Below are 576,716 nucleotides of genomic sequence, written 5' to 3' on the forward strand. Positions count from 1 at the left end.
GTCCAAGGCCTCTTCGGGATAGGCAAAGATGACAACAATCCACTGGCTCGAGAACAGCAAGGCTTAGCCCGAGCACAAACCTCACAAGACTGCACAAAAGAACGCACATCCCTAGACAAGGAAGGCCACCAAAAAGACCTGGCCACCAAGTCTCTAGTACCAAATATTCCAGGATGACCTGCCAACGCAGAAGAATGGACCTCAGAGATGACTCTACTGGTCCAGCTATCCGGAACAAACAGTCTCTCAGGCGGACAACGATCAGGTTTACCCACCTGAAACTCCTGCAAAGCACGTCGCAAGTCTGGGAAGATGGCCGACAAAATCACCCCATCCCTAAGGATACCAGTGGGCTCAGAATTTCCAGGGGAGTCAGGCACAAAACTCCTAGAAAGAGCATCCGCCTTCACATTCTTTGAACCTGGCAGGTATGAAACCACAAAATTGAAACGAGAGAAAAACAGTGACCAACGAGCCTGTCTAGGATTCAGACGCCTGGCAGACTCAAGGTAAATCAGATTTTTGTGATCAGTCAAGACCACCACACGATGTCTAGCACCCTCCAGCCAATGACGCCACTCCTCAAATGCCCACTTCATGGCCAAAAGTTCCCGATTACCCACATCATAATTCCGCTCAGCGGGCGAAAATTTTCTAGAAAAGAACGCACATGGCTTCATCACCGAGCAATCGGAGCTTCTCTGTGACAAAACCGCCCCCGCTCCAATCTCGGAAGCATCAACCTCAACTTGGAAAGGAAGCAAAACATCAGGCTGACGCAACACAGGAGCAGAAGAAAACCGGCGCTTAAGTTCCTGAAAGGCCTCCACAGCCGCAGGAGACCAATCAGCAACATCAGCACCCTTCTTAGTCAAATCCGTCAAAGGCTTAACAACACTAGAAAAATTAGTTATAAAACGACGATAGAAATTAGCAAAGCCCAAGAACTTCTGCAAACTCTTAAGAGATGCAGGCTGCGTCCAGTCACAAATAGCCCGAACCTTGACGGGATCCATCTCAATAGTAGAAGGGGAAAAAATATACCCCAAGAAAGAAATCTTCTGGACTCCAAAGAGACACTTTAAGCCCTTTACAAACAAGGAATTAGCCCGCAGGACCTGAAGCACCTTCCTGACGTGCTGAACATGAGACTCCCAGTCATCAGAAAAAAACAAAATATCATCCAAATACACAATCATAAATTTATCCAGATATTCACGGAAAATATCGTGCATAAAGGACTGGAAGACTGAAGGAGCATTAGAAAGTCCGAAAGGCATTACCAAATACTCAAAATGGCCCTCAGGCGTATTAAATGCGGTTTTCCACTCATCACCTTGCTTTATTCGTATAAGATTATACGCACCCCGGAGATCAATCTTAGTGAACCATTTAGCCCCCTTAATGCGAGCAAACAAATCAGTCAACAAAGGCAAAGGATACTGATATTTTACGGTAATCTTATTCAAAAGACGATAATCTATACAAGGTCTCAAGGACCCATCTTTCTTGGCCACGAAAAAAAAAACCTGCTCCCAAAGGGGACGAAGATGGACGGATATGTCCCTTTTCCAAGGACTCCTTAACATAATCCCGCATAGCAGTATGCTCTGGCACTGACAGATTGAACAAACGACCTTTAGGAAATTTACTACCAGGAATTAAATCTATAGCACAATCGCAATCCTTGTGAGGAGGAAGCGAACTGAGCTTAGGCTCCTCAAAAACATCCCGATAATCCGACAAAAATACAGGAACCTCAGAAGGAGTAGATGAAGCGATAGAAATCGGAGGTGCATCATCATGAACCCCCTGACATCCCCAGCTTAACACAGACATTGTTTTCCAGTCAAGGACTGGATTATGAGTTTGTAACCATGGCAGACCAAGTACTAGAACATCATGTAAATTATACAACACCAGGAAGCGAATCACCTCCTGATGAACGGGAGTCATACGCATGGTCACTTGTGTCCAGTACTGAGGTTTATTCATAGCTAAAGGTGTAGAGTCAATTCCCTTCAAAGGAATAGGGACTTCCAGAGGCTCAAGACTAAACCCACATCGCTTGGCAAATGACCAATCCATAAGACTCAGGGCAGCGCCTGAATCTACATAGGCATCGACGGAAATGGATGATAATGAGCAAATCAGAGTCACAGACAGAATGAACTTAGACTGTAACGTACTAATGGCAACAGACTTATCAACCTTTTTTGTGCGTTTAGAGCATGCTGATATAACATGAGCTGAATCACCACAATAAAAGCACAACCCATTTTTCCGCCTATAGTTTTGCCGTTCACTTCTAGACTGAACTCTATCACATTGCATTGTCTCAAGTGCCTGTTCAGAAGACACCGCCAAATGGTGCACAGGTTTGCGCTCCCGTAAACGCCGATCAATCTGAATAGCCATAGTCATAGACTCATTCAGACCCGTAGGCGCAGGGAACCCCACCATAACATCTTTAATGGCCTCAGAAAGGCCATCTCTGAACTTTGCAGCCAGGGCGCACTCATTCCACTGAGTAAGCACTGACCATTTCTGAAATTTTTGACAATATATTTCTGCTTCATCTTGCCCCTGAGAGAGAGCTAATAAAGCTTTTTCAGCCTGAATCTCTTGGTTAGGTTCCTCATAGAGCAAACCCAATGCCAGAAAAAACGCATCCACATTAAGCAACGCAGGATCCCCTGGTGCCAATGCAAATGCCCAATTTTGAGGGTCACCCCGCAGGAAAGATATAATAATCTTAACCTGCTGAGCAGGGTCTCCAGAAGAGCGAGATTTCAAAGAAAGGAACAGCTTGCAATTGTTCCTAAAATTCAGAAAACTAGATCTATCTCCAGCAAAGAACTCTGGAATAGGAATTCTAGGTTTAGACATAGGAACATGTACAACAAAATCTTGTATATTTTGAACCTTAGCAGCAAGATTATTCAAGCTGGAAGCTAAACTCTGGACGTCCATGATAAACAGCTAAGGTCAGAGCCATTCAAGGATTAAGAGGAGGAAAAAAAAAAAAAAAAAAATCTGCCAGGCTGCAATTAGGGCTAGGCAGCAACCTCAGAGGAGAAAAAAAAAAAAGAAAAAACTTCCTCAGACTACTTTTCCTCCTACTTCAGCCCAAACATTTTGGGCCGGCTATACTGTCATGATTCCAATGGCAGGGAATCACAAAAGGACAAGCACCAACGAGCTCTAGGGTGATGGAACCTGAGCTGACCGCGACCCTAAACCTGAACACACAAATAACAATAGCCGGGGAACGTGCCTACGTTGATCCTAGACGTCTCGCACCAGCCGAAGATCTAACTTCCCCTATTAGAAGAAACACAGACCTCTCTTGCCTCCAGAGAAATCCCCCACAGAAATAGCAGCCCCCCACATATAATGACGGTGAAATGAGAGGAAGGCACATACACAGTATGAAATCAGATTCAGCAAAATGAGGCCCGCTAAAACTAGATAGCAGAGGATACAAAAGTAAACTGCGCGGTCAGCAAAAAACCCTTCAAAAAAACCATCCTGTAATTACTTGAACTCATGTTCCAACTCATGGAACATGAGGAGCAATTACAGCCCGCTAGAGCAACCAGCAGCAAAGAAACAAATATATGCAAGCTGGACAAGACAAAAATAAATCAAAACGTGCAACAAGAAAATCAAAAACTTAGCTTGTCCTGAAGATTACTGAAGCCAGAAGCTGAGGTAACAAAACACTCTGATAACCTTGATAGCCGGCGGGGAAATGACAAGAAAGCCCGGTTAAATAGGAAACTCCCAAATCCTAATAGAACAGGTGGACACCAGAGACAGCAGAACACAAATCACCCAGTACCATCAGTAACCACCAGAGGGAGCCCAAAAACAGAACTCACAACAGTGCTGACCACAAAGATACCTTTCCTATCCTATGTCTGTTTAGTAAGTCTGGCCTCCCTTTGCTGAAATCTGTTTCATTTCTATGTTTGTGAATTCATCTTAACTCACAGTCAATATATGTGGGGGGCTTCCTTTGCCTTTGGGGAATTTCTCTGAGGCAAGGTAGGCTTTATTTTCTATCTCTAGGGCTTGCTAGCTCTTAGGCTGTGAAGAGGCGTCTAGGGAGAGTCAGGAATGCTCCACGGCTATTTCTAGTGTGTGGGATAGGATTAGGGGTTGCGGTCAGCAGAGCTCCCACATCCCAGAGCTTGTCTTGTGTCAGTGTAACTATCAGGTCGTGCCGGGTGCTCTTAACCACCAGGTCATAACACACTCCTCCCACATTTCCTATATTTCCTTCCGGATTTCTCGGGCCATTCTGGATAAGCCACGGGCGAGGCCGGTACCTCACTGTTCTGGACCATCCCTGCCAAGGCTGCTGTCCCCTGCTTCAGCTCTCTTACTCGATTTCTAGGAGGGTCATATGCAGTTTGGCATGCAGGCGCTCCCGCAGGGCTTGCTTAAGTGATGTGTCCATGAAGCCCGTAACAAACTGGTCCTTCAATATTATGTCAGGGGGCTCCACTCCTATTATCCCCACATCATCCCCTCAGGCGATATGCGCTTGCACTTCTTGTAGTGCATTAATGTATTGTCACTGACTCCCCCCTCCCTTTGGACACGACTGAACAAGTGTATCCGCAATTCCCCAACATTGGTGGAGTCTCCATGCATCTCTACCACAATCTGTAACACCTTGGTCAACGTGTCTCGTTCATGAGGGGGGCGAAATGTTACAGAGCATCTAGCCTTATCGTCTAGGACCATCAGAGCAATCTCTGCTTGCATAGCAGGAGTCATAAGATACATCCTCAACATACTTTTAACCCGTTCGGTCCAGTCCCATCACGATAGATTATCCCCTGTGAATTTAGGGAGATTACTGAACATGGCCCCCCCAGTGACAAGCTGGACTGCGAGGCACCCATGACAGATTGTTCTGCTGCCTCAGTGCTTGAAGACTGCATCCTGCCGACTACGCCAAATGTAAACAGGTGCGGGAATGCAGTAACGCAGTGATTGCACATTAAAGCTGTATAACAAGATTGTTTAATTGTCAAACAAAGAAAAGGGTGGCAATAGTCTCCTCACAGGGAGCTAATAACATTACAATGGATAGTAACAAGGGGAGTACAGAAAGGGTTAAACACGACAGTCTGATATGTAAATGCCACTTATCATGGTCTTCTCTGGTCCTCATTTGAATACAGTCTGATGGGGGTTGTATTACCGGCAACTACCAGCGTGAAGTCCTTAGGTGGATCCAGTGAGTCACGGTCCAGCTTCTGGCAACAACGGGCAGTCACCGGTTTTACCCGTTGAGCCCCTAATCCATAAATATGTGCAACCAAAGTAGGGAGCGCTGCAGGAGTCTCTGTACAACACGTGTTCTGCTGCTGCTATTGCTCGTCTATCGGTAAAGGGGGGCGCACCTTGGGACCCTGCACCTGGCAGACACTCCTCCAAAAGAGCACAGCCCTCTGCCAAGGGGGCGCGTGGCGCTCTGCACACTCAATGTCTGTCTGGAGCACTCGCTTAATCTATGCCGTGGCTTGTCTCTGTGCTGTCACCTTGCGGAGCGCGCCGCTTGCGCACTGCTAGCAGGAAACTAACTGCTACTTTGCTCACTTTCAGCTCTGTTTCCGGCTTAAACACGCCCCCTCTTCTCGGGTCATGGGACCTGTCCATTACCCTATTCCTTCCCTGGGGCAACATGGGATACATTTCCGGACCCGGCCAAATACAGGCACCCACAGCCCGGTCTTCCTCCTTACAGAGGAAGCAACTGGGTCATGGGTTAAGAGGAGAATGATTTTTGCAGGGACAAGAGACTTCCTGTGTCTATATAGAGCAGAGAAAAGAGAAGAATTAGCTTTCTAGAAAGGTAAAATGAGCAATTATAAGTACACAGTGTTATATAATAGAACAATTGCATTATATTAGGAGCATAAAAACTTTGATGGGAGAGCTTCTTTAATATTGTATAGCTTGCATTGTTTATCATTTAAACAATTTATATCTATATGTTTAGCCTTAATATCTATATCTTTTTGTAGACTCAGTATAAGTTTTGTTAGTATAAGAAACAAGGAAGGATATTGGTTTACTGAAGAGCTGTTGAAAACTAATAAAAGTTAGTTTTCAACAGTCAGCTTTTTTGCTGTAACTGACATAATCCTGTTATAGCACTTTCTTCTTTTATGTGAAGACAATGAAAGCCTTTTGTTTTGGGTCTGAGTGGCTTTGTACACAGACAGACTTGTGTATAATCCCCCATGCATCCTGCCCTAATTTCACTAAAGGTACCTTCACACATAACGATATCGTTAACGATATCGTTGCTTTTTGTGACGTAGCAACGATATTGTTAAGGAAATCGTTATGTGTGACAGCGACCAACGATCAGGCCCCTGCTGGGAGATCGTTGGTCACTGAGGAAAGTCCAGAGCTTTATTTCGTCGCTGGACTCCCTGCTGACATCGCTGGATCGGCGTGTGTGACGCCGATCCAGCGATGTCTTCACTGGTAACCAGGGTAAACATCGGGTTACTAAGCGCAGGGCCGCGCTTAGTAACCCGATGTTTACCCTGGTTACCAGCGTAAACGTTAAAAAAACAAACACTACATACTTACCTTCAGCTGTCTGTCCCCGGCGCTCGCTTCTCTGCACTCCTGCATCCTGTGTCAGCGCCGGCCAGCCGGAAAGCACAGCGGTGACGTCACCGCTCTGCTTTCCGGCTGACCGGCGCTGACAGTGCAGAGGAAAGCAGAGCGCCGGAGGACAGACAGCTGAAGGTAAGTATGTAGTGTTTGTTTTTTTAACGTTTACGCTGGTATCCATGGTAAACATTGGGTTACTAAGCGCAGACTGCGCTTAGTAACCCGATGTTTACCCTGGTTACCAGGGACCTCGGGATCGTTGGTCGCTAGAGAGCTGTCTGTGTGACAGCTCTCCAGCGACCAAACAGCGATGCTGCAGCGATCGACATCGTTGTCGGTATCGCTGCAGCGTCGCTTAGTGTGAAGGTACCTTAACACCAGCAGATCTGCAGGCCCCTTATTTCTCACCTGAAATGAGCTCTCCCCGGAAAGGTATTTCCATTACAGACATACAAACTCTAGATTAGTAGGATAAGTAAACAGGAAGGCTCATCAGAATAAACTAATACCCTACCGTATATACTCGAGTATAAGCCGACCCGAGTATAAGCCGACCCCCCTAATTTTGCCACAAAAAACTGGGAAAACTTAATGACTCAAATATAAGCCTTGGGTGGGAAATGCAGCAGCTACTGGTAAATTTCAAAAATAAAAATAGATACCAATAAAAGTAAAATTAATTGAGACATCAGTAGGTTAAGTGTTTTTGAATATCCATATTGAATCAGGAGCCCCATATAATGCTCCATACAGTTTATGATGGGCTCCATAAGATGCTCCATATTAAAATATGCCCCATATAATGCTGCATAAATGTGGATTATGACCCCATAAGATGCTCCATATAGACATTTGCCCCGTATAATGCTCCACAAATCTGGATTATGGCCACATAAGATGCTCCATACAGAAAATTGCCCCATATAATGCTGCACATGGCCCCATAAGACGCTCCATACAGATATTTGCCCCATATAATGCTGCACATGGCCCCATAAGATGCTCCATACAGATAACTGCCCCATATAATGCTGCACATGGCCACATAAGATGCTCCATACAGACTTTTGCCCCCATATAATGCTGCACATGGCCACATAAGATGCTCCATACAGATATTTGCCCTATATAATGCTCCACAAATGTTGATTATAACCCTATAAGATGCTCCATACAGATATTTGCCCCCATATAATGCTGCACATGACCCCATACAGATGCCCCATACAGATATTTGCCCCCATATCATGCTGCACATGGCCACATAAGATGCCCCATACAGATATTTGCCCCCATATCATGCTGCACATGGCAACATAAGATGCTCCATACAGATATTTGCCCCATATGCTGTTGCTATGATTAAAAAAATTAAAAAAATTACATACACACCTCTCAGGCCCCCGGCACATGCTATACTCACCTTTCCCATTCCACCGCCGACTGTCGCTTTGTCTTCCCATCCTCTGCACCGATGTTCAGGAAGGGGGCGGCGCGCACTAATCACGTCACCGTGCCCTCTGACCTGAGCGTCACTGCGGAAGACACAGCGGCACCGACGGTGGAACGAGGAGCAGGTGAATATCGTGCACTGTCCCATCATACTTACCTACTCCTGGCGCCGTCGCTGCACCTCTGTTCCCCAGCGCTGCATTTTCTTCCTGTAGTGAGCGGTCACGGTTACCGCTTATTACAGTAACGAATATGCGGCTCCACCTCTATGGGAGGTGGATCCGCATATTCATTACTGTAATGAGCGGTACCATGTGACCGCTCACTACAGGAAAAAGCTGCAGCGCTGGAAGAAGCAGGGACGTGCAGGGACCGCGCCAGGAGTAGGTGAGTATAATTAGACAGCCCCCGCTCCCTCTCCCCTGCCAAGCCCTGGGTATGACTCGTGTATAAGCCGAGAGGGGGACTTTCAGCCCAAAAAAGTGGGCTGAAAATCTCGGCTTATACTCCAGTATATACGGTAAATGTAATGCCCAACCAGGCAAAAAAAGTCAAAAATTCTGACTGAAACCAAATGACATTCAATATGGTCCCGCTTTTAATACATTTAGGAGGCCGCAATGGCACAGCGAATATAAAAATCGTGGAGTAGGACTGCCCCATTACGAGAATGCCTTGGCGAGGCGGGGTGGCTCAAAGAATTTATCAATTGTTTGCTAAATGTCTCATTTTGATATACAGTTAGAAATTAATATGTGCATATGCACTTTTTGTATTGCGTTCTGACCATAAGCAGTGCTGGCTTCTCCCCTTTTATTTAACATGTAATAACCTATTATTGTGATAGAAACTAAATAGAGTAACCACAAATAAAGTGACTAAGTCACCCTAAAACACCCTAGAATCCCACCTGCCTTGCTGCGGAGGTTGGCACCCTACCTTGAATGCAATTTGGCGCCCCCGCTCACGGGTAGCTATAAGTCCCCTAACCAGATAATCAGACAAATACCATTAATATGTTAGGGGGGATAATGGAACCAATTTGCGTACAAGCTAGGAAGCATAAATATGTGTTATTTCCTGATTTGTGATGTTCATTATTTATTTAAAAAACACGTTAAAATTGACAGTTTTTTTCATTATCAAGTGTTTTCCATTATTATTTTTTAGTAATTTTACAGGATGAAAAAAATGTCTTATGCTCCCTCTAGAATGCAAATTCATACATTGTGGCAGTGTATTTCTATTGGTATAACCTGCCTGTGGAGTCAAAGCCTGAAATACAGATCAAATACACAAAATTCTCTCTCATAACACCATAGCAGCTTGAGGCTCAGTAGCTTAGGCTGTTGAGTTTGTGGGTTCACAAAAATAGAGAAAATGACATTTTTGTAATTGCTACCCAAAAAAATCTTTTTCTTCACCTCAGTATACAGAGACCATAGAAATACATTGTTATATATACAATGTATTTCAATGGACATGTATAATCAGCTCCTGCATTCACCAGATGCAATAGAGGTCAAGATTACCAAACTCTCATGTACATACTTCATTATAACATGTGGCTCATTGGTATACCTGCAGACTGCAAACAAGTTTGGAGACCTGAACACAGGAAAGAGAAGCAGTGAATACATAATTTAATTACTGTGGAGAAGTGGCCCCGCCCCTCCAGGTGAGGAGGAGGAGCTACTGAGTGATGAAGACATCAGAGAGAGGTGAGTATCAGAAGGCGGGACAAAAGCTCTGATGTGACGGGACAGTCCCGCTGAATCTGGGATGGTTGGGAGCTATATAGTAACACTAAAGCCACATGCACATATTGAGTATTTGGTGATTAGTAGTGTTGAGCGATACCGTCCGATACTTGAAAGTATCGGTATCGGATAGTATCGGCCGATACCCGAAAAATATCGGATATCGCCGATACCGATATCCGATACCAATACAAGTCAATGGGACACCAAGTATCGGAAGGTATCCTGATGGTTCCCAGGGTCTGAAGGAGAGGAAACTCTCCTTCAGGCCCTGGGATCCATATTAATGTGTAAAATAAAGAATTAAAATAAAAAATATTGATATATTCACCTCTCCGGCGGCCCCTGGACATCACGCTGGTAACCGGCAGGCTTCTTTGTTTAAAATGAGCGCGTTTAGGATCTGCGAATGACTTCGCGGCTTCTGATTGGTCGCGTGGCGGTCACATGAGCGGCACGCGACCAATCAGAAGCCGCGACGTCATTCTCATTCACTAAACTCCTAATTCTAGGAATTTAGGACCTGCGAATGACGTCGCGGCTTCTGATTGGTCGCGTGGCGGTCACATGAGCGGCACGCGACCAATCAGAAGCCGTGACGTCATTCACAGGTCCTAAACGCGCTCATTTTAAACAAAGAAGCCTGCCGGTTACCAGCGTGATGTCCAGGGGCCGCCGGAGAGGTGAATATATCAATATTTTTTATTTTAATTCTTTATTTTACACATCCCTATAGATCCGATACCGATACCCGATACCACAAAAGTATCGGATCTCGGTATCGGAATTCCGATACCGCAAGTATCGGCCGATACCCGATACTTGCGGTATCGGAATGCTCAACACTAGTGATTAGTTTACCTCAGTATTTGGAAGTCAAAATCAAGAGTGGAACAATCAGAGGAAAAGTATAATAGAAACACGTCATCACTTTTGTGTTTTTTATCCACTCCTGGTTTTCATTCACAAATGAGGTAAAAAAGTCACAAAATACTCCATGTGTGAACATTAGGGTTGAGCGAAACGGGTCGTTCATTTTCAAAAGTCGCCGACTTTTAGCAAAGTCGGGTTTCATGAAACCCGATCCGACCCCTGTGCGGGGTCGGCCATGCGGTACGCGACTTTCGCGCCAAAGTCGCGTTTCAATGACGCGAAAAGCGCCATTTCTCAGCCAATGAAGGTAAACGCAGAGTGTGGGCAGCGTGATGACATAGGTCCTGGTCCCCACCATCTTAGAGAAGGGCATTGCAGTGATTGGCTTGCTGTCTGCGGCGTCACAGGGGCTATAAAGGGGCGTTCCCGCCGACCGCCATGTTACTGCTGCTGATCTGAGCTTAGGGAGAGGTTGCTGCCGCTTCGTCAGAAGCAGGGATAGCGTTAGGCAGGGTCCATTAACCACCAAACCGCTTGTGCTGTAGCGATTTCCACTGCCCAACACCACCTTCGGTGTGCAGGGACAGTGGAAGCTACATTTTTTTTTTTCCCCCTCAGCGCTGTAGCTCATTGGGCTGCCCTAGAAGGCTCCCTGATAGCTGCATTGCTGTGTGTACGCCGCTGTGCAAACCAACTGCTTTTTTCAAAGCACAAATCCTCTTGTTCCTTCCTTTCTGCACAGCTATCTTTTTGGTTTGTACACACTTTTTATTTAATTTGTGCATCAGTCCACTCCTTATTGCTGCCTGCCATACCTGGCTGAGATTACTGCAGGGAGATAGTAATTGAAGGACACTCCCTGTTTTTTTTTTTTTTTTGTGGGAGATTAAGATTGACATTTCTGCTAGAGTGCCATCCCTGTCTGTGTCATCTCTCACTCAGTGGGCCATAGAAAGCCTATTTATTTTTTTGCTTGATTTGGGTTATAAAATCTACCTGAAAAAATCACTACATCAATCAGTGGGAGAAAAATATTGGCCTCAGGGCTTGTGTGCCACTCTTGACTCCTGTGTGCATCATCACTCACTCAGTGGGCCATAGAAAGCCTATTTATTTTTTTGCTTGATTTTGGTTCTAAAATCTACCTGAAAAAATCACTACATCAATCAGTGGGAGAAAAATATTGGCCTCAGGGCTTGTGTGCCACTCCTGACTCCTGTGTGCATCATCACTCACTCAGTGGGCCATAGAAAGCCCATTTTTTTTTTTTTTTTGCTTTATTTGGGTTCTAAATTCTACCTGAAAAAATCAATAAATCAATCAGTGGGAGATTAATATTGGCCTTTGGGCTTGTGTGCCAGTCCTAAGCGTGCCATCTCTCTCTCTCAGATAGTGGGCCATAGAAAGCCTATTTATTTATTTTTTTTTTTATTGGGTTTATAAATTTTCCCTGGAAAAAAAAAAAAAGTGGGAGATTAATATTGGCCTCTGGGCTTGTGTGCCAGTCCTGAGCGTGCCATCTCTCTCACAAATAGTGGGCCATAGAAAGCCTATTTATTTATTTTTTTTTGGTTTTATAAATTCTCCCTTAAAAAAAAAAGGGAGATTAATATTGGCCTTTGGGCTTGTGTGCCAGTCCTAAGCGTGCCATCTCTCTCTGTCTCTCAGATAGTGGGCCATAGAAAGCCTATTTATTATTTTTTTTATTGGGTTTATAAATTTTCCCTGGAACAAAAAAAAAAAAGTGGGAGATAAATATTGGCCTCTGGGCTTGTGTGCCACTCCTGACTCCTGTGTGTGTCATCTCTCACTCAGTGGGCCATAGAAAGCCTTTTTTTGTTTTATTTGTTTTCTAAATTCTCCCTGAAAAAATCATTTTATTTTCTTTGGTTTCTAAATTCTTCCTGAAAAAATCATTTTATTCTATTTTTTTTTTTCCTAAAGTCTCCCTGAAAAAAAAAAAAACAAAACAAATCAGTGGGAGATTAATATTGCCCTTTCTGCTTGTGTGCCAGTCTTGACTCCTGGGTGTGCCATCTCTCTCTCTCTCTCCAATTGTGGGCCATAGAAAGCCTATTATTTTTTTAGCTTGATTTGGGTTCCAAAATCTACCTGAAAAAATCACTACATCAATCAGTGGGAGATAAATATTGGCCTCTGGGCTTGTGTGCCACTCCTGACTCCTGTGTGCGTCATCTCTCACTCAGTGGGCCATAGAAAGCCTTTTTTTGTTTTATTTGTTTTCTAAATTTTCCCTGAAAAAATCATTTTATTTTATTTGGTTTCTAAATTCTTCCTGAAAAAAATCATTTTATTCTATTAGTTTTTTTCCTAAAGTCTCCCTGAAAAAAAACAAACAAAAACAAATCAGTGGGAGATTAATATTGCCCTTTCTGCTTGTGTGCCAGTCTTGACTCCTGGGTGTGCCATCTCTCTCTCTCTCTCCAATTGTGGGCCATAGAAAGCCTATTATTTTTTTTAGCTTGATTTGGGTTCCAAAATCTGCCTGAAAAAATCACTACATCAATCAGTGGGAGATAAATATTGGCCTCTGGGCTTGTGTGCCACTCCTGACTCCTGTGTGCGTCATCTCTCACTCAGTGGGCCATAGAAAGCCTTTTTTTGTTTTTTTTTTTGTTTTCTAAATTCTCCCTGAAAAAATCATTTTATTTTCTTTGGTTTCTAAATTCTTCCTGAAAAAATCATTTTATTCTATTTTTTTTTTTTCCTAAAGTCTCCCTGAAAAAAAAAAACAAAAAAAAACAAATCAGTGGGAGATTAATATTGCCCCTTCTGCTTGTGTGCCAGTCTTGACTCCTGGGTGTGCCATCTCTCTCTCTCTCTCCAATTGTGGGCCATAGAAAGCCTATTATTTTTTTTAGCTTGATTTGGGTTCCAAAATCTGCCTGAAAAAATCACTACATCAATCAGTGGGAGATAAATATTGGCCTCTGGGCTTGTGTGCCACTCCTGACTCCTGTGTGCGTCATCTCTCACTCAGTGGGCCATAGAAAGCCTTTTTTTGTTTTATTTGTTTTCTAAATTCTCCCTGAAAAAATCATTTTATTTTCTTTGGTTTCTAAATTCTTCCTGAAAAAATCATTTTATTCTATTTTTTTTTTTTCCTAAAGTCTCCCTGAAAAAAAAAAACAAAAAAAAACAAATCAGTGGGAGATTAATATTGCCCTTTCTGCTTGTGTGCCAGTCTTGACAACTGGGTGTGCCATCTCTCTCTCTCTCTCCAATTGTGGGCCATAGAAAGCCTATTATTTTTTTTAGCTTGATTTGGGTTCCAAAATCTACCTGAAAAAATCACTACATCAATCAGTGGGAGATAAATATTGGCCTCTGGGCTTGTGTGCCACTCCTGACTCCTGTGTGCGTCATCTCTCACTCAGTGGGCCATAGAAAGCCTTTTTTTGTTTTATTTGTTTTCTAAATTCTCCCTGAAAAAATAATTTTATTTTATTTGGTTTCTAAATTCTTCCTGAAAAAATCATTTTATTCTATTATTTTTTTTTCCTAAAGTCTCCCTTAAAAAAAAAAATAAATCAAATCAGTGGGAGATTAATATTTACATTTGTGCTTCAGTGACAGTCCTGCATGTGTGGCATCTCTCTCGTTTGTTGCCACCAACAACAGAGTGTGTAACATTGTGCCTGATTTTCGTTGTGGTCTCACTCACCTGTAAAGGGGTAGCTAAATCATACTGAAGTTATAGCTCACCGTGTAATTTGTGTGACAGCAACAAATACCGTTAGTTTGTTTACGTTTTTAAAACAATGAGGAAGTATGGTGGAAGAGGTCGTGGCCGGGGGCGTTCATTGTCAGCTGGTAATGAGGGTAGTGGTAGTGGTGGAGCATCAGCTGGTCGTGGGAAAAAAAATATTGCACCTAAGTCTGGAGCTGTGGAGCCAGGTTCGTCGTCTGGCCACACAAGGCCTCGAACGCTCCCTTTTCTGGGAGTAGGAAAACCGCTTTTAAAGCCGGAGCAGCAAGAGCAAGTTTTGGCTTATCTTGCTGACTCAGCCTCTAGCTCTTTTGCCTCCTCTCGTGAAACTGGTAAATGTCAAAGCAGCGCGTCGTTAGTGGATGTTCACGGTCAGGGACAAGTCGCTTCCTTGTCCTCTTCAGCAAAACCAACAACAGAGAAGAATGCAGCAGGCGACACAACGGGTTACTCCATGGAGCTCTTTACACATACCGTCCCTGGCTTAGAAAGTGAAGCAGTTAACAGTCCATGCCCATTACAAGTTGAATCTGACATGGAGTGCACTGATGCACAGCCACAGCCAGACTACTATGCTGGTCCTTTGACTCAGACCACAACATTGCCCTCGCAGGGTGCTGATCAAGAATCAGACCCTGATGAGACTATGTTGCCCCATCACGAACGCTATACCACCGACCGACACGGTGACACAGACGAAGTTGCACACGAGCTACAAGAAGAGGTAATAGATGACCCAGTTCTTGACCCCGATTGGCAGCCATTGGGGGAACAGGGTGCAGGCGGCAGCAGTTCTGAAGCGGAGGAGGAGGGGCCGCAGCAGGCATCAACATCGCAACAGGTTCCATCTGCCGGGCCCATATCTTGCCCAAAACGCGTGGCAAAGCCAAAACCTGTTGGAGGACAGCGTGGCCATCCGGTTAAAGCTCAGTCTGCAATGCCTGAAAAGGTATCCGATGCTAGAAAGAGTGCAGTCTGGCATTTTTTTAAACAACATCCAATTGATCAGCGCAAAGTCATCTGTCAAAAATGTTCAACTACCTTAAGCAGAGGACAGAATCTGAAAAGTCTCAATACAAGTTGCATGCATAGACATTTAACCACCATGCATTTGCAAGCCTGGACTAACTACCAAACGTCCCTTAAGGTTGTAGCACCCTCGGCCAATGAAGCTAGTCAGCAACGCAACATCCCTTCCGGCAGTGTAGGGCCACCATTTTCCGCACCACCTGCAGTATCTGTGCAGGTTTCTTTGCCAGGCCAAAGCAGTCAGGGTCAGGGAATCACCAGTTTCGTAGTAGGAAACACTGCATCTAGGGCATCGGTGGCAACAATACCATCTCCCACCGTCTCTCAGTCTGCCATGTCCACCGGCACCCCCGCTAGTTCCACGATCTCCAGCTCTCCAGTCCAGCTCACCCTACATGAGACTATGGTTAGAAAAAGGAAGTACTTAGCCTCGCATCCGCGTACACAGGGTTTGAACGCACACATAGCTAGACTAATCTCGTTAGAGATGATGCCCTACCGGTTAGTTGAAAGCGAAGCTTTCAAAGCCCTGATGGACTACGCTGTACCACGCTACGAGCTACCCAGTCGACACTTTTTTTCCAGAAAAGCCATCCCAGCCCTCCACCAGCATGTTAAAGAGCGCATCGTCCATGCACTCAGGCAATCTGTGAGCACAAAGGTGCACCTGACAACAGATGCATGGACCAGTAGGCATGGCCAGGGACGTTATGTGTCCATCACGGCACACTGGGTAAATGTGGTGGATGCAGGGTCCACAGGGGACAGCAAGTTTGGGACAGTTCTGCCTAGCCCACGGTCTAGGAAACAATTGGCTGTAGCCGTTCGCACCCCCTCCTCCTCCTCTTCGTCCTCCTGCAGAAGCGAGAGCTCGTCCACAGACCGCAGTCGCACAACCACTCCATCCGCAGCTGCCACTGTTGCACACCAGGTCTCCCATTATGGGGCAGCTACTGGCAAACGTCAGCAGGCTGTATTGGCTATGAAGTGTTTGGGCGACAACAGACACACCGCGGAAGTTCTGTCCGAGTTCTTGCAGAAAGAAACGCAGTCGTGGCTGGGCACTGTAGATCTTGAGGCAGGCAAGGTAGTGAGTGATAACGGAAGGAATTTCATGGCTGCCATCTCCCTTTCCCAATTGAAACACATTCCTTGCCTGGCTCACACCTTAAACCTGGTGGTGCAGTGCTTCCTGAAAAGTTATCCGGGGTTATCCGACCTGCTCCTCAAAGTGCGTGGACTTTGCTCACATATCCGCCGTTCGCCCATACACTCCAGCCGTATGCAGACCTATCAGCGTTCTTTGAACCTTCCCCAGCATCGCCTAATCATAGACGTTGCAACAAGGTGGAACTCAACACTGCACATGCTTCAGAGACTGTGTGAACAGAGGCGGGCTGTTATGTTTTTGTGGGAGGATACACATACACGGGCAGGCAGTAGGATGGCAGACATGGAGTTGTCAGGTGTGCAGTGGTCGAAGATTCAAGACATGTGTCAAGTCCTTCAGTGTTTTGAGGAATGCACACGGCTGGTTAGTGCAGACAACGCCATAATAAGCATGAGCATCCCCCTAATGCGTCTGCTGATGCAAAGTTTGACGCACATAAAGGATCAGGCGTCTGCAGCTGAGGAAGAGGAAAGCCTTGATGACAGTCAGCCATTGTCTGGCCAGGGCAGTGTACAGGACGAGGTAGCGGGCGAAGAGGAGGAGGAGGACGAGGAGGATGATGGGGATGATTATATTTTTAATGAGGAAGCTTTTCCGGGGCCACTGGAAATTGGTGGCGCGGCAAGGCCGGGTTCTGGTTTTTTGAGGGACACAAGTGACGTGGATTTGCCTGAAACTGCCCCTCAACCAAGCACAACCGCAGATTTGAGAACTGGAACTTTGGCCTACATGGCGGATTATGCCTTACGTATCCTCAAAAGGGACACACGCATAACTAAAATGATGAATGATGACGATTACTGGTTGGCCTGCCTCCTTGATCCTCGCTATAAAGGCAAATTGCAAAATATAATGCCACATGAGAACTTGGAACTAATATTAGCAACCAAACAATCAACTCTTGTTGACCGTTTGCTTCTGGCATTCCCTGCACACAGCGCCCGTGATCGTTCTCACACGAGCTGCAGGGGCCAGCAGACCAGAGGAGTTAGAGGGGCAGAAATCAGAAGTGGCGTTGGCCAGAGGGGTTTTCTGACCAGGTTGTGGAGTGATTTTGCTATGACCGCAGACAGGACAGGTACTGCAGCATCAATTCAAAGTGACAGGAGACAACATTTGTCCAGTATGGTTACAAACTATTTTTCATCCCTTATCGATGTTCTCCCTCAACCGTCATTCCCATTTGATTACTGGGCATCAAAATTAGACACCTGGCCAGAATTGGCAGAATATGCATTGCAGGAGCTTGCTTGCCCGGCAGCTAGTGTCCTATCAGAAAGAGTATTCAGTGCTGCAGGTTCAATACTAACAGAAAAAAGGACTCGTCTGGCTACCCAAAATGTAGATGATCTAACCTTCATTAAAATGAACCACAACTGGATTTCGAAATCTTTTGCCCCACCTTGCCCGGCTGACACCTAGCTTTCCTATGAAAAGGTCTTGCCTGTGGACTATTCTGAATGCCTTTTCCAATCTCGTAATTTTCTGCACCTGATTGTCCAGCATACGACATGTTTACACCTCACTAAATGGCCAAACTCCCCACACGGGGCCGTGGTATCGACACTTGGCGACAGCACCCGTGAGAGTGCAGTGTGTCTGAAGAGGTGGGTGAGCACGCTTTTGGTCGACGGCACTGCCACTGGGTCCCTCCTAGTACAATAAAGTGTCTCTGGCGGTGGTGGTGCGCACCCAACGTCAGACACACCGTTGTAATATGAGGGGCCCTGGGCCTGTACCGCCGGCCACAAGACAGTTTCCCCCCACCCCAGCTCAAACAGTGCTCTACCACTTGCAAAATTATCTCACAGCTCCACCAATGTTTAGTCTATGCGCTGACATCCTTCAATGCCTGCCACTGACAATACCATTGTATTGACATTTTTGTTATGTTAGGCCTTCGATGCCTGTCTGTGGTCACTCCTTCCACTAGGCCTCCACTGACCACACCACTGCTGCCCGTGTACCCCTGTAACCAATTTAAAATTGCCTACAGCCATGTGTTATTATTTTAGGCCTTCGATGCCTGTCTGCGGTCACTCCTTCCACTAGGCCTCCACTGACCACACCACTGCTGCCCGTGTACCCCTGGAACCAATTTAAAATTGCCTACAGCCATGTGTTATTATTTTAGGCCTTCGATGCCTGTTTGCGGTCACTCCTTCCACTAGGCCTCCACTGACCACACCACTGCTGCCCGTGTACCCCTGGAACCAATTTAAAATTGCCTACAGCCATGTGTTATTATTTTAGGCCTTCGATGCCTGTCTGCGGTCACTCCTTCCACTAGGCCTCCACTGACCACACCACTGGTGCCCGTGTACCCCTGGAACCAATTTAAAATTGCCTACAGCCGTGTGTTATTATTTTAGGCCTTCGATGCCTGTCTGCGGTCACTCCTTCCACTAGGCCTCCACTGACCACACCACTGCTGCCCGTGTACCCCTGGAACCAACATCAGAAAATATAAAAATAAGTATTTTGCTTATAAAAAAGAAAATACTGGAGAGATATCAAATGCAGACATTTTAACATTAAAAACAAACACATACAACAAAAATCTGGTACAGTACTAAAAATGGCCACCAGCTACAATAACTTTCTCCTGCAAGTAGTTAACTGAAAGGTTTTTTCAATTTTAAACACAGATATGGCATCCACCGAGTGTTGTCCTGTCGCGTCTTCTTTATATTATTGCCAAGAAGATGCAAAACAATGAAAATAATAAAATCATTATTTACCAAAAAAATAGAGTAAGTCAAAACCACATTGCAAATAAACATTCATTACAAATAAAGAAGCAGGGCGCGTCCGAGGGTGAGTATATACCTAATAAGAATATAATCACCCTCGGACGCGCCCTGCTTCTTTCCGACAGCCTTCCTTCCTAAGAATCAGCCCTTCCGTGGTGTAGAGAGAGGGTTTGTTACACTCCAAGGTGTTCCCCAGGTTGCCTTTCCTGAGCTTCGATCTTCCGGCTCTCGTTTAGTAGTTGTTGGAAACTACGCTGCATTGGGCCTACAAATTGGGTATGGGGTGTAGAGAGATGGTGTGTTCCACTCCAAGGTGTTCCCCAGGTTGCCTTTCCTGAGCTTCGATCTTCCGGCTCTCGTTTAGTAGTTGTTGGAAACTACGCTGCATTAGGCCTACAAATTGGGTATGGGGTGTAGAGAGATGGTGTGTTCCACTGTAGAGAGATGGTGTGTTCCACTCCAAGGTGTTCCCCAGGTTTCCTCGCCAATGCTTCGATCATCATGCTCTCGTTTAGTAGTTGTTGGAAACTACGCTGCATTAGGCCTACAAATTGGGTATGGGGTGTAGAGAGATGGTGTGTTCCACTCCAAGGTGTTCCCCAGGTTTCCTCTCCATTGCTTCGATCTTCATGCTCTCGTTTAGTAGTTGTTGGAAACTACGCTGCATTAGGCCTACAAATTGGGTATGGGGTGTAGAGAGATGGTGTGTTACACTCCAAGGTGTTCCCCAGGTTTCCTGTCCATTGCTTCGATCTTCCGGCTCTCGTTTAGTAGTTGTTGGAAACTACGCTGCATTAGGCCTACAAATTGGGTATGGGGTGTAGAGAGATGGTGTGTTACACTCCAAGGTGTTCCCCAGGTTTCCTCTCCATTGCTTCGATCTTCCGGCTCTCGTTTAGTAGTTGTTGGAAACTACGCTGCATTAGGCCTACAAATTGGGTATGGGGTGTAGAGAGATGGTGTGTTACACTCCAAGGTGTTCCCCAGGTTTCCTGTCCATTGCTTCGATCTTCCAGCTCTCGTTTAGTAGTTGTTGGAAACTACGCTGCATTAGGCCTACAAATTGGGTATGGGGTGTAGAGAGATGGTGTGTTACACTCCAAGGTGTTCCCCAGGTTTCCTCTCCATTGCTTCGATCTTCCGGCTCTCGTTTAGTAGTTGTTGGAAACTACGCTGCATTAGGCCTACAAATTGGGTATGGGGTGTAGAGAGATGGTGTGTTCCACTCCAAGGTGTTCCCCAGGTTGCCTTTCCTGAGCTTCGATCTTCCGGCTCTCGTTTAGTAGTTGTTGGAAACTACGCTGCATTAGGCCTACAAATTGGGTATGGGGTGTAGAGAGATGGTGTGTTCCACTGTAGAGAGATGGTGTGTTCCACTCCAAGGTGTTCCCCAGGTTTCCTCGCCAATGCTTCGATCATCATGCTCTCGTTTAGTAGTTGTTGGAAACTACGCTGCATTAGGCCTACAAATTGGGTATGGGGTGTAGAGAGATGGTGTGTTCCACTCCAAGGTGTTCCCCAGGTTTCCTCTCCATTGCTTCGATCTTCATGCTCTCGTTAAGTAGTTGTTGGAAACTACGCTGCATTAGGCCTACAAATTGGGTATGGGGTGTAGAGAGATGGTGTGTTACACTCCAAGGTGTTCCCCAGGTTTCCGCTCCATTGCTTCGATCTTCCGGCTCTCGTTTAGTAGTTGTTGGAAACTACGCTGCATTAGGCCTACAAATTGGGTATGGGGTGTAGAGAGATGGTGTGTTACACTCCAAGGTGTTCCCCAGGTTTCCTCTCCATTGCTTCGATCTTCCGGCTCTCGTTTAGTAGTTGTTGGAAACTACGCTGCATTAGGCCTACAAATTGGGTATGGGGTGTAGAGAGATGGTGTGTTACACTCCAAGGTGTTCCCCAGGTTTCCTCTCCATTGCTTCGATCTTCCGGCTCTCGTTTAGTAGTTGTTGGAAACTACGCTGCATTGGGCCTACAAATTGGGTATGGGGTGTAGAGAGATGGTGTGTTCCACTCCAAGGTGTTCTCCAGGTTGCCTTTCCTGAGCTTCGATCTTCCGGCTCTCGTTTAGTAGTTGTTGGAAACTACGCTGCATTAGGCCTACAAATTGGGTATGGGGTGTAGAGAGATGGTGTGTTCCACTGTAGAGAGATGGTGTGTTCCACTCCAAGGTGTTCCCCAGGTTTCCTCGCCAATGCTTCGATCATCATGCTCTCGTTTAGTAGTTGTTGGAAACTACGCTGCATTAGGCCTACAAATTGGGTATGGGGTGTAGAGAGATGGTGTGTTCCACTCCAAGGTGTACCCCAGGTTTCCTCGCCAATGCTTCGATCATCATGCTCTCGTTTAGTAGTTGTTGGAAATTACGCTGCATTAGACCTACAAATTGGGTATGGGGTGTAGAGAGATGGTGTGTTCCACTCCAAGGTGTTCTCCAGGTTGCCTTTCCTGAACTTCTATCTTCAGGCTCTCATTAAATTGTGGTTAAACGGAACAACTGCATTTGGCGTACTAGTTGGTTTGGGGCCTACTATCGGTGTCTGCCGCTCCTTGCTGTTCTCCTGGTTTCCTGTCCTGAAATTCCGTTTTCAGGCGCTCGTTAAGTAGTTGTTAATGTTAGACTGCATTTGGCCTACTAGTTGGGTTGGGGCCTACTATCGGTGTCTGCCACTCCTTGCTGTTCTCCTCCACTGAACAAAGCTGTGCCGCCTGTTTACTACTGTTGCCAATTTTGAACTGCATTTCGACTACTTACTGATTTGGGCCTACTCTCTGTGTCAGCCTCTCATTCCAGTTGTCCTCCACTGCAATGCCCCCTGATTAGTCCTGTGTTACCAATTTTGAACTGCATTTAGCCCACTTTATTCTTTGGGCCTATATCTGTGTTTCCTCCTCATCCTGCCCATTGCCCAGCCAGTGATAGATGAGTCTGCTGGTACATTGACCCATAACGCAACATTTCCCGTGCACGCTACACTGCAAGATTGTGACCCTGCTGAAAGTCAGGTCCCCCTTCCCGCATACCATACCACCTTACACGGGGACAAACAGGAAGGTGCAGATGAAAGTGCAGGTTCCTTCATCAGGTGGGGGGAGGAATACTAGTTGGCGACGTCACTGGCACAGGGCCTCTCATGGTACGCAAAAGTGTTGCTGCCGGTGGGAGGCGCCCCCGCCGTGCAAACACACCGCTGTACTTTGAGGGGCCCTGTGCCAGTGCCAATGCCAACGAGTGGGCCCCCCCTGCTTGCTCAGGTTCACAGCACTTGCAAAGTTGAAATACTTACCTCTCCCTGCTCCACTGCTGTGACGTGGTCCAGATTTCCTGGGCCCACTAATTACTTGAACCAGCCCTACCCACCACAACTTTAGCCAAATGACCCCCAATTTCAAATGCCTTCCAATTATTATAAGGTAAATTACGCTTGACAAGCTTCATTAAGAAGAATGGATGGTTTTGACATTAAAATGGGCACTCTAGGTGTTTTCCTGGCCCCCACTCACTGCCGACTATGCTGCCCCATTGACTTGCATTGGGTTTCGTGTTTCGGTCGATCCCGACTTTACGTCATAATCGGCCGATTTCACTCGACCCGACTTTTGAGATAGTCGGGTTTCGCGAAACCCGGCTCGACTCTAAAAAGTTCAAGGTCGCTCAACTCTAGTGAACATGGCCTTAGGCTACAATCAAATGGGGTTGAATTGCTACATATTTTCTATACAATTTTTCAGGCAAAAAATGTTCTTCCAAATACTGTAGCAGCAAAGTAGATGAGATTTGAAAGTCCACTAAATTTCCATTTTATAAATTAACTTGCCATGCTGATTGTTTAAGATTAGTATGAAAGTGTAAAAACTCCAAGAAAAAAAAAAAATGTGTGGATTTTACAGCAAAATTTTACTCACCACCCCTGGCTCTTCCGTGGGTCCCTTGACCTGCCAATCTCTGTCTTACCTGGTGTCCTGTGATGATATCTCAGCACGTTTGACATTTGCAATCTATCAGAGGTTGCAGAGGTTACCTGGACAAAACATCATAGGGTGCAGGATTATAACAAAATCTTGAAGGGAGGAACCAAGGGAGCTTCGAAAGTGATAGAGCAGGGGAGTAGAATGTTTTGTTTTTAATTTTTATTACATGCTACTGCGTTCCACAGAGAAATCAATAGTAAATCAAACCCAAAATCTGCCAATGTGTTTCTGCAGATTTGTCACTCTGGTTTTCTGTGCAGATTTTTGCTGATTTGCTGCAGAATTTTGTGCAGCAAATCTGCTATGTATGATTATACTTTAAATGGTAGTTTATTTCGTCACTCCTTTGTTATGTGAAATAACAATGGGCAAATATGAATATTTTTTTCTTTGAAAATGTGACATGAGCGCCACCCATACTTTTCTCTTCGAGATTTCTTTTACAAAATTTGCCATTACCCAAAATTGGACAGAAATATTTATGAATTTTGTTTCCCATAACGCATTCTTAAATCATGAATTGGATCACAATTCTTTCTTACAAATCAGCATGGTATATAATATGTGAATTCAAAGTAACATTAAATAAATAAATCAGATTTTTAACATTTTGAAAGTTTCATTCCAAAATCAAAGTATATTCTTTATAACTGCAACTGCAACTATATATTTTTTAAGGGAATATGACTTTCTTACTAGAGCAGCAGCTCTGCCGCCCTCTTAGGCCGGCCTCACACTAGCGAGTTTTACGGACGTAAGAGCGCAGAAACTACGTCCGTAAAACTCGCATAAAATACGTCCCAATTATTCTCTATGCCCCTGCTCCTATCTGCCGTTTTTTCCTGATCAGTATTATACGGCTTTCTACGGCCGTAGAAAATCGCAGCATGCTGTGTTTGTCACCGTATTGCGCAAATAAAACGTCAATGAAAGTCTATGGAAGCCCCAAAAATACGGATTACACACGGACCAGCAGTGTGACTTGCGAGGAATACGCAGCGGTGTTAGAGAGAAAATCCGGTAATTCAGTGTGGTGTACAGTAAAATCACACTGACAGCTCACAGTAGAATAGGTAGAATAAATGTGTACACATAGAATAGGTATATATATATATATATATATATATATATATATATATGTCATTGAGACACGTATATATATTATTACTTCATCCAGCGCGATATAGCAGAAAGCTGGTAATTCAATTGCCGGCTTTTGCTTTCTCCTTCCTAAACCCGACATGATATGAGACCTGGTTTACATACAGTAAACCATGTCATATCCCCATTTTTTTTTTGCATATTCCACACTACTAATGTCAGTAGTGTGTCTATGCAAAATTTGGCCGTTCTAGCTAGTAAATTAAAGGTAATAGTAGAAAAGGAACAGCACCACGCTTATACTTATCTTCAGGTGCAGGGCCTCAGGCAACCAGTCCAACGATTGCACCAGATTCACAGAGATTAAAAAAAAGAGGCAGCACTCCATTGTAAAAGTGAAAAAATGTGGAAGGTTTTAATCAACCCACATAGCCGGGCGACGTTTCAGCTCCATCTGAGCTTGAAAAAGGCTCAGATGGAGCTGAAACGTCGCCCGGCTATGTGGGTTGATTAAAACCTTCCACATTTTTTCACTTTTACAATGGAGTGCTGCCTCTTTTTTAGTAAATTAAAGGGTTATATGGCGGAAAAAATTGGCGTGGGCTCCCGCACAATTTTGTCCGCCAGAGTAGTAAAGCCAGTGACTGAGGGCAGATATTAATAGCCTGGAGTCCACTGTTATTGGCCCCCCCCCTGGCTAAAAAACATCTGCCCCAGCCACCCCAGAAAAGGCACATCTGGAAGATTGCAGCCACGAGCTTTGCTAATGCAACGTTGCTCATGTCTGCAAAACCCCGGAGAATGTAGGTAAAGTAGGTCATTGACCTATATTTACCTACATTTGCGGTGAGGCGCCCTCTGCTGGCTGTTCCTAGATCGTGGGAACTTTCCTAGAAAGCTCCCTGGCTCGAGTTCATATGAGGACAACCAGCAGAGGGCGCCCTCTTATGATCTCGAGCCAGGGAGCTTTCTAGGAAAGTTCCCACGATCTAGGAACAGCCAGCAGAGGGCGCCTCACCACAAATGCAGGTAAATATAGGTCATTGACCTACTTTACCTACATTCTCCGGGGTTTTGCAGACATGAGCAACGTTGCATTAGCAAAGCTCGTGGCTGCAAAATATTTTAACCCCTTTAGATGGATTTACATCGTTGGACATGACAGATCCTCGGAAGGTATGTATATTGTTGGTTTATTTTTATTTTTTTTTACAGATCGAGGGTCTTCTGTAAGTGGATTGAGAGTAGAATAAATTAATACAACAACCTTTGGGATTTTTTCATTAAATTAATTTTTAATAATGTGTGTGTGTTTTTTTTAACCCTTTACTAGTATTGGATTAATAATGGATAGGTGTCATAATTGACGCCTCTCCATTATTAATTTGGCTTAATGTCACCTTACAATAGCAAGGTGACATTAACCCTTCATTACCCCATATCCCACCGCTACACGGGAATGGGAAGAGAGTGGCCAAGTGCCAGAATAGGCGCATCTTCCAGATGTGCCTTTTCTGGGGTGGCTGGGGGCAGATGTTTTTAGCCAGGGGGGGGGCAATAACCGTGGACCCTCTTCAGGCTATTAATATCTGCCCTCAGTCACTGGCTTTACTACTCTGGTGGAGAAAATTGTGCGGGAGCCCACGCCAATTTTTTCCGCCATTTAACCCTTTAATTTACTAGCTAGAACGGCCAAATTTTGCATAGACACACTACTGACATTATTAGTGTGGAATATGCAAAAAAAAATGGGGATATGAGATGGTTTACTGTATGTAAACCAGGTCTCATATCATGTCGGGTTTAGGAAGGAGAAAGCAAAAGCCGGTAATTGAATTACCGGCTTTCTGCTATATCGCGCTGGATGAAGTAATAATATATATACATATATGTGTCTACTGACATATATATATATGTATATATATATATAGACAGTATATATGGTTTTTTTTTTTAACACATGGATCCCTTGTATAGCCGTATGTCGGTTTTGCAAGCCTGCGATAAAAACACGCAGTACGGATGACATACGGATTACATACGGAGGATGCCATGCGCAAAAAACGCTGAAACACCCTGCCTACGGAGGAGCTACGGACCACTATTTTGGGGACTTTTCAGCGTATTACGGCCGTAAAAAATGGACCGTATTTTCATACGCTGAGTGTGAAGCCGGCCTTATACTCAGATGAATAAAGAAGCCATTTGAAAAGACAGCAGACCTGTCACACAGAGCTGATGCAGCAAGTGCAGTTTTTTAGCAAGCACTAAAGAAAAGTAGAGATAAGCGAATAACTGATTTTTAGCACATCATTAAAAGACATTTAAATAACCCCTTTTAAGTGAACTGATTCGCAATTTAACTCACTTTCCTCTTCCTTCATTTGTAAGCTTTAAGCTACACTTCATTAAGATTGGGAAACTATTGATTGACAGGCCGTGTGTACAATTTGATGGCTTGCAACAATAAAAGGATGATTCTCCTCTGTCGTTCCGCAGTGCAGTCAGAGCCGTGTGCGTGAACCCTAATGTTAGCGGATCAAGCATACTAAACAGAAGAATATGAAGATACAGTATGCTTGGAGATTGGTAAATGTCATTGTGCTACAGGTCCATCAGGTAACAGTAGTGCAAATCAGATAACGATGATAATGAAGAATAGCAGGAGAGGAGGAGGAGGTGGGTAGGTGGAAATATTCTCACTGAATTCCAATTAAACTGAGCATCGGTGTAACCATTTCCACAGAATAAGAAATTCAAAAAGCAGAAGAAGTTACGTAAAGCCACATAAAAAAAAAAAAAACTTTAAAAAGTAACCACTACTGGCACTGATGGCGCTACTTCTAATTATCATATTTTCCCATCTGAGGAAAGCACAACTTTTCACTCTTACAACAATGATTAGTGACAAGATCCTTTCTTCATCTTACCCTTACATTGCTGTGATTGCAGAGAGCCAAATTCATAGGAAAATGGAATAGTGATCATCATGTTCACCTAAGCAGATGAATTGTCTGCCAATAAGGCCTTATTCAGACATCAATGTTTTTCTTGTATGCAAAAAATTAGTACCGATGTCATCAGTATTTTGGATCCTTATGTAATTAGTGTTTGGTCCATGTGTCGGTTTTTATCATCAGTGTTTCTTACTTATGGGTAAATCAAAAAATTACAAAGCTTCTCCTATCACCTACAATGTTTACCCCTTAAAGGGCATCAGTCAGGTTATTTTTGTATCGTATACTAATAGTATCCTGAAATGAGTCTTGGACAGCTCGTTCAGGATATGTAACTTTTATTTTTCTACATGGCCCCCGTTGTGTTCCTGTAAGACCCAGACAATTTTATTGCCTCACTCCGGCAAGTTAAGTGTATGTTAATTGCAAATTAATATTCATGCCTGTCCCAGACCATAATCCTGTCCACCACTCAGCACTGGCGTCACTAATTCAGTCGCAATTTTCGGACTGGCCATCTGCTCTCCTTAACTGAGACTAAGAGGTGCATAGAAATACATACTGTCACACTCAACTCAGGAAAGCAGATGGCCAGTTTGAAGATTGTGATGCTATCCTCGGGTAAGTAACTCAGCAGTCTGACTGAATCAGTGACACAAGCCAGAAAGGGTAGGCGGGATTATGGGCGGGAGAAAGGGTGAATATTCATTTTGCATTTTTATGCATACTGGCAAGTCAAGTGTATGTAAAAGCTAAATTAATATTCACACGTTTCCCCACCCAAAATCCTGCCCACCCTTCTTGGCCAGCATCACTGTTGGATGCAGTCAGACTGCTGTGCTACTCTCCCGAGGACTATATCACAATCCTCAGACATGCCATCTTCTGGTCTGACATGAGAATAACAGCATGTACTTCTACAGAGTAGAAGTCAGGAGAGCAGACAGCCAGTCCGAGGATTGCGATGTGATTGTAGTGCCCCTGAGGGTCCAGTCACCACAGAGGTACTGCTCCTCATCCAGAGGTGTGGTACTCCGCTCTTTGGTATGGAGGGGGCACTCCCTGAGACCCACACTAGCATCCAACACCACACCACTCCAGGCCGGGAGATCTGGGTGGACACTATTGAGGCAGGGCCCCATCTCAAGCTGGAGGGGGAACTAGGTAGAGGGTGTGGGTGGAGAGAGTGACAGTTAGAGGAGTTGTCATGGAAACAGGAGTTAGTCAGTTAGTGAGTTGGTGGAGAGGAGTTGATGGGAGCAGATGTGAAGAAAAGAGCTCCTGAGAGAGAGAAGAGGTCCAAGGGGCCTGGGAAGTGAGGAATCCACCCATGGAGCCAGAATTCACACCATATTTGAGTGGAAGGACCAGGTCACAGTGAGGGGGACCGGCTCCCAGACTAGTGGAGAACTGCAAGACTCAGCTAGCAAATCGGAGGACATGTCTCTGTCTGTAAGTGCCACAGCCACTTCCACACACATTCCCTGAAAAGGCAGCCACATACGATCAAGGGGACCAGGAGAAGGTCGCCTGACAGGACCCGAGGTTGCTGGCTTGGGACACTGTGTGTGAGGCGCAGGGCAGGAGGGCAAAGCCAGCGCAGAGAGACGGCCATAGAAGTTACACAAGAAAAGGGAGTCTCAGAAAAGTACACCCAAATTACCTGAGAGCTGGCTGGATCACAGATCCGGAGGACATGACACCCGACTGGTGATTGTACTTAAGAACTGTGAGTTAAATGTGATAACTGCACCCTGCTGTGTCCTCAGAATTATTACTCCGCCACCTGCCCTGCTCTACAACATTCACCATCATTGACTTTAAGGCTGTGTGCACACGATGCAGATTTGGTGCAGAATTTTCTGCATAAAATCTGCATCTCCTGGCAGAATCGGCAGGTGCATTTTTTATGCATTTTTGATGCGTTTTTTGTGCGTTTTTGATGCGTTTTTTATGCGTTTTTTACCAATGAATTTCTATTATGGAGGGGTGCAGAAACGCTGCAGAACTGCACAAAAGAAGTGACATGCACTTCTTTGAAATCTGCAGCGTTTCTGCGCAGATTTTTCTGCACTCTTTTGAGAAAGTTAGGTTTCGTGAAACCCGACTCCACCCTATAAAAATAAAAGTCGCTCAACCCTATTGGACAGTATTCACATGTTGCATTTGTTGTCTTCAGGGGCAGGAATAGGGTAAGACAGTCCACATCACTATATTACCGTAAAAATAAGGACATGTCTCCAATATTTTTGCACAGACACATGATCCATATACAGTCCTGAAGTCTCTACGAAGAAACAGAAAGATTGAATGTCTGACACTGATATGTCATCAGAAAATGAGCAATTGTTTAAATACTGCTTTATTTTAAATATATTGTGAAGACACAGGGGTCGGTGAGCACATCAGCATCCGCTAGCCAGAACCACATGGACCAGGGATCGTCCCTTCAAACACCTGCTATCCCTTTAACATGGGCATAGCGCTACTCAGACATAACAGGGTGAGGGTAAAACTGTGTGGCAATACTTTATTGAACCACAAAACAGTCAGATAACACATAGAACAGTCCCAGCACAGTACCCCAAGTCTCACCCTTCCGCTGACCTGCTGGGATAATGGCAGATGTTATGTCAGAGCTCTCAGGGTCAGCTACCCCACCTGTGGAACACATACATAGAGGAGGTAATGAGAAGCATAGGAAGATGACAGTCCATTGAGTCCATACGAGGTACAAGGTCAGTTGACAAGAGAGTCACAACCTGGCTTATCCAAACGTCTCCATGGAGCCAGGCGACCAACGGGTCACAATCCTGGCTTTCTCCAAATGTATCCATGGTTCACCGATTATCAATGGAGCAGATCTATATACTTCCAACCGGAACCAAAATCCCCTAGGTTGTTTCCTGTAGAATGATAGATTTGTGTCCCTAGTGATGGTGCCATGATATTAGCTGCTGTCTTGTCTTTGGTCCTTTGGATGTATATGTCTTGGCAGAATCTCTGGCTGTCTCTCTGTTTCTGAGTCTCTTTATACAGAGGCATGCAACCTATTTTTAGATTTACCCAGTGTCCTTCAGTCCAGCATCAAGATAAACGGAACAATGGTGATGACATCAAGTAGCATTACTTGATTATTTAATCTATTTGCATAGTTTTTCCTTTTCTGCTTTCGAAGTCAACAAACTCGCTCCATAATACAATGCATAATTAGCATATCAGCAAAGATCAATAGTCATCAAAGATAAGCGCAGACTATGTTATATGAAATATCAGCTTGCAAGCCACTATCACAGGCTTACACAAGCAGAAGTATAGACAACGGCATATTCTTCTTGGTTTGCTAAAAATAGTCGTCTGGGTAATTAAGAAATAACCGGGTTTCTTCACATATACTTGGGTGTTTTTAATTTTTTCTGTGTAATAGCCATTTTTGACATCTTGTGTACATATCTGGTGCAGCATGCAATGCGTTCCCACAGACCAGCATATATCGATGGTGCATTGATGAAGCCTACTCACAAGAAGAACCATCTTAAAACAACAGCAGGTGTCAGCTGTAAATAATAGCTGATACTCTAATGCAACAGCGGTGATCGGTGATTACTCTTAAGGTACCTTCACACTGAACAACATTACAACGATAACGATAGCGATCCGTGACGTTGCAGCGTCCTGGATAGCGATATCGTTGGGTTTGACATGCAGCAGCGATTACGATCCTGATGTGACATCGCTGGTCGGAGCTAGAAGGCCAGAACTTTATTTCGTCGCTGGAGCACCTGCTGACATCGCTGAATCGGAGTGTGTGATGCCGATCCAACGATGTGTTCACTGGTAACCAGGGTAAACATCGGGTTACTAAGCGCAGGGCCGCGCTTAGTAACCCGATGTTTACCCTGGTTACCATTGTAAATGTAAAAAAAAAAAAACATACTCACATTCCGGTGCCTGTCACGTCCCCCAGAGTCCGCTTCCCTGCACTCCTCCTGCACCCTGTGTCAGCGCCGGCCGGCCGTAAAGCAGAGCACAGCGGTGACGTCACCGCTCTGCTTTACGGCCGGCGCTTAGACAGTGCAGGGAAGCTGACGCCGGGGGACGCGACAGGCACCAGAATGTGAGTATGTGTTGTTTTTTTTTTACATTTACAATGGTAACCAGGGTAAACATCAGGTTACTAAGCGCGGCCCTGCGCTTAGTAACCCGATGTTTATCCTGGTTACCCGGGGACTTCGGCATCGTCGGTCGCTGGAGAGCTGTCTGTGTGACAGCTCTCCAGCGACCACACAAGGACTTTCCAACGATCACGGCCAGGTCGTATCGCTGGTCGTGATCGTTGGAAAGTTGCTGAGTGTGACGGTACCATTAGGCAACATGAACATGTTGTGTTGAGTATTTGGTGAGTTACTACTTCAGTATTTGTAAGTCAAAACCAGGAATAGAACAATCAGAGGAAAAGTATAATAGAAACACATCACCACTTTTTGACCATGTGAACATGGCCTTAGATGCTGTTGTCAATAGCAACAGCAGCATCAAGATGGTTTAGGAGAAGTGGCTCTCTGTTACCCTGTGGCACCCTGTGATCACTGTTTTGGAAAAAATATGATTAGTCATAATAAAATCATTTTATTATGCTGTCATTTCATGTACAGTGAGGGAAATAAGTATTTGATCCCTTGCTGATTTTATACGTTTGCCCACTGACAAAGACATGAACAGTCTATTATTTTAAGGGTAGGTCAATTTTAACATTGAGAGATAGAATATAAAAATAGAATCCAGAAAATCACATTGCATAAATTAAATACATTTATTTGCATTTTGCAGTGTGTGATGCCGCGATTATTAGCGGGTTTGGGAATACTCGCTTGATAACGGGATGAAGACACACAGTCACATTTTCTTACTTAAACAGTCCATGTGGTTTATTATACACTGAGCATAAACCACTATAGGACATGTTACACCTCAGAGACCTTCCACATAGACCATAGCACTTCACATTAAGTATACGGTTTGAAACGCAGTCACTAAACATGCCGGACCCACACAGCTCTCTGACCAACCCTGCAAGCCTCCCCTTATAACTATACAAATACGTGTGGGACTACAGGTCCCAGAACAACAATACTACAGGCTTACAACGTAGACTCCCTCTGCAACACATACCGGCCAATTACAATCATGCCGTACACTTTCACAAACCCAGTTACACCTCCATGAATATCCTGAGGAGCACATGCAGCACCCTCTAGCTGTAACAGGGGTCAGTGGTATGTCTTGGGTCATTGTCTTGCTGGAAGACCCAACCACGACCCATTTTTAATGTCCTGGCTGAGGAAAGGAGGTTGTCGTTCAGGATTTTACGGTACATGACTCCATCCATTCTCCCATTGATGCAGTGAAGTAGTACTGTGCCCTTAGCAGAGAAAAAACCCCAAAACATAATGTTTTCACCACCAGTCTTGACAGTGGGGATGGTGTTCTTTGAGTCATAGGCAGAGTTTCTCTTACTCCAAACACGGCGAGTTGAGGTAATGCCAAAGAGCTCAATTTTTTTCTCATCTGACCACAGCACCTTCTCCCAATTACTCACAGAATCATCCAGGTGTTCATTGGTAAACTTCAGATGGGTCTGCACATGTGCCTTCTTGAACAGGGGGACCTTGCAGGCACTGCAGGGTTTTAAACCTTTAAGGCATAATGTGTTACCAATAGTTTTCTTGGTGACTGTGGTCCCAGCTGCCTTGAGATCATTAACAAGTTCCCCCCATGTAGTTTTAGGTTGCTCTTTCACCTTCCTGATGATCAATGATACAAGGGGAAATTTTGCATGGTGCCCCAGATCGATGTCGATTGACAATCATTTTGTATTTCTTCCATTTTCTTACTATTGCACCGACAGTTGTCTCCTTCTCACCCAGCGTCTTACTTATGGTTTTGTAGCCCATTCCAGTTTTCTGGAGGTCTATAATCTTGTCCCTGACATCCTTATAAAGCTCTTTGGTCTTGCCCATGTTGTAGAGGTTAGAGTCTGACTGATTAGTTGAGTCTGTGGACAGGAGTCTTTTATAAAGGTGACTATGTAAGACAGCTGTCTTTAATGCAGGTAACGAGTTGATTAGCAGTGTCTAACTGGTCTGTAGGAGCCAGATCTCTTAACCCCTTTACCCCCAAGGGTGGTTTGCACGTCAATGACCAGGCCAATTTTTACAATTCTGACCACTGTCCCTTTATGAGGTTATAACTCCGAAACGCTTCAACGGATCCTGGTGATTCTGACATTGTTTTCTCGTGACATATTGTACTTCATGATAGTGGTAAAATTTCTTTGATAGTACCTGCGTTTATTTGTGAAAAAAACGGAAATTTGGCGAAAATTTTGAAAATTTCGCAATTTTCAAACTTTGAATTTTTATGCAATTAAATCACAGAGATATGTCACACAAAATACTTAATAAGTAACATTTCCCACATGTCTCCTTTACATCAGCATAATTTTGGAACCAATTTATTTTTTTGGTAGGGAGTTATAAGGGTTAAAAGTTGACCAGCAATTTCTCATTTTTACAACACCATTTTTTTTTAGGGACCACGTCTCATTTGAAGTCATTTTGAGGGGTCTATATGATAGAAAATGCCCAAGTGTGACACCATTCTAAAAACTGCACCCCTCAAGGTGCTCAAAACCACATTCAAGAAGTTTATTAACCCTTCAGGTGTTTAATAGGAATTTTTGGAATGTTTAAATAAAAATGAACATTTAACTTTTTTACACAAAAAATTTACTTCAGCTCCAATTTGTTTTATTTTACCAAGGGTAACAGGAGAAAATGGACCCCAAAAGTTGTTGTCCAATTTGTCCTGAGTACTCTGATACCCCATATGTGGCAGTAAACCACTGTTTGGGTGCATGGGAGAGCTCGGAAGGGAAGGAGCGCCGTTTGACTTTTCAATGCAAAATTGACAGGAATTGAGATGGGACGCCATGTTGCGTTTGGAGAGCCCCTGATGTGCCTAAACATTGAAACCCCCCACAAGTGACACCATTTTGGAAAGTAGACCCCCTAAGGAACTTATCTGGATGTGTGGTGAGCACTTTGACCCACCAAGTGCTTCACAGAAGTTTATAATGCAGAACCGTAAAAATAAAAAATCATATTTTTTCACAAAAATTATATTTTTGCCCCCAATTTTTTATTTTTCCAAGGGTAAGAGAAGAAATTGGACCTCAAAAGTTGTTGTCCAATTTGTCCTGAGTACGCTGATACCCCATATGTGGCAGTAAACCACTGTTTGGGCGCATGGGAGAGCTCGGAAGGGAAGGAGCGCCGTTTGACTTTTCAATGCAAAATTGACAGAAATTGAGATGGGACGCCTTGTTGCGTTTGGAGAGCCACTGATGTGCCTAAACATTGAAACCCCCCACAAGTGACACCATTTTGGAAAGTAGACCCCCTAAGGAACTTATCTAGAGGTGTGGTGAGCACTTTGACCCACCAAGTGCTTCACAGAAGTTTATAATGCAGAACCGTAAAAATAAAACAAATTTTTTTTCCCACAAAAATTATTTTTTAGCCCCCAGTTTTGTATTTTCCCTAGGGTAACAGGAGAAATTGGACCCCAAAAGTTGTTGTCCAATTTGTCCTGAGTACGCTGATACCCCATATGTGGGGGGGAACCACCGTTTGGGCGCATGGGAGGGCTCGGAAGGGAAGGAGCGCCATTTGGAATGCAGACTTAGATGGAATGGTCTGCAGGCGTCACATTGCGTTTGCAGAGCCCCTAATGTACCTAAACAGTAGAAACCCCCCACAAGTGACACCATTTTGGAAAGTAGACCCCCTAAGGAACTCATCTTGATGTGTTGTGAGAGCTTTGAACCCCCAAGTATTTCACTACAGTTTATAACGCAGAGCCGTGCAAATAAAAAATATTTTTTTTTCCACAAAAATTATATTTTAGCACCCAGTTTTGTATTTTTCCAAGGTTAGCAGGAGAAATTGGACCCTAAATGTTGTTGTCCAATTTGTCCTGAGTATGCTGATACCCGATATGTGGGGGGGAGCCACCGTTTGGGCGCATGGGAGGGCTCGGAAGGGAAGGAGCATCATTTGGAATGCAGACTTAGATGGATTGGTCTGCAGGCGTCACATTGCGTTTGCAGAGCCCCTAATGTACCTAAACAGTAGAAACCCCCCACACGTGACCCCATATTGGAAACTAGACCCCTCAATGAACTTATCTAGATGTGTTGTGAGAACTTTGAACCCCCAAGTGTTTCACTACAGTTTATAACGCAGAGCCGTGAAAATAAAAAATCTTTTTGTTTTCCCACAAAAATTATTTTTTAGCCCCCAGTTTTGTATTTTCCCAAGGGTAACAGGAGAAATTGGTCCACAAAAGTTGTTGTCCAATTTGTCCTGAGTACGCTGATACCCCATATGTTGGGGTAAACCCCTGTTTGGGCACACAGGAGAGCTCGGAAGGGAAGGAGCACTGTTTTACTTTTTCAACGCAGAATTGGCTGGAATTGAGATCGGACGCCATGTCGTGTTTGGAGAGCCCCTGATGTGCCGAAACAGTGGAAACCCCCCAATTATAACTGAAACCCTAATCTAAACACACCCCTAACCCTAATTCCAACGGTAACCCTAACCACACCTCTAACCCTGACACACCCCTAACCCTAATCCCAACCCTATTCCCAACTGTAAATGTAATCTAAACCCTTTAGCCCCAACCCTAACTGTAGCCCCAACCCTAACCCTAGCCCTAACCCTAACCCTAGCCCTAACCCTAGCCCTAACCCTAGCCCTAACCCTAGCCCTAACCCTAGCCCTAGCCCTAGCCCTAACCCTAACCCTAGCCCTAACCCTAACCCTAACCCTAGCCCTAACCCTAGCCCTAGCCCTAACCCTAGCCCTAACCCTAGCCCTAACCCTAGCCCTAGCCCTAACCCTAGCCCTAACCCTAGCCCTAGCCCTAACCCTAGCCCTAATGGGAAAATGGAAATAAATACATTTTTCTTATTTTTCCCTAACTAAGGGGGTGATGAAGGGGGGTTTGATTTACTTTTATAGCGAGTTTTTTAGCGGATTTTTATGATTGGCAGCCGTCACACACTGAAAGACGCTTTTTATTGCAAAAAATATTTTTTGCAATACCACATTTTGAGAGCTATAATTTTTCCATATTTTGGTCCACAGAGTCATGTGAGGTCTTGTTTTTTGCGGGACGAGTTGGCGTTTTTATTGAAAACATTTTCGGGCACGTGACGTTTTTTGATCGCTTTTTATTCCGATTTTTGTGAGGAAAAATGACCAAAAACCAGCTATTCATGAATTTCTATTGGGGGAGGCGTTTATACCGTTCCGCGTTTGGTAAAATTGATAAATCAGTTTTATTCTTCGGGTCAGTACGATTACAGCGACACCTCATTTATATCATTTTTTTATGGTTTGGCGCTTTTATACGATAAAAACTATTTTACAGAAAAAATAATTATTTTTGCATCGCTTTATTCTCAGGACTATAACTTTTTTATTTTTTTGCTGATGATGCTGTATGGTGGCTCGTTTTTTGCGGGACAATACGACGCTTTCAGCGGTACCATGGCTATTTATATCTGTCCTTTTGATCGCGTGCTATTCCACTTTTTGTTCGGCGGTATGATAATAAAGCGTTGTTTTTTGCCTCGTTTTTTTTTTTTTTTCTTACGGTGTTTACTGAAGGGGTTAACTAGTGGGACAGTTTTATAGGTCGGGTCGTTACGGACGCGGCGATACTAAATATGTGTACTTTTATTGGTTTTTTTTTTTTATTTAGATGAAGAAATGTATTTATGGGAATAATATTTTTTTTTTTTTTCATTATTTTGGAATATTTTTTTTTATTTTTTTTACACATTTGGAAAAATTTTTTTTTACTTTTTTACTTTGTCCCAGGGGGGGACATCACAGATCAGTGATCTGACAGTTTGCACAGCACTCTGTCAGATCACTGATCTGACACGCAGCGCTGCAGCCTTCACAGTGCCTGCTCTGAGCAGGCTCTGTGAAGCCACCTCCCTCCCTGCAGGACCCGGATCCGCGGCCATCTTGGATCCGGGGCTGCACTGAGCAGGGAGGGAGGTGAGACCCTCGCAGCAACGCGATCACATCGCGTTGCTCCGGGGGTCTCAGGGAAGCCCGCAGGGAGCCCCCTCCCTGCGCGGTGCTTCCCTGCACCGCCGGCACATCGCGATCATCTTTGATCGCGGTGTGCCAGGGGTTAATGTGCCGGGGGCGGTCCGTGACCGCTCCTGGCACATAGTGCCGGATGTCAGCTGCGATAAGCAGCTGACACCCGGCCGCGATCGGCCGCGCTCCCCCCGTGAGCGCGGCCGATCGGCTATGACGTACTATCCAGTCCAGGGTCAGATAAGCCCAGGGCACCTCGACGGGATAGTACGTCTAAGGTCACAGAGGGGTTAATGGTTGGTAGGGGATCAAATAATTATTTCTCACTGCAAAATGCAAATATATTTATGTAATTTATACAATGTGATTTTCTGGATTTTATTTTTGATATTCTATCTCTCAATGTTAAAATTAACCTACCCTTAAAATTATAGACTGTTCATGTCTTTGTCAGTGGGCAAACGTACAAAATCAGCAAGGGATCAAATAATAATTTCCTTTACTGTACTAGATTTTGCCTCATATATTGAACAAAAAAACCTACTTCTCTTGTCATCCAAGCTCAAAAGTCTCCAAATCATTATGCTCCTTCCTTCCTACCCCAACGTAAGGTGGCTAGACATAAAAATAGTGTGCCGTTAAACAATCAGTGATGACACATTTCAAATTATTATTGCAATCTATAATCAGTTGGCTAAAATGATCTCTTCTTTTTAAATTTTACCTGCCGAACTATTGTTTTGGTTGGTGTCCTTCATTTTCATTAACTAAAATTTAATGTGTTTAGACACAGATACAAATTTTTCTCTGGTTTTATTCAATGGTGTTTGTAATATTTCTCTATGCAGTAAAACCCTCGCCTGCTGACAGGTGAAATTGAAGGCTATAGGGAATATAAATTCCTTTCAGCTTCCCTGCTAGTCTGATTCCCATAATACTGTATTTTATAGCATTGATATTTTTGCAGTTCCTTAGTAAGCCACTTCTAAGCTGAAAATACAGTACAGAGTACGCTGCTTTCTTACAAATTGATTATTTACTTGTGCAATTATTTCTTGACTTCTTGACACCGATCAACAAGGAATAAATGCCTGAATCTGTCTATGTTCACAAAAGAACAACTCTACATTGAAAACAAAACAAAATTTTGCAATCAATATATTTAAGTACTTTTCTACATGGGAATTCAATAACTTTGTAAATTCACTGTAATAATTATCCTGTGAGTTTCTAGGTGGATGAGAACTTGTGTGTGGGCCTTTGTCTCCAAACACAGTTCCCAGCTCAATATAGAGACAGTGACGAGCACAGTTGTGGCAGGGTTAGCATATACTGTACATAGTTCACTTATTGTGAGGTAGGAAAGAATAGCACCTACAGTCTCTCAATGGCACAAGCTTGATGGGCCCATAATAAAGTCTTGATAGTTTAATGTCAGTTTTGAAGCTCCAAGTATGCTGCACACATAATAACAGGTACAGTCGCTTAACAATTACACTCAGGACTGCCACGTAGGGATTTCAGGGCCTCATATACTGGGAAAAAAATTTTTGCGCCCTTGAGACTTTGTCCAGCCTTTACCACAGCTCCACCTCCAACCCTCAAACCTTCCACAATCCAACCGCCCACTCATAGAAAAACTCCACATCTGCACCATGTCCTCACCAATCTCACATTATCAGTTCCCATCTAACACCCGATGATATACATAGTTTCAGCTTTTGTTTTGGCTAAAAGATTTTTTTCTAAGGCTACTGTCACACATCAGGTTTTTTCATTCCGGCTGATTACGGCTCTTTTCTGAAAAAATGGAACCGGCAAAAATAAAAACCGGAACGTCTACTGTAACGTTTTTTGTCTGCGTCAAAAAAGCATGTCTATGGACGCCGGAATGCACCGGATCCGGAAAAAGGTGGATCTGGCGGCCTGATCCAGTTTTTTTTATCTGAGCATGCTCAGAACCTATAGGGCTGCTCCCAGGACACATATATAAAACAATGCCATTGATGCCCTCACTTATTTCCAGCCTTCCAGCAAGAGAGCCAACACCCTGCCACACCCTGCCTTCCAGCAAGAGCCTAGCCTGCCTGCCTTCCAGCAAGAGCCTAGCCTGCCTGCCTGCCAGCAAGAGCCTAGCCTGCCTGCCTTCCAGCAAGAGCCTAGCCTGCCTGCCTTCCAGCAAGAGCCTAGCCTGCCTGCCTTCCAGCAAGAGCCTAGCGTGCCTGCCTTCCAGCAAGAGCCTAGCCTGCCTGCCTTCCAGCAAGACCCTAGCCTGCCTGCCTGCCAGCAAGAGCTTAGCCTGCCTGCCTTCCAGCAATAGCCTAGCCTGCCTGCATTCCAGCAATAGCCTAGCCTGCCTGCCTTCCAGCAAAAGCATAGCCTGCCTGCCTTCCAGCAAGAGCCTAGCCTGCCTGCCAGCAAGAGCCTAGCCTGCCTGCCAGCAAGAGCCTACCTGCCATCAACAATTTGTGTTTCTCCTTTTGTACAGGTGAGAGGATTGTGAAGTGGTGGCGGTCTATCAGGGATCACTTTAAGAAGGAGTTCAAAAAAGAGATGCGGGCCCGAAGTGGTTCTGGAGGACGCAGGAGCAGATACAAATATGCCCAAGCCCTGTCGTTCCTCAGGTCAACGATGGTGAACCGAAGGTAAATATTAGCCACCACATGTAATAAGCAATGTTTTACATGTCTACCCTTCTTTTGTTGTTAAAGCAAGGGCCATGCAATATCAGTATATTAATTACTTTTGTTTTGCTGTCCCACCAACCTCACCATTACTCACATCGTGACTGTGCCCTGTCCCACCATCCAGACCACCACCAGCATCCCGCCTGTGCCCCTTCCCACCATTCAGACCAGTATGAACATCCCTCTCCATACCAGTTTCCAACAACATCATCTGCGCCTCCTCTCCCTGCCCACTACCACCAGCCTCATTCACCCGTCATGTCCCAACCCCCTTCTCCACCACTCAACGCTTCAGCCTCCCAATCCTCCCACACCATCAGCTACACCCCTGCATCATACCAAATTCCTAACCCAACTCCCAGTTTCCTGTCCATCCGTTCACTTGCTTTCTCCACCCCTTCACCACTACCTATTGATCCTTCCCCACCACCACCACCACATTCCTCTCTCTACACTCCCACTGTCGAAGTGTCCCTATCTGAGAGCCCCTCCAGCACTATCTCCACCCCGACATATTCAAACCTCTAAGTTTTGGCGCAGCCAAATAAAGATTATTTTTGTGTTGCCAAACAGAATTTTATTATTGTTTTGTTCAAAAAAGTTTTAATAAAACTGTTTTTAAAGCAAATTTGTATTTTCTTTATAAGGTATAGTTAACACTTGGGTTAAAGATGGTTTATTGGTACAGGTAAAATACTTTGGGTAGAACCCAAACAGGTACACAACTTGGGTAAAAGAAGGTAAAATACTTTGTGTAGAACCCAAAGAGTTACACAACTTGGGTAAAAGAAGGTAAAATACTTTGGGTAGAACCCAAGGAAGTACACAACTTGGGTAAAAGTAGGTGAAATACTGTTACAAGGTCAAAGACAAATTGTTCAAACTCTTTCATCCTGCGAGTCGATTCTTCCTTCCGGTGACATAAAGTATTCTGCGAATTGGTCTCTAATTTGATAAACTGTCACAGAACTTCTATACGTTATGTTGTTATAATCAGCCAAGGTGGTGTCTTCACAGTGGTCCTCAATGGAACACTGTTCCTTGGAAATCACAAAATTGTGCAGGACAACACAAGCTTTCACCACCTCGTCAACAGTGTCTGTATTCAAGTTTATAAATGTCAGTAGAACTCTCCATTTGGCGGTCAAAATCCCAAAAGCGCACTCCACCATTCTCCATGCACGGGTGTGGCGGTAGTAAAAAATTATTTTAGTTTGGGTTAATCCACGACTAGAGTAGGGTTTCAGCAGATGTTCTGACAGCTGGAAGGCTTCATCCCCAACACAAACAAAAGGCATTGGTGGCCCAGAGGTTTGAGGCAGTGGTCTTGGGGGGGGAATTGAAAGGTGTTTCCGTACAAACGACGCCCCATTGCAGACAGTTTGAAAACTTGGGAATCATTAGAGCGGCCATACGCCCCAATATCCACCGCTACAAATTTGTAATCCGCATCAGCGATGGCCATCAGCACAATGGAAAAGTACTTTTTATAGTTAAAATATTTTGATCCTGAACCAGCCGGTTTCACGATATGGATTTAGATAGGAGCTCTGCATATAGTGTCATGTACAGATAAAGTACAGTGATCACCAGTGACATTATACAAAAGAGCTCTGTATATAGTTTATAGTGTATAGGTAATACGGTGATTACCAGTGACATTATACATAGGAGTTCTGTATATAGTGTGAGTGTACAGGTAATATACAGTGATCATCAGTGACATTAAACACAGGAGCTCTGCATATAGTGTAAAGTGTACAGATAATACAGTGATCACCAGTGATATTATACACAGGAGCTCTGTATATAGTGTCAGTGTACAGATAATACAGGATCACCAGTGGCATTATATACAGGAGCTCTGTATATAGCATATAGTGTACAAGAAATACAATGTTCACCAAAGACATTATACAAAGGAGCTCTGTATATAGTGTACAGTGTTCAGGAAATACAGCTATCACCAGTGACATTATACATAGGAGCTCTGTATATAGTGTCAGTATACAGGTAATACAGTGATCACCAGTGAAATTACAGATAGGAGATCTGCATATAGTGTCGGTGTAAAGGTAACGTACAGTGATCACCAGTGACATTATACAAAGGAGCTCTGTAATTAGTGTATAGTGTACAGGTAATACAGTGATCACCAGTGACATTACACATTGGAATTCTGTATATAGTGTCAGTGTACAGGTAATATACAGTGATCACCAGTGACATTCTACTCTGTATATAGTGTTACTGCACAGATAATACAGTGATCATTGGTGACATTAAACACAGGACCTCTGTATATAGTATTCAGTGTATAGTGTCAATGTACAGGTAACACACTGACTCACCGGTGATGTCTCTAGTTGAAGTCCTTCATCTTCGTTTTTCATCTTCATCCAGTGCACACCGCCATCACATCTTCCAGCCAGGACTCAACTATGCAGAAAATAACACAGTTATCTAGAGCACATTCACAAATTTTTCCCCAACCTCTACACTACGCCAGATGAAGAAAAAAGTGACTGTGCAGTCCCATAGTAGTATAATGCACCCCCATAACAGCATAATGCACCCCCATAGTGGTATAATACACCCCATAGCAGTATAATGCAGCACCATATTAGTATAATGCAGCACCATATTAGTATAATGCACCCCCCATAGTAGTGTAATGCACCCTATGGTGCAGCTTCACAAAAAAAGCAAGTTTCTCATTATCTGGTGAGGTCATCTGCTAGATTCATCTGAAAGTGCTTACCTTTGTTCCGGCGTATGACAGTGGAGCACCCCCAAGGGCTGTGGGGTACCCAGAGCCGGGCCCCTCCGGTTCTCAGTGGAGTGGGGGATGTCACTGTGGCGGACTCAGTCCGTGGCCCTCAGGAGGTCCGTTGATGAAATGGGGGAAAGGTCTTTAAAGGGATAATGTTCATGACGCCACCTGTGGTATTCGGTCAGGATGACCGACGCTGCTTAGGGGTCCGTTGGGGTGATGTTATGGCAGCTAGATGGTATACCTTCCCACAGGTGAAGAATGTCCCCAGGGCTTCCCAGAGTGTAAATAGTGGATGGTGGATGATGTAAGGCGCAGTGAATAACGAGGACACAAGGTTGCAGTCTCTTTACCTTTACTGAAGGCCATAGCATCCACAGTCCAGGGTAGGGACCACAGGGTAGGCAGAGTCTGGCCGGTCTGAAGGCGAATCCAGAGTCCCCTTATCCAGGTGGAATTCAATAGCCTTCCTCTAGCGACTGAGTGTTGTACTTCCTCCCTGCTGAGCAACTCGGTAAGGTCCTTACAATTATTGTAGATGTTAAGTCTCTTTCTCTCTGTCCCCCTGACGGATAGGACAAACCCGTATGACTGGTGGCCTGATACTTTTTATAGGGACCCTAGAGATGCCCACAAGTTGCCACCGTGCCTCCTGGGTATATGGTTGGGCAGACAACGTGGAATCAACTGTCCTGCCAGTCTCTGAAGTAATGGCATAGAGATCCTTACTCCCTCGGTGTTCTGGCTACCGGTACTGCGCTTAAGAAAGAGGCAGCCTGCTTCTAGCTGGTCTCCCTCTGATAGTCTTCTCCTTTTGCTATGACTTCCTTTCTCACTCACTGCAATACAATTCCTTTCAATGTCTCTTTCTTGGGATGCTGCCGCATGGGATGCAGGCGCAGCTCAGTGTACCCTCGCCTTCCGCAGGCCGCAGTCTGGAGCTGGCTGGAAACCACTCCAACCAACCTCTGCCAAAATCGGTCGGGACTCACTGAATATCTCCTACTCCCTCCAGTCAGCTTCTGCCTAACTTCCTAACCAACCTACCAGTTTTACCAAAGTGTGAGGAGTGCCCTAATAGATAGAAGCATGGCTCCACGTGGCGGACTGGAGTGTGAAGTGAGTTTTGTGGTTGTGATACCTGGACAGAAGATCTCCTTCATTGCCTTCAGACGTAACATCACTCCCCCTGGCGGAAGAATAACATTACTGCAATGACCAGGACTCTGGGGCGCTGCAACAGTGACATCATACACCAGCGACGTGAGCTCTGACATCTGCTGCCGGCCTGTGAATGGCTGGCAGCTGTTAAATGTATGGCAACAGATTTTAACTGAACATGTGTCTGTGGACGCACGATCAGTTACTGAAGCGGGCCCGGCGAGCAGAAGAGAGGGGCCCGCTGCAGGTCCCCTCTGCTCGCCGAGCCCCATACAGCAGTAAGGGCAGTAATGCACTGATGGCGGTCCTCATTACACTATTAGAAGGCACAGAGATTTGTGGTTACACCACCAGAAGTCAGACAGTTTCACAGGTACAAGGATCTACCTGAGCTGTCTTTTTGATCCAGTTAGTGGTTTCCATCTGACATATACACATTCCAGCTGCCTTGGATTCTGGATGGTTATCGTGGGCCATCTTTTAAGTATATCACATGTGGACCAGCCTTCATTAATCTCTCTTACAGGAGCAGTCCACAATAAGCACTCACAGATATAGAGTTCAACATGTTTTGAAGGCACACAATCTCTTCATTCATCTTCTGGTACAAACCACTGTCGATAAGACCAAGGCACAGTTCATCATCATATGGCTAGTTACTTCAATGGTCCAACTTAACAATTAATTTCAATGTTATATTTTGGTAAAGATAGTTGTAATTATACTTCTTGGTTCATTTCCACTACCTCCCATATTCCATTTGGAATAAAATAATCCAGAGCTAGATTCAAAATTCTGTAGGTTGTTACTACAATAAATTTAACAAGCAGGCACTTAACTAAAATGAGTGTAGAGGTTGCAGTCACACCAGGGTCCTGGAGCCTAGGGAGACCCAAAAGGTCCTTTAGGCCCAAAAGAAATTACCAATATTATTAAAATTGTCACTTCAAAGAGGAGGAGGACTAGAACTCTAGCACCACCTATTGGAAGTAGCAAACCTAACAGTCAATGTCGACCCTTTAACAAGCCTTGTCACATGACTTAGGATAAAAGCCAAACCAGATTCTCAATTTGCAGGCACTGTGTTTCTGAGTACTGCCCCTCGTCAGTGCAAAGTGTGAGATCTGATTTGGCTGTGTAAGAGGCCTGACCGGGATCCAAGAAGTATCATTTCTCCTTGCGGAGAGTGACATGTTAAGCATGCCAGGATGAAGAGACTTAAATCTAGAATGCTCCTCTGGGAAATATGCAAATTATCTCTTCGTGCTTAATATGTCACTCTCCGCAAGGAGAAACGATACTTCTTGGATCCCAATATTATTAAAGGAGATATCCAGGACTTTTTTTGTTTTTACTATGGGACTTGGTATTAACAGGGAGGTAGTTGCCTCTGCTTGCATGTGAGTTAGGAGTCATAAACCTCAAGTTATGCCAGTGTTGACAAGTAACAAAGTGGATTTCTATATACAGTGTAGTGCACTGGGAGGATTACTGTACAGCACCTGCTGTAAAGACTCCATCTCCCAGAATGAAAATCACCAGCCCCATACAAACATTTTGCCAGCTAAGAATGCCAGGAAAGCTTTAGCTTTGAAGAGTAATACTGCAGAATTGGAATTCAACCATATTTAAGTCAAAACTACCGTATATACTCGAGTATAAGCGGAGAATTTCAGCCCATTTTTTAGGCTGAAATTGCCCCTCTCGGCTTATATTCGAGTCATTCCCAGGGGTCAGCAGGGGAGGGGGAGCTGCTGTCTAATCATATTCACCTGCTCCTGGCGCGGCCCCTGCACGTCCCTGGTTCTCTGGGTGCCGGCAACTTCTTTCTGTATTGAGCAGTCACATGGTACCGCTCATTACAGTAATGAGTATGGACCCGACTCCACTCTCATAGGGGTGGAGCCGCATATTCATTACTGTAATGAGCGGTACCATGTGACCGCTCAATACACGAAGAAGCTGTCAGCACCCGGAGGACCAGAGACGTGCAGGGACACACCAGGAGCTAGTGAGTATGACGGGGGCAGCGCGCGATATACACCTGTCCCCTGTTCCACCATCAGCGCCGCTCCATCTTCCTCGTCCTCTGTAGTGACGCTCAGGTCAGAGGGCGTGATGACGCAATTAGTTTGCGCCGCCCTCTGCCTGAGCGTCAGTGCGGAGAATGAAGAACACGCAGCTGCGCCCAGCGGTGGAACGGGGGACAGGTGACTATAGCAAGTGTCGGGGGCCTGAGCGAGGAGAGGTGAGTATGTGATTTTTTTTTTTTTAATCGCAGCAACAGCATATGGGGCATAATAGTCTATGGAGCATCTTATGGGTTCATGTGCAGCATTATATGGGGCAACTATCTGTATGGAGCATCTTATGGAGGCCATAATCAGCATTTCTGGAGCATTATATGAGGCAAATGTGTCTATGGAGCATTTTATGGGGCCATAATCAGCATTTGTGCAGCATTATATGGGGCAAATATCTCTATGGAGCATCTTATGGGGCCATAATCAGCATTTGTGCAGCATTATATGGGGCAAATATCTCTATGGAGCATCTTATGGGGCCATAATCAGCATTTGTGCAGTATTATATGGGGCATATTTTAATATGGGGCATCTTATGGGGCCCATCATAAACTGTATGGAGCATTATATGGGGCGTATTTTGTATGGAGCATCTTATGGGGCCCTTCATGAACTGTATGGAGCATTATATGGGGCTCCTGATTCAATATGCATATTCAAAAACGCTTAACCTACTGATGTCTCAATTAATTTTACTTTTATTGGTATCTATTTTTATTTTTGATATTTACCGGTAGCTGCTGCATTTTCCACCCTATGCTTATACTCGAGTCATTAAGTTTTCCCAGTTTTTTGTGGCAAAATTAGGGGTCTTGGCTGATACTCGGGTTGGCTTATACTTGAGTATATACGGTATTTTGCAATTTACTGAGGCAGATTTTGATTATTATTACTATTTATTTATGTAGCACCATTAATTCCATGGCGCTGTACATTTGAAAAGGGGTTACATACAGGGTTATATATATCGTTAAAAGTAAACAAATTTACAATGACAGACTGGTACAGAGGGGAGAGGTTCCTGTCCTTGCAGACTTACATTCTTCAGGATAATGGGGAAGAGACAGGAGGTCGGTGTCCTGCAGCACTGGTGGTGGTGAGGCAGCAGCTCTGGTGGTGGTGAGGCAACAGCTCGGGTGGTTGGTGAGGAAGCAACTCGGGTGGTGGTGAGGCGGCAGAATGGTTATTGCAGGCTGTAGGATTTCCTGAAGAGATGGGTTTTCAGGTTCCGTCTGAAGCATCCGATGGTGGTGGATAATCGGACATGTCGAGGTGTGGAATTCCAGAGAATGGGGGATATTCGGGAGAAATCTTGGAGGCAGTTGTGTGAGTAACGAATAAGTGTGGAAGAGAATAGGAGGTCTTGGGAGGATCAAAGATTACGTGAGGGAAGATAGTGGGAGATTAGTTCAGAGATATAGGGAGGGGACAAGTTGTGGATGGCTTTGTAGATCAGTGTTAGTAGTTTGAACTGGATTCGTTGGGAAATTGGGAGCAAGTGGAGGGATTTGCAGAGGGGTGAAGCAGGGGAGTAGCGAGGAGAGAGGTGGATTAGTCAAGCAGCAGAGTTGAGGACAGACTGGAGTGGTGCAAGGGAGTTAGCAGGGAGGCCACAGAGGAGGGTGTTGCAGTAATCGAGACAGGAGATGATGAGGGCATGCACAAGAGTTTTAGTAGATTGTGGGCTGAGGAAGGGATGGATTATGGCAATATTTTTGAGTTGGAGATGACAAGAGGTGGCAAGAGTTTGGACTTGCGGTTTGAAGGACAGGGCAGAGTCGAGAGTTACCCCAAGGCAGCGGATTTCAGGTGCAGGAGAGAGCGTGATGCCGTTTACCATCTACTATATAAAGCTGAATGTGTGTGTGTGTGTGTGTATGTGTGTATGTCCGGGATTGGCATCTGCACCGTCGCAGCTACAGCCACAAAATTTTGCACAGTCACATGTCTGGACCCCGAGAACGTCATAGGCTATGTTGTGATGCGAAATTTTAGCCCCGCGCGTTCCAATTCACCAAACAATTTTGCCCCTATCTACATAATGGGGAAAAAAGTGAAAGGAAAAGTGTTGGAGGCGTCGCAGCTACAGAAACAAAATTTTGCACAGCCACACGTCTGGACCCTGAGAGCGTCATAGGCTACGTTGTGAGGTGAAATTTTAACCCCGCACTTTCCAATTCACCAAACAATTTTGCCCCTATCTACATAATGGGGAAAAAAGTGAAAGGAAAAGTGTTTGAGGCGTCGCAGCTACAGAAACAAAATTTTGCACAGTCACACGTCTGGACCCTGAGAGCGTCATAGGCTACGTTGTGAGGTGAAATTTTAACCCCGTGCGTTCCAATTCACCAAACAATTTTGCCCCTATCTACATAATGGGGAAAAAAGTGAAAGGAAAAGTGTTGGAGGCGTCGCAGCTACAGAAACAAAATTTTGCACAGTCACACGTCTGGACCCTGAGAGCGTCATAGGCTATGTTGTGAGGTGAAATTTTAACCCCGCGCTTTCCAATTCACCAAACTATTTTTCCCCTATCTACATAGTGGGGAAAAGTGAAAGGAAAAGTGTTGGAGGCAAATTGACAGCTGCCAGATGTGAACAAGGGGGACTTAAAGAATGAGAGCGATGGCGCAAAAGAGTATATACCGATCAGTTGCTAAGGTGGGGCCCCGACATGGGATACTCACCACACACGGGGATATGAACACACACACAAAATGCGCCACACACTACCACGTGCTTGAACACATAGACCACCCTCAGCACACATTTCACCACACATACACCAACCACATAAAAGTCGAAACACAAAAGTCGCCGCTCAAAACTCGCCACGCGCAAAACTCGCCACATGCAAAAACTAGGCTCACGCAAAACTCGCCACAAATGCAAAACTCACCTCATGGGAAACTCACCACACGCAAAACTTGCACACGCGGAAAAATTGCCACATGCACAAAATTTGCAACACATGCAAAAAGTTGCCTCACACAAAACTTGCATATGCTCAAAAGGCACCAGATATAAAACTCACCACGCGCAAAAACTCGCCATGCGCAAAACTTGCTGCACACAACTTGCTACACTAACCTGTCACATGCAACTCGACACACAAAAAGTTGCTACACGCATGTTGCCACACAAAACTCATCTCACAAAAGTCGCTACATGCATGTCGCCACACACAACTCAACACACACAACTTGACAAACGAAACTCGCCCTAAAACACACACAAGTCTGGTATTAGCCTTCAAAAATAAAAATCTGATTAATAAGCAGACAAACTACAAGAGCAACAAATGTACCATATAGGAAATATGGCAGCTGTCAGTCACATGACCTGTCTATTATGTGTATGTGTGAGCTAATATATACTGCCGGGGGGGAGGGCTTCCTGTTGGCTGGGGATTTATCAGGCTGCCAATTTATCTTACAAATACTGAGGTAAAAATACTGAGCAAATAACGTGTTAACGAGGTCTAATACAGGAGATCACACAGGTATATACTATATACATGGGAGATGACACACAGATATATACTATATACAGGAGAGATGACACACAGGTATATACTATATACAGGAGGAGATGACCTACAGGTATATACTATATACAGGAGGAGATGACACACAGGTATATACTATATACAGGAGCAGATTACCTACAGGTATATACTATATACAGGAGGAGATGACATACAGGTATATGCTATATATAGAAGATGACATACAGGTATATACTATATACAGGAGGAGATGACACACAGATATATACTATATGCAGGGGAGATGACACACAGGTATATACTATATACAGGAGGAGATGACATACAGGTATATACTATATATAGAAGGAGATGACATACAGGTATATACTATATATAGGAGGAGATGACATACAGGTATATACTATATATAGGAGGAGATGACATACAGGTATATACTATATACAGGGGAGATGACACACAGCAGGTATATACTATATACAGGGGAGATGACATACAGGTATATACTATATACAGGAGATGACATACAGGTATATACTATATATAAGGGAGATGACAAACATGTATATACTGAGGTGAAAATGAGAGGTGTGAGGTGAAAATGAAAAGGTGTGAGTGCAAAATGAGAGGAGTGAGGGAAAATAGTGTAGTGATCGGAAAATGACAGATATGAGGTCGAAATGACATGCTAGGGGGGAATGAGAGGAGTGAGGGAGAAAATGAGAGGTGTGAGGGAGAAAATGAGAGATGTGAGGGGGAAAATTAAAGATGTGATTGGGAAAATGAGAGGCGTGATGGGAAAATAAGAGAAGTGACGTGCTATTACTAACCACAGATATTTACTATGCCCAGGCAACGCTGGGCTCTTCAGCTAGTAATAGATAAATCAGGTAGTGGGGATACACGAGATGGGGGAAAGATGATGAGTTTGGTTTTGTCTACATTGAGTTTTAGAAAGTGAGAGTTGAAGAAGGAGGATATGGCTGACAGACACTCCGGGATTCTGGACAGAAGAGAGGCGACATCTGAGCCAGAGAGATAGATTTGAGTGTCGTCCGCATATAGGTGGTACTGGAAGCCATGGGACTTTATGAGTTGTCCTAGGGCAAGGGTATAGATGGAAAAAAGTAAAGGCACTAGGACAGAGCCTTGAGGCACTCCAACAGAGAGGGGGCAGGGTGAGGAGGTAGTGTGGGAATGGGAAACGCTAAATGTGCGGTCAGAAAGGTATGAGGCAATCCAGGACAAGGCAAGGTCTTTGATGCTGAAGGAAGAAAGAATCTGAAGCAGTAGGCAGTGGTCGACTGTGTCGAAACCAAAGGACAGGTCAAGAAGGAGGAGGATGGAGAACTGTCTTTTAGCTTTGGCTGTAATTCATTAGTAATTTTGGTCAGAGCAGTTTCGGTGGAGTGCTGGGGGCGGAAGCCAGATTGGAGGTTGTCAAGGAGAGAGTTAGTTGAGAGGTGGGAGGAAAGTTGACCATGGACATGCTGCTCAAGGAGTTTGGAAGCAAATGGGAGCAGTGATATGGGGAGATAGCTGGGCATAACAGTTGGGTCAAGGTTAGCTTTTTTGAGGATGGGTGTGATGGTGGCATGTTTGAAGGCAGATGGGGAAAGTACCAGAAGATAACGATAGGTTGAAGAGATGGGTTAGGGCTGGAATGAGCTTGTTAGTGAGGTTGGGGAGCAGTTGGGAAGGGATAGGGTCAAGTGCACAGGTGGTGAGGTGTGATTTGGAAAGGAGGCGGGTAAGTTCTCCTTCAGTGATGTTGGAGAGGGAAGTAATTGGGGAAGGGCAGAGGTCTGGTATACAGAGTGATTTTGGGGGTGAAACAGTAAAGGTTTGCCTTGTTTGGTCGATCTTGTTTTTGAAGTAGGTGGCAAAGTCCTCAGAAGAGATGAGGGGAGTTGCCCTACTCCTGAATATAAACTTACATGGTAAGTTGGTTCTATGGACTCCCCAAGCATCCAGAGCCCAAACCAAATGCCCTCCCAGTAGACCCCCAACCCAGTACACCCTTGCTTACACACAGGTGTTTTATAACTCTGCGGGGTGTATTATAAGTGGGCCCCTGTAACAGAATAAATTTCCTATATATGGAGGTTCTTTTTGATGATTAGTATTGTGTTTTATTCTTTTCATGCAAATATTTATTTTCTAACTTTTTAAAGGAAAGTATTAGAATATTGTATCTGTTGGGAATAGATCGCTGATGCTCCCTCAGTGATCACAAGATCAAAGTAGAATACCATGTCCTTTTGGATCCATCAGTGGTTTCCTGTTGGGTCATGATAGGTATAGGTTCATCGTTTTAACGATCGCCTGTCCTTAGTGTCTGTTTCTTTCCTAATGTTCTCACGTCAGTAGATCCATTTACAAAAACAAAGTGCCAATGTACTTATGGCAATTACCCTTCAGTTAGATTTATGTAAGTGACAAATTCAAGTAACAGTGACACCTCCTTATGGCAAGGTGCCCACCTTAGAATAGCCCTGTTCATTTCCCAGATAAGGATGGGAATGTGCAGTCAGGAGACATTATCGCCTCCTAGATAAGTACAATCACAACTATTTTAAGTGGCGCTAAAGTGCACTGGAGAAATGACAGCAGCGGACCAAGTCACCCTGACACTGAGCCTCTCCATGCAGCCGCCACAATGTGCAGCTCCTCTATTGCACCGCTATACAATATACATGAGCATGATTCCTGCTCTGATGAATTTAGTTGCAGGACAGGAACATTAAAGGTGGAACGTGCACAGACTGAGGAATCCAATCCTGATCCTGATCACTGGGGAGCAAAAGCTACACAGAGCATACATAATGCAGTGGCATAAAACACTTATTCCTATGGCAGGGATTTCTGTATCCATGGGTGAAATATCTCCCTGGCTCTTTCACGATGAGCAGGCGAATGAGATCAGTTGCAGCCCAGCTCTCTTTAAGACCAAGAAGGATCCTCCTCCCTCCATGTCTCTCTACCTCTCCTGTGCAGGGGCTGTAAATTACTGTCAGCCTGGCAGTGGCTGCTGCCCTTATCTCCCACCTCATCCAGCCTCTCCTTATTATATACATCTATTTCTTCATCCCTCTGCTGAGCCTCAGGAAAAGCTGCAAATGTATTAAACAGTCAAGCAGGGCTGCTGCAGTAGAAAGTTGGCCCCCATTCATCTTGTATATTCTTATCCCATTCATTGCAGTTGACAGTGGAAGACCTGCAAAGCCTTCTTCATTCTTTCTTCTTGTGTTCCTCTTGTATGGACCCCTCCTTCCCACCTCTGGCCAGTTCAGGTTCATCTCCAGCTCCTGTATCTGCTGTATATTGGGGGCTCATTGCTGATTATTATTGCTGTGCAATTTGGGCTGATAGCTACATCCTCAACCAACAAGTCCAAGACTGAATCCTATCACGTCCATGGATCAGATGGAGCAGCTATTCCACAATTAACTTTTAGCCACTGCTGTGAGGTTCTTCACCTTGCTAAGGTAAGACCCCCTACCTTGTCATTGAGTCCAATGTATGCTGTATACCCCCATTGTACCTGTATGCTGCAGTCTATGTGTGAGCATTGCATGTGATGGATCAGGGCTTCATGCTGTTGGTAATGCAGCACATAGGTTGTTTATTAGAGACTGAGAAGTTAATATGCTGCCTGCATCTGAGCTTACAGCCTATTTGTGCAAGGAACTGGCAGCCCAGTATCCACAAGACTGTGGATCAATGTCTGTGACCACTCAGGATTCCCTTCAGGAGACCACTGCAGGTTGTGAGCAGCATTACTGCACCAGGGTGTTACTAATATATCACTTACATGGATGGTTATTAGTCCATGATTGGATTGTGGGGAAATCTTTAATATTTAGGTTGGAGGAAGAACTTTGTAGCAAATTCCCTGTATTTGTAAACAAAAGTCAAGATGTGTTTCTCCTGCTAACTTCTGCAGGCGTCAGACTGGTCCCTTAGTCTTCCTCCTTTTAGCCTATTCTTATTTTATGCTGTATTTGTACCTTCTAAATATCTGGACTGTGATGGGCTTTTTCTAAAGTGTAACACTTAACCCAATAAAGTCTTCCTGGCACCGCAGGTTGCCGAGAGCTGGAAGCTGGCGTGAAACACAGCAATGCCTAAAAGTAAACTTTAGTCTAGATCTGCTTCTCTAGATTGTAAGCTCCTCTGGGCAAGGATCATCCAAGAAGCTGTTTTGCTTTAATTGTTTACTATCCTGAAGTTCCCTTATGTTCTTTATTGCCTTATGTTTTATTTCATTGAGATCCGCACAATATGATGGCACTGTACAATTATTATTGATAAATATCCATTTTTTATACAAAGGGTATATGGTAATATATATATGTTGTAAACTGCTTACTAACTCTAGTATTAACACAGTGTATATTGTAATACCAATATTAAAAAAAAGTCTGCAAATATATAATAATATACAAATTGCTTCAGTAATTCTTGCAAGAATGGTTTACGCTATCTACTTATTGCAGTTTTCCATGGGTTTATGTCCATATTAATGCAACTTCTGATCTATTTTCAGCAGCGAAATGATTTGCGGGATAAAGATTTCTACAATAAATCTTTATTTTGCATATAAAGAGGCAGGAGGCATGCACAAAGACACATTGTCCTTTACACTTAGCATAATTGCCTGTTTGATGATCCTTTTTCCTGGAGAATGTCGACAATCTTCCCGTGTTCCTTGGGGAAATCATTGGAACAAAACCCATTCACTCTATCACTTACTAGAAGTGCAAACCTGCCACTATGTGTAGGGCTATGGCAGCTTTTTTTTTTCTGAGAAGGCTAGTTATGATGATATCATCAACATATACATTATAGGTAGATAAACCTGACTTTATGGACAGCAAGATAAAATAAAATCTAAGCAGCGAAGAGGTCGAGCAATTTAGAAACCTGTTTCAAATATCCTACTGGAAAGTTAATAGGTAGTGGCTCCAAATATCAAGTTCACCTACAATGAGTGTGTCTTACTCTGGAGGTGCTGGCACGTCACCACACCCTGAAGAAGCGAACGCGAAACGCGCGTTGGGGTGGTGTGGCACATGTCCTGAGCAGCACAGCATGGGTAAGCACTAGGAGTAGGGGGATCTGGACCTGTATGGACAAAAGGTGCACTAGCATTAGTATTATTTGCTCTATAACAATGCCTATTTAATTGGTCTATATCTTGTCCTTTGTTACCTTGCACTATGCATTATACCTTATAAAGGCTTACAACTATTTGGACACAGTAGTCATCCTCTACCTGATCTCCTTGTTTTTGGTCTCTTGTATTTATATGTACATTGTATAATGACTTTGATTATTGTATGCAATTTTGACTTTATTGAATAAATTGATATATTTTTTTAATGATTTATTTGGACAGCGTTGCTCCATAGTTTCTTTTCTCATACAATTATATGGATGGCACCTTGATTTCTTTGGTCAAGGTGTAGTACCTTATTTGTCCTGTGGCGTCGCTGTGGGGGAAATTGAACACTTGCTGCTATGTTCCCTCTGCAGATTGTAGCTGATTACTTGGGTTCCTAGCATTATGACACTATGTGATCTCCATTCACAGTAGTTTTGAGACGGGGGTATGTTAATATCCTACAAGTGTCTGGGATCATAATATTCCTTTAACCCTTTATTACTGATGAGGAAAATTAGCACAAAATATAAAATAAAGATTTCTTGGTATTTCTATAAAAGTATACAATCCCTCTAAAATGGAGGCTGGGCTTACACATGCAGTTTTTGATATATGTTTTTAGAGTAGATACAAAAGAGAGTTGACATATCAGTCGGTCCCTTATGTAATTTCTAGCCACTCATTCTTGGTATCATCTCAAAAATTGCAAAAACAAAAGCCACATGTGATTCCAGCTTAAGAATAATTTCACATGTAAGCTGATGGTCAGTATATTACATCATTACCTGTAACCCAAGATCAGGAGTGAAACCTACACAGAGAAGTATAATAAAAAAAAATTGCCCCTCATCTGTGTTTTGGGCCCAATTTTGGTTTAGGTGCTTAAAATTAAGAGGCAAAATTTTAACCAAAACTCTCAGCTCTGGCCACACAATTCAGTCAGTCCCTGTCCTGTAAAATTGCGAACTTTATTCACAATAGTCCCTGGAGCTGTCAGAATTCACTGTAATTTCCTGTGTACTGCAGCTCAGTATTCAGCTTTGCCGTGTAGACTTGGACACAGTTAGAAGAGCCATCTTGTGATCATTTGAAGGAAAACAATGTACCAGTTAATTTTACAGTAACCATACAGAGGCATTATTCTACAGTACCATGCTTTACCAACCATTTAACAATTAAGTGAGACCACTGCATTATTTATAGAGCTTCCATCTTTTGATTGATTGGGTCACCAGTTTTTTCAGTGATTAAGGACTGAGAATCCCCAGTGTATTTAGCCATGGGGACCTAAAAATGTACCCAACACTGTCACGTATACTAAGTCTTCTCTGAGGACATAGCTATTGTCATACTAACCAAGACCCAGACAATATTATATAGAAGTACAGTATTCTAATACATTATACATTTAAAATAAACATGTAAACCAGAAATCCTATAAAGTGATTTTCTGCTTTCGGAAAAAGCCATGTCCCCTGGGTGAAGTTTGTTTTGTGATTTGCTCCCCTTTCCCAGGTCCAGACCTGAGTCTCCGTCACTGCTCATGGTGTAATGAAGAGACAGAGACCCTAATACCAATGATGTATCACTTACTGGGCTGCTTGCTATAGTTTTGATAAAATCACTGTTTTATCAACAGGAGATTATCCCTGGAGGACTAGTAATTCTGCTACCATGTATTGACCCATATTCATGTGTTCTATATAACCCTGTTCCCTGCACTAATTGGCATGTTTCTGCCTATGCACAGTGTACACAGAAAGCTGCTAAACAGTGGTATGGTGGTGGCTAATACAGAGCTCAGCATCGAGACAACTGGTAGATCTGCATCAGATAAAACAGGAATTTTATCAAAACTGCAGCAAGCCACCAAGTAAACGCCGCATCTCTGCAATCATGGTGTCTGCTATGGCTGCTGAAATATGGTAAGAAAAAAATGAAAACATTTATTTGACCATCAAAGCCTTGAAGATATTTTAATAAACAATACAGCATGTGGTGAATAAGATAAAAAATCAATCCAGTGCTTCTTTCTGCCTGGACGGGCATGTGACCGCTGTAGCCATTGATATGTTGTAGCAGACACAGGTCTCTACCATATGAAGAGGATGTAAAAGCTTGAGCGGAAAACGCTTTTAATGACAATGGATATCTCTATTATACTACAGGAAGCCTAGGTGAGGCAGGACACTAACAATATACACACAGACACTGTTCTGTATGCAATGTGTTTCTGGGGGAGCGTAGTACTGTCCCTCTGGAAACCCTATCAGTCAATTGACATTTTTATGATCATGGCCATAGAGGAGCCCATAATACATATAAGTATAAGTCTTGAAGACTTTTTTTTGCACAAATTACAAAAGATTTCTGACGCTTTTAGCTTGATAAATATGTCCTGTTATTTCTCTTCTACAATCTGACATCTAAAAATTGAAATAAAATGAAATACATTTGACATTCTTCTTAATGCAGCGCTACAGTACCTTACTGACCTTTAACAAAGAACAACCTTCACCAAGTTTCCCTTTAATGGATTTATTGGGATAGTTTTTTTATTATGATGAAGTCTTTAATGTTACCTAGGCTTTCTCGACGCCTGAGAAAACCATGGCTGTCTAGCACAGCAGAAAGAAAAGGGAAACTTATGCTCGAGTCTACTAAGAGTGGGACTGAAGGGATGTTAGATTACAAAAAATGTGCTCTGTAGCTATATATCTGTAAGCACAATGAATCTCATGTCTTATTTTTAATTGAAAAGCTCGTGGATTTCGGCATTTTTAAGGCTTGTTTCACACTAGCGTTTTGCTGATCTGCGGAGAGCTGCGGACTTCCTCCGTGAAGCCCCGCCCTCGGCCACACGTCCGCCGCTAGCTCCGCCTACTTCTGCATGCAGCCGGCATGCGGCCTGTGTACCTATCTTTAACATTAGGTACGCAGGTCGTGCGTCTGTATGCGGATGCTTCCGCATGCGTCGTTTTGACGATGCGGAGAAAAAAAATTGCTACAAGCTGCGTCCTACGCTGGTCACCGCATCGTCAAAACAACGCATGCAGAAGCATCCGCATATAGCGGCACGACCTGCGTACGCAGGCCGCATGCAGAAGTAGGCGGAGCTAGCGGCAGAGGTGTGGCCGAGCTTCACGGAGGAAGTCCGCAGCCCTCCGCAGATCAGCAAAACGCGAATGTGAAACCGGCCTTTGTGGTACACTGGTATAAAATGGTGCCGCATAATAATACTGTGGGCAGGTGTAATAAACATATTACTTACCACTGTTATAGTACAGGCAAGGTCCTGGGCAAGGTAAGTATTGTGCACCCCTAACCCGTGGACCATAAACACTCCCTGAGTCCATACCAGCAGTTCACTCTGTGGATCCCTTAATCCTCAAGGGCATGTATTGTAAAGTAAGGTTAAGTTCACATTTCCGTGCTTTCCATTTGTCCATTTAGAGTTACAAACAGAATCTAGTTGCAAAAATAGCCATTTTTATCAGTTACGCAATCTCAACCAGAGGGACCGCATTGATAATTAAGCAGTTGATTTTGTGCCAGTTTTTAGAAAGCAAGAAAGTTATGCATGCAGAAAATGTTTTAACCAACATAACTGAGGCAAACCTGAACCCAGATGGACCTTATAATAATGAGTCGATTGATATAGGGTCCATCTGTGCTGCAGGTGAATAGTTAGCAGGTCCTGAGTTGATTTACTCCCCTCGATTGAGTATAGTGCTATTGCGTACTACAGTGTGCCCTGAGAATAGTCCCCTATGCCCCATCCAGTCTTCACAGATTGTCATACAGTGTCTCTGTTGCGGCCTATGCACCAGCGCAGGAAAACCCAGCAGATGAGATGACATTTCCATTCTGCTACGGTCTGTATAGACAGAGAACAACATGTTGAGTATAATTATTATAGTAACTGTCAAAATAATTATACAGAGCTTTTTGTAATTTCTGCCAAAGCAGAACGCAGCAATTGATGATAAAGTCATTTATAGGCCGGGATCACACATGCAACTGCAATGCGAGAAACTTGCGCGAGTCTCTTGCCTCAATACCGGGCACTGCCACCGGCACTCGGGACCGGAGTGTGCAGCTGCATGTATTTCTATGCAGCTGAATTCTCCGGTCTGAACCGCCAGCGGCAGTGCCGGGTATTGATGCGAGAGACTCGCGCAAGTTTCTCGCATTGCAGTTGTAAGTGTAACACCGGCCATACTGTTGAGCTTTGCTGCAATTAATTGGTAATTTGTGCAAATACTGCAGTCATAAGCAAGTGAGCTGCCATATTCTGAAGTTAGTGCTTGCTGGGTGCCAGGCACTAACTGCTCCCAAGCACTGTCCTGCTGCCCAGGGAAGATTCCCTTGGAACTGATCGTGCCATATTTTATCATATTCACCACTCGAGGAGGTCTGCAATTTGGCTTCCCCATAGAATTTAGTGTGTCTATGGCCCCCATGCTACACCACTGGTACAAGTTACTACAACAGTAAAGTAAATGGCAAATAAAACGTATGGTAAGTATCATGTCAACTCCTCACGGCAGGCAATACACAGGATACCAAGCACTGCCATAGCTCAAAGGATTATACAACTATATCTAATATTATTATTATTTATTGTTATAGCACCATTTATTCCATGGCGCTTTACATGTAAGGAGGGGTATACATTATAAAAACAAGTACAATAATCTTAAACAATACAAGTCATAACTGGTACAGGAGGAGAGAGGACCCTGCCCACGAAGGCTCACAATCTACAAGGGATGGGTGAAAATACAGTAGGCGAGGGTAGAGCTGGTCATGCAGCGGTTTGGTCGATCGGTGGTTGCTGCTGGTTATAAGCTTGTCGGAAGAGGTAGGTCTTCAGGTTCTTTTTGAAGGTTTCGATGGTAGGCGAGAGTCTGATGTGTTGGGGTAGAGGGTTCCAGAGTAGGGGTGATACGCGAGAGAAATCTTGTATGCGATTGTGGGAAGAGGAGATAAGAGGGGAGTAGAGAAGGAGATCTTGTGAGGATCGAAGGTTGCATGCAGGAAAGTACCGGGAGACGAGGTCACAGATGTATGGAGGAGACAGGTTGTGGATGGCTTTGTATGTCATGGTTAGGGTTTTGTACTGGAGTCTCTGGGCAATGGGGAGCCAGTGAAGGGATTGACAAAGGGGAGAAGCTGGGGAATAGCGGGGGGACAGGTGGATTAGTTGGGCAGCAGAGTTTAGAATAGATTGGAGGGGTGCAAGAGTGTTCGAGGGGAGGCCACAGAGCAGGAAGTTGCAGTAGTCAAGGCGAGAGATGATGAGGGCATGGACTAGGGTTCTTGCAGATCTATGGCACCTTTCAGTGTCACTGCTCACATATAAATGAATGGAGAGCGCTACATATGAACGGCTGCCTGTCAGAGTCCTATTCCTCACAAAAATGTGGGTTTCGGCAATTGGATCCGCATTTATTGGACATAATCTGTTGATGCCTTAAATGTCCCCTTTAAACAGACATATACAGACTGTAATACAAATGTAAAAAAAATGTGGATGATGGTCCCAGTGCCAAAATAAAAATAACCCCTTACTTCATGTCCTCCATGACTGGTAAACAACAAAGTCAGAATGTTCTTTTGATATTTTATTTTCTCAGCATTTACCTTCCTTACATTTAGAGTGATTGCAGATATCTCTGATGTTAATACCAGCGGTGATCGCAGTAACCCTTCGATGTGTTTTCTAACCAGAGCAGTGAAATCCTGATTGCAGGAAGACGAGAGGGTGACTCATGGCTATTTTCTTATAAGAACATTTTTCTCAGAATACGATTCTTGCAAATGTTTCCATTGCTTTGATATTACATTGTTTGGAATTCACAATTTACCTATTACTCTGAGAAAATGACAGTCCCATCATCCTCATTTGCAATTCATGTTGGGTGCTTTCCATGTACAAGTGAATGGAAATGCAGAGAGCTAAAAACTCTTGAACTCTATATTTTAATATAGACTGTATGTATACGCTTGATTTTTTTGCATTTTTCAAAAAAGATATAGGAGCAGATTTACTAATGTCTAGAAATTAGACAAGGAAGTCAGAAGATGTGCCAAACATTTTAACAAATGGTGGACCCTCTTTAGTAAATATATAAAAAGAAAAATGTGCAGCTCACCCCGTTATGTCCAGGTTTCTTGGCTGGTCATCGGCGCACGGAGCCATCCTGGTCCTGGCGGTATAGAAATCCAACGTGCAAGAAAAGTTGTCTCCAGCGACCTCAGGAGATATGATTCTTAAAACTTGACGTTTATTTATCGTCATGTTAAAAAGCACAGATATGCAGATATGACCAATCCAAGGGCAAGGAATTCATTCATTTACAAAAATGTGGATTTCGCTGGCCACATTACCTTAGTAAGAAATCAAACGCATTTTGAAGCTTGACGTTTGAAAAATGTTGTGTGTGCCGTTTGCCAAATTTGATTAAGACTTTTTTCCAAAATTATTTGTGCACAAATTTTGGCAAATCCATTATTTCCAGTAATCTATTTTTACAATTTAAAAAATAAAATACATAAAACATTTCATAGAAAGTTGTTAGTACCTATTTTCATCCAGTTATAGAACCCACATACCACTTATCTTTATCAGATGCAGAACTAAGTCACAATCAGTCGCAGAACCAATTTATTGCTCATTGGTTGTTTCCAGTGACAACTAGCAAAATTGTGATTTCAGCTCTGAACTATGCTACAGGCTATAATTCTGGATCAGTACAAGATAAGTCATGTAATGTATTTCCAGAGCTGCTCGGCTGTAATGTGGTACTGAAAGGCGGACATACCAATTACGGTATCTTCAGGTTTCCGGTAGTGGTGCAGAACCATCAAGTTTTCCCCATATACAAGAAAGTCGGATGACACTCATATCATACTCTATACGGGGGGACACACCCTATTGACAAGAGGAATGGTAACTTATTTATACATTTGGACACATAATAAAATGTGAATGACACAACAGGATGGATACTCTGTGAATTATAAGTATTTACTAAATGAGACATGTCGGGAGTGATGACGCATCCTTTTTAGGATGTTAGAAAGATATTTGATAACTCGCTTTTATTGGGTTCACAGTATATGAACCCTTCTATTAACGCACACTTGTAATACTCCCATAAGTCGTGTATAATTTACATAGACATGACAATCTGTGATTTATGGGTTGTGTTACTTCCATGTATTAGAGTGATATCAGCCAAGACATGATAGGTAGATTTAATATGAAAAGAGTTTTCTAAAGAAAAAGACATAAGCAGAAAAATGAATAAATTCTGCTTCATTTCAGAATCAAATAGCAACGATCCAAAGCCAAATTTATTCCTATAGAGTCACATGTCCCAGGCACCATGAGGCTTTGTGCATTGATTTTTTATTTACATGATTTTTATTGGATTATTTGTATGGTTTTCTAGTGAAGTGTTTTAAAGCGATTGCATTGCCTTTTATATCGGAGAGTTTTAATGAGACTGGTAATTGCTTGTCTCACGGGTATTCCCTGTCTCTTTCCTACACGGAAAGATAGAGTTCAAGCCATCAAATAAATGCAAAGAAATGCAGAGAAAGGCCATTGATGTGTAAGATGAAGGGGTCAACTACAGGTGGGATTGATTTTTTTTGTGCAAACGTTCTGAAATTCTGCAGAATTTTATGCTCACATGACATTATGTATATAGAAAATATTAGTTCAATAGTCAAGATCTGTTATTCTTGTGGTTAAAGGAGCCCTCCCATGAAATTTTCCCCCTAAACCTGTGTATGCATACACACGTGGTCAAAATTGTTGGTACCCCTCGTTTAATGACAGAAAAACCCACAATGGTCACAGAAATAACTGGAATCTGACAAAATTAATAATAAATAAAAAATCTATGAAAAAGAACAAATGAAAGTCAGACATTGCTTTTCAATCATGCTTCCACAGAATTAAAAAAAAAAATAAAACTCATGAAATAGGCCTGGACAGAAATGATGGTACCCTTAACTTAATATTTTGTTGCACAACCTTTTGAGGCAATCACTGCAATCAAACGATTCCTGTAACTGTCAATGAGACTTCTGCACCATTCAACAGGTATTTTGGCCGACTCCTCAAGAGCAAACTGCTCCAGTTGTCTCGTGTTTGAAGGTTGCCTTTTCCAGATGGCATGTTTCAGCTCCTTCCAAATAAGCTCACTAGGAGTTAGGTCAGGGCTCATAGAAGGCCACTTCAGAATAGTCTAATGTTTTCCTTGTAGCCGTTCTTGGGTGTTTTTAGCTGTGTGTTTTGGGTCATTATCCTGTTGCAAGACCTGTGACTGAGACCAAGCTTTCTGACACTGGGCAGCACATTTCTCTTTAGAATCCCTTGATATTCTTGAGATTTCATTGTACCCTGCACAGATTCTAGACACCCTGTGCAAGATGTATAAGTGGGTTTAGGATATGACTTAAAACTTAACTTTTATTATCCCTTTTAAATTACTTACTAAGAGGCAAAAAATGTGCAATAAGGTGCTGGTGCAAAGAACAAAATAAAGTGCAAATAAAATAATACTTTAGTACCGCCACAATCTCAATAAGGTTTTGGTTGAGATATAGGCCTGCTAGTATACCCTATGCCAGATGCAGCAAAGCAACCCAAGAGCATAACACAGCCTCCACCATGTTTCACATTAGGGACAGTGTTCTTTTTTTGATATGCTTAATTTTTCCATCTGTGAACATAGAGCTGATGTGCCTTGCCAAAAAGTTCCATTTTTGTCTCATCTGTCCATAGGACATTCTCCAAGAAGCGTTGTGGCTTGTCAACATGTAGTTTGGCAAATTTCATTCTGGTGTTTTTATGATTTTTCTTCAACAATGATGTCCTCCTTGGTCATCTCTCATGAAGTCCACTTAGGCTCAGACAGCTATGAATAGTGCGATCTGACACTGACGTTCCTTGAGCTTGAAGTTCACCTTTAATCTTTTCAGAAGTTTTTCTAGGCTCTTTTGTTACCATTTGTATTATCCGTCTCTTTGATTTGTCATCAATTTTCTTCCTGAGGCCACTTCTAGGGGATGTTGGCTATAGTCCCGTGGATCTTAAATTTCTGAATAATATGTGCAACTGTAGTCACAGGAACATCAAGCTGCTTGGAGATGGTCTTATAACTTTTACCTTTAACATGTTTGTCTATAATTTTCTTCCTAATCTCCTGAGACAACTCTTTCCTTCGCTTCCTCTGGTCCTTGTTGAGTGTGATACACACCATGTCACCAAACAGCACAGTGAGAACCTGTAGCCCTATATACAGGCCCACTCCCTGATTCCAAGATTGTAGACACCTGTGATGCTAGTTAGTGGACACACCTTGATTTAACACATCCCTTTTGTCACATTATTTTCAGGGGTACCATCATTTCTGTCCAGGTCTATTTCATGAGTTTTATTTTTTTTAATTCTGTGGAAGCATGGTTGAAAAATAATGTCTGACTTTCATTTGTTCATTTTCATAGATCTTTTATTTATTATTACTTTTGTCAGATTCAAGTTATTTCTGTGACCAATGTAGGTTTTTCTGTCATTAAACAAGGGATACCGACAATTTTGACCACGTGTGTATGTAGTGTAGTATAAGAATGTCAATATAATCCTCTACTGCCATCTTCTACAGGATCCACAGCTCCTCTTCTCTGTGATGGACTTTCCGGCTCACACACAGAGCCTGATATTTGTATTTCTGTACAATATAAGTCTATGGAACCTTAGGGTATGTTCATACTAGGTGTTTTTTTAGCGTGTTTTTCTTGGTTTTTCTTGCTCCTTTTGGGCCAGTTTTGGCATGCTAGATTTGTCTTTTGTGCATGCTTATAAAGTTTAGTGTTGAAAAAAATGCAATGCACAAAATACTAATGACAAAAACAATGTGTGTGCATGAAATTTCTGAAATCTCATAGGCTTTGCTGCTACTGTAAAATGAAAGTAAAAATTAGATTAAAAAGTACACCAAAAATGCCTGGGGTGAATTTAGCCTTACAACGTTAAAGTCATTTCCGAGTCACACAGAGTGCAATGTAACCTAAAGGGTAGGTGCACACGTTGAGTAAATGCTGCGGTTTGGACATTGTGTACTTGCGCAGCGTCCAACTCGCAATGTACAGCTGTTACAGCATAGTGGATGGGATTTCAAGAAATCCCATGTCCACTATGCGCACTGTGCGCCTGTGGTTTACCTGCAAAGACTGACATGGGGCGCGTCTTTCCAGATGACAGCATGTCTATTTATCTTGCGGAGACAATGTATTGGATGTGGTTCAGTGAACACATGCGGAATCACCTGCATTCAATAGTTGCCAGCGCTTTGGACATGTGCTGCATCCAAAGCGCTGCCAGTTCCTGAACATGGGCAGATACCCTGAGAGTCTGAAGAGCAGTGACGTCACTCTGAAGAGGACCAGAACGGTGCTGGACACCAAAGAAGACAGCAAGCGGTAGGTGAGTATATTAACACACTGACATCACAGTACATACACATACACAATGGTCTAGGGGAAAATAAGTTGGAGGATTTCTTTAAAGAGTTATTCCCAATGTTTAAAATGATCATCTATCGATAGAATAGGAGATAACTTTGTGATGAAAGGGGGTCTGAAATTAGGCTCCTCACTGATACCAAGGGCTCATGAAATGCCAGAATTGTGCAGTGGGTTCTATCGGACTACCAAAGATAACTGAATACACCGCTTGCTCTTCTTCTGCAGTCTCATAAAAAATAAATGAAGGCGATGTTGTACATGCACAGCCACAGCTTCATTCTGATGGATCATTTCAGAGTTCCTTTCTCAGAACTGGTGGGGGTCCTAGCAGTCAGATTCCTATTGATCAGAAAGCTATCACCTATCTTATGGACAAGTGCTAACTTTCCATTTTTGGAATAGCGCCTTGAAGTTCACACAGTTTAATTTGTCATTTTACTGATCTGCAATGATTAAAAACTGATTCAAATATATTTCAATCAGTCTTTGAACCCATCACCCACTGATCTCATTGAAAAAGAAAAAAGGATCAGCTTATTTATGACAGACTAATGAGCTCCATATGTAATGAATAGCTGTTTGCCAAATAATGGTTGGGCCAAATGCTCAGCCAGCAGATATCTCTCCTGACTCCTCCATGCATAGGAGCACTTGCTCTGTCGAGTGCACCAGTATTCTCTAAGAGAGAGCCACTGCCAGACTCCTTTGGCATTGACTTATCTTGCTGAAAACAAAAGGATTGGAAGACTGAAATTGAACACGCTGGATCCTTATCTCCCCTTCATATAGGGGCCGGTAGAGTATGTGCACACGGGGCATGTATACAATCAATTTTAGACTGTAGGCTATATCTCTAAATTTTAGTTTCAACAATTTTATTGCAGAGTACATGAATAATAACATGAGTAACATAGATTGCAAAGTGCAAGGATCCCCTCGCAAGGGGATATATGTAGTAAACTAAATAAGAAAAATACATTATCCTTGACTAGATAATTTTAGTTGTATAAAAACAGATATACAGCAATTTTAACTAAATTGTGTCATAATAAGAAGGGGGGAAAGCGGGGGGTTAAGAACTTTAGATGATAGCAATAGCAATGAGAATTAAGTTGACATGAACTAATATATCATATACATCAAAAGTTATTGCACTTAGTTTGTAACATCACTGTTATGCTGTATATAGATAGTAACATTATTCTGGAAAAGTCACCGTCGGACTGTGCCTGGATCCATGGGTCCCATACACTTAGAAAGATTTCGAAAGAGTTGGATTTAATGGCTTCAATTTTTCTCATATAGAATTATTAAATTAATCCGTCTTTTCACCTGGGTTATCGGCAGTGTATAAGTTTTCCATCGTTTGGCTATGTAGTTTCTAGTTGACATGGTATATCTCTAAATTTTAATTGTTTCTAAGCCATTGAATCTCTCCCCCATATTAGCGACTAGTCCTAGGTCGTGTAGAACATCTCAAAATGAGTCGTAATAGACAATATTTATTCATATTAAGTTATGTCTTCTTCCCAGCATGCTTGTATGTATACAATCTACTCTACATAATCTCTCTCACTATTTTACAATCTTTTACACTATTTTTTCACTATTCTATTTTTTGTGATAACAAAAGGATGTAACTCACCATTTATCACTGTGACGGCTCATGCAGATGGCCGCATTTTTGGTCCTCGGGCGATCCGCCAAAACGATGGATTGGACCAATGTTACTTAATGGGGCCTGCACATGTCCGATTATTTCCTCGGGCAGAGTAAAAAAATGCTGCTTACCTGAGTTTGATCTGATCTTTGGATTGCACTCGGCCAGTTAATGAGTCCGTGTGAAATATCGCTCTGCTCTCAGATGATATCTGAGTGCAATATGATTTCTACGGACTAACAGAATGGAGAAGATGGAGACTTTTTTTCTACATATTTCCCGTGTCCGAGAGAATCGGATCACAGCATGCTCATACTTTGATCAGAGATCGATCAGAATGTCATTTGCATAATGAGACCGATTCTCTTGGATGAGAGAGTCTAGCCTGAGCCAAAACAATCAAATTCATGACAAACTACTCTAAATTTTTTAACAAATCCCACCCTCCTCTAGTCCTTTGAATTTAGAAATGGGAAGAAGGAAGAAATATTGTTAATTGGTTTTATATTTGCTCTCAGATACGAATAGGTGTGTAGAACTTGGGTTTGGCATCATGTACGTGTACAATGTACAAATGATTACAACTACTATAGAAAACAAACTGATCATAGAGCAATTGCTCAGTCTGACTGGGTAAAATCGGGGTCCCGTCTACTATTTACCCAAATCATCGTGACTTCCTCATGGTCAGTGGAAAGACCTTGGAGTCTTTCCAGGTCTGCCTTATGTTGGCTATGGCTACTTTCACACATCAGGTTTTCAGTGTCAGGCTAAATCTGGCTAATTTTCAAAAAACCCGATCAGGCTAATGTTGCCGCCGGATCAGGTTTTTTTTCCCATAGACTTGTATTAGTGTCGGATTGCATCTGATGACATTGCGTTTCATCCGGTTTTCGCCGGATCCTGCAAAGCTGCCGCTCCAGTTTCTTGAAAAAACGTTCATAGCAACGTTTTTTGTCTCCAGTGAAAAAGTCTGAAGCGCGGGATCCGGCACTTCCGGCTGTTTACTAGAATGGAAGCCTATGGGAGCCGGAAGGTTTCAGATCCGGAAAAAGGCGGATCTGGCGGCCTGATCCGGTTTTTAAACTGAGCATGCTCTAAAATTTTTTTAATCCAATAATCTAGATATGCTAGCCAGATCCGTCAAAAAAATGGATCTGTTGCATCAGTTTTTCACAATCTGCGCCGGGTCCAGTTTTTCCAACATTCGCCAGATTTAGCCTGACACTGAAAACCTGATGTGTGAAAGTAGCCTTAGTCCTGGCTACCATTTCTATACCTGGCTGATAATGGTGCCATGCTGACGTATGTGGTACATCAATGCTGATGTAGGTGCAATTCAGATTGACGCCCTGAATGCTAGTAAGTTTTCATGTTATTTTTTCTAAGGGGGAGGATGTAGGAACTTATGTATACCAGGCCGAATCTAGTACCAGGAATAAAATGCTGAGCTTTATTTGTTTTCAGATTTACAAAGCTAAACAATATCTCTGACAATTGCTCTGAAGGGAGAATAATAGGCTGCCCAGGGAATGAGAAGCAGTGGCGGAGAATGGAAAGTGTGAACTTCCTGACAATTGCATCTGCACAATAGGTGATTGATTAGGTAATGTGAAATGCATACAGCTTTTTTGGGCTAGGTACTTTTTTTCCAAATCCATAAAGCGTAAACTTTTCATGTATTCAACCGGTATTATACAGTATATTACTACACCAGTATAACAGCACGAGAATAAAGGGACAGGAATAGATTCAGGCTTCTCATTTCACTCCCTGTAGATGCAGGTTGTTTATGTCTGTACAAATCTTATAGGACTTGGCCCAGATCACTAAGAAAAAGTGGAATAGAATAGTAAAATGTTTTCCAGAAGATGAATTTTCAATTTACGGTTTAAAGTCAATATGTCACCAGATTATACAATACAAACTGCATACTTTACTAAATAGATATCTTATACCTGATGAGGCTGCTGTACTTACTTTGAAAATCCATATCAGAATGGCTGTATAATCCTTGGTGCATTGTTTGTGTGGAGTCTTACAAAACGGACAAAGTGCCACGGTCGAAAGAATGTAAATTACCGCTCTCACATGGAGTTATAAGGTAGCTACCTCGCTCTCCTAAAGGGTACTTGTGAGATAATTTCTTTCCTTCTGCAATTTTCATACTTTTTCTCAGTTTGTCTGTAAATTAATTTCTAGATTTATTCCTGGTCATGTTACAAGACTCATTAAAAAAAATTGGACATTGACTTATAGGAAGCTCACTGTGCGAGGTGCTTCGGTGAGATACTGTAGCTAACTTGTCTACCTATCTGCGTTGGAGCATCACCTGTAAAACTCCACTCTCAGCTGGGATTTTAAGGAGAACCAGTACTTCCCTCTCTACGGGTACTTTGACACTATTTAACAGTGTTCTTTGACATTTATCTGTTTTAGGAAATATTTGTTTCCCCCATAAAATTTTCTGAAATCTATGCATTGTACAGATCCTCTGTTGTTTTTTTCTCTTGGAATTGTTTTCATAAATACCCAATTTGGCATTACCATTCTCCTTTCTCAGTGAGTCATGGTCCTTGTCCTGATATTGTTTGCACTGATTGAGCAAAATTAATCCATATGGAGTCCATTTCCCCCAAACAAAGGCACGCCGCCGAAACGCGCGTAGGGGAAGTGGTACCATCGCATGATTTAGATAATCATTCAGCAATCTCTTTTCTGTCATCCTTTCTAACTGTTTTGGCAACATCACTGATTTAGCCCCTGTTCTACCTCAGCGCTATGCACTTTGCATGAACTAGGTTGTGTTCTAGTTATAACTATCCATGTTTAGCTTACAAGCACTGTGCACTGAGTCTTCTTTCCTTGTATAATCATGCATAGTCAGTGTTGAGGCTCTAACCTCAAAGATTTGATATCTGGTTGCCTGCCATCCTGTGGTGCCACTCAAGTATTAGCTCACCATCATGCACTTTTCTTGACCCACTGTTTTTTTAGATGCAAAAAATGTATTTTTTTTATTTAAGTGGTAAAAAATAATTTGGAGATTGGTAAGAAAAAAACAATTTGCTTTTGGCGCCATTTTCCGAGACCCGTAACATTTTCATGTTTTTGGATGTAAGGCTATCTTGTTTTTTGCTGATGTTTTTAATTATACCATTATGGTATAGATGCAATGTTTTAATCGCCTCTTATTGCATTTGAGTGCATTATTGTGGTGGCCAAAAAAAATCTTAATTTTGGTGTTTTGATTTCCTCTTTGTTACTCTGTTTACTCATTGGAATAATGTATTTTATATTTTAATAGATCAGACATTTCTGGATACAGCAGTACCAATTTTTTTTTAATTGTCAGAGATTAAGAAGGTAAAAGCTGCAGGTGGAGCATATGATGTTAAAGGCATATGAGGGCTAATTAGACTTAATCAGCTGTCAAGTGTCGGAAAAGATATGAACTCGGTGTGCAAGCCCGCATTAAACGCAGGGACACGTCATATGATGTAATTGCGTCTTGTGTCATGAAGGGGCTAATTCTAATGATAAATAATAATTGTAATAATAATAACATTGTTATTACTAAAGCTGAAATGTCAGGAGATCAGATCGGTCTTTTTATTTAATTTTACTTATATAACGCAATCATATTCCGCAGCACTTTACAGCCATTATCGTCATTGTCCCCATTGGGGCTCACAATCTAAATTCCCCATCAGGAGGAAACCATAGTACCCAGAGGAAACTCACGTAAACACACAAACTCCTTGCAGATGTCGTCCGTGACGTGATTTGATTTCAGTGGAAATATATAACACAGCACTCTGGAATAATGCTGCTGGTGGTGCTCAAGTCGGGTGTCAAACACATACAATTAGGCAAAAAAATTGATTTCAAGGCCTCAAATGCTGCAAAGCAACAGTTCTAACAGTGAGCTAATGTGCTGCCCGTAGCTACTGTGGGAATATAAGAATACATAGTGTTTAAAGGAAACCTGTAATGTAAAAAAAAGTTATTAACCTGCAGATATGGGGTTAATTTACAGGTTAATAGCATTCCGAGAGCCCCGCTGCCAGGAGGAAATGAACTTCATTCATCCCGGCAGCCTCGGGCTTTCGGTCATAGAGGTGCTGCCGGCACAGCTTGAGTCACCGCTCAGTACATAGTGAGCAGCGATTGTATCCATGCCCTGGCACTGACTGGCAGTGGGGCTCTCAGTGCAGCTGTTAAACAGCAGATTAACCCCATAACCCCATTAACAGTTATGCATAGACTGCAGGTAGTGTTAGACTTGAGGATATAGTAGACTTGAGGTCTATTTGTGATTCAAAGTACACCATCAGCTTTCATTATGTTACATATGTAAATTCTAATGTGATGTATATCTTTAAATTTTAGTCCATATTTTTCTGGCAGACTTAAAACAGAAAACACATAATAGGCGTAAGACTGATATCCCATAGAAAACCAATATAAATGTAACTAATATAATTTTAGTATTTCCCCCAAAGCATTTACATCAGTGGTTTCTCTGATGTATGAAGTTGCCAAGGTAACTGGAATCCCAGGGATTAATCAAATTGTGATCCTATATATTCCCATAGATGGAAGTCACCATGTGATCCTTGTAAGGTACAAGGTTCAAACTATGATGTATTGGGGTCGTAAACTGCATTGGACTCTGCAGACGTATATACATCGCTTGTTGTGACAAAGTAATATTCCTCATGCACAAATCTGATCAAAACCGCCATTTTTGGCTTTTTATTAAAGAACCTGCATTAAGCAATTAGATTAATCACAGTAATATATAAGACTTGTGTACCTACTACAAGGGAGTCAGGTTGTTAAGGTAGCGTTACACTAAACGACTTACCAACGATCACGACCAGCGATACGACCTGGCCGTGATCGTTGGTAAGTCGTTGTGTGGTCGCTGGGGAGCTGTCGCACAGACAGCTCTCTCCAGCGACCAACGATCAGGGGAACGACTTCAGCATCGTTGAAACTGTCTTCAACGATGCCGAAGTCCCCGGATAACCAGGGTAAACATTGGGTTACTAAGTGCAGGGCTGCGCTTAGTAACCCGATGTTTAACCTGGCTACAAGTGAACACATCGCTGGATCGGCGTCACACACGCCGATCCAGCGATGACAGCGGGTGATCAGCGACCAAAAAAAGGTCCTGATCATTACCCAGCGACCAACAATCTCCCAGCAGGGGCCGGATCGTTGGTCGCTGTCACACATAACGAGATCGTTAGCGGGATCGTTGCTACGTCACAAAAAGCGTGATGTTGCAACGATATCGTTAACGAAATCGTTATGTGTGAAGGTACCTTTAGAAGAAAAGGACAATTGCTCCAATCCCTTCATAGCCAGTTGCTCATTGGGGTGCAGTAAATGATGTTGTCAAGGACGAGGTAGCAGCATTTACACCGCTGTCATGTAGAGAGATTACCAGCGTGAAATCACTGGGCTCCTGTAGAGAACAATGTAATGTAATAAAATCAAACCTGTCTGCCTGACACATTTTAAGAATAAGTTGACATTTTCTGATCGAGATGCTGCAAGAACGCATCTATTTAAGGCCATACTTCAGCTCCAATTTCGGAGTATGAAGTCTGTTTATGGCACTAATAATTTGCAGAATGGGAGTTTCTATAGATTCGATCATCTATACTTTCAAGATCTTTTTTGTGTCATTTAGGTCAGTGAGAAACAGACTGATAAACTGATACAAATTGTTGTCAACTTGGTATTACTTTTACGATAGGATCAGATATGATCCAGACAAAGAATGCACAGGAAAAAAAAAACATTGAACCCAATTTTGTATATAAACACATGTATTATAAATATTATGTTTTTTTAAATGAAAAATATTGTTTTTCTCCTGAGTAAAGCTGTTCAGTGACCTCTCATCCATCATTTTTTGCCGACAACGTAGTCAGAGAAGCTTCACTGCAAACCTTCCTGGACCTTTCACACAGCGATGTCACAGTTCAGCAATTCTGCAGGACTCGAATGTTGACAGCAACAGCAACTTATGGCAGAAGGAAGGCAGAAGTGTAGCAAGGCACAAGGGTGTATGAGACCAGACATAAACATTCAGAAGTTTGAAATAATATATGAGGATTCTGGAACGTTGGGAAGTTTTCAAAATCTATCCTGAATTTTCGTTTTGATTGTGTTGGGACTAGTGAGTGATAAGTTGATGACACATACATATCAATCTGCATCAACTATTTTGCTCAATAAGATTTTATTAAAGCATGTCAGTGAAAAGGCAAGAATTGGATCAACATTAAAGCCAGAAGGGAAAGCCTCGAGTTCAATACAATTCAAGCATAGAGGCATCCATAGAGGTTTGATATGTAAATAAATTAGCATATCCCCAAAACAAAGATAAAGAGGTATGCAAACAACAGGGTTTACCTGATGAATATTTATTAATCAAAAAAGTACATACAAGCAACATAAACAATTAAAAACAATTAAAAAGAGCGCACAGCAGCAGACCTACTACTTTCCAACAAGCATTCTACGAATATTATGCATGCAATATGCTACATGCAAAGTTACCTTGCAAAAACATGATATGATGAAGGTATGGCTTTTGGCTGCAATTCTTTTATGAAGTACACTTCTAGCCAGACTTCCCTGACATTAGATAGGTGGAGCTAGGTCCCACTGGTTACTGCCATTTCTGAGTTGATGGCACTGCTGGACATCTGATTTAGAAGGGAAGAAAAGTAACACCTCTATTATAAAGCTGAAGGCTGATATTACAGAATCACATCATGAAAATTGGTGATGTTCATACCTAAAACTCTCTCCCATAGAGTTAAAGAGAAACTGTCAAAAGGATTTTGCACTATAAAGTAAAGAGGAACCTATACGCAAAAATGATATAGCCTGTGGTATAGTAAAAGAAATGTAGATCTTTATTACATAAATATAATAAAAGAAAGTAAATAGGAAAAATAACAGTGAGCAAAGTAAAGCCAGCAGGGAGAGGTGTACAGCAGATTTGCACAAGAATACACAACAGGTAAGTATGCAGATATGGGGTAAAAGTATCCCATGTGATATTTTGAACCTGATATGCAAAAAGTGCTAAGATAGTGTAGAGTGTAATGACAAATAATAAAGATGGACAAGAAATTACCTGTCGTCATCTCCTCCTGTTGGACTGGGGCCAGATTCCAACACGTATTTCGGCACGTGGCCTTCGTCAGGGGACGTGGGACAGAACGACGGACAGATGAGGAATATTGTTTTTTTTTAATTTTATTACAGGAGACAAGGGCTTTAGTGGAATTAGGCATTAGGCGAGTATAAATGTGTTTGTTATTTTTAAATAAAGTAAAAGTGTGTTTTGTTTTACTTTAAATAAAGGACTGTATACTTGATGTTTCTTTATTTACTATGTAACTATAGGATTAGTAATGGATAGGTGTCTTATAGACGCCTCTCCATTACTAAGCTGTTGGCTTGATGTCACCTGAAAATACAAAGGTGACATCAACCCCACAAATATGAACTTCACTTGCCACTGCTACAGGGCAAGTGGGAAGTGGGAAGTGGGAAGAGCCAGGCAAAGTGGCAGAATTGGTGCATCTAATAGATGCACCTTTTTTGTTTGGCTGGGGGCTGCTATTTTTAGGCTGGAGGCCAATATCCATGGCCCCTTTCCACCCTTAGAATACCAGCCCTCAGATTTCTGCTTTAGCAAAGCTGCTTGTTAAAATGGGGGGACCCAACACCTTTTTTAAATTATTTATTTAAACAATTTAAACAAATTGGAGTGGGAACCCCTTTATTCTTGATAACCAGCCTTGATGAAGCTGACAGCTGAGGGTTTCAGCCCCCAGCTGTGAGTTTTGCCTGGCTGGTTATCAAAATTACAGGGAAACCCACTTGGGTTTTTATTAATTACATATTTACAGTGCTAGATACGGCTGGTGAATGCTCCCATCAGCCGCTCATGCTTTCACTGTTATTAATGGCAGTAGGTGTCAGCTGATGAGAGCAGTAGTCCCATCAGGTGACACCAATGACTGGAGGTAAATTTTATACCTCCAATCACAGCTGCGGGCTCATGCTATCATTTGACAGAGTGGGAACCATTACCTTCCATTAACATGGTTCCACATCCATCATCTCTCTTCATAGTACCTGTACTGTGCCTTGATCTCCGGATGTTACAGGAATATCTGCAAGGGATTCCAGTAAGGCCTCCCACTGCCCTGAACATTTCATAGCCACTGCAACTTAAGCTTGTCATTAGTTAAAGAACTTCTCTATCTGACTGCCAGGAAGCAGTCACTTTTAACTAGCACTAACCCCTCCCACTTTGTGCCAGCCCCAAGCATTAACTGTATCTTATCTCATGATCATCACCTAACTACAGTTACCATCTTATACTAAGCACTTAGCATCTTATGCCTATCACACTATATCTTATGTCCTAAACCTTAATCTATATCTGACCCTATGTAGTCATATGCTGTACACTGTGCATATTACCAAATAATAGTCTATATCATTATGCACACCAAAAGCACAGAACATAGTTCACATTTCATATTTGGGATGCAGTGACCCATGTTACAGCCAGGTGGCGCTGTATGTGCTCCTCAAGATACGCATGGAGGCGTATCTGTTATGGTGGTAATGAAAGTGTCCAGCATGATTGTAAATGGCTGGTATGTGTCGCAGAGGGAGTCTGCGCTGTAAGCCTGTAGCATTGTTGTTCTGGAACCTGTAGTCCTACAAGTATTTGTGTAAAAAAGAAAACAGAAGACAGCACTGCTAACACTGCAAAGCTGCCAATTTGTGCATTCACAGGTGTGTCATTTAACCTTGCGGTTACATTCTGTGCTTTTTGATCTCGGGTGCTCTTCAAAATATAATAAAATTATCCACTTGAAATGAGTAAAAAGAAGAAGGCACTTACCGATCTGTTAAAAAATTCCTCGCTTTATTGCATCTTCATTTAAAATCCATGGCCGGGAGAGTGAGTAGCGGAGCTAAAGTGAGCAGGTGAAGACAACGGCTGTTTCGTGCTGTGTGAGCACTTCTACGGGTCGATCCATTGACCTGTAGAAGTGCTCACACAGCACGAAACGGCTGTCGTCTTCACCTGCTCACTTTAGTTCCGCTACTCAGTCTCCCGGCCATGGATTTTAAATGAAGATGCAATAAAGTGAGGAATTTTTTAACAGATCAGTGAGTGCCTTCTTCTTCTTACTCATTTCAAGTGTACAAGTATTTGTATAGTTTGTAAAGGGAGGCTTGCAGGGTTAGCTGGGGAGCTGGGCAGGTCTGGCTAAATACACACACCTCCCACCTATAGGAGTGGTTACACGTACATAATGTGACCCAGTGTTTGGGTCACATGTTCAGAGTATATGGACCGGAATGGTCAGTGTGTAAAGTCCTGGATGGTCTGTGTTGGAATGTCCTGGAGTGTACTGAATTCCTGGTAGCACATGGTGAAGCCCTGGACCGATGGCCTGTGTGTTGGAAGTGCCTGGGACTGGACTTCCCGAATAGCGCATGGAGAGGCCGTATCTGCAGAGCCTGGGACAGGTACTGTGTTGGGGAAGCTGTAGTTCCTACTGCAGGTCTGTAACTATCTGAGGTGCCCTTGTCACAAGGACAGTGATCCTAGTGAGGCAGATTTTCCCTGGAAACCAGGACTGACAGGAGTCAGTGTGTGGAGTCAGAGCTCCTGTAAGGTAACTCAAGACAAAGGGGGTTACGGGCAGAGAAGTATCTGCCATTGGAACAGACTGTCGGTGGTTAATGTGTTCCATTGATGTATATAATGAACTGATCGTTGTGTGGTTTATGATGTTTAATAAATCGGATAGAATGTTTTTGTGTGAAATCGTCCCTAAGTGCTTTAATCCCGTTGCCAAGTGAGTGTCCCCAACCCACTCAGGTAGCGCTATCTCACACATTACACAATATACAAACCGCACCACTCTACTCACACTATAATACACAGCACAGACCGATTTGTGCCTTCAGGGACAGGAACATAACAGTACACTCCACCAATCTTACATATGCATCAACAAAGGAAAGAACCATGCATATTAGGTGCACACCCAAGATATTGAAGAAAAATATATGCAGTTTATTGGTAGACAAACACACAATAAAAACACTTAAAAGACAAAACATATCACTTGTAGTCCCTAACACTATACCTAAAACAACACCCCATATACATACAATAGTTGCACATGAAGTAAGTAAAACCCTCTTCTGGGAATCCCCAGAAAACCAGATAATGGAAAAAACCCCTTCTGAAAGGCCACAATAAGCCTATTTAATGCTGTGGGGAAACTAACTGTCATGAAGTGACTGACCTGGTATAAAACGACCCAACCGTAGGTCTGTCACAAACAGCTCAACACACAAGGGAACACGGGGGACACAATTACAAGGGTGGGCCCTGTCGGTAGGGACTGGGGGAATGGGCACCTCCTTCACTGGCCTGCAGATGTGCCCTGATCTTGCTACTGTCCCTATACGGGTTCTTTCAACCCGTCGCCGACCAGGATACCTAGTTCCTTACTTGCCCTGCACTAATCCCTAATTAGTGAACTGGCAAGTGAGAGCACTGGTCCCACCGCTGCACTAATTCAACACGGGGTAAGGAAATACAGACAAGGTAAAGGTAAACAACATTTAGCTTAATGCTGCAAAGCACAGCGGAAAGAAACACCAGATTCACCAGACACAGCAGTAGAACAACTGTTCCCAGCAAGCTACTACTCCCAGCTTGGTCGCTGAAAAATAAACTAACACCGACAGTCAGCTGATGAACCAGGTGTCCTCTTGAAGGATGGAGGGAGTGGTCACCACCTACATCAGCTGACCCAGTAGCAATGCAATGCAATGCAAAAACACCAGCGGCCATCGGGTGGGGAAAACTGCATTAACCCCCGATGACCAGAAAGGAAAAAAGGTCTTAAACTGAGGGTAACCAGATCTGCCACAAATCCAAAATTGGATCGTGACACTAACATAGATATCCCATTGAAGTAAGAATAAAAAAAACTCCCTTAAGGTAAGAAGTTACAGAGGGAGCTGCCATATAGAGCAGTTAGGAGGAAAGCATGTGCCAATGGGTTAAACAAGAAGGCTGAGGTAGGGATCATATCACCATATAAGGCAGTCCACTGCAGGGTTCAAGGGGTCTAAAGGTCAAGAGAATAGTAGTACCGGGACCAGAGTGATGTGCACCCAGCAGCGATACGCGTGGGGCTTCCCACATCACTCTGGTCCCAGGACTACTGTTCTCTTGACTTTCTCCTCACTGCTCTATATGGCAGCTCCCTCTCTAACTTCATACCTTAAAGTACATTTTTTTCTTCTTACTTCAATGGGATGTCAATGTTAGTTTCCCCACAGCATTAAATAGGCTTACTGTGGCCTTTCAGAAGGGTTTTTTTCCATCATCTGGTTTTCTGGGGATGCCCAGAACAGGGTTTTGTTTATTTCATGTGCAACTACTGTATGTATATGGGGTGTCGTTTTAGGTATGTTTCTGTCATTTGAATATGATATTGTATACGCTATAGTGTTATGGGACTACAAGTGATGAGTTTTGTCTTTTAAATGTTTTTATTGTGAGTTTGTCTACCAATAAACTTTGCATATATTTTTCCTCAATATCTTGGGTGTGCGCCTAATATGCATGGTTCTTTCCTTTTTTGATACATTGCTTTATCCTGTGCATTGTGCAGCACCCCTATGTATATACAGTATAAGACTCCAGCTATTTTTACGCCCGTTAGTGGTGCTCCCTGTTTCTCTTTATCTACACCAATCTTACAAAGACACAATTATAGTCAAAAGAAGCTTCATTTATTCAGATTCTGTATTTTACATCTCATAGTAAGTCAGCATTGTACACCATAAAGCAGTGCTTATTACCGAACAATTTTGTTTTACATCTACATTTATTCTACCTATTTCTTCTGAGCATTTGAAAAGGTTTCTGAGATTTCAATTTCTATTACAAACCGAAAAATCCTTCCAATTTTTTGCAAACACGGCTGATAGCAGACAAACACGGCTGATAGCAGACAGTCGCCACTTGAACACAAATGAAATCCAGAAGACCGCCATCTCATACATTGCAGTAATTGGTTCCCACTAATCTACTTAATCAAAAATTTCATCACACAGTGGATGCATTATTTGACGGATAATGACAGAGATAGCAGTCCATTATCAAGAGGAAAGGACTCTTCTCTCCATTATCATTTGAAGGCTGCAATTTCATATCCTTCTTGATATGAAGGCAAATGATGGAGCAATTTCTGTAAATAAGTTAGGACACCTGTAAGCCCAAAGCACCATAATGTAAATAGGACATATTCTCCTTGGAACTTTACTGTTTTAATTAATGCACATTATTATATTCTATTACTTATAAAGATAAAAAGATAAGTTGTAATTACATTTCCAGAAACTTATAATGAAGATATAGTATGAGTCAATCCGCATATGTGTACTATTATAGAAAATAAATTCATGTCTGCCGCTGACATAATTGTGGTTCTTCTGGTTCATCAAACATTGCACATCCAGTCAAGAGCCATCAAATCAGTGGTTTGGAGAGGTTGAAAACTGAGCATGCAACTTCATCCGATTCATTGAAATGGTCAAATGGGTCAACACAGTAAGGATAAAAAACAGTTACTACTCTTATCCATGTTTTTTGCCTGGTATTGTAGCTCAGCACCATTCATTTAAAGCAAGCCTGTCAGCAGGTTTAGCCGATACGAGTTACGGCCACTGCCTTTCAGGGCTGATGTACAGCATATCTATAATGCTGCATATAGGCCCCCAACCTGACCTGTAAGAGAATAAAAATATCTTTTATTATACTCACCTGGGGGAGCGGTCCGGTCTGATGGGTGTCTCTCTTCTTGGTCCGGTGCCTCCCATCTTCTTGCGATGCCGTCCTCCTGCTTGCTTCATGTGGATGACGCATCCCTGCATCATCAACCCAGTCTGCTTGGCATCGCGTTCCTGAACAGGAGTACTTATCTGCCCTGTTGAGGGAAAGTACTGCAGTGCCCAAGCTCCGTGAAAGGTCAGAGAGGCCCAGCACCTGCATACTGCAGGGGTGCAAAGCTGAGCAGACTGTGTGGATGATGAAGGGACACGTCATCCACATGAACCAAGAAGGAGGACGGCGATCATAAGAACATGGGAGGCGCCGGACCAAAAAGAGCAACACCCCTCGGACCAGACCGTCCTGCAGGTGAGTATAATAAAAGTTATTTTTCTTCTCTTCCAGGTCAGGTTGGGAGCAGATATACAGCCATAGGGCTCATACTCACTTGCGCGAAACTCGGATGAGTCTTGCACGGCAATACCCGACACTTCACCTGGCACAGAGGAGCGGAGCGTGCGGCTGCATGTATTCCCATGCAGCCACATGCTCTGATCAGAGTGCCGGCAGCAGCGCCGAGTATTAACATGCGAGACTCATTCGAGTTTCGCGCAAGTGAGTATGAGCCCTTATAGAATGCTGTATATAAGCCCTGAAAGGCGGTGGCTGTATCTCGTAACGGCCAAACCTGGTGACAGGTTCCCTTTAAATGAGGTTGAGCTAAGAAACGAAGTGTTTGAAAGAAGGCAGACTATTTTAGCTAATGTTATATAACACATTTAATAATTATGACATGCTTCTAAAATATTTAGCTATCATCTAAATGTGATTGGTTATTATTGGTCTTTTAAAAAATTATTGTAGCCTAGAGCTGTACTACCTTGATCAATCATAAAGATGTTGAATGGAGTTATAGTGAGCATGGGTGAGTACTTCTTTATTCAGTTAGTCCATTTATACAGTTCTTATAATCAATGGGAGTCCCATGTGATGATGTATTGCAAATAGTGAAATAAGAGATGTCCTACAAAAGGAAGATGCATTTCTTGGACCTTGAAAAGTACATGACAAGATTTTTCCGAAAGGGAAAGTTTGGGTTGCCAGGCATGTCTTGGGCTAATTAGTGAAAGTCTTGTGGTACCTGGAGAGTTTCTATGAGAGTATGATGTGTAATTGAATTCTTGGTTTAGTGGTATATGGCAATGTCACCACAGAGTGTTCCTGATATAAAAATTGTAGCTTGTGACAATGATCTTCGAACTTTTACACATGAGCCCTAGACCAAACAGCAACTATACTTGTGCTCTGATGTGCAGCCACTCCAGCAGTCATAGAAAAATGAGGTGTGGCTGCCCAAGTGTCAGGCTCACCTTGTGACATAGACCCATTATACCCCAGGTCCGTGAGGCACCTGTGGAGCAAGAACATGGCACACTTATTAATCTTGGGAGCAGCAGGAGAGATGAAGTGGAATTGAGCAGGGAATGAAACAAGATAAAGCACAATGTGCACATGCTATTGCAGACAGGGCAGCAATAATCCGCCCATAGTTCACGCCTTTTTGACTTGGATTAATGAAAGAAGTTTGAAAAGTATCACTATATACCATGAACTTACCCGACCCAATGGGATTGCCTGTAATAGCCGTAAAACTGATACAGCCATATAAGTATTTTATAGGTGTTGGTCCAACTGTCAGTGTCGGTCCCTTTAATGATCATTCAATTTATAATAGGAATATATAATTCATTTCACATTCTGCATGCCTTTTCATTATGGGAAAGAAGACGTACAGTTCAAAGTGACAAAAATTTAACTAATGATAATGAATATCTTATATCATACACATGGTAAGAGGAGACAAAGGGAAAGGTACAAGAAGAACATAGAATGACTTTGACCAGCAGAAAGAAATAGCTACTGGAAGGGGGGAGGGTTGCAATGCAAAACTCAAAATTATAGCATCTCTGAGAAAATACTTTTATTTTCAAGAAAAATTTAAAGAGAACTTATAACCAGGCTCACAATATCTCATTTATATTGAAAAAATAACTACTAGATAAGTGCTCTGGATAGCTTTCTTGTAGACATACCTACACGATCTTGTTACTAGCGAGACCTCATGGCTTTACTCTGTACACACCAGGGGGATGAAAAAACTCTTGTTATGCTGGTAGATTCTTGCACAGAATCTCAGAACTGATCCCTATAAGAAGTTGGGTCATTTACATAACACTTATGTGAACCAGTCAAAAATATATGGGCAGAAAGCTAAAATCAGATACATCTATTTTTAATTAACACTATATCAGAACAAACACTTCAGATAAACAATGGCAATTGGATTGCATTCAAAAACATTTTATTTGAAAATCTTGCCTGGAATACATACTGTACCTGAGAGATCTGGCGGAAGCACACTGCAGAATCACAGTACAATTACTACTCAGGATTACCTTGGTGTTGTGTAAGGAAGCAGATACATTAGGATGGTATTGCTCTATTAATATGACAGGATGTATTGAATTTTTGTGAAAGAGTCATGGTGGAAGAGTACAGGCGTACACACTTGCCAATTAAAGAACTTTTCTCAAAAGGGGCAACACGCTTAATGGGTTCACCAGTCTTAAATGGAACAACAGTTTGACTTGAACAAAAGTAGATAGCTGATACTTGCAATAATTGGTTTACGTTTGTGACACTTGGCTGACATGACACAACTTGTTGACATATGTTACAGTCTGCTGGCAGTCTCTGCAGCAGCCTTTCCATCACTCTGCAACAGTCTCTTTCTATCTTAGCAGCTCATCATACTCTTAACATTGATTCCATCTCCTTTTTCTGGCAGTAATCTTCAGCAATAGCTTGTCTAGCACTTTGCAAGACTTTGTGCATATGTCACACACTGGCATGAGTCTCCTAGATGTCTTTTGCTTCTTTAATCTCAGACATCAGCTTCCAGATACCTTTGGTGTGGCTACTCCTTGACTTTCAGAGATGTTTTTTCTCTGTGCCCCTAAGGCTACTTTCACACTTGCGTCGGTACGGGTCCGTCGCTAAGCGTCGGTGCGACGTACTGACGCTCGTTGTGAAAATTTGGCACAACGTGGGCAGCAGATGCAGTTTTTCAACGCATCCGCTGCCCATTGTAAAGTCCAGGGAAGGAGGGGGCAGAGTTCCGGCTGCGCATGCGCGGTAGGAAATGGCGGACCCGACGTATGAAAAAACGTTACATTGAATGTTTTTTCGTGCCAATGGTCCGCCAAAACACGACGCATCCAGTGCATGACGGACGCGATGGATGGCTGAAAGCTGAAAAACGCAAGGGTGAAAGTAGCCTAAGGATACCTATGTGCCCATCTGACAAGATGGACACTTTACAGATTGTATAGTCAGAAATAAGCCTCTATGTTCCCTCTGCCGTAGCAATTCTTGTCCTCTACTAGTGGCAACTGCCTTGTGTACAGATGGGTTGGTCTCCTCCACCTTAAGCTTAGACTAAGGCGATTTCTTGTTTCTAAATTGCCCTATTTATGCTCTAGAGTGAAACAGAATGTTAGCAAATGCTTACTCACCTGTGCTGCTAACTACCTAATGGTACTATGGCTTCTCAGGACAATCTGCTGCTGTGTCTGTCTGCCATGTCTGTGTGTCTGACTGTAAGTGTGGTACTAAAGCAACACTGGAAGCAAACATGTGGCAGATATAACACAACTTTACTTGAAATAAAATGTGTACAAAACAGTGACACAAGATCTGTCACATGCACCATGCAGCAAAGTTTCCACTCTACATATAAGCAGCTAGGAAGACAGAAACTGGAACAATAAGGGAATGTCATATCCTAAATATAACACAACACACAAGTTTCACAAGCGCTTGAACGGACTGCAGTTTATACTAAGGGTATTTTTACCCGTCATGCACTCCCCCAAGTTTGTCCATTGTAGATCTCTACAATGCTGCAGTTATGTTGGATACCAAGATGCCTTTACTAGGCCTGCAGTAGGGCCACTTACATTATTCATCTTTGGACCTTTCTCAGATGGTGAGGAGGCTGCTTGGGGTGATTCTTTACAATTCATCTGTAATGCACAAAAACTTTTTTATTGGAATAATATCTCTTTGTGTATATGCAGTACAACTACTGCACAAATCATAAAACCTTCATTTTTGGGTTATTCTTCTCAAACACTGTAGCTGCTCTTGGTTTTGCACTAGTTGCTCTTACAATGCCAGTTGTCTGAGCACTTTATTCATTGGGTTCTGGATAGTGGGAAAATTACCGATCTATCAACATTCTTTGGACTATATTTCAAATCAGATTCAAGTTGAGTAGACTGTCATTTTTGCCCAGTGACCGTATCACATCTGAAATCACACAAAGGCTGCCTGTCACATGCCTCTCCTTGTTCTCCACATTCAGTCTGAAAACCATCTTTTTTGCAGCACTCAATTCCATCAATGCTAGAGATGACCAGATCGATTTGTGAGACCCTTATCCAGTGTCCAGGTCAGTGATACCTGGCAGCTAGATGTGAGGCCTGAAAATATCTAAAATTCTGACTTCCTCAGTGCAGCATTTGATTTGCTGGGGCTGGCGCAACATAATCTGCATGATGTGATGTACAGATGGTGTTGCACTTGCCTGGGCTAATCAAAAGCTGCACTGGGAACACTGGAATGTTAGAGATTCGTAGGCCTCAGCTGCCACTGACTTGGACCCCAGACCGGGAGTCCTGCAAATCAATTCCTACTCAATGCATTTGTCAGTAACTTTGGAAAAGTAACATTTGAGTGAGACTCTTCTTCTTAAAATCTGTTTTAAAGGACTTTAATTGATGAGTAAATTAAATTGGTCATGCTACAGGCCTTCTGCATGCACAAGACTAATGGTGCTCTTCTTGTGAAGTCTCTGCATTAACTTCTGCAGTATCAGTGCAGAGTTCAGCAATATTTCCTCTTCATGTTGACTCCTTGAAAAGTTTCCTCTTTAGTCTGGCAGATGAGGTTTACCCGTATCAATAGTCTAAATAGTATAATACATCACACAGGGTTTTTCAAACCTCTTCAGGAACCAGCAGTGTAGCTCCCTAGGTCTATCCTTCTAGAAGCAGTATGGCCAAATCAACTTTATTAGCCTGTGAGTGCCAATACAGACAATCTGCACATTTTTTTTATCTTTGCCTACTCTGTCAGAGGCATGTGTTACGCTGGGTTAAGGATAAGTAAGTACACATCAATGGGAAGAGGGAAGGGGAGCCCAAACAATAGGGAATTGAGGAGTGGAGACCCCCTAGGAAGATTTAAAATCACCCTGTCTACCCTAAATGTCCCTATATAGATTCTACACCTAGTCCCTGCCTGACCCTAGTGTTAGGCCCTGGTTAGGGAGAGGATAGGGTTCCGCTAGTCAGTCCCCACTACAACTAAAGACAGAAAAGGTAGACGAACAAGGGAACCCTTAGCTTGAAGTCCACTGAGATATCACGCCAGCAATTCTCCAAGAGCCTTCTGAGAAGGTACAAACCGACTGTTAGAACTTCCAACTAGACAGAGACAAGAGCTAGCACAGCAACATGCTGTAGACACGCAATGAATATAAACCCTCAGTAAAAGTGTCTAATTAACAGCAGAATGTGGAGGTAACCATTGGGTCCTAAGGGGAGAGGGATATCGCTCCACAACACAGATACAAAAATCAAGAAGGTGCTTGACCTAATCACAAAGACCTACTACAGCTGGATCCAGTATGAGTATCAGTCACCCCTGACACCCGTGAAAGCATGTTTGAAAAATTGTATTTAGGCTTGTATTTGTGCTTGCCATCATAGGGAATAACATTATAGGTAAGCATGGTGTTATCACCATATTCATATATAATGAGGGGGCGTGAGAATGCTTGCGAAATTCTGCAGGTTTACCTTCCTGCCAACTCCAAGTCATGGTGTCATTGACCTAACAATTGTCACAAATTTGTCACAAATAGATCACCTCCATGTAACGTGAAGGGAAATAATACATTTGCATAAATCACGTATCACATTTGATGGTGGTACTCAGCTCATATAGCATAAAATAACATGACATATCAATACAACAGCATTATCACAAAATCTGCACAATAGAAATATTACGCAGGTAAGAATATTGTTTTACACCATATCAGGTCAACGAAAACTGATAGCAAACAAAAAAATAAATAATAGTCTTGAAAATGTCAGTGAGGTGTTCCCTGTAATGTTTCACGTTTTTTTGGAAGATTGTAGCAGATTCATTTTTAACTAAGCTCACCTCACCAGAGTCCTGAGCGGAGGTCAAGTCCACTGATAGCGAGAAATCACAAGATAAAAGGAGCATACACAGACACTAATCCACCATCAGACAAGATGTAGATAAGAGGCTAAAATTATATCGTTATTAACCCAGCATCTTTTTGAACAGTCACTGTTGACTCTGAGACTGAACCTCAACGTCTGCACTGCTCTTTCTGGGTACCCCAGCAACCTCTCCTCCAACTCCTCTGGAAATACTGTTGGAGGACTTGGCAACCACCACCTAGTGAGTTGTCCACATGGTCCTCCTTAATCATACAGCTTTTCAAGACAGACCAAAATCCTTGAGTGCCATAGCTCCTGATGAACTCTACTTTGTCACAGTTATATAGTCTTTCTTAACTGTTTTACATACCAACAGATGTATTTTGTTCTCTTCTACTGCAAAACTCATTCTCACTTGAAAATGTCTTTGTTTTTTTAGGCCTCCTTACATGATGTCCAGGCCACATGTTTGAGAATCCAAAAAATCATTATTTGGATGTGCCCCCTATGGAGCCCTTCAGTATAATGAGGAAGATGGGGCCACTTTGTATTCTGTCTGGCCTCCATTTTGATGGCATATGTCTTTTTTAGGTGCCACCACAAAGTAGAAGTCTATGCTTTTGTTTCTGACTAAAAAGATGGACAGCACCAAAACAGAGACCAGACAGAATACAAAGTGACTCCATCTGTCTCATAGTGGATGACTCTATTGGGGCCTAGATGTGCCCCTGACGGAGTCATAAACATGTAGCCCAAATGTGATATGAACAAAACCTTACCAGACCATTTTTCTTCTTGAAACTATAAGCATTCTTTCAATATAACTTTCTTTGCCATTCTCTAAAAACCTTCACTAGAAGAGGGGTAAGGGTGTACTTATCAACTAGATTAAATGGAAAATCACATAATGGGCACTTCCATAGAAGCTTCTTTTCATTCAGTGGAAATGCTGTAACTCCTCAAGTACAAATGTCATTTGTTAAAAGCATTTAACCCTACAGAAGTATTCTTTAGATTTTTGTTATGTGAAATTAATGTTCTTTTTGTGTTACTTAATGATTTTTTTTTCCAAGCAGAATTTCATGTATTTCTGTTTTTGTTGCTTTCAATCAGAATGGTCTTATTTTACTAAAAGTGGCAAATGACTTTTTAAAGATGAAACAATTCATTAGCCTTTGACTATAATGCCTGTTATGTGTGAAATGATGATTTCTTGTTACACCCCGGCTATTTGAATTAAAAGCTTTTCAACTATTTAACCATCACGACTCAAACGTCTTTCTCTTGATCACACTGAGCAGTTTTTATGCCTTTTTTTCTGCCAGAATCAAGTAAAAATATATTTTCTTCCTTAACCCCTTTCTGACATCGGACGTACTATCCCGTCCATGTGGGGTGGGCCCCTAAGACCATGGACGGGATAGTACGTCCAGCGCGATCGGCGGCGCTCACGGGGGGGAGCGCCGCCGATCGCGGCCGGGTGTCAGCTGCCTATCGCAGCTGACATCCGGCACTATGTGCCAGGAGCGGTCACGGACCGCCCCCGGCACATTAACCCCTGGCACACCGCGATCAAAGATGATCGCGATGTGCCGGCGGTGCAGGGAAGCACCGCGCAGGGAGGGGGCTCCCTGCGGGCTTCCCTGAGCCCCCCACAGCAACGCGATGTGATCGCGTTGCTGCGAGGGTCTTACCTCCCTCCCTCCCTGCTCGAGCCCCGGATCCAAGATGGCCGCGGATCCGGGTCCTGCAGGGAGGGAGGTGGCTTCACAGAGCCTGCTCAGAGCAGGCACTGTGAAGGCTGCAGCGCTGCATGTCAGATCAGTGATCTGACAGAGTGCTGTGCAAACTGTCAGATCACTGATCTGTGATGTCCCCCCCTGGGACAAAGTAAAAAAGTAAAAAAAAAAATTTTCAAATGTGTAAAAAAAAATAAAAAAAAATATTCCAAAATAATGAAAAAAAAAAAATATTATTCCCATAAATACATTTCTTTATCTAAATAAAAAAAAAAACAATAAAAGTACACATATTTAGTATCGCCGCGTCCGTAATGGCCCGACCTATAAAACTGGCCCACTAGTTAACCCCTTCAGTAAACACCGTAAGAAAAAAAAAAAAAACAACGCTTTATTATCATACCGCCGAACAAAAAGTGGAATAACACGCGATCAAAAAGACAGATATAAATAACCATGGTACCGCTGAAAACGTCATCTTGTCCCGCAAAAAACGAGCCGCCATACAGCATCATCAGCAAAAAAATAAAAAAGTTATAGTCCTGAGAATAAAGCGATGCCAAAATAATTATTTTTTCTATAAAATAGTTTTTATCGTATAAAAGCGCCAAAACATAAAAAAATGATATGAATGAGGTGTCGCTGTAATCGTACTGACCCGAAGAATAAAACTGCTTTATCAATTTTACCAAACGCGGAACGGTATAAACGCCTTCCCCAAAAGAAATTCATGAATAGCTGGTTTTTGGTCATTCTGCCTCACAAAAATCGGAATAAAAAGCGATCAAAAAATATCACGTGCCCGAAAATGTTACCAATAAAAACGTCAACTCGTCCCGCAAAAAACAAGACCTCACATGACTCTGTGGACCAAAATATAGAAAAATTATAGCTCTCAAAATGTGGTAACGCAAAAAATATTTTTTGCAATAAAAAGCGTCTTTCAGTGTGTGACGGCTGCCAATCATAAAAATCCGCTAAAAAACCCGCTATAAAAGTAAATCAAACCCCCCTTCATCACCCCCTTAGTTAGGGAAAAATTAAAAAAATGTATTTATTTCCATTTTCCCATTAGGGCTAGGGTTAGGGCTAGGGTTTGGGCTAGGGTTAGGGTTAGGGTTAGGGCTAGGGTTAGGGTTAGGGCTAGGGTTAGGGTTAGGGCTAGGGCTAGGGTTAGGGCTAGGGTTAGGGTTAGGGCTAGGGTTAGGGCTAGGGTTAGGGCTAGGGTTAGGGCTAGGGTTAGGATTAGGGTTGGGGCTACAGTTAGGGTTGGGGCTAAAGTTACAGTTAGGGTTTAGATTACATTTACAGTTGGGAATAGGGTTGGGATTAGGGTTAGGGGTGTGGCAGGGTTAGAGGTGTGGTTAGGGTTACTGTTGGGATTAGGGTTAGGGATGTGTTTGGATTAGGGTTTCAGTTATAATTGTGGGGTTTCCACTGTTTAGGCACATCAGGGGCTCTCCAAACGCGACATGGCGTCCGATCTCAATTCCAGCCAATTCTGCGTTGAAAAAGTAAAACAGTGCTTCTTCCCTTCCGAGCTCTCCCGTGTGTCCAAACAGGGGTTTACCCCAACATATGGGGTATCAGCCTACTCAGGACAAATAGGACAACAACTTTTGGGGTCCAATTTCTCCTGTTACCCTTGGGAAAATACAAAACTCGGGGCTAAAACATATTTTTTGTGGGAAAAAAAAGATTTTTTATTTTCACGGCTCTGCGTTATAAACTGTAGTGAAACACTTGGGGGTTCAAAGTTCTCACAACACATCTAGATTAGTTCCCTGGGGGGTCTAGTTTCCAATATGGGGTCACTTGTGGGGGGTTTCTACTGTTTAGGTACATTAGGGGTTCTGCAAACGCAATGTGACGTCTGCAGACCATTCCATCTAAGTCTGCATTCCAAATGGCGCTCCTTCCCTTCCGAGCTCTGCCATGCGCTCAAACGGTGGTTTCCCCCAACATTCGGGGTATCAGCGTATTCAGGACAAATTGGACAACAACTTTTGGGGTCGAATTTCTCCTCTTACCCTCGGAAAAATACAAAACTGGGGGCTAAAAAATAATTTTGGGGGGAAAGATTTTTTTTTTTAATTTTCACGGCTCTGCGTTACAAACTGTAGTGAAACACTTGGGGGTTCAAAGCTATCACAACACATCTAGATGAGTTCCTTAGGGGGTCTAGTTTCCAAAATGGTGTCACTTGTGGGAGGTTTCTACTGTTTAGGTACATTAGGGGCTCTGCAAATGCAATGTTACACCTGCAGACCATTCCATCTAAGTCCACATTCCAAATGGAGCTCCTTCCCTTCCGAGCCCTCCCATGCGCCCAAACAGTGGTTCCCCCCCACATATGGGGTATCAGCGCACTCAGGACAAATTGGACAACAAATTGTGGGGTCGAATTTCTCCTGTTACCCTCAGGAAAATACAAAACTGGGGGCTAAAAAATAATTTTTGTGGGAAAAAATTTTTGTTTTATTTTTACGGCTCTCCATTATAAACTTCTGTGAAGCCCTTGGTGGGTCAAAGCGCTCAGCACACATCTAGATAAGTTCCTAAGGGGGTCTACTTTCCAAAATGGTGTCACTTGTGGGGGTTTCTACTGTTTAGGTACATTAGGGGCTCTGCAAACGCAATGTGACACCTGCAGACCATTCCATCTACGTCTGCATTCAAATGGCACTCCTTCCCTTCTGAGCCCTCCCATGTGCCCAAACAGTGGTTCCCCCCACATATGGTGTATCATCGCACTCAGGACAAATTGGGCAACAAATTTTGAGGTCCAATTTCTCCTGTTACCCTCAGGAAAATACAAAACTGGGGGCTAAAAAAATAATTTTTGTGGGAAAAAAATTTTGTTTTATTTTTACGGCTCTGCATTATAAACTTCTGTGAAGCACTTGGTGGGTCAAAGTGCTCACCACACCTCTAGATAAGTTCCTTAGGGGGTCTACTTTCCAAAATGGTGTCACTTGTGGGGGGTTTCAATGTTTAGCCACATCAGGGGCTCTCCAAACGAAACATGGCGTCCCATCTTAATTCCAGTCAATTTTGCTTTGAAAAGTCAAACGGCGCTCCTTCCCTTCCGAGCTCTCCCATCCGCCCAAACAGTGGTTTACCCCCACATATGGGGTATCAGCGTACTCAGGACAAATTGTACAACAACTTTTGGGGTCCAATTTCTTCTCTTACCCTTGGGAAAATAAAAAATTGGGGGCGAAAAGATAATTTTTGTGAAAAAATATGATTTTTTATTTTTACGGTTCTACATTATAAACTTCTGTGAAGCACTTGGTGGGTCAAAGTGCTCACCACACCTCTAGATAAGTTCCTTAGGGGGTCTACTTTCCAAAATGGTGTCACTTGTGGGGGGTTTCAATGTTTAGCCACATCAGGGGCTCTCCAAACGAAACATGGCGTCCCATCTCAATTCCAGTCAATTTTGCATTGAAAAGTCAAATGGCACTCCTTCGCTTCCGAGCTCTGCCATGCGCCCAAACAGTGGTTTACCCCCACATGTGGGGTATTGGCATACTCAGGACAAATTGTACAACAATGTTTGGGGTCCATTTTCTCCTGTTACCCTTGGTAAAATAAAACAAATTGGAGCTGAATTAAATTTTTTGTGAAAAAAAGTTAAATGTTCATTTTTATTTAAACATTCAAAAAATTCCTGTGAAGCACCAGAAGGGTTAATAAACTTCTTGAATATGGTTTTGAGCACCTTGAGCGGTGTAGTTTTTAGAATGGTGTCACACTTGGGTATTTTCTATCATATAGACCCCTCAAAATGACTTCAAATGAGATGTGGTCCCTAAAATAAAATGGTGTTGTAGAAATGAGAAATTGCTGGTCAACTTTTAACCCTTATAACTCCCTAACAAAAAAAAATTTTGGTTCCAAAATTGTGCTGATGTAAAGTAGACATGTGGGAAATGTTACTTATTAAGTATTTTGTGTGACATATCTCTGTGATTTAATTGCATAAAAATTCAAAGTTGGAAAATTGCAAAATTTTCATAATTTTCGCCAAATTTCCGTTTTTTTCACAAATAAACGCAGGTACTATCAAAGAATTTTTACCATTGTCATGAAGTACAATATGTCACGAGAAAACAATGTCAGAATCACCAGGATCCATTGAAGCGTTCCAGAGTTATAACCTCATAAAGGGACAGTGGTCAGAATTGTAAAAATTGGCCCGGTCATTAATGTGCAAACCACCCTTGGGGGTAAAGGGGTTAAGGAGTATATGTAATTGTACAGTATATTGTGCATTACGGTTCCTGCTCTGTTGTCTGCACAGAGGTATTCCAATAGAAGTTACTGTATATTTTTCACCCTTAGACTTAAAGGCAACCTGACAGCTTGCCACCTGACAGGTCCACCATGCTCCCCAAATCATCAGCATTCGTATATTCCTTTATAAATTCACTGCATAATAGTCAATTTCTACTGTTTAACATATTAACTGTGAAGAAGCCTGACATGAGGAGCCAAAGATCAAGCTTCTTCTTTACCAGAAGGTCATGCGCAGGGTACCTTTGAAGGCTGGAAGTGTACACTCGGCTTCAGAGGGGCAGAACCATACCAAAGACTGCATTTTTAATGGAACGATAAATGGAACAATCTCACCTTGCTTGAGGTGTTGAGGTGTTGATATTGAGCAGCCCTATTCAGGAGGCGCAGAGGGAAAGAACATAGCCAAAGACATCTACTATAGGGTCAGATGTGGACTTTCCTTGTAAGTCAGACAGGTCATTGTGCATTCCCTGACCGGTGGCAGATGTGGATATCCCTGACTGACCTTTATGTGCTGGTACCAGCTATGGAGGTGAGAGCGTTCCATTTACTCATTTCACCAATGTGACATGGTATTAGTTGCTTATGCATGGTTTATCCCATGGTATGGTTGCCATGTCAATTTGTACACATTTAATGCTATATCTTCACTGATGGGAGTGTGATTTTTTTGGACATGTCAGTTTAGCTCATTTGGATATGACGGATCTGTCCTTTGCCAGCCACTGTTGGTTTCTACATCCAATTTTGAGTGAGCACATTCTGAACTACACTTTCAATGGGGTTAGTGAATCCATATATAACCATTGTTGTCCTATGAGAGATTGTGTGTCCATCAGTTTATTTGGATCTATGAGCATTATTTGGTGGTACCTGTTCGTGACTGATAGGTGGCAATGTTCATTGCTACACTTCCAATTTTTACATTTATGTATATTTATTTATGTCACTGTTATAGACAGCATCCAGCACTGCCTGTAGATTTATGAGGATAGCTTTTGTTGAATTGAGTATTCTACCATCTTCTTTTTTGCCTTTTTGATATCGTCTCATGTCTTAGATGTATTTAATAACGATTGATTATATTAATTCTCACGTATCTGCTGTATATATAACTCAGAGCAGTCACGTAAATAGAGTCTGATGGGCCACAGTGCAAGATTTGGACTGTCCTCCCCTCCTAATATATATGTCCTTCATCCAGGTATATACAGTTAGGTCCATATATATTTGGACAGAGAAAACATTTTTCTAATTTTGGTTCTAGACATTACCACAATGAATATTAAACAAAACAATTCAGGTGCAGTTGAAATTCAGACTTTCAGCTTTCGTTTGAGGGTATCCAAATTAAAATTGGGTGAAGGGTTTAGGAGTTTCAGCTCCTTAACACGTGCCACCCTGTTTTTAAAGGGACCAAAAGTAATTGGACAATTTACTCCATGGCTATTTCATGGAAAGGTGTGGGCAATCCCTTCGTTATGTCATTCTCAATTAAGCAGATAAAAGGCCTGGAGTTGATTTGAGTTGTGGTGCTTGCATTTGGAAAGTTTTGCTGTGAAGTAAACATGCAGTCAGAGGAGCTCTCCATGCAGTTGAAACAAGCCATCCTTAAGCTGCGAAAACAGAAAAAACCCATTCGAGAAATTGCTACAATATTAGGAGTGGCAAAATCTACAGTTTGGTGCATCCTGAGAAAGAAAGAAAGCACCGGTGAACTCATCAACGCAAAAAGACCTGGGCACCCACGGAAGATAACAGTGGTGGATGATCGCAGAATAATCTCCAGGGTGAAGAGAAACCCCTTCACAACAGCCAACCAAGTGACCAACACTCTCCAGGAGGTCAGCGTATCAATATCCAAATCTACCATAAAGAGAAGAATGCATGAAAGTAAATACAGAGGGTTCACTGCACGGTGCAAACCACTCATAAGCATCAAGAATAAAAAGGCTAGACTGGACTTTGCTAAAAAACATCTAAAAAAGCCAGCACAGTTCTGGAAGAACATTCTTTGGACAGATGAAACCAAGATCAACCTCTACCACAATGATGGAAAGAGGAAAGTATGGCGAAGGCGTGGTACAGCTCATGATCCAAAGCATGCCCCATCATCTGTAAAACACGGCGGAGGCAGTGTGATGGCATGGGCATCCATGGCTGCCAGTGGCACTGGGTCACTAGTGTTTATTGATGATGTGACACAGGACAGAAGCAGCCAAATGAATTCTGAGGTATTCAGAGACATATTGCGTGCTCAGATCCAGCCAAGTGCAGCAAAACTGATTGTCCATTTGTAGTATGAAACGACGACCAATGACCCAAAACATAAAGCCAAAGCAACCCAGGAGTTTATTAAAGCAAAGAAGTGGAATATTCTTGAATGGCCAAGTCAGTCACCTGATCTCAACCCAATTGAGCATGCATTTCACTTGTTAAAGACTAAACTTCAGACAGAAAGGCCCACAAACAAACAGCAACTGAAAACCACCGCAGTGAAGGCCTGGCAGAGCATCAAAAAGGAGGAAACACAGCGTCTGGTGATGTCCATGAGTTCAAGACTTCAGGCAGTCATTGCCAACAAAGGGTTTTCAACCAAGTACTAAAAATGAACATTTTATTTAAAATTATTGAATCTGTCCAATTACTTTTGGCCCTTTTAAAAACAGGGTGGCACATGTTAAGGAGCTGAAACTTCTAAACCCTTCATCCAATTTTAATGTGGATACCCTCAAATGAAAGCTGAAAGTTTGAACTTCAACTGCATCTGAATTGTTTTGCTTAAAATTTATTGTGGTAAGGACTATAACCAAAATTAGAAAAATGATGTTTCTGTCCAAATATATATGGACCTAACTGCATGTCCCTCACCTGGCCCCATCCTGATATATACAGTCATGGCTGAAAGTGTTGGCACCCTTGAAATTGTTCCAGAACATGAAGTATTTCTCCCAGAAAATTATTGCACTTACACATATTTTGTTTTAAACATGTTTAATTCCTTTGTGTTTATTGGAGCAACACAAAAAAAGATAAAAATAGTTAAATTAGGCATAATTTCACATGTGGATGGCAGAGAAAAATTGATGAAAGGTTGCAATGAAGGAAGGTGGATAAACATTACCAATCAAGTGCCAAAGAAGTTCAAGCTGTCCTGCAAGCTCAGGGTGCATCAGTGTAAGCTCGAATTATCTGTTGACATTTGAATGAAATTAAATGCTATTGCAGGAGACTCAGGAAGACCCCACAGCTGACACAGAGACATAAATAAATCTAAACTGCAGTTTGCCAAAATGTATGCGAGTAAGCCAAAATCCTTTTGGGAAAGTTTTTTGTGGACAGATGAGACCAAGATAGAGATTTTTGGTGAAGCACATCATTCTACTGTTTACTAAAAATAGAATGAGGCCTACAGAGAAAAGAACACAGTACCTACTGTCAAATATGGTAGCGATACAAAGATGTTTTGGGATTGTTTTGCTGTCTCCAGTACTGGGTGACTTGACAGTGTGCAAAGCATCATGAAATCTGAAAATTACCAACGGATTTTGTGACGCAATGTAGTGCCACGTGTCAGAAAGCTGGGTTGTGTCCTAGGTCATGGGTCTTTGAGCGGGACATACTTCAAGAAGCACCCAGAAATGGATGCAAACAAAGCGCTGGAGAGTTCGGAAAGAGCCAGCAATAAGTCTGGATCTAAATCCCATTGAACACCTGTGTAAAGATCTTAAAATTGATGTTAGGAGACCTGGAGCAGTTTGCAAAAGAAGAGTGGTCCAAAATTCCAGTTGAGAGGTGTAAGAAGCTTGTTGATGGTTATAGGAAGTGATTGATTGCAGTAATTTATTCCACAGGGTGTGCAACCAAATATTACTTGAGGGTACCAAGAATTTTGTCCTGCCCATTTTGGGGATTTTGCATGCAATTATGTCCAATTTACTTTTTTTCCTCTTTTTTTTAATTTTGTTCCAATGAGCAAAGGAAATACATGTGTATGATGAAACAGGTGTACTTGCAATATATTTGTGAGAGAAATATTTAATTTTCTTGAACAATTTCAAGGGTGCCAACACTTTCGGCCATAACTGTATATGTACTCCATCCTGGTATATACATGCATTCAATCCTGGTATACAATCCCTCATCCTGGCCTCATTCTGGTATATACAGTGGGTACGGAAAATATTCAGACCCCTTTCAATTTTTCACTCTTTGTTTCATTGCAGCCATTTGGTAAATTCAAAAAAGTTTATTTTTTTTCTCATTAATGTACACTCTACACCCCATCTTGACTGTAAAAACAGAAATGTAGTAATTTTTGCAAGTTTATTAAAAATGAAAAACTGAAAGTAGAAGCACCTTTTGAGCTAGTACAGCCATAAGTCTTTTGGGATTGTATTGGGCAGGTGATGAGCAGTGCCTGGTTTTCTCCACACATACCGCTTAGAATTATCACTAAAAAGGTCTGTCTTCATCTCATCAGACCAGAGAATCTTATTTCTCATAGTTTGGGAGTCCTTCATGTGTTTTTTAGCAAACTCTATGCGGGCTTTCATATGTCTTGCACTGAGCAGAGGCTTCCTTTGGGCCACTCTGCCATAAAGGCCCGACTGGTGGAGGGCTGCAGTGATAGTTGACTTTGTGGAACTTTCTCCCATCTCCCTACTGCATCTCTGGAGCTCAGCCACAGTGATCTTGGGGTTCTTCTTTACCTCTCTCACCAAGGCTCTTGTCCCATTATTGCTTAGTTTGGCTGGATGGCCAGGTCTAGGAAGACTTCTCGTGGTCCCACACTTCTTCCATTTAAGGATTATGGAGGCCACTGTGCTCTTAAGAACCTTGAGTACTGCAGAAATTCTGTTGTAACCTTGGCCAGATCTTTGCCTTGCCACAATTCTGTCTTTGAGCTCCTTGGCCAGTTCCTTTGACCTCATGATTCTCATTTAGTCTGACATGCACTATGAGCTGTGAGGTCTTATATAGACACGTGAGTGCCTTTCTAAATCAAGTCCTATCAGTTTAATTAAACACAGCTGTACTCCAATGAAGGAGTAGAACCATCTCAAGGAGGATCACAAGGAAAAGGACATCTTGTGACTTAAATATGAGTGTTTGAGCAAAGGGTCTGCATTCTTAAGACCAAGTGATATTTCAGTTTTGCTTTTCTATTACATTTGCAAAAATGTCTGCATTTCTGTTTTTTTTCAGTCAAGATGGGGTGCAGAGTGTACATTAATGTGAAAAAAAGAACTTTTTGTAATTTACCAAATGGCTGCAATAAAACAAACAGTGAAAAATTGAAAGGGGTCTGAATACTTTCCGTACCCACTGTATATACAGTTGTGTTAAAAAGTGTTTGCGCCTCTCTGATTTCCTATTCTTTTGCATGTTTGGCACACTTAAATGTTTCAGATCACCAAACAAATTTAAATATTAGACAAAGATGACACATGTAAACATAAAATGCACTTTTTAAATGAAGGTATTTTTGTTAAGGGAAAAAGAAATCCAAACCTACAGGGCCCTGTGTGAAAAAAGTGATTGCCCACTAAACCTAATAATTGGTTGGGCCACCCAGCAACTTCAATCAAGTAATTGTGATAACCATATTGGAGGGTTTCCGAGCATGAACTGCCTTTTTAAGGTGAAGTCACAGCATCTCAATCGGATATATTTTTTTTTTCCTTGCTTCAAAAAAATGAAATCAGAAATGCACATCTGCTGTAAACGCCGGCCACTGGATGGTGCTCATAGCAGATCAGCAATGACAATCACAGGAATGTCTCCTGTAAACCCCATGTTTTCATGCCAACACATCGGCGCCCCACGATCATGTGACAGGAGCGCAAATGGGTGGAGCTAGTTATGCGCTTTTGGTGTGAGCATGTTAACTGCTGTTGACAGAGATTGACATGTTAACAGCCGAGGATGGATCCTGATTCCACTCACAGCTGTTAGGGGGCACATGACAGCTGATCAGATCAGTTGTTAGGTGCCTGAAAACATGCGGGCTCAGCGCCAGAGCCCGCATCAAAGAGGGGTAGGTTACCTGTGACTTTCCTATACATCATAGGTTGTAAAGGGGTTAATTTTTGCCCCTTGGCTAAGCCACAATCCTAATTTGTTCCCCACTGAAAAAAAGATATCAGCAGCAGAATGAGTAATGTGTTCACCTTTGAATTTCTACAACATTGTTTCGGTAGCATACAGAACATCCTACAGAATGACGAACAGTAGGAAGGCAAGATTAGTACTTTTTCATATATAGGATATCATTCATTTTAAATTTGCTTAGTATTCCATTAATGTAAACCTCTATACAATATTATCATAGAATGATAGTGTAGTAAGATGATGATGATTGTGTAGTAAGAAATTGAAGGTAATTTCCAGATTGGAGAATATTTTGGACATAGTATACAAAGTCAACGTCTGGTCTATCAGTGACTTTGGCCTGTAGCATAGCTACTGGGGGGGGCAGAGTGGGCGGTCGCCCCGGACCCCACGCTCTGAGGGGGCCCACCAGTGCTACGCTACTTTAACTGCATTGGCGTGTGCAGCACGCCGATAGTTACATTCTGCAGCAGAGCAGGGAGAATCGATATCCCAGCATCCCCCTCTCCCATCATCCCCCTCTCAGCATCTGATGTCACCGACGCCGACACTGACAGGGGTCGCAATGATATCACTACCCGGCGCTGCAATCCAGAGTTGTGAAGGCGCTCAGAGCAGTGGAGGAACCAGGAAGAAGAGATGTGAGTATTTATTTATTTTTTATGGGGGCTGCTTTATGCTACAGAGTTTGCCTATGGTGTGCTTCATTATACTATAGAGTCTGCCTATGGAGGGCTTCCTTATTCTGCAGAGTCTGCATATGGTGGGGGGGCAGGGCTTCCTTATACTACAGAGTCTGCCTATTTGAGAGGCTGCTTTCTTATACTACAGAATCTGCCTATGGGGGGCTGCTTTCTTATACTACAGAGTCTGCCTATCAGGGGGCTGCTTCCTTATACTACAGAGTCTGCCTATGGGGCTGCTTCCTTATACTGTAGAGTCTGCCTAGGGGGGAACTAACTTATACTACAGAGTCTGCCTATGGGGGCTGCCTCATACTACAGAGTCTACCTATGGGAAGTCTGCCTTATACTACAGAGTCTGCCTATGGGGGCTGCCTTATACTACAAAATCTGCCTATGGGGGCTGTCTTATGCTCTAGAGTCTGCCTATGGGGGTTGCCTTATGCTCTAAAGTCTGCCTATGGGGGGCTGCCTTATGCTATAGAGTCTGCCTATGGGGGCTGCTTTCTTATACTACAGAGTCTGCCTATCAGGGGGCTGCTTCATTATACTACAGAGTCTGCCTATGGGGGAGCTGCTTCCTTATACTACAGAGTCTAGCCTATGGGGGGCTGCTTTTTATACTACAGAGTCTGCCCATGGGGGAGACTGCTTCTTTATACTACAGAGTCTGCCTATGGGGGGATGCTTCCTTATATTACAGACTCTGCCTATGGGGCAGCTGCTTCATTCTACTACAGAGTCTGCCTATGGGGGTCTGCTTCCTTATACTAGAGTGTCTGCCTATGGGGGGGCTGCTTTCTTATAGTACAGGGTCTGACTATGGGGGGGCTGCTTCCTTATACTACAGAGTCTGCCTATGGGGGTGGCTTCCTTATATTACAGGGTCTGCCTATGGGGGTCTGCTTCCTTTTACTACAGAGTCTGCCTGTGGGGGCTAACTTATACTACAGAGTCTGCCTATGGGGGCTGCCTTATACTACAGAGTCTGCCTATGGGAAGTCTGCCTTATACTACAGAGTCTGCCTATGGGGGCTGATTTATACTACAGAATCTGCCTATGGGGGCTGTCTTATGCTCTGAAGTCTGCCTATGGGGGTTGCCTTATGCTCTAAATTCTGCCTATAGGGGGCTGCCTTATGCTATAGAGTCTGCCTATGGGGGCTGCCTTATGCTATAGAGTCTGCCTATGGGGGTGCATTATACAATAAGGAGGCCTGTAGGGAGTGCATTATACTATATGGAGACCTATGAGGAGTGCATTATACTATATGAAGACGTATGGGGAGTGCATTATACTATATTGAGTACTATCTGGTTCATTATACTAAATGGAGGCTATCTAGAGGCCCATCATACAGTGTGGAGAGTACAGTGAGGGGGCCATCATACAGTGTTGGCGCCATCAAACAGTATGGGGGCTATTAATGGGTCAGTATACTTTGTGGGTGGTACATTACAGTGAGGGGGCATTATACTGTGTGTAAGAGAGCATCATACTGTGCATAGGGGAGCTGTATGGGGAGACTCGGGACATAATTAAATGTACACTTATTGTTATAGGGAAACTCAGGTTACTGTGACTATCAAAGGGGCACACAGAGGGCAATATTACTTTCTAGGGGGCAAAATATGGGCACTGTTTTCTAGGGCACTTGCACCCGGCATTACTATAGAGGGTTGCTTTAGAATTTAGAGGGCACAGAGAACCACACAGCAGGTGCAGTAATAGCGACACATACGGCAGCAGCGGCTCATTTTTGGGATATCAGCAGGATGAGTTTGTGCAGGTTGGGGATAGATGGTGATAGGGCTGGAATATGAGAAGTGAAATATGACTTTGTTGTATTCTCTGCAGCCGAGTCCTGGTTGGAAGAAGTTGTCATGTCAGTCTGGGCCAGATGGAAAAGATGGGAAAAGTGAACGATTCCATCAGAAAGAACGTCAGCGGTGAGTCACTATCTGTAACTGTGCTGTGATTTCTTATATGTTCTGTAGGACTGGTATCTACCTCTGATCATATGGCGGTAATATCCATGTTGGACTTTGTATGGAGATTATTTTCAGTAACAGTGTGGTTATCTGCCGAGGTTCTCCTCCACTATTAGGGTGCGTCACCCAGTTATAATCAAGGTTACCTGGTTAGGGCCCACTGAGAAGTTTCGCTCCCCCTGAACCAAAACCCTAGCGATGCCACTGACTGACTACCTCTGGCTATTGATATCACAGAGGTAAACACTCCTTTAAAGTATGCCGCATTTAATCATGGCTATGTGAAGCAAAACAGAACTTTCTGATAAATATTCAAACCACACTTTCTGCCTCGCATGATACAAGAAATGCTATGGTAACTGAGACATGCAGTTTATCATTTGATTTACTGCTCCTACGTGAATCCCATTTGGCTATTGTTCTGCCTTCTTTTCATTTGCATATAATAGAGCATGTACAGATATAGTAAATGGCATTCTAACAAGTTAAAATATGTCACGATTCTTCCTTGTACTTCAAAGACTTTGGAAAGACAAAGATACTTAATATTGTTTTACTATAGCTGTAGAAAAAGACATGGACAACACATTCAAAATTCAAACAAACAAAAATTTATAACACTGAAGATGAGGTTCTTAGTTTAGCATTCTGATCAGACTGATTAATCACTGCCACATCACGGTGAACCTCTTGATGGGTCCCTACCTTTAAAAGTGCAAAAGGTGCAGCGCCGCTCACCAGCGTTGTGGTTATTCCACACCAGCATGGAGAGGGACCTCGTGCCCTACAGCACCCATGCTGCAAGGCAGAGTCCCTACTGCTCCAGGTTATACCTTTCTACAGGCGCAGCATCACCACAGCAATGACCTCAATCAACACCAAGTTAATAGGTAGTGATGGGTGAACCCCTAGATATTTGGGTTTGGCGTGTTCGGCTAAACAGTTAAAAAAAGTTTGGAAAAAATAGTACTCGAAACCAAACCCAAACTCATACCCCATTCACATGAATGAAGACCCAAAGATCCAGCGTTTGCAGTGCTGTCATATGCATGACAGTGCGGCAAACATTGCCTCTGATTGTCGTTAAGATAAGCTCGGTCAGATAGCCGCGGCTCCCACGCTGTCAGATAACAGTGTGAGCCCGCTGATATGACAGAACGTACAAAGTTTACCTCCAGTCACAGGCATCAGCTGATGGGACTACTACTCCCATCAGTGGGTAATAACAGTGACTTTCTCACGGTGCGAGCGATGATCTCACTGAGGTCACTGCAGTTCATTGGCCCAGCTGGGAACGCAGCCTCAGTGACACTGCTAATCACTGAGGCTGAGCTCGCAGCAGCCCATTCTCCAGTGGTTTTCAGCCTGGATGGTTACATCTTAGCAACATCCAGGTTGAAAACAATGTATCACAGACATGGATTACGGCATGGGATAGAATGTTGACCAGGTGAGGGATATGGTAGTTTTTTTGTTTGTTCTTTTTACAGAAGTCAATGGCTTCAGTGGAATGGGCGTTAGCTGTTGTGAATTCTGCTTTTGGGCTCCCTCCGGTGGTTGTAGATGGTAATGCAGTTGTGCCTGGACTGTAGGATTGGACAGGTGTATCTGCTAATTGCAAAGCTGACTGGGGTATTTAGCTTTGCAGGACTCATTAGTCCCTGCCAGTTGTCAATGTTCCTTTGGAAGTGTTGGTCCTGCCTGGCCTCTCCTGCTTGCTGCCAATTCAGCAAAGATAAGTGTTTGCTTCTTTTTTATTAGACACACTGCTGTGTGTTTATTTTCTGTGCTGATCTTGTTTCTATTTTGTTCCTGCTAGACTGTGCCTGATGTTTTTCTCAGTCTAGTTGGATTCACTGGAGTCGCAGATATACTCTCCACATCTTTAGTTAGGTGGTGGAGTTTTTGTATTTTTCTGCTGTGGATATTTTGTAGTGTTTTATGCTGACCGCATAGTATCCTGTACTATCCTTTCCTATCTAGGTAGAAGTGGCCTCCTTTGCTTATCCCTGTTTTCAGTCTGCGTGTGTCTTTTCCTCTCCTACTCACAGTCATTATTTGTGGGGGGCTGTCTATCCTTTGGGGGTCTACTCTGAGGCAAGAGAGTTTTCCTATTTCCATCTTTAGGGATATTTAGTCCTCCGGCTGTGTCGAGGTGTCTAGGTCTGGTTAGGCACACCCCACGGCTACTTCTAGTTGCGTTGATAGGATCAGGGTTTGCGGTCAGTAAAGTTACCACTGCTCCAGCGAAGGTCATTTCAAGCTGCTCCAAGGCCACCTGATCATAACAGTTAGCTGAGTATAACTGTGTTTGTTTGTTTTTTAAATAAAAAAGTAAAAGTGTGTTTTTTTATTTCAAATAAAGGACTTTATTCTGGCTCTGTGTTTATTTACAATATAACTATAGGATTACTAATGGCTATATAGACGCCTGTCCATTGCTAGCCAATGGGCTTGATGTCACTAGACAATACAAAGGTGGCATGAACCCCACAAATATGAATCCAACTTGCCACCACCACAGGGAAAAGTCGGGCAAAGTGCCAGAATTGGCGCAACAAATAGATGCGTCTTTTCTGGGACAGCTGCGGGCTGCTATTTTTAGGTTGGGGGGGCAATATCCATGGCCCCTTAGCAGCGGAAGATTAGCTGACAACTGTCTGCTTTAGCTTGGCTGGTTATCAACAATGTGGGGACCCCACGTTGTTTTTTAAAATTATTTAAATAATTTAAATAAAACGGCATGGTGACCCCTCTATTTTTGATAATCGGCCAAGCTAAAGTTGACAGCTAATTCTTATTCTAGCATGCTACTTACCCGTTTTTTAATGTGATGGATTGACTCCATATATTTCTTCTTGTAAACTGTGACATCATCTTATCAAGGAATACTAAATGGGAACGTTTTCAGATTTTAGAAACTTTGATTAATTCAATAACCATTTGAAATTATATTTCTATAATATCAGCAGGTTTTTTTTTCTCTCTGCAGTACTCTTTAATTGATTTTTTATTTTTATCATGTTTGCAATAAAGTTTGAATTTTTGATATTTAACCCCTAGAGGAGTCATTACCTTTGATCGGTATATTCTGTTTTTTTTTTTTGCTCCTACAAATTCACTTGACCATTTACATTAATAGTGGTTATTTTAGTTAAAGAAATTTGTCAGATGGTTTTTGCTACACAATCCAAGGACAGCATGAGGTAACAAACAAGACACTATATTCAGCTATGTATGACTTATCAGGCTGTGTGCTGTTCTTTACTTACAATAAAGGTTTTATCATCAGGTGATTATCCCTACCATGGCCACAGTCCATATGAGCACTAGTCTTAAAACGCCCCCTCCTCTGATAGGCAGCTCACTGTCAGTATACAGTGTACACACAAAGTTGTGGTGTGGGTGGGGTTAGCTTTGTGAGCTATGCTACATGCTACATCTAAAAACTCTGATAGTTTACTGTTGACACAAAGTGATACATCGTTGGATACATGCTCACTTTCCCTATATTATGTTACTCTCAGATTAAAAAGCAAAAACCTGCTGACAGATTTCAATTATTAAAACTGCACAGCTTTTGTCTGCAGTATTTGTTCAAACCCCTGATAAACAGTTTGCAGTTGTTCATTTTTTTTTCCTGTGGAAGTTTCTCTTTAAGTAATATTGGCTGGATATTAGGTCTGTGTGTATCCAAGATTATCTAAGATTATACATTCTTCACTTTCTTTCATTCATCAAACATCTATAATATTGTACTTTTCTCGCCAATTACTTTCCCCTTGGCAATTTTTTTTTTCTGTGACCTCTGAGTTACTCTTATCTCTCCAATGCAGATCTGTGTACAACCACCTCCCTGCTAGCTCTAAGGCTGTTCCAATAGAATCAGATCGATTACACAGGTCTACAAAAAAAAATACCAGCTGCTAAGGTTTTTTGAATGGATTTAGGGTATTTTGAGGGTGCTGAATTCAAAAATCCCATTGCTATTGCTCAATCGCTTCTGAGACATCTTTTTATAAGCCATCAATTGAACCAGCTGATATTATTCTTCACTAAGTGGCAGGATTGCTTTCTAATTACTGTTAGATCTCAGCTGGTGTCAAGACTTTCCATGGCTTTTTGCACCTCTCTCTCATCATGTGTTCAATACTCTTTTCATGTATCATTTCTCATTATTACACATAACTTAATTCATGAACATCTATAGCTCTATTTCTTGCCTGTCCGGATTGAATTGGTTTTACCAACACCTGGTGAGAATTTCATGGCAATAGCACCTTTAGAAATATATTTACTCAGAAAATTGGTTACCTTTTCAATACTTATTTCTCCTGCTGTATATATATATATATATATATATACATATATATATACTGTATATACAATGCAGGGAGGACGGTTGTGTTATTCAAGAGGAGAAAGCGTTATGACAGGCAAGTAAAAAGTTAACCCCTTCATGACCCAGCCTATTTTGACCTTAAAGACCTTGCCGTTTTTTGCAATTCTGACCAGTGTCCCTTTATGAGGTAATAACTCAGGAACGCTTCAACGGATCCTAGCGGTTCTGAGATTGTTTTTTTCGTGACATATTGGGCTTCATGTTAGTGGTAAATTTAGGTCAATAAATTCTGCTTTTATTTGTGATAAAAACGGAAATTTGGCGAAAATTTTGAAAATTTCGCAATTTTCACATTTTGAATTTTTATTCTGTTAAACCAGAGAGATATGTGACACAAAATAGTTAATAAATAACATTTCCCACATGTTTACTTTACATCAGCACAATTTTGGAAACAAAATTTTTTTTTGTTAGGAAGTTATAAGGGTTAAAATTTGACCAGCGATTTGTCATTTTTACAATGAAATTTACAAAACCATTTTTTTTAGGGACCACCTCACATTTGAAGTCAGTTTGAGGGGTCTATATGGCTGGTGTCACTTTTGGGTATTTTCATTCTAAAAACTGCACCCCTCAAGGTACTCAAAACCACATTCAAGAAGTTTATTAACCCTTCAGGTGCTTCACAGCAGCAGAAGCAACATGGAAGGAAAAAATGAACATTTAACTTTTTAGTCACAAAAATTATCTTTTAGCAACAATTTTTTTATTTTCCCAATGGTAAAAGGAGAAACTGAACCACGAAAGTTGTTGTGCAATTTGTCCTGAGTACGCTGATACCTCATATGTGGGGGTAAACCACTGTTTGGGCGCACGGCAGGGCTTGGAAGGGAAGGAGCGCCATTTGACTTTTTGAATCAAAAATTGGCTCCACTCTTTAGCGGACACCATGTCACGTTTGGAGAGCCCCCGTGTGCGTAAAAATTGGAGCTCCCCCACAAGTGACCCCATTTTGGAAACTAGACCCCCCAAGGAACTTATTTAGATGCCTAGTGAGCACTTTAAACCCTCAGGTGCTTCACAAATTGATCTGTAAAAATGAAAAAGTACTTTTTTTTCACAAAAAAATTCTTTTCGCCTCAATTTTTTCATTTTCACATGGGCAGTAGGATAAAATGGATCATAAAATTTGTTGGGCAATTTCTTCCGAGTACGCCGATACCTCATATGTGGGGGTAAACCACTGTTTGGGCACACGGCAGGGCTCGGAAGGGAAGGCGCGCCATTTGACTTTTTGAATGGAAAATTAGCTCCAATTGTTAGGGGACACCATGTCGCGTTTGGAGAGCCCCTGTGTGCCTATGCATTGGAGCTCCCCCACAAGTGACCCCATTTTGGAAACTAGACCCCCCAAGGAACTTATCTAGATATTGAGCACTTTAAACCCCCAGGTGCTTCACAGAAGTTTATAACGCAGAGCCATGAAAATAAAAAATAATTTTTCTTTCCTCAAAAATGATTTTTTAGCCTGGAATTTCCTATTTTGCCAAGGATAATAGGAGAAATTGGACCCCAAATATTGTTGTCCAGTTTGTCCTGAGTACGCTGATACCCCATATGTGGGGGTAAACCACTGTTTGGGCGCACGGCAGGGCTCGGAAGGGATGGCACGCCATTTGGCTTTTTAAATGGAAAATTAGCTCCAATCATTAGCTGACACCATGTCACGTTTGGAGAGCCCCTGTGTGCCTAAACATTGGAGATCCCCCAGAAATGACCCCATTTTGGAAACTAGACCCCCAAAGGAACTAATCTAGATGTGTGGTGAGGACTTTGAACCCCCAAGTGCTTCACAGAAGTTTATAACGCAGAGCCATGAAAATAAAAAAAAAAATTATTTTCTCAAAAATGATCTTTTAGCCTGCAATTTTTTATTTTACAAAGGGTAACAGGAGAAATTTGACCCCAAAAGTTGTTGTCCAGTTTCTCCTGAGTACGCTGATACCCCATATGTGGGGGTAAACCACTGTTTGGGCACATGCCGGGGCTCGGAAGTGATGTAGTGACATTTTGAAATGCAGACTTTGATGGAATGCTCTGTGGGCGTCACGTTGCATTTGCAGAGCCCCTGATGTGGCTTAACAGTAGAAACCCCCCACAAGTGACCCCATTTTGGAAACTAGACCCCGAAAGGAACTTATCTAGATGTGTGGTGAGCACTTTGAACCCCCAAGTGCTTCATAGAAGTTTATAATGCAGAGCCGTGAAAATAATAAATACGTTTTCTTTCCTCAAAAATAATTATTTAGCCCAGAATTTTTTAATTTTCCCAAGGGTAGCAGGAGAAATTTGACCCCAATATTTGTTGTCCAGTTTCTCCTGAGTACGGTGATACCCCATATGTGGGGGTAAACTACTGTTTGGGCACATGCCGGGGCTCGGAATTGAAGTAGTGACGTTTTGAAATACAGACTTTGATGGAATGCTCTGCGGGCGTCACGTTGCGTTTGCAGAGCCCCTGATGTGCCTAAACAGTAGAAACCCCCCACAAGTGACCCCATTTTGGAAACTAGACCCCGAAAGGAACTTATCTAGATGTGTGGTGAGCACTTTGAACCCCCAAGTGCTTCATAGAAGTTTATAATGCAGAGCCGTGAAAATAATAAATACGTTTTCTTTCCTCAAAAATAATTATTTAGCCCAGAATTTTTTATTTTCCCAAGGGTTACAGGAGAAATTGGACCCCAAAAGTTGTTGTCCAGTTTCTCCTGAGTACGCTGATACCCCATGTGTGGGGGTAAACCACTGTTTGGGCACACGTCGGGGCTCAGAAGGGAAGTAGTGACTTTTGAAATGCAGACTTTGATGGAATGGTCTGCGGGCGTCACATTGCGTTTGCAGAGCCCCTGGTGTGCCTAAACAGTAGAAACCCCCCACAAGTGACCCCATTTTAGAAACTAGACCCCCCCAAGGAACTTATCTAGATATGTGGTGAGCACTTTGAACCCCCAAGTGCTTCACAGACGTTTACAACGCAGAGCCGTGAAAATAAAAAATCATTTTTCTTTCCTCAAAAATGATGTTTTAGCAAGCATTTCTTTATTTTCACAAGGGTAACAGGAGAAATTGGACCCCAGTAATTGTTGCGCAGTTTGTCCTGAGTATGCTGGTACCCCATATGTGGGGGTAAACCACTGTTTGGGTGCACGTCGGGGCTCGGAAGTGAGGGAGCACCATTTGACTTTTTGAATACAAGATTGGCTGGAATTAATGGTGGCGCCATGTTGCGTTTGGAGACCCCCTGATGTGCCTAAACAGTGGAAACCCCTCAATTCTAACTCCAACACAACCCTAACCCTTATCCCAACTGTAGCCGTAACCCTAATCACAACCCTAACCCCAACACACCCGTAACCCCAACACACCCCTAACCCTAACCACAACCCTAATTCCAACCCAACCCTAGCCCTAAGGCTATGTGCCAACGTTGCGGATTCATATGAGATTTTTCAGCACCATTTTTGAAAAATCCGCGGGTAAAAGGCACTGCGTTTTACCTGCGGATTTACCGCGGATTTCCAGTGTTTTTTGTCCAGATTTCACCTGCGGATTCCTATTGAGGAACAGGTGTAAAACGCTGCGGAATCCGCACAAAGAATTGACATGCTGCGGAAAATACAACGCAGCATTCCCGCGCGGTATTTTCCGCACCATGGGCACAGCGGATTTGGCTTTCCATATGTTTACATGGTACTGTAAACCTGATGGAACTCTGCTGCGGATCCGCAGCGGCCAATCCGCACCGTGTGCACATAGCCTAATTCTAAAGCTATGTGCACACGCTGCGGAAAACGCTGCGGATCCGCAGCAGTTTCCCATGAGTTTACAGTTCAATGCAATCCTATGGGAAACAAAAATCGCTGTACACATGCTGCGGAAAAACTGCACGGAAACGCAGCGGTTTACATTCCGCAGCATGTCATTTCTTTCTGCGGATTCCGCAGCGGTTTTACAACTGCTCAAATAGAAAATCGCTGTTGTAAAACCGCATTGAAATGCGCAGAAAAAACATGGTAAATCCGCCATAAATCCGCAGCGGTTTAGCACTGCGGATTTATCAAATCCGCAGCGGAAAAATCCGCAGAGGAACAGAATACGTGTGCACATACCGAAACCCTAACCCTACCCCTAACCCTACCCCTAACCCTACCCCTACCCCTAACCCTACCCCTAACCCTAACCCTAACCCTAACCCTACCCCTAACCCTACCCCTAACCCTACCCCTAACCCTAACCCTAACCCTAGTTCTTACCCCAACCTTAGTGGGAAAAAAAAAAAAAAAATTTATTGTCCCTACCTATGGGGGTGACAAAGGGGGGGGTCATTTACTTTATTTTTTTATTTTGATCACTGAGATAGGTTATATCTCAGTGATCAAAATTCACTCTGGAATGAATCTGCCTGCCGGCAGATTCGGCGGGCGCACTGCACATGCGCCCGCCATTTTGGAAGATGACGGCGCCCAGGAAAGAAGACGGACGGTCCCCGGGAGGCCAGGTAAGTATAAGGGGGGGGAGATCAGGGCACGGGGGGGGCGTCGGAGCACGGGGGGGTGGACCGGAACACGGGGGGGTGGATTGGAGCACGGAGTGGGGGATCGCTGTGCAGGCGGGTGGATCGGAGCACGGGGGGGGGATCGCTGTGCGGGGGGTGGGATCGGAGTGCGGGGGGGTTTGATTGGAGCACGGGGGGTGTGATTGGAGCACGGGGGGAGCGGGCAGGAGGACGGGGGAGCGGAGCACAGGACCGAGGGGAGCGGACCACAGATCGGGGGGCTGGGGGGGCGATCGGAGGAGTGGAGTGGGTGCACATTAGTGTGTCCAGCCATGGCCGATGATATTGCAGCATCGGCCATGGCTGGATTGTAATATTTCACCATTTTTTTAGGTGAAATATTACAAATCGCTCTGATTGGCAGTTTCACTTTCAACAGCCAATCAGAGCGATCGTAGCCACGAGGGGGTGAAGCCACCCCCCCTGGGCTAAACTACCACTCCCCCTGTCCCTGCAGGCCGGGTGAAATGGGAGTTAACCCTTTCACCCGATCTGCAGGGACGCGATCTTTCCATGACGCATATGCTGCGTCATGGGTCGGAATGGCACCGACTTTCATGACGCAGCGTATGCGTCAAAGGTCGGGAAGGGGTTAAAGACATGTCTGTGCTGGGATGTAGAACGTGCTTAAAAAAGAAAGCATGAAAGATAGGAGGAGAGATGTTTTATTTCTTCACCCTTTGTGGAATTTTAGCAAGTCATGTCGAAATGAAGTGGCATTGCTTTGTTTTCTGCCATATCACTGCATTTTAACGAGCTTGCTGGCCTTATGTAATACTTCATATGCAGAAATGTAGTTTATTTATGATGTGTTATGTTCTAGTTGCAAAGACGATGACTGATGTTTACAGTGCATTTGTTAATTAGCCTATTCCAAATTGATCTGCAAAATGAATACGCTGATAAATAATTTTTTTAATTGAATCTGTCATCAGGTTTTCCCAGTATAAACTAAAGTCACCACCCTCGACCTATAGCTAAGCCCACAATTTCCCTTGCATATGCCAAAGCTAAAAAAACCCCTTTTGATGGCATTCTTTCTTTGCCAGTCCCTGCAGCTGCTGTCTTCCCGGCTTGATTGATGTGGATGATGCATCCGACGTCATCCATAGATGGCTGTGAAGCTTGTGCCTTGGCAAATAAAGCGCAGGCCTGAGCAGGCGCACTATAAAGAGCAAAGTCCTATTATTCACCAGTGGATATTAACCAGAAGTGAAGTTGACATTGGAGCCTTACAGCAGAGGTGTCATACTGCATTCCTCAAGGGCCGCAAACAGGTCATGTTTTCAGGACTTCCTTGTATTGCACAAGGTGCTGGAATCATTCTGTGCAGGTGATTAAATTATCACCTGTGCAATACAAGGAAATCCTAAAAACATGACCTGTTTGCGGCCCTTGAGGAATGCAGTTTGACACCTCTGCCTTACAGGACTTAGCGTACTTAGAAAGACCAGATCAAAGTGCGTCAGCGCAGGCGCAAGATTAGCTACAATCTGTAGTTGACATAGGTTGCGTCATCCACATCAAGCCAGGAGGACAACAGCTGTAGGCGCAAAGACAATAAAAAAGATGTCCATCAGACAGGACATCGCCGTATGCTAGAACCTGTTGACAAGTTTAATGTCAAAATGCTGGGGTGGACAGTGACATTGGAAGGTCCTTCTGCAAGAGGCGTGTTTGGGGATCCTCTCCATTCAGTACCAAACCTACAAAAGCCATAATATACAAATACATTTACAAATTGATCAATTGTAAATTTGTCAAATTCTGACATGTGCAATTTGATATACCACAAATCTTCACGTGGTCTAGACCTATTTAACCCTTTCGTGACCTTGGGATTTTCCTTTTTTCCGTGTTCGTTTTTCGTTCCCCTCCTTCCCAGAGCCATAACTTTTTTATTTTTCCATCAATTTGGCGATGTGAGGGCTTATTTTTTGCAAAACAAGTTGTACTTTTGAATGACATCATTGGTTTTAGCATGTCATGTACTAGAAAATGGGAAATTGCAAAAAAAGTGCAATCCCACACTTGTTTTTTGTTTGGCTTTTTTGCTGGGTTCACTAAATGATAAAACTGACCTGCCATTATGATTCTCCAGGTCATTACGAGTTCATAGACACCTAACATGACTAGGTTATTTTTTATCTAAGTGGAGAAAAAAAAATTCCAAACTTTGCTAAAAAAAAAAAATTGTGCCATTTCCGATACCCGTAGCGTCTCCATTTTTCATGATCTGGGGTCAGGTAAGGGCTTATTTTTTGTGTGCCGAGCTGGCGTTTTTATTGATACCATTTAGGTGCGGATACATTCTTTTGATCGCCCGTTATTGCATTTTAATGCAACGTCGCGGCGACCAAAAAAACGTAATTCTGGCATTTCAAATGTTTTTCTCGCTACGCTGTTTAGCGATGAGGTTAATGCTTTTTTTATTGATAGATCTGGTGATTCTGAATGCGGCGATACCAAATATGTGTAGGCTTGATTTTTTTTATTGATTTATTTTGAATGGGGCAAAAGGGGGGTGATTTAAACTTTTATATTTTTTTAAATTTTTCACATTTTTTTCACTTTTTTTTAACTTTTGCCATGCTTCAATAGCCTCCATGGGAGGCTAGAAGCTGACACAACGCGATCGGCTCAGCTACATAGGAGTGATCATCAGCTCGCTGCTATGCAGCAGAATGGCAGGTATGCAATGAGCGCGGACCACAGGGTGGCGCTCACAGCTATCCGGGATCAGTAACCGTAGAGGTCTCAAGTACCTCTATGGTTACTCTGCAGAAGCATCGCTGACCCCCGATCATGTGACGGGGGTCAGCGATGCGCTCATTCCCGGCCGCCCAGCCTGAAGCGCCGGTTAAATGCCGCTGTCAGCTTTTGACAGCGGCATTTAACTAGTTAATAGCGACGGGTGAATCGCGATTTCACCCGCCGCTATTGCGGGCACATGTCAGCTGTACAAAACAGCTGACATGTCCCAGCTTTGTTGCGGGCTCACCACCGGAGCCCGCATCAAAGCCGGGGTTCTGACCTCGGACGTACTATCCCGTCCAAGGTCAGAAAGGGGTTAATGTGCATGAGGCATGTACTTTATTTCTGGCACGAAATCCACTTCATTAAGTGACCTGTCAATACAGCTGCGAAAATGTGATAAATTTGTGATCAATTGATCAAATTAATTTGATCAATTCACCATTTGAATGCAATCTTGCCAGAATCATGAAATCTATATCACCCCCATCACTTTTGTATCTTTCATGATAAATATGGACACGCTTACCAGACACTGATAAAAATTGATCAAAAACACAGATGAAAATTAGTAAAAAAAATTTGTGCGTGAAAAAGGCAGACATCTTAGTGCAAACTGCTGATTCCTATCAGCTTAAGCTAATTGAAGGTAAAATAAAGTAGTCAAAAAGTGAAGTGTCCTCCTCACCACCACTCCATGAATCAGTCAATCCAATCTGGTCACATTTCTCTTAATTTTGTCCGTTATTCAATTCTAAACTCTGGATTTCAACTGGCTTGCTTAAGCTACAACTCTGTAGTGTGCATCCCATTAATGCTGCATATGAGCACACACTGTGAGCTAGTATGAAGGTAAGTACTGTGTCTTTCATTTTTTTCAATGTGGAATAGTTTGGTATTCACCAGCTGAGCAATTAAGTAGGAGGTATGTATATGAGACAGGAAAAAGGCTTACATTGAATGCTATAAGTAAAACCCATCTATATCAGTTTGTAAGGTGAATATTTATATTTCCAGAATGTCCTGTCTACATTGTGTGGAATACGTTTTTAACATGGATCAATACAGAACTATTGTTTTAGTGAAAACCTTATATGAGTGCTGGACTATCAATTTAAGTGAAACTCCCAGGTAACTACACAAGTTCCCAACCACTCAAAATACAACCGTAGTAGACATCCTCTTTACCTTAAGTGTGAATATTGCAGTTGCTTCAGTATTCGCCCGTTTCCTGCCGGTTTGACGCTGCGTACTTATGCAGTGTCAAACCTGCAGCAGCCAGATGTTACAGCATAGTGGATGAGATTTCTAGAAATCCCATGTCTACTATGCGCCAACAGATGCCCGCTGCTCACCCGGGCATGCTGACTGACTTTCCAGACTGTAGCATGTCAATTTCTTTTGCGAGACGCCAGTCTCCGCAAGAGAAATTTCACCCATAGAATTTATTGAACTCAGTGAATCCGCACGGTTCAGTAAACACATGCGGATTCACCTGCTTTCAATAGACTGCAGCGCTTTGGACGCAGCAAACATGCGCTGCATCCAAAGCACTGCTACTTCCAGATCGTCTGCACCCGGCCTCACTGCAGCAGTAACACTACACAGTCAGCAAATATACCAGCAGAACTTGGCAGAAAATAAAAGTTTAATGATGGTAGTACAATGAAAAACTAATTTCTTTAAAGATTCATGGAGATGACTTACATCAAACAGCACAACTAATTCAAATGAAGGAGGGAATGAAGTATAGGTGCAACATTTGCCTCCAATTGTAGCCACTTGCTTTCTTGGTCTGCCACCCATGTATGGTACCTTCTTTTCAATGATTAGGCAACCATTGAGATCCATAACAAAATCCACCAAAGAAAAGTCATAGAATTTATATGGTAATAAAATTAGATTTTAGATTGTTAAAAAAAATTGCGTAATCGAAAGAGGAACAGAAAATGCTCCACATTAACAAAAATACCTTTTGAATCCTCAACTGGTGAAATGCAAGTCATTAGTCTCAGTGGTCAAGTGTCCCATTTACTGAAATCTCTGAGTGGTGAAGTGATAATCATTTGTCCTTTAAAACATTCGAATTCTGAACAGATGTTATCCAGCATAAGTTGTCCTAAAAGAGAAATGTGTTGAGTAAAGCAATATATTTTAAATTTAAAACTTAGCTCTGAGGTTAATTACATTATTAGAAATTTAGATAAAATGAATGAAGTGGAAAATTCCATACAAAGATTCTCCTACAGTCTACAAAGAAATACAATTTAAGCAGTCCTGAAAGGATCTAGTTGGGCATATTGGGCTTTACATTACAACTGTCATGTGATGGGATATACTTAATAAATCCAAATATATGTAAAATACTGTTGAACCATGTTGCAAGGTTATTTCTATCAATTAAAACTATTATTTTGTAAGAAGCAAGCAGTATTGCTGTTCAAGCCTTGGCAATATGCCTTAGGTTATGAGGCCTACTTCTGAAGACTGTAAATTACAGATACAATATTGCTTTCTGAATCTAATCAGATATTACATTAGTTTTCTCTACCCTCATACCACGTGCTATATCTAGCCACAGTTCATCTATGCATAATGTTTGGGCTCACCTGGTGAGAAGGATTCACCAAACCATAGATCAGGATGGGGCAGCATTCAAGCATCCTTTTATAATAGAGCTAGAAATGCAGGTAACACACAGGTACAGTCGAGTATGCAATCAGGCACCTGAATGTTTTGCAAAGGTGGATGTGTAGGAAGCGCTCTGGAATAGCAGAGCTGAATAGATAATCTGACACCTTGTTGTAGAAGAGCTGGATATGCTGATTCTGGAACAGCTAAATAAAACATCAAGCACATGACTGTAGAAGAGCTAAGGCAAAGTGTGGCTAGAGCCCTCAAAAGTACCTTGTAGCAGCATGCAATTGCTATTGTACCTGAATACTCAGGTGGCATACAGCTGCCTGAGCAACCATTAATAGACTTTGTATGATAACATCAGAAGTACACACTGGGCTACCATAGTAAACTGAAGTACCTCAGAAGGAGCCAGCAAAGGGGGGAGAAAGCAAAGCCTAGCTCTGGTACAGGTGAATAGCATATAATGTGACCATGAATAGCCTGAGAGAACTGTAGTGAAGTGTGAAACACAATAATAAAGGTGCAAAATTAAAAAGGGTGTCCTGATTTATGATATTGTGGTCATGGACAACCCATTTAATTGATTTTGTATAAAGTTAAAATAAGGCTTGAAGCAGAGTATCTCTACCATACTCAATCCATATTTGTGTTTTTTTTTGAACCGTCCATTTTTAGGCTGGACCTTTTGTTGAATTGGGTTTTGCGACAACCCTTAAGTAGGCCTTGAATACATTGGCACTTTCTACATAATTTGGATTTTGTGATTCAATGACAAGAAAATAGGTTTGTATTTAAATGTAAAAGTAAGTAGTGAATGTAAAGTTGTGTTTAGCTGTGATTTTTGGGAGCATGTTTTCATTTTTTTTTTCGCCATATGTTGTTTTATTAAATTTTTATGTTTGCATTAACAGTGAATCTGTCTTCAGAGAATTCATTTGTATTTATTATCTGTGAATTAGGAATGAGATTTTATCATATGTACGACAGATTTCAGCATATTCATCTGTGACATGAGGGGTGCGTCATGCGCATCAAATCAAATGAATAGAGGAATCATGTCTTTGGTAATTTAATAACTTTTTCTAATGTTTAGGCTAGGGTCACATTGCATTAGGGCAGTCCGTTTAGCGCATAGCGCTATGGACTGCGATAACACAATGTCCCAAAAGGGATTGCGTTAGCCAATCCCGCTAGCGCAGATCCCCGATCTGCACTAGCGAGGAACGGACCGCGAACGCTGCAAGCAGGGTTCGTGGTCCGTCACTCAAATGACGGCACATCGCTAGCGCATGCCCAATGTGGGCGTGCACTAGCGATGCGTTCGCCATACAGTAATGGCGGCGTTAACGGACTACGTTACACTGCGTTATGCCGCGGGGTAACGTAGTCCGTTAAATGTACCGCCATAACGCAGTGTGACCCTAGCCTTAGAAATGTTTTTTGCTACAACACATATCTTTCAGATGGATGAAATGGGAATTTACCACAATTTACTCTTATCCCAAGCTTACAGTACAATATCAAAAAGGTTCTTTGTACTTTGTCAACTTCTTCATTACATATTGACTATGACACATGCCATACAACATGCATGACTAATATGGCTATCATGATATTATGAAATGCTCAGTGTAATGGTATATTATTCCATTAAATGGATATTTTCAAGTAAGGAAGTTATACCCTATCGATAGGGTAGGGAATAGCTGCACGATCGCTGGGGGCTCGACCATTGGGACCCTCACTGATTCCGAGAACAAGTGCTCTGAAGATCCCCATGTGAATATTGGGGAGACTAATTATGCATACCTTCATTCTTTCTTATGGGACTACTGAAGGCCAGCCGAGTGCTGTGCTTGGGTGCAATTGCAGTGTGCTTGATCGACTAGAGCTTCATTCACATAGGGCTCTTCAAAGCCACAGATCTCAGGATTGGTGGGGGTTCCAGCAGTCGGACCACCGGCGATCGGGAAGTTATCACCTATCTTATGGATGGAGGCTTACTTCCAAACTTCAAAACATCCCTTTAAGGAGCCAGCATTACTTTAAGCCAATGGCACAGCTGCATATTTCCAGGTAGAATATGTTTACTTGAATCCCCTTGTGACTTGGGGCTATAATTGGAGACATTAATTTATGCAGTAAGTGATCATCTTATATGTAGTAACAGAGTCTGCATTTTCCACTAACTAGCCCCAGTAGCCGTGATAAAATGTAGGCAGATAAATTAAGTGTAGTTGAGCAGCCCAAATTTTACAGACATGACAGATAAACTGTAGGACCTTGTTTGAGGGGCTGTACCTCTCTGCACATTGACCCTTACACATCTCTAGATGCCATATCTCCAGATTGGTCAGTTTATCCATGAAACAATGATGTAGTTTTGGGAGATATTTCCTGTTAATGTGATTCCCATCTCAGATTTTTTATGACCTATCCACCTCAAGATCCTAAACCTACTTGATATCGAGATTGGGTGCTCAATGTTGGGGCCTACTGATATCAAATATTTTTGTCATAGCTGTCTTAAACGGCTGAATTTCTAAGAATACTCCTTTAATTCTCATTTTTTCTTCCTAGAGTCATTTTTTTTATCTTTTCCTGATTTTTTTTTCTTGTGGGATTAGTTGTACTTTTGAATTACATTTTCTTACCATATAATGTAGAGAAACAAGAGGAAACAATTCTAAGTGTGGTGAAATGGCAATGCAAAACACAATTCTGACATTGTTTTTTGTGTTTCCGTTTTACAGCACTCATTATGTGAAAATGACCAAGAAACATGATTCCCCATGTTGGTATACTTTTGTATTGCCATTTTGTATTGGTTTGTATTGCCATTTTCTTGGACCTAGAACTTTTTTTTCTATCAATGTGAGAACTTATATTTCACCTATATATATATATATTTGTACCGTTTTAGCCAGTAGAGAAATATTAAAATTTAAGAGTCCTCAATGGTCGATACCTTTTAATGGCTAAACTGAAAAAATTGTAATAAATAGCAAGTTTTTCAGACTACTCAGGTGTCTTCATCAGGCATAATATAACATAAAATCTGAATTGTCTATGAACTGCTCCAATATCTACTGCCATAACTGTTTCTCCCCTTCTCATATTGATACTTCTGCTTCATGTCACTTAATAGTAATTTTATTTCTATAGCGCCAACATATTCTGCAGCACTTTTCAAGGAGGCTTGTACAGACAATAAAGACATTACAGAATAATACATAAATCATCAGATACCAAGAGGAATGAGGGCCCTGCTCACAAGGTACAATCTATGAGGAAATAGGGGAGACACGAAAGGTGGATGGTAAAAAATGCTTGTACTGTCATCAATAGAATACAGAGGGGGATTCACAATACTGCATGAACCAGTCACCAGCCAGTATCAGTACAAGTACTGACACAGAGGGCTATTAAGTGAGTGGAGGGTGTGTGAACAGATGATAAGAGGGCCTTGATTTTGAAGAATATTTTATATGGGCAAAACAGGAATAGTTAGACAAGTGTGGTGAGCTGATAGGCCAGTCTAAAGAAATGCATTTTTAAGGCTGCTTAAAACTGTGGGTATTTGGAATTAATCGAGTAGTCTTGGAGACGGGAGTGGGAGGTTCAGATTATTGAGGATGTTAATCTTAGGTCATTAGCAGAACAGGGGGCATGCATAGGGTGGTAGACTGAGATGAGGGAAGAGATTTAGGGTGGTGCAGAACTGTGGATGGCTTTGTGGGTGAGAGCGATAAGTTTATATGGGACTCTGTAGTGTATGGGAAGACAGTGTAGTGACTGGCACAGGATAGAGGCTTCAGTGTAAAGGTTGGAAAGGAATATGATCCTGGCTGCTGCATTCAGGACAGATTGCAGAGGGGAGAGTTTAGTAAGAGGGAGACGAATGAGTAGAATCATAGAATCATAGAATGGAAGAGTTGGAAGGGACCTCCTGGGTCATTTGGACCAACCCCCTGCTCAAAGCAGAATTCACTAAATCATCCCAGACAGATGTCTGTCCAGCCTGTTTGAAGACTTCCATTGAAGGAGAACTCACCACCTCTCATGGCAGCCTGTTCCACTCATTGATCACCCTAACTGTCAAAAAGTTTTTTCTAATATCTAATCTGTGTCTCCTCTCATTCAGTTTCATCCCATTGCTTCCAGTCTTTCCTTGTGCAAATGAGAATAAAGATGATCCTTCTACTATGTGATAGCCATTGAGATATTTGAAGACAGCTATTAAGTCTTCTCTAAGTCTTCTTTTTTCAAGCTAGACATTCCCAAATCCTGTAAACGTTCCTCATAGGACATGGTTTGCAGACCGGTCGCCATTTTGGTCACTCTTCTCTGAACTTGCTGCAGTTTGTTAAATGTGGTGCCCAAAACTGGACACAGTATTCCAGATGAGGTCTGACCAAAGAGGAGTAGAGGGCAATAATGACTTCACGTGATCTAGACTGTATGCTTCTGCTAATACATCCCAGAAATGTATTTGCCTTTTTTTGCTGCTGCATCACACTGTTAACTCATGTTCTGTCTGTGATCTATTAGTATACCCAAGTCTTTTCCACATGTGCTGTTGCTTAGCCCTATTCCTCCCATTCTGTATATGCTTTTTTCATTTTTATTGCCCAGATGTAGTACTTTGCATTGTTCCTTGATAAAAACCAATCTGTTAGTTGCTGCCCACTGCTCCAGTTTATTTATATCTTTTTGAATCCTCTTTCTCTCTTCTCTAGTATTAGCTATCCCTCATAGTATTGTGTCATCAGCAAATTTAATAAGTTTACCCTCAATTCTTTCATTTAAATAATTGATAAAGATGTTGAACAATACAGGGCCCAGGACAGAGCCCTGTGGTACCTGTTGTGAATTCTGTGGCTGAATTCACTCCTGTGGTCACAAGTGGTACTGCAGCTTCTCAGCTTCCTCCCTCAGGTGTTCTGGTGAGCTCGTTGACTGCTTCATTACTTAACTCCGCCTGATGCTGCTATCCTTGCTCCTTGTCAATGTTTCAGTGTTGGATCTGAGCTTCTCCTGATTGTTCCTGTGACCTGCTGCTCTGTATAGCTAAGTGCTTTTTGTTTTTTTGTTGCTTTTTTCTGTCCAGCTTGTCTTTTGTTTTGCTGGAAGCTCTGAGACGCAAAGGGTGTACCGCCGTGCCGTTAGTTCGGCACGGTGGGTTTTTTTTGCCCCCTTTGCGTGGTTTTGCTTTAGGGTTTTTTGGAGACTGCAAAGTTCGCTTTACTGTCCTCGCTCTGTCCTAGAATATCGGGCCCCACTTTGCTGAATCTATTTCATCCCTACGTTTTGTCTTTTCATCTTACTCACAGTCATTATATGTGGGGGGCTGCCTTTTCCTTTGGGGAATTTCTCTGGGGCAAGTCAGGCCTATTTTTCTGTCTTCAGGCTAGCTAGTTTCTTAGGCTGTGCCGAGTTGCCTAGGTAGTTGTTAGGCGCAATCCACAGCCGCTTTTAGTTGTGTTTAGGATAGGATCAGGTGTGCAGTCTACAGAGTTTCCACGTCTCAGAGCTCGTTCTTGTATTTTTGGGTATTTGTCAGATCACTGTGTGCGCTCTGATCGCTAAGCACACTGTGTTTCTGGATTGCCTTCATAACACCTGTCATTAGCAAACATAACAGTACAAGGAGCCAAACTAATGATTCTCAATAGAGGGAAAGAAAAAGTTCTGACATCATTTTTTTTTTTTTTTTTTTCTGCTCTGTGTTCACTTTTTTTTTTTTCCCCTAGACATTTGGGTTATTCTGGACACAGGTGTGGACATGGATATTCAGGGTCTGTGCTCTTCAATGGATAATCTCGTTATAAATGTACAAAAGATTCAAGATACTATTGATCAGAAATCTATGTTAGAACCAAGAATTCCTATTCCTGATTTGTTTTTTGGAGATAGAACTAAGTTTCTAAGTTTCAAAAATAATTGTAAGCTATTTCTGGCCTTGAAACCTCGTTTTTCTGGTAATCCTGTTCAACAGGTTTTGATTATTATTTCTTTTTTGCGCGGCGACCCTCAAGACTGGGCATTTTCTCTTGCGCCAGGAGACCCTGCATTGAGTAGTGTCGATGCGTTTTTCCTGGCGCTCGGATTGCTGTACGATGAGCCTAATTCAGTGGATCAGGCTGAGAAAAATTTGCTGGCTTTGTGCCAGGGTCAGGATGATATAGAAGTATATTGTCAGAAATTTAGGAAATGGTCAGTACTCACTCAGTGGAATGAATCTGCGCTGGCAGCTTTGTTCAGAAAGGGTCTCTCTGAGGCTCTTAAGGATGTCATGGTGGGATTTTCTATGCCTGCTGGTTTGAATGAGTCTTTGTCTTTGGCCATTCAGATCGGTCGACGCTTGCGCGAGCGTAAATCTGTGCACCATTTGGCGGTACTGCCTGAGGTTAAACCTGAGCCTATGCAGTGCGATAGGACTATGACTAGAGTTGAACGGCAGGAATACAGACGTCTGAATGGTCTGTGTTTCTACTGTGGTGATTCCACTCATGCTATTTCTGATTGTCCTAAGCGCACTAAGCGGTCCGCTAGGTCTGCCGTCATTGGTACTGTACAGTCCAAATTCCTTCTGTCCATTACCTTGATATGCTCTTTGTCGTCGTTTTCTGTCATGGCGTTTGTGGATTCGGGCGCTGCCCTGAATCTGATGGATTTGGATTATGCTAAACGTTGTGGGTTTTTCTTGGAGCCTTTGCGGTGTCCTATTCCATTGAGAGGAATTGATGCTACACCTTTGGCCAAGAATAAACCTCAATACTGGGCCCAGCTGACCATGTGCATGGCTCCTGCACATCAGGAAGTTATTCGCTTTCTGGTGTTGCATAATCTGCATGATGTGGTCGTGTTGGGGTTGCCATGGCTACAAACCCATAATCCAGTATTGGATTGGAATTCCATGTCGGTATCCAGCTGGGGTTGTCAGGGGGTACATGGTGATGTTCCATTTTTGTCGATTTCGTCATCCACCCCTTCTGAGGTCCCAGAGTTCTTGTCTGATTATCAGGATGTATTTGAAGAGCCCAAGTCCGATGCTCTACCTCCGCATAGGGATTGTGATTGTGCTATCAATTTGATTCCTGGTAGTAAATTCCCTAAAGGTCGATTATTTAATTTATCCGTGCCCGAACACGCCGCTATGCGCAGTTATGTGAAGGAATCCCTGGAGAAGGGACATATTCGCCCATCGTCATCACCACTGGGAGCAGGGTTCTTCTTTGTAGCCAAGAAGGATGGTTCGCTGAGACCGTGTATTGATTACCGCCTTCTTAATAAGATCACTGTTAAATTTCAGTATCCCTTGCCATTGTTATCTGACTTGTTTGCTCGGATTAAGGGGGCTAGTTGGTTCACTAAGATAGATCTTCGTGGTGCGTATAATCTGGTGAGAATCAGGCAAGGAGATGAATGGAAAACTGCATTCAATACGCCCGAGGGTCATTTTGAGTATCTAGTGATGCCGTTCGGACTTGCCAATGCTCCATCTGTGTTTCAGTCTTTTATGCATGACATCTTCCGTGAGTATCTGGATAAATTCCTGATTGTTTACTTGGATGACATTTTGATCTTCTCAGATGATTGGGAGTCTCATGTGAAGCAGGTCAGAATGGTTTTTCAGGTCCTGCGTGCTAACTCTTTGTTTGTGAAGGGATCAAAGTGTCTCTTCGGTGTGCAGAAAGTTTCATTTTTGGGGTTCATCTTTACCCCTTCTACTATCGAGATGGATCCAGTTAAGGTCCAAGCCATCCAGGATTGGATTCAGCCGACATCTCTGAAAAGTCTGCAAAAGTTCCTGGGCTTTGCTAATTTTTATCGTCGCTTCATCTGTAATTTTTCTAGCATTGCCAAACCATTGACCGATTTGACCAAGAAGGGTGCTGATTTGGTTAATTGGTCTTCTGCTGCTGTGGAAACTTTTCAGGAGTTGAAGCGTCGTTTTTGTTCTGCCCCTGTGTTGTGTCAGCCAGATGTTTCTCTTCCGTTCCAGGTCGAGGTTGATGCTTCTGAGATTGGAGCAGGGGCGGTTTTGTCACAGAGAGGTTCTGATTGCTCAGTGATGAAACCATGTGCTTTCTTTTCCAGGAAGTTTTCGCCCGCTGAGCGTAATTATGATGTGGGCAATCGAGAGTTGCTGGCCATGAAGTGGGCATTCGAGGAGTGGCGTCATTGGCTTGAAGGAGCTAAGCATCGCGTGGTGGTATTGACTGATCATAAGAACTTGACTTATCTCGAGTCTGCCAAGCGCTTGAATCCTAGACAGGCCCGTTGGTCGTTATTTTTTGCCCGCTTCGACTTTGTGATTTCGTACCTTCCGGGCTCTAAAAATGTGAAGGCGGGTGCTCTGTCTAGGAGTTTTGTGCCCGACTCTCCGGGTTTATCTGAGCCAGCGGGTATCCTCAAGGAAGGAGTCATTGTGTCTGCCATCTCCCCTGATTTGCGGCGGGTGCTGCAAAAATTTCAGGCGAATAAACCTGATCGTTGTCCAGCAGAGAAACTGTTCGTCCCTGATAGGTGGACTAATAAACTTATCTCTGAACTTCATTGTTCGGTGTTGGCTGGTCATCCTGGAATCTTTGGTACCAGAGAGTTAGTGGCTAGATCCTTCTGGTGGCCATCTCTGTCATGGGATGTACGTACTTTTGTGCAGTCCTGTGGGATTTGTGCTAGGGCTAAGCCCTGCTGTTCTCGTGCCAGTGGGTTGCTTTTGCCCTTGCCGGTCCCAAAGAGGCCTTGGACACATATTTCGATGGATTTCATTTCTGACCTTCCCGTTTCTCAAAAGATGTCAGTCATTTGGGTGGTCTGTGATCGCTTTTCTAAAATGGTCCATCTGGTGCCCTTGGCTAAATTGCCTTCCTCCTCTGATTTGGTACCTTTGTTCTTTCAGCATGTGGTTCGGTTGCATGGCATTCCTGAGAATATTGTTTCTGACAGAGGTTACCAGTTTGTTTCAAGGTTTTGGCGAGCCTTTTGTGGTAGGATGGGCATTGACCTATCCTTTTCCTCGGCTTTCCATCCTCAGACTAATGGCCAGACCGAACTAACCAATCAGACCTTGGAAACATATCTGAGATGTTTTGTTTCCGCAGACCAGGATGATTGGGTGTCCTTTTTGCCGTTGGCTGAGTTCGCCCTTAATAATCGGGCCAGCTCGGCTACCTTGGTTTCTCCATTTTTTTGCAATTCTGGGTTCCATCCTCGTTTCTCTTCAGGACAGGTTGAGTCTTCGGACTGTCCTGGTGTGGATTCTGTGGTGGATAGGTTGCAGCAGATCTGGACTCAGGTAGTGGACAATTTGATCTTGTCCCAGGAGAAAGCTCAACTTTTCGCTAATCGCAGACGCCGTGTGGGTCCCCGACTTCGTGTTGGGGATCTGGTTTGGTTATCTTCTCGTCATATTCCTATGAAGGTTTCCTCTCCTAAATTTAAACCTCGTTTTATTGGTCCGTATAGGATTTCTGAGGTTCTCAATCCTGTGTCTTTTCGTTTGACCCTCCCAGACTCCTTTTCCATACATAATGTATTCCATAGGTCGTTGTTGCGGAGATACGTGGCACCTATGGTTCCATCTGTTGAGCCTCCTGCCCCGGTTTTGGTGGAGGGGGAATTGGAGTATATTGTGGAGAAGATTTTGGATTCTCGTGTTTCTAGACGGAAACTCCAGTATCTGGTTAAATGGAAGGGTTATGCTCAGGAAGATAATTCCTGGGTTTTTGCCTCTGATGTTCATGCTTCCGATCTTGTTCGTGCCTTTCATGCGGCTCATCCTGGTCGGCCTGGGGGCTCTGGTGAGGGTTCGGTGACCCCTCCTCAAGGGGGGGGTACTGTTGTGAATTCTGTGGCTGAATTCACTCCTGTGGTCACAAGTGGTACTGCAGCTTCTGAGCTTCCTCCCTCAGGTGTTCTGGTGAGCTCGTTGACTGCTTCATTACTTAACTCCGCCTGATGCTGCTATCCTTGCTCCTTGTCAATGTTTCAGTGTTGGATCTGAGCTTCTCCTGATTGTTCCTGTGACCTGCTGCTCTGTATAGCTAAGTGCTTTTTGTTTTTTTGTTGCTTTTTTCTGTCCAGCTTGTCTTTTGTTTTGCTGGAAGCTCTGAGACGCAAAGGGTGTACCGCCGTGCCGTTAGTTTGGCACGGTGGGGTTTTTTTGCCCCCTTTGCGTGGTTTTGCTTTAGGGTTTTTTGTAGACTGCAAAGTTCGCTTTACTGTCCTCGCTCTGTCCTAGAATATCGGGCCCCACTTTGCTGAATCTATTTCATCCCTACGTTTTGTCTTTTCATCTTACTCACAGTCATTATATGTGGGGGGCTGCCTTTTCCTTTGGGGAATTTCTCTGGGGCAAGTCAGGCCTATTTTTCTATCTTCAGGCTAGCTAGTTTCTTAGGCTGTGCCGAGTTGCCTAGGTAGTTGTTAGGCGCAATCCACAGCCGCTTTTAGTTGTGTTTAGGATAGGATCAGGTGTGCAGTCTACAGAGTTTCCACGTCTCAGAGCTCGTTCTTGTATTTTTGGGTATTTGTCAGATCACTGTGTGCGCTCTGATCGCTAAGCACACTGTGTTTCTGGATTGCCTTCATAACACCTGTCATTAGCAAACATAACAGGTACCCCACTTGAGACATTCTTCCAACTGGATGTGCAGCCACTTACAACCACTCTTTGGGTCCGATCACTAAGCCAGTTATAAATCCACCTAACAGTTGCCTTGTCCATTCCATACTTAGTCATTTTTCAAATAAGGATTTTGTGAGATACTTTGTCAAATGCTTTGCTGAAGTCAAGATATACTATATCTACAGCATTTTCCTTATCCACCCAGTCAGTGATTCTGTCTTAGAAGGAAATTAAGCTAGTCTGACATGACTGATTAGTTACAAACCAATGCTGACTCTGTTTAATCACTTCATTCTTTTCCAGGTACTTACATACATGTTGTTTAATAATTTGCTCAAAGATCTTTCCTGGTTTAGACGTCAGACCCACAGGCCAATAATTCCCTGGGTCCATCTTCTTCCCCTTTTTGAAGATAGGAACAACATTTGCTCTTCTCCAGTCTTCTGGGACTTCTTCTATTCTCCAAGATTTTTCAAAGATTATGGAGAGTGGTTCAAAAATGTCTTCTGCTATCTCCTTCAGTACTCTGGGGTGTAATTCATCTGGACCTGGAGACTTGAATTCATTTATGTTAGCTAAGTGTTTCCTCACTATCTTTCTGTTTATAGATATCCTGGATTCTTCTATTCCCATAATAGGACAGTGAAAATAAGTTGATGTTACATTTCCTTTCTGAGAGAAAACAGATGCAAAATAGGAATTTAAAAGTTCGGCCTTCTCAACATCCTTTCTTACCATTTCATCATTTCCATCCTGTAAAAATCCTATAGCATCTTTAACTTTTCCGTTACTGTTGACATATCCCAAAAATCCTTTTTTATTGCTTTTGACGTCCCTTGCAAGCCCTAATTCATTGTCAGCTTTAGAAAATCTGATTTGTGCCCTGCAGTTTCTGCAGACAGAATTATATTCTTCTTTAGATATGCCTCCCTCTTTCCATTTGATAAACATTTCTTTCTTCCTTTTTAGCATGTGTTTAAGCTCTGTGTTCATCTGTCTTGGTTTCCTTAACTCCTTCATGACCTTGGGATTTTCCGTTTTTCCGTGTTCGTTTTTCGCTCCCTTCCTTCCCAGAGCCATAACTTTTTTATTTTTTCATCAATATGGCCATGTGATGGCTTATTTTTTGCAAAACATGTTATACTTTTGAACGCCATCATTTGTATTAGCATGTCGCGTACTAGAAAACGGGAAAAAAATTCCAAGTGCAGAAAAATTGCAAAAAAAGTGCAATCCCACACTTGTTTTTTGTTTGGCTTTTTACTAGCTTCACTAAATGCTAAAACTGACCTACCATTATGATTCTCTCATGAGTTTATAGACACCAAACATGTCTAGGTTCTCTTTTATCTAAGTGGTGAAATACAATTCCAAACTTTGCTAAAAAAAAAAATTGTGCTATTTTCCGATACCCATAGAGTCTCTATTTTTCATGATCAGGGGGCGGTTGGGGGCTTATTTTTTGCGTGCCCAGCTGGCGTTTTTCATTATACCATTTTGATGCAGATACGTTCTTTTGATTGCCCGTTATTGCATTTTAATGCAAAGTCGCGGCGACCAAAAAAACGTAATTCTGGCGTTTCAAATTTTTTCTCACTACATCATTTAGCGATCAGGTTAATCCTTTTTTTAATTGATAGATCGGGTGATTCTGAACGCGGCAATACCAAATATGTGTAGGTTTGATTTTTTTTATTGATTTATTTTGAATGGGGCGAAAGGGGGTGATTTAAACTTTTATTTATTTATTTTTATTATTATTTTTTATTTTTTTCACATTTTTTTAACTTTTACTTTTGCCATACTTCAATAGCCTCCATGGGAGGCTAGAAGCTGGCATAACTTGATCGGCTCTGCTACATAGCAGTGATCATCAGATCGCTGCTATGTAGCTTAATAACAGGCTTGCTATGAGCGCCAACCACAGGGTGGCGCTCACAGCTAGCCGGAATCAGTAACCATAGAGGTCTCAAGGACCTCTATGGTTACCATTCTGATGCATCGCTGACCCCCGATCATGTGACGGGGGTCAGCGATGCGCTCATTTCCGGACAGATGGTCGGAAGCGCCGGTTAAATGCCGCTGTCAGCGTTTGACAGCGGCATTTAACTAGTTAATAGCGGCAGGTGAATCGCGATTTCACCCGCCGCTATTGCGGGCACATGTCAGCTGTTCAAAACAGCTGACATGTCCCGCCTTTGATGCGGGCTCACCGCCGGAGCCCTGCATCAAAGTGGGGGATCTGACCTCGGACGTACTATCCCATCCGAGGTCAGAAAGGGGTTAAATGCTTTGTATTCTTCCGTCTTTCCAGAATTGTTACCGATTGTGCTTTGAGAATCTAATTTTTCAAGATTTCCCATCCTTCCTGGACATTTTTTGTCCTTAAGGATATCCAGTCATTGGATCCCTCCAATTCTCTTTCGGAGTCCCTTTAAATCTGCCTTTCTGAATTCTAACCTTGATGTCTGAGTCTTCACAGGTCTTCCTCCTCTAGTTATCCAAAATTCTAAAATAGCATGGTCGCTGCCTCCTAGGATCTCAGCCACTCTTACCTCCTCAACCATTTCTTCCCTGTTTATAAGGATTAGATAAAGTTGTCAGCAAGAGAGGATAAGAATTTGCTTGACCTGTTAGTCTTGCCTGAGAGAGATTCCCAACAATTGTCTGGATAGTTGGAATCTCCCATGACAACTATGTCATATTTTTGGAGAACTTGGCCATTTGATGCATAAAGTGTTCATCCATATCTTCAGTTTGCACAGGCGGCCTGTAGTAAATGCCTACAATGGTGTCCTTTCGATTGTTCTGAGTAGTGTGTAACAATAGTCCAGATGAGAATGGATAAGAGCTACAATAAAAGTTTTTGCCAATTCAAAGATAAGAAAAGGTAAAATTCTAGAAATACTTTTGTGTAGGTGACATGAGCAAACAAGTGAATGAATGTAGAGGGTGAAGGAAAGATCGGAATCACTTGTCTTATTACTGTATTATTCCTATGTCCTGTTGGGCTTCAGATTTCGAGTTACAATGAGCCTAAGTAGTCTCGAAAGCTGCTAATTCTTGACATATTTTCAGTTAGCCATTAAAAAGAATTGACCATTAAGGACTTTCAAATTTGATTCTTGGAGGCAAATCATACATGCTCGTTCCTCAGAACACTGGGTCCAAGGAAAAATTGTACATGTGCACAGCCTCATAGAATAACGTGTACAAGTGATATCCATCAAAACCACAGAGAGCACTCGTCCAATCAAAATGGTCATATCTAATAGCAGTTATCGTAGCTAAGTTCCTGAGGCCGCTTCATTCACCTTAACCCGCTGCTTGATGTAATAGTACATTGTATAGTGCAAAGACGTTACCTAATAGAAGATGATTATAGGAAATGTTACATATATTGTTACATTTATGGAATTACACTAGGACTCTGTTATAAATTTTCAATCAGTCAATTTTTATCTTCGTGATTCATTATGTGTACTTATAGAATGCTGCAAGGTTTTAGTTTTTGCTAAGAGTCATTGAAAGTTCATTTTACAGAGCTCATTTTGTCTTACAAATATTTTTATAGATCTGCATTTCAAGCTTCATATATTTCGGAGAAGCACTGTAGGGTCGGTAACCTAAAAACACAATGCACTTTCCCGCATTCGGCTGAGCAAGCAAAGCCAAGTGTTCACCTTATTAATAATAATAATTTTTATTTATATAGCGCCAACATATTCCGCAGCGCTTTACAAATTATAGAGGGGACTTGTACAGACAATAGACATTACAGCATAACAGAAATCACAGTTCAAAATAGATACCAAGAGGAGTGAGGGCCCTGCTCGCAAGCTTACAAACTATGGGGAAAAGGGGAGACACGAGAGGTGGATGGTAACAATTGCTTTAGTTATTCGGACCAGCTATAGTGTAAGGCTCAGGTGTTCATGTAAAGCTGCATGAACCATTTACCTGCCTAAGTATGTAGCAGTACAGACACAGAGGGCTAATACTGCATAAAGTGTATGAGAACATGATGCGAGGAACCTTTTTTTTTTTTTTTTATTATAAATAGGCCACACAGGGATCGTTAGGTTAATGCATTGAGGCGGTAGGCCAGTCTGAACAAATGAGTTTTTAGGGCACGCTTAAAACTGTGGGGATTGGGGATTAATCGTATTAACCTAGGTAGTGCATTCCAAAGAATCGGCGCAGCACGTGTAAAGTCTTGGAGACGGGAGTGGGAGGTTCTGATTATTGAGGATGCTAACCTGAGGTCATTAGCGGAGCGGAGGGCACGGGTAGGGTGGTAGACTGATACCAGGGAGGAGATGTAGGGTGGTGCTGAGCCATGGAGTGCTTTGTGGATGAGGGTAGTAGTTTTGTACTGGATTCTGGAGTGGATGGGTAGCCAGTGTAATGACTGGCACAGGGTAGAGGCATCGGTGTAACGGCTGGTGAGGAATATGATCCTGGCAGCAGCATTCAGGACAGATTGGAGAGGGGAGAGTTTTGCAAGAGGGAGGCCGATTAGTAGAGAGTTACAATAGTCCAGACGAGAATGAATAAGTGAAACAGTCAGAGTTTTTGCAGAGTCGAAAGTAAGAAAAGGGCGAATTCTAGAAATGTTTTTGAGATGCAGGTAAGAAGAGCGAGCCAGTGATCGGATGTAGGGGGTGAATGAAAGGTCAGAATCAAGGATGACCCCAAGGCAGCGGGCATGTTGCTTTGGAGTAATGGTGGAACCGCATACGGAGATGGCAATGTCAGGCAAAGGTAGGTTAGTAGAGGGAGAGAATACGAGGAGTTCAGTTTTTGACAGGTTTAGTTTCAGATAGAGGGAGGACATGATGTTAGAGACAGCGGTAAGACAATCACTGGTGTTTTCTAAAAAGGTCAGTGTGATATCAGGAGAAGAAGTGTATAATTGGGTGTCGTCAGCATAGAGATGGTACTGGAAACCAAATCTACTGATTGTTTGTCCAATAGGGGCAGTATACAACGAGAAGAGAAGGGGGCCTAGGACTGATCCTTGAGGAACCCCAACAGTAAGGGGAAGGTGAGAGGAGGAGGAACCAGCAAAACATACAGTGAAGGATCGGTCAGAGAGATAGGAGGAGAACCAGGAGAGAACGGTGTCCTTGAGGCCGATGGAGCGGAGCATAGTGAGGAGGAGCTGATGATCCACAGTGTCGAATGCTGCAGAGAGATCCAAGAGAATTAGCATGGAGTAGTGACCATTAGATTTAGCTGTTAGTAGGTCATTAGAGACTTTAGTGAGGGCAGTTTCAGTAGAGTATAAAGAGCGGAAGCCAGATTAAAGAGGGTCGAGAAGAGAGTTATCTGAGAGATAGCGGGTAAGACGGGAGTGGACCAGGCGTTCGAGGAGTTTAGAGATGAAGGGAAGATTAGAGACAGGTCTATAATTAGCGGCACAGTTTTGATCGAGGGATGGTTTTTTAAGTAATGGATGTATGATGGCATGCTTAAATGAGGAGGGAAAAATACCGGAAGTGAGGGAAAGGTTGAATATTTTTGTTAGGTGAGAGGTGACAGCCGGGGAAAGGGACTGGAGGAGATGTGATGGAATGGGGTCACTGGTGCAAGTGGTCGGGTGAGAAGATGCAAGGAGCCTGCTTACTTCTTCTTCTGTAACTGCTTCAAAGTCAGAGAGTGAACTAGATGCAGTGGGGGAGGGAGGACAGTGCATGGTATGAAGAGATTGGGAGATGATTTCCTGTCGAATGTGGTCAATTTTTTCTTTGAAGTAATTGGCCAGATCGTCAGCACGGAGATCCGTGGTTGGGGCCTGCTCTCTTGGGTTGAGTAGGGACTGGAACGTGTCAAAGAGACGTTTAGGGTTATTGGACAGGGAGGTGATGAGGGTGTTGAAGTAGGTTTGTTTGGAGAGGTGAAGGGCAGAATTGTATGTCTTTAGCATGAACTTATAATGGATGAAATCTTCGGGTAGATTAGATTTTCTCCACAGACGTTCTGCGCACCTGGAGCACCGCTGCAGGAAACGTGTTTGCAGCGTGTGCCACGGTTGTTGCGTCTGTGCCGAGTTGTTTTATGTATAGGAGGAGCAGCTTCATCCAGAGCACTTTGCAGGGTTTCATTGTAATGCTTCAATGCAGAATCAGGACATGAGATGGAGGAGATAGGGGCCAATGAGGACTGCAAGTTCTTCATAAGTTTCTGGGTGTTAATGGCCTGTATGTTTCTATAAGTGTGGAAAGTGGGGGTGACCTGAGCAGGATGGCAGTTCTTGATAGAGAATGAAAGAAGGTTGTGGTCAGAGAGCGGGAGAGGGGAGTTTGTGAAATCATCCACTGAGCAAAGTCGGGAGAAGACCAAGTCAAGGGAGTTTCCATCTTCATGTGTTGGAGAGTTAGTATGCTGCGAGAGGCCAAAAGAGGAGGATAGAGATAAAAGGTGAGAAGCAGATGGGGAGAGGGGAGAGGCAATGGGGATGTTGAAATCACCCATGATAAGGGTGGGGGTGTCACAAGAGAGAAAGTGTGGAAGCCAGGTGGCAAAGTGATCCAGGAACTGATGAGAGGGGCCGGGAGGACGATACACCACCGCCACTCGCATGGAGAAGGGGACGTAGAGTCTGACCACATGGACCTCAAAGGAAGGGAAGACAAGTGAGGGTACTTGGGGTTTAGCTTGGGGTAACCTTCCCAATGATTCAAGTAAACACTTTTTTATCAGTTCAAATGTGACATGTGATGCTCTAAATATGGACCTTTATCAAAAGGCCCTGTGTTTAAAGCTTTATATAATAACACTAGCTGAAGAGCCCGGCGTTGCCTGGGCATAGTAAATATCTGTGGTTAGTTATAGCACCTCACGTCTCTTATTTTCCCATCATGCCTCTCATTTTTTCCCTTACACCTCTCATTTTCTCCCTTACACCTCTCATTTTCCCCCTCACACCTCTCATTTTCCCCCTCACTCCTCCTATTTTCCCCCTCACTCCTCTCATTCCCCCTAACACTTGTCATTTCGACCTCACATCTGTCATTTTCCGATCACTCCACTATTTTCCCTCACTCCTCTTATTTTGCACTCACAACTTTTCATTTTCACCTCACATCCCTCATTTTCACCTCAGTATATACATGTTTGTCATCTCCCTTATATATAGTAAACACCTGGATGTCTTCTCTTGTATATAGTAGATACCTGTATGTCATCTCCCCTGTAAATAGTATATACCTGCTGTATGTCATCTCCTCCTGTATATTGTATATACGTGTGTCATCTCCTCCTGAATATATTATATACTTGTATGTCATCTCTTCTGTATATACTATATACCTGTATGTCATCTCCTCCTATATATAGTACATACGTGTGTCATCTCCTCCTGCATATTGTATGTACCTGTAAGTCATCTCCTCCTGTATATAGTATATACCTGTGTATCATCTGCTCCTGTATATAGTATATACCTGTGTGTCATCTCCTCCAGTATATAGTATATACCTGTATATCATCTTCTCCTGTATATAGTATATACCTGTGTGTCATTTCCACTGTATATAGTATATACCTGTGTGTCATCGCCCCTGTATATAGTATGTACCTGTATGTCATCTCCCCTGTATATAGTATATACCAGGTTGTCATCTCCTCCTGTATATAGCATATACCTGTATGTCATCTCCTTCTGTATATAGTATATACCTGTTTGTCATGTTCTCCTGTATATAGTATATACCTGTATGTCATCTCCTCCTGTACATAGTATATACCTGTGTGTCATCTCCCCTGTATATAGTATATATGGTGTCATCTCCTCCTGTATATAGTATATACCTGTGTGTCATATCCTCCTGTATATAGTATATACCTGTGTGTCATCTCCTCCTGTATATAGTATATACCTGTATGTCATCTCCTCCTGTATATAGTATATACGTGTGTCATCTCCTCCTGAATATATTATATACTTGTATGTCATCTCTTCTGCATATACTATATACCTGTATGTCATCTCCTCCTATATATAGTATATACATATATGTAATCTCCTGTACTGTATATAGTATATACCTGTATGTCATCTCCTCCTGTATATAGTACATACGTGTGTCATCTCCTCCTGCATATTGTATGTACCTGTAAGTCATCTCCTCCTGTATATAGTATATACCTGTGTATCATCTGCTCCTGTATATAGTATATACCTGTGTGTCATCTCCTCCAGTATATAGTATATACCTGTATATCATCTTCTCCTGTATATAGTATATACCTGTGTGTCATTTCCACTGTATATAGTATATACCTGTGTGTCATCGCCCCTGTATATAGTATGTACCTGTATGTCATCTCCCCTGTATATAGTATATACCAGGTTGTCATCTCCTCCTGTATATAGCATATACCTGTATGTCATCTCCTTCTGTATATAGTATATACCTGTTTGTCATGTTCTCCTGTATATAGTATATACCTGTATGTCATCTCCTCCTGTACATAGTATATACCTGTGTGTCATCTCCCCTGTATATAGTATATATGGTGTCATCTCCTCCTGTATATAGTATATACCTGTGTGTCATATCCTCCTGTATATAGTATATACCTGTGTGTCATCTCCTCCTGTATATAGTATATACCTGTATGTCATCTCCTCCTGTATATAGTATATACGTGTGTCATCTCCTCCTGTATATAGTATATACCTGTGTGTTATCTCCTCCTGTATATAGTATATACCTGTGTGTCATCTCCTCCTGTATATAGTATATACCTCTATGTCATCTACTCCTGTATATAGTATATACGTGTGTCATCTCCTCCTGTATATAGTATATACCTATAAGTCATCTCCTCCTGTATATAGTATATACCTGTGTGTCATCTCTCCTGTATATATTATATACCTGTGTATCATCTGCTCCTGTATATAGTATATACCTGTGTGTCATCTCCTCCAGTATATAGTATATACCTGTATATCATCTTCTCCTGTATATAGTATATACCTGTGTGTCATCTCCACTGTATATAGTATATACCTGTGTGTCATCGCCCCTGTATATAGTATGTACCTGTATGTCATCTCCCCTGTATATAGTATATACCAGGTTGTCATCTCCTCCTGTATATAGCATATACCTGTATGTCATCTCCTCCTGTATATAGTATATACCTGTTTGTCATGTCCTCCTGTATATAGTATATACCTGTATGTCATCTCCTCCTGTACATAGTATATACCTGTGTGTCATCTCCCCTGTATATAGTATATATGGTGTCATCTCCTCCTGTATATAGTATATACCTGTGTGTCATATCCTCCTGCATATAGTATATACCTGTGTGTCATCTCCTCCTGTATATAGTATATACCTGTATGTCATCTCCTCCTGTATATAGTATATACGTGTGTCATCTCCTCCTGTATATAGTATATACCTGTGTGTTATCTCCTCCTGTATATAGTATATACCTGTGTGTCATCTCCTCCTGTATATAGTATATACCTCTATGTCATCTACTCCTGTATATAGTATATACGTGTGTCATCTCCTCCTGTATATAGTATATACCTATAAGTCATCTCCTCCTGTATATAGTATATACCTGTGTGTCATCTCTCCTGTATATAGTATATATCTGTGTGTCATCTCCCCTGTATATAGTATATACCTGTGTGATCTCCTATATTAGACCTCGTTCACACGTCATTTGCTCAGTATTTTTACCTCAGTATTTGTAAGATAAATTGGCAGCCTGATAAATCCCCAGCCAACAGGAAGCCCTCCCCCTGGCAGTATATATTAGCTCACACATACACATAATAGACAGGTCATGTGACTGACAGCTGCCGTATTTCCTATATGGTACATTTGTTGCTCTTGTAGTTTGTCTGCTTATAAATCAGATTTTTATTTTTGAAGGATAATACCAGACTTGTGTGTGTTTTAGGGCGAGTTTCATGTGTCAAGTTGTGTGTGTTGAGTTGCATGTGGCGACATGCATGTAGCGACTTTTGTGAGATGAGTTTTGTGTGGCGACATGCGTGTAGCAACTTTTTGTGTGTCGAGAAATGGAGAACTATGAGTCAACACTAGCCACAAAGTATAATAAAAAAGTAATATTTTATTAAGTAAATTTAAACAAAAATACAAATAAATCAGTAATAATCACTGGTATCAGGTGCACAGTAACTATATCCTAAGGCACATCTGTGTCAACCAGGTATGTAGGACAGGGCCCAGTTAGTAATATTAAAATGGTATATATGATGACAGCTCATCAGAAGTAAAGTGCTAGCTATACATGGGCTGCATTGTGTGGGGCATGTGGTAATCTCATTACAAGTCTACTATTGGTATCCGTATGCAAAGATCAACACACGCACCTAATGTAACAGCAGAACAATCAGAAGAGTGAATTACCCATGTGAGCAGAAAGAGTCCTGTCCGGTTCCTGGGTGACAATTGTCACCCAGGAACCGGATTGTCACCCGGATTGTCACCCAGGAACCGGACAGGACTCTTTCTGCTCACATGGGTAATTCACTCTTCTGATTGTTCTGCTGTTACATTAGGTGCGTGTGTTGATCTTTGCATACGGATACCAATAGTAGACTTGTAATGAGATTACCACATGCCCCACACAATGCAGCCCATGTATAGCTAGCACTTTACTTCTGATGAGCTGTCATCATATATACCATTTTAATATTACTAACTGGGCCCTGTCCTACATACCTGGTTGACACAGATGTGCCTTAGGATATAGTTACTGTGCACCTGATACCAGTGATTATTACTGATTTATTTGTATTTTTGTTTAAATTTACTTAATAAAATATTACTTTTTTATTATACTTTGTGGCTAGTGTTGACTCATAGTTCTCCATTTCCTGATTATCTGATATCGAGTCGCCATATATGTGCATTTCATTGTACTCATTACTGACACTCATTGTGCCTTTTTGTGTGTCGAGTTGCATGTGACAGGTTAGTGTAGCAAGTTGTGTGCAGCAAATTTTGCGCATGGCGAGTTTTGCGCGTGGTGAGTTTTATGTGTGGTGCGTTTTGAGTATGTGCAAGTTTTGTGTGAGGCAACTTTTGCATGTAATAGTATAGAGAGCAGAACAGCACTAGAGTAGAACGTCTTTAAACAAGCAGGACTGTTAGTGGACAGCTGTGTACTCAGGCGTCACAATCATTAAGGGTAATGGTGCTCTGCATGAATGTCCAGCAAGTAATCCGTATGCAGTAAGAAAGGAGAAAATTATGCGGCACTCACCCATAATTTTCTCACAAGTTTGGATAAGCTCTGCCAAAATGGATGTAGCTGGGGCAGGAACATAGCAAAACTGGATGTGATGACTCCACTTGTTTAACTCATGACAAGCTATGGCATACCTTACCCAACAAATCCAGGCAATTGCGCAGGCGTGTACTACGGAGGACACAGAATGAACTTCAATCCAATATTGCGGCCAGCATGCAGCCAGCGGGTAAGGAAAGGGTGAATCAAACACCCGAAAACTCCACCCATACAGTTAGGGCTAGAAATATTTGGACAGTGACACAAGTTTTGTTATTTTAGCTGTTTACAAAAACATGTTCAGAAATAAAATTATATATGTAATATGGGCTGAAAGTGCACACTCCCAGCTGCAATATGATAGTTTCCACATCCAAATCGGAGAAAGGGTTTAGGAATCATAGCTCTGTAATGCATAGCATCCTCTTTTTCAAGGGACCAAAAGTAATTGGACAATGGACTCTAAGGGCTGCAATTAACTCTGAAGGCGTCTCCCTCGTTAACCTGTAATCAATGAAGTAGTTAAAAGGTCAGGGGTGGATTCCAGGTGTGTGGTTTTGCATTTGGAAGCTGTTGCTGTGAGCAGACAACATGCGGTCAAAGGAACTCTCAATTGAGGTGAAGCAGAACATCCTGAGGCTGAAAAAAAAGAAAAAATCCATCAGAGAGATAGCAGACATGCTTGGAGTAGCAAAATCAACAGTTGGGTACATTCTGAGGAAAAAGGAATTGACTGGTGAGCTTGGGAACTCAAAAAGGCCTGGGCGTCCACGGATGACAACAGTGGTGGATGATCGCCGCATACTTAATTTGGTGAAGAAGAACCCGTTCACAACATCAACTGAAGTCCAGAACACTCTCAGTGAAGTAGGTGTATCTGTCTCTAAGTCAACAGTAAAGAGAAGACTCCATGACAGTAAATACAAAGGGTTCACATCTAGATGCAAACCATTCATCAATACCAAAAATAGACAGGCCAGAGTTAAATTTGCAGAAAAACACCTCAAGAAGCCAGCTCAGTTCTGGAAAAGTATTCTATGGACAGATGAGACAAAGACCAACCTGTACCAGAATGATGGGAAGAAAAAAGTTTGGAGAAGAAAGGGAACGGCACATGATCCAAGGCACACCACATCCTCTGTAAAACATGGTGGAGGCAACGTGATGGCATGGGCATGCATGGCTTTCAATGGCACTGGGTCACTTGTGTTTATTGATGACATAAGAGCAGACAAGAGTAGCCGGATGAATTCTGAAGTGTACCGGGATATACTTTCAGCCCAGATTCAGCCAAATGCTGCAAAGTTGATTGGACGGCGCTTCATAGTACAGATGGACAATGACCCCAAGCATACAGCCAAAGCTACCCAGGAGTTCATGAGTGCCAAAAAGTGGAACATTCTGCAATGGCCAAGTCAATCTCCAGATCTAAACCCAATTGAGCATACATTTCACTTGCTCAAATCCAGACTTAAGACGGAAAGACCCACAAACAAGCAAGACCTGAAGGCTGCGGCTGTAAAGGCCTGGCAAAGCATTAAGAAGGAGGAAACCCAGTGTTTGGTGATGTCCATGGGTTCCAGACTTAAGGCAGTGATTGCCTCCAAAGGATTTGCAACAAAATATTGAAAATAAAAATATTTTGTTTGGGTTATGTTTTTTTGTCCAATTACTTTTGACCTCCTAAAATGTGGAGTGTTTGTAAAGAAATGTGTACAATTCCTACATTTTCTATGAGATATTTTTGTTCAACCCTTCAAATTAAACGTTACAATCTGCACTTGAATTCTGTTGTAGAGGTTTCATTTCAAATCCAATGTGGTGGTGGCATGCAGAGCCCAACTCGCGAAAATTGTGTCACTGTCCAAATATTTCTGGCCCTAACTGTATGACCGAAAACTGCTCCCGCCAAATTCAGGTGACAGGTTCCCTTTAAGATTTTCAGGCTGTCACTTGGCAACTTGGTGCTTCAACTTCCTCCATAAGTTTTCTATGGGATTAAGGTCTGGAGACTGGCTAGGTCACTCTATGACCTTAATTTGCTTCTTTTTGAGCCACTCCTTTGAAGCCATGGCTGTATGTTTTGGGTCATTGTCTTGCTGGAAGACTCAGCCATGACCCATTTTTAATGTCCTGGTGGAAGGAAGGAGGTTGTCACTCAATATTTTATGGTATATGTCTCCATCCATTCTCCCATTGATGCTGTGAAGTAGCCCTCTGCCCTTTACAGAGAAACACCCCAAAACATAATGTTTCCACATCCATGCTTGACAGTGGGGATGGTGTTCTTTGGGTCATAGGCAGCATTTCTGCTTCCTGGAAATACGGCGAGTTGAGTTTATACCAAAGACCTCAATTTGTGCCTCATCGGACCACAGCACCTTCTCCCAATCACTCACATAATCATCCATGTGTTCACTGGCAAACTTCAGATGTGCCTGCACATGTTCCTTCTTGAGCACGGGGACCTTGCAAGCACTGCAGGATTTTAAACCTTTACGGTGTTATGTGTTACCAATGATTTTCTTGGTGACTGTAGTCCAAGCTGCCTTGAGGTCATTAACAAGTTCCCCCTGTGTAATTTTAGTCTGATCTCTCACCTTCCTCATGATCAAGGATACCCAACAAGGTGAGATTTTGCACGGTGCCCCAGATCGATGTCGATTGACAGTCATTTTGTATTTCTTCCATTTTCTTACTATTACACCAACAGTTGTCTCCTTCTCACCCAGCATCTTACTTATGATTTTGTAGCCCATCTCAGCTTTGTGCAGGTCTATGATCTTGTCCCTGAAATCCCTATAAAGCTCTTTGGTCTTGCCCATGTTGTAGAGGTTAGAGTCTGACTGATTAATTGAGTCTGTGGACAGGAGTCTTTTATAAAGGTGACTGCAGGTAACGAGTTGACTATTATTATTTATTTATATAGCACCATTGATTCCATGGGGCTGAACATGAGAAGGGGTTACATACAAATTACAGATATCACTTACAGTAAGCAAACTAACAATTACAGACTGATACAGGACCCTGCCCTTGCAGGCTTACATGCCACAGAGTGTATAACTGGTCTGTAGGAGCCAGAACTCTTAATGGTTGGTCGGGGATCAAATACTAATTTCTCACTGCAAAATGCAAATATATTTATATAAAGTATGCAATGTGATATTCTGGATTTTATTTTTGATATTCTGTTTCTCAGTCTTAAAATTAACATTGCAATTATAGACTGTTTATGTCTTCATCAGTGGGCAAACTTTAGAAAATCATCAAGGGATCAAGTAATTATTTCCTTCACTGTATGTAATAATATTCTCTGTAATAACCAGCACCAGTTCTCAAAGAGAGATTGATATCTTCAAATATTCAAGCCCATAACCATAACCTTACTGAATGCATTTAAAGTATATACTTTTATTAAGGTTTTTCCGCAGACTTGTCCTCTGCATGAACCTCCATACCCCATACTGCGATTCTACATGAAATAAAACCATACAATTTTACTACTGTCAGTCTTTTCGCTTTTAGCGATGGTTCCGTTTTTTATGCACATCAGTACAGCAATAATGATTTCCCCGGAGTAGAATGTATTGTACTAATTATACACCGCAGTCACGGAACAACAGTGGAATGATCTTATATTGGTCCACTTACTGTGCTTGGCAGCCTTTTCCTATAGCCATTTTAATAGCTTAATAGCCTGAATTAATCTTCATCAAGTCCACTAAAGAAATGTCACAATGTTTGCGATAAGATAAACACCAATGACTACACATCATAAAACTGATGACAGATCTGAAGTAGCAGGTGTGTAGATTAATTTACAATGTATAATGTATATTGCTTATATTGGAAACCATAACACAGTGCCAGGTATGTTACAGAAAAGATCACCCCTTTCACTTATAATTGGGTCCATCATGGGCCGGGCAAGCAGCTGCAGAAGCAAACAAGATTTTAGGATGTGTAAAAAGAGAAATAAAATCCTGTAATCTTTTTATAGTATTTATTACCCCTCTATAAATCACGTGTGAAGCCACAACTTGAGTAACTAATGTTTAGTATTACCTATCTGACAATCTTTTGTGATAAAGGCAATTTTATTTGCATATTTCGGTTGTCTGGTACTTTCTTCCGTCTTTTGTTTTGGGGTACTCTTCTGTAGGTTCTTCATATTTGAGTGATTACCACTTCTTTTTCTGAGTGCACCTGGTAATTAATGTATTTACACGTTTACATTATCTCTTTCTATTGGATTTATATATCAGTGTGGGATTCTCAGGTGTACTGTGTGTATTGATTAACCTTTAAGGTACCGTCACATTTAGCGACGCTGCAGCGATCTAGACAACGATGCCGATCGCTGCAGCGTCGCTGTGTGGTCGCTGGAGAGCTGTCACACAGACAGCTCTCCAGCGACCAACGATGCCGAAGTCCTCGGGTAACCAGGGTAAACATCAGGTTACTAAGCGCAGGGCCGCGCTTAGTAACCCGATGTTTACCCTGGTTACGAGTGTAAATGTAAAAAACAAACAAACACTACATACTTACATTCCAGGGTCTGTCGCATCCCCCGGCGTTCTGCTTCCCTGCACTGTGTAAGCGCCAGCCGTAAAGCAGAGCGGTGACGTCACCGCTGTGCTTTACGGCCAGCCGGCGCTCAGTCAGTGCAGGGAAGCAGAATGCCGGGGGACGCGACAGACACCGGAATGTAAGTATGTAGTGTTTGTTTTTTTTACATTTACACTGGTAACCAGGGTAAACATCGGGTTACTAAGCACGGCCCTGCGCTTAGTAACCCAATGTTTACCCTGGTTACCAGTGAAGACATCACTGAATCGGCGTCACACACGCCAATTCAGCCATGTCTGCGGGAGATCCAGTGACAAAATAAAGTTCTGGCCTTTCTGCTCCGACCAACGATGTCACAGCAGGATCCTGATCGCTGCTGCGTGTCAAACACAACGATATCGCTATCCAGGATGCTGCAACGTCACGGATCGTTAGCGATATCGTTGTTAAGTTGCTCAGTATGAAGGTACCTTTAGAGTTAGTGCATAATGACCATGCATAATCCAATCACTATACTGACAATAATATAATTCTGTAAAATCAATCAACTTAATACAGTAAACATGTTAGAAATATTCAAGGAGTACAAAGAACACTTTGATTTTAATTTAAAAAATATTTAAAATCTTGCAGACGCCTATATATAGAGAGATTGAGAGTAGAAAGGAGATCGACGAGAACTGCTACAGCATCATGGAGGAGGACATTTGTTTTTCTCCTCCAGCAAGATGGCGCAGCCGGCGCCTGCATAATAGTGGCTATCGGCCACTGCGCAGGTGCTATTTTCAAATTGATATATATATTTTTTTTACACTTTCTCAATAACATCAAGAATACTTATTAACTAGACACTAAACATACGATTATGCGATTATGCTGCAGCGCAGGTGACACGGCTGGCATCTGCCTGCAGAAGCGGTTTTTGTTTTTTTTTCTTCAGTATGTACAGGTATTCATAATGCAAACTAGGGGGCAGGTCAGTGAGAGATCAGTGATCTGTCAGCAGTCTGCATTATGAATATCTAATCAGAGCATCACATAAAGAACCCCCTCCAGGCCCGCCCAGCAGCATGGGCATATCAATACCTAAAAACAGAGAATAAAGATTAAAAAAGAACCACAAGATGGATTTCATCGACCAAGGTATAATTTTAATCAGCATAACGGCGCCAACCTGACACTGTCTGTAGGTTACTGTGCACAATCCTGCTGACAGGTTCCCTTTAATGTCACTCTTTCTCATCTTGAATGCGTTATTCTTATGAAACCAAAAAATACTGCCTTTAATTTTCACAAGTACCCTTACAAATTTTTTGGGAGATCACAGCTTGATTATACACAGCAACAGCAGACTGACATAAATTACAGGTCAATAGTCATATTTGCATATCTCTGCAGTCTGTGCGCCAGTCACACAACTGCTAGATAAAGATACGTTATTTTTTAAACCAATAGAAAATTATGATTTTTTTTTCGATTGCTTTGCTGACACACTCCAAATGCGGAGTAATGAAGATTATTGCCCCTGCTAAATTGTCACATAAGATTATCTCTACCCGGATTGCGCCAGTCGCACAACTGCTAGATAAAGATACGCTATTTTTTAGCCAAACATATTTTTTGGGGGGATTTTTTACATTGCCTTTATGAGATACGCCAACAGCAGACTCTGGGAAATTTATGGTAAATAGTGACGTTTCCGTAGCTCAAGAGATGTTGCGCCAGTCGCAGAACTGCTAGACAAATATTAGGTATTTAAGCAATAGACAAGGAAAATTATTTAGCAATTAGATTTTAAAATGGATGTTACTATATGCCGTCACTGAGGAATATAATTTTGTGGTAAAAAATGGATAGACTGCTACACAGAAATATTATGTAGCTCCCAACAATGTTTTTTTATATGCTGTTACTACCTAATATTATTTCCCTCTACAAATAGCTGATTTTTATATTTTGGTAGTGGATAAAACTCTCCCTATTTCACCCTAATCCACAGTCTGTTCCTAATTCTAACTACTATATAACACAGTGGAAAATAGTAGAGATCTTCAGCATGTACTTGCAATGATGAGAACGCCCAGGTGCCTGCCTTTCACTCTCCCTCCTATTAAATCTCTCCCTACTAAATCCCCATCTAAAAAACAACTAATTTTGACAATCTTCAGCTCTTAAAAGAGCTTTTTGGAATGAATAACGCTTACTATAAACTCCTATCACTCTCCCTACACCCCTTTCACTCTCCCTATGCTCAAACTATGCTCTCCCTACGCTGTTTCCAGCTGCAATGTGCGCAAGATGGTGATGGCAGCCTTTAAATATACTCTATGATGCTGGAAGACCAGCCAATCACAGTACTGTCACACCAAAGATGGCGCCCGCATTACTGTGATTGGCAAACCAGCCCAGTCTGTTCATTGGCTGCAAATAAAGCACCAAACATGCTGGACAAGTCACAAAAAAATATACTGAGGCAAATAATTAATTACTAGTCAAGTAACGAATAGCCCGAATACCGTACTATTTGTGCGAGTAACGAAAAGTGCCGAATGTGTTCGTTTATCACTTGCCACTATCATAAGTACTCTCACATTGGAATGTGAAAATATTATTGTCCAAATAATAATAGTAATAATAATAATAATAATTTTGGAAATATAGCTCATCAGGGATCTCTGCTTTGGCCCAAGCAGGTGGCTATGGAGTCACAACGAACAATAGCAGGCTAGCGAGTTCCACACAGGTATGTGTCAGGTGTATTTATTGTACACATTTGCCGTACAATGTTACACGTTCCAAACATGAAATAAAATGTCTAAGGCCGTCTGGCCACTAACTAACAACAAGATACTAACTGCAAAATAAACCTACACAACAAGAAAGAAGTTTGTGCAACCTTACTGTGTCAACTTCCCAGACCAGCAGATGAGAGACTGAGATCCCAGCAGTTCCTGATTATATCAGCTGAATCAGTCAGGAGTCAAAAGCTGAATTGAATGTGTGGAAGGGAAGCACCAGTCCTTTCAGGCTGATCACTAAAGAAAATCAGGACCGGATTACAGTGAAATAAACAGCTTCACAACCAATGCCGTGATACATATGAAATGAAACGGGGAGAAACATATCTGTTTTCTAGTACTTCTCCCCTTGGAACCTCACATACCCCCTTCCTCTGTTCGAGCCCGTGGGGTCGGACACAACGAGCTGCCAAGCAATGTGTCCTAGACAACGCATCTGCATTCCCATGCGCTGCGCCTGCCCTGTGCTCAACGGAAAAGTTAAAAGGTTGTAATGCCAAGAACCAGCGTGTCACCCTTGCATTGCCCTCTTTTGCACGGGACATCCATGTTAGGGGTGAATGGTCCGTTACTAGCCTAAATTGGCGACCTAGTAAATAATAGCGTAAGGTGTATAGGGCCCATTTTATAGCAAGGGCTTCCCGCTCAACCACGCTATAATTCTTTTCTGCCCTAGAAAGCTTTCTGCTTAGATAGACCACTGGGTGTTCCTCGCCATTCACTTCCTGTGACAATACTGCATCAAGGCCAACACCAGAGGCGTCCGTTTGGACAATAAACTCCCGTTTAAAGTCAGGGGCAACCAACACTGGTTGGTCACAGAGGACCGTTTTTAAATACTGAAAGGCCTTCTCTGCTTCTGTGTTCCACTTTATTGTGATAGATTTCGAGTCCTTAGTAAGATCTGTGAGAGAGGCTGCGATGGTGGCAAAATGTTTGATGAACCGCCTATAATAACCAACGATCCCCAAAAAGGCTCCGACTTGCTTTTTGGTGACCGGTCGTGGCCAATTCTGAATAGCGTCCACCTTATTGGTCTGTGGCTTTACGACTCCTTGCCCTATGCTATATCCCAGATAGTGAGCTTCTTCCAATCCCAAAGTACATTTCTTAGGATTGGCAGTTAACCCAGCAGCTTTTATTGAGTCCAAGACGGCTTGTACTTTTGACAAATGTGTGTCCCAGTCATCACTAAAGACAATGATATCGTCCAAGTATGCGGACGCATACTGGACGTGAGGTTGTAGGACAATATCCATTAGACGTTGGAAGGTGGCTGCAACACCATGTAACCCAAATGGCATATCACGGTACTGGAACAGTCCCTGGGGTGTTACAAAGGCCGTTTTCTCCTTGGCTGAATCCGTGAGGGGAATCTGCCAATATCCTTTTGTTAAGTCGATAGTGGATATGTACCTGGCCGAACTCAGTCTCTCTATAAGTTCATCAACTCTCGGCATCGGGTAGGCATCAAATTTCGATACCTCATTTAATTTCCAAAAAATCATTACAAAATCAAATAGTCCCATCAGGTTTGGGCACCAGCACGATTGGGCTAGCCCAATCACTCCGGGACTCTTCAATGACTCCAAGTTCTAACATTTTCTCGACTTCCTGGGCAATGGCTTGTCTCCGAGCCTCCGGAATTCGATATGGTTTTAGTCGTACACGGGCCTGTGGATCAGTAACAATGTCATGTTTAATTAAGTGAGTATGGCCAGGAAGCTATGAAAAAACCTCTGCGTTTTTCTGTATAAATTCCTTGGTCTCTCGTTTTTGACTTTCGGATAGTGTCTCTGCAATACCCACCTCTGGCAATGCTACCTGTGGGTCATTTACCACAGATGGGGGTGCCCTACGAGGTCCATCATTAAGGGTGGCTTTTGTCATTAGACTCTCCCTATCCCTCCAGGCCTTAAGCAAGTTTATGTGGTAGATTTGTTCGGTTTTCCTCTTGTCTGGTTGATATATCTTATAATTCACTTCACCTATTCTCTCCAACACCTCGTATGGGCCCTGCCACTTCGCAAGAAATTTATTTTCTACAGTAGGTACTAATACTAACACCCTGTCTCCGGGTTGAAAGACTCGTGTTTTAGCTGCTCGGTTATATAACGTGCTTTGGGCCTGTTGCGCACGTTCTAAACATTCCTTAACTATTGGCATGACCGCCTCAATTCTATCTTGCATAAGCATTACGTGTTCAATTACACTGCGATAAGGAGTCACCTCTTGTTCCCAAGTCTCTTTAGCAATATCTAACAGGCCTCAAGGACATCGCCCGTAAACTAACTCAAAAGGCGAAAAGCCTGTGGAGGATTGGGGTACTTCCCGTATAGCGAATAGGAGATATGGTAGAAGAGCATCCCAATCCCTCCCGTCCTTATCTACTACCCTTTTCAACATTCCCTTCAGGGTTTTATTAAATTGCTCCACCAACCCGTCAGTCTGAGGGTGATATACTGAAGTACGCAAGTGGGAGATTTTTAGTAGCTTACACAAGTCCTTAAGTATTCGAGACATAAAGGGGGTTCCCTGATCTGTTAGTATTTCTTTCGGAATGCCGGTGCGAGAAAATATATTAACAAGCTCCTTTGAAATTGCTTTCGCATTGGCATTCCGGAGAGGCACTGCTTCAGGGTAACGAGTGGCATAATCTAGTACTACGAAAATGTACTGATGTCCCCTGGCAGATTTAACTAATGGACCCACTATATCCATTGCTATCCTCTCGAAGGGCACCTCTATTATTGGTAAGGGCACAAGGGGGCTTCTAAAATGTGACATAGGTGTGGTCAATTGACACGTAGGACAGGACTGACAATACCGGGTCACGTCCCCCCTAGACCCGGCCAAAAGAAACGCTGCAGAATACGATGTTTTGTTTTTTCTCCGGCCAGGTGTCCCCCCAAGGGATGTTTATGTGCCAGTTCCAAAACTACCTGGCGAAAGGACTTGGGCACCACTAGTTGCTCTACCGCCACCCCTCGCACTTTGTCTATGTGATACAGCATACCCTGTTGCACAGCTAGATGTGGGAACTCATTTTGAGCCCCTGGGTACAATGGTCTTCCCTCAGAGACCTTTACATTTTCCCATGCCCTTGCCAGAGTAGGGTCCTGGTGTTGAGCGGTCCCGAACTTACCACGGGCCACCTCAAGACCTGGCATTTCTATAGCCTCCTCTAGTTCACTTGCGTCACCTGCATATACAGCCATAGGTGAGTCTACAGATTCTGGAGTTACCTCTGAGATGGACTCCCCCCCCCCCTCTTGCTGCAATAGCTCAGGGGTTAGCCCCACAGCACCCTCCTCAACTAGAGTGCTCATGCCATTTTTAAGGCTCCACAAGTCCCAAAATAAGGGAAAGTCTCTCCCCAATATTACATCATGTCCCATAGACTTTAGGACTGCCGCTTGATGTCTTTTGGTTCCTACTGGCGTGGCAAGGGTGACCCAGGCAGTGGGGTAGTTTTTTATATCGCCATGGATGCAACTAATGCCCAGGGTTGAGTTCGTTAGGGCTCTAGGGTCCACCAAACTGGCATGTACCAGAGTTACTTGACTGCCGGAATCCAAGACGGCATTCACACTATGGCCGTCGACCTCGTGGCAACACACGTGTCGTTCATTTCCTGTGAGGACCTCTGCAACACAGACCGACTGTACATATAATGAAAGGCATCTCATAGCGTTACAGTCCATTGGCTCTGTAGTCATTGGGCAGTTAGCTGCTACATGGCCAAGCCCGCGACATCGCCAACATTGTATAGGTCCTTGCTTCCTCGCCGGAGACACCTGATAGGGTCTGCTGAATTGCTGTGAGACCGTACCGCCTCCATAGTTCTTTGTGGGTCTGCTACCCTTTATTGCAACATTCTCTTCTTTTGAAGATGAAGTAGGTTTCGCAGTATTTTCTGGCGATTTCTTGGGAGCCCAGCGAGGTGATAACGTCCCTTGGAGTAGGCTTTCGGAAGCATTGTAGAGTTCGACCATATTCACCAACTGGTCGGCTGTATATGGGTCACCTTGTCCAACCCATCTCTGTATCTTAGGGGGCAAGGACCGCAGGTACTTGTCTAGAACAACACGTTCCACCATCTCTGCAGATGTCAAAATCTCTGGTTGCAGCCATTTTTTTACTAGATGGATAAGATCATGCATTTGTGAGCGGGCTGGCTGATCTTCCACAAAAGTCCATAAATGTACCTTCTGTGCTCGTACATATGTGTTTACTCCCAGCCTTGCCAGGATTTCGCCTTTTAATTTGGTATAATCCATAGCATCCACTCCACTTAGATCGTAATAGGCCTTTTGTGGGCCCCGCTCAAAAAAGGCGCAACCACTTCAGCCCACATGTCCACCGGTAAATGCTCACGTTCTGCAATACGTTCAAATACGGTGAGATACGCTTCTACATCATCGTCAGCAGTCATTTTAAGCAGGGTTTTTTGTACGCTTTCCGTGCACCAGCAACACTTTGTGCATGATCCCTCTCATCTCGGGGCTGCCGAATCAAAGCCTGCTTTATTGCATTCAACTGCTCTTGCTGAATCTGGTTTTGCTGGTCCAGGGCTTGCTGGAAGTAAGTATTGGTCTGCTGTTGTTGAATATTTGGCTGCAATAACTGTTTCACTAGTTCCTCCATATTACTGGACTCTTGGCTCTTCAAAAGCATCGGAGCTTTCAGCCAGGACATACACAGAGCACTTTATCTGCAGTCACAGTCCAACAGCCACTATGCCCGCATTCTCAAAACGATTTGTGGAGATATAGCTCATCAGGGATCTCTGCTTTGGCCCAAGCAGGTGGCTATGGAGTCACAACGAACAATAGCAGGCTAGCGAGTTCCACACAGGTATGTGTCAGGTATATTTATTGTACACATTTGCCGTACAATGTTACACGTGCCAAGCATGAAATAAAATGTCTAAGGCCGTCTGGCCACTAACTAACAACAAGATACTAACTGCAAAATAAACCTACACAACAAGAAAGAAGTTTGTGCAACCTTACTGTGTCAGCTTCCCAGACCAGCAGATGAGAGACTGAGATCCCAGCAGTTCCTGATTATATCAGCTGAATCAGACAGGAGTCAAAAGCTGGATTGAATGTGTGGAAGGGAAGCACCAGTCCTTTCAGGCTGATCACTAAAGAAAACCAGGACCGGATTACAGTGAAATAAACAGCTTCACAACCAATACCGTGATACATATGAAATGAAACGGGGAGAAACATATCTGTTTTCTAGTACTTCTCCCCTTGGAACCTCACATAATCTTTATTTATATAGCGCCAACATATTCCGCAGCGCTTTACAGTTTTATGCTATGTGCACACGATGCGGATTTTGCTGCGGATCCACAGCTGCGAGTCCCAGCAGTTTCCCATGAGTTTACATTACAATGTAAACCTATGGGAAACAGAAAATGCTGTGCACATGCTGCGGAAAAAACACGCGGTAAAGCAGTGGTTTACATTCCGCAGCATGTCACTTCTTTGTGCGGATTCCGCAGCGGTTTTACACCTGCTCCAATAGAAAACCGTAGTTGTAAAACCACAGTGAAATCCACAAAAAAAGCGGTATATCCGCAGTAAATCCGCAATAAATCTGCAGCAAAAACGCAGCGTTTTTGCCCTGCAGATTTATCAAATCCACTGCGGAAAAATCCGCAGTGGACCATTCTACGTGTGCACATACCTTAACAGTTTCAAACACAACAGTCATAAGTAACAACGTTAACAATACAATAATTAAAGCAAAATAAGACGACCCTGCTCGTGAGAGCTTACAATCTACAATGAGGTGGGGGAGATGCAAAGTACAGGTGTGTATTTACAATGATGTATTTACAATGATGGTCCAGCCATCTTCAACGGATGGGGGATAGATAGAGATAGTGAATGGGCTACACACACACACAAACATAAAATGACTTTGATTAGTGAACGTGGTAGGCCTCTCTGAACAAATGTGGTTTGAGGGAGCGCCTAAAACTATGCAAATTGTGGCTGGTCCTAATATCTTGGGGTAGAGCATTCCAGAGGATTGGCGCAGCACGGGAGAAGTCTTGGAGTCGGGAGTGGGGGGTACAGATTAGAGCAGAGGTTAGTCGAAAGTCATTTGCAGAGCGCAGCGGGTGGTTAGGCTGATAGACCGAAATGAGGGAGGAGATGTATGGGGGGGCCGCACTGTGGAGATCTTTGTGGGTCAGAACAAGAACTTTAAATTGTATCCTGTAATGAATGGGCAGGCAGTGTAATGACTGGCGAAGAGCGGACACATCCGAGTAACGATTAGCTAGATGGACAACCCTGGCTGCTGCATTAAGGATGGACTGGAGAGGGGAAAGTCGAGTGAGAGGGAGGCCAATTAATAGAGCATTGTAGTAGTCCAGGCGGGAGTGGATCAGGGCGACAGTGAGGGTTTTTGTTGTTTCCATGGTGAGAAAAGGGCGGATTCTAGAGATGTTCTTTAGGTGTAAGCGGCACGAGCGGGCAAGAGATTGTATATGGGAGGTGAAGGAGAGATCGGAGCCAAACATAACACCCAGGCAGCGCGCCTGCTGCCGGGGTGTTATTATGGTGCCACCCACGGAGAGGGAAATGTCAGAATTAAGGAGGTTAGTAGATAGCGGGAGCAGAAGAAGTTCAGTTTTGGAGAGGTTGAGTTTCAGATAGAGAGCGGACATGATGTTGGAGACTGCAGACAGACAGTCACTGGCATTCTGTAGTACAGCGGGGGTAAGGTCAGGGGAGGATGTGTAAAGTTATGTGTCATCAGCATAAGGATGGTGCTGAAAGCTAAATCTGCTGATGGTCTGTCCAATTGGGGCCGTGTAGAGGGTACAGTGAGAGGAAGAGGAGATGAAGTGGAGCCAGAGAACAGAACACTGAAGGAGCGGTCAGAAAGATAGGAGGAGAACCAGGAGAGGGCAGTGTCCTTAATGCCTCGTGACTGGAGCTTAGAGAGTAGGAGAGGGTGGTCAACAGTGTCAAAAGCTGCAGAAAGGTCAAGAAAAATGAGCTGAGAGTAGTTACCGTTACATTTTGCTGTCAGAAGGTCATTGGTCACCTTGATGAGTCCAAACTGCTTAAATGAGAAAGGAGTTTTATAAAGTCATATAAAAAAGAAATCCAAGAAACCAGTACTAAACCGTTTCTAAACTGGACTAACTGGAAAAGACTGTCATGCAATATACAGTTCGATGGCTTTGTAAGTGGAGAATGTTATATAATTCTACCAATGCTGACAGGTAAGCTGTGATTTATATAAGAGTAATTTAAATAGATGTTATGAAATACCACATTTAACCTGCAGTGGCCTTTGCGGAAAAATATGCTGCTCCTCATTTAGAATGGGACAACCCCTTTAACATTATGACATAATTAACTGAACATTATAATACTAATGTTACCTTCACTCATCTAGCATTTTATTTAAAGGAAAAAAAACTTTCTGACTATTTTATCCTGAGGATCTGCAGTACAATTAATACAAAAGAACTGGCTATATGAGAAATAAAGCTTTAAAGCTGGAGCATTGATGAGCTTTCTACATAGTTTGTCATTATCCATTCAGTAATAGATTTCCAGTAATTCCATCTGCTGGTGAACTTGGTGTGATTGGGCATTAGTGGACTGTGACTAGAAGAGAAGTATATTACACTTGTCTGCATTTGTCTATAGCTAGTGCTGCAGAAGGGCAATAAAAATGATAGATGATGGTGTTGCGGCAATATACAGGCCCTGGGATTTACTGCAGAATGTATCATCATCTACTTTGCAATATACTTAAATTTATATATGTCAAATAGCTTCTTTTCATGTCAAATAACTTCAATGGAACATTTCTTGAAAAATACATTTTCCAACTTTGTGATCTTAAAACACATTTATATTTTGAGTATTTTGTCTTTAGCTGTTTTGCATCAGGACCTGGGAGGAGGACTTGGGGTATGTGCACACGTTCAGGATTTCTTGCATTTTTTTTCGCATTTTTTTCCCGTAACTTTCCCAATGCATTAAATAGCAGGAAAACCGCGAAAAATTCGCAAAATTAATGAACATGCTGCTTTTTTTACCGTGATGCATTTTTTTCGTCGAAAAAAAAACGCATCATGTGCACAAAAATTGCGTAATGCATTCTAAATGATAAGATGCATATGTATGCTTTTTTTATGTATTTTTATCGTGAAAATACTGTAGTTTCTGCTGGAAACAGTGCCAATGATGCCAACTTGTAGTATTCAATGCCTGTCCTTTATTTGTCTCTCTCATTTATTTGTCTGACTCATTGTAATCATCATGGGAAAAGACCTGGTCCACCTACCAAAATGTAATGGACAAAATGTACAACTCTTGGAGTACACAAAGAGTTTATCAGCTGCAGTTTGACTGTACACAATTTTTCCTGAACTGTCCTTGATTTTACTAGAAGGTGATGTTTTCAAGCAGTGCCTTTTGTTGCCACAAGATCAATGGTCAACTATGGAAACTATCATCCTGTAAACCCTGTAGAGTGACACAACATCTCTAATGAGCTCCAGTCTCTGGTATGGACTGACTCCAAAATACAGAAATGTGCTACAGTATCAGACCCTGACCATATTTTGAGGGACTGAACAGCCATTCTATAAAAAAAGTTTTTTTGAGCCTTTTTTTCATGAGGGTATCGCAACATCACAAAAATCACAGGTTACACAAACTACTGCACTAATTAAAAACTGCTTCTCCATTCTATTAAACAGTGCAGGATTTCCTTGCTCTGCCATTGCAAGGTTAATCAGTTCAGTTAATCTCCTGGAGCTTTATATCCTGAGTTGTCTCAGCTGTTCTGTGTTGGCCACTCCCCTCTGGTATATATGCTTGCCACTGTCACTTGAAGCTGCCAGTGATAGTTGTTCTACTTCCAGGTTTGTAGGTGAAGGAAAAATGAAAAGTTCAGTGTTTGGGGTAGGTGGTTGGAGAGTTTTTTATGAGATTTCTGCGTGGAGTTGGTTTCCTGTTTATTCTTATCCTCTCCCATTTGGTTTGTGCCTCCTATTTCTCCCCTGTTTCCCACTCTTTTGTTTTGTCAGTGTATTTGTATGATTGTAGTTTTCTTTTATCCCTGTTTTTTAATCCCTGTCTGTCTGGTTAGTGTTTTCCAATACGCTTCAGCCTCACACCTCCTTAGGTGGGGGAGGGAACAAACAAGTTGTAAGATAGAAGCATAGCAAAGGAGGCGTCTCCACCATCCGGGGTAATCTGGGGTATAGAAATAGCCTTGGCTGCCCCTAGTTTGAGGGATTAGGTAGGTACTCACTGTCCCTTGTTAATACATAACATTATCACTGGTCATACCTTTTTGGATCCATTATGGATCCTGTAGTTGCTCTAGCAGAGCAGCTACAAGAACTCTACCTGGAGGTGGTGGACTTAATTGCTTTGTAGCAGCCATTGACTCCAAATTTAAGTCCTGTGGCTCCTGGGCAACTCCTGTTGGAATTTAAGATCACTTTGCAAGATAGCTTCTCTGGGGGTCGAGAAGTGGTGGTGCAAATTACAGATCGGTGGGGATGCAGGGTCCCTTGCGCATTGCACACCAATGTCATGCTGATGACTTATTATTATATTTATTATTATAGCGCCATTTATTCCATGGCGACTTATCCTGTGAATGACCTGTGGATAGGTCACTTTGCTGTGACTGGACAACCCCTTTAAACCAGAAAGAAGTGTAATAGATTGTCCCTGGGAGTATTAAGGGAGCCAACATGTGGTGTTTGAAGTCTGTCCTTTGTCCTCTTTCCTCTACTTGTATTGTGTATTGAAGAGTCATGCAACAACCAGGGATGTGTTTGCAGACTAATCTGGCAGCCAATTAAGCTTTAAAATCAGAGGAGAGGAAATAGAAGAGACAGAAATGTGGGGAGGAATGACGCTTGTGAACAAAGAGTATAGAGTTGTGGACACTTTGCTGAGTGTGGCCCTGGCCAGAAAACTTGTATAATAAAACTATTTATCATAGACGGAATGAGGTTTTTGCCCATCTTTTACCTTTACAAGGCAGCAGTCTATAGTGTATTGTATGTACAATGTACATATTGTATGTGAATGAATATATGTAACTGTATAGATATAGAGGCTGATTCATCAAAGTTTTTCTTTAAAAAAAAAATTTAAAAAGTCTTTTTTTGTGAAATGCAAGGTCACTTAACACTATTGTGAATTTTTGGCATTTTCATGCAATTTTCGGCTAGCTCCAACAAAGTGGGTGGAGCTTTGTGGAATGGGGATGTGGTGACCCCAACTCATCAAATTCATAACTAGTGGCATTCGCTACCCCACAAATCTTCCTCCATCAAGGACTGGAGTGAGGTTTGTGGTGAGGCGCACTCAGAAGCCTAAATGAATCATGTCTGCTTCAACACGCCCTTATTCACAACCCCTGAGAAAATCACCTGACTTGATGAATCGGGTCAACAAACTTTTTAGGCCAGAAGTGGCCACAATGATGTCATTAAAGAGTTTTCAGTATAGACGGTTGGGGATATTTGCTTCCTTTGCTTCCTTTAAGCCTTGTTTGCACTTTCAATTTGGCTTCTAATTAGAATTTACTATAAAGGTCCATTAGGTTTCTTATTAGGTTTCTCTTATGTTATCTGTCATTTTGCAACAGCATTCTTCCCATCACATTTGACATCCTTTGCAAACAGAATCATGATAATGCCTGCAAACTGTAAAGCGCTGCGGAATATGTTAGCGCTATATAATAATAATCTTTATTATTATACAGCGCTAACATATTCTGCAGCACTTTACAGTTTTCACACATTATCATTGCTGTCCCCAATGGGGCTCACAATCTAGATTCCCTATCAGTATGTCTTTGGAATGTGGGGGGAAACCGGAGAACCCAGAGGAAACCAACGCAAACACGGGGAGAACATACAAACTCCTTGCAGATGTTGTTGTCGGTGGGATTTGAACCCAGGACCCCAGCGCTGCAAGGCTGCAGTGCTAATCACTGAGCCACCAAGCTGCCCTATAAAAATAAAGATTATCATTAGTGATGAGCGAGTATACTCGTTACTCGGGTTTCCCCGAGCATGCTCGGGTGGTCTCCGAGTATTTTGGCATGCTCGGAGATTTAGTTTTCGTCACCACAGCTGCATGATTTGCGGCAGGTAGACAGCCTGAATACATGTGGGAATTCTGTAATAAACAGGCAACCCCACCCCACATGTATTCAGGCTATCTAGCAGTCGTGAATCATTCATCACCGCACGAACACTGCCAGAAAAAGACGAAGACTGCCGAGTGCAGTGAATACCTCCGGAAGGTAATGAGCGGCCCCGTAAGCAGATGCAGCCGGGAGACAGCTGGACGGGAGAACACATCTCTGGACAGATAAGATAATTTTATGCTTTCTTTTACAGCCCCCCACCCCATCCCATATCTGTAAAGTCAAAGTTTGGGGTTCGGATACAAGTTTGTGTCATCTCCGGGCCCGAACTCGAATTTTACAGAAAGACTCGAGCGAACCCGCCAATCCCGAACATCACTATTGAAGTCTTTGTCACCAAATGAAAGTTCATACATACACACAGTTGTATCCTTTATGACATTCTAATTTCTAAGTAGTACTCAACACAAAGATACCTATACTACTAATACTATTCACATAGAATTGATGGTAAAATAATTACATGGCAGTGTTCATACATATGTCCAGCTAATGAAAGCACCCCATGAGTTACGAATAACACAACATCAGACTTAGTATTAGACTGGAGTGGCACAACCGTATTTTCTTTTATCCTAAAGAATTGGGTCGATTATGTAAATCACACTCTGGTCAGAGTTTGATTAGAGAGTCATCACAGCATGATCCAATTCTCTCAGATGAAGAGAAGATGGAGAAAAAAATGTCTCCGTGTTCTCCAGTATGTCAATTTGTGAATATTGGACTATACTCAGTTGTCATCTGAGTTCAGTCTGATGTTTCCCATGGACTCATTGACTTGTACGACCAATTGAGATACGATAATCTGAAATAGTCGGACATGTAACACTGGTCCGAGTGTGAACCAATGTTTTGTCATATCGTAGTGGGGCCAAAAATACAGTCGTTTGGATAAGCCCTTAGTTTCATTGTCATCATCCTCATTAAAATTTCTTCTTAAAACAGTGGTGGAAAAATGGAGCTGAATCTTCTCAACAAATGGCACCCATTTCGTAAAACATATGATTTGAAGTATATTGTATGTTAATATGATATTACATGGTGGACACACTAACATGTTGCTGTAATGTCTATTTCAGGGGTGTCAAACTGCATTCCTCGAGGGCTGCAAACAGGTCATGTTTTCAGGATTTCCTTGTACTGCACAGGTGATAATTTAATCACCTACACAAATAATGAGTTGGTGATTAAATTATCACCTGTGCAGTACAAGGAAATCCTGAAAACATGACCTGTTTGCAGCCCTCGAGGAATGCAGTTTGACATCACTGGTCTATTTGATAGAAAGTACTCAAAGATGCTTTTTAAGAACATTTAGGAGAAAGTTTCTATGGCTTTCTCTAAAGGATAGCTATAAATAGTGCATAAAAGTACATTCTGCTAATTTATTTCTGCTTACCACATTACTTATGTTAACATCATATCTCGCTTTTTGTATCTTGAGTTCATTGGGCTTCATTTCTACATTTGTTACAATTACATTCACTGTTTATACATTCACAACAAAGTGATCATCAGTCATGCAAATCATGCCTAATGTGCATCTTTCCAGAGAGAAGAAGCTAGAAACAGTAGTTTAAGGATGATCCTCAGCTGCTACAAACCATTTGTATTTACAGGTTAAGTGGTGCTGTCAGTACAAGGAAATTTTTTAACATGGTTGTACCCTTGTGAAGGTAAAGTAGTGATTTTCGATACTGCTGTTTTGATAAATTATATCTTTACGTATCCTTACATTTTTCCAGCTTGGAACCACTTTGTTGCCAAGTAGCCATCTGTATTTAGGTTGGAGAATGCTGGTTTTGGACAGGTTGCATCAGCCATCTGTCAGCCTCTTCATTACATTTTGGAGATGACCTTCTCTATATAAATGTGGCAAAAGAGAAACGACTAATTTAAAGATAAATTGCTCTATTATCTGCTCATGTATATGATTTTAATACTGCCGTTTATATCATTTTTCATTACGTAAAGTGATATACTGTAAGTATTCTTTGCTAAAAAAAATATACTGTATATCTGACCTTGCAAAAAGACTCTTCAAACTTTCATCTCTTTGCTAAAAAATATATACTGTATATCTGACCTTGCAAAAAGACTCTTCAAACTTTCAATGTTAGTTAGCCTTGGTATCACACCAGTAAAATAAAAAATAATTGTATCATATAGTTCAGGGGTCACTTAGTAAAATCCTTTTTGTGCTTGGACTGTATTGTTAAATTTATGCTGGGGCTATGCCTCAACTTGGGCAGCAAAGGCACACGGGCAAAGTTTGCTTTGTGTAGCTGCTACATTGTTCCATAGTTTCACTATTTACAGCATATACACAGTATGATGATCCCCATAGCTCTTCTATATGCAGTATGATGGCCTCACAGCTCCTACAGATAGAGTATGATGCCCCCACATCCCTTATACACAGTATGATGCCACCCACAGCTCCCTACATACAGTACAATGGTCCCATAGCCTACATATACACAGTGTGAAGCCTCCATAGCTATCTATATACAATATGATGACCTCACAGCTCCATATAAACAATATTATGCCCCTTATATACAGTATAATGGCCCAAAGGTTCCCTGTATACAGTATAATTACCCCAAAAACCCCTATAAAACGTATGATCACCCTATAATGCCCATTATAATGTATGATGGCCCCACAACCACAACATACAGAACTATAGCCCTAAAACCCCCTATATACATTGCTATAGCCTTATATACCCCATATATAGTATGATGGCTCCACAGATTCCCTATATAGAGTATAATGGCAGTACAGCTCCTCTTTATACAGTATAATGGCCCAAAGCCAGCCAGTAGTTAATAACTAGAGAACATTAAAATAGCCGCTGTCTTGTTAAAGTGACAAAAATCTGCAGTAGAATAGTATTAGGAGGACTTGTGATTGTGAGCTTGTAGGAATCTCCATCCCCTTCCTTCATGTGCAGGAAAATGTACTTCTATCAGACAGGCTACTGGAGATACCAGGGATGCTGAGGTAAGAAGAGGCTGCTCACACTGCTGTCCACCCTGTCTATCTGATCTGATACTGGAGATACCAGGGATGCTGAGGGTAAGAATAGGCTGCTCACATTGCTGTCCATCCTGTTTATCTGATCTAATACTGGAGATACCAGGGGTGCTGAGGTAAGAAGAGGCTGCTCACACTGCTGTCCACCCTGTCTACATGATCTAATACTGGAGATACCAGGGGTGCTGAGGTAAGAAGAGGCTGCTCACACTGCTGTCCATCCTGTCTATCTGATCTAATACTGGAGATACCAGGAGTGTTGAGGGTAAGAAGAGGCTGCTCACACTGCTGTCCATCCTGTTTATCTGATCTAATACTGGAGATACCAGGGGTGCTGAGGTAAGAAGAGGCTGCTCACACTGTTGTCCACCCTGTCTATATGATCTAATACTGGAGATACCAGGGATGCTGAGGGTAAGAATAGGCTGCTCACACTGCTGTCCATCCTGTTTATCTGATCTAATACTGGAGATACCAGGGGTGCTGAGGTAAGAAGAGGCTGCCCACACTGCTGTCCACCCTGTCTACATGATCTAATACTGGAGATACCAGGGGTGCTGAGGTAAGAAGAGACTGCTCACACTGCTGTCCATCCTGTCTATCTGATCTAATACTGGAGATACCAGGAGTGTTGAGGGTAAGAAGAGGCTGCTCACGCTGCTGTCTATCCTGTTTATCTGATCTAATACTGGAGATACCAGGGGTGCTGAGGTAAGAAGAGGCTGCTCACACTGCTGTCCACCCTGTCTACATGATCTAATACTGGAGATACCAGGAGTGTTGAGGGTAAGAAGAGGCTGCTCACACTGCTGTCCATCCTGTTTATCTGATCTAATACTGGAGATACCAGGGGTGCTGAGGTAAGAAGAGGCTGCTCACACTGCTGTCCACCCTGTCTACATGATCTAATACTGGAGATACCAGGGGTGCTGAGGTAAGAAGAGGCTAATCACACTGCTGTCCACCTTGTGCTTCTAATCTAATACTGGAGATACAAGGTGGTTGAGGTAAGAAGAGGCTGCTCAAACTGCTGTCCACCATGTCTATCTTATCTAATACTGGAGATAAAGTGCTGTTGTAAAAAGAGGCCACTTACATTGCTGTCCACCCTGTCTTTCTGATCTGGTACTGGTGATACCAAGGGTTCTGAGGTAAGATGAGGCTGCTCACACTGCTATCCAGCCAGTTTTTCTTGAAGTACCAAGGGTGCCGAAGTAATAAAAGGCCATTCACACTGCTGTCCATCATGTCTGTCTGATCTAATACTAGTGATACTACTGGTGCTGAGGAAAGAATATGAGCTTGTACTGGTGAATGCCCTATCTTCCTTAAATTCTGATTGCATGAGTAGTAGAATGATCTACCTAACTTGCAGATAGTTCGATAGTATGTGATATAAGTTATCTCCAGATCACTGAAGAGGACAGGTTTCTGTGAACATAACAACATGGGGGACATTCTGTTGTACTACAGGATATTGTTTACTTTCCTAGAGAAATGATTGTGGGCTCCAAATTGAAGATATTTAGGAATTTATTTTAAATGATTTTCTCTACTTTTCCAGGAGAGCCTCTTTAATAACATTAGGTTTGTTTGGCCTTTATGATGTGTAGACAAACTGCACAATTCAACTTACTAGTTCGCTATTAATACAATTCAAATTTAAAGTCAGGTTTGCCTTGTTCGAAACCGATTACTGCAGATGAAGGGTCATAGTACAAGGCAGGTACCCATGTGTATTGTATGAACCCTTATAGGATATTTTTCAATGCTACATTACAAATACGCCATTCTTATCTTGTACTACTTTATACAAACATGTTAGAGCAGATTGCTATATCTATAACAACAAATATCTTATCAAAAGTCTCTAGAGCTACAAAGGAAATCAGTGTCTGGATGTTTACAATATAGCTTAGAGCTTAGGAAGTCTTTTGAGGTTCTGAAAGATTGTATTGAGCTGATCCTAAACCTGCAACTGTTAAAATTAATTCCTCAGATTGATTTTCTAAACAATTTTGTTGCACTGCAGGGTATTTAAGACCTTTAGTAACTTCCCAGATCATCCCGAGGCAGCGATGAGTGCAGTTCATGGAAGAACTTCTCCTGGTGCAGTCATTTTGCCATCTGGTTTATGATACTAAAAGAATTTCGCTTTCTTAAGTCATTTTAGTTTTAAGATTTTTTAATGTTCCCTATTAGATTCTTTTCTTTGTGATGTGAGAATTAAACATCTGTGGAACAATTAATAGCACAGCATTAAGTGTTGTAGCATGATTAACATAGTAACATAGTAACATAGTAACATAGTTAGTAAGGCCGAAAAAAGACATTTGTCCATCCAGTTCAGCCTATATTCCATCATAATAAATAAATACCCAGATCTACGTCCTTCTACAGAACCTAATAATTGTATGATACAATATTGTTCTGCTCCAGGAAGACATCCAGGCCTCTCTTGAACCCCTCGACTGAGTTCGCCATCACCACCTCCTCAGGCAAGCAATTCCAGATTCTCACTGCCCTAACAGTAAAGAATCCTCTTCTATGTTGGTGGAAAAACCTTCTCTCCTCCAGACGCAAAGAATGCCCCCTTGTGCCCGTCACCTTCCTTGGTATAAACAGATCCTCAGCGAGATATTTGTATTGTCCCCTTATATACTTATACATGGTTATTAGATCGCCCCTCAGTCGTCTTTTTTCTAGACTAAATAATCCTAATTTCGCTAATCTATCTGGGTATTGTAGTTCTCCCATCCCCTTTATTAATTTTGTTTCCCTCCTTTGTACTCTCTCTAGTTCCATTATATCCTTCCTGAGCACCGGTGCCCAAAACTGGACACAGTACTCCATGTGCGGTCTAACTAGGGATTTGTACAGAGGCAGTATAATGCTCTCATCATGTGTATCCAGACCTCTTTTAATGCACCCCATGATCCTGTTTGCCTTGGCAGCTGCTGCCTGGCACTGGCTGCTCCAGGTAAGTTTATCATTAACTAGGATCCCCAAGTCCTTCTCCCTGTCAGATTTACCCAGTGGTTTCCCGTTCAGTGTGTAATGGTGATATTGATTCCCTCTTGATTACTTAACATAATAAAAATCCCTCTCATCACATTACGTTCTACCATTCTGTTTCCTTCTACTCATTCCTTCTATATCATTTCTAACTTAATTTCTTCCCTCGCTCCTTCCTTCCTTTTCACCTTTCCCTTCCTAGTTTTGCCCCTCTCTTCCTCACTGCACCGTAAGAGACTTCTGAACATTTTTTTACGAGCTGATTCCCACCATTAAACAAGCTAGTCGGCTGTCACTTACTGGCCAGCTTAGACAAGCCAACTAATATTCTACATGCCAAGTACGATCGTCAATACGATTGTTCTGTGTACATAGAATATCCTGTTTATTGGCAGCACATTATATTTATGTTTATTGGCAGCATATGACCTGCTTATACAAAATATGGTACAGCTAACAACAATGATTTTTATTGCAGCATAAAAATCATTGCACCTAACAAACAAACATTCTGCTTGTTTATCGGAAGATTACTGGCCAGTTTTGAAAAATTGAAAGTCATGAATGAGCTTTCCTATAATCGCTCATTCCCCAACAATAGGCTAGTCTAAATGGACCAATAGAGAACTTCTTCAGAGACATGTCACCATGGACCATACCTTCCTACGTCAGGTATATTTTTCTCACAAGATACTGTAGATGACCACAGATGACGGAACGCAGCTTTAAATGGAATCTGTTAGCAGGTTTTTGCTGCCTCATGTAAGAGTAGCATGATGTAGTGTAGGCAAAGAGACCCTTATTCCAACGACATATCACATAGATTACTGGATGCATCGTAGCACATAGATTACCGTTCTGACACTATCAGAATTGTTAGATTAAGCAATGCAGCAGAGCTGAGAAAGCTGCCCCTGTCCACACCAGGCTCTATGTGTACATAGCTGTAGACAGTGAGCTGACTATCACAGAAGAGGCAGAGTCAGACTAAGTAAACAGCAGCACACAACCTGACATGTGATACATCATTGAACACATTGTTTTAACCCCTTCCTCATGCTGGATTCCTTTTAAAAGGTCTATCTTGCCTGTGAAAATTATCATTATCTATTCTTAGGATAGCCCATCAATATTAGAATGGAATTGGGTCTTATTGTGGGCACCCCACCAATATGTTGCTTAAAGCAAACTTGTCAGCAGGATTTTGCTAAGAAAACAACAAACACTGTCAGGTTGGCAGTGTTAAACTGATTAAAATGATACCTGTGGTGAAGAAATCTGTCTTGTGGTTCTTGTGTAATCAGTGTTAGAAGTTTGCAGCTAATGATGATAGAAGCAGACTGTTGGTGCTTTGGGGCAGTCTGTGGGCAAGTCTTTTGAATATTTTATTGTCAGTTCTTGAAGTGGAGTATATGAGTGAGGCCATTGTTCTCAGCAGCGACCTGGGATTCACAGTTGCTTCCAGGGCTCTTCCCATGTTGTTCTTTTTCTATTCAGCAATTTTTCCATTAATTTTAACATTTTACACTGCCCACCCGACTTCCTTGTAGGGTCTGTAGAAAAAATGCTTAGATTCTCCATTGACTCCCATTATACTCACCCCCCCCCCAACTTCCGTGTAGGGTCTGTCGAAAAAATGCTTAGATTCTCCATTGACTCCCATCAGGAATTGCTTGGTTCGAGTAGTGAGCATCCAAGCATTTTCTTGCTCGCTCATCACTAATATATACCTATATCTATGTGCTTTGTCACATCCACTTTGATTCTTATTACTGCAGTCTAATATATACACCCGCTACCATAGGGTTATCTTTTTCATCAGGTATTATTAGCTATGATTTATTTATTTATTATTTAAAATGTATTCACACCATTGTGTTATCTGGATGTGCGCCTGCTTTTCATCTAGCTGTATGATTACTGCACTCCAACTGCTTGATTAATAAAGTTTACATAATTTTTCACAAAGTCCTATATTGACCTATTTCTTTAGTTTTCCTTCTCTGTTGTTCTAATTTATTGCCGATTGGTCTTTTTTGTATCATAATTCTGGTAAATATATGTACATTCAAAGTATAGCTACACTAAAAGACATCTGAATGATACCATTATATATTCAAGTATATACAGTGGGGAAAAAGTATTTAGTCAGCCACCAATTGTGCAAGATCTCCTACTTAAAAAGATGAGAGAGGTCTGAAAATTGACATCATAGGTAGAGCACAACTATGAGAGTCATATTGAGAAAACAAATCCAGAAAATCACCTTGTCTGATTTGGCAAGATTTATTTTGCAAATTATTGTGGAAAATAAGTATTTAGTCACCTAAAAACAAGCAAGATTTCTGGCTCCCACAGACCTGTAACTTCTTCTTTAAGAGGCTCTTCTGTCCTCCACTCATTACCTGTAGTAATGGCAGCTGTTTGAACTTGTTATCAGTATTAAAAACACCTGTCCACAACCTCAAACAGTCACACTTCAAACTCCACTATGGTGAAGACCAAAGAGTTGTCGAAGGACACCAGAAACAAAATTGTAACTCTGCACCAGGCTGGGAAGACTGAATCTGAAATGGGCAAGCATCTTGGTGTGATGAAATCAACTGCGGGAGCATTAATAAGGAAATGGAAGACATACAAGACCACTGACAATCTCCCTCGATCTAGGGCTCCACGCAACATCTCACCTCGTGGGGTCAATATGATCACAAGAACGGTGAGCAAAAATCCCAGAACCACATGGGGGGACCTAGTGAATGAACTGCATGGAGCAGGGACCACCATACCAAAGGCTACCATCAGTAACACACAACGCCGACAGGGACTCAGATCCTGCAGTACCAGACGTGTCGCCCTGCTTAAGAGAGTACATGTCTGGACCCATCTAAAGTTTGCTAGAGAGCATTTGGATTATCCAGAAGAGTATTGAGAGAATGTCATGTGGTCTGATAAAACCAAAGTACAACTATTTGGTGGAAACAAAACTCATCGTTTTTTGAGGAGACAGAATGCTGAGTTGCATCCAAAGAGCACCATACCTACTGTGAAGAATGGGGGTGGCAACATCATGTTTTGAGGCTGTTTCTCTGAATAGGGACCAGGACGACTGATCTGTGTACATGAAAGAATGAATGGGGCCATGTATTGTGAGATTTTGAGTTCAAACCTCCTTCCATCAGCCAAGGCATTGAAGATGAAACGTGGCTGGGTCTTTCAGCATGATAATGATCCCAAGCACACCGCCAGGGCAACGAAGGAGTGGCTTTGTAAGAAGCATATGAAGGTTCTGGAGTGGCCTAGCCAGTCTCCAGATCTCAACCCCATAGAAAACCTTTGGAGGGAGTTGAAAGTCCGTGTTTCCCAGTGACAGTCCCTAAACATCACTGCTCTAGAGGAGATCTGCATGGAGGAATGGGCCAACATACCAACAACAGTGTGTGGCAACCTTGTGAAGACTTACAGAAAATGTCTGACCTCTGTCAATGCCAACAAAGGATATATAATAAAATATTGGGATGAACTTTTGTTAACGGCCAAATACTTATTTTCCACCATAATTTGCAAAATAAACCTTGCTAAATCAGACAATGTGATTTTCTGGATTTGTTTTCTCAGTTTGTCTCCCATAGTTGTGGTCTACCTATGATGTCAATTACAGGCCTCTCTCATCTTTTTAAGTGGGAGAACTTGCACAATTGGTGGCTGAATAAATAATTTTTCCTTACTGTATATATATAGATCTGCATGTGCATATATATACTTTTATCCTACTTTTGATCTCTAAAATGAACACAGAAAACTATGTTGTGGACTGGGTTACCTTTCTGATCTCTACTACATGCTACATTTAAAAACTCTGATTGTGTCAATATGGCTGCACCCACCAAACAAAGCAATACATTGTTGGAATCAGGGTCTCTACTCCAAAATCACGCTGGTCTCAGATGAGGTAATAAAACCTGACAGATTCCCTTTAAACAGGGAGCTCCCAGCCCTGTTGCAAAACATGATAAATAGGAGGAAGGGATAAAAAGTCTCAGCTATATGAAAGTTAATAATAATTTTCTAATGTTGCCCAGCTGCATCCGTCGTGGCGCCCCCTAGCAACAAAGACAAAGGTAGTAGTAGTGTATCAAGAAATGGATGTCACAGGTCCAAACTAAGAATACCGATGCAGTTGTTAAAGTATCTGTTGGCACAATGTCTAAACAAGTTTATTTCATCATGATCAGTAAACATATTTTTATGGCCAATGTACTCATTAAATTTGGGGTATTTAAATATTTATTGCATCCTACCTATTAATTAAACGTTATGCTTAACCCCTTTCTGCCATCAGACGTACTATTGCGTCCATGGGGGGTGGGCCCTACTTCCCAAGGACGCAATAGTACGTCATATGCGATCGGCAGCGCTCACGGGGGGAGCGGCGCCGATCGCGGCCGGGTGTCAGCTGCCTATCGCAGCTGACATCCGGCACTATGTGCCAGGAGCGGTCACGGACCGCCCCCGGCACATTAACCCCCGGCACACCGCGATCAAAGATGATCGCGATGTGCCGGCGGTGCAGGGAAGCACCGCGCAGGGAGGGGGCTCCCTGCGGGCTTCCCTGAGACCCCCGCAGCAACGCGATGTGATCGCGTTGCTGCGAGGGTCTTGCCGCCCTCCCTCCCTGCTCCAGGTCCCGGATCCAAGATGGCCGCGGATCCGGGTCCTGCAGGGAGGGAGGTGGCTTCACAGAGCCTGCTCAGAGCAGGCACTGTGAAGCCTGCACTGCTGCATGTCAGATCAGTGATCTGACAGAGTGCTGTGCAAACTGTCAGATCACTGATCTGTGATGTCCCCCCCTGGGACAAAGTAAAAAAGTAAAAAAAAAATTTTCCAAATGTGTAAAAAAAATTAAAAAAAAATATTCCTAAATAATGAAAAAAAAAAAAAAATATTCCCATAAATACATTTCTTCATCTAAATAAAAAAAAAAAAAAACAATAAAAGTACACATATTTAGTATCGCCGCGTCCGTATCGACTCGCCCTATAAAACTGGCACACTAGTTAACCCCTTCAGTAAACACCGTAAGAAAAAAAAAAAAAAAAACGAGGCAAAAAACGACGCTTTATTATCATACCGCCGAACAAAAAGTGGAATAACACGTGATCAAAAAGACAGATATAAACAACCATGGTACCGCTGAAAGCGTCATCTTGTCCCGCAAAAAACGAGCCACCATACAGCATCATCAGCAAAAAAATGAAAAAGTTATAGTCCTGAGAATAAAGCGATGCCAAAATAATTATTTTTTCTATAAAATAGTTTTTATCGTATAAATGCGCCAAAACATAAAAAAATGATATAAATGAGATGTCGCTGTAATCGTACTGACCCGAAGAATAAAACTGCTTTATCAATTTTACCAAACGCGGAACGGTATAAACGCCTCCCCCAAAAGAAATTCATGAATAGCTGGTTTTTGGTCATTCTGTCTCACAAAAATCGGAATAAAAAGCGATCAAAAAATGTCACGTGCCCGAAAATGTTACCAATAAAAACGTCAACTCGTCGCGTAAAAAACAAGACCTCACATGACTGTGTGGACCAAAATATGGAAAAATTATAGCTCTCAAAATGTGGTAACGCAAAAAATATTTTTTGCAATAAAAAGCGTCTTTCAGTGTGTGACGGCTGCCAATCATAAAAATCCGCTAAAAAACCCGCTATAAAAGTAAATCAAACCCCCCTTCATCACCCCCTTAGTTAGGGAAAAATAAAAAAATGTATTTATTTCCATTTTCCCATTAGGGCTAGGGTTAGGGCTAGGGTTAGGGCTAGGGTTAGGGCTAGTGTTAGGGTTAGGGCTAGGGTTAGGGCTAGGGTTAGGGCTAGGGCTAGGGTTAGGGCTAGGGTTAGGGCTAGGGTTAGGGTTAGGGCTAGGGTTAGGGTTAGGGCTAGGGTTAGGGCTAGGGTTAGGGTTAGGGCTAGGGTTAGGGCTAGGGTTAGGGCTAGGGTTAGGGCTAGGGTTAGGGCTAGGGCTAGGGTTAGGGTTGGGGCTAGGGTTAGGGCTAGGGTTAGGGCTAGGGTTAGGGCTACAGTTAGGGTTGGGGCTAAAGTTACAGTTAGGGTTTAGATTACATTTACAGTTGGGAATAGGGTTGGGATTAGGGTTAGGGGTGTGTCAGGGTTAGAGGTGTGGTTAGGGTTACCGTTGGAATTAGGGTTAGGGGAGTGTTTGGATTAGGGTTTCAGTTATAATTGGGGGGTTTCCACTGTTTAGGCACATCAGGGGCTCTCCAAAAGCGACATGGCGTCTGATCTCAATTCCAGCCAATTCTGCGTTGAAAAAGTAAAACAGTGCTTCTTTCCTTCCGAGCTCACCCGTGTGCCCAAACAGGGGTTTACCCCAACATATGGGGTATCAGCGTACTCAGGACAAATAGGACAACAACTGTTGGGGTCCAATTTCTCCTGTTACCCTTGGGAAAATACAAAACTGGGGGCTAAAAAATAATTTTTGTGGGAAAAAAAAGATTTTTTATTTTTACGGCTCTGCGTTATAAACTGTAGTGAAACACTTGGGGTTCAAAGTTCTCACAACACATCTAGATAAGTTCCCGGGGGGGTCTAGTTTCCAATATGGGGTCACTTGTGGGGGGTTTCTACTGTTTAGGTACATTAGGGGCTCTGCAAACGCAATGTGACGCCTGCAGACCATTCCATCTAAGTCTGCATTCAAATGGCACTCCTTCCCTTCCGAGCCCTCCCATGCGCCCAAACAGTGGTTTCCCCCCACATATGGGGTATCAGCGCACTCAGGACAAATTGGACAACACATTTTTGGGTCCAATTTCTCCTGTTACCCTCGGGAAAATACAAAACTGGGGGCTAAAAAATAATTTTTGTGGGAAAAAAATTTTGTTTTATTTTTACGGCTCTCCATTATAAACCTCTGTGAAGCCCTTGGTGGGTCAAAGCGCTCACCACACATCTAGATAAGTTCCTTAGGGGGTCTACTTTCCAAAATGGTGTCACTTGTGGGGGGTTTCTACTGTTTAGGTACATTAGGGGCTCTGCAAACGCAATGTGACGCCTGCAGACCATTCCATCTAAGTCTGCATTCAAATGGCACTCCTTCCCTTCCGAGCCCTCCCATGCGCCCAAACAGTGGTTTCCCCCCACATATGGGGTATCAGCGCACTCAGGACAAATTGGACAACACATTTTTGGGTCCAATTTCTCCTGTTACCCTCGGGAAAATACAAAACTGGGGGCTAAAAAATAATTTTTGTGGGAAAAAATTTTTGTTTTATTTTTACGGCTCTCCATTATAAACCTCTGTGAAGCCCTTGGTGGGTCAAAGCGCTCACCACACATCTAGATAAGTTCCTTAGGGGGTCTACTTTCCAAAATGGTGTCACTTGTGAGTGGTTTCTACTATTTAGGTACATTAGGGGCTCTGCAAACGCAACATGGCGTCTCATCTCAATTCCTGTCAATTTTGCATTGAAAAGTCAAACGGCGCTCCTTCCTTTCCGAGCTCTCCCATCCGCCCAAACAGTGGTTTACCCCCACATATGGGGTATCAGCGCACTCAGGACAAATTGTACAACAACTATTGGGGTCCAATTTCTTCTCTTACCCTTGGAAAAATAAAAAATTGGGGGCGAAAAGATAATTTTTGTGAAAAAATATGATTTTTTTATTTTTACGGTTCTGCATTATAAACTTCTGTGAAGCACTGGGTGGGTCAAAGTGCTCACCACACCTCTAGATAAGTTCCTTAGGGGGTCTACTTTCCAAAATGGTGTCACTTGTGGGGGGTTTCAATGTTTAGGCACATCAGTGGCTTTCCAAACGCAACATGGCATCCCATCTCAATTCCTGTCAATTTTGCATTGAAAAGTCAAACGGCGCTCCTTCCCTTCCGAGCTCTCCCATCCGCCCAAACAGTGGTTTACCCCCACATATGGGATATCAGCTTACTCAGGACAAATTGTACAACAACTATTGGGGTCCAATTTCTTCTCTTACCCTTGGAAAAATAAAAAATTGGGGGCGAAAAGATAATTTGTGTGAAAAAATATGATTTTTTATTTTTACGGTTCTACATTATAAACTTCTGTGAAGCACTTGGTGGGTGAAAGAGCTCACCACACCTCTATATAAGTTCCTTAGGGGGTCTACTTTCCAAAATGGTGTCACTTGTGGGGGGTTTCAATGTTTAGGCACATCAGGGGCTCTCCAAACGAAACATGGTGTCCCATCTCAATTCCTGTCAATTTTGCATTGAAAAGTCAAATGGCGCTCCTTCGCTTCCGAGCTGTGCCATGCGCCCAAACAGTGGTTTACCCCCACATGTGGGGTATTGGCGTACTCAGGACAAATTGTACAACAATGATTGCGGTCCATTTTCTCCTGTTACCCTTGGTAAAATAAAACAAATTGGAGCTGAATTAAATTTTTTGTGAAAAAAAGTTAAATGTTCATTTTTATTTAAACATTCAAAAAATTCCTGTGAAGCACCAGAAGGGTTAATAAACTTCTTGAATGTGGTTTTAAGCACCTTGAGGGGTGTAGTTTTTAGAATGGTGTCACACTTGGGTATTTTCTATCATATAGACCCCTCAAAATGACTTCAAATGAGATGTGGTCCCTAAAAAAAAATGGTGTTGTAGAAATGAGAAATTGCTGGTCAACTTTTCACCCTTATAACTCCCTAACAAAAAAAAATTTTGGTTCCAAAATTGTGCTGATGTAAAGTAGACATGTGGGAAATGTTACTTATTAAGTATTTTGTGTGACATATATCTGTGATTTAATTGCATAAAAATTCAAAGTTGGAAAATTGCGAAATTTTCATAATTTTCGCCAAATTTCCGTTTTTTTCACAAATAAACGCAGGTACTATCAAAGAATTTTTACCATTGTCATGAAGTACAATATGTCACGAGAAAACAATGTCAGATTCACTGGGATCCGTTGAAGCGTTCCAGAGTTATAACCTCATAAAGGGACAGTGGTCAGAATTGTAAAAATTGGCCCGGTCATTAACGTGCAAACCACCCTTGGGGGTAAAGGGGTTAAAGGGAAGGTGCCATCAAAAAAATTTTTTTTTCAGAAATTGTAAAAATGTAAAGAATTAATGATTACATTTTCTTAAAAAATATTATCATTTGTTTATAATTTAGTAAAATATGAAAAATAATTTGAAAAGTTTTGGAATTTCCACTTTTCAACACTAGGGGGAGCAGCTGCTGAAATTTCAGAAAAACCTAGTGTACAACTAGCTCACATTACTGCACTGCAGTAATTCTGGGCGGAGTCTGCTGACGTGTGTGATGTCTCCTCTCCTCTTCTTCTGGGTGTTTGCTAAGGGATTAGCAGTGGTATATAGGGGCAGGTAGCAGTGGTATATAGGGGCTAGTAGCAGTGGTATATAGGGGCTAGTAGCAGTGGTATATAGGGGCAGGTAGCAGTGGTATATAGGGGCAGGTAACAGTGGTATATAGGGGCAGGTAGCAGTGGTATATAGTGGCTGGTAGCAGTGGTATATAGTGGCTGGTAGCAGTGGTATATAGTGGCTGGTAGCAGTGGTATATAGGGGCAGGTAGCAGTGGTGTATAGGGGCTAGTAGCAGTGGTATATAGGGGCTAGTAGCAGTGGTATATAGGGGCAGGTAGCAGTGGTATATAGGGGCTAGTAGCAGTGGTATATAGTGGCTGGTAGCAGTGGTATATAGGGGCAGGTAGCAGTTGTATATAGGGGCTAGTAGCAGTGGTATATAGGGGCTAGTAGCAGTGGTATATAGGGGCAGGTAGCAGTGGTATATAGGGGCTAGTAGCAGTGGTATATAGGGGCTAATAGCAGTGTTATATAGGGGCAGGTAGCAGTGGTATATAGGGGCTAGTAGCAGTGGTATATAGGGGCTAGTAGCAGTGGTATATAGGGGCTAGTAGCAGTGGTATATAGGGGCAGGTAGCAGTGGTATATAGTGGCTGGTAGCAGTGGTATATAGGGGCTAGTAGCAGTGGTATATAGGGGCTAGTAGCAGTGGTATATAGGGGCTGGTAGCAGTGGTATATAGGGACAGGTAGCAGTGGTATATAGTGGCTGGTAGCAGTGGTATATAGTGGCTGGTAGCAGTGGTATATAGTGGCTGGTAGCAGTGGTATATAGGGGCAGGTAGCAGTGGTATATAGGGGCTAGTAGCAGTGGTATATAGGGGCTAGTAGCAGTGGTATATAGGGGCAGGTAGCAGTGGTATATAGGGGCTAGTAGCAGTGGTATATAGGGGCTAGTAGCAGTGGTATATAGGGGCTAGTAGCAGTGGTATATAGGGGCTAGTAGCAGTGGTATATAGGGGCTAGTAGCAGTGGTATATAGGGGCAGGTAGCAGTGGTATATAGTGGCTGGTAGCAGTGGTATATAGGGGCTAGTAGCAGTGGTATATAGGGGCTAGTAGCAGTGGTATATAGGGGCTAGTAGCAGTGGTATATAGGGGCAGGTAGCAGTGGTATATAGTGGCTGGTAGCAGTGGTATATAGGGGCTAGTAGCAGTGGTATATAGGGGCTAGTAGCAGTGGTATATAGGGGCTGGTAGCAGTGGTATATAGGGACAGGTAGCAGTGGTATATAGTGGCTGGTAGCAGTGGTATATAGTGGCTGGTAGCAGTGGTATATAGTGGCTGGTAGCAGTGGTATATAGGGGCAGGTAGCAGTGGTATATAGGGGCTAGTAGCAGTGGTATATAGGGGCTAGTAGCAGTGGTATATAGGGGCAGGTAGCAGTGGTATATAGGGGCTAGTAGCAGTGGTATATAGTGGCTGGTAGCAGTGGTATATAGGGGCAGGTAGCAGTTGTATATAGGGGCTAGTAGCAATGGTATATAGGGGCTAGTAGCAGTGGTATATAGGGGCAGGTAGCAGTGGTATATAGGGGCAGGTAGCAGTGGTATATAGGGGCTAGTAGCAGTGGTATATAGGGGCTAGTAGCAGTGGTATATAGGGGCAGGTAGCAGTGGTATATAGGGGCAGGTAGCAGTGGTATATAGGAGCAGGTAGCAGTGGTAGGTGGTATATAGGGGCTAGCTAGTAGCAGTGGTAGATGCATAAGAAAATAAAAACTCTGTACTTACCTTCAGTCCTCTTCCAGGAAGTGCTGAATCATGTTCAGGGCAGAGCAGTGTGACGATCTCCCTGCTCTGCTCTGAACAGGTCGGCAGTGAGCAGTGATTGCAGCCTGTGCTGTAATAATAAGTACAGGCTGCAATCACAGCTCCTGGCTGCAGATACTCACCCCGACCCTCGCTCCCAGCAGCAGCTTCTCCCTGGCAGCTCCTGCTATGATCGCACACACTGAGCTGTGTGTGCGATGACAGAGGAAACTAAAAAACAAAATGGCCGCGATCTCCTCTCACAGCTGTGACGTAGCAGCCCAGGGGGCGTGCCCAAGTCACAGCTGAGAGGCAGGAGGAGCGGTCGGAGCCCGACTGTTGGCTCCTATGCCCATGGCTGCCGTAAGTGAGGTGTGCAAGTGTCGTGTCCAGACACTTACACCCACACTAATGAAAATGGCGGCCTCCAGTGGCAAAAGTAAAAATGAATAAATAAAAAAGTATTAAAGTACTACATTTACTTTTGTATTAAAAATAATTGATTACATAATCAATAATTATTAATACAAAAACTAAAATCACGGCACCCTCCCTTTAAGCTAAGTTCCTCCTGGAACCAGGCAGATAATCCTTAATTTAATTTAAGGATTGCCACTAATACAATAAAAATGTTTATTCGCTCACATTGATTTATTTCTTCTATTCAGATCTTATAATTCCAGAGTCACTAATATATTACAATCTACTTTCCCATCTATAAATATTAATTCCTTGGCAGTTGTTAAATTGTTTTCATGTTAATTCACATTGATTAATATTAATTCATTTTAATTCATGAATATTCACACCTGCCATGCTGAGGGATTATACAGAGCTGTCTGCTCTCTCTTAATCGAGTGGTTATTTTTTACCTATTTTATTAATGAAAAACATTGTATTATTTGTGTGCTGATTGTATAAACGAGATATCTACCTCAATTCCTCAATTAAATCTGTTACAATTCCACCACTCCGTGAATGACAGCTCAGCTGTCCTATGTGATCAGGGGCATGCTGAGCTGTCAGTATTGTGGTTTACAGTTTAGCTGCCCAATCTGCTGTGGCATGCAGGTGAGTCGCCCGCCAGGGCCTTAGGGTACCCGGCACCGGGTCCGGTATTCACAGGGGGATGTCACAGTGACGACCCGGTCCGTGGCCCTGGGCGCCCATGTAAAAGGGGAAATTGAATAAAGTTTATGTTCGTGACGCCACCTGTGGTATTCGGTCAATGGGCACCGACGCTGCTTTAAGGGGTCCTCTGGGGTGATGTTATGGCAGCTAGATGGTATATCTTCCCACAGGTGCAGTATATCCCCAGGGCTCCCGGTGTGTAGATGGAAGATGGTGAATGGCGCAATACAGAACGAGGACACAGGTTTGCAGTCTCTTTACCTGGTTTACTGAGGACTTCCGACAGCCACAGTCCAGGGTACCAGATCACAGGGCAGGCAGGGTGCGGCTGGCTTGGAAGCAAATCTAGAGTCCCTTTTACCAGGTGGAGTTAAAAGCCTTCCTCCTTTAGGGTGGTGTTGTAGTCCCTTACTGCCTATGGCTTCCGATAAGGTCCTCACTGTTCTTCTCTCTGTCCCCATATAGGATAAAACAATACCTGCATGACAGGAAACTCAAGCCTTTTTACAGGGACTCTATCACGCTCCGGACTCTATGTGTTACTGTGTTTGAGGTCTGTGTGGCGGACAAGTAACTTGCAGTTCAGCTGTCCTGCCGGTTTCTGATGTAAGTCTTAGAGTCCCTTACAACCTCGGTGGTCCGGCTACCGATTATCTGCGCTTTGCCAGGGAGAAAGTCTGCTCTCTGCTGTCCTCCCCCTGGTGTCACTCTCCTGTGCTTTGCTCTCCTGCACTCTCACTAAACAATGTTCCACTTTCTGTATGTCTCTTTCTTTAGGAGCTGTAGTACTTCATACTACACGGCCCCTTCATACATTATTCCTGCCTCAGACTGCTCCAGTCTGCTTCCTGGCACTTTCTGACCCACTTTCCCTCCAAACCACAATATGTATGCATATGCAGGGGAGTCACCTAGGAATAGGATCAGAAGCTCCCCCTTGTGGCCTGGAATGTGAAAACGTTGTGTGCATTGTGATTACCTGATAAGAGTTATTCTTCATCGCTTCCAAACGTAACATCACTCTCCCCGTGAGGAAAGCAATGCTACTGTGATGACCAGGACCATGGGGCGCCACACTGGGTTCGCTAACTGTCACCTATTCTGGGTGATTACCTGGCTATTTACCTGGCTATTATATGACCTTGGCAGTTTTAGCTTTAAGGTCAGTGGTATGTTTGCTGTGTGCTCTCTATTCTGATATTCTGATCTTTGTTACCAGACCTTAGATTTGCCTTTTTGACTACCCTTTTGTATTACCCCTTTTGTCCATTACACACTCTGACATTAGTTTCCTGATCCTGGACTCTGCCTTTAGCAATCTGCTTATCCTTTCCATTAGTCTTTGACGTACCCTACTGGCATTTGACCTCGGACTTAAGTGACTTCCTTATCTCACGACTTCTCCGTGAGAAGTGACTCAGCATCGCATTACAACTGTCTGTTACTTTTTTGTCTTTTTTGCCAGTATGGACCCAGTTCCAATGCTTTTTGCTCAGGTGGCGAATGTGACACAGATAATACAGGATCTGGCTAGCTAAAGAACTACTGAATCTTGAATTATCCCAATTGCAGTTGCGGGGTCAGGTTAGTAGTTTGATGACTGCTCCCTATAGCTCTCCTCTGCCAGCTGCACTGTCTGTACCCTCTAATGCACAGTAGGTTTCTCACAAACCTGTAGTGCTCCTTCTGGAAAAATGTTCAGGGGAGAAAGAACATTTTAGGGTGTTCAGGGATAGCTGTAAGTTATTTTTTACCCTGCGACCACGGTCTTTAGGGAATGATTCCCAACAGTAGGAATAATTATATTCATCTTGCAGGGCTGACTCCAGGTTTTCATGGACACGGGGCAAAAGAGTTTCAGTGAGCCCCTTTAACACGTACTACAAATCATGATGCACAGATACAATAGAGAAAAAAAGGTATAGTGCAATGCCAAAGGTTTCACTGACTTCTTACATTACATGAGTGATATCTATTGTACATTCTATAATAGCTCAGAAACCGGACATTATAGTCCTCCATACAGTATTATGAGCACCACATAGCACTCCATACAGAATAATGAGCCCCATATATTGCTCCATACAGTATTATAGGCACCAGATAGTGCTCCATACCCAATAATGAGCCTATATTGCTCCATACATTATTATGGGCACCACATAGTGCTACATACTGAATAATGAGCCCCATATATTGCTCCATACAGTATTATGGGCACTACATAGTGCTTCATACAGAATAATGATCCCCATATATTGCTCCATTCAGTGTTAAGGGCACCACTTAGTGCTCCATAAAGAATAATAAGCCCTTTATATTGCTCCAAGCAGAATAATGGACCCAATGTTAGGAGTCGAGTGCTGCACAGGGGAAATCTCGATCCGTGTCTGCTGCAGTCTCCCATTCTGCATTGGCCGCAGTGGAGCCTGCTCAGCGGAGACGTCGCTCCCAGCGTCTCGCTGAGACTGATACGGTGCAAAGGGTTACTGCTGCCTCTCCAGGCTCTGCTATTGTACCCTGCACTGATCTGCAGCACGCGGGCTTTTCTGGGACTAAGTCCTGCTTTGCACACACTGAGCATGCCCAGGGCAAGATCTCTCAGTGGAGATCTAGGGTCATATACTCAGGTACTGCAGCAACTTCCATTGGTCCTTCTTGGAAGGTCCTATAGGTGCTAGGACTAAGTTCTGCTTTGCACACACTGAGCATGCCCAGGGCAAGATCTCTCAGTGGAGATCTAGGGTCACATGCTCAGGTACTGCTGCAACTCCATTGGTCCTTCTTTGAAAGGTCCTGAACGTGCTGCAGCTATATAAGCTTCGCATGACCGCATCACCATGTGTTAGTATACTTTTGTAAACGTGTGTGTGTTGTGAGTGAAAGTCGTTCTTTAAAATCCCCTCCCTATTGTATGACTGCTCACGGAAGGTGGATGATTGCTATCTAGCGCCCGACTTAGCCATCAACACGTAACACACAATGCAGCGTCTTATTGCTGTGACCGCCAGTGCGGCGCCGTGCGCTTTCACAGAGCTTTCCTGACCCAAGCCTGGGTAGTTAGTGGCGTCTGCCAGTGCAGCACCGCACACACTCTCGTGCATTTTTATTATTATTATTTCTGTCACTCTGGCACCCCAGTTGCGGTGTCGAGCGCATGAGGTCTATATGAACGCAAATCCTGTGTCTTGGGATTGAGTTCTGAGACTCCTTGCTTGCGCTCTTGGTGCGGTACTGCGGCCCTGTGACGCAACAGGGTTCACTTCCTTCACCCAGGGTGAAGTTAATCCATGTGTGTATTCACATTGTACCGCCATATAGTGCCGCCATTTACTTAGGAGCAGGTTCTTTCCTGCACGGTGGATCCCGGGTGGCGAACGCACCAATCTTACTTAATAAATATATTTGGTGCGTTCCGCCAACCCTAACACCCAATATAATGCTCCATACAGTATAATGAGCTACATATATTGCTACATACAGTTTGATGAGCCTGATATATTGCTTTATACAGAATATTGGACCCCATATACCTCTCCACACAGTATAATGAATCCCATATATTGCTCCATACAGAATAATGAACCCCATATAATGCTCCACACAGTATAATGAATCCCATATATTTCTCCATACAGGATAATGAGTGCAATATATTGCTCCATACAGGATAATAAGCCTCATATATTGCTCCAAACAGAACTGGCCCCATACAATGCCCCATATATAATGGGCCCCATATGATACTCCATATATAATGAGCCCCATATATAATGGGCCCCATATGATGCTCCAGTATATGACCAATGTCCCGATCCCAAATTCCTGGTCCAAGTGTGACCAGCGTCCTGAACCTGAATCCCTGGTACCAGTGTGGCTAGTGTATGTACCTTGTTCACGGTCCATGTGCAATTAGTCTTGAACTCGAAGTCCCTTGTCCTAGTGTGGCCAGTGCCTAAAGCCTGTCTAAGAGGCCATGTGCAACTAATCCTGAAATGGAAGTTTCTGGTCCTAGTGCGACTAGTTCCAGTACCATTATCCAAGACCAATGTGTCTGTACTTCTGCCTCTGATTATTCTGTGCATCCACACTGCTAAACCAAACCAAATCCGAATCAGTCCACCATGAACATAGCTCTAGTCCATGTCAGCAAAACTGACCCCTGGGATCGGCCCAGCCCTGTGGCACCGTGGGTCCACAAAACAAGTGAGCCACCTACAGGCATCACAGTAGTTTATGACAAACCTAACAGAATTCATGTCGCAGAGGATAAGATCATGAATTTGATGCAGGGGAGCCATATTCTTGAGGACTACAGTACTAAACTCCAGCAATGGTCTACTGTGGTTCAGTGGAACAATGCGACCCTCAAGTGCCAAGGTTCTTCATGCTCCTCCTTGTTCTTTGATGAAGGCAAAGAACCAGGTCATATGAAAGGAAAGTAGAATCCGTAAGTGACATGGTGAACAGCAGGGTGCCTTTTATACCACCCCTGAACATGTACATCGAAGTGAGGTGGAGCCGTTGGAGCCGACAGTTCTCATGTTGTTGAAAGGAGATGCCGGTGCCATCTAGTGCTCTGTCTCTACTGTGGTCTTGCTGGAAATTTTCTAAAGAACAGCCCAACTCATCCTCAAGCGAGCACGTTGTTGGGAAACGTCTAGGTTTGAGTGATTGTCGAGAAGGTCACTCAGATATCTAGGTACTTTTTTCTCATCTGAAAAAGTACTACCTTCTTTATACAGTGCTATCCTTCAAGAATCCAGTGTTATCAACATTGGCTTTCGTTGACTGTGGGTCGGTAGCTAACTTTATTGATTCAGTACAAGTTTTGAAATTAGGAGTAGGGACAGTTAGGTTGGAAAGACCCATTCATATTTTTCCTACCGATAAAACTCTGTTACTCCAGAATTGGGTCAAACAGGTATCGGTGAATTTCACACTCCAGGTGGGATCACTTGATTTTAAATCTATCCCTTATTTTGTTTTAGATAATTTGCTTGATGGATTTGTACTGACACTTCTATGGCTGTTTAATCACGAACTTTTCAATAATTAGTGGCAGAATTAGATTGTTAAAGTTTTTATCCTGTTAATTTATTGAAGCCATCATAGCATATAGCACTGTATGCTTACAATTGCTCATATACCCAATTAATTCTTCAGTTTTCCATTAGGTCTATGACATCTTGCAATTAAAAACTGTCTAGCTAAATATTTCTATGCTCTGTATAGAAACAGGAGGTCAATTTTGTTTGTACAAGTCATTAGTCACTGCAAAATTCTATTGCAGGGAGGAGGAGGGAGCAGCTGGGTCAGGAGTTGAAGTGGGGGATGTTAAATGCAAGTAAAATATACTTCCTGTTTCTACACAGAGCAAAGAGAATAATTAACCAGGTAGAAGGCAAAATAAGCAATTGTAAGTACATTGTCCTACACAATATGAAAATTGCAATATATTAAGAGGATAAAAACTTTGATGGGAATGCTGTTTTAAGTGGAGCCCTTATTGTCATAAGAAATGTCTAAATTTGGTACAAATATGCTCTGTGAGTCTGGAAAGTCTGCTGGGGTACCTGAAAAGTTCCTAGATGTGTTTTCGGAAAAAGAGGCAGAGATGAGTGAGCATGCTCAGTGATACTGTGATATCACTCGATTATCTAGGTGCTCAGATGTGATCAGCCCTCAACGAGCATAGGCTGATGCTCATATTTGAAGCTCGAATCCCAACCTCACATGTTTGGCACCTGTTACACAGCCAATAACCATGCAGTGATTTCCTGCCAGTGCCAGTCACCTTAATGCCGTAGCCATCTTGGTAGTGGCATTACTGTGATTGGTTGGCCGTATTACCTCATCAGAGGTTATAAAAAGATAGGCACCACCACACTCGGTACACTGAAACAATTGCACATCTCAGGGACAGTTGTGATTGGAGGGAGATAGCAGTTATCCAGGCCTGTGTGTGTATAGTTTATCTAATCAGAGCCCTCTAGTGTTGATACTGGTTCTGCTGCTGAACACTCATATTAACATTCCTTCTAAGGGCTAATCTTGTGTTTTGCTGTTTGTATCAGATACATTCCGTATTTAGCCTATGGACAGCTGCAGGAGCAGGGAAAGCAGCAGAATACTGCCTCCAGGCAGGGCTTAGGACTTTGCAGTCCGTTGCTAAATATATAGCTGCTGCATGTGACCAATATGAGGCAGGGTTGTGCTGGGCTGTCAGTATTGTGATTGACAGCCCAGCTGCCCAATCTTGCAGAGCCTGCAGGGTTTTCCAAGTGTCTTCCATTCTGGGTGATTACCTGGCTATTTAACTTGCTGGCTAAATCAGACCTTGTCAGTTGTAGCATTAAGTGCAGTGATTTGTTTGCTCTGTGCTCTGTAATCTGATATTATGATCTATGTTACTGGACTTTTGGTTTGCAGTTTTGACTACCTGTTTGTATTACCTCTTTTTGCCTTGACGCACTCTGACCTTGGTTTTCTGACCCCAAAATTTGCCTTTGACTCTTCATTTGTCTTTTCCTTTTTCTATGACGTACCCTCCTGGCATTTGACCTCAGACTCTTTCATTTCACCGCCTGACGGCTTGTCCATGAAAAGTGACTTAGTATTCCTTTTATGCCAATAACCCAAACATGAGAGCGACCTTCTAATAATTTACAGGGGGTGTATCCTTTATCTATGAGGTAACTTATTGATCTCTGGGGGTTCTGACTGTGGGATCCTTCTTTTATGCTGCTTTCAGTATAAGCACCATAAACCTGGTAACAAATGTTCTTCAAATGAATTATTCTTTTTTTATTCTCCCTTCTTTTGTAAAGTATGGTCACTTTAGCAAAGTAGGCTGATTGTGGTACTTTTGAGAAATAAAAATTAGCTATCGACTGTGGATGATTATCAGAATTTGGCTGTCCAAAAACTTGGCAGAAACATTAAGTTCTATTAAATCATCATAGAATTCATATTAGCTGGATGTTCATCGGTGTATTAATAATGAAACTCATCCAGCCAGAATCTGTTTCAAGGGCACAAGCAAAGTCTTGTGATAGATTGTTTAATGTTTCTCAGAAAATATGTAATGTAGACCAGCTTTTCCATCCTGTATATCCCAAAATATTTCCAACCTGGAGACATATGCACATATATAACATTGGAAAAGCACCACTACCTGGAAATGTGCTTACCATATATACTCGAGTATAAGCCGAGATTTTCAGCCCATTTTTTTAGGCTGAAATTGCTCCTCTCGGCTTATAGTCATTGTTCCAGGGTTTGGCGGGGGAGCGGGAGCAGCAGTAGCCGGCGGCTGTCACATCATAATCACCTCCTCCTGGCGCTGTCTCTGCACTTCCCTGCTTCTCCGATGGTCTCCGGAGCCAGCAGCTCTTCCTGTGTTCAACGGTCACATGGTACCACTCATTAAAGTAATGAATATGCACGCGATTCCACTCCCATAGGCGTGGAACGCATATTCATTATTTTAATGAGTGGTACCATGTGACCTCTCAGCACTGGAAGGAGCTGCGGCCTTGGGAGCATCTATGGAGCATCTTATGGGGCCATCAACTTTTATGGAACATTATATGGGGCATATTATTCTATGGAGCATCTTATGGGGCCATCAAGTTTTATGGAACTTTATATGGGGTATATTATTCTATGGAGTATGTTATGGGGCCATCATTAACGTTTGTGCAGCATGATATAGGGCAAATTTTTGTATGGATCATCTTATGGGGCCCATCATGAACTTTATGGAGCATCATATTGGGCATATTTTGTATGGAGCCTCTTATGAGGCCCATCATGAACTGTATGGGGCTCCTGATTAAATATGGATATTCAAAAACATTTAACCTACTGATGTCTCAATTAATTTTACGTTTATTGGTATCTATCTATTTTTATTTTTGAAATTTACCAGTAGCTGCTGCATTTATAACCCTAGGCTTATACTTGAGTCAATAAGTTTCCCATTTTTTTGTGGCAAAATTAGGTGCCTTGGCTTATACTCAGGTCCGCTTATACTCGAGTATATACTTTATGATATAATTTGGTCCTGAAAAACTCCCTTTAAGAAAATTTGGAAACCAATAAAGAAAAAAAAAATTGCATTTTATGCAGTATACTAGAGCGCGCATCAGTTGACAGTTGACAAAACAATCTATTCTGCTGTTTGCTGTGCAAATGGCGCCCACAAACTATTCCAGCAAAATCTACATTCCAAAAGTGAAATCCTATCTTCTGAGCCCTGTCATATGAACAAGCGGTAGTTTCCAATGATATATGGGGGATCACCGTATTCAGGAGAAATGTGGTCCATTTTTTTGTATTACCTCTATGTGAAAATGAAAAATTTGCAGGAAATATAATATTTTAAAGAAAAATGTCCCAATGCTATAACATTCAGTGAGGCACCTGTGGTTTCAAAACCTTTGCTACATCCCTAGATAAATTCCTTGAGCAATGTACTGTAGTTTCCCAAATCAGGTCACTTTTGAGAGAGTAGCTATTCTGCCACCTCAGGGTCCCTGTAAATGACATCCACAATCTATTCAAACAAAATCTACATGCAAAAAGCCAAATGGTGCTCCTTCCCATTCGATCCCTGCCATGTGTCAAAACAGTAGTACGTATATAACCACATATTTGGTATTACATTTTGTCACAAATTGCATGTTGTATTTCCTAATATTACTTCTTAGGAGACTGTAAAAATTGATCCTAAATTAAGATTTTAGCAGAAAAATAATAACTTTTTATATTTTTAATCTTAAAATATTTTGTAAAGTACTTGTTCGTATAAAAAAGCTCATTATACCCCTAGATGAATTCTTCATGATGCTTATTTTCCAAAATAGGACCACTTGTGGGTGGATTTCTGCTGCTTCAAAAAGGTTCAGAATGTTCACCCCAGCCCTATATCACTTCCTTTGGAGGTCTAGTTTCCTAAGCGGGTCAAATTTACATGGTCTTTGTTGATAATGATACAATCCTACAATGCTGTAAACTCAACCATACCTCTCTTCAACTTTTTGGTACTAAAATCTTACTTTTTGGTTACTATTCTGTCAGACAATATTCTGTGGAGATTACCAAAAAAGCAGAGAGCCTTCAGTTCCATCTGTACAACTCAGAACACAAGTGGTGCTTTCAACTACAATACCCCTCTACGCAGGGAGAGACATACCCTGATGGATCCATTCACTACAGTCCTTCTCTAACCGGAGAAATGCAACGATGATATTTATGGATGTCCTTAATTGGAAGCTCCACTATCAAGGCAGCCTTACCCTCCAAGTTATTATTATTATTTATTGTTATAGCGCCATTTATTCCATGGCGCTTTACATGTGAGGAGGGGTATACATAATAAAAACAAGTACAATAATCTTAAACAATACAAGTCATAACTGGTACAGGAGGAGAGAGGACCCTGCCCACGAAGGCTCACAATCTACAAGGGATGGGTGAGAATACAGTAGGCGAGGATAGAGCTGGTCATGCAGTGGTTTGGTCGATCGGTGGCTACTGCAGGTTGTAGGCTTGTTGGAAGAGGTGGGTCTTCAGGCTCTTTTTGAAGGTTTTGATGGTAGGCGAGAGTCTGATGTGTTGTGGTAGAGGGTTCCAGAGTAGGGGTGATACGCGAGAGAAATCTTGTATACGATTGTGGGAAGAGGAGATAAGAGGGGAGTAGAGAAGGAGATCTTGTGAGGATCGGAGGTTGCGTGTAGGTAAGTACCGGGAGACGAGGTCACAGATGTATGGAGGAGACAGGTTGTGGATGGCTTTGTATGTCATGGTTAGGGTTTTGTATTGGAGTCTCTGGGCAATGCGGAGCCAGTGAAGGGGTTGACAGAGGGGAGAGGCCGGGGAATAGTGGGGGGACAGGGGTATTAGTTGGGCAGCAGAGTTTAGAATAGATTGGAAGGGTGCGAGAGTGTTAGAGGGGAGGCCACAGAGCAGGAGGTTGCAGTAGTCAAGGAGAGAGATGATGAGGGCATGCACTAGGGTTTTTGCAGATTCTTGGTTGAGGAATATACAGATTCGTGAAATATTTTTGAGTTGAAGTCGGCAGGAAGTGGAAAGGGCTTGGATATGTGGTTTGAAGGAGAGATCAGCGTCAAGGATCACCCCGAGGCAGCGAGCTTGTGGGACTGGGGAGAGTGGGCAGCCATTTACTGTATTGGATAGGTTAATGGATAAGTTGGCAAACAGCTCCTTGAAGAAGCATCTCATTACATGAGCTGAAATTTCAGAGACCCTTAGACTCCAAGTCTCAGAAAGCAGAAGACAGACTTGAAGGAGTCCTGAAATTCCTTCATAACTATGAAAAGGAAAAGGCCCATGATTATGGACTTTCAAGCAACATCGTCAATCACACTCCCAGTCCTTTATGGAAAATGTGCCTGGTATAATGTGCACCATTCATTTCATGTGAAATAGCTTTTCCAAAATGGCACTCAGACTTTGCTGTCTTTACCTCATCACCTTTTTTTTTATTTCTGTCTCTTGTTCTCTTTCTTTCTTTTTTCTCCTTTACATTTTTCTTTATTTGGCTTATTCATTATACCAGTTATCATACGGGTATATCACTCAGCACCCTAATTAGATATGTCAGTTGAGTCCTAATGTATCAAGGTTCATGCATGTCAGCAAAAAGTGAAGTTCTTAAGCAAATTGTGTAAATTCTCTCACCCCTAAACAAACATTATGTAATGCTAAAAATCTAAAGCTAGGTAGGTACACTCATGGAAAGGGAAATGGAATAAAACCCCAGAGTTTTGTTGTGGTACGTACTGTTGGTAAATTGGACTAGTAAAACAGGTTGGCAAAAGAAGGTGTCCTTTTACTTAAAGATTTAAAAAAATAAAATTACATCCCCTGGGCCTATAACAAAAATGTATGAGCCAGCACTGAAATGCTTGGGTACCCATTACTCGAGTTGAGCAAATCGTAATGCTCAGGTGCTCAACCCAAGTTACAAGTATAATGGAATTCAATGGGAAACTTGAGCATTTTTCCGGTGGCTCTACCGGAAGTCTGGGAGGGGGTTTAACAATGCTGAAAATGATGGGAACGGTGTTGAAGTGTCATGGGTACAGTATGGGGAAGACCTCTGGAAGCATCTCTGAATCCAGGTCGTTGCTGCGAACAATATTGTCAGAGTATTACACCACTCTTACGGACTGAATAGAATATAAAAAATAGTGCTAAGAAACATTTTTTCCAGGATAATGACTTGTATTAAGCCAAAATAAATAAGAGAAAACAAATGCTCCTCCACACCTTCGGTTATGCTCAAACTTAGTGTTTTTGATGCTTTTTTTTCACGTTTGCATTGCTTTCAATGGTGAAAAAGAAACATTCTACAGGAAATGTAAATCGCAACATGTGCAATGAAACACAATTGCAAAATATTATTTTCTACCATATACTCCTGAATATAGTCTCTTAGAAGCCACTTAAACATTATTTTCCAGCTTGCTACGCAAAAAAACAAGCCCTCAAACAGATCCCAAAACCGGTTACTAATAGTTAAGCTACTTAAATAATAAAGAAAAACTGTACACGTTTGGTGTTGCCATAATCATTCTGATCGGAAGTGACATATTGCAGGGTCAATTTTACTGCACAGCGAATGCCCAAAATGTGATCCCGAAAGACAATGGCAGAATTGCATTGTTTCACCATTTAATTTCACTTAGAATTTTCCCCAGTTTTTAGTACATTGTATGATAGTGTGATGCAACTATTGTGTCAAAACCAAGCCCTCATGTGGCTATGATGATGGTAAATTTAAAAAGTTATGGCTCTTTGAAAGAGACGAGGAAGCGAAAGCACAAAAATGAATTATGGCCAAGAAAGGGTATAGTTTAACCCCTTTACCGCCGAGGGTGGTTTGCCAATTTTTAAAATTCTGACCGTGTCCTTTTATGAGGTAATAACTCTGGAACGCTTTAACGGAGCTTGGCGATTCTGAGATTGTTTTTTCGAGACATACAGTATTGTACTTGACATAAGTGGTAAAATTTATTTGATATAACTTGCATTTATTTATGTAAAAAATGGAAATTTGAAATTTTTAAACTTTTTTAAAATTTGTATGCCCTTAAATCAGAGAAATATGTCATACAAAATAGTTCATACGGTATATAACATTTCCCACATGTCTACATTACATCAGCACAATCTCAGAAACAATTTTTTTTTTAGTTAGGAAGTGTTAATTGTTAAAAGTTGACGAGCAATTTCTCATTTTTACAACAAAATTTACAAAATCATTTTTTTAGGGACCACCTCACATTTGAAGTCACTTTGAGGGGTCTATATGGCATACAATACCCAAAAGTGATACCATGCTAAAAACTGTACCCCTTACGCTGACCAAAACCACATTCAAGAAGTTTATTAACCCTTCAGGTGCTTCACAGGAATTAATGGAATGTGAAAAAAAAAATTAACATTTAACTTTTTTCACTAAAATGTAAATTTAAACTATTTTTTTTTATTTTCACAAGGGTAACAGGAAAAAATGAAACACAAAATTTAGAATGCAATTTCTCCTGAACATGCCAATATGAATTATAAGGGGAAAAACCACTGTTTAGGCTCACAGCAGAGCTTGGAAGAGAAGGAGCGCCGTTTGACTTTATCAACACAAAATTGGCTGGAATTGAGATCGGATGCCTCGTCGCGTTTGGAGAGCTCCTGATGTGCCTAAACAGTAGAAACTCGCCACAAATGACCCCATTTTGGAAACTAGACCCCCCAAGGAACTTATCTAGATGTGTGATGAGCACTTTTAACCCCTAAGTGTTTTACTAACCTTTAAATTGTAGAGCCGTGAAAATAAAAAATCATATTTTTTCCACAAAAATTATTTGATAGACCCAAATTTTTTATTTTCACAAGGGTAACAAAAGTTGCTGTTCAATTGGTCCTGAGTTCGCCGATACCACATATGTGGGGGAACCACTGTTTGGGTGCATGGTTGCATGGCAGAGTTCAGAAGGTTATGAGTGCCGTTTGACTTTTTCAAACCAAAATTGTCTGGAATTGAGATCGAACGCTATGTCGCATTTGGAGAGCCTCCTGATGTGCCTAAACACCCCACAAATGACCCCATTTTGGAAAATAGACCCCCCAAGGAACTTATCTAGATGTGTGGTGAGAACTTTGAATTCCCAAATGTTTCACTAAAGTTTATAATGTAAAGTTGTGAAAATTAAAAATCATATTTTTTTCCACAAAAATTATCTTTTAGCCCTCAATTTTTTATTTTCACAAGGGTAACAGGAGAAATTAGACCCCAAAAGTTGTTGTTCTATTTGTACCCAGTACACTGATACCCCATATGTGGAAGAAAACTACTGCTTAGGTACACGTTGGGGCTCGGAAGGGAAGTATTGACATTTTGGAATGCAGACTTTGATGGAATGGTCTGTGGGGGTGATGTCGCATTTGCAGAGCCCCTGATGTGCCTAAACAGTAGAAACTCCCCACATATGACCCCATTTTGCAAACTAGACCCCCAAAGGAACTTATATAGATGTGTGGTGAGAACTTTGAACCCTCAAGTGCTTCACTAAAGTTTATAATGTAGAGTTGTGAAAATAAAATAAATTTTTTCCACAAAAATGGTATTTTAGCCCCCAATTTTTTAATTTCACAAGGGCACAGGAGAAATTGGACCACAAAAGTTGTTGTCCAATTTGTCCTGAGTACGCTTATACCTCATATGTGGGAGAAGACTATTGTTTGGGCATACGTTGGGGCTCGGAAGGGAAGTAGTGACGTTTTGGAATGCAGCCTTTGATGGAATGGTCTGCGGGGGTCATGTTATGTTTGCAGAGCCCCTGATGTGCCTAAACAGTAGAAACCCCTCACAAGTGACTCCATTTTGGAAACTAAACCCCCTAAGGAACTTATGTAGATGTGCCAAAACAGTGGCAATGCCCAACAAGTGCCCCCTTTTTGAAACTAAACTACTGTTTCCAGGTATGTGAATTTTATTATGTAGTGGCATACATGAGTTGTGTAGTGTTTGTCAGGTTGTCATACGTCAGTTGTGTAGTGTTCAGGTTGTCGTACAGTACAGACCAAAAGTGTGGACACATCTTCTCATTTAATGATTTTTCTGTATTTTCATGACTATAAAAATTGTACATTCGCATCAAAACTATGAATTAACACATGTGGAATTATATACTTAACAAAAAAGTGTGAAACAACTGAAATATGTCTTATATTCTAGGTTCTTCAAAGTAGCCACCTTTTGCTTTGATGACTGCTTTGAACACTCTTGGCATTCTCTTGATGAGATTCAAGAGCCGAGGTAGTCACCGGGAATGGTCTTCCAACAATCTTGAAGGAGTTCCCAGAGATGCTTAGCACTTGTTGGCCCTTTTGCCTTCACTCTGCGGTCCAGCTCACCTCAAACCATCTCGATTGGGTTCAGGTCTGGTGACTGTGGAGGCCAGGTCATCTGGCATAGCACCCCATCACTCTCCTTCTTGGTCAAATAGCCCTTACACAGCCTGAAGGTGTGTTTGGGGTCATTGTCCTGTTGAAAAATAAATGACGGTCCAACTAAATGGAAACCGGATAGAATAGCATGCCGCTGCAAGATGCTGTGGTAGCCATGCTGGTTCAGTATGCCTTCCATTTTGAATAAATGCTTCCCGGTGGGAACCAGGCATGTAGAGTCCATCCGTTCACATTTTCTGCTTCGCAAAAGACACGGTGGTTGGAACCAAAGATCTCAAATTTGGACTTATCAGACCAAAGCACAAATTTCCACTGGTCTAATGTCCATTCCTTGTGTTCTTTAGCCCAAACAAGTCTCTTCTGCTTGTTGCCTGTCCTTAGCAGTGGTTTCCTAGCAGCTATTTTACCATGAAGGCCTGCTGCACAAAGTCTCCTCTTAACAGTTGCTGTAGAGATGTGTCTGCTGCTGGAACTCTGTGTAGCATTGACCTGGTCTCTAATCTGAGCTGCTGTTAACCTGTGATTTCTGAGGCTGGTGACTCGGATAAACGTATCCTCAGAAGCAGAGGTGACTCTTGGTCTTCCTTTCCTGGGGCGGTCCTCATGTGAGCCAATTTCTTTGTAGCGCATGATGGTTTTTGCCACAGCACTTGGGGACACTTTCAAAATTTTCCCAATTTTTCGGACTGACCTTCATTTCTTAAAGGGAACCTGTCACCTCGAAAATTGCGGGTGAGGTAAGCCCACCGGCATCAGGGGCTTATCTACAGCATTCTGTAATGCTGTAGATAAGCCCCCAATGTTACCTGAAAGAGGAGAAAAAGACGTTAGATTATACTCACCCAGGGGCGGTCCCGCTGCTGGTCCGGTCGGATGGGCGTCTCTGGTCCGCTGCGGCGCCTCCTATCTTCATTCCAAGATGTCCTCTTCTGATCTTCAGCCATGGCTCTGGTGCAGGTGTACTTTGTCTGCCCTGTTGAGGGCAGAACAAAGTACTGCAGTGCGCAGGCGCCGGAAAGGTCAGAGAGGCCCGGCGCCTTCGCACTGCAGTACTTTGCTCTGCCCTCAACAGGGCAGACAAAGTACGCCTGCGCCGGAGCCGTGGCTGAAGATCAGAAGAGGACGTCTTTGAATGAGGATAGGAGGCGCCGCAGCGGACCAGAGACGCCCATCCGACCGGACCAGCAGCAGGACCGCCCCTGGGTGAGTATAATCTAACGTCTTTTTCTCCTCTTTCAGGTAATATCAGGGGCTTATCTACAGCATTACAGAATGCTGTAGATAAGCCCCTGATGCCGGTGGGCTTACCTCACCCACGATTTTCGGGGTGACAGGTTCCCTTTAAAGTAATGATGGCCACTCGTTTTTCTTCACTTAGCTGCTTTTTTCTTTCCATAATACAAATTCTAACAGTCTATTCAGTAAGACTATCAGCTGTATCCACCAGACTTCTGCTCAACACAACTGATGGTCCCACCCCATTTATAAAGCAAGAAATCCCACTTATTAAACCTGACAGGGCACACCTGTGAAGTGAAAACCGTTCCCGGTGACTACCTCTTGAAGCTCAGCAAGAGAATGCCAAGAGTTTCAAAAGCAGTCATCAAAGCAAAAGGTGGCTACTTTGAAGAACCTAGAATATAATACATATTTTCAGTTGTTTCACACTTTTTTGTTAAGTATATAATTCCACATGTGTTATTTCATAGTTTTGATTCCTTCAGTGTGAATTTACAATTTTCACAGTCATGAAAATACAGAAAAATCTTTAAATGATAAGGTGTGTCCAAACTTTTGGTCTGTACTGTACATCAGTTGCGTAATTCAGATGTAAGTTTAGTAGTGCATGGAGGTGTGGTACAGTCGGAAGCATTCTTTCATACACAGGCCAGGTGTATTGGGGCAGGTGTCGCATTGATAAATGGTTTCCTTCCATATTCCCCTTTTGTAAAACACTTGGCACCTCTTTTGCAACTTGCCTTTTATTCCACTTTGAGGGACCTGCCCTGGGAAATGTTGACCTGGTACGATATGAGCACCTTCAGTTCCGGAAGTACTGGGGCCACTCCTTCCTGATCTCCAAAGATTAAGGCATTAATCACTACCTCCTGGAATTGAAGGTACAATGTATTGCTCTGGCCTGCACATCGTGGCAGGAGGAAAGCGTTGAGCATTGCCATCTGTACGATGTGCACTGACAGCTTCTTGTAGCGCACCTTGGCCTTTCTCAAAGCACTGTATCGCTGGAGGAGTTGATCAGCAAGATCAACACCCACCATGCTTTTGTTGTACCCAAGTACACAGTCCGGTTTGCTGACCTGTGCAGAGGTACCTCGTACAGTGCCGAGGGTGCTGCCATCATCGTGTAAGGTGGTTGCTACATGAGGCTCTGCTGTCACCCCTTCTGAGCATCTGCCCAATTAGCATTTTCGGGAGGCCTCTCTGATTTTTGCAGAGAGGGTTTTTGAAGAGTGGGATGTTGGTATAAATGTTATCCATGTGGAGGTGATAACCTTTATCCAGCAGTGGGTGCACCAAATCCCATACAATTTTCCCACTCACTACCAGAACGGGGGGGCATTCAGGGGGTTCAATCCGGGTTTCTTTCCCTTTATAAACTCTAAACTTCTGGGTGTAACCTGAGGTACTCTCACACAGCTTATAGAGTTTAATTACACACCTGGCCCTCTTACTGGGGAGGTACTGATGGAATTTGGGCCTCACCTTGAAATGAATTAGGGACTCATCCATGCAGTTGTTGAAGTATTCGATGACCGGGCAAACTTTGAACAGGCGGTCAAAGTTGGGGTCATCTCGTGGAGGACACAGTGCATTATCATTATAATGCAGAAATTTGTGGATAGCTTCAAACATCAACACTCCAATATTGCCAAAGTTCTGGCTTCTTCAGAATGCCCATGTGAAGGACCAGGCCCCAAAACTGCATCATTTCAACTGCGTCTACAGGAGATCAGCTAGAAAACGATGAACTGTTATTTTCTTCCAAAAATTTATGAGCATACAAATTAGTTTGGCCCACCAAAATCAGGAATCAGTGGCTCATAATTTCCTTGGGTGAGATCCAAATGGGGTGTGTAGTGGGGTGCGCTGGTTCATCTTCTTAAATAGGGGGGGCTGCTTCATCTTCTGTCCTGGGACGTCTGCGTGGCGGTTCAGCCACACCTGAGGAGGAAGACGAGGAGGAGTAAGAGGAAGAAGATGAGGAGGATGAATCTGAAAAATAAAGAAATGTGGGATACTCTCCATCGCTATCATTGTCGGAGGTAAGGAAAGCATATGCCTCCTCTACTGAATAGTGCTTTTGGGATGAACGGGACGACATTATTTATTATGAATGTGGTGATTGTGTCAGTACTTTATTTAACTGTTTGTGTGTGTGAGAGATAGTGCTTGGTGTAAACTTATTTGTCTGAAAAGAAAAAAGCTAGAAGAAAAAAGCAGCAACCAGGGAGGTAAAAAAAAGTAAATGAAAAGAAAAGTGTAAAGCAGCAGGCACTAATCAAAGCTCGGTGGCTTCTGGATGTGCGCACCAGGGTGGCGAAGAAGAAATGTGTCTAAAAAAGCAGGCATGAGCTCTGATGAGTGAACTGCATCACTAACCAAAGTTCGGCGGCTGCTGGATGTGCGCATGGGGGTGGCGCAAAAGGGGGGTGAAAAAGAAAAGTGGATAACCAAAGGCACGAGCTCTGATGAGTGAACTGCATCACTAATCAAAGTTCGGCGGCTGCTGGAAGTGCACACAGGTGTGATGCAAAAAGGGGGAGAAAAGGAAAAGAGGACAACAGTGGGCACGAGTGCTGATGAGTGAACTGCACCACCAGTGGCTGCTGGATGTGTTTACAGGGTGGCACAAAGGGGGGTGAAAAAGAAAAGTGGATAACAGCGAGCACAAGTGCTGATCGGTGAACTCAGTCACCAATCAGCGCTCGGCGGCTGCTGGATGTGTGCATGAGGATGGCGCAAAGGAGGTTGGAGGGGTGAAATGAGAGGGAAGGGGGGAAGAGGGGGATTGTGGTGGATGAGGAGAGATTGGCAGGGATCAGGGATCAAAACATATACACTTGTTGTCTCTCTTCTTTCTTGCGTCTTATCTTCTTTCTTCTCTGTTCTTTGCTCTTCTTTCTTCAGCAGAGTTGGTGGTGTTACAGGCTTCTGTGGCACCACAAGGCCCAGCACAGCAGCAGATCCTGTAGCGTGACCACACTGCAGAAATCCTCAGTGTGAGGACCTGTAGCGCGGTCACAAACAGGTCACAGAGCGGTCATACAGCTACTATGCCCTGTCATTGGTGTGATCGATGATGACATCGATCGCATCAATCAGAGCTGGCCCTGGTGACACTGACATTGCCAGGCAACAGCCTAGGATCGGAGCTCACAGCACCAATCAGCGGGTCCAGGCCATGCCTGGTGATGCTAGGCACCAGCCTAGGATCGGTGCTCTTACAGCTCGGATCCTAGGCAGGTCACAGGCGATTGGTGCAATCAATGTAATCATAGATCATGTCAATCTGAATGGGTTTAGGTGATGCTTGGCATTGCCAGGCACCAGCCTAGGATTGGTGCTCCTGGAGCAACCATCCTAGGCTGGGACATCAGTGTGTCAGGCAATCTGATTGTCTGAAATACTGAGAAATGCTGCGATTGGCTGTTCAGAATTGAACAGCCAATCACAGCGATCGTGGCTGCGGGAGGGCAACGACACCCCTCAGGATGACGGCACCATCTACCCAGAGGTTAGATGGCTCTGGAATTTTAATGCAATCACCGTGACTTCGGTCGCAGTGTCTCATTAAAAAAATGACGTAATGTTCCGTCCATGGTCAAATAGGCCCAGGTAACATGGACGGCATATTACTTTCGATGTCAGAAAGGGGTTAATATTGTTTGGTATACAGGTATTTTATGGCTTATTTATAAAACATTAAATAGGTGTATGAAACTGGAAAAAACTTGTCTGCTTTCTTCTGGCAACAGCTTTGCTCTAGTATATGGTCATTTTCATATGTTATAAGTACAACTTCACATCTCATCTCTGCTCCATTACTCCAGAAAGCCATTACAATCTCTGCGGGAACCTATTATTATAATCCCTGTAGAACTCGTGTTGCTTCAATCATAAAATGCACACACTGGATTATCTGGATGTCAAGGGTACCTAGATGTAGATAGATAGATAGATAGATAGATAGATAGATAGATAGATAGATAGATAGATAGATAGATATGTCTGTATGTTCATGAATGTGTGCAAAAAATCTGTCTAATGTCTAATGTCATTGAATGCTGCCAAACCTGGCTTATATTGAATGAGTTAATGAGCATGACGATATACTGGAGAACTGTATTTGTATTTTACATTTGTACATGTGATGATGTAAAATTTTGCATTCTTGTAACATAAATTGCCAGGTTCCTGTGTAGCTAAATCCCTGTGTTCTATGCTTTGTTGCAAGGAGAGCAAACATTTATTCTCTGGATTGTGAACTTTCTAGGTTTTAGGAAACTCTAGGGTGCCAAATCTCATGCATAATAAAATACTTTCAGTGGGAACTTTTTCTCAATGCCTGAAGATAAAAGTATATTTCTTAAGGTCCTGACTTTGGTTTATTCTACTTGTTGGCTGCTATATTTGTTGCTAGTTTTACATCAAAGAAAGAATCAGCTGTGACCCCCTGCTGTCCTGTTTGTATATATTTTTTCTCCCCCCCTGACCAGGAGCTGTGTTATGATCAGACCATGTTCCTGTACGGTCCGACACAACCATTACACAGTACACAGCAGGGGCACATTTATAAGATTATCTCAGCATAGGAACTTTTTTTTATAAACATCCAATTGTGGAAGTTATTATTATTACAAGATCTTTTGATTAAAATGTACTTTTGTTCGTAGGACAACCCCTTTAATGAATATATTAAATCTTGATTTTTGATGTTTTGCTTCTATGAAGGAACCAAAACCCAGAAATGTTTAACACTAGTGATGAGCGAGTGTACTCGTTGCTCAGGTTTTTCCGAGCCCGCTCGGGTGACCTCCGAGTATTTATGACTGCTCAGAGATTTAGTTTTCATCCCCGCAGCTGAATGATTTACAGCTACTAGCCAGGCTGAGTACATGTGGGGGTTGCCTGGTTGCTAGGGAATCCCCACATGTAATCAAGCAGCCTAGTAGCTGTAAATCATTCAGCTGCGGGGGATGAAAACTAAATCTCCGAGCAGTCATAAATACTCAGAGGTCACCCGAGCGTGCTCGGGAAAACTCGAGCAACGACTACACGCGCTCATCACTATTTAGCACAGATATGAACATAACCTAAGGTCATGGGCACACAAAATTTTAATTCCGACCTTTTCCTAGGTGACACCACTTCAGGGAAAAATCAGTAGTCTTTTTCTGAAGCAGTTTTACTGGTGGTTTTGCCATCATTTTTTGAGGTGGTAGTTTTGCTAGCGTCTTTTCCCTATACTTCCAAGTATAAAAAGCGGGCATCTTCTGCCCATAGAGTAAACTTTTTGCTTCTTCTATCCGCTTCATGGTTTTCCAAACCTGAAGCTGTTAAAAGAAATAGCAAAAGACTGAACCTGTGCACATTAATGTCATTTTTACATCGCTGTGCATTATGTTCATTTTTTGCAGCGACTCAGCAACATTTTTTTTTACAGATTCCAGGTGGAATTCACCTAAAAGAAATTTCCTTACCCCTATATAGATGGTTTGTAAACTTATAAATGTATGACCGCAAGAAAAAGAGTTTAGCCAGCAACATTAGTCATTGAATAATAAAATATCTAATGCTGCTTTATAGAGTTTAATTCTGTTTAATTAGACACATTCATTGAAAATGATCTTTAGATTCATTTCCTTTTCATGGAAAATTAATTTGAATTAAGTCAAATTTTGCCTTAGAATTAGTCAGATTTGTCATTAAATAAAGCAAAATTATGATTGATAGATAGATAGATAGATAGATAGATAGATACCGTAATAGAAAAAATCAAGGCAGGACCAGCAATCAGGCAGGAATTTAAATATGGCGGAGGAGGGAGGAGCTCTGTCTTTAGCTCCTCCCCTCTACGCTACATAGAATCTTATCAGTACCAACTGCTATCTCAGTAATGTAACATTCTGTCTTCACTAAATAATGAGAACTGAGAATTTTGAAAATAAGTGATCAGTCCTGGCGGAGAAAGAAGCCAATGTCTCTCATAACATATATTACAAAGCTCCTTATTTTCACGTGTACTATTGATTTATGAAATGAAAATTAAAGGGACAGTTACTTTTTAACCCCCTTCTTTACAGTTATCGGTTCGGCTTTAATCCAAACTGCTTTCATTTGGACTAAATTGAATCTGCTGACTGAATTCCAGGGAATTTGCCCTAATCGAATTTTCTGGAAATTCGCTTATTTCTAGTCTGTATTTTTACATCTAAAGCAGTATTTTTTTTCTCGTGGTGAAAATCCTCTCCGAGTTCATACACATCTTCTCCTTTTTGTTCTTGAAAACAGCAGCTGTTGATATGATGGACAGACCTGTGTGTTTAGCTATGGATTACCAATCCACTGCATTAAACTTTCTCTAGCTGAATTATTATTAAAGGAGACGACAGTGTTTTCTTAGAGTCTTCTTTGTGAGTCCATTGTAAATATTCCTGGCATGCTGTAATCTCCTTGGAGGAAAAGGATAGAATTTCTTTTGCCATTGTATTGATTTTGTTTGAGGCAAGAGTGAAGGAGGAAGTGGTTTTATTAATGTCAGGCGCAGCTTTCGATAACTTTGACAAACAGTGCGGTGCTTCAACAGCTCAGGGGGATTGGATTTGTGCTCCCAAAGAAGGAAACTCTTTTCTATGCTGCATCCCGGGCAGCGATAACAAAGGGATGAATAAAAGCAATGTGCAGATGTATTGTTATATTTTTTTATGCCTCGTGCTTGTAGGCTCACAAAGCAGCAAGCAGCCGATGCTAATACAGGAGGGAGATGAGAATGTATACACCCTGTCCCTGACATTATTCACGTTCTCATCTCTCTCCTGTGTATAGCGGCCTCCCGTTGCTGTGTGATCTTGTGTGCAGCGACACAGGAGAGGGATGAGAATGCACCTGCACGCACTGACACTGTATTTGCTCTTGGCACCTGCAGTGTCAGAGCGAGTAGGGCTGAGGATCTGAATTAGGTAGTGCTCCAAAGTGAGTGCTGTCAATCATCAAATAAAGAAGTAACATAAGATGGTACTTGAGGGGGCAGAACTGGGCACTATGCCCTTTTCCACGCTAAGGGTAGACTGAATCCCCCACATTTACATATAAAAAAGCTGCTTTTAAATAAAACATAATTACTAATTTCTTTAGTACAAGTATAATATTTATAAGCGCTAAGTTCCTTGTTAGAGTGTACCATATATATAGTTCAATTTCAGTTTTGAGGGTGACAGACTCCCTTTACAAGTAATCTATGATTCAAGATGCTAGAGATCATTACAAATATATATATATATATATATATATATAGTGTGTAAATATAGAGAATATATTATAGAAGGTATATTACAGTATATTACAACTACACTTAAAAAATTATTCAGGGACACGATTGTTATGGCTACAGGGAGACTGGAAATAGAAATAATCCTTTGAACAACGTTTCGCAATTTAGTGCAAAAAAGAGGTGGACATGCACATCCTATAATAAAAAATCTTCAAGCTTTATTTCAAATACATATCTTTAAAAATCCTTACAAGGATGATATGGTACAGGAACCGCTCTGATGCGTTTCTGGTTCCTGCTGCGCCCTTAGTCATAGAGCATAAATACTGAAGTGTTAAAACCACATTAAAAACCACCAAACAACATCTTGTCATGTCCTAGCTAATTAATCAAAATCAGGTGTAGCAATCATGTGGGAACACCCCTCACAGTCAGAGTAAGAAGAGAAGATAAAAAAATGCAAAAAAAAAACCACACAAAAGCCCCCACTAAAAGCACACCTCTGTATTCATGCTCGATGACTAAAGGCGCAGTTGGCACCAGAAACGCGTCAGAGCAGTTTATGTATCATTTCATCCATGTATGGATTTTTAAAAATATGTATTTGTAATAAAGCTTGAAGATTTTTTATTATTGCATGTGCCAGTCCACCTCTTTTTTGCATTGGATATTTCCGGTCGGTCAGCTGCATTGGAATGGCACTCCGGAAAATTAAGACAGGTGTTTCCTAAAATGTAAGTATGATGGAAATTTTCTCTTCCATTTTTCTGTTTTACAATTTAGGTATAGATATTGTACTTTAAAAGTTAAGTAACTTTGTAAATCCATTGCATGACAGTCGCGATTATATTTGGGAGCTGCATTTACAATTCTTTAGCCTTCTTAGCTTAAATCTACCAATATTCTTTGTCGACAGAGCATATTCTGGGTATTTTGTATTCTAGGTAAAAGCACCATCCTGTGTTCGAGAGCTGTTGCATTACAGATGTACAGGGATGTGTCTGTCGATAAGCTTAATGATAGTAATGTAGGTCTGGATTATAATGTAGGCTGGACTTAGGAGTTCTGCACCTCTTTGAATTATTCAATGTATTTATGAGAATGTTTTCTATAAAGATTATATTTTTATATATCGTATAAAATTGTATTTAAAGGGAATCTATCACCCCAAAAATCGTACATGAGATAAGGCCACTGGCATCAGGGGCTTATCTACAGCATTCTGTAATGCTGTAGACAAGCTCCTGATGTAACCTGAAAGGTAAGAAAAACAGGTTAGATTATACTCACTCTGGGGCGGTCCTGATTCTGTTCAGGTCCGATGGGAGTCGCCGTCCGGATCCGATGCCTTCCATCTTCATATGCTGGCGTCCTCTTCTTGTCTTCCTGCCGTGGCTCTGGTGCAGGCGTACTTTGACTGCCCTGTTGAGGGCAGAGCAAAGTACTGCAGTGCGCAGGTGCAGGGAAAGGTCAGAGAGTCCTGACACCTGCGCACTGCAGTACTTTGCTCTGCCCTCAACAGGGCAGACAAAGTACACCTGCACCGGAGCCGCAGCGTGAATACAAGAAGAGGACGTCATCGTATGAAGATAGGAGGCCCCGGACCGCGACGCCCACCGCAGCGGGACCGCCCCTGGAGGAGTATAATCTAACCTGTTTTTCTTACCTTTCAGGTTACATCGGTGGCTTATCTACAGCATTACAGAATGCTGTAGATAAGCCTCTGATGCCGGTGGCCTTATCTCATATACGTTTTTTGGGGTGACAGATTCCCTTTAAAGATAGACTTACTTTAATGTGTCATGCAAACATCACTATTAGAAGAAAAAGGCCCTTATTCATCTAGGCTATTTTGCCAGAATTCTGGCATAAATTGCCGTGAAAGTTGAAGTTGCACAAAAATGTAACGACTTCTGGTGTTTTCACGTCAGTTTATCTCAAAATAGGTGGAGCTATTACAGGACTGCGGCGAGGTGGGGGAGTGACACCAAAGATTGTCTAATTCATGACACCAGAAATCTTACTCGAGTCAGGAATTGAATTTACTGTAGATTTCTGGTGAGATGCACAGAAGCGCATGTAAATACAATATATGTGTATGGCACTGTGCTTATGAGTTTGTGTATATACTATATGCATATAATACTGTATAAATACCATAATTATGAAAACTGTGACATTTTCTAGATCATAGTACAGTGTTATTGTAGAGCAACACTTCCAGAAAGTTTCTTGTATGTGATGCTGGGTGCTTCTTAATCGAACAGAGCCCCAGCATTTACCGTGGTCAAGAATAGGGTGTGTTGGGGGTAATGAACTGGCATAGTTATCTGAAAGAGGGTGTGGATATCAGTAAAATATTATTTTCAGGATCAGCTATAGAAAAAGTTAAGTATGGCTTAGCAGTAGGGTGGATAGAAAAAATACTTAAACTTCAATAATTTAATATTCTTTCTAAATGTAAACCTTCAAATCTACTCAAGAGAAAATATTAGTTTGTCAGTGGTTAGCATTGGTGCTTTGCAGTACTGGGGTCCTGGGTTCAAATCCCACCAAGGACAACATCTGAAATGAGTTTGTATGTTCTCCCCGTGTTTGCCTGGGTTTCCTCAAGGTATTATTATTATTATTTATTGTTATAGCGCCATTTATTCCATGGCGCTTTACATGTGAGGAGGGGTATACATAATAAAAACAAGTACAATAATCTTAAACAATACAAGTCATAACTGGTACAGGAGGAGTGAGGACCCTGCCCACGAAGGCTCACAATCTACAAGGGATGGGTGAGGCTACAGTACGCGAGGATAGAGCTGGTCATGCAGCGGTTTGGTCGATTGGTGGTTACTGCAGGTTGTAGGCTTGTCGGAAGAGGTGGGTCTTCAGGTTCTTTTTGAAGGTTTCGATGGTAGGCAAGAGTCTGATGTGTTGTGGTAGAGGGTTCCAGAGTAGGGGTGATATGCGAGAGAAATCTTGTGTACAATTGTGGGAAGAGGAGATAAGAGGGGAGTAGAGTAGGAGGATCGGAGGTTGCGTGTAGGTAAGTACCGGGAGACGAGGTCACAGATGTATGGAGGAGACAGGTTGTGGATGGCGTTGTACATCATGGTTAGGGTTTTATAGTGGAGTCTCTGGGCAATGGGGAGCCAGTGAAGGGATTGACAGAGGGGAGAGGTCGGGGAATAGCGGGGTTGAGGAATGAACGGATTCGTGAAATATTTTTGAGTTGAAGTCGGCAGGAAGTGGAAAGGGCTTGGATATGTGGTTTGAAGGAGAGATCAGCGTCAAGGATTACCCCGAGGCAGCGAGCTTGTGGGACTGGGGAGAGTGGGCAGCCATTTACTGTAATGGATAGGTTCTGTCACGCTCACGCGCTGACTGGTGGGCGTGAGCTCGGGGGGTTTGTGGCCCCACTGTGCCACAAACCAGACTACCCTGGAAGGGGCGTGACTATGACAGCTGCCTGGGTTTTCACTGGAACCTTTGATGGTGAGGTCAGGCTTGTGCAGCAGGCAGCTGCCAGGTGCTACTCCAGGGTGGTGTCTGGCTGTGGCTGCTGATCCCACTTGGGAGACAGGAACACCAGGATTGGTGCGGGCATTAGGCAGGACTGGCAGAAGAGCACGGCTGGAACTCAGACGAGTAGGCTGGCAGAGACACGGCAGAGAACACAGGACTGGCTAGGACAGCAGGAACACAGGACTGGAAGGCAGGGCAGGAACGGCAGGACTGGCAGGAACACAGGATTGGGAGGCACTGCAGAGAACACAGGACTGGAAGGCAGGGCAGGAATGGCAGGACTGGCAGGAACACAGGATTGGTTGATGTGGTATATGAAGGAACAGGTAGGGGCCTGTTCACACTGGAGGTGCAGGTAAAGATATGTAGTTTGGAGGAACAGGTAGGGGCCTGTTCACACTGGAAGTGCAGGTACAGATATGTAGTTTGGAGGAACAGGTAGGGACCTGTTCACACTGGAGGTGCAGGAACAGATATGTAGTTTGGAGGAACAGGTAGGGACCTGTTCACACTGGAGGTGCAGGGACAGATATGAAATATGAAGGAACAGGTAGGGACCTGTTCACACAGGAGGTGCAGGAAAGGAAACAAGCAGAAAGAAATGAGGTATGAAGAAACAGGTAGGGACCTGCTCACACAGGAGAGGAGTGCAAGACTGCAGATAGGAGTGGAAAAGCAGCAAGAGATAGCGTAGCAACAAAAGCTGAGCAGAGCCACAAAGAATGTGGAGAGAAGCTGCAGCAAGAGATACTGCAGAAGCTAAGCAGAGTGGAACCGCAAGAATTGCAGAGAGGAACTGCAGAAAGAGGTTTCTGCAGCAACGGGAGCGGAGCAGAGTAGAACGGAGCAGAACCGCAGGAGTGCGGAGCAGCGGTAAAGCTACCAAGATACAGAGCAGGCAGAGCCGCAAGAGTGCGGAGTGTAAGCAGACTGAGAACACAAGGAAAGACACAGCAGGGAAGGAAGCCACAGACAAGGAGACAGAGATAAGACTAAGTACAGACAAGGCAAAGAAACAAGACACAAGGACAAAGACACAGGGACAAAGACACAGTGACCAGGATATACTGCCTCCTGGAGGGCGGACAACAAGATCAAGGCAATAGCACAGAGAAAAGCCTCCAGCGAGGGAGAAACTCAGAACAGGACCTGGCAAACTCAGAAGCAAGAAACAAACTGAGCTAACACATTGCACAGGCCCAGATCACAGGGTGGAGCTGCACTATATACAGGAGGCCTCTTGATACTTGGTCAGGAACTGATTAGACAGATGCACCTGATTCCAATAAGAACCAGAGAGTTCAGGCGCCGGCCCCCTATACAAATAGCCATGAAGCATATACAGAGCAGAGACACAGAACATGGAGCTGGCATGAAACAGAAACCACATCATGACCTGGAGCAGTGGGTAAGATAGTGTGAGAGATGTGAGGCCATGACGTGATGCCAGCAGAGTTGTTACAGGTTCGTTGGGGGGGTCCCATGAGATGGGGGAAAGATGATGAATTCTGTTTTGTCCATGTTAAGTTTCAGAAATCTAGCGGAGAAGATGAGATCCAGGATAGGGCCAAGTCTGTGATGCCAAGGGATGAGAGGGTCTGTAATAATAGGGAATGGTCCACTGTGTCAAAGGCAGCCGACAGGTCGAGTAGGAAGAGGACAGAGTAGTGTCGCTTGCTCTTGGCGGTTAATAGGTCATTGGTGACTTTAGTTAGGGCAGTTTCAGTGGAATGGTGTGACCGGAAGCCAGATTGTAGGCGGTCGAAGAGGGAGCAAGAAGAGAGATGGGAGGACAGTTCAAGGTAAACGTGTTGTTCCAGTAGTTTGGAGGCATAGGGGAGAAGTGATTTCCTCCCACATACAGTTGTGCTCAAAAGTTTACATTCAAAATTGCAGAATTTTTGCCTTCTTAGCGTTTTTCAGAGAATATGAATGATAGGCTAGAGCACCAAAACTTTTTCTCCACTCATGGTTAGTGGTCGGGTGAAACCATTTATTGTCAAACTACTGTGTTTTCTCTTTTCAAATCATAATGACAACCCAAAACAACCAAATGACCCTAATCAAAAGTTCACATACCCCATTTCTTAATACAGTGTATTGTCCCCTCTAACACCAATGACAGCTTGAAGTCTTTTGTGGTACTTGTGGATGAGGTTCTTTATTTTCTCAGATGGTAAAGCTGCCCACTCTTCTTGGCAAAAAGCCTCCAGTTCCTGTAAATTTCTGGGCTGTCTAGCATGAACTGTGCTCTTGAGATCTCCCTAGAGTGGCTCAATGATATTGAGGTCAGGAGACTGAGATAGCCACTCCACTTTGTTCTGCTATAGCCAATGACAGGTCGACATGGCCTTGTGTTTTAGATCGCTTACGTTGGAATGACAAGTATGTCCCATGTGCAGCTTCTGGGCTGATGATTGCAAATTTGCCTCCAGTATTTGCTGATAAAGTGCTGTATTCATCTTTACTTCAACTTTTACCAAGTTTCCTGTGCTTTTATAGCTTACACATCCCCAAAACATCAGCGATCCACCTCTGTGCTTTACAGTAGGAATGCTGTTCCTTTCATCAATCCTTCATCATCATTCACCTATATTAAAAAAAAAAAAAAAAAAAAAAAAAATTAATTAACTGGTTCATGCAGCTTTACATGAACACCCAAGCCTTACACTATGGCTGGTCCGAATAACTATAGCAATTGTTACCATCCACCTCTCGTGTCTCCCCTTTTCCTCATAGTTTGTAAGCTTACGAGCAGGGCCCTCACTCCTCTTGGTATCTGTTTTGAACTGTATTTCTGTTATGCTGTAATGTCTATTGTATGTACAAGTCCCCTCTATAATTTGTAAAGCGCTGCGGAATATGTTGGCGCTATATAAATAAAAATTATTATTATTATTATTATTATCATAGGCCTTGTTGACCTGTCTCCAAATGTAACGTTTATGGTTGTGGCCAAAAAGTTCAATTTTGGCCTAATCACTCCAAATTACCTTGTTCCAGAAGTTTTGAGGCTTGTCCCTGTGCTGTTTTGCATATTGTAGGCGAGATACTTTGTGGCATTTGCACAGTAATGGCTTTCTTCTGGCAACTTGACCATGCAGCCCATTTTTCTTCAAGTGCCTCCTTATTGTGCATCTTCAAACAGCCACACCGCTAGTTTTCAGAGAGTCTAGTATTTCAGCTGATGCTATTTTTGGGTTTTTCTTTGAATCCCGAACAATTTTCCTGGCAGTGGTGGACAAAATTTTTGTTCGTCTACCTGACCGTGGGTTTGTTTTTACAGAGCCCCTGATTTTCCATTTGATAATCACAGTTTGAACACTGCTGACTGGCATTATCTATTCCTTGGATATCTTTTTGTATCCCTTTCCTTTTTTATACAGGTTAACTACCTTTTCCCATAGATTCGTTGACAATTCTTTTGCTTTCCCCATGACTCACAATCCAGAAACGTCAGTTGAAAGATGCAGGCGTCTGTCTGGATCCCAGAAACTTGCTCAGCTTCTATGCACACACTGATTACAAGCAAACAGGTCACAGGTGAGGATGTTACCTTTAGTAGCCATTCAAACCCATTTGTGTCAACTACTGTGCATGTTATCAGGCCAAAATCACCAGGGTATGTGAACTTTTGATCAGGGTCATTTGGATGTTTTGGGTTGTCATTATGATTTAAAAAGAGAAAACACAGTAGTTTGACAGTAAATGGCTTCACCCAGACTCTAACCATGAGTGGAGAAAAATTTTGGTGTTATCATTCATATTCTCTGAAAAAAGGCCAAGATATCAAAAATTCTGCTGGGGTATGAAGACTTTTGAGCAAAACTGTACTCATAGGGAATTAAGATTGTGAACCCCAATGTCTACAGCGATGATAATGTCTGTAAAGTGCTGATGAATAGGATGGCGCTATAAAAATAAGCATAATAATAATCTAATCAGTCAAAGAAAATTTCAAGTATTGCACACTATGAAGAAATAAATATTACTTTTGCCTTTCCGGAATTGGGGTCCAATGTTCAATTCCCTCCAATCATAACGTGAAATTTGTATGTTTTTCCTATGATTGCATGGATTATCTCTAGGTAGTTTTGTTGTTTCGCACATTTCACAGACATTTTGAATGGCTTCATGGAAAATTGGCCCAAGATCTGTATTCCAAAGATAGGCAAATTAGATTGTGCCGGCCCTGATGTGTATGATGGCCATCACTGTGCCCCTTGGTGGAATATGTTCCTACCGTGTAAAAGGCAAGAACTAAATAATAATTTAAAGGATTAAACTTTTGCTTGACTGGATAATAGTGGCTCGCAAGTGAGGCATGTACTGCAGTCATGGAGAATTATGAAGAAGATAGCATTTTCAGGTAACATTTTTCATTATAACACAGATTAAAAGCAGTGATCCATCAAAAAGACCCAGGTTTCCCTTTATTTGGACTTTATATTGGACATGCCTGCTGATCACAAGCTCTTCTGCATTATTAAAATAGGAAAATCCTTTATGGGTCAAATATTCTAAGCTCTCTCAACTATATTGAGTATTTCTTATGAATTCTGAAGACAATATAGCCAGTAATATGCTTTAATTATATACTTAGAGTCATAATGCCTCTTTCATCAGCAAGTCGCATCTCTGCCTTGTAACAATGAGAAGATTAAAATGACATTAGATGAAACCGTTTCCTTAGATATGCAATTTCTTGCCGTTTACTCCACAGTGACCTTCGGAGAAGAGTCATGCATCACTGGTTGGCTCAGCGAATAAAACACAACAGACTGATGACCTTATAGAAGAACAAAAATATGCTATGCATGTCATAAAGTCTCAAGAATGGCAGCAAACAATTTAGGTGGCTTTTATTTAAGGCATTTTCTATTTAATATTGTTTTTGAATATGGTAAACTTCTGATAATCTACACTGAAATGGATGATCAAATACTTGATCTAATACATTCCTGGATCTATTATAGAAAATGTTAGAAAATGATTTTTTTTTATAAAAAAGCAATTTCTATAAAATGTTGGGCTAGTTTACATATTTTAGTACCTAGAAAAAACACCACAGAAAAGCAGGCAAAGGTGCTTACCTGTCTAGGCCTCAAATCAAATGCACTCTCTTGGTGCAGTGGGCCCAAGTAAAGATGGCGACTACACAGGTGTGATAATACCAGATAAGACAGCCAGCCTACAATCAGGGAATGGCTGCTTAGCACACCAGTGCAAATAAATAATCTGCAGCAGTGTTCACACAGAGTATGCACAGCAACTGGATCCTAGCCTATTAGTAACGCCATGTGGCGGGCTGACCAGCGCTAACTGTAATGCGTCCCGTGTGAACAGATAAACAACTAGAAAAAACCCCCATAAAAAGATATATACTTTATTAAATAACCAAAAAATAGAAAAAGTAAGTATAAAAACCTACAAAAAGCCCCTATCAAATATATATAGTCCTAAAAAGCGAGGACAAAGATCCCCTACAGATAACCTTAATACACACTAGTAGAAAACAGATAGACTAATAAATGTGTAATGCAATCTGTGATATATTTAAAGCATCTACCAGGGTGACTGATATAGGTGAAAAATATCCCTACAAGCTACACAGGATATAATAAATACCTACACGCTGATCCTGCCTAGATGCGGAGGTTGGCACCCTAAGAAACAACGAGAATGGCGCCCCCGCTCGTACGATGACTCACCCTGAACTCCTATCTACTCCCTATAAGGGATAGGAATAGAAACAGAAGGCCAGATGGCTGTAGTTAACTTGTATAGATATGTGATCAAAAAAATACAGACCCTCCCCTCAAATGTGATGTGAGGTCAAGGGATAGAGCTATATATATATATCAAGCGCACATACTATATACAAAAAACCAAATAAATCTACCAGTGGTTATGATACACAATACATAGCAAATGCTACAATATCAGATATACATTGAATATTCAGGACTGATAGAAACAATACATATAAACCATATAGATACATAAAACCGCGCTACCACATACATCCAGATACATAGCACCCAGATATTTCCAACAGTGTGAACAATGCGGCTGATGCACAACACAGCAATGAAAAAAATGATATACTCATCTGCTGCACTAAATAGTCCACAACTGAAGATCAGTCCAGATGTAGTGGCCAGCCAAATGATAACCGCGCAGATAACATCTCCAAAACACCTCTCGACGCGTTTCCCCCAAACAGAACTGGGTTCATCAGGAGAGACCAGATATGTACATGGCAGTGATGAATTGAAAAGATAGGGCTGCAATAAATTACCTGTGGGTCCCGCTTTTAAACAACCACTCTCGCATGATGGTTTCCTGTTTCATGGTTTACCAAGATAGTAATACCACAAACAGTCAAGAAGGCCCCAAGCGCATGAGAACCTACATAGTGCCTCCATAAAAAAGGAGGACAGGGAGGTCCCCATATACCAGAGGACTAACTCACACGCTCTAGCCGCCGAATAAAGCGGAAGCTACGACAGGAGAACCGCCAGAAGCGGCGCATGCGCCGTGGGCTGAATAGTCAATGGAGCGGCAAAATACGCAAGCGTACGAGGTGAGGTAGAACACACCCCCATCTGACTCTGCGCACGCGCCGAAAGCCAATGGCTATAGAGACCGATAAGGAGCTAGTGCGCAGGTGCATACCATATGATAATGCTAACAAGCGGAGAACAAGTACGTACGCGCCGGCAAACATCAAGAGAGCAATGTGCGCAGGCGCAAAACCTCAATGAACGCTATAGCGCCACAATATAGCCCAGATACAGCCGCTACAATAAACAAGCGCACAAGCTAATATACCATATATAGATAGCCAAGCTCAAATAATGTGGCTCACATACGACAGCATATAACTAATAAAGCCCACATAGAGACCCACCCAGGTACCACAGAAAAAATATATCAAAAACAGATTAATAAAGATAATGATAAATAGTGAATAAACATATTCACATACAAAGACTGGCTAGTGATAATGGATCACTACATCATAGAAAGCAACAATAATTCTGCTGCTCATTTAGACCATCCGGTACAAGAGTACGCAGTTTGAATATCCATTGGCACTCCTTTTGAAGGAGCAATTTATCAATATTACCACCACGAGGGTTACGACGCACAACCTCAAGGACACAGAACGAAATTGCCCTACTATCATTCGAATGGGCTAATCTGACATGTTTAGCTATTGGTGTATCCCGTCCAAGCTTGATGTCACCAAGGTGCTCACCAATGCGTCTGCGCAGCTCTCTCCTGGTTTTCCCGATGTAATTAAGTGGACACAAGCAAGTGGCCATATATACCACTCCCTCAGATTTACAATTTGCAAAATCCCTCATATAATAAATTCTGGCTGATGTAGTACTTTTAAAGACTTTATCCTTCCTGACCCATGGGCAGAATTTACAATCCCCACACTTAAATGTACCGCAAGGCTTGCGATCCAACCAAGTGCCAGTTGGTTTGGGTCGATCATAAAAACTATGAACTAAACGATCCTTGATGGATCTGCCCTTCTTAAACGTAATTACAACCACATTACATCATCAGAAACAGATAACTCTGATAGGGATAGATCGAACTCCAGAAACAGGTGGAGACAGAGAGGTAGAACACGGGGTAGAGGACAGAGACGCAGATGGCAGGGCCACAATACTTTCATGAATGCCCATGGAGGACCTACTATGGATATGCAAATACAGGGAGGTCCTCAAATAAACAACGAGCAACCCCGGGTGGCCCCATTGCCCTCATTGTCTGTGCCTTCCTCGTCTTTTTTGGAACAGAGGGCCCCACTTGGTTACCCATTGAGAAACAGGATGGTATAGGCCTTGTGGGGTCGAATCAAATTGTCAACCTGAGTGATTACAGACTATCCTATGATGAATATAATGTGTTACTTAAAGGTCTTAATTTTGTCCCCACAACTAGGTTCGATGCATTTGGCTGGGTTAAAGATATTAATTTGTTTGCGCGTAAACTTAAGTGGCACAAATTTTACCTTGGCAAGGATAGAGAAAGATGTGAGAGTCTGGGTATAACAGCGGATGACCTCGAAGCCGTTGATATCCTGACAAATTTATTGGTGGATAACGAACGTACTGATGGTTTGGGTCCCTTTACGTCTCTTAAACGGAAGAGTACTAGAGCACCCCCGGTGGGGGGACTGGATTCCGTGGATATCTTTTTGAAGGTTGTTGAGGAAGAGTTGGTGAGAATAAATCCTAATGATAAGGGGAATGATGTTCATTCTAACCTTTCTAGATCTGAAATGTTGGCTCTTACTGGACTGGAAAGTAATAAAGAAATTGTTATCAAGCCCTCCGATAAGGGGGGCAATATGGTTATAATGAGCCATAATCAATACATGTCTATGTGCCAACTTTTACTTGATGACAAAGAGACGTATGAAATATTAAAGAAGGACCCTACCCCTCAATACAGTAACACCTTGATGGATATCTTAGTCAGAGGTCTGGACCTTAGATTGATTACTAAGGATGAATTTGATTTTCTTTGCCCTTCCTTTCCTCTGGTGCCTGCCTTTTATTGTCTCCCTAAGATACACAAGGGATTAACTCCCCTCAAAGGTCGCCCCATAGTGTCTGGTGTTGATTCTCTGTGTCAGAATGTGGGGATATACGTAGATAAGATTCTTCGTCCTTTTGTCATCGCATTACCCTCGTATTTGAGGGATACTATGGATCTTCTTACGAAACTTGAGGATATTGATATTGGGAGCAATACTTACCTAGCATCTATTGATGTTGAAGCATTATACAGTAACATCCCGCATGAGGCAGGCATCAGGGGGATGGAATTTTTTCTTAATACCCGGTCTACACAATGTGTTCCACACAATAATTTTGTGGTGGAACTTATGTCGTTCATTCTTAACCACAATTGCTTCCTTTTCTTTGGGGGTACCTACCACCAGCTCAGGGGGACGGCGATGGGGAGTCCCTGTGCCCCATCGTATGCAAACCTCTTCCTGGGCTGGTGGGAGGAGACTTATATTTTTTTGGAAGAGGCCTGGTGGTTTCCCAAGAATTTGTTTTGGTCGAGATTTATCGACGATGTGTTTGTGTTGTGGACTGGCACAATTGATGAGTTCAACCAGTTTATGTTGTGCATTAATAATAATACAATCAATATGAGGTTCACATCGGAGATACAGGTTGAGTCTATCAATTTTCTTGACCTCAGCATAGTAAAGAACCATAGAGGTGGGCTTTCCACCAGGACGTTTCGGAAACCTACATCCACTAACAGTCTCCTCAGGTGGGATAGTTTTCATCCTGGAGCTCTACGTAAAGGTAACCCCAAGGGCCAATTCTTGCGTATCAGGAGGAATTGTTCTGACAACTATGACTTTACTACACAGGCTTTTGATCTGAGGTGTAGATTTGGTCAGCGGGGTTACCCTGGGAATGTGCTCGACGGAGCTTGGAGGCATGCAGCGGGCTGTGCTCGTCATGACCTACTGTATCCATCACCCAAAGTGGACACACCCGAAATCCCGAGAATTATTGGCATGTTTGATAATAAATCTAGTGTGGTACAGAACATTCTAAGGAAACATTGGGGGAACCTAAGAGCGGATCCTGAACTGAAAGACTTTGTTCCACCTTTCCCTCAAATTACGTTTAAGAAGGGCAGATCCATCAAGGATCGTTTAGTTCATAGTTTTTATGATCGACCCAAACCAACTGGCACTTGGTTGGATCGCAAGCCTTGCGGTACATTTAAGTGTGGGGATTGTAAATTCTGCCCATGGGTCAGGAAGGATAAAGTCTTTAAAAGTACTACATCAGCCAGAATTTATTATATGAGGGATTTTGCAAATTGTAAATCTGAGGGAGTGGTATATATGGCCACTTGCTTGTGTCCACTTAATTACATCGGGAAAACCAGGAGAGAGCTGCGCAGACGCATTGGTGAGCACCTTGGTGACATCAAGCATGGACGGGATACACCAATAGCTAAACATGTCAGATTAGCCCATTCGAATGATAGTAGGGCAATTTCGTTCTGTGTCCTTGAGGTTGTGCGTCGTAACCCTCGTGGTGGTAATATTGATAAATTGCTCCTTCAAAAGGAGTGCCAATGGATATTCAAACTGCGTACTCTTGTACCGGATGGTCTAAATGAGCAGCAGAATTATTGTTGCTTTCTATGATGTAGTGATCCATTATCACTAGCCAGTCTTTGTATGTGAATATGTTTATTCACTATTTATCATTATCTTTATTAATCTGTTTTTGATATATTTTTTCTGTGGTACCTGGGTGGGTCTCTATTTGGGCTTTATTAGTTATATGCTGTCGTATGTGAGCCACATTATTTGAGCTTGGCTATCTATATATGGCATATTAGCTTGTGCGCTTGTTTATTGTAGCGGCTGTATCTGGGCTATATTGTGGCGCTATAGCGTTCATTGAGGTTTTGCGCCTGCGCACATTGCTCTCTTGATGTTTGCCGGCGCGTACGTACTTGTTCTCCGCTTGTTAGCATTATCATATGGTATGCACCTGCGCACTAGCTCCTTATCGGTCTCTATAGCCATTGGCTTTCGGCGCGTGCGCAGAGTCAGATGGGGGTGTGTTCTACCTCACCTCGTACGCTTGCGTATTTTGCCGCTCCATTGACTATTCAGCCCACGGCGCATGCGCCGCTTCTGGCGGTTCTCCTGTCGTAGCTTCCGCTTTATTCGGCGGCTAGAGCGTGTGAGTTAGTCCTCTGGTATATGGGGACCTCCCTGTCCTCCTTTTTTATGGAGGCACTATGTAGGTTCTCATGCGCTTGGGGCCTTCTTGACTGTTTGTGGTATTACTATCTTGGTAAACCATGAAACAGGAAACCATCATGCGAGAGTGGTTGTTTAAAAGCGGGACCCACAGGTAATTTATTGCAGCCCTATCTTTTCAATTCATCACTGCCATGTACATATCTGGTCTCTCCTGATGAACCCACTTCTGTTTGGGGGAAACGCGTCGAGAGGTGTTTTGGAGATGTTATCTGCGCGGTTATCATTTGGCTGGCCACTACATCTGGACTGATCTTCAGTTGTGGACTATTTAGTGCAGCAGATGAGTATATCATTTTTTTCATTGCTGTGTTGTGCATGAGCCGCATTGTTCACACTGTTGGAAATATCTGGGTGCTATGTATCTGGATGTATGTGGTAGCGCGGTTTTATGTGTCTATATGGTTTATATGTATTGTTTCTATCAGTCCTGAATATTCAATGTATATCTGATATTGTAGCATTTGCTATGTATTGTGTATCATAACCACTGGTAGATTTATTTGTTTTTTTGTATATAGTATGTGCGCTTGATATATATATATAGCTCTATCCCTTGACCTCACATCACATTTGAGGGGAGGGTCTGTATTTTTTTATATTTTTTTGATCACATATCTATACAAGTTAACTACAGCCATCTGGCCTTCTGTTTCTATTCCTATCCCTTATAGGGAGTAGATAGGAGTTCAGGGTGAGTCATCGTACGAGCGGGGGCGCCATTCTCGTTGTTTCTTAGGGTGCCAACCTCCGCATCTAGGCAGGATCAGCGTGTAGGTATTTATTATATCCTGTGTAGCTTGTAGGGATATTTTTCACCTATATCAGTCACCCTGGTAGATGCTTTAAATATATCACAGATTGCATTACACATTTATTAGTCTATCTGTTTTCTACTAGTGTGTATTAAGGTTATCTGTAGGGGATCTTTGTCCTCGCTTTTTAGGACTATATATATTTGATAGGGGCTTTTTGTAGGTTTTTATACTTACTTTTTCTATTTTTTGGTTATTTAATAAAGTATATATCTTTTTATGGGGGTTTTTTTCTAGTTGTTAAACGTTGCTATTTTCCCTTGGAGTATTTGTTAATTTAGTAAACCGTGTGAACAAAGGCCACAACTTGCAAAGCCATCAGGGCCCAACTGCACCTCAAAAAGTAAAAGTAAAAAAAGTGCATTTTAGTACCTGTAGCACATAATAAAGAGTTAAATTGATAACTTAATTCCTGCTTGACAGCAGCGATAGGAGTACTGATTCCTTGTGCTGTGCATTTTCCAACCACTGGTGGCAGCACCAGTAATAACAGTACTGGGCGGGTTTTTAGAGACCAATGAAATACTTGGGTTTTGAGGCCAATGGGCACTTAAGGTGCTCTATTAAATCCCTATTATGCTTATGTCATTGTTAATATATATGTTACACCACCTTGGTACACTATTAGATTCATCTATTTTTTTCTGACCTGAGTTTATCCCTAACTTATCTCCAGTTTAAAGGGAATTTGACAGCAGATGCAAGCTGCCCTATACACGAATGTAGGAAGAGAGACCTGTCAATCAAGGGGAGCAGGAGAGGGGAAAAGCCATCGAGATCTCGTCTTTCCGACTTAGTCTCCCATGCGGCTCATTCCCTGGCGGATTTTTTTTCTCACACACTGCAGTGTTTCCAGTTCAAACATACCTGGCTGATATCATACGATCAGCCAATTCACAGGCAGCATGTATCCCCTTTCATGTTCCCTTTAACCACTGGATGCCCTAAGGGATTAACCCCTGAATTGCTTAACTACTTTCTCTGCCTAATGTTGCTGCACGACCTCCATTAATTGAATTCGTTTACCTATGACTATTTTTTTGGCTCTAATTTTGCCTCCATTTCCTGTTGTTGTGGCATATTTATGCATTTCCCTTAAGTTGTGTAAGCTATGGTCCAGCCTGAGGGCCCTGCAACAAAAGTCAGATTATTAAATAGGGGGATAAAAGGGTAGATACAGGGGACCTCCGGTGACTTGCTAAGTGAAGTTGGAAAGTGCAAAGTGTGCCCTTTAATATTTTTTGTACATTGACAGAGGAGGTCAAAGCTGAAGGAAAAATGAATGCAGCACATTATCAGCAAATACTGGAGGCAAATTTGCTTTCATCAACCCAGAAGCTGCACATGGGACATACTTGGACTTTCCAACAATACAACGATCCAAAACACAAGGCCAAGTCGACCTGTCATTGGCTGCAGCAGAACAAAGTGAAGGTTCTGGAGTGGCCATCTCAGTCTCCTGACCTCAATATCATTGAGCCACTCTGGGGAGATCTCAAGCGCGCAGTTCATGCTAGGCAGCCCAGGAATTTACAGGAACTGGAGGCTTTTTGCCAAGAAGAGTGGGCAGCTTTACCATCTGAGAAAATAAAGAACCTCATCCACAACTACCACAAAAGACTTCAAGCTGTCATTGATGTTAGAGGAGGCAAAACACAATTTTAAGAAATGGGGTATGTGAACTTTTGATCAGGGTCATTTGGATGTTTTGGGATGTCTTATGATTTAAAAAGAGAAAACACAGTAGTTTGACAATAAATGGCTTCACCCAACCACTAACCATGAGTGGAGAAAAAGTTTTGGTGTCGTTCATATTCTCTGAAAAAAGGCCAAGAAAAGAAAAATTCTGCCGGGGTATGTAAACTTTTGAGCACTTTTGAGCACTTTTCATAGCCAAAAGTGTTGGCACCCATGAAATTATTTCAGAAAATGAAGTATTTCTCCCACAAATTTTTTTACCATTACACATGTTTTGTTATGCATTGGAGAAACACAAAAATAGACAGAATTTTTCTGGAACAATTTCAAGGGTGCAAACTTATTTGGCCATGACTGTACCAAAAACTCGCTGACAGATTCCCTTTAAGTCTTGTTTATACCACTTGGCAGTATATGGCTATTAGAAAAATCTAGTAACAATTTTAGCAGAGGAGCTTTACAAAGATAGAATGACGGATATTAGAGGTAATCCATGGTAGAAGTCAAACGTCTGTGCAAAAAATAGCTAATCTGCAAATTACTCGATGCATAATACACCCTGCTGTACATTTAATGTAAATCTCTCCTTCCAGAACGCAGAATATCCATCATTAATTCGTAACTGCTACTTGAATAAAGGAGTTGAGAGAATAAAAATGTCAAGTCGGATTTTACTATATTGTAAGATTTATATATAGACAGAAAGTACTCGATTGGCACGCTTTGTTTCATAATGCTGAAAGAGTATTATGTGCAACGTAGAGTATTAGCTAATTATGGAAAATAATTACTTATTACTCATTAAAATTGTAAAAACATGTTAACCAGCCATCAGTTTCTATTATTTAAATCATTCACATTCATATGTATTTATTCCTATATAAATACACGCTTATGTAATAACTAACTTCTTAATACATCTCGATAGCTGCTGAAGCTTTATTTGTCTAATTCTGAACTCCTAATCTTTTATATAAATAATGTAGGATGCATCACTGAGGACACTGATGAGCTGCAGTGATCAAGTGAATGGTGACAAGCAGAGAGGACAGGGGTGACATCACTGGAATTATGGGGATTTAACAGGTGAATAAATAGCCTTTTATAATTCTATCTCATAAACCCTTTTAGCAAATTTTGTTGAATCCTGGAAAACCGCTTTAAAGGGAATCTGTCACCAGGTTTTTGCTACCTCATCTGAGAGCAGCATAATCTAGGAAAAGACCTTGATTCCAGTGATGTATCACTTAGATTACTGGGTGCAGTAGATGTGAAACAAACATAGATTTTAGATATAGCAGAGCTCAGAAAGCTGATCCAGGCCAGACCACAACTTTCTGTGTACATTGTATATTGACAGTAAGCTGCTTATCACAGAAAGGGGTGTGGTCAGACCAAGTGACATAAGAGAGCTAGTCTGGGCAGTAATATAAATGATAAAACCTTCATTGCATGGAAAAAAAAGCATACAGACTAATAAGTGACACCAGTGAAATCTGTGCCTCAGCTGCCATATCATGTTGTCTTCAGATTACATGGCAAAAACCTGCGGACAGATTCTGTGTAAGCTACCTCTAGTGACAGCTCCAGGGACCCCAACATGTGTAATCTAAAGTGTACCTCTTTTTTCAAGTGGCTTTTCAGAATAAGATGCTGTGTGTGTCTATGAGGAAAAACACTGTTACTGGCCATTATATGATTTTAAAGATGAGCAAATCATTTCACAGGACTCTGTTCCAGCAATCATGTCAGTGCTTCGTTACTGCCCAATGGGAGCCCTGCGATTCACATCCTACCTGCTTGAATCCCCAGTGCCTTTTCTGTTTTGTAGGCCCAGAGTAACTTCAACCATGTGTCATGCCTCAATGATGAAGTCTGGCTACACCAACAAATCAGAAGAGGTGTGGTGGAGCCTACAGAGTACAAAAAGAGGCAATGGGATCCACAATCTCAAAAATTATCAAAATGTAATACGGCAATTACAAAATACATCAATACAATAAAAACAGTAAACTTATATAGGTCACCTCAAAATATTCAAAATAATAATGAACAGAGATACAGAAGCACAAGAAAAACTGTGCACCCTAAAATGGCTGTTCAAACAAAATAGTTTACTCATGCAAAATATCCATATGGTGCACGCAGTATATCCTATAATATAAACCAAATTGGTCAATCAACCATATAAGAAACACCTGTATAGTTCTTATGATATATACTATATAGATCAATCAGCCACCTAAATATTAGTTATAAATATAACTAATGAATAAAAAGAACATGTAACATACAAAGGCAGGAAATGATTTGGGCTATAATAGTCTACAAATCTATGTACACTACCTCAATACCATGGATATATCACAGATAATACATGTGTTTACTACCCCACCTAAATTATGAATAGTAATTACCTGTGGCCATGATGTAAGAGATAAAGTGCTGCACGCCAAATCAGGAAACATGTAAGGGACGAGGCTGATCGATGGTTATTGGTTACGTCTGCATCCCTAAACACGCTATACAAAAGTCTTTGGATGTGTACTGATCTGTACGCTGATTGCTTACTGCCATGTATTGGAGCAGGTTGGAACCCTTTATTATCTTGAGTAATGAGCCAGACAGGATTAATTAAATCTTGTTCGTAAGACTGCATACATGAGGTAATAGGTGGAACACTTTTTCTTGCCATTTGTATTACATGACAGAGGCACACACATTTAGTTGTGGACTTTGATACATAACTTGTGGGAAATTTTACTGTAGCACAACAGGTTACGTTGACGACCTCCACCTCCCCAGTATACGGCCACATGGGTCAAGGTGTTTGACTACAACCACAGTACTCTAGCTGCACTTTTGTGAAACAATGTAAAGGAGCTCCACCAGTTAAAGACCTTACTAAGTGCCCCCGCCCAGTTGATCCTGTCTCCTTTCACACTGATCTCCTTGTCTGGCGAACACTAAAAAAACTTGTGCTGTAGGTGGCTCAACTTGCCTGCTATGGGTGAAAACTGTCATTTCTGTTAGTGGATACTGCAGAATCTTACTACCTTCTCTTGAGTCTGCTCTTCTTTCCCCACGCCCAATGCAGAGAGAAGTCCTCCTTTTTCTCTAGCTCCGCTCAAACTCTGTAAAAATCTATAAACCAACTAACTTTGTAGATTGTGAGCCCTCATGGGCAGGGACCTCTCTCCTATTGTACCAGTTGTGACTTGTATTGTTTATGATTACTGTACTTGTTTTTCTTATGTATACCCCTCCTCACATGTAAAGCGCCATGGAATAAATGGAACTAAAATAATAAATAATAATAATAACTTTAATTCCCTACTTAACGCCTCTCCAACCCTGGGCTGGCTCTATAGTTCAACTCATAACAGAAAAACACCTGTAATAGTTAACTCCTCAAACAGGAAAATTTCAACTTTCAGAAGGATAAAACATATAACAACAAATCACATAAAATACAGATTCAAGGGTCTTCAGATGGGGCGTTCCAAATATTCTCCACCTTTACAGAGGCACAGGCCATTCTGACAGATAGAAGGTTTTTTGAAGGGCTCCAGTCTGGTGACCACAGATTACCAATGTGGCCACTAGACAAAGGACTTATGAATCTATTTTATCCTCTCTGTATGTTTTGTAACCTGCATTTTTTATTGGTTTTCCCAGGAGTAGGCTGTATAGCAACAGCAGCATTAAAAACATTATACAGTACAGTAGTAATGATCTGCAAATTCAGCCCTGGATGAGAAAAACAGTAACTAGAATACAGTAGCATAATCTTTCTGTTTTGGGGGATTTCCTTCTTACTTTGCTTCTCACTTTGAGCCTCTATCTTACTCCTCTTTCAATAAATTTCAACAGACAGCTGTAATCTGTCACCTAAGTAAGGCTACGTTCACACTAGCGTTGTGCGCCGCTGCGTCGGCGACGCAACGCACAACGCACGCAAAAACGCACCAAAACGCACGCAAAAACTCTGCGTTTTGCGACGCATGCGTCGTTTTTTGCCGAAATTTGGACGCAAGAAAAATGCAACTTGTTGCGTTTTCTTGGTCCGACGCTTGCGGCAAAAAAGACGCATGCGTCGCACAGCGCAACAAACAAAAACGCATGCGTCCCCCATGTTAAATATAGGGGCGCATGGCGCATGCGTCGCCGCTGCGTCGCCTGACGCAAACCCGACGCAAACTAGCATAACGCTAGTGTGAACGTAGCCTAAGCTGGTAATGCATTTTGTATTGAACTGGACAAATTTGAGGTATTTTTCATAGTGAATGACAAGATTAGAAGATGGGGAGAGGCAGAAGTAGTTCATTACTGGGAAAAAAAATGGTAAAGGAATATTGCAACGTTTCTTATATTTGCTTGATCTATTGGTTTATGCAACTTTTTTGGAAACAACAGTGACAATTTCCCAGTTATATTAGTAGAAAAAAATTAATCTGCACAGACCTTTTCAGAGTAAGACAATAAAATTATATTAATGGTGCATATTAACTTTGGGATTTGAGGGTGTACCTCTAACTTTCTCTTTTGTACTGTCTATCTAGAACAGTTAATAAAATATATAATCTTTTACACTGAACATTCTATTTTCATCTACATTTGGCTGTTTGACCTACTTACAGGCCCTACATCTTCTATTCTGACAGTGGTCAAACCCCAGGTCATTTCTCTTCTGGGACATAGACTCTAACCATGAAAGAGTAATGCTTCTTAGAACATTTGTTTTTCAGACTTACACAGAAGAGTTTCCACTTGATTTGTATTTTAGAACATGCTTAGCAATACAGATCAAGTCTTTTCTTTTGTCATTTTAAAGCATTTTCCGCCCTCTTTTGAATGAACGTCCACGGCTTTCATGGAGCGGATCATCTAGAGAGCAGTTTGAATATTGTGAACAAAGCGTGTACAAAGCATTTTCTATTCTTGTTTAAAATGATTGTAATGAGTTCGGGCAGAGTCACCTTCATCTTTACTTCTGCAAATGGTTTTAAACTTTTACCATCTGTTGTTTCCAATCATTGTGCTCCGTAATGGTGATAAAAGATCTGTAGGTTTTCCTCCTCTTGTCTATTAAGGCAGTACTCACTATAATGTGCTCTGCGGGTTATTTGAAGAGTGGTGATTAGATCCTTCTCCACCTATTACAGTCTTGCCTTTTTCATCTGTAACACAATCTCGCAAGTCAATTACTGTATTATCATCCTATTTTACGAGCTTTTGAGTATTGAAGAATAAAATGCAGAGTACTTTGAGTATTTTTTACAATTAATACTGAGAATTCCGAATTTAAATGATTATTGGCAGTTGACTAACATAATTCTGAAATGTAGACTATTTAAACCTAATTGTGATCCTCATAGTCGAATTTCCAATGGCATTCCTAATAATGCTTGTCTTCCATCAGTGTTATCTGTAGCATTAGAAAACTACTATGTGTGAAGAAGAATGATATTGCATCATGATATTACATCACCTTCATTGAAAGTCTGGTGACTTAGAATTTCCGAGGTCAATGCAAGACTATTATTTAACCCACATGGTAAATGCCATAAAACGAAAAAAAGGAAAGCAAAAATCAAGATGCCAGATTTGCCTTTGCAAAATAAAAGTACTCATATGGCTAAGATAATTGAAAAATAATTGTGGTATGGCTCTTGGAACAAGAGGATGGAAAACCATGACAGGCATAATGTTCATTGAAATATTCACTTTGTGCTTCATCCTTATATTAGGCTTATCACATTTTCCTATATATAAGTACATTTTTTTAACAATTCAGGATCTCATCTCAATGAAAGTAAAAAAAAAAAAACAGGTATATATTTTTACAAGATTGTACACAACTCATTTTGAGGTGGGTACTTGCATCTTTCAGTTCCTTAGCTGCTGCCTCTAAACTTCACTGTATCCACTAATTTCCTTGAGGTACATTTGTAACATCAAAACAAGATTTCCTAATATAATTAATATATTTTATTTATTTGAAGTGTGTGCATTTGAGAAAATAGGCGAGAACAGATATGGATGAAAACAAAGTCTCTATTCCTGCTCCCTACCATGGCCCTAAAATACAGATATGTGATGTAGTTATCATAAGTACTTAATCAGAGGGCCTGATTAGTCTAGACTGATGCTGTTCACACTGATTTTGATGAGGGGGCATGCTGGAGTCAGATGCTCCTAATTTATGTGTCAGGACGATCGGACAAGTATACCTCTGTGTGCGCCTCGCCACAAAACATACTGCAGTTAGTCATGAATTTGACGAGTGGTGGTCTCCACGATCCTGTCCCACCTCAGCTCTGCTCATTTTGTCAGAGCTGGAAAAAACTGTTGTGAGAAAGACAAAAGTAGCAAACTTTTGTCACAACTCCCAATTGTGCCTAAATTTCTGACTTTTCAAAGTTTTTACTCTGGCTTGCGTGAAGGCTTTGATGCATCACGTCCCTTGGCTAGAGAATCTTAAAATGTGCAAGATTATAAAAGTGGTTTATGTTGTTAGATAACTCTGTCTAATTTTAAAACTGCATAGTCTATATTTGCAGCACCTATTTTAAGGTTTACTTTGCTCCAAAAACTTGTACCAAAATTGTGGTACATTGTTTCACATTACACTACACCCTTTTTGGGTCAACCATGTTCCTTTCAACAAGACAGCCCCCCCCCTTGTCAGACAAAGCACAAAAAGTATCTAAAATACATATTATATGGGGCAGCATGGTAGCCCAGTGGTTAGCATAGTGGTTAGCATAGTGGCTTGACAATGCTGGAGTGTTGGGTTCAGAAACCACCAGGGACAGCATCTGCATATTCTCCCCATTTTCACCCCAATTCTGGTGCATTTAGTTTCTTAAATGGAACCGGTCACAAGAAAAAATGCTATAAACCTCCAGATTTGGGGTTAATTTGCAGGTTAATAGTGTTCTAAAGCTGCCCGTACATAGAGCTCTGCTGCCTGGAGAAAATTAACTTTATTCCTCCCAGTAGCATTTGGTGATCAGTCACGGGGGTGGTGTCGGCACGGGTTCCGTCACCACTCTATACACAGAGCGTTGACTGAACCAGCACTGGTCGCAGCTCTATGAATGAAACCCGAAAGCTGCTGGGAAGAATAAAGAAAGTTTCCTCCCGGCAGTGGGCTCCAAGTGCGGGTGCTGAGCAGGCTCAGAATGCTATTAGCATGAATATTAACCCCATATCTGCAAATTAATAGTATTTTTTATTCACATGACAGGTTTCCTTTAAATGTGCCTCATAGTTTTCTTTGCCCCTATCCTGTGTGATGGAATATGAGAAATTTGCCATCATTTATATCTTTGCTAAAAGTTGCAAATTGTGTCGCAACTTTACTGCTGTGCCCCCAAGATTGAATTGATATAAGCATAAAACATTGGTGCAATGTTTTGCAACATTTTACCTGAAAATATGATTTTTCATGCTAAAAAGTCACAAAGCAATCACAGAGACAGAAATATAGAGCGTTTCTGGTTTTGAGCAGAATTCATGATCTACGTGCAGTATTTTGTTGAATTTGCTGTAAAGAACAGCAGTGAATATCACAAAAATGAAAAAAGGTGAGTTAAAAAAAAACTTTGCAAATGATGAATTGGGCCTATCGTGTCTATAAGTGGCAAGCTGGTGGTTGTCATATTCAGCTTGTCAAAGGTTTTGCTTGTATGCTGCAATAATGTGTTGAATTTATATCATAAGAAACTGGAGCCCTTAACAAATTTAGCGGAATGGTAACAGTGGACACCTTCTATGATTTCCATGTACCAAAATAAGTCAGATAAACTTGGCTTTTTTTTAGTGACACGGCTCTTTTAATTCCAGTAGGCAAAACATTTGCAAAAAATTGGTCTTCCAATATATTTTGGAAAAATAAGACTTCTAAAGTGCTTTGTTATTGTAATGGTTTCTTTTATGTAAATTTTGAAAAACTATTATGTAGTCTATTGTTCCATTAACGTAATTAAATTTGGCATCCTGATCAATTGATGCCTGAATATCATCCAGTTCATTAATTACTAACTTCCGTCACATTGTGAATCAGTCTTCATAGACACTGAGTAGAAAATATATATTCGGTGAGAAATTTTCAGAAAATTGAAGCTCTATTTTTCAGTTAATTTGTTGTCAAAGTAATATGGAAATACCCAGGTCGCAATAACTATGGTCCATGGTTGTGTGAATTATAATCCACTGAGTTGTGGACTACTGATTAGAATGCAGTATGCATTATCAAGCATAATGACTAAATTACACCGACTTGTCTGATTATTCATTTTGGATGTCGCTGGCTTGCATTTCTGTTTTTCTTACATCGTTTATTTTTACTGCTTTTAGGATAATAAAAGCCATTAGGCAAATGTGACCTGCATTTTCCTCTACAACGGGAGCTACAGAAGCAAGGAAAACACACAAACTCAAAATATGGATGGTTTAATTGAACAGAACAGTGTGCTTATGCATAATAAAATCACGGAGGCCGGGAAAAGAAATGGCTTAATCAACACAAGAAATTTAATGGCGGAAAATAAGGAAGGAATGGTCTCGGTTTATCCAACTCCTCAATATCAGAGTCACATTGTTGGAAGTATTTCTTCTCAGACTGGCATGGACAACATAAAAAATGACCCAGTTCAACAACTCTTGGATCCTAACATGCTACAACAGACTGTGGAGTCTCACTATCGCCCCAATATCATTCTGTATTCTGAGAATGTCTTACGCTCTTGGGGCGAGAATGTCAGCACTGAGTGTTGTGAAACCACCTTTATTGAAGATAGATCACCAACCAAAGACAGTCTTGACTACCCAGATAGCAAGTTCATTGACCTATCGTCTGAAGATATCAAAATACACACTCTTTCCTATGATGTAGAAGAGGAGGAAGAATTCCAAGAGTTAGAGGTTAGTTTAACCATTTCAAGCCAGATGAAAAAATTGACAGTTTTATTAAAATTGATTCCACTAGGCTTTTCAGTTACATACACTTGAATCAGCTGCGTTATTTGCTAATCCATAAGAAAAGAAAAGAGTTTACTTATTTTTGATTTACTTTTCATGGCGACAGTGTTTTGGACTTTCATATTCAGGTAGACATTTTTAGGAATGCTGCATCTAACAATGATTTGGAAATATCTTACTGGTCTTATGTTGTCTTAGTATTTCCCTTATTCTTTTAAAGGGTTTTGTAAGAAAAAGGACCTCCAAATAGTTTACAGTTATTGAGGTTGTTTTCAGAGTAGGGGACTAAAAATATATTTTTATTAAAAATAAGTCATCTTGTTAGCAATGTCAAACATGTGCCAACATATTTCACAACTTTGTACAGAGATTGTCTTCATTCATATCAGTCCCTGTCTAACAGTTTACTTTTTCCATATTTTAGAACCTCACACAAGGGTCTATTTTAACAGAAGCCAATTGACCATTTAGTAAATTTTTATAGTTTGGAAGGAAATGCACACAAAACATTGGGCAAATATAGAAACTGCCAGCAAATGTTGTAAGCTGTTAGATTTCAACCCAGGACATGAGGTAGGTACATCAACATAGAGCTACCATGTTAGATTTAGCATCTAATGTGCTAAAAACAAAGACCTAAGGGATAACATTTCACTTTGTCCAGAGTGACATGACAGGCCTGGCATGCTAGTGTAAAGAGGCTTATATGCCATGCAATGCTCCCCTGGGAAATTTAAAAACAAAGGAGCATTTAGATTTGGCCTGGGTAGAACAGACTTGATATATGTGTGTTGTGTACATGAATACTAACCCAATTTCTGGCCAAATATTACTTGAATCCTGCATTTTTCATCAATTTTCTCTTCTGTGGGTTCTATTTTTCATTTTCATAGTTGTCTTTGAGCTAGTGGGTGGGGATTAGCTGCTATAATCTCACACATAAATAGTATATACAGAGAGATTCTTGCTCTTCTTTCTCTCTAACACACAGGGAAGCAGCTGCAGCATGTCCACTGTGAATCCAGCAGTGGAGTCAAATTTGGTAAACAATGTGGCACTATTGACCTAGGTCTGCCTGGTCTCTCAGTTGTCTCTGAGCTAGTGGGTGAAGATTATATAATCTCTCACATGAAAAGTACATACAGAGAGATTTTTGCCCTTCTTTCTCTGAAGCAGCTGCAGCATGTGCACTGTGAATCCAGCACTGGAGTCAAATAAATTGGATTATGGATGTGGCACTATTGACCTAGGTATGCCTGGTCTCTCAGAGTGCCAAGTACTCCTTACTTCTCCTCACCCTCCCTTCTCTATAGAGTTCAATAAGCACTGTAAATAGACCCCTCAGTGATCTTCAGTCTATTTTCATCAAATCTAAATAGAATGCCAGATTGAAGCTGTTTCTTAGACTGTATGATGAATTTAGGAGGCAGGGGGAGAGGAAGAAATGTCTCATGAGTGTAGAAATAAGCACGTTTCTTTGATAAGATATAAAACAAAGTTTCTTATATTTACCTCTGCTACTGAATTATTGCAAGTTTGTTAAAATGACAGTGACCATGTAAATCTTCTATTTTCTTTTAAATTTTACATGAATTTATCTTACATTCTTCATGCATGTATTTGTTTGTTTTTTTTATTATTAATTTCACAATATTAAGTTTTTGCAATTGGCCCATATATGCATACCACCAATTAGTAACAAACAAGGAAAATGCTTGTATGCCCTCCATTTGAATTACTTACGGCATACAGTTTATATCAGCAAACGTAAAATTGCCTTGAAGAAGGACTTCTCCCATCAAACTTTTTATCCTCTTAATATATTGCAGTCATCATTATTATATAGCACTGTGTACTTACAATTGCTCATTTTGCCTGTCTATCCAGATAATTTTTCTCTTTTCTCTGCTCTATGTAGAAACAGTACGTCTCTTGTCCCTGCATTTAACTTTCGCCTCTTCAACTCCGGACCAGGCTGCTCTCTCCTCCCTCTAACATTGACTTTTCAGTGACTCATTACTCACATAGGGAAATTGACCTCCTATTTTGACACATAGAGTTTAGCAGTATTCCGCCAGTGAGTTGTTAATCATGTGATGTCATAGACCTAATGGTAAAGAGAAGAATTAACTGGGTTGAAGGGCAAATTGAGCAATTGTAAGTACACAGTGGTATATAATATGATAATAGCAATATATTAAGTGGACAAAAACTTTGATGGGAGCAGTGCTTCTTTAAACTAGCTCTGATCAATTTTATACAGTCATTCACTGCTTATTTTGAGCAGAAATCTTCGAATACGAATAAGCCTTAACTGACTTCTTCCCCCTGTGCCGCAACAAAACCAATTTTTTAATCAGGTTTAAAATCCTTGCACAAATCATAGTGATGTCTAACGATTTCTTCATAATTGGTCTAACCATATATACGGATGTAGCAATTGCTAAAGCAACCACCCTCGTGTATGTTTTTAATATAGTAAGTGACTTAGCTTTTTCAGTTGCATATAGCATAGACGCACCACGCCACTCTACTGATGGAATATGATGCAGTAGTTGAGCTGGCAGTTGTTATGCATGTAAAGAATATCTATCTAATTCTGTAGCACAATATCCAAGACAGATACGCTGTATGGCAATAACATTGAGGCACATTGCCTTTAGCATTGGGACACATCTTTTAATCACTGAATTTAGTTTTTTAATTCAATCCCATTATCACAAGTGCATAAAATCCAGTCCCTTACCATGCAGTCCGCCTTTACTATCTTAAGTAAAAAATGATTTGCTTTAAAGAGCTCGCAGAATTTGATCATGGTACTGAAATAGGATGTCACCGTTGTAACAAGTCAGATCATAAAATTTGTTACCTACAAAATATTCGCTGAATGCTGCTGCACATAGTTTATAAAAGTCACCAATGCTCTGCTGACTTAATAACTGCAGAGATCGCATCTTCCTCTGTCAACAACATCAACACAAAAACTGTACACTGAGAGCTTCATGGCATGGTTTTTCATAGCCAAAAAGCTTCAGACAAGCCTTACATCACCAAGGACAATGTCACAATTCAAAGTATCAAGGGGTGTTAAGCATGGTATCACTGAATGGCAATGTTACCTGCTAGACTGTATTGTGTCAACTGTATAGTTTTGTAGATGATGGTCAATACTATGAGGTTGTTTATTAAGGTTTAGCTTTTTTAAAGTGAAGGGAATTCTTAATGCTTCAATGTACCAAGACATTTTGGACACTTGTATTCTTCTAAATTTGTGGAACACTTTCTATTCCTACATGACTGTTCCACTGGCATAAAGCAAGGTCCATAAAGAAATGTTAGACTGCGTTATGTGTTGAAAATTGTCTGGTGCACAAAGATCCCTGATCTTAACTCCGTTGGGATGAAATAGAACAGAGATTATAATCCAGGTCCTCATGTCGAGCATCAGTATCTCATTTCGCCTCTATCCCCTGATGACGCCAGGTCTCCAGTGAAACATGTCATGGAGGCTTTTTTATATGCATTGGTAAGTTGTGTAGGGTCACTCTGAAGGGAATTAGGTAGCGGTTGCACCAAGATATCCCAATAAACCGTGGTACAGGGCAATGAATATGAGCAATGGGACAAGCACAAAGATCAGTAAGAGATAGGACATAATTGAAATGCTCGTTATACACACTGACCTTTGTTTAATTTTAAATTAATTATTTCTTAAGTGGTTAAATAAAAATAATTTTTTAAGGTCTTTAGATGGGGTTTTTTGTTGCCTTAGACAAATTGTAATTAGTCAACATCAGTATCTAACCCCATAAATATTCTTTTGGGGAAAAGGGCAAAAATTCCCAGAGACACACTGCAGAATCTTGTAGAAAGCTTTTCCAGGAAAATGAAAGCTGTTATAGCTTCAAAGGAGGACCAATTCATGATGAAACCTATAGATTTTGAATGGGATGTCACAAAGCTCCCACAAGTACATAGAGTAGGTGCCTCAATACTTTTGTGCATGTAACGTAAATATTTTTTAGGTAATAATGCATTCTTATAGTGATGGGCATTACCCACATACAGTACAGACCAAAAGTTTGTACACACCTTCTCATTTAAAGATTTTTCGGTATTTTCATGACTATGAAAATTGCACATTCACACTGAAGGCATCAAAACTATGAAATAACACATGTTGAATTATATACTTAGCAAAAAAGTGTGAAACAACTGAAATTATGTCTTATATTCTAGGTTCTTCAAAGTAGCCACCTTTTGCTTTGATGACTGCTTTGCACACTCTTTGCATTCTCTTCAAGAGGTAGTCACCGGGAATGGTCTTCCAACAATCTTGAAGGAGTTCCCAGAGATGCTTAGCACTTGTTGGCCCTTTTGCCTTCACTCTGCGGTCCAGCTCACCCCAAACCATCTCGATTGGGTTCAGGTCTGGAGACTGTGGAGGCCACGGCACCTGGCGTAGCACCCCATCACTCTCCTTCTTGGTCAAATAGCCCTTACACAGCCTGGAGGTGTGTTTGAGGTCATTGTCCTGTTGAAAAATAAATGATTGTCCAACTAAACGCAAACCTGATGGAATAGCATGCCGCTGCAAGATGCTGTGGTAGCCATGCTGGTTCGGTATACCTTAATTTTTTAATAAATCCCCAACAGTGTCACCAGCAAATTACCATCACACCTCCTCCTCCATGCTTCACGGTGAGAACCAGGCATGTAGAGTCCATCCGTTCACTTTTTCTGCGTTGCACAAAGACACGGTGTTAGGGGTCGAGTTCCCGCTTCTGCACAGGGGGAATCTCGAGCCACTTCCGCTGCGGTCTCCCATTCTTGTCCAGCCGCAGTGGAGCCTGCTCAGCAAGGACGTCGGTCCCAGCGTCTTGCTCATTCTCACTCTGTTCTGAGAGTTAGTGCTGCTTCTCCAGTCTCTGCCTTTAAAGTCAGTGCTGGTCAGCAGCGAGCGGACTTCTCTGGGACTAAGTCCTTGTCTGCATGTACTGAGCATGCCCAGCGTAAGGTCTCCCGTTGGAGATCGAGGGTCATGTGCTCAGGCTCTGCAGCACATTCCATTGGTCCTCTTGGCAGGTCCTAGAAGGGCAAAAGTGCTGTGGCCACTTCCTGTGCTGCTGCTATATAAACTGCGCATGACCGCACGGCCATGCGCTAGTATTGTCTTACAATTGCTTATGTGTGTATGTTGTGAGTGCAAGTCGTCCTTGGAAACCCCTACCCTATTGAATGTCTGTTCGCGGAAGGTGTATGGCTGCTACCTAGCGCCCGACTTAGCCTACAGCACTAACACACATCACAGCGTCCTGTAGCTGTGCCTGCCAGTACGGCGCCGTGCGCCTGCCTTGCGCTTTCCATACCCGAGTCTGGGTGGTTAGTGGCGTCCGTTAGTGCGGCATCGCTCGCACTCTTGTGCACATAGATTGCTTAAGGTTCTCTACACACCCAGTTGCGGTGTTACGCCAGCAAGGGTCTAATCGGGCTCCAATCCCTTCTGGGGTTAAGTCCGCTGACCACTTGCTCGCGCACTAGTGCGGTACTGCGGTCCTGTGAATTAACAGGATCGCTTTCTTCACGCTGGGTGAGGTTTAACCCACGCGTGTATACTTTAGTGTACCGCCATATTGTCTGCTAATTGCTAGCAGCAGGTTCTCACCTGCACGGTGGACCCCGGACTGCGAACGCACCTTTATCATCTGTCTTGGTGCGTTCCGCCAGTCCTAACAGAATACTAGCGCCAGGGTCTGGCTAGTAAAATGGCGGACGATCAGCGTTTACAGCGGTACATCCAGCAGCTGGAGGGAAGGTTGGCGGCTTTTGAGCGTTCAACCTCAGCTGTGGATGTTACTGCTGTCGCTGTTCAGGCTGCAAGTGTGGCTGCAGCTACCTTGTCCACTGCCGCTCCTGTACCGACGCTATCTCGCCTCCCGCTACCAGAGAAATTTTCTGGTGACAGTAAGTCCTGTAGGGGTTTCGTGAGTCAGTGCTCAATACATCTCGAGCTTCTGGCCTCTCGTTTCCCTACAGAGCGGGCTAAGGTGGGCTTTATAATTTCCTTATTGTCGGACAGGGCGTTGCAGTGGGCTACGCCGCTGTGGGAGCGTGGCGATCATGTGGTGCAGAGTGCTCCGTTATTCCTGAGCACTCTGAAACAGGTCTTTCTAGGACCTCGTGTCACCCATGACACGGCGCTCCAACTGTTGGCACTGACTCAGGGCTCGTCCTTGGTCAGCCTTTTTGCCGTCCATTTCCGCACTCTGGCATCTGAGCTGGAGTGGTCGGATAAAGCCCTTATCCCTATATTTTGGAGGGGGCTGGCTGACCACGTTAAGGACGCTCTGGCCACTAGGGAGATTCCCGCCACACTGGAGGAGTTAATAGCAGTATCTACTCGCATTGACCGCCGTTTTCACGAGCGGAGGTTAGAGCGAGCCCAGTGTAGGCAGAGGTTTCGGCTGGCTCCCACCTTCGCCAAACCTTTGGAATCTCCAGTTCAGGCTCCTGAGTTCCAGGAACCTAAGGTGGTGTCACGAGCGGGATCTAAGTCCCAGACTGCTCGTGCACTCCAGGGTTGCCAGGTTTGCCAACAGTCAGGACATCTTGCCACCAGATGTCATCAGCGGTCGAGGAAACGTCAGCGTCTAGTGGTAGTAGGTGGAGGTGCACTAGACACTGCGACGTTTGCCTCCAAATTGTCCTTTAAGGGGACAATTACCTTTGGCTCATCCTCCCACTCGGTAGACCTCTGCGTGGATTCTGGGGCGGAGGGCAATTTTATGTCTTCTGCCTTCGCCCAACGTCACGCAATACCCCTGGTTATGCTATCCCAACCAGTAACGGTACGAGTGGTGAATGGGTCGACACTCCCCGCACAGATAACACATCAGACCATCCCTGTTACTCTGTCCCTGTCGCCATCCCATCAGGAGATTATTTCTCTACTCGTCATTCCTGAGGGTATTGATGAGGTCCTGTTGGGGATACCTTGGCTACGGTACCACTCTCCTCACATCGAGTGGTCCTCAGGCAGAATTCTGGGATGGGGTGAATCATGTGGGGGTAGGTGTCACCGAGAGTGCGTTCAGGTTGCTACTACTGAGGTACCCGCAGATCTATCCTCTCTCCCCAAGCAATATTGGTCTTATGCAGACGTGTTCTCCAAGAAGGCGGCGGAGACCCTTCCGCCCCATCGCCCCTATGACTGTCCTATCGATCTCTTGCCTGGTGCTGAGCCTCCCCGGGGTCGAGTCTATCCATTATCTCTCCCGGAAACAGAGGCAATGTCTCAGTACATACAAGAGAATCTGGCAAGAGGGTTCATTAGGAAGTCAGTGTCACCTGCTGGGGCAGGGTTCTTCTTTGTGCAGAAGAAGAATGGAGAACTACGTCCATGCATAGACTACAGGGGTCTTAATGCTATCACAGTTAAGAACAAGTACCCTTTGCCGTTGATATCTGAGCTTTTCGATAGGCTTCGGGGAGCTAGAGTGTTTACGAAACTAGATCTGCGGGGTGCTTACAACCTGATTCGCATCCGTGAGGGGGACGAGTGGAAAACGGCATTTAACACCAGAGATGGGCACTATGAGTATCTGGTGATGCCCTTCGGGCTCTGTAATGCACCTGCCGTTTTTCAAGACTTTGTCAACGACATCTTCCGGGATATGCTTTCCACCTCGGTTGTAGTCTATCTGGATGATATTCTCATCTTTTCTCCAGATATTGACTCCCACCGGAGAGATGTTGGCAGAGTCTTCGACCTCCTACGGGCAAACTCTCTTTACGCAAAGTTGGAGAAGTGTGTGTTTGAGCAGGAGTCCTTACCTTTCCTGGGCTATATCATCTCCGCCCAGGGATTGGCTATGGATCCTGCCAAACTACAGGCTGTGATGGACTGGCAAGAGCCCCATTCTCTTAAAGCAGTGCAGCGCTTTATGGGGTTCATAAACTATTACCGCCAGTTCATTCCCCACTTCTCAACTCTGGTGGCTCCCTTGGTAGCCCTCACCAAGAAGGGAGCGAATCCCAAATTGTGGTCGGAAGAGGTCTCCAAGGCCTTCACTTCTATTAAGTCCCACTTTGCTAGCGCTCCCATCTTACATCGTCCCGATGTGGATAAGCCATTCCTACTGGAGGTGGATGCCTCGTCCGTTGGTGCTGGAGCAGTCCTCTACCAAAAGGATGCTCAAGGTCGGAAGCATCCATGCTTCTTCTTCTCCAAGACCTTCACGCCAGCGGAGAGGAACTACTCCATCGGGGACAGGGAGTTGCTAGCAATGAAGTTGGCCTTTTCGGAGTGGAGACACCTTCTGGAAGGTGCGCGGTTTCCCTTCCAAGTTTACACGGACCACAAAAATTTGGTCTATTTGCAGACAGCCCAGCGGCTAAATTCTCGCCAGGCCAGATGGTCCCTGTTCTTCTCCCGGTTCCACTTTTCCCTTCATTATCTCGCCGGGGAGAAGAATATCCGTGCTGACGCTCTCTCTCGCTCCCTTATGTCAACTGAGGAGGAGGAAGAGGAGCCTCGGCTTATTGTCCCTTCCGAGAGCCTGAGAACCGTGGCGCCGGTATCGCTAGAGTCTGTGCCTCCGGGCAAGACTTTTGTGCCCATTAATTTGCGACCGGAGGTTCTCTCTTGGGCTCATTCGTCCAGGGTGGGTGGACACTTTGGGACAAAGAGGACATCTGAGCTACTGGCGAGGACGTACTGGTGGCCGCATATGGTCCGGGATGTCAGGGATTATGTTCTGGCATGTGTCTCCTGCGCCAAAAATAAATCTCCGCGTCAAAGGCCAGCTGGTTTGCTCTATCCCTTGCCGGTGGCAGATAGGCCCTGGGAGATGGTCGGGATGGACTTTGTTGTGGGTTTGCCCAAGTCTCGCGGCTGTACCATCAATTGGGTCATCACCGATCATTTCTCAAAAATGGTGCATTTGGTGCCGCTGCCGCAGTTACCTTCTGCACGGGCCTTGGCAGCGTTGTTCATCAGACATATCTTCCGCCTACATGGTATGCCAGACAAAATTGTCAGTGACCGGGGTCCCCAGTTTGCGTCTCGGTTCTGGAGAGAGCTCTGTCGTCTTCTCAGTATTGAGTTGAATCTCTCTTCCGCTTATCATCCCGAGACGAATGGGTTGGTAGAGAGGGCCAACCAGACCTTGGTCACATACCTGCGACATTTTGTTTCAGCCAGGCAGGATGACTGGGCATCCTTGCTATCATGGGCAGAGTTTGCACTGAACAACGCCGTTGCCAACTCCACTGGACAAACCCCATTCCTCCTCAACTATGGTCAGCATCCACGGGTACCTGTGCCTATGCCCGTGTCTTCCGCCGACTCCAGGGTGGCAGACTGGGCTGTGGAGGCACGGGATATTTGGGACCGCACTCAGGATGCCATTCGGGCCTCTAAGGAGAGAATGAGGTCCTCCGCTGATGCTCATCGGCGCCCCGCCCCGACCTTTGCTCCTGGCGACTTGGTGTGGCTCTCCGCCCGTAACATCAGGCTGCGAGTTGAGTCCACTAAATTTGCTCCTCGCTACTTGGGTCCATTCAAGGTCCTCGAGCAGGTTAATCCTGTGGTCTATCGTTTGGCCCTTCCGCCACGCCTGGGTATCACCGACACCTTTCATGTGTCCCTCTTGAAACCCGTGTATATGTCCCGCTTTTCCGAGTCATCTGCTGGGACATCGGGTTCGTCTACGGACGATTATGAGGTGAACGCTATTTTGGGGTGCAAGGTGGTGCGTGGTAAAAAATTTTATTTGGTGGACTGGAAGGGTTATGGCCCCGAGGACAGGTCCTGGGAGCCTGTTGAGCACATTCGGGCCCCGCAGCTCATTGCTGCCTTTGAACGTAGCGAGGCCCAAGGAGGGGGGGGCCCTAGGAGGGGGGGTAATGTTAGGGGTCGAGTTCCCGCTTCTGCACAGGGGGAATCTCGAGCCACTTCCGCTGCGGTCTCCCATTCTTGTCCAGCCGCAGTGGAGCCTGCTCAACAAGGACGTCGGTCCCAGCGTCTTGCTCATTCTCACTCTGTTCTGAGAGTTAGTGCTGCTTCTCCAGTCTCTGCCTTTAAAGTCAGTGCTGGTCAGCAGCGAGCGGACTTCTCTGGGACTAAGTCCTTGTCTGCATGTACTGAGCATGCCCAGCGTAAGGTCTCCCGTTGGAGATCGAGGGTCATGTGCTCAGGCTCTGCAGCACATTCCATTGGTCCTCTTGGCAGGTCCTAGAAGGGCAAAAGTGCTGTGGCCACTTCCTGTGCTGCTGCTATATAAACTGCGCATGACCGCACGGCCATGCGCTAGTATTGTCTTACAATTGCTTATGTGTGTATGTTGTGAGTGCAAGTCGTCCTTGGAAACCCCTACCCTATTGAATGTCTGTTCGCGGAAGGTGTATGGCAGCTACCTAGCGCCCGACTTAGCCTACAGCACTAACACACATCACAGCGTCCTGTAGCTGTGCCTGCCAGTACGGCGCCGTGCGCCTGCCTTGCGCTTTCCATACCCGAGTCTGGGTGGTTAGTGGCATCCGTTAGTGCGGCATCGCTCGCACTCTTGTGCACATAGATTGCTTAAGGTTCTCTACACACCCAGTTGCGGTGTTACGCCAGCAAGGGTCTAATCGGGCTCCAATCCCTTCTGGGGTTAAGTCCGCTGACCACTTGCTCGCGCACTAGTGCGGTACTGCGGTCCTGTGAATTAACAGGATCGCTTTCTTCACGCTGGGTGAGGTTTAACCCACGCGTGTATACTTTAGTGTACCGCCATATTGTCTGCTAATTGCTAGCAGCAGGTTCTCACCTGCACGGTGGACCCCGGACTGCGAACGCACCTTTATCATCTGTCTTGGTGCGTTCCGCCAGTCCTAACACACGGTGGTTGGAACCAAAGATCTCAAATTTGGACTCATCAGACCAAAGCACAGATTTCCACTGGTCTATTGTCCATTCCTTGTGTGCTTTAGCCCAAACAAGTCTCTTCTGCTTGTTGCCTGTCCTTAGCAGTGGTTTCCTAGCAGCTATTTTACCATGAAGGCCTGCCGCACAAAGTCTCCTCTTAACAGTTGTTGTAGAGATGTGTCTGCTGCTAGAACTGTGTGGCATTGACCTGGTCTCTAATCTGAGCTGCTGTTACCCTGCGATTTCTGAGGCTGGTGACTCGGATAAACTTATCCTCAGAAGCAGAGGTGACTCTTGGTCTTCCTTTCCTGGGGCAGTCCTCATGTGAGCCAGTTTCTTTGTAGCGCTTGATGGTTTTTGCCACTGCACTTGGGGACACTTTCAAAGTTTTCCCTATTTTTGGGACTGACTGACCTTCATTTCTTAAAGTAATGATGGCCACTCCTTATTCTTTACTTAGCTCATTTTTTCTTGCCACAATACAAATTCTAACAGTTTATTCAGTAGGACTATCAGCTGTATATCCACCAGACTTCTGCACAGCACAACTGATGGTCCCAACCCCATTTATAAGGCAAGAAATCCCACTTAATAAACCTGACAGGGCACACCTGTGAATTGAAAACCATTCCCGGTGACTACCTCTTGAAGCTCGTCAAGAGAATGCCAAGAGTGTGCAAAGCAGTCATCAAAGCAAAAGGTGGCTACTTTGAAGAACCTAGAATATAAGACATAATTTCAGTTGTTTCACACTTTTTTGTTAAGTATATAATTCCACATGTGTTAATTCATAGTTTTGATGCTTTCAGTGTGAATGTACAATTTTCATAGTCATGAAAATACAGAAAAATCTTTAAATGAGAAGGTGTGTCCAAATTTTTGGTCTGTACTGTATATTCCTTACTTTGAGAGTTATTTTGATGAAATCAGGTAACGGTTCACTGCTAACTACAAAAGAAAAAATAATCATTAAATAACTAATTAATCACATAAACAGTAAAAAAAGTGGCGTAATGAAATGTCACTTTCAGTTCTCATCATTCACCGCTTATATTTTGTCACACTTGTTTAACTTTGGTAATTTAGAAAGTCTGACTCTCACAGCGGATTCATTTCTAGAATGGAATAAGCAATATTTTACATGCCAGGCATCCTAATAGCCCTGGAAAATTGCAGATAGTCACCTTTACCTTTTTGTGTTATTTTGGTTTCTTTGCCAATGAGTTATTATTAGACTAGGTATATAAAAAAAAAGGTAGAGTCAGCTTACCAAGCCTTCTGATGATTCCCCTAAATCAGCCAATGCCTTACACGGATCTGAAGGAGTAGTCCAATGTACCACAACGAAAAAGAGAAAAATCCAGCAATAGGCGTGGGTGAACTAAAAAATAACTTTTATTCCATATTTTATGTATATCAATTGTCGGCACAAAGCTACATATGAACAGATCGAGGCGTTTCAATGTTAATCTTTATCAAGATCTCATAAAGATATTGATAAAGACTGTCATCGAAACACATAGATCTGTTCATATGTAGTTTTGTGCCCGACAATTGATATACGTGGATGGATATTTTAAATCTGGAATAAAAGTTATTTTTTAGTTCACCGACGCCTACGTTTACACGTCCCACTTCAGATCGGGCAGGAAAATACTATTATGGAGAGACTTTAAGAATTCTCACTAATTACAAATAAAGGTATTTGCATTTTCTAGTGCTGTAATTTTATTTCTAGTGTTTGCTTTCAATATTTTGATGTTCAAAATTGAAATATATCCTATGCATAAAATAAACTTAAAAATAAATAAAAATAAAAAACTGATAGTGTTTAAAAGGGGTTTATAGACACGAGATTTAGACTTAAATAGATAAATGCAATAGTACGTATGAAAATAAGAAACTTTATAATGTATCTTATCAGAGAAATCTGCCTCTTTGTCCTCCTGGACTGGTCCACTCATTTTCATATTTCTAAATACTGCGGTAGAATCTGCATTCAGTGAACAGAACACAGATTGTTACATTACTGAGATAGGAGATAGCAATTGCTGGTAAAAGGTATGAAAGAAGTAGCTCCGGCGTGTGAGGATTCTCCGGTGCCGAGAGTAGGTGGTCATCTGACTGCAAGTATGTCAGTTGTATACTCCTAGCCACATTCCGACGACTAGACAAGACTTGCATTAGGCAATGCGGTTTCCATCTAGTCGGTATGTGTCTGAAAGTCACGTACTTGTGGTTAGTGTTGTACTGAGGTGCCAAGGGCCCACCAGTAACCAAAACACCAGTGTCCCCCTTTTCAGCTACATGTAATTGTTCATTATCCTCAATCACAAATTTTTATAACAATGAACTGGGTAGATTGTTACTTGAATAAGATGCTGCCTTTGTCTGTACATAGCGACTCAAGTTTACTATACCTAGTACTGCTCATATAAGAAGTTGGTGGCCCCTCTTGCACAGGAGCCCTCCGGAGGATTCTCCTTTTCTCCTGTGAGCCAGTCCTGCTTGTGGTAATGTGCCCGCCACTCCCGACGCCAACACCGGAGAATCTTTTCAGCTCCTATTGCGCAGGATTTAAGGGTTCACAAGACTGTAGTCACATAGAGTACCAGCAGACTTGTGGCCTAAGGCCGGGAACCCCTTTATGTCCCCCACCCGCCAATATTATTATGATTACTCTGCTGACCATTTCCTAATCTAAACAACAGAGATGAAAACTAAGAACAAAAATGCGTTTGATACCTTGCCGCTCAAGAGGTTGGTACACAAAATGAGAATGCTTGGTCTGGGGGAAAATGTGTGTAAATGGGTTAGTAACTGGCTTAGTGATAGAAAGCAGAGGGTGGTTATAAATGGTATAGTCTCTAACTGGGTCGCTGTGACCAGTGGGGTACCGCAGGGGTCGATATTGGGACCTGTTCTCTTCAACATATTCATTAATGATCTGGTAGAAGGTTTACACAGTAAAATATCGATATTTGCAGATGATACAAAACTATGTAAAGCAGTTAATACAAGAGAAGATAGTATTCTGCTACAGATGGATCTGGATAAGTTGGAAACTTGGGCTGAAAGGTGGCAGATGAGGTTTAACAATGATAAATGTAAGGTTAGGGCGGAAAGAATCTGTTAGGGTGGTAAGAATCTGGAATTGCTTGCCTGAGGAGGTGGTGATGGCGAACTCAGTCGAGGGGTTCAAGAGAGGCCTGGATGTCTTCCTGGAGCAGAACAATATTGTATCATACAATTATTAGGTTCTGTAGAAGGACGTAGATCTGGGGATTTATTATGATGGAATATAGGCTGAACTGGATGGACAAATGTCTTTTTTCGGCCTTACTAACTATGTTACTATGTTACTATGAGATACAGTACAGCTTTAGCCTACTATGTGTGCTCCATTATGAAAACAGGAATATTTCAGCTTTTTTTTTATGGATAGTCACGAATAACATAAAAAACACAAATAAAAATGGCTTATTACTAAAGGCTGCCTTTTACCGCTCATGCATTTTACACCCCATTAGCAACTTATATGTTTTCTCTTGGATAATGGTTCAAAGCCTATAAACAGGAGAAAAAAAAGATTTCTTGCTGAATTTTTAGAATTCATTGTGAATAAGTAAAATATTATATGTTGTGCCTTTGGAGAAACTATAAAAGTAAACTTTATGATCCTAACAGGAAACTCTTGGCAATTTCATATCAGGATTAGGTAATATATGTAGAATTAGTCTGTAGCGCTACAATCAGAAGGAATGAATAAACCATTTCATGATTTTGATCCAAAAACGAGCAATTGTGTTTAAACCTGCAGGGAATCGGTGAATTAGACTTCTGTTTTACTGCCAGATATTGAAGAGTGAATCACAGTTTTCCTATTGTCATTTGTTGAAGTGTGACTTTTATGCTTTGTCTTCCGGGACTTGTGGAGCACAGTGGTACTGATAAACGTCTTCTTTAAAATGAATAATCATTGCAGGAGGGAGAGCCTTAGGCAAGTCTTTTCTATTGTACTGCAAAATGAAAAGGCTTGACATAGAGGTTTTTTTTTAGTATAGTACAATCAGTCGCAGTACATTGCTGGGACTATAGTACTAATCTGGAAACCAGTTATGACAGCCTCATTGAGCAAAGAGTTTAGGAATTGGCATTAAAAAAGTTGTTTTAATGCTCGAAGAAAAGAGAAAATCTGTTAGATTAAACTGCCAAGAGTGTACAGGTGAAGAATGGAGAGAAGAAAACAGACTATAGGATGGTAAGAGCCGAGAAAGGCTTGAGGCAGAAAATTAACTTGCACCGAATATAATTTGATCTACATAAAATGTGCTGTATTAAACATTTTGCAGTCTGTAGTCATATAGTATACAGCAAGAAATGAGAAAGGAAAAAATGCAGCACTCACCCACGGTCTTCATGAAAAATAGTGTGTCCTTTATTCAGCATAACAAGCCATACTGGACATAACGCGGCATCGGCAGGAGAGTATTAGGGAGCGGGAGTGAGGAGAGACCAGACGACGGCCATTTCGCTACGGCGCTTCTACGGGTCCATGGACTCTCCTCACTCCCGCTCCCTAATACTCTCCTGCCGATGCCGCGTTATGTCCAGTATGGCTTGTTATGCTGAATAAAGGACACACTATTTTTCATGAAGACCGTGGGTGAGTGCTGCATTTTTTCCTTTCTCGTTTCTTGCTGTTGGACTATATCTTGGATATGCATAGCACCTCCCTTCTTTCATGTGGAAACTCAGTTTGTCCTGCCTAAATAGATCACAGTTGCTGAGTCTCAATTGCTGGTCAGCTTGTTCAGTGCCGGTCACCCTTTGTTCTTATTGGAGAGGTGAATTCATATAGTATTTTAGTTTCTTCTTTTGTGCACTGTATTCATTTTTCCCATTTCTGGTGTGGTAATTAATTTTTTAATTGTTTTTATTCTCCAGTTTTAATTCCAATGTAAGTTAATTTTATTTCCTGTTTAACCATGTATTACAAGTTGTTACTAATTTTATTATTCTTCTTTACTTTCTTTTGGTATTTTTTACACCGCTTTTTAAAGGGTTATTCCAGTGAAACAAATTATCACCCATAGGGTTCGCTCACACGAGCCTATACTGTAACTCAGAAAAGTGTTATGCAATGTTTTATCGGATAGAACTCTGATCAATGTCATGCTATGCCCCCGCATGTTTTTTTTTCTACAGACTGAAAAAAATGCAGCAATCATGCGAGTGGCTCCAGAAATTGGATCTTGAGTACCCATTTAAGTCTATCGGTGCGTGTAAAACATGGGAGTGCGCTCGTATGTTATCCGAGTGCATCTCAATTCACCCGGACACAGACAATGGAGAAATGAAGTTCTTCATCTTGTTCACACCTGTCATACAATTCCCTCAGCAGAGAGAATCTTGTCACAGTAAAATGACACTCTGACCAAACTTGGATCATTAACATAATCAATATGATTGTGTCGGAAGACAAAATCATTGCTCGTGTAACCTCGGCCATATAGTGACTGCAGTTTCGGCTATCTTCATCAATACAATAAACTTTAAATCAAGCGGTAGAGCACATGATAAAACTGCATTCCATTTAACTACCTCTGAATTAGGCTCTGATAACACAAATATCATGGTAGGCTCATCAAAAAAGACTAATACCTCTAAAAATTTATTTTTATTAATCAAAAAGATTTTTAGAAAGCACAAAAATCAATAAGTGAAAATACCAAATGAAAAATAAACAAAGAATCTATTGCTGATCTATAGCCACTAGTTAATACAACAGCAGGGATACTAGATGGGCCTATTTGACCCTAATTGACCCTAGCTGAACCCCTGCCTATCAGCGGAGGTTGGCACCCTCTTGAGATGTAAATGGCACCCCCACTCAACGGAGGCTTGCCCTAAATTTCCTAGAAATCCCTATATAGGGGGGGAAAAAACACAAAAAACACACCACAATACAAACCCAAACCAAAGAATAACTGTGCTTTTTATGAAACACTTAATTTGAGCAGTCCAGGGAATAAAGATTTGGGCATAAAATAATACTAAACCATGGTGACAATGATAATTATAGGTACCAGAAAAAAACATAAACTAGATAAATGTCTTATTGGTAGCTGGATTGTTAGTATTTTATTAGGGGGAAGGACAAAGAAAGGGGGGGTGTTTATTTCTTACCCTCCACAATCCCTATTTTCATAGTCCCTTCCTGGCTGCGGAGGTTGGCACTGTATCACAACACGAAAAGTGGTGCCCCCGCTCAACGATGACTCACCCTTGAATACCCTAAGGCTCTCCCTTCATTTAATGCCCATAATGTGGGAATTCAGGGGTAGGGAAAATACGGGTTAGAGTCAAAATACCCAGGATGTATGTCTCTTACTGGACTGCCAGTTCATAGCCCCTTTATTCATATACAACCACTGCAAAATATCTGTGGGGCATAATACACAGTACAATTGTAATAAATTAAATATGACAAAGCTACGATACAATGTTCATTTTTGCTGCATAGCCACTTATAATACAAGACTCAGTTCAAAGGTTAAGTTGTTTGTCAAATCTAGACATATCAATGGTTAATTAGCCAGATTACCAAATCTATAAAAAAGGGTGAACAACCCAATTAGAATCCATTAATTGAGTGCCGCTACCACTACACTTTTGCTATAGCAGCCTATTTAAATAATGCCTCTTTGGTGCCTGGCTACAACCAGGCGTCATCTGAATCCCTGATGTTCTGAATGAACACTGAAGTTACCATGTTCCTCCTAAGGAAGGAAGTTACCATGTTCCTCCTAACTTACATCATGGGAGTAAAACGCGTCGAGGCGTTGCTTATCTAGCATGATTAAGCTAAGTCTTATTCTGAAATTATTATCAGATTGCTGATTTGTTTGGGTATAGTGCAATAGAGGCATTATTTACAAAGGCTGCTATAGCAAAGGTGTAGTTGTAGCGGCACTCAAATAATTGATTCTAACTGGGTTGTTCACCCTTTTTTATAGATTTGGTAATCTGGCTAATTAACCATTGATATGTCTAGACTTGGTAAACAACTTAACCTTTGAACTAAGTCTTGTATTATAAGTGGCTATGCAGCAATAATGAACATTGTATTGTGGCTTTATCATACAGTGCCTTGTGAAAGTATTCGGCCCCCTTGAACTTTTCAACCTTTTCCCACATTGCTTCAAACATAAAGATACCAAATGTAAATTTTTGGTGAAGAATCAACAACAAGTGGAACACAATTGTGAAGTTGAACGAAAAGTCTAACCTCTATTGTTGGTAAAATATTTGAAGGGTTTCTGAGGGATGTTATTCTGGATTATCTCAATGAGAATAACTGTTTAACTCCATATCAGCATGGGTTTATGAGAAATCGCTCCTGTCAAACCAATCTAATCAGTTTTTATGAAGAGGTAAGCTATAGACTGGACCACGGTGAGTCATTGGACGTGGTATATCTCGATTTTTCCAAAGCGTTTGATACCGTGCCGCACAAGAGGTTGGTACACAAAATGAGAATGCTTGGTCTGGGGGAAAATGTGTGTAAATGGGTTAGTAACTGGCTTAGTGATAGAAAGCAGAGGGTGGTTATAAATGGTATAGTCTCTAACTGGGTCGCTGTGACCAGTGGGGTACCGCAGGGGTCAGTATTGGGACCTGTTCTCTTCAACATATTCATTAATGATCTGGTAGAAGGTTTACACAGTAAAATATCGATATTTGCAGATGATACAAAACTATGTAAAGCAGTTAATACAAGAGAAGATAGTATTCTGCTACAGATGGATCTGGATAAGTTGGAAACTTGGGCTGAAAGGTGGCAGATGAGGTTTAACAATGATAAATGTAAGGTTATACACATGGGAAGAGGGAATCAATATCACCATTACACACTGAACGGGAAACCACTGGGTAAATCTGACAGGGAGAAGGACTTGGGGATCCTAGTTAATGATAAACTTACCTGGAGCAGCCAGTGCCAGGCAGCAGCTGCCAAGGCAAACAGGATCATGGGGTGCATTAAAAGAGGTCTGGATACACATGATGAGAGCATTATACTGCCTCTGTACAAATCCCTAGTTAGACCGCACATGGAGTACTGTGTCCAGTTTTGGGCACCGGTGCTCAGGAAGGATATAATGGAACTAGAGAGAGTACAAAGGAGGGCAACAAAATTAATAAAGGGGATGGGAGAACTACAATACCCAGATAGATTAGCGAAATTAGGATTATTTAGTCTAGAAAAAAGACGACTGAGGGGCGATCTAATAACCATGTATAAGTATATAAGGGGACAATACAAATATCTCGCTGAGGATCTGTTTATACCAAGGAAGGTGACGGGCACAAGGGGGCATTCTTTGCGTCTGGAGGAGAGAAGGTTTTTCCACCAACATAGAAGAGGATTCTTTACTGTTAGGGCAGTGAGAATCTGGAATTGCTTGCCTGAGGAGGTGGTGATGGCGAACTCAGTCGAGGGGTTCAAGAGAGGCCTGGATGTCTTCCTGGAGCAGAACAATATTGTATCATACAATTATTAGGTTCTGTAGAAGGACGTAGATCTGGGTATTTATTATGATGGAATATAGGTTGAACTGGATGGACAAATGTCTTTTTTCGGCCTTACTAACTATGTTACTATGTTACTATGTTACTATGTATTGGTTATTTTAAATTGTTGTGGAAAATAAATAACTGAAAAGTGGGGCGTGCAATATTATTTGGCCCCTTTACTTTCAGTGGAGCAAACTCCCTCCAGAAGTTCATTGTGGATCTCTGAATGATCCAATGATGTGCGAAATGCCTAATGATGATAAATATAATCCACCTGTGTGTAATCAAGTCTCCGTATAAATGCACCTGCTCAGTGATAGTCTCAGGGTTCTGTTTGAAGCACAGAGAACATCGTGAAGACCAAGGAACACAACAGGCAGGTTCGTGAAACTGTTGTGGGGACGTTTAAAGCTGAATTTGGATACAAAATTATTTCCAAAACTTTAAACATCCCAAGGAGCACTGTTAAAGCGATCATATTGAAATGGAAGGAGTATCATACCACTGCAAATCTACCAAGACCTGGCCGTCCCTCTAAACTTTTATCTCAAACAAGGAGAAGACTGATCAGAGATGCAGCCAAGAGGCCCATGATCACTCTGGATGAACTGCAGAGATCTACAGCTGAGGTGGGACAGTATGTGCAGAGGACAACAATCAGTCGTACACTGCACAAATCTGGCCTTTATGGAAGAGTGGCAAGAAGAAAACCATTTCTCAAAGATATCCATAAAAAGTGTTGTTTAAAGTTTGCAAAAAGCCACCTGGGAGACACACCAAACATGTGGATGAAGGTGCTCTGGTCACATGAAAAAAAAAATTGAACTTTTTGGCAACAATACCAAATGATATGTTTGGAGTAAAGGCAACACAGCTCATCACCCTGAACACACCATCCACACTGTCAAACATGGTGGTGGCAGCATCATAGTTTGGGCCTGCTTTTCTTCAGTAGGGAAAGGGAAGATGGTTAAAATTGATGGGAAGATGGATGGAGCCAAATACAGGTCCATTCTTGAAGAAAACCTGTTGGAGTCTGCAAAAGACCTGAGACTGGGACAGAGATTTGTCTTCCAACAAGACATTGATCCCAAACATAAAGCAAAATCTACAATGGAATGGTTCACAAATAAACGTATCCAGATATTAGAATGGCCAAGTCAAAGTCCAGACCTCAATCCAATCGAGAATCTGTGGAAAGATCTGAACACTGCTGTTCACAAACGATCTCCATCAAACCACACTGAGCTCGAGTTGTTTGCCATGGAAGAATTGGTAAGAATTTCAGTCTCTCTATGTACAAAACTGATAGAGACATACACCAAGTGAATTGGAGCTGTAATTGCAGCAAAAGGTGGTGCAACAAAGTATTAAGTTAAAGGGGCCGAAAAATATTGCACGCCCCACTTTTCTGTTTTTGAATTTCCACAAAAATTTAAAATAACCAATAAATTTCGTTCAACTTCACAATTGTGTTCCACTTGTTGTTGATCCTTCAAAAAGTTTAAGGGGGCTGAATAATTTCGCAAGGCACAGTATTTAATTTATTATAATTGTACTGTGTATTATGCCCCACAGATAATATTTTGCAGTGGTTGTGTATGAATAAGGGGGCTATTAACTGGCAGTCCAATAAGAGACATATATCCTGGGTATTTTGACTCTAACCCGTATTTTCCCTGCCCCCACATTCCCACTTTATGGGCATTAAATAAAGGGAGAGCCTTAGAGTATTCAAGGGTAAGTCGTTGTTGAACGGGGGCACCATTTTGTGTGTTGTGATAGGGTGCCAACCTCTGCAGCTAGGAAGGGACTCTGAAAATAGGGATTGTGGAGGGTAAGAAATAAACAACCCCCAATTTTTGTCCTTCCCCCTAATAAAATACTAACAAACCAACTACCAATAAGACATTTATCTAGTTTATGTTTTTTTCTGGTATCTATAATTATCATTGTCACCGTGGTTTAGTATTATTTTATGCCCAAATCTTTATTCACTGGACTGCTCAAATTAAGTGTTTCATAAAAAGCACAGTTATTCCTTCGTTTGGCTTTGTATTGTGGTGTGTTTTTTGTGTTTTTTCCCCTATATAGGGATTTCTAGGGAATCTAGGGCCAGCCGCCATTGAGTGGGGGGTGCCATTTGCGTCTCAAGAGGGTGCCAACCTCCGCTGATAGGCAGGGGTTCAGCTAGGGTGGACTAGGGTCAAATAGGGTCCTTCTAGTATCGCTGCTGTTGTATTAACTAGTGGTTACAGATTTGCAATAGATTCTTTGTTTATTTTTCATTTGGTATTGTCACTTCTTGATTTTTGTGGTTTTTAAAAACTTTTTTGATTAACAAAAAGCAATTTTTAGAGGTATTAGTCTTTTTTGATGAGCCAATATTACAAATAATCCCAATAATCTTGATATATAATTTTTGAGCTACAAATATCATTGTAGTTATTTGTAATCTATCTATATAATCATCTAAGGGTCACTTCTGTCTGTTTTTCTGTCTGTCTGTCACAGAAATCCCATGTCGCTGATTGGTTGCGGCCGGCTGGCCATGACTAATCAGTGAAGGGCACAGTCCGGCTGCGAATTCGCCCTTCCCTACTCCCCTCCAGTCAGCGCCACCTCCCTACTCCCCTCCAGTCAGTGCCCCTATAGCGTTTTAGCAGTCCGTTAGACTTCGTTACACCGCGGCATAACGCGGTGTAACACAGTTCGTTAACACTGCTATTAACCCTGTGTGATCTATGCCTTCCTCTGGATCAACATGTTAGGGCATGTTAGGTTAGGATATGGGTTGAACTAGATGAACTTAAAGTCTTCTTTCAACATTAATAACTATGTTACTATGTTACTCTGTATGCAGCATCAATAGTAAAAAGATCTAATGTTAAAAATAGTAAAAAAATAAAACATCATTATTTTCTCACCTTCCGGCACCTTTCCCGCTCCTCGCAATGCTCTGGTCCCAAGAATGCATTTCAGCAATGACCGGAGATGACGTAGCGGTCTCGCAAGACCGCTACATCATCACGTGTTATTGCCGCAATGCATTCTTGGGACCGGAGCGTCGCGAGGAGCATCGCTAAACGCCTGGCCTGGATCCGGGGACTGCCGGTAGGTGAGTATATAACTATTACTTATTTTAATTCTTTTTTAAACAGGGATATGGAGCCCACATTGCTATATACTAAGTGGCATGTGTTATATACTGCGTGGGCTGTGTTGTATACTGCATGGCCAGTGTTATATACTACATCTCTGTGCTATATACTACGTGGCTGTGCAATATACTACATGGCTGGGCAATATACTGCGTGGCTGTGTTATATACTGCGTGGCTGTGTTATATGCTACGTGGGCTGTGTTATATACTACATGGGCTGTGTTATATACTGCATGGCCTGTGTTATATACTATGTCTCTGTGCTACATACTACGTGGGCCGTGCTACATACTACATGGATGTGCAATATACTACATGGCTGGGCAATATACTACGAGGCTGTGCTATATATTATGTGGCTGTGTTATATACTACTTGGGCTGTGCTATATACTACGTAGCTGTGCAATATGCTACGTGGGGTGTGTTATATACTACGTGGCTGTGTTATAAACTACATGGGCTGTGTTATATACTATGTGGTCTGTGTTATATACTACGTGAGCTGTGTTATATACTGCGTGGGCTGTGCTATATACTACTATACATATTCTAGAATACCCGATACGTTAAAATCGGGCCACCATCTAGTATAGCCATAAGAGCTAAAAAAAAGTCAATTTCAAATAGATCTATTAATATAATCTGCTAATTATAGCTTAGTGGATCGCTTTGCGCAAGCCCGGTCCACGATTCAGTCCAGTGCTCTCTGTTCATAGACTAGAACTGCGCAAAGTTCCTGACATTTTGAGTTCTTCAGTGCGGCGTTTCATTTGAGGACCTGGTGTGATGTTCACTGTGCACCATCCGGCCGTGCCACCATAGCAAATAAAAAGATGAGACTGGAATCCCAAGAGATCAAGAAGTTCACAGACCTCCTGTCCACAGCCAGAGAATAATGGACTGTGAACTGAGGTTTTACAAAGTGATCAGCTCATCTCTACCATTAATCCATTAACATAATGCCGAATGGTGTATTTTTTGCAAAGGCTTAGCTAAGTCCAGCCTCTCTCTTCCTAACTCCACTCTCCTCCTAGCAGGTAATCTCGATGGCTTAGTATGCCTAGCAATTTGGGCAGTAAGATCCCATTCCAATTTAATAGTGACAGACATGTTATGCAGATCACATAGGCACTATGGCAGGCTACTTTAATAGCGGCCTATCAAGGTGTCAAATGCAGCATCTGTATTTGGTCAGTCATAGGCTATATTTTTTAATGCTAATAGATTTGCCAACTGAAAGGGTGTGAGAATATTCATCGCAAAGTCTCTTCAACGTATAATTACTGTTGCAAATATTATATTTGTCCAAGTTTCCCTATAATTCTTGGCAGACGTACAATCGAAAATCTCTTTTTAAGGGTCTCATTGATAAAAATGAATTTTAAAATAGGTAAAAAATGTTCTGCTCCTATGAAAAAAATATGATTTATTGATGACCATGAATATAGAAATATACCAATTCTTTGGATCTATATAAAATTAAAGAATTTTTTTGTTCTTGATGAACAGGAGCACACAGCTCCCCAGCCTCACGGCTTCCTGCTTGTCAAGGGGTAAGGGTGGGGTGATGGGTTCCTGATGGATTGAACTATGCATGCTCTGAAGTTGCAAGCACAAGCAGCTTTGCCTCTGAAGCAACAAAGGAGTGCAGTTGCATGGAACATGGCCAGATTTGCCAATCTGGCCAGATTCAGACTATGTGCTCACTCTTACCAGCGTTGGACATGGTCAAGTGCTCTCCAATGTTTTATTGGATAGCACTTGGCCCAATGTTATACTATTGGGCAATGTAAATCTATGAGTGTAACTGATAATCGAATCACGTGCATCCATACAAGTGAGTAGGAAACATCATCGGATGTCGTCAAAGTGCAGTCTGATTACCGCAGGCACAGAGAATGGAGAAGATGAAGAAATTAAGTTCTTCGTCTTCTCTGTACCCGTGCTCCGATCCTCTTATGTGAGAAAATCAGAACACTGGGATTAAATTCTGACAGAGTTTGATCCAAGTGTCATTAGCATAATCGGTCTGATTCCGTTGCATGAGAGAATCGATGGCTGTATGAGCAAGCCCTTAGGCTTACAAGCTCTATTAGAGTATGTGCACACGACTAAATAAATGCTCTCCATAAGCGCTCAATAAATATTAAAAATAATAAGCATATGCAATGTCAAGATGATTGGCTGTACATACAGTATGTCCAGTCTTTGGAACATATTTTAACCACCTCAGGCTTCCAAAGCCAGAAATCTGCTGAAAGAAGTGTCTTGACTCTTATTTAAGAGACTTCCACTTGGAAGCCAACAGTATCTCATACACTGCTCAAAAAAATAAAGGGAACACTAAAATACCACATCATTGATATCACTGAATGAAATATTCAAGTTTCAAATCTTTATTAATTATATAGTGGAACAATAAAACATAAAAATAATCAATGTAAATCAAAATGAATATCCCATGGTGGTCTGGATTTGGAATGATACTCAAAATCAAAGTGGAAAATTAAATTACAGGATGATCCAACTCAAGACAAAGAAATGATACTCAGTAGTGTGCGTGACCTCCACGTGCCAGTATGACCTCTCTACAATGCCTGGGCATGGTTCTGATGAGTTGGAGTATGTTCTCCTAAGGGATCTCCACCCAGACCTGGATTAAAGCATCAGTAAAAATTCTGGACAGTCTGCATGTAAAATCAACTTCTAGATATTTATATATGTGTATATAGGGAAGGATAGGAATTTACCAACCAAATGGGAATATGACAATGAGGAAAGCATAACCTCAAAAACAGCACGCAACAATCTCCAGTAGCAACAACGATCTGTAATTCAGCACAGTTGTTGTGAATTCTGTTGTCGAACTCCCTCCTGTGGTTGTGAATGGTACTTGGGCGAGTTTTATCCATGGACTCCCTCTGGTGGCTGTGAGTGAAGCTGCTGCTTCTGAGGTTCCTTACACAGGTGACGTGGTTTATCCTTTGGTTGGCTGCTCTATTTAACTCCACTCAGATCGTTACTCCATGCCAGCTGGCAATGTTCCTGCATTGGTTCAGTTCGCTCTTGGATCTTTCTGGTGACCTGTCTTCTCCAGCAGAAGCTAAGTTCCTGATAGTTATTATTTGTTCATTGTTTCCTTGTCCAGCTGGTTATCATGATTTTGTCTTGCTAGCTGGAAGCTCTGGGATGCAGAGTGGCATCTCCGCACCGTTAGTCGGTGCGGAGGTCTTTTTGCACACTCTGCGTGGTCTTTTGTAGTTTTTTGTGCTGACCGCAAAGATACCTTTCCTATCCTCTGTCTGTTTAGTAAGTCTGGCCTCCCTTTGCTGAAACCTGTTTCATTTCTGCGTTTGTGACTTTCATCTTTACTCACAGTCAATATATGTGGGGGGCTGCCTTTTCCTTTGGGGAATTTCTCTGAGGCAAGGTAGGCTTTATTTTCTATCTCTAGGGCTAGCTAGCTCTTAGGCTGTGAAGAGGCATCTAGGGAGAGTCAGGAACGCTCCACGGCTATCTCTAGTTGTTGTGATAGGATTGGGGCTTGCGGTCAGCAGAGCTCCCACATCCCAGAGCTTGTCCTGTGTGAGTTTAACTATCAGGTCGTGCCGGGTGCTCCTAACCACCAGGTCCATAACAGTACAGCTGGCCAGAAGTATTAATGCATCTCAATAGAGGGATAAGAGAAGTTCTGAGACCATTTTTTTTTCTTTGCACTGTGTTTTGTCTTTCTTTTCCCCTAAACCTTTGGGTGGTTCAGGACACAGGTGTAGATATGGACATTCAAGGTCTGTCCTCTTGTGTGGATCATCTCACTGCAAGGGTGCAAAACATTCAAGATTTTGTGGTTCAGAATCCTATGTTAGAGCCTAGAATTCCTATTCCTGATTTATTTTCTGGGGATAGATCTAAGTTCTTGAATTTAAAAAATAATTGTAAACTATTTCTAGCTTTGAAACCCCGCTCCTCTGGTGACCCCGTTCAACAAGTAAAAATCATTATTTCTTTGTTGCGTGGTGACCCTCAAGAATGGGCATTTTCCCAAGCGCCAGGAGATCCTGCATTACGTGATGTTGATGCGTTTTTTCTAGCACTTGGATTGCTTTATGATGAACCAAATTCAGTGGATCAGGCAGAGAAAATCTTGCTGGCTTTGTGTCAGGGTCAGAATGAAGCGGAGGTGTACTGTCAGAAGTTTAGAAAGTGGTCTGTGCTTACTCAGTGGAATGAGTGTGCCCTGGCGGCAATTTTCAGAAAGGGTCTTTCTGAAGCCCTTAAGGATGTCATGATGGGATTTCCCACGCCTGCTGGTCTGAATGAGTCTATGTCCTCGGCCATTCAGATCGATCGGCGCTTGCGTGAGCGCAAAGCTGTGCACCGTCTGGCGGTATTCTCTGAGCATAGGCCTGAGTCTATGCAGTGTGATAGGACTTTGACGAGAGCTGAACGGCAAGAACACAGACGTCGGAATGGGCTGTGTTTTTACTGTGGTGAATCCACTCATGCTATCTCCGATTGTCCTAAGCGCACTAAGCGGTTCGCTAGGTCTGCCACCATTGGTACGGTACAGTCTAAATTTCTTTTGTCCGTTACTCTGATTTGCTCTCTGTCGTCCTATTCTGTTATGGCATTTGTGGATTCAGGCGCTGCCCTGAATTTGATGGACTTGGAGTTTGCCAGGCGCTGTGGTGTTTTCTTGGAGCCCTTGCAGTATCCTATTCCATTGAGAGGAATTGATGCTACGCCTTTGGCCAAGAATAAGCCTCAGTACTGGACTCAATTGACCATGTGCATGGCTCCTGCACATCAGGAGGATATTCGCTTTTTGGTGTTGCATAATCTGCATGATGTGGTCGTTTTGGGGTTGCCATGGCTACAGGTCCATAATCCAGTGTTGGATTGGAAATCCATGTCTGTGTCCGGCTGGGGTTGTCAGGGGGTACATGGTGATGTTCCATTGTTGTCAATTTCGCCTTCCACTCCTTCTGAAGTCCCTGAGTTTTTATCAGATTACCAGGATGTATTTGAAGAGCCCAAATCCGTTGCCCTACCTCCTCATAGGGATTGCGATTGTGCTATTAATTTGATTCCTGGTAATAAGTTTCCTAAGGGCCGTCTGTTTAATTTATCTGTGCCAGAGCACGCCGCTATGCGGAGTTATATAAAGGAATCCTTGGAGAAGGGTCATATTCGCCCGTCGTCGTCACCATTGGGAGCAGGGTTCTTTTTTGTGGCCAAGAAGGATGGCTCTTTGAGACCTTGTATTGATTACCGCCTTCTTAATAAGATCACAGTCAAATTTCAGCATCCTTTGCCGCTGCTGTCTGATTTGTTTGCTCGGATTAAGGGGGCTAGTTGCTTCACCAAGATAGATCTTTGAGGGGCGTATAATCTTGTGCGAATTAAACAGGGCGATGAATGGAAAACAGCATTTAATACGCCCGAGGGCCATTTTGAGTACCTGGTTATGCCATTCGGGCTTTCTAATGCTCCATCTGTGTTTCAGTCCTTTATGCATGACATCTTCCGAGAGTACCTGGATAGATTCATGATTGTATATTTGGATGACATTTTGGTCTTTTCGGATGATTGGGAGTCTCATGTGAAGCAGGTCAGAATCGTGTTCCAGGTCCTTCGTGCGAATTCCTTGTTTGTAAATGGGTCAAAGTGTCTCTTTGGAGTTCAGAAGGTTTCATTTTTGGGTTTCATTTTTTCCCCTTCTACTATCGAGATGGACCCTGTTAAAGTTCAGGCCATTTATGATTGGACTCAGCCGACATCTGTGAAGAGCCTGCAGAAGTTCCTGGGCTTTGCTAATTTTTACCGTCGCTTCATCGCTAATTTTTCTAGTATTGCTAAACCGTTGACTGATTTGACCAAGAAAGGTGCCGATGTGGTCAATTGGTCCTCTGCGGCTGTAGAGGCTTTTCAGGAGTTGAAGCGTCGTTTTTCTTCTGCCCCTGTGTTGTGCCAGCCAGATGTTGCGCTCCCGTTTCAGGTCGAGGTTGATGCTTCTGAGATTGGAGCAGGGGCTGTTTTGTCGCAAAGAAGTTCTGATTGCTCGGTGATGAAACCATGTGCCTTCTTTTCTAGAAAATTCTCGCCTGCTGAGCGCAATTATGATGTTGGCAATCGAGAGTTGTTGGCCATGAAGTGGGCATTCGAGGAGTGGCGACATTGGCTTGAGGGAGCTAAACATCGCGTGGTGGTCTTGACGGATCACAAGAATTTGACTTATCTTGAGTCTGCCAAACGGTTGAATCCTAGACAGGCTCGATGGTCGCTCTTTTTCTCCCGTTTTGATTTTGTGGTTTCATACCTTCCGGGATCTAAGAATGTGAAGGCTCATGCCCTGTCAAGGAGTTTTGTGCCTGACTCTCCAGGTGTTCCGGAGCCGGCGGGTATTCTTAAAGAGGGGGTAATTTTGTCTGCCATCTCCCCTGATTTGCGGCGCGTGCTGCAGAAGTTTCAGGCTGATAGACCTGACCGTTGTCCTACGGAGAAACTGTTTGTCCCTGATAGATGGACTAGTAGAGTTATCTCTGAGGTTCATTGTTCGGTGTTGGCTGGTCATCCTGGAATCTTTGGTACCAGAGATTTGGTGGCTAGATCCTTTTGGTGGCCTTCTTTGTCACGGGATGTGCGTTCTTTTGTGCAGTCCTGTGGGACTTGTGCTCGGGCTAAGCCCTGCTGTTCTCGTGCCAGTGGGTTGCTTTTGCCCTTGCCGGTCCCGAAGAGGCCCTGGACGCATATTTCCATGGATTTTATTTCTGATCTCCCTGTTTCTCAAAGGATGTCAGTCATTTGGGTGGTTTGTGATCGCTTCTCTAAGATGGTCCATTTGGTACCCTTGTCTAAATTGCCTTCCTCCTCTGATTTGGTGCCATTGTTTTTCCAGCATGTGGTTCGTTTGCATGGCATTCCAGAGAACATCGTCTCGGACAGAGGTTCCCAGTTTGTTTCGAGGTTTTGGCGGTCCTTTTGTGCTAAGATGGGCATTGATTTGTCTTTTTCTTCGCCTTTCCATCCTCAGACTAATGGCCAAACCGAACGAACTAATCAGACTTTGGAAACATATCTGAGATGCTTTGTTTCTGCTGATCAGGATGATTGGGTGTCCTTCTTGCCTTTGGCTGAGTTCGCCCTTAATAATCGGGCCAGCTCGGCTACTTTAGTTTCTCCTTTTTTCTGTAATTCTGGTTTCCATCCTCGTTTCTCTTCAGGGCAGGTTGAGCCTTCGGACTGTCCTGGTGTGGATACGGTGGTGGACAGGTTGCAGCAGATTTGGACTCATGTGGTGGACAATTTGACATTGTCCCAGGAGAAGGCTCAACGTTTCGCTAACCGCCGGCGCTGGGTTGGTCCCCGACTTCGTGTTGGGGATTTGGTTTGGTTGTCATCTCGTCATGTTCCTATGAAGGTTTCCTCTCCTAAGTTTAAGCCTCGTTTCATTGGGCCATATAAGATTTCTGAAGTTCTTAATCCTGTGTCATTTCGTTTGGACCTTCCAGCTTCTTTTGCCATTCATAATGTGTTCCATAGGTTGTTGTTGCGGAGATACGTGGCGCCTATGGTTCCCTCCGTTGATCCTCCTGCCCCGGTGTTGGTCGAGGGGGAGTTGGAGTATGTGGTGGAGAAGATTTTGGATTCTCGTGTTTCGAGACGGAAACGCCAGTACCTGGTCAAGTGGAAGGGTTATGGTCAGGAAGATAATTCCTGGGTTTTTGCCTCTGATGTTCATGCTGCCGATCTAGTTCGTGCCTTTCATTTGGCTCATCCTGATCGGCCTGGGGGCTCTGGTGAGGGTTCGGTGACCCCTCCTCAAGGGGGGGTACTGTTGTTAATTCTGTTGTCGAACTCCCTCCTGTGGTCGTGAATGGTACTTCGGCGAGTTCTATCCATGGACTCCCTCTGGTGGCTGTGAGTGAAGCTGCTGCTTCTGAGGTTCCTTACACAGGTGACGTGGTTTATCCTTTGGTTGGCTGCTCTATTTAACTCCACTCAGATCGTTACTCCATGCCAGCTGGCAATGTTCCTGCATTGGTTCAGTTCGCTCTTGGATCTTTCTGGTGACCTGTCTTCTCCAGCAGAAGCTAAGTTCCTGATAGTTATTATTTGTTCATTGTTTCCTTGTCCAGCTGGTTATCATGATTTTGTCTTGCTAGCTGGAAGCTCTGGGATGCATAGTGGCATCTCCGCACCGTTAGTCGGTGCGGAGGTCTTTTTGCACACTCTACGTGGTCTTTTGTAGTTTTTTGTGCTGACCGCAAAGATACCTTTCCTATCCTCTGTCTGTTTAGTAAGTCTGGCCTCCCTTTGCTGAAACCTGTTTCATTTCTGCGTTTGTGACTTTCATCTTTACTCACAGTCAATATATGTGGGGGGCTGCCTTTTCCTTTGGGGAATTTCTCTGAGGCAAGGTAGGCTTTATTTTCTATCTCTAGGGCTAGCTAGCTCTTAGGCTGTGAAGAGGCGTCTAGGGAGAGTCAGGAACGCTCCACGGCTATTTCTAGTTGTTGTGATAGGATTAGGGCCTGCGGTCAGCAGAGCTCCCACATCCCAGAGCTTGTCCTGTGTGAGTTTAACTATCAGGTCATGCCGGGTGCTCCTAACCACCAGGTCCATAACACACAGCGTCTCCAAGGAGCTAAGAAGAAAAGCTTTCACTGGCAAGGAAAAGAAAGTCTGACCAGATTTTATAGGGAGAGGAAATGACCATGGTCAGGAACAGCTGTGGGATGGAGCTGCAAGTTCCTAACCAGCATAGAATGGGTCGTTAACCCCTTCAGTACCAAAGGAGACAAAATCCATTTGATGTGAAAGACAAATACACAGGCTAAATGGAAGATCTGAGATGCACAATGCATAGTGATTTTTTAACTCCAGATCTTCCAGGAGTATGTGATGTGCTCGTGACAGTTCCTCCTTGCACAAAGGAGGAGGTAGCGATCCTGCTGCTGGGTTGTTGCCCTCCTACGGCCCCATCCAGATCTCCTGTTGTACTGGCCTGTCTCCTGGTATCTGCTCCATGGTCTGGACATTGTGCTGACATACACAGCTACCCCTCTTACCACAGCTCACATTGATGCGCCATCCTAGATGAGCTGCACTATCTCAGCAACTTCTGTACGTTGTAGATACTGCCTCATGCTACTGTACAGTACTTTTAGGGATGACAGCGATGACAAAAGGCAAAAGTGACCAAAACAGCAGCCAAAAGGAGAAATGGTTTGTAGTTACCTCCTTTATAGGGGTTGTCTTGCTAATTGCCTATCATTTCTATCTGTTGTCTGTTCCATTTGCACAACAGCAGGAGAAATTGATTCACAATGAGTGTTGCTTCATAACTGGACAGGTTGATTTCACAGAAGTTATTGACTTGGAGTTACAATGTGTTGCTTAAGTGTTCCTTTTATGTTTGTGAGCAGTGTATATAGTATTGTTTCTCAAAAAGAAAAAGATGACAAAGAAGACACTTCAGGAAAAATACCATTGCTTCCTATTGCAAAAATGATGTGGATACGTCGACATCTAAAAGAGACTATGCGAACATACTCTTAGAGAACACTTATGTGTGCATTTATTTGTGAAAAAAACTGAAATTTGGCAAAAATGTAGAAAATTTCACATTTTCCAACTTTGAATTTTTATACCCTCACAGAGATATATCACACAAAATACTTAATAAGTAACATTTCCCACATGTCTAATTTACATCAGCACAATTTTGGAACTTTTTTTTGTTAGGGAGTTATAAGGGTTAAAATTTGACCAGCAATATCTCATTATTACAACGCCATTTTTTTTAGGGACCACATCACATTTGAAGTCACTTTGAGGGGTATATATGATAGAAAATACCCAAGTGTGACACCATTCTAAAAACTGCACCCCTCAAGGTGCTCAAAACCACATTCAAGAAGTTTATTAACCCTTCAGTTGTTTCACAGGAATTTTTGGAATGTTTAACAAAAAATTAACATTTAACTTTTCTTCACAAAAAATTTAATTCAGCTCCAATTTGTTTTATTTTACCAAGGGTAACATGAGACATTAGACCCCAAAAGTTGTTGTGCATTTTGTCCTGAGTACTCTGATACCCCATATGTGGGGGTAAACCATTGTTTAGCAGAGCTCAGAAGGGAAGGGGCGCCGTTTGACTTTTCAATGCAAAATTGACTGGAATTGAGATAGGGCACCATGTCGCCTTTGGAGAGCCCCTGATGTGCCTAAACATTGAAATTCCCCACAAGTGACACCATTTTGGAAAGTAGATCCCCTGAGAAACTTATATAGATGTGTGGTGAGCACTTTGATCCACAAGTGCTTCACAGGAGTTTATAATGCAGTGTCGTAAAAATAAAAAATCATATTTTTTCACAAAAATGATCTTTTTGCCCTCAATGTTTTATTTTCCCAAGGGTAGCAAAAAAAATTTGACCCCAAAAGATGGTGTGCAATTTGTCCTGAGTACACTGATACCCCATATGTAGGGGTAAACCACTGTTTGGGCACATAGCAGAGCGCGGAAGGGAAGGAGCGCCGTTTGACTTTTCAATGCAAAATTGGATGGAAATGAGATCGGACGCCATGTCGCATTTGGAGAGCCCCTGATGTGCCTAAATAGTTTAAACCCCCCAATTCTAACTGAAACCCTAACTTAAACACACCCCTAATCCCAACTCTAACCATAACCCTAACCACACCCCTAACCCGAACACGCCCCTAACCCTAATCCTAACCCTAATCCCAACCATACCCCTGCAGTGGCTAGGTGCCCAGGAGTAGGGATGACCGTCTGTGTCCACAGTCTAAGATAAGAGTCCAAGAGACTTATCTTAGACTGCAGACACAGACGGCCATCCCTACTCAAAAAAGAAAAGGGCACACAGCAACAAGTGACAGCAAAAAGTACAGCCAAGAAGCAACGAAGAGTGGTGGTGGTGGGAGACTCACTACTGAGAGGCACAGAAGCAGCCATCTGCAGACCGGACATAACTGCAAGAGAAGTATGCTGCCTTCCAGGTGCGATGATCAAGGATGTGACCGATAGGATACCAAAGCTCTTCAACTCCAAGGACGTCCACGCATTTCTTCTGATACATGTTGGCACCAATGACACGGCAAGGAAGGACCTACCGACAATCTGCAAAGACTTTGAAGAGTTGGGGAAGAAAGTAAAGGAACTGGATGCACAGGTAGTTTTTTCTTCTATCCTTCCAGTAGACGGGCATGGCACCAGGAGATGGAACAGGATCCTTGATGCAAACAACTGGCTAAGACGATGGTGCAGACAACAAGGATTCGGATTCCTGGACCACGGTGTGAATTACTTGTACGATGGACTCCTCGCCAGAGACGGACTACACCTCAACAAACCTGGGAAACACACATTCGCCAGAAGACTCGCTACACTCATCAGGAGGGCGTTAAACTAGAAGAAGAGGGGACGGGAAGAAAAACATTAGACTTGAACAAAGAAGATCCAGGAAAACATACTCAGAAGGGAGGTAAGAACATTTCTAAAACAATCCACAGCGAGGAGATTGGAACAAAACAAAATCCTCTAAACTGCATGCTCGCAAACGCCAGAAGCCTGACAAACAAGATGGAAGAACTAGAAGCAGAAATATCTACAGGTAACTTTGACATAGTGGGAATAACCGAGACATGGTTAGATGAAAGCTATGACTGGGCAGTTAACTTACAAGGTTACAGTCTGTTTAGAAAGGATCGTAAAAATCGGAGAGGAGGAGGGGTTTGTCTCTATGTAAAGTCTTGTCTAAAGTCCACTTTAAGGGAGGATATTAGCGAAGGAAATGAGGATGTCGAGTCCATATGGGTCGAAATTCATGGAGGGAAAAATGGTAACAAAATTCTCATTGGGGTCTGTTACAAACCCCCAAATATAACAGAAACCATGGAAAGTCTACTTCTAAAGCAGATAGATGAAGCTGCAACCCATAATGAGGTCCTGGTTATGGGGGACTTTAACTACCCGGATATTAACTGGGAAACAGAAACCTGTGAAACCCATAAAGGCAACAGGTTTCTGCTAATAACCAAGAAAAATTATCTTTCACAATTGGTGCAGAATCCAACCAGAGGAGCAGCACTTTTAGACCTAATACTATCTAATAGACCTGACAGAATAACAAATCTGCAGGTGGTCGGGCATCTAGGAAATAGCGACCACAATATTGTACAGTTTCACCTGTCTTTCACTAGGGGGACTTGTCAGGGAGTCACAAAAACACTGAACTTTAGGAAGGCAAAGTTTGACCAGCTTAGAGATGCCCTTAATCTGGTAGACTGGGACAATATCCTCAGAAATAAGAATACAGATAATAAATGGGAAATGTTTAAGAACATCCTAAATAGGCAGTGTAAGCGGTTTATACCTTGTGGGAATAAAAGGACTAGAAATAGGAAAAACCCAATGTGGCTAAACAAAGAAGTAAGACAGGCAATTAACAGTAAAAAGAAAGCATTTGCACTACTAAAGCAGGATGGCACCATTGAAGCTCTAAAAAACTATAGGGAGAAAAATACTTTATCTAAAAAACTAATTAAAGCTGCCAAAAAGGAAACAGAGAAGCACATTGCTAAGGAGAGTAAAACTAATCCCAAACTGTTCTTCAACTATATCAATAGTAAAAGAATAAAAACTGAAAATGTAGGCCCCTTAAAAAATAGTGAGGAAAGAATGGTTGTAGATGACGAGGAAAAAGCTAACATATTAAACACCTTCTTCTCCACGGTATTCACGGTGGAAAATGAAATGCTAGGTGAAATCCCAAGAAACAATGAAAACCCTATATTAAGGGTCACCAATCTAACCCAAGAAGAGGTGCGAAACCGGCTAAATAAGATTAAAATAGATAAATCTCCGGGTCCGGATGGCATACACCCACGAGTACTAAGAGAACTAAGTAATGTAATAGATAAACCATTATTTCTTATTTTTAGGGACTCTATAGCGACAGGGTCTGTTCCGCAGGATTGGCGCATAGCAAATGTGGTGCCAATATTCAAAAAGGGCTCTAAAAGTGAACCTGGAAATTATAGGCCAGTAAGTCTAACCTCTATTGTTGGTAAAATATTTGAAGGGTTTCTGAGGGATGTTATTCTGGATTATCTCAATGAGAATAACTGTTTAACTCCATATCAGCATGGGTTTATGAGAAATTGCTCCTGTCAAACCAATCTAATCAGTTTTTATGAAGAGGTAAGCTATAGGCTGGACCACGGTGAGTCATTGGACGTGGTATATCTCGATTTTTCCAAAGCGTTTGATACCGTGCCGCACAAGAGGTTGGTACACAAAATGAGAATGCTTGGTCTGGGGGAAATTGTGTGTAAATGGGTTAGTAACTGGCTTAGTGATAGAAAGCAGAGGGTGGTTATAAATGGTATAGTCTCTAACTGGGTCGCTGTGACCAGTGGGGTACCGCAGGGGTCAGTATTGGGACCTGTTCTCTTCAACATATTCATTAATGATCTGGTAGAAGGTTTACACAGTAAAATATCGATATTTGCAGATGATACAAAACTATGTAAAGCAGTTAATACAAGAGAAGATAGTATTCTGCTACAGATGGATCTGGATAAGTTGGAAACTTGGGCTGAAAGGTGGCAGATGAGGTTTAACAATGATAAATGTAAGGTTATACACATGGGAAGAAGGAATCAATGTCACCATTACACACTGAATGGGAAACCACTGGGTAAATCTGACAGGGAGAAGGACTTGGGGATCCTAGGCAAACAGGATCATGGGGTGCATTAAAAGAGGTCTGGATACACATGATGAGAGCATTATACTGCCTCTGTACAAATCCCTAGTTAGACCGCACATGGAGTACTGTGTCCAGTTTTGGGCACCGGTGCTCAGGAAGGATATAATGGAACTAGAGAGAGTACAAAGGAGGGCAACAAAATTAATAAAGGGGATGGGAGAACTACAATACCCAGATAGATTAGCGAAATTAGGATTATTTAGTCTAGAAAAAAGACGACTGAGAGGCGATCTAATAACCATGTATAAGTATATAAGGGGACAATACAAATATCTCGCTGAGGATCTGTTTATACCAAGGAAGGTGACGGGCACAAGGGGGCATTCTTTGCGTCTGGAGGAGAGAAGGTTTTTCCACCAACATAGAAGAGGATTCTTTACTGTTAGGGCAGTGAGAATCTGGAATTGCTTGCCTGAGGAGGTGGTGATGGCGAACTCAGTCGAGGGGTTCAAGAGAGGCCTGGATGTCTTCCTGGAGCAGAACAATATTGTATCATACAATTAGGTTCTGTAGAAGGACGTAGATCTGGGGATTTATTATGATGGAATATAGGCTGAACTGGATGGACAAATGTCTTTTTTCGGCCTTACTAACTATGTTACTATGTTACTATGTTACTCGTGGGCACTTAGCCACTGCAGGACCCATGATTTATACGGACTTATATCTGGACTTCGTGTGCCCTTTGGCACTTGTTTCTATGTAACTCCCCTGATGATTCTCCATGACTGGAGTTGAAACGCGTAGAGAGGAAAAACTTTGTTTGCAGGAGAAGAAAGAACTTTGTTCTCACATACACTTGGTGTGGCGGTTCCCTTTAGTGAGGTCCATTTGGGGCCTGTCCTTGTAAGGACAGGAGCTACATAGGGGTAACAGGGTAGATATTGGACTACTAGCCCTACCTCTACTTCTAAACCCCGGACCTCCTCTGCATTGTTTGGAAATATACTACTGTCCGTCAGCTTTGGTGAGATCAAACCAAACTTTTTATCTTGAGCACTGGTTCACTGGAGCACTTTTTTTTGTTGTTTTGGGTCTGATTTTGGGTGTACAAGACTTTTAATCTCATTAGTAAAAAAATATGTTTTAATAGTGGATATCCTGAACTACCAGGGACTGACTAAAGATGCCTTAATTGATCTACTGGTTGGTGCTAGCCCAGCCACCTCCTCCCATATGTCTGAAGGACAAGCCCAGGAGATGAGGATCCCCACCCCAAAAAGGCAGTGGGTGGTGTGGTACAAAGAAAAGATGGAAATTCTGGGCCCAGGCGTCTCTCAGGAGTATAAGGAGGAGGCTGCCCGCTGGGCAGATCGGAGACAAGAAGCAATGGAGCTTGAATGAGAGAATAATTCAACGTGGAGTGTAAACTGTGCTGGATTGAAGTTATGGGAGGACTTCCTGCAGACTTCCTTCTTGGAAAAGAAATTGGGGAGTTGCAGTGTCACTTTGTGGGAGCAGTCTTCTGACTACAGGCCCTTCAAGCACCAAGACATCCACACCTCACCGGGGAGCAATCTGTTTGGCTGGAAGGTTCGTGGGCCTCTCACTCTTCTGAAAGAACAATTGGAGGGAGATATCACAGATACCAGAATGCCCATCATTCCCTACGTTCTAGAGTTCAGAGACCGTCTCGCCCAGCTAGCTACCTTGGCTAATGAACATCAGTAAAAGGCACAGTCCAGTCAAAAAACCTGGAATGACCGTAACACCAGGTCCCGGGAATTTATGGACAAGTACTCATGATTATTGCAACCCCTGCCACTATGCAAGGAGCTATAGGCAGTGGAGCAAAGTGGACTAAAGTGAGCAGGTCTGAGGCCTGTGCAGACCTCATGGCGTGCTCACATATTAAGAGGGGGAGATGTTGTGATGTGGGATATGGTATGTGGATATCATTTTAATTGTATTAATATTTTACTGATTATCATGGTGTTCTCTTGTAGGATAAGGGTACTGTCACACAGTGGCACTTTGATCGCTAGGACGGCATGATCCGTCACGTTCCAGCGATATCCTTACGATTTCGCTGTGTCTGACATGCTACTGCGATCAGGGACCCCGCTGAGAATCGTACCTCGTAGCAGATCGTTTGAAACTTTATTTCGTCGCTGAATCTCCCGCTGACAACGTTGAATCGGCGTGTGTGGGAAAATGGAAATAAGTAAATTTTTTTATTATTATTTTTCCCTTACTAAAGGGGTGATGAAGGGGGGTTTGATTTACTATTTATAGCGGGGTTTTTAGCGGATTTTATGATTGGCAGCCGTCACACACTAAAAGATGCCTATTATTGCAAAAAGTAGTTTTTGCGTCTCCACATTTTGAGAGCTCTAATTTTTCCAAATTTTGGTCCACAGAGTCATGTGAGGTCTTGCTTTTTGCGGGATGAGTTGACGCTTTTATTGCTACCATTTTTGGGCACGTGACATTTTTTCATCGCTTTTTATTCCAATTTTTGAGAGGCAGAATGACCAAAAACCATCAGTTCATTAATTTCTTTTGGGGGGGAAGCGTTTATACCGTTCCACGTTTGGTAAAATTGATAAAACAGTTTTATTCTTCGGGTCAGTACGATTACAGCGATACCTCATTTATATCTTTTTAATATTTTGGCGCTTTTATACGATAAAAACTATTTTATATAAAAAATAGTTATTTTTTGCATCGCTTTATTCTAAGGACTATAACTTTTTTATTTTTTCGCTGATGATGCTGTATGGCAGCTCGTTTTTTGCGGGACAAGATGACGTTTTCAGCGGTACCATTTTTTCATATCCCTCCTTTTGATCGCATGTTATTCCACATTTTGTTCGACGATATGATAATAAAGCGTTGTTTTTCGCCTCGTTTTTTTTTACTGTGTTCACTGAAGAGATTAACTAGTGGGACAGTTTTATAGGTCGGGTCGTTACGGACGTGGTGATACTAAATATGTGTACTTTTATTGATTTTTTTTATTTAAAGAAATGCATTTATTGGAACAATATATATATATATATATATATATATATTTCTTTATTTAGGATTTTTTTTTTTTTTACATATGTAAATATTTTTTTTTTACTTGTTTACTTTGTCCCAGGGGGGACATGATTACATAGTGTCAGATCGCTGATCTGACACTTTGCATTGCACTGTGTCAGATCAGCGATCTGACAGGCTCTGCAGGACTTGGAAGGAGCCGGGGGCCTGCATGGAGGAGGAGGTAGGAGACCCTTGGAGCAACTCGATCTCATCGCGCTGCTCTGAAGGTCTCAGGGAAGCACGCAGGGAGGCCCCCTCCATTCGCGATGCTTCCCTATGCTGCCGGAAGGCTGAGATCATGTTTGATTGCAGTGTTCTGGGGGTTATTTTGCCAGGAGCGGTCCGTGACCGCTCCTGGCACATAGTTCCAGATGCCAGCTGTGATAGTCAGCTGACACCCGGCCCCTATTGGCTGCGCCTCCCCCCCGTAAGCGCGGCTGATTGGTGATGACGTACTCTCCCGTCGGTGGTCATACGGGCCCATACCACCTCGACGGGACAGTATGCCATATGTCAGAAAGAGGTTAAAGGGAACCTGTCACCCCCTCAGGCGTTTGTAACTAAAGGAGCCACCGTGTGCAGCACTAATGCTGCATTCTGACAAGGTGGCTCTTTTAGTTATGCTCCCTGCACATGCTGAAATAAACGCTTATAAAATGTGCTCCCTCAAACCGTGAAATCATCCCGGGGTGGGTCTTTCCCCCCTAATCAGACACAGCACAGCTGTCACTCATGGCCTCTGCACACTGGCCGCCGCCTCCTATTGCTTCATCAGCGTCCCTGGCACCTGCGCTGTAAGTTCGAAGGGCAGCGCAACTCTGCATGCCCGGAAAAGAATACAGCGCAGGCACCGGAAACGCTAATGAAGCAAAAGGAGGCGGCATGCACAGGCCCGGAGTGATGGCTGTGCTGCGTTTGATTAGGGGAGAAAGACCTGCCCCGGGACGATTTCACGGTATGAGGGGGCACATTTTATTAGCATTTATTTCAGCGTGTGCAGGGAGCATAACTAAAAGAGACACCTTGTCAGAATGCAGCATTAGTGCTGCACAAGGTGGCTCTTTTAGTTACAAACGCTTGAGGGGGTGACAGGTACCCTTTAACTTGCAGATATGTGGTTAATCTGCAGGTTAACAACGCTATTAGGGTATGTGTCTGCAGCGCCCCAGAGTCCTGGTCGTTGCAATAATGTCATTCTTCCACCAAGGGGAGCGATGTTACGTCTGATGGCACCAAAGAAGTTCACCCTGCCAGGTATCACAGCCACACACACTTCACACGCCGGCCACCAGGGGGAGCAAAAGGTACTATCTATTAGGCCACTCCTCACACTTGGGTAAAATTGGGGGTTGGTTAGGAAGTGAGTCAGTCGGAGTTGGAGAAAGTCGGGAGAAAGAGAGAGAAAGAGCTAAGGAGAAGAGAGGAGCAGACAGGGCTCGGCCCAGGAAGGGGAAAGAAGGACACGGAGCTGCGCCTGCAACCCATGCGGCAGTCTCTTAATAAAGGACCCGGGAGGAAGTGTGCCGTAGTGAGTGAGCACAGAAGTCGTAGCAACAGGAGTGAAACACCAGTGGGAGACCAGCTAGAAACAGGTTGCCTCCCCCTGAGCACAGATCCGGTGGCCAGAACACAAAGGGAGTAATAGACTCTACGCTTTACTTCAGAGACCGGCAGGGCAGTCGATTCCAAGATGGCTGTCCATCCTAAGAACCTAAGCAGACAAGGTGGCAATGCGGAGGAGGGGCGACACTGGGGTCCCTATAAAATAGCCTCAGGCCACCACCGTCATACGGATTTGCCCTATCCATCTGGGGGACAGAGAGAGAAGTAACAAGAGTGAGGACCCTATGGTAGCTAATGCAAGTAGGGACCTACTACGTTACTGTACGCAAGGGGTAGGCTACTGATTTCAACCTGGATCAGGGGGACTCTGGAATTGCCATCAGACCGGCCGGACCCTGCCTACCCTGTTATCCGGCACTCTGAACTGGGGATGCTGAAGCTTTCAGTAAAGGTAAAGAGACTGCACCCATTGTGTCCTCGTTATTTGCCACGCCTTACATCATCCACCATCAACATCTACACTTCTGGGAAGCCCTGGGGATATACTTCACCTGTGGGAAGGTATACCATCTAGCTGCCATTCCATCACCCCAGCGGACCCCTAAGCAGCGTCAGTCACCCTGACCGAATACCACAGGTGGCGTCACGAACACTACTGTTATCTACAAACTCTACCCTTTTATTGGGCGCCCCTCATAGGGCCACGGTCCGGGTCGGGCCACCGTGACATCCCAGCTGAGGGAACTGAAGGACCCAGTACCGAGTACCCCATTGCCCTTACGTGGGGGCGATCCATGTCCACGTTCAGGATTGCATCAGGATTTGGTCAGGATTTTATGCAGGTAAAATCCTGACCAAATCTGCACCTGAGGTCACTGGCAGGTCACCTGCGCTGTCCTTGTGTTTTTCTGCAATGTAAGGACATGCTGCGTTCTTAAAAGACGCGCCGCATGTGCGTTTTTGCGGGTATGCCGCATGCATCTTTTAATGCATAGTGGAGACGGGATTTCATGAAATCCCCTTCACTATGCTATAACATCTGGATGCTGCGTTTTTGACGCTGCAGCTCAACGCAGCGTCAAAAACGCAGCGTTTCCTGAACGTGGAAACATACCCTAATGCTGCTCGGTGACTTCACGCAGCTGAATGCAGCGGGGAGAAAATTATCTTTATTCTCCCTGCCAGCATTTGGTTTCAGTTATCGGGGGCGACGCCGCTGCTGGTTCAGTCACTCCTCTGAGAGTACAGAGCGGCCGCTGTAACTGCACCCCCAACCCTGCTTGACAGCAGGCCGCAATGTACAGTGAGTGTCAGTCAGGGCCGGGAGCGCAGTTACAGCGGCTGCTCTGTATACTCAGAGCGGTGACTGAACTGGCGTTGCCCCTCCCCAATGAGTGAATACCGAATGCTGGCGGGAGAATAAAGATCATTTTCTCCCCACTGCATTAGGCTATATGCAGGCTCCGGGCAGCATCATAACACTGCTAACCTGCAGATTAACCGCAGCATTATTTCTGGTGACAGGTTTCCTTTAATATCTAGTAAATTGCAGTGTTGCTTGTTGTTACAATCACTTTGCTATTTCATTATCTTAAGATGATGAGACAATCCTCTTAAATCAAAATAGAGTGAATGCATAAATTATATCATTATACAGTATGTCTTTCAATTTGATTTTTAATTAATTAGTCATAACTTTAAAATTATGATTTTGCTTTTCGTTGGGGGGTTTCTTTTTTCGGACTTTTAATATAAACTTATTATTATTATTATTCTATCCTTGCCTACTGTATCCTCACCCATCCCTTGTAGATTGTGAGCCTTCGCGGGCAGAGTCCTCACTCCTCCTGTACCAGTTATGACTTGTATTGTTTAAGATTATTGTACTTGTTTTTATTATGTATACCCCTCCTCACATGTAAAGCACCATGGAATAAATGGCGCTATAACAATAAATAATAATAATAATAATAATAATAATAATAATAATTACTACATTAGTACATACATAAAAATAATTTTCTATTTTTAAAAATTGCATACACCTCTGCTTCCTTATTTTTTAAACAGCTGCAATATGTATTTCTGTTTCTAGATTCACAGATGTTGCAGTTTTTTCAGGCATAAAAATGCATATACACATCATTTCTATGGATTGAAAGTACATCAAGCATAAGGAGAAGTGCGCTAACATTATTTCTGTGCTTATTCATGTGGGAACAAACCTTTTGCAGGTTTTATTTTCTTGTAATTTAATTTACAGTATATAATGTTAATGGCCTGGTGTGCATGCCATGTGAATTATAGAATATAACAACAATTAAATCAATTTTACTTTTCATAAGGGCATTAGTTTTGGTTACAGAGTAAACATGATTTCTTTTCGGCGCTGCTTTGAGATCTTGGCAGTTTAACTATGTGAATATAAATACATTTTATGATGACACAAAAATACCCACACTTACCAGGAAGTACCGTATTTTTCAGACTATAAGACACACTTTTTCCCAAAAAATTTTTGGGGTTAAATGGGGGTGCGTCTTATAGACTGGATGCACTTACCAGGTGACACATCCCAGGCTGATGCGCAGCAGTTTCACAGATGATTGGTGGTGCGGGGGCTCCGACGGCATTTGTGGAAATACCGGAGCCCCCACACATCCATCCCTGGCTGGTGCACGTACTTTTGTAGATGCTCGGTGGTGCGGGGGCTCCGCCGACATTTTGTGAAAGGCACCGAGATCTAGTCTCCTGAGATCTCATTCTGCACATGCGCTGCCTCGGGTGGCCATTCTGTGAAGGTGGCTCTTATGTTTTTGATCCCTAATAACGCTGAAATATTCACTTTTATAAATTGCATGCCAAACCTGTATTGAGTCCGGTGGGTACGTTCTCTACCTCTGACTCAGTCGCCTCACAGCCGTCCATCATCCCCTCAGTGCACCAGGCACCGCATCCTCTGTGTTTCCTCATGTCACCGGCACCTGCGCTGTGCTCTCATTTTTTGGGCATGCGCCATGTGCGATGCCCTGGAACTAACATCAGCTGATATACTGATTTCGCGCCTGCCTGTAGCGGAGGCCCCAGATCCCGCCCTGCAGTGTGTTATGATTTATTCACACTGCGGGGCCGGGAATCTGGCACTGTGTGCAGGCGTGATCTACTTACATCACTTGATGTAAATTCCAGGACAGCGCGCATGTCACATGCCTGAGAAATAATTGCAGAGCTAGCAGATGTAAATCATTCAGCTGCGGTAATATAAACTAAATTTCCAAGCACTAAAAAATACTCAGAGGACACCCAAGCATGCTCGGGAAATCTCGAGTAACGAGTATATTCACTCATCACTAGTCCATATAACTAAAAAGAGCTGTTTTCGGGTTGCATATAGAAGTAAAATAACCTGTTTGTAAGAAAAAAAGCCAAAAAAAGTAAAAAACTAAAAATAGTCATGTAAATGTAAAGTGATGTACGTGCGGTTACAATAGGACAATCTTACTACTCTACCTGCAAATTTTTGTGTTTTCATTTTTCCTCCCCGTATTCCAAGCGCTATATTTTTTTACATTTTTCTGTCAATATAGACATACTGTATGAGGGCTTTTTTTGCAGAATGAGTTGTAGTTTTGAAAAGTACAATTCATTGTACCGTATCATGTACAGAAAAATGGTACAAATTTCCAAATGGGGTGAAATTGTGAAAAACTGCAATTCTGCCATTTTGAGGGTTTTGTTTAGTAAAAATGATTTTCAATGTCTGTACAATTATACTGACATCAAACTTGTTCAGTTTTTCTGTACAAGGTGCATTTACAGAATAAGATGAGCAAATGCGATTTTAAAAATCTCAACTATACAGCACAGAAATTTTCCAAGTGTAATTTGATCTGCCGCATTTCATTTCTTTGATGGCAGATTTCACCTTAGGTTTAAACGGAAATAGAAGCACCATAAAAAATTGTGATACTTATTTTCTAAATTGTTACTTATTCATCTTTAAAATCCTTTAATGAATTAAAAAATGAGTATCCTAAATATATGTAGCGGCTTGCAAAAGTATTCAACCACCTTGGCTTTTTACTGATTTTGTTACATTACAACTTATGTTTAAATATTTTTGAAATTTGATTCGTCAGTTAAGCATTAGCTCTAAATAGTCTAAGTGAAGCAAGAAAAATATAGGCAAATTTTAAATTTATGGGATCAAATAACAAAAAATTGCATGTGCATATGTAGTCACCTCTTTTGCAATAAAGTACGTAAAACATTCTGGTGGAGGCAATTACTTTCATAAGTCACATGCTTAGTGAAAGCAATTCCACCTGAGTGCAATCTAAGTGTCACATGGTCTGTCAGTATATACACACCTTTTCTAAAAAGGCCACAGAGGTTGCAACACCATTAAGCAGGAGGCTTAACCAAACACCATGAAGACCAAGGAGATCTCCAAACAAGTCAGGGACAAAGTTATTGAGCTGTACAAGTCAGGGTAGGGTTATAAAGAAAATCTGGGCTGGGCTGACAACGTAAACTCTCACCCTGGGAAAGGAGGGCATTAATCAGACCAAATGTAACCCTGAAGTAACTGCAGAGTTCCCAAGCAGAGACTGGACTATCTTTCCACATGACCACAATAAGCCGCTCACACTGGTGGACACAGACAGAAGAGGATCCCTGTGCAAGAACAATATATGGGCCTTCTGCTTTCTGCAGTCCATTAGCTCCTCATAATGCACAATTCCTCCTACTTTGGAGTGGAAATAGGCCCCCTTACCCTTTGGGCCCCTGTGCGGCTGGACAGGTTACACTCATAATATGTCCACCCCTTCGTCGCACATTCCATAGTGGTGACCTTTACGGAAAAGTGGGCAGAAAAAAAGCCTTTATTTACACACAAAATTTCTAAGGCTTGTTTTGAGTTTGCCAAAAGACATGTATGTGTTAGGTGTCGAGTTCCCGCTTCTGCACAAGGGGAATCTCGAGCCATCTCCGCTGCGGTCTCCCATTCTTATCCAGCCGCAGTGGAGTCTGCTCAGCAGAGACGTCGGTCCCAGCATCTTGCTCAGTCTCACTCTGTACAAAGAGTTACTGCTGCTTTTCCTGCTTCTGCCATTGAAGTCAGTGTTGGGCAGCGGCGAGCAGATGCTTTTGGGGCTAAGTCCTGCTTTTCTCTTTCTGAGCATGCCCAGGGCAAGATCTCCCATTGGAGATCGAGGGTCACATGCTCAGGTACTGCAGCACATCCCATTGGTCCTCCAGGAAGGTCCTGAAAGGGCAAAACTTTGGTAGCAGCTTCCCATTGGTCCTTTATTGGAAGGTCCTGAACGTGCTGCAACTATATAAGCTGCGCATGACCGCACGGCCATGCGCTAGTGCACATTTGTAAATGTGTGTGTGTTGTGAGTAAAAGTCGCTCTTTAACCCCTTTCTGCCATTAGTCGTACTATTGCGTCCATGTGGGGTGGGCTTTACTTCCCTAGGACGCAATAGTACGTCATATGCGATCGGCAGCGCTCATGGGGGGATCGCCGCCGATCGCGGCCGGGTGTCAGCTGCCTATCGCAGCTGACATCCGGCACTATGTGCCAGGAGTGGTCAAAGACCGCCCCCGGCACATTAACCCCCGGCACACCGCGATCAAAGATGATCGCGATGTGCCGGCGGTGCAGGGAAGCATCGCGCAGGGAGGGGGCTCCCTGCGGGCTTCCCTGAGCCCCCCGCAGCAACGCGATGTGATCGCGTTGCTGCGAGGGTCTTACCTCCCTCCCTCCCTGCTCCAGGCCCGGATCCAAGATGGCCGCAGATCCGGGTCCTGCAGGGAGGGAGGTGGCTTCACAGAGCCTGCTCAGAGCAGGCACTGTGAAGCAGCCTGCACTCCTATCAGATCGGTGATCTGACAGAGTGCTGTGCAAACTGTCAGATCACCGATCTGTGATGTCCCCCCCTGGGACAAAGTAAAAAAGTAAAAAAAAATTTTTTCAAATGTGTAAAAAAAAATAAAAAAAAATATTCCAAAATAATGAAAAAAAAAAAATAATATTATTCCCATAAATACATTTCTTTATCTAAATAAAAAAAAACAAAACAATAAAAGTACACATATTTAGTATCGCCGCGTCCGTAACGGCCCGACCTATAAAACTGGCCCACTAGTTAACCCCTTCAGTAAACACCGTAAGAAAAAAAAAAAAAACCGAGGCAAAAAACAACGCTTTATTATCATACCGCCGAACAAAAAGTGGAATAACACGCGATCAAAAAGATGGATATAAATAACCATGGTACCGCTGAAAGCGTCATCTTGTCCCACAAAAAATGAGCCGCCATACAGCATCATCAGCAAAAACATAAAAAAGTTATAGTCCTGAGAATAAAGCGATGCAAAAATAATTATTTTTTCCGTAAAAGTTTTTATCGTATAAAAGCGCCAAAACATAAAAAAATGATATAAATGAGGTGTCGCTGTAATCGTACTGACCCGAAGAATAAAACTGCTTTATCAATTCTACCAAACGCGGAATGGTATAATCGCCTCCCCCAAAAGAAATTCATGAATAGCTGTTTTTTGGTCATTCTTCCTCACAAAAATCGGAATAAAAAGCGATCAAAAAATGTCACGTGCCTGAAAATGTTACCAATAAAATCGTCAACTCGTCCCGCAAAAAACAAGACCTCACATGACTCTGTGGACCAAAATATGGAAAAATTATAGCTCTCAAAATGTGGTAACGCAAAAAATATTTTTTGCAATAAAAAGCGTCTTTCAGTGTGTGACGGCTGCCAATCATAAAAATCCGCTAAAAAACCCGCTATAAATGTAAATCAAACCCCCCTTCATCACCTCCTTAGTTAGGGAAAAATTAAAAAAATGTATTTATATCCATTTTCCCGTTAGGGCTAGGGTTAGGGCTAGGGTTAGGGCTAGGGTTAGGGCTAGGGTTAGGGTTAGGGCTAGGGTTAGGGTTGGGGCTAGGGCAAGGGTTAGGGCTAGGGTTAGGGTTAGGGCTAGGGTTAGGGTTAGGGCTAGGGTTAGGGTTAGGGTTAGGGTTGGGGCTACAGTTAGGGTTGGGGCTACAGTTAGGGTTGGGGCTAAAGTTAGGGTTAGGGTTTAGATTACATTTACAGTTGGGAATAGGGTTGGGATTAGGGGTGTGTCAGGGTTAGGGGTGTGGTTAGGGTTACCGTTGGAATTAGGGTTAGGGGTGTGTTTGGATTAGGGCTTCAGTTATAATTGGAGGGTTTCCACTGTTTAGGCACATCAGGGGCTCTCCAAACACGACATGGCGTCCGATCTCAATTCCAGCCAATTCTGCGTTGAAAAAGTAAAACAGTGCTCCTTCCCTTCCGAGCTCTCCCGTGTGCCCAAACAGGGGTTTGCCCCAACATATGGGGTATCAGCGTACTCAGGACAAATAGGACAACAACTTTTGGGGTCCAATTTCTCCTGTTACCCTTGGGAAAAAACAAACTAGGGGCTAAAAAATAATTTTTGTGGGAAAAAAAAGATTTTTTATTTTCACGGCTCTGCGTTATAAACTGTAGTGAAACACTTGGGGGTTCAAAGTTCTCCCAACACATCTAGATGAGTTCCCGGGGGGGTCTAGTTTCCAATATGGGGTCACTTGTGGGGGGTTTCTACTGTTTAGGTACATTAGGGGCTCTGCAAACGCAATGTGACGCCTGCAGACTATTCCATCTAAGTCTGCATTTCAAATGGCACTCCTTCCCTTCCGAGCCCTCCCATGCGCCCAAACGGTGGTTCCCTCCACATATGGGGTATCAGCGTACTCAGGACAAATTGGACAACAACTTTTGGGGTCGAATTTCTCCTCTTACCCTCGGGAAAATACAAAACTGGGGGCTAAAAAATAATTTTTGTGGGAAAAAATTTTTGTTTTATTTTTCCGGCTCTGCATTATAAACTTCTGTGAAGCCCTTGGTGGGTCAAAGCGCTCACCACACATCTAGATAAGTTCCTTAGGGGGTCTACTTTCCAAAATGGTGTCACTTGTGGGGGGTTTCTACTGTTTAGGTACATTAGGGGCTCTGCAAACGCAATGTGACACCTGCAGACCATTCCATCTAAGTCTGCATTCCAAATGGAGCTCCTTCCCTTCCGAGCCCTCCCATGCGCCCAAACAGTGGTTCCCCCCCACTTATGGGGTATCAGCGCACTCACGACAAATTGGACAACAAATTTTGGGGTCCAATTTCTCCTGTTACCCTCGGGAAAATACAAAACTGGGGGCTAAAAAATAATTTTTGTGGGAAAAAATGTTTGTTTTATTTTTACGGCTCTGCATTATAAACTTCTGTGAAGCCCTTGGTGGGTCAAAGCGCTCACCACACATCTAGATAAGTTCCTTAGGGGGTCTACTTTCCAAAATGGTGTCACTTGTGGGGGGTTTCAATGTTTAGGCACATCAGTGGCTCTCCAAACGCAACATGGCGTCCCATCTCAATTCCTGTCAATTTTGCATTGAAAAGTCAAACGGCGCTCCTTCCCTTCCGAGCTCTCCCATGCGCCCAAACAGTGGTTTACCCCCACATATGGGGTATCAGCGTACTCAGGACAAATTGTACAACAACTAGTGTTGAGCATTCCGATACCGCAAGTATCGGGTATCGGCCGATACTTGCGGTATCGGAATTCCGATACCGAGATCCGATACTTTTGTGGTATCGGGTATCGGTATCGGATACATAGAGATGTGTAAAATAAAGAATTAAAATAAAAAATATTGATATATTTACCTCTCCGGCGGCCCCTGGACTCAGCGCGGGTAACCGGCAGGCTTCGTTGTTCAAAATCAGCGCTTTTAGGACCTGAGAATCACGTCCCGGCTTCTGATTGGTCGCGGGCCGCCCATGTGACCGCCACGAGACCAATCACAAGCCGCGACGTCACCGCAAGCTATTAGCGCGCTCATTTTTGAAAAATGAGCGCGTTAATGACTTTCAAAGACGTAGCGGCTTGTGATTGGTCGCGGCCACGCGACCAATCACAAGCCGCGACGTCACCGCAAGCTATTAACGCGCTCATTTTTAAAAATGAGCGCGTTAATGGCTTTCAAAGACGTAGCGGCTTGTGATTGGTCGCGGCCACGCGACCAATCACAAGCCGCGACGTCACCGCAAGCTATTAACGCGCTCATTTTTAAAAATGAGCGCGTTAATGGCTTTCAAAGACGTAGCGGCTTGTGATTGGTCGCGGCCACGCGACCAATCACAAGCCGCGACGTCACCGCAAGCTATTAACGCGCTCATTTTTAAAAATGAGCGCGTTAATGGCTTTCAAAGACGTAGCGGCTTGTGATTGGTCGCGTGGCCGCGACCAATCACAAGCCGGACGTCACCGCAAGCTATTAACGCGCTCATTTTTAAAAATGAGCGCGTTAATGGCTTTCAAAGACGTAGCGGCTTGTGATTGGTCGCGGCCACGCGACCAATCACAAGCCGCGACGTCACCGCAAGCTATTAACGCGCTCATTTTTAAAAATGAGCGCGTTAATGGCTTTCAAAGACGTAGCGGCTTGTGATTGGTCGCGTGGCCGCGACCAATCACAAGCCGGACGTCACCGCAAGCTATTAACGCGCTCATTTTTAAAAATGAGCGCGTTAATGGCTTTCAAAGACGTAGCGGCTTGTGATTGGTCGCGGCCACGCGACCAATCACAAGCCGCGACGTCACCACAAGCTATTAACGCGCTCATTTTTAAAAATGAGCGCGTTAATGGCTTTCAAAGACGTAGCGGCTTGTGATTGGTCGCGGCCACGCGACCAATCACAAGCCGCGACGTCACCACAAGCTATTAACGCGCTCATTTTTAAAAATGAGCGCGTTAATGGCTTTCAAAGACGTAGCGGCTTGTGATTGGTCGCGGCCACGCGACCAATCACAAGCCGCGACGTCACCGCAAGCTATTAACGCGCTCATTTTTAAAAATGAGCGCGTTAATGGCTTTCAAAGACGTAGCGGCTTGTGATTGGTCGCGGCCGCGACCAATCACAAGCCGCTACGTCTTTGAAAGCCATTAACGCGCTCATTTTTAAAAATGAGCGCGTTAATAGCTTGCGGTGACGTCGCGGCTTGTGATTGGTCGCGTGGCCGCGACCAATCACAAGCCGCTACGTCTTTGAAAGTCATTAACGCGCTCATTTTTCAAAAATGAGCGCGCTAATAGCTTGCGGTGACGTCGCGGCTTGTGATTGGTCGCGTGGCGGTCACATGGGCGGCCCGCGACCAATCAGAAGCCGGGACGTGATTCTCAGGTCCTAAAAGCGCTGATTTTGAACAAAGAAGCCTGCCGGTTACCCGCGCTGAGTTCAGGGGCCGCCGGAGAGGTAAATATATCAATATTTTTTATTTTAATTCTTTATTTTACACATCCCTATGGATCCCAGGGCCTGAAGGAGAGTTTCCTCTCCTTCAGACCCTGGGAACCATGAGAATACCTTCCGATACTTGATGTCCCATTGACTTGTATTGGTATCGGATATCGGTATCGGCGATATCCGATATTTTTCGGGTATCGGCCGATACTGTCCGATACCGATACTTTCAAGTATCGGACGGTATCGCTCAACACTAACAACAACTTTTGGGGTCCAATTTCTTCTCTTACCCTTGGGAAAATAAAAAATTGGGGGCGAAAAGATAATTTTTGTGAAAAAATATGATTTTTTATATTTACGGTTCTCCATTATAAACTTCTGTGAAGCACTTGGTGGGTCAAAGTGCTCACCACACCTCTAGATAAGTTCCTTAGGGGGTCTACTTTCCAAAATGGTGTCACTTGTGGGGGGTTTCAATGTTTAGGCACATCAGTGGCTCTCCAAACGCAACATGGCGTCCCATCTCAATTCCTGTCAATTTTGCATTGAAAAGTCAAACGACGCTCCTTCCCTTCCGAGCTCTCCCATGCGCCCAAACAGTGGTTTACCCCCACATATGGGGTATCAGCGTAGTCAGGACAAATTGTACAACAACTTTTGGGGTCTAATTTCTTCTCTTACCCTTGGGAAAATAAAAAATTGGGGGCGAAAAGATAATTTTTGTGAAAAAATATGATTTTTTATTTTTAAGGTTCTCCATTATAAACTTCTGTGAAGCACTTGGTGGGTCAAAGTGCTCACCACACCTCTAGATAAGTTCCTTAGGGGGTCTACTTTCCAAAATGGTGTCACTTGTGGGGGGTTTCAATGTTTAGGCACATCAGTGGCTCTCCAAACGCAACATGGCGTCCCATCTCAATTCCTGTCAATTTTGCATTGAAAAGTCAAACGGCGCTCCTTCCCTTCCGAGCTCTCCCATGCGCCCAAACAGTGGTTTACCCCCACATATGGGGTATCAGTGTACTCAGGACAAATTGTACAACAACTTTTGGGCTCCAATTTCTTCTCTTACCCTTGGGAAAATAAAAAATTGGGGGCGAAAAGATAATTTTTGTGAAAAAATATGATTTTTTATTTTTACGGTTCTGCATTATAAAGTTCTGTGAAGCACTTGGTGGGTCAAAGTGCTCACCACACCTCTAGATAAGTTCCTTAGGGGGTCTACTTTCCAAAATGTTGTCACTTGTGGGGGGTTTCAATGTTTAGGCACATCAGGGGCTCTCCAAACGCAACATGGTGTCCCATCTCGATTCCAGTCAATTTTGCATTGAAAAGTCAAATGGCGCTCCTTCGCTTCCGAGCTCTGTCATGCGCCCAAACAGTGGTTTACCCCCACATATGGGGTATCGTTGTACTCAGGACAAATTGTACAACAACTTTTGCGGTCCATTTTCTCCTGTTACCCTTGGTAAAATAAAACAAATTGGAGCTGAATTAAATTTTTTGTGAAGAAAAGTTAAATGTTCATTTTTATTTAAACATTCCAAAAATTCCTGTGAAGCACCAGAAGGGTTAATAAACTTCTTGAATATGGTTTTGAGCACCATGAGGGGTGCAGTTTTTAAAATGGTGTCACACTTGGGTATTTTCTATCATATAGACCCCTCAAAATGACTTCAAATGAGATGTGGTCCCTAAAAAAAAATGGTGTTGTAAAAATGAGAAATTGCTGGTCAACTTTTAACCCTTATAACTCCCTAACAAAAAAAAATTTTGGTTCCAAAATTGTGCTGATGTAAAGTAAACATGTGGGAAATGTTACTTATTAAGTATTTTGTGGGACATATATCTGTGATTTAATTGCATAAAAATTCAAAGTTGGAAAATTGCGAAATTTTCATAATTTTCGCCAAATTTCCGTTTTTTTCACAAATAAACGCAAGTACTATCAAAGAATTTTTACCATTGTCATGAAGTACAATATGTCACGAGAAAACAATGTCAGAATCACTGGAATCCATTGAAGCGTTCCAGAGTTATAACCTCATAAAGGGACAGTGGTCAGAATTGTAAAAATTGGCCCGGTCATTAATGTGCAAACCACCCTTGGGGGTAAAGAGGTTAAATAACCCTCCCTATTGGATGACTGTTCGCGGAAGGTGTATGTTTGCTATCTAGCGCCCCGACTTAGCCATCAGCACGTAAACACACAATACAGCGTCTTATTGCTGTGACCGCCAGTGCGGCGCCTTGTGCTTTCACAGCGCTTTCCTGACCCAAGCCTGGGTGGTTAGTGGCGTTCGCCAGTGCGGCACTGCATGCACTCTCGTGCTTCTATTGCTGTCACTCTGACACCTCTGTAGCGGTGTCGAGCGCATGAGGTCTATGTACTCAAATCCTGTGTCTTGGGATTGAGTTCTGAGACTCGTTGCTTGCGCTCTTGGTGCGGTACAACGGCCCTGTGACGTAACAGGGTTCGCTTCCTTCACACAGGGTGAGGTTAGCCCATGTGTGTATTCACTTTGTACCGCCATATAGTCCGTCATTACTTGGCAGCAGGTTCCATCTCTGCACAGTGGACCCCGGGCTGTGAACGCACCATACTCTATCTGTCTTATTATTTGGTGCGTTTCGCTAGCCCTAACATTACACTAGCGCCAGGGTCTGGCTAGTAATGACGGACAAACAGCAATCCTTGCGGTATATCCAGCAGCTGGAGGGTAGGTTGGCGGCTCTCGAGAGCTCAACCTCAGCTGTGGATGTTAACGCAGTTGCTGTACAGGCTGCTAGCGTGGCTGCAGCAACCTTGTCCATTGCCACCCCTGTTCCGACATTATCTCGCCTCCCGCTGCCAGAAAAATTTTCTGGTGATAGCAAATTTTGTAGGGGATTCGTGAGTCAGTGCTCTATTCACCTCGAGCTCCTGGCTGCATGTTTTCCCACAGAGCGGGCTAAGGTGGGATTTATAGTGTCTCTCTTGTCGGACAGGGCGTTGGAATGGGCTACGCCGCTGTGGGAGCGTGGCGATCATGTGGTGCAGAGTGATCCGCTGTTCCTGAGCACTCTGAAACAGGTCTTTTTAGGACCTCAAGTCACCCATGATACTGCGCTCCAAATGCTGGCATTAACTCAGGGTGAGTCCTTGGTCAGTCATTTTGCCGTCCAATTCCGCACTTTAGCTTCTGAGCTGGACTGGTCGGATAAAGCCCTTATCCCCATATTTTGGAGGGGCCTGGCTGATCACGTTAAGGACGCTCTGGCCACTAGGGAGATTCCTGCCACACTGGAGGAGTTAATAACTGTCTCCACTCGAATTGACCTCCGTTTTAACGAGCGGAGGTTAGAGCGAGCCCAGTGTAGGCAGAGGTTTCGGCTGGCTCCTACCTTCGCCAAACCTCTGGAATCTCCAGTCCTGGTTCCTGAGTCACATGAGGCCATGGATGTGTCACAAGCGGGATCTAAGTCCCGGACCGCTTGTGCACTCAAGGTCTGTCATGTTTGCCAGCAGTCAGGACATCTAGCCACCAGATGTCCTCAGCGGTCGAGGAAACGTCAGCGTCTAGTGGTAGTAGGTGGAGGTACATAAGACACGGCGACGTTTGCCTCTAAATTGTCCTTTAAGGGGACAATTATTATAGGCTCATTCTCCCACTCGGTAGAGCTCTGCGTGGATTCTGGGGCGGAGGGCAATTTTATGTCTTCTGCCTTCGCCCAACGTCACGCAATACCCCTGGTTATGCTAGCTCAACCAGTAACGGTACGAGTGGTGAATGGGTCGACACTGCCCTCACAGATAACACACCAGACCATCCCTTTTACTCTGTCCATGTCGCCATCTCATCAGGAGATTATATCTCTGCTCATCATTCCTGAGGGAATTGATGAGGTCCTGTTGGGAATACCTTGGCTACGGTACCACTCTCCTCATATCGAGTGGTCCTCAGGCAGAATTCTGGGATGGGGCGAATCTTGTGGGGGTAGGTGTCAGAGGGAGTGCGTTCAGGTTGCTACTACAGAGGTACCCGCAGATCTATCCTCTCTCCCCAAGCAGTATTGGTCTTATGCAGACGTGTTCTCCAAAAAGGCGGCGGAGATCCTTCCGCCCCATCGCCCCTATGACTGTCCTATTGATCTCTTGCCTGGTGCTGAGCCTCCCCGGGGTCGAGTCTATCCGTTATCTCTCCCGGAGACGGAGGCAATGTCACAGTACATCCAGGAAAATCTGGCAAGAGGATTCATTAGGAAGTCAGTGTCACCTGCTGGGGCAGGGTTCTTCTTTGTGCAGAAGAAGAATGGGGAATTGCGTCCATGCATAGACTACAGGGGTCTTAACGCCATCACCGTTAAGAATAAGTATCCTTTGCCCTTGATATCTGAGCTCTTTGATAGGCTTCGGGGAGCAAGGGTATTTACTAAATTAGATCTGCGGGGTGCTTACAACCTGATTCGCATCCGTGAGGGGGACGAATGGAAGACAGCTTTTAACACCTGGGATGGGCACTATGAATATCTGGTGATGCCCTTCGGGCTCTGTAATGCCCCAGCCTTTTTCCAAGACTTTGTGAACGACATCTTGCGGGATATGCTTTCCACCTCGGTCGTAGTCTATCTGGATGATATTCTCATCTACTCTCCAGATATTGACTCCCACCGGAGAGATGTTTGCAAAGTCTTCGACCTCCTACGGGCAAACTCCCTCTATGCCAAGTTGGAGAAGTGTATGTTCGAGCAGGAGTCCTTACCTTTCCTAGGCTACATCATCTCTGCCCAGGGATTGGCTATGGATCCTGCCAAACTACAGCCTGTGATGGACTGGCAGGAACCCCATTCTCTTAAAGCGGTGCAGCGCTTTATGGGGTTCATTAATTATTATCGCCAGTTCATTCCGCACTTCTCAACTTTGGTAGCTCCCTTGGATGCCCTCACCAAGAAGGGGGCAAATCCCAAATTGTGGTCTGAGGAGGTCTCCAAGGCCTTTAACTCCATAAAGTCACACTTCGCTAGCGCTCCCATCCTACATCGCCCCGATGTTGATAAGCCATTTATCATGGAGGTGGATGCCTCTTCTGTTGGTGCTGGAGCAGTCCTCTTCCAAAAGGATGCTCAAGGTCGGAAACATCCTTGCTTCTTCTTTTCTAAGACCTTCTCACCAGCAGAGAGGAATTATTCCATCGGGGACAGGGAGTTGCTAGCCATGAAGTTGGCTTTCTCGGAGTGGAGACATCTCTTGGAGGGAGCACGTTTTCCCTTTCAAGTCTTCACAGACCATAAAAATTTGATGTACCTGCAGACAGCCCAGCGGTTGAATTCTCGCCAGGCCAGATGGTCCTTATTCTTCTCCCGGTTTCATTTCACCCTCCATTTTCTTTCTGGGGAGAAGAACATTCGGGCCGACACTCTCTCTCGCTCCGTTGTGTCATCTGCGGAGGAGGAAGAGGAGCCTCGGCTTATTGTCCCCACCGAGAGCTTGAATACTGTGGCCCCGGTTTCGCTAGAGTCTGTGCCTCCGGGCAAGACTTTTGTACCATCCAGTTTGTGACCGGAGGTTTTCTCTTGGGCACACTCGTCCAGGGTGGGTGGACATTTTGGTTCCAAAAGGACATCTGAGTTACTGGCGAGGACATACTGGTGGCCGCATATGGCTCGTGATGTCGCAGAATATGTTCGGGCGTGTGTCTCTTGCGCCAAGAACAAGTCCCCTTGGCAACGGCCAGCTGGTTTGCTTTACCCTCTGCCGGTGGCGGACAGGCCCTGGGAGATGGTCGGGATGGACTTTGTGGTGGGCTTACCCAAGTCTCGTAACTGCACCATTATCTGGGTGATCACCGACCATTTTTCCAAAATGGTGCACTTGGTGCCTCTTCCACGGCTACCTTCTGCACGGGCGTTGGCTGTCTTGTTCATCAAACATATCTTTCGCCTACACGGTATGCCAGACAAAATTGTTAGTGACCGGGGTCCCCAGTTTGTGTCTCGATTCTGGAGAGAGCTTTGTTGTCTACTCAGTATTGAGTTGAATCTCTCTTCGGCATATCATCCCGAAACGAATGGGTTGGTAGAGAGGACCAACCAGACCTTGGTCACATATTTACGACATTTTGTTTCTGCCAGGCAGGATGACTGGGCATCCTTGCTGCCATGGGCAGAGTTTGCGCTTAACAACGCCGTAGCCGACTCCACCGGTCAGACTCCATTCCTCCTAAATTACGGCCAGCATCCGCGTGTCCCTGTGCCCATGCCTGTGTCTTCTGCTGACTCCAGGGTGGCAGACTGGGCTGTGGAGGCACGGGACATTTGGGACCGCACTCAGGATGCCATTCGGGCCTCCAAGGAGAGAATGAGGTCCTCCGCCAATGCTCATCGGCGTCCCGCTCCGACCTTTGCTCCTGGCGACTTAGTGTGGCTCTCCGCCCATAACATCAGGCTGCGTGTTGAGTCCACTAAGTTTGCACCTCGCTACTTGGGTCCCTTCAAGGTCCTTGAACAGGTTAACCCTGTGGTCTACCGTCTGGCCCTTCCTCCACGCTTGGGTATCACCGACACCTTTCATGTGTCCCTCTTGAAACCCATATACATGTCCCGGTTTTCCGAGTCATCTGCCGGGACATCGGGTTCGTCTACGGACGATTACGAGGTGAACGCTATTTTGGGGTGCAAGGTGGTACGTGGCAAAAAGTTCTATCTGGTGGATTGGAAGGGTTATGGCCCAGAGGACAGGTCCTGGGAGCCTGCTGAAAACATTCGGGCCCCACAGCTCATTGCTGCCTTTGAGCGTAGCGAGGCCCAAGGAGGGGGGGGTCCTAGGAGGGGGGGTAATGTTAGGTGTCGAGTTCCCGCTTCTGCACAAGGGGAATCTCGAGCCATCTCCGCTGCGGTCTCCCATTCTTATCCAGCCGCAGTGGAGTCTGCTCAGCAGAGACGTCGGTCCCAGCGTCTTGCTCAGTCTCACTCTGTACAAAGAGTTACTGCTGCTTTTCCTGCTTCTGCCATTGAAGTCAGTGTTGGGCAGCGGCGAGCAGATGCTTTTGGGGCTAAGTCCTGCTTTTCTCTTTCTGAGCATGCCCAGGGCAAGATCTCCCATTGGAGATCGAGGGTCACATGCTCAGGTACTGCAGCACATCCCATTAGTCCTCCAGGAAGGTCCTGAAAGGGCAAAACTTTGGTAGCAGCTTCCCATTGGTCCTTTATTGGAAGGTCCTGAACGTGCTGCAACTATATAAGCTGCGCATGACCGCACGGCCATGCGCTAGTGCACGTTTGTAAATGTGTGTGTGTTGTGAGTGAAAGTCGCTCTTTAAATAACCCTCCCTATTGGATGACTGTTCGCGGAAGGTGTATGTGTGCTATCTAGCGCCCGACTTAGCCATCAGCACGTGAACACACAATACAGCGTCTTATTGCTGTGACCGCCAGTGCGGCGCCTTGTGCTTTCACAGCGCTTTCCTGACCCAAGCCTGGGTGGTTAGTGGCATTCGCCAGTGCGGCACTGCATGCACTCTCGTGCTTCTATTGCTGTCACTCTGACACCTCTGTAGCGGTGTCGAGCGCATGAGGTCTATGTACTCAAATCCTGTGTCTTGGGATTGAGTTCTGAGACTCGTTGCTTGCGCTCTTGGTGCGGTACCACGGCCCTGTGACGTAACAGGGTTCGCTTCCTTCACACAGGGTGAGGTTAGCCCATGTGTGTATTCACTTTTTACCGCCATATAGTCCGTCATTACTTGGCAGCAGGTTATTATTATTATTATTATTATTATTATTATTATTTATTGTTATAGCGCCATTTATTCCATGGCGCTTTACATGTGAGGAGGGGTATACATAATAAAAACAAGTACAATAATCTTAAACAATACAAGTCATAACTGGTACAGGAGGAATGAGGACCCTGCCCGCGAAGGCTCACAATCTACAAGGGATGGGTGAGAATACAGTAGGTGAGGGTAGAGCTGGTCATGCAGCGGTTTGGTCGATCGGTGGTTACTGCAGGTTGTAGGCTTGTCGGAAGAGGTGGGTCTTCAGGTTCTTTTTGAAGGTTTCGATGGTAGGCGAGAGTCTGATGTGTTGTGGTAGAGGGTTCCAGAGTAGGGGTGATACGCGAGAGAAATCTTGTATACGATTGTGAGAAGAGGAGATAAGAGGGGAGTAGAGATGGAGATCTTGTGAGGATCGGAGGTTGCGGGTAGGTAAGTACCGGGAGACGAGGTCACAGATGTATGGAGGGGACAGGTTGTGGATGGCTTTGTACGTCATGGTTAGGGTTTTGTACTGGAGTCTCTGGGCAATGGGGAGCCAGTGAAGGGATTGACAGAGGGGAGAGGTCGGGGACTAGCGGGGGGACAGGTGGATTAGTCGGGCAGCAGAATTAAGAATAGATTGGAGGGGTGCGAGAGTGTTAGAGGGGAGGCCACAGAGCAGGAGGTTGCAGTAGTCAAGGCGAGAGATGATGAGGGCATGGACTAGGGTTTTTGCAGATTCATGGTTGAGGAATCAACGGATTCGTGAAATATTTTTGAGTTGAAAGTGGCAGGAAGTGGAAAGGGCTTGGATATGTGGTTTGAAGGAGAGATCAGCGTCAAGGATTACCCCGAGGCAGCGAGCTTGTGGGACTGGGGAGAGTGGGCAGCCATTTACTGTAATGGATAGGTTCGTTGGGGGGGTCGCGTGAGATGGGGGAAAGATGATGAATTCTGTTTTGTCCATGTTAAGTTTTAGAAATCTAGCGGTGAAGAAGGATGAAATAGCAGACAGACATTGAGGGATTCTGGTTAGAAGGGAGGTGATATCTGGTCCAGAGATGTAGATCTGTGTGTCATCAGCATAGAGGTGATACTGAAAACCGTGAGATTCTATGAGCTGTCCCAGGCCAAAGGTGTAAATGGAGAAGAGCAAGGGCCCAAGAACTGAACCTTGTGGGACTCCGACAGATAAGGGGCGAAGTGAGGAGGTGGTGTGTGAGTGGGAGACGCTGAATGTCCTGTCTGTTAGGTATGATGAGATCCAGGATAGGGCCAAGTCTGTGATGCCAAGGGATGAGAGGGTCTGTAATAATAGGGAATGGTCCACTGTGTCAAAGGCAGCCGACAGGTCGAGGAGGAGGAGGATAGAGTAGTGTCGCTTGCTCTTGGCGGTTAAGAGGTCATTGGTGACTTTAGTTAGGGCAGTTTTGGTGGAATGGTGTGACCGGAAGCCAGATTGTAGGCGGTCAAAGAGGGAGCAAGAAGAGAGATGGGAGGACAGTTCAAGGTAAATGTGTTGTTCCAGTAGTTTTGAGGCATAGGGGAGAAGTGATATAGGGCGATAGCTAGATACAGGGGATGGGTCAAGAGAGGGCTTTTTGAGGATAGGTGTGATGGAGGCATGTTTAAAGCTTGAGGGGAAAACACCAGTTGTTAGTGATAGGTTGAAGAGATGGGTTAGGGTTGGGATGAAGACTGTGGTGAGGTTGGGGATGAGGTGGGATGGGAGTGGGTCAAGTGCACAGGTGGTGAGATGCGATCTTGAGAGTAGAGTGGAGAGTCGATCTTCTGTAATGGTGGAGAAGTTGGTTTTGGAGGTGGAGGGCTGGGAAATAGGGAGGAAGGGCTCTGGGGGTTGTTGACCAAAACTGTCTCTAATGCTATCAATCTTCTGCTTGAAAAATGAGGCAAAGTCTTCAGCGGAGATAAGTGGGGAGGGAGGAGGTGCTGGGGGACGGAGGAGAGAATTGAAGGTGTTGAATAACTGTTTAGGGTTGTGAGAGAGGATATGAGAGATGAGAAGTACGTTTGTTTAGCTGTGGCGAGTGTGGTCTTGAAAGTAGTGAGGGACTGTTTGAATGCAATGAAGTGCTCGTTGGAGTGGGATCTTTTCCATCTGCGCTCAGCAGCCCTGGAAGCTCGCCTCAGTTCTTTGGTCAGGCTGGTGTGCCAGGGCTGTCTGTTGATTTTGCGAGCTTTGGTATGTGTAAGTGGGGCAGCAGATTCCAAAGCTGCAGCTATTGTGGTGTTATATAGAGCAGCAGCGTCATCCGCATTGTGTAAGGAACTTATGCCTGTGAGGGGGAGGAGGGATTCAGAGAATGAATGTAGGTCAAGATGTTTAAGATTTCTGCGAGGGTGTGAAAGTTTGTGGGGTGGGGATTGTAAACATGGAGTGGAGAGAGATGAGAATGTGAGAGGTTGTGGTCAGAGAGTGGAAGAGGTGAGTTAGAGAGGTTAGATAGAGAGCAGAGGCGGGTGAAGATGAGGTCCAGTGTGTGACCGTCTTTGTGAGTGGCTGCAGAAGACCATTGAGTGAGGCCAAAGGAGGAAGTGAGAATTAGAAGTTTAGTGGCAGCTGAGAGGGAAGTGTCAATGGGGATGTTGAAGTCGCCCATGATGATAGTGGGGATGTTCCATCTCTGCACGGTGGACCCCGGGCTGCGAACGCACCATACTCTATCTGTCTTATTATTTGGTGCGTTCAGCTATCCCTAACAGTATGAGACTCCACAAATGTATGGAGGAAGGTGCTGTGGTCAGATGAGACCAAAATTAAACTTTTTGGCCAGCAAGGTAAACGCTATGTCTGGTGCCAAATCAACCCAGCTCATTACCCCCAAAACACCATCCCCACAGTGAAACATAGTGGTGGCAGCATCCTCCTGTGGGGATCTTTTCAGCAGCAGAGAAAGGGAAAATGGTTTGAGTCGAGGGGAAGATGGTTGGTGCTAAATACAAGGATATTCTTGAGCAAAACCTGTTTCAATCTGTCAGTGATTTGATGGGATGAAGGTTCCCCTTCTATCAAGACAATGGCCCAAAGAATACTGCTAAAGCAATACAGGAGTAATTTAAGAGGAAACTTGTAAATGTTTTGAAGTAGCCTAGTCAAAGCCCAGACGTTAATCCAATTGAGAATGTGTGGTCAGACTGGAGGATTGCTGTTTAACTGAGGAAACCATCTAACTTAAAGGAGCTGGAGCAATTTTGCCTTGAGGAAGGGGGAAAAATTCCCAGTGGTAAGGTGTGGAAAGCTCATAGAGTCTTATCAAAAGCAACTTGCAGCTGTAATTGCAAATTACAAAGTACTGACTTTAGGCTAGATGAATAGCTATGCACACAGAAGTTTTCAGTTATTTTGTCCTATTGTTTGTTTCACAATAAAAAGAAAACCAAATGTTTACAATTGTAGTCATGTTCTTTACATGAACTGATGCAAACTATTAAAAAAACTAGAAATTCCAGGTTGTGATGTGGCAAAACATGAAAAAAGCCAAAGGGGGTGAATACTTTTGCAAGCCACTGTATTTTCCTGACATCAATATGAAAAAAAAACTTTTTTTCCATTGGGATTTATCCAGAACTGAATTATTGAAGTTCCATTATATATATTATGGTCTAACTATTCCTAGGTGAACAATGGTGAACAATGTAAGACTTTCCTTAAAGGGATCCAATAAACTGATTTATGCTGAAGAAACTATGGACTATATGGATCGGAGACCAGCTCCATTATTGCAGACAAGTATATTCTACTCTGAAGCATTGCAGCACGAATCAGCTCAGCTGGCAGATTCTCTTTAGTTAGATTTTAGGATTCCAGGCCACACACAGAAAAGAACAGTTATCACTGTGCAAAGCGTAAAGAAATGTTATCCTTGCATTTGCCAGATTCAGACAGTGATATGGCGAAGTTTTAATACTTCATTCTAAATCATTGCATTGTTTCCATTGTATTGCCTGTTTACTTTTAGGTCTAGCCTCATTCAAGGCTTCATAGACGTAAAGTATACCTATCACTGTCTGTGGCTGCACTTTTTATTAAAATAAAAAAAAATTGGCCACACACATGAAGTTGATTTTCTTAAATATAAGTTATTACTAAAAATGCCCAGTAGTGTCCCTAATGTTAGCATAAGGGACACGACGTTCTAAAAAGTTTTGTCTGAACTCCTGGGTTCTGGGATCCAGTCTTACGGAACAGGATCCCAGAACCCTCCATGGCAAAATTTTTTATGAAAGTGCAAGATCTTGTGATAAGTCACAAGATAACGTGGTATCTTGCGCTTTCTTAAAGAGGGGTGCCATGGAGTGTTGTGGGATCCTGGCATGAAGCCGGAGGCCCAACAACCTTTTTATGAAAGTGCAAGATCTTGCATGTTATCTTGTGTATTACAAACAACTTTCTAGCAAAAAGTTGGATCCTTACCTGCCCGACTCCTGCACACAGCCAAGCGCTGTGGAGAGAAAATGAACTTTATTCTTCTCGGCAGAATTCAGTTTCAGTCACAGGGGCAGGGCCGGCTCAGGTTCATACACAACTCTGAGAATACAGAGTGGCCCTGTAAGTACTCAGCACTGACTGACTTTCGGCGTAGTGGAGACAAAAATAGAATGGACAGTCAAATCAAGTCCTTGAAGAAATTAATGGAAAACTGATTAAAAAATGAAATCCTATGTGAACAATTGTAATTGCATATGTAATCGTATACATAAGACCAAAAAATTACAATTCTAATTCTGAGACTGCAATATAAGACATTCCGTTTTCTAGTGACAAGTGATACTTGGCATTTGTTCAGGGTTTGATCCAGGGTGATCCAAATAAATAACTCTCTGGGATTTTCCTGTTTAGGACTTGAGAAGTCTAAAGGTACTGTCACACATAACGATATCGTTAACGATATTGTTGCTTTTTGTGACGTAGCAACGATATCGTTAAGGAAATCGTTATGTGTGACAGCGACCAATGATCAGGCCCCTGCTGGGAGATCGTTGGTCGCTGGGGAAAGTCCAGAACTTTATTTCGTCGCTGGACTTCCCGCTGACATCGCTGGATCGGCGTGTGTGACACCGATCCAGCGATGTCTTCACTGGTAACCAGGGTAAACATCGGGTTACTAAGCGCAGGGCCACGCTTAGTAACCCAATGTTTACCCTGGTTACCAGCGTAAACGTTAAAAAAACAAACACTACATACTTACCTTCAGCTGTCTGTCCCCGGCGCTCTGCTTCTCTGCATTCCTCCTGCATCCTGTGTCAGCGCCAGCCAGCCGGAAAGCACAGCGGTGACGTCACCGCTCTGCTTTCCGGCTGACCGGCGCTGACAGTGCAGAGGAAAGCAGAGCGCCAGAGGACAGACAGCTGAAGGTAAGTATGTAGTGTTTGTTTTTTTAACGTTTACGCTGGTAACCAGGGTAAACATCGGGTTACTAAGCGTGGCCCTGCGCTTAGGAACCCGATGTTTACCCTGGTTACCCGGGGACCTCGGGATCGTTGGTCGCTGGAGAGCTGTCTGTGTGACAGCTCTCCAGCGACCAAACAGCGATGCTGCAGCGATCGACATCGTTGTCGGTATTGCTGCAGCGTCGCTTTAGTGTGACGGTACCTTTAGAAATAAAAATAAGAGATAATAATACTGTCAAAGTGACTGACTGCCAATCAAACTGCCAACATAATTATCCTATTATGCAACTTATGTTGTAGGAACTATTATAAACATCTGTTCTATGTTTTTAATTATTTTTTAAAGTAAATGTACTGCCCATTACCAAAGCCCTTCAGACTGATGGATCATCAGAATAATCATAGTGAAGCTTAAATTGCAGATATGGCATAGAAGCTTAGCTTTTCTATTTTTACATGTCAGTATCAGAAAATTCAGCAACAATACATATAAGGGTTATACGAGTGAATTTCTCTATCAAATGGTGCTATGACACCTACATGCCATTTTTTCAGGAATATTGCACTTTAGGCAGGCAGAATTATAAGAGGAGATGAAGGATGGTGATTGGGTGGCATAAGGCCCTCCACATACATTAGAAAATAATTGTTCTAATTCACAGATTTAGTAGGATCTTGACCATCCAATGTCAGATGCCTTCTGTAGAGACACGGGGGAAAACGGGTGGTCTGGTCTGCTAACCTGAAACCGCATGAACCATGGATCATCCCACTAAATGCCCACTCTCTTTTTACAGTGGCCATAATAGTAGTCAGACAACACAAGGTGAGAGTAAAACAATATGGCAATATTTTATTGATCCACAAAACAGGCAAATAACACATAGAACAGTAGTCTCGTCAAAATACCCAAGATGATGCAAATTCGAGTCTCACCCTTCCACTGACTAGTCAGGAAAAGAGCAGCTATGAGTTCAGATCCCTCCAAGGCCAAATGCCTCCACCAGTGGCACGCACAGAGAGGAGGTAAAGACAAGCTTAGGAAGCTGACAGTCCATTGAGGTACAAGGCAAGGTGACCAGAGGGTCACAACCTGGCTTCTCTGAACATCTCCATGGGTCTCAATCCAAGCTTTCCCAAACATACAGTATCCATACGGCTCAAGTGACCGGTGGGTCCAAATCCTGACAACCTCAAACATATCCATGAGTTCAGCTATGGTCAATGGAGAAATTCTGTATTCTTTCAGCGCAGGCCATGCATCCTGTATAATGTAAAATCTGTGTCCCTTGTGATGGAGCCATGAACTGGCAGCTATCTTGTAGAATGTTCCTGGCTGAAGTTTTGTATAGCATCTCTGGTTCTTTGAATCTTTGGATCTTTTGGATGTCTGGATGTCTTGGATCTCTGGATGTATATTGTTACAGAGGCATATCCCCTTTTAATAGTTCACAACTGTTTTTCAAGCCATTATTCACAGGTCAAGAGGAAGGGGTGTCGCCACTAACAGATTAACTGGCATTGTTTGATTATTTAGTTTATCCTTCAATGTTTGCAAGTCAACAAACTGCATGGCCTGGAATAATGTCATGTGTAATCAACTTATCAGCAAATATCATTGTTCAGTAACCCAGCATCCCTGTTTTGCAAACATAATGTACAATAAACTGAGATAAGAGGTAAATAACAACCATTCATCAATTTACAAATATCAATTTAACCTAAAAGAAGAGTCAACATTTTAGACTCTTGACCAACCAAAGAAAGAAACACATAAATTCAAAAGTCAACATTTAGTTAACAGTCTATTCCTCTTGGCTTAAGGTACCGTCACACATAACGATATCGTTGCTTTTTGTGACGTAGCAACAATATCATTAACGAAATCGTTATGCGTGACAGCGACCAACGATCAGGCCCCTGCTGGGAGATCGTTGGTCGCTGGGGAAAGTCCAGAACTTTATTTCGTCACTGGATCTCCCACAGACATCGCTGAATCGGCGTGTGTGATGCCGATTCAGCGATGTCTTCACTGGTAACCAGGGTAAACATCGGGTTACTAAGCGCAGGGCCACGCTTAGTAACCCGATGTTTACCCTGGTTACCATTGTAAATGTAAAAAAAAACAAACAGTACATACTCACATTCCTGTGTCTGTCCCCCGGCCTCAGCTTCCCGCACTGACTGTGAGTGCCGGCCAGCCGTAAAGCACAGCGGTGATGTCACCGCTCTACTTTACGGCCGTCCGGCGCTGACAGAGTGCAGGGAAGCTGACGGCGCGGGACAGACACCGGAATGTAAGTATGTACTGTTTGTTTGTTTTTTTACATTTACAATGGTAACCAGGGTAAACATCGGGTTACTAAGTGCGGCCCTGCGCATAGTAACCCGATGTTTACCCTGGTTACCAGGGGACTTAGGCATTGTTGGTCGCTGGAGAGCTGTCTGTGTGACAGCTCTCCAGCGACCACACAGCGACGAAACAGCGACGCTGCAGCGATCGACATCGTTGCCTATATCGCTGCAGCGTCGCTTAATGTGACGGTACCTTTAGGGTACCGTCACACAGTGGCATTTTGATTGCTACGACGGCACGATTCGTGACGTTCCAGCAATATACTTACGATCTCGCTGTGTCTGACATGCTACTGCGATCAGGGACCCCGCTGAGAATCGTACGTCGTAGCAGATCATTTGAAACTTTCTTTCGTCGTCTAGTGTCCCGCTGTGGCGGCATGATCGCATCGTGTAACAAAGGTGTGCACGATATTGTATACAATGTGCGCATAGTAACCAACGGCTTCTACATCGCAAACACGTCATGAAATTATCGCTCCAGCGTCGTGCATTGCGAAGTGTGACCGCAGTCTACGACGCTGGAGCGATAATGGTGTGATGCTGGAGCGTCACGAATCGTGCCGTCGTAGCGACCAAAGTGCCATTGTGAGACAGCTCCCTCAGGTAGATATTTGGTTAATTAAGATAAAATGCTATGTCAACACACCTTCTGACTGTCACCATACAAATTATGTTAGAGAACATCAGGAGGTTGGAAATCAATTATCTGATCCTTATGTTCAGCCATATCTCTCATGGAGAACACAGGAACATTACGCTGAGCCAAGCATTCCTGTGTATGGAGGAGTCGGACGATAGTGCTGTCAGATTAGCGATAGTTCGGCAGACAGTTATCTAATGTGTATGATCGCTTTGTGTCAGCCACAGTGCAACTTCTATGACTGTTGTTTCTTCCCACTATTCATCAGTCTTTAGACATAGTGCTTTGATTCTTCCACCCCATGAGAGGATTTCTCAATACACCATGTTCCAAATTAATATGCAAATGCTATTCTCTGATTTTACTAAATAGACTATGCAAGTGAGTTAGTATAATGTTCAAATCATCAACCGTGAGAGTATAAATAATGTATTGGACAAACCTCTCAATGATAACAATACTTTTTTTCTCAAAAATAAAAAATAAAAACTCAAAATGCACTCTACAAATTATTATGTACAGCAATTTCTAAACATTTTATAGGTTGTAAATAACTGAAAATGATTATTTTCTCAATTTGCAGCATAAAGAAGTCACATTTGCAGAACTCAAAAGCCTTTTCGCTCAAAAACATCTTAACAGGCCCAGTTAATATAGAAACCTTTCTTCCTTCTTTGATATCACTTTCACAAGTCTTGCATTCAAGGAAATAGTGAGTTTTGGATAATTTCTGCTGGAATTCCTTTGTAGGATATCAGAATTGCCTCCCAGAGCTGCTGTTTTGATGTGAAATGCTCCCACCTTAATAGACCTTTGCTTGAGGACACTCCAAAGGTTCTCAACAGGGTGAGGAAGGTGGCCACACCATGAGTTTCTCTCATGGCTATAGCAGCCAATGACTCAGATATATTCTTTGCAGCATGAGATGTGCATTGCCATGCATGAAGTTGGACGGTTCTTCTTTTTGTACCATGGAAGAAAGTAGTGAGTCAGAAACTCTATATACTTTGCCAAGGTAATTTTTCACACCTTCTTGGACCCTAAAGGGACATGCCAGCTCTCTTTGCATGAATCCAGGTCAAAACATGACTTCGCCTCCTCCTTGCAGATGTCGCTGGCTTGTTGTGACATGGTGGTCATCCACCAACCATCCACTGCTCAATCTATCTGGACCATCCAGGTTTGCAAAAAACTCATCAGTAAACAAGACTGTTTTAAAATTAGTCATCATTTATATCTGGGCCCATTGCAACTGTTTCTGCTGGTGAGCACTGTTTAGGGGTGGAAAAATAGTATGTTTATGCACAGCTGCAAGCCTCTGGAGTATCCTTCACCTTGAGGTTCGCAGCACTCCAGAGACACCAGCTGCTTCAAATTCCTGTTAGCTGCTTTTTAATGGTATTTTAGCAGCTCTCTTAATCCAAAGAATTTGTCTTGGAGAAACCTTCATTATGCCTTTATCTGCACAAACCTGTCTGTGCTCTGTATCAGCCAGAAATCTCTTCAGTTTGATGATCACTCTCAGGTTTTTGTGAAATACGTAATGTTTTCGTACGTTGTCCAAGGCGTAGCACTATCTGACGCTCCTTGACCACAAAGCGATTCTTTTTATTTACTATATTGCTTGAAACCCATGGCTACTTAATAATGTGGAACGTTCTTCTTAAGTAAATTCCTTTAATTGCGCTCACCTGGCAAAAATTATTATTACAAGTGTTTGACATTGATTTCAATTATCTAAAGAGCCATGAGATATAATACCATCCATTAGTGTATTTGAAAAACAAGTTAAAAAATTGCACCTTTATGACAAATCCAATTTGCATAATACCGTATATACTTGAGTATAAGCCGACCCGAGTATAAGCCGAGACCCCTAATTTTGCCACAAAAAACTGGGAAAACAATGACTTGAGTATAAGCCTAGGGTGGGAAATGCAGCAGCTACTGGTAAATTTTAAAAAAAAATAGATACCAATAAAAGTAAAATTAATTGAGATATCAGTAGGTTACGTGTTTTTGAATATCCATATTGAATCAGGAGCCACATATAAGGCTCCATACAGTTCATGATGGCCCCATAAGATACTCCATAATAAAATATGCCCCATAAAATGCTCCATAAAGCATTATGATGGGCCCCATAAGATGCTTCATAGAAAATATGCCCCATACAATGCTGCATAGGTTGATTATTGCCACATAAGATGCTCCATAAATAATGTGCCCCATACAATGCTGTATAGATTGATTATGGCCCCATAAGATGCTCCATAGATAATGTGCCCCATACAATGCTGCATAGATTGATTATGGCCCCATAAGATGCTCCATAGATAATGTGCCCCATACAATGCTGCATAGATTGATTTTGCCCCCATAAGATGCGCTATAGATAATGTGCCCCATACAATGCTGCATAGGTTGATTATGGTCCCATAAGATGCTCCATAGAAACATTTGCTCCATAACCGGCTGCTGCGATAGATAAAAAAAATCACATACTCACCTCTTGTCCTGAGCAGGCCCCCGGCACTTGCAATATTCACCTGTCCGTGCTCCACCGCTGGACGCCGCTGTGTCTTCCGTGTCCTCCGCAGTGACCGTTCAGGCAGAAGGCGGCACACACACTAATCGCATCATTGCGCCCTCTGACCTGAACGTCACAGGCAGAAGACGCAGAAGACACAGAGGCACCCAGCGGTGGAACGCGGATAGGTGAATATCACGCAATACTCACCCTCCAGTCCCCATTATACTCACCTGCTCCCGGCACAGTCTCTGGCAGCTTCTCACTGACAGGTGATCTTCGGCGCCCCCAGCTTCTTCCTGTCAGGAACAGGAAACAGGAACACATGGGCTACTTGCACAGTGAACAAGTCTGTAGGAACATGCTCACACACCACCAAGAAACTTGAAGACACAAAAGAGCATAGTAGAACCAAAAACACTCAGTTTCAAAAAATCTTCCTGTGTTCAGCGGTCACATCGTACCGCTTATTAAAGTAATGAATATGCGTCCATATTCATTACTTTAATGAGTGGTACCACGTGACCGCTGAACACAGGAAGAAGCTGCTGGCGCCGGAGAAACAGGAACGTGCAGAGACGCAACGGGAGCAGGTAAGTATGATTTGACAGCTGCCACTCCCCCTCCCCCGCTGACCCCCTGGGACAATGACTCGGGTATAAGCCGAGAGGGGCACTTTCAGCCCAATAAAATGGGCTGAAAATCTCTACTTATACTCGAGTATATACGGTAATTTGGAATGCAGTCTACATGGGGATAGAAAATTAATGTAACTTTATATAAAATCTGTTACGCTCGCTCTCGGACTGTTAAGGTGAGTGAGCATCATGGACTCACTATGTCACGAAGCAGACTTACCCCAGAGGAACATGACTAAGCATCTACCTTGGTGTTTGCAGGGGTCTCTAGTGGTGAGGTCAGGCTTGTGGGGCAAGTAGCTTCCAGTGACCACTCAAGGACGGTGTCTGGCTGTAGTAGCTGACCCCCAAAGGGACAGGAAGCTATAACGACAGATGCTGGCAGGAACGCCAGGGAAAGTTGCTGACATGGCTGCTATGCAGACAGGAAGGTGCTGGTGGGCACACAGGCACAGGTATGACTCACTTCAGACTGGACGAACAGAAACAACTTCAGGAAGAACTGGGTCACTGGCAGTTACAACTGGAATATAGGAATGGGTAGGAGCCAGTTCAAACTGGACAGGTAGGAACTGCTTGACAAAGAACTGGGTCACTGGCAGGTATGACTGGAATACAGGAATGGGTAGAAGCCTGTTCATACAGGACAGGCAGGAACAGCTTCAGGAACAGCTGGGTCACTAGCAGGTACGACTGGAATGCAGGAAAAGATAAGACCCAGTTCATACTGGACAAACAAGGAACCTCAGACAGGAAAGGAAGGTGCAGACAGGAAGGGAACCAAGGTGCAGACAAAAAGGGAACCACAGGTGAGGACAGGAAGGGAACCGCTGGTGAGGACAGAAAGGGAACTGCAGGTGCGGATAGAAAGTGAACCACAGGTGCGAACACTCAGGGAACCGCAGATGCAGACAAGCAGGGAACTGCAGATGCAGACAAGCAGGAAACTACAGATGCGGACCAGTGGGAACCGCAGATGTGGACAAGCGGGGAACTGCAAATGTGGACAAGTGGGGAACCGCAGATGCAGACAAGCAGGGAACTTCAGATGCAGACAAGAGGGGAACCACAGATGCAGACAAGAGGGCAACCGCAGATGTGGACAAGCGGGGGACCGCAGTTGCGGGCAAGCGGGGAACTGCAGATGCGGACAAGCATGAAACCACAGATGCAGACAGGTACGGAGCCGCAGGTTCCCACGGGAGAGGTAGGACTCTGTTAAAATGGAACAAACAGGGTTAGGTTTAAGGACAAATACACAGAACAGGGAATACTAATTTCACACAAGACCAATACAAGGGTAGGTACACACAGGACAAACAGGGTCAAGATCACACAGGGCACTTACAATGAAGTAGCACTAATGTTGCACAGTGACAGCAGATATGGACAAGCAGGGAACCACAGATGCAGACAAGTAGGAACCGCAGATATGGACAAGCAGGGAACCGCAGGTGTGGACAAGTGGGAACCGCAGATAAGGATAAGTAGGGAACCACAGATGCGGACAAGCAAGGATCCGCAGGTGCAGACAGGAAGGGAACTGTAGGTGCGAGCAAGAAGGGAATCACAAGTGTAGACAGGAAGGGAACAGCAGGTGCGGCCCAGGATGGGAAATGCAGCTGAGGACAGGAAGGGAACCGCAGGTGAGGACAGGAAGGAAACTGCAAGTTAGGACAGGAAGGGAACCGCAGATGCAGACAGAAAGGGAACTGCAGATGCGGACAAGCAGAGAACTACAGATGTGGACAAGAGGGGAACAACAGATGCGGACAAGCGGGAAACTGCAGATGTGGACAAGCGGGGAATTGCAGATGCGGACAAGTGGGGAACCGCAGATGTGGACAAGCAGGAAACCACAGATGCGGATTGTTCTTTTTTATCTAAGTGGTGAAAAAAAAATCCAAACTTTGCTTTAAAAAAAAAATTGCACCATTTTCTGATACCTGTAGCTTCTCCATGTTTTGAGCTCTTGGGTCGGGTGAGGGCTTATTTTTTGCGCGCCGAGCTGGTGTTTTTAATGATACCATTTTGGTTCAGATATGTTCTTTTGATCACCTATTATTGCATTTTAATGCAATGTCATGGCGACCAAAAAAACATAATTCTGGCGTTTCAATTTTTTTTCTTGCTACGCCATAGCGATCAGTTTAATCCTTTTTATTGATAGATTGGGCGATTCTGACTGCGGCGATACCAAATATGTGTATATTTGATTTTTTTATTGTTTTATTTGAATGGGGCAAAAGGGGGGTGATTTAAACTTTTATATTTTTTTATTTTTTTCATATTTTTTAAAACATTTTTTTTAATTTTGACATGCTTCAATAGCCTCCATGGGAAGCTTGAAGGTGGCACAACTCGATCGTCTCTGCTCAGATCGCTCCTATGTAGTACAATTGTTGCATTGCTATGAGCGCCGACCACAGGGTGGTGCTTACAGCATTCCGTCATCAACAACCATAGAGGTCTTCATTAGACCTCTGGTTGTCATGCCGACTCATCGCTGACCCCCGATCACGTGATGGGGTCAGCGATGTCTGCGTTTCCAGCCAGATGACAGGAAGCACTATTTAAATGCCGCTGTCAGCGTTTGACAGTGGCATTTAACTAGTGTGGTGCAGTGACCCACGTTACAGCCAGGGGGCGCTGTGTGTGCACTTCAAGATGCGCTTGGATGCATAAATGTGATGAGACAAAGTCCGGCAGGAGTGTAAATGGCCGGTGGGTGTGTTGCAGAGGAAGACACTCTGCGCTGTCAGTCTGAAGTTTGGTTGGTGTTTTGGGACCTGTAGTCCCACAAGTAAATTGTGTAGTTCTAATGGGAGATTGGCAGGGCTAGTTATGAGAGATGGGAGGGTCAGACTAGCCACACACACCCACACTCCCACCCAGGGGAGTGGTTACAGGTATGTAATGTGACCAGGGTGAGGGTCACATGTTCCTGTGTGGTTCCTGTGTATGGATCTGTTTGGTCCATGTGCAAGGTCCTGGATGGTCAGTGTTGGAGTCTCCTGGCATTGGAGAAGTCCTGCAAGCACTGAGACCGTGGACCTGATGAACGGTCAGTGTTGGATTGTCCTGGTATGGGCTGGAGTCATGGAAGCACTGAAACCGTGAGTCCTGCATTAGCCTGAGTGTTGGATTGTCCTGAAGTGGGCTGGAGTCCTGGAAGCACTGCTGAGGCTATGGACTGAATGCTCGAGTGTTGTGAATTCTGCTCTTGGGTTCCCTCCAGTGGTTGTTGGTGGGAATGCTGTTGTCTCTGACTCGCAGTCCTGGCCAGGTGTATCGGTTAATTACAATTCTGACTGGGATATTTAGGTGTGCTGAATCCTTTAGCCCTTGCCAGTTGTCAATGTTTCTTTGGAAGTGTTGGATCTCTGCCTGGCCTCTCCTGCTTTTATGCCAGTTCAGCAAAGATAAGTGTCTGTTTCTTTTCCTGTGGCACACATGCAGTGTGCTTATTTTCAGTACTGTTCGTTTGCTTTTCTTTTGTCCAGATTAGACCGTGTCTGTGTTTTCTCAGTCTGGTTGGTTTCACTGGAGTTGCAGATATACGCTCCTACATCTTTAGTTGGATGTAGGAAGTTTTTTGTATATTCTGCTGTGGATTTTTTGAAGGGTTTTAATACTGACCACACAGAACTCTGTCCTATTCTGTCCTATCTAGCTAGAGTGGCCTCCTGTGCTAAATCCTGTTTTTTCTGCATGTGTATGTTTTTTCCTCTCCGACTCACCGCCAATATTTGTGGGGGGCTGTCTATCCTTTGGGGATTTTCTCTGAGGCAAGATAGTATTCCAATTTCCATCTTTAGGGGTATTTAGTCCTCCGGCTGTGACGAGGTGTCTAGGTGTGTTAGGTACACTCCACGGCTACTTCTAGTTGCGGTGTTAAGTTCAGGGTTGCAGTCAGTATAGTGGCCACTTTCTCCAGTGAAAGTTCTCATGCAGCTCCAAGGTCACTGGATCATAACACTCGAGGGTGTTGGATTGTCCTGGGATGGGCTGGAGTCCTGCAAGCACCTGGTAAGAGTGTGAGTCCTGGAATGGTCAGGGTGTTGGATTGTCCATGGATGGACTGGAGTCCTGTAAGCACCTGGTTAGATCATGGACTGATGGCCTGTGTGTTGGAAGCGCCTGTGACTGGTCTTCCTGGAAGCACATGGAGAGGCTGCATCTACAGAGCCTGAGACGGTATCTGTGCTAGGGAAGCTACAGCTCCTACTGTGGATCTGGACTATCCGAGGTGCCCCGGTCACAAGGAAGGTGATCCCAGTGAGGCAGTTTCCCTGTAAACCAGCACTGGCAGGAGTCAGTGTGTGGAAACAAAGCTCGTGTAAGGTAACTTAAGGTAACAAGGGGTTATAGGCAGACACGGAGCTGCCATTGGAACAGACTATCGGTGGTTAATGTGTTCCGTTGATATAAATGATGAACTATTTGTGTTATGGTTTATGACGTTTTAATAAACCGGAATAGACTGTTTTGTGAAAAAACGTGCCTGTATGCGATATTCCCGTGCAAAGTGAGTTTCCCCCAAGACCCGAAGTAAGGGAAATGCTACACTAGTTAATAACGGCGGGTGAATCGCGGATTCCACCTGCCGCTATTGCGAGCACATGTCAGCTGTTCAAAACAGCTGATATGTCCTGACTTTGATGCTGGCTCACTGCCGGAGCTCGCATCAAAGCAGGGGATGTGACCTCAGACATACTATCCCGTCCGAGGTCAAAAAAAGGTTAAAGAAAACAATTAAAAAGACAGACAATAAAACCTTCAAAAAAGGAGGGGAAGCTGCTGGAGAGCCATTTATTGAAACATATTTATGATAAAAACATATTGATGTTAACAGGGAAGGTAGAGGAAGGTGATTGATGAGGATTCTACGAATTACATTTGTGTGCATGCTGAAAGGTGAATAGGTAACCAAGGGTTGCAATGTAGTCTACTGTGGGGCTCTGCAAAGCACAAATACCAAAGAAGTTTCCATCAAAGAATCCACAGATAAAAGGCGATTATTTGATCCTGCCCCTACCCTAAGTAGTACATTAAAAAAGAATGTTCATTATTTACCTGCTCAGAGATGTAAAATGGTGTCAGGATGGCGTGCAGTGTTCCTCTCACACCCTGTTCTGTCCCCACTTAAGGCGATTGAAGGTATGTAGTATGGCGATGGTGTGAGTAGTCCTACCTTTGTGTCCTTGAAGCGGGGCAGGACCAGGTGTCTCTCCTGGGTGAATGGAATCAAACATGAGTGCAGAGAGATGAATCAGCGGTGGTTTATTATAACCATAACCTAAAGACATGAGGTGGTAAGATGCAGTTGGAACAAGTAACGGTCACTGTGGTTGTCTTGTGGTGTTCACCCCTGGAGCCACTACTGAGGTCAAAAGACTAGAAGTAAAATGGATGCTAGGAAGTGAGCTCATACATAAGGCTAGAGGACACTCCCATGTGCTAGAAAAAATGTAAAAGGAGGAGCGAGGGAGTGACACAAAGCTTCTGGTCAGTAGGTGACAGCAGCAGACAAGCATAAAAAACAAGCCAATAATGCAACAGTAAACTGAAAGATATGAAAGGGATATGAAGGGGACAGCACACACCCCGTCATCACCACACCACAAGGTGTGAGGGGAACACTGCACGCAATTCATAATTTACAACAATGTACTTTAATTTAATGTTATCAGTGTTAGATCGCCAATGACTCTTTGTTTATTCTAAGTTTACCCTCATAGAACTGTGCAACATGGACTGCCACAAACACACCTTCCCAGAACATGTTCATGTGTATGGCTGTAAGGAGTTATTCCACTTCTTCTTGCTTAATCTTGCTTCAGCTCTGATCAGGCAACCAATTCAGTATCAATCACATGGCAACGCTCTCCACACAAACTGTACTTTTCTTACTGCAGCCACTTACCAAATTCTGGGCTGATAGACAGCCTACAAACATGCACACTGCTCAAGAGCAATCAAAGTTTGAGGCACTTTGAAAAAGGATTTGAAATTTTTAGGACATACAGTGGGGGAAATAAGTATTTGATCCCTTGCTGATTTTGTAAGTTTGCCCACTAACAAAGGCATGAACAGTCTATAATTTTAAGGGTAGGTTAATTTTAACATTGAGTGATAGAATAGCAAAAATACAATCCAGAAAATCACATTGTATAAATTATATAAATTTATTTGCATTTTGCAGTGAGAGATAAGTATTTGATCCCCTACCAACCATTAAGAGTTCTGGCTCCTACAAACCAGTTAAATGCTCCGAATCAACTCGTTACCTTCATTAAAGACAGCTGTCTTACATAGTCACCTTTATAAAAGACTCCTGTCCACAGACTCAATTAATCAGTCACACTCTAACCTCTACAACATGGGCAAGACCAAAGAGCTTTATAAGGATGTCAAGGACAAGATCATAAACCTGCACAAAGCTGGAATGGGCCACAAAACCATATGTAAGGCACTGGGTGAGAAGAAGACAATTGTTGGTGCAATAGTAAGAAAATGGAAGAAATACAAAATGACTGTCAATCGATATCGATCTGGGGCACCATGCAAAATCTCACCTCATGGGGTATCCTTTCTCATTAGGAAGGTGAGAAATCAGCCTAAAACTACATGGGGGCAACTTGTTAGTGATTTCAAGGCAACTGGCACCACAGTCACCAAGAAAACCATTGGTAACACATTACACTGTAAAGGTTTAAAATCCTGCAGTGCCCGCAAGGTCCCCCTGCTCAAGAAGACACATGTGCAGGCCAGTCTGAAATTTGCCAATGAACACCTGGATAATTCTGTGAGTGATTGGGAGAAGGTGCTGTGGTCAGATGATGCAAAAATTGAGCTCTTTGGCATTAACTCAACTCGCCATGTTTGGAGGAAAATAAATGCTGCCTATGACCCATGGAAACATGTTTTGGGGGTATTTCTATGCTAAGAGCACAGGACTACTTCACCACATCAAAGAGAAAATGGATGGAGCCCTGTACCGTAAAAATTCTGAGTGACATCCTCCTTCCCTCTGCCAGGACATTAAAAATGGGTTGTGGATGGGTCTTCCAGCAAGACAATGATCCAAACATGCAGCCAAGGCAACAAAGGAGTGGCTCAAAAAGAAGCACATTAAGGTCATGGAGTGGCTTAACCAGTCTCCAGACTTTATTCCCACAGAAAACTTATGGAAGGAGTTGAAGCTCCGAGTTGCCAAGCAACAGCCTCAAAATCTTAATGATTTAGAGATTATCTGCAAAGAGGAGTGGATCAAAATTCCTCCTGACATGTGCACAAACCTCATCATTAACTCCAAAAAAGTCTGATTGCTGCGCTTGCCAACAAGGGTTTTGCCACCAAGTATTAGGTCTTGTTTACCAGAGGGATCAAATACTTATTTCTCACTGCAAAGTGAAAATAAATTTATATAATGTATACAATGTGATTTTCTGGATTTTATTTTTGATATTATATCTCTCAATATTAAAATTAACCTACCCTTAAAATTATAGACTCTTCACTTATTTCCCACACTGCATAACGACCAAACTTAGTAAGTCATGAATATAAAATATACAGTGCTTACAAAAATATAAAACTAGACAAAAAGATGGAGAGTAGGTGTAGCCTTAAAATTAAATCTGACCTCATCAACATATTTTTATTGTCATAGTCATGATATATACCCTCAGTTCTTGGCACCTGTTTCTAAAGCGGCCCTCAATAAAATAGGCAAAAATAGTGCCTCCTCAGAAATAGTTGACAATGCTTAAGTAGAGCTCAGGAAGCAACATATTTGCCAATATTCAAGCATCCCTACTTAGAAAGACAGTGCATAAAGAGTTGTGTGCACAACAAATCGACATAAAAATTAAATTTTATTAATGATAGGGAAAGACACAGCCCCACATAAACACTTTAGCTAGCCAAAAATACATTATATTAAAGGGCAGACATAATTAGTGTAACTACAGGATCCCAACAAAAGAAGAGTGAAAATCCAGAATAAATACAGCCAAAGAGTCTTGTGCAAAAATGCACTGATGGAAATGCACAAACATGACATAACAATCAATCAGCATTGTGGATATACACTTCTATTTAAACAAACGCAAATTTAAAACCCTAAAAATGTTGCAAAAGTGTCTAGTGTAATAGGAGTCAAAATAAAATACCTCAAAAAAGATCGAACTGATATCCAAAATAAATTATAAAATGAATAAATATCGCCCATCCAGCAAAAGAAATGTGAGGAATTAAAGCTTATAGTCAGATAAGCTCTACTGCAAGTGGCCCAAGTGTTTCACATCAAGTTGCTTCTTCCTCAGGGAATATATTATGCTAGTGAGTGATTGGACAGTAAAGTAATAATAAGAGGGAAAGAAAAATATTAAAGAATTCTTTGCCTTTTAATGCATGTTAATATCAGATCTTTCCAGTTTGCATAAACAGTTGCTCAATTGATTATCTTTTGAATTTTATATAGATACTAGATTGTGGCCCGATTCGAACGCATCGGGTATTCTAGAATATGCATGTCCCCGTAGTACATGGACAATGATGATTCCAGAATTCGCGGCAGACTGTGCCCGTCGCTGATTGGTCGAGGCAACCTTTATGACATCATCGTCACCATGGCAACCATTATGACATCTACGTTGATACTGTGCCCGTTGCTGAATCAGAAACGTGGGATTTCTACATCCTTTATGACATCATTGTCGCTGTGCCCATTGCTGATTGGTCGAGGTCTGGTGGCCTCGACCAATCAGAGACGCAGGATGTCTACGTCCTTTATGACATCATCGTCGATGTGCCCGTCGCTGATTGGTCGAGGCCCGGTGGCCTCGACCAATCAGAGACACGGGTTTCTACGTCGATACTGTGCCCGTCGCTGATTGGTCGAGGACTGGCGGCCTCGACCAATCAGAGACGTGGGATTTCCAGGAAAGACAGACAGAAAGACAGACAGACAGACGGAAAAACCCTTAGACAATTATATATATAGATATTCACTTTGTTCCCTGCATTTTGGCAAATTTCGTTAAGGACTCTGATTTCTCACAGGTTGCAATTCCCATCACAACCACTAACTGACCACATACAGAGATATATAGAATAAACATCCCCTAAAACAGTATCACAAAGTTGGCAAGACCCACTTGTTTCTTGTCGCTGTCATTGAGGTTCATTGAATTCACTGTAGGTACAGGTCAAATTTCTCAAATTTCAGTATGATGGACCATCTCTTTTAGAAGTTAGAGTAATTTTTCCGGGTAAAGTAGTGAGTGAATCACCTTGTACAGTGTCCTCAAAAATTATTTTATAGCTAGTTACCTCATGTTATTCATCTTGGGATATGTCAAGTCTACAGAAAGAACCAAGAACAAACCAGGCCTACAATATATGTTAAACCCTTTTTAAATAGGTAAATTCAGTCACAAATGTATTTTGGAAGGTGGCTCACTCACGTTGGAAGGTGCCTCACTCACACCAGTAGGTACACAGAATAATAAAGATTGAATAACAATATAGCTAAATAATATTTTTGTAGCTATCTCAGTTTGTATCATGGAGAAGAACGAGGCCATCCATCAGCAGGAGACATGTCACAGTAAAGGAGACTGATTGGCCTACTGAAATTGAAATTTGTCCTGTTTATCTACATTTAGCGATATATATGTACTGCTTTGTGAGGAAGGGGAATAAAATCTAGTCTTTTATACCTAAAGCAATAAAAGGTTGTGCACAGTACATGATGTTGGACATCAACTTTTAATTGGTGGGAACAAATTTGTCCTTCCAAGTTCATATTCAGTTATTTAAGGCTACTTTCACACTAGCGTCGTACGACGCACGACGCAATGCGACGTTGCGACGTACCAACGCATACTATGAAAGCGCCGCACAACGGGGCAGCGGATGCAGTTTTTCATCGCATCCGCTGCCCCATTCTGAGCTGCGGGGAGGAGGAGGCAGAGTTCCGGCCGCGCATGCGCTGTCGGAAATGGCGGACACGATGCACCAAAAAACATTACATGCAACGTTTTTTGGTTTTGACGGTCCGACGCAACACGATGCAACCGTCGCACGACGGTTGCGACGTGTGGCAAAGCGTCGCAATGCATTGCTAATGTTAGTTTATGGAGAAAAAACGCATCCTGCAAGCAATATTGCAGGATGCGTTTTTTCTCCAAAACGACGCATTGCAATGTGCGTCGTACGACTCTAGTGTGAAAGTAGCCTTAGTTTTGCTGGTTGTTATGCTAATAAGAAAATTTGAGGAGGCGTAGCATATAAATAATGCACGTACCCATTAGCTTTGGTTTTCTCTAGAAAGTATTATAGCATCATCACAAAGCTTTTAGTCATCTTGCCACCATTTGAACCACTTCTTAAAAAATTCAAAGAGATAAAACCACTTCTTAGCAGTTTGTAGAACACAGTATAATGTTTATTTATAAGGCTTGCCATTTTTGTAAGAATCCAAACCGCACCACTAAGGGCCAAGGAGACAGCAAAATGTCAAAAAGGTTTCTTGAAAATGTAGAGTTTAGCATTTCCCAAACCTCAATGGGCTCATCCAGTTTATGCACCAATGTGGATAAAGTAACTTCTGACAGAAACAATTCACCAAACCATCAATCACTGCAAAGTAGCAGATTTTATTTGTAAGTAAAATCCTTATGTGAGGGTCAGAGTGACAACACAGAGAAAAGGTGACATGGCTGACTGACGGAAAGCACCGTAAAGGAACAAGAAGCTTTATTTTCTTATTTCGAGTAAGATGATGTTGCCTGTACAAAGCCCATAGAGTCCCTGTACTGAGGATTTGAAGCTGGGAATTAGCCATCTGAAACAGTACACTATTCTTGATTAATGTGACTTTGCTTCAGCCCCATCCCTGAAGGTTCTAACTTTAAAATGCTATGTGATCTTTATATTCGTGCTTTGTGAACCCATGTTTCATGGTTCATGAGTACAGTTGATCAAAATTTAATCTCCTGATGTAAAAAATGTGCCAAGCTTCCGAACCCGCATCAAAATTACATATTGTCTATTGCTCTTCCCAACTCAGCACCATCCCTTGCTGCAGTAATATATTACAAGAACCTTGTTTTACAATGTCTAACTTCTAGTAAGGTGGAAAACAGATGTTTCGAGCTCACTAAGGATTCAATATCTTTGCGAGAACCTATTCTTCCACCATTATAATGATACAATTGAACTAACTCATTTAGCAAGCATGTTTTGTGCATAGAGGACCATTGGTATAAGCGTTAACTAATAATAATTAACTACGAATAATTTTACTAATTTCTAGTTGAAATGTAAAGCGCCATGGAATAAATAGTGCTATAACAATACATAATAATAATAATAATAATAAATAACAGTGATATTTAAGAAATAGAGCGGTATACAGTATATTCTTGTATTGTATATTTGTGTGAATATTTGCTCCTGAAATCTTACTAGAGAATTGTACATAGCACATTACCTAATAGGCTACTTTATTTTGATTTTATTTGCTTACTAGCAGAAACACTAGAAAAGGGCAAGTGTAGGTTACTTGTTTTTAAGGCAGTCCCTACTTTGACCATAGTACAGCAAATCCAGACCGACATAATACAATGGAGTTCATATTTTTCTCATCAGCACCCCAGTCTCACTTATAAAGGAAAACATTAAAGGGAGCCTAAAAAGAGATTCATGCTGCCCGATCTACTGTCAGCAAGAATCGAACTCTGGTGCACAATTTCAGATGTGTAAGTTTTATTCTGAAAGACAGCGGCATTTCAGAGTAAAACATTTTGAAAAGCTGCCAGAGGACTACACATCTCAGATGACTAGTCCCAGGCCGGTCCTCGGAGGCTTCTTCCTGCTCTACTCTTCTAATGGTGTCTGATTCATGCTGCCTGTGATTCAGGCACTATGAATTTCTTGTCATGTTTAATAATATTAAACTTGTAATAATAATAATAATAATAATAATAATAATAATATCAGTATTGCATTGTTCTTACATCCAATCATAGCTTTAACTGGGTTTCAGCAAAGATTACCCTGACCCTACATATTCACCCTTCAACTGTACTGTATAACTAAATATTTCTTAATATGTCATACAGTCCCATACGCTCATAAATTAACACTCTGCAATTTTATTTAAAAATATAACTAAAATATAATTGGAAAAAATATGCTATATACATTAAAGAAGCACTTCCATCAAAATTTTTATCCTCTTAACCCCTTCATGACCTTGGGATTTTCCGTTTTTCCGTGTTCGTTTTTCGCTCCCCTCCTTCCCAGAGCCATAACTTTTTTATTTTTCCATCAATATGGCCATGTGAGGGCTTATTTTTTGCGAAACAAGTTGTATTTTTTAACAACATCATTGGTTTTAGCATGTCATGTACTAGAAAACGGGAAAAAAATTCCAAGTGCGGTGAAATTGGAAAAAAAGTGAAATCCCACACTTGTTTTTTGTTTGGCTTTTTTGCTATGTTCAATAAATGCTAAAACTGACCTGCCATTATGATTCTTCAGGTCATTACGAGTTTATAGACTCCTAACATGACTAGGTTGTTTTTTATCTAAGTGGTGAAAAAAAATTCCAAACTTTGCTTTGCTAAAAAAAAATAAAAAATTGTGCCATATTTCGATACCCGTAGCATCTCCAATTTTCACAATTTTTTTCTCGCTACGCTGTTTAGCGATCAGGTTAATGCTTTTTTTTGTTAATAGACCGGGCGATTCTGAACGCGGTGACACCAAATCTGTGTAGATTTGATTTTTTTTTTTAATTTATTTTGAATGGGGCGAAAGGGGGGGGTGATATAAACGTTTATATTTTTTATTTTTTTCACTTTTTTTTACTTTTTTTTACTTTTGCCATGCTTCAATAGCCTCCATAGGAGGCTAGAAGCTGGCACAACTCGATCGACTCTGCTACAAAGCAGCGATCATTAGATCGCTGCTAAGCAGCAGAAATGCAGGTGTGCTATGAGCGCCGACCACAGGGTGGCGCTCACAGCTGCCGGGATCAGTAACCATAGAGGTCTCAAGGACCTCTATGGTTACTATACAGAATCATCGCTGACCCCCGATCATGTGACGGGGGTCAGCGATGCGCTCATTTCCGGCCAGAAGCGCCGGTTAAATGCCGCTGTCAGCGTTTGACAGCGGCATTTAACTAGTTAATAGCGGTGGGTGAATCGCGATTTCACCCGCCGCTATTGCGGGCACATGTCAGCTGTTCAAAACAGCTGACATGTCTTGGCTTTGATGCGGGCTCACCGCCGGAGCCCTGCATCAAAGAGTATATTGCAATCATCATATTACAGTGGCATGTAAAAGTTTGGGCACCCCTGATTTCTAAAAGGCTCAATGTTAAAGATGACACGTTTCCTTTGTATTTTAGGCAAAAAAAAAGAATATATGTTGTAATCTTTAAAATTTTAAAAATTACAAAATGGAAAATGGGCCAATGCAAAATTTTGCGCATCCTGCATGGTTAGTACCAAAGCTTGTGAACACTTTTTGTAGCCAGCCAAGAGTCTTTCAATTGTTATTTGAGGGATTTTCATCCATTCTTCATTAGGAAATTTTTCCAGTTCTATGAGATTCCTGGGTTGTCTTGCATGCACTGGGGTTTTGATGTCTAGCCACAGATTATTTTAAATGATGTCCAGATCAGGGGACTGTGAGGACCATTGTAAAACCTTCAGCTTGCACCTTTTGAGGTAGTCTATTGTGAATTTTGATGTGTGTTTAGGATCACTATCCATTTGTAGGCGCCATCCTCTTTTCAACATCAGTATTTTTTACAGATGGTGTTATTTTTGCATCAAGAATTTGTTGAAATTTCATTGATTCCATTCTTCCCTCTGAAATGTTCCCCGTACAATTGACTGCAACACAACCCCAGAGCATGATTGATCCACCCCCATGTTTAATGGTTGACTAGATGTTTTTTCCTGAAATTCTGTACCATTCTGGGTAGCCAGACGTGTCCTTTTTTCGGACCTTATTGAACCAGCATCACTAAAGACTCTTTCTGATAGCACACTAGAAGCAGGGCAAGCGAGCTCCTGTAATGCATATTCTGCCAATTCAGGCCAGGTGTCTATTTTTGATGCCCAGTAATCAAAGGGGAATGACCTGTGAGGGAGAACATCGATAAGGGAGGAAAAGTAGTTTGTAACCATACTGGACAAATGCTGTCTCCTGTCACTTTGAATCGATGCAGCAGTACCTGTCCTGTCTGCGGTCATTGCGAAATCACGCCACAACCTGGTCATAAAACCCCTCTATCCAACGCCACTTCGGATTTGTGCACCTCTAACACCTCTGCTAGGTTGCCCCCTACGGCTCGTGTGAGAACCATCACCGCCGCTGTGTGCTGGGAATGCCTGAACCAAACGGTCTACAAGAGTTGCTTGTTTGGTAGACTATATTTGCTCAAGGTTCTCATGTGGCATGATATTTTGTAATTTTCCTTTATATCGTGGATCCAGGAGGCAGGCCAACCAGTAATCATCATCGATTATCATTTTGATAATGCGGGAGTCCCTTTTTAGGATACACAAGGCATACTCAGCCATGTGGGCCAACGTTCCAGGTGTCAATTCACTGCTTGTGCTGGGTTGAGGAGCACTTTCTTGCAAATCAACATCACTTGTGTCCCGCAAAAATCCTGTACCTGACCTTGCAACGCCACCAGTTTCTATTGCCCCTTATGAAGCATCCTCCTCCCATAAATATTCATCCCCATCATCCTCCTCCTCTTCGTCCGCCACCTCGTCCAGGAAAGTTCCCTGAGCAGACAATGGCTGACTGTCATCAAGGCTTCCCCCCTCCTCGGCTGCAGACGCCAGCTCCTTAATGTGCGTCAAACTTTGCATCAGCAGACGCATTAGTGGGATTCTCATGCTTATGATGGTGTCGTCTGCACTTACCAGCTGTGTGCATTCCTCAAAACACTGAAGGACTTGGCAGAGGTCTTGGAGTTCGACCACTGCACACCGCCCCAGACAACTCCATGTCTGCCATCCAACTGCCTGCCCGTTTATGTGTATCCTCCCACAAATTAATTACAGCACAGCCTCTGAACCATGTGCAGTGTGGAGTTCCACCTTGTTGCAACGTCGATTATTAGGCGGTGCTGGGGAAGATTCAGCGATCGCTGATGGTTCAGCATACGGCTGGACTGTACGGGCGACCGGGTGATGTGCGAGCAAAGTCTCCGCACCTTCAGGAGCAGGGCTGGTAACTCCGGATAATTTTTGAGGAAGCAGTGCACCACCACATTCAAGGTGTGAGCTAGGCAAGGTATGTGTTTCAGTTCTGAAAGGGCTATGGCAGCCATAAAATTCCTTCCGTTATCACTCACTACCTTGCCTGTCTCAAGATGTACACTGCCCAGCCATGACTGAGTTTGTTGCTGCAAGTACTCGACCAGTTCTTCCGCGTTGTGTCTGTTGTCGCCCAAACACTTCATTTCTAACACAGCCTGCTGATGCTTACCACTAGCTGTTCAATAATGGGACACCTCGTATGCAACACTGGCAGCTGCGGATGGAGTGGTCATGCGACTGTGCTCTGTGGACGAGCTTTTGCTTCTGGAGGAGGAGGAGGAGGAGGGGTGGTGAACGCCTACAGCCAACTGTTTCCTAGACCGTGGGCTAGGCAGAACTGTCCCACTATGGCTGTCCCCTGAGGACCCTGCATCCACCACATTAACCCAGTGTGCCGTGATGGACACATAATGTTCATGGCCATGCCTACTGGTCCATGCATCTGTTGTGAGGTGCGCCTTTCTACTGACTGATTGCCTCAGTGAATGGCAATGCAGTCTTTGACATGCTGGTGGAGGGCTGGGCTTTTCTCGCAAAGAAGTGTCGACTGGGTAGGTGATAGCGTGGTACCGCATAGGCCATCAGGGCTTTGAAAGCTTCACTTTCAACCAACCGGTAGGGCATCATCTCTATCGAGATTAGTCTAGCAATGTGGGCATTCAAACCCTGTGTACGCGAATGAGAGGATGAGTACTTTCTTTTCCTAATGAGAGTCTCTTGTAGGGTGGTGGACATGGCGGATTGAGAGAGGGTTGGTGATGGTATTCTCGATGTTGGCCTACATACAGTGCTTCCTACCAAGAACCTTTTGATTCCCTGACTGCTTTGGCCTTGCGACAATACCTCCACATTTGCTGCTGGTGGTGTCCTAACCGGTAGGCTTACAGTGAGGGAAGCAATATAGTGTTGCTGACTACCTTCATTCTGAGCAGGTGCACCAACGGTACGGGATGTTTGGTAGCTAGTCCAGGCTTGCAAGTGCATGCTGGTTAAATGTCTAAGCATGCACGTTGTATTTAAATTTTGAAGATTCTTCCCTCTGCTTAAGGTCTTACAGATAACTTTTGACTGATCATTCGGATCTTGGTTAAAAAATTGCCACACTGCACTCTTCCTACTATGGAATACCTTTTCAGGCATTGCATGATGTGCTACTTGATGGCCACGCTGTCGTAAAACTGTTTTTGTTTTTGACAAACGTTTTTTGGCCGGATACGGGCCTGCCAGATGACAGCTGTTGTGATGTAGATGGCTGCTGCGGATCATCCTCCTCTGCTTCTGAGCTACTGGCAGCGGCACCCTCTTCCCCCAATGGCTTCCAATATGGGTCAACAACTGGGTCATCTATCAACTCCTCTTCAATGTGCTATAGCGTTCGGGATGGGGCACCATAGTCTCATCAGGGTCAGATTCTGGCTCAGTACACTGCGAGGGCAATGTAGTGATCTGAGTCAATGGAACAGCATTATAATCTAGCTCTGGCTGTGCATCAGTGCACTCTATTTCCGATTCATCTTGTAATGGGCAGTTAACAATTTCCCGTTCTAACCCAGGCACGGTATGTGTAAAGAGCTCCATAAAGTAACCTGTAGTAACCTGTAGTATCGCCTGACGCATCCTTCACTTTTGGTTTGGGTGAAGGACACAAGGAAGTGACTTGTTCCTGACTGGGAGCATCCACTGACGACTCACTGCTTTTATATTTCGAACTTTCTGAAGAGGAGACGAAAGAGCTAGAGGCTGAGTCAGCAAGGAAAGCCAAAACTTTTTCCTGCTGCTCCGGCTTTAAAAGCGGTTTTCCTACTCCCAGATAAGGGAGCCTTTGAGGCCTTGTGTAGCCAGACGATGACGCTGGCTCAACACCTCCAGCCTTAGGTGCTATTGTGCTTTTGCCACTACCACCAGATGCACCACCACCACCATCAGTACCAGCTCGCCACCACCGCCCACGGCCTCTTCCACCTGACTTCCTCATTTTTTGGAAAATTTAACCAAAATAACAACCGTTATATGGTACTGTAAAACAAGGTAGAAGGTGTATATAAACGTGTTGAGATTTTAAATCTCCCTTTTTTTTGGGGGGGAGACTGAACAAAAACTCAGGCCCTGAGCAAAAAACAACACAATGTAAGTGGCTGAAAGTGTTTGGCTGATATACGACAAACTAACAGAACAGAAGTATATCCACTTTGTGAGAATTTGAATCTCCCCTTTTTTGGGAGACTGAACCATAACTTAGGCCCAGTGTATGTAACAACGCAATCTAAGTGGCAGAAAGTGGCTGGCTGATATACGACAAACTAACAGGACAGAAGTATATCCACATTGTGAGAATTTGAATCTCTCTTTTTTTTTGGGAGACTGAACCACAACTTAGGCCCAGTGTATATAACAACGCAATCTAAGTGGCAGAAAGTGGCTGGCTGATATACGACAAACTAACAGGACAGAAGTATATCCACTTTGTGAGAATTAGAATCTCCCTTTTTGGGGGAGACTGAACCACAACTTAGGCCCATTGTATATAACAATGCAATCTAAGTGGCAGAAAGTGGCTGGAAGATATATGAAAAAATACAAGGACTGTAGTATAATTTCAATCTCCCTACAATGATCTCAGGAAAAGTATGGCAGCAATAAAAAGGACTGCTGCACACAAAAGTGTGGACAAATAAACAAGATAACTGTGCAGAAAGGAGCAACAGGATTTTTCTTTTAAAAAAGCAGTTGGTTTGCACAGCGGCGTGCAAACAGCAATGCAGCTATCAGGGAGCCTTATAAGGCAGCCTAATAAGCTACAGAGCTGATGCACAAAAATATAGCCTCCACTGTCCCTGCAATCAAATGGTGGTGTTGGACAGTAGAAATCGCTACAGCACAAGCAGTTTCGGGGCTTAATCTTCCCTCCCTAACTATATCCCTTCTTCTGATGAAGTTGCGGCAACCTCTCCCTATGCTACGATCGGCATAAGTAAGATGGCGGTCGGTGTGCATGCCCCTTTATAGCCCCTGTGACGCCGCAGAAAGCAAGCCAATCACTGTCATGCCCTTCTCCAAGATGGTGGGGACCGAGACCTATGTCATCACGCTGCCCATACTGTGCGCCCTCCTTCATTGGCTGAAAAATGGCGCTGAAAGCTTCATACGAAATGCGACTTTGGCGCGAAGATCACCGACCTCATGGCCGATCCCACACTAGGATCGGGTCGGGTTTCATGAAACCCGACTTTGCCGAAAGTCGGCGATTTTTTAATTTGTCCGATCCGTTTTGCTCAACCCTAGTCAGAAATATGTATTAAAGTAAGGGATATGAAATGGTTTACTATATGTAAACCATGTCTCATATCCTGTCGGGTTTGGGAAGGAGATAGGAAAAGCCGGCAATTGAATTACTGGCTTTTCTGCTATCTAGCGCTGCATTAAATATAAATATATATATATATAGGTGTCTCACTGACATATATATGTATATATACCTATTCTACATATATATATCTATTCTATTCTAACCTGCCAGTGTGATTTTACAGTACACCGCGCTGAATTACCAGCTTTTCAAAGGACACCGGTGCGTAAAAATCGGACAGCACTGACATGGTCCGAGTGCTGTGCGATTTTTTTCTCGCACCCATTGACTTACATTGACGAGTCTCGTCTGAGAATCGCAGCAATACGCAGAAAAAAATCGCAGATGAGATGTCACCCATTGAATAACATTAGTCCGAGTGCAATCCGATTTTTTATCGAATTGCACTCGTCCGTTTTTCGCGCAAATGGAAATGAACCCTTAGTCATGTTCCCACGAGCTCCTCTCCCTAATGATCTCAATGTTCAGTGAAAAACTGAGAGAAGCAGGGAGAGAAGCTCGTTGTCACTGGACCAGAAGTATGAAAGTCGCATATGAGTGAAGTGTCCATGTGATGACTACTGGAACCTGCAGAGCTGAATCCTGACATTGCAGTCTTCTGAATTCTCACAATTAATGCACTGCACACTTTTGGGATTCTCCCTTGCTGGTGGACGTTCACGTCAGCACAAACATGTGATTTGTATGGTTGTAGGATGTTTCACCCCCAGCAGTTCACCCCCAGGAGTCCGCCCCCAGCAGTTCGCCCCCAGGTACATCCTGTTCGTGATGCCAAGTTGAGTCACTCGCAAGAGCAGTGGGGTACTCGGTACCGGGTCCGGTACTTGAAGGGGACGTCATGGTGGCTGCGACCCGGTTCATGGCCCTGGGCGCCCAAGTAAAGGGAAAGGTCTTTAAAGGGGGTTTAAGAATAAAGTTTGCTCATGACGCCACCTTTTGTATTCGGTCAGTAGGGACCAGTGCTGTGTAAAGGGGTCCTCTGGGGTGATGGTATGGCAGCTGGATGGTATAACTTCCCACAGGTGAAGAAAATGTTCCTGGGGCGAACTGCTGGGGGCAAAACATCCAAATCCCACTTCTGACCACAATCCGACTAGACGTGCCTGGCCTCGCTCAATTAATTTTTATTGAGTGAGGCCACACATGTCTAGTCAGCACATGACCGCATGTATGTAAATCACCAGCATGAAGAAGTCAGAAGTCTCTGAGAAGTCAGAAGTCTGCAGTCACAAAGAATGACTGCAGACTCATTGCAAACCTGGACAACCCCTTTATAATGCTTCTAACATAAATAAAAACATGAGAATTAATTAGTATCAGAAATAACATTTACATCTAGGTACCTTTTAGATGTCATTGTGTCTGGAGTCGTTCTCCTTCTTTTCTTCATCTTGTCCTCACCCCGTGATGAGTTTTCTCATCCACAGCTCATCTCTGCAGACTTCCATCTTCTCTGCTCTTTTTCAGAAAATCTCCACATGATGCCCTTAAAGATAAAAATATCAATATAATGCTCCTGAATAAAAAATTGCCCCTCACTATATTGTCTGCACAAAATATGACCCCCATTACTATGTAACTAAGGGTGGCGCTATACAGTACAGACCAAATATTTGGACACACCTTCTCATTCAAAGATTTTTCTGTATTTTCATGACTATGAAAATTGTAAATTCACACTGAAGGCATCAAAACTATGAATAAGCACATGTGGAATAATATACTTAACGAAAAAGTGTGAAACAACTGAAATTATGTCTTATATTCTAGGTTCTTCAAAGTAGCCAACTTTTGCTTTGATGACTGCTTGGCACACTCTTGGCATTCTCTTGACGAGGTTAAAGAGGTAGTCACCGGGAATGATTTTCAGTTCACAGGTATGCCCTCTCAGGTTTAAAAAGTGGGATTTTTTGCCTTATAAATGGTGTTGGGACCATCAGTTGTGTTGTGCAGAAGTCTGGTGGATACACAGCTGATAGTCCTACTGAATAGACTGTTAGAATGTGCATTATGGCAAGAAAAAAACAGCTAAGTAAAGAAAAGCAAGTGGTCATCATTACTTTAAGAAGTGAAGGTCAGTCAGTCCAAAAAATTGCGAAAACTTTGAAAGTGTCCCGAAGTGCAGTGGCAAAAACCATCAAGCGCTACAAAGAAACTGGCTCACATGAGGACCGCCCCAGGAAAGGAAGACCAAGAGTCACCTCTGCTTCTGAGGATAAGTTTACCCGAGTCACCAGCCTCAGAAATCACAGGTTAACAGCAGCTCAGATTAGAGACCAGGTCAATGCCACACAGAGTTCTAGCAGCAGACACATCTCTACAACAACTGTTAAGAGGAGACTTTGTGCAGCAGGCCTTCATGGTAAAATAGCTGCTAGGAAACCACTGCTAAGGACAGGCAACAAGCAGAAGAGACTTGTTTGGGCTAAAGAACACAAGGAATGGACATTAGACCAGTGGAAATCTGTGCTTTGGTCTGATGAGTCCAAATTTGAGATCTTTGGTTCCAACCACCGTGTCTTTGTGTGATGCAGAAAAGTTGAACGGATGGACTCTACAAGCCTGGTTCCCACCGTGAAGCATTGAGGAGGAGATGTGATGGTGCGGGGGTGCTTTGCTGGTGACACTGTTGGGGATTTATTCAAAATTCAAGGCATACTGAACCACCATGGCTACCACAGCATCTTGCAGCGGCATGCTATTCCGTCCGGTTTGCATTTAGTTGGACCATCATTTATTTTTCAACAGGACAATGACCCCAAACACACCTCCAGGCTGTGTAAGGGCTATTTGACCAAGAAGGAGAATGATGGGGTGCTACGCCAGATGACCTGGCCTCCACAGTCACTAGACCTGAACCCAATCCATATGGTTTGGAGTGAGCTGGACCGCAGAGTGAAGGCAAAAGGGCCAACAAGTGCTAAGCATCTCTGAGAACTCCTTCAAGATTGTTGGAAGACCATTCCCGGTGACTACCTCTTGAAGCTCATCAAGAGAATGCCAAGAGTGTGCAAAGCAGTCATCAAAGCAAAAGGTGGCTACTTTGAAAAACCTAGAATATAAGACATCATTTCAGCTGTTTCACACTTTTTTGTTAAGTATATAATTCCACGTGTGTCAATTCATAGTTTTGATGCCTTCAGTGTGAATGTACAAATTTCCTAGTCATGAAAATACAGAAAAATCTTTAAATGAAAAGGTGTGTCCAAACTTTTGGTCTGTACATAATTAGTACATAATTAGTACATATACCCTATACTAAGGGACGGTGTTAGACATAATAGCGATAATAATGTCTTCCTCCACCTCCCCCTGTTCCTAAGTCCAGTTTAAGTTCCCCTTCCTCCCATCCCAATCCCCCACACCCCTCATTGTCCTCCTCCTCCGCATCCCATTATTGTCCTCTCCCCATCATTGCCCTCTTCACCATCACTATCATTGCTTTATCCCCCACCACCCCATATCATTGCCCATTCCATCACCTCCATCATTTCCTCCTCCCCACCACCCCCATCATTGTCTTTTCCCACCACTACTCCCATCATTGCCCATGCCACCTCCTCCAAAATTAACTTCCCACCACCCCATTATTGCCCTTTCCACCACCACATCATCGTCCTTTCCACCACCACCACCATAATTCCATTCTCCCCACCACCCCATCATTGTTCTTCCCTTCACCTCCATCACCGCTTTTTCCCCACCATCCCATCATTGCCCTTTCCACCACTTCCATCATTTCCTCCATCCCCATTATTGCCTTTTCCACCACCACCATTATTGCGTTCTCCACCTACCACCCCATTATTGTCCTTTCCACCACCTCCATCATTGCTTTTTCCCCTACCACCCCATCATTGCCCTCTCCATCACCCCATCATTGCCCTTTCCACCACCTCTATTACAGCCTTCTCCTCCACCACCCCAATTCATTGCCCTCTTCCCCACCACTGCCATCATTGTCTTTTCCATTACCACCATCATTGCCTTCTCCCCAACTCCATCATTGCCTTCTTCCCCACCACACCATCATTGCCCATTTCACCACCTCCATCATTTCCTCCTTCCTTCCATCCAAAGCATTGGCCTTTTTACCACATCCATCATTTCCTCCACCCCATCATCCCTGTTGTGAGTTCTGTTTTTGGGCTCCCTCTGGTGGTTACTGATGGTACTGGGTGATTTGTGTTCTGCTGTCTCTGGTGTCCACCTGTTCTATTAGGATTTGGGAGTTTCCTATTTAACCGGGCTTTCTTGTCATTTCCCCGCCGGCTATCAAGGTTATCAGAGTGTTTTGTTACCTCAGCTTCTGGCTTCAGTAATCTTCAGGACAAGCTAAGTTTTGATTTTCTTGTTCCACGTTTTGCTTTATTTTTGTCTTGTCCAGCTTGCATATAATTGTCTCTTTGCTGCTGGTTGCTTTAGTGGGCTGTAATTGCTCCTCATGTTCCATGAGTTGGAACATGAGTTCAAGTAATTACAGGATGGTTTTTTGAAGGGTTTTTTGCTGACCGCGCAGTTTACTTTTGTATCCTCTGCTATCTAGTTTTAGCGGGCCTCATTTTGCTGAATCTGTTTTCATACTGTGTATGTGCCTTCCTCTCATTTCACCGTCATTATATGTGGGGGGCTGCTATTTCTGTGGGGTATTTCTCTGGAGGCAAGAGAGGTCTGTGTTTCTTCTAATAGGGGAAGTTAGATCTTCGGCTGGTGCGAGACGTCTAGGATCAACGTAGGCACGTTCCCCGGCTATTGTTATTTGTGTGTTCAGGTTTAGGGTCGCGGTCAGCTCAGGTTCCATCACCCTAGAGCTCGTTGGTGCTTGTCCTTTTGTGATTCCCTGCCATTGGAATCATGACACATCCCCATCATTGCCCATTCTACCACTCCAATCATTTCCTCCTCCCCCACCATCCTCATCATTGCTCTCTCCCCATCTGCCCCATCATTTACACACATGCACACACACACATTTACCACTCTGCTGCAGCTTCACCGTCGCCTTCCTCTCTCTGGCACAGCCAGCCACTGAATGATTACGTCATCCAGCAGCGCTGCTGTCTGTGAGAGAGGAATCGCGGGTGTGCTGCAGCTTCTCTGTGCAAGCTGTCAGCTTGACAGTCGGCACAGAGCACAGCCTACTCTCAGTCCGGGGGGCAGCAGAATGGAGCCCGCGGGCGAGACACTGTGGACCACCGCACTAGGCAGCCCGACTGCGCCCCCCTGCCGGCTGTGCCCAGAAAACATGCCCCGGCTGCCCCCCTAGATATGCCTCTGACTCTTTGCATAATATGTGCACAGTATTGCACTAATGATTCAATATGGGAAGCATATGGAACTGTTTAGCTCTTTGAACACTGCTCCGTAGATACAGGTGGGCTCCATTGCTTTGCATGGACACTACCATAGCTTAATGTATGCTTTAACTGACTGTAATTTTGGCAAAGTTTGGCATAATTTGAACAGTTTGAATTATATTAGCAGTGGCCCTGTTTGTCTTAACATGTGCAAAGCACATTACAGGACAATGAATGACACTGCCTGAATACTGGCTGGCCATTGCCTGAAATGTGTGTCTGGGCAATGCATGAAATTGGAGAGTGCTATATGGGCTTTCAGGCAATGTTTGCACTATATACTTTAGTCAGTATGGCAATATTACAGCAAGGGCAGACAGACCATCTGGGCAACCTTGGCAGCTGCAGAAATGCCCAAGAGGCAAGGGCACCGATTTTCAGGTACGGACTGGGGTTGAAATTCAGCCCTGACATTTGAAATCACTCAGGCCCAAGTTGTCCCTGTCCCAAGAACCAGATCGGATATATTACTAATATTATCCTGGATGGAGGAAAAGGAAGATTTACTACAAGACCAATATTTCTAATTATACCCGAGGCCTGTCGGGGTAAGGGATGGAGTCAGCGACTTTGTGCTCCGTCAAAACTCTTAACGGTATGGGCATCTTGAGAACACCAATTCTGTTAACAATGTAGCAAACAAGTCAGCCCATAACCAGACAGGTCCTTCTGGGATTTGCCAGACGTGCCAGATGGCCAGTCCGTCCCTGCCAACTTCTATCTCCCTGGTGGATGTCGATGCGTCTCTTTTGTCTTGCTCGCAGGAGCGGGGACTTTTTCCTCTCCCCGCACCTGTGCAGTGATAAATGACGCCGAGATATGCCTTCCAAGACCTGCAAGACGCGCTGCGCATGCGCCGCTTCCGACCACGCTGATTGGCCATCATCACACCATGTGACTTTCCATGTGACCATAAAAGGTTCTTGCTGCTGTTATGTCACATTCTACTTGATAAAGCGGCAAATTAAACAGGCAGAACACGCGTTGGGGTAATCTAACACCGGCCTAGGGTCTTCCTACTCTTGCTCCTGCCCGTGGTAAGTGTCCTCCCTACACTGGGAGAGTTTTGCACTATCACATCTAGCTACCTGCCTACCTTATTCTGTACAGGAGGTCCTCTTACCACAAATAATATTATTGCACAAGCACTGTTATATTACTACTAGATTGTGGCCCGATTCTAACGCATCGGGTATTCTAGAATATGCATGTCCCCGTAGTATATGGACAATGATGATTCCAGAATTCGCGGCAGATTGTGCCCGTCGCTGATTGGTCGAGGCAACCTTTATGACATCATCGTCGCCATGGCAACCATCATGACATCTACGTCGATACTGTGCCCGTCGCTGATTGGTCGAGGCGAATTCGCGGCAGACTGTACCCGTCGCTGATTGGTCGAGGCAACCTTTATGACATCATCGTCGCCATGCTGTGCCCGTCGCTGATTGGTCGAGGCCTGGCGGCCTCGACCAATCAGAGACGCGGGATTTCCAGGACAGACAGACGGAAAAACCCTTAGACAATTATATATATAGATTAACTAGATTGTGGCCCGATTCGAACGCATCGGGTATTCTAGAATATGCATGTCCCCGTAGTATATGGACAATGATGATTCCAGAATTCGCGGCAGACTGTGCCCATCGCTGATTGTTCGAGGCAACCTTTATGACATCATCGTCGCCATGGCAACCATTATGACATCTACGTCGATACTGTGCCCGTCGCTGAATCAGAAACGTGAGATGTCTACGTCCTTTATGACATCATCGTCACTGTGCCCGTTACTGATTGGTCGAGGCCTGGCGGCCTCGACCAATCAGAGACGCGGGATTTCCAGGACAGACAGACAGACAGACAGAAAGACAGACAGACAGACAGAAAGACAGACAGACGGAAAAACCCTTAGACAATTATATATATAGATAATTGGGCGGTTGCAATGGGTGTTCCTGTGGCCTCGCTTTCTCCTTTCCTGTGTATGTGTTATTTGGTATCTTTTATGACTACTGCTTGATGGTGACCTTTTTTCCTATTATTGGATTCTTAATAAAATATATACCTTTTTATCTAAATGTATCTGATGACTCCTTGCTTCTCTGGTTATATATTGTAGGGATTTCACTCACTCGGGTGCGACGTCTGAGACTCAGGAGGCACGTTTCTTGAAAAGTTCATAGGGTTTATTGCATCATAAACCACGTGGCGAAATAACAGAAAACAAATAGCCTTTGGCTCAGGAAAAGAAAAACAAATGTCCAGTCCTTCCGGCTCAGTCCTGGAGCCTTGACCCACACAGGAGGGTTTCACCTCCTCACATATCTATCTCTGTTAAGCATTAGGCTTTCTTTTATATGTCTAACCACACCCAGAACCCATCACATGACCAGACATGTGGTTGTGACATCACCACAGGTCCTGAAACACATATAGGTAGCTATGGTTACATCACAGCAGCAAGCCATCTATAGGACACATATCTCCCATCGATTAGACATCCTTTAGCCACGCTACATACCTCCCCCCTCTGCCTAAAGCCGTGGGGCTTGGCACTTTCCCCCACTAGACAAGGGATTCTTGACAAGGCATCAGCATTACCGTGCAGCTTTCCGGCCCTATGTTCCACATGGAAACAGAAGTCCTGCAGGGCTAAGAACCAACGGGTGACCCTAGCATTTCTAGCCTTCGTTTCCCTCATCCACCTAAGTGGGGCATGGTCGGATATCAGTCTAAATTTACGTCCCAGCAAATAGTACCGTAATGTGTCGACTGCCCATTTTATGGCCAAGCACTCCTTTTCAACGACTGAGTAGTTCTTTTCAGACGAGGACAGCTTCCTACTCAGATAGAGAACAGGATGCTCCTCTCCATGTAGTTCTTGGGAAAGGACTGCTGCCACCCCAACATCTGAGGCATCTGTCTGAAGAATAAACTCTTTCTTGAAGTTTGGGGCCATCAGAACGGGTTGCTTACATAAAGCCTCTTTCATTTCTTGGAAGGCTGAATCTGTTTCTTCGGACCACTTAACCATTACTGATTTTGTCCCTTTTAGCAGGTCAGTCAGAGGCGCCGCCATTGTGGTGAAGTTTGGGATGAACCTCCTGTAATATCCCACGATTCCCAGGAAGGCTTTAACTTGCTTCTTGGAAACTGGTTTTGGCCATGTTTGAATTGCCTCCACTTTACTGATTTGGGGTTTTATTTCTCCATGACCCACTATGTATCCAAGGTACTTAGCCTCTTCTTTACCCAATGCACACTTCTTCGGGTTTATTGTAAATCCGGCCTCTCTTATAGCATCAAACACCGCTTGGACTTCCAGATGACTCTCCCAGTCCGAGCTAAAGATGACGATATCATCTAGGTACGCAGCAGCGTATGCCTTGTGGGGTGCAAGGACTCTATCCATAGCCCTTTGGAAAGTGGCCGGAGCTCCCTGTAGGCCAAATGGCATCCGGACATACTGGAAGCATCCATCTGGTGTAGAAAACGCCGTCTTCTCCTTGGCTTCCTGTGCCATGGGGATCTGCCAATACCCCTTCGTCAAATCCAAGGTGGTTATGTACCTGGCGGGCCCAAGCCTTTCGATGAGCTCATCAACGCGGGGCATGGGATATGCGTCGAACTTGGAGACCTCATTCAACTTCCGATAGTCGTTGCAAAATCTCCACTCCCCATCAGGTTTTGGGACCAGGACAATTGGGCTCGACCAACCGCTCTTGGATTCCTCAATGACTCCAAGCTTCAACATACGCTCCACTTCCTTGGAGACTATTTCTCGATGGGCCTCAGGAATTCTATAGGGCTTCACGTTCACGCGCACATGGGGCTCTGTCAGGACCTCATGCTCTATGACCTTCGTGTACCCAGGCAACTCGGAATACAGGTCCCTGTTTTTCTGGAGTAACTCCCGGCATTGCTGTTTCTGGGATTCCGATAGCGTCTCCGCTATAGTAACCGCTCCAACCTCATCTTCTGGGTTGCTTAACAACGATGGAGTTACTGTCGGCTCTCTATCTTGCCACGGTTTGATAAGGTTGACATGGTATACTTGGAATGATTTCCGTCTTCCTGGTTGGTGAATTTTATAGTTTACTTCACCAAGTTTCTCGATGACCTCATATGGCCCTTGCCATTTGGCCAAGAACTTACTTTCCACCGTCGGAACCAACACAAGAACTCGGTCTCCCGGATTGAACTGCCTCACTCTTGCAGACCGGTTGTAGACCCTGGCCTGAGCTTCTTGTGCCTGGAGGAGGTGCTCTTTCACGATAGGCATCACCTTTGCAATCCTCTGCTGCATCAGGGCCACATGCTCAATGACGCTTCTGTGGGGCGTGACTTCGGCTTCCCAGGTTTCCTTGGCTATATCCAGGAGTCCTCGCGGATGTCGGCCATATAGAAGCTCAAATGGTGAGAACCCTGTGGAGGCCTGTGGAACTTCACGAATGGAAAACATCAGATAGGGTAAGAGACAATCCCAGTCTCTACCGTCTTTCTCAATAGCTTTTCTCAGCATGCTCTTCAGAGTCTTGTTAAATCTCTCAACAAGGCCATCTGACTGGGGATGGTACACCGAGGTCCTCAACTGGGAGATTTTCAGGGCTTTGCATAACTCCCTCATCACCTTGCTCATGAAAGGTGTACCCTGGTCAGTCAGGATCTCCTTCGGCAGACCTGTCCGGGAAAAGACATGGACCAACTCGCGGGCTATGCTCTTTGAGGAAGAATTTCTCAAGGGAATTGCCTCAGGATAGCGTGTGGCATAGTCCAGGATGACTAATATATACTGATGGCCCCGAGCTGATTTAACTAAGGGACCGACCAAGTCCAATAATGGGCAGTGGCACAAGGGGGTTCCGGAAATGAGGAGTGGGAGCAGTTAGCTGACATGTAGGGCAGGACCTGCAATAGTTCACTATTTCCAGGTGACACCCAGGCCAATAGAACCTCTGCACAACCCGTTCCTGCGTTTTATCCACCCCTAGGTGTCCACCCAAGATGTGTGAATGGGCCATGTCCAACACCTTCCGTCTATACGGACCCGGCACTACCAACTGCTCTACCAACTCCTCCCTTATTTTCATGACTCGGTACAACAACTCCCCACTCATCAGAAAATGGGGAAATCTTGTGTCTGCCCCCGGCTCCTGTACCACCCCGTCAATAACTGTGACATTATTAAAGGCTTCCCTCAGAGTGGGGTCCCTATGTTGGGCAGTCCCAAAATTTTCACCGGATACCTCTAACTCCAGAATGTCAGATGCAGGGGACACTTCCTCCTCATCTCCAACCAGGACACAAAAAGGAAACCTGTCTGACTCTGGGTGTGGCGACACCTTTCCAGGGTTCATTGGTTCCCTACTCTTGCTAGGCAGCCCAGAACCTTTCCCCCACAAATCCCAAAACAAACAGAAATCCCGGCCAATAATTATAGGGTGCAACAAGTCCTGAACGACGCCGACTATGTGGGACTCAGTGCCACATGCCGTTTCAATGTCCACCCTGGCCATAAGGTAGTCCTTTGCATCACCATGTATGCATCGCACTCCGACCTTCTTTCCTGGGAGCAGGTGGAGAGGAAAAGTGGCCCTCACCAGGGTCACTAGGCTCCCCGAGTCTAACAGTGCCGTTACTGCTCGACCGTTCACCTTTACGGGACACGCTTGAGGTCCCTCGTTGGATGGAGAGTTCACACTACAGGCTGGATACGCATAGTATGAACAACGGCGTCCCATGCTGCAGTCCATCTGCTCAGTGGTCTGGGAACAACGGGCAGCTATATGTCCCGGCCCGTGGCACCTCCAACAAATAATATCACCCGTAGGGACCTTGGGCACCACCTCCCCCGCCCTTTGTGACCTTGGACGCACCACCCCTTTTTGGGACTCAGCTCCCTTCTGGGACCCCCAGTACGGCATGGGCTGCCTCCCGAAGGAGCCTTCCAACCCTTGGTATCTCTCAACCAGTCCGATCAGCTCGTCGGCATTCTGGGGATCACCCTGGGCAACCCAAGACTGTATAGGCCTTGGGAGGGAATGGACAAACCGATCCATCATCACCCGTTCTACCATCTGTGCAGGCGTAGATGACTCTGGCTGCAGCCATTTCTGGACCAGGTGCAACAGATCAAACATTTGGGAACGAGGTGGTTTGTCCCGGTGATAGGCCCAGCAGTGAACTCGCTTTGCCCTGACAGTCAGTGTCACCCCCAAACGTGCGAGAATCTCGGCTTTCAATTTGTGATACTCCTTGGCATCCTGCAAGGTCAAATCATAGTACGCCTTCTGGGGTTCTCCCGTCAGGTATGGCGCCAGTACCTCTGCCCACTGCTCTGGCGGAAGTTTTTCCCGCTCAGCGACCCTCTCAAACACCGTCAGGAAGGCCTCAACATCATCCCCGGGAGTCATTTTTTGCAACGCGCGTCTTACCGTCTTCCGAACGTGGGTGTCATCAGCCAGACCTGGGGTTGTGGCGCTCGTCTTGCCCTGGATGGTGGTTGCCAGAAGCTGCATCTGCTGCCGTTGCTCCTGCTGGCTCTGTTGTATCTGCTGCCGTTGCTCCTGCTGGCTCTGTTGTATCTGCTGCTGGTTCTGTTGAATCTGCTGCATCAACAGCCTGTTGCTCTCTTGCTGCGACTGGAGCAAGTGTTTCAGCAGGTCCTCCATTTTCTCCGGCAAAGCTTGCTGGCTTACCACAGACTTGACCCAGGACATCCAATAACAGACTCTTCGTCTCCGCTGGGAACACTGCCCGCATTCTCCACCAATTGTAGGGATTTCACTCACTCGGGTGTGACGTCTGAGACTCAGGAGGCACGTTTCTTGAAAAGTTCATAGGGTTTATTGCATCATAAACCATGTGGCGAAATAACAGAAAACAAATAGCCTTTGGCTCAGGAAAAGAAAAACAAATGTCCAGTCCTTCCGGCTCAGTCCTGGAGCCTTGACCCACACAGGAGGGTTTCATCTCCTCACATATCTATCTCTGTTAAGCATTAGGCTTTCTTTTATATGTCTAACCACACCCAGAACCCATCACATGACCAGACATGTGGTTGTGACATCACCACAGGTCCTGAAACACATATAGGTAGCTATGGTTACATCACAGCAGCAAGCCATCTATAGGACACATATCTCCCATCGATTAGACATCCTTTAGCCACGCTACAATATATACTAGATTGTGGCCCGATTCTAAAGCATCGGGTATTCTAGAATATGCATGTCCCCGTAGTACATAGGACAATGATGATTCCAGAATTCGCGGCAGACTCTGATTGGTCGCTGATTGGTCGAGGCAACCTTTATGACATCATCGTGGCCATGGCAACCATTATGACATCTACGTCGATACTGTGCACGTCGCTGAATCAGAAACGTGGGATTTCTACGTCCTTTATGACATCATCGTCGCTGTGCCCGTCGCTGATTGGTCGAGGCCTGGCGACCTCGACCAATCAGAGATGCAGGATGTCTACGTCCTTTATGACATCATCGTCGCTGTACCCGTCGCTGATTGGTCGAGGCCTGGCGACCTCGACCAATCAGAGATGCAGGATGTCTACGTCCTTTATGACATCATCGTCGCTGAGCCCGTCGCTGATTGGTCGAGGCCTAGCGGCCTCGACCAATCAGAGACGTGGGATTACCAGGACAGACAGACAGAAAGACAGACAGACAGACAGACGGAAAAACCCTTAGACAATTATATATATAGATATATGCATTTTGGAGTGGGTACTCATTTGATGGGTTATTTTTAGCCCAGGTGTTGGCATTAAAATGTCTGCAACATCTATCTCCAAAGCATTTAGAATTGTGCATTATGGTGAGCTATTGGACTGCAAAGGGCCCATAAATTGTAACTGCACAGGGGCCTCTCCTGCCTGTGTCCACCCCTGTATTACAGTATTTGCACTATCAACAGTCTTAGTTAAAGTAAAGGCATTGTCTGCAAATTTTGGGACATGCCTGATGTACTTATATAAACTATGATTATTGTAAAACCAATATAGGAGCATACGTCCAATTCTGCGGAAAAGTCTGAGAGGCAAGAATGGCAGATTTGAAGCAGGTGATTATGGGAAAGCTTCTAAAGCTAAAATAATACCCTAATATATTGTAATGTTATCATACCTCCCATTCCTGTAAACAATTATATTGTTTTATTTATCAGGTTATTAGCAATTTATTCTTATACAGTGAATTATAGTGGTACCTTCACACCCATTGACAATGGAAAAAAGCTGACATTTATTGTTTTACTGGACTTGCCAAAAACCAGGTTACTGAGCTATCAATCATTACTTTCCTTCCACTCTAAGCAGTTTGGCACCATAGAAGACAGCTACTCCATGCCACAACTTCGTTAAGCAAAGTGCTGATTGACAGGCACTTAGTTTGATTGTTTTCCTATTGCTAAACCACAGTTTGCTAGTTCAGCTTCCTGACTCATCACACATTTCAGATTATACTGAATATCCTTCTATCGTTTTTGGCACCTTCCTGTTTCAGCTGCATTTTGTAAATGCTTGTAAAAAATACAGAATATCTACTTAAAAATATAGTTTTAAAACGCAAATTTAGCCACCCTCATACCTACACCAGTCTCAAAGTCGATGGGGCTCTTCTTTGCTTTGTTTCAATCTAAATACCTATATATTCGCACACAATTCCAATATGTTTGGACAAACAAATACATATAGTACAACAGATGCAGTTCCTTAAAATATCTCAACACATGACATATAAGACAGCAGTAGAAAGCATATCATTGCTTGTCTATTTATAGATTTTTTGAATATTGTAATTAGCACACTAATTAAACACGGTGTGTGCACAATGGAAAATGATATTAATTCCCATTCTTAAAGGGAATCTGTCAGCAGATTTTTTTTAACTGATTTGGGAGCAGTAGAATATAGGGGCAGACACCTTGATGCCAGGGATGTGTCACTTACTGAGCTGCTTACTGTAGTTTTTATAAAATCCCTGCTGCATCGGCAGGAGATTTTCAATAGAGGACTAGTAAACCTGCTGCAAGGTAGTCCAACTACACCCCTGCGGTGTGCCCCCAAGGGCTAGAGGTTACTCTGGGGCGGGCCCTTCTTCTGTACTCAGTGGGGATGTCACGGTGGCTGACCCGGTCCATGGCCCTAGGGGAACGTCCGCTGTTAATTGTGGGGGAAAGGTCTTTAAAGGGATAATGTTCGTGATGCCACCTGTGGTATTTGGTCAGGGTGACCAACGCTGCTTAGGGGTCCGCTGGGGTGATGTTATGGCAGCTAGATGGTATACCTTTCCACAGGTGAAGTATGTCCCCAGGGCTTCCCAGAGTGTAGATGGTGGATGGTGGATGATGTAAGGTGCAGTTAATAACGAGGAGCAGTCTCTTTACCTTTACTGAAGGCTTCAGCATCCACAGTCCAGGGTAGGGAGAATCCGGCCGGTCTGAAGGCAAATCCAGAGTCCCCTTATCCAGGTGGAATTCAATCGCCTTCCTCTAGCACCTGGGCATTGTAGTACCTCCCTGCTGAGCAACTCGGTAAGGTCCTCACAACTATTATAGATGTTAAGTCTCTTCTCTCTGTCCCCCTGACGGATAGGACAAACCCGTATGACTGGTGGCCTGAGGCTTTTTATAGGGACCCTAGAGACGCCCCGGCCCCCACAAGTTGCCACCCTGCCTCCTGGGTATATGGTCGGGCAGTCAACGTGGAATCAACTGTCCTGCCAGTCTCTGAAGTAACGGCATAGAGATCCTTACTCCCTCGGTGTTCTGGCTACCGGTTGTGCGCTTCAGAAGGAGGCAGCTTGCTTCTAGCTGGTCTCCCACTGATGTTCCTCTCCTGTTGCTATGACTTTGTTGCTCACTCACTGCAACACAATTCCTTTTAAAGCCTCTTTCTTGGGATGCTGCCGCATGGGATGCAGGCGTAGCTCTGTATACCGTCATCTTCCACAGGCCGCAGTCTGGAGCTGGCTGGAACCCACTCCAACCAGCCTCTGCCAAACTCGGTCGGGACTCACTGACTATCTCCTACTCCCTCCAGTCAGCTTCTGTCTAACTTCCTAACCAACCCACCAGTTTTACCTAAGTGTGAAGAGTGCCCTAATAGATAGAAACTTAGCTCGCCCTGGCGGACTGGAGTGTGAAGTGTGTTTTGTGGTTGTGATACCTGGACAGAAGATCTCCTTCATTGCCTTCAGATGTAACATCACTCCCCCTAGTGGAAGAATAACATTACTGCAACGACCAGGACTCTGGGGCGCTGCAGCCCCATCACTGACTGGCAGCTTTCTGCGTGTGCACAGTGTACACAAAAATCATCCAATCAGTGATGTGGGCAGGGTTATACTGAGCTCAACATTCAGTGAATTGGCAAATTTTCAGCAAATTAATCTGCAACGTGTGCATATAGTCTCAACAATTTCAAAACTGCAGCACCCAGTACGAGGGGCGATCCAAAAGTAATGATAATCAATACTAAACACAATGAATATAGTCAAAAAATAAATTTATGTTTCTACATAGTCTCCTAACAAGTCTATATATTTAGTCCATCTCTTTTCTAAACTTAGAATTCCCTTCGAAAAAAATTCTTGATCTTGACCCTCAAAAAAATCCCCAACAGCGGTTATCACGTCGCTATTGTCGTCAAATTTCTTGCCCCGGAGGTGTTCCTTGAGCCGAGGAAAGAGAAAGAAGTCACTGGGGGCTAGATCTGGTGAATAGGGGGGGTGTTCCACCAGGTCAAAGCCCGCTTCTTGAATGGAAGCCATGGCAACAGCAGCTTTGTGAGCCGGTGCGTTATCTTGGTGAAACAACACTCCAGCCCGCAGTTTGCCGCGCCTTTTCTCCTTGATAGCCTCCCGCAATCTTCTTATTTGTTCTGCGTAGTAGGAGCCCGTAATAGTGGCTCCCTTCTCCAAATAGTCCACCATAATAATTCCTTCAGCGTCCCAAAAAATGGACGCCATAACTTTCCCTGCTGAGCTTGACACTTTGAATTTCTTCGGCGTCGGTTCGTCGGCTCGTTTCCATGTCATCGATTGTTGTTTAGTTTCGGGATCAAAGTGGTGGATCCAGGTCTCGTCCATGGTCAAAAAACGTGACAAAAAATGTTCCTTGTCTGCTTGGAACTTTTCGAGATTTGCTATTGAAATGTCAACTCGTTTCTTCTTTTGTTCGTCGGTTAATATTTTTGGCACCCAACGCGCGGAGACCTTTCTCATATGCAATTCTTTTGCAAGGATTCTTTGAATACTGCCATATGAGATCCCTGTGACCTCAGCTACATGCCTGATAGTCACGCTTCGATCTGCCAATACAACTTCTTCAACTTTTTTCACGTTTTCTTCATGGAGGGACGTGGATGGGCGTCCTTCACAATGTTCATTTTCCGTCGATGTTCTTCCCAGCTTAAATTCCTTGGCCCAGCATGCAACTGTGGAATATGGAGGAGAAGAGTCCCCCAATGTTTCCACCAAGTCGCTGTGTATGTCTTTGGTAGTCATTTTTTTCAAGCAGAGGTATTTGATGACAGCTCTGAGCTCGTTTTTTTCCATTTTGATGTTCACTCCTCGGCAGTTCATATTCAAATGAATGTAGTTCCCGGGAATCGTGGTCTATTTAAGTAATATTTTTTTCCTGGACTAGTGGGTACCTAAGAGAGAAGAAAACATTTTATTTTAATTTCTGTGTGCAATAGAAATAACCGATTATCATTACTTTTGGATCGCCCCTCGTATAGTAAGTGACACATCTCTGTAATTAGGGTCTGTGCTCCAACATCATTCTTCTCTCAGATCAAGTAGCAAAATCCTGGTGACAGATTCCCTTTAAAGGAAAGTAATCTTTAAGAAGACCTGTCAGCAGGTTCCTTACAATTGTCTCCGCCGGGCATCTGTAAAGTGTTGCAATGCTAGGCTGCTCAGAATTGAACACATTGGACTAACCGTCCCAATTAAAGACAAGAAACAAGAGATAATGTAGCATATTTTTACCTAACACACAGCTGTTTGGAAGCTGCTCACTAGATACATATAGAGTAAAATAAAAAAAGATTATGATGGCTGGCCTCCACAAAAATCACTAAAATAATTTATACTAGGACACTTCAGGTAGAATACTGCGGGCATTTCCAGAAGCATCTAAAGGGGAACGTCGTTGTCTCAACAATGTGTGTAAAAGGTGGGCGGAGGAGGGGGGCAGCAGCCATGGTTCGCATCATCTGCACCATTCTACAGGAAAATGGGTGTGTGTACCGCTGTCACCTTAGCCTTTGTAGACCGCAAGCTGCCACTTGACTTGGCAGGCCATGGCCAGATAGAATAGAGATGAGTGAGGGAGACCAGAGGGAGACCACAGTCCAAAAATAAACCTATCTTTACTTTACAACTTGATGAGTAGCATATACTTCAGATAACAGCCAAAACCCTTAAAGAATGCTTCTTCTCAATAATGCAAAGGCAGGAAGATTACATTTAAACTTGTTACGTATCTCAAGCAAACCATTATAGGAACATCCATATTCCTTTCTGAGGACTGCAATGGTCGATGTGTGTCTCGATGTGTGGCCTTTCACAGCTAGATTTAACTCCCAGTTGATTTGTGAGGCACTGAGGACCTCACTGGATGAGGTTCATTGGTAAGACTCCTCATTACTACTCTCTAAGCATATTCAATGAGGCCACCTGGTCCTTACTGGGCCACTGCATCTTCATCTTCCTGTAGGAGAACTCTTGTCCCGGCCTGGCCATCTTTTGATCTTTAACCATCTTACCTGTTCTCACTTTAGAATCTTATTTTCTATATATAAAGGTCTGCTTAAGATCATCTTGCCTGAGAAAATGAATCCTTCCTTCAGCTTAGTCCATGCTTTTGACCCCCATGCTTGAGTTCATGAATCTTGCTGCCACTTCTTTGTCCTTTTTTCCTTCACGACATACTATTCAATATGGCCTCCATTCTTGGCACACAAAAACTCATGTAGAAGTAATTAAACCTGCGAGCACAAAGATTATAGGTCATTACTTCTCAAACACCTCTTCCTATCTGCCTAACAGGAAACTGCATTCCCTTGTGCCCATGTAACTTCATAGAACAATATTAAAACACAGAAATGCATTACGTAACCATGAGATCTTCAAGGGGGGGGTTTAGCAGCTTTTCCTTTCCATTACATGTGCACATACTCTTAAGCTGACCGTTTTAGCAATTATATTCAGCATTTGCAAACTGAGCAAAAAAAGAAAGTCTACATGGTTTGGCCAACTATGGAGATGTTACGGGCTGTCTGCTGTGATCATTCCATGAACCCATCTGTTTATTTAACCGAACTCCAATCACTTGAGGTATTTCTATGAAGACCATACAATATCCTGAATTGCTGATTTCCCACAGCGCATTATAATTGGTATACTATGTGTTTACGTTTCATGTCTGTATACCCCTTTAATACATTTTCTATTTGTTGTTTATATCCTCGTAGAGCGACTATTCAAGCGACACAGAAAGTGAAGATAACTTCTTAATGATGCCACCACGAGACCATCTTGGCCTCAGCGTATTTTCCATGCTGTGCTGCTTTTGGCCCTTGGGGATTGCTGCCTTTTACTTGTCACATGAGGTAAGTTTGAACCCGATGACAATCGTTAACACATACCTGTCAAATACTCTAAATAATGAATCTCTGCATTGTACACATCTCCCAGAAATCCTTCTTTGTTGCTTGACAAATTAGCACTATGTGTCCTTTTTTTTTTTACAACAGATTTCTAAAGAATAAATTATTCATGCATAAACCATTATGACCATGATTTTAATCCAATATATTGGCAGCATGAGAAGGTTTGCCATGTGTTTTTCTTGAGCACTTTGTAATAGGCTTGTTAAATCATTTACATTTTCTGTATTTGTAGTTCTTGGAGATATTACTTGAATTGTTTATGTCTTTTGAATAGCTTTAGAATAATTGCATTGAATAGTGTGGTAATTGCTGATATGTTTCTAACTAGTTTAGTCTTTAAGGTGGTTGTTCTTGTAAGATGGAAAGAAATGATCTCTCAGCTACACATACATTTTTTTTCAAGGAGCCATTTAATGACAAGAAATGATAGTCAATATATGGTCAAGGTCACATCTGATCTGTTCGTCATACTTGATGTTCAGGAATTAAATGAATAAAATAAAACTTTGCCGGGTGAAAAAAAGAACAAACTCAGCTGGCACCCACCTACAGTAGATTAAGTGCAAGTCGCACCATGGTGTTCAAAGAGACAGGAAGTGGTGGTGTCACTGTTCCGCCAGCTGCTGGATCTCTGCGTTCTGTCAATGGCTTTCACGATCAGGAGACAGGCAGCGTGTCAGTGGAAAATAGTGGAAAATAGATTGCCTTTGCTGTTGGTTTAAATCTGGTAAATCATTGTACCGTAGTTTTTAACCAAGGAAAAAATCTATAGAGTATTTTTTTAAAGTTTTAAAGCTCTACTCACTTCATTTTATCACGTATGAAAAAGAATATTACCATTTACCAGTGATGGAATTATCTTTTGTTGTTGACCAACCCAGAGAGTAATAAGTCTTTAGAAGAAAACATCTGATTTAGACAGATATATTTTATATTTGAGCCAAAACTTATGAGTGAATTTGTTTGGATTCGGTTGCCGAATCTGAATTTGCCATATTCGTGCCATATTGGTTCCCTATACATGCCGAATTTATGTTTCATGATCGTTCTAAACATATTTGGTAATTTCTGCTCCTATGGACTCTAATGACGTTCGGCTGTGTTCTGCGAATATTGCAAAAACAACGTTTGATGCTGATAGTATTCAGACCCAAATCCGAACAAATTCGCTCAACTCTACATATGAGTTTAAAGCATTCTTGTTAAACATTGGCTCTTCTGCAGCTTGTAGAACCAAGATCGGTCAAAGGCCACGAGAATCTAAGTCACATTCCTAAAGGCACAGTTGGTTTTGAAAAGGTAGAAAAGTCATCAGTCGAAACTGAAATTGTTACATCTTAGAGCCAAAGCGTAATAATGTTATTCTGTTTCACTGTGTCCCTGATCTGTCTTTGGAAATTATATTCAACCTGGCAGCTCCTAAAAATTCTCAGTTTTTTATGCCAGGGTTTACACCAGTATTCCAGAGCCTGGAAAACTGAGCACAGACGGTAGGCAAAAAGTGTAATATGTATTAATAATATATGACTTTTACCTGAGAAAGTTAGTGACACTAAAAAATATAAAATAAGACTTTGTTATGTGCTATAACTGAACAGGTTTCTAAATGCTAAATTGTAATAAAAGCTGTACATTGGCATCTTCCTTAATACAGTTAATGATTACTCTATTTTATTTAATGGTTTGCTTTATAGCCTTGTTTGAATTTCATTGTCCCACATTTATTAGAATCTTTGGATATTTATCTCATGTTAGGTCAAGTAACAGTGGTGATCCATATCATTCCCTTTTTACCGAGTGAAGTACTTTTTTATATCATTATTACCTTACTAATATTTAACTTTCTATTTACTTATTGTAAAACTGGTGATTGTGGACTCACTGTGCATTGGGTCGGACTTAAAAAGGAGGGGTGTAACTAAACAACTACCAGGTGTTTGGTAGAGCCTCTGATGGTGAGGATAGGCGTGACCATTGGTAGTCACCAGGTACCACTCCAAGGCAGTCCCCATCTCTGCAACAGCTGACCGTAGGGTCAGAGGTGCAGTTATGATGTACAGGATGGTAAGGAGTGCAGAGGTCAGACAGGACGGGTACACTAGCCAGGTCAGTAACAGGAGGAAACAAACACACAAGCACAAACTGGACACCAGCAGAGCAAAGTCATAAAGAACCAACATTCGGTCCAGGAATGGTGGGAGGAGTTGCCAGGCATAGAGTCTGCTGACATGGGATAGGCCAGAGAACTTAATCTCTGCAGGCACAGCAGGATTAAATTCCTGTAGAGACCGACCTAGCAACTCTAAGGAAATATAGCAAGCACAGGAGGCAAATGTCAGTGAGCCATGTGATGACCACAGTAAGTAGGGCAGTGTTGAGGAGACATTCATCTAAAGTTGTCTCTTGAGCAGCTCAGTGATATGCAGTTTTCTTGCTTCCTTTGTTCTGACAAGATAGGTACTCTTTTTTCAGCAATAGTTCTGGAGAAAAGCAGAGATGTAGTATTAGTAGATCATTACAAGGTATTTTGTAATTCATTGAGTCATTGAGAGGGGTTTATTCTGGAATCTACATTGTTATTACTGCATTTGTATGTAGAGGTAACAGCCCATTTGGATAAGCACATGGCTCAGGAACGTGAGAGCTGTGATTAGGATTCCTGCTCTGAAAACAGTCAATGCTGCCCACTAGTGGTTTTGAAAGACTTTTAACATCACCTTGTCATGAGCTCAGAGGAAGGAAAAGGGAGTTGGGCAGCTGACTGCTGTATATAAATGAATGGGTTGGATAGTGCTTGCTGGGATGTTAGGAGTTAACCCCTCTCCTGGATTGTTACTTCAGTGCATCAGCCAAATATAAAAACCCCATATAATTCTGGTATCGCTGTAATCGCACCGACCTGAAGAATAAAGTTGCAAAATCACTTACTCTATAATGCATGAAGAACGGCATTAAAGATAAATAAATCCAATTTTTCACCTGCTGTTGATTTTTTTCATTCTGCCTCCCAAAAGATTGCAGTAAGGCTTACATTTTCATGTAAATCTCTGAAATATGTGATTCAGATAGAACCTATGGCAAAAGATTCCCTATTTTGAGGCAGATGGAGGCACTGTGGACACTGTCTGACCTGTGATCTGGCAGCGTCCATCTTTTTAGCATTGCATAAAACTGCAGTCGGCCACAGTTTTGTGCTCTTCTGAAAAGAAAGACACCACTGAACAGAGACCAGACAGAGTCCAGAGTAACTCTGCTTTCTCATTATAGTGAATGGATCCCTCGGGGGTTTCATCTGAATCACGCGACTCACAGATTTATATGGAAACCCCAAAGTAAGTGCTCAGCATAGAGCGCTGATAAATGTGATCCTAAACATTATGTAAAATGTTCCCAATAAAAGCTTTGACTCAATCAACAAAAAAAGCAAGCCCTCACTCAGGTCTGTCATCTGATAACAGAAGTATAGGGGGCTTCCACGTTACTGGTAGCACAAAGGATCTGGAAAAGTGAAATGGCTCCTCACTCGCCAAAAGAAATTCAGCAAATTCTCTGCTCTCAAATCCAAATGCATCTTCCCTCCCTTATGAGCCCCACAGAGTACCTAAACCACATATTGAGGCCATGTTTGACATTTCTGAAGCAGTGAGAGCCCATCTAACTTACAAGTGCATGCCTCCAGAAGCACAGGCTGATCATAACTTACTGGTCTCTGCAAGGTGCTGTCACTGCAGCGTACTGGTCACTACAACGGCAGTTTGTTATTTTCATTTGGCAACACTCAGTGCCGCTTGTTTCTGGAAAATACCCATTTAGTCAAAATCACTACATCTGTAGATAAATTCCCCAAGTGATATAGTTTCCAAAATGGGGTCACTTGAGTGGGATTCTGCACTTCTAGCAATTAGGGGATCTGTATATGGAACCTGCAAACTGTTCTAGGAACATATGCGCTCCAGGAGCCAAATAGCACTCCGTTCCTCCCAAATCTCTCTGTATGACTTAAGGTACCGTCACACTTAGCGACGCTGCAGCGATACCGACAACGATCCGGATCGCTGCAGCGTCGCTGTTTGGTCGCTGGAGAGCTGTCACACAGACAGCTCTCCAGCGACCAACGATCCCGAGGTCCCCGGTAACCAGGGTAAACATCGGGTAACTAAGCGCAGGGCCGCGCTTAGTAACCCGATGTTTACCCTGGTTACCATCCTAAAAATAAAAAAACAAACGCTACATACTTACCTACCGCTGTCTGTCCTCGGCGCTCTGCTTCTCTGGTCTGGCTGTGAGCGCCGGGCAGCCAGAAAGCAGAGCGGTGACGTCACCGCTCTGCTTTCCGGCCGCTGTGCTCACAGCCAGACCAGAGAAGCAGAGCGCCGAGGACAGACAGCGGTAGGTAAGTATGTAGCGTTTGTTTTTTTACTTTTAGGATGGTAACCAGGGTAAACATCGGGTTACTAAGCGCGGCCCTGCGCTTAGTTACCCGATGTTTACCCTGGTTACCAGCGAAGACATCGCTGAATCGGTGTCACACACGCCGATTCAGCGATGTCTGCGGGGAGTCCAGCGACGAAACAAAGTTCTGGACTTTCTTCCCCGACCAGCGACAGCACAGCAGGGGCCTGATCGCTGCTGCCTGTCACACTGGACGATATCGCTAGCGAGGACGCTGCAACGTCACGGATCGCTAGCGATATCGTCTAGTGTGACGGTACCTTAAGTAGTACTGTACAGCCACATATGGGGTATTGCCATATTCATTAGAAATTGTGGGACAAATTATGATGCTATTTTTACCCACTTCTTGTGTGAAAATTTAAAATCTGGAGCTATAACATAATTTTGGTGGTAGAAATGTAGTTATTTTTTCTTCACTGCCCAATGATATAGAAGTCTGTGATACACCTGTAGCATCAATATGATCACTGCACCCCATATGAATTCATTGAGAGATGTAGTTTGGATAATAGGGTAACTTATTGGTGGTTCTGCTGTGTTGGCACCTCATGGGCTTTCCCAGTGGGTCATGGCATCTGCAAACATAACAGTAAAATCTGGCGCTCCTTGTCTTCTGAGCTTTGTACTGTGCCTGAAAAATCTTTCCCGATTACATGTAGGGTATTGGTGCACTCAGGAAAATATGGACCTCAACTTGCTGTAAAAAATGTTCCTATTAGCCCTTTAAAAATTTAAAAACTTGGGGCTAAAGCAACATTTTTGTGGTAAAAATGTAATTTATTCTTTCTTCGCCGCTCAATGGTATAAATTTCTGTGAAGCACTTGGTGGTTCAAGGTGCACCCCATGCATCTAAATACAGTCCTTGAGGGGTCTCGTTTGCAAAATGGGGTCACTTGTGGAGGTTTTCCACTTTTTAGGCACATCAGGAGCTCTCCAAATGGGACATAACGTCCTCTAATGATTTCAGGAAATTTTACATTCAAAAAGTCAAATGATGCTCCTTCCCTTCTGAGCCCTCCCGTGCTCCCAAACAGGTTTGTTTCCCTCATTTGGGGTATCGGCATGCTCAGGATAAATTACAAAACAAATTTTGAGGTCCATTTTTTCTTGTTACCTTTGTAAAAAAAAATGGATCTGAAGTAAGTTTTATGTGAATAAAAGTTAAATGTTCATTTTTTTCGAATTGAGAGTCCTCAGTGACTGATACCTTTTAATGGCTAACTGAAAAGATGGTAACAAATTGCAAGCTTTCGAGACTACACAGGTCTCTTCATCAGGCAAAGACTAAAATAAATTCTGAAGAATCACTATTTATGCACAACATAGCACAGAAAAAAAACATGGATAAGACAGGTGACATGAAGCAGAATTACCATGAGTAATAAACAATTATGTCCATAAATATTGGGCCAGTTCTTAGATAAGGATTGTTTTATTGTCCTCTGATTAGAGTCTCTGTTGTGATGACCCCTCATAGTCTGAGGGGCAAGTTCCTTAGTTGATGTAAAAAGACATAAACCCGTGCGACACATTCATTCCTGCATTAAGACTGTCAAAGGTCGTCATCAGTTTATATTCCCAGACTCTTCTGTCTCTCTGAGATTTGAAGCTACCTTTTAACACAAGTAATTTCATGTCCATAATGTTATGATTTGGGAGACAAAAATGTTTTGCCACAGGTAGATCCATTCTTTTTTCTCTTATTGTGTGGCGGTGAGAATTCATTCTTGTTCTAAGCTTTTGCCCTGTCTCCCCCTCATACAGACCCCCAGTTGCACATTTAGTACAAATAATTAGGTACACCACATTAGAAGTGACGCAGCTGAAAGTATCTGGTATCTTGTAGTCCTGATGTGAATTGGGGATCTTTATCTTGTCTGTGGTCATTATAAATGGACAGGTTTTACATTTTTTCTGATTGCAAGGAAAGGTACCTGCAGCTGTTGGAGAGGACAGGGAGCTCTTGACAATGATGCTTCTTAGATTTGGGGGGCTGCCTATAACACAGTAGTGGGGGGTCTGGACAAATGGATTGTAAGCGGGCATCTTTTTGTAATAAAGGTTGTAATTTCCGTGCAGCTCCCCTTAGCACCTCCAGATTTGGATTGTAGGTAACTACTAGAGGAACCCGGTTATTTTCTTCTTTAGCTTTGTAATGTAGCAGGTGATTCCTTGATATTCTGGTGGCTCTTGTAATCTGGTTTTCAATTGTTCTTGGATGTAGCCCTGATTCAAAAAGGTCTTTCTGAGGAGACCAAGGTGTTCATCCCTATCCATTGGGTTGGAACATATACGATTGTATCTGATGGATTGGCTGTAGACAATAGAGTTTTTTATGTGTTTTGGATGGAACCTGTCCCATTTAAAGTATGTTGGACGGTTGATTGGCATTTTTTTTCCACATTCCAAAAATTCCTGTGAAGCACCTGAAAGGTTAGTAAAGTTCTTGAAAGTGGTTTTGAACACTTTGAGGGGTGCAGTTTTTAGAATGGTGTCACTTTTGGATAATTTATATCATATAGACCCCTCAAAGTGACTTCAAATCTTCAAATATGATGTGGTCCCTAAAAAAATAGTTTTGTAAATTTTGTTTTTAAAATGAAAAATCGCTGGTCAAATTTTAACCCTTATAACTTCCTAACCAAAAAATTTTGGTTCCACAATTGTTCTGTTGTAAAGTAGACATGTGGGATAAAATGTTGCTTATTAACTATTTTGTGTGACATATCTGTGTTATTTAAAGGCATAAAAATTCAAAGTTGGAAAATTGCGAATGTTTTCACATTTTTGCTAAATTTCCATTTTTTTTAATAAATAAACACAAGTCATACCGAAGAAATGTTACCACTGTCATGAAGTACAATTTGTCTTGAAAAACATTCTCAGAATCAATGGAATCTGTTGAATCATTCCAGAGTTATTACCTCATTAAGTGACAGTGGTCAGAATTGTAAAAATTTGCCTGGTCATTAAGGTGCAGAACACCTTCAGGGGTAAAGGGGTTAATGAACCTAAATTAAACCATACTCACATCATAGCACAGTCCAAATAAGCCAATACTGTATCTCCTGTAACAGAATTAAGCTAATAAACAGCAATATTCCTCACTAGCCCGCAGAGAAGATAATAATCCATTTGTTCCGCGACGGGTCTAGCTCTGCTACATCTAGATGGCAGGTTGCATTGTTGCATGATGTAACTATACAGCCTGCCATCCAGCAGAGACACTGAGTAGAGTCTGCTAGTGCTGCTCATTGTCTTGTTGTGAACTCCTATGACCTGACTGACATTACCACATGTATGATAAAAGTTTTCATGCTTGCGATGCTGTCACAAAATGTCCTGGAAGTTCACAGCAAATTAACTCAGTACAACTCACTGATGGCAGCACCGTGAAAAAAGTTGATTCAGCACTTGTGCCATTTCTGGGTGGCTGTGGGCTGCTGTTTTTAGACTGGGGGTCCATATCCATGGCCTCTTACCAGCCTGAGAATACCATCCCCCTGCTGTCAGCTTTAGCTTGGCTGGTTTTCAAGAATGAGGGTACTCCTCTATTTTTCATAACCAGCCTTGCTAATGCTGACAGCTGAGGGTTGCAGCCCGCAGCTGTCAGTTTTGCCTAGCTGGTTATCAAAATTACAATAATTTTTTAAAATTATATATTGCAGCGTGTGCCATGGTTATTGCCGTCTGTGCCAAGTTGTTCTATGTATAGGAGGTGCAATTTCGTCCAGGGCACTTTGCAGGGCTTCATTGTAATGCTTCAGTGCAGAATTAGAACATGAGAGGGAGGAGATAGGGGCCAATGATGACTGCAAGTTCTTCATGAGTTTCTCGGTGTTAATGGCCTGTATGTTTCTATAAGTGTGGAAAGTGGGGGTGACCTGAGCGGGATGGCAGTTCTTGATAGAGAATGAAAGAAGGTTGTGGTCAGAGAGCAGGAGAGGGGAGTTTGTGAAATCATCCACCAAGCAAAGCTGAGAGAAGACCAAGTCAAGGGAGTTTCCATCTCCATGCTTTGGAGAGTTAGTATGCTGCAAGAAGCTGAAAGAGGAGGTTAGAGATAAAAGGTTAAAAGCAGATGGGGAGAGGGGAAAAGCAATGGGGATGTTGAAATCACCCATGATGAGGGTGGGGATGTCACAGGAGAAAAAATGTGGAAGCCAGGTGACAAAGTGATCCAGGAATTGATGGGAGGGGCCTGGAGGACGATACACCACCACCACTTGCATGGAGAAGGGATGTAGAGTCTGACAGCAAGGACCTCAAAAGAAGGGAAGACTAGTGAGGGTACTTGGGGGATAACTTGGAAGGTACATTTGGTTGATAGGAGCAGACCAATGCCTCCACATGCTCTGTTGTCCTATCTTGGGGTTTGAGAAAAGTGTAGTAAACCATATGAAAGAGCAGCAGCCGCGATGGTGTCTGACTGCTGGATCCAGGTTTCAGTAAGTGCTAGAAGGTTAAGAAAATTAGAAAGAAAGAAGTCATGGATGAAGGGGAGTTTATTACACACTGAACGAGAATTCCAAAGGGCAGAATTAAAAGAGACAGAAGGTATGCAGGGAATATTAATAAGGTTAGAGGGGCTTAAAGGTAGCCGTTGGGAGGTTTGACTTGCTATAACATGGGGGGCCGGGGTTGGGAGAGCTGTCTCCTGTGACTAGGAGGAGGATAGAAAGAGTGAGTAGATGGTTAAGTGATTTGTGAAAGCGTCTTTTGTGTTGGATGGTGGGTCTGAATGGATCTGCGATGTTTAGCAATGTGAACAGAGTATGAGTCCTATACATAGGAGAGGAAAGGACAGAGGAACTGATATGGATGGAGTGTAAGGAGTTAATGCAAGGGTGGTGAATGTGAGTGAATACAGCAGCCAGGATATAGATTAAACGAATGTATATGGTGAATATTTGCTGTGTTCCAAACGTGCAGGGAATAGAATTATTTAATTGTCTTACCTGCCTCCTGGCCTGTCTAACTGCAATTTTATACATGCCAGTACTTTGATAAAATGTACTTCTATTAAATGTGCACAAATGCCCCCTGCACACATGCCTCCCCAGGCAGTGTCTCAATATATAGGAGGCTAGCTCTTAAATCTTACTTTTCTTTCTCTGGTTAGCAATCAGTCAAACTAAGTTGAGACAGTAGGACATAATACATGTAGTGAAAAGATAAGTGTCCAGGCCTACAAGGATCATACACCACTTTGAAAAGTTACTTGACCTCATAGCATAAGGGGACAAGCAGAGTAAGCTGAAAGAACTAAATACCATTATATATGCAGCTACGATGAATAACATTTGCAGGACTCATGAAGGAATTCAGAGCAGTAGCTTGAATTAGTTAAATACCTGTATAAAGAGAATAGAGATACGTATTAGATTCATCAATGTTATAATTGGTAGTACTTTGATAAAATGTACTTCGATCATTCGAACATTCCCAGAACCTTTATCCATTCCTCTTAGGAAATACTTTGCAGTCCTCTCACCATCCTGGTTGCTGTTCTCTGAACTTATTTAAGAGTTTACTAGTTGTGCCACTGGGTGCCATTTTGCTAGAATTGCAAAGATCTAATTACCAAAAATTTGGATTTTTGGCGAAAATCTGAGTAAATTAGATTAGTTTAAATATCCAAATAGCCTCTTCAGGAAGGAAGAGAGCTTCAACTCTAGTTCAACCTTGAAGCAATCCTAAAAGTCAATATTGAGCCTTTAACTAGCTTTGTAATATAATTTAGGATAAGATGCAAACCAGAAATGCCATTTGCAGACATGTGTTTCAGGGTATTTGCCCATCATAATTCCAAAGCAGGAGTCATGGGTGACCTATGACAGGGTCTAAATCTAAAGGTTTCTAGAACATCTCTACTATCCGAAGGATATGTGATAAATGTACTTTCGGTGGTAGTGGTGACCCCCTATAACAGTGGTTCCTTGTCACTTGCTGCTCTAATCTCTTTGTGTCTACGGAAATAAGGGGACCCTTCCCCGATCAATTTTATCACTTATCTTAATTGTGGGATAACCATTTTAAAATTTCTGGTAAATACCATACATTGATCTTGTCTATTGTACCAAGTGGCAGAAAACTAGTGATGGGGTAGGGGAAGACAGTAGGGCGCGTTAGACTCATGAAAACAACAAACCTATAACTACAATCTATAAAAACATGTAGTATAAAATTTCTAAGTCACTGTAATGAAATGCGTAGATTTAATGCCCTTTATTGAATAGAAGAAGATACCAGAGATCATGAAGGCTTAGTAAAAGGTTATGATTGAATCAGATTAATGAATTATATTGTGTCTGTAGCCATTTCAGACGAGTGTATTATGATAAAGGACATATCAATGTTTGACAGAGCGGAGCTGCATTTTATCTTGACATTTGTCTGGCTCAGAATGCAATGCATTAAGAGGAAAAAATCATTAATGCTCTAAAAACTCAATACAAGCAAAACCCGTGAGCGACAAGGAGAAGTTGCACATGTCATGGATGTGTACGGGATGGGAATACATGTGCAGGACTGAATTAGAAACATTGCAATGCACTCCGAATACTTTCTCCTTATTATAATAATTTTTCTTCATGCTCATATTTTTTATTTGTTTATGACGATAGACATTAACATATTGGGGAGCTACTGCTTCAAGAGCCAAGAGGTTTTCTAATGATATTGAAGTGCATACAGCTCTGCCACCATTATGACATAATAAATAATTCTGCACAAAGTCTTGCTAATTAAATGTGTTTCTGTGGTTAAAGACTAAAAACTTAAATGATATAGTCTGATCCTGGAATCATATTCTATACTTACCAATGTTGTAAAGCCCAAAAGAATGACATTGGAATGCTGCCCCCAAGAACAGCCAGGAACATGGCCAAAATGCCATAACCTGCGTCTAGCACCTCTTTTTCTCTCTGCTAGTTCACTCTCTTCCCTATCTACCAATAGAGAAACAGTCGGAGGTGAGGTTTCCAATATAAACATCATTTATTCGTTAAAATAACAATACAAAAATAATTAAATATAACAATCCACATGAGAAAGAGTACATGTCAGAAGGAAAAAACCATCAGGAGGTAAGTAGGCCATGTAGGGATCACGGACATGGCCTACTTACCTCCTGATGAAGCCACAGGCGTGGTGAAATGCGCGTCGAGGTGATTAAGTGCGGGTCGGACACTTGGGCTAATATGACCGCAGGTAATATACACTATTTGCTGCTCTAAGGCCACAGAATGTATTTTTATGGTTATACAGGCTTATGGGTTTAGTGCAATACTAACGGCAGTACCTTGGGTTGTTAGGCGCTTTTGGTGCCATCCATTGGTACTTATTATAATTGATCGCCTGGGCACTAGCATTAGAGCTTTGATATATATACCGTATTTTTCGGACTATAAGACGCACCGGACTATAAGGCGCACCCAGGTTTTAGAGGTGGAAAATAGGGAAAAAATATTTGAAGCAAAAAAATGTGGTAAAATATTTAATAACATAAGTAACATACTATTATATGTGGTGTTATTATATATAATAGTATGTTATTATGTTGGAAGCTGCGGGACCAGTGTGGTGTCTGTACAGTACTATATGAAGATGCTGGAGGGTGAGTATAAGAATGGGGGCACAGGGCTTATATTGAAAGCACCACTCCAGCACTGCAAAATAACACTGGAGTGCTGCTTTAAAATCCCATGGGAGAACTATAACTCCCAGCATGTCCTGCAGATCCTATGACATGCTGGGAGTTATAGTTCACCAAAGGAGTGGCAGAGTGCTTTATTGTGTTTTGTAAAGACTAACCACTTAATTGTGGCAGGTGAGTGGTGAGGTAAAAGCATCCCATGACTGCACACAGAGCCCTCCCTCTTGTTTCCTTTCCACAGCACAGGTTATGAGGAAGCTGCAGATTCTAGTGGGGAGCCTGAAGGACCTGTGATGATGTCAAGAAGAGGGAGGGCTCTGAGCTGCCATGTGATGCTTCAGCCCGCCCACTTCTGACATCATCACAGGTCCTGTTTGTGCACAGCACTCAGCGTCCAGCCCAGGCATGGCAGGCAGGTATGCAGCGATCTCCTGTCTCCTCTGGCCCCTGCTGCTGCTGCTGCCTCCTCCTCCCCGGACACACAGACCTCCCCAGCTGCTGCAGGAATCAGCGCTGAGGAAACCATGTGTGTCCCTGCTTAAGTGCAGTATTCATTTGCTGCTCCCAGCTCACTGCTCAGCTGATAGGTGGGCGGGGAGCTGCTAATGAATATTCACTGCACTTAATCATCGGGACCACATGGTTTCCCCAGCACTGATTCTGGGCAGCAGGGACATCCTGAAGTGGCATAACAGTGCGATCCCACTCACTGCTGCCCCCCTCCCCACATGCTACATCCGTACCATAAGACGCACCCACACTTTCCTCCCAAATTTGGAGGAAAAAAAGTGCGTCTTATAGTCGGAAAAATACGGTATGTAGTATCCTGTGTGATTTATTGGGTCTACTCTTGCCATGGTGTCCTGTTCCCGTTATGTCTCTTTCTCTGCCGACATCTATTTACAGATGGTTTTTTCCTTCTGACATGTACTCTTTCTCATGTGGATTGTTATATTTAATGATTTTTGTATTGTTATTTTAACGAATAAATGATGTTTATATTGGAAACCTCACCTCCGACTGTTTCTCTATTGGTAGATATGCGTATGTGGAGGATTCTATTTCCCTTCTCTATCTTGGGTGTTTTGATTTGAATATGAGGTGTTCTTTTTCAGTGTATCACTCTTTTCCCTAGTTCTGTAGAATGAAGTGATGAAAGCAAGTAATTGCAGGATCAAACCACACAGGTTTTTATTGCATTATGTAACTTTGATCTGTATTAAATCTATATACACAAAAAAGTAGACTTGTTAATCATGATTATTTGCAATGTTTCTTGGTATTTATTTATTTTAGATGTATTTGAGCAAGAAAAAAAATCTAGATAGCCTTCAAGATGTTAAAGAATATTAGGAAATAATATATCCATACATTTAAAATTCTGCTCACATATCTTTGATAAACTTGTGCAATTTTCTGTTTACATAGTAGAATGTTACAGCGCATTTATGGGCTATCCTCATAGGATTAAATATTTGCCAACATTTAACATGCAAAATTTGGGACATTTAAGCCACGTACCAAGACTGCCAGGGAACACCCCAAAATACTCAGGAATGCCCCCAACATGCCATGATTAGATATGGTCTTTTTAAGGTCTACTCCTTTCAATGTCTGGTGCGGTGTACTGCCCTGGTAAAATAAGGACTATTGGCAAATATGTTAAACATGGGTATATGTGACACTTTCAAATTGTTTGACCCATTACATTCAGTAGTAAGCAACAGTACGTGTACAATGAAGACATGCCAGGGAGAACTAATGCGTATTACCAATAGTCCTCATTTAGTTGTGTCTGTCCTGCAAACTGGTTCTCAAAGAGTGGGGGGCTTAAAAATACTACTGGCAAGAAGGCTGTTTGGGGGAATTCCTGGCCACGGCCTGATGATCCTTGTGGTAAGACTTGAATTTCTTACATTGTGGATTGGAAATGTTGATAAATGTGCTAAAGGTCTTTTTTTGGAGCGGTTAATAACAACTATTTCACTTTGTATTTACAAAACCGCGTAAGTGATGCTGTTACATTGTTAATAAAGTTAACTGCAAATAACAAAAAAAAAATGCACAGAGGAGTCATGAAGAACATCTTTAGAGGTGGCAGACATGATGCTGAAATGCTGCTGTAGATCAAGATACCGAATATGAACTTCTTAATATATAACTACTGACTTATTGTGACCTGTCGATTTCTATTTTTTACATTTAATGTGTTGGAAGCTAAAAATATTTACAAGAATATGAATATGAGCAACTTCAAAGAGGTGAGTCCTCAGTATACAGTAGATGGTTACTACCAAACATGGTTCAAGGGAAGACTACTTGAGAAATGCAACCGCATCTTGAAACTTTACGGAACATTGTTTTTTTAGGGAACAAAGGCTAAATCTTCAGGACTCACTCATGGAAAATTTACTATTGCACAAACTCCTTAAAATGTTAATGCAGACTATGATATAAAGGTCTCAGAAGACACAAGGCACCATAGCTTGCTGGATACAGGCTTCATTTCTGCACATTGATCAAAATGGACTTTCCTGTCCACCATCAAAAGCAGCTGCAATGAGCAAAGGAGGATCAAAACTGGACAAAAATAAACAGGAAAAGATAACCCGTGATGGTGAATCACATTACTTCTTTTACATCAGGATGAACAGTGGAATAAAAAGCAAAGTGTCAGATGACATGTGGTGCTTTGAGAAATACCATGCATTGCTACTTTCATTCATGTGTTTGTTTGCTCCTCAATAAGTCATTTATTCTGTAAAGTTTGGTGATAAAGGTTGCCTTAGTGACCTCTAAATTCGTGGATACATTTCTACAAGGTCATGTAGTATCTTTGTTGTGACATAAGAGAAAATAGTCATGTTCAGGAGCTTGTAGCAGCACAAAAAACCCTGTAAAAATGGTAATAGCCATAGGCAATAGGGTGGGAGCTGTGTACTGATAATGAATTAATAAAAAAAAAGTAACAACAATACTAATTACACTTTAATGTCTATAAGATTTTTTTTTTCATAAATATTGCTTTGGGAGTAGGGGGGGGGGGGGGGCTGTAGAACTTTATGTTGTATCATGTGAGCATAATTTCATTAATGTTACTTCCGTATCTGTTTCATTACATTTCCAATATAGGTGATTGAATAGTCATTCTTGTAATTAGTAATTAGGTGTTTTCTAGTCAAAAGGAAACAAAGAAATCAAATATTTTGAAATTTGACTTCGCCAAGGTACGGATTTTTTTTTTTATAAAATATGATTTTTAAAAAAATTGCCTGAAATTACTTCAACTGCCCTGAAAGCATATGTATGACACTCAGATGTCTACTAGGACTGCATCCAAACCCTTTTTAATCTCTTTAATGCAAACACAGACTTAGTAATGTCACAGGGCCCTCACTGTTGAATTTGATGGTAATCCGCTTGTAAGCAATAGTGCATTTAATAACACAGAGCACTTACAGACTTTTCATATCTGTTAAAATGAAAAAAAAATCCCAAAATTAGCACAGCTGTTTGTGACAAGGAAGCATTCCATTTGACACTGATTTCAGATATGTATTTTTTATGTCAAACGATTGTGCTGTCTTGCTTCTGCTTTCTAGTGATTAAGAATGAAGAAAAATTGTACAACTGAAATTAAAACACAGCAGAAAAGATATCAGCTTTACCATATCACTGATCAATCACACAGAGTCTGGCACTGCTGCTGGCACCTTTTCTATCTCTTTCTCTCTGTCAATTGAATCTCTATATTATTTACAGACTACTACTCTCTTCTTCTCCTGTGCTGCAGTTAAACAATGCATTACTGTCTGGAGTACTTGTCCAAAGTTTAAGGGCTTTCTCTTCCCATCTGTGATCCTGAGCTGTGACCTCTGACTCAATCTGTACTCTCACTTTCCTAAAATCACCATAAAATGGCTGTTGCATTCCCTGCCTAGGTTTTTATGCAAGCTACAATTGTCCTTCCTCTTTGTCTGTGCTATGTTATGTGATCTGATACCTGCAAGGCATTATATGAAGGCCCACATGGTGGCACCTGAGGTCATGTCAGCCTGCTCTTGCTGATGCAATCTTCTGCAGTGTGTTCAAAGGCGTCGGGCATTTTTTTGGCAAAAATTGAATCACCAGTTGATTTGTTGAGATTTGTAAATTAAATACAAACTTGGACTCCAATTCGATTAATCTTTAACACCAAGTAAAAGCACAAAACAAGTCTCTAAAATTTCCTTTATCTCCACTTGACATAACTTTTGCCTTATTCCCTGCATTTTTGTATAAAGAAACCGCTTGTAGCTTTCAGCTGCAGGACCTACAGTTCTTAGCGCTCACATTCGACCAAACAGGAATAAGCTAAAATGAGTCTTACAGATTGCCATTTCAATAAAAGCCTCGAAGAAGAGAACCTACAGCGTGTAAATATATTACTCACAGCAATAAAGTGCACCATCCCAGTGGCATGCCAAGAAAGTCTAGAGGACACATCCAAGTCATGCTGCCTGAAGTGAATAGAAGAAACAGTTGACACTGGGGAGAAAGATGCCTAATAACTCTGTCGTCTCTTGTGTTTAGAAAGGTTTTTATGAGGATTATAAATTTGTCTGGAAAACCCATTCACTTACATGAGTTGTGATACCACATACAAACCTTATAAAAACAAAACATTAAAACTCTTTCAATAACTGCTGTTGTTGTCATAAAATGTTTGTAGTAGTATAAAAATCCTAAATTGATAAAAATTTTTACTATTTTATAAAAAATCATTTAAGTAAATTAAAAGCAAAAGTTGTATCTGGAGCTTCCAAAGGTTGCAATAAATGTATAGAGATGTAGCTATCTTAAAGGGAACTTTCTAAGGGCAGCGCAATAGACTGGTTTCGTAGCACTCCTGCAATATTTCCAATAAAAGGTGGCCATGGTTGGTGCTCTGTTATTTTGAATGAGATTACTTCTGCAGTATAAAGCAACGTGGAACAATATTTAAGCAGAGTTGTATGCCATCAGTAAAAATGGCACTTGATACGTCTGTAACATTTGATTGTATTGTGGTTTGGGTACTGAGTAGAGTTAAGTGAATTTTTCAAAATTCGGTATTCCAATTAGGATCGGCGGTGAATATTGTTCTTGCAATATTCGCCGAACACAGCCGAACATTATTGGAGTCAGTGGGAGTAGAAATGAACAGATATGTTCGGAACCGATCATCAAACATAAATTTGGCACGAATACGGCAAATTTAGATTTGGCAACGAATTCTGAACGTATTCGCTTAACTCTAGTGCTGAGCTTCAACCACAAAAATCTACTAACCGTAGTGAAACTTACGGTTAGTGATGAGCGAATTTGTTTGAAAATCAATCGTCAAACATAAATTTGGCACGAATATGGCACATTTGGATTTGTGATCGGAAACAAGAGCAAAATTTTATAAAATCGGAAAAAATAGGCAACATTAGGTAAAAACTGCTGGAAAATATTTGCGTTGCCACAAAAGTATTTTCAGCACTTCAACAACGATGATGGTGGTGTATCATGAGCATTTGGCACGTGTTTGATGAGGGAAGGGCTTTTTGCAGAGCTCAGAGGCACGGCGTTCTTGTAAACAGTCATTTATTTTTCCTAACTTTATGTGCGCACATTGCGGCTAGCCAGTCAGGGTGCAGGAAACATCCACAATGTTCTGACACAACGGCATAAACGAGATAACAATGTATTTACAAACGTATTCAGTTTCGTACTCTGGTTATTGCTGAAATAAATAAACCATAAAAACTAGAATAAAATGTAAATAATTGAGTTCATGGTAGGAATTGTGTATTTATCTTTGGATTTTTATGTTTAGACATTTTTATGGTTAGACATACAAATTTGATTACTTTTATTAGATAATGCCCATTGAAATATCACTGCAAGTCAAGCATAGAATACAGCAAATTGCCCTTCAAAGCTTCTAGCATTAGGCAGCCTAATAAAAATAATGTAAAATAACGTAGTCTTTAGGTGTCCTTGTTGTAATCTTATTGAAAATTATAAATACTTCTGCTTATCTGATGCAGTCAATTGGAGGGGCTCTCATAATTGAAATTCCTTGTTATCAACCTCTAGACAAAATGTTCTATATATGTTGCAGAGTTGGTCAACATTTACAGAAGATCTCACAATACACACTGCATACAGTACATTATTATATTGATATCTTAAGGCTGATGTACTTATTTGAAAATATTTGATAGTAATCCCGTTTCTTGCATACTTCTTTTTTTCTGTTTATTTAAAGGGAATCTGTCACCTCTCTCTATGACCTATTAATATGGGCATACAGGTAACAGAAATGTTACACTAGTCCTACCTGTATGCCTCATACTAATGGTCTTGTTGCTGAGAAATGTTATATTTTTTCCTTATGTCAATGAATTCTTCCAGGCTCTGGGGCGTGCAATGCCTGGAAGAAATCCCTTCCTCCTGTCCTCAATATAATTCTTACCCCTTCACCTCAGCATCAGTTATGGTCCCAGAATCCTGCACCTGTGCCCTGCACTCCCTCAGAAATACATACCTCATCCTCACTTCTGTGTAAACTACATTCAGGGATCTTCTGCGCGGGTGCCGGTGAGTCTCTGTGATCTCCGGTGTGCACGCCGATAATATCCTCTGCGCCGATAATATGCTCTCCCCACTTCCTTCCTGCACAGTCATCACTAGGAACCATGTGTACATGGTGATAACTATGCAGGGAGGAAGTGGGTGGAGCACCTTATCAGCATGCACACCAGAGGTCACTGAAGTAGAAGTCAACGGCACCTGTGCAGAAGTTCCCTGAATGCAGTGCCCACAGAAGGGAGGAAGAAGTAAGTATTTCTGAGGGAGTACAGGATACAGATGCAGGATTCCAGGGCTGTAACTGATAGGAGGGGGTAAGTATTACAATGAAGACAGGAGCAGGGATTTCTAAGAAATTATTATTATAAAGAGGGAATATAAGATTTCTCAGCGACAATACCATTATTATAAGGCATACAGGTAGGACTAGTGTAACATTTCTATTACCTGTATGCCCATATTAATATGTCATATACGTCCCAGGGAAGTGACAGATTCCCTTTAAAGGGAACTTGTCACCACTTTTCTGGCCTACCAGCTAAAAATATCAGTTAATTGAGTGTCAGCTATGCATTCCACAACTACTTATGAAACCCCCTGACTCCCCTTGTATCACCCATAAGAACCTATTTTATTGCTCCCGCGTGATATGGTAATGTGTTTGGTGCTGTCCGATGGGTGTTGCTTTGGTTCCCTCACTCCACCCCTCCTCAGATTGCTGTATGCATTCCATGAGGTATATAACGCAGATCGCTTAGAGATTTTGCGCGTGCGCAGTCAAATGAGATCTCACACGTGCACAGTATGCTTTACAGAAAAGCAGTATGACGTTTCCAAAATCTAATTAATAATATTTGCACTGTGTATTATGAAATCTGCTCACAGATCCACCACTTAATTCTACAACATACAGTACAGACCAAAAGTTTGGACACACCTTCTCATTTAAAGATTTTTTTGTATTTTCATGACTATAAAAATTGTAAATTCACACTGAAGGCATCAAAACTATTAACACATGTGAAATTATATACTTAATAAAAAAGTGTGAAACAACTGAAAATATGTCTTATATTCTAGGTTCTTCAAAGTAGCCATCTTTTGCTTTAATGACTGCTTTGCTCACTCTTGGCATTCTCTTGATGAGCTTCAAGAGGTAGTCACCGCAAATGGTTTTCACTTCACAGGTGTGCCCTGTCAGGTTTAGTAAGTGGAATTTCTTGCCTTATAAATGGGGTTGGGACCATCAGTTGTGTTGGTGAATACACAGCTGATAGTCCTACTGAATAGACAGTTAGAATTTGTATTATGGAAAGAAAAAAGCAGCTAAGTAAAGACAAATGTGTGGCAATCATTACTTTAAGAAATGAAGGTCAGTCAGTCCGAAAAATTGGGAAAACTTTGAAAGTGTCCCCAAGTGCAGTTTCAAAAACCATCAAGCGCTACAAAGAAACTGTCTCACATGAGGACCGCCCCAGGAAAGGAAGACCAAGAGTCCCGACACTTGTGATACTTACCTCTCCCAGCTCCACAGCTGCGGCGTTTAATGACTGTGACGTTCAGGTCAGAGGGCACGATGATGTCACATCTGTGCGCCCTCTGCCTGAGTAGTCACAGTTCAGAGAGCTGGAAGACGACGACGCTGAGGAGTCCGGAGCAGAGCAGCAGCCAGCGATGAGAGGTAAGTATTTAACTTTATTTATGTTTTGAACATTATATATGGGGACCATCATGTATGGGGCTCATTATACACTGGACCATCATATATGGAGCCCATTATGCACTGGAGCACCATATATGGACCTATCATACTCTGAAGGATCATATATGGGGCCAATTATATGGGCACATAATACACTGGAGCATTATATATGGGTCCCATTATATATCGAGCATTATATGGAACTATTCTATATGGAGCATTATATGGGACCCATCATATACTGTATGGAGCATTATGTGAGGCTTATTATACTATATGGACCATTATTTGGGGCTCATTAAACTGTATGGAGCTATATATGGGGCTCATTATACTCTTTGGGGCCCATCCTATACTGTATGGAGCATTATATGGGGCCCGCTATATATGGAGCAATATATGGGGCCCATTATATACTGGAGCATTATATGGAGCCCATCATATACTGTATGGAACAGTATATGGGACCCATTATGGATGGAGCAATGTATGGGGCCCATTATACAGTACGGAGTAATACATGGGGCTCATGATTCTGTATGGAGCATTGCATGGGGTCCATTATTCTGTATGGAGCAATATATGTTGCTCATTATTCTGTATGGAGCAATAAGTGGGGCTCATTATTATGTATGGAGCATTATGTGGTGCCCTTAATACTGTATGGAGCAATATATGGGGCACTTTATTCTGTATGGAGCACTATGTGGTGCCCATAATATTGTAAGGAGCAATATATGGGGCACATTATTCTGCATGGAGCATTATGTGATCCCCATAATACTGTATGGAGGGATATAATTTCCGGTTTCTGACCTATTGAAGAATTTCCAATAGATGTCACTCATGTAATGTAAGAAGTGAAATCTTTGGCATTGTACTACCTATATTTCTCTGCTGTAACTGTGCATTATGAATTGTGGTATGTGTTAAAGGGGCCCACTGAGACTCTTTCGCCCAGGGCCCACGAAAACCTGGAGCCGGTCCTACTGTGGGGAACACTATACACTTTGGGGACAATGCACCATGTGGGGTCCATCTTAACCCCTTAATCCCATTGGACATACTATTCCATCAAGGTGACCTGGGACTTAATTCCCAGTGATGGGATAGTACGTTCAGTGCAATCAGCCGCGCTCACAGGGGGAGAGCGGCCGATCGCGGCCGTGTGTCAGCTGACTATCGCAGCTGACATCCGGCACAATGTGCCAGGAGCGGTCACGGACCGTCCCCGGCACATTAACCCTCGGCACACTGCGATCAAACATGATCGCAGTGTTCCGGCGGTATAGGGAAGCATTGCGCAGGGAGGGGGCTTACCTTCTCCCTGCAGGCCCAGATTCCAAAATGGCCATGGGGCTGCATCTGGGTCCTGCAGGGAGGTGGCTTACCAAGCGCCTGCTCAGAGCAGGCGCCGGGAAGCCTCCCTGCTGTGCCTGTGTGATCGCTGATCTGACACAGTGCACAGCAAAGTGTCAGATCAGCGATCTGTCAATATAATGTGATGCCTCCACCTGGGGCAAAGTAAAAAAGTTAAAAAAAATTTTTTTTACATGTGTAAAGAAAAAAAAAATCCTGAATAAATAATAAAAAAAAAATATTCTTCCAATAAATACATTTCTTTATCTAAATATAAAAAAAAACAATAAAAGTACACATATTTAGTATTGCCGCTTCCATAACGACCCGACCTATAAAACTGTCCCACTAGTTAACCCCTTCAGTGAACACTGTAAAAAAAATAAAAAAAGAGGCTAAAAACAACACTTTATTATCATACCGCCGAACAAAAACTGGAATAAAACGCGATTAAAAAGACAGCTATAAATAACCATGGTACCGCTAAAAACGACATCTTGTCCCGCAAAAAACAAACTGCAATACGTCATCAGTGAAAAAATAATAAAGTTATAGTCTTCAGAATAAAGCGATGCAAAAATAATTATTTTTTCTATAAAATAGTTTTTATCATATAAAAGCGTCAAAACATAAAACAATAATCTAAATGAGGTATCGCTGTAATCGTACTGACCCAAAGAATATAACTGCTTTATCCATTTTACCAAACGCGAAATGGTACAAACGCCTCCCCCCCCCCCAAAAGAAATTCATGAATAGCTGATTTTTGGTCATACTGCCTCACAAAAATCGGAATAAAAAGCAATCAAAAAATGTTTACATGCCCGAAAATGTTACCAATAAAAACGTCAACTCATCCCGCAAAAAACAAGACCTCACAAGACTCTGTGGACCAAAATATGGAAAAATTATAGCTCTCAAAATGTGGTAATGCAAAAAAAATATTTTTTGCAATAAAAAGCGACTTTTAGTGTGTGACAGCTGCCAATCATAAAAATCCGCTAAAAAACCCGCTATAAAAGTAAATCAAACCCCCCTTCAAAAAATGTATTTATTTCCATTTTCCCATTAGGGTTAGGGCTAGGGTTAGGGTTAGGACTAGGGTTAGGGCTAGGGTTAGGGCTAGGCTGGGTTCACATTGCGTTATGGCTCTACGTTTAACGGACTACGTTACACCGCGGCATAACGCGGTGTAACGTAGTCTATTAACGCCGCAATAGACTGCAATGTCGGACGCATCGCTAGCGCACGCCCACAATGGGCGTGCGCTAGCGATGTGCCGTCATTTGAGTGACGGACCCGAGATGCGGGCTGCAGCGTTTCCGGTCAGTCACTGCTAGCGCAGATGGAGCTAGCAGAAGCTCCATCTGCGCTAGCGCTGTGCAAAAGTTGGCACTTGCGTTAGCACAGTCCGTTCAATGTATGCGTTGAACGGACTGCACTAACGCAATGTGAACCTAGCCTTAGGGTTAGGGCTAGGGTTAGGGCTAGGGTTAGGGTTAGGGATAGGGTTAGGGTTGGGGCTAGGGTTAGGGTTTGGATTACATTTACAGTTGGGATTAGGGTTAGGGGTGTGTCAGGTTTAGGGGTGTGGTTAGGGTTATGGTTGGGATTAGAGTTAGGGGTGTGGTTGGGGTTAGGGGTGAGGTTGGGATTATGGGTGTGTTTGGGTTAGGGTTTCAGTTAGAATTGGGGGGTTCCACTGTTTAGGCACATCAGGAGCTCTCCAAACGCGACATGGCATCCGATCTCAATTCCAGCCAATTCTGCGTTGAAAAAGTAATACAGTGCTCCTTCCCTTCTGAGCTCTCCCGAGTGCCCAAACAGGGGTTTACCCCAACATATGGGGTATCAGCATACTCAGGACAAATTGGACAAAAACTTCTGTCATCCAATTTCTCTTTTTACCCTTGGGAAAATAAAAATTTGGGGGCTAAAAAACATTTTTGTGGGACAAAAATGATTTGTTATTTTCATGGCTCTGTGTTATAAACTGTAATGAAATACCTGGGGGTTCAAAGTTCTCACAACACATCTAGATAAGTTCCTTGGGGGTCTAGGTTCTAATATAGGGTCACTTGTGGGGGGTTTCTACTGTTTAGGTACATCAGGCGCTCTGCAAATGCAATGTGACGCCTGCAGACCAATCCATCTAAGTCTGCATTCCAAATGATGCTCCTTCCCTTCCGAGCTCTGCCATGCACCCAAACGGTACAAAACTGGGGGCTAAAAAAGAATTTTTGTGGAAAAAAAAAGAATTTTTATTTTCACGGCTCTGCATCATAAACTGTAGTGAAACACTTCAGGGGGGTTCAAAACTGTCACAACAAATCTAGATAAGATCCATAGGGGGTCTACTTTCCAAAATGTTGTCACTTTTGGGGGGTTTCAATGTTTAGGCACATCAGAGGCTTTCCAAATGCAGCATGGCGTCCCATCTTAATTCCAGCCAATTTTGCTTTGAAAAGTCAAACGGTGCTCCTTCCCTTCCAAGCTCTGCCATGCACCCAAACAGTGGTTTACCCCCACATATAGGGTATCAGCGTACTCAGGACAAATTGCACAACAAATTTTGGGGTACAATTTCTTCTGGTACCCTTGGGAAAATAAAAAATTGGGGGCGAAAATTTCATTTTTGTGAAAAAATATCATATTTTATTTTTACGGCTCTACATTATAAATTTCTGTGAAGCACTTGGTGGGTCAAAGTGCTCACAACACATCTAGTTAAGTTCCTTAAGGGGTCTACTTTCCAAAATAGTGTCACTTGTGGGGGGTTTCAATGTTTAGGCACATCAGGGGCTCCCCAACGCAACATGGTGTCCCATCTGAATTCCAGCCAATTTTGCATTGAAAAGTCAAATGGCGCTCCTTCCCTTCCGAGCTCTGCCATGCATCCAAACAGTGGTTTACCCCCACATATGGGGTATCAGTGCACTCAAGACAAATTGCACAACAACGTTTGGGGTACAATTTTTTCTAGTAACGTTGCGGAAATAAAAAATTGGGGGCAAGAAATTCATTTTTGTGAAAAAATATTATTTTTTTTTACGGCTCTACATTATAAACTTCTGTGAAGCACTTGGTGGGTCAAAGTACTCACCACACATCTAGATAAGTTCCTTAGTGGGTCTACTTTCAAAAATGGTGTCACATGTGGGGGGTTTCAATGCTTAGGCACATTAGTGGCTCTCCCAAAGCAATGTGGCGTTCCATCTCAATTCCAGCCAATTTTGCTTTGAAAAGTCAAATGGCGCTCCTTCCCTTCCGAGCTCTGCCATGCACCCAAACAGTGGTTTAACCCCACATATGGGGTATCGGGGTACTCAGGACAAATTGTACAACAAATTTTGGGGTCCATTTTCTCCTGTTACCCTTTGTAAAATAAACAGACAGCTGCAGCTTAGATACACCAAGCTGTTGCACAACTCTTGGGGTAAATAGTGGATAGCAGCTAGAAGAGTATAGCCCAATAGAGTTAAAACATAACCTTTACTAGTAATATTAAAAGATGGACAAACAATACACAACACATATCAAAATAAAGTGCTCTCACCGAAAACTGTGCTCTAATAAAAAACTGGTTTGATCTCACCAATTGTGGACGAAGGGTACCCATGCCGGTAGTAGGGGGTCCCAGGGAGGGTCCAACAGTTGTAGGGTAAGGTAGAGGGGACGGGGACTGTTATGGCTGGCAATCAGGCAACACAGCGTGCAGTAATCAGCGCACATACAGAGATCTGGCAATAACCAAAAACAATAGGACGAGCTCTGAGATGTGGAATCTCTGTAGACTGCAGTACCTGATCTATCCTCACACAACTATAAGCAGCAGTGGATTGCGCCTAACAACTACCTATGCAACTCGGCACTGCCTGAGGAGCCGACTAGCCTGAAGATAGAAATACAAGCCTGACTTACCTCAGAGAAATACCCCAAAGGAATAGGCAGCCCCCACATATAATAACTGTTAGCAAGATGAAAAGACAAATGTAGGAATGAAATAGATTCAGCAAAGTGAGGCCCGATATTCTAGACAGAGCGAGGATAGCAAAGAGAACTATGCAGTCTACCAAAAAACCCTAAAACGAAAACCACGCAAAGGGGCAAAAAGACCCACCGTGCCGAACTAACAGCACGGCGGTGCACCCCTTTGCTTCTCAGAGCTTCCAGCAAAAGTTAATAGCAAGCTGGACAGAAAAAACAGAAAACAAACTAGAAGCACTTATCTAGCAGAGCAGCAGGCCCAAGGAAAGATGCAGTAGCTCAGATCCAACACTGGAACATTGACAAGGAGCAAGGAAGACAGACTCAGGTGGAGCTAAATAGCAAGGCAGCCAACGAGCTCACCAAAACACCTGAGGGAGGAAGCCCAGAGACTGCAATACCACTTGTGACCACAGAAGTGAACTCAGCCACAGAATTCACAACAGTACCCCCCCCTTGAGGAGGGGTCACCGAACCCTCACCAGAACCCCCAGGCCGACCAGGATGAGCCACATGAAAGGCACGAACAAGATCTGGGGCATGGACATCAGAGGCAAAAACCCAGGAATTATCTTCCTGAGCATAACCCTTCCATTTGACCAGATACTGGAGTTTCCGTCTAGAGACACGAGAATCCAAAATCTTCTCCACAATATACTCCAATTCCCCCTCCACCAAAACAGGGGCAGGAGGCTCCACAGATGGAACCATAGGTGCCACGTATCTCCTCAACAACGACCTATGGAATACATTATGTATGGAAAAGGAGTCTGGGAGGGTCAGACGAAAAGACACCGGATTGAGAATCTCAGAAATCCTATACGGACCAATAAAACGAGGTTTAAATTTAGGAGAGGAAACCTTCATAGGAATATGACGAGAAGATAACCAAACCAGATCCCCAACACGAAGTCGGGGTCCCACACGGCGTCTGCGATTAGCGAAAAGCTGAGCCTTCTCCTGGGACAAGGTCAAATTGTCCACTACCTGAGTCCAGATCTGCTGCAACCTGTCCACCACAGAATCCACACCAGGACAGTCCGAAGACTCAACCTGTCCTGAAGAGAAACGAGGATGGAACCCAGAATTGCAGAAAAATGGAGAGACCAAGGTAGCCGAGCTGGCCCGATTATTAAGGGCGAACTCAGCCAACGGCAAAAATGACACCCAATCATCCTGGTCAGCGGAAACAAAACATCTCAGATATGTTTCCAAGGTCTGATTGGTTCGTTCGGTCTGGCCATTAGTCTGAGGATGGAAGGCCGAGGAGAAAGATAGGTCAATGCCCATCCTACCACAAAAGGCTCGCCAGAACCTCGAGACAAACTGGGAACCTCTGTCAGAAACAATATTCTCAGGAATGCCATGTAAACGAACCACATGCTGGAAGAACAAAGGCACCAAATCAGAGGAGGAAGGCAATTTAACCAAGGGCACCAGATGGACCATTTTAGAAAAGCGATCACAGACCACCCAAATGACCGACATTTTTTGAGAAACGGGAAGGTCAGAAATGAAATCCATCGAAATATGTGTCCAAGGCCTCTTCGGGACCGGCAAGGGCAAAAGCAACCCACTGGCACGTGAACAGCAGGGCTTAGCCCTAGCACAAATTCCACAGGACTGCACAAAAGCACGCACATCCCGTGACAGAGATGGCCACCAGAAGGATCTAGCAACCAACTCCCTGGTACCAAAGATTCCTGGATGACCGGCCAGCACCGAACAATGAAGTTCAGAGATAACTTTACTAGTCCACCTATCAGGGACGAACAGTTTCTCGGCCGGACAACGATCAGGTTTATTAGCCTGAAATTTCTGCAACACTCTCCGCAAATCAGGGGAGATGGCAGACACAATGACTCCTTCCTTGAGGATACTTGCCGGCTCAGATAACCCCGGAGAGTCGGGCACAAAACTCCTAGACAGAGCATCCGCCTTCACATTTTTAGAGCCCGGAAGGTATGAAATCACAAAATCAAAACGAGCAAAAAATAACGACCAACGGGCCTGTCTAGGATTCAAGCGCTTGGCAGACTCAAGATAAGTAAGGTTCTTATGATCAGTCAAAACCACCACGCGATGCTTAGCACCCTCAAGCCAATGACGCCACTCCTCGAATGCCCACTTCATGGCCAGCAACTCTCGGTTGCCCACATCATAATTACGCTCAGCAGCAGAAAATTTCCTGGAAAAGAAAGCACATGGTTTGAACACTGAGCAACCAGAACCTCTCTGTGACAAAACCGCCCCTGCACCAATCTCAGAAGCATCAACCTCGACCTGGAACGGAAGAGAAACATCAGGTTGACACAACACAGGGGCACAGCAAAAACGACGCTTCAACTCCTGAAAAGCTTCCACGGCAGCAGAAGACCAATTAACCAAATCAGCACCCTTCTTGGTCAAATCGGTCAATGGTCTGGCAATGCTAGAAAAATTACAGATGAAGCGACGATAAAAATTAGCAAAGCCCAGGAATTTCTGCAGACTTTTTAGAGATGTCGGCTGAGTCCAATCCTGGATGGCCTGAACCTTAACCGGATCCATCTCGATAGTAGAAGGGGAAAAGATGAACCCCAAAAATGAAACTTTCTGCACACCGAAGAGACACTTTGATCCCTTCACGAACAAGGAATTAGCACGCAGTACCTGGAAAACCATTCTGACTTGCTTCACATGAGACTCCCAATCATCTGAGAAGATCAAAATGTCATCCAAGTAAACAATCAAGAATTTATCCAGATACTCACGGAAAATGTCATGCATAAAAGACTGAAAAACAGATGGAGCATTGGCAAGTCTGAACGGCATCACCAGATACTCAAAATGACCCTCGGGCGTATTAAATGCCGTTTTCCATTCATCTCCCTGCCTGATTCTCACCAGATTATACGCACCACGAAGATCAATCTTAGTAAACCAACTAGCCCCCTTAATCCGAGCAAACAAGTCAGAAATCAATGGCAAGGGATACTGAAACTTAACAGTGATCTTATTAAGAAGGCGGTAATCAATACACGGTCTTAGCGAACCATCCTTCTTGGCTACAAAAAAGAACCCTGTTCCCAATGGTGACGACGATGGGCGAATATGTCCCTTCTCCAGGGACTCCTTCACATAACTGCGCATAGCGGTGTGTTCAGGTACGGACAAATTAAATAAACGACCCTTAGGGAATTTACTACCAGGAATCAAATCGATAGCACAATCACAATTCCTATGCGGAGGTAGGGCATCAGACTTGGACTCTTCAAATACATCCTGAAAGTCCGACAAGAACTCTGGGATGTCAGAAGGAATGGATGACGAAATTGACAAAAATGGAACATCACCATGTACTCCCTGACAACCCCAGCTGGTTACCGACATAGAGTTCCAATCCAATACTGGATTATGGGTTTGTAGCCATGGCAACCCCAACACGACCACATCATGCAAATTATGCAGTACCAGAAAGCGAATAACTTCCTGATGTGCAGGAGCCATGCACATGGTCAGCTGGGCCCAGTACTGAGGCTTATTCTTGGCCAAAGGTGTAGCATCAATTCCTCTCAACGGAATAGGACACCGCAAAGGCTCCAAGAAAAATCCACAACGTTTAGCATAATCCAAATCCATCAGATTCAGGGCAGCGCCTGAATCCACAAACGCCATGACAGAATACGATGACAAAGAGCACATTAAGGTAATGGACAAAAGGAATTTGGACTGTACAGTACCAATAACGGCAGAGCTATCGAACCGCCTAGTGCGTTTAGGACAATTAGAAATAGCATGAGTAGAATCACCACAATAGAAACACAGTCTGTTCAGACGTCTGTGTTCTTGCCGTTCTACTTTAGTCATAGTCCTGTCGCACTGCATAGGCTCAGGTTTACTCTCAGACAATACCGCCAGATGGTGCACAGATTTACGCTCGCGCAAGCGACGACCGATCTGAATGGCCAAGGACATAGACTCATTCAAACCAGCAGGCATAGGAAATCCCACCATTACATCCTTAAGAGCTTCAGAGAGACCCTTTCTGAACAAGGCCGCTAGTGCAGATTCATTCCACAGAGTGAGTACTGACCACCTCCTAAATTTCTGACAATATACTTCTACATCATCCTGACCCTGGCATAAAGCCAGCAGATTTTTTTCAGCCTGATCCACTGAATTAGGCTCATCGTAAAGCAATCCCAGCGCCTGGAAAAATGCATCAACATTACTCAATGCAGAATCTCCTGGTGCAAGAGAAAACGCCCAGTCCTGTGGATCGCCACGCAAAAAAGAAATAATAATCAAAACCTGTTGAATAGGATTACCAGAAGAATGAGGTTTCAAGGCCAAAAATAGCTTACAATTATTTCTGAAGCTCAGGAACTTAGTTCTGTCACCAAAAAACAAATCAGGAATCGGAATTCTTGGTTCTAGCATCGATTTCTGATCAATAGTATCTTGAATCTTTTGTACATTTACAACGAGATTATCCATTGAGGAGCACAGAGCCTGAATATCCATGTCCACAGCTGTGTCCTGAAGCACTCTAATGTCTAGGGGAAAAAAAAGACTGAAGACAGAGCTAAGAAAAAAAAATGATGTCAGGATTTCTTTTTTCCCTCTATTGGGAATCATTGGTGTGGCTCCTTGTACTGTTATGGCTGGCAATCAGGCAACACAGCGTGCAGTAATCAGCGCACATACAGAGATCTGGCAATAACCAAAAACAATAGGACGAGCTCTGAGATGTGGAATCTCTGTAGACTGCAGTACCTGATCTATCCTCACACAACTATAAGCAGCAGTGGATTGCGCCTAACAACTACCTATGCAACTCGGCACTGCCTGAGGAGCTGACTAGCCTGAAGATAGAAATACAAGCCTGACTTACCTCAGAGAAATACCCCAAAGGAATAGGCAGCCCCCACATATAATAACTGTTAGCAAGATGAAAAGACAAACGTAGGAATGAAATAGATTCAGCAAAGTGAGGCCCGATATTCTAGACAGAGCGAGGATAGCAAAGAGAACTATGCAGTCTACCAAAAAACCCTAAAACGAAAACCACGCAAAGGGGCAAAAAGACCCACCGTGCCGAACTAACAGCACGGCGGTGCACCCCTTTGCTTCTCAGAGCTTCCAGCAAAAGTTAATAGCAAGCTGGACAGAAAAAACAGAAAACAAACTAGAAGCACTTATCTAGCAGAGCAGCAGGCCCAAGGAAAGATGCAGTAGCTCAGATCCAACACTGGAACATTGACAAGGAGCAAGGAAGACAGACTCAGGTGGAGCTAAATAGCAAGGCAGCCAACAAGCTCACCAAAACACCTGAGGGAGGAAGCCCAGAGACTGCAATACCACTTGTGACCACAGAAGTGAACTCAGCCACAGAATTCACAACAGGGGACCTTTTTCTTAAACCCCTGTCATGCCCCAGCAAAGACTCCTGTCCTCACAAGGACAGGCCCGAATGAGCTCTACTATGGACGCCCCCCACCATATAAAGTGTTGTTAAAATGCAAAAATGCTTTACCATCATACCGCTTAACCAAAAGTGGAATAACACGCGATCAAAAAGGCGGATATAAATAAATTTGATACCGCTGAAAACGTCATCTTGCCCCGCAAAAAATCAAGCCACCATACAGCAACATTACTGGAAAAATAAAAAGTTATATTTCTTAGAATAAAGGGATGCAAAAAATAGTTATTTTTTATATAAAATAGTTTTTATCGTATAAAAGTGCCAAAACATAAAAAAATATTAATTAGGTATTGCTGTCATCATACTCACCCGAATAATAAAACTGCTTTATCAATTTTACCACGCGCAGAACGGTGTAAATGCCCCCCAAAAGAAATTCATGAATTGCTGGTTTTTGTTCATTCTGCCTCCCAAAAATCAGAATAAAAAGCAATCAAAAAATGTCATGTGCCAGAAAATGATACCAATAAAAACGTCAAATTGTTTTGCAAAAAACAAGACCTCATGTGACTCTGTGGACCAAAATATGGAAAAATTATAGCTCTCAAAATATGGTGATGCAAAAACTATGTTTGGCAATAAAAACCGTCTTTCAGTGTGTGACAGCTGCCAAACATAAAAACCCGCTATAAATAGTAAATCAAACCCCCTTTATCACCCCCTTTGTTAGGGAAAAATTAAATAAAAAAAAGGTATTTATTTCCATTTTCCTATTAGGGTTAGGGTTTGGGTTGGGATTAGGGTTATGATTGGGGCTGGAGCTAGGATTAGGGTTGGGGCTAAAGTTAAGGTTAGGGTTAGGGCTAAAGTTATGGTTAGGGTTGGGGCTAAAGTTAGGGTTAGGGTTACGAATGAGATTCTGGTTAGGGTTGGGATTTAGGGTTAGGGTTGGGATTAGCGTTAGGGGTGTGTTAGGATTAAGTTTGTGTTTAGAGTTATGGTTAGGGTTGGGATTAGGGTTGGGGGGGTGTTGGGGTTAGGGTTGCAAATTAGAATTGGGAGGTTTCCACTGGTTAGGCACATCAGGGGCTCGCCCAGCGCGACATGGCATCTGATCTCAATTGCAGCCAATTTTGCATTGAAAAGTCAAACGGCGCTCCTTCCCTTCTGAGCTCTGCCATGCTCCCAAACAGTGGTTTACCTGCATATATGGGGTATCAGCATACTCAGGACAAATTGTACAACAACTTTTGGTGTCCAATTTCTCCAGTTACCCTAGATAAAATAAAACAAATTGGATCTTAATTAATTTTTTTCTAAAAAAAAAGTTGAATGGTCATTTTTTTTTAAACATTCCAAAAATTCATGTGAAGCACCTGAAGGGTTAATATTATTATTAATTATTATTATTATTATTATACATTTTTATAGCGCCATTTATTCCGTGGCGCTTTACATGTGAACGGGGCAAATATAGACAAGAACAATAAACATGAGTAAAACAAGGCACACACAAGTACAGGAGGAGAGAGGACCCTGCCCGCGAGGGCTCACAGTCTACAGGGGATGGGTGAGGAAACACTAGGAGAGAGTAGAGCTGGTCATGCGGTGGTTCAGTAGACTGGAGATCACTGCAGGTTGTAGGCTTGTTGGAAGAGGTGGGTCTTCAGGTTCCTTTTGAAGGTTTCCGTGGTAGGCGAGAGCCTGATGTGTTGGGGTAGAGAGTTCCAGAGTATTGGGGAAGCACGGGAGAAGTCTTGGATGCGGTTGTTGGAGGAAGAGATGAGAGAGGAGTAGAGAAGGAGATCATGAGACGATCGAAGGATGTGTGTAGGTAGGTAACGGGAGACCATATCACAGATGTATGGAGGAGTCAGGTTGTGAATGGCTTTGTATGTCATTGTTAGTGTTTTGAACTGTAGCCTCTGGGCAATAGGAAGTCAGTGAAGAGCCTGGCAGAGAAGAACGGGGAAAGTGAGAAGCCATTGACATTGATGGGTAGGTCGGGTGGAGGGGTAGAGTAAGGTGGGGGAAAGGTGATGAATTCTGTTTTGCCCATGTTCAGTTTTAGAAAACGAGCAGAAAAGAAGGATGAATTAGCAGACAGACATTGTGGTATTTTGGTCAGTAAGGATGTGGGGTCGTGTCCAGATAGGTAGATCTGCGTGTCATCAGCGTAGAGATGATATAGTAAACCGTAGGATTCTATGAGCTGTCCCAGGCCGAAGGTGTAGATGGAGAAGAGTAAGGGTCCTAGAACTAAGCCTTGGGGAACACCGACAGACAGGGGGTGAGATGAGGAGGTGGTGTGGGAGAGGGAGACACTGAATGTCCGGTCTGTTAGATATGATGAGATCCAGGATAGGGCCAAGTCTGTAATGCCAAGAGATGAGAGAATCTGCAACAGGAGGGAGCAGTCCACAGTGTCAAAGGCAGAAGACAGGTCCAGGAGGAGGAGGACAGAGTAGTGTCGCTTGCTCTTGGCGGTTAGTAGGTCATTGGTCACTTTAGTTAGGGCAGTTTCAGTTGAGTGATGTGGTCGGATGCCAGGTTGTAACTGGTCAAAGAGGGAGCAGGAGAGAGCGGTGGGAGGGCAGTTCAAGATGGACATGCTGTTCCAGTAGTTTTGAGGCATAAGGGAGAAGGGATATCCGGCGATAGCTGGACACAGAGGATGAGTCGAGGGAGGATTTTTTGAGGATAGGTGTGATTGATGCGTGTTTGAAGGATGAGGGGAAGACACCATTTGTAAGTGAGAGGTTGAAGAGTTGTGTTAGGGTTGGGATGAAGACTTTTGTGAGGTTAGGGATGAGGTGGGACAGGAGCGGGTCAAGTGTGCAAGTGGTGAGAAGTGATCTTGACAAAAGGATGGAGAGCTGATTGTCTGTCATGGTGGCTTTGGGACAGGGCTGAGAAGTCAAGAGGAGGGGCATTGGGGGCTGTGTGCCAAAGCTTTTACCTGATGTTATCGATCTTCTGCTTAAAGAAAGAGGCAAATTCTTCAGCCGAAATGAGAGGGGAGGGAGGAGATGCTGGGGGACGCAGTAGAGAATTGAAAGTGTTGAAGAGCTGTTTAGGGTTGTGAGTCAGGGAGGATATGAGAGATGAGAAGTAAGTTTGTTTTGCGGCAGTGAGCGTGGACTTGAAGCTGGCAAGGGGGGACTGCTTGTATGCATTGAAGTGCTCAGCAGAACAAGATCTCTTCCATGGCCATTCAGCGATCCTGGAAGCACGTCTCTTTGGTCAGGCTGGTTGGCCAGGGCTGCCTGTTGATTCTACAAGTTTTGCTATGCATGAGCGGGGTGGCCGAATCGAGTGTTGCTGCTATTGTGGTGTTATAAAAAGTGGCAGCAGCATCTGTGTCATGGAAGGAAGCTATGTCTGTAAGAGGGAGAAGGGACTCAGTGAGTGTAGATTGAGGTGTTTGAGATTTCTCCAAGGGTGAGTGAGTTTGTGGAGTGGAGGTTGCGCACTAGGAGGGGAGCGGGAAGAAAATGTCAGTAGGTTGTGGTCAGTCAGGGGGAGGGGAGAGTTAGTGAGATTACTAAGGGAACAGAGGCGGGTGAAGATAAAGTCCAATGTGTGGTCAGCTTTATGGGTGGCTGCAGATGAGCATTGAGTGAGACCAAAGGAGGCAGTGAGCGATAAAAGTTTAGAGGCGGCTGAGGTGGAAGTGTCAATGGGGATATTAAAGTCACCCATGATGATAGTGGGGATGTCGGCTGAGGGGAAATAAAGTAGCCAGGTGGTGAAGTGGTCAAGAAAGGTGGAGATGGCTAGTTCTGGGAGGCGGTAGATGACAGCAAGCTGGAGGCTGGAGGGGGAGTAGATGTGGACGGAGTGCACCTCGAACGAGGGAAGAGTAGCAGAGGGTAGTAGTGGGATTGGGGTAAAGGAGCAGGTATTGGACAGGAGCAAGCCAACTCCTCCACCACGTTTGTTGCTGGAGCGAGGGGTGTGAGAGAGGTGGAATCCACCATAGGAAAGCGCGGCTGGAGAGGCTGAGTCAGAGGGGGTGAGCCAGGTTTCAGTTTATGTTATTAATAAAGAGGTTGTGGATAAATGACAGTTTATTGCAGACAGAGCGTGCGTTCCATAGTGCTCCAGGTAGGCAGATTGGGGGAGTGGGGGCTGGATGAATGGGTATGAAGTTACTGTGGTTGCGAAGACGTGTAGAGGATCGTGGCAGGATATTAGAAATGTGTGGGGATGTGTTGAGGAGGGCCAGGATTTAGGGATATGTCGCCAGCAAAGAGGAGCATCTTAATAAACATCTTGAATGTGGTTTTGCGCACCTTGAGGGGTGCAGTTTTTAAAATGATGTCACTTTTGGGTATTTTATATATAGACCCCTCAAAGTGACTTCAAATGTGATGTGGTCCCTAAAAAAAATGGAGCTGTAAAAATGAGAAATCCCTTGTCAACTTTTAACCCTTATATGGCTGGTTTCACATTTGCGGTTGTGTCTGCAGCGTTTCTGACACATGTATTCAGGCTGTCTAGCAGCCGCAAATCATGCAGATGCGGCAACTCAAACATAATCTCGGAGCACGCCCAATATACTCGGACATGCATCAGACATGCGTCTTGATTTCCTATCTTTAACATTGTAGACGCAGGTGCATGCGTTTGCATGCGTTCGCCCGCGCTTGGTTACGCATGCGTTTTTTCACAGGGAGTGGCGAAAGCACCATGTTGCAATTTTTGAGGCCGCAAATTTCCATCAAATTTGTGCAGGCATGTGGATGAGTGCATAAAAAACGCATTACTGTCTATGGGAACACATGCGTACGCATGTCTTTGCATACACATGCGTTCGATGCGCTTGCGTACTTCGGACTGCGCATGTCCAGGAACTGATTTATGTACGCCCATTGAGACACGCTCTCCTGGAAATATCAAACGCATGCGCATAAAAAGCGTGAAAACGCATGCAAATGCTACATTTTTTTGCCATCATGTGTAAAGCTGATGTAGATTTAAAAAAACACTGCGTTATCATGCATTTGCAGGCGATTTTGCATGGATTTGTGGTTGTGGACAATATGCTGCGGACTCAATTGCAAATGTGAAACCAACCTAACTTCCTAAGGTCACATTCACACGTTCCTTTTTATCCGGCGGGTTCTCCCGCAGCGGATTTGATAAATCTGCAGGGCAAACCCGCTGCGGTTATCCCTGCAGATTTATCGCGGTTTGTCCTGCGGGTTCCGCTGCGGGTTCCACTGCGGGATTTACCCCTACTATTGATGCTGCATATGCAGCAATATGCAGCATCAATAGTAGTGTTAAAAATAATAAAATCATGATGATATACTCACCCTCTGACGTCCCGATCTCCTGGGCGCTGCAGGCGGCGGTCCGGTTCCAAAGATGCTGTGCGACCAGGACCTTCGGTGACGTCACGGTCATGTGACCGCGACGTCACCGAAGGTCCTGGTCGCATAGCAAACCTGAGACCGGACGGCCGCGTGCAGCGCTGAGACTTCAGAGGTGAGTATAACATGATTTTTCCTCTCCTCCACCCCGGGTATAACCCGCACATTATCCGCATTACTTCCCGCATGGTGGGCACAGCCCCATGCGGGAAGTAAGCGGATCAATGCATTTCTATGGGTGCAGAATCGCTGCGATTCTGCACAAAGAAGTGACATGGTCCTTCTTTTTTTCCGCAGCAATTCAGCGCGTTTTTTTTTCGGGTTTTTCCGCATCATGTGCACTGTGGTTTCTGTTTTCCATAGGGTAACATTGTACTGTACCTGCATGGAAAACATGCAAAATCGCTGCGGTTCCGCAGTAAAAACCGCAGTGTGAACATGGCCTAACAACAAATAAATAAGTTCCAAAATTGTGCTGATCAGGGTTGAGCGACCTTTCCAGGACCTTCGGTGACGTCGCGGTGACGTCGCTGCTTGTGATTGGTCGCGCGAGCGGTCAAATGGGCGGCCGCGCGACCAATCACAAGCCGCGACGTCACCGCAAGGTCCTGGAAGGCTGATTCTAAGGAAGGAAGGTTCCCGGTTAGTACCAGGGCGCGTCAGAGGGTAAGTATGGCGATATTTTTTATTTTAATTCTTTATTTTACACTTAAATCTGAATTCCGATACCAATTCCCGATATCTTAAACATATCGGGAATCGGTATCGGAATTCCGATTCCAGATTCAGAAGATCGCCGACTTCATGGCCGACCCCACACAGGGGTCGGGTCGGGTTTCATTAAACCCGACTTTGCCAAAAGTCGGCGACTTCTGAAAATTGCCGACCCGTTTCGCTCAACCCTAGTGCTGATGTAAAGTAAACATGTGGGAAATGTTACTTATTAAGTATTTTGTGTGACATCTCTGTGATTTAAGAGCACAAAAAGCGCACAAAGTGTTCCAGAGTTATTACCTCCTTGGCCCAGTCGTTAACATGCAAAATACCCATGGGGGTAAAGGGGTTAACTGCGTTGGTCTGTTTTTGCACCACTTTTACAAGTCCAAATTCACAGCCATAAATAAGAATTTTCAAACAACTAGAAACAGCAGAAGCACTAGCATCACCACTGGTAACAACTATCTGAACAGCCGTACTACAATATAAAGACCACAGTTGACATCCTTTGCCTTCGGCTTCATATTAGTGGGTATTTTTTCCATTATTCTCTGCTTATATTGCGCTATCATTTTCTGCAGTGCTTTACAAAAATTATCATCGCTGTCGCTAATGGGGAAGCAATGGTCGTTATGTAGTATATGACAAACCACTTATCTCAGTGAAAGCAGGAAGAGGTTACCTCTGATAGTGACACTGTCAGTTGGAGTTCATGATATGCAAAGAACAGTTTGTCTGATCACAAATGACTAAGACTAATGGCTAATGTTAAAAAACAAGACAAGTCTGTCACTGTGCTGTGTTATTAAATGGTTACGACTGGTTACCATTAATTTCTATAATTATAGCACTTTGACATTACTAATAGTGGTGAGCGAGTGTGCTCGTTACTCGAGATTTACGAGCATGCTCGGGTGTTGTCCGAGTAAATTGGGCGTGCTCCGAGATTATGTTTGAGTTGCCGCATCTGCATGATTTGCGGCTGCTAGACAGCCTGAATACATGTGGAGGTTTCTTGTTTGTTAGGGAATCCCCACATGTATTTAGGCTGCCGAGCAGCTGCAAATCATGCAGCTGCGGCAACTCAAACATAATCTCGGAGCAAACCCAAAATTACCGTACCAAAAAATGTAACTCATGGGTCATTGAGTTTAAAAAAAACACACAATCCTTTAGAAGTTGTAATTATTGTTATCTTTTTACAATGTCTTAATGAGTTTTAATAGGATAAAACATCACAATTATCAATGTCTAAAAAGTAAACTGCTACTACTTTACATGACTTCTGCAGTCACTTATTTTTCTGATCCAGATCCCTCGAGACCTCTATTTTATAAAACATAAGCAGTTGAAAGGATGAGAAATAAAGTTATTCTTCACTTAAAAGATCATATTACGTTTGATGTCTTACTTTCCATTGTGAGTGCATTTTTTGATTGCAACAAACTGGCATTTTTAGCTTTCCTATTCTAGTACACAACTTAGGCAGACAACAAAGTTCCACTTTTTCATATCAGAAAGAATAAACAAGAAACCAGAAATAAAATACATAACACTAAAGAAGAAACATGATGAGCTACATTACCTAGATATGATTTTTTTTATTACTATGTGTTAAACTTTGGAGTCTACAAAATTTTATAAGATAACATTTACATAAAAAAGGAAATACAAAATTTTTTATTGCTGAATTTATATTTGCTATTGTTGATATTCTTATAATGGCTTTGCTAAGATCTATTAAAGCAATGCTTTTTGAAGTGCTAGTTTATTCTTTATCCTACTTGTTTTTCAAGACACTGAAAAATCAAGACATGCTGCAAGATTTCAACTCAGAAGCCCCAGAACAATATGGGTTGCAAAATATGATGAAACTTGGGTAAATTATATTTCTTAGCCTAAAGTCACACAAGCGTAAATTCTCTTACCTGAGAGAAAGAGGTCGATTGTGCAAATCACACTTTAATCAAACTCTGATCAGAGTATGCTCATAGTGTGATCCGATTTTCTGGGATGAGGAGAAGATAGGGAAAAAATGTCTCCATCTTCTCCATTCTGTCAGTCCATAAAAAACAGACTGTACTCAGATGTCATCCGCGTGCAGTCCGATGTTTTCCCTGAACTCATTGACTTACTGTACTTGGCCGAGTGTAATCCAAATATTAGTTCAAGCTCAGGCATGCATTGATTTTTTTCCTAGTACTGGACATGTGCATTGCCCCATAGAATAACAATGTGCACAAGCCCTAAGGTTGCTTCATTTGTCATCTCGGATATATTCGCTGGGCCTATATACTATAAGTATTTAGACTCAGTAAGAGCAGATAATCTTCCCATTGAGTCTACTAACTCTTGTCAAGATTGGGTGGTGACAACATCTATCAGTTCTTACTCTGCATAGGAATCGTAAAGACCAGGTTTTTTTTTTTTAAACAATAAATTTTTATTGAAATTCGCAAATATGGTACAGGAAAAGAAGGAACAATGATATTTTGTCAATTACATTGCATCATAAAGAAGGGGTAACTGTCCTTCAATTATGTTCCGGTAAACTAACAGTAAACTAACACAGTAACAATAAAAAAAAAAAAAAACAACCAGGTGGGGGTCGAGGGTCGGGGGGAAGGTAAGGGATGGGAGACCTGAGGAGAGATTATGTTAGATCCTCTCCCAATTGGGTACGTCAACCAGAAGCCTGAGGACTAGAGTTGGAGAGCCGAGATACCAGAATAGCGAAGGGGGTATGGCTTGCATAGTCCGCCCATGGGAGCCAAATAAGTTCAAATCTGTCCATTTTGTCGGTAAGTATGGCAGATAGTTTTTCGCTTACCATGTACCACGATAGACGAGATTTAACTCCCGAGAGATCCAAGTTTGTTTTTCTCCAAGCCGAAGCTATAGTTTGCTTAGCCGCTAAAAATATAAATGCAATAAGGGCTCGGGAATGTCTGGGCAAATTGGGGATACGCTTATTTAGTAGAGCTTCCCAGGGGTACCTGACCCCTGCCAGGGTAGCAAAGGCAGTCGCTAACTACTCCCCAAACTGTTTTCGAGGATGCAGCTCCATGGGTGATATGCTTCATATTTGGTGGCTACGCCCAACTGTACGAAGGTTTTGGACCAGGGTATACTTCTTGATTCTCTCTATAACAAATATCAACCTTAGGTAAAGCCCAGGTTTTCATTATGCTACAATATAATGTAAATTTTGGTGGTAAAAATAAGGCTTTCCAGAATGACCAGTTTCATAGTTAAATATAACCTTTGTTAATAGTGTACCTCTAATTTTGCAACTTTTTGGTATGACATAGACATGTTATAATGTTTTGTCAACATTACACTCAGACATGTCTGAGGAAGGATCAGAAGGCATATCAAAATTGGAAGTAAAGTAAGTACTAGAGATATGTGAATCAATTTGATTTGTGAATTAAATTTGTGTGACATTTGTAGGGATCTGGTAGAGCCTGCAAATTTCAAAGAATACATTAGCCTGGGAAAGTTCCCACGACCTCAGCGTGGTTGAGGATGCTTTCCCATAAATGCTGTGCCGCTGTCACATTACATGGCATAGCACAGCCAATTATGGAGTAATATAGCCTGAATGAAGGCAGAAGCAATAAATCCAGCAGTAGTTTTGTGGTGATTTTGGATAATGAGAGGATGTCACAGCTCACAACTTAGCAATATATATAGAGAGAGAGCCATAAAACATTAAAGAACCTGTGTAAGCGTACAGCTGTGAAGAAGATTAGTGTGTCAGGAAAAAACAATAATGCAGATTTTATTGGTAGGGAGAAAGAAATAGGGGACCTTAAGGTGTCATACTTATCTTGTAGGGCTATTGATAGTTCTTAGAATGAATGTCTGTAGTCGCTCAATGTTTCCCCTGAATTCTCCTAGGACCACCCAGATTTCTCAATAGAAGAAAATTGAGAAAGGAGTGCAGGAGTTTAATCTGCTAGTGAGCTCAAGTATGCGAATTGCACACATGCGCTATATGACCAAAGAGGGCATTACCAGTGTGAGACATGTAATGACTGACAGTTGGCTCTCCTGATCTACATGTCTGACACTGGTAATACCCCCTTTTTAAAAAAAGAAGAAAAAAAAACATCTCTGGAGGCAGATTTTCAGGGGGATCAGTGTCTGGCCTATAGATCTTAACAGCTCATTTACATATTTTTAAAAATGTGGATTTCTCGAGAATATGACAACTGTTTGCAATATACTGTGATGCGTATGTGTTCTAACCATGACAATAGAGTATGTATGTGGGAAACAGCTAACATAGAAAAAACTCAGAAAAAATACATACCATGAGATACGGCCTTCCCAAAACCCTGTCTGATGACAAATGCACACTTAGCAGGATACAGCAGGCCTCCACTGATAAAGGCTAGGAGCGGCACAGGTGCAAACTAGTTGATAAAAACAGCCACCCCAACCAAACATTGCAGGGGTTGGCTGCCTAGCAGAAAAAATGCACATTGATATAACTCACATAGGACGCCAGTCACACTGATAGGTGTGGTGCACAGTGTCTGGTATGCAACCTATTAATGACGCCCCTTGTATTAACAGGCAGGCTGCGCAGCACTAAAACATGCAGCACACAGGGCAACCAAGGGAGCTACCAAAGTTGAGAAGTGGGGAATGAACTGGCGATCGTAATTAATGAACCCCATAAAGTGCTGCACCGCTTTAAGGGAGTGGGGTTCCAGCCAGTCCATCACAGCCTGTAGCTTGGCAGGATCCATAGCCAATCCCTGGGCAGAGATGATATAGCCAAGGAAAGGCAAGGACTCCTGCTCAAACCCACACTTCTCCAACTTGGCATAGAGAGAGTTAGCCCACATGAGGTCGAAGACCTTGCAAACATCTCTAAGGTGGGAGTTTATATCTGGAGACTAGATGAGAATATCATCCAGATAAACTACGACCGAGGTGGAAAGCATATCCTGGAAGATGTTGTTTACAAAGTATTGGAAAACAGCTGGGGCATTACAGAACCCGAAGGGCATCACCAGATATTGATTGTGCCCATCCCTGGTGTTAAAAGCCATCTTCCATTCGTCCCCCTCACAGATGCGAATCAGGTTGTAAGCACCCCACAGATCTAATTTAGTAAATACTCTTGCTCCTCGTAGCCTATCAAAAAGCTCAGATATCAGGGGTAGTGGGTACTTATTCTTAACGATGATGGCGTTAAGACCCCTGTAGTCTATGCATGGACACATTTCTCCACTTTTCTTCTGTACGAAGAAGAACCCAGCCCCTGCAGGTGACACTGACTTCCTAATGAATTCTCTTGCCAGATTCTCTTGGATATACTGTGCCATTGACTCTGTCTCCAGGAGAGACAACGGATAGACTCGACCCTGGGGAGGCTCAGCACCAGGAAAGAGGTCAATAGGACAGTCATAGGGGCGGTGAGGCGGGAGGGTCTCCGCAGCCCTTTTGGAGAACACATCAGCATGGGGCTAATATTGCTTGGGGATAGATGATAAATCTGTACCTCAGTAGTAGCAACCTGAAAGCTTTCCCTCTGACATCTACCCCCACAAGATTCACTCCATCCTAAAATTCTGCCTGTGGACCACTCGATATGAGGAGAGTGATACCGTAGTCAAGGGATTCCTAACAGAAACTCATCAATTCCCTCAGGAATGATGAGCAGAGATATAATCTCCTGATGAGATGGCGACAAGGACAGAGTGAAAGGGATGGTCTGGTGTGTTATCTGTGAGGGCAGTGTCAACCCATTCACCACTCGTACAGTCACTGGTTGAGCTAGCATTACCAGGGGTATTGCGTGAAGTTGGGCGACGGCAGAAGACATAAAATTGCCCTCTGCCCCAGAATCCACAAAGAGCTCTACCGAGTGAGTGAATGAGCCTATTGTAATTGTCCCCTTCAAGGACAATTTGGAGGCAAACGTCGCCGTGTCTAGTGTACCTCCACCTACTACCACTAGATGCTGACATTTCCTCAACTGCTGGGAACATCTGGTGGCAAGATGTCCTGACTGCTAGCAAACATGACAATCCTTGAGTGCACGAGCGGTCTGGGACTTAGATGCCGCTCGTGACATTTCCATGGCCTCATGTGACTCAGGAGCCTGGACTGGAGATTCCAAAGGTTTGGCAAATGTAGGAGCCAGCCGAAACCTCTGCCTACACTGGGCTCGCTCTAACCTCTGCTCGTGAAAACGGAGGTCAAGATGAGTGGACATTGCTATTAACTCCTCCAGTGTGGCGGGAATCTCCCTAGTGACCAGGGCGTCCTTCACATGGTCAGCCAGCCCCATCCAAAATATCGGAATAAGGGCTTTATCCGACCACTCCAGCTCAGATGCTAGGGTGCGAAAGTGGACAGCAAAATGGCTGACCAAGGACGAGCCCTGAGTCAATGCCAACAGTTGGAGTGCCGTATCATGGGTGACACGAGGTCCTAAAAAGACCTGTTTCAGATTGCTCAGGAACAACAAAGCTCTCTGCACCACATGATCGCCACGCTCCTTCAGCGGCATAGCCCACTCCAACGCACAATAAACCCCGCCTTAGCCCATTCTGTGGGGAAACGAGAGTCCAGAAGCTCGAGATTATAGAGTATTATATAATAGTAGAGTAGTATAGAGCACTGACTCACAAAATCCCTACAAAACTTACTATCATCAGAAACTTTTTCTGGCAGCAGGAGGCGAGATAGAGTTGGAACAGGGGTGGCAGTGGACAAGATTGCTGCAGCCACGCTAGCAGCCTGAACAGCAACTGCGGTTACATCCACAGCTGAGGTTGGGCACTCGAGAGCCGCCAACCTACCCTCCAACTGCTGGATGTACCGCAAGGATTGCTGTTTGTCCGTCATTACTAGCCAGCGACTAACCCTGTCGCTATTGTAATGTTAGGGCTGGTGGAACACACCAAATTATAAGAGAAATGGTATAGGTGCGTTTGCAGCCCGGGGTCCACCGTGCAGAGATGGAACCTGCTGCTAAGTAATGATGGACTATATGGTGGTACAATGTGGATACCCACATGGGTTAACTTCACCCAGTGTGAAGGAAGCAAACCCTGTTGTGTCACAGGATTAGAGTACGTTCAGGCCACTTGTGCTCGACACCGCAACTGGGGTGTCAGAGTAACTGAAAATATAATGTAAATGCACAAGAGTGCGTGCTGTGCCGCTCTGGCGGACGCCACTAACCACCCAGACTTGGGATAGGAAAGCACTCTAATAGCTCACGGCACCGCACTGGCGATCACAGCAATTAGACGCTGTTAAGTGTGTTTAATGCTGATAGCTCAGCTGAGCGCTAGATAGCAGAAATCCACCTTACGAGAGCAGTCATACACAGGGGAGGGGATGTTTAAAGAATGACTTGCACTCATCAACACACACACGTTTTCAAATGAACACTAGCACATGGCCGAGCGGCCATGCAAAACTTTTATAGCGGAAGTGGTACAAGACCTTCCGGACGGACCAATAGAAGCCACACCAGGACCTGAACATGTGACCCCCGACCTCCAATGGGAGGTCGTCCCGTGGGTATGCTCAGTATGGGAAAAGCAGGACTTAGTCCCAGAAAGACCTGCTCGCTGCTGAACATTGCTGGCTACAAGAACAGAGCCTGGAAGGGCAGTAGTAACCAGTCATCCAGTATCAGCCTGAGTTAGACGCTGGGACCAACGTCTCTACTGAGCAGACTCCACTGCAGCTGGAGAAGAATGGGAGACTGCAGCGGAGATGGTTTGAGATTCCCCCTGTGCAGAAGCGGGAACTCGACACCTAACACCAGCCTTGCTAAAGCAGACAGTGAGAGGCTGGTATTCTGAGGCTGGTAAGGGACTCCCCAGCATAAAAATAGCAGCCCGGAGCTGCCCAAAAAAGGCACACCTATTAGATGTGCCAATTCTGGAGCTTTGCCCTGCTCCTCCATCTTTCCCTGTAGTGGTAGCAAGTGGGGATCATATTTGTGGGGTTGATGTCACTTTTGTATTGTCTGGTGACATCAAGCCCACGGATTAGTAATGGAAAAGCGTCGATAAATTGATTTGTAAATAAAGACACAGCAAGTATAAAGTCTTTTATTTGAAACAAAGCACCCTTTTCCTTTTATTATTTAAAAATAGCAAACGCAGTTATACTCACATAACGCCCATTCCATTGAATCCCTCATCTTCTGTAAGAAAATAAAAATAAAAAACAACAATATCCCTCACCTGTCCTAAATTCTGTCCCACACTGTAATCCATGTCTAGGGATAAATGGTTTTCAACCTGAATGGTGCAACTGATGAATGAGCTGCTGCAAGCAGCAGCAGTGAGCAGTGGTGACCTCATCGAGGTTACCTCTGGTCATTGAGGCTGCGTTCCCAGCCAGGCTGAACTATGGTGACCTCTGTCTGGTGAGAGATGAGTTCACCACAGTTCAAATTCACGCAGTCAAATTCTCCCAGTTAACTCATTTGCCGCTCTGTCATACACATGACAGCGCAACAAACACCCAATGTTCAGGGGGCAAAACCTGAACAGTAACACGGACTTCATGGTGAAGTCCGTGTTCAGAGTCCTGGTGAAGTCCATGTTCGCCCATCTCTACTTGTAAGGCTTCATGACTCCTGTGGTGGTGCTGCAATAAAAAGGAACACTTTTTACCACATTCTACCTGAGATTACAGCTGATTGCCGAAAGTCTCAGCTGCCGGACAACATGTGATCAGCGTGCTTTTCAGTGGATCTTTCAATGAAAAAAAAAAAGGAAATACACACTGGGGGATTGCCATTCCTCAGGTTTAAAGGCCGTTCACCAGTGTTCTTCAAGAATTTCATCAATGCAAATTGTAAAATGACTGTAATTTTTTGTCTAAAAGTAAACTATGATGTAATGCAAATGTAACAATGAAAATGATATTGCATTCAGTTAATCATAGTGGAATGTGATGTGAATGTAACAACTGCTAAGTGATTGTTCTATTATTAATATGTAACTCCCACATGCATTTTCTTTTTCTTTTCTGTCTTCCAGAAAGAAGATGGATCGGCAGAAAAAATGCTTTTACTGAAACAAGAAAAAGAAAATAACTTATTGATTGTGTAGAGCTAGCTCTGTTCATGATCAATGGGACTGCATGGTGGGATTTTGTTAATTATCCTAATGTGCGCATGACTTTTTTGTTTAGCTTTGAATTGGGCCGTGATGTAAAAAGTGGTCAGTTGCGATTGTAAATGAAATCACAGTCTCAGAATAGTGTTCTTTCATAGACGTGTGCATCAACATCGACAAAAGACAATGGCAGAATGCTCACATGTAAACCATATGCTCTGTTCTAATGTGGATTGTACGGGTATAGATACTAGTATGGTGTTTCACTGTACATAATTCAATAATATTCAATATGGCATTACCTTTACTGAGTCATGTGAATGTCAAACCATTTTTCAAAAGATACACCAGTATCGATGATGTGTAATACATAGAGTACCACTAGTCACATGCACATAGTAAGTGTTGGCCATTTTATTAGCTTATTCAATATTCCAGTACCAGAGGCACGTAAAATCTAATACAGTATATGTCTAGAATCACCAATGCAGTGTAAATTGGGTTACTTTGAAGGCTTTTTTTACATACTCTTTGGGATCCAACCAACAAAATGACCGTCACTGCTTATGATTTAGGTTTGGTACTTTTTTTAACCAAGGAATAATGCTGTAAATATGACGCTTCCATTTTCTACATGATGTAAAGTTTCATATTAGTTATGTACAGTTGCACCTAAACTCAGAAAAACTGACTGTAGATACGAAAAATAAACTTGCTTTAAGGAGTAGGACATTTTAAAAATGAGGCAAAACCTGAACGTCCAGTAGTCCTTACACTTTTAATTAAAAATTTATATTGTCATGTAGATGGAAATAAGCTAAAATTGACTGTTAGAGACCATCATAATGCCTACTGAAGTGGGTTCAGATCAATATTAGGGCTTGTGCAGATGACTGTATTTTCGGTCCGAGTGTGATCCGACAAGATATGAGATTGGATCAACACCAATGTTATTCTATAGGACCGTGTACATGTCCGATTTTTACAGCATGCAGAAATAGCTGCATGCATGATTTGCATGTAATATTTGGATTGCACTCAGCCATGCAAGTCAATGGAAAACATTGGACTGCAATTGGATGACATCCAAATGTGGTGCGATTTTAACAGACCGACAGAATGGAGAAAATGGAGAAAAGTTCCATCTTCTCCACATTCGAGAAAATCCGATCATACTATGTTCACATTCTGATCGGAGTGTGATAGACATAATTTTAGTTTGATCGTAACCTTATGATCTGAAGACGCCAAAATAGTTGTGCTGCATTCTGGAGAGCTAGATCCCATTAAATTTAGAGTAATAAGTGTTTAGCCAGCTGTAGAATGTCTTTTCCAATGGAGGACCTAGCACACCAATGCATTACATGGACAACCCATTAAGAAGTTGTCCCAAAACTCCAACTTATCATCTGTCCAAAGAATACATAAAAAATGTGTGAACACTGGAGTTCCTGCCACTGAGACCCCTATGATCATTACTATCATATGTACCCTTTATGAGCAGAGTTGCAATTGTGTTGTGCCGGCAACAGCGGAGGGCTCTACTTGCTAATTTTTGGCAGTCCAATAAAACATACATAGATTGGCAGTGCACATGGACAACCCTTTTGATTTTCAGTTACCAATCATTATATATTTCTTGAGAAAAGACTATAAAATAGATTTAATTCATATTTAGGCTTTAATTTCTAGAAACAGATACATTCTGTCTCTGTCCTATTGGGATTTGTTGTACACTTGTCTATTCGGTAGCATCTGTTTACAGAAGTCAGAAATAAGTCTATCAAAAACTGTAATACATTGCTGTTATAAATGTCAACATAATGTTGACATAAAATTGAATGACATTTTATTAAATTGGCTCAAGACTTGTGTGAATGCAATCAGCATTATCCTTCTTACCAAAAAGCTGCAGGCTATAACTTCTGAAGGCTCCGCACTCTCAATGAACTGTTGGTCCATTCTATACGATTTGTAAACTCAAAAGATATGAATGACTATATGAAATGTGAATAAAATGATTTGTCATCTACCCCATTGTACTGCTTCATTAATTTGTTGCTTGTGTTGTTCTTTGCCTGAAATCTGAAATATATGACCTGCACTGAAATATAAGTATAGCAAAAGTGCCAAAAAATGGTAAAAAATGCAACCAAAATGTTTTAAATACACTCAAATCACAAAAATATAGGGTCAAAACTCTATCACAATAAGTAAAGAAAAAGAAGTGAGGCATAGCCTCAGCCAGCTCACCGACAACCACAGGTGCGCGGAACTTCATCCTGACTTGACGTGCAGCAGATATCCAAATGAAGAAAAAAGAGAGTAGTTCCAGCTCTTTTAAATTTCAAAGTCTTTATTTCCAAGTTAAAATTCCATCATGACCTTTAGATCCTTGTACATAGTAGACATGTATACAGCGGAGAACAGAGTACAAGCAACGCGTTTCGATCTCTCAAGATCTTTTTCACAGCTGGAACTACCCTCTTTTTTCTTTGTTCAAAACTCTATCTACTACTTTATCAGTATTTTGTTACTTTACCTTAGCTGGTTCAATATAGCAAGAATAAATTACACTGGAATTAGTTGACCTGATTTTTTGTGTCTCCTATATATATGGCATAATTGTATTTTAGGTCATAAATATAAATGGGAGAATGTATTCAAATGAAATAGAATCTTATTCAAATTTTACAAAAATCTGCATTCTGAATAATATGATTTTTTTTGCAGTTCACTAAGCGCAAACTGAGCATAATGGCAGCCAGCTGCCACAATCATTTTGCTAAACAGTAGATGGCTGTCAAAAGTTTAAAAAGAAAACAGAGATCCTTGATCATCCAGCCACTCCTGTTTCTTTCTTCCTGTTGCCTGGTCCTCTGCTCTTCTGTCATGTTACCTGGTGTTCACACTAGGTTGGGGCTTCTGGCAGTGAGCTGGTACCAGGGTTCACTACACACGATCCAGTTCCTACTTGTGGCTGGAAGCCCCAGGCTATGGCGAATACCTGGTCAAAAATTCAATGCAACAGAGGCATGGAGGACCATACATTACATCGCTGTGTGGTCGCTGGAGAGCTGTCACACAGACAGCTCTCCAGCGACCAACTATGCGAAGTCCCCTGGTAACCAGGGTAAACATCGGGTTACTAAGCGCAGGGCCGCGTTTAGTAACCCGATGTTTACCCTGGTTACCAGTGCTAATGTAAAAAAAACAAACACTACATACTTACATTCCGGTGTCTGTCCCCCGTTGCTGTGCTTTCCTGCACTGACTGTGAGCGCCGGCTGGCCATAAAGCACAGCGGTGATGTCACCGCTGTAATCTGCTTTACGGCTGGCCGGCGCTGACAGTGCAGGGAAGCAGAACGCCGAGGGATGCGACAGACACCGGAATGTAAGTAAGTATGAAGTGTTTTTTTTTTTCATTTACATTGGTAACCAGGGCAAACATTGGGTTACTAAGCGCGGCCCTGCGCTTAGTAACCCGATGTTTACCCTGGTTACCAGGGAAGACATCGCTGAATCGGCATCACACACGCCGATTCAGCGAGGTCTGTGGGAGATCCAGCGACGAAATAAAGTTCTGGCCTTTCTGCTCCGACCAACGATGTCACAGCAGGATCCAGATCGCTGCTGTGTGTCAAACACAACGATATCGCTAGTCAGGATGCTGCAACGTCACGGATCGCTAGCGATATCGTTGTGAAGTTGGTCAGTGTGAAGACTTCACAGCTCATGTTCCCTGTCTTGCTCACAGCTGGAATCCCTGGCCCAGAATAAACACTGTGCTGGAAATGTGATGACATTATAAAGGATCATACAGTGGGCAGGGGGCAGTGGGATTGGCTTTAAAGTTGAGCAGTGAGGTGAGTATAATTATTTTTTTATATCTTACATTTATTATGCTCTGGGGTCTGAATAATAAGGGACATTAAATTAATGCAGAATAACTTCATTGGAAATTGAATTTCTCAGTAAAATCCACATCAACAGGTTAATTCAAATTTTGCCAAATCCACTCATCTCGAGAGACAGAGATACGTTTAGGGGTCACAAAATGTAAATATAGTTTATTTCATTATCAAGATGACAAAGTTTGTTTTTGACAATTTCAGGAAAATATTGTATTAAAAAAGTAGCATCCTTTTCTAAGTTTATTCTTTATGTCAATTCACATTGGTGTATTTAGTTTAGCGGTAAAGTTGTATACCGGATATATGTTTTCATATTCTATAGAATCTATTTATATTAAAGAATTATGTTTTTTTGTGGGTTGAAAAATAGTTTTACATGTAATAATTTATTTAGTAAATTGTCTTCATTTGTACAAACTCTAGATATGTTTTACTTACAAATTCAAGGTAAAAAGGTTGAGCATTAATTCTTAAAGAGTTGTCCAGGGTTTCCAAAAATTGCACTACACCCGTCAAAAGATTATTTTTGCATTACAGATCATTCACTTCAATAGAGCTGTGATACCTGGCACAACCCATGATCAGGTGTGACAAAATTCAAGGATTTTATCTATCACTTAAATTTTAGATTTCAACATACATGAGTGTAATCAAAATGACAAGGGTACACATGAACGTATCTAAGGAAAGCCCCATTCTCATGAGTTTCAGTTTGTTGTGGTGCACCACCACATTATGGGTGTCAGGTCCGAGCATTCCTACATGAACAGTTAACATGCAGATGCCTGATTTTAATTGGATATTCGGATCGCACCGAGTCTATGGAAAACAAACGTTATCTGAGTGCAGTCTGATCTCCATGGACTGACAGACTTGAGAAGATTTTTTTTTCCTTCATCTTCTCTTTTGCTTCTTTTTACTGTTATAATTTAGTTTTTTTTGTTTCCATTTTTTTTTTGTATTTGTTTATTTGCTGGAAGTCCTCTATTAAGTATTAGGACATTTATAGGGTCACCACTGACAAAACGTAGCGGTCATAGCAGTGATCTATCTTAAAAGAAACTCTAGGCAAGACAATTCTGTTGCGAAAATACTCGAGAGTAGAAGAAAAAAAACAAGTCCACACAGACTTTTCCTAAAAATCCAGCCCTGTAATACTCAAAAGTGCAGTTACAGTATTATTCTCATCTCATCAAATGCAGAATTCCCCGTCTTTACTAATTTAGATATGGCAAGTCTGGTTAGCGTATAATTATAAAGCGGACTAGATTTCATGCTCAGAAATCCAAGAAATATTGACAGATTTTGGCTTATTTTTTTATATAGCACCATCAACTTCCAATCACAATATTAATTGAACACAGTATAACAATTACAAATCTCAGTGAGGAACAGGAAAGAGGTACAGTAAATTGACAAATGTTTCCAACATACTGTAGATAGGAGTTCTGACTTTATTAGCTTTTAATCTCTAAAGAATATGAAGTAGACACAAGAGGTCAAGGAAATGGGTAAGAAGTTCTAGACATCTCTGTTGGAGGCAGTGCTGGATTGTCAATTAGGTTTAGGGACTTTATTTTCCATGCTTGTTCGCATTGGTAAATTTTCGTCATGTGCTTGAAGTTTTCGAAGTCTACAGAATATCAGTCAAAATAAAGGCGGGCATTCCATCAGAGAATTGATATCTTAGGCAAGTAGGGGGTTTATGTGTACATGGTATATATGTGTTCTCTGAGAATGATGAAAAATGTAATCAAGATTTGTAGCTGGATGGAAAAAATAGCCAATTATGGCCAGTAGTAAGTAACTAGTGCTATTCCAAAGATTTGATTTTAGAGAGGTTGTCTGAGTTACTGCATTTAAAGGGATTCTCCAGGCATATAACCATATCCATGGAATAGGTCATATCATCAGATAATTCAGCGGTGGTTAACTGTGACACAGCGGTGACCGAATCCAAAGATAACCCAACAGGACAGCTCTGTTCAATGTGCAACAGCTGACGAGAACTGCAGATCAGCTCCTATTCTCTTAAATAGGAACATATCTGCAGTGCCCGGCAGCAACTGCTACACATTGAATGGAGCTGTGTAACTACTGATCAGTAGGGGAGCCAAGTGTTTACCTAAAATATGATATGAGCTTAAGCTTTGCATTTATTTATTTGCTTACTGGCAATTATTTCCTTAGTTTAAGTGTTTTTTATTATTATCTTGAGCTTACCACTTAATTATTTTTTAATATGACTTAAAGGTTATTCTAAGACTTTTAAGTCAAATATACACATTGATAATAAAATATTATGTAATATAAAGGCAGGTTTTAACATTTACCTTACAGAAAATATTATGTTTTCACAAAGCAGCAGCTTAAATGACCTTATTGTCACCAGTGGCTTTTGTATCACAGAATTTGATTATATTACTTGAGAAGTAATAGGAAATGTTCTCAGTGCTATAATGCTAATGGAATATTTAATGCAGTCTTTTAAGTGCCTCAGTCACCTCTACACTGCATGATTTTGTCCTATGTGACAGAGAATTATTTATTTATAATGCATTTTAGCATGAACTCGGCATCGGTAGGGATTCTTTTTAGCATCATTGCCATCCTGATTAAAGAATTTTAAGCCATTTCTAATCATTAATATGCATGATGTGTTATTTTTTATATCTTGGCTTTTCCTTGACACTTGACATCAATTCTCAAACAGTAAAATTATATTTTAAAGAAATCTTGACTTACGGGCAGAGTTCTAGATTTTCATGGCGATATCCAAGCTATTGATTTACTGTAAATTGAAAATGAATGGAACAAAATCAGCGGAAAATATATTCACTTATTTTTGCTAGGGCTTTCATATATTGGTTTCCATAAATGATACAATGATATGGAATAATGCATAATTCTGGGATAATAATTTTTCTAGGTTAAGGTTATATTTTCTATTGTAAACAGCACAAACTCTCAGCGTTGAGTCCTTAATCCCATATGTTCAACCCAAGGTAAATAAAGCATTTGTACAAAAATTGTAAGAGAAGCTGGTTACAAGTGAGCTGAACAGCAGTACTCAATGTCAAGCAGCAGCTGTAAAAGAAAACATGATTTTAGAGAGAGAAAATCTTGTGAGATCGTCGTCGGATAAGGTGTTATCAGCGCATGTGCGTGTGCAAAACAAGTGTCTTCTTCATGCTCAAAAAATATGATTGAGTCCCCGCACCTGCATGTCTTACGGCTGTTAAACATCCGCCACAAATGCAGGGATTGCCTATCAAACAGACAATCCCTGCATGTGTTGTAGGCGTCGAACAGCCGGGAGACTTGCAGCCGCGGGAACGATAACATATTTTTCGAGCACGAAGAAGACACTCGGTTAGCACATGAACATGCTCAGATAACACCGTATCCAAGCATGTTCGCTCATCACAAGTTATTACCCCTCTATAAATCACTTGTAAGACCACATCTAGAATATGGGATCCAGTTTTTCTTGGTTAAAAGTTAAAGCAACAACTTCATTTTTTCATTGGCTCTTGGTTTTATAAATCTCCTTTCTGCATGGGGCTTATGATTAATTGCTGCCTATGTAGTAGCTCTTATTAAACAGGCACAACAAACTATGTTAATCTGAACGTAACGTGTTAATTTATTCTGTGCAAGACTTTGTATTTTCTGCTTTTTTATATGGTCCCTATATTTCAATATATATATACAGTATATAAGTACAGTTAACAGGAAAACAAGCAATGATGTTTTATTCAAAGAAATGGTCTAACAGATACAAATTGGACAGTAGAAAGATGAAAAGGAATGAAGAGACGGTGCAAATGAGGCAAAATGTAATATCATGTTACAACTTGCTAAGAGGTGGCATAGTAATGGAAAACAAGCTAAATATGATAAAGATTGAATTGTTCTGAACATTGCATAAAGATTCAGAGTCTGCCTCTGAGTTTACAGAAATACCTTGCACAAATCTAGAGCAATGCCATGCATTATTGTGTGGTTGGTTCATGGTGGGAAAGAGGAAAAAAAACGTGTAAAAAATACCTATTTTTTAAAACATTATTATAGTTTATTTTTTCATTGCTATTATTTAATCATTACCTGAACATATTCTATTTTATGCTTTTATGAAGACTGATCCGATTTCCACACAGTTTTCATTGCAGGATTACCTATGGCAACTATTCTCTTATTCATTAAAGAGGTTTCCCAGTTTTGAGAAAATGAAATGTACGCACTTGTAAAATTCTCTACTATATTTTGGGTATCAATTTATTACTATTTTTAGGATGTCCACTATCCATCATTTATTGTGAGCTACCATATTTTACTTCCAAAATATAAAGATCTGTAAAAGTTTAAAAGATGTTTTCAATAATGAAAATCCGCACTTTGTAAATGAGGGGGATTGCTTCCTCAGTACTTGTCTGAGTACATGTCAGAGCATCCGTCAAAACGGATAGGTTGCAATGATTCCTAATAAAAACCTCTGCATTTATATGTGAAATATTCATCCCTTTCCTGACAAAGACTAGCATCATGTTCACAAATCCAAACACCCCTGAACATTGTAGCTCTTGGTGGTGGTAGAAGAGCCAAAAGGGTCCTGTGGAAGCAGAAGAAAGTGAGGGAAGGGAATATACAGACTCTGTTCTCCTGTTAACCCCTTTCTAGACTTCTCTTATAGCTGCCTTAACCCACCAGTCATAACCCACTGCACTAAATAAAACAGAGAAAGATTTCTCAAATATGTGAAGCATGTTCTTGCTCTCGAAAAGGGAGTTTACAAGAAAAGCGGAAAAATGGGGGTGTATGACAAATTGTGGATTCCTTGGCTGGAAATGGGCTAGGAAGTGGATAGGAGGGGAAAGGTCTCGGGGGTCTTTATCTGTAGGAAGTACTGTCTACACCATTTCGGTATGTGATAATGGCTAATATAAATCTGCCTAATTGTATAGGATATGTTAATGAAAGAGTGTGAGCTGTCTAAACGGGAGGGGGGTTAAGTTCGCGATGTTTGGGGGTTTTACTGTGAAAATAAAAAACTGAATGTATTATTGTACTTTGCATACTGTGATAGTATTCTTAATAAAAACCTATTTGAGTCCCAAAAAAACACAGAGAAAGATTTTTCATGTGAGCTGAGGCTCCTCCAATGATGGGATTGTCCATATAAAAGCAGTTAGGCATTTCTAGAACAAAGCAAAAGACATAGGCCAGTGGAAGTCATTGTAGTATGTATTTTTCTATTAACATTGCCTGGTCAACAGAGCGTTAGTGAAAGGTTTCGTAAGTAGCTTCTGGAGATTTTTCTATATACCAAATATCCATTAGCCACCACCTTGTAGGAAGGAAGTGAATGTCCTATGGGTGATCATGCCACCTTTAAGTTGGCAAATATTTAAGCAGTCCAAAGTCAAGAGGCTAAATCCTCCCACCCACTGTAGACATTAGAGCTTTGTGCTGCAGGCCACTTTTGTTAACTCTACAGAAGTGAACTAGTCTTATGTGGACAGAACTTTCATTTGACTCTACTGACTGGAGAGTTGAGACAAAGGCGTATATTGGCCAGGCTGAAGCCAAAAGGACTCTATATGGACATGATTAGCGCATACTTTGAAAGCTTTTACAGCATATATGCCAAACATAGACCAAAAATGATGAACTTGCTTATTCTAGGTTCAGATTGCGCTTTAGCAGTCCGTTAGACGGACTGCGTTATACCGCGGCATAACGCAGTCTGTTAACGCTGCCATTTAGCTCTATTTTGGGCGCATCGCTAGCACACACCCAAAAAGGGCATGAGATAGTGATGTGCCGTCATTTAGTGACGGACCCTGGGACGCGGGCTGCAGCGTTTCCAGGTCCGTCACCGCTAGCGCAGATAGATCATCTGCTAGCTCTATCTGCGCTAGCGATATGACATATCGGCACTTGTGTTAACAGCAGCCTGTTAACGCATGTGTTGAATGGGCTGATGTTAACGCAATGTGATCCTAGCCTTACAGATATAAGAAGTGGAAATCATGATACAGTTGCTTTGTTAAAGATATATATGAGACTCGGGTGTTATGGTTTAGTTTTTGAGATCAGTGCCTGGCTTTTTCATTTTTACTCTTTATTTTACAGATTCTTTACATAACCTAGTAAAATGTATTTAAATATTTCACGTTTGATTTACTTATGCGTGAACACTCAAGGGAAATGTTCATAGCACTGTATGGGGGGCTCCTTACAAAAAAGAGAAGAAAATGAGGCCAGAATTAAAGAAAATTCATTCTGAGGGTTGAGAGTTTGAAGGGGTGGAAGGGAGGGGTGTTTTTCATGCCACAAGATTTACAGTGCTATACTGCCGCTGCATATTTCTAAATCACAACTCTTAACTGTGAGTACAGATCCTCTATATGATGGTCATAAACATCCTGCTTCCGGTTTGTTCTTTGAAATGGCTGTTTACTATAATATATTGTTTTCAATAAGCTGTCTTTAAAATTAACTTTTTTGCCATGTAACTCATCTATTTCCAAGCACCAAAAATCTCACTCTTTTATTTTTGTGTTTTCATTGTAATCAACAGATCTTGGAATAATAATAATTTCCACAATTAGATGTGTTTAAATAAAATGTCCCTCTGAGGAGATAATCTTATAAATGTGCCCCTGCTGTGTACTGTGTAATGGATGGGGGGAGAGTATTCAGACATTACAGCAGGGGATCGGAAAGTATTTCTTTCTTTGATGTAAAACATTGCTTAAAAACAGGTTAGGGAAATGTTTTACCTCACAAAAAGAATCAGCTGTGATCCCCTTCTGTAATGTGTGTTTCCTCTTTTGCTTCCTCCCCTGCCCAGGAGCTGTGATGTGATCAAACCATGTTCCTGTTCGGTCAGACACGGCCATTACACAGCACACAGCAGGGACACATTTATAAGATTATCTCAGCACCGGAACATTTTAGTTTAAACACATCAAATTGTAGAAATTATTATTATTCCAAGATCTATTGATTAAAATGAATTTTGGTTCATGGTAAAAACCCTTTAATGATATATTCTTTTCATAAACCAAGTGAAGGCTTTACATATGCTTACAAAATCATAATTGCAGGGGTGTCAAACTGCATTCCTCGAGGGCTGCAAACAGGTCATGTTTTCAGGATTTCCTTGTACTACACAGGTGATAATTTAATCACCAACTCATTATTTGTGTTGGTGATTAAATTATCACCTGTGCAGTACAAGGAAATCCTGAAAACAAAACCTGTTTGCTGCCCTCGAGGAATGCAGTTTGACACCCCTGATAATTGTGTATGCTCTTCTGAATTTTTAAACAAGCTCTCCCACTAACTTTTTTATTGGATAAATGTGTGCATACAGTACATGCATGTAATATTATGTAGTGTGAGTGTGTTTATATACTTACGGATTGCTCTCTCCAAAGTCCAATACTGTTCTTCCACTCTTCTAAATGACGTCACCGCAAATGAGACTATGTGGATCATTCTCTACTCTATGTATAAGCTGGAAGTCTTTTACAGTGAAAGCCTATGATGTCGGGTTGTGATGCATCCTATGGCTTATATTGTAAAAGTCACTTCCAAGTAACGTAGAGCGCAATCTGCAGAGTGGTGACAAAATTTAGAAGAGCAAAAGACTGTCGTGAACAAGGGGAAGCACGGTGGTAGGTGTGCATATTAACACACTCACACTATATTACATGCATATATGCACACATTTATCCAATAAAAAGTGCTTCTTTAACCCCTTACGATATGCATTAAAATGGCGGCCACTAAGTGGCCTTATTCCCTCATTGCCGTTTTAAAACAATAATCGGGAATAAGGGTATAGCGCCCCATAGAGCCCAAAAATCTACCAATCAGGGCAGGATGTTCTGGTCCCTGATCACTTGATTGCCGTTGTTCAATAAATAACGGTGATCACGTTAAAAAAAAGGTGTGTCTGTTATAAAAATCGTTTCTCCCTCTTCTGACATATACATTTCAGAGGAGAGAGAGAGAAGAGTGAAATGATGTCCACAAGCCCCAGCACGGTACCTCCTCCATCCCCTTGGCCCTCCTTCTCTGTCCTCAGGCACTCCACCTCCTCTTCCTGAAAAAAATTGGTGGGTGCATGTCCAGTGTGCTAGCCAAGATATGCTGAATGGCACCTGGCAACAGCAGGGATTTTTCCTATTGGTTACTTTTGATCACTGTGATAGACTCTATCAAAGTGATCAGAAGCCAATAATTAGTAAATTACCACCCCGTGTCATTCTCTTATTCAGATAATTTTTTGTTTTATATATAATTTACATTTTTTTCATTCTTTGCCATTAGGGTTGGGCCAACTGTTAGAGTTGGGCTAAGGGTTGAGGTTTTTTCAAAAGTTACATACACAGGCAATCCCCGCATGTTTTTTGGCTGTTAAACAGACGGCAAATATGCGGAGTGGGGACTTGGGCACCAGGGCCCTATAACCTGGATAAAATCCTTTAGGGGTGTAGTTTCCAAACTGGGGTTAGTTGTGGGCAATTTCTACTGTTTGGGCACCTTCGGGGTTCTGCAAAAGTGAGTTATCGCCTGCATTCTATTTCAGCCAATTTGTGTTCCAAAATTAAAATATTGCTCCTTCATTTCTGAGCCATGCCATTTGTCCAAATAGAATTTTTTGATTACATGTGAGGTATTGACACGCTTGTAATAAAGTGGGTAATAAACTTTTTGATGTTACCTCTTGCAAAAGTGAGACATTTGGAGCAAAAGCAAGATTTTTGTGCATTAAAAAATGAATATTTTCAATATGACTACCTAATGTTATCACACGGGGCCCTGTAGGTTTGGATTTCTTTTTCCCTTAATAATAAAGACCTTCATTTAAAAACTGAATTCTATGTTTACTTGTGTCATCTTTGTCTAATATTTAAATTTGGTGATCTGAAACATTTAAGTGTGACAAACATGTAAAGAAGTAGGAAATCAGGAATGGGGCAAACACTTTTTCACACAACTGTATAGGCTCCTCAAAGTCTACTCTCCTAATGCATCATGGCAGTAAAATCTGCACTAAATTATGGCACTCCTTCCGTTCTGAGTTTTGAACTGTGCCTCAAAAGTAGTTCCGATTACATGTAGGGTATTGGCGTACTAAGGAGAAATTGTACAACAAACCATTAACACTCATAAAAATTAAAAATTGGGGGTTAAAATCACATTTCAGCAGTAAAAATGTAATTAATCTTTCTTCACCACCCAATGGTATACATTTCTGTGAGTCACACGTGGTGTCAACATGCTCACAGCAACCCTAGAAAAATTCATTGAGAGGTGTTGGTTGTCAAATAATGTCACTTATGGGGAGTTTCTGCTGTTATGACATCTCAGAGCCTCTGCCAATGTGGCATGGCACCATCAAACCATTCTATCAACTCCAATATGGCGCTCCTCCCCCTCTAAGCTTTGTACTGGGCCTCAACATTTTTTTCCCATTTTCACAATTCAACGTTATAAACTTCTGTGAAGCACTGTGGGTTTGTGGTGCTCACCACAAATCTAAATAAATTCCTTGATGGGTCTAGTTTCCAAAATGGGTAAATTGTGGGGAATTTCCAGTGTTTAGGCACATCAGGGGCACTCCAATTGTGACACATGGTGTCCGCTCTCAATTACAGCCTTTTTTACGTTCAGAAAGTCAAACAGTCTTGCTTCCCTTCCGAGCCCTGTCGTGTACCCAAATACTAGCTTTTCCTCACCTAGCATTCATGCGAGTGCTATGCGTGTGTGCTTTTTTCCTCACCTCGCATCATATGACATGCGTATGCAATCCGTATGCAATGCGTTTTTAACATTAGCTTTTACATACAGTATTTCTGTCATGTCAAGCTAGTTTTCTAACTAAGAAAATAATCTTATATACAGATTTAGATAGATGGTAGATGTCATTGAGATAAATAATCAGTGCAGTGTGTGTAGCTTACTGTACATGTATTTAGCTAATAAGTAAATAACTAAAATTAAAAATGGTGTGGGGTCTTCTATATTTTTCTTAATCAGCTGAGAAAAAGCCAACAGCTGGGGGCTGATGTTAATAGTCTGCGAATAGGGTAATAAACATGGAGCTTCATATACTGTACTATTTATATCAGCTCACAACTGTCTACTTAGCCTTTACTGGCTATTCACAAGGGATAACCCCCCCAAAAAAAAATGAAAAGAAGTTCCTCCTATTTTTAATAATCAGCAAAGGCTAGGCAGACAGCTGCAGGCTGATATTAATATCCTAGGAAGTGGCGTTAGATATTGGCCCTCTCCCAGACTAAGAACATCAGCCATCAGCTGCCCCAGAAATGTCGCATCCAGTAGATGCACCAATTCTGGCTCTTAATCTTTGCTCTTCTCACTCGCCCTGGTGCAGTGGCAAGTGGAGTAAAAGTATTGGGGTTGATGTCATCGTTATAATGTCAGCTGACATCAAGCCCAGGGGTTAGTAATGGAGAGGTGTCTATAATACACCACCATTACTAATCCTGTCAGCTCAAGTTAAAAAGCACACACACACAGGAAAGTTTTTATTTGAACAAAAAACTCCCTGCCTCTCTTATACACATTTATTAATATGCAACCACTAAATCCCACATCATTACATGTTAGGGACAAGAAGAGATCCCACACAATATATTAAAATAATTATTTTTATTCAAACCAAAAAGGATAATAAGCAGTAAAAGCAAAATGCCATCTAGGAGACGCCAGAATTATTCAATAGAATTCCCCACACATAATCAACACATTAATACAAAAAAATTACCTTATTATCAACCAGTTTATGAATATTTATAATTTACACACCTCTATATTCCAACCAAACTCAATATCTCCAAAAGCAGGATTGTATTAGCATTAGTACTCCTGTGTCATGGTTAGCCAACAAGAAAAAAGGAGACCTGTCTCTACCAATCACCACATGGTCTCCATACAATACAATGCCTACAAGTAGTATTCAACCCCCTGCAGATTTAGCAGGTTTAATAAGATGCAAATAAGTTAGAGCCTTCAAACTTCAAACAAGAGCAGGATTTATTAACAGATGCATAAATCTTACAAACCAAAAAGTTTTGTTGCTCAGTTAAATTTTTATAAATTTTAAACATAAAAGTGTGGGTCAATTATTATTCAACCCCTAGGTTTAATATTTTGTGGAATAACCTTTGTTTGCAATTACAGCTAACAATCGTCTTTTATAAGACCTGATCAAGCCGGCACAGGTCTCTGGAGTTATCTTGGCCCACTCCTCCATGCAGATCTTCTCCAAGTTATCTAGGTTCTTTGGGTGTCTCATGTGGACTTTAATCTTGAGCTCCTTCCACAAGTTTTCAATTGGGTTAAGGTCAGGAGACTGACTAGGCCACTGCAACACCTTGATTTTTTGCCTCTTGAACCAGGCCTTGGTTTTCTTGGCTGTGTGCTTTGGGTCGTTGTCTTGTTGGAAGATGAAATGACGACCCATCTTAAGATCCTTGATGGAGGAGCGGAGGTTCTTGGCCAAAATCTCCAGGTAGGCCTTGCTATCCATCTTCCCATGGATGCGGACCAGATGGCCAGGCCCCTTGGCTGAGAAACAGCCCCACAGCATGTTGCTGCCACCACCATGCTTGACTGTAGGGATGGTATTCTTGGGGTCATATGCAGTGCCATACAGTCTCCAAACGTCACGTGTGTGGTTGGCACCAAAGATCTCGATCTTGGTCTCATCAGACCAGAGAACCTTGAACCAGTCAGTCTCAGAGTCCTCCAAGTGATCATGAGCAAACTGTAGACGAGCCTTGACATGACGCTTTGAAAGTAAAGGTACCTTACGGGCTCGTCTGGAACGGAGACCATTGCGGTGGAGTACGTTACTTATAGTATTGACTGAAACCAATGTCCCCACTGCCATGAGATCATCCCGGAGCTCCTTCCTTGTTGTCCTTGGGTTAGCCTTGACTCTTCGGACAAGCCTGGCCTCGGCACGGGAGGAAACTTTCAAAGGCTGTCCAGGCCGTGGAAGACTAACAGTAGTTCCATAAGCCTTCCATTTCCGGATGATGCTCCCAACAGTGGAGACAGATAGGCCCAACTCCTTGGAAAGGGTTTTGTACCCCTTGCCAGCCTTGTGACCCTCTACGATCTTGTCTCTGATGGCCTTGGAATGCTCCTTTGTCTTTCCCATGTTGACCATGTATGAGTGCTGTTCACAAGTTTGGGGAGGGTCTTAAATAGTCAGAAAAGGCTGGAAAAAGAGATAATTAATCCAAACATGTGAAGCTCATTGTTCTTTGTGCCTGAACTACTTCTTAATACTTTAGGGGAACCAAACAGAATTCTGGTGGGTTGAGGGGTTGAATAATAAATGACCCTCTGAAAAGAGTTTTCACAATTTAAAAAAAAAATAAACAAAGAAATAACATTCTTTTTTGCTGCAGTGCATTTCACACTTCCAGGCTGATCTACAGTTCAAATGTCACAATGCCAAGTTAATTCCAAATGTGTAAACCTGCTAAATCTGCAGGGGGTTGAATACTACTTGTAGGCACTGTATATATGCCCATAACCTTCCCCTGATATTTGGTGGTTATTTCAAGTGGTACAATAGGAAACAAAGGTTGATAATTACCTAGTGTGTTGCTTGTTCTGGCGTCCTCTCACCCCAACGCTTGTTTCACACCCAGCTTCTTTTGGGGGTGTGTCAAGGTGAGGGGCAGCCGTGTTTTTATACAAGCACCAGCCTATCAGCAGAAGCCTAGTGCAGTCAGGTGATACGGCGCATTGCGCATCCTCCCCGCCTCCTATGTCCTCCTTCCTAGCAACGCTCAATGACATGCACGCTTCTTTGCGTGTCAGTGTCAGTGTAAGAGCGCAGCCTGGAAGTGATGGAGTCCGGGAAGGCAGCGTATGCGCACTACCAAATGGCACCAAAGGCACCGCCGATGTCCAAAGCAAAGCCCGCTGCCAGTCAGGTGATGTGGCGCATTGCACGTCCTCCCCGCCTCCTGTGTTCTCCTTCTCAGCAACGCTCAATGGCACGCATGCTGATTTGCGTGCCAGTGTCAATATAAGAGTGCAGCCTGGAAGTGACGGAGCCCGGGATTGCAGCGCATGTGCTCTATCCAATGGTACGACAAGCCAAGTCGCTGTCTGAATAAAATGGTGTGGAATGAAGTAAAACGGACTGAAATATAAAGGACAATTCTCATCATTACTATAATAAACACAATAACCAGCTACTGTATATAACATCAATGTATAAATAAAGCAGCCTCCCCAAATAAACAAGGCCTCTTAATCTGTGAATACAAAATCCCAAATCAATCATTAACCATAATTAAATCCTTGAATTTTTAGTGCACTAATATACATAAAATACCAATACAAATATTACAACACCAAAATGAATAATATAGTGAGCATCATAATTCATATATTTCCAAAAAAGTCTTATATGAAAACCAAATACATAGCTACTATAATTTTTAACCCCATAAAGTGACCTAGTGTTATAATAAATAGCATTTATTAAAGTCTCAATAAATACATACATACTAAATTATTAAATTTGTGTAAACTTTTATTTAGAGGAACGTAGTGTTATTGTAATAAATCCCATATAATCTCCCATATAATCCTCCATGTATATAAAATTGAGTATTGGTGAATATTTAATTATTCAATGTGTATGAACTATTGTTAACCTTATAAAGTGACTGGTGCTCTCAAAATAATCCCTTCTTATCCTAAATGTAATAACATAATACATGAAGGGCCCCCTAAATTGAAGTTTTACATAATTATTCTACTTATACAATAATTATTGCAATAATTATTAGCCCTATAGAAGGACCTAGTGCTCCCATATATAATTACCGCCATAATTACCCTCCATGTTAAATATAGAACACTAACTCATATTAGGTCCTTAAATGATATATATTATACTTAACCCCTTAAAGTATCATAGTGCTACAATTGCTCTAGATAATACCCAAAATTATTATACATGACAAAAATACGTGTACATATACACATATACCCATACATATATACACATCTATACATTAAAACTTCAAATATATGAGATATATACAAAAAATGTCTAAGGGCATGTTCTTCTTGCATGAGAGGATTAATACAAGAATTATTCATGTCCAATAGTCCTCAAACCACACAGGTTTTTCATGAAAGACTCGACTCTAACTCAACTCTGAGGCCCATACAACCAACAAACTAAACTAAAATAAAGATAAAGACAAGTTAAAATAAAAAATTCAAATCATTAAACCTAAATTATAAACACGGAATGCCAATCATAAAAAAAGCAGAAAAGCCCATATTTTCATTTAGTCCAGCCGGACTTAGAGTGCCCAAACGATAAATCCAGCGACATTCTAATTTTGCCAGAGATTTTCCAATGTTTCCTCCCCTAACCCCCAAATGAACCTGGTCAATGGCTTTAATACGTAGGACATGAGGGTTACATTTATGATGCTTTTTAATATGTATTGAGAGTGTTTTTAATAAAGCATCATCTTCAACTGTGATGGCTTTTTCAATGTCTAAGACATGTTCCCTGACACGAATCTTCAATTCCCTCGTGGTTAAACCCACGTACACCTTCCCACATGGACACTCCGCATGACACCTTACCCCTTTCAAGGTGCGTGTCAGATGTTTACGGATGTCAAATTGGCATGATTTGTGAAAATTGCCAAATTTTTGGGACTTATCCAAATTCCAACAGGCCTTACAAAGGCCACATGGGAAGAAACCAAGAGGCAAGGGTTTTGTGCGCTAAATTCCTTTTGGAATCATAATGGCTATGCACCAGGAGATCTTTACAATTCGCTGAACATCTAGCAACGCATTGGGGGGATACTGGCAAGATCTTTTTCAAAATAGGGTCTGTAAGTAAAATCTTCCAATGTCTTTGGATCACCCCCTCCACTGACCATTAAAAGTTGAGATGAAACGTATCTGTCCATTTCCCTCCTACTTTTTAGGCTGGTATATTTATTAATATCAAAAGGAAAATTAAAAAAAACAAGAAATCCTAACCTGTCCACTGATAATCCATATGTCCTGCAGCAAGCCCAATTCAACTACATCTAGATGCATTGCTGAGCGGTGGCATAAAGTGGTGACCGTAGTTCATCAGCTATGAAATCCAGTCACCTTACTGATGTCAGTGTTCAGCACTGAAGCTGCATTCTCACCCTCAGCTCAGTGTCTCCTGAATGCCAAGCTGAGTGGTCATATTTTAAGTCACTGCTCCGCAATGCATCCATATGTAGCTGAGTTGGGCTCTTTGCAGGACATATGGATAAGGATTTCTTTGTTTTTCTATTTTTCTTTGGATATTTATAAATGGGTATAAGAGGGTCAAGGAATTTTTTGCTAAAATAAAGGACTTTGCTTTGTGTGTTTTTTAGCACGAACTGTCGGGGTTAGAAATGGGTGTGTCTTATAGATAACTCTCCATTACTAACGCCTGGTATTGATGTCAGCTGACATTACAAAGCTGACATCAACCCCAATACTATTACTCCACCTGCCACTCCACCAGGGCAAGTGTGAAGAGCCAAGATTAAGAGCCAGAATTGGTGCATCTACTGGATGCGACATTTCTGGGGCAGCTGAGGGCAGATGCTCTTAGTGTGGGAGGGGTCCAATATCCATGCCACCTTCCAATGATATTATATCAGCCCACAGCTGTCTGACTAGCCTTTGCTGGTTATTAAATATAGGGGCATCCCACGTAATTTTTTGGGGGGATCACCCCTTGTTAATAGCCAGTAAAGGCTAAGTGAACAGCTGTGTGCTGATGTTAATAGCATGGGAAGCTCTATGTTTATCACTTACACCCCAGACTATAAACATCAGCTGCAAGATATTGGCTTTTTCTCAGCTGGCTAAGAAAAATATGGGGTCCCCACTCCATTTTTTTTATTCTAATCTATTCTGTTAAATTATTTGATTTTCATTGGCTATAAGCCATAATCATCAACATTAACAGGCATAAACACTTGAAATAGATCACTCTGTTTGTAATAACTCTATATAATACAGCTCTGGCAAAAATTAAGAGAACACCACATCAAAACCCTGTCATGGCCAGCCCAATCTCCAGACCTGAACCCCATTGAAAACCTCTGGAATGTAATCAAGAGGATGATGGATAGTTACAAGCCATCAAACAAAGAAGAACTGCTTACATTGTGAAAGACTTGGCAAGCATGCAGAGACGCATAAAAGCTGTGATTAAAAATCATAGTTATTCCACAAAATATTGATTTCTGAACTTTCCCTGAGTTAAAACATTAGTATTGTTGTTTCTAAATGATTATGAACTTGTTTTCTTTGCATTATTTGAGGTCTGAAAGCACTGATTTTTTTTTATTTGGACCATTTATCCTTTTCAGAAATAAGCCGACCCGAGTATAAGCCGACCCCCTAAATTTGCCACAAAAAACTGGGAAAACTTAGTGACTCAAGTATAAGCCTTGGGTGGAAAATGCAGCAGCTACCGGTAAATGTCAAAAGTAAAAATAGATACCAATAAAAGTAAAATTAATTGAGACATCAGTAGGTTAAGTGTTTTTGAATATCCATATTGAATCAGGAGCCCCATATAATGCTCCATTAAGATGCTCCATAGACACAATTGCCCAATATAATGCTGCACAAATGTTGATTATGGCCCCATACAGACACTTGCTCCATATAGACACTTGCCCCATATAGTGCTGCACAAACATTATGGCCCAATTCAGACACTTGCTCCATATAGTGCTGCACAAACGTTATAGCCCCATACAGTGCTGCACAAACGTTATGGCCCCATATAGTGCTGCACAAATTTTATGGCCCCATACAGTGCTGCACAAACGTTATGGCCCCATATAGTGTTGCACAAATGTTATGGCCCCATATAATGCTGCACAAACGTTATGGCCCCATATAGTGCTGCACAAACGTTATGACTAGGGTTGAGCGACTTTTATTTTTATAGGATCGGGTCGGGTTTCACGAAACCCGACTTTCTCAAAAGTCAGGTCGAGTGAAATCGGCCGATCCTATAAAAAAGTCGGGGTCGGGGTCGGCCGAAACACGAAACCCAATGCAGTGCAATGGGATACTATGGTTCCCAGGGTCTGAAGGAGAGGAAACTCTCCTTCAGGCCCTGGGATCCATATTAATGTGTAAAATAAAGAATCAAAATAAAAAATATTGATATACTCACCCTCGGACGCGCCCTGGTACTAACCGGCAGCCTTCCTTCCTAAGAATGAGCGCGTGATGGACCTGCGGTGACGTCGCGGCTTGTGATTGGTCGCATGAGCGGTCACATGGGCGGTCACGCGCTCATTCTTAGGAAGGAAGGCTGCCGGAAAGAAGCAGGGCGCGTCCGAGGGTGAGTATATACCTCATAGGAATATACTCACCCTCGGACGCGCCCTGCTTCTTTCTGGCAGCCTTCCTTCCCAAGAATCAGCGCTTGCAGGACCTTGCATGACGTCGCGGTGACTGGTGATTGGTCACGTGACCGCCCATGTGACCGCTCACGTGACCAATCACAAGCCGCGACGTCACCGCAGGTCCTTCACGCGCTCATTCTTAGGAAGGAAGGCTGCCGGTTAGTACCAGGGCACGTCCGAGGGTGAGTATATCAATATTTTTTATTTTGATTCTTTATTTTACACTTAAATATGGATTCCGATACCGATTCCTGATATCGCAAACATATCGGAACTCGGTATCAGAATTCCGATACCAGATTCAGAAGATCGCCGACCTCATGGCCGACCCCACACAGGGGTCGGGTTTCATGAAACCCGACTTTGCCAAAAGTCGGCGACTTCTGAAAATGGCCTACCCGTTTCGCTCAACCCTAATTATGACCCCATACAGTGCTGCACAAACATTATGGCCCCATATAATGCTGCACAAACATTATGGCCCCATACAGTGCTGCACAAACATTATGTGCCCATATAGTGCTGCACAAACGTTATGGCCCCATATAATACTGCACAAACGTTATGGCCCCATATAATGCTGCACAAACGTTATGGCCCCATAAGATGCTCCATACAGACACTTGCCTCATTTGCTGTTGCTGTGATTAAAAGATGAAAAAATCACATACTCACCTCTCCGTCGCTCAGGCCCCCAGCACTTTCAATATTCACCTGCTCCTCATTCCGGTGCCGCTCCATCTTCAGCATCTTCCACACTGACGTTCAGGCAGAGGGCGCGCACTAACCACGTCATCGCACCCTCTGACCTGAGCGTCACTGCTGAAGACGGAGCAGCGCCGGAATGAAGAGCAGGTGAATATCGTGCAGCGCAGCGCTCCCCTCCCCGTTATACTCACCTGCTCCTGGTGCGGTCCCTGCATGTCTGTTCCTTGGCGCCGGCAGCTTCTTCCTGTACTGAGCGGTCACCGTTACCGCTCATTACAGTAATGAATATGCGGCTCCACCTCTATGGGAGGTGGAGCCGCATATTCATTACTGTAATGAGCAGTACCATGTGACCATTCAGTACAGGAAGAAGCTGTCAGCACCGGGGAAAAGACGTGCAGGGACCGCACCAGGAGCAGGTGAGTATAATTAGACAGCCCCCACTCCCCCTCCCCTGCCGACCCCTGGGTATTACTTGAGTATAAGCCGAGAGGGGGACTTTCAGCCCAAAAAAGTGGGCTGAAAATCTCGGCTTATACTCAAGTATATACGGTAATAAATGAACAATCTACATTTGACTCAAAAATTTACCTATAAAGAGAAAAATCAGACAAACTGAACATTTTGCAGTGGTCTCTTAATTTTTGCTATATGAGATTCACTTTTTGTATTGAAGAACTGAAATAAATTAACTTTTTGATGATATTCTAATTTTGTGAGAAGCACTTGTATATAATTTTTTTATTGCTTAGTCCAGACGCTCAGGTAATGTTTATAGTAAGCAGTCAAAGTGACTGACAATAACAATAAAAATATATCCTGAGAATAATGTTAGCAATTATACTTCTTATTTTATGTGAGATATTAGAAGAATTTATGATGATCACAGAAATAATAAATATAATCCCCAAAATATTATAATCATTATTATTAATAATTATAATTACAATAACCAAGGCCTTCAGCTCAATCTTGAGCCATGGTGACTTAATGGTTGAATACTCTGTAGGAAGATCGATATTCTGCATGCCTATGTAGCTCCATCAGGGTCTTCTCTATCGTTATCTTGATTGTGTAATGTCGGGTTACTGTTAACTGATAATCGGGTTACTGTTCATCCTTTTCACCTTGTTCCTTCTATTCTTCCAACCATGATGTCCTTTTCCAGTGAATCCGCTCTTCGTACGATGTGTACAAAGTAGGCAAGTCTAGGCTTGGCGATCCTTGCTTCGAGTGACATGTCTAGCTTTGATTGACCCTAAAAATATAAACTACCAAAAATTGTATGTATTACTAGTAGAAATTAATAAGAAGCAAAAAGCAATTATAAAATGTAAATACATTGATATTCTAATTCAAGGTAAACTATAATATAACATGGAAAAAGATTTTCATAAAGATAGTAATTAACAAGGTAACAAGGACATACATGTTTCCAAGTACTCATTGTGACTAGTTAAACACATGGTTACTTCATATAACATTACATGCTGTATTGGATTAAATTGGTTTCTTTGTCGCCTGCCAAGAATATGCCTGTCACTCGACTTAGTAACATTTCATGTTTGTTTACAATGTGATCACGCATTTTATTTTTAACTGTAAGGCTACTTTCACACTGGCGTTTTTTGTAATACGTCGCAATGCGTCATTTAGGGGAAAAAACGCATCCTGCAAAGTTGTTTGCAGGATGCGTTTTTGCCCCATAGCGTAACATTATCGACGCATTGCGACGTATTGACACACGTCACAACCGTCGTGCGACGGTAGCGCCGTGTTGTGGCGGAGCGCCGGGAGCAAAAAACGTTAAATGTAACGTTTTTTGCTCCAGACAGACCGCTTTTTCCGACCACGCATGCGCGGCCGGAACTCCGCCCCCACCTCCCCGCACCTCACAATGTGTCAGCGGATGCGCCGGAGAATGCATCCGCTGCACCCGTTGTGCGGTGCTAACAACGCTAGCGTCGGAATCTCGGCCCGTCGCTAGTGTGAAAGTAGCCTAACTCCTAGGGCTGCTTGCTGAAGTTACACAACACAACTAGACTTAACCCCTTAGTGACGGAGCCAAATTTTTTAAATCTGACCAGTGTCACTTTATGTGGTAATAACTCTGGAACGCTTCAACAAAGCCCAGTGATTTTGAGATTGTTTTTTTGTGACACATTATACTTTATGATAATGGTAAATTTAGGTTGATATGCTTTATGTTTATTTATAAAAAATATCAGAAATTTGAAAAAAATGTTAAAAAATTAGCAATTTTCAAACTTTGAATGATTATCCCTTTAATCCCGATAGCCATACCACAGCAAAACATTAATAAATAACATTTCCCACATGTCTGCTTTACAACAGCACCATTTGCAAAATGTTATTTTATTTTGTTAGCATTTTAGGAGGATTAAAAATGTAGCAACAATTTACATTTTTTTCAAGGAAATTTACAAAATGTATTTTTTTAGGGACCTATCCATGTTTGAAGTGAATTTGGGGGTCCTATATATAGGGAAATCCCCACAATTGATATAATTTTAAAAACAGCACCCCCTGATATATTGAAAACTCCAGTCAGGTCGTTTGTTAACCCTTCGGGTGAGTTTCAGAAATTAATGCAAAGTGGCATGATAGAAATGAAAATGTGTATTTTTATCACCTAAATGTCACTAACTTCTGAACAGGTTACTAGAGCTGACAGACTCTAAGGCCGCTATTTGGTCATGAATTTCCATGACAAACATCAGGACCATGCAATCATGATCTGAGACCACCAATTGGGATAAAGAGGAAGCCCCCACAGTCTGTTAACCGTTTATAATTATGTAGTCACTATTGACAGCAGCATCTAAGGGGTTAAATAGATTTGGATGGTGCAAACACTGATCATGGCTGATGCAGCAAGTTGTCAGCTATAGTGGACAGCTGACAGCTACTGGATTGTTACCTGTATGGGGATATAAGTCTCTTACATCTCAGGTCAGTTAAAAGGCGTATTGGCGGTCACTACTGGCATGAATAATATAAAGAGGTCGTTTGGTCAGAGATTTACTAAAAGCAGAAAAGTGGACGTACAGAATAACCACACACTAAATTGTCTGCAGCTAGAAATTCTTACAAATATATTACAATATTACAAATCATATTGCATTAATCTTTTTATACAATAACACAGAATTAATCCAAATGCATAATTTAAATTTTACAAATCCCGCTGGATTTGCACTGAATTTAAGGAGTTGTCCCATGAACAAAGTACATTTTAATTATTAGATCTTGGAATAATAATAAGTTCCACAATTGGATGTGTTATAAATAGTGATGAGCGAATATACTCGTTACTTGAGATTTCCCGAGCACTCTTGGGGGTCCTGCGAGTATTTTTTAGTGCTCGGAGATTTAGTTTTCTTTGCCTCAGCTGGATGATTTACAGCTACTAGCCTGCTTGCTTACATGTGGGGATTCCCTAGCAACCAGGCAACCCCCACATGTGCTTAGCCTGGCTAGTAGCTGTAAATTATTCAGCTGAGGCAATGAAAACTAAATCTCCGAGCAGTAAAAAATAATCGGAGGACCCCCAAGCGTGCTTGAGAAATCTCGAGTAACGAGTATATTCGCTCATCACTAGTTATAAAAAAATGTTCCTGTGCTGAGATAATCTTATAAATGTGCCCCTGCTGTGTACTGTGTAATGGCCGTGTCTGACCGTGCAGGAGTATGGTCTGATCATATCACAGCTCCTGGGCAGGGGAGGAAGCAAAAGAGGATACAGACATTACAGCACGGGATCACAGCTGATTCTTTCTGTTAAATAAAACATGCTTCTAAACAGACAGGACAATGTTTTATCTCACTGAAAGCTGCATCTATCGAAGACTGTATAAACTAATCGATATGGCAGCAATGGAAAGTATTGACCACTTGCCATTATTTGATCATAATCCTACTGGATAGTAGGAAATGAAAGGTCTGCACATGATTCTATGGGACTATGGCTTCCACTTGTATGTCCACATAAAGCCATCTGGTCAGCATTTGGTTTCTTTCCTGTAGTGCGTAATGTATTGCTATAATACATAGTAGTACAACCATGATGTAAAAAATGCATGATAGCTTATAGTGGGCGACAAGTAACTGCTTGTGTGAAGAATCTTAATCCCTAGTCCATTAAAGGGAACCTGTCACCTGAATTTGGCGGGACTGGTTTTGGGTCATATGGGTGGAGTTTTCGGGTGTTTGATTCACCCTTTCCTTACCTGCTGGCTGCATGCTGGCTGCAATATTGGATTGAAGTTCATTCTCTGTCCTCCGTAGTACACACCTGCGCAAAGTAATCTTACCTTGCACAGGCGTGTACTATGGAGGACAGAGAATGAACTTCAATCCAATATTTCGGCCAGCATGCAGCCAGCAGGTAAGGAAAGGGTGAATCAAACACCCGAAAACTCCGCCCATATGACCCAAAACTGGTCCCGCCAAATTCAGGTGACAGGTTCCCTTTAAAGAGGCTACTGAATGAAAATGAAAATCACTTAGAAAAGTTGCAAAAATATTTTGGCATTTAATGCAAGTCAAAATGGACTGAACTGGTAAAGGATGGGGGTCATAATGCCACAGATTTTCTAAATCCTGCCGTGCGGTGGAGTGCCTTACATCTAAGACTAGAGTATGATTTGTGGCGAGGAAGACAGAGGTGCCTGCCACTTGTCAGAAGTGCCGGATTTATTAGCAGGCATGAATCTCTTAATGAATCAGGAGCACCTGACCCCAACACTCCCCTTCATCAAGATCGTCATTGTTCTAGGATTGTTAGTGAATCATGGTCTTAGTTGTGTAGCACAAATACAGCACTTGTAGCCTTTATATCCATGTAATATCAACTAATTTGAATTGTTTCTCAAATTTCAGACAAACAAAGCTGTGGCTAAAGGTGACTTTCATCAAGCAAGTTCCAGTTCCCGGAGGGCACTCTTCTTAGCAGTATTGTCCATTACCATAGGAACAGGAATATACGTTGGCGTGGCTGTAGCGCTTATAGCGTACCTTTCCAAAAACAACCATTTATGAACCATGGAAAGCTTATAGCTGGTGAAACAGGACTTACTAAGAAAAAAAGGCACAAGACTGAAACCGATGTTCTGAACTATAGAGAAGAGGGGAAGAGTCATGCTCTAATTGGAATGTCGCTGTTGGAATCTTTTCATTAATTCTTGGATGTAAATTCTTTTTTGTCATTGGTTACTTTTTTGGATTCGAATGTCTTGCCATCATTTTGAAGACCGCTAGGGAAGTTTTCCTTTTTTTTCTAAAACACATGGCAGGTGTTGATCAAGAAATCACATTTTTTTTGCGAGTGTTTTGCTAATGTGACATCGCAACGGGTTAAAATGGCTCAAGTGTTCCATCGTAAAAAAAAGCGTCTCTGGCTTGTAAATCCCAATTTATAGCAATATATTAATATGGTCATGATTCATTCTCATGGGCTGATGGAATCAATTAATTTCTACCCCAAGATCTTTAGTAACGAAACAGCCTTCCTTTCAGTTAATCAGCATGAGATTCCCTGCCCTTTTAACTTAATAGAAGCGGTCTTAGCGTCTTTGACATTGCCTTTGTTGAATTGAGACAATATTGATTGAGCATGTTTGGAAACCCATCATTTTAAAGTGATATGTTATACTGATAATGATAATGAAATATATATTTTTTAATAATGTCTTTATTCATCATGTGGGGAAAGATAAACAAGATTATATAATTATTTCTAATATTTTATTTGTATTATTCATTCAGGATGAATTTCTTGCTAGGAAATATTTAATTTATAAATTCCTTTAAATTTTTTTTTACATTATTCATATCATTCTCTGCGGGTTATAGATCAGTGCTGGTGAGTAGATTGATTTGTGGGGAAAAAAAAGTTTAAGCTTGATTTAAGATTTACTCAAATAAATCTGTGCTAATTTGGGGTTTAAGAGTTATGTGGGCAAAATTAATCAGTGATTGATAACCATTAGTATGAATATACTGTAGAATTCACAGATTTGGACTGCCTGCTGGATTAGAAAGAGCAGGGAAGAACTTAATACATGTCTTGTTCTACTTAAATCATATCTGTCATTTCAACCAAAGTACGAATACAAGAATGGCTAAAATGGCTTTTGGTGAACATACAAGTTTTACATGCCCAAGTGTAATTTTTCTATAACTTGCCATCCACCTTTTTTTAGTTCAGTGGTTCCTCTTCACCGTCATTCTGCCAGCATAATAGGAGCTGAAGATTTTTTTTCTTCGCTTTCCAGTATGAATTGCTCACGTCATTGTTCAGAGCAATGCCTGCCCTGAGCTCAAAGACAATTTCTCCGTTAAGTTAGACGCAATTTGACAGGAGAAGAATGAGAAGAAAAAAAAAAGTTGTCTGTCACTTCCTGTAAATTATCTCAGCATCTCTGCTGCTTGAGATGGATTGCACTTGACAACAGGCAGGAGAAAGCAAGTTAGACAGAAGGGAGACAAGCAATGGTTGACACTGGGATGAAAGGCCATTTTGGATAAATAATAACTTTTTCAATGTTATTTTTTAGTCATAAATGTTATGACTAATAAACATAAATTTTTCAATACTTTTTTGTTTGTCATTGAATTACCCTCAGATGAGCCTAAATGTAGTGACCATTTAGTATTTTTCCTACTAAACTATTTATCAAGCTCTTCAATACCTAACTGCTTTATGGCATGCTGCAAATTAAACTTTCAATTTTTCTATATGGAAAATTATATATCAGATACATTTGCTATTTTATATTTTTGGAAACCCTACCAAATATTTAACTTTTTACCAGTTTGATATGGAAATATGTTTAGGTTAAAGGGAATCTGTCAGCAGGTTTTTGCTATGTAATATGAGAGCACCAGAATGTAGGAGCAGAGACCCTGATTCCAGCGATATGTCACTTACTGGACTGTGTTTTGCTGTTTCAATACAATCAATGTTTTATCGACAGGAGGTTATCGCTAGAGGACAACTAGCCTAGTGCATCCTAGTCCAACTGTTCCCCCAGCACTGATGAGCAGCTCTATGTCACTATACAATGTACACAAAAAGCTGTGGTGTAGGTTAGTGTATATACAGATCAACTACTGAGATCTGCTATATCTGCAGCAGAGAAATCTGTAATTTTATCACAACTGCTGCAGCCAGTAAATAAGTGATACATCACTGGAGTCAGGGTCTCTATCCCTACCTTCTGCTGCCATCAGATTACAAAACAATAACCTGCTGACAGATTTCCTTTGAAGGCAGTTATCAAATTAAATAACATGCCCTCTAAAATGATACAATGCTCGTACAGATCATGGATAATAGTAGAATATTTTTTTCATTAATTTGGTGTCTTTATGTCCCACATGCTTATGGGAATGATTTGATGACGCCAATCATGTGAGCTTTAACATATGACAGCTTGCAGATGTGTCTTTATAGGTACATGAAATTATAAAACATTATTATACAATAGTATCACTATCTAGGCAAAAGATCATATCACCTGCATGGAGAGGCTTTTCTGGAATTATAATGAAGCCTTGACAGCTGAAGAGCAAAGCTAGAGAAATGCATACATGTAAGGATTGTACCACCCTGTATAAGAACTATTACAAAGCATTGTTAAGAGGTGATTATAATTGGTAATTTTATATTGCCAAAATTTTAAAAAAATTGAGTGGCATTCTTTTAAGGGTTAAAATATAAATTAGCCTATAAAATGTGTTATATATAAAAATTTGCTTAAAAGCAGTCAAAATACTATTTTTGAGCCCTGAAAAATGTACACTCATTTCAATTTTGAATGTTTTGTTTCAGTGCGTTGTACATGAGCATATGTGTCTTTTCATTTTCTTTATTTACTGTTCATAAATTAAAATGTTGTGCCAAAATCTTGTTTTTTTTTAAACTTCTTATGCTTTGGTGCTTGAAGAAGCATTCCCATCTCAAACATTTAGGCTGTGTGCACACGTTGCGGTTTTTTCGCAGTTTTTCCCAATAAAAACACTATAAAACCGCAAAAAAACGCATACAATAAGCATCCCATCATTTAGAATGAATTCCGCACGTTTTGTGCACATGATGCGTTTTTTCCGCAAAAAAAACGCATCGCGGTAAAAACCGCAGCATGTTCATTAATTTTGCGTTTTTTTGTGGATTTCCCACTAAAAAAACATATTAGACAAAAATTTGCATTGAAACATGATCCTAGAGTGGGTACAGAAAGTATTCAGACCCCTTAAATTTTTTCACTCTTTGTTTCATTGCAGCCATTTAGTAAATTCAAAAAAAGTTCATTTTTTTCTCATTAATGTACACTTTGCACCCCATCTTGACTGAAAAAAACAGATATGTAGACATTTTTCCATATTTATTAAAAAAGAAAAACTGAAATATCACATGGTCATAAGTATTTAGACACTTTGCTCAGACACTCATATTTAAGTCACATGCTGTCCATTTCCTTGTGATCCTCCTTAAAGGGAACCTGTCACCTGAATTTGGCGGGACTGGTTTTGGGTCATATGGGCGGAGTTTTTGGGTGTTTGATTCACCCTTTCCTTACCCGCTGGCTGCATGCTGGCTGCAATATTGGATTGAAGTTCATTCTCTGTCCTCCATAGTACACGCCTGTGCAAAGCAATCTTGCCTCGTGCAGGCGTGTACTACGGAGGACAGAGAATGAACTTCAATCCAATATTGCAGCCAGCATGCAGCCAGCGGATAAGGAAAGGGTGAATCAAACACCCGAAAACTCCGCCCATATGACCCAAAACCAGTCCCGCCAAATTCAGGTGACAGAGTCCCTTTAAGATGGTGCTACTCCTTCATTGGAGTCCAGCTGTGTTTAATTAAATTTATAGGACTTGATTTGGAAAGGCACACACCTGTCTATATAAAACATCACAGCTCACAGTGTATGTCAGACCAAATGAGAATCATAAGGTCAAAGGAACTGGCCAAGGAGCTCAGAGACAGATCTGGTCAAGGTTACCGCAGAATTTCTGCAGTACTCAATGTTCCTAAGAGTACAGTGGCCTCCATAATCCTTAAATGGAAGAATTTTGGGACCACCAGAAGTCTTCATAGACCTGGCCGTCCACCAAACTGAGCAATCGTGGAACAAGAGCCTTGGTAAGAGAGGTAAAGAAGAACCCTAAGATCACAGTGGCTGAGTTCCAGAGATGCAGTAGGGAGATGGGAGAAAGTTCCACAAAGTCAACTATCACTGCAGCCCTCCACCCGTCGGGCCTTTATGGCAGAGTGGCCTGACGGAAGCCTCTCCTCAGTGCAAGACATATGAAAGCCCACATAGAGTTTGCTAAAAAACACATGGATGACTCCCAGAATAAGAGAAATAAGATTCTCTGGTCTGATGAGATGAAGGTAGACCTTTTTGGTGATAATTTTAAGCAGTATGTGTGGAGAAAACCAGGCACTGCTCATCACCTGCCCAATACAATCCCAACAGTGAAGCATGGTAGTGGCAGCATCATGCTATGGAGGTGTTTTTCAGCTGTAGGGACAGGGCGACTGGTTGCCATTGAAGGAAACATGAATGCGGCCAAGTATAGAGATATCCTGGATGAAAACCTCTTCCAGAGTTCTCTGGACCTCAGAATTGGCTCAAAGTTCACCTTCCAACAAGACAGTAACCCTAAGCACACAGCTAAAATAACAAAGGAGCGGCTTCAGAACAACTCTGTGACCATTCTTGACTGGCCCAGCCAGATCCCTGACCTAAACCAAATTGAGAGACCTGAAAATGGCTGTCCACCATCGTTCACCATCCAACCTGACGGAACTGGAGAGGATCTGCAAGGAAGAATGGCAGAGAATTCCCAAATCCAGGTGTGAAAAACTTGTTGCATAATTCCCAAAAAGACTCATGACTGTACTAGCTCAGAAGGGTGCTTCTACTCAATACTGAGCAAAGGGTCTGAATACTTATGACCTTGTGATATTTCAGCTTTTCTTTTGCAGAGTGTACATTAATGAGAAGAAAAATGAACTTTTTTGAATTTACCAAATGGCTGCAGTGAAACAAAGAGTGAAAAATTTAAAGGGGTCTGAATACTTTCCGTACCCACTGTATATACATCTGCTGAACAGAACAATGATAATAATAATAATTTTATTTCTATAGCGCCAACATATTTCACAGCACTTTACATTTTAGAGGGGACTTGTATAGACATTAATAATAATCAAAAGACATTACAGCATAATAATAATCACATAAATCAATAGATACCAAGAGGAATGAGGGCCCTGCTCGCAAGCTTACAATCTATGAGGACTTAGGGGAGACACGAAAGGTGGATGGTAACAATTGTTTTCATTGTTCTGACCAGCCATAATGTAAGAAATCGGGTTTTCATGTAATGCTGCATGAACCGGTTATCAGCCAGGATATGTAAAAGTACAGACACAGAGGGCTATTAAATGCATAAAATGTGTGAGAACATGATACGAGGAACCTGGTTATGAAGAAAATTTTGAATGGACAACACAGGGATAGGTAAATAAATGTGTTAAGGGGGTAGGCCAAACTGAAGAAATGCGTTTTTAGGGCGTACTTAAATCTGTGGGTATTGGGGATTAATCAAATTTTCTTGGGTAGGGCATTCCAAAGAATTGGCACAGCACGTAAGAAGTCTTTGAGACGGGAGTGGGAGGTTCTGATTATTGAGAATGTTAATCTTAGGTCATTAGGAGAACAGAGGGCCCGGGTAGGGTGGTAGACTGAGAAGAGGCAGAAGATTTTCAGGAGCGTTTGGTAAGAGGGAGACCGACTAGTAGAGAGTTACAATAGTCCAGACGAGAATGAATAAGAGCAACAGTAAGAGTTTTGCAGAGTCAAAAGTAAGAAAAGGTCGAATTCTAGAAATGTTTTTGAGGTACAGATAACAAGAGCGAGCCAGTGATCGGATGTGGGGTGAATGAAAGCTCTGAATCAAGTATGACCCCAAGATAGCAGACATGTTGTTGGGGAGTAATGGTAGAACCACACACAGAAATGGGAATGTCAGGGATAGGTAGGTTAGTAGAGGGAGTAAACACAAGGAGTTCAATTTTTGACAGGTTCAGTTTCAGATAGAGGACATGATGTTGGAGACAGCGGTAAGACAGTCACTGGTGTTTTGTAATAATGCAGGCGTGATGTCAAGAGTAGAGGTGTATAATTGGGTGTCATCAGCATAGAGATGGTACTGGAAGCCAAATTTACTGATTGTTTGTCCAATAGGGGTAGTATACAAGGAGAAGAGAAGGGAGCCTAGGATTGATCCTTGAGGAACCCCAACAGTAAGGGGAAGATGAGAGGAGGAGACAGCAAAATAAACAGTGAAGGAGCTGTCAGAGAGATAGGAGAACCAGGAGAGAGCGGTATCCTTGAGGCCAATAGAGCGGAGCACATTGAGGAGCTGATAATCCATAGTGTCGAATGCTGCAGAGAGATCCAGGAGAATCAACATGGAGCAGTGACCAATAGATTTAGCTGTAAGTACAGTAGATCATTAGAGACTTTAATGAGGGCAGTTTTAGTAGAGTGTAAAGAGTGGAAACCGGATTGAAGAGGGTCAAAAAGAGAGTGTTCTGAGAGATAGCGGATTAGATGGGAGTAACCAAGCGTTCCCGGAGTTTAGAGATGATGGGAAGATTAGAGACTGGTCTATAGTTAGCAGCACAGTTTTGGTCGAGTGATTTTTTTAAGTAGTGGATGTATGATGGCATGCTTAAATGAGAAGGGAAAGATACCAGAATAGAAAAAGAGGTTGAATGTTTTTGTTTGGTTAGTGCTGACATAAGGGGAAAGAGACTGGAAGAGATGTGATGGAATAGGGTCACTGGTGCAAATAGTAGGGCGAGAAGCTGCAAGGAGCCTGATCACGTCTTCTTCCATAACTGGTTCAAAGTCAGAGAGTGAGCTAGATGCAGTGGGGGAGGGAGGACAGTGCATGGTATAAGGAGATTGGGAGAAAAATTCCTGTCGGAGATTGTCAATTTTTGCTTTGAAATAAATGGCCAGATTGTCAGCATGGAGATCCATGGTTGGGGACAGCACTTTTGGGTTGAGAAGGGAATGAAAAGTGTCAAAGAGATGAGTTGATATTAACCACCCAAATATTTTGCTCATTCTTGTACATGAAGTTTAGGTAGATATTTTGCCATGTGAGGACTAAACAAACCAAGCAATGTATCATATAACACACACTTATGTATATACTCTGTACAGTAATATAATCATTATGGGATTAAAGTGCAGACTGTCAGCTTTAATTTGAGGGTATTCACATCCTGATTGGAGAAAAGATTTAGGAATTACAATGCTTTAATATGTAGCTGTCTCTTTTTCAAGAGACCAAAAAAGTAATTGGACTATTATCTCTAAAGCTCTATAATGGCTGTATGAGCTGTTTCCTTACTAATACATCATCAATTAAGCAGGTAAAATGTCAGGAACTGATTTCAGGTGTGGCATTTGCATTTGGAAGTTGTTGCTGTGAACCCACAACATGTAGTCAACGGAGCCCTCAATGGGAAATAAACAGACCATCATTAGGAAGAAAACAAAGAAGTAATCCATTAGATAGATAGCAGACATGTTAGCAGTGGTCAAATCAATAGTTTGGTATATTCTACAAAAAAAGTGCGCACTGGTGAGATACAGAAGTCAAAAAGGCGTGGACGTCCACGAGAGATAACAGTTGTGGATGATCGCAGAATCATTTCCATTGTGAAGAAAAACTCCTTCAAAATATCTACCCAAGTGATGTAGGAAGTAAGTGTTTCAGTATCTAAGTCTACCATAAAGTGAAGACTTCATGAGAGCAAATAAAGATGGTTCATCACAAGGTTAAAACCATTAATCAGCCTTAAAAATAGAAATGCCAGATTAGACTTTGCCAAAAAACATCTAAAGAAGCCAGCCCAGTACTGGAAAAGCATTGTTTGAACAGCTGAAACTAAGATCAACCTGTACTACAATGATGGGAAGAAGGAAGTATGGAGTAGGCTTGAAAAGGTTCATGAATCAAAGCATCCTCTGCAAATCATGGTGGGGGAAGTGTGATGACATGGGCATGCATGGCTTCCAATGGCATTGGGTTACAAGAGTTTATCGGTGATGTGACTGAAGACAGAAACAGCCATATGAATTTTTACGTGTACAGGGCGATACTTTCTGCTCCAGTTCAACCAATGCAGCAAGGTTGATTGGACAGCTGCAGTAAATACCTTGTAAGCATCACAAAGGAGGAAACTCAGCATTTGGTGACCTCCATGGCTTTCACACATTTTATTTATGGTAAAGTCAATTTGTCCAATTACTTTTGAGCCACTGAAATGAGGAGGCTTTGTAAAAAAAATTATTATAATTCCTAAACATTTCACAGAATATTCTTGTTTAACCCCTTTAATTAAACCTGAAAGAATACATTTCAATTGCATCTCAGTTGTTTCATTTCATATCCAAAGAAGTGGCATGCAGAGTCCAAATCACGAAGATTTGATCACTGTCCAAATATTTCTGTGGATATATACCGTATATACTTGAGTATAAGCCGACCAGAGTATAAGCCGAGACCCCTAATTTTGCCACAAAAAACTGGGAAAACTTAATGACTCGAGTGTAAGCCTAGGGTGGAAAATGCCGCAGCTACCAGTAAAAATAAAAATAGATACCATTAAAAGTAAAATTGATTGTGACATCAGTAGGTTAAGTGTTTTTGAATATCCATATTGAATCAGGAGCCTCATATAATGCTCCATACAGTTCATGATAGGCTCCATAAGATGCACATTTCGTATCTTCACTGCATAGACAATTGCCTTCAGATGACCCCAGCATCTGAAACAACGGATACTGGAAGCCTGTGCTAGCATTACTTCTGTGGTGTTGCTATCAGTGTGTCAAGATTGGGAGGGTTGCATTGACAATCCAACACAATGGGCAGCACTTTGAACACATTTTATAAGTGGTAATAAACCTGTAAATAACTCATGAAAGAATAAAGTTACGTTCAAACCAAGCACACCATTGTTTTTCTTGTGAAATTCTCAATAAGTTTGATGTGTCACATGACCCTATTCCCATTGGAAAAAATAAAGTTGGATCCAAAATGGCCAACTTCAAAATGGCCGCCAATGTCACCACTCATTTTGAAAAGTTTTTACCCTCCCATATACTAATGTGCCACAAACAGGAAATTGATATCACCAACCATTTCCATTTTATTTAGGTGCATCCATAGAAATGGCCCACCCTGTACACTGGGTGACATTTGAAATGTACCTACACTTTAAAGGGGTTGTCGGATCTTCTGATAAAATTCTGCAGTCATTCATCAGTCTATGCCAGGGTTTCTCGACTCCAGTCCTCAAGACCGACCAACAGGTCAAGTTTTCAGGATATACTTAGTATTGCACAGGTGATAATTTCATCACCTGCTCAAACATTAATTCCATCATCTGTGCAATACTAAGAAAATTCTGAAAACATGACCTGTTGGTGGGTCTGGAGGATTGGAGTTAAGAAACATTGCTCTATGAAATTGCAGACCTCTGAATCGTGACACCTGATAACGTTTAGTGTGCATGCCGGGATTCATTGGTATTGCCAGTGAGTCATATGGCAGCAAGTATGTGATTTGCATGCTTTTGACCACATTCCAACTAGATTTTCCACCTTGTCTCAATACAAAATAATAGTTAGAAGCCAAGCTCATCTAATCAGCACATGACTACAAGTATCCACTTTTTATACTTGTGGTCAAATGGCTACCTGCTCTCACCAGCAATACCAGTTAATCTCAACAGCATGCACACTAAACATTATCAGGATTCAAAAGTCTGCAGTCACAAAGAGTGATTGCTGACTTTTATCAGAAGACCAAACAACCCATTTAAGATGTTTTCCAATATGTGATAAGTGCTAAAATGCCCTGCAAATTGATGGGGGTCTGGGTCCTGAGACCCCCACATATAGCTTAAAAGACCATTGAGCAATGACGTAACTTGAAACTTATGGGCCCCGAAGCAAAAGCTCCAACGAGGCCCCCAAATATTTTAAACCATTAATAGCAAGTTTTTTTCTATAGGCCTAGGGGACTTTTAGGGCCCCCTAGGCTCCAGGGCCCGGGTGCGATTGCAACCCCTACACCTGTTGTACTTACACTCCTGCCCTTGAGCTAAAAGGACATAAACAAGCTAGTCTGCCTTGGTTTCAGTCTTTTTTTGTTAGTCTTTGCTCTGGGTGAATTAAAGTCTAGTCACTAGTGATGAGCAAATATAGTCGTTACTCGAGATTTTTTGAGCACGCTCGGGGGTCCTCCGAGTATTTTTCAGTGCTCGGAGGTTTAGTTTTTCTTGCCCCAGCTGAATGATTTACATGTGTTAGCCAGCATAAGTACATGTGTGGATTCCCTAGCAACCAGGCAATCCCCACATGTACTTATGCTGGCTAGCAGGTGTAAAGCATTCAGCTGCGGCAAGGAAAACTAAATCTCCAAGCACTAAAAAATACTCGGAGGACCCCCGAGTATGCTCGAGAAATCGACCCTCTGACGTAGGTCGCCCGGTCAAGTGGGGCCCCACGTGTTCCTGACTCGGACAGATGGGGGAGGCGCCGGGTGCGGTGTGTGGTGATGGCTATCGCGGCTTGCAGGTGAGCGGCACATTGTTTGGCGATGTACAAATACGCATGCCATTGGCACTGATTCCCGAATGCCATTGGCACTGATTACCACACCTCCCCCAAGGAAGGAGTTTTTTAATCCGAAACGCGCATCGGGGTGGGCTATTGGCCTCGCACTCCTGTACTTAGTAAGTATGCATCATGTTGTTGTTCACCTCTCTATTGGGGCTAGTAAGTAGTACTATTAGTGCTGTCCCATTTTTTATATCTGCCATATTTTGGCATTGAGCTTTGATGGTGCATGAGTGTTTGGCCAATTTGGCCCTTTTCTGTCTTTACGAGACCACTATGGGTATGTAGTTATTTCCTTCACCCCTGCCATTGTACCTGTATTGTTAGGTTTTATATTTGTGATTCAATAAAGCTTATATATTTATGGGACTCTATGACTGCCGTTTTTTGCTTTTTGTGTGGTGTATACTGTTTGCAGTTGGCCCCTATTGGTCCTTGTTTACATGTTGGCTATGAGATAGATAGTTTATAACTTCAAACTAAATTTCATCTGGGTATGCCTTCATGTAATATGATTGCTACAATTAGTTTATATTGTCTGACCCCAGTGCGCAGTTATAACTGCATCTAAGCATTTCCTGTAAATGTTGATTAATCCTGCACATCATCTTGGAAATATGTGATTCTTCAGAATTTGTTTTAGTCTTTGCCTGATGAAGAGACGTATGTAGTCTTGAAAGCTTGCAATTTGTTACCATCTTTTCAGTTAGCCAATAAAAGGTATCAACCACTGAGGACTCTCAATTCTAAATAATTTTCCATCATCTTGGAGGCATTTTAGCCCAGTCCTCCCTATAAAACAGCTTCAACTCTGTTATGTTGGTGTTTTTTCTCCCATGAACTGCTTGGTTCTGGTCCATCCACAATATTTCTATAGAATTAAGGTCAGGACTTTGACTTGATCATTCAAAAACTTCAACATTTTTGTTCTTTAACCATTCTTTTGTAGAACAACGTGTGTGCTTTGTGTCATTATCTTACTGCATGACTCACAGACTCCTAAGATTCAGCTCATGTCTTATCATTTTCCTTTGGAATGTACTGGTATAATTCAATTAATTAAGAATTCATTATTCTATCAATGATGGGAAGCTGTCCTGACCAAGGTGCAGCTAAACAGACTCAAACCATAATACCACTACTACCATGTTTCACAGATGGTATTTATGCTGTAATGCAGTGCATTTTTTTCTTCAGACATAAGGCCTCTCGACTTGCAAAATCCCACTCAAGCCACAGACAAAAATGATGCTGTTTCATGAAAAATACAAATCTTTTTATCTAATATACCCCATTAAAAGCTGTAAATGCGGTAAGGATCCTTCCAAACATATGCCCAAATCTCAGCATCCTGGAGCATGTGAGTGTGACTTGGATGGCAGATTGAGGTTACCTGTCATAAAACATGAATATTTAGATTTTGCAATATTTCCTTCCGATAACACACTATTTCTCCTATCATATGCTGTTTTGTAACTGCCCACTCCTTCCCCATATTATGCTACCATCTGTGCAGACTTTCCAAGATTGACAGTCCTGTTGATAATATGACATGACTAAAATAAATTGTGCACCGGCAATATAAAGGACTGCTAAGTGGTAGCCAAATTCTTCCCTGGTGTATTTTATGACATCTAAGTTTGACATTTACTTTTTGTGACAAAAATCACATTAAGAATGTATATTAAAGAAATTATTTATTATCACAGGGATATCACATTCCTGTTTTTTACAGTATTAAGAGAAGGTACCGTACATCTGCTAGATATGAAAAAAGTGAGAGATCCAGCCCAAATCTGCATATATTTTTAACAAATGGTGTAACTATGAATCTTGTTACATGCAGTATCCTTTTCTGAAAATCTACTATGAGATTTCTTAAATAACCACCTGCTCTACCTCCTGACCAGCAATAGTGATCGGTAAGCATTCCAACTTAATCCTGCTATAGTTGGCCACCAACTCCTTAGTTTTCTTAACATTTAGTTGTAGATAGTTACCATTGCACCAATCCACGAAATTCGACACCACCCTTCTATATTCCTCATCCCCCTGATCTCCCCTAATGCATCCCACAACCACGGAGTCATCCGAAAATTTTTGAAGGTGGCAAAGATCAGATTTATACTGAAAGTCTGAAGTATACAGTATGAATAGAAAGGGCGCAAGCACCGTTCCCTGGGGGGCACCAACACTGCTCAGTAATCTGCTTGACACCACTGCTCCCATCTGTACAAACTGTGGCCGATCTGATAGGTAGTCAGTTATCCAATTTCTCATCCCCTCTTCCACCTTCATATCAGTCATCTTTTTGTGTAGTAAAAGTGGCTGCAGTGAGTTAAATGCACTCGAGAAATCGAAGAACATCGCTCGCACCATGGTTCCGTCAGTCTCCAGAAATGAATGTACCCCATGTAACAGAGAAAGAATAGCATCATCCACCCCCAATCTATGTCGGTAAGCAAACTGAAGGGGATCGATAAAAGCATTGACCCTTGGTCTTAAGTGAGCAAGCACTAATCTTTCCAAGGCCTTCATAGCGTGAGATGTTAAGGCTACAGGACGATAGTCATTTAGGGTTGCAGGAGAAGAAGTCTTGGGTACCGGCACCAGACAGGAAGTTTTCCATAACACAGGTACCCTCTGTGTTTGTATACTTCCATTAAATAGGCGCGTAAAGACAGTACATAGCTGGTCTGCACACACTTTAAGGACACGTGAGCTGAGTCCATCTGGTCCTGCTGCTTTACCAATGTTAAGTGACTTAAACTGCCTCCTCACATCATTTTCGGATACTCTAAAATTAGTCTGCTCATCCTCCAATATCGATGTTGCAGAATTTGCACCCAATTCCCATCCACTATCAGTTGGCAGTACACATGTACTGCTAAATCTATTGAAATACTCATTCATCTCATTAGCCTTGTCCATTGTTCCTGGATCATTTTCAGGCCTCAGCTTAAGCCCAGTCAGTAATTTCATTCCTGACCAAACCTCCCTGGTATTATTGTGGGACAGTTTCTTTTCAAGTTTAATTCTGAAGGCTTCCTGGGCCTCCTTTATTTTATGCTTCAATTCATGCTGTATCATTTTAATTTCCTCTTTTTCACCTAGTTTAAATGCCTTTTTTTTCCTGTTGAGCAAATGCTTCAATTCCTTTGTTATCCATGGCTTGTTGTTTGCAAAACACCTAATCTTTTTAGCCGGCACCAACATATCAGTGCAGAAGTTAATGTAGTCAGTCACTCTACCAACCACTTCATTAACATTTGTATACTCGTCCATTGTCCCAAGCAACACATCCCAGTCTGTAAGATGAAAGCAATATAAGTATATAAGGGGACAATACAAATATCTCGCTGAGGATCTGTTTATACCAAGGAAGGTGACGGGCACAAGGGGGCATTCTTTGCGTCTGGAGGAGAGAAGGTTTTTCCACCAACATAGAAGAGGATTCTTTACTGTTAGGGCAGTGAGAATCTGGAATTGCTTGCCTGAGGAGGTGGTGATGGCGAACTCAGTTGAGGGGTTCAAGAGAGGCCTGGATGTCTTCCTGGAGCAGAACAATATTGTATCATACAATTAGGTTCTGTAGAAGGACGTAGATCTGGGGATTTATTATGATGGAATATAGGCTGAACTGGATGGACAAATGTCTTTTTTCGGCCTTACTAACTATGTTACTATGTTACTAATCCTGTAAAGCCTGTTCATTTGTTGGACTCCACATTCTAACTGATTTAATCATAGCAGGCTGTTTTCTAACAACAGGTTGGTAGACTGGTGACAATAGTATAAGATTGTGATCAGACTTCCCCAAGGGCGGCAGTGTAGACGATGAATTAAGGTACCGTCACACATAATGATATCGTTAACGATATCATTGCTTTTTGTGACATAGCAACGATATCGTTAAGGAAATCATTATGTGTGACAGCGACCAACGATCAGGCCCCTGCTGGGAGATCGTTGGTCGCTGAAGAAAGTCCAGAACTTTATTTCGTCGCTGGATCTCCCGCTGACATCGCTGGATCGGCGTGTGTGACACCGATTCAGCGATGTCTTCACTGGTAACCAGGGTAAACATCGGGTAACTAAGCGCAGGGCCGCGCTCAGTAACCCGATGTTTACCCTGGTTACCAGCGCAAAAGTAAAAAAAAAACAAACAGTACATACTTACCTACCACTGTCTGTCCCCGGCGCTGTGCTTTTCTGCACTCCTCTGCACTGGCTGTGAGCGTCGGTCAGCCGGAAAGCAGAGCGGTGACGTCACCGCTCTGCTTTCCGGCCGCTGTGCTCACAGTCAGTGCAGAGGAGTGCAGAGAAGCAGAGCGCCAGGGACAGACAGCGGTAGGTAAGTATGTACTGTTTGTTTGTTTTTTACTTTTGCGCTGGTAACCAGGGTAAACATCGGGTTACTAAGCGCGGCCCTGCGCTTAGTAACCCGATGTTTACCCTGGTTACCGGTGACCTCGGGATCGGTGGCCGCTGGAGAGCTGTCTGTGTGTGTCTCCAGCGACCAAACAGCAATGCTGCAGCCATCCGGATCGTTGTCGGTATCGCTGCAGCGTCGCTTAGTGTGACGGTACCTTAAGCATTCTTGACATTCGCATAGAGTAAGTCCAACGTAATTTTGTCACGTGTTGTACATTTAACAAATTGATAGAATTTAGGTAAGGCAGTAGAAATTTTATCCAGGTTAAAATCCCCAGAGATTACAGTAAGCGAGTTGGGGTGTTTCAGCTGAGCCGAGCAATGACTCCTGACAGCACTTCACCTGCAGCCTCATGGTTTGCAGTTGGTGGTATGTACAACACTATTGCAGTAACAAGCGAGAATTCTCTAGGAATATAGGAATATAAGGTCTGAGGCCAACAGCTAGCAATTCAATGTTCGGACAACAATGGCGCTCCCTTACAGTCACATGCCCCTGATTGCACCAACCATTGTTTATGTAGAGTATAACTCCACCGCCCTTTTTTTTGCCGCTCTTCATAGTGTCTCTATCCGCCCGGACCATGTGAAATCCTGGTACTGAAACACTTGAGTCCGGGATCTCACCACGTAACCATGCTTCAGTAAAACATATCAAACTGCATTCTTTGTATTCCCTCTGGGTCTGTATTAATGCCAGCAGTTCATCCGACTTATTACCCAGTGATTGAACATTCCCCATGATGATGGACGGAACTACAGGTTTAAACCGTCTTCGCCTTGCCTTAAGTTTTTTGCCCGCTCTGCAGCCTCTGTAGGGTCGCCTTACCTCACACGGGACACGTGGTCTACCCACTGCAGGAGAAGGCATATCATTTATGCAGGCCAATTGGACACCAGTTACAGGTAGCATAATGCTTCAGGACTGCGGTTTACAGGGCAAGAGGAGCAGAGCTATTAAACATATGAATTTAATCCAGATGGGTAGGCAGTGTTTATAAAAATATACAAGATGATACAAAATGGGAACAAACAATACAATATATACAGTTGCATGAAATAAAAAATTAACGAAACAAAACTACTAAACCTGGTTACGGAAAAGGCTCAGAGCTTAATGGGGGAAGCACTTTTAGAAGATTGGATCACTCGCACAGTGAACTTTCATTATCCAGAATGAACAATGACCCAAACTCAGGTTCTGACCTGGATAGCCTTATCTATTGGACGGTTATTACAGTAAATTGCATTACAGAGATGTGTGTGAATGCATTCTGTTCATCCATCATTGTGATGCTGAAAAGATATATCCTATAAATATTGGATCTATACAAACTCCAATATTCATATCTGACCACTGGCGCAGAACAGTCTAGCTGCAGTTTCTTTCATGAGACAAAGCTCCCTCCTTGGAACAATGGAGGCTTCTGCATTTCTTCGGCTATGCGTAAAAGCACGCCCCATGAAGAAGCAACATACGCAAAACATACATTGGGGAATGGGACCAAAGCCAAAGCAGGACGCTCAATATGGGTAAATACTTTCAATGCTTACTATTTATGCTTAATTTCTAAGCAATATGCCCTAATTGGAACTGTGATCAGTTCATTTTATGCTCTTGTACCTTATTTGATTGTGTGATACTTCAGTATCCCTAAGGGACTATATAACACCACATGACAACTATTGGCTATCTTATTATGGTAACATACACTGAGGTCACAAGTCCACTTACATTATAGGTGGACACATGACACTTTGTCCTGCTTTACCTTTGACCCCCCTTATTTGAAACCTCTGGTCATCACTATTGAGACCTATATGTTTCAATTGTATTTTCCATATATTTCTATTTATCTTGTAAAAACCGATGTTAATAAAATTGTGTTTAATTTTTAATGGCGTAAATGGACTCTGATTCTCCTTGTTCAAAAATATCCTATAATTATTGGATCTATACAAAAATATTTAGAATTGAGAGTCCTCAGTGGTTGATACCTTTTAAAGGCTAATTTTAATTCTAAATATTTTTTTAACTACTGGCTAACACGGTACCAAGATATGTATCTTTCCTGGATCTATACAAACTCCAATATTCATATCTGTCCACTGGCGCAGAATCGTCTAGCTGCAGATTCTTTCATGCGAGGAAGCTCCCTCCTTGGAACAAAGGAGGCTTCTGCACTTCTTCGGCTATGCATAAACAAATCTCAATTTGGCTGTCTTTTTCCCAAGAAAATATCCTATGTTAATCACCTGTCCACGGCAGGTTGTCTCTGCTTCAAAGGAGATGACATGTCAGATCTTGTCCCTCATTTCCGTTTTTCTAACTAGTTTTCCCTTGCTGCAAATGATCCCAGATGTTCAATGTGATGGGATGGACTCTCTTGAGATGTCTGCTAGGATTTTTATTTTATATATACATTTATATGTATATATATATATTTTTTTTAGCAGAAGAGACGCTTAAGTTAGGAAATGACTGGTCAAAAAACACTAACATGACAAGAAAGAAATTACAACACCACATGTACCAAAGTGTGTTTAAAGTGTATGGAATCCTGAAGGCTATGTTATATATGGTAACATTTAATGCTTTGCAATTAGAACTCGTAGAAGACGGAAAGCAAAATCCTCATCACTAAATGTACAGTGATATATTGATCAATATGTTTGTGCTCACCTCTATCTCTAGGCTATAGCCATAGGTCGACAAAGATTTATTATTTCATTAGCTTCTGGTTGTTAGTGTGTATTTCTACTGTTGATAAAACCAGCGTTGAGAGGTTTAATAGTGCGGAAGTCTCTCACAATGCACCTAAACCTTTTTATATAACAGAAGGTATTGCCTCATAACCTCTGCCTCAGTGCTCAATATTGCTTCAAAAGTAAAGTTGTATCTTTTATCTTGTTGCAGTTGTAATAGAAAGAAAAGAAGCTTTATCACAAAGTGAAAAGTTATCTCCTTGTTGTACTAGAGCCTGGAAAGATAAATTGGTTACTGTACACTGTTTTAACAAAACCCTTCGTTACTTAAAAAATGACAATAGTACTTTTATAGAAAGACCCTACAATGTAGTTCAGGTTTATACCCTGTCCTATATTTTTGTTGCTGATTGTTTTTTAATTAGATTATACACAGTACAAGGCCATTGGTCAGCGTACACTCTGTGGTGTGGGTAGGCTCTCATGAAAATCTAGCTAATCTATTTATGCATGAAAGTGCTGTAAAAAATACTGTAGATATATATGCAGATAACAAAAACTACTATTTGTTGATTTATTATTTATGTACACTTTTATCCTTTACTTTGCAAGTGGATGACTTCATACGCTTGAAAGGGTCAATCACAGTTTACTGTATTGCTTGAAATTTGTGATGTAATATATGATCTGGCCAGTAAAGGTCAGCAGCGAGAGGCCGGAGTTGCAGCAAAAAGGTTTGGTGGTTGGTGACAGATGCTTTATTGGTAAAGGAGCAAAAAGCTTGGAGAATTAATTCTGAATAGGCAACATGCTTAGTGTTTTCATCAAATTCATGAAAAGCAATGGACCAGCTTGAACAAAAGCAGAATAGTTGAGAATAGTTGGTATTTTTAACAACAGTGTGCTTATTCTTGTGACATTTCACCCAGCATTCAGGAGCAAAAGGTTACAAAAAAAACCACAAACATACTACCTAACCACTCACCTGTCCCAATACTCCAGCTGACTCCAGTGCCTGATGCCTGCTCATCCAGTGTTCAGGGCCTTTTCTTTCCACAGTAACATGCCTGTGCCTTCACTCTAGAACAAGGATTCTGGCCACGACCAAGCAACAGAGGTAATTGCGCATCATGACCTCAAAATGTTAAAATGTGCCATGACCTCTGTAGTTTGGTTATGGCTAGAAGATGTGTTCTGGGGTGAAGACACCAGGGTTCAGGGTTCAGTCGTGACCAAAACCCCCTGTTCTAAAGTGAACACTTTGGTTTACTTATTGGTAAAAAAGAGGCCCTGAGGACCAGACTGGTGGGTAGCGGACACCCGAGACAACAATGGTGCTTGTGAGTCGCCCACCAGGGCAATGGGGTTACTCGGTTACGGGTCCAGTTGCTCTTAAAGGGGATGTCACGGTGGCTGTGACCCGGCCGTGGCCCTGGGCACTCACTTAAAAGGGGAAAAGTCTTTAAAGGGTTTGGTGAATAAAGTTTGTGCTCGTGACGCCACCTGTGGTATTCAGTCAGAGGGGTCCGACGCTGCTTAAAGGGGTCTGCTGGGGTGATGTTATGGCAGCTAGATGAAATAACTTCCCACAGGTAAAGTAGGTCCCCAGAGCTCCCGGTATATAGGTGAAGATGGTGAATAGTGCAGTAAAGAAATGGAGGACACGGGTTTTCAGTCTCTTTACCTGGTCTACTGAAGCTTCAGGCAACCGCAGTCCCGGGCACCAGATCACAGGTATAGGCAGGGTTCGGCCGGCTTGGAAGCAAATCCAGAGTCCCGTTTACCAGGTGGAGATGAAAGTCTTCCTCAAAGCGCGGTGGTGTTGTAGTTCCTTACTGCCTATGGCTTCTGATAAGGTCCTCATAGTTCCTCTCTCCATAAAGTTTAGGACACAAACCCATATGACAGGTGACTCGAGCCTATTTATAGGGTCTCTATCACGACCCGGGCCCTATGTGTCACTGTGCCTCCTGGGTGTAAAGTTGGACAGGTAACTTAAAGTTCAGCTGTCCTGCCAGTTTCAGCTGTCTCTTAGAGTCCGACACGGCCTTTGTCTTCTGGCTACCGGAAACTGCGTTCAGCCAGGGAGGTAGCCAAATCACTGCTCTGCTCCCCTGGTGCCACTCTCCTGTGTCTTTTCTCTCCTGCACACGTTCAACAAGCTATCCTTTCCTTCTTAATTCTCTTTCTCTAGGAGCTGTAGCAACTCTGGCTACATGGCCCCTTCAGTCCTGCTGACATTCACTGTCCAACTGCACTCTCCTCTGTCCTCTGACAGACTGCCCACTAACTTCCCCTGCAGCCAGAATATATTATGAAAGTTCCCCTTAATCCAGGTTCAGAGCTCGCCCTTCTGGCCTGAAGTATGAACGTGTTGTGCGTATGTGATTACCTGATGAAAGAGGTCTTTCATCGCTTCCGAGCATGACATCACTCTCCTCACGAGGAAAGCAATGCCACTGTGACGACCAGGACCCTGGGGCATCACACTTGGACATAAATTCATTATGCTTTGAGGATCATAGGGAACATTCGTTGAATTTCCTGAGAAAAGTTATGGACATTTAATACCATAAAAAGAAGATTATAGGTGGCCAACCCCAACCCTTTAAAATGAACAATTTATCACGTTGTTGTATCATGTGTGGTCCGTTCCCTGCAGCTGAGGATTGGGTTCTGTTTTCTGCAGTTTTACAAGTTTAACAAATCAGATAAATTATCTTCTTTTTCTTTATATTACAGAAATTGTTGTGTGGTGTGTTATTTCTCTGCTATTTCAGTATCCTTTTTATTTAGATTCTCTATTATTTGATAATTTGATGTATTTACACATGAAACCTGATTAATTATTTAAATTCTAAATTCTGTAGAAACTCTTGGAAGAAAACAATGGCTACTATAAGAAGAAATTGGCACTTCAAAGTACTGTAATAATTGCATTTAATTAGCTGGGTGCTTAATCCATAAATAAGCGCACATTTACTGAAAACAAATTATACTTGTAATTTTGTGTACAACTCTAAGCAATATTGAGAAGAAATAAAGCTAAATGACAATTCTAAACAATATTCATAATCAGAAAGCCCCATATGTAGAATTGTGTTTGAAAACATGATAATCTCATACAAAAGCTAAAATGAACTGTATTATTTGCCTTTGATGTCTTGAGCAGCATCAGATAAGGTTATCAATTATGTGGTAAAGATAAATGTATAAACTAACAAGCGATTATTAATAACATAAGAAAAAATTATGAATTACATATTTTCGCAATTTAAAATTGTGGACCATGTGTAGATGGGCCGAGGGTCCAAATGGTAAATCGCTGATGGATACTTGCACATTAATTATCGTTGTTTTTGTAAGATCTATTGAGCACATATACTGGCCAAGATGCAGCCATCTAAACAAGACTTAAAGTGTTCTTACATATTTGTTCTCCCATGCTGTCTGACCATTGCCATGTGGCAATGTTCACGCACTGTGGGTTTTACAATTGTTGTGGTAGCTGTACAATAATCAGAGAGTATCATTTATTATAATTTTTCTTTCTCTTACAGGGCCCATGAGATAGGAGAACCAGTGCTTCTTGGCATTGGGCCCCCTCCTCACCTCAAAATCAAAATTTCAGCAGTATCCACATCCTCAGAACATGGAAACCGTTGAAGAGAATGATGGATCAGGAAGCTGAAGGCTCCACCATTCATCCTGCACTGATAAAGTGCTGAAGTCATGATGACGTCATTACATCACACCTGCTGTGCTGAAGCCTCAGATCTCACACTGTGACTGCACCGACCAGAGCAGAATTTGTGTGTGTGGGGGTGGGAGCATCATACTTTATAATGGACATAAAAAGGTATCGCTGGTGTCAACACTAGGAGGTTTCAATAGGGACATAATTACTGGGCCACAGTAAATGTCATTTTCCTGGTTTATAAAATTTGGGAGAAATGACCTGGTCAGATCTATCTACCCCTTCACAAAACCTTTCTGCTCAATGGCAAAAAGCTGTGCTCCAGCAGTAGTGATGTGATGAGCGAGCGTGTTTGGATAAGGTGTTATCGCAGCATGCTCGTGTCTTTATCGAGTATTTTCGTTGTGCTCAAAATATATGCTCAAGTTGCCGCGGCTTCATGTCTCCCGGCTGTCGAACAGCAGCAACAAATGCAGGGACGGCCTATTTGTTAGGCAATCCCTCCATGTGTTGCCACTGTCAAACAGCTGCGAGACATGCAGATGCGGCAAGCATATTTTTCGAACACGTCAAAAATACTGGGTTAGCACTCGATCATGCTGCGATAACACCTTATCCGAGGACACTCACTCATCACTATCCAGCAGCTTTGTTACATCTCCATTCTTGAAACAGTCCACATTTTGCTGGGACAATCAATTAGGCTATGTGCACACGTTACAAAACTCTTATAGAACAAAACCACATGTTATTGCAATAGATCCTGATTAACAATCAGGTCCATGTGTATGCAAGACAGGACTATTCATACCCTATCATTATACTAGCATAAGAAAATCTACACAACAAAATGATACCAGAGGCCAGAGTATGTAGAAAATTGCAAAACGTTATTCATTAAAATAGCCAATAGTTTAAGTGCAAGGGAGAGATGTGTAATAGATTTAACATACAAAATAAAACATTGCAAAAGTATGGGCGCGCACAGGAAATTGGTATGAAAATGAGGAAAGAATTTTACCCCACTTATAAACAAACAATGTTTGACCAATCATATATCTAATACTGTGTGCATACGTTGCGGATTGGTGTGTGGATTTTTCCGCACTGTTTTTGCAGATTTTCCGCGGTTTTTGTGCAGATTTTGTGCGGATTCCACCTGCGGTTTTACATCTGCGGATTCCTTTTGAGGAGCAGGTGTAAACCACTGCAGAATCCGCACAAAGAATTGACATGCTGCGGAAAAAACACAGCTGCTTTTCCGCGCGTTTTTTTACGCAGCATGTGCACTGCGGATTTTATTTTCCATAAGTTTACATGGTACTGTACAACTCATGGAAAACAGCTGCAGATCCGCAGCGGCCAATCCGCTGCGGATCCGCAGCAAAATCTGCAACGTGTGCACATAGCCTTAGTCTAGCCAGCAAATAGAATGGAACTGCACAAAAATGTTTGATTTGAGGCTATTCCTAGGCATATTGAGGGATTTCTTAGGCTAGGGTCACATTGCGTTAGTGCAATCCGTTTAGCGCTAGCGGATTGCGCTAACGCAATGTTTTCTATGGGGCTGCGGTCGGGGTCGCGGTAACGTCCCCGCTCTCGCAGATCCCCAATCTGCGAGAGCGGGGAACGGACCGCGGGCGCGCCTCGGACGCTGCAAGCAGCGTCCGCGGCGCGCCAGGAATCACCGGCGCGTCGCTAGCGCGTGCCGAACATGGCACGCGCTAGTGAAGCGCGTTCCCATTGCCTTCAATGGGCGCATTAACGGACGCGTTGCACGGCGTTAATTTCACCGTGCAACGCTGTCCGTTAAACGCGGACCCATAACGCAATGGGAACCCAGCCTTAGGCAGTGAGGGGGGACTGGGATGAAGTTTACATTTTGTGAATTTTGCCATTTAAAAGTTGATAATCCAGATAAAAAGACAATAGCTAATTTATCCAGCAAAGGTAACAAATTATTAAATTCATTATCATAACAAATGTGAATGTTAAACATAACATTTGCAATACAAAGAACCATATAATAGTCCATTTTTGTGAACAATGTAGTAAATTAGTAAATTACAGGATAAGATTTTGGGAGTTTGGAGTTGAAGACTGTAATGACCTAAATGACTGACTATAAATTCAGAAGATTCTCTGTCTATAAGGATAAAAGGGATTCAATGGAAGGCAAATTATTATTATAGCTGCTAGGACCATCACAAAAGTCATTCTGACCTGACATTGCCAGGAACCCGTAGGCACAGGAATCCTGGCTCCTCAGACATTGCTCATCAAAGTTTTGGGTTTAGAGAAATGTAACCTCTTAATAACATATGACTTATATTTACGGCATATGTCATATCCCTGACTTTGATGCGGGGTGACATTTTTCCCCACACATGACAGCCGATTTAATTAGTTGTCATGTACCTCAGGTACATCAGAGCTCCACCCGTGGCTGTTAAACAGTTAAACATGTAGCAATAGTAGACACGGCACTCAAGGCTTGTTTGGAGGTGCACAAGTTAGGTATCGAACCCGTCAAACATAAGCAATAAATTACTTGGCACTCAGGAGATCTTTTTGCAAGATAAGAAGTGAACAATTCATTTATTTGGTGCAAAATTAAACAATTTCGGTCTAATCACAAGACCTTCATCAGAAATAGTTTTTTGAGTACTGTAATACATATGCAAAAAAACACAAAGGGAATATTTTTAGAAAAAATACATGATGCACCGAATAAATACAAGTGTGATACATACTGCTTGAAAGAATCACTAAAATACATCACTTGTTATATAACAGACAACAACAGTGGTAGTCTAAATGGATCCGGCCTGGTGTTCCGTGAGTCGTGAGCTTCGTTCAGGAGATGATATAGACTGTGGACGTGTATAGGAAAATAGTGAAAGTATCAAGTCCTGCCGAGGGACTAAACGAGTAGGATGCAGATTGACCACCCCCAAAGGATACAGAATGTGAGGTGACCTCCCAAAACACGGGGTCACTGGGCTAAGGTGCAAGGTGAAATGCCTAAAACATAAAAACATGAAAATATGAGTACATTTAACGAGAAAAAAATGAACGTTTTTGAATTTACCAAATGGCTGCAATAAAACAAAGAGTGAAAAATTTTAAAGGGTCTGAATACTTTCTGTACCCACTGTATATCCCTCCATCCTGGCGTATGTCTCTGCAACCTGGTATATGCTCCCTCATCTTTATATATGTCCCCATCCTTGTATGTACCCCCCATCCTGGTATATTGTCCACCATCCTGGTATATGCTCCACCATCCAGACATATGTTCCACCATCCTGGCATATGTTCCATCATCCTAGTATATGTCCCTCCATCCTGGTATATGCTCTTCATCATGGTATTTGCTTCATCATCCTGGTGTATGCTCCCTCCATCCTGGTATTTTCTCCCCCCATCCTGGTATATGCCTGCCATCCTGGTATATGCTCTCCCTTCCTAGTATATGCTCCCCCATCCTGATATATGCTCCCCCAAACTGGAATATGCTCCCCCTATTTTGGTATCTGCACCCCTATCCTGGCATATGCTCCCTCATCCTGGTATATGCTCTCCCATCCAGCCTGCACTGCTTTTGTTCAATATAAAGAAAAAAAACAAAAAAAACAATTAACACTGCTACTCACCTTTTTCCAGCTCCCCTGCAGCGCATCAACGTCTTTTGAAGCCAGCAGTTGGCTTCAGTGTCGAAGCTATGGGACACATGATGTCACTGCCATGCACCCAGTCACGTGCACACCGACGCCAGCTGCTAGCCTCTGCGTGTACTGCAGCGCACGGACCCAGCAAGTTCGTATGCTGCAATACACTTCAGCTGCATGTGAATCTGAGGACGCATATCCAGCTGATGTATGGCCTGGCGTCAGCAGTTCACAGTATGGTGCCTTTTTATTAAAGACACTCTTCAATAAAATTGTGCCGTAGTGCAGTATGTTCACATGCTGACTCCGGCACCACACTGCGCAGGCGTCAAGGTTTTGGACAGAAGGACGCATATGCTATAGATAGCCAGCATCTGTTTCCTACAGCCACAACCAGAGCTGAATTTCGATTCCATCAATGTCCTGTGATGCAATTGTGGTGTGCCATTGGATTACTATGACAGCACGGGGACTTCTGAAAGCCCGTTCCCCACCATTCTTGTCCTCCTCTGAAGCTCAGCAATATGATGAACTTCAATGAAAACAGAGAGCTACAATATATACTGCAATATATAGTAGAAGAGGTCAGATGCTCCTAGGTTTAAGTGCCCTAATTTGACTAATGTAAAAAATTAACAAAGAAAAAAGTTTGAATCACAAAAGAAATTAAAAATGATTAACCCCTTCGCGCCATGCGCCGTACTAGTACTGCGCTGCCGGCACTGCATTTGTGCCAGCAGCAGTACTAGTACGGCGCACCGATCACCGCGGTCTCGCGCTGAGCGCCGCGGTGATCGGGTGCGGGTGTCAGCTGTATATGACAGCTGACACCCCGCAGCAATGCCCACGATCGGCGCTATCGCCAATCGCGGGCATTTAACCCCTCTGATGCCGCTTTCAGTAGTGACAGCGGCATAGAGGGGGATCGCGCAGGGACGGGGATCGCGTTGCTCCGGTGACCCGGAAGGAGTCCCCGGATCCAAGATGGCCGCCGGACTCCTTCTGGGTCATGAAATGACCTGGCTAGCCGGAGCCTGCTGAGAGTTGCTGAGAGCAGGCGCCGGAAAGCCAGCTAAACTTGCCTGTCAGATCGTTGATCTGACAGAGTGCTATGCACAGTGTCAGATCAACGATCTGATCTAATACAGAGATGTCCCACCCTGGGACAATGGTAGAAAGTAAAAAAAAAAATAAATTGAATGTATAAAAAAAAAAAAAAATCCCCAAATAAAAAAAAAAAAACATTTCCCAGTAAATCCATTTATTTATGTAAATTAAAAAAAACAATAAAAGTACACATATTTGGTATCGCCGTGTCCGTAACGACCCGCTCTATAAAACTATCCCACTAGTTAACCCCTTCAGTGAACACCGCAAAAAAAATAAATAAAAAACAAGGCAAAAAACATTGCTTTATTATCATACAGGCGAACAAAAAGTGGAATAACACGCGATCAAAACGACGGATATAAATAACCATGGTACCGCTAAAAACGGCATCTAGTCCTGCAAAAAAAAAAGCTGCCATACAGCATCATCAGCAGAAAAATAAAAAAGTTATAGCTCTCAGAATAAAGCGATGCAAAAACAATTATTTTTTTATATAAAATAGTTTTTATTGTGTAAAAGCGCCAAAACATAAGAAAAATTACATAAATGAGGTATCGCTGTAATCATACTGACCTGAAGAATAAAACTGCTTTATCCATTTTACCACACGTGGAACGGTATAAACGCCCCCCCTAAAAGAAATTCAGGAATTGCTGGTTTTTGTTCATTCTGCCTCCCAAATATCGGAATAAAAAGCGATCAAAAAATGTCATCTGCCCGAAAATGTTACCAATAAAAACGTCAACTCGTCCCGCAAAAAACAAGATCTCACATGACTTTGTGGGCCAAAATATGGATAAATTATAGCTCTCAAAATGTGGTGATGCAAAAACTATTTTTTGCAATAAAAAGCGTCTTTTAGTGTGTGACAGCTGCCAACCCTAAAAATCCGCCAAAAAAACGCTATAAAAGTAAATCAAACCCCCCTTCATCACCCCCTTAGTTAGGGAAAAATAATAAAATGTAAAAAAATGTATTTATTTCCATTTTCCCATACGGGTTAGTGTTAGGGCTAGGGTTAGGGATAGGGTTAGGGCTAGGGTTAGGGTTGGGGTTGGGGCTAGGGTCAGGGTTGGGGTTAGGGTTTCAGTTAGAATTGGGGGTTTCCACTGTTTAGGCACATCAGGGGCTCTCCAAACGCGACATGGCGTCCGATCTCAATTCCAGCCAATTCTGCTTTGAAAAAGTAAAACAGTGCTCCTTCCCTTCCGAGCTCTCTCATGCGCCTAAACAGTGGTTCCCCCCAACATATGGGGTATCAGCGTTCTCAGGACAAGTTGGACAACAACTTTTGGGGTCCAATTTGTCCTGTTACCCTTGGGAAAATAAAAACATAGGGGATAAAATATCATTTTCGTGGAAAAAAAATATTTTTTATTTTCACGGCTCTGCGTTGTAAACTGTAGTGAAACACTTGTTGGTTCAAAGCTCTCACAACACATCTAGATAAGTTCCTTGGGGGGTCTAGTTTCCAATATGGGGTCACTTGTGGTGGGTTTCTACTGTTTAGGTATATCAGGGGCTCTGCAAATGCAACATGACGCCTGCAGACCAATCCATCTAAGTCTGCATTTCAAATGGCGCTCCTTCCCTTTCCGAGCTCTGCCGTGCACCCAAACAGTGGTTCCCCCCAACATATGGGGTATCAGCGTTCTCAGGACAAGTTGGACAACAACTTTTGGGGTCTAATTTATCCTGTTACCCTTGGGAAAATAAAAACGTGGGGGCTAAAATATCATTTTCGTGGAAAAAAAATATTTTTTATTTTCACGGCTCTGCGTTATAAACTGTAGTGAAACACTTGTTGGTTCAAAGCTCTCACAACACATCTAGATAAGTTCCTTGGGGGGTCTAGTTTCCAATATGGGGTCACTTGTGGTGGGTTTCTACTGTTTAGGTACATCAGGGGCTCTGCAAATGCAACATGACACCTGCAGACCATTCCATCTAAGTCTGCATTTCAAACGGTGCTCCTTCCCTTCCGAGCTCTGCCATGCACTCAAACGGTGGTTCCCCCCCACATATGGGGTATCAGCGTACTCAGGACAAATTGGACAATAACACTTGTGGTCCAATTTCTCCTGTTACCCTTGGGGGAAAAAAATTGCGGGCTAAAACATCATTTTGTGGAAAGAAAAAATGGTTTTTTAATTTTCACAATGCTACATTCTAAACTTTAGTGAAACAATTGGGGGTTAAAAGTGCTCACCACACATCTAGATAAGTTCCTTAGGGGGTCTTCTTTCCAAAATGGGGTCACTTGTGGGGGGTTTCCACTGTTAAGGCACGTCAGGGGCTCTCCAAATGCGACATGGCGTTCGATCTCAATTCCAGCCAATTTTGCATTGAAAAGTCAAATGGCACTCCTTCCCTTCCGAGCTCTGCCATGCGCTCAAACAGTGGTTTATCCCCATATATGAAGTATCAGCATACTCAGGACAAATTGCACAACAACTTTAGCGGTCCAATTTATCCTGTTACCCTTGGGAAAATAAAAAATTGGGGGCAAAAAATCATTTGACTTGCATTGGAGAGACTTTGCCGATATACACGTAAAATCACAGCATGCTGCGATTTCATTCACACGTAGAATACACCCGAGAAAAAAAGGTGATGTGAGCTTCCCCATAGATTAACATTGGTCCAATGCTATGCGATGTTTTCTTGCATAGCACTTGTCCGTATTATACGCTAGTGTGACCCCGGCCTAATTGGAAGATTTGCAATTCACGATACGTAGTGATCTTCTACCTCCAGATCTCCCAGGTTGGTGTGACACACTCGGGACAACATAATTCTAGTTGGATGAGTAATTTAATCCAGAAAAATGTTTCAATGCCTTTTTGGAGTGTTACAGTATATGCCACCGAAATGTACAAAAGAGCACAATCAGTATATTCATGAGTACTTGAATACAGAAACATTTTTCAATGCATTTTGGGAGTGTTATATAGCACAAAAATGTACTAAAGAGCACATAATAGTACACATAAAATTTTCAACACTTTTTTGGACTGTTATATGCCACAGAAATGTAACACAGAATAAGCAATAGTATATGGATGAGTTATTGATTACAGACAAGTTTTTCAAGTTTTTCATAGCTTTTTTAGAATGATATATACCACGAAATGTCAAAGAAAGCCCCTAATACTGGGTGGATGACTAACTAAATCCAGGTAAATTTTCCAACTTTTTTTGGAGTGCTATTAAACCACAATAATGTACCACATAGCACCTAATACTGTATGGATGAGTAATTGAATCAAGAAAAAATTTAAAATGCTTTTTTGGAGTGTTACATACCACTGTAATGTAAGAAGAACAGCGTTAAATTGCATAAATGGCTAATTGAATTCATAAAATGTTTTTGAAAAGTTTAGTTGATGTACTTGTACATTCATAAAGGTTGTGCAGAAAGTGCAAAGATAGGTAAAAATTAAAAGGAGGTTCATACAGTCATCCATAGACCCCAGAAAGAAAACTGGCAGGCTCCATTCAAATATTTTTAAAGTATAGTTGCTGTACTCCTACAATTATGTAGGCATTGCAAAAAGTGCAAAGCCAGAAAAAAAAAGTATAAGGCGGCTCATACATTCGTTCACAGAACCCAGAAAGGAAACAACTGTCGGGCTTCATTCAAATATTTTTAAAGTGTTGTTGCTGTACTCCTACATTCATAAAGGCTTTGCACAGGAAAAACATATAAGTAGGGTAGTACAGTAATCCTCTCCAGGTGTCCTCTTCTTCTCATTCCGTGGGAGGCTTGGGGGACTGCCTCCACCTGCTTCCTGTATCCCATTTCCCAGGTACCTGAACTATAAATGACCCAGCTTTGGGTAGTGTTGGCACCCCGACATGTAGCCCTTTGTCACCTACACCATAGCCTGCTCCCGCATAAGAGGTGGGGAACCCCAAGGACAGTCCAATCTCTAGGGGGTGTTAGCAGCCTTGTCTCGAGACACCTGGACGAGTCTCTCTCAGGCCTGTTCATTCCTCAAGAAGCGTTCAACCTGCTCCCTTCCTTCTCACATCATGCCCACCATATAACATCGATGTTACCTCTCCATTTTAAGGAGCATGACCCTAGTTCCAGCCACTAGCTCTGGCATCCTTCGAGGCAAGTGTTCCATATCTACTGATGAAAGAGATGTGATGATGGGTCCCAAACTCTCTGATACAGCCCCATCTCCGCTGCCAGTTGTATGTAATAACGTGCCCCTGGGATGCCAACTGTTGATACATTGCGGCTACCAGGCCTGCTAGCATTTCTCCAGCCCTGGTCCTGGCTCTCCTCCTTGTCTCATCTGACAAGCCTAGGCCCTGATTTCAGTTAGAGAGTTCTTGGATCCTGGCTCTTCCATCCGCAGTATGTAAGAACCCCAGCAGTGACGGCTGTGGCCTTGATTCGGGCCTGGGTTCGAGCCTGGGCTTGGGCCTTGGTGGTTCCGGAAAAGGAGCCAGCTCCGGATCACAGGCCTCTGCCACCTCCACTGTCATGCCAGCTATCTCTGGCTCTAAAATTACTCATGGCATTCCTTTGGGAGTCTAGGGTGATTCTACCATCCTTGTCACCCACAGAACACTTAATACGCTATGGATGAGTAATTCATAAAAAAAAAAATTCAGCTCTTTTTGGGAATGTAATATATCACTGAAATGTACCACAGAGCACGTAACTGTATATGGATGAGTAATTGAATACATAAAAATGTTTCAATTCTTTTTGTTAGATTTGTATAGCACTGAAATGATCCGCAAAGCAAGTAATACTCTATGGGTGAGTAATTGAATCCAAAAAAATGTTGCAACACTTTTTTGGAGTGTTATATAACACAGAAATTCACCAAAAAAGACCTAATACTCTATAGAGGACAATATAGTAAATTTTTTACCCCTTCCCCTCAAAAAATGTGGTCAACTGCCGCATCTATATATTTAGTAGTGGACTGCAAAGCCCTAATCCCTGCCTACAGACTCTATTCAACCACTCTCCCTCTTCCAGCAACTCTCTCTCCCTCCCTAGTCTAAATGCAGAATGTATGTGATCCAAACAGCAAAGCACAAAATTAGCCCTTATAAGGACTGTTAATATGAGGCTTAAACTTCAGCACCAGTATCAACACTACAGGACTTTAGTTCATTAAACTGTGCACACACGCCAGGACAATTACTCCCTCCCTCCAATATTAACTGCCACAGAGCTGTGCAATGGTGTCAGTGTGCTGATCCTGGCAGCACCTGTTCTTTTATTACCCCTGATGATGTCACATGGTCAGCCAATTACAGTAACCCCACTACCATGATTCCTATGGCATTAAAGCGACTGGCAGGCAATCCCTGCCTGCTTATTGGCTAAGTAACAGGTGCAAAAACATGCGGGGCGGGGATTCAAGTTTGAAATTGAACACCGGCTAATGCACATACGAGCACCCAGACACTGAAGTGATATCTGAGTAGCATCGAACATGTTCGGTCATCCCTATTAGTTACACAGCATGAAAAAAGCAAGCTTGTAATTGACTAACTTTCCCTATCTGCTGTCCTTCTCCCGCTATGTGAGCTTTTTTCTTACGTAGTTTAAAGCTCACTGCTAAGCGAACTGACCTCCAGAATAACATGAGTAGTTGCTGCATTCAAGGCTGGGATCTCACAGGTAATAATAATAATCTTTATTTTTATATAGCGCTAACATATTCCGCAGCGCTTAACAGTTTGCACACATTATTATCGCTGTCCCCGATGGGGCTCACAATCTAGATTCCCTATCAGTATGTCTTTGGAGTGTGGGAGGAAACCGGAGTACCTGGAGGAAACCCACGCAAACACGGAGAGAACATACAAACTCTTTGCAGATGTTGTCCTGGGTGGGATTAGATCCCAACCATCATTATCTACAAAATTAATCACTGCTTACTTTGCTCATGAGTTGTTGAGCCAGGCACTTGATCAAAGGCACTGTAATCTCTAAATGTAAATGTGCAGATAACAGTGCAGAGATGCTGAATTGGGTTTAGGTCAGGGCTCTTGTTTGGTCAGTCAAGAATGGTCACAGAGTTGTTCTGAAGCCACTCCTTTGCTATTTTAGCTGTGTGCTTTAGGTCATTGTCTTGTTGGAAGGTGAACCTTTAGACAAGTCTGAGGTACAGAGCACTCTATCTCTGTTCTTGGTTGCATTCATGTTTCATTCAATGACAAACAGTCATCCTGTCCCTTCAGCTGAAAAACACCTCATAGCATGATGCTGCCACTACGATGTTTCACTGTTGGGCTTGTATTGGGCAGGTGATGAGCAGTGCCTGGTTTTATCCCCATATACTGCTTAGAATTATCACCAAAAAGGTTTATCTTTGTCATATCAGACCAGAGAATCTTATTTTCTCATAGTCAGGGAGTCCTTCTTGTGTTTTTTTAGCAAACTCTATGGGGCTTTTATATGTGTGGCACTGAGAAGATGCCACTCTGACATAGAGGCCCAACTGGTGGAGGGCTGCAGTGATAGTTGACTTTGTGGAACTTTCTCCCATCTCCGTACTGCATCTCTGGAACTGAACCACAGTGATCTTGGGGTTCTTCTTTACCTCTTTCACCAAGGCTCTTCTCCCAATATTGCTCAATTTGGCTGGTCGGCCAGGTCTAGGAAGACTTCTTGTGGTCCCAAACGTCTTCCATTTAAGGATTATGGAGGCCACTGTGCTCTTAGGAACCTTGAGTACTGCAAAAAATCTTTTCTAACCTTGACCAGATCTTTGTCTTGCCACTATTCTGTCTCTGAGCTTCTTGGCCAGTTCCTTTGACCTCATGATTCTCATTTGGTCTGACATGCACTGTGAGCTGTGAGGTTTTATATAGACAGGTGTGTGCCTTTCCAAATCAAGTCCTATCAGTTTAATTAAACACAGATGGACTCCAATGAAGGAGTAGCACCATCTCAAGGAGGAGCACAAGGAAATGGATAGCATGTGACTTAAATACAGTATGTGTGTCTGAACAAAGGGTCTGAATACTTATGTCCATGTGATATTTCTGTTTTTCTTTTTTATTAAATTTGCAAAAATGTCAACATTTCTCTTTTTTTCAGTCCAGATAGGGTGCATAGTGTACATTAAAGTGAAAACAAGTGAACTTTTTGAATTTTCCAAATGGCTGCAATGAAACAAAGAGTGAGAAATTTAAAGGGGTATGAATACTTTCTGTAATATATATATATATATTGTAAGGCAGTGACCGGTGTCATATGCGAGGGTCGCTATGTATCCCCCAGGATGTGCTTAGAAGCATATTAGATCCGCTGGAGTGCCCTGTGCTCACAGCAGGTTTGCCTGTGAGACACAGGGAAGAATAAAAGTGAGTGTGAACTGGATCAAGTTATTTGACCCAGAAATTATTCAGGAAAACCTGGTATGGGCTTTTATTTTTGAAACGGACTGCAGGAAGGTAGTGGGGCCGGTCCGTTTCCTCCAGCCCAGATCTTATAGTGGCCCATGGCCATAGAATCTGGAGGATAGAAAAAAAAAACCTGCAAGAGAGTTTGGGTGTGTCAGTGTTGGTCTGAGAGTCAGACCTAGCAGGAGGCTTATGAGGATCTCTTTCCGTGTGGAGCAACACGGGCCTGGCAGAGCCTGAAAAGCCTGACACCACACCGTATACGGGGGGTGTAATACGCTCACAGCAGCGGATTGTGGACTGTTGTTATTTTTCCCGGCTGCATACTGAAGGACTTGTTGCTTATGTTTTCGGTTTGTGAGTATGCTGTGAAATAAACAAGACTTTATTTGAACTTTATATGGGTCACTGCCTCTTCACTGCACAGCAAGGACATCGCTACATCACAATATATATATATACATATATATATATATACTCACAGTGGGGAAAAAAAGTATTTAGTCACCCACCAATTGTGCAAGTAAAAGATGGGAGAGGCCTGTAATTGACATCATAGGTAGACCACAACCATGAGAGTCAAAATTGAGAAAACAAATCCGGAAAGTCACCTTGTCTGATATGGCAAGATTTGTTTTGCAAATTGTGATGGAAAATAAGTATTTGGTTACCTAAAACATGCAAGATCTCTGTCTCTCACAGACCTCTAACTTCTTCTTTAAGAGGCTTCTCTGTCCTCCACTCATAACCTGCAGTAATGGCACCTGTTTGAACTTGTTATCAGTATAAAAGACACCTGTCCACAACCTCAAACAGTATCACTCCAAACTCTACTATGATGAAAACCAAAGCTGTCGAAGGATACCAGAAACAAAATTGTAGCCCTGCACAAGGCTGGGAAGACTGAATCTGCAATAGGCAAGCAGCTTGGTGTGATGAAATCAACTGTGGGAGCAATAATAAGTAAATGGAAAACATAAAAGACCACTGATAATCTCACTTGATCTGGGACTCCATGCAAGATCTCACTCCGTGGGGTCAAAATGATCACAAGAACAGTGAGCAAAATCCCAGAACCACACAGGGGGACCTAGTGAATGACCTGCATAGAGCTGCGACCACATTAACAAAGGTTATCATCACTAACACACTACGCCGCCAGGGACTCATATCCTGCAGTGCCAGACGTGTCCCCCTGCTTAAGCCACTACATGTCCAGGCCCATCTGAAGTTTGCTAGAGAGCATTTTGCCTATCTCGAAAATCATTGGGAGAATGTCATACATATGGTCTGATGAAACCAAAGTAGAACTGTTTGGTAGAAACAAAACTCATCGTGTTTGGAGGAGACAGAATGCTGAGTTGTATTCAAAGAATACCATACGTACTGTGAAGCATGGGGGTGGCAACATCATGCTTTGGGGCTATTTCTCTGCAAAGGGACCAAGATGACTGATCCGTGTACATGAAAGAATGAATGGGGCCATGTATCGTGAGATTTAGAGAGCAAACCTCCTTCCATCAGCAAGGGCATTGAAGATGAAACTTGGATGGATCTTTCATCATGATAATGATTCCAAGTACACCACCAGGGCAACGAAAGAGTGGCTTTGTAAGAAGCATATGAAGGTCCTGGAGTGACCTAGCCAATCTCCTGATCTCAACCCGAAAGAAAACCTTTGGAGGGAGTTGAAAGTCCGTGTTGCCCAGTAACAGGCCCTAAACATCACTACTCTAGAGGAGATCTGCATGCAGGAATGGGCCAACATACCACCAACAGTGTGTGCCAACCTTGTGAAGACTTACAGAATACGTAAGAAAAAAATCAAGCTGTCATACAACTCTATCAGCCGAAAAATTAAAAAGTCTCTCAGACTCTCAGAATAAAGCAATGCAAAAATATATTTTTTTCTATAAAATAGTTTTAATTGTGTGAAAGCATCAAAACATAAAAAAATATATAAATAGAATATTGCTGTAATCTGTTTGGGTGTACTCATTTATGCTGAGCACTATAACATACATAACTGCACAACCACATAAATATACTTTTTTCAAGTGATGTACTGTTCATTGTAATTGTACAGTTAAAGATTGAGATTTCCTTTTTTACCCATACTCTTTCTATGGTGCTTGCATCAGCTATTTGACCATTGGCAAGATATAAAGGAAAGAATAAATGCCGTACTTTTCCCCTATTGTATAGACATCTATGTTTTATTCTTTCTATGGTCCATTTATGAAGCAAATATATTTTTATGGTAATATTGTGTCAGCAACACCGAATAATGTACGCAAACAACAGATTGCTGCTGCTGTTATGCATGGCAAGTAAATCATAAAAATGAAAATTAGCTATTGTACTGAATTACAAAAAGCTGAATGTACTATATTTTAATAGAGACATATCCTATGAAAGAAGTCCTTCACATAACAGCGTAAAATCAGGTGCCATGAAATAACAGGACCATCAACATTTTAAAAGACCATACAAAAGACTTCTATGCCACGTGGCAAAAGTGCTGAGAAATAGGAAGACTCTGCAAATCTGAACTTTTCTTCTGATTTATGCTCAAATAAATGAAAACAAAAAATCCAAAGCACCAATCGAAAACGTTCTGCAGTTGGAGTGATTTCTCCAGCAGCCATAATTATTTCCACTGCCCAATGACTTCATTATATACTACATCATAGGCCCATTTCATTGCACTATTAAAATGATGATACACTCATGAGTAACATTATGGCACTGTAAAATTGGATAGCAGGGATATTAGGCAGATTTCACATGGGTGCGCAAGTAGTTTACGGCAAAACAAGTTATGCTGCAGTCAAGAAGAAGAATTAACTTTTTTTTGCTAGATGTTAGCTTAAAAAAATTACCAATAAGCTTATTCGTGCGTATTTTGTGTTTCAATTTATCTCAAATTTCCCTAATTCATCATTGCCTCTGCACATGTGTTTTGTCTAGTTTTGTGTTTTTGTTTGCATCCTATTTATTATTTTATTTGCACCTCTTTTTTACGTCTAGTTTATTGATTATTTTTTGCCTTGTGAGCATTATTTAATGATGCCAGATATTTTTGCCTGATTTATAAATTGTTTAATCAATTGTGACTTTTTAAAACATTGCTACATTTGGTGCAACTCGATTCCAATCCCCCTCATGTATTTTTGAGTGCCATAGTATTTTAGCACAATTTTTCTGCCTTTGTACAAAAATGCTACTTTTTTGCCTGTTTTTTGCCTTCCATTAGATAAACATGTTATAGGTTAAACTTGATGGAATAGTATCTACATTCAAACTTAAAAGCTATGAAACAATGAAACTTTGCTTTAAAGTGAAGTTCAATATTTCTATGCTTTTTAATGTGTTGTAATTTTTTAAACTTCTTGTAGATTGGTGAGGGCAGGACTGGACTCGTCATCTGGCAATTTCCAGATGTGCTGGTCCGACCGTGGCCCACATCAATTGCCACTCTATTAACTATATCAGTATCTTCAGGACGCTGATACTGGTAACAGCTGTAGAGGACCAGGAGCCTCTGCTTTGTGAACCATCACTTACTCTAGCAGGCCACAGGATACCTTAGGCCTGCAGCTTGCTGGAGGCCGGTGTCATGCAGGTGACGTCACTGCAATTCTTATCGCCGGTGTCCACTGCAAGACATGATAGAATAGGAAGCAGTAGCTGCGGTGGACGAGAAGGCTGGATTAGATGAGTATACTTTTTTTGTGTGTGTGAGTTGTGTTGCCTATCATACTGTGGGGGGCCATTATACAGTACTGGGGCTACAAGGGGGACCATCATACAATATTGGGGCTATGAAAGGACCATCATACTCTATGGGGGCTATAAAAGGGGTCATCATACTATATGGGGGTGGGGGCTGTAGGGGACCACCATACTGTTTTGGGGCTGTGAGAGGGACCCTCTAACTATATGGGGGTTGTGAAAGACCATTATACTGTATGGGGGCTATGTTGGACCATCATACAGTACTGAGGCTATGAAGGGACCATCATACTCTATGGAGGCTATAAAGGGGTTCATCATACTATATGGGAGCTGTAGGGGACCATCATACTTTATTGGAGCTGTGAGGGGGTCTCTCATGCTATATGAGAGCTGTGGGGGACCATCATACTGTATTGGAGCTGTGAGGATAACCCTCAAACTATATGGGAGCTGTGGGGAACCATAACACTGTATGGTGGCATTGAGGGCCCATCATATAGTATTGGGGCTGTGAAGGGGACCCAGAAGGGGACCCACAAATTAAATAGAGGCTTTGGGGGACCATCATAATGTATTGAGGCTGTGAGGGGGACCCTCATATTATATGAGGGCTGTGGGGGACAATCACACTGTATTGGGCCTTTGAGGGGACCATTAAACTGTTTGGGTGCTATGCGGGACTAGCATACTATATGCAAGTAGATACACATACCTCAGTGACATAGTTATGTCTTAAATAGGGCTATGAGTAACCCATCAGAAATACAAAAAGTAAGTACCCACTCAAAAATCAATATATAACCAAGGAGAAACAAGAGCAATCAGGTACAATTAATAAATGTATATTTTATTGAAAGTTCAAAAATAAACCTAATAATCACAAATCACCACAACAAAATAAAAAATGAAAATAAAGTAGAAGAAAGACAGAAAAGTAAAGGGGCCACTATTTGCAACTGCCCGACTGTGTAAATATATCCATGGACATTTAAAGTGCTTGTGCAATAGTATGTCACAGTAATAAGATAAGATCCCCTCTCTCACAAGAGACGTCACTGCATTTAAACAAAATTCTACAGGGAGAGGGCTTACCGCAGGCAGAAGTAAAAGGACCCCAGATTGGGTGTTAGGCAACCCCCAGACAACCCCTCAGCACGTGACATTGAACTCATTCTCACATGCCAGAACCTCGGATGAGTTTCGCACGTCAACACCCAGCACTGCACCCGACACTCATGAGCGGAGCGGGCGGCTGCATGTATTGCTATGCGGCCGCACACTCCGATGCGAGTGTCGGGTGCAGTGCTCGGTATTGATGTGCGAGACTCATCCGAGTTTCTCGCATGTGAGAATGAGCCCTAAGTGCGCAAATTGCATATGTGCTGTGGGGGCGGCTACATTTATTCAGTGATTATGTTGCGGTCTTTGTTTATTTCTGTTCAGTGGCCAATGTGAACGTGCACTTACATGCTGCATGCACACCAGTTTATATCCCAGTTCATACCTTTGGGTTTTTTCATGTGTGTGATGTGAGTGTGTGAACTTATTTGTTTTTGGTTCATGTATGATAATGTAACTGTAGATAATAGGAAAATCAAATAGGCCCTTTAAAGGGTTTTTCACCAAATAATCAAGTTATTTCCATACGATCCAACCACTTGCCCCCCAGAGATTCTGAGAACAAGGCTCTGCAGTCTTGTCCTGAATGGAGCAGAGTTGTGCCTGCTTGGCCTCTGCTCTTCATTATATAGCTGAACGCTGCGTTCCGCTATTTCCATCGGTTCCATAGACAATGAATAGAGTAGAAGTCAAGCACGTGCCCCTCCAATCCATTCATGGCTGAGCTGCAGTGCCCTGCTCTCAGGAATGTTGGGGGTGCCAGTGGTAAGTGCCCCAAAAGTCAGTAAGTTATCTCTTATCACCCGGATAGGGGATAAATTGATTTATTTGGGGAATAACCCTTTATCAGATACCAGATGGTATAGATACCAGACTTATAATTTAATATAATATATGCATGGTTGGGCTCAGCAGAACCGAATCCTAACGGAGATATACAGCTCTGGTTAAAATTAAGAAACCACCACACCAAAACCCTGTCATGGGCAGCCCAATCTCCAGACCTGAACCCCATTTATATCAGAAAACAGACTGCACTGATCTATAGCATTTTTAACATAAAACATAAAAAATCCATGAAACTGGCTGCTTAAATATTGTACTTCTCTTCCTATTGCCACAGAACCTAAACCTCTTGAATCTGAACTGGATTAAAGTCTCTATAAAACTAGATTCAATACAATTTTAGAACACATTTTTATAGACTATAAATGTTGGAAATTCATTCATGAAAGTAAATGTCTTCTCAACAAATTATTAGGGATCAGCGAACCCAAACATAGACTTTTTAAAGTACGTCCGGTTTCCTGTTTGGGTTTGCCAGACTAATAAAGCTTGTTGAAAGACTGCAGCACAGCCAGTTAGCAAGCTTTAAAACTGTGGTTACCTTCCGGAGCCATCAAAGGCATGACAGTATTGTCATGACTATGATTGGCTGGCCCACCACATGACCTGGCCTGAATAAAGGCCAGATCATGAGTGCTGTCGCCATTCTGCTCTTATTAGTTTATGGAGGTGATGCAGCTGGAGCGAAGGACAGAATCTGGCTGCGCACTCTGCAAAAAAGTTGCAGTGCGTACTGTTCCTTTAATCCACTGTGTGTACTCTGCACCCCCTCTGTAGGAGTACTGTTCCTTTAAGCTACTTATGTACTCTGCACCTCCCGCCTGTGGGAGTACTCTGCCTTAAAGCCGCTGTGTGAACTCTGCAATTCAGCTGTAGGAGTACTGTTCCTTTAAGCCACCATGTGTACTCTGCACCCCCTGCCCGTGGGAGTATTGTACCTTTAATTCGCCATGTGTACTCTGCAACCCAACTTGTGAAAGTTCTGTGCCTTTAAGCAGCTATGTGTACTCTGCACCCCCCTCCTGTGTGTTTTCTAGCAGTGTTACAAATGTATATAATATATATATATAATATCAGCCATCTTGTTGCGTTTTCTAGGCCAAATAAATATTTTTTGGGAATCACTGTATATTATCTAGTAGTGTTGGAAATAAAAAAATTGGCATAAGCCATCTCATTGCCATTTGTAGGCCAAAGAAATACATTTTCTGGACTGCTGTGTATGTTTTCTAGTAGTGTAGGAGATAAATAATTGGCATGAGCCATTTTGTTGCCATTTATAAGTCAAAGAAATAATTTTTATCGACAACTTTGTGTTTTCTTGTAGTCTGGGAAATAAACAATTGCTATCAGCCATCTCATTGTCATTTGTCGGCCAAATACAAACTTTTCTGGATCGCTGTGTGTTTTTTACTAGTGTTGCAAATAAATAATTGGCATCAGCCATGGTGGTGGTGAGGCTGCTGCATGGTGGTGGTCATTCTGTGCTTGCTATGTGCCCAAATACATCTCCCTCTGGTGAAGGCAGGTGACAGGATACTATTGTGTTCTTTTGTAGGCCCAAATATCGCTGCACGAATGGTGAGGCCACAAGATGTTGAAAAGGTTTTAGATTGGATAGCTTAGAGTGGCTCCAGTTCCTTCGCATTATCTTCCACCCAGTCCACCTGTGGAGCAAGTGCACAGTTGGCACCTGAAGACCATGGCTTCCACCTCACCCACTTGCAAAGGAGCCAAGCAGTCTGAGCCCCAAGTCATGGAGCAGTCTCTTCTGCTTTTGACTTGACTCTGATGGCTCAGGTTCCATGGCCAATCCACTCAGCCCTGCCCTAGAAGTGGAAGAAACTAAGTACACTGATGCCCAACCACTTGTTATATTGGAGGATAAGTAGGTGGGAGGGCTAGTGCACACAGTCAGCACATGTAAGATGATGGTGAAACTCTGTAATGTGAAGACTAGCAAGGAGGGCACGGTTGAGGAGTTGGTGGAAGATGGAGGTGGCTACACTGACCCAGAAGCACATCAAAAGAGGGAGCAGGGTTCAAAGGCACAGCGGACAGCTTCTAGCCAGTACGTTGGTTGCTACTGTTCACCACGTCACTAAAATCAGCACGCCAAAAACATCTCCAAAGAGCTCCCTGGTGAGGCATTTCTTCGGAGAATGTGCGTACAACAAGCAATGGATGGTTTGTATGCTGTGCCATCGACCTTGAAGCGAGGCTTAAATCTTCTGAAACTAAGCACCACCTGCATGACAAGGCATCTGAATTCTAAGCACAAGGTTTAGTAGAGTGTATACCTTAAAAAGCATGACAGATCTGAGCCTCCTCCTGCTGCCTCATCTGCAGTTTCGGGTAGAGGGAAGAATGGATTCAATCAAATTTCAATAAATTCTTCATGCAAACATAACACCATCTGTAAAATGCTTAAGTTGAAAAGCCAATGGCTTCTACAAATGGTTCATGATCCTAAACACAAGTCAAGATCTATGACAGACTACCTCAAAAGGCGCAAACTGAATATTTTACAATGGCCCTCACAGTCCCCTGATCCGAACATCATTGAAAATCTGTGGCTAGACCTCAAAAGAGCACAGCAAGCAATACGACCCAGAAATATCACAGAACTGGAAGAATTGTTCAAGGAAGAATGAATGAAAATCCCTCAAGCTAGAATAGCAAGACTCTTGGCTGCCTACAAAGAGTGTTTACACTGGGAGGCAAAAGCAAACACATGCACAACACCTTCAAATGACCCTAGAAGCTGCCAAAACCCATAACATTAGGGGGAGACACCAGGGAAGTGGCATTAATTCAGCCATGCATGAGGTATCGGGGTCTGGGCCAGCATTTACAGCTTTCAATTGAACGTCAAAGTAAAATGAGGTGGGCGATGGATTGGTGTAGTCCTGCTGTGCTGGGCGCCCTGATACCACATGCAACAGCTCAACCTGCTTTCATGAGCAGCCACACTCAGGTGGCACAAATATCAGTTTCATAGACTACTATTGTCAGAAAATTCTAAGGACAGTAGTAACACGGGTAGTTGACTCAAATGATGAAGTGAAGGCCTAACAGTCTTGGAGGTCAACTGATGCAAGTAACACACATGAAGGAGACCCAATCAGAAGTCTACACATAAACAAAAGTTAGTGGCATACACCAACAAAGTGCCATCAATTTCACCACAGTAGAAATAGTATAATAGGGACCAACAGGTCTTCCATTACACTCAACCCAGCAGATGAACACCAAACCATGAGTGTTCACATTTCCAAAAATTAGTAGCACACACCACCAAAGTGGCATCAATTTCACAAGAGTAGAAATAGTATAATAGGGACCGACAGGTCTTCCAGTATGTCCAAACCAGCAGACGGGCACCCAACCAGGAGTGTTCATATTTACAAAATTAGAGGCAGGCACCACCAAAATGGCATCAATTTCACCACAGTAAAAATAGTATAATAGGGATCAAAAGGCCTTCTACTACACCCAATCCAACAGATGGACACCTAACCAGGAGTGTTCACATTTCCAAAAATTAGTGGCAGACACCACCAAAATGGCATCAATTTCACCACAGTAGAAATAGTATACTAGGGACAGACAGGTCTTCTACTACACCCAACCAAGCAGATGGACACCTAATAAGGAGTATTCACATTTTCAAAAATTATTGGCAGACACTACTAAAGTGACATCATTTAAGCACAGTAGAAATAGTAAAATAGGACCTGACAGATCTTCCACTACACCCAACCCAGCAGATGGACACCCAACAAGGAGTGTTTACATTTACAAATATTAGTGGCAGACACCACCAAAGTGGCATCAATTTTACAAGAGTAGAAGTAGTATAATAGCGATCGACATGTTTTCCACTACAGCCAACTTATCACATGGACACCTTAGCAGGAGTGTTCACATTTCAAAAAATTAGGGCCTGAAACCACTGAAGTGGCATCAGTTTCACAATAGTTGAAATAGTATCATAGGGCAAACACGTCTTCCACTACAGCCTACCCAGCAGGTGTAGACCCAATCAGGAGTCTTCAAATTTTCAAAAATGAGGGCCTGACACCACCAAAGTGGGATAAATTTCACGAGAGTTGAAATAGTATAATAGGGACTGACAAGTCTTCCACTACAGCCAACCCAGCACATGTAGACATATCATGACTGTTGACATTTCCACATATTTGTGTTAACATCTTAAGCAGTAGCAACAGAAGGCACAGAAGCCACGCTAAAGATATCACAAAGTGCAGTTACGCGAGATTAATGCAGCACACTAAAAAATGCAACATCCCCTAGTCTGTACAGTCTGCAATCGGGATGCAAAAGTACATTGAGATCTATGACTTGTTCATCTTGATGAAAGTTAGGCGGTCTAAACTTTCAGGGGACAGCCAGCTGCTCTTCTCCATCAGGATACCACCAGCAGCTCTGAAGACACAGTCTGAGAGAATGCTGGCTGCCGGGCATGATAAAACCTCCAAGGCGTGTGAGGCAAGTTCAGGCCACTCATCTATTTCAGAAGAACAAAATATGAAAAGGTACAAACCCCCAAACCTCCTGATGGTATTGATATTCAGTTCTAGATACTCCTGCACCATCCTCTCCATTCGTTCACCACATGTAAGACTTGGACTCTGTTGTGCTGGTGCACGAGCTAGTCTAAAAAAAGTGTCAAAGGACTCACAGAAATTGCTTCTTCCATTAACATTACTGCAGCTACTGCTGCTGCTGCTAATCTTTTGGCATTGATGAATTGCCGTGCCGGAGGTTGGAAGTTTAGGGCTGCAATAAGCACTGTGTGCTTTACTGCTGTCTTGGGGAAACGTCTCTTAAGGTTGTGTAAAAGCGTGTTTCAATACTCCATCATTTGCAGGTCCCTTTCCAGGGTGGGACGCATCTGGAAACATTTGGTCTTATAATGTGGATCTAAAAGTGTGGCAACCAAGTAGTCAGCACTTTTTCAAATCATAACTATACGAGGATCATGTTGCAGATAGTGTAGCAAGAAGGGACTCATATGTCGGGCTCTTCCATGAGGTCCAAGCACATGCTATGTTGGTGGCCGGGTAACACTGATGCTTGCTTCCTCTATCCCTTCACGCCAACCATGAACAACAAAAAGGGGATGATTATCCTCTTCATCCCCTGACAATTGCCCGCCCATCATCTCTTCCTCCTCCCTTTGTTCATTGGCTCCTGCACCTTCACTAACAGTTTGTCTGTTATCACCACCTCCCCGAACACAGTAATCCACCCTCTCTTGATACTCACCTGTATGACTACAATCTGGAACTTTGAGACAATATTATTCATTACACATCCTCCTCCTCTTCCTCTGGGACCACCACCTCCTCTCGCAGGCTATTCAAACTCTGCTCCAGCATACAGGTGAGCAAAATAGTGATGCTGATGATGGCATTGTCAGCACTAACCATCTTAGTAGCCATTTCAAAACTGTGCAGAAAGGTGCAGAGGTCCTTAATCTGTGCTCACTCCGTAAACTTGATATGCGCCACGTCCGTACTGTGTTAGCCCAGACTATACGACATGACATATTGCATCAGGGCTCATCGTTGCTGCCAAAGTGGCTTCAACATGTGCAGAGTGGAATTCCATCATGTCAGCACATTGCATATACACCTGTTAACTGGCATGGACAAAGACATCTGTATTGATGCAAGTCGATGACCTGAGGGGTGCGAACGGCGGAAATGAGCACACAGCTTGTGTGCTTTCTGGAGCAGCTCACCTAGGCCAGGATAGTGGTAGAGAAAATGCTGTACCACCAGGTTGAGGACGTGAGCCATGCAAGGCACATGTGTGAGCTTGCCTCACTGTAGGGCCGCCACCAGGTTCACTCCGTTATCGTATACAGCCTTCCCTGGATGCAGGTTCAGCAATGATAGCGATTGATCAAACTCAGCATTGAGATCTGTCCGCAACTCTTCAGCTGCATGACTGCGATCTCCAAGGCATATCAGTTTTAATACTGCCTGATTGCGGTGAGAACTGGCTGTGCAGTATGTAAGGTGGTGGGGATTTGCTCTGCACTGTTGGAAGCATATCTTTTTAAGGCAGAGTTGATGGTGCAGGTGGAGGCCCTTGAGGAAGTATAGGAGGAGGCGGAAGCAGTGGAGCAAGTGTGAAATATAGACATTTGTCCTGAAATGCTTGGGGATTCCAAGACTTGTGGATCAGTTCCTGCCCCCAGAGACACTCAGTGCCCAGTCAGCGAGAAGTAACGCTCTTGACCACGCTTACTCGTCCAAGTCTCTGTGGTTAAATGCACCCTAGCAGACATAGATTTAGTCAAGGAACGGGTGATGTTGTCTGTGACATGCTGGTTAAGCGCAGGCACAGTTTTCTTAGAAAAGTAATGGCGATTGGGCAACTGGTATTGGGGACTGCGACGGCCATCAGCTTTCGAAGACAGTCTGTATCTACCAGGCAGAATGACAGCATTTCTGTGGCCAACAGATTGGAGATGGTAGAGTAAAACCTCTTAGCTTTGTCATGTGTAGGAGGAAACAATCTTTTACGTGACTACAACTGCAGGACTATGGGCTGCCTGTAGTGCTGAGAGAGAGCGGAGTATGGTGGACTGGATAAACCACTGGCCTGTGAGGGAGGTGCAGGCAGAAATGTTACTGTGGATTGATAAAGTTGTGATGTGATTGTTCTCTGAGATTGCTCAAAAATAGCAGGCATGTCCTCTTCTATTACAGCTGACGGCGAGCTCTCAGTCAGCGTGACTGGAGCGGGTAAAAAACCCAAGGATCTGTGGTCGGTGACCTGCGTCTCAATAATTAGCACAGTAACAGAGAAGGAGGAAGAAGGGGTGATGGGATTAATGGGGCGGCTGATGGTTGTTGAGGTCTGCATTTTAGTTTAGTGGGATTCCCAGAGTAACACATGTTGATTGCGCATGTGAAGGTTCATAGAATGCTGACCTTGAGGAAGACGCTTCTTAGCGTCGATACGCGTGGGTCTTAGCACTCACACAGCCCAGCAGACTCCATGCAGATTTTATGTGTGTGATACACTCTAACTACAGGTTAAATCCTTTCTGAGTGGCTAGGTGAGATCCTTTTTCTACGGGGGACTTTATTTGGAGGAACACACACTATCTTCTGTGACGCTGTAAGAATCTGGCTGCACTCGGATGTCACCCGAGTGCAGTCCTATTAGAGCATGTAGATTCAAACAGTGAAAAACGGAGAGTGGACCCACTGGACCGTGATGACGAACCCCTCTCGGACGAGCTGACCAGGTGGACCGCCCCCTATACAGGGAGAGTTAGGGGCAGGCCCGTGAGGGACTATCGCCACGGAAGCTGGAGGGTTGACTGAGATCAGATGAGTACACAGCAGGCACAAAGGGAAAGAGGGAACAGAAAGGAACTACTGAGACAAGGGAGAAGATGGGAACGCTACGGAGGCACGGAGGCTGGCAGGACAATATAGAGACACCGAGGCTGACGGGAGCAAGGAAAAGATATAGGAGCCGGGCAGGTACCGCAGAGGAAAAGGAACTGAAGGAACAAGGCAGGAACACAGGAAACAGGCAGGCACTGCAGAGGGCGGAGGAGACCCAAAGTCAGAGAGCTAGGAACGCACAGAGACCACAGGTGGCCAGAAGCACTTGTAAACACAAATGAACATCAGGCACAGAGAAGCAGCAGGAAGCAGTTTACATAGCAGCATGGGAGCTACTTCCGGGTTACAGTCCTCCAGGATGACGGAGAGGACAGGAAAGAGCGCCAACAGAGGAATCAGATGTGTGCACGCGCAGAGCTGAATGCGACGCGCGCGCGCACACGGCGAGCTGCAGTGGGGAGAGGCGGCGGCAGCAACGGCATGACAGTACCCCCATCTTTACGCCCCTCCTTTTTAAGACTAGGAAGAAACCGGGACAAAATATGAGGAGCCCGAATGTTCTCTCGATGCTCCCAGGACCTCTCCCCAGGACCAAAACCCTTCCAGTCAACCAAAAACAAAGTTCTCCCTCTAAGTTTTTTCATGGCTAAAATGTCCCTAACTTCAAAGACATCATCCTCGGAAACAGGCGAAGGAGAACAAAGGTTAGAAGAATGAAACTGATTAAAAACTACAGGTTTAAGGAGAGACACATGAAAAGAATTAGAAATACGCAGAGAGGCAGGCAACTTAAGTTTGTAAGAAACGTCATTAATACGAGACAAAACTTCGAATGGACCGATATAGCGAGGACCCAGCTTATGTGAAGGGATTTTGAGACGGATAAATTTAGAAGAAACCCAAACCTTGTCCCCAGGATGGAATATAGGAGAATCAAGACGTCTTTTGTCCGCATGTCTCTTCATCCTAACTTGAGCCAACTCAAGGGCGGACTTGGTCTCCTGCCAGACCCTGGAGAACTCTCTAGACAGAAGATCAGCCGCTGGTACAGTAGAGACAGGAGGAACCGGAAGAGGAAGACCAGGATGTTGACCGTAGACGATAAAAAATGGAGATTTGTTAGTGGCTTTGCTGGGATGGTTATTGTAAGAAAACTCAGCCCATGGCAGTAAGTCAGACCAATCATTCTGATGAGAATTGGAAAAATGACGGAGATAAGTTACCAAGGTCTGATTAGTACGTTCCACCTGGCCATTGGACTGTGGATGGTAGGCCGAAGAAAAATCAAGCGAAATGTTCATAGATTTGCAGAGGGATCTCCAGAAGCGGGCGGTGAATTGAACACCTCGGTCAGAAACAATATGTAAAGGAAGACCATGAAGACGAAAAATATGGTGAACAAAAATCTTTGCCAATTCGGGAGCAGAAGGTAAACCTGGGAGAGCGATGAAATGAGCCATCTTGGAGAAACAGTCCATGACCACGAAGATGACGGTGGAACCAGAAGAATGAGGCAGATCAGTGATGAAATCCATAGATAAATGTTGCCACGGAGTGGAAGGTACTGGCAAAGGATGTAAAAGCCCAGAAGGTAGTTGCCTGGGAATCTTATTCTTGGCACAGGAAGGACAAGAGGCGACAAAACTTTGGACATCCTTAGACAACGTTGGCCACCAGTAAAAACGAGAGATCAAACGAAAGGTTTTTTTGAAACCAACATGTCCAGCCAGTTTGGAGGCGTGACCCCAAAGTAAGACACGTCTCCTGTTCCCTTCAGCGACAAAGGTCTTACCCGGAGGCAACAAAGTGAGAGAGACTGGAGCAACTGTGATGACTCTGGCAGGATCAATGATGTGTGCAGGCTCGTCCTCCAAATCCACCACCTGGAATGACTTTGGAGTTTTTATTTCCTGGCAAGAAACGAAGTTCGAAGTCAAACCTGGCGAAAAACAAGGCCCACCTGGCCTGCCGAGGATTAAGTCTTTGCGCAGAATGAATATACGCCAGATTCTTGTGATCGCTGTAGATTATAAAACGATGTAAAGCCCCTTCTAAGAGGTACCGCCACTCCTCTAATGCCAACCTGATTGCCAAAAGTTCTTTATCACCGATGGAATAATTTTTTTCTGAGGAGGAGAAGATCTTTGAGAAAAAACCACAGGGCACAAGACGACCAGAAGAGGATTTCTGCGAGAGCACAGCTCCAGCTCCAATTGCAGAAGCATCTACTTCAAGGATGAAGGGTTTATTGGCCACTGGACGATGAAGAATAGGAGCTGAGGCAAAGGCTTGCTTGATGGACTGGAAAGCCTCTTCGGCCTCAGACGACCACAGATGAGGATTGGCACCCTTCCGAATCATGGAGGAGATTGGAGCTGAAAGAGAGGAAAAGTGAGGTATAAACTGCCGATAGTAGTTAGCAAATCCAAGAAATCGCTGAATTGCTTTCACTCCAAGAGGACGCGGCCAGTTGAGCACGGCAGAAACTTTTCCCGGATCCATACACAAACCAGCGTCGGAAATGATGAAACCCAAGAAGGGTAGAGATGACTGTTCGAAGACACATTTTTCCAGTTTTGCGTACAGCCAATTCTCTCTCAAACGCTGAAGTACTTGCCATACATCTCTTCTGTGAGTAGACAGATCTGGAGAGAACACAAGGTTATCGTCCAAGTACACTACAACACAGGTGTAAAGTAGATCCCGAAAAACATCATTTACGAACTCCTGGAAGACTGCGGGTGCATTGCATAAACCGAATGGCATAACCAAATATTCATAATGACCATCTCTGGTATTAAACGCAGTCTTCCACTCGTCACCAGAATGGATACGGATCAAATTATAAACTCCTCTGAGATCCAATTTGGTAAAGATTCATGCTCCACGTAGACGATCAAAGAGTTCTGGTATGAGAGGAAGTGGGTACTTGTTTTTGATCGTGATGGTGTTGAGACCCCGGTAGTCTATACATGGGCGAAGAGAACCGTCCTTCTTTTTAACGAAGAAGAACCCAGCTCCTGCAGGTGAGGAAGACATTCGAATGAAGCCTCTGGCCAGATTCTCTTGAATATATTCGGACATGGCTTGAGTCTCGGTAGGAGACAATGGGTAAATACGACCCCTAGGTGGAGTAGAACCAGGAACAAGGTCTATCGGGCAGTCATAAGAGCGGTGTGGCGGCAAAATCTCCACTTCCTTCTTGTTAAAGACGTCCGAGAAAGCGCAATAGGCTGGAGGAATTCCCACGGATTCTGAAGCAGACCGAGAGGAGGACGCAGGCTTGATGGGAAGCAGGCACCTGTTCAGACAAGACGGTCCCCACCGTAGAACATCTCCAGTACGCCAGTCCAGCGTGGGTTCGTGATCTCTCAACCAAGGAAGACCCAAAAGGAAAGAATGAGACAAGGAAGGTAAAACATAAAAGGCCAGTTTCTCACGATGAAGAGCTCCAATCTGAAGTTCGACTTCCTCCGTAACCAAGTTGACGGTCTCCCGCAAAGGCTGACCATCGACGGAAGCTATTTGTCTAGGAGTCTCCAAGGGTCTATCAGGTATCCCAAGCCTGTTAACAACCTCGAGCTGAACAAAGTTCCCAGCCGCTCCTGAATCAACATAAGCCTCCAGAGAAAAGTGACGGGAACCTAAATGTAGAATAACAGACAAAACCAGAGGCGGAGAGGAATCATAACCACCTAGGAAGGCCTCTCTTACCTGTCCTAGGCGGATGCGTTTCCCGGCTTCTGAGGACAAGCGCGTAAGAGATGAGAGGCACTGCCGCAGTAAAAACAAAGACCTTGTGCGAGTCTCTCCTTGCGGCATTGCTCAGAAGACTTAAGGCGATCGACCTGCATGGGTTCAGGAGAAGATGAAGAAGCCACCGGGGCTGCTTGAGAAAAAGAAGTCCCTCGAGCAACAGTGGTCTGGCGAAGAGGTCTCCTCTCTCTGGCAAGCTCACGAGTGCGCTCCTGAAAGCGCAGATCAATGCGAATGGCCAAGGAGATAAGATCATCCAAAGAGGTGGGAGTGTCCTGTCCCGCCAACTCATCCTTAATTCGTGAAGACAAACCACGCCAAAACGCTCCAACCAAAGCCTCATTATTCCACCCAAGGTCTGAGGAAAGAGTCCGGAAACGGATGGCGTACTGGGCTACTGAGAGAGTACCCTGGTAAAGGTTAAAGAGGGACTCAGTGGTAGAGACCAGACGACCAGGTTCATCAAAAACCTTACGGAAGGTATCCAGGAACGGATTGAGTTGGGAGACCAAAGGATCATCACGCTCCCAGAGGGGATTAACCCACGCCAAAGCCTCACCCTCCAAATGGGATACTATAAAAGCAACCTTAGCTCGATCGGTAGGATAAAGTAGCGGAGACAATTCAAAATGCAACTGGCATTGATTAAGAAAGCCGCGGCACGCTTTAGAATCCCCACCATACCGAGGAGGTCTAGCAAGTCGGGGCGAGGGTTGTGGCGCAGAGACAGGAGTGGAAACAGAGGCCACATTCTGGAGGGAGAGAAGCCGATCATTAATGGAGGCCATAAAATTCAAAATATGGGACCGAGTGTCCCGTTGTTGACCTAGCACCTGCTGAAGGGCAACCAACTGCGGAGCAATACCAGGATCAGAAGGCTGTAAAGCCGCTAGGCGAGACTCCATATTCTTTAAAAATGACATGATCCTAGTCTGGTTTTCACGCAAAAAGAGTAACTCCTTTTGAGTGGCGGAGACTCCAGCGGGGTCCATGGCCTGATGTTACTGTGACGCTGTAAGAATCTGGCTGCACTCGGATGTCACCCAAGTGCAGTCCTATTAGAGCATGTAGATTCAAACAGTGAAAAACGGAGAGTGGACCCACTGGACCGTGATGACGAACCCCTCTCGGACGAGCTGACCAGGTGGACCGCCCCCTATACAGGGAGAGTTAGGGGCAGGCCCGTGAGGGACTATCGCCACGGAAGCTGGAGGGTCGACTGAGATCAGATGAGTACACAGCAGGCACAAATGAAAGAGGGAACAGAAAGGAACTACTGAGACAAGGGAGAAGATGGGAACGCTACGGAGGCACGGAGGCTGGCAGGACAATATGGAGAAACCGAGGCTGACGGGAGCAAGGAAAAGATATAGGAGCCGGGCAGGTACCGCAGAGGAAAAGGAACTGAAGGAACAAGGCAGGAACACAGGAAACAGGCAGGCACTGCAGAGGGCGGAGGAGACCCAAAGTCAGAGAGCTAGGAACGCACAGAGACCACAGGTGGCCAGAAGCACTTGTAAACACAAATGAACATCAGGCACAGAGAAGCAGCAGGAAGCAGTTTACATAGCAGCATGGGAGCTACTTCCGGGTTACAGTCCTCCAGGATGACGGAGAGGACAGGAAAGAGCGCCAACAGAGGAATCAGATGTGTGCACGCGCAGAGCTGAATGCGACGCGCGCGCGCACCCGGCGAGCTGCAGTGGGGAGAGGCGGCGGCAGCAACGGCATGACATCTTCCTTCTCCCTTGTCAGCATGTGTTGCTGCTTATGGGGAATGTACCTATGTGCTCCTATCTGTGGGAGCGTGTTTGTCTCTGTCTTTAGGACCTGTTCATATTAGGATTATTTGTATCATCATTGAGTGCAATGAAGGATCTATCTATGCATATGTATTTTGCTATATAGTGGCTGTTTAGTGTTATGCTGTTTTTGATGGTATTGTACCTGATATTTATGTGGACCCATCACCCCAAGTTTTGATATGGGTTTTAAGTGTTTTTAATGTTTCGTGTTTTTGTTCCCAAATAAAGTTGATTTTTATATCCATATACCCATTGTGGTGATCCCAATTTTTCTGCATACATCTTTCTTCGTTGTGTCACATGTATATATGGTATGCAGTTGGTGATCCCCTTTGCTTATTATAATTGGATGGTGCCCGCTCAGCTAAGTACTGTTATCATGTCAGTAATTGCATTGTTTCTGGGCTATGTTAATGGCATTAGGGAGATGTTCTAAGTAGACCTGACATGTTGTATTCTGTACAACATTAGTGCAAACGGAGTAGATTTCCAGAGAGTGTACTGAAAAGGAATTCAGGCATTTTATATTCTGGAGCAATGCTGATTAGTAAAGATATTACTGAGCTTTATCAGAGGAATCTGCACTTCAATTTGCTGTACAGACTAATTCTCAACTTTCTTTTTTATGTGTGCAGCACTGCAGCCTATAATGTGCTTCTGAACAGTCTCTAGCTGTAGTTTAGGGAAATTTCTTCTCATTTATATTCAGTCTAGTGACAAAAGATTACATTTAATTTGTTGACTTGAATTTCTAATTTATTGGACCGATATTTAAAGAAGCACGATAAAAAGTAAACTATGGCATCTCTAGTGAGAAAAGATTTTATTTTGTAGAAAGAGATTATTTCACTGAGATAAATGGAAGGAGAGGACATATTTTAAGTGAGACACAGATGTAGCTAAAAAAGACTTGCATTTCTGCAATATAGCCACCTCCGGATTTCTCTCCTATAATAAGCCTGTGATTAGGGATGAACAATCCTGAACCAGAAAGTTTGGGGTTCATACCGGACACCCACTGTCTGATACCAAACACTGAACATTGATATTTTACTGTATGTCCAGTTTCCTGTTCGGGTTCGCCAGTCTATTAAAGCTTGCTGAAAGGCTACAGCACAGTCAATCAGCAAGCTTTTAGACTGGACACTTCCGAAGCATGAACAGCCATGCCAGGTATTGGCATGGCTGTGATTGGCTGGCGCATCACGTGACACGGTCTGTATAAAGGCCAGATCACAAATGCTGCCACCGTTATGCTCTAGTTAGTGTAGGGTAGAACGCATCTGGAGTGAGGAACAGATTTTGACTGCCCACTCTGCAAACACAATGCTCTGTATACTCTGCAACCCTTTTGAGTGCCATTTTTGTGGTAAAAGCTGCTGTGTGTACTCTTCAAATCCGTCTTTGAGAGTACGGTGGTAAAAGTCGCTCTGTGCACTCTGCACCCCCCTGCCTATTGGAGTACTGTCCTTTAAGCTTCTGTGTACACTATGCACCCCCAGCTGTGGGAGTACTGTCCTTGAAGCCACTGTGTGTACTCTGCACCTACCCCACCTGTGGGAGTACTGTCCTTGAAGCCACTGGGTAAACTCTGCACCCCACACCTGTGGGAGTACAGTCCTTGAAGCCACTGTGTGTATTCTGCACCCCTATCTTTGGGAGTACTGTCCTTTAAGCTGCTGTGTGTACTCTGCAGCCCCCTCCTGTGGGAGCACTGTCCTTTAAGCTGCTGTGAGTACTCTGTAACCCCTTCCTGTTGGAGTACTGTTCTTGAAGTCACTATGTGTTTTCTATGGTTAGGAAATAAATAATTGGCATCACTCGTCTGATTGCTATTGGTAGGCACCAATAATAATTTTTAAGGCCTGATGTGTGTTCTCTAGTACTTTTGCAAATCAGTTTATTGCATCAGCCATGTCATTGCCATTTGAAGGCCCCCAAAATAGTTTATCAGGCCTGGTGTCTGTTTTCTAATGGTTTTGAAAGTTAATAAATCACATCAGCCTTCTCATTGCCATTTGTAGGCCCCTAAAATAGCTTTTAAGGCCTGGTGTGTATTTTCTAGCACTTTTGCAAATCAATATATCACATCACCCGGCAATTTGTAGGCCCAAAAAATAAATTTTAAGGCCTGGTGTCTTGTCTCAAGTACTTTTGCAAATCAATATATTGCATCAGCCTTCTCATTGCCATTTCTAAGTCACAAAGATACTTTTTCAGCCCTAGTGTGTGTTTTCTAGTAAGTTTGCAAATCAATATATCACATCATCTGTGTCGTCTGCTGCCGCCTAGATTCTATCTAGATAAAAGAGGAAACAGAGAGGAGTTCTGCTTCTAGCTCCTCCCTCCTCCCGTCTACATAGAATCTTTTCAGTAATAACTGCCATCTCACATCTCAATAATAGGATAGTCTGTCTTCACTGAACACAGATTTTACCTCAGAATTTTGATAATGACTGATCAATTTTGGCAGAGAAAGAAGCAGATTTCTCTGATAACATATTACAAGATGTATTACTAACCTCATAGTAAGTTTCGAAACAAACAGCAAGAATAAAATCCTTTATTTGAAATAAAAATCAACACCATTTTACATATTTATTAAAAAAATAAAAAACAAAGTTACACTCACCTTTACGTCTAAAATCCATTGCAGCCCATGTACCATGTAAAAGACCAAAAATAATAAACAAATCTATCTCTCCCCCATATGCATATCTTCTCCAGGAAGTCCATGTTACTGTTTGGGTTCGGCACCCCAAACATCAGGTATTTCCCACGCTGTCAACTGCAGGACAGCATAACAATAACCGGCTGCTCGGATCTGTGGCAAGATTATTACCACCTGTTAGAGATCTGCAGGTCCCATGCTGTCAGATGACAGTGTGAGCCAGCAGCTGTGACCCGCTGTAAAAAGTTTACCTCCGGTCAAAGGCGTTGGCTGATCGGAGAGTAAAACTCCCATGATCCTACGCCTGCTGTCGCTGATAACAGTAAGAGCAGATGATGGCTGATGGGAGTATTCATCAGCCGGCACCTGTGCTATAAATTAATATTAAAAAAAAAAAACTATATGGTATCTTTTATTTTTGATAATCAGCATGGAAACACTGACAGCTGGTTATCAAGAATGCCACAGTGCCGCATTGTGATCTGTGACCTCCTGTGTTTGTGACACAGAGTCACAAATGTTTACAAATTTCTTGGATTTTCTGGTGCAGGGTGCAAGTCCCCTTTGACACACTTGCTATAGACTTCAATGCACTTTCCTGCGATTTGGCCATCTTTAACACCAAATTCACAGCTTTGAAATAGCAAATTACGCAAATGTTTTGGTTGTGCGACTTGTCTGAGAATTGCTGTTGCGCAACATATGCGTAGCGTAAATGTTACTTATTTAATCCTGTAAAGGGTCTTATAACATGATAAATAGAAAATTATACCTTGTGTCAGAAGATCTTGAAATCTGTTTAGAAATTTTGCCAAACAATAGCATTACAAATTAGAGACAATCAATGTCCTGTCTAATGTGTTATCTTTATCATTTAACAATATATTGATTTTTATACAAATTCCCCTTTCCGTAAAAAAAATTACAAAAGACAACATAGCTTACAAAGGAACCTAAAGATAAATAATCCTAGTTTAATAACTTGATGACCTATGAGGAGGTAGAGTTTAAAGAAATGTAAAAAGAAATACGAAGTTCAGGATCTGTTTAGATGCATGATGAAATTTCAGTACACTCAGATGACATACACAATCAATAGTAATTCCAGCTGATCTGCTGGGTGAGACAGTAACAAACAATTAGAGTTTATTATTCCATCCACAGTCCTGTATGAATTACGCACCAGTGCACATAACAGCTACATAGAAAAACTATTATATTGATAGGCGAGATAAAAAAAAGTGCGTTTTATTGCTAACTTTAAATGATTTTTTTATCATTAATTTTGTGTAGACATGCTGAAATCAATGCTAACCATTGTGTATATATGTGTACGTATAAGATTAAAACATTTCAAGTTGCACATTAGTTAAAATACTGGTGATTTCCCTCGAATATGAAAAAAAAGTAAATTAAAAACCTCTTGTGGGCTATATTTACACTTTAATATGTATATATGTAACATAGACATTAATGTAAATGTACTTTCAAACTGGAGAAACTGGAGTTTTGCCATGGCGTGTATATACAGTGGGTATAAGACGTGTGCACACCTCAGGCATGGCTAAAAGTGTTGACACTCTCGATATTGTTACAGAAAATTAAGTATTTCTCCCAGAAAATTATTGCAGTTAAACATCTCTTGTAATACACATGTAATACACATGTTTATTTCCCTTGTGTGAACTGGAACAACACAAATAAAACAGAGAATAAAAGGCAAATTGGACATAATTTCACACAAGTACCCAAAAATGGTCCAGACAAAATTGTTGAAACCCTAAACTTAATCCTCAACTTAATATTTGGTTGCACATCCTTTGGAATAAATAACTGCAATCAGTTGCTTCCTATAACCATCAACAAGTTTCTTACAGTTTTCAAATGAAATTTTGGACCAATCTTCTCTGGCAAAGTGCTCCAGGTCTCTGATATTTGAAGGGTGTCTAATCCCAACAACAATTTTAAGATTTCTCCACAGGCATTTAATGGGATTTAGATCCAGACTTATTGCTGTCCACTTCAGAACTCTCCATCACTTTGTTTTCATCGATTTCTTGATGTATATTTGAGGTCATGGAACTGCTGGAAAACCCAGGACCTGAGACTCAAAACCAGATTTCTGACGCTAGACACTACATTGCGAATCAAAATCATGTGGTAATATCCATATTTCATGATTAGAGATGAGCGAATGTGTTCGAAAACGTTCCCCAATTTCAAATTCGGCATTAACGCAGCACATTCAGATTTGTGTTCGCTTTCACAAGCATATTTACTAAAAGTCGGCAAAATTTGGTCACAGTTCGGTAAATCATCGCGTTTCCACTAATGCTTTTGATATTACTTTGGCTCCGATAGTGGGGCTGTATGATGAGTGAGGGGATGAGGTAACATGTTTGACCATGGGAGGGGGTGTGGAGAAGTTAGAGGCGCGGCACGCTCTTTTTCTTTTTTTCCACTTAACTTTATGTGTGTTGAATCCAGCAGCCAATCAGGGAGAAGAAACTATGGATAATGTCATGACACAAGGTCTTCTGTGAATGCCTGCCGACGTCGCATGTCCCTGGCCATATAAAAAGTGGACATCTTGTTGTGCTGGCGCCATTGTCTCAGTGTCACTGTGCTAAGAGGTTGCTCCTTCTCTAGTGCTGCTGCTGAAAGTGAACTTGTCAGTTAAATAGATAGGATCCTGTCCTGTGTGAAATCGATCTTCCAGCATCGAAGTATATTGTGCAAAAACAAAGTGACAGTCTCTGGAGGCACCATTAACTACTCCAAATCGTTTGTGATAAAACGGTGTTTCTTTGGCAAATCAGAAGGCCAGATTTCCACTTAAAAATCGTTAGGCCTAATATTGAGATGCAGCCACAAAGTCCATTTAACTACTACATATCATTTATGATAAAACTGTGTTTCAGTGATAAATCAGAAGGCCAGATTTCCACTTAAAAATCGCTAGACCTGGGGCGCATGCGCGAGGCTTGATGTCGGCGGTTTGGCGGCACTGAGCTCTGCTCCCCATTGAGCCAGGAACCACCCCTATCAGCACGCTGACTAGCACAAAAAAGGACGCCAAGGGTCTTCCTACTTACCCCAGACACTAGCGCATCACCATGCCGAAGAAGGGAGGCCCCACTCAGCCGGTAAGCCGCTCGATAGCGGACCTGCTGACCGACCCCAGCAGCTTCAAAATGGCCACCGCGGCTCCAGCCTCGGATGTTTCGAACCCCCTCACTATGCAGCAGGACGCTGCAGGGGCAGCGAGGAAAGGCTTGCTCAGGAGTATGCCGTAGTGCCCACAGCAGCCCTTATTAAAACCCTCCAAGAGACATTTAGACAGGAACTTGCTTTAGCCATGCAAACAGTCACAGTACAAATGCTGGAGATACTGCAGCGCACTTTCTTATTAGAGGATAAAATGGACACGGTGGCAGATGCACTTGAGGAAGATCAGGAACATATAAGACAGCAAATGGAGCGCATACATGAGCTGAAAATTAAATGTGAAGACTATGAAAATCGATCACGTAGAAGCAATCTCCGCATAAGGGGTCTCCCAGAATCAATAGTGACATTGAAAGTGACGGCGTCTGCCATGTTCACTGGACTCCTTCCACAGGCAGATCCCGCCACATTACACATCACTAGGATACACAGAGCACTGGGCAAATGAAGGTCTGATAATGTTCAAAGGGATGTAATCCTGAGGAGACCAGAGACCTCATTCTAACGGCAGCACGGGACTCTCCAAATCTCCCAGGTGTTCCAAACTCAGTCCACCTATATGCTGACATTGCCCCCGCCACTCTTAACAGGTGCAGGGAGTTCAGACCACTAACTGCAGCATTGCAAGCTGCCAAAATAAGGTATAGATGGTGCGTCCCATTCGCTCTGTCTTTCTCCCATGACAATAAGCACTTCACATGTCGGACATTTGAGGAGGGAAGACGTATGATCGAACAGATGGGCATCAAGATATCAGATGACCCACAACCACTGCCTCAGAGGAAGCCAAGACCAACTAGGGAGTGGAGAGAGGTTCCCCAGAGTGAAAAGAAGCCAGCGTACGAACATTACTTGAAAGATCACTAACAGTGCGGCAGTCTTATTTAACTCTGTTTCTTTCTGCGTTCACTATCTGTGAGTGGAATATCACCCATGAAAGGGTGAACCAGGTCGTCCGGATGGAGTTTGAGGACTGTGCTATTTCCCAAGGAGTATACTCATACCCTCTACCTCCCCCTCCTCCCTTTTTTTTATATTATGTTTATACTTATTTTTATTTTTTTTATTTTTTTTTATATTTATTTCTTATTTACACCTGCTCAAACTACAATCTAATAAGGGAAGTCGGCGTAAAACTTTTTGCGAGGCCCAATAATTTTTTGAAGTTATTTCTACGCTTTACTAAGGGTACTCGTGACTTATAGCAACTTGAAGGGGTTGGGCTCCTTGGGGGTTTTTACATGTTGCCCAATTTTGGTGAAATCTGGTTTTTCCCACATAATATGGGTCACCAGTTCACTAAGTTGTCTGGGCTCTTAGCCCACTTGAATATATATGTATGTTTTGTGTTGTCCTGTTTCGTCTCCTTTCCTTCCCCCTCTCTCATATTTACTCTTTGCAGGATCGTAGATGTCTGCTTCGGATGCTTTATCTCATTACATGGACTCCGCGTGGATCGGTGCCAGGAGGTGTATGGGGTTGGGGGAAAGTTAGGGGTAAGCTTATATATGCAATACTGACCCAATCCCTTTATGTGTAGGGTCTTATCCCACAATGTGAGGGGGTTTAATTCCCCCATCAAGCGTAAAAAAGCCTTCCTGGACTATAAAAAACAAAACCCTGATGTCCTTTGTCTTCAGGAAACGCACTTCTCCACCTCATCATGTCCAAGGTATTTCGACCAGAACTACTCCCGAGTATTTACATCATCAGGCCCAAACAAGACAAAAGGAGTGGCAATACTCCTCAAGAATAGTTTTTCAATACAGATTACAAGTTCTCTATCAGATGATGAGGGAAGGTATGTAATTCTACTAGGCACATTACAAGGGCAAAAACTCTGTATAGTAAATAGCTATTTTCCGGCTTCTTCTCAAGTTTTGGTTTTTAAATCTATTTTAAACACCTGATTTGGTGTGGGGATTTTAATTTCACGATAAATCCAACACTAGACAGTATCGCCATAAGACGCACTGACATTATTAAAAATGAGAGGAAAAAAGTTCTCCGAGTACTGAAGAAACATCACTTGGCGGACATGTGGAGAGAGATGAATGGTAATAATAGTGGTTATACGTACTACTCCCCTGCGCACAAAACATATTCCAGGATAGATCTTCAGCTGACAAAAACCACCTCACTTCCCACAGTTCTATACTCACGCCACGTACATTCTGCATGGTCTGACCATGACGCTGTACTCTCAGTCTTCAAATTCAACGTGTCCACCTCTAGCTTATACAGATGGAGACTTAACGAATCACTACTTACTGACCCTGTGATTACCAATACAATCAAGGATGAATTAATTGATTATTTTAAAATTAACAGTGCAGGAGACGTATTCCCTGGAATTGTCTGGATGGCACATAAGAAATACATAACTGGCTCGCAAATTAAGCTGGCAGCCCAAAAGAAAAAAGCAAGAACTGAACTTCAGACCAGGTTAGAAAACAAATTGGCAAAATTAGAGCAGACTAACCAGATGTCCACCTCCCTCTACCTCTCCAAACAAATTCAGGAAACTAAAATTCAATTAGACGCCGTTCTCACCACAAGAACCGAGAAGGCATTGACTTGGACGCAAGCCACGTTTTACAAATTTGCTAATAAACCAAGTAGACTGCTAGCTCGTAAGTTACGCTCTAGCGAAATGATCAACACAATTTTCTCGATAAAAGATAGCTCGGGAAGGATATCATCCCATCCAGATAACATATATAGAACATTCCATGAATATTACCAAAATTTATATGCCCAGCCCAAGTCCCTATCACCTCATCCAATACAGCAATTTTTACAAAATCTTCACCTGCCTAAAATTCCAGACTCATTAGCTAAACAACTCCATTCAGAAATATCCATTGAGGAGATTCAATCAGTTATTAAAATGCAAAAAAAAAGGGGAAGGCCCCTGACCCTGATGGACTTACGGCCATTTATTACCAATAATTTATTGAAATCCTCTCACCCCATATTAAAAAATTTGGAGATGCCCTTCTTCACGGCTCAAAGATGCCCCCAGAGTTCTAGGTTTCTCATGTTACAGTTATGCCCAAACCTAAAAAAGACCACTTACTGACCAAGAACTTCAGGCCTATTTCCTTACTAAACGTGCATTTAAAAATATTCACTACAATCATTACAAGTAGAATAAATCGCATACTGCCCTCTCTTATTCACAGAGATCAGGTGGGGTTCATACCGTCTAGGCAGGCCCCGGACAATATCAGAGGCAATCTTAACCTTATCCATACTGCAAACTCTCGTAAGGAACAACTTTTAATACTAGCCTTGGACATTGAGAAGGCGTTTGACTCGCTCTTCTGGAATTACCTCTTCCATGTCCTATCTAAATTTGGCTTCACTCATGAGTTTGCAGAGTGTATTAAATTACTTTATGATTACCCCACAGCATATTTAAAACTCCCAACATTGAGTCATTCACACATATCTATCCAACGTGGTACCAGACAGGGATGCCCACTCTCCCCGGCACTATTCGCTTTAGCCATGAAGCCTCTGGCAGAAGCCATTAGAACAAATCAGAATATTACTGGATTATCCGACTTAGGGGACCAATACAAGGAAAGCCTGTTCGCAGACGACCTCCTTTTGGCTATTACCAACCCTCATACAACGATTCCCAATCTCCTTTCACTGCTCCATATATTTGAGGACATCTCAGGACTTTAAATTAATATAGATAAATCGGAGGCACTTTTTATAAATACTAGTAAAGCTGTACAAGATACTATCACTTCCCAATTTAAATTCGCAAAGAGGGATAATTACCTAACTTACTTGGGAATTAATATTACAACAAATAGAGCGACCCTTTTTAAGTGGAACTATACACCGCTGATCCAGAATCTCCATACGGATTTATCTAGATGGGCATCACTGAATCTATCTTGGCTAGGAAGGATTCATACAATAAAAATGGTGACTCTTCCACGGTTCCTATACCTTTTTAGATCCCTCCCAATAACGATTTCAGCCAAAACGTTTTCTAGCCTTCACGCTACAATCTCTAAATTTGTATGGCAGAACAAAAGGGCTAGAATCCATAAAAAATTAATGTTCTTCCATAGGAGACATGGAGGAGTTTCGCTCCCAAATCTATCTCTCTATTACAAAGCTGCACAAATAGCACAACTAACAAATATCTGCGCCCAAAATAACAAACCAAGGTGGGTCCACTTGGAGTCATATCTCATTAAGCCACTTTCACTACCAGGCCTAATGTGGTCTACGGGAAAAATCCCTAAAGAACTCTTTCTAACAGCACCTTATACAGCTCACTCCTTCAATTTATGGAGAAGAATTAGATTCAAACATTTATTGCAATCTGATATCTCACCTTTGACCTCTATATTAGGTAACCCGATGTTCACTCCAGGTCTCAATTCACATTTGTTCGCGTGGTGGATATTAAGGGGGATTACTACAATAAAACACTTATGTAATCCATTCAATATTCTGATGGATAGAGCAGAATTCATAAGGAAGTTTGGACCCCCGATTAGAGAAACAATGCACATCAATCAAGTTCTACACTTTGGTGGTAGTCTAACTCATGGTAGACGCCCCGTTCCTGTTTCCAGTTTTAAACAAAAGTGCCTTTCCGATCCAATGGGTAGAGGGACGATATCACTGCTCTAATCAATTACAAACCCACCCCATGATCAGGAGAAATTGAGATTCATGAGACAGTGGGAGGAGGAGTTGGGTGATGAGCTGCCGGTGGAGGATTGGAGGAGGTGCTGCGACACGTTGTCCAAGGGCAGTAATCACTCCTCATTAGTAGAGACATCGGTCAAAGTCCTTCACAGGACCTATTTGGTACCAACTAAACTCCATAGCATATTCCCGAATGTCTCAAACTTATGCTTTCGGGGATGTAACTTACCCGGGGATATGAAACACATATGGTGGACATGCCCAGTGGTATCCAATTTATGGCAAAAGATAAATTTTCTAGTAGACCAATTGGCTGGGAGAAAAACCAGTTTGGACGCCTCTGTTTTTCTCCTTGGGGCAAGACACCCGACTCTTCCTAAAAGTCTATTTAAATTGGTTACTTTCCTCTTTATGGCTACTAAAATACACATTGCTTCGAAGTGGAGGTCCCCCACGTTGTCGCTACAATTGGTTAAGGAACGGATGAATAAAATCATGCTTTATGAACGCATTGAGGCTACCAGAAATGATATGTGGGATCAGTTCTTTAAGATATGGAGCCCATGGATGGACCTGCAGCCTAATCTACTTTTGAGTCAGACTCTATGTCTGTCCCCATAGTGGTTTGAACCTGTGGGGACAATGATCGATAAAAATTAAGATGTAAATGCAATTCCCCTTTCCCCTAATGTTTCTTCTCTATGTTGTCTTTGCATTGTCTCCCCCTATGTTCATGATAAGTTTGTGTTCTTACATTTCTCAGTTAAAGACTCCCCTGCGAGGGAGCACATTCACATTTAAATTTCGTACTGTACTTGCTGAAGTCGAAATTTCAATAAAAATTTTTGAAACTGAAAATCGCTAGACCTAATATAGTTGTGCAGCCACGAGGCCCAATTAGCTACTCCAAATCATTAGTGATAAAACTGTGTCTTCAGTGACAAATTAGAAAGCTAGATTTCAACTTAAAAATTGTTAGGCCTAATGTTGGGGTACAGTCACAAGGCTCAATAAGCTATTCCAAATCATTTGTGATAAAACTGTGCTTCAGAGACAAATCAGAAGGCCAGATTTCCACTTAAAACTGTTAGGCCTAATATAGGGGTGCAGCCAAGAGGCCAAGTTGGCTACTACAAATTGTTTCTGATAAAACTGTGTTCCAATGGCATATCAGAAGGCCAGATTTCCAGTTTAAAAATCATTACGCCTAACATTGTGGTGCAGTCATGAGGCCCAATAAGCTACTCCAAATTGTTTCTGATAAAAATGTGTTTCAGAGACAAGTGAGAAGGCCAGATTTCCACTTAAAAATCATTATGCTTAATTTTGGGGTGCAGCCACAAGGCTCAATTAGCTACTCCAAATCGTTTCTGATAAAACTGTGTTTCTGTGGCAAATCAGAAGGCCAGATTTCCACTTAAAAATTGTTAGGTCTAATATTGTGGTGCAGCCACGAGGTCCAATTAGCTACTCCAAATGGTTTATGATAAAACTGTGTTTCAGTGAAAAGTCAGAAGTCCACATTTGAAAATATACAGGAGCTTTTCACAAAATTAGAATATCATCAAAAAGTTAATTTATTTCATTTCTTCAATGCAAAAAATGAAACTCATTTATTATATAGAGTCATTACAGAGTGATCTATTTCAAGTGTTTATTTATGTTAATATTGATGTTTATGGCTTACAGCCAATTTTAAACTCAAAAGTAATTATTTCAGTAAGTTAGAAAAATTTGCAAAAAACACTGAAAAGGCCTCCTAAGAGTTTAAATAGGTCCCTTAGTCTTTTTCAGTAGGCTCCACAATCATGGGGAAGACTGCTGACTTGACAGATGTCCAGAAAGCAGTCATTGACATACTGCACAAGGAGGGTAAGCCACAAAAGGTCATTGCTACAAAAAGCTGGCTGTTCACAGAGTGCTGTATCCAGTTAAATTAATGGAAAGTTGAGTGGAAAGAAAAAGTGTTGTAGAAACAGGTGCACAAGCAACCAGGATAACCACAGCCTTGAAAGAATTGTTAAGAAAAGGCCACTCAAAAATTTGGGGGAGATTCACAAGGAGTGGACTGCTGCTGGAGTCATTGTTTCAAGAGCCACCACACACAGACGTATCCAGGACATGGGCTGCAAGTGTTGTATTACTCGTGTCAAGCCAGTCATGACCAATAGACAATGCCAGAAGAGTCTTACCTGGGCCAAGGAGAAAAAGAACTGGACTGTTGCTCAGTGGTCCAAGGTGTTTTTTCAGATAAAAGTAAATTTTGCATTTCATTTGGAAATCAAGGTCCCAGAGTCTGGAGGAAGAGTGGAGAGACAGACAATCCAAGCTGCTTGAGGTCTAGTGGGATGTTTCCACAATCAGTGATGGTTTGGGGAGCCATGTCACCTGCTGGTGTAGGTCCACTGTGTTTTATGAAGACCAAAGTCTTAGTGCCAATTTAAATCTCCCTTTTTTGGGGGGGAGACTGCAACAAAACTCAGGCCCAGTGTATTACACTACACAATGTAAGTGGCAGAACATGGCTGGAAGATATACGACAAACTAACAGAACTGACGTAGATCCACTTAGTGCCAATTTAAATCTCCTTTTTGGGGGGGATACTGCAACAAAACTCAGGCCCAGTGTATTACACTACACAATGTAAGTGGCAGAACATGGCTGGAAGATATACGACAAACTAACAGAACTGACGTAGATCCACTTAGTGCCAATTTAAATCTCCCTTTTTTGGGGGGGGAGACTGCAACAAAACTCAGGCCCAGTGTATTACACTACACAATGTAAGTGGCAGAACGTGGCTGGAAGATGTACGACAAACTAACAGAACTGATGTAGATCCACTTAGTGCCAATTTAAATCTCCCTTTTTTGGGGGGGAGACTGCAACAAAACTCAGGCCCAGTGTAAAACACTACACAATGTAAGTGGCAGAACGTGGCTGGAAGATATACGACAAACTAACAGAACTGACGTAGATCCACTTAGTGCCAATTTAAATCTCCCTTTTTTGGGGGGAGACTGCAACAAAACTCAGGCCCAGTGTATTACACTACACAATGTAAGTGGCAGAACGTGGCTGGAAGATATATCAAAAAATACAAGGGCTGTAGGACAATTTCAATCTCCCTACAATGATCTCAGGACAAGTATAGCAGCAATAAAAAGGACTGCTGCACACAAAAGTGTGGACAAATAAACAAGATAACTGTGCAGAAAGGAGCAACAGGATTTTTGCTTTTAAAAAGCAGTTGGTTTGCACAGCGGTGTACAAACAGCAATGCAGCTATCAGGGAGCCTTATAAGGCAGCCTAATAAGCTACAGCACTGATGCACAAAAATATAAACTCCACTGTCCCTGCAAAGAAAAGGTGGTGTTGGACAATGGAAAATCGCTACAGCACAAGCAGTTTCGGGGCTCAATCTTCCCTCCCTAACTATATCCCTTCTTCTGATGCAGCTGCAGCAACCTCTCCCTATGCTAAGATCGGCAGAAGTAAGATGGCGGTCGGCGTGCATGCCCTATAGCCCCTGTGACGCCGCAGAAAGCAAGCCAATCACTGTCATGCCCTTCTCTAAGATGGTGGGGACCGAGACCTATGCTATCGGTGCCTATGTCATCACGCTACTCACACTCTGCGTCCTCCTTCATTGGATGAAAAATGGCGCTGAAAACATCATATGAAACGCGACTTTGGCGCGCTGATCGCCAACCTCATGGCCGATCCCACACTAGGATCGGGTCGGGTTTCACGAAACCCATCTTTGGCGAAAGTCAGCGATTTTTCAATTTGTCCGATCCATTTCGCTCAACCCTAGTGGTGTCCATAATAGTGGGCGGTGACCCAAACAGGGATGGTTGCCCGAAAGGGGGCGGAGTCCCAAAAGGGGCGGTAACCCAAAGAGGGATAGTAGTCCAAAAAGAGGTGGAATCTCGGGAAATGGTGGTTTCCCAAAAAGGGGAGCGTCCCAAAGAAGCACCACAAACAAATTGGTGCCCAGGGCATGTAAGTTATGTGTGTCCGGTATGCTGTGTGAACTATCCACCTGGTGAAAATTTACGGGGGTGTGCCCTGCAGATGCATGAGATGAAAATGTGTGGATAGGTCGATTCTAGGAGCCCCGTGACTCTAGTGAGGGTTGCACCTGAGGGTTTTAAAATGCCTGATAGGAGAGTCAGTGTAGCCTGCATCCATGGGCTCACTAAGGACTATCCAGTGGCCAGAGGAGTCCTCGAGACGGCCAGGGACAGTGCAATCCATGATGCAGCCATAGTTTCAACCTTACCCTGGTTGGAGAGGGAGGTCTTTGAGCTCAGATGTCACATGTCGGCGTGTCAAACCATGAATAGGGCCATATTGAAAAATATGGAGGTGCTCAGAATGGCCCAAGAAAAGCATCAGCAGGAGCTTTTCCAGAGAGAGGAAGAGCGTCGCTGCCTGGCAGAGGAGCTGCCAATGCCCATCTTGGTGAAGGCTCAAGCAGAAGAAAAACCTGAGGAAGAGTTTGTGCTAAAAGCGGAACAAGACAGTCATCCGGTTGTAGCAGATGTCCGTGAAGAAGATGAGACCCCACTTTTCAAGAGCATAATGGAGGTACCCAAAGACATGCGAGAGGCGTGCACCAGGAAGGCTGTGCATGAGGCCTTTAGAAAGGCAGTAGAGGCGTGTAGTGTGCACTGGGCGCCTCAGACTCAGCAATTGGTCATACTGTCGACTAGGGAAGTCACAGTGAAGCGGGTGGCTGTTCTGAGGGAATATGCACCTACACTGCCTACGTACAAAACACAGGATCATTTTGAAGAATGATGAAGCCGTTCGACGTTTGGAGCATGAAAGGAAAGCTCTTAGTCGGCTGGGCTTAGTGGAAGACACAGTCCAAGTACCCAAAGTTCTGGTGGCAAAAGTCATTGGGAAACTTGGGAGAGTGATGCAGGAGATGGTGGATAAATCCGGTCTATAGAGACTAAGGATACCGGCTGATGACGAGGTCCAGGTCATGGGTGAAGATGGGATGGTTCCGTTCCTGGTTGTCGGATTCAGAGAGAGTCTTAGGAATATCCGCATGCTCCTGGAATATCGTATGGCATACCTAAGGGAGGTAGAGCAGCTGAGACTTGAGAGACGGCAAGTTGATAAACAGCTGCCAGAAAGGCGAAGAAGATGGTGGCCACTTTTGACCCGAAATGTGGACAAAGGGGTGGAAGTACCCAGCCTGAAGGAAGAGTTAGAGGCAGTGTCTCCTCAGATAGCTCAGGGCTGAGTGACATAGGGGGGAGACCCGGTAGCGGACGTGTTGACAAAGAGTCGGTCAAGACAGGTCATATGGGTGCAAGGGGATTGCGACGCCAGATTGACCAAGATGCCCAAACCCGACTGAGAGGGCCTTCTCGACTAGTGGGTCAAGGTGACTTGGGTACCCGGTCTCGAGGCCAGTGGGTTAAGACAAATGTTCAACCCCACAAGTTTGAACAGAGGGGGGTATGTGATGCAGTGACCCCTGTAACAGGTAGGGGGCGCTGCATGGTCTCTCCAGTATACACACGGAGGCGTATTGAGGCTGTCAGAGTGCATGGCAGTTCCATGCATGGATGTGATGATTAGGGTTGAGCGACTCTTACTTTTTTAAGGTCGAGTCGGGTTTCTCGAAACCCGACTTTCTCAAAAGTCGAGTCGAGTGAAATTGGCCGATTATCGCGAAAAGTCGGGGATCGACCGAAACACGAAACCCAATGCAAGTCAATGGGAAATCTTTCTCTCTCTCCATATATTTATATTTACTTCAGCACGATATAGCAGAAAAGCCGGTAATTCAATTGCCGGCTTTTCATTTCTCCTTCCTAAACCCAACATGATATGAGACATGGTTTACATACAGTAAACCATGTCATAGTCCCATTTTTTTTGCATATTACAAAATTTAGGCACTGTAGCTATTAAATTTAAGGGTTAAATCACGGAAAAAATTGGCGTGGGCTCCCGCACAATTTTCTCCGCCAGAGTGGTAAAGCCAGTGACTGAGGGCAGAGATTAATAGCCTGAAGAGGGTCCACGGTTATTGGCCCCCCTGGCTAAAAACATCTGCCCCCAGCCACCCCAGAAAAGGCACATCTGGAAGATGCGCCTATTCTGGCACTTGGCCACTCTCTTCCCATTCCCGTGTAGCAGTGGGATATGGGGTAATGAAGGGTTAATGTCACCTTACTATTGTAAGGTGACATTAAGCCAGATTAATAATGGAGAGGCATCAATTATGACACCTATCCATTATTAATCCAATTGTATGAAATGGTTAAAAAACACACAAACACATTATTACAAAGTCTTTTAATGAAATAAAGACACAAGTTGTTGCAATATTTTATTAGACTCTTAATCCACCTGAAGACCCTGGCTCTGTAACAAAGGAAAAATAAAAAAACAACAATATCACATACCTTCTGATGATCTGTCACGTCCCACGCTGTAAATCCATCTGAAGGGGTTAAATAATTTTACACCCAGGAGCTCTGCTAATGCAGCTGTGATCGTGGCTGTAAAACCCCAGCGAATCAATGGAAACTAGGTCAATGACCTGTAGTTACCTTCATTCGCGGTGATGCGCCCTCTGCTGGATGTCCTCATATGAACTCGAGCCTGGGAACTTTTCTTAATATTTTTCCACGCTCGAGGTCATATGAAGAGGAGACTCTGCGCTGCCAGCCTGAAGCGATATGGTGTTCTGGGACCTGTAGTCCTACAAGTATAATGTTGTGTAATAGTCATGGGAGGATGGCTGGGCTAGTTATGTGAGGTGGGCGGGACAAACTATCCACACACAGCCACACTCCCACCCAGGGGAGTGGTTTAAGGGTATATAATGTGACCAGGGTGTGGGTCACATGGTCCTGTGTATGGTCTGTGAGTTTCCTGTTTGAAGCCTGTGTTGGAAGACCTGGGAGGAGGCTTCCTGAAGAGCACATGGTGGGGCTTCAGACCTGGTGGCTTGGGGTGTTGGACTACCGTCCTGAGTAGCACCCGGACAGGTCACATGCCTGGGGTGTTGGACGGAGTCCTGAATAGCACCTGGACAGGCCACACGCTTGTGTGTCGGGAGGTCCTGGGAGCAGGACCGGATCCCTGAAAAGCGCACAGTGAAACTGTTGGGGAAGCTACCGTCCTTCGGTGGGTCTGGACTGACTAAGATATGCCACACAGGCAAATTGGTGATTCCCGTGAGGCAGCTTCCCCAGAGGACTGACAAGAAGTGAGCAGGTGGAGCAGGAGCTCCTGTAAGGTACCATGGACTGTTGGTGCTTGTGTTGTGACATGAACTGTGTGGTAACCCACAGCAACTGGTCAAGGGAGGACCAGCGTGATTAGTTGCTGCAACCGTAATGTCATATGTTGGTGCCTGTTGTGCTCCATGGGCAGTAATGAACTGTATGGCATGCGGTCACCCACGGTTACTGGACACAGTGGTTCAGTCTAGTGTTTAGTGACCGTGTTTCGAAGCCATATACTGTGATGTCCTGTTGGAATGTGTAATGAACTGTTCATGAAATGGTTTATGAGTCTTTAATAAACCAAATAGACTGAGTGAAAATTCGTGCCCGAGTGCTTGAATCCCGTGCCAATCGAGTGTCCCCCAATACACTCAGTAAGAGCAATCCTACAATATATAGATGTCAGTGAGACATATATATATATATATTGTAGATTGCACTTACTTATGGGTTGGGGAATACTCGCTTGGCAGCGATAGAACACTCAGCAAGATGTTTTTCTTCTAAAAGATCAACTGGGTTTATTACTTCATAAACCCCGGTGGCAGAAAACACAAAACAACAGTCTTCATAGCATGGCAACACAAAGCAACAATGTTCACAGCGTGACTCTGTTCCATCAGGACTGTGACCATACACTCTTGGTCGAGTCCAATATTCAGGCTCGCTCTGGAGCCAAACACACAGTCTAGTATTAGCTGCTTGTCAGTGCTGCAGGCATTCCACTGGCAGTACCACACGGGACCTGTTTCTGGCTCTGCAGATCCCTGTCCTCACCTCGTGCTGTTCAGGGATCCAGTCCTCCTCCCAGGACTTCCCAACACCCAGGTTACTCGGGATCACACAGGTGGCCTGTCCGGATACAATCCAGGACGTGCAACCCTTACTGGGACCGTCCAATACCCAGGTCACCAGTAGCAAAGTCCCCCCACGTGCTCTTCAGGGCTTAGCACACCCAACAACGAGGTATCTGCCAGGACCTTGCACGCAGACCATTCAGGTCCCCTCACTCAGAACATGTGACCCACACCCTGGTCACATTACATACCTTAAACCACTCCCCTGGGTGGGAGTGTGGGTGTGTGGCTAGTTGTCCAACCCATCTCACATAACTAGCCCTGCCAGCCTCCCATTATAGACATACTAAACACTTGTGGGACTATAGGTCCCAGAACACCGCATTGCTTCAAGCTGGCAGCGCAAAGTCTTCTGCTCTGTGACACACGTATCGGCCATTCACAATACTGCCAGACTTTAACACATTACCACAGTCATGACTGCGATTGCCAAGCATTCCTATGGCCTCAATACGCCTCCGTGCGTATACTGGGGAGACCATGCAGCTCCCCCTACCTGTTACAGGGGTCACTGCATCACAATATATATATATATATATTTATATATATACAGTATATATATATATATATATATATATATATATATATATATATATATATATATATATATATATATATAAGTTTTTGGCAAAGCCAGCTCACCGCTTTGAAGAAACAGGAATACATCCAACCTGTGGCTACAGTTCGCATGGAAAACGGATTGGGATAAATCCACACATGTAAAGAAAAAACTTTTTGTTTCTCCAGTGATCAGTCCAATGGTAGAGTAAAACATACCTTTTATTTATCCATTAAAAAGTTCCAGATTTCTTCAATTTTATATATATATATATACATATATATATATATATATATATATATATATATGTATATATATATATATATTACATAGATAGGTAGAAGAAATGACAGGATAGAATAGATGGATTACATACAGTAAATGCACATAAAGTAGATAGATATATAGATATCAGTGACACATACAATTAGTACAGTGTGTGTGCAGCTTATTCTACATGTAGTTATTGAAATATTATTTTTCTGAAAAAAGATGGTGTGGGCTCCCACCTAATTTTCTGAACCAGCAGAGGGAAAGCCGACAGCTGGGGGCCGATGTTTATAGCCTGGGAAAGGGGTAATACCAATGAAGCTTTCCAGGCTATTACTATCAGCTCACAGCTGAATAGTTAGCCTTTACTGGCTATTAAAATGAGGGACCCTAAAAAAAATGACGCAGGGTCCCTCTATAATTAATAACCAACAACGGCTATGCAGACAGCTGTGGGCTGATATTAATAGCCTAGGAAGGGGCCATGGATATTGTCCCCCAAGCTAAAAACATCAGCTCTCAGCCACCCCAGAAAAAGCACATCTATAAGATGTGCCAACTCTGGCACTTAATAATAATAATAATAATCTTTATTTTTATATAGCGCTAACACATTCTGCAGCGCTTTACAGGTTGCACACATTATCATCGCTGTCCCCGTTGGGGCTCACAATCTAAATTCCCTATCAGTATGTCTTTGGAATGTGGGAGGAAACCAGAGTACCCGGAGGAAACCCACGCAAATACAGAGAGAACATACAAACTCTTTGCAGATGTTGTCATTGGTGGGGTTTGAACCCAGGACTCCAGCGCTGCAAGGCTGCTGTGCTAACCACTGCACCACTGTGCTGCCCACACTGCACTTAGCCTCGTTCTTCCCACTTGCCCTGTAGCAGTGGCAAGTGGGGTGATAGTTGAGGGGCTTGATGTCACCTTTGTATTGTCAGGTGACATCAAGCCCCGAGGTTAGTAATGGAGAGGTGTCAATAAGACGCACCCATTATTAACCCCATAGTCATATTGTATAAAAACACACACCCAGAAAAAGTCCTTTGATTGAAAGAATGACATAGACTCCTTTAATAAATCTTAATTAAACCATGCTTATGACCTCGCCCATTCCACCGATGCCATCGTCTTCTGCAAAAGAGTTAAAATAAAAAAACAACCATATTCCTTTCTGCAGAGAAAGTGATAATCAATTTGCCCCATGACGAGTCTAGCTCTGCTACATCTAGATGGCAGGCTGCACGGTTGCATGATGCAACCATACAGCCTGTCATCCAGCATATACACTGAGCAGCATCTGCTAATGCTGCCCTGTGTCTTGCGGTGAACTGGTAGGACCTGTCTGACATCACCTCGAGTGTGAGAAAGTTCTCATGCTCCCAGTGCCTTCAGACAGGTGCTAGGAGTTCACAGCCAATAAACTCACTTCACCTATCTGACGTTAGCGCAAGCGCCATGGGAAATTTTTCCACAGTGCTCACACTAGCATCAAAACGGTACCGGAAATGTCAATGTCTGTGTGTGTGTAATACATGTGGTGCACATGTAGCAACCATGTGCCACATCAGTACCACACGACGGACTCGAGGGAAGCAGCGGTACAGTAAGTGATGTTCCCCGGCGCCAGGTGCTGAAAACGACTCTCATCATTTTCCCCTGCTCTGCCAGTGATCAGCATGAGCAGGGTAGAATGCTGACAGTTGTATTCAAATGAGAACAATGACAGCAGGGGGCAGCTTTTGGGACCATCACTCCCATCATCCGACACCTGCTGCCACTAATAACAGTGACACAAGGAGCAGCTGATGGGAGCATTCTTCACCCGCCGCCTGTACTATCTACATAAATAAAAATGTAATTGTCCATTTGTTCAAAATCTTAAACCCCCGAAAGTTCTTCACCGATTGCTTGAAATTTTGACACAACGTTGCATTAGAATAAGAGCGTGTTTTAATATACCTATGATATAGATGGCACACCTGTGACAGGTAAAAACCTGCTTTTTTTGAACAGCGCCACCTGTCGGAAGTAAAAGTAACTACATTGTTTATGTTGAGTAGTGTCAGCATAAACAACTAGTGATCGTTTATTGTTTAATTAGTTATTGTTTATGTGGAAGGTGTCATCCACTTCCTTATGCAATAGTTAACCGAGAAAAAAAATATCAGATTTTTTGAACAACGAAACAAAATTTGTGACCAAAGGGGTTGAATTGAATTTTCATAGATTTCAACTTAATTTAATTTCATATTGCGTTGGAAGTGAGTTGTGTTGTTTGCCATAGTGTTCATTTTGTGCGTATAGTCTTTTTTCAATAATTTTTTTCATAACTTTCTTCTTTTTCAGTGCAATCGATCTACTTTAGTTCATTCAAATAATGCCTCGCAGAAGAACAAACTTAGCTCATCATTCTCAAGGAGCGGAAGCAGTGTGACGAGTAATTGCAAATCAACCTGAGAAAGAACGGGCATCGGCAAACGAGCAAAACAGAAAAAGAATAGCTCAAATACATGCCAAGGAAGCAGCAGAGCGACGTGCAGCCAGACTTGAGGATGCACAGTTGCGAGCATGGCGATCTCATTATGCAGCTTCAGATCTGCTTCGTTTTTAACAGAATGAACACGAAAGGCTGTAAGACATCAACGAGAAACAGCAGATCAGCGTCAATCATAACTCCGTGCTCAGGAATCATGCAATTACAATCGCCTGCCATTCCGGTACAACCCATCTGTTGATTATAGTTTTAGCCAGCATATTCTCATTGGCACTATGACTGAAGTGTGTCCTTATTGCAAGGTTCTGAAAATTAATGGAGAAAAAAAAGGAATGTTTTGTGCTGCTGGAAAAATTAAACTGCCTCAACTTGGAGAATCACGAGAGCCATTAAAAACTTTGCTTGCCGGATATACCGCTGAATCAAATCATTTCCTATCTAACATCAGGAAATGCAACTCATGCTTCCAAATGGCCTTGTATGGTGCAGAAATTGTAATAGTTCAATTCATGCCAACTTTCAAAGAGAAAGGACAAATTTATCATAAAGCCGGCTCCCTGCTTCCATTCCCAGATGGTCAACATAGATTCCTGCAAATGTATTTCATCGGTTAATGAATTGAATGCACAATGCGGAATTTCTACCTGCATAAAAAGGTCCATTGTTTCCCAACTGCAAGAACTTCTTCATGAAAAAAACAATTTAGTGCATTTGTTCAAAACAGCAATTGGCATTATGCCTTCTGATTCACACAAGATTGATATTCATGCTGCCAAACAACTTATGGAGAACATGTATGAAGATTTAATGCTCCAACTATAGACAAAGTGGCAATTGTTATAGTCGGAGATCAATTCCAGCCTAGAGATATTGTTCTTCATTGGAGAAACGGTCAATTGACAAAAGTTGCAGAAACTTATCGATGCTACGATGCTCTGCAGTATCCAATCCATTTTTTGGGATCGTGCCAATGGACATTACTTCAACATTAAGATGATAAATAAAGTCAGTGGCGAAGAAACAAATATGAAATGCAGCGCAATGAACTATTATTCAGACCAATTACTGATTCGAGAGAATGAAGACAATCACAATTTGAAATGCGGTCAATTGTTTCACCAATGCATCGTAGATATGAGTTATGTATGCAAAAATCGAAACAGAACATTTGATATTTATCTGCTTGAATCAGACCAAGCTTCGTTCTGAAGAATACGTTCATTTGTGTGTAACGTTGGAAGACTAACAATTTTGCCATCTTCATATGCAGGCTGTCCACGTCATATGCATGAGTATGCTCAAGATGCAATTGTGTATGTTCGTCACTATGGGCATCCAGACCTATTCATTACATGCACATGCAATTAGCTTGGAATGATATACAACAGCTGTTACTTCCTGGGCAATCGCCAGTGGATAGGCATGACATTACACGTGTTTTCAAACAGAATCTGAAATCGCTAATGGATTCAATGGTAAAACATGAAGTGTATGGGTTTGGGCACTGCTGGACTTACTCAGCGGAATGGCAAAAGAGCGGATTGCCACACGCATATATGCTAATGTGGCTCTATAACAAAATTGCTTCAAACTATATTAATGATGTAATATGAGCTGAGATACCCTATGCCGATGTCGATAAGGATTTGCATAAAGTTGTGATGAAAAATATGAGACATGGACCTTGTGGTACACTGAATCCAAATAGAAGGAAAATGGTCTTAGCGTTATCCTCGAACATTAGTATCCAACAGAGTTACAGGAAACGATGGATATCCTTTATACAGAAGAAGATAAGCAGAAGATGGCAGTAAATTAGCATCCATACAAATGTGAAACAGTGACATTGAAGTAGATAACCAGTGGGTTGTTCCATATTCACCTTTGCTATCAAAAACATACAAAGCACACATAAACGTGGAATACTGCATTTCCGTTAAATCGATCAAATACATTTGTAAGTACGTGAATAAAGGCAGCGACATGGCAGTTTTTGGTGTACAACCATAAAGAAGTGATAGGAATGCGGTCATACATATAGATGAAATCACATAGTATCAGGCTGGAAGATACATAAGCAGCAATGAAGCTGTATGGCGAATTTTTTCATTTCCCACACTTGAAAGAAGTCCAGCTGTTGTTCACTTAGGAGTATGTCTAGAAAATGGACAATGCATTTATTTCACAGCTGCAAATGTGCAACAAATAGCTCTGAATCTACTTCACGTTATGTCGAAATGACAAAAAATAAAAAAAACTATGATAGGCAGACTATACACCGTGCATCCCAATCAAGATGAACAAGATGAATGCTTTTTTCTGCGCATGCTGTTGGAAAATGTGCCCAGTCCAACATCTTTCTAGCAATTCAGAATTGTCAACGGCGTTACACATTCCACATTCCACAGTGCATGTCAAGCTCTGAATTTATTGGAGAGTGACCACCACTGCGCTGTATGCATTCATGAAGCATGCAGCACGTCACATCCAAATCAAATTCATATTGACTTCCTTCTCTCCTTCATCTCCAGCACAGTTGTGGGAGAAATATAAATCGCACATGGCTGAAGATATTTTCCGACGAATACGCAAGAAAAATTCTAATATGAACATGGATTTCACAGCAGAAGTCTACAATGAAGCCTTGATAATGATTGAAGATTTGTGCTAAGAAATCGCGAACAAAGTTCTCAATCAATTCGAAATGCCATCACTGAATCCATCCGCTGATGCTTCGTTTGATGTAGAATTGTGTCGTGAACAAAATTACAACACGAGTGATCTTTTGCTTTTTGTGCAATCAAATAATGCAAAATGTCAATAACAGGGTTGGAGAAATCTTCTTAGGTGTGCCAGGAGGAACTGGTAAAATGTTCCTAATTCGACTGACTCTGGCAACAATTTGATCACAAAATGACATAGCCTTAGCTCTTGCGTCGTCCAGAATAGCTGCGACATTGCTACCAGGTGAAAGAACTACTTATTCCACTTTGAAATTGACTTTGAACATTGAAACTCCCACGTGCAACATTTCCAAAGCATCCATCATGGGAAAAGTATTGCAGAAATGCAAACTTATTGTTTGGGATGAATGCACAATGGCACACAAAAATCACTCGAGGCTTTCGATCAATCATTGCAAGATTTGCGTGGAAACATCAGACCATTTGGGAACACATTAATATTGCTTGCAGAAGATTTCAGACAAACATTACCTATAATTCCTCTATCGACACCAGTGGACGAAGTAAATGCTTACCTGAAATACTCTACTTTGTGGCGACACATAAAGACGTTAAAATTAACTACAAATATGTGTGTCCAACTGCAAAATGATCGATCTGCTGAGATGTTCTCACATCAATTGCTGGAAATTGGAAACGGAAAGGTGCTGGTTGATCTGACCTCACAACGAATTTCATTGCCTTATAACTTCTGCAATTTACTAGCATCAAAAGAAGAATTGATTGAGAAAGTATTTCCCAATATCCAAGCCAACTATAAGAATCACGATTGGCTGAGTGAACGAGCTATTCTTGCGGCCAAGAACAAAGACGTCTATGAACTTAGCATTATTCAGTCTAACATTCAAAGCGAGGCAGTTACATACCAGTCTGTCGACACTGTTGTGGAAGCAGGTGAAGCTGTTAATTATCCAACAGAATTTTTGAATTCACTCGATATGCCAGGGATGCAACCACACATAATGCCATTGAAAATCGGCGTGCCAATTATGTTGCAAAATATCAACCAGCCAAAGCTTTTGCAGCAGCACGCGGCTTGCAGTAAAAAAAGTTAATGAGCAACGTCGTAGAAGCAATAATCTTGACAGGACCTTTCAAAGGTGAAGATGTCCTTGTTCTTTGCATTCCTGTGATTCCAACGGCTATGCCATTTCAATTTAAGAGATTGCAATTCCCAATTCAATTGGCCTTTGCAATTACCATCAACAAAGCTCAGGGCCAATCTTTAGATTTGTGCGGTTTAGAGCTAGGCACGGATTGCTTCCCACATGGACAATTATACGTTGCGTAATCTAGAGTCGGCAAATCAGGCAATCTCTCTATCTACACAGATAATGGAACAGCAAAAAATGTTGTATACCCAAAAGCATTGTAAAATTAAACATATTAGAAACGTGCATTTTCTCTTTTCTTTTTTTTAATTTAACCAGACTGAGCCACAGCAATGCATGGCCGTGTACAGCTAGTAAAATAATAAGAGCACACATAGCTGTTTTTTTGCACAGTGCCGTCAGAATCTGCCCCACACTGCATCCTATCCCTAAATCAGTATTTCCCAAACTCCAGTCTTCACGCACCCCAACAGGTCATCTTTTCAGGATTTCCATAGTGCTGCACAAGTGAGAGAACTCCTGATACTTCCATCACTTGTGCAATACTAAGGAAATCCTGAAAACATGACCTGTTTGGTCCGTGAAGACTGGAGTTTGGGAAACACTGCCCTAAATGAATGAGAGTATAATGGTGGCAGGACTTGTGATACGGCCTTTATTCAAGCTCGGTCACGTACTACATCAGCCAATCACAACCATGCCAATAACTGGCATAGCTGTGTTGACTCCAGAAGTGCCCACAGTCTAAAAGCATGTTGATTGGCTGTGCTGCAGCCTGTCAACAAGCTTTATTAGACTGGCGATCCCGAACAGGAAAAAAGGATGTACAGTAAAAAGTCTGTGTTTGGGGTTCTGTAATGGACACTAGGTGTCTGGTACGGGACCCAAATTTTCCAGTTTGGGTTCACTGATCCCTAGTCAGAAGTCAACAAGTGGAGCGTGATTAGGGTTGGGGATGTGTTGGGGTTAGGTTTGCGGTTAGGGTTGGGATTAGGGTTATGGTAAGGGTTGGGATTAGGGTTAGGGGTGTGTTGGGGTTAGGGTTGTGATTAGGGTTATGGTTAGGGTTGTGATTAGGGTTAGGGATGTGTTGGGGTTAGGGTTGTGATTAGGGTTATGGTTAGGGTTGGATTAGGGTTAGGGGTGTGTTGGGTTGGAGTTAGAATTGGGGGGTTTCAACTGAGGTTCATCAGGGGGTCTCCAAACGCGACATGGTGCCACCATTGATTCCAGACAATTTTGTATTCAAAAAGTCAAATGGGGCTCCCTCCCTTCTGAGCTCTGCTGTGCGCCCAAACAGTGGTTTACCCTCTCATATGGGGCAGAATCGTACTCAGAACAAATTGGACAACAACTTTTGGGGTCTAATTTCTCCTGTTATTCTTGGGAAAATAAAAAATTGGGGCTAAAAATCATTTTTTGTGGGATAAAAACTATTTTTTATTTTCACGGCGCTATGTTATAAACTTCTGTGAAGCACTTGGGGGTTCAAAGTGCTCACCACACATCTAGATAAGCTCCTTGAGGTGTCTAGTTTCCAATATGGGGTCACTTGTGGGGGTTTCTACTCTTTAGGCACATCAGGGGTTCTGCAAATGCAATATAACATCCGCAGACCATTCCATCAAAGTCTGCATTCCAAAACATCACAACTTCCCTTACGAGCACAGACATGTGCCCAAACAGTAGTTTTCTACCACATATGGGGAACCAGCGTACTAGAACTAATTGATCAACAGGTTTTGGGGTCCAATTTCTCCTGTTACCCTTGGGAAAATAAAAAATTGCGGGCTAAAAATTATTTTGTGGAAAAAAAAATTTATTTTTTATTTTCACAGCTCTGCATTATATACTTTAATGAAGCACTTGGGGGTTCAAAGATCACACAACATATCTAGATACGTTCCTTTGGGGTATAGTTTCCAAAATGGTGTCACTTGTGGGAGATTTATACTGTTTCGGCACATCAGGGGCTCTGCAAACACAACATGACGCTCGCAGACCATTCTATCAAAGTCTGCATTCCAACACAGCGCTCCTTCCCTTCTGAACCCTGCCATGCGCCCAAACAGTAGTATTCCCCCACATATTGGGTATCAGCGTACTCAGGACAAATTGCACAATAACTTTTGTGATCAAATTTCTCCTGTTACCATTGTGAAAGTAATCATTTTGGGGTGAAAAATCATTTTTGTGGAAAAAATATGATTTTTTATTTTCACGGCTCTATGTTATAAACTTTTCTGAAGCAATTGGGGGTTCAAAGTGCTCGCCACACACCTAGATATGCTCCTTGGGGGTCTAGTCTCCAAAATGGGGTCACTTGTGCAGGTTTATACTGTTTTGGTACATCAGGGGCTCTGCAAATGCAACATGATGCCCGCAGACCATTCCATCAAAGTCTGCATTTAAAAACGACACAACTTCCCTTCCGAGCCCCAATGTTTGTCCGAACAGAGGTTCCCCCCACATATGGGGTACCAGTGTACTCAGTACAATCTGGACAACAACTTTGGGGTCTAATTTCTCCTGTTACCTTTATGAAAATAAAAAATTACGGCTGAAAAATCATTTTTGAGGTAAAAAAATGATTTTTTATTTTCACGGCTCTGCATTATAAACTTCTGTGAAGCACTTTGGGGTTCAAAGTGCTCACCACGCATCTAGATAAGTTACTTAAGGGGTCTAGTTTCCAAAATGGTGTCACGTGTGGGGGTTTCCACTGTGTAGGCACATCAGGGGCTCTCCAAACGCAACATGGTGTCCGATCTCAATTCCAGCCAATTCTGCATTGAAAATAGTCAAACGGCGCTCCTTCCCTTCCATGCTCTGCCATGCGCCCAAACAGTGATTTACCCACACATATGGGGTATTAGCGTACTCAGGACAAATTGCACAACAACTATGGTCATCTAATTTCTCTTGTTATCCTTGTGAAAATAAAAATTTGGGGGCAAAAATTCATTTTTGTGGAAAAAATAGAATTTTTTATTTTCACAGCTCTACGCTATAAACTTCTGTGAAGCACTTGGGGGTTCAAAGTGTTCACCACACATCTGGATAAGTTCCTTAATGGGTCTAGAATCCAAATTGGTGTCACCTGTGGAGGTTTTCCACTGTTTAGGCACATCAGGGGATCTCCAAATGCGACATGGCGTCCGATCTCAATTCCAGCCAATTCTGCATTGAAAAAGTCAAACGGCGCTCCTTCCGAGGTCTGCCATGTGCCCAAACAGTGGTTTTCCCCCACATATGGGGTATTGGCGCATTCAGGAGAAATTGCACAACAAATTGTATGGTTCATTTTCTTTTTTTACACTTGTGAAAATAAAAAAAATTTGGTTCTGAAGTAAAATGTTTTTATGAAAAAGTTAAATGTTAATTTTTTCCTTCCACATTACTTCAGTTTCTGTGAAGCACATAAAGAGTTGTTAATCTTCTTGAATGTGGTTTTGTGCACCTTGAGGGGTGCAGTTTTTAGAATGGTGTCACTTTTGGGTATTTTCTGTCATGTACATCCCTCAAAGTGACTTTAAATGTAATGTGGTCCCTAAAAATATGGTTTTGTAAATTTTGTTGTAAAAATGAGAAATCTCTGGTCAACTTTTATCTTTTATAACTTCCTAACCCCAAAAAAATTTGTTTCCAAAATTGTGCTGATGTAAAGTAGGGATGTTGGAAATTTTATTTATTAAGTGTATTGTGTGAAATATCTCTCTGAATTAAGGGCATAAAAATGAAAAATTTGAAAATTGCTAAACTTTAAAAATTTTCACAATATTTCCTTTTTTTTCATAAATAAAAACAAGTCATGTCGAAGAAATGTTACCACTAACCTGAAGTACAATATGTCACGAAAAAAACTATCTCAGAATCAGCGGGATCTCAGAATCAGCGGGATCTCAGAATCAGCGGGATCCGTTGAAGCATTCCGGAATTATTACCACATAAAGTGACAGTGGTCAGAATTGTAAAAATTGGACCGGTCATTAAGCTGCAAATTGGCTCTGTCACTAAGGAGTTCAATCAACTTTGTGATATTATTTTTAGACACATGATAAGAACAATTCTACAAAGCAAGATTTGATGGCAAGTGTTGCCCTGTCTCCTTAAGCAATAATTAATGAGTTTTATCTATGATATACTAGAAAATGCTGATGAGACTTTTAATTAGGCACTAAAATGATTGATCACTGTTAAGTGACTAAAGTAAGTAATTAAATAAAGTTGTAATCTTCACACTTCTTAACAATCCTGCCATCATAATTTGTCAGCATTTAACACATTTTACCCTAGAAAATATAAATACAATTAATTGGCTCTACATGCATTCTGCAATAGGAACGTAAAAAATATATCCACAATGAAGACATAATGCTTGATTTAGAGGAATGTGTATAAAATTCGGCAGCTTTCAGTGTATTGTGGATGAGCGAATATTTGAAACTTGAATTCACCAGCCTCTCCAAATGTTTCCCAAAATAAAAAGGGTTCATCCCCCACATTATTCTGTCATCACTGCCAGTAAGTTCAGGAAAGCAATGAAATTTCCTGCACATGGAGCCTACCAGAATTCACCTGCTTAGGACTGGTTCAGGAAAAACCTGGTTGGACCGTGTAATTGTCTGCCCTATCAACTTTGGATGTAGTCCTTCTATGGCTTCTATATTGAACAAGCCACAGTTAATTTCGAATCGAGATTTGATTCCAGGTTTGAGTACCCTTTACACACCTGTATGGTAATGAATGGCGAAAATCAACATTACTTCAGCCATTTATTTTCCTAGTCTTAGGCAGTGGACCAAGCCTGCGCAGGGGCACAGCGTGGTGTTGGAACCAGATCTGCCTAAACTTAGAGATGTCGGTTATACTGTGCCTAGTTGTAGAAGTGCATTGTAGCTGTTGGGTACAGCCGGGACCAGCTGCTTCGAAAGCATCACCAAACCAGGGATTCAAGCTTCAGGAGGCTAATTTGCATATTCCAGGTGCCTTCTGGGAGAAGCGAAGTCTCCCTAAGCTAGAAGATCGTTGGGTACAGCCGGGACCAGCTGCTTCGAAAGCATCACCAAACCAGGGATTCAAGCTTCAGGAGGCTAATTTGCATATTCCAGGTGCCTTCTGGGAGAAGCGAAGTCTCCCTAAGCTAGAAGATCGTTGGGTACAGCCGGGACCAGCTGCTTCGAAAGCATCACCAAACCAGGGATTCAAGCTTCAGGAGGCTAATTTGCATATTCCAGGTGCCTTCTGGGAGAAGCGAAGTCTCCCTAAGCTAGAAGATCGTTGGGTACAGCCGGGACCAGCTGCTTCGAAAGCATCACCAAACCGCGCGCCGTAATTTTTGCCTGTAGGACATTATTGCAAGAGAGCTTGGCTGAGTAGATTACACAAGAAGGAAAACACACAGCAAGTCAGCAGGATCTAGGAGCAACATGGCAGATGTGACAACCTACATGGTGAGCTGCAGCATGTGCTACATGTTCACAGATCGACCAGAAGAAGAATCCAATTTCACCTGTCAGAAGTGTAGACTAGTGGCCCTTTTAGAAGAAAAGGTGCGGGGTCTGGAAGAAAGAATAGCAACTTTGAAACTCATCAAAGAGAATGAAGACTTTCTAGACAGAACAGAAGCATCTCTACTGGTCACAGAAGGTGCAAAAAGTGTCAGAGAACCTCCAAAAGCAGATGAGTGGAAGCATGTGACCAAAAGAAGCAAGAAGACCATGGAGAAATCACCAACCACACAACTGAAGAACCGATATCAAATCTTTGTAGAGGATGAAGATGGCACACCTAAGAATGAAGCAATACCAGCAAGCAAAAAAGAAAAGGGCACACAGCAACAAGTGACAGCAAAAAGTACAGCCAAGAAGCAACGAAGAGTGGTGGTGGTGGGAGACTCACTACTGAGAGGCACAGAAGCAGCCATCTGCAGACCGGACATAACTGCAAGAGAAGTATGCTGCCTTCCAGGTGCGATGATCAAGGATGTGACCGATGGGATACCAAAGCTCTTCAGCTCCAAGGACGTCCACCCATTTCTTCTGATACATGTTGGCACCAATGACACGGCAAGGAAGGACCTACCGACAATCTGCAAGGACTTTGAAGAGTTGGGGAAGAAAGTAAAGGAACTGGATGCACAGGTAGTTTTTTCTTCTATCCTTCCAGTAGATGGGCATGGCACCAGGAGATGGAACAGGATCCTTGATGCAAACAACTGGCTAAGACGATGGTGCAGACAACAAGGATTTGGATTCCTGGACCACGGTGTGAATTACTGGTATGATGGACTCCTCGCCAGAGACGGACTACACCTCAACAAACCTGGGAAACACACATTCGCCAGAAGACTCACTACACTCATCAGGAGGGCGTTAAACTAGAAGAAGAGGGGACGGGAAGAAAAACATTAGACGCGAACAAAGAAGACCCAGGAAAACATACTCAGAAGGGAGGTAAGAACATTTCTAAAACAATCCACAGTGAGGAGATTGGAACAAAACAAAATCCTCTAAACTGCATGCTCGCAAACGCCAGAAGCCTGACAAACAAGATGGAAGAACTAGAAGCAGAAATATCTACAGGTAACTTTGACATAGTGGGAATAACCGAGACATGGTTAGATGAAAGCTATGACTGGGCAGTTAACTTACAGGGTTACAGTCTGTTTAGAAAGGATCGTAAAAATCGGAGAGGAGGAGGGGTTTGTCTCTATGTAAAGTCTTGTCTAAAGTCCACTTTAAGGGAGGATATTAGCGAAGGGAATGAGGATGTCGAGTCCATATGGGTTGAAATTCATGGAGGGAAAAATGGTAACAAAATTCTCATTGGGGTCTGTTACAAACCCCCAAATATAACAGAAAGCATGGAAAGTCTACTTCTAAAGCAGATAGATGAAGCTGCAACCCATAATGAGGTCCTGGTTATGGGGGACTTTAACTACCCGGATATTAACTGGGAAACAGAAACCTGTGAAACCCATAAAGGCAACAGGTTTCTGCTAATAACCAAGAAAAATTATCTTTCACAATTGGTGCAGAATCCAACCAGAGGAGCAGCACTTTTAGACCTAATACTATCTAATAGACCTGACAGAATAACAAATCTGCAGGTGGTTGGGCATTTAGGAAATAGCGACCACAATATTGTGCAGTTTCACCTGTCTTTCACTAGGGGGACTTGTCAGGGAGTCACAAAAACATTGAACTTTAGGAAGGCAAAGTTTGAACAGCTTAGAGATGCCCTTAATCTGGTAGACTGGGACAATATCCTCAGAAATGAGAATACAGATAATAAATGGGAAATGTTTAAGAACATCATAAATAGGCAGTGTAAGCGGTTTATACCTTGTGGGAATAAAAGGACTAGAAATAGGAAAAACCCAATGTGGCTAAACAAAGAAGTAAGACAGGCAATTAACAGTAAAAAGAAAGCATTTGCACTACTAAAGCAGGATGGCACCATTGAAGCTCTAAAAAACTATAGGGAGAAAAATACTTTATCTAAAAAACTAATTAAAGCTGCCAAAAAGGAAACAGAGAAGCACATTGCTAAGGAGAGTAAAACTAATCCCAAACTGTTCTTCAACTATATCAATAGTAAAAGAATAAAAACTGAAAATGTAGGCCCCTTAAAAAATAGTGAGGAAAGAATGGTTGTAGATGACGAGGAAAAAGCTAACATATTAAACACCTTCTTCTCCACGGTATTCACGGTGGAAAATGAAATGCTAGGTGAAATCCCAAGAAACAATGAAAACCCTATATTAAGGGTCACCAATCTAACCCAAGAAGAGGTGCGAAACCGGCTAAATAAGATTAAAATAGATAAATCTCCGGGTCCGGATGGCATACACCCACGAGTACTAAGAGAACTAAGTAATGTAATAGATAAACCATTATTTCTTATTTTTAGTGACTCTATAGCGACAGGGTCTGTTCCGCAGGACTGGCGCATAGCAAATGTGGTGCCAATATTCAAAAAGGGCTCTAAAAGTGAACCTGGAAATTATAGGCCAGTAAGTCTAACCTCTATTGTTGGTAAAATATTTGAAGGGTTTCTGAGGGATGTTATTCTGGATTATCTCAATGAGAATAACTGTTTAACTCCATATCAGCATGGGTTTATGAGAAATCGCTCCTGTCAAACCAATCTAATCAGTTTTTATGAAGAGGTAAGCTATAGACTGGACCACGGTGAGTCATTGGACGTGGTATATCTCGATTTTTCCAAAGCGTTTGATACCGTGCCGCACAAGAGGTTGGTACACAAAATGAGAATGCTTGGTCTGGGGGAAAATGTGTGTAAATGGGTTAGTAACTGGCTTAGTGATAGAAAGCAGAGGGTGGTTATAAATGGTATAGTCTCTAACTGGGTCGCTGTGACCAGTGGGGTACCGCAGGGGTCGGTATTGGGACCTGTTCTCTTCAACATATTCATTAATGATCTGGTAGAAGGTTTACACAGTAAAATATCGATATTTGCAGATGATACAAAACTATGTAAAGCAGTTAATACAAGAGAAGATAGTATTCTGCTACAGATGGATCTGGATAAGTTGGAAACTTGGGCTGAAAGGTGGCAGATGAGGTTTAACAATGATAAATGTAAGGTTATACACATGGGAAGAAGGAATCAATATCACCATTACACACTGAACGGGAAACCACTGGGTAAATCTGACAGGGAGAAGGACTTGGGGATCCTAGTTAATGATAAACTTACCTGGAGCAGCCAGTGCCAGGCAGCAGCTGCCAAGGCAAACAGGATCATGGGGTGCATTAAAAGAGGTCTGGATACACATGATGAGAGCATTATACTGCCTCTGTACAAATCCCTAGTTAGACCGCACATGGAGTACTGTGTCCAGTTTTGGGCACCGGTGCTCAGGAAGGATATAATGGAACTAGAGAGAGTACAAAGGAGGGCAACAAAATTAATAAAGGGGATGGGAGAACTACAATACCCAGATAGATTAGCGAAATTAGGATTATTTAGTCTAGAAAAAAGACGACTGAGGGGCGATCTAATAACCATGTATAAGTATATAAGGGGACAATACAAATATCTCGCTGAGGATCTGTTTAAACCAAGGAAGGTGACGGGCACAAGGGGGCATTCTTTGCGTCTGGAGGAGAGAAGGTTTTTCCACCAACATAGAAGAGGATTCTTTACTGTTAGGGCAGTGAGAATCTGGAATTGCTTGCCTGAGGAGGTGGTGATGGCGAACTCAGTCGAGGGGTTCAAGAGAGGCCTGGATGTCTTCCTGGAGCAGAACAATATTGTATCATACAATTATTAGGTTCTGTAAAAGGACGTAGATCTGGGGATTTATTATGACGGAATATAGGCTGAACTGGATGGACAAATGTCTTTTTTCGGCCTTACTAACTATGTTACTATGTTACTATGTTCCAAACATTTGATGTTGATCATGCGGCTCAACTTGGAAATGCTAGACAACAGCATTTTGTGCCCAGGCCCAATCATGCACAGGAGATTGCCACAAAATGCACAAAAAAATCCTATTTTTTACCTAAAATGATGAGAATGTAATAAAGTTGTTGTGTAAAACACTTTAAAAAAAATATATAATAGTCTTTTCGGTTCAGTACTGAGCAGAGGCCCAGTTCTAAGAAGGATCCTACTGGGAGAATTCACACCAGACAATGCACAGAAAATCCTCAATTTTATAAAATGAGGATTACAGCAAAGAAAATAGTAAAAATGGAAGCCATTAACAAAGAAAATAAAACAATCTTATTCTTTTATGCCCAGTCCTGCGCAGGGGCTCAATCCTACACAGCGACCTGTCTGGAGAATTTTTTAGACATAGCAATAATAAAATACCTAGAAATAATATGTTTTTTGCCCGCCACAGCCAAAAGAATGCCGCAAAAAGGTATTAACGACATTCACAAAAGAATGTGAAGCAGCAGTAGTAGGATACTTACGGATGCGTAATATACGGCAGATAGGAGCTGCCCCATAGAGAATCATTGGGCCGTGTGCAATGCGTATTTTCTGGACGTATTTTCTGCGCTCATACATCCGTAAAACTCGCTAGTGTGACATCGGCCTTACTGTGTGGTATTGGAGACTGAACGGAACTTATTGAGTAAAGTTAATATGTTGAAAATGGACTCGGAGTCTGTCATTGAATGTGTGGTGACACCTGGAACCGGGTGTTAGGTGTCGAGATCCCGCCTCTGCACAGGGTAAATCTCGAACCATCTCCGCTGCGGTCTCCCATTCCTCTCCAGCTGCAGTAGAGTCTGCTCAGTGGAGACGTCGGTCCCAGCATCTAGCTCAGGCTGATACTGGATGACTGGTTACTGCTGCCTTTCCAGCTTCTGCCGCCTTTCCAGCTTCTGTCATTGTAGCCAGTACTGGGCAGCGGCGAGCTGACGTGTTTGGGACTAAGTCCTGCTCTTCCCTTTCTGAGCATGCTCAGGGCAAGATCTCTCATTGGAGATCAAGGGTCACATGCTTAGATACTGCAGCAAATCCCATTGGTCCTTTAGGAAGGTACTGAAGGTGTTCTTCTTCTGTGGCTGACTCCCATTGATCCTTCTGGGAAGGTCCTGTTCTTGCTGCAGCTATAAAAGGTTTGCATGGCCGCACGGCCATGCGCTAGTGTACATTTGGAATCGTGTGTGTGTTGATGAGTGCAAGTCGTTCTTTAAAATCCCCTCCCTTGTGTATGACTGTTTGCAAAAGGTGGATGCTTGCTGTCAACATAAAGACACACGATACAGCGTCTATTGCTGTAACCGCCAGTGTGGCGCCGTGCGCTTATAGAGTGCTTTCCTATCCCAAGTCTGGGTGGTTAGTGGCATCCGCCAAAGCGGCACAGCACGCACTCTTGTACTTTAAGTTATGTTTTCTGTTACTTTGACACCCCAGTTGCGGTGTCGAGCGCAAGTGGTCTGAACGTACTCTAACTCTGTGTCTTGGGATAGAGTCCTGAGACTCCTTGCTTGCGCTCTTGGTGCAGTACCGCGGCCCTGTGACGCAACAGGGTTTGCTTCCTTCACACAGGGTGAAGTTAACCCATGTGTGTATCCACATAGTACCGCCATATAGTCCGTCATTACTCAGCAGCAGGTTCCATCTCTGCACGGTGGACCCCGGGCTGCGAACGCACCTTATACCATCTCTCTTATAATTTGGTGTGTTCCGCTAGCCCTAACACCGGGACTGTGGGACCCATGGAGAGCTCCAATCAATAAGTGAGTGCTGTACACTACATGCAAACCACATATTTTCTTTGCGGGGTGACAGGGTGTGCAGAAACAGAAGCCCCACGCCATCACTACCATCCTAGCCACTTCACAGCATCAAGAAACTTATTGTTCCAATGTAATGTATTTTTCAGAAGTTCAGTCAAAACTTGAAACAGCATAAAATAGATAAACCTTCTATATTTGCGCTGCTAGGAGTATGGTAGCGTTGGTAGGGTATGCATTGCTCACTGTTATGTTCCTAAATTTAAAAAAAGGCTGCGACCTCAAGGCAACTCGGGGGCAGAGTAGGAGGACATACTTTTAGCAGAATGTTTCTTATTTATGCGTGTGTATGTGCCTTTCCACTAATTACATCTACAGTCAGAAGCCTTTCATAGATGGGTTAAATAAGGTAACGTCTGCTCTAAGCTGAAACCATATTGATTTGTGTTGTCTGTCTAACTATCAAAAAGATGGTGCTTACGGATTCAGTAAAGCCAAGGGCTCTAATATGATTGCTATCTTATCTTTTAAAACATCTCTTCACGGCACTTACTGAATTCTAAAAAGAAAAGATGAGGAATCGAAAATGTTTCCACATTTATTAGCCATTCCTTTCTACATCAAAATCAGCATTTAATATTTTTACATGACTATGTATATTGTAGAGACTTTTAGGCTGTGTGCCCATGATGCGTTTTTGGTGAGTTTTGATGGTGCATATTTTTGATGCGCAAAAAAAGCGCTTCCTTGCTTTTCCAGCAAAGCGGATGGGATTTTTAGGGATCTCATGCACAGTGTGTTTCTTTTTACGCTGTGTAAACTGACCTGCAGTATCTTTGAAATCCACAACATGTCAATTTCAGCGTGACTTGCGTGTATGCTGAGATTTATGTATGGATTTTCCCACTAGAATTACATGAGATATGGAAAATCCACAGGTAAAAAACCCATATGCGTCTTTACTGCCTTTGACATGTTGCGAATTTGAAACAAGCGCCACAGGTTAGTTTACACTGAGAAATAAAAAGAAGCACATTGGGCAAGAGATTTCTATAGATCCCATCCACTACTGAAACTGTGGTATGCTGTATTTTTGACACAGTGAAAATGCGCAGCATAAAAAATTCATTAAAAAGTCATCGTGGGCACACAGCCTAGGGATACGTTACCACAATGAGCTTTTAGTGAGTTTTAGATGTTGCAAATCTTTTGCAGCAGTTTTGCACCTATTAAATAAATTAGTTACTTCCATTTTTGTCATAGCAATTTTTAATGCATTTTTTACATGCAATTTTATATCCCTTTTGACTCTGCGATTTTTGTCTCTTTTTGTTAATGTCATGTTTTAAATAAAGCTGCTTTGCTTTTTATACATCCTGGTATTTCGCTTTGACAACATTTTATGGATAGTCATGAGCGGACTATATGCATTTGTGGAAACACACTAAAAATCGCATGTGTATTTTTTACCTGCACATTTTCTGCATCCAATGCGAGGGTATGAGAAAAATCTGCATATAAAACGCAAGACAAATTGACATGTTGCAGATTTGAAACACGCACGACAGCTCAGTTTACGCTGAGTAAAAAAAAAAGCACAGTGGTCATGAGATGTCTATAAAACCCATCCACTTTGCTGGAACTGTTAGGGTCCGCAGCAGTTTCCAATGAGTTTACATTACAATGTAAACCTATGGGAAACAAAAAACGCTCCCCATCCTGGTATGCATAGCCTTCTCATCCCTATCCTGGTATGCATAGCCTTCTCATCCCTATCCTGGTATGCATGGCCCCCTCATTCCTATATTGGTATACATGACCTCCTCATCCCTATCCTGGTCTCCATGGCTCCTCAATCCTATCATAGTATGCATGGCCTCCTCATCCCCATCCTGGTATGCAAAGTCCCCTCATCCATATACTCGCAGTGAATATTCGTTACCTTAAGTAGCGGGCACACTTCGGAGCCCAGCAGCTGCAGGAAGCCGGCTGCTGTGGCTAACAGCATGTCCGCTAGAAATGAATATTCACTGCTCTCCACTCGCATAAGCATGGTGAGCAGTGAATAGTCATTCTTCTTTAGCAGCAGGCACAGGTGTGTTAGCTGCAGCAGCAGGCTCCTGCCTCCTGTGACCCGCTGCTCCCCCTCCATCTTGTGGAACCCTCACTCAAGTATAAGCCGAGGGGGGCATTTTAAGCATAAAAAATGTGCTGAAAACTCAGCTTATACATGAGTATATACGGTATATAGCACCATTAATTCCACATCGCCTTACAGACATCATCATTGCTGTCTCTATTGGGGCTCACAATATACATTAAGTTTCCCTATCACTATATATTTGGAGTGTGGGAGAAACTGGAGAGCCTGGAGGAAACCCACACAAACACGGGGAGAACATACAAACTCCTTGCAGATGTTGTCTGGGGTGGTATTTGAATCCAGGACCACTGGTTACAATGCTAAACAGTGAGTCACTTATGGGGGTCCCCAGACTTTTCTCCAACAATACAAAAATTTCAATGAGCCTAATCCTTTGTTTTCAGGGTTGATAAGCTTCTTCCAGGGTTGGATTATTCTGCTCTCCCTTTTTAGAACACATATGCATTTGGCCAAGCCGTGCATGTACGTATATGTGAAGGTAGAGATGAGAGAATCAGGCAAAATTCGAATTCGACTGTTCATACAATTTTTTCTGAGGAAATTCTATTTCTGGATTTCTTTAGACCACAAAGTATAATAAACGTACTACCCTACACCATACAAAATGATTGGATGTGATGTTGCAATGTGACACTGCGATTTTAACGTTGCATGGCATAGAGATGCATCTCACAAAATTAGAATATCATCAAAAAGTTAACTTATTTCAGTTCTTCAATACAAAAAGTGAAACTCATATATTATATATAGTCATTACAAACAGAGTGATCTATTTCAAGTGTTTATTTCTGTTTATGTTGATGATTTTGGCTTGTATTGAAAAGATTAGATGAACTGAAATAAATAAACATATTCTAATATTGTGAGACGCACCTGTATGTCACCTAATAGAGATAGGAACCTCAGCACCAGAAAAAAAAATGAGACTGTTGGTCTTGCTGCAGTGTAAATTTATTTTGATCCGGCAAAGAGTCAAAAACAGATGTGGACCGAGAACGATCTTTGTCAAGGACATCTGACCCAGGTGCAGGTGAGCAAAATCTAGTAGAGCAATAACGTAAATCGTAAGATCTTTTTAAGTCAGGAAGGACCTTTCCGGATCAAAATAAATTAGCACTCCGCAAAACCCACAGTCTCTCTTTCTTTTGTGGTGCTGAAGTTCCTTCTTCTATTATTCTGGACCATGAGTCCCTTCCTCGAGCATACAATTCTTTTGATCGAACAGTGTGCCGGTCTTTCCCCCTCCAATGTGTCTCCTAATAACCCTACCCTTATGGCTATGCAATTTGAAAACTATACTGAATAGATATGTAAATCTCCCATGGTGGAGCAGAATGTATTGTACATCATAAATTAACATGGTAACTGTTTATTTCTACAGTATATCTTAAAATTATGTTTTACAACATATTCTATTAAATAAGTACTGTAAACAAGCTAGTGCTTTTTGTGAATGCGTCATTACAATTCATGTATATATTCTAGCAAAACTGAAAGAGCGTCTCTTCCACTTATTTGCTACATGAAATATTTAATGCATGAAGTCACTAAGGCATTTGACTACTGGATACTTAGAGTTTATGAATTCAGCTCCAAAACAGCTGTAAAATAAACTTGTGCATTATTTACTCCAAAAACACTTGCAGTGGAAAGCAGGGACTTATTTTTCAACTGTGATGGCTCAGTGGTTAGCATTGCAGACTTGCAGTGCTAGGGTCCCGGGTTAGTATCCTACCAATGACAACATCTGTAAAGAGTTTGCATATTCTTCCTCACGTTTGTGTCAGTTTCCTCCAACACTCGAAATACATAAAGATAGGGAATGTATATTGTGAGCCCCGATGGGGGCGGCGATGATGTCTTCAAAGCGCTGTTAAATTAATGCAAGTACTTAAAGGGAACCTGTCACCTCAAATTGGCAGGATATTTAAATAAGTTTTTACCGGTCCGATGGGCAGCGTTTCATCTTCATTTCTCCACCTTGGCCGCCCTTGTTGTCCGCAATATGTTAGTGAATAAGAGTACGTGTGCGCCATAGTTGGCGCATGCGCAATACAATCTTCAGCCGCACACGCGCAGTATGCTTCGCCCAACTTTGGGCAAAGCCAAAAAGCATTACTGCGCATGCGCCCACACACTATGTCCGGGAAGTATTTAGCTGTGTTGCGGACATAGTGCGCGGGCGCGTGCGCAGTAATGCTTTTCAGCTTTGCCCAAAGTTGGGCGAAGCATACTGCGCGTGTGCGGCTGAAGATTGCATTGCGCATGCGCCAACTATGGCGCACATGTACTCTAATTCACTAACATATTGCGGACAACAGGGACGGACGGGGTGGAGAAATAAAGATGAAAAGCCACCCATCAGACCGGTAAAACCTCATTTAAATATCCCGCCAATTTGAGGTGACAGGTTCTCTTTAAGTGAGATAAACAAATATTTGTTAATTTAGGTAATTTTCGTTACACAATGTATAATGCAGCAACAAAGCTACGTTGATAGCAGATACGTGTCAATGTGCCATTTATGCCAGGGAATTTGAGCAGTAGGCAAAGTAGTTAGCTCGATGAACAATGCAAAATAGCAAAAAGGTAGCTGATTCCTGGCTTGAGGAGGACTCATTAAAAGTCCGATGTGATAGTTCCTTAAACTAGCTATGGTCTAAGGATGACAGTGACAAGATTGAACTGAAAACAAATCCACCATTAACTCCACCGCCCTAAAGACTATTTTGACCTTCCTGACATGGCTAAATTTTACAATTCTCACCTTTGTCACTTTATGAGGTAATAGCTCTGGAAAGCTTCAAGGAATCCAACTGATTCTGAGAAAGTTTTTTCGTGACATATTGAAATACAGTGGGGCAAAAAAGTATTTAGTCAGTCAGCAATAGTGCAAGTTCCACCACTTAAAAAGATGAGAGGCGTCTGTAATTTACATCATAGGTAGACCTCAACTATGGGAGACAAACTGAGAAAAAAAAAATCCAGAAAATAACATTGTCTGTTTTTTTATCATTTTATTTGCATATTGTGGTGGAAAATAAGTATTTGGTCAGAAACAAACAATCAAGATTTCTGGCTCTCACAGACCTGTAACTTCTTCTTTAAGAGTCTCCTCTTTCCTCCACTCATTGCCTGTAGTAATGGCACCTGTTTAAACTTGTTATCAGTATAAAAAGACACCTGTGCACACCCTCAAACAGTCTGACTCCAAACTCCACTATGGTGAAGACCAAAGAGCTGTCAAAGGACACCAGAAAAAAAATTGTAGCCCTGCACTAGGCTGGGAAGACTGAATCTGCAATAGCCAACCAGCTTGGAGTGAAGAAATCAACAGTGGGAGCAATAATTAGAAAATGGAAGACATACAAGACCACTGATAATCTCCCTTGATCTGGGGCTCCACGCAAAATCCCACCCCGTGGGGTCAGAATGATCACAAGAACGGTGAGCAAAAATCCCAGAACCACGCGGGGGGACCTAGTGAATGAACTGCAGAGAGCTGGGACCAATGTAACAAGGCCTACCATAAGTAACACACTACGCCACCATGGACTCAGATCCTGCAGTGCCAGACGTGTCCCACTGCTTAAGCCAGTACATGTCTGGGCCCATCTGAAGTTTGCTAGAGAGCATTTGGATGATCCAGAGGAGTTTTGGGAGAATGTCCTATGGTCTGATGAAACCAAACTGGAACTGTTTGGTAGAAACACAACTTGTCGTGTTTGGAGGAAAAAGAATACTGAGTTGCATCCATCAAACACCATACCTACTGTAAAGCATGGTGGTCAAAACATCATGCTTTGGGGCTGTTTCTCTGCAAAGGAGCCAGGACGACTGATCCGGGTACATGAAAGAATGAATGGGGCCATGTATCGTGAGATTTTGAGTGCAAACCTCCTTCCATCAGCAAGGGCATTGAAGATGAAACGTGGCTGGGTCTTTCAACATGACAATGATCCAAAGCACACCGCCAGGGAACGAAGTAGTGGCTTCGTAAGAAGCATTTCAAGGTCCTGGAGTGGCCTAGCCAGAATCCAGATCACAACCCTATAGAAAACCTTTGGAGGGAGTTGAAAGTCCGTGTTGCCAAGCGAAAAGCCAAAAACATCACTGCTCTAGAGGAGATCTGCATGGAGGAATGGGCCAACATACCAACAACAGTGTGTGGCAACCTTGTGAAGACTTACAGAAAACGTTTGACCTCTGTCATTGCCAACAAAGGATATATTACAAAGTATTGAGATGAAATTTTGTTTCTGACCAAATACTTATTTTCCACCATAATATGCAAATAAAATGATAAAAAAACAGACAATGTGATTTTCTGGATTTTTTTTTCTCAGTTTGTCTCCCATAGTTGAGGTCTACCTATGATGTAAATTACAGATGCCTCTCATCATTTTAAGTGGTGGAACTTGCACAATTGCTGACTGACTAAATACTTTTTTGCCCCACTGTATATGGTAGTAGAAAAATTTTTGTGCTTGTGAACATATCGGAATTGTGACGAAAATTTGGTGAAAATGTAGCTATTTTCAAACTTTCAATTTTTATATCATAAACTAGTTAGTCATGCTGTACAAAATAATAAATAACATTTCCCACATGTCTACTTTATACCTGCATCATTTTTTAAACATATCTTGTTTTGATAGGAAGTTAGAAGGCTTTAAACTTTTTCAGCAATTTCTAATTTTTCCAGCAAAATTTACAAAACTTTTTTAGGGACCATCACATTTGGAATGAAGAACTTATATGACAGAAATATCCAAAAAGTGATACCATTTTAAAAACTTCACCCCTCAAAGTGCTCAAAACCACATTCTAGAATTTCATTAATCCTTTAAGCTCTTCACAGGAATTAAAGCAATGTGGAAGGAAAAAAAATTACATTTTAATTTTTCCCAACAAAAATGTTCATTTAGCCCTAAATTTAGCATTTTTACAAGGGTAACACGAGAAAATGAACTATACAATTTGCTGTGCAATTTCTCCAGAGTAGCCTGCAGTTAATGGAAAACTACTGTTTGGGCGTACAGCAGGGCTCATAGGGGAAGAAGTGCCATTTAACTTTTGGAGCGCAAAATTGCCTGGAATAGATAGCGGACACGATGTTGTGTTTAAAGACGCCCTGATGTTCCTAAAAAGTGAAAAAAAACTTAAGTGACCACATTTTTGAAACTGCACCTCTTCAGAAATGTATCTAGATGTGTGATGAGCACCTTGAACACACAGGTGCTTCATAGAGTCTTTTAACACTGAGATGTAAAATTGAAAAAATACATTTTTCCAACCAAAATGTTACTCTAGCCCCAAATATTTCATTTTTACAGGAGAAAATGGACTATACAATTTGTTGTGCATTTTCTCCTGAGAATGCCAATACCTCATATGTGGTGGAAAACTACTGTTAGGGTGCTTGGAAGGGAAGAATCACCAATTTACTTTTGGAGCGCAAAAATGTCTGAAATAAATAGTGGATGCCATGTCGTGTTTGCACAATCCCTGATGTGCGTAAACAGTGGAAACCCCATACAAGGTACCTCATTTTGGAAGCTACAACCCTCAAGGAATTTTTCTAGAGGTGTGATGAGTACTTTGAACCCCCAGGTGCTTTACAAAATTACAAAAATGTATTTTATTTTCACAAACCTGTTCCTTTTTCCCAAATTTTCCACTTTCACAAGGGTTACAGCCAGGTGAAAATGCACCATATAATTTGTTGTTGTTTGTTGTTCTTCTGACTACGTCGATAACCCATATGTGGTGAAAAACTACTGGTCAGGCACATAGCAGGGCTCAGAACAAAAGAAGAGCCATTTGACTTTTGGAGTGCAACATTGGCTGGAATAGATAGCGGACGCCATGCCACGTTTGCAGAACCCTTGTTGGGCCTAAACAGCTGAAACCCCCCAGGAAGTGACCCCATTTTGGAAACTACACCCCTTAAGGAAGTTATCTAGTAGTGTAGTGTGCACCTCGAACCAAGAGGTACCTTACAAAATTTTATAACATTGAGTCATGAAAATGGAAAAATAAATTTTTCCTGCAAAAATGTTGCTTCACTCCAAATTTTCCATTTTGAAAAGTGTAAAAGGAGAACATGGACCATACAATGTGTTGTGCTATTTGTCCTGAAGACAACAATGCACTATGCGTGGTGGACAAATACTGTTTTGGCACGAAAGGGAAGGAGTGCCAATTGAAATATGGAGCGCAATTTCGGCTGGACTAGATTGCGGCTGTCATGTCACATTTGAAGAGCCCCTGACATGCTAAAACAGCAGAAACCCCAACAATTGACCCAATATTAGAAACTACACCTCTTGAGGAATTGAATTAGCATTTTGAACTCTCAGGCGATTCATAGAAGTATAAAAATGTGGCTGAGTCAAAGGAAAATTACAATTTTTTCCACTAAAATGTTATTTTGTACCTAAGTTTTCAATTTTAAAAAGTGATAAACCACAAAATATGGACCACAATATATGTAACACAATTTCTCTTGAGTACTTCATTACTCCACATGTGGTCGAAAACTACTTTTGCAGCACAGTGCAAAGCTCAGAAGGAAAGGAACACCATACTGTAATGCATATTTTGCTGGAATAGTTTGAAAATGCCAAGCCATATTGGTAAAGCCCCTGAGGTGCCAGAACTGTAGAACCCCCACATAAGTGACCTCATTTTACAAACTACACCTCTCAATGAATTAATTTTGGGGTGCAGTGATCATATTGACACCACTGAAGTGTCATAGAATTTTAAACCATTGGATAGAGATGAGAAAATAATTCGATTTTTACAACAGTGAAGTGATTCAGATGAGACCCACGAGGGGTCTAGTCACTCTAATGAGGCAGCAAAGTTACTCTAGACTCCATCTGGTCCCTTTTCAGGTGTATTCTACTTTTCAGAGGTGCACAAAAATGTGGTTGATTGCGCTTTTATGGACACTTAAAAAGATGGACAGCGCTGTATAATAGGCTAGACAGCGTCCATAGTGTCTCCATGTACCTCATTATTTTCCATCGAGGCTTCCATCCGAATCACATATTTCATAGATGTACTATTAACCTCAGGTGTAAGTGCTCAGCGCAGAGCGCAGGATAAATGTGAGCTGAGTCTTATTGTGATCTTTGGAAGGCAGAATGAACAAATGAGCAGACGAAGAATTGATTTTGTAATGTTTGTCTGCAGTCACACACTAAAAGATGCTTTCTTTTTTGCAAAGCAAAGTTTTTGCATCGCCATATATAAATAATATAAATAATTGTGCCGACAGAGTCATGTGAGGGCTTTTTTTGAGCAACAAGTTGATGTTATTATTGGTACCATTTTCAGTAACACAATGTTTTATGATCGCTTTCTATTTTGATTTTTGGGAGGCAGAAGGAACAAAAAACAGCAATTAAAGAATTGTCTTTTTTTCGGGGGTGCATGCCGCTCACTGTGTGATAAAAGTGATGACAATTTTTAATCTTCGAGTCGGTACAACTACGATACCACATTGGACACTTAAAAAGATGGACAGCACTGTATAATAGGCTAGAGAGCATCCACAGTGTCTCCATGTGCTTCATTATTTTCCATCGGGACTTCCATCTGAGTCACATATTTCGTAGACTTACAATTAGACTCAGGTGTAAGTGATCATCAAAATACGAAGGAAGGCGTTCCAGCTCCTAAAACAATTTCTTTATTCTTCCAAAAGTTAAAACATGACAGACGGCAGTGTATTCTTTACATGTGGATAGGCACACCAGGCACTGGCGGCAAAGCAATGCGTTTCGATCCTAGTGTGTATCTTTGTCACAGTGCTCAGCGCAGAGCGCAGGATAAATGTGAGCCGAGTCTTATTGTGATCTTTGGGAGGCAGAATAAGCAAATGAACAACAGACGAAGAATTGGTTTTATTATGTTTGGCTGCAGTCACACACTAAAAGATGCTTTATTGCAAAGCAAAGTTTTTGCATCGCCATATATAGCTCTGGCAACAACTGCACAGTTTTATAAAAATCAGCTTCTCTACATGTCTGACCGCCATTCCATTCCAAAGTCAGTTGAATTCCAACCAGAGTACACCTCATTCTACTTTATGTGCTTCTGATTAGGTGATCACCTGAACCAAATCTTATTTAACAAAGGAAAGTATAAAAAACACTGCTGCGGTGTTCACAATCCTCTTGCAATAGGACAAGCGGGATGGCAAAACAAGGGCTAGTAATATCCCAAAAGAAATAGAAATTAAAAAATAACTTTTATCCATGCCAAAGGAGTTGAAAAGAAAAGTCTGGAGTGAGAAAAAGAAGGGCTCAATTCTGGCTTTACTAGCAGAGGGACACAGTGAGCATCATGTTGCCTCCATCCTTAAAATTTCTAAGACAGCAGTCCATTACAACAAGGTCAAGCAGCAGACATTGGGGACAATAAAGCTACAGACCAGCAGAGGGCGAAAACGACTCTCCACTGACTAGGGATGACCATCATCTTATTTGAATGTAACTCAGCAACCGCAGGATGACATCAAGTGACCTACAAAAGGAATGGAAAATGGCAGCTGGGGTGAAGTGCAAGAACAGTTCATAACAGGCTCCTAGAGGCAGGACTCAAGTCATGTAAAGTTAGAAAAAAGCCTTTCATCAATGAGAAGCAAAGGAGAGCCAGGCTGAAGTTTGCCAAAGACCATAAGGCTTGGACCATAGAGGACTGGAGTAAGGTAATCTTCTCTAATGAGTCTAATTTTCAGCTTTCCCAAAAAGAAAAAAAATAGCAGCAACACTCCAAATGTTGGTGAAAAAAATCCTTAGTCCTTTATTTTACAAAGAATTGCATGGACAAGGTTGTGCGGGCAAGGACAAGTGCAGATTATGCAGAAAAGAGAAACAGGATGACGGCCATCCAGATGATCTGGACCCGTTGAAGCGGGAATAACGTGAAACGGCTGTCATCCTGTTTCTCTTTTCTGCATAATCTGCACTTGTCCTTGCCCGCACAACCTTGTCCATGCAATTCTTTGCAAAATAAAGGACTAAGGATTTTTTTTTTCACCAACATTTGGAGTGTTGCTGCTATGTTTCTTCTTTTTGAAATTTCTTCATGTGGCTTTCCAGCAAGCACCTTCAACAGCAGGATTAAACCACTGTATTGTGTCCGTGATTCCGCGTCTACTCTGCGATAATAGCAAGTAAAGTGCGCTACTCAGTGCCATTCGCTTTTTTCCTGCTTTTGGCTAATTTTCAGCTTTGCCTAACACCTGGTCATCTATTGGTTAGACGGAGACCTGGAGTCTTGCGCCCACTGTGAAATTTGGTGGAGGATCGGTGAGGATCTGGGGATGCTTCAGCAAGGCTGGAATTGGGCAGGTTGTTCTTTGTGAAGGAGGTATGAATCAAGCCGCATACAAGGTTATCCTGGAAAAACAGTTGATTCCTTCTGCTCAGGCAATGTTCCCCAACTCTGAGGACTGGTTTTTCCAGTGGGACAATGTGCCATGCCACACAGCTAGGTCAATCAAGGTGTTGATAAAGGACCACCACATCAAATCCCTGTCATAGCCAGCCCAATCTCCAGACCTGAAATCCATTGAAAACCTCTGGAATGTAATAAAGAGGAAGATGGATTGTCGCAAGCCATCAAACAAAGAACTGCTTACATTTTTGTACCAGGAGTGGCATAAGGTTACCCAAAAGCAGTGTGAAAGACTGGCGGAAAGCGTGCCAAGACGCATGAAAGCTGTGATTAAAAATCATGGTTATTCCACAAAATATTGATTCCTGAACTCTTCCTGAGTCAAAACATTAGTATTGTTGTTTCTAAATGATTATGAACTTGACAACTACGATACCACACTGTTATCAGTTTTTTATGTTTTGCCACTTTTACACAATAAAAAAAACATTTTTTTTCAAATAATTGTTTTCGCATTGCTCTATTTTAAGAGCTATAGCCTTTAAATTTTTCCGCTGATAGAGCAGTATGGCAGCTTGATTTTTGCAGGATAAGATGACGTTTTCAGCAATACCATTTTTTTATTACATTCAACTTTTTGATCGCGTTTTATTCCACTTTTTGTTCAGCTGTAAGATGAAAAAGCATAGTCTTTTGCCACTTTTTTTGTTGTTGTTCTGGATACAGCGATACCAAATATGTGTTCTTAGTTAATTTTTGTTTTTCCATACATATATATTTACAGTATTGTATTAATCTTTTTTCATTTTTTGTTCTTTATTTTGTGATTTTTTTAAAATATTTTTACAATTATAAAAAACTTTTTTAAATTTTTTTAACTTGTCCTAATTGCTTATCTAATACTCTGCAATGCTTTTGCATTTATTTGAGGGTTTTCAACAGTTCATGAAAAGAACTTGCCTACAACTGTGAACATTTGGTTTTCTTTTTATTGTGAAGCAAATAACAAATAGGACAAAATAGCTGAAAACTTCAATGTGTATAACTATTCATAACTAAAGTCAGTACTTTGAAGAGACTTCTTTTGTGGCAATTACAGCTGCAAGTCGCTTTGGATAAGTCTCTATGAGCTTTCCACATCTTGCCACTGGGATTTTTCTCCATTCCTCAAGGCAAAATTGCTCTAACTCCTTTATCTCCCGAGATCTTGGTGCCGAGATCTCCATCTGTGCATGCGCCGCCCCCCTCCCCAGATGGCCATTTTCCCGGAGTCCACCGCGCAGGAATCCATGGAACTTCAGGGTGCTCTGGCCTTTCACAAAATGTTGGCAGAACCCTCTGCAGCTCCGGAGACCCCCACACCACCGGACACCGGCAGCAGCGCTGGACACCCCCACAGCATCGGACACCCGTAGCAGCACCGGACACCCGCAGCAGCCGGACACCCGCAGATCACCCTCTCATCCCAGCCTGCGGCCTCACCCCACTCATGTCTCCTCCAGCAGCAACGCTTGGTCGAGCTTCACTGCGGCCACCACCCCTGGTAAGCAGTAAGACCGTTGGATTATAAGAAGCACCAACATTTTGTAAAAAAAAAATCCTATTTTTCTTCTCAAAATTTGGGGTGCGTTTTATAATCCGGAGTGTCTTATAATCCGAAAAATATGGTAATTATACTCTAAAAACTATAAAGGGAACCCTTTTTCCATAAAATGTACTCAGGCCATACATACATTTTTTCAATTGATGACATCCATGTAGGAAACCTGTGAATAATAGTCAGTGATTAGTCACATAATGTATCATTTCCAGTTTTCCTGCTCTTGTTGCTTTAGCTTTGTTTTGTAGTGTGCCTTATAAGTTGAGTATGTGTATCTGCCATTGCCTCCTGTGTAGATGAAGATTACTATAACACAGGGCTGATACATTTCAAGTGTGAAAATAACATGTGCTGAAGTAATAATGGCCACTGCCTTTTTCTACTAACAGGGTTGTCCTATGGTAGACAGTTCTCAGAGGACAGCCATTATGATGAACTCATCATGATCCAGATGTTAAGCACATCCTATGCTTAGACTTTTATTATTTAGCATTTTACATTTTTTTTGTTCAAAGGGACTACTTTCAGTCGAATTAGTGGATTGGTATGCTTTGTATTTACATGCAGTGAATCCAGTGGTGTAGTTGAATGGGATTCAAAGGTAGCCATTACAACAGGGTTGGTAAGTTTGTTACCTATACGAGTGCACAAGATCATACCATTTGGGTGACGCGGAGGCACCATGATTTCACATGCTATGCATCAGCTCAAGTGATATCAGCCAGCCATATATTCTGTCTGATACATTCATTGCATGGTAGATGTAAGTGAGTGGTTGTTTGAGAATATCTTTCCATTCTTATCCGAAGAGCATGGTCCGGAAGCTGGAACACAATTTATAATCTGTATAACCCCCATAATCACATAATAGGGATTATCTCATCAAGACATCCCCTTTAAAGAGATCATTCACTAGTTTTATTTTACAAAAGGGCCTATGAAAAAAACACATACTCACCGACCTGTACTGCTGTCAAGATTCACACCGCCTGGCTCTTTGCTTCCTCTTCCAGTGTCAGGAGATCGCTGCAGACAATCGGCAACTGTTGTTTGCAGTGGTCAATTTCTGTCTAAACTGGAATACATTGTTTTCCTAGCTTTCCCTTCTAGGTCAGGCATAACATGACTGCAGATGCCCCCACCTAGAGAGAAAGCCAGAAGATTGGTGGTGAGAACACTGTAGGACTTGTTGGGATCCGGTAGGTGAGTATATTTTTTTTTTTGGTTTCGCTTTTTAGGACCACAATAAGCCAGTTTTTATCATAATTAGACATATTGGACAATACCTAAAATACACGTAAAAATGTTATAGCATATATTCCCTTTAACTTTAGAAAATAAATCTGTGGTTTATTTGCAAGAAAAATTGTCAACACTATGGTGCTGCAAGAAGAGCGAGAATCTTGGGTTAAAGCAGCTGAGTTATTCCATGAGTTGTCATTAATTAATAGAATCTATTTACAAGGCAAAAATTAAAATATGCATAAATGAAACATCAAACTGCTTCCCTAATGAATAGAGGTTTCATATTAGTAATAATTAAGCTGTGCATCCCAGAAGAAATCAAATTGCAAATACTTTATTAGATTACAGTATTTAATAGCAATATTTTGGAGCAGGTGCATGACGGATAAACAGACATGAAAGCGCATAATGGAAACAGGAACACATGGGCTACTTGCTCAGTGAACAAGTCTGTATGATCATGTTCACACACCACCAAGAAACCTGAAGACACAAAAGAGAATAGTAAAACCAAAAACACTCAGTTTGAAAAAATGTTGCAGTAATCCACAAGTGCTAGTAAAAGATGTAAAAAACAGGGTATTTGGTTGATACGTTTTTTGCAAAAAATGTATACTAAGCTGCTCTACCAATCTTCACGGTATACCCTTATCAGAGCAGTCCTAACTAATGTATGCAATCCCTATCTGATGTATTTAAAAACCTGATCATCTGTATATAACCTGTGTGAACAGGGTTCAGAGAGGAAAAATCCATGTGTGCATACAGAGTAGAACAGCTTTTGTGCAGATAGCCCAAGAGGAGTGGTGGAACTCCCCAGTCTTGTAGACACAAGAGAACAATTATGGAAACAGGAACACATGGGCTACTTGCACAGTGAACAAGTCTGTATGATCATGTTCACACACCACCAAGAAACCTGAAGACACAAAAGAGAATAGTAAAACCAAAAACACTCAGTTTGAAAAAATGTTGCAGTAATCCGCAAGTGCTAGTAAAAGATGTAAAAAACAGGGTATTTGGTTGATACGTTTTTTGCAAAAAATGTATACTAAGCTGCTCTACCAATCTTCACGGTATACCCTTATCAGAACAGTCCTAACTAATGTATGCAATCCCTATCTGATGTATTTAAAAACCTGATCATCTGTATATAACCTGTGTGAACAGGGTTCAGAGAGGAAAAATCCATGTGTGCATACAGGGTAGAACAGCTTTTGTGCAGATAGCCCAAGAGGAGTGGTGGAACTCCCCAGTCTTGTAGACACAAGAGAACAATTATGGAAACAGGAACACATGGGCTACTTGCACAGTGAACAAGTCTGTATGATCATGTTCACACACCACCAAGAAACCTGAAGACACAAAAGAGAATAGTAAAACCAAAAACACTCAGTTTGAAAAAATGTTGCAGTAATCCGCAAGTGCTAGTAAAAGATGTAAAAAACAGGGTATTTGGTTGATACGTTTTTTGCAAAAAATGTATACTAAGCTGCTCTACCAATCTTCACGGTATACCCTTATCAGAGCAGTCCTAACTAATGTATGCAATCCCTATCTGATGTATTTAAAAACCTGATCATCTGTATATAACCTGTGTGAACAGGGTTCAGAGAGGAAAAATCCATGTGTGCATACAGGGTAGAACAGCTTTTGTGCAGATAGCCCAAGAGGAGTGGTGGAACTCCCCAGTCTTGTAGACACAAGAGAACAATTATGGAAACAGGAACACATGGGCTACTTGCACAGTGAACAAGTCTGTATGATCATGTTCACACACCACCAAGAAACCTGAAGACACAAAAGAGAATAGTAAAACCAAAAACACTCAGTTTGAAAAAATGTTGCAGTAATCCGCAAGTGCTAGTAAAAGATGTAAAAAACAGGGTATTTGGTTGATACGTTTTTTGCAAAAAATGTATACTAAGCTGCTCTACCAATCTTCACGGTATACCCTTATCAGAGCAGTCCTAACTAATGTATGCAATCCCTATCTGATGTATTTAAAAACCTGATCATCTGTATATAACCTGTGTGAACAGGGTTCAGAGAGGAAAAATCCATGTGTGCATACAGGGTAGAACAGCTTTTGTGCAGATAGCCCAAGAGGAGTGGTGGAACTCCCCAGTCTTGTAGACACAAGAGAACAATTATGGAAACAGGAACACATGGGCTACTTGCACAGTGAACAAATCTGTATGATCATGTTCACACACCACCAAGAAACCTGAAGACACAAAAGAGAATAGTAAAACCAAAAACACTCAGTTTGAAAAAATGTTGCAGTAATCCGCAAGTGCTAGTAAAAGATGTAAAAAACAGGGTATTTGGTTGATACGTTTTTTGCAAAAAATGTATACTAAGCTGCTCTACCAATCTTCACGGTATACCCTTATCAGAGCAGTCCTAACTAATGTATGCAATCCCTATCTGATGTATTTAAAAACCTGATCATCTGTATATAACCTGTGTGAACAGGGTTCAGAGAGGAAAAATCCATGTGTGCATACAGGGTAGAACAGCTTTTGTGCAGATAGCCCAAGAGGAGTGGTGGAACTCCCCAGTCTTGTAGACACAAGAGAACAATTATGGAAACAGGAACACATGGGCTACTTGCACAGTGAACAAGTCTGTATGATCATGTTCACACACCACCAAGAAACCTGAAGACACAAAAGAGAATAGTAAAACCAAAAACACTCAGTTTGAAAAAATGTTGCAGTAATCCGCAAGTGCTAGTAAAAGATGTAAAAAACAGAGAATTTGGTTGATACGTTTTTTGCAAAAAATGTATACTAAGCTGCTCTACCAATCTTCACGGTATACCCTTATCAGAGCAGTCCTAACTAATGTATGCAATCCCTATCTGATGTATTTAAAAACCTGATCATCTGTATATAACCTGTGTGAACAGGGATCAGAGAGGAAAAATCCATGTGTGCATACAGGGTAGAACAGCTTTTGTGCAGATAGCCCAAGAGGAGTGGTGGAACTCCCCAGTCTTGTAGACACAAGAGAACAATTATGGAAACAGGAACACATGGGCTACTTGCACAGTGAACAAGTGTGTATGATCATGTTCACACACCACCAAGAAACCTGAAGACACAAAAGAGAATAGTAAAACCAAAAACACTCAGTTTGAAAAAATGTTGCAGTAATCCGCAAGTGCTAGTAAAAGATGTAAAAAACAGGGTATTTGGTTGATACGTTTTTTGCAAAAAATGTATACTAAGCTGCTCTACCAATCTTCACGGTATACCCTTATCAGAGCAGTCCTAACTAATGTATGCAATCCCTATCTGATGTATTTAAAAACCTGATCATCTGTATATAACCTGTGTGAACAGGGTTCAGAGAGGAAAAATCCATGTGTGCATACAGGGTAGAACAGCTTTTGTGCAGATAGCCCAAGAGGAGTGGTGGAACTCCCCAGTCTTGTAGACACAAGAGAACAATTATGGAAACAGGAACACATGGGCTACTTACACAGTGAACAAGTCTGTATGATCATGTTCACACACCACCAAGAAACCTGAAGACACAAAAGAGAATAGTAAAACCAAAAACACTCAGTTTGAAAAAATGTTGCAGTAATCCGCAAGTGCTAGTAAAAGATGTAAAAAACAGGGTATTTGGTTGATACGTTTTTTGCAAAAAATGTATACTAAGCTGCTCTACCAATCTTCACGGTATACCCTTATCAGAGCAGTCCTAACTAATGTATGCAATCCCTATCTGATGTATTTAAAAACCTGATCATCTGTATATAACCTGTGTGAACAGGGTTCAGAGAGGAAAAATCCATGTGTGCATACAGGGTAGAACAGCTTTTGTGCAGATAGCCCAAGAGGAGTGGTGGAACTCCCCAGTCTTGTAGACACAAGAGAACAATTATGGAAACAGGAACACATGGGCTACTTGCACAGTGAACAAGTCTGTATGATCATGTTCACACACCACCAAGAAACCTGAAGACACAAAAGAGAATAGTAAAACCAAAAACACTCAGTTTGAAAAAATGTTGCAGTAATCCGCAAGTGCTAGTAAAAGATGTAAAAAACAGGGTATTTGGTTGATACGTTTTTTGCAAAAAATGTATACTAAGCTGCTCTACCAATCTTCACGGTATACCCTTATCAGAGCAGTCCTAACTAATGTATGCAATCCCTATCTGATGTATTTAAAAACCTGATCATCTGTATATAACCTGTGTGAACAGGGTTCAGAGAGGAAAAATCCATGTGTGCATACAGGGTAGAACAGCTTTTGTGCAGATAGCCCAAGAGGAGTGGTGGAACTCCCCAGTCTTGTAGACACAAGAGAACAATTATGGAAACAGGAACACATGGGCTACTTGCACAGTGAACAAGTCTGTATGATCATGTTCACACACCACCAAGAAACCTGAAGACACAAAAGAGAATAGTAAAACCAAAAACACTCAGTTTGAAAAAATGTTGCAGTAATCCGCAAGTGCTAGTAAAAGATGTAAAAAACAGGGTATTTGGTTGATACGTTTTTTGCAAAAAATGTATACTAAGCTGCTCTACCAATCTTCACGGTATACCCTTATCAGAGCAGTCCTAACTAATGTATGCAATCCCTATCTGATGTATTTAAAAACCTGATCATCTGTATATAACCTGTGTGAACAGGGTTCAGAGAGGAAAAATCCATGTGTGCATACAGGGTAGAACAGCTTTTGTGCAGATAGCCCAAGAGGAGTGGTGGAACTCCCCAGTCTTGTAGACACAAGAGAACAATTATGGAAACAGGAACACATGGGCTACTTGCACAGTGAACAAGTCTGTATGATCATGTTCACACACCACCAAGAAACCTGAAGACACAAAAGAGAATAGTAAAACCAAAAACACTCAGTTTGAAAAAATGTTGCAGTAATCCGCAAGTGCTAGTAAAAGATGTAAAAAACAGGGTATTTGGTTGATACGTTTTTTGCAAAAAATGTATACTAAGCTGCTCTACCAATCTTCACGGTATACCCTTGTCAGAGCAGTCCTAACTAATGTATGCAATCCCTATCTGATGTATTTAAAAACCTGATCATCTGTATATAACCTGTGTGAACAGGGTTCAGAGAGGAAAAATCCATGTGTGCATACAGGGTAGAACAGCTTTTGTGCAGATAGCCCAAGAGGAGTGGTGGAACTCCCCAGTCTTGTAGACACAAGAGAACAATTATGGAAACAGGAACACATGGGCTACTTGCACAGTGAACAAGTCTGTATGATCATGTTCACACACCACCAAGAAACCTGAAGACACAAAAGAGAATAGTAAAACCAAAAACACTCAGTTTGAAAAAATGTTGCAGTAATCCGCAAGTGCTAGTAAAAGATGTAAAAAACAGGGTATTTGGTTGATACGTTTTTTGCAAAAAATGTATACTAAGCTGCTCTACCAATCTTCACGGTATACCCTTATCAGAGCAGTCCTAACTAATGTATGCAATCCCTATCTGATGTATTTAAAAACCTGATCATCTGTATATAACCTGTGTGAACAGGGTTCAGAGAGGAAAAATCCATGTGTGCATACAGGGTAGAACAGCTTTTGTGCAGATAGCCCAAGAGGAGTGGTGGAACTCCCCAGTCTTGTAGACACAAGAGAACAATTATGGAAACAGGAACACATGGGCTACTTGCACAGTGAACAAGTCTGTATGATCATGTTCACACACCACCAAGAAACCTGAAGACACAAAAGAGAATAGTAAAACCAAAAACACTCAGTTTGAAAAAATGTTGCAGTAATCCGCAAGTGCTAGTAAAAGATGTAAAAAACAGGGTATTTGGTTGATACGTTTTTTGCAAAAAATGTATACTAAGCTGCTCTACCAATCTTCACGGTATACCCTTGTCAGAGCAGTCCTAACTAATGTATGCAATCCCTATCTGATGTATTTAAAAACCTGATCATCTGTATATAACCTGTGTGAACAGGGTTCAGAGAGGAAAAATCCATGTGTGCATACAGGGTAGAACAGCTTTTGTGCAGATAGCCCAAGAGGAGTGGTGGAACTCCCCAGTCTTGTAGACACAAGAGAACAATTATGGAAACAGGAACACATGGGCTACTTGCACAGTGAACAAGTCTGTATGATCATGTTCACACACCACCAAGAAACCTGAAGACACAAAAGAGAATAGTAAAACCAAAAACACTCAGTTTGAAAAAATGTTGCAGTAATCCGCAAGTGCTAGTAAAAGATGTAAAAAACAGGGTATTTGGTTGATACGTTTTTTGCAAAAAATGTATACTAACAACCGTATACTAACAACTAACAACTAACAACTAACTTGTAAACCGTCAATGAAAAAGACCTGGGTGTATGGGTGGATGACAAACTTAAATTCAGTGGCCAGTGTCAGGCAGCTGCTACAAAGGCAAATAAAATAATGGGATGCATTAAAAGAGGCATAGATGCTCATGAGGAGAATATAATTTTACCTCTATACAAGTCACTAGTTCGACCACACTTAGAATACTGTGCACAGTTCTGGTCTCCGGTGTATAAGAAAGACATAGCTGAACTGGAGCGGGTGCAGAGAAGAGCGACCAAGGTTATTAGAGGACTGGGGGGTCTGCAATACCAAGATAGGTTATTACACTTGGGGCTATTTAGTTTGGAAAAACGAAGACTAAGGGGTGATCTCATTTTAATGTATAAATATATGAGGGGACAGTACAAAGACCTTTCTGATGATCTTTTTAATCATAGACCTGAAACAGGGACAAGGGGGCATCCTCTGCGGTTGGAGGAAAAAAGGTTTAAGCATAATAACAGACACGGATTCTTTACTGTAAGAGCAGTGAGACTATGGAACTCTCTGCCGTGTGATGTTGTAATGAGTGATTCATTACTTAAATTTAAGAGGGGACTGGATACCTTTCTGGAAAAGTATAATGTTACAGGGTATATACACTAGACTCCTTGATAGGGCGTTGATCCAGGGAACTAGTCTGATTGCCGTATGTGGAGTCGGGAAGGAATTTTTTTCCCCAATGTGGAGCTTACTCTTTGCACATGGGGTTTTTTTTGCCTTCCTCTGGATCAACATGTTAGGGCATGTTAGGTTAGGCTATGGGTTGAACTAGATGGACATATAGTCTTCCTTCAACCTTAATAACTATACTAATATCTATACTATACTAAGCTGCTCTACCAATCTTCACGGTATACCCTTATCAGAGCAGTCCTAACTAATGTATGCAATCCCTATCTGATGTATTTAAAAACCTGATCATCTGTATATAACCTGTGTGAACAGGGTTCAGAGAGGAAAAATCCATGTGTGCATACAGGGTAGAACAGCTTTTGTGCAGATAGCCCAAGAGGAGTGGTGGAACTCCCCAGTCTTGTAGACACAAGAGAACAATTATGGAAACAGGAACACATGGGCTACTTGCACAGTGAACAAGTCTGTATGATCATGTTCACACACCACCAAGAAACCTGAAGACACAAAAGAGAATAGTAAAACCAAAAACACTCAGTTTGAAAAAATGTTGCAGTAATCCGCAAGTGCTAGTAAAAGATGTAAAAAACAGGGTATTTGGTTGATACGTTTTTTGCAAAAAATGTATACTAAGCTGCTCTACCAATCTTCACGGTATACCCTTATCAGAGCAGTCCTAACTAATGTATGCAATCCCTATCTGATGTATTTAAAAACCTGATCATCTGTATATAACCTGTGTGAACAGGGTTCAGAGAGGAAAAATCCATGTGTGCATACAGGGTAGAACAGCTTTTGTGCAGATAGCCCAAGAGGAGTGGTGGAACTCCCCAGTCTTCTAGACACAAGAGAACAATTATGGAAACAGGAACACATGGGCTACTTGCACAGTGAACAAGTCTGTATGATCATGTTCACACACCACCAAGAAACCTGAAGACACAAAAGAGAATAGTAAAACCAAAAACACTCAGTTTGAAAAAATGTTGCAGTAATCCGCAAGTGCTAGTAAAAGATGTAAAAAACAGGGTATTTGGTTGATACGTTTTTTGCAAAAAATGTATACTAAGCTGCTCTACCAATCTTCACGGTATACCCTTATCAGAGCAGTCCTAACTAATGTATGCAATCCCTATCTGATGTATTTAAAAACCTGATCATCTGTATATAACCTGTGTGAACAGGGTTCAGAGAGGAAAAATCCATGTGTGCATACAGGGTAGAACAGCTTTTGTGCAGATAGCCCAAGAGGAGTGGTGGAACTCCCCAGTCTTGTAGACACAAGAGAACAATTATGGAAACAGGAACACATGGGCTACTTGCACAGTGAACAAGTCTGTATGATCATGTTCACACACCACCAAGAAACCTGAAGACACAAAAGAGAATAGTAAAACCAAAAACACTCAGTTTGAAAAAATGTTGCAGTAATCCGCAAGTGCTAGTAAAAGATGTAAAAAACAGGGTATTTGGTTGATACGTTTTTTGCAAAAAATGTATACTAAGCTGCTCTACCAATCTTCACGGTATACCCTTATCAGAGCAGTCCTAACTAATGTATGCAATCCCTATCTGATGTATTTAAAAACCTGATCATCTGTATATAACCTGTGTGAACAGGGTTCAGAGAGGAAAAATCCATGTGTGCATACAGGGTAGAACAGCTTTTGTGCAGATAGCCCAAGAGGAGTGGTGGAACTCCCCAGTCTTGTAGACACAAGAGAACAATTATGGAAACAGGAACACATGGGCTACTTGCACAGTGAACAAGTCTGTATGATCATGTTCACACACCACCAAGAAACCTGAAGACACAAAAGAGAATAGTAAAACCAAAAACACTCAGTTTGAAAAAATGTTGCAGTAATCCGCAAGTGCTAGTAAAAGATGTAAAAAACAGGGTATTTGGTTGATACGTTTTTTGCAAAAAATGTATACTAAGCTGCTCTACCAATCTTCACGGTATACCCTTATCAGAGCAGTCCTAACTAATGTATGCAATCCCTGTTTTTTACATCTTTTACTAGCACTTGCGGATGAACATAATCATACAGACTTGTTCACTGTGCAAGTAGCCCATGTGTTCCTGTTCCTGTTCCTGTTTCCTACTACACTGACCAGTCTACTGCTGCCCGTGTACCCCTGGAACCAATGTTAAAGTGCCTACAGCCCAATATTTTTTTATGTTAGGCCTTCGAAGCCTGTCTGCGGCCCGTTCTTTCTACTACTTCTCCACTGACCAGACCACTGCTGCCCGTGTACCCCTGGAACCTATTTTTAATTGCATAGAGCATCCTTTTTTTAATAGTAGGCGTACAAAGTCTGTCTGCGGTCCACTATTGAAATTGTCCTCCACTGCCCAGAGCAATGCTGCCTGTGTACCCCTGTAACCTTTTTTAAGCTGCAGTGAGCCACATTTTTGGTTTAAGGCCTACTACCTGTGTCTGTCTGCGCCACTCAATACAGCTGTGTTCCTTTGAAAAAAGCTGAGCGTCAATAGTCTTGTTTTCAGCCTCTAGGAATTTTAAAACTGCATTGGGACTACAACTTTGGTAGGGCCTACTAACGGTGTCTGCCGCCCCAAGGTGTGCCCCAGGTTTCGTCCACATTGCTTCGATCTTCCTACTCTCGTTTAGTAGTTGGTGAAAACTACACTGCATTAGGCCTACAAATTGGGTATGGGGTGTAGAGACGGTGTCTTCCACTCCAAGGTGTTCTCCAGGTTGCCTTTCCTGAGCTTCTATCTTCAGGCTCTTGTTAAATAGTGGTTAAATGGAACAACTGCATTTGGCGTACTAGTTGGTTTGGAGCCTACTAACAGTGTCTGCCGCTCCTTGCTGTTCTCCTGGTTTCCTGTCCTGAAATTCCATTTTCAGGCTCTCGTTAAGTAGTTGTTAATGTTAGACTGCATTTGGCCTACTAGTTGGGTTGGGGCCTACTATCGGTGTCTGCCACTCCTTGCTGTTCTCCTCCACTGAACAAAGCTGTGCCGCCTGTTTACTACGGTTGCCAATTTTGAACTGCATTTCGACTACTTACTGATTTGGGCCTACTCTCTGTGTCAGCCTCTCATTCCAGTTGTCCTCCACTGCAATGCCCCCTGGTTAGTCCTGTGTTACCAATTTTGAACTGCATTTAGCCAACTTTATTCTTTGGGCCTATATCTGTGATTCCTCCTCATCCTGCCCATTGCCCAGCCAGTGATAGATGAGTCTGCTGGTACATTGACCCATAACGCAACATTCCCCGTGCACGCTACACAGCAAGATTGTGACCCTGCTGAAAGTCAGGTTCCTCTTCCCGCATACCATACCACCTTACACGGGGACAAAGAGGAAGGTGCAGATGAAAGTGCAGGTTCCTTCATCAGGTGGGGGTAGGAATACTAGTTGGCGACGTCACTGGCACAGGGCCTCTCATAGTACGCAAAAGTGTTGCTGCCGGTGGGAGGCGCCCCCGCCGTGCAAACACACCACTGTACTTTGAGGGGCCCTGTGCCAGTGCCAATGCCAACGAGTGGGCCCCCCCTGCTTGCTCAGGATCACAGCACTTGCAAAGTTGAAATACTTACCTCTACCTGCTCCACTGCCATGACGTCGTTCAGATTTAATGGGCCTACTAATTACTTGAACCAGCCCTACCCCCCACAACTTTAGCCAAATGACCCCCAATTTCAAATGCCTTCCTATTATTATAAGCTAAATTACGATTGACAAGCTTCTGTAACAAGAATGGATGTTTTTGCCATTAAAATGGGCAGTGTAGGTGTTTTCCTGGCCTCCACTCACTGCCGACTATGCTCCCCCATTGACTTGCATTGGGTTTCGTGTTTCGGTCGATACCCGACTTTTCGCGATAATCGGCCGATTCCACTCGACTCGACTTCTAAGATAGTTGGGTTTCGCGAAACACGGCTCGACTATAAAAAGGTCAAGGTCGCTCAACCCTAGTGGTGACCATGGCGGCCATTTTGAAGTTGGCCATTTTGCATCCAACTATATTTTTTCCAATGGGAAAAACATAAAACTTATTGAGAATTTCACAAGAAAAACAATGGTGTGCTTGGTTTTAACGTAACTTTATTCTTTCATAAGTTATTTACAAGTTTATGAGCACTTATAAAATGTGTTCAAATGCTGCCATTTGTGTTGGATTGTCAATGCAACTCTCTTCTCCCACTCTTGACACACTGATAGCAATACAAGGAAGAAATGCCAGCACAGGCTTCCAGTATCCATTGTTTCAGATGCTGCACATCTCATGTCTTCACAGCATAGACAATTGCCTTCAGATAACCCCAAAGATAAAAGTCTTAAGGGGGTCAGATAGGGAGACCTTGGTGGCAATTCAACTGGCCCACGATGACCAATCCACTTTCCAGGAATGCTCAGACCTGACACCCATAATGTGGTGGTGCACCATCTTGCTGGAAAAACTAATGGAATGTGCCATCTTCAGTGCATACAGAAGGCAACACCTCATCATGTGGCAATACAGTGGTATTGAGGTTTCCATTGATGAAGAATGACCCCACTATCTTTGTACCCCATATACCACGCCATGCCATCAATTTTTTGTGTCCCAACAGTCTTGGAGGGATCTATCCACTGTGGGTTAGTGTCAGACCAATAGCCGTGGTTTTGTTTGTTAACTTCACCATTCACAAAAAAGTTTGCCTCATCACTGAACATAATGTTCTGTGTAAACTGAGGGTCCTGTTTCAATTTTTGTTTTTCCCATTGTGCAAATTCAGCACGTCGATCTGGGTCATCCTCGTTGAGATGCTGCAGCAGCTGGATTTTGTAAGGGTGACATTTGTGAGTAGCTAATATCCGCCGAAGGGATGTTCGACTGATGCCACTCTCCAATGACATGCGGCGAGTGCTACGCTGTGGGCTCTTGCTGAATGATGCTTGGACAGCCACTGATGTTTCTTCATTATTGACAGTTTTCTTGTGTCCACATTTTGGCAAATCCAACACTGAATCTATTTCACGAAATTTGGCAAGCAGTGTGCTAATTGTAGCATGATAGATGGGTGGTCTCGTAGGGTGTCTTGCATTGAAATCTGCTGCAATGATCTGGGTACTGGGTTCACCAGACATCAACACAATTTCTATCTCCTCCTCATGTGTTAACCTCTGCGACATGTCAATGGCTGTAAGCAAAGAGAAACTTGTAAATAACTCATGAAGGAATAAAGTTACATTAAAACCAAGCACACCATTGATTTTCTGGTGAAATTCTCAGTAAGTTTGATGTGTCACATGACCCTCTTCCCATTTAAATAATAAATTGGATCCAAAATGGCCACCATGATCACCACCCATCTTGAAAAGTTTTCCCCGTCCCATATACTAATGTGCCATAAACAGGAAGTTGATATCACCAACCATTCCCATTTTATTTAATGTATCCATATAAATGGCCCACCCTGTATATCCTTTGTTGGCAATGACACAGGTCAAACGTTTTCTGTAAGTCTTCACAAGGTTGGCACACACTTTTGTGGTATATTGGCCCATTCCTCCATGCATATCTCCTCTAGAGCAGTGATGTTTTGGCCTGTCACTGGGCCACACAGACTTTCAACTCCCTCCAAAGGTTTTCTATGGGGTTGAGATCTGGAGACTGGCTAGGCCACTCCAGGACCTTCATATGCTTCCTAAATAGCCACTGCTTTGTTGCCCTGGCAGTGTGCTTGGGATCATTAGCCTGCTGAAAGACCCATCCACGTTTCATCTTCAATGCCCTTGCTGATGGAAGGAGGTTTGCACTAAAAATATGACATTACATGGCCCCATTCATTCTTTCATGTACACGGATCAGTCGCCGTGTGACCCTTGCAGAGAAACAGCCCCAAAGCATGATGCTGCCATCCCCATGCTTCACAGTAGTTATGGAGTTCTTTGGATGCAAAACAGCATTCTGTCTCCTCCAAACATGACAAGTTTTGTTTCTACCAAACAGTTCTTCTTTGGTTTCATCAGACCATATGACATCCAGTCAGGCGGCCCACTTATTCCTATGTCTCTAACAACAGGATGTGCCAGGACATCCAACCGGAGGGTGATATTCCCCTGCAGTCAGGGCCATTGACCCTGTTATTAACCCTGGAGTACCCTCTGCAGCATCAGGACCCCCATCGTCTGCCGCGCAGCCTCAGTTTCTGGTGGGTGTATCGAGCAGTGGGTTGGTGGCTGGGGGATCATCCTCTCTGCTGCAGCCTGCTGGTCCAAGTGGGTTCTATGGATCGGTCCCTTCCAGCACTGTGCAGCCTCCCGGGGCCATGACATCGACATCCATGGGATCCTCAGGATTCGGACCCCAGTCACCTGAGGGTCCATTGGGCAGAATCAGCGCAGCTGACGGATTTCTTGCTGGGGGAATCACAGCTCCCTTGCAGCTTGGTGAGTTTTATTCTATGTCTTGTCCGTTTCCTCCAATGTTGATGTCTTCAGTGATGGGAGGTAATCAGGTAGTAGGGTCCGTAGTTTCAGGTCAGGGGTTCAGCATTCAGTCAGATCCAGTGGGATGGGAGCAGTGTTCTGGATCACTGCGTTGAGAAACACGTGATGGTGTCTCCGCGGTTTTGGATGTTTTGATCTCCCCGAGGTCATTCATCCTTATGTTTATAGTCCTTTTACTAGGCACTGCTCCTAATAACCAGTTTCCTACTCCATACTGATGAGGGGAAAATACCCCGAAACAGCTGTCTGTGGATGGATACCATGTTTTGGCATAGGTGGTTTTCCTTTTTGGATGCTGCCCTTCCCGTGGTTGTTCCTTCCCGGTGAAAGACCTGGCTATTTATTGCTTGCATTGAGAAACACGTGATGGTGTCTCCGTGGCTTTTCTACATGCATTTGCATATTTCCCATAAGGGATGGGAGCAGTGTTCTGGATCACTGCGTTGAGAAACACGTGATGGTGTCTCCGCGGTGTTGGATGTTTTGATCTCCCCGAGGTCATGCATCCTTATGTTTATAATGAAAACAAATTCAGACAAAACAGGTCGGTGCTGTAATGTAGGTTAGGGAGCCGAATCCAATGGCAATAGCGCAGTTGTGGAAACAGGTGCAGCGATACCCAGGAGCGTATGAGAGATGCAGCTGCAGGAGCCAGAGTTGGTGGACGAGTGGGAAATGCTGGTACATGTGTGTCAGAGTGCGAGGTATGCCATCATTCGCTAAATAGCCATTGGTGTCGGCTTCTGCTGCAACGCTATCCAGTTGTTCCCAAGACACATTTGTGTCTGCACAACTTTACCACTTACGGAAGATTTTGTCTATTCACCCTTACTCCAACCATCCATATTGACATTTCGTGTTCTAACCTAGAAAATTTTTTCCAAGGGTGGCATTGTGATCAAGGTCATTAACTGGCCAAAACGTTAATTTGCCTGTCAGTTCACCTGCCTCCTATATTAAATTTTTCAATTGAAGCAAAATTACTCAATTTGTACGAGTGCAGTGATTAAATACTCTATGGCATCATGTAATGGTCGGAGTAATGCTTAAGATCAGGTACGAGCTTTGCTGCTGTGATTGGGTCAAGGGGCTGCAGAAAGTTGGTCATCAGTGAAGGTCTCGCGGATTAGCACGGCTCTGGCTTGGTTTCAAGTTACGGGGTCAGAGGGACGAGACAAAAGTGTTTTAGGTGAAACTGGCATTAAAAGGGTTTAGGAGAGGACATAGTCGAGGGGATAATAGGCGTCCAGTTTCTTTTAGCGTGCTTGAAAAGTTAGGGGGGGTTTGGGCGATATCTGCAGTTCAGATTTTGAGGCTTGTCTTTTCCCTTTAGCCATTTTGCTTGCTTTCTTTGGAGCATTAAGGGTGGGGAAAATTGTGTCTCCCAGTAAAAGAAGAGGGGGAGGGCTTCTAGTTAAGAATATGGTGGCAACAACAAAGGAGTTGGAATTCTGGATTATGCGGTCAAAAACAGATCACGAAGGGGAAAGTTAAGCAGGTATTGCTAGGAGTGATGCCGGAATCCATGATGTGTTCGGTGTGCCGCTTGCAGTTTTTAATGGCTTTCAGTCATGTCCGGAGGGGTCCTTGCTGTCATGCAGATGGTTCCTTTCTGTCAAAGAACCAACTTATTTCACTGTTTAGGAAGGGTTTGGTTATATTGGGTCTGGATGCTTCCCGTTTTTCATCTCATTCTTTTCGGATTGGGGCGGCGATGGAAGCAGCAGTGTGTGGACTAGATCCAGAGGTAGTGCAGTGGATTGGAAGGTGGGATTCCAGGTGCTGTTGGAGTTACATCAGAACTCAAGGAGTGGGGGTAGAATTACATGACTAAGGTTGATTTTTTGTTGAATGATTATTGTAATGGGATGTTGTTGTAAAACATCTGTGTTTTTGTTGTAGGTTCCAATCCTTTGTTGATTTGGATCCTGGGAATTCGTACGTCCTTTGGGGAGCGCTGTGTGCAGATGTGAGACATGAGGGTAGACAGCTTGGTTTTTCCAGGAACACGGATGTGATCAGGTGGCTTGGTTTCAGGGGGATGGGTTGGAACAGGGTTTTGCAGGAGGTGCATAGCAGCGCTCAGCTTTATAGGCCCCCTGATATTTTGGTCTTGCATGTTGGGGGTAATGATCTGGGGGTTCGCCCTTTTAGGGAATTAGTGAAGGACAATAAGCATGACTTGCTTCAGTTATGGGTGTCATTTGCAGGGATGACCACAGTTTGGTCAGAAATTGTTCCGCGGAAATGTTGGTGTATTTCGAGGTCTGTTGAAATGCTTAATAAGGCCAGAATAAAAGTTAACAGGGCAGTGTCCAGTTTTGTTTGTTGAAATGGGCGCTGTGCGGTTCATCACTTTGGAGAAAGGGGACATTTATTTTGGTTGGCGGATGGTGTGCATTTAAATGATGTAGGCACTGATCTTTGGGTGCTTGGTTTGCAGTAAGGAATCAAAAGGGCCATTGCTTTTAATCGCAGGGGGTCTCAGGTGGTCAAAGGCCTTCATTGTGGTGGTTGGGAGGGTCCTTTAAGTTGGTGCTAAATTGATCTGGGGGGGTCCATGGGGTTATGGATTCCTCAATTAATAATACAATATGGTTATGGTCTGGTGATTTCGGGGGGAATAGCGGCAATGGATTGTCAGATCCCCAGAGTTTTAGTGGACGATGGAACTCCTTGGGCTTATAGTGCTCCCGAGCAAGTGTGGTAATGGCTGGGAGTAATTTGTGGTCTGTTTATTATATCTACCGTGTATGTTTTGTTAATCTCCAGATTTTGGGAGCTTGAAGGAGCCTCACAGTGTTTTATATTTATTATTGTTAATATTTGTATGTTATATAAATAAAGGCTGCTGTGGAGAAAACTATCCAAAATTATGGTGTCATTGTTTTAATTTTGGGACTGGTGGTTGAGGAGGTTATTGGGTATTTAATTTGGTACTGGTGGTTTAAGGCTATGGGTGGGATCCCACCGTAAACATCGACAATACCAGTGTCAAGAAAAGGCAGAAGCAAAGCTAACCCCCGGTGGTGGTCGGCATGAAAATGGGTTGGAGTGGGTGGGGACAGTCCACCAAAAAGATTCCTCTATAACAACTAACTCTGATCCTCTTCACATAACACAATATGTAACCAACTGAGATAGTGAAGTCACAACATGATCCAAATTATATAAAAAAATATAACTCTTTATTAGTACATTAAACAGGGATATTCCATATATATCAATACATAGATTATAACTATATTAAATACAAATATCTGTAAATATAGTAAGCAGCAGTGGCAAACCCACTGCTGCACATGGACACAGCTAAAAATGAGCAACAAAGACAAAAGACAGAGAGTGACCTATCCTAATACCGTGAATCCACATAGATGAAAAAAGTATTATATCATAGTAATCTATAATTGGTGGACTTATATAGCCGCTTATACTACAACGACCTGATGAAGCATGCCAATATAATAACTAAATGGATTGTTGGCCCATATAAATAAAGGTAAGTATAAATGAAGTTAGCATGATAGCAAATTATCTAAATGGGCCAAGTCCATATAAATGAAGGTAAATAGCCACCAGAAAAGCATATTATGATAGAGTGAATCCAGTACCTGCGGCCATGTCAGCAGAGGATAGCGGTCACACTGATACATCGACGCGCGTTTCGCTGGGAGCTTTTCTCCCACTCTTGACACACTGATAGCAACACTGCAGAAGAAATGCTAGCACAGGCTTCCAGTATCCGTTGCTTCAGATTCTGCACATCTCGTATTGTAAGGCAATTGTCTATGCTGTGAAAATGCGAGATGTGCGGCATCTGAAACAAAGGATACTGGAAGCCTGTGCTAGCATTTCTTCTGTGGTGTTGCTATCAGTGTGTCAAGAGTGGGATGAGGGTTGCATTGACAATCTAACACAATGGGCAGCACTTTGAACACATTTTATAAGTGGTCATAAACTTGTAAGTAACTCATGAAATAATAAAGCTACATTAAAACCAAGCACAACATTGTTTTTCTTGTGAAATTCTCAATAAGTTTGATGTGTCACATGACCCTCTTCCCACTGAAAAAAATAAAGTTGGATCCAAAATGGCCAACTTCAAAATGGCCACCATGGTCACTATATATCTTGAAAAGTTTTCCCCTCTCCCATATACTAATGTGCCACAAACAGAAAGTTGATATCACCAACCATTCCCATTTTATTTAGGTGTATCCATATAAATGGCCCACCCTGTATAATGATGACATTGTGGCAGGCTAATGATCGGAAGAGGAGTTGGGGATGCTGGAAGTTTAAAGGAAGTTTCTAGGGCTCTGCTCTGGCAGTTAATTGACATGGCTTCTGGTCCAGCGTCCTGTGATTTTCTTTTAACTCAAGTCTAATGCATAATATAGTAATAAAGAGATTCTGCAAAATTAAATTATATTGGAGTTGTACTTAGACTTTCTTGGATTTGTCACATCTGAAGTTGCTGCAGTTTTCAAGTCAGGCAAGGTTATCCAAAGTAAATAAAATCTGTCATTTAAATGAAATGTCTGCTGTTTGCAAGCTTCACTGGACATGTAATCTGACTGAAGTCCAGAAAGCTGACAATGTTTCCAAATAAGAAGCTCAATATCCCATGAAAGGGTATTAAAAATGCATCCAGTCTGGGTGACACTTGCTGCATCATCTGCGCCATGAGAATAAAAACAATACAAAGTAAAAATAAATAGAGAAAAAAACCTCTTACAGAACAGCTCAACACACATAGTATGAAATCAAATGTCTTCTTAAATGAGTATTCTCATCCTAAACATTCATTGATTTCTGTTGCCCATATAGTGTCAAAATATTTTTCAGCTCTTCACATCACTCTCTCTCCCTCACTCTTCCAGTTCTAGGACTGAAATATTTGACAAAATCGGTGTTCAATAGACCTTCTTGTGTACCTGTTGCTTAAGGTGCTGTGACTAGAAATGTGACCAAGTGTTCATGTCCAGTGGCGTAAATAGAGTTCGATGGGCCCTGGTACAAATTTTGGACCTTGGCCCCTACTTGTCCCGTTCCTGTAGTAACATCCGCCATCCTTGGCTACTTCTAGGAATAATGTTCCCCATCCAGCAACAATTTTCCCATTCTGGCCCCTTTCAGTAATAATGTCCCCTGTTAAGGGCCCTTTCAGTAATACCTCCCATCCTGGGCCCCAAGATAAAACAATGACCCTCATCATGAGCCCCTTCCTAGTATAATGTCCCCCATCCTGGGCCCTTTCCTAGTTTCCTAATGTAATATTCCCCATCATGTAATAATGTCCACGTCCTGGGCACTTTATTTAATAACGTCCCCCATCCTTGATGCCTCCCTGTAATAATGGTCCTCCATTCTGGGAGACTTCCAGTAATATTCTCCCATTCTGGTTCCTTCCAGTAATAATGTTCCTCATCCTAGAACCTTCCTATAATAATGCCCCCATCCCAGGCCTCATGCTATAACAATGTGCCCCATCCTGAGTCTCATGCTATAACAATGTGGCCCATCCTGGGCCTCTTCCTGGTATAATGTTCTCCATCCTGGGATGTGTGGTCTGTCCGACGTCTCTGAAGAAACACCCTTTCATGTGACGTCACTTGCAAGGGCAGAACTGTTTTTTTTGCAATGCAGAATTTTTTCCTTCCAATACGCACTGAGTGTGCGCTGTTTTGCCAACTCGTCACTTCTCATAAAAGCGGGTGAGGGAATGCATTGTCATTGTGCATTAAAAAGAATATTGCACAGTAACAAGATCCTACGTATACATACATGGGAATTAACAAGCGATGCATACTCAATATATCAGGGACTGGCTCAGCTCCTGAAACAGACATCATGGATGATGCTTTGTTTCAGGGTGGGGGCATGGACTGTGACAATGACTGCAGCCTCTGCCATCTGATGTCGTCTTGTTTGAGTATCCCAGCATGCACTAGTGGTTCTCAAACAAAGTGTTATCAAATTGAAAGTAGGTTAAAAAAAACAAAACAGCATAGTGAGCGAACGATAGGGAATTATAACTTGAAGTACAGTTGTGATCAAAAGTTTACATACCTCAACAGAATTGTTGCGTTCTTGGCGTTTTCAATATGAATGGTAACACCAAAACTTTTTCTCCACTCATGGTTAGTGGCTGGATGAAGCCATTTATTGTCAAACTACTGTGTTTTCTCTTTTGAAATCATAAAGACAACCCAAAACATCCAATGACCCTCAAAAGTTCACATACCATGGTGATTTTGGCCTGATAACATGCACAGAAGTTGACATAAATGGGTTTGAATGTCTGCTAAAGGTAACATACTCACTTGTGACCTGTTTGCTTGTAATCAGTGTGTGTGCATAAAAGCTGAGTGAGTTTCTGGGATCCAGACAGACTCTTGCATCTTTCATCCAGCCACTGACATTTCTGGATTGGGAGGTAGTTGAACTGTGTAAAACATGAAAGGAATATAAAAAGATATCCAAGAAATGATAATAGCAGTCAGCAGTGTTCAAACTGTCTGAATTTGTTTTCATTATAAACATAAGGATGCATGACCTCGGGGAGATCAAAACATCCAACACCGCGGAGACACCATCACGTGTTTCTCAACGCAGTGATCCAGAACACTGCTCCCATCCCTTATGGGAAATATGCAAATGCATGTAGAAAAGCCACGGAGACACCATCACGTGTTTCTCAATGCAAGCAATAAATAGCCAGGTCTTTCACCGGGAAGGAACAACCACGGGAAGGGCAGCATCCAAAAAGGAAAACCACCTATGCCAAAACATGGTATCCATCCACAGACAGCTGTTTCGGGGTATTTTCCCCTCATCAGTATGGAGTAGGAAACTGGTTATTAGGAGCAGTGCCTAGTAAAAGGACTATAAACATAAGGATGAATGACCTCGGGGAGATCAAAACATCCAAAACCGCGGAGACACCATCACGTGTTTCTCAACGCAGTGATCCAGAACACTGCTCCCATCCCACTGGATCTGACTGAATGCTGAACCCCTGACCTGAAACTACGGACCCTACTACCTGATTACCTCCCATCACTGAAGACATCAACATTGGAGGAAACGGACAAGACATAGAATAAAACTCACCAAGCTGCAAGGGAGCTGTGATTCCCCCAGCAAGAAATCCGTCAGCTGCGCTGATTCTGCCCAATGGACCCTCAGGTGACTGGGGTCCGAATCCTGAGGATCCCATGGATGTCGATGTCATGGCCCCGGGAGGCTGCACAGTGCTGGAAGGGACCGATCCATAGAACCCACTTGGACCAGCAGGCTGCAGCAGAGAGGATGATCCCCCAGCCACCAACCCACTGCTCGATACACCCACCAGAAACTGAGGCTGCGCGGCAGACGATGGGGGTCCTGATGCTGCAGAGGGTACTCCAGGGTTAATAACAGGGTCAATGGCCCTGACTGCAGGGGAATATCACCCTCCGGTTGGATGTCCTGGCACATCCTGTTGTCAGAGACATAGGAATAAGTGGGCCGCCTGACTGGATGTCATATGGTCTGATGAAACCAAAGAAGAACTGTTTGGTAGAAACAAAACTTGTCATGTTTGGAGGAGACAGAATGCTGTTTTGCATCCAAAGAACTCCATAACTACTGTGAAGCATGGGGATGGCAGCATCATGCTTTGGGGCTGTTTCTCTGCAAGGGTCACACGGCGACTGATCCGTGTACATGAAAGAATGAATGGGGCCATGTAATGTCATATTTTTAGTGCAAACCTCCTTCCATCAGCAAGGGCATTGAAGATGAAACGTGGATGGGTCTTTCAGCAGGCTAATGATCCCAAGCACACTGCCAGGGCAACAAAGCAGTGGCTATTTAGGAAGCATATGAAGGTCCTGGAGTGGCCTAGCCAGTCTCCAGATCTCAACCCCATAGAAAACCTTTGGAGGGAGTTGAAAGTCTGTGTGGCCCAGTGACAGGCCAAAACATCACTGCTCTAGAGGAGATATGCATGGAGGAATGGGCCAATATACCACAAAAGTGTGTGCCAACCTTGTGAAGACTTACAGAAAACGTTTGACCTGTGTCATTGCCAACAAAGGATATACAGGGTGGGCCATTTATATGGATACATTAAATAAAATGGGAATGGTTGGTGATATCAACTTCCTGTTTATGGCACATTAGTATATGGGACGGGGAAAACTTTTCAAGATGGGTGGTGATCATGGTGGCCATTTTGGATCCAATTTATTATTTAAATGGGAAGAGGGTCATGTGACACATCAAACTTACTGAGAATTTTACCAGAAAATCAATGGTGTGCTTGGTTTTAACGTAACTTTATTCCTTCATGAGTTATTTACAAGTTTCTCTTTGCTTACAGCCATTGACATGTCGCAGAGGTTAACACATGAGGAGCAGATAGAAATTGTGTTGATGTCTGGTGAACGCAGTACCCAGATCATTGCAGCAGATTTCAATGCAAGACACCCTACGAGACCACCCATCTATCATGCTACAATTAGCACACTGCTTGCCAAATTTCGTGAAATAGATTCAGTGTTGGATTTGCCAAAATGTGGACACAAGAAAACTGTCAATAATGAAGAAACATCAGTGGCTGTCCAAGCATCATTCAGCAAGAGCCCACAGCGTAGCACTCGCCGCATGTCATTGGAGAGTGGCATCAGTCGAACATCCCTTCGGCGGATATTAGCTACTCACAAATGTCACCCTTACAAAATCCAGCTGCTGCAGCATCTCAACGAGGATGACCCAGATCGACGTGCTGAATTTGCACAATGGGAAAAACAAAAATTGGAACAGGACCCTCAGTTTACACAGAACATTATGTTCAGTGATGAGGCAAACTTTTTTGTGAATGGTGAAGTTAACAAACAAAACCACGGCTATTGGTCTGACACTAACCCACAGTGGATAGATCCCTCCAAGACTGTTGGGACACAAAAAATTGATGGCATGGCGTGGTATATGGGGTACAAAGATAGTGGGGTCATTCTTCATCAATGGAAACCTCAATACCACTGTATTGCCACATGATGAGGTGTTGCCTTCTGTATGCACTGAAGATGGCACATTCTATTAGTTTTTCCAGCAAGATGGTGCACCACCACATTATGGGTGTCAGGTCTGAGCATTCCTACATGAACAGTTTCCTGGAAAGTGGATTGGTCATCGTGGGTCAGTTGAATTGCCACCAAGGTCTCCCTATCTGACCCCCTTAAGACTTTTATCTTTGGGGTTATCTGAAGGCAATTGTCTATGCTGTGAAGACATGAGATGTGCAGCATCTGAAACAATGGATACTGGAAGCCTGTGCTGGCATTTCTTCTGAGGTGTTGCTATCAGTGTGTCAAGAGTGGGAGAAGAGAGTTGCATTGACAATCCAACACAAATGGCAGCATTTGAACACATTTTATAAGTGGTCATAAACTTGTAAATAACTTATGAAAGAATAAAGTTACGTTAAAACCAAGCACACCATTGATTTTCTTGTGAAATTCTCAATAAGTTTTATGTTTTTCCCATTGGAAAAAATATAGTTGGATGCAAAATGGCCAACTTCAAAATGGCCACCATGGTCACCACTAGGGTTGAGCGACCTTGACCTTTTTATAGTCGAGCCGTGTTTCGCGAAACCCGACTATCTTAGAAGTCGAGTCGAGTGGAATCGGCCGATTATCGCGAAAAGTCGGGTATCGACCGAAACACGAAACCCAATGCAAGTCAATGGGGGAGCATAGTCGGCAGTGAGTGGAGGCCAGGAAAACACCTACACTGCCCATTTTAACGGCAAAACATCCATTCTTGTTACAGAAGCTTGTCAATCATAATTTAGCTTATAATAATTGGAAGGCATTTGAAATTGGGGGTCATTTGGCTAAAGTTGTGGGGGGTAGGGCTGGTTCAAGTAATTAGTGGGCCCATTAAATCTGAACGACGTCACGGCAGTGGAGCAGGTAGAGGTAAGTATTTCAACTTTGCAAGTGCTGTGATCCTGAGCAAGCAGGGGGGGCCCACTCGTTGGCATTGGCACTGGCACAGGGCCCCTCAAAGTACAGCGGTGTGTTTGCACGGCGGAGGCGCCTCCCACCGGCAGCAACACTTTTGCGTACTATGAGAGGCCGTGTGCCAGTGACGTCGCCAACTAGTATTCCTACCCCCACCTGATGAAGGAACCTGCACTTTCATCTGCACCTTCCTCTTTGTCCCCGTGTAAGGTGGTATGGTATGCGGGAAGAGGAACCTGACTTTCAGCAGGGTCACAATCTTGCTGTGTAGCGTGCACGGGGAATGTTGCGTTATGGGTCAATGTACCAGCAGACTCATCTATCACTGGCTGGGCAATGGGCAGGATGAGGAGGAAACACAGATATAGGCCCAAAGAATAAAGTTGGCTAAATGCAGTTCAAAATTGGTAACACAGGACTAACCAGGGGGCATTGCAGTGGAGGACAACTGGAATGAGAGGCTGACACAGAGAGTAGGCCCAAATCAGTAAGTAGTCGAAATGCAGTTCAAAATTGGCAACCGTAGTAAACAGGCGGCACAGCTTTGTTCAGTGGAGGAGAACAGCAAGGAGTGGCAGACACCAATAGTAGGCCCCAACCCAACTAGTAGGCCAAATGCAGTCTAACATTAACAACTACTTAACGAGAGCCTGAAAATGGAATTTCAGGACAGGAAACCAGGAGAACAGCAAGGAGCGGCAGACACTGTTAGTAGGCTCCAAACCAACTAGTACGCCAAATGCAGTTGTTCCATTTAACCACTATTTAACAAGAGCCTGAAGATAGAAGCTCAGGAAAGGCAACCTGGAGAACACCTTGGAGTGGAAGACACCGTCTCTACACCCCATACCCAATTTGTAGGCCTAATGCAGTGTAGTTTTCACCAACTACTAAACGAGAGTAGGAAGATCGAAGCAATGTGGACGAAACCTGGGGAACACCTTGGAGTGTAACACACCGTCTCTCTACACCCCACACCAAATTTGTAGGCCTAATGCAGTGTAGTTTGCAACAACTACTAAACGAGAGTAGGAAGATCGAAGCAATGTGGACGAAACCTGGGGCACACCTTGGGGCGGCAGACACCGTTAGTAGGCCCTACCAAAGTTGTAGCCCCAATGCAGTTTTAAAATTCCTAGAGGCTGAAAACAAGACTATTGACGCTCAGCTTTTTTCAAAGGAACACAGCTGTATTGAGTGGCGCAGACAGACACAGGTAGTAGGCCTTAAACCAAAAATGTGGCTCACTGCAGCTTAAAAAAGGTTACAGGGGTACACAGGCAGCATTGCTCTGGGCAGTGGAGGACAATTTCAATAGTGGACCGCAGACAGACTTTGTACGCCTACTATTAAAAAAAGGATGCTCTATGCAATTAAAAATAGGTTCCAGGGGTACACGGGCAGCAGTGGTCTGGTCAGTGGAGGAGTAGCAGAAAGAACGGGCCGCAGACAGGCTTCGAAGGCCTAACATAAAAAAATATTGGGCTGTAGGCACTTTAACATTGGTTCCAGGGGTACACGGGCAGCAGTAGACTGGTCAGTGTAGTAGGAAACAGGAACAGGAACAGGAACACATGGGCTACTTGCACAGTGAACAAGTCTGTATGATCATGTTCATCCGCAAGTGCTAGTAAAAGATGTAAAAAACAGGGATTGCATACATTAGTTAGGACTGCTCTGATAAGGGTATACCGTGAAGATTGGTAGAGCAGCTTAGTATACATTTTTTGCAAAAAACGTATCAACCAAATACCCTGTTTTTTACATCTTTTACTAGCACTTGCGGATTACTGCAACATTTTTTCAAACTGAGTGTTTTTGGTTTTACTATTCTCTTTTGTGTCTTCAGGTTTCTTGGTGGTGTGTGAACATGATCATACAGACTTGTTCACTGTGCAAGTAGCCCATGTGTTCCTGTTTCCATAATTGTTCTCTTGTGTCTACAAGACTGGGGAGTTCCACCACTCCTCTTGGGCTATCTGCACAAAAGCTGTTCTACCCTGTATGCACACATGGATTTTTCCTCTCTGAACCCTGTTCACACAGGTTATATACAGATGATCAGGTTTTTAAATACATCAGATAGGGATTGCATACATTAGTTAGGACTGCTCTGATAAGGGTATACCGTGAAGATTGGTAGAGCAGCTTAGTATACATTTTTTGCAAAAAACGTATCAACCAAATACCCTGTTTTTTACATCTTTTACTAGCACTTGCGGATTACTGCAACATTTTTTCAAACTGAGTGTTTTTGGTTTTACTATTCTCTTTTGTGTCTTCAGGTTTCTTGGTGGTGTGTGAACATGATCATACAGACTTGTTCACTGTGCAAGTAGCCCATGTGTTCCTGTTTCCATAATTGTTCTCTTGTGTCTACAAGACTGGGGAGTTCCACCACTCCTCTTGGGCTATCTGCACAAAAGCTGTTCTACCCTGTATGCACACATGGATTTTTCCTCTCTGAACCCTGTTCACACAGGTTATATACAGATGATCAGGTTTTTAAATACATCAGATAGGGATTGCATACATTAGTTAGGACTGCTCTGATAAGGGTATACCGTGAAGATTGGTAGAGCAGCTTAGTATACATTTTTTGCAAAAAACGTATCAACCAAATACCCTGTTTTTTACATCTTTTACTAGCACTTGCGGATTACTGCAACATTTTTTCAAACTGAGTGTTTTTGGTTTTACTATTCTCTTTTGTGTCTTCATGAAAGCGCATAACTATAAAAACCCTGACGTGAATGGATATGAAAATGTATCACCAAGCTATCCGTTTTGATCTAGATGTCAATGAAATTATAGTAAAATTTACCCTAACGGCAGGAGGAATAGAGCAGCTTATAGTTTGAGATACTGATATTTTCAATTTAATGAGCCTTTATATACTGTATTATTATCTTTATCTATTATAACACGGCCATTTATCATCATTGAATAGATTCATATCCCAGGTCTCCAGGATCGTTTGTTGTAGCATCAATTCTGATAAATGAAATATTTCAAGGACCATATAGTTGTTTGATCCCTGATTTAATTTTTTTTTTTCATTATTTTCTTACTTTTAAAATTAAACCTTTCTTTGCACTGAACAATCCGAATGTCTGACTTGTATTTCCATCTTAACATCTTCATCCAGGAGAGAACAGACATTTGAAGCTCTTCAATCTCAAAACAGTTGGAACACAGATCCCATCTAATTTATTTTCATGACCTGTCTAATTGGCACATTGTAAAAGTAAAAAAATGAGTTGTCGTGGGAGAACCTTGTCATTCATGAATTTCTCTCATGTTGAGTTTCCAGCCACAGGCACAGGTTTAGTTGGCATTCAGTATAGTTAGAATAATTCATAATACCATTCATGCAGAGTAAAATTTAAATGCTTGGTTTATACAAGATCCAATAAAAATTCTTGTGGACCCTTTCAAATGTTGGTGCGCGGTATGTAATATTAATGTATCAACGATATTAAAACTATGTATTAAATGGGTTGTTCGCTGCTTAGACCTCTTCTGAATCCCTCTGTCCCCCCAGTAAAATAATAACAGTTATAGGTACTTTCAATGCTGACACTGTTCCAGACGTGTCGGTACAGGCTCTCTCGGGGCTTGCGTAACATTGTTATGTCATGTAATCCCGGCAGCTAATCACCAGTGGCTTCACTCTCCCCTCCTTCAAATATATCAAGGTACCCAGAGAAAGCAAGAGATGAGGCTGCCCTCTCACTTCCTCAGGATGTAAATTATGTTCTTAGGAGAGGAAAGTGAAGTTAGCACTGATTGGCTGCAGGAATCATGTGACATAATAATGACAAGGGAGCCACGGAAGAGCCAGTGCCGACACCACTGCAACGGCACCGACACTGGAGGTGGGTATAAGTGTTATTATGATACTGGTGGGAAACACAGGGATTCAGAAAGTGTTGTCCGAGTAGTAGACAGTCTCTTTAAATATACAGTGGGGCAAAAAAGTATTTAGTCAGTCAGCAATAGTGCAAGTTCCACCACTTAAAAAGATGAGAGGCGTCTGTAATTTACATCATAGGTAGACCTCAACTATGGGAGACAAACTGAGAAAAAAAATCCAGAAAATCACATTGTCTGTTTTTTTAACATTTTTTTTGCATATTATGGTGGAAAATAAGTATTTGGTCAGAAACAAACAATCAAGATTTCTGGCTCTCACAGACCTGTAACTTCTTCTTTAAGAGTCTCCTCTTTCCTCCACTCATTACCTGTAGTAATGGCACCTGTTTAAACTTGTTATCAGTATAAAAAGACACCTGTGCACACCCTCAAACAGTCTGACTCCAAACTCCACTATGGTGAAGACCAAAGAGCTGTCAAAGGACACCAGAAACAAAATTGTAGCCCTGCACCAGGCTGGGAAGACTGAATCTGCAATAGCCAACCAGCTTGGAGTGAAGAAATCAACAGTGGGAGCAATAATTAGAAAATGGAAGACATACAAGACCACTGATAATCTCCCTCAATCTGGGGCTCCACGCAAAATCCCACCCCGTGGGGTCAGAATGATCACAAGAACGGTGAACAAAAATCCCAGAACCACGCAGGGGGACCTAGTGAATGAACTGCAGAGAGCTGGGACCAATGTAACAAGGCCTACCATAAGTAACACACTACGCCACCATGGACTCAGATCCTGCAGTGCCAGACGTGTCCCACTGCTTAAGCCAGTACATGTCCGGGCCCGTCTGAAGTTTGCTAGAGAGCATTTGGATGATCCAGAGGAGTTTTGGGAGAATGTCCTATGGTCTGATGAAACCAAACTGGAACTGTTTGGTAGAAACACAACTTGTCGTGTTTGGAGGAAAAAGAATACTGAGTTGCATCCATCAAACACCATACCTACTGTAAAGCATGGTGGTGGAAACATCATGCTTTGGGGCTGTTTCTCTGCAAAGGGGCCAGGACGACTGATCCGGGTACATGAAAGAATGAATGGGGCCATGTATCGCGAGATTTTGAGTGCAACCCTCCTTCCATCAGCCAGGGCATTGAAGATGAAACGTGGCTGGGTCTTTCAACATGACAATGATCCAAAGCACACCGCCAGGGTAACGAAGGAGTGGCTTCGTAAGAAGCATTTCAAGGTCCTGGAGTGGCCTAGCCAGTCTCCAGATCTCAACCCTATAGAAAACCTTTGCAGGGAGTTGAAAGTCTGTGCTGCCAAGCGAAAAGCCAAAAACATCACTGCTCTAGAGGAGATCTGCATGGAGGAATGGGCCAACATACCAACAACAGTGTGTGGCAACCTTGTGAAGACTTACAGAAAACGATTGACCTCTGTCATTGCCAACAAAGGATATATTACAAAGTATTGAGATGAAATTTTGTTTCTGACCAAATACTTATTTTCCACCATAATATGCAAATAAAATGTTAAAAAAACAGACAATGTGATTTTCTGGATTTTTTTTTCTCAGTTTGTCTCCCATAGTTGAGGTCTACCTATGATGTAAATTACAGACGCCTCTCATCTTTTTAAGTGGTGGAACTTGCACTATTGCTGACTGACTAAATACTTTTTTGCCCCACTGTATATTTTAATCTCTTTTATTTTCTTTGAATTCTACTTTCCATACCTAATTATTGACTTTACATAGTCATCTTGCATCATTTGCTTCAAAACCAGTACCAGAGATCTGTATACGGGCTCATTTACATTAACCAACCTTCACTATTAAACAACCATTAGTTGGCTACATGAGAACCACTCAGTGGTCGTTTAATGGCCTGTTTAGACAGGAATACCTAAATGACCACGGAATGATGGTTACCAATTTTGCACCGTGAACATATAATATTTTTGTTATTGATCTTATATTGTTTACATTAGACACATGTCTGACAGGTGAGGAATATGGTTGTTTATTATTTTTGGTTTCTTGCAGAGGACATGGGCATTGGAGGATTATATTCACATCTGACAGGTGAGGAATATGGTTGTTTATTATTTTTGTATTTTTACTGGTGACATGGGTTACTTTTAAATGTGTAAAATAGAGTGTTTTGTTTTATTTCAAATAAAGGATTTTTCTGTGTGTCTATTAATTACTTACTATGGGGTTAGTAGTGGGAGTGTGTTATAGACACCTATCCATTACTAACCCCTGGGCTTGATATCACCTGACAATACAAAGGTGATATCAACCCCAATCTTATTACCCCCCTTGCCAGTTCCACAGGGCGAGTGTAAAGAGCGAGGCTAAGTGCCAGATTTGGCGCATCTTATGGATGCACCATTTCTGGGGCGGCTAAGGGCTGATGTTGGTAGCCCGGGGGGGGGGGGGGCAATATCTCTCTCCCCTTCCCAGGCTATTAATATCCTCCCACAGCCGTCTGTTTAGCTTTTGGCTGTTTGAATTTATAGTTGGACCCTAGGTCATTTTTTTTCTGGGGCCCCTCATAAATTCACCAGGAAAGGCTAAGCAAAGAGCTGTGAGCTGCTATTAAAAGCCTGAAAACCTTTTGGGATATTGTCCCTTTTGACAGATTATTAACATTAGCCCCCAGCCGTTGGCTTTCTCTCCGCTGGTAATGAACATAGAACAGGAGGTTACTCCTGTTTTTTAATGTAAGTATTTTACACAGAAGGGACATGGGGTGTGCTGAATACAACTTCAGACATTGTCACCTGGTCACGCTGATCTCAGGGAGACCAAGCAACAATAATTAGAGCTGCCTTCATGGGAACAACACAAACTTTATTGTTTCTTCTCAGGTGCCAGTTCATGTCACGCTGATGACACACAGATGTCAACCATGTGCCATCAGTGTGTATGTGTGCGGCATTCATTTTGTTTGTGCTGCTGATAAATAACTGACGTGTCTGCGGATTTTTCACACGGAGACAAGGTCTATGTGAAAAACCTGACATGTGCGCACCACCATTAAATACAATGGATGTGCGTGTGTCCATATATGTGGCCCTTAAGAAATGGACAGCATACAGACACAAAAAACAGACATGTGAATGGGACCTTAGGCTATAGGTTGAACTTGATGGACTAACGTCTACCTTCAACCTTAGAAACTATGAAAATGAAATACCATGGCCATGGCTGCTTTAGCGCTGATGATTACCCTTCACTAAGATTACTTGCTTCTTCTTTTGTAAGGGTTTGGTCACACATTGCCTTTTTGACTCATGTGTATTTGTGTTTTTGTTTACAATGCCAGCAAAGTGAATGAGATATCCGAAATGTCAGGCTCCTGCTGCTTTACTTTGCAGATTTGAACCGTCAAAGCATTTTTTCAAAGCTGCAGCATTTCAGTTATTTGAATGTTTTTTCAGTATTTTTCAGTTTTTGCAGTATATTGATACGATTTTACACTGCATTCAGTGGTGACATGTTCAATTTGCATACAATGAATAAAGAAAGGGCTGGAATCTTTAATCCTGATACGCATAAGATGTTGGCCGCAAATGGGCTCTCACTGTCATTTTAAAAGAATGATCCATAATAATAAGCCTATGATGCCAGGGGGAGCTGAGACACTGGAGAATATAATCAGGGCTGGATTTTTCAGTCCCCAATCACGTGAAACAGAAAGTGCGCCCGCAATTAAAATCCGCAATTAAAAATCCGCGATAAAAATCATATCTCTCTCTGTCAGAGGACATCCTCCGGCCCTCCTAAAAAAAAAATAGCAGGTGTATGCGCAGTGCATCTGCTGAGATCTGCCAGCTGGTCCCCATCAACCAGCTTTTAATTACTGTGATAGACCTTATCACAGTAATTAAAAGCTATTAATAAGTACGGTATGTCATCCCCCTCTGTGTGATCACCTTAGTCAGATTATTATTTTTTTTTTTTTTAGAATCTGTATTTATTTCATTCTTTGCCATTAGGGTTAGGCTGAGGGTAAGGGTTGGTCTTAGGCTTAGGGTTAGTGTTGGGCTTAGGTTTGGGCTTAGGGTTACAGTTAGGCTTAGAGGTACGGTTGGGCTTAAGGCTGGGGTTTTTTCAAAAGTTTAAAAAATCACATATGGGGTATCGGTGTACTCAGGAGAAATTGCACAACAAATTGTATTGTTAATTTTCCTCTGTTGCCCTTGTGAAAATGAAAAATTTGATGCAAAACAAACATTTCTAAGTGAAAATTTTTTTTAATTTTCAGTTCAATGTTGTAAAGTTCCAGGAAGCAATTGTGAGTTCAAGGTGCTCACCTTACATCTAGATACATTCCTTGCGTGGTCTAGTTTCCAAAATGGGGTCACTTGTGGGTGGTTTCCAAATGCAATATGGCATCCTCTCTCGATTCCAGCCACTATTGGTTTCAATAAGGTCAAACGGTGCTGAATTGTTTTACTTTTGGGTATTTTCTGTTATATAGGCCCCTCAAAGTCAGCTCAAATATGATGTGGTCCCTAAAAAAAGGTTTTGTAAATTTTGTTATCATGAGAAATTGATGATCAACCTTTAACCTTTCTAACTTCCTAAAACAAAAATCATGTTTCAAAAATGATGCAGATGTAAAGTAGACATGTGGGAAATGTCATTTATTAATTATTTTGTGTGGTATAACTATCTGCTTTAAGGTAATACAAAATTAAAGTTTGAAAGTTGCAAAATATTCAAATTTAACAACACATTTTTGATATTTGCATAAAAATTTGCAAATAATATAGACTAAAATTCACCACTATCATGAAAAAAAAGCAATTCTAGAATCACTGGGATCCTTTGAAGCTTTCCAGAGTAATCAGATAAAGTGACACTGGTCCGAATTCAAAAATTTGGTCTGGTCATTTAGGTCAAAATTAGCTGTTATTAAAGGGGTTATTAAAGTGGCCATCCAGTGTATGTATGCATCAATTTTTATGTGTGCCAAAATTGAACTATTCAGAATGGGTAAAAAATGGATCCATGCATTTGGAATTTGGTGCTGGCCAAATGTTTTGCCAAGGGGAAACAAGCAGGTGGGCTGTATATACCATGTGTATTTGCAGATATATTTTATTAAAAAAGTATATGGAAAAATTCAATGTTGAGGCAATGAAGGACTAGGTGAAGTACCTGAAATGTGAAGTGATTTAAAGGTCACGTAGAACGTAGATACATATGATGTTGAAGTCACTAGAGTCTTCGTCTGGGAAATAGCAAATGAAGATGCGGAAATGTCATAAAGTATTTATGAACAGGGCCTGTGTACCACATGAGCAAATAATAAAGACAAATGAGAAAACATGCCGCAGACAAAGTGCTTGGTGAGAAATGATAAATAATGGAGACAGAAGTCATTAGGAAAAAAATTGTTCTCTAAGTCCAGGGTACATTCTAATACACATTGAAAGCAAGTACTGCTCAATAAAGATTTATAGATTTAGCAATGTGTGCAAAGGAAATAATTCAAGTTATACTGGCTAGTTTTAAAATTCCATAAATACTTATAATCCCAAAAACATTAGCACATTTTTAAAAGCACAATTAAATAATCTGCAATCTCAGAAGATCGTTGTAGTAAATATTTGCATTCCTCATGAAATACCTATTACAAATCACCTTTTATAATAATAATAATAATAATCTTTATTTATATAGCGCCACCATATTCCGCAGCGCTTTACTGTTTAACAGCTTCAAACACAACAGTCATAAGTAACAACGTTAACAATACAATAATTAACCCCTTCATGACCCAGCCTATTTTGACCTTAAAGACCTTGCCGTTTTTTGCAATTCTGACCAGTGTCCCTTTATGAGGTAATAACTCAGGAACGCTTCAATGGATCCTAGCGGTTCTGAGATTGTTTTTTCGTGACGTATTGGGCTTCATGTTAGTGGTAAATTTAGGTCAATAAATTCTGTGTTTATTTGTGATAAAAACGGAAATTTGGCGAAAATTTTGAAAATTTCGCAATTTTCACATTTTGAATTTTTATTTTGTTAAACCAGAGAGTTATGTGACACAAAATAGTTAATAAATAACATTTCCCACACGTCTACTTTAGATCAGCACAATTTTGGAAACAAAATTTTTTTTTGCTAGGAAGTTATAAGGGTTAAAATTTGACCAGCAATTTCTCATTTTTACAACGAAATTTACAAAACCATTTTTTTTAGGGACCACCTCACATTTGAAGTCAGTTTGAGGGGTCTATATGGCTGAAAATACCCAAAAGTGACACCATTCTAAAAACTGCACCCCTCAAGGTGCACAAAACCACATTCAAGAAGTTTATTAACCCTTCAGGTGCTTCACAGCAGCAGAAGCAACATGGAAGGAAAAAATGAACATTTAACTTTTTAGTCACAAAAATGATTTTTCAGCAACAATTTTTTTTATTTTCCCAATGGTAAAAGGAGAAACTGAACAAAGAAAGTTGTTGTCCAATTTGTCCTGAGTACGCTGATACCTCATATGTGGGGGTAAACCACTGTTTGGGCGCACGGCAGGGCTTGGAAGGGAAGGAGCGCCATTTGACTATTTGAATGAAAAATTGGCTGCACTCTTTAGCGGACACCATGTCACGTTTGGAGAGCCCCCGTGTTAGGTCTCGAGTTCCCGCTTCTGCACAGGGGGAATCTCGAGCCATCTCCGCTGCGGTCTCCCATTCTTATCCAGCCGCAGTGGAGTCTGCTCAGCAGGGACGTCGGTCCCAGCGTCTTGCTCAGTCTCACTCTGTACAGAGAGTTACTGCTGCTTCTTCAGCTTCTGCCATTAAACCCAGTGCTGGTCAGCAGCGAGCGGACTTCTCTGGGACTAAGTCCTTGTTTGCACACACTGAGCATGCCCAGGGCAAGATCTCCCGTTGGAGATCGAGGGTCATGTGCTCAGGCTCTGCAGCACATTCCATTGGTCCTCTTGGCAGGTCTTGGAAGGGCAAAGTTTCCGTGGCCACTTCCTGTGCTGCAACTATATAAACTGTGCATGACCGCACGGCCATGCGCTAGTGTACATTTGCTTACGTGTGTTTGTTGTGAGTGCAAGTCGTCCTTGGAAACCCCTTCCCTATTGAATGTCTGTTCGCGGAAGGTGTGTGGTTGCTATCTAGCGCCCGACTTAGCCATCAGCACTAATCACACGTTACAGTGTCCAGTTGCTGTGACCGCCAGTCTGGCGCCGTGCACTTCCTCTGTGCTTTCCTTACCCAAGCCTGGGTGGTTAGTGGCGTTCGTCAGTGCGGCACCGCATGCACTCTTGTGCCCTATATTGTTACTCAGCTTCCTTACACACCCAGTTGAGGTGTTGTGCCAGCAAGGGTCTAATCGGACTTCAATCCTAGTTGGGGTTAAGTTTGCTGACTGCTTGCTCGCCTTCTATGTGCGGTACCGGGATCCTGTGACGCAACAGGATCGCTTCCTTCACGTTGGGTGAAGTTTAACCCATGTGTGTATACTTATGAGTACTGCCATATAGTCCGTCATTACTTAGCAGCAGGTTCCATCTCTGCACGGTGGACCCCGGGCTGCGAACGCACCATACACTATCAGTCTTATTATTTGGTGCGTTCCGCTAGCCCTAACACCCCGTGTGCCTAAAAATTGGAGCTCCCCCACAAGTGACCCTATTTTGGAAACTAGACGCCCCAAGGAACTTATCTAGATGCATAGTGAGCCCTTTAAACCCCCAGGTGCTTCACAAATTGATCCGTAAAAATGAAAAAGTACTTTTTTTTCACAAAAAAATTATTTTAGCCTCAATTTTTTCATTTTCACATGGACAACAGGATAAAATGGATCCTAAAATTTGTTGGGCAATTTCTCCTGAGTACACCGATACCTCACATGTGGGGGTAAACCACTGTTTGGGCACATGGTAAGGCTCGGAAGGGAAGGAGCGCCATTTGACTTTTTGAATGAAAAATTATCTCCATCGTTAGCGGACACCATGTCGCGTTTGGAGAGACCCTGTGTGCCTAAACATTGGAGCTCCCCCACAAGTGACCCCATTTTGGAAACTGGACCCCCCAAGGAACTTATCTAGATGCCTAGTGAGCACTTTAAACCCTCAGGTGCTTCACAAATTGATCCGTAAAAATGAAAAAGTACTTTTTTTTCACAAAAAATTTCTTTTCGCCTCAATTTTTTCATTTTCACATGAGCAATAGGATAAAATGGATCCTAAAATTTGTTGATCAATTTCTCCCGAGTACGCGATACCTCATATGTGGGGGTAAACCACTGTTTGGGCACACGGCAGGGCTCGGAAGGGAAGGCGCGCCTTTTGACTTTTAGCGGACACCATGTCGCGTTTGGAGAGCCCCTGTGTGCCTATGCATTGGAGCTCCCCCACAAGTGACCCCATTTTGGAAACTAGACCCCCCAAGGAACTTATCTAGATGCATACTGAGCACTTAAAACCCCCAGGTGCTTCACAGAAGTTTATAATGCAGAGCCATGAAAATAAAAAATAATTTTTCTTTTCTCAAAAATGATATTTTAGCCTGGAATTTCCTATTTTGCCAATGGTAGTAGGAGAAATTGGACCACAAATGTTGTTGTCCAGTTTGTCCTGAGTACGCAGATACCCCATATGTGGGGGTAAACCACTGTTTGGGCGCACGGCAGGGCTCAGAAGGGAAGGCACGCCATTTGGCTTTTTAAATGGAAAATTAGCTCCAATCATTAGCGGACACCATGTCGCGTTTGGAGAGCCCCTGTGTGCCTAAACATTGGAGATCCCCCACAAATGACCCCATTTTGGAAACTAGACCCCCAAAGGAACTAATCTAGATGTGTGGTGAGCACTTTGAACCCTCAAGTGCTTCACATTAACGCAGAGCCATGAAAATAAAAAAAAAAAATTTCTTTTCTCAAAAATGATTTTTAGCCCGCAATTTTTATTTTCCCAAGGGTAACAGGAGAAATTTGACCCCGAAAGTAGTTGTCCAGTTTCTCCTGAGTACGCTGATACCCCATATGTGGGGGTAAACCACTGTTTAGGCACATGCTGGGGCTCGGAAGTGAAGTAGTGACGTTTTGAAATGCAGACTTTGATGGAATGCTCTGCGGGCGTCACGTTGCGTTTGCAGAGCCCCTGATGTGGCTAAACAGTAGAAACCCCCACAAGTGACCCCATTTTGGAAACTAGACCCCGAAAGGAACTTATCTAGATGTGAGGTGAGCACTTTGAACCCCCAAGTGCTTCACAGAAGTTCATAACACAGAGCAGTGAAAATAATAAATACGTTTTCTTTCCTCAAAAACAATTTTTTAGCCCAGAATTTTTTATTTTTCCAAGGGTTACAGGAGAAACTGGACCCCAAAAGTTGTTGTCCAGTTTCTCCTGAGTACGCTGATACCCCATGTCTGGGGGTAAACCACTGTTTGGGCACACGTCGGGGCTCAGAAGGGAAGTAGTGACTTTTGAAATGCAGACTTTGATGGAATGGTCTGTGGACGTCACGTTGCGTTTGCAGAGCCCCTGGTGTGCCTAAACAGTAGTAACCCCCCACAAGTGACCCCATTTTGGAAACTAGACCCCCCAAGGAACTTATCTAGATATGTGGTGAGCACTTTGAACCCCCAAGTGCTTCACAGATGTTTACAACGCAGAGCCGTGAAAATAAAAAATCATTTTTCTTTCCTCAAAAATGATGTTTTAGCAAGCAATTTTTTATTTTCTCAAGGGTAACAGGAGAAATTGGACCCCAGTAATTGTTGCGCAGTTTGTCCTGAGTATGCTGGTACCCCATATGTGGGGGTAAACCACTGTTTGGGCATACGTCGGGGCTCGGAAGTGAGGGAGCACCATTTGACTTTTTGAATACAAGATTGGCTGGAATCAATGGTGGCGCCATGTTGCGTTTGGAGACCCCCTGATGTGCCTAAACAGTGGAAACCCCTCAATTCTAACTCCAACACTAACCCCAACACACCCCTAACCCTTATCCCAACTGTAGCCGTAACCCTAACCACAACCCTAACCCCAACACACACCTAACCACAACCCTAACCCCAACACACCCCTAACCACAACCCTAATTCCAACCCTAACCCTAAGGCTATGTGCCAACGTTGCGGATTCGTATGAGATTTTTCAACACCATTTTTGAAAAATCCGCGAGTAAAAGGCACTGCGTTTTACCTGCGGATTTACCGCGGATTGCCAGTGTTTTTTGTGCGGATTTCACCTGTGGATTCCTATTGAGGAACAGGTGTAAAACGCTGCGGAATCCGCACAAAGAATTGACATGCTGCGGAAAATACAACGCAGCGTTTCCGCGCGTTTTTTTCCGCACCATGGGCACAGCGGATTTGGTTTTCCATAGGTTTACATGGTACTGTAAACCTGATGGAACACTGCTGCAAATCCACAGCAGCCAAATCCGCACCGTGTGCACATAGCCTAATTCTAAAGGTATGTGCACACGCTGCGGAAAACACTGCGGATCCGCAGCAGTTTTCCATGAGTTTACAGTTCAATGTAAACCTATGGGAAACAAAAATCGCTGTACACATGCTGCAGAAAAACTGCACGGAAACGCAGCGGTTTACATTCCGCAACATGTCGCTTCTTTCTGCGGATTCCGCAGCGGTTTTACAACTGCTCCAATAGAAAATCGCAGTTGTAAAGCCGCAGTGAAATGCGCAGAAAAACCGCGGTAAATCCACAGCGGTTTAGCACTGAGGATTTATCAAATCCTCTGTGGAAAAATCAGCAGAGGACCAGAATACGTGTGCACATCCCTACCCCTAACCCTACCCCTAACCCTACCCCTAACCCTACCCCTACCCCTAACCCTAACCCTACCCCTACCCCTAACCCTACCCCTAACCCTACCCCTAACCCTACCCCTAACCCTAACCCTAGTTCTTACCCCAACCTTAGTGGAAAAAAAAATTATTTATTTTTTTTATTGTCCCTACCTATGGGGGTGACAAAGGGGGGGGGGTCATTTACAATTTTTTTTATTTTGATCACTGAGATATAACCTATCTCAGTGATCAAAATTCACTCTGGAACGAATCTGCCGACCGGCAGATTCGGCGGGCGCACTGCACATGCGCCCGCCATTTTGGAAGATGGCGGCGCCCAGGAAAGAAGACGGACGGACCCCGGGAGGCTAGTTAAGTATAAGGGGGGAGATCAGGGCACGGGGGGGCGTCGGAGCACGGGGGGGTGGATCGGAACACGGGGGGGTGGATTGGAGCATGGGGTGGGGGATCGCTGTGCGGGGGGGGTGGATCGGAGCACGGGGGGGAATCGCTGTGCGGGGGGGGATCGGAGTGCGGGGGGGTTGGATTGGAGCACGGGGGGTGTGATTGGAGCACGGGGGAGCAGACTGGAGGACGGGGGAGCGGAGCACAGGACGGAGGGGAGCGGACCACAGATCGGGGGGCTGGGGGGGAGATCGGTGGGGTGGGGTGGGGGCACATTAGTGTTTCCAGCCATGGCCGATGATATTGCAGCATCGGCCATGGCTGGATTGTAATATTTCACCAGTTTTTTAGGTGAAATATTACAAATCGCTTTGATTGGCAGTTTGAATGGCACCGACTTTCATGACGCAGCGTGTGCGTCAAAGGTCGGGAAGGGGTTAAAGCAACACAAGATGACCCTGCTCGTGAGAGCTTACAATCTACAATTTCTTAAGAACTCTGTGTGCCATGCCTTTAGCAATTCTGTACATTTTCTGACTATTGGCTATGACGTGTAATGAGGGAGATCATGCACTACTTCAAAAAAAATAAGCATATTCAGTATTGCTGTGTCTGTGAAAATTCCATGTATTAAAAAGGTAAACATAGGGAAAAAAATAAAAACAGGAACTCCCGATTGCTGTGTTTTAAGTCACCACACCGCCCTAAAAAATTCAATAGAAAGCGATTAAAACATCAAATGGACATCAAAATGGTACCAATAAAAACTAAAGCTCAGGTCACAAAAAAAACAAGCCCTCCCACGGCTTTATCAAGTCAAATATATAAAAAGTTATACGTTTCAGAAAATGGGGTCACAAACCAAATTGTTTTTACAAGTTAGAAGAAGGGAACCAGTCATCAGGATTTACCAACAAAAGGCATTTGGAGAACTTCATTGGCCTCCTAATACCATCTTTAATAATATCTGTATTTACTCCAAACACTAAAAGTGTTTGTCTGTTCTCCTTGCAAGTGATGACCTGACTAGTCCAGTGTTGCTGTCAATCAATGCGCGTGCCCATTGGGAGCCCACTAAGAGTAGTGTAACAGACATTCCGGGGTGTGCAGAGAGAGCAGAGAGGAAGAGAAGAAACATTACTTCTTTGTGGTCTTCCAGCACATGCCAGGATGTCTGTTACACTATTGTGGGTATGCGGATAGGGGTCCCAGATAAGTCCAGTAACTGAAGGCAGGGAGGTCAGGAACAATTAAACTGAATTTAAATAGGACTAATACAGGCATCATTAAAGAGGGTATTAAGATGTCGATAAAGGGCTTATAATAACTTCTAGGGTTAAACCCTGATGACAGGTTCCCTGCAAACCACTAAAATAGTAAATAAAGATATGGCCTTAATTTTTCAAGACCGGAGTTATTCATAGCTGTCTTGATGAGTAGGCATGTTGGAGTCAGATGCTCCTGATAAATTAAGGGCACAACTCTTCGCTGTCAGTCTTACTCCATTTGGGGACTAGAGTAAGATTTGTGGTGTAAGAAACACCGCTGCTCATCATGAATTTGACAAGTAGGAGTTGCAATGCACAAGCTTCTCCCACTTTGTCTAAGCTGGGCGGATATGGTGCAAGATCAGCAATATCGCTACATTTTTTCCCAGCTTCGTGTTGTGGCAAACTTTTGCAACTTTTCAAAGCTTTTTACATTAGGATTCTGGCATAAAAGCTTTGATGAATTGGGCCCTATATGTTTGGTATCACTGCAATCGTACTGGCTTGAAGAATCATGTTGCTAAATCAACAAAAGAAAAATTAAAAAACAATATTTATCATCATTATACCTTATCGCTTTTAAGTTATTCAGTACATTATATGGTAACATGAATTGTGTTACTCAAAACTACAACGTCTGCCAAAATCCAAACAACTCCTGCTTCCATATTTATGAAAAATAATAAAGTTACTGCTCTTGAAAGAAGAGCATGAAAAAATAAATGAGCAAAAATGAAAATAGGCTCCGTCATTAATGGGTTAAATGTGTGCGCTCTTTAAATAGCTTGCTAGTATAGCTTTTTAGTATCTGGTGTCCCTTCTCAATAAAAAGGTAACTGCATACTTGTGCCAAGTTGCCAACCTCTCTTCCAAAAACTGGGAACATTGTTTGGAGTCCAAATAGCATGTGCCCAGATGACCACTAATGATGAGCAAATGTACTCGGATAAAGTGTTATCCATGCATGCTCAGGTGCTCACTGAGTGTCCTTGGCATCCTCGAAAAATAAGTTTTAGTCCTCGCGGCTGCAACGCATGCAGGGTTTGTCTGTTTGTTAAGCAATCATGTCAGGATAGTGGTGACAGCAGAGGAGGGCATGGTGGGGCCCCTGGACCACTGTTTTCAGCCATTCAGCTATCTTGGATGTGGCCCGAAGGCTGTACTTTACCAGCCCTGGTTTATAAATCAGACAGGGCATTTTGGTGCTCTGCAGATAAGCACTGCCTTTTTGACAAAGGCTAAGAAATAAAAATGTGACCCCTCTCATTTGTTTTACATCCTGCCTGAGATTAAATCTGAACCAGTTCTACAACATCAAAAGTTTGCAAGTTCTGTTACCTGCAGTTATCACACTAATATGTTATCTGAATGGTCTTTTCCAGTCTTACATTTAGCTGACAGAGCTCACTTACTGTAAAAACAATAGCTCACTTGTCAACAAGATGCTTTCAGCAGCTCTACTACACAACTTGCTTTGAACAATGAGGATGCTTACAATGCCTTTCTTGGATAATTAACATATCCCTAAGCCTAAAGTTATGCATGCGAAGGACTCTTCATCTTTAGAAAATGGCATGTCAGATGTGAGATGAGTTGTATTTTCTAGTTTTACTTTCAAGTAAAAACAATATATACTGTATATATAATATATATACAGTACAGACCAAAAGTTTGGACACACCTTCTCATTTAAAGATTTTTCTGTATTTTCATGATGATGTAAAAATTGTACATTCACACTGAAGACATCAAAACTATGAAAAAACACATGTGGAATTATACACTTAACAAAAAAAGTGTGAAACAACAGAAATTGTGTCTTATATTCTAGGTTCTTCAAAGTAGCCACCTTTTGCTTTGATGACTGCTTTGCACACTCTTAGCATTCTCTTGATGAGCTTCAAGAGGTAGTCACCGGAAATGGTCTTCCAACAATCTTGAAGGAGTTCCCAGAGATGCTTAGCACTTGTTGGCCCTTTTGCCTTCACTCTGCGGTCCAGCTCACCCCAAACCATCTCAATTGGGTTCAGGTCTGGTGACTGTGGAGGCCAGGTCATGTGGCGTAGCACCCCATCACTCTCCTTCTTGGTCAAATAACCCTTACACAGCCTGGAGGTGTGTTTAGGGTCATTGTCCTGTTGAAAAATAAATGATGGTCCAACTAAACGCAAACCGGATGGAATAGCATGCCGCTGCAAGATGCTGTGGTAGCCATGCTGGTTCAGTATGCCTTCAATTTTGAACAAATCCCCAACAGTGTCACCAGCAAAGCACCCCCACAACATCACACCTCCTCCTCCATGCTTCACGGTGGGAACCAGGCATGTAGAGTCCATCCATTCACCTTATCTGCGTCGCACAAAGACACGGTGGTTGGAACCAAAGATCTCAAATTTGGACTTATCAGACCAAAGCACAGATTTCCACTGGTCTAATATCCATTCCTTGTGTTCTTTAGCCCAAACAAGTCTCTACTGCTTGTTGCCTGTCATTAGCAGTGGTTTCCTAGCAGCTATTTTACCATGAAGGCCTGCTGCACAAAGTCTCCTCTTAACAGTTGTTGTAGACATGTGTCTGCTGCTAGAACTCTGTGTGGCATTGACCTGGTCTCTAATCTGAGCTGCTGTTAACCTGCGATTTCTGAAGCTGGTGACTCAGGAGCAGAGGTGACTCTTGGTCTTACTTTTCTGGGGCGGTCCTCATGTGAGCCAGTTTCTTCGTAGCGCTTGATGGTTTTTGCCACTGCACTTTGGGACACTTTCAAAGTTTGCCCAATTTTTCAGACTGACTGACTTTCATTTCTTAAATAATGATGGTCACTCATTTTTCTTTACTTAGCTGCTTTTTTCTTGCCGTAATTCAGTAGGACTATCAGCTGTGTATCCACCAGACTTCTGCACAAAACAACTGATGGTCCCAACCCCATTTATAAGGTAAGAAATCCCACTTATTAAACCTGACAGGGCACACCTGTGAAGTGAAAACCCTTCCCGGTGACTACCTCTTGAAGCTCAGCAAGAGAATGCCAAGAGTGAGCAAAGCAGTCATCAAAGCAAAAGGTGGCTACTTTGAAGAACCTAGAACATAGCAAATAATTTCAGTTGTTTCACACTTTTTTTAAGTATATAATTCCACATGTGTTAATTCATAGTTTTGATGCCTTCAGTGTGAATGTACAATTTTCATAGTCATGAAAATACAGAAAAATCTTTAAATGAGAAGGTGTGTCCAAACTTTTGGTCTGTACTATATATAGCTTACTGTGTTAAGCACAGATGGCAATAGCAAAATAAAATGTGCAAGTATATCTTTTATAGTAGCATAACAAAGGTAGCCATATATTGAACATAGGTACAAAGGTATAGTTACCTGGGGATATAAGAACCGGAAGAACCCACCATACCCGACACATTTCGCTTTGAAATGCTTCGTCCAGGGTTGCATATTACTGTGCATGCTGAAATATCGGTTAATCACTACTAGGACTGCCTACTGAACTCATAAATATGCAAACACTCTGGATAGCAATGAATAAAACTCATGCACCTGAGTTCGATCCCTTGAGCCTGCGCTTTTTGGTTGTCTTCTCTATCCACTGAGTTATAGTAGTAACACCTTTTCTCTGGGTGTTCATTGTCTTTTATCTTTGGTTTATTCTATTTAGGTTAACAGGTGTTTTCATTTACTTATTTGTCTGCTCAATCACCTTTCCGGTGCAGCTGTAAATACTTTCCCCCTACTGGTATTTATTGCTGGTCATATTCTCATTTGGATGTCCAGCAAAACTGCCATTGTGTAGTTTGTTGTTAAAGCTATTACAGCCCGCGTAGGAACCACTAGGAACTACAGGATTCGAATCTCTAGTCTGTACTGGGAATAGACTGGGTGAGTTGCAGTTTTTTAGTGTGTTAACTATTTTCCCATGTGTTTACTAATAGAAGATAAAGAGAGACGTGGCAACACTCACTGATCCTGTGAACCAGACTATGCCCTTTATTCAAGCAATGGTGAAGCCGTCTTCACGGCGCGGGGGAGAAAGGAACAAGAGAGGTGAGCGGTGAGAGGACAACAGCCGTTTCACGGCAACACCGGCGCTTCTACGGGTCCACGCTGGAAGGGAACAACGCCAGGTGAGATAAGTGCAAAAGCGCCGCCCCCTCTGACGTGTATCCCGTCCAGCGCAGGCAGAAAACAGGTGCACATTAGGGAAATAAATGGAAACACATACATATTAAAATCAATAGAAAAACATGAGCATTACGATGTTATACATGCACACCTAGAGTAACGGTGTATTGGTTCGAAACCGCATAACTGACCGTAAAAGTACTTGGTTAGAACAGATGACACCGAAAGGGAATCATAGATGTGGACAGTGCCGATATTGTCGTTTCCATATTCAGGCTCCTGTTCTAAATATTGGTCCCTGTATACATTATGTTCAACAACTAATCACCTGCAGGACGGATCACGTAGTTTGCGTGATTTTCTGTCCTTGCAGGAGATTTTACATAGGGAAGACAATTAGAAAGCTGTTTACACGCTTTAGAGAACATCAAAGATCAATCGGTTCAGGGAAAGGTGTTCCCAGACTTATTCAACACATCAGAGAATGTCATGCAGGAGATCCCAATGTGTTAACATTTGCAGGGATCGAAAAAGTTTTTTTACCAAAACAAGGAGGCGACTTACTAAAATTGTTGCTACAAAGAGAGGCTAGAAGGATAATGAGAACGAAGGCGACAGGACCGGCTGGTTTAAAATGAGAAAATTGACATGTCCGTGTTTTTGTAATCTCCATGTTCAACAGAGTGTCAGATTAGTGCCATTTGCACTGTGACCAATTCTCGTATTATTTTCTCCCAATTTCATAACTTTTGTATGACAATGGATCAACAATTGCACGAGAATCAGATGTAATACCAGTTTTAGACTACATCTTCGCTATGTTATAGAGATGCAACATTTTATGATCTCATTCTCGGTACGATATGATTGTATATAGTTTATGTTTATTTTCTATGTAAATTCCGTTACCCTAGGTGTGCATGTATAACATCGTAATGCTCATGTTTTTCTATTGATTTTAATATGTATGTGTTTCCATTTATTTCCCTAATGTGCACCTGTTTTCTGCCTGCGCTGGACGGGATACACGTCAGAGGGGGCGGCGCTTTTGCACTTATCTCACCTGGCGTTGTTCCCTTCCAGCGTGGACCCGTAGAAGCGCCGGTGTTGGCGTCAAACGGCTGTTGTCCTCTCCCCTCTCACCTCTCTTGTTCCTTTCTCCCCCGCGCCGTGAAGACGGCTTCACCATTGCTTGAATAAAGGGCATAGTCTGCTTCACAGGATCGGTGAGTGTTGCCACGTCTCTCTTTATCTTCTATTAGTAAATACCTGCTGTGTTTCAGACGTGAGCACCTCCCTATGTGTGTTAGGCTCAGCGGTTCTTTTAGTGATTCCACATTGTATCTCGTTATCAGGCTGTGCTGCTTTCTTTTTCTTCTTTGTATTTTCCCATGTGTGTTGTTACACAATCATAACAGTTATAATGACTTTTTTCCCCACAAACCTTAGTAGCATAGATTGTAAGGCTAAAAAGTAACACAGAGCTTTTTATTGCAACATATTCTCTTAAAAAAACAGTCCAAATCTCCATTTACTTACCGTAGTACCCATTGGCTCTGTTCACACTTGTGACTTTGAATTCTGTTCCTGTTTTAATCTGACAGAGAAACAGAATTCATGTAGATGACGGATTAGTTTCCTTCATGACTTTTGACGTATAGGTACGTCATAGGGTGACTGCCTCCCATTGATGAGGGTTCCGGCGTTGAGCTCGCATCTTTTCAGGCACATGACAGCTGATTTGTTCAGCTGTCATGTGCAACTAACAGCCGCAGGTGTAATCATGCTGTCAACATGCTAAATGCAGCTGTCAGTCTCTGACAGAGGCATTTAAAGTACGCTTACCATAGGCGAGAAATAAACTGCACCCATTAGCACCCCTATCACAGGATCGCGGGGCACCTATGATTGTCGGGGGTCTGTCTGTCATTGTAAAGGTACCTTCTCACATAACGATATTGTTAACGATATCGTTGCTATTTGTGACGTAGCAACGATATCGTTAATGAAATCGTTATGTGTGACAGCGACCAACGATCAGGCCCCTGCTGGGAGATCGTTGGTCGCTGAATAAAGTCCAGAACTTTATTTCGTCGCTGGACTCCTGCAGACATCGCTGGATCGGCGTGTGTGACACCGATCCAGCGATGTCTTCACTGGTAACCAGGGTAAACATCGGGTAACTAAGCGCGGCCCTGCGCTTAGTTACCCGATATTTACCCTGGTTACCGGCATCGTTGGTCGCTGGAGAGCGGTCTGTGTGACAGCTCTCCAGCGACCAAACAGCGACGCTGCAGCGATCCGGATCGTTGTCGGTATCGCTGCAGCGTCGCTTAATGTGAAGGGGACTTTAATGTGAAGGGGCCTTAAACCTCCTATGGACGCCGGCCTGCGGTCGGCATTCAAGGAGATGATTTCTGTTACACATAACAAGGCTGAAGCCCTGCTATGTGTAGCACCAGCACTCGGATCACAGCTCAAGTCTCACAAGGAAACTATTGAAGTCAGTGAAAAATGTAAAAAAAAAGTTTGAAAAATAATTTAAAAATGTTTAAATATAAAAGCTCAATTCACCCTACTTTTGTCCTATTCAAAATAAAACAATAAAAAAGTTAAAATACACATATTTGGTATCGCTGCATTCAGAAACACCCGAATTATCAAAATATAAATTAAATTAATCCAATCGGTAAATAGTGTAATGAGAAAAAAAATCAAAATGGCAGAATTACGTTTTTTTGATTGTTGCAATACTGCAATGAAAGGTAATCAAAACATTGCATTTAACCCAAAATGGTATCAATAAAAATGTTAGCATGGTGCCCAAAAAATAAGCCCACATATCCTGAAAAATGGAGACGCTATTGGTCTCGGAAAATGGTGCTTTTTTTAACAAAAAAAACCTATACATATTTGGTATCTACAAACTCATAATGACCTGCAGAATCATAATAGCTGGTCAGTTTTAGCATTTATTGAACATGGTGAAAAAAAATAAAAAATTGGGATTGCACTTTTTTTGTTGCAATTTCACTGCACTTGGAATTTTATTCCCATTCTCCAGTACACTACATGGTAAAATCAATGGTGCCACTCAAAGGTACAACTTGGCCCACAAAAACAAGCCCTCACACGGCTAGATAGACAAAAACTAAAAAGTTACGGCTCTGGGTTTTAGCCTCCTTATTAATTCTATGAACCGTGTATACAGCTCTGGCAAAAATTAGGAGACCACCACATCAATACCCGTCATGGGCAGCCCAATCTCCAGACCTGAACTCCATTGAAAACCTCTGGAATGTAATCAAGAAGATGATGGATAGTCACAAGACATCAAACAAAGATGAACTGCTTACATTTTTGCGCCAGGGGCAGTGTGAAAGACTGGTGGAAAGCATACCAAGACGCATGAAAGCTGTGATTAAAAATCATGGTTATTCCACAAAATATTGATTTCAGAACTCTTACTGAGTTAAAACATTAGTAATGTTGTTTCTAAATGAATATGAACTTGTTTTCTTTGCATTATTTGAGGCCTGAAAGCCCTGTTTTTGTTTTCTTTTTAATTATTTTGACAATTTCTCCTCTTCAGAAAAAAAAATACAAAATTTATTGCTTGGAAATTCGGTGACAAAAATGAAAAATTAAATTTCTTCCACTAAACTGTTCTTTTAGCCCATCATTTTTCATTTTTACAAGGGACACTAGGAAAAAATGCCCCAAAATTAGTTACCAGAGTGCGGCAATAGTGCTGTTTGAGTACCTGGTCAGTAAAGGACTACTATTTGGCTTTTTGAATTCAGAAATTAACCAGATTAGGTTCTCAGAGCCATATAGGTGCCAGAACAGCAGAAATTCTCTCTAATGCATTTTGACCCTACAGGTATTTTACAGTAAAGAACGTGCAGTAGAATTTGTCATTTTTTTCTCAGATATGTCATGTAGGTACCTAATATGATGTGCCCAATTTGTGCCACCAAGAAAAGACAGCTCTTCAATTATTATGCTGGGTTTTCCTAATTGTTAAAACACCCTGCTTTTCGTCCAAATGTTTTGCTTGGAAATACAATATCTAATATATAAAGCTGAATGTGTGTGTATGTATGTATGTATGTGTGCATGTGTGTATGTGTGTATGTGTGTATGTGTGTGTGTGTATGTATGTCCGGGATTGGCATCTGCACCGTCGCAGCTACAGCCACAAAATTTTGCACAGTCACACGTCTGGACCCCGAGAGCGTCATAGGCTATGCTGTGAGGCGAAATTTTAACCCTGCGCGTTCCAATACACCAAACAATTTTGCCCCTATCTACATAATAGGGAAAAAAGTGAAAGGAAAAGTGTTGGAGGCGTCGCAGCTACAGCCACAAAATTTTGCACACTCACACGTCTGGACCCCTAGAGCGTCATAGGCTATGTTGTGAGGTGAAATTTTAACCCCGCACTTTCCAATTCACCAAACAATTTTGCCCCTATCTACATAATGGGGAAAAGTGAAAGGAAAAGTGTTGGAGGCAAATTGACAGCTGCCAGATGTGAACAAGGGGGACTTAAAGAATGAGAGCGATGGCGCCAAAGAGTATATACCGTACAGTTGCTAAGGTGGGGCCCCGACATGGGATACTCACCACACACGGGGATATGAACACACACACAAAATGCGCCACACACTACCACGTGCTTGAACACATATACCACCCTCAGCACACATTTCACCACACATACACCAAACTCGCCACATAAAAGTCGAAACACAAAAGTCGCCGCACAAAACTCGCCACACGCAAAACTCGCCACATGCAAAACTAGGCTCACGCAAAACTCGCCACACGTGCAAAACTAACCTCATGGAAAACTCGCCACACGCAAAACTTGCACATGCGGAAAAATTGCCACATGCACAAAAGTTGCAACACATGCAAAAGTTGCCTCACACAAAACTTGCACATACTCAAAAGGTACCACACATAAAACTCGCCATCCGCAAAACTCACCATGCGTAAAACTTGCTGCACACAACTTGCTACACTAACCTGTCACATGCAACTCAACACACAAAAAGTTGCTACACGCATGTCGTCACACAAAACTCATCTCACAAAAGTCGCTACATGCATGTAGCCACACGCAAGTCAACACCCACAACTTGACACATAAAACTCGCCCTAAAACACACACAAGTCTGGTATTATCCTTCAGAAATAAAAATCTGATTAATAAGCAGACAAACTACAAGAGCAACAAATGTACCATAGAGGAAATACGGCAGCTGTCAGTGACATGACCTGTCTATTATCTGTATGTGTGAGCTAATACATACTGCCAGGGGGAGGGCTTCCTGTTGGCTGGGGATTTATCAGGCTGCCAATTTAGCTTACAAATACTGAGGTAAAAATACTGACCAAATAACATGTGAACGCGGTCTAATACAGGAGGAGATGACATACAGATATATACTATGTACAGGGGAGATGACACACAGGTATATACTATATACTATATACAGGAGGAGATGACTCACAGATATATACTATATACAGGAGAAGATGACATACAGGTACATACTATATACAGGAGGAGATGACAAACAGGTATATACTATATACAGGAGGAGATGACACACAGGTATATACTATATACAGGAGCAGATGACCTACAGGTATTTACTATATAGAGGAGGAGATGACATACAGGTATATGCTATGTATAGGAGGAGATGACATACAGGTATATACTATATACAGGAGATGACACACAGATATATACTATATACAGGGGAGATGACACACGTATATACTATATACAGGAGGAGATGACATACAGGTATATACAATAAATAGGAGGAGATGACATACAGGTATATACTATATACAGGGGAGATGACACACAGCAGGTATATACTATATACAGGGGAGATGACACACAGCAGGTATATACTATATACAGGGGAGATGACATACAGGTGTATACTATATATAAGGGAGATGACAGACATGTATATACTGAGGTGAAAATGAGAGGTGTGAGGTGAAAATGAAAAGGTGTGTGAGAGCAAAATGAGAGGAGTGAGGGAAAATAGTGGAGTGATCGGAAAATGACAGATGTGATGTCAAAATGACAAGTGTTAGGGGGAATGAGTGGAATGAGGGGGAAAATAAGTGGTGTGAGGGAGAAAATGAGAGACGTGAGGGGAAAATGAAAGATGTGATGGGGAAAATGAGAGGCGTGATGGGAAAATAAGAGAAGTGAGGCGCTATAACTAACCATAGATATTTACTATGCCCAGGCAACGCCGGGCTCTTCAGCTAGTACAGTACTAAATGACATAGTACAGGCTGACAATTGCAGACGCTTTGGGTAATGTAATAAAAGAAACCCCTGAGAACTATACTCATTTTAGAAATGACACCCCTCAAGGTAATTATGAAGTGTTTTAAAAATACCATATTTGTGGCCTAAATCTTTTGCCTGCATTTGGGAATGAAAGAGTGCCATGCATATAATAGGTATCATTTATCAATAGATCAGCAATTGTAGAGGCTTTGACTTAGAAAACAACCAAGAAGTAACCCTATTCTGTAAAGTACACCCCTAAAAACATTTATGAAGAGGTGAAGAGGTGTTGTGTGGTTTTTGATTCCTATGTCTGTTTTTCAAAAACTAATACACTGCGGATGCTACACAGTGAAAACCGCAATTTTTCTACAAAAAGTACTATTTCAGTGTTTAATAGATTGTGCCATTATAGACACAAACCATTCACTTGTAAAGCACATTTGCAGTATATGTGGCTGCAAGCAGCTTTTTGGGCACCTTGCTTTTGTCAGAAAAGTTAGGACTACCATTTGGCTTTTTGATCTCAGATTTTGCTGGATAGGTTTTTAGGTGCCATGTCACTTTTGCAGATCCCGCTGGCCTACCTGAGAAGTGACCCCATTTTGGAAGCTACTCCCTGATATGGTATTTATTGCTATGGGGCCTACATGGGGGCTTTTCACATCACGGTCTTGGCATGCTTTGAGTCAGAACATTAGAAAATATTGTAACTAAAATTACATCTCAATAGAGCTAGAGACTTAATATTCGGATGTCGTACAACTATTCTTACATTTCACCACCTTTTTAGTAATGTAGAAAAGTCTGGAATGTTGAGATTTGAGCCTCTCTGCAATGTACATACAGGATATAGTGCTGTCACGCCGTTCTGTCTGTATCTGGTTTTCGGCGTGACAATGCATGTCTTTGCTTTATCCCTTTGTTCCTTTCCCCCTAATTTGAGCTGGGATACTGTTGGCTGTTACCTTTATGGAGCCTTCTCAGTTCCCTGCTCTGCTGCGCAGCGGTACATGGTGGTTAGGTCTTTGCCCTGCTGCATGACCATCCGCATGTGCGGTCCCTGGTTGCCGCATGGAATCTGTCCACTGGTTGTGAGGTCATTTGCAGCTGGTGTATTTCCACGTGTGTCAGTGCGTGCAGTCACAGCCAGATGCCCTGAGCTTCAGTTCCTGCACTGATTTTGCTGTAATGGTTTCTGTTTGTGCTTAGGGCGTGCGCGGCCACACCTCCCCTGTTTTTATCAGGGTTATGGTGTGTATTTGAAATGCTGTCCCCAGCCAATTGCTGAGGGGCAGCTCCTATAAAAAGTTCCCCTGCCAAATGGGCGGGGCCTGAGCTACTCACAAAGCTCCTGAACTTTGCTATGTGTGTTTGAGTTCCTGCACCTCTCCTGTCTATGTTTTGGTACCAAAGTCCTTGCCTTGATTCCTGTTTTGTCCTGTTCTGGCACCTGTCCTGGAGGCGGTATATCCAGGCCCGAATCCTTGATCCTGTACCTTAACCTGTCTGAACTGTGTCTGCTGTGTCATGTTCCTGGAATCCCTCTGCATCTGGAGCCTCGCAGCCAGTGACTTTGAGTCTCTTGTAACCAGTGTTTTTGCTGAGCATCTACTCTGTGCTCTGGATACCATGCAGTGCTAGCTCCTGGCAGGCCAACAATCCTGCGGATCTAGCACCATCCCGCTTGATTTCCTTCTTAGGTCCAATGCCCAGAGCCTGACGACCGCAGTCTGGAACCTGATGCCCGGTGCTGCCACTCCAGTGTCCCAGCCAACGACCTGGGCTGCCACGTCAGTGTCCCAGATGTCTATCTGGTATTCCTGATGTCCTGATGCCCTGCCTGTACCCGATGTCCTGCCTGCACCCTGATGTCCTGATGTATCCTGATGTACCCTGATGACCTCATGTACCCTGATGTCTCGACATTCTGTCTGTGACCTGATGTCTTGCCTGCGTCCTGATGATCTTGTGTACCCTGATGTCCTGCCTGTGTCCTGATGTCCCGCCTATGTGTGCCTTGGTGATCCGTTTGTGCCTTGGGGTCCACTGGGTGGTACCCTTCTGGGAGGTGTGGAATCGGGAGCCTGGCATAGTCATGTTTGATTTATGTACTGTGTGACTTTACTTTAGTAAACTTTGCTTTCTCTATACCTGAAGTTTTGCAGTGTAATCACATCCTACTTGTTTCTTTCCTTGTCCACATGCTCAGCTGCCACAGAACCCCGGTCTCTGCCCTCCCCTAGTTCGGGTAGGCCTGGGTCCCCCTCTGCGGTATAAAGGGCCGTATTCCATCCCCGGGGGACGTGCACCCCACGCCTTCTGAGGTTGGTTGGCTTCGGGGGCGTCTATGGGCTGGGCCGCAACAGCGGCTGCAGCTGATCGTGACAAGTGCATTGCAAGAACCTCTTGCCCACAGTGCGGATGTCAGTAGGGGTTAAAGGACTGGTGTCCTCATATGGGACAAAGAGACCTCAGGACTTGGGTGCTCCCACAATCTGTGCACTCTTTATAGTTACACATCTGTTGGTGTCTCTCAGTGACATATTTGGGACTGGCAGTACAGAAGTCTCCTGAAGAACCTATTTCTCTGAGTCTAGCAAAATGAGGGGACTGCTATGGCTGAGAGGGACAGTAAAACACAAGTGTGTTATTGGAAGACTTATTCTCCTCCTGCATACCAAGAGAAAGTTCAGGTGCTGCAATGTTTTCTGTTTTCTTTCTAATCCTGAAGTAAATGGGTTCTCTGGACAAAGTTTTTGAAGAACTATCTTAGGATAGGTTATCGATATCAAATCTATCAAATCGGTGGGGATCCAACTACCTGTATCCACACAAATCAACTGCCGGTTACTAGAATCTGTGGCCCCAAGAAGTGCACAGTTTTAGAAAGCCACAGCTCCATATACTGTACTATTTAGTTGTTATTTCTCGGTACTGCAGCTCAGCTACCATTGAAGTAAATTGGATCTGGGCTATGTGAAGCATTAACGGCCACTACATTGTTCAAGTCATATTTTTATAACATTAGCCATTTTTTCATATGTCAAATCAACTTATTGGTGCATTATGTTATAAGGAGGACTTAGATTCTGAATAGGCTAAAAGAATATCAAAGTTTATTGGTTACAGAAGAAAAAAATCTCACAAAATATATCAATACATAATTATAGCTACAGTTGCGATGTAATCCCAAGGTAGTCACCTTGGGATTACATTTTAGCTTATTCAGACTCTAAGTCCTCCTCCTTTTAACATATGTGAACATGAATGAGTCGTTGCAAAATATACTGTAGGTGCATTTACAATGTGGTACTGGTATCCGTATATAATTATTAGTTCATTAGATAAATGAAGTGTTTGTGAATGGACAGTGAAGAGATAAGAGCGTAGTGCCATCATTAAACAATAGTTCATTGCTTAAGGTCACATAATTATGTGCCCATGATCCAAGATGTGAAGAGCTCTATTTGCCGATACTATGACATTAAAGAAAACAGGGCTAAGAGTTAAACTCTCATTATGCCTTCAACTAGTAACAATTCTTATGCACTGCTATAAATCATGAACCAGAACGTCATTTACAAACTATACCAAATATTCCTGGCCAATTCAAAGTGTCTTATACTACACAAGAAAATAACCCTGTTATTAAAATATCATGACATGGGGTCATACACGCTTGGAAATTATACCGTTGTAGACCTCCGAGTTGTACAAAGCCATAGGACTGTAAGCAGTCATAGAGCATACCTCCGTAGGTCTCCAATTCTATGAGATTTTTTCCATCAGGTACTAGAGAAGCACGAAATAAGGACACACAGTGAACCTACAGTGGAAACGCAGGTTCAATGGAAATATCCATTGAAAGCTGAATGCTTATAAAGTCGTATTCAACTTCGAAAGGCTTCCAGTGAAAGTGTATAGCAAACTGTTTATTATAAGTGCAGTTAACTTATCAGTACAATTGGGCCCTTGGGATCATGATGGCTATGGGCATGTAGGTATGGTGAAATTTCAGCACACGTGAGATTGATTTGCAACTGTGATAATCTTAATTGTGTAGACCAGTGTTTCCCAAACTCCAGTCCTCACAACGCCCAATATGTCATGTTTTCAGGATTTCCTTAGTATTGCACAGGTTACGGAATTGGTATCAGAAACCTCCACAGGTCCTCACCTGAGCAATACTAAGGAAATTCTGAAAACATGATGCATTGGGGGCTGTGAGGATGAGGCTTGGAAAGCGCTGGATTAGACCATGCAACAAGAGTTGCTATATTCAAAAGTTGATCTTTTTTTCAACTTGATCCTTTGCAGGTAGTCCCCATAATAAATCAGGTATAACCTTGTCAATAATTAAATTATTAGCTCGTTTTCTCAACAAATACTCCTTAGGAAAATGTTAACAATAACTGACATTTTAAATGTAGGCTACCCTGGAAAGATAAATTGCTACACGCCTGCCCTTTACACTACATTAATATTTATAAGGCAAAACCACTTAATCAATTAACGTGATGAGTTAAGATAAATAGACAACAAACTATCCATCTGCTTAACAGGAACAAAAGTTACTGCTGCCTTAAATTGCAATTAAGGCTGCATCGTAAAGTGCTATAATCACTAGTGTATAGACCATCATTACAGATGATTAGAGCCTCCAGGGTCCAAATTTTGTGAGAGCCAAATGGCTACCATAGTCTGATGCAGTCTGATGATGTCTGATGCATAGTCTGATGCAGTCATTAGAGCATCAGCAGGTGGTAATGGTAATAGGTCAATGAGTAGCCATACCTATACCTGTATGTAGAGTAGTTGCTGTGGGACTGCAGTCAGGTGGTCAACCAAAGTTGAAAATGAAAGAGACCTATTACCATTACCACCTGCTGATGCTCTCCTGGTCTAAGCAAACACAAAGCTTAGGGTACCGTCACACTATACGATTTACCTACGATCACGACCAGCGATATGACCTGGCCGTGATCGTAGGTAAATCGTAGTGTGGTCGCTGGGGAGCTGTCACACAGACAGCTCTCCAGCGACCAACGATGCCGAGGTCCCTGGGTAACCAGGGTAAACATCGGGTAACTAAGCGCAGGACCGCGCTTAGTTACCCGATGTTTACCCTGGTTTCAAGCGTTAAACTAAAAAAAAACAAACAGCACACACTTACATTCTGGTGTCCGTCAGGTCCCTTGCAGTCTGGTTCCCGCACTCAGCTCAGTGACTGCCGGCCGTAAAGTGAAAGTGAAAGCACAGCCGCTGTGCTCTGCTTTCACTTTACGGCCGGCAGTCACAGTGCGGGAAGCAGAGACTGCAAGGGACCTGACGGACACCAGATGTAAGTATGTGCTGTTTTTTTTTTTTTAGTTTAACGCTTGTAACCAGGGTAAACATCGGGTAACTAAGCGCGGTCCTGCGCTTAGTTACCCGATGTTTACCCTGGTTACAAGCGAACGCATCGCTGGATCGCATCGCTAGATCGCTAGATCGGTGTCACACACACCGATCTAGCGATGACAGCGGGAGATCCAGCGATGAAAAAAAGTTCTAAACGATCTGCTACGACGTACGATTCTCAGCAGGATCCCTGATCGCTGCTGCGTGTCAGACACAGCGATATCGTAACGATATCGCTGGAACGTCACGAATCGTACCGTCGTAGCGATCGAAATGTTATAGTGTGACGGTACCCTTAGGCCCACCACCTCTTCTACTTTCCTACTTCTACTTTCCTTATCCTTGCAATTAATTGAACCTGACTGAACATCCCAAATGAAGCCGACAAGCAGCATGAGTTCTACCACTGATTGCATCCACATTGCACAGCCATGTTAACCCATTTACACTGCTGCAATCAGTGGTAGGCTATGTGTCAGTTGAAGAGATGTGCTGTAGTTCCTGGAGATTATGTCTTCTTCCCTGCCGTTTGTATTTAGCAGCTTTTTTACAATCCCTTTTTTTCCTGCCTACCTTTTTCCTTTACACAACCATGTTACTCTCTGCCTCTCCATGCTTCTCCTCCTTTAAAACATTTAATAGTCCCAATTCATGAAGACGGGCATGAACATTGCCAGTCTTGATGAGGGGATGTGTTAGAGTCACACATTCCTGTTTACTTAAGAAGCATAAATGTAAAAAGAAATCTATGAGTATCTAACATAACCTTTATTAGGTCCTCTAACATCAATAGGCCCAGTATTAACCCCACACCAATAACTATATACTGTACATACAAATATCATGTAGTATAGCGCAAAACCAATTTCCGCTACCTAGAGATATACAAAATCTTGAAAACAAACAACACACGCTAAATCATACTCCAAGATGCTATGTATAGTTGGCACCTATTATGTATGTATAGAAACGTGTTTTGTGTAACATGGAGGCTCTAAAACATATAAATTGAATGGTCTCATATAAAGTTAATGGTTATGATGATGTCTGTTGTGATCTCGTATCAGAGGTACCAGAGGGAGTCCAGATTCTCATCTTCAGCGCCGGAGAGCATTATAGAACGCATCTCTATAGCTGACCCCCACCCCCCACTACTTCCTACTTTTACAAAGGATTGCTAACCCCAAAGTAATTATATAATTTATATGCACCCCAGGCATGGAAAGCATTGTGGAATGCATCATATCACTTATGTGCTCTGATACTACACATATCATTGCGCCAAATACCAATGGGGACCGCATTGTGTCATTTCCGGGTTCTAACGCAGGCACAGAGTGCACACTTGCATAACATCTAGCCTTCAATGGGTGGTGGAACGTATATATGAAGCGCAACAATGAAGGGGTGTGTATATACAGGGAGTGGATGAATTAAAGAGAATTGTCAAGAGCCTAAAAAATACAATATTCTAGAAAATATTCACTGCAATTGGATAATATTTGAACAAACTCGCCTACCCCCCCTAGGACATTAAGGAGTCTCAATTGACCATAGACTTCAATATGTGACTGGTAATGGTGATGTGGAAACAATAATAGTAATCTGGACTAAAATTAGGATAGTTTGGCTGGGGTTAGTGATGAGCGAACCCTTGGATGTTCTCGTCAGATGCGTTCAGCGGAACATCTAAAAACGTTTGGTTGGGGTACCAGAACAGTACTTGAACCCGGACCCCATCAGATGGGGCAGACAAGAGCCTCCTTCTTCCCACTTGCCCTGTGGCGGTGGCAAGTGAGGCAATATTTGTGGGTTTCAAGTCACCTGTGCATTGTCAGGTGACATCTAGCCCAGGGGTTAGTATTGGAGATGTGTCAATATGACGCCCACATTACTAACCCCATAGTACCTTTGGAAAAAAAGCACACAGCATGAATAAAATCCTTTGTTTGAAATAAAAATCAATACCCCGTTTTTTACACATTTATTTAAAAATAAAAAAGCACAGTCATACTCATGGAACCCTATTCCATTGAAGCACTTGTCCCCTGCAAAAGAGAGAAAATGATAAACTGCTATTATATTCACCTTACACCTAATCCACTGAAGCCCTTGTTTGCTGTAAAAAAAATTAAAATAATAAACAACCATATCCCTCACCTATACAAAGTGAAGATTTAAAGCTTACTGAAAAAAAAATACTATTATCTTTTCAATAAGAGTATCACAACCTTTATTGAATTACAAAATTACAATTCACCCTCTGTGACCAGCGACTTACTAGAACATACAAAACAAACAAAAAACCCAAAGCCTCAGCAATAGATAGGGTGAGGTGGCAGTCCACATTCACTCATAAAACTTAACGTCTCAACGAGCTTCGTTGCTAACAAAACAGACGACTGGTCAAGAGACTGTCTTATACCTTAACTCCTATTGTAGGGAGACAAAACAAACACCCCTAAAACATTTAAACATTTATTAGTCCTGAACAACCACTAGACATTAAATGTGCTATACCCAGACCTGGAGAGTCCCATTCACTCTGGAAATGCTCCCCTGCTGGTTAAACATCATAATATACTAATCAAAACAAACTGCTTTCGATTCTACAAGGTATTAGTTCACTAAATGTTTAAAGTGGCTGTTCTCCCTCTAAAGTGGCTGTGAGTCAGTAGTGCCAACCACGTGTCAGCTACTACACTCCCCGTCACAACAGCCCGCTATACAACATTCAATGAACCCCTATTCATAGTGCTTATACCGATCATTTAGGAATCATGATTGCACACAACCCCACTTATATCATGCTATTGTACTTATTCCCTAAACAGCAATAACGAAGCCCATTATTGGACACTGCTAATGGAACATACAAATCCTCCCATAGCTCTAAAATTGGTCAGCTGACATCCCTAGAATGGCTGATTCAGTGTATCATTCCCCGAACCGAGCACATACCACATGCATTCCATTCAGAAGTTATAGTCAGTGGCGCAGACCTTACGCCAGGCATTTAAAATCATAGCCACACCCCCTCAGCGATATCACACCTAGACTTCAATGCAATTGGATATACCTGGGCCAATCACAACCTACAATCGGGTCCATGCCTCTGTGATATATAAACATAAGGATGAATGACCTCGGGGAGATCAAAACATCCAACACCGCGGAGACACCATCACGTATTTCTCAACGCAGTGATCCAGAACACTGCTCCCATCCCTTATGGGAAATATGTAAATGCATGTAGAAAAGCCGCGGAGACACCATCACGTGTTTCTTAACGCAAGCAATAAATAGCCAGGTCTTTCACCGGGAAGGAACAACCACGGGAAAGGCAGCATCCAAAAAGGAAAACCACCTATGTCAAAACATGGTATCCATCCATAGACAGCTGTTTCAGTGTTCCTTCCCGGTGAAAGACCTGCCTATTTATTGCTTGCGTTGAGAAACACATGATGGTGTCTCAGCGGCTTTTCTACATGCCTCTGTGATGTCACAAAGGAGTCGGCTGTATCCTCTTGTACCTAACAGTGTTCTCCTCGCATGTGTGCACCCTGCATTACTGAACAGTCATAAATTGACTAAAAAAGGAGTACTCCATCAGCCCCAGCCGAAATATAGTGTATTGTATGAGATCCATTCACCAGAATGGATCAAAAGAGGTATGATTATACAGGTTGTAGGGAAGCAATATAAGATCCATTTATCTATGGATGTACTGATCAGGGATTAACCCCAAAACCACAATAAAGAGGAAAAAGGGGACGACGGAGGATGAAAGATGGAATATAGTAATAGAATATAATACTAACCAAGGAATAATACTGTATGTCTCTCTGTGCACCAAACCTCAAATAAATGGGACAAAAGAGATCACATCATTCAGGGCCTGTAGCTTCACACTCCTGAATTAGGAAATCCACTGTGCCTTATGTAAAACCCTATTGTCAAAGTCCCCTTTTCTTGGTAAAGGATGGATCACCTCCATTCCCTGAAACCTCAGGCATCATGCATCACCTCCATAGTACCATATAAAGCAAACATGACCAAGGCACATGATCCCAGTAAACTGCCGCATATTATTTTTTGATCAAGTGTCCATTAGGACTTAGCAGACCCATCATCATATATAGCATATGAAACCCATCGAAAAAAATGATGTAACTGGTCAAATATAAAGAAAATCAATATAAACTTTATTAAATAGCAATTAAAAACACATAACATCAGACCAAAAATGGGTAAGAGGGTGAAACTAGAACACCCAATACAATCTGCGTGATACATAGGTGACTGACACCCACACCCGGTACAACCACCAAACTCCCGGTAGCTATATATAGATATACAAATATGTATTTAGTCCAACATATGGACTGATACCAGCCGTAGCTGCTATAAACACAATGGCGTTACACAATCTCCTGCCATCCTAGCACTATCCGCTGGTGTAGCTGTAACATATACCCCCAGTTAGCATATAACCTAAGGGCCTAAAAATGAGCGCCGTAAAGTCGGCAATAAATATTACCTCTATAGTGGGGGTACCAGGGTAAAGTGGGCGTCCGGGTGAAAGCGTCTGCCCCGACGCGCGTTTCGGACCTTGTTCCTTTCTCAAGGGGCCTGGTTGCATTACTTACGGCCGGTCTTAATTAGTATCCTTTCAGCGTGCATGGTGACGACGTCACTGGAAGTTGCGCGCCCGGCCCGGAAATGACGCTCCGCGTCGCCGAGGTAACCACAGAAGCAGCCGGCGCCGGCGTCACAAGGAGGAAGGATCACATGACCCGACCTCCGTGTAAAGATACCGACAAGCCCGCAGCCACCGCGGCACCCAGGTGGCGAGCGCGTACAAGGCAGGGACCGCAACTACATAGCTAAACAGGAGCATAATACCCGATCTGCACATACTAAAACTAAAAACAACACCTTTAAAAAGCACAACCAAGATCTATGGGGATAAATATCTATGGGGATAAATACATGAGTCTATACATAACATGAGAACATGCTAAATATCTAACAACGAAGGCTAACTGGTACCCATCATTACTAAATGATAAGGAGTATCTAATGACTACACCAGATATCAGATATACATACACATATTTACATAGTATATAATGCTTACAGCTGTGTATTCAATAATAATATCAAAAATGACCCAACACCAGCATAACGCACACACATATATGTATAATCAAAGAACTGGCATATGTAACATAACATGATATAAAGGCAGGATATAAAACAGGTTCAGACCATGCATAACATAATCTTTGCATGTAAAGATGTAAATAATAATTCATTCTTCCACGCCTTTATGGACTTCCTCACTTATCATAGCCTGATGAGTCCTATGGAGAGTAAGCCGCTCCACACGTACCACGATATCTCTCCCAACACTTGTAGCTAAGATAAAATAAAAACAAATTAAAATATGCACACACAGAATGGATCGCGTTCCATATGACAGAGCGGAACTCAGAGAAACGGGGTGAAGCGAAGGTTCTCATTGAGTCCAGATGGATGGACCGTACCCAATGTCCATATCCATCTGGACTCCAGCTGAGCTAACCTTTTAAACATTCCACCACCTCGAATATTGGCATCAAGCATATCTATGCCCCTAACCCGAAATTTCCTACCATCACAGCCATGAAACCTGCTGAAATGTCGAGGGATTGTTTTAAGTAATGTCACATCTTCCGCGGTAGCCGCTGCCTCAATCCCTAGCACATGCTCACGAATTCTGATCTTCAACTGTCTGGTGGTCATCCCCACGTAGATCATATTACATGGACAGACACCATAGTAAATTACATTTTTGCTTGTACATGTAATGTTCATTTTAATGTTGAATTCCCTAGAGCCTTCCTGATTTTTAAATTTATCTGTGCGATCCATATTTGAGCAGGCCACACAATGGCCGTATGGGGCACTTCCATAGCGTCTTTTGAATTGATCCAAGAAGGTAGTAGATGGCTCACCCATATAGTGGCTACGGACCAATCGGTCTCTTAGATTTCTCGACCTCCTGGCTGTAATAACAGCCCTATCTGGGATAAATCTAGAGATCACTGGGTCTGCCTTCAAAATATGCCACGACCTGTCAAGGATTATCCTCATTTTCGGGAAATGTGAGTGGAAATTGGTAATAAATCTAACGTCACCCACCTTTTTAGTTTGACGTATACCATATAGCAAATCGTTTCTAGTGGAACCCCTCGCACGGTTATATGCTTTTTAATCATGCGGTTACTGAAACCTCGCTCTTTAAGGCGTTGTTTGAGATCTTCCGCCTGTTTGCAGAAATCACTATCCGTAGAGCAAAGTCTCCGCAACCGCAAGAATTGTGCGGTGGGGACCGATTGAATCATATGCCCCGGATGGGAGGACGTAGCGTGCAACAACATGTTCGTGGAAGTGGGTTTGCGATATATGTCCGTCTGTATCTCACCCCTCATGTCCTTCTTAAGTGTGACATCCAGAAATTCTATAGATGAAGTGTCACATTTGTAAGTGATAAAGATATTCTGGTCGTTGTCGTTCAATGATCCCATAAAAGTATGTAGATCATCACATGATCCCTCCCAGATCAGCAAAATGTCGTCGATGTACATATATATATTTGTATATCTATATATAGCTACCGGGAGTTTGGTGGTTGTACCGGGTGTGGGTGTCAGTCACCTATGTATCACGCAGAGTATATTGGGTGTTCTAGTTTCACCCTCTTACCCATTTTTGGTCTGATGTTATGTTATGTGTTTTTAATTGCTATTTAATAAAGTTTATATTGATTTTCTTTATATTTGACCAGTTACATCATTTTTTTCGATGGGTTTCATATGCTATATATGATGATGGGTCTGCTAAGTCCTAATGGACACTTGATCAAAAAATAATATGCGGCAGTTTACTGGGATCATGTGTCTTGGTCATGTTTGCTTTATATGGTTAAATGTTGCTGTGTTTTGCACAGGATTCGGACTTGACATGGACTTTCAAGCCAAGGAGAAGACTTGGCTGTCACACATCGACCAAGTATTTGGGGGAGAGGGGTCCAGCATTCAACAGAGCGGTGAAGGGAGATGGGATGAGCAGGCACTTACCTTACAGAAAATGATAGTAAAAAGGACTAAATTATGGTGGAACCGTACATTTCTAGAAAAATATTTGAGTAAAAATATGATACCAAGAGGGTTGAGAGTACGTGTTATCCTTACGTTTCCGGTGGAGGACCCTGGATTTGTGTCTAGATGGGAGGAGGCGTGCAACACTTGTTCTAAAACACTCATGCAGCTATTGTGTGAACATAATGGGACGCTAATGACTCAACTTGATTCATCAATTAAGACTATGGAGGATGAATTAGGTGTGACTAACACGACTGAAAAAGTGAAAATCTTTCAGGGCCAAACAGATAAGACATTAGAAGCAGTGGTCCAAAAAATCCAGACCACCCAATTGAATAAACTGAATCGTGATCGACGAGATTATGACACTAATCATGTCTATCTGTGTAGGAAAACAGTACAAAAGGGCCAACAGCTGAAACGTACTCCATCGTATTCTTCAGTGTCCTCTATCAGTGAGATGTCAGATGCTTCTGAGAGATCGGGGGCATCTGGGTCTGGACAGACAAGACGTAATGGAAGGGAACATACATTTCATCCATATAGAAGGACTGACTTTTCTCCTGTGTCTACCCGTTTTGGAAAAAAGGTAATAAATTTGAGTACACATGAGTTCACAGATGTAGATCTAACACTATTGGAGAAGGGCTTTTCATTCTCACCAGCCGCACCATTTGATGCCTTTTTGGCAATCAAGGATCTACATCTGTTTGCTCGCTCATTAATTTTTAAGAAACATTTCTTTGATGGCAACCTATTACAATTGTTCCCTACAGAAGAAGAACAAATAGCATTACAAGCTCTGGAAGAACTAGCGGTTGAACATAATACGACAGAGGGAGGTAAGATCCCGGTGTCTATCCATCCAAAGTCCAAAAAATTCCCCCCATTAGTAACCTGCCCTAATGTGGATCTGTTTGTACAGATTGTCAGTAAGGAACTATGTGAGATACCACGATATATCTATAATGATAATCTCACTAGGGGTGAACGGGAGCGTCTGCGTGTCCTTCAAAATCTTACTGATGTAGTATTTAAACCGGCGGACAAGGGGGGGAACGTGGTGGTGTGGCCCAAGGTGCTATATGAGAGGGAGGCATTTCGTCAACTTGGCAATGCCACGTGCTATAAAAAACTCACGTTCAACCCCTTGTCCGCCTATTCTGCACAGTTGCGGGCCATTATTGATGGGGCAAGGGAGATGGGAACGATTACAAAAGAACTGGCCGGTGCCTTAATTGTGTCTGACCCTATTGTTCCCACCTTCTATTTATTGCCCAAACTGCATAAGGACGCGCAGACGCCTCCGGGTCGACCCATTATCTCTGGGCGAGGGAACTATCTTGAACATATAAATAGATGGATCGACTCCAAACTTCAACCGCTGGTCGAAGGTTTGCCATCATTTTTAAAAGACACAGGAGAATTGTTAAGGCGGGTAGATGGCCTTCATTTGGAAGATGACATGGTGCTGGTGACGGGGGACGTCGAGTCCCTCTACACCAGTATCAGACATGTTGATGGTGTCCGTGCTGTTAAATTCTTCCTCACTATGTCCAATTTACCGGGTGATATTAGAGATCTGGTCGTTGAGTTATTAAATTTTACATTAACACATAATTTTTTTGTGTTTAAGGGGTCTTTCTTCCTGCAGCTCCAGGGAACAGCAATGGGGGCGTCTTTTGCCCCGGCTTATGCCAATCTGTTCCTGGGGCTGTGGGAGAGAGACCTCATCCTGCCAGATCAGCCGTCGCCGATGTGCCGCGTCCTCTCTTGGACGCGGTACATCGACGACATTTTGCTGATCTGGCAGGGATCATGTGATGATCTACATACTTTTATGGGATCATTGAACGACAACAACCAGAATCTCTTTATCACTTACAAATGTGACACTTCATCTATAGAATTTCTAGATGTCACACTTAAGAAGGACATGAGGGGTGAGATACAGACGGACATATATCGCAAACCCACTTCCACGAACATGTTGTTGCACGCTACGTCCTCCCACGGGGCATATGATTCAATCTGTCCCCACCGGACAATTCTTGCGGTTGCGGAGACTTTGCTCTACGGATAGTGATTTCTGCAAACAGGCGGAAGATCTCAAACAACGCCTTAAAGAGCGAGGTTTCAGTAACCGCATGATTAAAAAAGCATATAACCGTGCGAGGGGTTCCACTAGAAACGATTTGCTATATGGTATACGTCAAACTAAAAAGGTGGGTGACGTTAGATTTATTACCAATTTCCACTCACATTTCCCGAAAATGAGGATAATCCTTGACAGGTCGTGGCATATTTTGAAGGCAGACCCAGTGATCTCTAGATTTATCCCAGATAGGGCTGTTATTACAGCCAGGAGGTCGAGAAATCTAAGAGACCGATTGGTCCGTAGCCACTATATGGGTGAGCCATCTACTACCTTCTTGGATCAATTCAAAAGACGCTATGGAAGTGCCCCATACGGCCATTGTGTGGCCTGCTCAAATATGGATCGCACAGATAAATTTAAAAATCAGGAAGGCTCTAGGGAATTCAACATTAAAATGAACATTACATGTACAAGCAAAAATGTAATTTACTATGGTGTCTGTCCATGTAATATGATCTACGTGGGGATGACCACCAGACAGTTGAAGATCAGAATTCGTGAGCATGTGCTAGGGATTGAGGCAGCGGCTACCGCGGAAGATGTGACATTACTTAAAACAATCCCTCGACATTTCAGCAGGTTTCATGGCTGTGATGGTAGGCAATTTCGGGTTAGGGCCATAGATATGCTTGATGCCAATATTCGAGGTGGTGGAATGTTTAAAAGGTTAGCTCAGCTGGAGTCCAGATGGATATGGACATTGGGTACGGTCCATCCATCTGGACTCAATGAGAACCTTAGCTTCACCCCGTTTCTCTGAGTTCCGCTCTGTCATATGGAACGCGATCCATTCTGTGTGTGCATATTTTAATTTGTTTTTATTTTATCTTAGCTACAAGTGTTGGGAGAGATATCGTGGTACGTGTGGAGCTGCTTACTCTCCATAGGACTCATCAGGCTATGATAAGTGAGGAAGTCCATAAAGGCGTGGAAGAATGAATTATTATTTACATCTTTACATGCGAAGATTATGTTATGCATGGTCTGAACCTGTTTTATATCCTGCCTTTACATCATGTTATGTTACATATGCCAGTTCTTTGATTATACATATATGTGTGTGCGTTATGCTGGTGTTGGGTCATTTTTTATATTATTATTGAATACACAGCTGTAAGCATTATATACTATGTAAATATGTGTATGTATATCTGATATCTGGTGTAGTCATTAGATACTCCTTATCATTTAGTAATGATGGGTACCAGTTAGCCTTTGTTGTTAGATATTTAGCATGTTCTCATGTTATGTATAGACTCACGTATTAATCCCCATAGATATTTATCCCCATAGATCTTGGTTGCGCTTTTTAAAGGTGTTGTTTTTAGTTTTAGTATGTGCAGATCGGGTATTATGCTCCTGTTTAGCTAGGTAGTTGCGGTCCCTGCCTTGTACGCGCTCGCCGCCTGGGTGCCGCGGTGGCTGCGGGCTTGTCGGTATCTTTACACGGAGGTCGGGTCATGTGATCCTTCCTCCCTGTGACGCCGGCGCCGGCAGCTTCTGTGGTTACCTCGGCGACGCGGCGCGTCATTTCCGGGCCGGGCGCGCAACTTCCGGTGACGTCGTCACCATGCACGCTGAAAGGATACTATTTAAGACTGGCCGTAAGTAATGCAACCAGGCCCCTTGAGAAAGGAACAAGGTCCGAAACGCGCGTCGGGGCAGACGCTTTCACCCGGACGCCCACCTTACCCTGGTACCCCCACTATAGAGGTAATATTTATTGCCGACTTTACGGCGCTCATTTTTAGGCCCTTAGGTTATATGCTAAGTGGGGGTATATGTTACAGCTACACCAGCGGATAGTGCTAGGATGGCAGGAGATTGTGTAACGCCATTGTGTTTATAGCAGCTACGGCTGGTATCAGTCCATATGTTGGACTAAATACATATTTGTATATCTATATATAGCTACCGGGAGTTTGGTGGTTGTACCGGGTGTGGGTGTCAGTCACCTATGTATCACGCAGAGTGTATTGGGTGTTCTAGTTTCACCCTCTTACCCATTTTTGGTCTGATGTTATGTTATGTGTTTTTAATTGCTATTTAATAAAGTTTATATTGATTTTCTTTATATTTGACCAGTTACATCATTTTTTTCGATGGGTTTCATCACCTCCATAGTGTAGCCAGACATGTCTTGCTACTGGATCTTCTTCCTGAAGATCAGCAATACTGTCCCTCGCTATAATTAATCTCTGTGATATCTTGTTTATAACCTGAATGGTGCCATGATACAGCCATCCAGGTTGAAAACCAGAACACAACTAGATTCTGCGAGCATAGCTTCAGTGACAAGCAATGACTTCATAGAGGTTACATCAGGTCATTGAAGGTGCATTACCACCAGCACTTTACTGTGAGCAGGGAAAAACCGTGCAGACCTTAATGAGGTCACCACAA

At 42.6% G+C, this 576,716-nt stretch overlaps 1 protein-coding gene across 2 annotated transcripts; it reads left to right on the forward strand.

Annotated features, from left to right (window-relative positions):
- The first annotated feature begins 52,855 nt into the window (after window positions 1–52,855).
- Window positions 52,856–408,036, forward strand: SYNDIG1 (synapse differentiation inducing 1). 2 transcript variants are annotated; one of them, XM_069768972.1, is made up of 5 exons: window positions 53,212–53,334; window positions 222,753–223,319; window positions 331,659–331,796; window positions 378,155–378,260; window positions 405,269–405,352. In XM_069768972.1, exons 2-4 carry the CDS (start codon window positions 222,840–222,842, stop codon window positions 378,224–378,226), a joined length of 690 nt encoding a protein of 229 aa, XP_069625073.1. In that variant the 5' UTR covers window positions 53,212–53,334; window positions 222,753–222,839; the 3' UTR covers window positions 378,227–378,260; window positions 405,269–405,352. The 2 variants fall into 2 exon arrangements, with proteins under 2 accessions (XP_069625072.1, XP_069625073.1); XM_069768971.1 differs by lacking the exon at window positions 378,155–378,260 and having other exon boundaries at window positions 52,856–53,334; window positions 405,269–408,036.
- The last annotated feature ends 168,680 nt before the right edge of the window (window positions 408,037–576,716 follow it).

The sequence above is a fragment of the Ranitomeya imitator genome, chromosome 5 (genome assembly GCF_032444005.1).
Source record: "Ranitomeya imitator isolate aRanImi1 chromosome 5, aRanImi1.pri, whole genome shotgun sequence".
Lineage (NCBI taxonomy): Eukaryota > Metazoa > Chordata > Amphibia > Anura > Dendrobatidae > Ranitomeya > Ranitomeya imitator.

Coding starts and splice junctions, on each gene's coding strand:
- SYNDIG1 (XM_069768971.1), top strand. CDS start 222,840: ATGGATGGTTTAATTGAACAGAACAGTGTGCTTATGCATAATAAAATC. Junction 223,320..331,658: donor AAGAATTCCAAGAGTTAGAG/GTTAGTTTAACC, acceptor ATATCCTCGTAG/AGCGACTATTCAAGCGACAC. Junction 331,797..405,268: donor CCTTTTACTTGTCACATGAG/GTAAGTTTGAAC, acceptor CTCAAATTTCAG/ACAAACAAAGCTGTGGCTAA.